Below are 413611 nucleotides of genomic sequence, written 5' to 3'. Positions count from 1 at the left end.
CAAGTTATTCATTCTGTTTGATAAAGGAAACTTCTGTAGGGTTCCCTTGAAGTTACAATGGAATGATTCTGGACACATTTGTTTATTTAGCTCCCAAGTTGCAGTTTGGCCAGCCCACTAAAATTCATAAACACTGGGAAGATACTTCCTTTGCCTCACTCTTCATTCGTAGCAAAACACAGATTTTGCTGCACTACTTTCCCAATGGGTTTGTACCTAACATTTACTTTATGTTTTAAAGTATGGTAGCTGTGCAAGTTATTAAGTGTACAGATGTCAGTCTAGTGTTTTACATGTCAGTAACTTGAATTAATTTACATTTATTTTTCTATTGTTTTATATCATTTTATGACAATGTGCTGCATAATATAATTTAAATCTTTAATGTACAACTAATTCTCTACCATTAATTTGTCAACATGATTACTGGATATGCCACAAGGAAAAGCAGGATGACTTGAAATATGTACAAGACATTCCTGTATTTTTAAAGTAGGTTTACATAGGAAATGACAAAGATTTACAGAATTTTTTTTCTTGGACTGTCTATAATTTTATGAAAACTACAATTTTACTGTGATTTCACAAACTGAAGAATTGTAAATCTCAGATTAGAATAAAATAAAACATCTATCAAATATATTAATTAGCCTAGGTAGAGAGTCCCAACAGCACTGTAAGTTGCAAAACAATAGTTTTATTCCAGAGAGAGACAGCCCTCTACATGACAAATACTTGATGGTAGAAAATTAAACCATCTTCCATTTCAGTATTATTTTGTTTTGTACACGGTATAAAGACTTTCCACCATGCACGTGGTTTGAAAAGCACCTCATAACATAGTAAAGTAAGTCAAACTCTAGGTTGTTTTGCAGCTATTTGATGGGAGATTTTTCAAACAAAAAAGGGGAATTGAGAGCCCTATGCCCCTTAATTTTCAATAGGAACCTGACATGTAAGTCCTCTTTGGGCCTTGGGAACTCTCCCTCTTTATCTTTGCTTCTATCTTTGTTTATTAAATAACAAATTAGGTATATTTATGTGTCTTCATTTTAATCATAGTAATAATGTATAGACTAATTGAAGCCTTGACCCTGCAACCTCATTCGTGTGGGAGATTTGCCAGTGTGATCGATCAGTGGAGGATCAGCCCTTCAGGTTGTTGTCTGACACAGGACCTGAGAGTTCTGTGCATGGAGAGTCTGTGGCACTGCCAGAATCCGGCCTTATCCTGTCTGCCTTATTCCCATCAGCACTCCCATTATATTCACTGCGAGTTCTGGAGGGAGAAAGACAAATTGGACTGGACCCTTTGGCCCCAATGCTTCAAGCTGTTCCACATGGGCAGACCCTTACAGGCACAGCAGTCCATATATGCAGAACAGCCTGCAAGATCAGGGCCTTATACTGTAAGCTTCTCTCTTTGGCTCCATCCTGCAACTGCATCTGCTCAGGCAGACTCCATCACCCATGTGGATCTCTCTGTATGGGTTTAAAAATGGGCTCAGGGTTCCACCCACATGGACGCCATTCCAAGATCAGGATCTACATCTGTAAAGCAATATGCACACTTATGGTGCTACTGAAATACTAAATAAGGATAAAAGATGCAGCTGTATCCACATCACATCAACATAGTTTGGGATAATTTGCTAATAGATGCGGGAACATTTCCCCTCATAACAGAAGGATGTAAGCACATTCACCCTTCAGTTTTATACCTCCAGTTTTTAAAACACTGATTTTATTTTCCTTTTACAAAGAAGCTGCATGAGTCACGAGAAAATTGGAAAAATCTAGCAATTTCCTTCCTAAAATGTAATGAGAATCCGATTAAAAATTCAAATAGGAAAAAAAAAGATATTCTGCAAAAAAGAAATGTTTAGACAAAGCCTGTCTGCTTCAATTTCCCAGCTAAGTAAGCTCCCTTGCCTTGAGAGTGACAGTAGAGTCCATAAATTAACTGAAAATCCCCCTTCTCAAGAGCCTAAGTTATCTCTCCTTTGCCTGCAGCTCTGATTTAGAATAGGAGCTCGTTTGTTTACTGTTTTAATTAATGCTCCTTTTCAGTGTGGAATAGGGGAAGGGAAATGAACTGGCTTGATAAACAGGTGTAGCTGTTATGCGTTATATTTGGGATCACTCAGGGCTTGCATCCGATTAATCAGGCTTGACTAGACATGAACCTCCCAGCAGAAAAGGTAGATCAACTCCACTGGATGCCCAGTAGGTGAGTATTATTTTAACTGCTAGCCTGTGATTGGAAAGGCTCAGAAGGACAGTCATCAGCTGGGGTTTGTTTTCTCTCTCTCTCTCTCTCTCCCCCTTTGAGTGCATTCTGATTCTTTCCCACTGCTGAACAGTTAAGGAGACCTTGATGATCTAGGTCACTTTTCCATCACCCCCGCCCCCCTTCCAACCTCACTGCCTCATATTCAAAGGGAAACAAACAAAACATACGTGTGGCATTGGGGAAAATGCTCATCTACATTAACTATGAATGAGTGTAGATTTAAAAAAAAAAAAAATGCAAGAGAGGTGTGCTGCCTTCGTGCGGTCCAAAGTACCAAGCACACCAAACAGAATATGAAATGATCCAAAATCAGCTTGTTTGCAAAGATACCTTAACTTTACATCCTCAAGGGGGAATGATATTAGAATCAGCAGGTTTTTGAGCGAATACAGTGTGTTGAATGTAGGTTTCTTTACTTCTAGGAAATAAAGAAAAATTAAGACCCTCAAGTAACAAATCCAAGAATAGACTGTTTTCTGCTTCTAAACAAAGAAGCATCTAAAAATGTATTTATTTACTCTACGTTTGTGTTGGCTATTGTCATTAATTAACGTGTTTAGAAGGCAAATGTTGCATTAAGGGGAGGTGGAATATTCAGATAATATCCATTTCTAACACTGTTCAGACCAGTTTGACAACCTGGGGAAATCCAGGGACACTAACCAACAAACCAGAAATGCTACATTTTGTACCTCTTTAATTTTTACCACTTGAATACTGCATTCCAGGTCTAGCTGGAGTTTATGCCTGTCAAAGGAGATCCTGTTCACTACCTTGCTAAATGACTGGCTGAAAACCAGCATTGGCGTCAGCTGCAAAAACAGATGCTCACCCACATTCCTGGGAAAGGATGCTACAAATGACAGAGATATACTAATGTATGTGTGTTTATTACAGAACATGTGCATGATCCTGGTTCCATGCTATGTTTCCTCTCCAGAGACTATATCTTGGAGTTAAAAACTATTCAGACCTGCTCCTGTTCAGATCCCTGACAGATTCGTTTTGTGCACAGACCTCTGATTTTAACTCTCCATTTGCCTTCCTTTACTGAGATGGCAGACAGGGAGTTTGAAAAGGTCTTAGCATTTTGCTGACCCCAGGTATTTGCAGAAATGTAGGGGGCTTTGACATAGCTTAGGAATCCAAAATAAATGTCTTTTTAAAGCTATTCCTAACATTAAAATATCTTGCTGCAACCATCAGCTCAAGCTTCATAATGGCAGCTGATAGAAGAGCAATACCTACTGTGCTACAATAAATCATTTATCTTATCTGTGTTTATGTAGGGCTAAATGCTCCCCTACTGTGGAAAAAACCCATGGGAGGCGGGGAAACAGTTTGACAAGGTCTGCAAGGAGCATTTCATAGCATTGTAGCTGCATTCTTCCCTCAGGAGGTTTGCATCCCTGGGGATGGAAGAGGCCGCAGCCCTCAAACCCTTAGAACAACATAGAGACTCCACTGGGACCCAGTGGGGTTCTTCATGTACTTTGTTAAGTAAGTGTCTATGGGATCAGGGCCTAAATGTCCACATGGAAACCATGCTCCAACCTGTTGGATCCTGGGCAATCCACTCAGAAAATTTGATCCTCCACGCTGTTCCCTCTGTTTCCCTGCCCCCTGGAAGTGGTACTGCCATTGGGATGCCTTGCTGTATGTGTGCCCTAAGGGGCAGCTGACTGTTTTGGGCTAAGTATATATTTTGGCTGAGTCTTACCACTCTCCCCTTCCCACTCCCTTTATATATTTCCTGTCCCCTTAGATTGTCAGCTCTGTGGGGCAAGGACTGTGTTTTCTTATACATTTGTACTGGTCTCAACTCATTATGGGTGCTCCTAGGATAAAAACAAACAATAATATGACTCCTGTTCGGACCAACGTTAACTGCCTAGAAATACACCAGATTTTGGGGGTAGTGGGGCATGCTACAATGGTTACCTCCATCCCAGCACTCTTCCCTGAACCCCCAAATGCATGGGAAGGCATCACTGGACTGCCACTGCTCCTTACTTGTGTTAATCTGGGAACTTCTCTAATCTGCACCTCACACAGCCTACAAGAGCCTGTCTCCCATGATTATGAACCAAGTGGGGAAAATCATAAACCAATCACTGATTTGCAGTCTCAACTCAGAAGATGAAATATAAGAGAGGGAAAGGGCCTAATTTGAGAAAAGTAGATTACCTGACAAAAATGGGAAAGTATTCCAGTGACAGCCTCTCCAGATCTTTCCAAAATCCACTGGAAGCCTGGCCTATGAGACAGATAAATAGCAATAGCTTTGACTCCTATGACAAGATAAGGTCCTGAAACCATATAGTCAAAATCAAATGTCTACTAAGTTGATGGCTCATCAGGCTGATGCAGTTAAGGCAAATCAGTTTCATAGCCAAAAGTACATATGGGAACGATGTGGCCAGCATCATGTCCAACCGCCTTTGACTGCCCTAACCCAATTGATAAGATACCCATTTTGCAGCTGGGTGAACTGGAGGTGCCCTTTCAGTGTGAGACTACGCTATCCAAGTGTTTCCTTGTACTACTCCAGGCGTGTGTTTGTTTATATGCAAAAATGGAGACTGTACCTTTATCTTCCATTGTCAAATGGCATAAGGAAATCCCAGCGCCCCAGTCTCCCACCACAAGTAACTGCACTAAGATAAGGAATGTGACAGATGGCAGTTTGTGGGGAGGGTTCCTTTTTTAAACAAGAAGAGGAGACCTGGAAAACATACCATTAAATATTAATACATTTTGTTTTTGAAAGTTTATATAAACACCTAATTTACATTTCATTTAATTACATTGAGCTATTTTTAGTGGCACCACAATGCTAATACATTCCCTCCTTTTATTTTTCTTCCTAATTATATTGACATAGGACCCTTACAAATTGTATTTAAAAGGTTTTTATCACAGGGCGTGCAGTGCTGGGACATAGACATTTCTCGTGTGTTTTCATCACTTAGACTTTTGGCTTCGTACTTACAGCACATAGAAGACTTTATGATAGCCCATCATGACAGAGACACACGCTGCTGTTATTCTGTGCATCATAATGCAAAAAGAGAATTATTTCAGCCAATACTAAGCACCAGTCTCTCACAAAACAGCACTGCAATTCTTATTCCACTGTGTTCCAAGTTCTGTCCTTGATTTCACCTGACAATCCCTATTGAAGTCAATAGGGTTGCACAGGTGCAAATGAGGGCACAGTCTTGCCCGTGTGTGTAACCACAAACCTCCATTTCTAATCCCACCCCATTCCATTCCTCGAAGTGGTGGGAGGTCCACACCGGGCCCTCTGTGCCATGGAACCACTGTGACAGCGACGTATGGGGAGAATGGACTTGAGTGGAGCAGCCATTCAAAGTCTCGTGCACCTTCTGCATGCTGGGATATTACCCCCGTGGTGGCTCCGAATATGCCAGCACAGAAGAGGGCATTAGGGCTGGGGGGGCACGATAGCTGTGCTTATCCCATTCTAGCAGTCAGATGCACATGCATAATGGAAGCAGAGTTACCCTATGGTTGTATTTGGCCCCTCATCCAACCATAGCACAGGACAGCCACACAAATTTCAGTTCCTCAGGTTACATATCTGGAATTCAAGAAACTCACCCATTATGAACTCATCCTCAGATAGTCTAGGAAGCCCAGCCCCCACAGTGACATCAATGGAAAGTCTCAGACAGCAGCAGCACAGGCCTTCCTGCATAGGCGAGGGACGGAAAACATCTATGTTTTGTGCTGTGGTTTGTTGAATCTTTTGTCTTGTTGTACACTAGGCTGTGCTGCACACGTGCATGTGCAATCACCTACTTTTGTGGCTAGCTAAGTCCTTTAGCATTGGATCATCCCTAAAAGCACTTTACTGTGGATTTACTCCAGCGCCTTTATAATCGTGTCCCATATGAATGTGGTTTTGAAATCACCCAAAAGGTGCATATTCAAAACCAGCATGAGAAAACTCGAGGAAAGAAAGGAGACTGGTGGGTAAATGTGTCGAGGGAGTTTTACACAGTAAATAGAGTATTTTCCTGTTGTTTCGGATGCCACGAAGAGTTTTTATCTGATACTTTGCTTGGTGGGCAAGCGTGTGCAAAGAGCTTTCCCCCTTTTTTTTTGATTGCTTTACAGTGCCCAGTGCAGATTTATTCAATTTTGAATTAACATGTGTTAAGTGTGGGTTGATTTTGTTTGTTCTGCCACATAACTTGCTTTTCTAAACACTTAGTACTAGCAGCCGTTAATCTATTGACCAATGGCTTAAACAGCAGGTGGCTCTAAAACCTATAGGCTAGTTCTGACAAGGCCTCTGACAATTCCCGAGGCCTCTTTGTTACCTGGGCTGGAATAGAGAAACTACTTGTTTGGAAAGTGTTTCCCCTCCCACAAAACATCTTCAGTATTTAGAATCTTTTGTTACCAGAAGTCTGAAGAGGGAGATTATGAAGGATAGTCTGTCACACAAATTGTTTCCTCTAGACATATAATACAACCTGCTTTAAAAGTTCACAAGCTAATCTAATGAAATTCTCATTCAAATGAAGAATGTCATTAATCTGAAATTAAAGTCCTGGTCTTCCTCGGATTAAAAAATAAAATACAAATTAAATATTCAGAATGTGGGAATTTTAAAAAAGCTTCCCCGAAAATCTCTTTGAAACATTAGTATAGAATATTAATAAGGGTTCACATTCTTAGGAAATCTAAACACTAAAGTGGTAACAATTAAAATATCTCATATTCTAATCTGTTAGTCAATCCTCAGTTTCTGAATATTCCTATGATAGGCAATTACTTCTATTCTATTTTAGTTCATTTCTCATACTCACTCCATGCTGTGACATCTGAGCTCTCGTGTCAGAAAATAAAGGGGTGCTTTTGCTTTAATTTTATAAAGCAGCTGGAATTGTAGCTGCTGAACACAACACTCGTAGCATGATCCTGTTCCCCTTGGAATCAATGGTGATTTTACTTCAGTGGAAGCAGTTTTGGGTCACAACATTCTTGAGAGAGGATTTCCGAGTGCAGGATCTGTGACTGAGAGAAAACTCACCTTCTAAAATGTGTGTGCTGGTTCACACCGATGTCTAGAACCTGAAAGGCCTACACAGAGGGCACAGCACCAGTTAGATTCGTACTTCAATGAATGTGTGCTTCTTTGTGAGTTAACAGAGTTTTTTGTGTATCATCTACTTAGGAGAAACACCGATAATCTCCTAGTTATATTTTCCTAAGGCTTGTACTAGAACTAGAGGCCCTGATTCTGCGACCTTTATTTCATGAGTGAAAGTTGCAGGACTGAACCTTGGCATTGCAACTGTAAAATAAAAATGCCAGATAAAGTAATAAAATACAATTTAACCTGCTTCCAATGTGCTGAGGTTTCCTTCACCACCTATTTATTCTTTTCTCCTGATCTCCACTTGAATTGTGGTAAGAATTGAATTGTGGGTATTTTATGCAATCTCTTTTTTGGTCCTTATTGTTTTGGGGCCCTGATCTCAATTGAGACCACTAGGTACTACTGTAATACAAGTAGTAAATAAAATAAATAATAATAATAGCTTACTCTCACTATACTTATAGATGCTCTTTTTTGTTTTTTAATTTCCTTCTTTTCTGCAAACTGCGTATGTGGTTAGACGGCCCCTAATTAGACTGCTCAACGACTCACACATTTAATTTTTCTCTCAAACTTATTTATTAAGCGTTGTTAATCAGCATGAGAGTTTCCAACACAGAGGCTGCTGTGATTTACTCTAAGGCTCTTAGTCTGGTGTTCCCATGGCTATGGATCTCGGTGTAGGAGGAGTTGAGAATGCCCTACATACACACTTTGGGCCCCATCCTTTATTTCAAGGGGATAAGAGCAGCCCTTTTTTTCTGTCTAACCAAATGTAGCCATGGAGAATAGCTGGTCTTCCCCAAACAAACCAACCTAAATAATGTGCCCTTCAGAAGGAATATATTTGCCTGACTCATCCAGCAAAGACTTCACAGGAGATCAGCTGCCCCTATGGTCGGGGCCGGCTTCAGCTTTTTTGCCGCTCCAAGTGGCGAAGGAAAAAGAAAAACCCGCCTGAGCTGCCGCTGAATTGCCGCCGAAGAGGAAGAGAGGGAATGGAGGACTCGCCGCCGAATTGCCGCCGAAGAACCGAACGTGCTTCCCCAGTAACGCAGGGAGTGCCGCCCCTTTCTCTTGGCAGTCCCAGGCACCTGCTTCCTTCGCTGGTGCCTGGAGCCAGCCCTGCTTGTGGTGGCCTCAGTGAGAATGCGAGAGAGATTGCTTGACGGCAGCCCCCATGTCTGGCCTTCCATGCCTAGGCCTCAGCCCCATGGGCACTGGTTAGTGTCTTCCGCTCAGCACCTGACCTCCCAGTAGCTGTGATTGTCACATGGTTTTGTAATAAGTACAGTAGTTTTCTTTTTGGATCAGGTGAGGTTTCTGCTTGATAACTTGCAAAAACTAATTAAAGTTGCAGTCTTTAGCCCTATTCACCCTGGCTTTAGTCCTCATGAGAGGGTTAGCAAATCAGCTACTTTTAAAGATGCCAGATTGGACGTGGAGCTTTGTTCTTTCCAAATCCAGGTGTGGTTAGGGATGGAGCATTATTTTCCTCCCATGGGGTAGAAACAAAGACCTGCACTGGGGATTAATAGGATGGAGAGCATGTTGCCTGCAGGAGGGATCAATCTCTCCTCCTGAAATTTGAGCTGCTTCCACATGAGTAAGGTATGTATCACGTTCCAGGCTCCAAGACTCATGCTAGAAGAGTCATGCTAGGAGCCAAGGTGAGAACCTGGGAAAGAGCTGTAGTTAATGGAATGAGAAGACGCAGCAAAGCAGTATCTGCCTCCTCACTTAACGCCAAATTCTGGGATGATACAGTACAAGGTCCAACAGGATGTATGTTGTAAAATCTACTGGAATCCACAGATCTGACTAGCAGCAGCTGGGTATACCCAAGCTCCAACTGCTACTATGTGATATGAAGCAGAGGGGACAGAGGTACTATGTTCACACGCAGAGAGTCTCTGGCAACGGCCCTACATTGTCTGCAGACCCATTGCCCATGCTATTTTCCCTGCTTGCCCACCATCATCCTCAAGCATAGAGGCCCTGATCCGACAAAGCTCTTATTCACATGCTTAACTTTTAACATCTTTTGTACGGGGTTATCTTCAATCTCTTCTCCTCTCACTTACTCTGGGTTTACAGTGGTATAAGTCGTTGACTGCAGAGTGGTGTCTTTCTTGGTTGTGAGAGGAGGCAGCTTGCTTTTTAGCCTCAGGATATAGCAGATACACAAAGAAGGTCATCTTAATTCAGACAAATTGGGATTGAGCTGTGAGGAAAGATTACAAGAGCAGGCACTGCCTAGGAGTGGGGAATATAAATATTTAAAGGGCGCAAACACCAAAGTTAGAAAGGAGTTATTTAGGGTTGTAGAAGTGGGTATTACTATAAGTAATGAGATTAAATTAAGAAAAGGAACATTTAAGCTTCAAATCAAGATATTTTCCAATGATATTTTCTCAATTATATTTCTACACAGGTGTCACTAGCACACATGCAAGTGGTAAGTGCCGGAATAAATAGTCATTTAGACACCTAACTAGCCATTTGTTCATGCAAATATATAATTTGTATGTAAAGTTGCCGCAATTGTACGTGATCTCCAACCTTCCTTTCTGCAAATTTGCAAATTTTGTCTCCAATGGCTATGTTGGCTGCTTGCCAAAGGCATCATTGACAAGTGGTTATGCACTGGACCAGGAGCCAAGAACAATTCCTGAAGTCTAATCTTGGCTTTGCCACTGACTCAGTGTGTGGCTTTAGGCGAGCTGCTATAGCTCTGTGTCTTAGTCTCCCTTGCTTTTAAATAGGGATACTCACAGTTACTCACCACTAATTGGTGCTGTGAGAACTAATTAGTTAATGTTTGCATAATATTTTGGAAACACAAAGTACTGTATAAATGCTGAGTATTATTAGGAGGTTGTAATCCTGACCTTGTGGCTAGAAAGTAGCAAAAGACACAGTCACACTGTCCCTCGAAAAGTAACCAGCATCGTCTCAATAGCAAGCACTATAATATCATATGACAATATCATATCAGTGACAAGGAGGAAATATTACTAAAATCCCTGGTAGGCAACTCTTAGCAGGAAATTTCGAGAGGCCCAACAATTCATATGGGTAAGTGTTTTTACTGTCTCCGCACTGCACAAAAACTAAAGGTGAAGGAACCAGCAATGCTAGGAGAAGTAGCTATTGACAGCGCCTGGCTCATTCGCCAAGGTATTTCACATGGGGGGATTATAGCAATTGAAAACAAAGCCACAGCACGCATTTGAAGATGGTCTGTTCTCAGCAGCAGCATCACAACTCTTGTGGTGAACTATTCAGGACCCACCCACGCTGTGTTCAGCTCTTAATTCCTTAATTTATCCAGCTACCTTAGGACAGTCCCCGTAAGCTGCAGGTGGGTAATGGGTAAATCACGATTTATCTTATTCAATAAAGCTTACTTGTTAAGCGTGGAGAGTAAGACATGATAAGTCTGGGTAGAATTCCTCACAGTTATTGTCCTTCAGGAAAGCAAGGACAGTCCTGTCTCCACTACAAGGCATGTGTGGGGATGTGTGAACAACATGGCAAAGTGCTATCTCCCAAGCCCCTCAATGTATTACCTGTTAAACCTACTTCTCAAAGTATCCACCTCTTGACCTCTCAACATTAATGACTGGAGTTGATACAGTGTGCTCTATTGCACCGGACCAAAGGTGAGAGGCTAAGATAGCCCCTAAAGCTGCTTAGATAACACTCCATTCCTCCCTTGTTCTTGTTCTTTGTGACTACAGGAGGATCACTCTGGGTGTATGATTATCTCCCACGTCCACACCACAGCACCCTATGCAATGATAACTTTTTGTTTCAAACTCGGAACAGGAGTTAGTCTCCCATATCTCTCACAAAGAACAGATTTTTTTTTTCTCTTGTTCATATGTGACAACATATGGAACTAGAGATCAGAACATCTGAACGCTATATATAGCAAATGTGATATTTTTCATGCAAACAAGTAACATTAAAGGTACCTCTTAGATTCCTGAAGAAGCAGACATATCTGCCAACTAATGTAATTGATTTCCAGGGACAGTAAGTAGGAGAAAAGTAGGACCCAGCGCTACAGGATGCCAAGCTTTTTAGGCCCCAATGCAACAAGGTACTTAAGCACATGTATAACTTTAAGCATGTGAATAGTACAAATGAAGTCAATGGGATTATCCACAAGTTTACAGTTAAGCACATGCTGAAGTATCTTGCAGAATAGAGGCCTAAGTAATTTGTACTCTGCTACCTAGCTCAGTGTTACATGAACTACAAACCCAAACTTTCTTTTTGCTTGTGCCCTTTAGTGCTCCTTTGTGCTGTATAAAGATGGCCACCATCCCTATTGCTTTTGGCATTTGAGATATCTGCGGTGAAACCCTGGCTCCATTGATGTGAATGGCAAAACTCCTGTTGACTTCAACAAGTCCAGGATTTCACCCCAATTCATTGCTTCCTTTTTCAGGAGGACCTTGGCAAGATATTTGAAAGACGTGAAGGGTAATGTCAGGTGAGACTGTTACCTCAGTTTCAGTGCTCCTGAGGGCTAGGGGTTGTTTTAGGTAAGCTACTGGTTACATGAAGCATACCATCTAAGACAGCATCTCCTGCCACTCAGCTGAGGGTGGAATTGCTACAGCCCCTCTGACATATCTAGTTCCCTTCTAGGTCCTCCAGAAAGAGTAGGAAGTGAAGAACCGGAAGCTTCAGTGATGAGAGAAAAGAATGTGGGGTTGGGGGGGAGGCTAATGTTGTTACCTTTTGCTTTTAAATCAGGCAGATGCTCTTTACACATCATAAGGAATAATAAAGGGCTGTGGCTGCCCCGTCCTTCCCTCCTCCCCAGTTTTGCTTCATTTGCAGTCCACCTTTCAGATGGAGCTACAGCTGACAAGTGAGTTGCTGTGTCAGCAGGTAGGCAGACACACAGCAGATCAGGTTTGGGCAACAGCAGGAACATGTTGATTGAGATAAGATATACCAGTCACAGGGTAGTAAGGTCCTACTTAACTCATGGTTGCCTGGAAGGAACTGCCTCAGGAGGCCCAGAGGAAGGCCACAGAGAGGTCTAAACGAGGCATACACCCAACCATCTTATATAAACAGGCCTTTGCTACATAAGCAATTTCCGTGGGCTCAGGTGTAATGCTTCTTTTTGATGATTTCCAAGTTCAAATCAATTGTGAGACAATTATCACAATAATGGGTATTGATACCAGGTATTGATACCAGGGTTTGGAAAGAGGTAGGTAGGTACTGAAAGGGGATTTGTATAAGAAGTGCTTTCCTATAGCACCGGAGTCATGACCAACCTGCCGTTCTCATATTGCTTAATGCAGTGGTTCTCAAACTGTGGGTCACGACCCTGTTTTAATGGGGTCAGCAGGGTTGTCGTTACACTTGCTGGGGCCCGGGGCTGAAGCCAAAGTCAGAGCTCTCCTGCCCAGGGCTGAAGCCCTCAAGCTTTGGCTTCCCTGCCCCCCGGGGGCGGAGCTCAGACTTAGGGTTTGGCCCCCCCTGCCCAAGGCAGCGGGGCTCTGGCTTTGGTCCCCCACCTCTATTATTGGTAACTTCCTTCCCATATCTTTGCTCTCCACTAGGTAAATCACAGTACAATATGGCCCGTCATTTCTATGCTTTCCTGTGGTCTTTAGTCCAGGATGGACTCTATGCCCACATGGTTGCTAGCATTCCTGTCACAAGACATAAGCAGGAAGGAGATTGGGGTTTACCATGCCCTATTTCCTTTTTATTTCCCAATATTTCCATTTCTATGTAATGACATGGTGGTGTCTTGCCTCCAGGCTGGAGGATGGTTGCATATATCCTGTTATGAGGTGCTGTGGAGTCACGTTACCAGCACCTGACCTCTACAAAGATACCTGCTGAATCGTCAGTGTCTTGTCCCATGAGAGTGGAAGAATAACTCACTCACTTTGCTTCCTCTTTTGGCATCGTCTGAATTGTTACAAAAGTTAAATACACTTGCACATTATTAGTGTATTTCCTATGTTTCATGTATACCCTTCTTTAAAAATACACTCTGAACATGTTTTAATTATGGGCCTGTTCCTAAAGCTTCTGACACAAAATGAACCATCTACAGGATTCTAGAGATACATGGTGTATATTCCAAAATTGTCAATCTTGTTTTTCTATAGATTTCTGCCAAACCAGCAGTCAAGGAGTTAGTTAAAAATCCCAAAGAAATGAATGCAGAAGATCCAGCATTCCCCCAGAACAGAAAACTCCAGTCAGTTTTTCCACAAAAATATGACAAAGTTCCCCACGATATTTCCAATGTCCTTCCCCAACACTTAGAAGATGGATGGCTGACCCCTGAAGCACACTAGAGAGAGCGCTAAACACTTCTGGAAATATGCACCTTACATGCTAGTTTATATTTTGTACTTACTTCTCTTGCTAAAGTCAAAAAGCATTGAGCTGGTCAGTATATACTAAATAAAATCTGTCATTGCATAAGTCACAGCTATCAGGCTAAAACAAGTACCTGGTTTGGATAAAAAAGTCTGAGAGAGGTGTGGTTCTGTGGTTTAGGCACAAGACTGGGATTCAGGAAATCCTGAATTCTAATCCAGGCTCTGACACTGACACCTTCTGCGAATCACTTAACCTCCCTACCTCAGTTTCCCCATATGGGGAAAGGGAAAAAATAATACTTAATTACCTCTTCCATAAGGCTGTTGTGAGGATTAATTGTCCAGTTTGAAAAAAAGACTTTGAACATGAAAAGCCTTACATTGTTTCAGTGATGAGTATTATAGTAAATTAAAACACCCAGGTATTTCTGCTAAGTTTTCTTTCACTTTGATGTCCTTTATTTATTGTTTATTTGTTTGGTTTTGTTCACATTCAGTTTAGAGATCCAAGCATTTCAGATCAGGACTCCTATTTCCATTATTAATATTTAACTTTGCATACGTGCCTCCCAGAGGAGCTAAGTCCACAACTATGTCTAATGACAACAGCTATTATCTCCTCATTTGAAATAACTCAGAAGCTGATGCACTTCATGATAGGAACTTCTGCTTTAAGAACCCTGCTCCACACCCAAGAACCCCAAGGTGTTTCTGGCTAGTTTCTAATTCTAATCTCTGAAAGGTTTTGCAATTTAGTTTGTTAATTGTCTACATCTGAGACATTCATCTAAAACTTCTACTATTACATTACTTGGATTAAAAGAGATGTTCATAAGAGTATTAGACTGGTTCTTGCACATTGAAAGCTTTTACCCTTACAACACCACCTGAGTCACCCATAAAGGTTTCTGAAGAAAGCAGAGAGCTTTTTTTGTTTCCAGTTTAAAAACACACACACACACACACACACACACACACACACACACACACACACTCTCATACACACGCACTTTCTCTCATACACAAAGTAGTTAAAGTTAAAGTTCCTTGTTAAAAAGAGTTGAAAAATGTATAGTCCTTGTAAATTAAATACTACAAGTTCTTAGAGGAGTGATCCCTCAACATGCATAATTCACACTAATATGATTTAATTCTAAGCCACTGGAAGATTTATAGAAATTAAGTCTTCACATGCATAAGGATAATGAAAATATAATTTGGCTCATGAAATCTTTATATGTATCTTTATATTTCAACAGTGTAGTAATTACTGGTGCACTTTAGACCACTGGAATGTGCCCACATCTTGTGACTACTCAGAAACTGAAGCTGGTGCAGAATGCCAGGGCCATTTCACCAAGAGGAGTGTCATGCTGGGAGCACGCTACACCAATGCTCTGTGAGCTGCTCTGGCTACCTGTGAGATTCTAGGTGTTGGCCTTCTCCTTTAAAAACTCTAAGTGGTTTGAAACCCAGTTACCTGAGGCACTGCCACTCTCCCAGTGCCATGATGCCATGGCTGCAGTCAGCAGAGGAATTGAAGCCGAGGCAACCTTACCATAAAAGAGAGGGAGCTGCTGGCATGGCAATCTCCATGAAGGCCTTTCCACTTTGGAACTTGCTTTCCCCATTGATCTGCCAGAGCAGCACAGATATATGGACTGTGCAGTTACATGACAAGGCCCATTTCTTCTCCTAGGGGTTTGGGAAGGAGGTGGTTTGAAGGAGAGGCTTATATGACATACATACACACACACACATCACACTGCTGGAGCCCTAGGGTGCTTGTTGTGTATCTACCTTTGATGAAACGAGCACTCTATCAATTGCTATAGAGGCGAATGAGTTGAGATTGCTTATTTTTAACTGGATTGCTACTAAGCTGTGATATTAATTTTGAAATTTACAAGGGAGGAGTCTGTCCTAAGTTTATGTATTTAAAATATGTGTATATATAAAAGCCACTCTATATAAAGCTGCAACAGCTTCAACAACTGTCTTGGTTACACATGAAGGATTTCACTGAGAACGTGTTCGAGGGAATCAGAAAGCAGAGAAAAGGTCACAAATAAGCACCTTAGGAACAATGAAAGCTTTTCTCCATGCAGCAGTGGGAGAGTTGCTAGAAAAACTGAAAAGGTATTAATCAGAAGTGGCTATAAATCCTCTGGAGTTTTGCTCTTATAAAACTCCTCAGAGAAAGTCTTGAAGGAAATGCAGGTCAAAGCCCAAAAAAGCTCTTGATCAGAGATTGCTGGAGGAAAATCTTCCCAGATGCCGTTTAATAGGCAGCAATCACCCCAGGAGTGGGAAAGCCAAGTACGCTTGAAACATGGTTGCAGTTCCTAATAGGCCTTGTCACACTTAAGGCACTGCAAGCTCCATCCAACGAACAGCTGAAGCTGGCTGGCGATTCATAATGCCAACAGTTTAAAGTTTATTATGATGAAAGCACTTAATGACAGCCATCGCTAGGGGCCCATCATTTATAAAGCTGTGCTGAGTATTAGACATGTAGCATGACCACCAATTTTATGTCACAATTGCTACCATAAAATGACCTTTGGTGATTTTTGCTGCATGTGGTGGACAGCTCTTCTTTCACATTAGTGCTCTGTGGCTTTTCTTTGCAGACTATTATGCTGTCTAAAGCTTATTTGGCACTGTCGTGAGTCTCAACCCTTGTTATTACCCCGAAGGCCTGTCTACAGAAAAACTCTCATGTTCTATTACGGCACTCCAATAATTTACAGTTCTTACCATCCTTAGTTAGTGTAATAATTTAGTGCACATATTCCTTTATTGTTATTCATTTACTAAAAGTTCTTCTGTTTCTATACACTGCACTAGACATCTAACAGGGGGTAACTAAAATATGCATGTTCCCATATTACCAGATATGGATAAAGCGTTTTTATTTTTAATTGTCAATTGAAAAAACCGGTAAGCAAAAGCAGTCGATAATAGTTGTTCTGGGAGAAATCTCCTTAAAACCTTAGGTATAAATGCTACACCTTGCACAAACATGGAACATAATTTCAGTGCATAAGCCACACACATACATTTGCATGTGAACAATATTACTTAATTACATTTCAATTTTTAAACCCGCTTTGTATATTTAGAAGGTGTTTAAATACCTAAGCACTTCACTGTCCTGATGTAAAGCATTACAAGTAAAGTGGTCTGTCCATGCATCAACACCTTTAAATTGTATATATAATTTTATAAATGATATAAAATCTGTTTCTAGTCCATGAAAAAAATCACACTAGCATGGCACACTGCAATTTTGGAAGGATTTAAAATACGTGATTTCTGCTGGTACCTACTGTATTGGGTTTTACATAAAGCTTTTTTCAATAAGGTAAATTGTTACATGACAAACTCATCTTCCACCATTATCATCTGCTGTTTGTGTTTAACAACAGGAGTCCTGGTCTAACAAAACTGTTGTAATGGCTGTACAAATTACTCAGCTGAAAGCCTTTCACCAAACCAAACAGTATTAATCAGCAGTTCTTATGAAGGTGCTAATTAAAAACAATTTTCTTCCTCAGTTTGCAATACTAAGCCATCTTCATTTGCACAGTTTCCAATATAGAGCTACTGTATACACTCACACTTCAGTGCTTCTATTAACTATTGAATCTCCTATTACCTATTTTATTACATTCCTGTCTCCCAAGTTTACAGGCTTGTTGACATTTTAGAAGTCACAGCATGATATGTTTAATCATTTTAAAAGTACATTAATTGAAGTCAGAGAAAAAAATAACAGCCTCTTAGAATTCATGTGCTATCAGGGCACAAAGCAAATAGAATGCTAAAATCTATTCTTTGCTAGTAACTTGGCATGCTGAAACAAAATTTTAGAGCTAAATGAGGCATATGTCTAACACAGAGCTCCCTTTTTGTTTTGTTTTAATAAGCCATCTTTTACAATTGTTATTGCATTGATTTAATATCAGTATCAGCAGAAAAAATTCAGCAAATGTAAGTTTATTTCTTTTTCAAATATTTGTTATTTATTAAAGTACTGTGCTAACAAATGTTGCTGTTCCACCGTTGTTGGCCACAACAGCTCTTTGTGTTTGGGGGCCTTTGCATCTGTTGAGTTTAACCTAGATTCATGGGTTAAAATGTATCTTCTCAGGCTGTGGAATGCCATCTGGACTACTGTTTGTGCATCTTCCCTCTACCTTCCACACAGATTACACTCGTGAAGGATAATGAAGATCCAATGTCCCTGTTGGACATAGATGGAAAATGTCCACTGCTGATCCAGCCCTTACAATGCGTTAGGCTTTTTGGCAGTAATCCAGCTGCTAACTAAGCAAAAAGCTTGAAAAGGCTAAATGTTTTTAAAATGAAAAAAATGTTTTAGGAAGTTTGTTACATTCAGCCGTTTGAAGAAAAAAACGACTGGTCAGAGAGGAAAGGAATATTCTGGTAAGACACAGCCGTGGGACTCAGAAAATCTGGGTTCAATTCTGGACTGTGTCACACACCTGGGTCTCTGTAGCTTTGGGCAAGTCACTTAACCTCGATGTACCTGAAATCCCCCATCTGCGAAATGGGGAATAATGATATTTTCTTTCTCTCACACTTTATTTATTTAGATTGTGCACTTGTCAGTGTACAGATTGGCTCTTTAGGTTTGTACAGTGCCTAGCACTGTCCCCACTCTTGGTTGGGACCTGTAAGTGCTATCGTAACACAAATAATAACAACAAAAGCTAGCATTTGAAACCAACCTTGTCAATCTGTTCAAATAAGTTGGTCAATTTAGGACAGGCCTCAGGCTGTTGAAATATGGCAGTGAAGAGCTGTCGCTATCTTAATCAACCATTGAATCTAAAACCGGAATCAACAAGTACAGAGTGACAAATTCTGCCCCTGCCAATTCTGAGGGGAAAAAAACCTACCAGATATGGCTACTCTCCACATAAATCACTTCTACAGCATCTTCCAACTGAGGTTCTTAAAGCACTTTGGAAGCAATGATCGATTCAGCTTAGCCACTCCTCACTCCCCATTCTTAAAGATGAGAAGTGGGAGGCACCAAAAGATGAAGGCTAAATCATGCATTTACAATTTGCCCCGTATAAGGGGAGGAATGTGGCTGCTACTCTCTTGCTTCAGGATGATATGCTCAAGGCCTTGGCCAGTAGCAGATTACTACTGGTCGCTTCCCCCTCATGTTAAATTAGTGGTACTGGTTGGCATGCTGAGGAGGTGGAGTAAAGGTTCTGCCTACTCCCTGCCCTTAGGAACAACGAAAGCTTTTCTCTATGTAGCAGTGAAGGGAAGCTGCAATCGGCATGAAGCACTTGCTTACCCATAAATTGCCAAGCTCAAGGTCTAGAGAGGCTGCACAGGATCTTACTCCCCCTTCCCTCCCAACACAGGCATTTCAGACAGGCCACCCTATTTGATCCGCCCAAGGCCACACAGAAATTTTATAACTAAGCTGGTATCAGTTATAACGTTTCTTGACTCTGAGACATGTGCCTCATCCATAAGACCATCCTTCCTCACAAATTTGCTCCCCTCCCTTAAAGCTTTATTTTTACATTCTATCAAAATGTTAACGAAAAGATTGGCATCATAACCTTTCACGCATAGGTGCTGGAACTAGGGGTGCTGGAGGTGCTGCCTCACCCCCTGGCTTGAAGTGGTTTCCATCCTATACAAGGTTTACAGTTTGGTTCATTGGCTCTCAGCACCCTCACTATGCAAATTGTTCCAGCACCCCTTCTTTCAGGTACCCAGGTCAAGATCTCCTATGCAAATACAGATATATTACATACTTTGGATGAAGTGGACTTTTCTTTCATGTAAGCAGCTATTTCTTTTCACATTTCATAGTCTAAAGATTATTGCTGACTGCCAGGGAATACAAAAACATTCCCATTGCAACAGATTCTGATATGACGAGGATCACAAGTAGCCATTTTAATCTGATTACGGAGGAAGAAGCGATCTCCATCAGAAGTTCATTATATATGTAAAGCAAAACTTACATCAGTCTAATGACCACACTGCACCTTTAAGTGAGGGGTGAGGGTGGAGTTTTCTGGCTTGCTGGGGAAGAGGGAATAGTGCTTTATGGCTGGTAAGGGGAGCAAAGCTCAAAAGCTGCTGCAAAAGGGGGCATGGGTCATCCCTGACTCATCCCTAGGGACTGGATTGAAAAGGGGCAAGCCTGGTGAGAAAGCCCCTTTTTCCCAGGTCAGGCGGAGCAGCACCCACCCTCCATCCTCTTGGAGGTGGTCAGGACCTGCTATGGTCATCACACTAGCTGCTCCTTTCTCCGTGGGCTAGGAAGGAATTTTTCCCTCACCACCAGATTGGCCAAGGTGGAGTGGGGCTTTTTTCACCTTCCCCACAGCGGGTTCAGGAGGGTCTTTGTTATGGTGAGTAGGGAAGAGAGTTAGGCTATGATTTTGCAACTCACTATGTAAGTGTGGGATGGCTGCGCAGTGCAGATACTCCATAGAGAAGGAATACAGTGACCAGATAAATGTTCTGGTAAAGGACTTAATGGAGGTGCTGGTTAAAAGAGTGGAATGGGGCGAGGGTTGGGGCTCCTATGACTGGTACGGCAGGGAGCCAACCCCCTTTCTTATAGCCCACCTTAACTCTTGTTCAAGTGGTGGTGGTGGGATGGTAAGATCCCAGGCTGGGGACCTGGATGGAAAAAGAGAGGAGCTGGCAGAAGCCCTCCCAGGTAGATGCTGAAATGATCATGCAGTTAACTACACTGTACACTTTTATCTGCTGGGTAGTCCCAGACTATATCAAGTGTCTCCTGTCCTTCTTTCAGTATAGTCAGAAAACATTCCCATTGGCTGCCAAAGATAACAAAGGAATAATAATACTTAGTATTTAAACCATGCTTTTCATCTTCAGAGTGCCTTACAAGTATCAGTTACGCAATCCTAATATTCCTTTAAAGAATGACGCAATCTGTATCACATTAAAAATACAGAGTATCAGAGGCCATATAGATGGCAGTTAAAGCAGGACACACACAGGACTTTGACACATTTATTTTTAATAAGCTTCTTTTGGTGACCTATGAACATAACTTTCTTTAAGCAGAGATCTTTAGCATCTTAATTAAAAAATCATTGCCTTTTTATTAAAATTTGAGAAATCAGAAAGTGTTTCCAGTCAACGGTACCTTCTAAAGACTGTAAATCTGAGAGATGTCCTTTACAAAACAATACTTAAAATACACACACAAGAAACCCCTCCAATCGTATACCTGTACAGTACAGATTTTGAAATTAACAAATATTTAACCTAATACTGATAATCAGTGGAAAATTACAAATTAGGGGCCCAATCCTATAAACTTTTAGGCACATGAGTAGCTGTACTCACTGTTGAGCTCCCGGGTGTAAGTGTTCACAGAATCAAACCCCAGATGTGTTCTTTGGTAAAACTCCATCAAGTACACTCTTAAAGAAAGATAGCCAGCACCTAGTGCAACAGCTTGTACTAACACTACAGACAGTTTTTTTAAAAAAAGCAATAACTAGCTGTTCATTTTAGTAAACTTGCTTATTCCCTGCAGGAATAAAGAACAAAAATGCCATTTCCAATGACAATAGTTTTATTTCTGGCAACTATATGTCTTTATTAGAGTATATTGTAGAGAATATTCTCAAGCCCTTCTTACAAATGCAGAGAGGATCTACATATTTTCATATTTCACTATGTCTTTAGCTTTTCTTTGTTGGTTACAAAGATTTCCTTGTATCCATTCCTTAGGGAAAACATGTCCTTTGCTGTATGTCCAAACAGAACAAAAACTGATGAAAAGTATCTTTACAACAGCCTTAAATATTCCTAAATGCTCCTTATTTCTTATCAGAAAATATTCTTCTATCAAGAGTTTGAGCATGAAACCCACAACATCCATAAAGGAGATCTACTGCTGAACTACTAGGATAAATGGCTGGTTTGCATTGCCCCTGGTCTTTATCTAATACGGAGAATAGACTGCTGTTTTATCAAAAGAGGAATAAATTGCTGTTATTGTGATGTTAGCCCATCACTTGGCATTGCAATTCAAGTTTTTGTGAGAAAGAAATGTATGATCTAACTGCGACTTGACCTATGCCTTCTGAGATCCATCTAGGTGCTCTAATGGAGCATAAAAAGTGTTGAATACAAGGACATGCAAACTGGTGGTGAAAAAATTTGTTTGAGGATGGTCCTGAAGAGAAAAGAACTTGTATAAGCTAGTGGTTTACATATAGCTCAGTTTGTTAAATGTGAGAGGAAGAGAATTGACCAAATGTAATTGTTTTAATGTATTTCAATAGGAAACTGCACATTTAACAATACTAAGTATCTGATTGGGGTTTTTTACCATTCTAAAAGTGTTTTGGTTAAAGAGATTGTGCAGGATTCCTTAAAAATCCAGCTTGCTATTTCAAGAAATCATTACAACATTTTATTAAACCATTAGAAAAGAAGAATATGATCATGTTTCTTTGTAGGAAAGCTGTCCTCTCTCAGTGCTATATTAAACATTTACAAAACATTGTGTATTGTGAACCACAGTATATCACAATACACACCCAGTTTGAATAAGATGATTGTTTGATTGCATTAAAAGAAAATTCCCTAGTTGCCATAGCGTTCAGAATGTCTTAGGACAAGATCTATTTTTAAAGAGAGGTTTGTAGAACCGCAGCAGTTAGATTTTAGTCCTGATAAAGGCTCACTTTTCATTCATAGTCAGAGCCTAAATGTGCTCTTCTTGTACCTAACCAGATAATAAGCACTCAGCACACTCCCCCTTCTTGACACAACACACTGAGACTAATCACACATAATTGGAGAGGAGGAGCAGAGGGCTGGGCAAGCTATTGTGTCCAAAGGACAAATGGTCAGTTTATGAGGCTTTTGTCCGATGCATAATTTCTTATATATCTACAGTGGAAAAAAGTACTCTGCTGCAAAAAAAAAAAAAAAAAAAAAAGAAAAGAAAAGAAAAAAAAGAAATCACCAAAACAAGTTAGAACATTTCATTTTTGCATGGATAGAAAAATCAACAGGGAAAATTCAAGAAAGGCAAAAGAAAAATCTATGAGGTGATGTGTGCACTTTTTAAAGGAAAACTTTAAAGAGGAAACTATTTGCTCCCTAACTGAATGAGAAAGCTTTAGCACTTTCAACTGGTCAAATACAACCACAAAGCATAGGATGTATGTGTTTTCAAATACAAACAAAGAAATCATGTTTAGAGAGATTAACAAACATGCAAGCTGAAAGGCATGAGAGAGAAGGAAAACTAGCTGTAGAGCTCTGTAAATATATGCATGTCGTTTTTTTAAGGTGGAAATATAATTGAGAAAAATAAGTTCCTAAAATGACATACAGAAAGTCTCACAAGGTTTCCTCACTGCAATAAATGAAACAAATTTTCCTTATCATATTTTATGATAGCCACTCAGAAAAAATAAATCACACACACACACATAATTAGTTTTCATTTGTCCTTTTTAAAAAAAATGATTTCATCTTCTATTCATGTTTGGTTAAAACAAGAAGAAAGGGGTAATGGATGTTTTCTTCATATGTATCTTTTTCTTCTTTTTTCAACTGCAAATAAAAAATGGAACAAGTAAGCAAACCAGTGTTAACACATTTTTAAACTACTGACACAAAATGATGTTTACTTCTTAGCTAACTATATTTCTTAGTGTGAACAATATTACAACTGATTAAACAGCTTAAAACCTCCAAAAAGCTTAATGTCAAATACTATCACAGTTACAGGATTGTATATCAAAATAGTTATCACAGGTTTATAAGTGCATTTTTCCCAAATAAGGAAGAAAAAGTGGCATGTTGCTTATAAAAATGTCTGAGTTATATATTCACAAATTATTGCATTACTCAATTAATTAAACCAGATTCAAATGAGATTTAGGGTCTGACTTAAATCCACAAAGCAAGGACATTCAGAATGAAGGCTGAAACTTCATCCTTAACCTACCCCGTAGTGCCTCAGTATTGCAGCAGATTTAGTATTTAAGATCACCAACTGTTTGGGGACCCCTGTAATACCTTGACACAACAGGAAGGTTTATATGGGCCTAAGCCATTTCAAAGGCTATAATGCAGCTTCTGATGGTTTTATTTATTAATGATGTGCAATTCAAAAATTCTTTTACTAATACAGAATTATAGCAGCACCAGTAATTAGAGCAGAACCATTTGCACTGCTAGGGCTAGGTTATCTGAGCGCTTCTGATACATACTCAAAATATTTTTTTGTAAATTATAAATGTGTGTTCAGGCAGTTGACTAGAATGGCTTATTCAGCTAAAGTTATTCTTGTAAATACATTTAAAATATATAAATACATATTATACTGATAAATGAATTATTCTCCCATAAACGATTCTCCCCAAAATATTACTTTTATAAGGTTTTATAAAGGTTTTATAAAGTCTAAAAAAATTAAATTTTTATCATTTGTTTAAATACAATGTCAAAGGCGGAAAATGCAAAAATGTGCATTTAATACTGACACAAATTAGAAAAACATAAGAAATACCAGATTAAAGATCAATACTGTTCTTAATCAAAATTGTTATGCCTTTTTTCTCCATGGAATGGATTAAGGATTTTAGTTGGTCTATGTCACACAATTACTAAAATTATTTCACCAAAGGTCCTTTTCATAGCATATTCTTCAACTCTGACATGTCTCAGTGTAAGCTACTGTCCATAAGCAATTAACACACTTTTCCTTTTTCATAGTGGAACATAAAACTGATCTATTCTTTAAATTGTAATGCACTTTACTAAGAAGTGTTTGAGTATAATTACTAAAGTAATGACAATCTGCTTCCCAAGATCTTTAACTTTACCACAGGTGGTTCACTTTGTTTGCACAGGATTACTCATCAATTTCACAGTATCCTGGCAGCTTTTACACCAGCAAACTATATATTTTATTCAGAGCATAGAGTTTTATGAACTCCACTGTTTCATTAAGACAGAAATCCAGCAAAATTAGTCAACAGATTTTCTTTAACAAAAGCAGAATGAATGGGATACATCCGCTAATTTCTCTCTCTTGAACCTTTCTCTTTTACTTGTTGGAATGGAAGAGGAGCACCCAAATATATATTTGGACTGGGGGAGGATAGTACAGCTGAATAATTTCCTGGAGGAAGGAAAAGGTAAATACTACTATTTCTATGCACTTCCTTTAGACTAGTTTTGTGTTAGTTGATCCACTTAACTACATCAAGTACAGTAATACATAGGATGAAGAATTCTCTATACAGGAAAGCCCCCAAAGTAATATATAGGCTAAATAAATCTTGTTTGGGGATGTGACAGAAACCATATGCCCCCATGCTACTTTTAACCTGGATTCTATAGTGACCTCTGGCGGCCAGCATAGAGGATCCGTTACAGTATTTAATCAGAGTCCAGATGCACCTCAACTCTCAGAAGAGACAGGGATGCTAAATAAATAAATAAAAAGCCACACAGAAATATATTATAACCTGTCACACAGTATAAGTGGAAATGTAAGGTCAGAGTACCAAAAACACATACAAAACAGTTTGAAAATACCTGTTTCAATATGAAATGTTATGCAGTGTAAGAGTAATTCCATTTACCAAGGTTGCACATCTGTACCCAATTAATGAGTGTAATTTTGTGAAATGAAAAAGCACCTTTTTATACAAATGAACAAAAAGCAAATTGTGAATAAAACAATTTTTCAATTTTGTAGGTAAAAACAGTGCCTACTAGGACTGAAATAAATTACATAGCTGCTATTAGCAGCATTGTGCTTTACCTCATAATTGGATGTAACACTCTCAGACCTACAGGGTGAATAGCAGCAGCAGGAGTTTACCCTTTACAGTATCCACTGTTTACTGTTTACCCTTTACAGTATCCACAATTATCAACAGCACACCGTACAGATTATAAGCGCCAGCCACTTGTAATGTGGCATTTTGAATAGATAAGCAGAGGTGCAATGTGACCATTCTTTTGACATAATGTCCTGAGCTCATGTCACAGCCTTTCCAAGTCTGTTTTCATTATATACACAACAACATAGTTTCTAGGAAGGAAAAGCTCCTGAGACTTTGGGGGGAAAAGTGACTGAAATATAGACACATGCAAATGAGATAGTATAAAAGGCTGAGAATATTTTTATTCACATTTAAAGTTAATATTTCCTAAGGCATATCATTATAGAACATAAATTATGTACTTAAAATTCTCAATATTAAGGTGACATAGTTATGTACCAGCTAGCCTGAATATAGGTAAAAAATATTTGTCTTTCTTTGCAAGTACAAATTAAAAAACAATGTTTCAGAAACATACCCCTACCTTATGCTGTTTGCCTCCTGAACAGGCTGATTCCATGATGTGGGTACAATTTAACTAAAGCACTGGCATAAAGTGTAGAATGGCACAGTTTTGATTACAGGCTTGCTTTTTAACGGAAATAAAATTTCACAGCTAACAATGAGAGGTGAAAAGTTTAAGAGGCAAAGCTGTTCCTCCTGATCACTGACTGTTAATCAGCTTCATGGGTGGTTGCCTAAATCTGTGGAGATTTTTTTTTTTTTTTTGTTACTTGCTCTACTGCCAAGATTGTAACTAATTTTTCCCCCTGTTGTAGGAGGAGGGGTGAACAACTCCCCATAGAAGGCAGCTGTGTATGAGTGACATAAGGCACTAATACAGAGGGCAAAATTAAAATTCATGAATCTCTTCATGACCATTTGTGTAACAAGATTAAGACGGGACAGCAGAAAATAGCTGCATTATCAGGCTTCTTACAGTTCTCCAGCTGGTTACGCTCTATTCCAAAACAGTAGGGATAAGAGGATAACATGAAGCCTGAAGGAAAACGCCTATCCTTCATTTGGGAGCAAACTCATCCTGGGAAAGATGAGGTTTGGAAGGAGACACATGTGAAGAAAACTGATTCCTGCTAAACATGCAAAACTTTTAAACTGTACTTTTAAGCATGAATGTAAAAATACAACAAAGGTTCAAGTGACAAAAAGAACATCAGTTCAATTATTGGATCAATAGTCTGCAAAAATGTTTGCTTCTTTAAAACAGAGTGTTTTTGATTTACATTAACAGATAATTAACAGTTTTTTTCTGGCTCATCATTTCTCTATAATATACTCTGTCTTCAGGTAGATGCTTATTAATCTACCACACCCTCCAGGGCCTTTTTTTTTAATGGTCTTGTCTAAATTATGGGAGAGATTTACCCATATTGTGTGTGAAAATGAGCACTGAATTTTAGGTTTTCTTAGATTATAAAAACTAGAAAAGTAAACAACCAAGCCTTACTCTCAGCTGATATAAATCAGCATAGCTCTATCTGGGAATCTGGCCCACTGTATACAATATTTTATAACTATACACTATCATTTCAGTATATATTCTGTGAAATGTAACTGTGTTTGCCTTCATTTATTGCACGCAAGGAGACTATGTTCCCATTTGCTCAGGTGACATGATGCACCATCTTGCTAGAGGCAGCACTGAAACCCGAAGCAGTTGATATTCTTGTCCTCTGAATGAAAAGGAAGCAAAAATCTGTTTGCTATTTGTAACTACTGCACTGTAAAAGATAAACAATGCTGTCTTAGGGCCAACTTTTGCACTCTCTCCCAGAGCTTAAGGAAGACAGAAATACAACAGATGTATCATCACATTTCCACTGAGTTAGGAGCCTTGGAAAGCCAAGAGGCTTGAAGGAAGATTCCACAGCTCTCTCTGTACCATATTGCCAAGCTCTATACTAGCTCTCATGTGCATGCAGGAGGTGTGGACCTTGTCTCAAGGTGAACTACATGGATCCACCAGACCTCCATCTACAGGCTGACACAGTGGCCTTGGCCAGGTTGCACAGGCACTCCTGGCCTTGCCTCCAATTTTCAGCATGAGTACATGGGGGTGGGACAAGAGAGAGAGGAGAGGAGGATGAATTTCATCCCTGAACCGTTATGTAATTCCCTACACAAAGCCCTTTGGCAGAGAGGCATTTTGTACTTAGATATCATGATGACAGAAAGAGAGATCAGGATTTGGACATCAGCAAATACTGAAGTGGCCCTCTCTTAAATAGCACAAAAATGTGCAACACAAGAAGTGCATTAAAAAAAAAACAGTTTGGAAGTTTATATTTCTTATGTTTTCAAATGAGGTTAAGACACCCATAATTTAAAAAATAATAATAAACAAAATATTATTCTTGTGTCTAGCCTGTGGCATGAGGTAGAGCACATATTAGAATGCATCCATGCAGTGAAATGTCCCTAGGATTTTCTTTCCTCACACCAGAAGAAAAGGAAAGAGAGAGAAAATATGTTTGCATTTCATGGGGGAATAAAAAACTCACTTCATTTGTGAGCCAATTGCTGGGTGAAGATACCAACAGCTCTTTCTCCCAGATGTCCTGGCTGGAGATCTGGGTGCAGGGAGCAAAGGGAGAAAAACTATGCCCACCATGAAACAACAGGAGAAAAACTGCACCCCTTTCCAGGGGACGGCAGAAGGAAAAGTGCTAGTTGATGGCTGGGAAGGATGACCCTGGGCCTGATTTTCTGATCTCATTGATGCTGATGTAAATTAGGAGTAACTCCACTGAAGTCAGTTAAGTTAGCCTGATGTAAAACAGGCTGATGTAAGTGCGAGGATAATCAGGCCCACTGCATCAATTTCGTTAAATTATGTGATTTTGTGTATATGTAGCTAGTCAGTTTGGACAGGAGAAGTTTATTAATGTGAAAATTACACAATCAAAGAAAATACTTTGACCTTTTCCTTTAGAATATCATGTGCATATATATTATTAATATAATCTAATTCCTATGTTATGGTGCAGGGGTACGTATCTAAAACATTTAGCTGTTTTCCCACAAGGAAATCGAGATTAAATTCTGAGAAGGCCTGTATTTTGCACGGGAAATACTTGCAAAACTGTGAGGGGTTAAAAGTAATATCTGAGGTCAAATGGGCCCACCACAGTGGATTTCTTTAAGGTATGAAATAGTGATCTAAAAAATGCAAGTAATAATATGATTTTGATAAGCACTGCTGCATGTGTACTAGAAAATAAGATTCCTAAAAAGTTTTTTATGAAATACCTTCGTTTCTGTGTCCTGTATTACCCTACACCTATAAATAATAAAAAAAAAAGAGACTGATAACAGTAGCTTTATGTAAGTAAGCTTAGAAACCATGCTCAGATAAGTGCTTTTGACCTAAATCTTGTAGTGCCTCGATCTGACATATAACCCCACAACTGTGAAATTCTGTATGAGATTTAGCAGTTTGAAGCTGCCAACTGACCCAGCCATAAAGCAACCAGAGATAAGGATTTAAGTTATGATATGATACAATTAGACATTCACCTCCTATTTATTTCAGTATTTAACCTAGTTAAAAGTTGCAAGCTTTTTATTAAAATGTAAATGTTAGTTTGCCAGATATATACAGGTGACTAACCAACAAATAAAAATAAGAAATGGATCCCATAAATTAGACTCTACTAAATAAAAAGACTGGTTATATAAAAAAGGTAAACAGGAGATGCTTCTGTAAAACTCTTCTAGAGAGGCAAAGATAAAGGATGGTTCTACCACACAAAATAATCAGATACCAAATAGCTGTTCAGAAACAGCACACCTAAGGAGTACTTTAATCAAACATTTAGGTTACCTGCCAAAAGGACCATGATCTCTTCAAAATGCAATGTGGATTAAAGTGTTATCTAACACAAGCAGAAAACTAACCTTGGAGTGGAAGTTCGAAATATGTTCATCATAATTTTCATGTCTTTGGACAGAGAAACCAGCTTTTTCAGCTAGATTGCAAAACTGGTTTAAAGTATTCCCTCTGAGTGGAGCAAATACCATTGCTTTCCCCTAGAACATTAAAAAGAGAATTTACACATTTTTAAAATTGGAAGGGAACCAGATATAACATACCCTGAGTAATCTTTTAATATATTCCTGCTGAAAAAGTAATTTTTCCCTTGGAAAAGCATTTATATACTATTCATAAATCTAACTGTTCAGAATGTGCATGATTTCTCTGATTAAAGGACTGCAAAATAGAAGGCCGCAAATAAACATTTTAATCCGAAAATGGCCAACTGCAATAAGTTTGATCCTTTTCACACAATACCTGTTACTCTATGTTATTTAAATAAAACACAGAAAAATCATTTATCACATACATACAGTGCAAAATCCATCTGTTTGATTGCACTGGCAATATCCATCTGTTTGATTGCAAGGCATCATACAAACACCAGGATTGATTTTCTTCTCTCTTATATCTGGTTAAATTAGGAATTACAACCTTGTAAAACCAGCAGAAGTTAGAGGAGAATCAGACTCAATCTTTGTATAAAAATATGTACTCTACATCACCAGTGCACCTCAACAATTTGGCCCAATATCTGCAAATCATATTTCAAACACAGCTTACTGTTCATACAGAGAGACAAGATCAGTGAGGTAATATCTTTAATTGGACCAACTTTTGTGGGTGAAAGCAGCAAACTTTCAAGCTTATATAGAGCTCTTTTTCAGGTCTGGGAAAGAATCTCTAGTCCCCAGGACCTTTCCCAGACCTGAAGAAGAGCTCTGTGTAAGCTCAAGAGCTTGATCCCATTAAAAATATTACCTCACTCACTTTATCTCTAATATCGTGGACCAACAAGGCTACAACAAAACTGCCAACAAAAATGTTCATGCACAGAAATGTTGAATCATTCAAGACGATCTGGCCATTTTTCATGTCCGGGCAATACTAGAAGGTCCATTAACTAAATTTTTGTTCATCCTTTTGTATGAAGAGAACACACAAGACTTTACTCTGATGTGATGGATTTTAGACACTCTTCCTCTGCCCCCACAGCAACACTAAATTTTAGTCCAGAGGCTATGACACTTGTTAAAGCATCTCTTGAAATCTTGCTTGCAAAATTAATTCAGATTGGCTCAATATGAATTCTGTCACATGGAATGAAAACTGGCTGAATCACCCTAAACAAATGTTAACATTAAACAACAATGTATTGAATTGAAAGAAGCTATTTAGTTGGGTGCCACAAGGTTCAGTGGTAGGTCCTGTTTTATTTAACATTGATACTAATGGGAGGTTAAAGAGCATGTTAATGAAATTCACAGTTGATGCTAAATTGAGAGGTGGGTGCAGTAATCACCAAGGAGACAACGAAATAATAAATGGAGATCTAGATAAGTCAGAAAAATGAACAGGACATAACAAATTGATAGTCAGCTTGAGAAATGTATGCTAGTTATGTCTGGGGAAAAAGTGGTCAGAACAATTCAAGAGAATGGAAAGATCCTGGAAAGCTGTAACACTGAAAGATACTTAATGGTGATAGTGGACATCAAATTAGATATGTGCTTGCAGTGTAATGTGGCTCATGTAACTTTGGGAGGTATAAACACATATTCAGAGACAGCACATCATGGAAATGAAGGTTCTATCTATCTAGACAGCTAAAGTACCTATGTGGCACCTCACATTCTCTAATGTATTTATCCTCTAACACCCTAAGGTATTCCCATTTTACAGAGGGGGGAACTGAAGCACAGAGAGCCGAGGTGACCTGCCCAAAGTCACACATGAAGTCTGTGGCAAAGCAGAGACTTGACTTCAGGTCTCCTATGGACTAGGCTAGTGCCCTAGCCCCTGGACTATTCTTCCTCTCTTTCTACAACTCTAGGCAACCCTGATACTGGATTTTGTTCTGGGAACCACATTATCAGAAACGCGAAGGAGTCTGGAAGAGAAGGTGTAGTGGTGGTGAGGGGAACGGCTGGAGGGACTGATAAATAGTTAGCTAGGCTATGTGACAATTAAGATGAACAAGAACGAGGTCTACAAATATTTAAAGGGTGTAAATACTAAGGAGGGAATTATTTAGCATAGTATGTTAAGGCATAAGTAGGAATAAGGGGATGAAATTAGGAAAAGGAATGTTTAGGTCAGATATCAAGGAAACATCCTCACAGTGAGGTCTACAAAACAGTAAATAGTCTCCTAAATTAAGGAGTGACTGCCCCAACTCTGGAGAGAGTTCATATTAGATCTGACAGTGCACTAGAAAAGGTACTGTAAGGAATAATCCTCAATCGGCAAACAGATGGGCAAGTAGACCTAAGAAGTCTTTTTAAACTTTTTCTATTATTCCATGACTAATAATAAGGTGTAACTGGGTGCAGAGAAAGTCAGTGGAATTGCCCCGGCAAAGTTTAGGTCAGAATATGAGCCCAGATTGTGAAGTAAAACATTAAACAAAAGGAAATGCACAATTAGAGTGAAATGTGCCAAACCTTCCTAACATTTTAGCATCACACGACACTCTTCAATGTCACACATCTAAATAGTCTTCTCTTAAGGGGGGTCTTCAACTGAAGATCTTCCCACCCTGATAATGCTCCATGTTACAGAAGACAGGGACACCCTTTGGAACTTCTTATCTTCTTGAGGTCCTTCACCATTGGGGTACTGTTTGCAAAGCACTTTCTCCACTCAGGGTCTGAGCCTGCTGACCGCAGAACACGCTAGCTGGCACATGGAAAGAAATGCGGAACCTCTTGTATGGAGGATTGGCCAGAGCCAGGCCCCAACATACTGTTTCCCTCAGCCCACACTCCAGCAATTTTTATGAGAATGCAATACTCACACAATAATGTTATCAGTACAGTTTAAAATTAGACTCAGCATTCTATGAAGACATTCCTTTCACATTCTATGTCGACTAATCCCTTTCAAATTAAATCCAAAAAAACATATTAGAATGAACATACTAGAACTAAACACCATATTAAAAACCTATCTGAATTGGGTTGAAAAGTTGTACCATACATTAAAACTTCAAAAATGTGAATGACATTTTATCTAAATCATGGTACATTTGACTTTTCAGGCCAAAGCTTCCCCTGGTGTAAATCAGGATAGCTCAATTGATTTCAATGGGTCTATCCCAATTTACTCTAGCTGAGCATCTGGTCCTTAACTGATAAATGCTACAACAAATCATTGATTAGGATTATAACTAGAATAATCCCTTCAAAACAAATAGGTATTGTGGTTAATTGCTTTGTTAGACCAATAACAACTTTGTTCTTTGGTCTATTAAAAGGACACTACAATCTTGAAATCTAGGCAACTTAAAAAAATAGATTAAAAAGTAGCTTCAGATGAAATGACCTGAGCCGTCCTGCTAATTTAAAAAAAAAAATGTTTTTCTCTCTGCTGTTCCTAAACAAAAACAACAATGGGAATTGACTGATCATATAGGGGAAGAAGGGAAATTGGTTAGATGCAAAGACCCCAATTCAAGAAGTGTGTTTAAAGTGAAGCACTTGCTTAAATGTTTTCCTAAATTAGGATCAAAGTGCTAGCAAATGCAAGAAGTGAAAAATTGAAAAAATACTTCCGCCTCTCTAATCTCTTTCAGTTATAATGATTTTAGGTGTTACTGTAATGCAAGCAGATAAAAACAAGACAGAAGTGTGATTTTCAAGATGACTGTCCCTGTAACTAATTACTGGTTTATTTGTCACTAGTTATTAAGGTCCCAAGCCTGCCTGCTCTGTTCAGGCAGAACCTTACACTGACATAGAGTTCCATGGACTTCACTGGGGCTCCACAGGAACAGACCATTGCTGGATCAGAGCCTAAATAACTGCAATGTTATTAAGGAAATTTACAAGTCAATAAATGTTCTGACAGTGAAATTAAAAACATATTTCAATGCAAGCAAAAAAAAGTGGTAAAATAAAGCCATTTATTGGCATTAAATTAAAACCTATCAATTCAAAAGAAATTTGCCAACATAAAAACTGAGAGCCTACGGGCTAGTCTACACTGCAAACTAACATCAGCAAAGCTATATCTCTTGGGTGCGAAAAATCCACACCCCTGAGAGATGCAACTATGCAGACCTAACCCCTGGTGTTGACAATGCAAGGTCAATGGAAGAATTCTTCCCTTGAGCTAGCTATCATTGTCTGGGGAGGTGGATTACAGCCACTGTAGCATTTTAAGTATAGACATATCCTAATTCTCAGTCACACAGTGACCACTTTACACTGCTCTGGCACAGCTAAAGGGCTTTAAAGTGAGTGCAAATGTAATTTATGGCCACTTTACACTGCCAGAGTAGTGCAAAGTGACCTTAGTGTAAAGAAGAATTATGCCCTGAGCTAATTCATTTACATTCACAGTGTTTTTAGATATAACCAGGGGGGTTGAAATCGTGCAGTAAGTTGTGGTTAGTTTCTGAAGTAAAATATCATAAATTCTACAAGATTCCTGAATTCTTAACAATTCTGCAGCAATGCAGGTTCTTTGGCTTTTCAATATTGCAGCACCCATAAATCTGTAGCTTTTCTTGGTGTACCCTACTTATACCCAAGCCCTCTAAATCAGACTTTGAAAGACAACCTGTTGGTTGCAGTTTAAAGATAGTATTTAAGTATGAATAATGCCAGTGTACATTACATCCTTGGCTTCCAGTGCCTGACATCCGTGTTGCCAAGGAATTGGTGTCACACAGCCACTTGTGAAGTATTCTATTATCAGTGAGAAGTTGGTTATAAAATATGTAGCATTGCTGTATGGAACGCAATTTGCTGATCAAACTCCTTCTCAAATTTGTTTCTGGTTTTCCCTCTGCTACAATGTACAGAATGTCCTTCTTATAACTGAATTCCAACAGCAAGGAAATAATTTATTGTATAATTATTATGTGCCCTTGTGCCTTATCTATGACTCTTCATTGTAGTTTCTCATTTCCAAATAGACAAAAGGGACTACCATCTGGATCCAAGTATGGGAAAGGATTTTTGTGAGAGTTTATGGTTTATGTTAGTCTATATGTTTTATCATCCAAAAACTATGTATTTTTTTTAAACATTCTCCTTCCCACACCATGGAATCTGCTGGTATTTCTTGACAATATTAAAGTTGTCCCAGAATGCATCATTCTGTGAATGATTGATACCATGAATCTTCTAATATAAGTATTATCAAAGAATGAGGGATCTTGGGATGTGTTTAATGAACCAGGAAGTGCCAGGGGATTTCACAAATGGAGGGAAAATACTTTTTCTAAAAGGTAAATTAGGATTTATTGCTTATGCTGAATTCCCCCTCCAGTCAGCTTAATAGGGATACCCATATTTTGTGCTTACCTCAATTTTCATTTTAGCTTTATTGTCCATTATTCTCCCTGAAGTCCTTTATTAAAAGTTATAGAAGGAATAATGTGATGATACATGGCTTAGCACACAACATGAAACTCTTGAGTCTCTGATGTGTGCTGCTGGTTCACCTGGACGCTATTAAAGATGGTTCTTATTTTCCATGTTGATGTAATTCTGGCTCGAGTCTTTATCAGCTTGGCCACACATAAATTAATTAGTCTGTTTCAACCAAGAAAACCACCATATACTTAAAAGTTTAAGGGACTTAAGAGAAAGGGTAATACTGAATTTAAAGAAAATCTGTGAAATTCCATGGTAGCTTGTGCATAAGACTTATATTTTAGGGCTACAGTACTGATGAAAGAATTTTAGGGCTACAATACTGATGAAACTACATATTTTAGGGCTATTATAACTGATGAAAGAATTAATTGTTCATTTTGTTTTTCTTTTCACGGAAATAACATTGTTTAGAATGATGACTAAGTCAAGCATGTAAGCACATGCTTCTGTTCTTCCCTATGCAGCATGTGTAAAAGTCCCATTGGCTCAATGGAATTTGAGATTTCACGTAAGTGCTTTGCTGAACAGGAATGGGGTTAAGTACATGCTTAAATGCTTTGCTGAACTGGACCCATCATGAGTTAAACCTCACTACATCCCTTTGAGGTAAGTAGTGTTATCCCCATGTTATACATAGGAAACTGAGACACAAAGAGAGAGGTTAAGGGATACACTGTGACCAGAACCTAGGGAAGCAGGGGAAAAAGAGCTCCTGCCCCTTACTTTGTACACCCATGCAGGGACCAGACACTAAGGCCAGCAATGCTAGCTTCCCCAAAAGGGGAAGGGAGAGGACAAAGCAATGGTCCTTCCATGCCACCAACAGATCTGGGTAGAGAGTGCTCATATTACAGCCAGTCCAATGGTTTCACTGTGATCACATTCCTCCTTTGCTCCTGGACACACAGCCCCATTGGTTTACATGCAGTATAATGATTTAGTCCTAAGTGACTTGCTCTAGGCCACTGAGGAAGTCTGTGACAAAGCCAAGAATAGAACCCCAGTCACTCTTAGACGTGAATGGGATTACTTACGAGACTAAAATTATTCGCTTTCTTATGTCTTATCAGGTTTTTGTCTATGTGTCTATTTTTTAATAGAGGAAATTGTTTGTAATATGAAAAAATAAGCAGAATAGAGTTTTTAAAATACAGTTTAGAAAAAGCCTTGTTCACATGCATTGGTTTTCATGTTAAAATGGGAGGTTTCCCTTATGGAAGATTAGCATGTTAAATGCAAGCAGTTAGATCATGTTTTGAATGCCTATGAAAAGCATTCACCATATATATTTTATATTGTAGAATTGGGGCTTTTAATTCTTGAGATTAAAGTTTATTTTAAGTATATGCATATTAATTCCTCCTTTTGATTCTAGGTCTTCCTAGTTTAGTATAACAGTCTGGTAGACTAAGCTTTTATATATACAGAGCAATTTCCTCACCCACATAAATAAATGTAGAAATGTGTGTAGCATTTCATACAGTGCTTCGCTTTAATTTTCCCTAACATTTATAATATGTAAATACATGGCTTATTTCATGAAGAAAACAAGTTGTGTGCTATAGATATATTTAAGGGTTTTATTCATTTAATATAAATAGAAATGAAAAGAAAAATGTTCCTTCACAATAAATATATACACAGTGGCAAAGGTTACTCTTGAAGGGATTATAAATGACAGAAGCTAACATAAAAACTTTCAATATTATACTTTTACTTTAATATGAAGACATTGTTATCAAAGGAAAATACTCAAGAAACGCTTTGATAAAAATAATCTCATGCTATCTTTGAAGCGGTTTCATTTATTTTACTACCCACTGTGTTCCTTATCAGAAGGCCAAGTATAAGAAGTTTCCTAGTTTATGATTAGGAAAGAATCTGATAGATTAGAAGACTCAATTGAAGTTGGACATAATAAGTATTAAAGTATTACATGACATTAATCCTGCCATTCCATTACTCCCTCAATCATTGTGCACAGACTAATTATTCTGAAGCCAGTGTTCAGGAGAAAATAGAAACATACTTACACTGGGTTGGAGTAATCTCTTTATTGCATCAACAAGGCTAGCTCTGTACCGGTCCAGAAACAGGCTGACATTGAGAAGAGAACAGAATCCAGATTAAAATGGGTTTTCAATTCTAATGATACTAATGCAGATAAATACAAGGCTAATTACATATGTTTACACAATGCTGAAAAGGAGGAACTGAGATCTAAATTGCCTTCCAATTCATGTACTTTTTAATAGAAAACAAACAAACAAACATAACTGAAGCTTGCAATAAATGTTATCTAAAGCTAAAGCCAAAATATTGGCATGAAAGAGTTCTTTATGTGACAGGAATTCACTGATCATATACGCTTGTCTTTTAATAGCTAGGATATCAGAAATCAGGATCAATATACTGTAATGCAAGGTTAGCATTTCACATGCTCTTTTGTATAGAAAGGTCTGACTACCAAGTAGAGGGTTGGTTTGTTTTTTAAGTTTACTCTACATTGCATTTAGTGTCCTACTCATGGGTTTTCCCCCTTTTCTTTTAAAATATTTATAGTCAGTTTATTTAATTTATTTATTTATGCTACAGTAGCTTCTAGAGGCCAGGGCCCCATTATGACAGGGACGGTTCAAATAGAGCAAAGAGACAGTCAGTGCAGAAATGTCATATCTCAAGACTGGAGTCTTCTATTTACCCACAGAATGGGTACAGCAAAGACAGCTTTCCCAAAAGGTGCTACCAATGTGCTTCAGCACTGTTCTGGAGGGACTACCCCTAAAGCTGAGAGGTACTTCATTCTGCATGCCCATTAATTCATTAGCATATGTGTTGAGACAGCCAAAAAGGGTGCCAATCACTCATACTGGATATCTGTAGATAGCTGTGTATTAGAGATGAACTGAGACTGCAAGTGCAATTCCCATGGCCCATGAATGGCCATCAGATGGTAATGCTTTTCAATCATTACTACCCTGGCCTGCATTCATATCAGTGACCTAGATATGAAAGGCTCCTGTCTAAAGAATTGTGTCAAGCAGGTCACAGAAATGTTATTTTTTTCCTCACAATTTCAACAATTTTTACTAATTTCAGTAACTTCACTGAAGTTCCATCCAACTCCCTGCAGGAGGAAATGGTTACAATAGTTGAAAAATTAGAGCGCGTGCATGAAAGATAATAAAGGATGATGGCACTGTACTCAGACACCATCTCTGACCCCATACTCTGTCCACAATCCCAGATTAGCTAGATATTTCTGCTAAAATTATCAATAATAACATAGTTAATAATGTTGACATTAAATCATCATTAGGTTTCAGAGTCAACACCCCATTGCGATGAAGGGGGCAGTTCACAAAGCTTTCAGAGCCATTACTTCTGTGTCTGGAGATACAGGCAGACAGTTCTGAATCAGTTCACATATGAAGAGTTTTCTTCAAACTCTCAGCACTAGGAACTTTGGCCATAACTTTCACATCTGTTATGTACCTACATAAAAGTGGCCTGATTTCTAGAAGTGCCAAGCATTCTGAAAATCAGGTTATATTAGTATTTGGGTGCCTTACTTAGAGGAAGGATAGAGCGGAATTATGATCCAGTGGTTAGGGACCTGGGAATGAGACCTGGGTTCAATTCACTGCTGTGCCCCAGCCTTTCTATGTGACCTTGAGAAAATTACAAAGTGTACATCTACACTGGAATAAAAGACCCACAGCACAGCTGCAGCTGGCCTGGGTCAACTGACTCAGGCTCACAGGCTCGGACTGCAGGGCTAAAAATTGCTGTGTAGACTTTAGGGCTTGGGCTGGAGCCCAAGCTCTGGGACCTTCCCCCCCTGCTTGTGGGATCCAGAGCCAGAATGTCTACACAGAATCCAGCCCAAGCCAGAATGTCTACCCAGCAATTTTACAGTCCCATGAGCTGGCGTAAGCTGAACCAGGCTAGCCATAGCTATTTAATTACTGTGTAGACAAAGACTTAGGAAGTTAAATACCTTTGAGAACCTGAACCTTTGTCTCTCTGTGCCACATCTGTAAAACTTCCATACTTTACAGGGGTGTTGTGAGGATAAATACATTAAAGATTATGAGGTGCCCAGATACTACTGTAATGGGGACCGTATAAGTAGTTTAGATACCTTAGGCCTTCAATTTCTAATATTGTCCTTTTTAATAACGAAAGCTTAAATTCTGCAGAAATAGAGCTGCGGGCAGTAGTGAAATTCAGAACAATTCCTGAGGCTGAGCACCTGAGAAGTGACAAAACTATCAATTCCCGTTACCAATCCCCGCAGCCATTAGCCCCACTCTTAAAGGTTTTATTAGAATTCAGTAGAGGAGATACAGTAAATTAAGAATTCACTGTTTGGCTGAGAGGCTGAAGAGTGTGTTCCTGATTCAATGAGTAAAGTATGGTTCAGCCAGACTACACTGGGGTTGGGCCTGCATGGCAAGCTCCAGAATTTTACAGAATTTGTGGGATGCCTCTAGAATTGCTTGTCAGAGGCATGAAAGCTTGTGGACTATTTTGAAGCCATAAAAGCACCACCAAGAGAAACAAAGCTTTTAAAGCTTCAGAAGTAGCCATGTGAGTTTTCTTCACTGAGTGAATCCAAAATTGCACCTACGAACAGTGCAACTGCTGGGGATGGAATGAGGGAGACAATTCCCTCTCCCTCACACTATCCTGTTTGTGGTCATTCTGTCTGGCATTAGGACTAGTACATTTCCAGTGACTGGGCCCCCAACTTCTTTCATGCCCACTGGAGTAGAACATGTAAGAATCTGTTGCATTTTTAAAGTGATAGCAAGTGATGTGAGAGTGGATTTTATACTGATAGCTGAATGTTTAGAAAGGACTTACAGCTAATATGTAACATATATGTATACTGGACATCCTCGACATTTAATCATAAAATCTCACATACAGATCAAAGAAGGAACTTATTAAAGGAACTTATTATGAGCAGATAACTACATACAGATCCCCAAGCCTTCATTTTTCCTAAATATGACACCTCTTACCCAAGATTCTGCATCATAAACACTGCACCTCCTGCTGTAAGGAGTTCATGAAGCATCTTTTGTTGAAGAATTTTGGGCCTTATAGATCTTGGCTGGAAAAAAATTTTCCTTGTACCATCCTTCTGAAATTCCTGCTTCAGGTAGCCAGGTGTTGGATAGTATTAGTCTAGCTAGTGGTGGGCCAAAAAAATGAGTTGTTTATAATTTGCAATAGCTACAATGGCTACCCTTCAGCCTCAATTAACTTCATTGAAATACTTGAACAAACACTCATTTAAATAAAAATCATGGAAGCTGCTGAGAACATCTCTAGTGACTGCTGGGAGTTTTAATCACATCCACCTGAGGTAGGTCACCAGAAGGATAGACAGTAGGACAAACCAGTTTATCAGGAATTCAACTGTCTCGAGAACAAAAAGGTGGCATACAGGTGTACAAACCACCACCCAAAAAGCTTTCCTTAAAAATAAATCATTTTCTTCCAGCCTGAACCAACATATTCTTGAAGACTTTATAAGACTTGCTGAGATCTTTGACAAGAGAAGCACATTGGGGAAAAACATCATTTTTTCCCTTTATTATTGTATTTTGTTTTTTATTTTTTGAAAGTAGTAAGTGAAAACATGAATTTTTGCTGAGTTTGCCTGAAGTAAAATTCATTTTGCATAGCTCTGCTCCCTACTGTCTCTTTGCAAGTTTTCTTAATGACACAGACCCTGGTCCTAGTTTACAGGTAAGTAATGGACTCCTTATGTGCAAACTACTAAATAACCTAACTGCGCAACCCACTGGGGCAACGGAAGCTGGAGTGGGTACCTCTATCCTCTTCTCTGATTGCTTGGGTAAGTGTTGTAAACTTAGCCCTGATGGATCTTTGCTTGGGAAAGTCAGATAGGATGGAATATCTGCAATAACAGCCCCTGCCCCTTCTCTCCCGCCAACCCAAAAAAACCCCTGAGGTAGTTTAAAGACTCAGCTTCCACTGACATTGTAACCTAGTACCCTGGCTGAAAATCTGTTACTCAGAGAGCCACATACTCAGAGCCTGGAGAAAGGAGAGACTGGGAGTCCATGTTAGTGTTATGCAACCATTCCAGAGAATGCTTCTACCCCCTCAGCATTAGAACACTCTCTGAATACCTCAAAGCCCGAAGAAGCAGTTGGAGGATCTGTGTCATGGATATGGGCTGGCACAGGATTTGAACCAGCACAGGATTTGGACCATACATAGGGATTAAGTCACACAACTTCTATATTAATACCAATAGGATTTATGTGGCTAACTACCAGCATTATATGCTGAAACTGTACCCCTATAAAGAATTTTCCAGGTTCAGCACCTCTCAGTGAAGCTAAGTCACCGTTTCTCAAAGGCAGCCACCGTGGCCGCGTGCGGCCACCAGGGGGGTTTCCCTGGGGCCACAGCAGTTTCCTGGGCAATGGTGGGGAGGAAAGCATCAGCCCCTCTCCTCCCTCCCTGTTGGTCCTGCGCACTGCCTCTCTGGAGACACAGGTCGGACACACAAGGCTTAAGGAACAAGGTGAAGAGGTGAGTGGGGGGCGAGAGGCGGGCTCAGGGGGGTGTGAGGAAGCGAGCGGCGGGCGCGGGGGGGTGTGAGGAAGCGAGCGGTGGGCGGGGAGGAGCTGGGTGGGGGAGTAAGGAGGCGAGTGGTGAGCCAGCAGCAGAGGAGGGTGGGAAGGGTCTGGTTGCGAGTGAGGAGGCGAGCAGGGGTGGAGTGAGGAGGCAGGGGAAGGAGGAGGTGAGTGGCAGGGTGAGTGGCGACGGAGTAAGGAGGCGAGCAGTGAGCCAGCAGCAGAGGAGGGTGGGAAGGGTCTGGTTGCGAGCAAGGGAGTGAGGAGGCGAGCAGGAGTGGAGTGAGGTGGCAGGAGGCAAGCAGGGGTGGAGTGAGGAGGCGGGGGGAGGAGGAGCCGAGTGGCAGGGTGAGTGGCAAGGGAGTAAGGAGGCGAGCAGTGAGCCAGCAGCAGAGGAGGGTGGGAAGGGTCTGGTTGCAAGCGAGGGAGTGAGGAGGTGAGCAGGGGTGGAGTGAGGAGGCAAGCAGGGGTGGAGTGAGGAGGCGGGGGGAGGACGAGGCAAGCGGCGGGGTAAGTGGCGGGGGAGTAAGGAGGTGAGCGGCGAGCCAGCAGCAGGATGACAAGGTGGGTGGGGGTCTGGCTGCGAGCAGGGGAGTGAGGACATGAGCAGTAAGCCACCCAGTGACCGGGGCTTCTGCTGGTGGGCAGGAGGGTGTCTGTGGCAGGAGAGTGAGGAGGCGAGCGGCAGGTGGGGGGGTCAGAGGAGGCAAGAGGTGCGTGGGGGACTGAGGAGGGATCCAGAGGTGAGCAGCAGGAGAGGGGGTGAGGGGGTGAGTGGCGGACGCATGGGCAGTGGGTGGAGCCCCCCTTTGGGGAGGCTAGCCCCTGACTCCATCCCTTCTGCCCCCACTCCCCACCCCCAGCAGCCAGAGCCCCGAGATCCTCTGTCCCCCCCATGTGACTGGAGCCACAAGCCCACCGCCCTGAGTGCCCCCCCCCCCTTCGGCTGGAGAAGCCCCAGGCCGGCTGAAGTCCCGAGACCCCCTCGTCCCCTCCACACCTGCCCAGAGGAGCCCCAGGCTGGACAAAGCCCAGAGTGCCTGCCCCCCTCAGCCAGAGAAGCTCCAGTCCATCCAAAGCCCCGAGCCCCATCACCTGCCCGGAGAAGCCCGGGCCCAGCCACAGCCATGCCTCCCCTCCCCAGACCCAAGCCACCCAGATATGGTTTTCATTATTGTTTGGACTTCTATTATGTCAGAGAATTTTTAAATTTACTTCAGAATTGTTGTACAGACAACCGCTTTTACCAAAAAAGCAAAAGAAACAAAAGACAAGAACTGTGCAAAGCACCTTATTTGTGTTTCTATTCTGTTAGGTCCAGTAAAGAATAGAAATAACTGTGCATTATTTTTATTATTGAGTCTGCAAAAAAAAACCCAAAACCTTACATAAATAAATTACAATGATTTGGATGTATATATGTGCATATTACTTTATTTACTTCAGGAAAAATAAATAATTTTAGGAAAAAGTGTCAGTGTGGCACATTCTGCCACCAAAAAAATTCAGAGAACCCCTGAATTAAGTGATATGCTCGTCTATTGCACTTGTCTTTCATTTCTGGACACTGCACTTCAAATTTGGCTTAGCTCATCAGTGGTTTGGTAGTCTTCTTAACCAAGCTCCTAATGAATTTTGGTCCACATAACAAAATGCCTCAGATTTCTGTAATAGGAAGTCTCTGATAGCAGAGACCCAGGATAAGAACAGCAAGCGTTTTACAGGTCAGGACAGAAGTGTTTGGTCCAAGCAATAAGGAAGCTGGAGTAGGGTTACTGACTCTTAGCCAGTGTGGTTATTATATTACATCTATATGGAATTATAGGCCACCGTTGTCAGCTCCATCTTTTCTTTTTCTTTTTTTAAAACAATTCTTTTTTTCTGAATGTTTTCCTTTTAAGAAAACTTACCATTAAAACAAGAAAAAATGCTTACACAAAAACTGTGTGGAAGTAATGGTAAGCTACAACAAAGAAAAACAGTAAAGAATTCTCAGCTAGGTTAAGGCTGATACGGTTTATCCCATCTTTTTGGGTCTTAGTATTACTAGTGCCTCTGAACAGTGGGCATATGTTTATATTTTATAGGCTATTAGGTCAACTCTCTTTTCCTTTAGCATATGCAGCAAAAGCTAAATACAATGGGATAGTTTACAAATGGTACTTCAGACATGACTTGCAATCATTTGCAGCACCTAATGTACAGAGTCATTTATCTTTTTGCGCCGCTTCAACTGTAGAGCTGTCATACTCTGAAAAACATTCATTAGGTAAAAAAATTCTTATTTCCACACCATCAGATTTCACTGCAATTGAAATGCATGTACAAAGGTAATCTTAAAATGAACAATGACACGTTACTCTAAACTCAAGGACAGAGATCTTACTGCATTCCGGTAGAAAGGAATTCTTATATTAAATACAGTATAGTACACGCCAATGTCATGAAGTCAATCAGTAACTGGAGCTCAATCCTGCATTCCCAGTGAATCACAACCCTCAGTGACTTCAGGGGGAAATTTGGCAGTGAAAGGAATGTGGATTTGGGCCCCTAGGCTTCCATCATGCAAATACTTATGCATGTGCCCAGACACAGGAATAGTCTCACTGATTTTGATGGGACTACCATATGCTTAGTCTGAGCCTATAGTCCAATCATAGCTGTTTACAACAGAAAATTGAAAGGCCAACGATTTTTCCCTTTACCCCGATGTCAACCTCACCCTCCCCAGGTTTCTCTTTGACATTTAATTAAAAAAAATAACATCACATTCATTTTTTCTTAATCAGGAAAATAATATATCCTGTATTTTCAGTAAGTCCAGAAATCTGGGGCACTCAAGAACCTAAGAAGAGTCTTCTTTGTGGCCTGTACAGAGTGGACCCATCTCTTTCTCTCTCCTCTATTCTATTCAATCTCACTTTTACAATTCTTGTGCCTGCATTTATTGCACCCCACGACATGTGCCACTGAAAGTCCTGTGGGCTGAGAAGTCCCCTTCTCCCCCACAAGAGCCTGAGATTAGGGACACAAGAGTAAAATACTCCAGTATACTGATGTTTTTTCAACAACATCTTTATCACAGATATGGCCTCTCCAATATTTTCCCTTATTTTTATCTCAAAGGTGACATTTTGCAAATTATTTGGAACTGCTGAACCATGAAACTATTTTTATTGTCAAAACCCTGAATGGTTAACTAACTTGCTTTCACAGTTTGCCTCTTATTTATTTTATAATCAAGTTGGGCTACTAAATGTAGCTGTGAACTAATAGGCTGTCTGTTCAGCGAAATAACTTATTTTCCACCCCTGCACAGAAGGTTTATGAATGTTTGAATGTAAATATATGAATATATGAATGATTTAAGAATATAAACAAATTGCTGCTTGTTGTAGTCATGTATATTTTTACTTGAACCTCAGTGTGGGTTTGGAATGAATAGAGCTTGTTTTCATGTAAATGGGATCAAGCAGTACCACTGGTTAGCTATTCAGAGAACCAGACATAGATTTTATCCATGTACCTAATATTTGAACTCAGATTTTTACTTTATATTTCTCTATTCTAATCCCAGATTTTATCGACTGACAGTGACCTATGTGATAGGTCTAAATGCAATCTATTCTATCAGTTTTTATCACTGCATACTTTAGGTGTCACCTGAAGAACTCTATGGAAAGTGATTTCTTTTCCTCTGGAATGGCAGCCCCAAAACTCAGAAAACTAAAATAACTCCAGCAATTCTGAGGTGATTCTTTATTTTGGGAGAGAAAAACATGAAAATAAAAAGATGATACTTTGATAAATGTATTCTACATTTTTTTAACTAACTCTGGTAACATATTGGGTAAATTATTAGTTTCTGTTATTGAATCAATGATTTTTAAAAAGTGAGAAATGTTACAGTGATTTCATGCTTATTAAAGAATGGGTGTATATTTGCATTTTGGCACTAGGAGCACTAAATATAAAGGTAATTTGTGTATAAAAATCTGTGTTTTAAATGAACCATCATGTAGCTATTTATTACAAATCTATAAACATTTATTCACTTACCTGTACCTTAAATGCTTCAAAATGAATGTACAAAACCCAGAGATTGAACATGCATTAGGATTTTATCTGTCATGTATGATCCTTTGTTTCCTAATGAAAGTACACTATTTCCAAACAGGCTGGGTGGAGTATTAGGCAAGACTATTAATGAAAAAATGACTTAAGTCTGGCTCCCTCTGCTATTCTCCCCAGTACAAATAGGATGACATGGTGTGAGTATCAAGAATACAAGAGATGGCACAGCCAGGTTGTTTTGATATTTGTGTGAAGAACAAATTTAACTCTAAATCTCTTGGCAAGACCTTGCTTCACCCACATAATCTGGAGAACATCCATATGCGAGCCTTGTCTAAGCCTCCGAGAAGACTACTGCCCCCCTGCTCATGTCCGCCAGCACTCTGATCTGACTTTCATACTTAATCTGATCTAATCCTGCCCAGCATTAACTTCATCTGTGCAATGAAACCTGGAGTATCCAGTCTAATATTTGGTGAGGAAGGCATTTACTAAATTACTTGCTGAAATCATATGGTGTTGTTTAGCTCCTTATTTTAATCAGATGATGCATCTCTGAGGCACATTATCAGCGATTAGTTAGAAACCCATCTCTGTCCTTTTTAGGAACAAAGAACTTTTATGAAATTAAATGCTAAGGGAAAGGTAGCACTGTTGCATTCAGTGCAAGCCAAGAAATAGGTAGCCATAAAGGACGAAAGATGAATAAATACTCTTTACCCCTTATTAAAGAAAATCAATATTTTTTCTGAAAAAACCCCCAACAATTTTCTTTAAAAAAAAACAAAAGCAATGCCCCACCACCAAACATAGTGAAAATGTTTTTGAGAAGCGAATTTAAAAGTGCATTGTTTAGCAAGACAATAAACAGTTTCTTCCACCCTCCACCCCTTTTCCTTTTAATTATTTCTTAGTAAGAGTCAGAAATCTGCTGAATTCAACTATGCTGTGAAGTCATTATGTTCAGAATTTGGACTCTTAGAATAATTACATGCCTCAGAATAGAAACATTTTTATTCTGTTACGGCAATCTAAAGAATCAAAAACAAATATGAATTATGTAAGGAAGGATTTCTTTTAAAATTATCTTCCCCCTTTTTAACTGAAACTTGCACCTACATTTTCTAGCTTTCTTCATTTATAATTAAGAATGCACTGTTTTGAAAGTGGGCATGCAGTCACTCAGAGGACAGGATGAATCTGCACCGTCAATATCAAAAATTGGTCTGTGTCCACAGCCGAATCTATTGATATATTTAAATAGAATCTATATTAAAATTTAACATGAAACCACTCAGTCACATATTAAGTATTGTGCTCTAGTTTGTACTAAGCATTCTCTTATTATTAACAATATTTACCTGTGTAATAATGTGACCATCATTTTCAGTGTATGCTTATCAATACTGTTGTTGAATTGATTTAAGAAACAGAATGTGATGCAAAAAGATTTTGAAAATCTTTTTCCTCTGCAAAGATTTTCTGAGGAGCAAAATATTCATCCCCTTATATCAATAGTCAGATCTTTCCTAAGAAGTAAGCTAATTGAGCTGTTTGTGTTGATAAACTCCCTTTTCTCCAGACTGTTCCTCACTGAGCCATAATTATTTGCAATTTGCCTAAGTCGTCCATTTACTGATACGTCAAGCATGAAACAGAGGCAATTCCAGAAAATGGAAATGCTTCTCAAAATCAATCTTTGGGAAATAATGTGGTAGAAGTTACTGTGTGATAGAAGACTACCTTATAACTGTCACATGGAGATGAATATTAATTTGTTGAGGTTAAGGTGGCTTTGTGCTTCATTTGTTGACTTTGCTTAGCCATCAGCAAGCAACGCAGTACAATTACTCCAGCAAAGCTATTTTTTCTAAGATGAGTTTTATGATTTTTATGTACTTACCAGTCAGCACACATAACAATGTCAAAATGTCCTTCCAGTTGAGAGACATCTGTCTCATTATCCCATCGTAAAACGCTAGAGGAAAAAAAAGATTAAAAAAATTAGACTTACATTTTTTCATCTTTGGATTTTTTTAAAGCATTAACATTATTGTTATGTGGTATATAAAATTGTTTTTTAAAGTATATACACATCATTTTAAAAGGAAGATACAAAAATACTGAAACATGCTTGAATATTATACATCTTCTTTAGTTCTGAAATCTTGAAGCTGAAGAACTATATCTTTATTCAAACATAAAGACAGTCTATACAGCTTCTCATCACTGGATCACCAAAAAATAGTATATTCTGAACCAGAGCCACTGGAATGGTTCTGTATGTTTTGGCCCTTAACACCTGTGTATCATGTAGTTAAATCAAAGCATTGTTGATCTGACTGCAGTACAAAATCGCAAAATAAATGTAGTGAATTCAAGGATCTCTGTTGTGTCTGGCAGACAAGTCTCATTGATGAAGTGAGCATTCTCCTGGGCTTGAGGGAGAAAGGAGGGGGAGAAAGAATGCCAAGCTTAACTTCAATGCCAGCTATGTTGCCTTAGGCAAGCTTAAAAACACACCAGTACTGACTCTGTCAACACCTATTCTCTCATAGGTGATAAGTTATTTAATTCTAAGACATTTAATAATAGCCAAAAATGCACATATGTTCAAAGTTCTGTTTTGTTTATGAAGGCGGCTGTATTGTGTGGCTGTCATGAAGAATTTCGGCACTTTGCTCCCAATTAAAATCTGTAATTAGCACTGGAATTTGTGAAACAGTTATAATAACATTACCCTATGCAAAGATTCAAAGCTCTCTCTCTCTCTCTCTTTTTATACAGACTCTGTTCCCCTTTTTTTCATTTTCTGGTTATTCATGAAAGAAAGGAGATAAACATTTATGGGGAAAACACCTGGGGTGGGGGCTGAAGGGGGCAACCAGGGTCTATTCTGATTATGTCCATTTGTACATACTTATCTCTGTTTTGTATGGGTCTTGACCAAACAGACCCCTCAGTTTTCTAGCAGCTCTATTCTACTTCTGGTCAAAAGCCATTTCCATTCACACACTACTCCTGATATTTAAATGAGAATCAGTCACAGGCCCGCTGACTGGGGGGGGTTGGGAGGGGGTAATTTAAAAGAGCCATGGCAATTTAAAAGAGCCCGGGGGCCCCCTTCTGCTGATGGCAGCGCAGCGGGGCTAAGCCTGCCCTCACTCCGTGCCGTTCCTGGAAGTGGCCGGCACATCCCTGGGCCTGTGGCCCCTGGGGAGGGGGTCTCCACATGTTGTCCCCACCCTGAGTGCCAACTCCACAGCTCCCATTGGCCGGGAACTGCGGCCAATGGGAGCTGCGGGGGCGGTGCCCCACCTAGGAGCCACTGCCAGAGGGGTGTACCGGGCACTTTCGGGAGTCGCCCGAGGTAAGCGCCAACTCCCTGACCCCCCTCCTGCATCCCAAGCCCCTGCTCCAGCCTAGACCCCAAACCCCGCACACAAACTCCCTGCCAGAGCCAGAACCTCCTCCCACACCCAAACTCCCTCCCAGAGCCCGACCCCTCCTACACCCAAACTCCCTCCCAGAGCCTGCACCCCACACACCCTCCCACACCCCAACCCCCTACCCCAGCCTGGTGAAAGTGAGGGTGGGGGAGAGCGAGCAATGGGGGGGGGAAATGGAGTGAGCAGGGGGCGGGTGCTCAGAGAAGGGGCGGGACAGGGGCGTGGCCTCAAGGAAGGGGCGGGGCAAGGGTCTTTCAGTTTGCACAATTAGAGAGTTGGCAACCCTACTGGGTGGGCACGTGGAAGCCCTGGCCGTGCTGGAACAGCGCGCCCAGCAGTGCAGCCAGCAGCTTGCTGGGCACCAGCCAGCACAGGCGCAGCACTGCGCAAATGTCAGGCAGACCGCATCCGCACAGGCTCGGCTTGTGCATGCCTGGGGGGCCCATGGACTGTTCTGCCCTGGGGCCTGGAGTTGCTCTCAGCGGGCCTGAATCAGTGATAATATCTTCACTGAAAACCAGTCCCCTGTATATATAAGAAAAGGGGGGTACATGGCCTATGCTATGCAAAAAATGGGAGCCTGCAAAACAAAGAATTATAGTACTACAGCCTAAGCACACACAAATATTCCTTCCATTAGGGTGACCATATTTCCTAAAGGGGAAAAGGGACACCGTGTGAGGCTGGCCTGAGTCCCTCCTCCCCCTGTGGGTTTGGGGCTGCTACTCACCCAAGCCCTGCCTCCCCGCCCCGCGGGGCTGGCATCGCTGCTTGCCCCCCGCATGCTCCTGTGCACCACACCCCATTTTTTTTCACAGACACGGGCATTTGTGTTGTAGGAGCAAATGGGACAAAGGTCCCACTTTTGCCCCCCAAAAAGTCAAAGGATGGCCGGGACAGGGCTTAAAAAAGGGACTGTCTGGGCCACAAAATGGGACATTTGGTCACCCTACCTACAATACAAAGAATTACAGTACTACAACATAAGCGTGCACACGCATGCACGCACATACACACACACAAATGACAATGAGATATAAAACTTTATAAAATGGAAATTACGAAAGGAGAAATCTGATTGGCTGGCAAAGCTTCTGCCTATGTTGGTATCAGTGTAACTGAACAGGTCAGAACTCATTAGGCAATTTACCCTCCTGGAACTTATTGTGCCAAACCAAGGGGGGGGGAAGAGTTGGTTAATTTATTATTTCCCCCTCAAATTGAACGTAGTACAGATTTTACAAACCTAGGTGGCTTTGCAAACTGGCACTTTGAGTACTCAGCAGACAGCCAGTAGTGAAAAGTGACAAAGGAGAGTTCTCACTCCCAGCTGCTGGATGCCTGCTGGCTACCAGCGGCTTTTTCAACCCTGTTTCCGTGGAAACTTAGGTTAGAATGGCGAAAAATAAGGTAAAGGTAAGTTTTGTGGGTTTTTTAGCTCTCACTTTAATTTTGAGACTCCTGAAACAGAACTGGAAATTCGTAGATGAATGCTGAGTCTTAAAGGCCATGTTTAGTTCTAATTGCCACAGAAAGAGTGATCCGATCAGAGCAAATAAGGGTTTGGAATTTTTTTTAACCCTCACACTTTGTGCCTTATATGAACTGTACTGAAGGCACAGATGCCTTCCCCTGAGAATGGCTCTCCCACATTTACTGCCTGTTGACCACTCAGAATGCAAACATCTGATCTAGCCCTAAAGAGTCAGAAGAATTTTAGGGACAAATTATCAAAGGTTGGCACCTGCAAAATTTGCACATCCTCCCCTACTGCAAGCACAAACAGGCATTTGCATGGTTAAATGACAGCTCAGAAACCCTGGTGCTGAACAAATAATTAGCTGGAGAAGTTCCCATTGGCATGATTAAGTGAGATACTCACAGGCTCAAGATTTCCAAGTTCATCTCAGGCACTAACCTTCTAATGAGCAAGGGAACATCTTTATCAATGATTCTTCACCTCTGTGCCAGAGCTGAGGGAACTGGAGGCAAGCTAAACGAAGGAGCCATTGTTTCTGCACTTAAGGGATACAAGTGACTAAGAAACCATCATAGAAAGTACAAAGGGGCAGCACCGTGAGATTGGAATATACCAGACTAAATGAACTTTTTTTAGAAGTGTCCTTATCTTAAAAGTACCGCCATGTTAAATACTGTGCTATACAGAAGCTTTTAAAGCTGTGAGTCAACCATCTTGACTGCACTCTTAAGAAGATGGAAGTTCTCTGAACATTTTTGAAATTTTAAAATGTGTTCAGTATAAATAATCTTTTTGTGCAAATTTGCAGCTATGAAATGCTATATTTTAGTGTGTAAAAAGAACAAAGGAATGGTTTTTAGTCACCAATTATTGGAGACGGTCCCAAGCCACAATATTTGGATCTATATTTGGGCATCCAAAAGTTTGGAATTACATTCAGAGGAATAGTTTGGCTTCATTTCTACACATTACCCTCGGCGATACTGTTCTTTCAAATATCTGACAGCCATAGTCCTCTCTCTACCCTCTTCAAAGTAGCCATCTTGGATGAGAAGAGAGCACAGGAGGAAGGAGTTCCCAGGAGAGTTTCTGAAACTTTAAAATGTTGGCTTACACTTTGTTTGTTATTCCAGTAAAATCAAAGCTTTGAAAGCTACAAAAAGCTCTATAGACCTTGTGAGGGGAAACTACAAGATGGCAAGAGCTGAATATTTTGTAAGATTAGGAAAGTATGTTTTCCATGAGGTTCTTTTTGAGTAAGCCATATCCAAATAGACTTTTTCACTAAAAATAAAACCTTTGCCGCTCAAGGCAGTATAAGGGAAATCCTTTCTAATGTAACTAAGTCAGGTGACTATAAATAGGCACCACTTAAAAAATTGAGGTTTAGGTTCCCGCAATTAAAATAAATTAAGCAAGCTTTGGTGAAAACACATCTGAACCCCATTTTAAAAAGTGGGGTGGATTTTTCTGTTTTGTTTTGTTTTTGTTTAGGTCACTATATAACAAAAAACATTTTAACCGTTTTTCTCTTTTTTAAAAAAAGTGGGGGGGAGCGGGGGGTTTGGAAGGCTGTGGGTGGTTTGGTTCATATCCAGACCAAGCTGATAGTAGATGATATGGTCTATATCAAATGAGCTTGACCAGTTCCCAGAGCAAAAGTAGCCACATCCAAACCCATTACCGTAATTAGCAACCTTGATGGCAGTCCCAGCAAAGAGGACAAGGACTGAATGAGCCATGTAGAATGAACTATCCTCTCACCCACAAATATGGCTTTTCCAGATCAGGAATGAAGCATAGTAAAACAGTATGAGGAAATGCACGCTGCTGTTTCAATCTCCTTTGCTGTCAATCCACCACCACTCAAAACAATAGATTCACACACAAAAATTAAAAGAATCAAACCATTTTCATATTTTATTTCTCTTTTCTCTTTTGAATTGGCAGCTAATCCAGAGAATGTGATTTGTGTCAAGTAAGTAGAACTGTGATAAAAACATCAGGAAAAGGACAAATGAGAGAACAAGGACTAGAAGGGCATCCTTTCTTTAAGCACCACCAAAGCCCATGAAAATGTTTCCTTCCATTTCAAAGAGGCAAATCAAAGATGGCAAATGCTGCAAGGACAGGTATAGTAGACAAAGATCCATCTTCTCCACACAGTTGTCATTTCTTGGAGAATAAGCTACAGATTAAGATATGTTTTAGCAGATTCTGTTATTTTGGGTGTGTTTGCATTATCTCATTTCTGTGACTCAGTGATTGTCTTCTTAATGTGTCCACACAGATAATTTTCACTGACAGAACAAGATAAGTAGACTCATCACAAAAGTTATGTATGCCTCCAATTTCCCCTGAGCGGTTTTGGCAAAGGCTAATGCAGGTTCTAGTAGACGTAAAGTTAGTGCTGTAGTAGTCACACACAGAGAAAGTGAGAGCAGGAACAACAATGGTGCAAGAGATGCAAATGATGTGGTTGACTTGCTTAAAATAAAAAACAAAATCTTGTTTCACATGGCATCTGAGCAACAACATTTGGGGTTCCCCACTTTTTTTAGTAACTGAATTTAGGTTTTAGTTTATGAAAACTATTAGCTTTTGTGTGTGCAAGTATGTGTAAAAGATTGTGTAAGGCAGTGTGGGTGACTGCATGTGTGAGTGCAAACAAGCATGTTCCTAGTCATTAACACATTATCATGCGGGAAGGCCAGCTTGTTTCCCCTCAGTGTTCAGTCCATACTCCTCAGTTCTGCATAAATAAGCCAAGAGGCTGGATAGCAATTTGGGCTTCCCCTGATAAAAGTTGTTATTTTAAAACCGGAGGACACAATTGCTTGCCTCCTTCATTCCTGTGGTTCTGAGTAAAACTCTTAGGACTATATTTTCAAAATGATACTGGCAAATTATTTTGTGTGGGCATATTGGGTGATATTCAGTCTTCTGCAGAGGACCAGCACAAGGCCAATGGTCACTGAAATCCCACTTGGGTCCTATTTTGGGAATTAAAAAGTGCTTAGGTCTTGTACTTGTTCTCCACATGGGATGAACTTCATCAATGATGAGTACTGTGCCTGAGAAAATAATTAATTCTCAACATTACCCCCCCTCTCCCCTTCCAAAAAAATTAATGAGACAGCATTGTTCCAGTGTGCACTTTTGTCTTTGTTTTGATGTAACCTGCTGCGACTGTAGGCATTCTGGCAATAGATTAACTATAAAGAAACAATGAAAAACATCAGAACTTTAGGAGGGGCTGGCTGGTGCTGAGACTACCTGTACAACATATTCTAATAAAATTCAGATGGAGAGGAGAGATACAGTTAAATTAAGCCATTGCTACAATTTTTAGCACCAAATTTTCCAAATTGGCTGACTAAATTTGTGCACACGTCAGCTGCATATCAAAATGCACATCTGTTTAAGTAAGAGGCCATTTGGAATATAAATATCCCATTTCTAAAATACAATTCTCCATTTTGCATGCACGAATGTTCCACACTTGATGTGCATTTCATTTAAAAAAAAATAAAAGAACAATGTATATATGTCTATAAATATTACAAACAGAACCCTTTTGTTAAAATAATGACAATGGAGTTGCAAAGTCAAGCAATAAGGAATTAGGAAATGTCAGAATTAAGGTTGCCTATGCAACCTTAATTTGTTCCCCCTGTGCATATGTATTATGATACAGTCTTTACTTACATGTTCACTATTTCCACAGGACCCCTGCTTCATGCAGTGCACAGGATGGATGGTGCTTACATTCTTAAATTCTAATTCGAACAAGTATTATATAATAAAATACATTTCAAAACACAGGATGGCACAGGCACAGTGTTACTGATGAGATCAGTGTATAAAGAGTTCACATAAATGGATTTAGAGGAGAAAATTGAAGGAAAGGAAGGAAGGCAGGCATTTGCCAGATGGGAAATAGGAGGTATTCCATGAACAAGGGGAAGAATGAAAGATAAAAAACTGAGAGCAGAAAAGATATGAAGGGAAGAGTAAGCAGAGGTAGGCCCATAAGGAATGAGAGGGGAGGAGGCAATGGCAAGAGAGGCATATGTGGGGTGAGAAGTTTCCTAGATTTTAAGAGTAGAAGGGACCACAGTGATCATCATAGAATATCAGGGTTGGAAGGGACCTCAGGAGTCCAATCTAGTCCAATCCTCTGCTCAAAGCAAGACCAATCCCCAACTAAATCATCCCAGCCAGGGCTTTGTCAAGCCTGACCTTAAAAATCTCTAAGGAAGTAGATTCAACCACCTCCCTAGGTAACCCATTCCAGTGCTTCACCACCTTCCTATTGAAAAAGTTTTTCCTAAGATCCAACCTAAACCTCCCCTACTGCAACTTGAGACCATTACTCCTCGTTCTGTCATCTGGTACCACTGAGAACAGTCTAGATCCATCCTCTTTGGAACCCCCTTTCAGGTAGTTGAAAGCAGCTATCAAATCCCCCCTCATTCTTCTCTTCTGCAGACTAAATAATCCCAGTTCCCTCAGCCTCTCCTCATAAATCATGCGCTCCAGCCCCCTAATAATTTTTGTTACCCTCTGCTGGACTTCTGCCAATTTTTCCACATCCTTCTTGTAGTGTGGGGCCCAAAACTGGACAGAGTGCTCCAGATGGGGCCTCACCAATGCCGAATAGAGGGGAACGATCACGTCCCTCGATCTGCTGGCAATGCTCCTATTTATACAGCTCAAAATGCCATTGGCCTTCTTGGCAACAAGGGCACACTGTTGACTCATATCCAGCTTCTCGTCCACTGTAACCCCTAGGTCCTTTTCTGCAGAACGGCTGCCTAGCCACTTGGTCCCTAGTCTGTAGCAGTGCATGGGATTCTTCCGTCCTAAGTGCAAGACTCTGCACTTGTCCTTGTTGAACCTCATCAGATTTCTTTTGGCCCAATACTCTAATTTGTCTAGGTCCCTCTGTATCCTATCCCTACCTTCCAGCATATTTACCACTCCTCCCAGTTTAGCGTCACCTGAAAACTTGCTGAGGGTGCAGTCCACGCCATCTTCCAGATCCGAAATGAAGATATTGAACAAAACCTACCCCAGGACCAACCCTTGGGCACTCCACTTGATACCGGCTGCCTACTACACATGGAGCTATTTATCACTACTTGTTGAGCCCAATGATCTAGCCGATGATTTTATATCCACCTTATAGTCCATTCATCCAGCCCATACTTCTTTAACTTGCTGGCAAGTGGGAGACCATATCAAAAGCTTTGCTAAAGTCAAGGAATAACACGTCCACTGCTTTCCCCTCATCCACAGAGCCAGTTATCTCTTCATAGAAGGCAACTAGGTTAGTCAGGCATGACTTCCCCTTGGTGAATCCATGCTGACTGTTCCTGATCACTTTCCTCTCCTCTAAGTGCTTCAAAATTGTTTCCTTGAGGATCTGCTCCATGATTTTTCCAGGGACTGAGGTGAGGCTGACTGGCCTGTAGTTCCCTGGATCCTCCTTCTTCCCTTTTTTAATGATGGGCACTACATTAGCCTTTTTTCAGTCATCCAGGATCTCCCCGGATCGCCATGAGTTTTCAAAGATAATGGCCAATGGCTCTGCAATCACAGCCACCAACTCCTTTAGCACACTCAGATGCAGTGCATCCAGCCCCATGGACTTGTGCTCATCCAGCTTTTCTAAATAGTCCTGACCCACTTCTTTCTCCACAGAGGGCTGGTCACCTCCTCCCCATACTGTGCTGCCCAGTGGAGTAGTATGGGAGCTGACCTTGTTCATGAAGACAGAGGCAAAAAAAGCATTGAGTACATTTGCTTTTTCCACATCCTCTGTCACTAGGTTTCCTCCACCATTCAGTAAGGGGCCCACACTTTTTTTGACCTTCTTCTTGTTGCTAACATACCTGAAGAAATCATTCTTGTTACTCTTAACATCCCTTGCTAGCTGCAACTCCAAGTGTGATTCGGCCTTCCTGATTTCACTCCTGCATGCCTGAGCAATATTTTTATATTTCCTCCCTGGTCATTTGTCCAATCTTCCACTTTTTGTAAGCTTCTTTTTTGTGTTTAAGATCAGCAAGGATTTCACTGTTAAGCCAAGCTGGTCGCCTGCCATATTTACTATTCTTTCTACACATCGGGATACTTTGTTCCTGCAACCTCAATAAGGATTCTTTAAAATACAGCCAGCTCTCCTAGACTACTTTCCCCTTCATGTTATTCTCCCAGGGGATCCTGCCAATCAGTCCCCTGAGAGAGTCAAAGTCTGCTTTTTTGAAGTGCAGGGTCCGTATTCTGCTGCTTTCCTTTCTTCCTTTCTTCCTTTCCTTTCCTTTCCTTTCTTCCAGACCATCTTGTCTGACTTCCTGCTTACCACATGCCATAGAATTTCACTTAGTAATTCCTGCAAGAAGCCCAGAGCTTCTGAGTAAACTAGGGCATATCTTTTAGAAATATATCCAGTTTTGATTTAAAGACTTCAAGTGTTTGAGAATCCACCACAGCCCTTGATAAATTCTTCCAAAAGTTAATTACTTTTACTGATAAAAATCTGTACCTTATTTAACATTTGAATTTGTCTAGCTTCAATTTCCATATTTTCTTCTGCTTCTATTAGAAATCTTCTCCTTATGCAGATACTTATGGATCCTGATCAAGTTATCTCTTAACCTTCTGTTTGATTAGCTGAATAAATTGAAGATCCTTAAGTCTCTCACTGTAAGACGTTTCTAGACCTTGAATCATTCTTGTGTCTCTTTTCTGAACCCTTTTGAGTTTTTCAATAATCCTTTTTAAAAAGTATAATTCAGAACTGGACACAGTATTTGAGTAATGATCACACTAATGACATATCCAAAGGTTAAAACACCGCTCTATTCCTCGTGCAAGATTCTTCTGTATGTCCCTAATGGCATTTTGTCAAAATTTAAAGCCTGCCCCATTTTTCTCATGTCTCTGGATTTGTTTAGTTGGGAGCACTGTTGAAGAGGAGCAGCATGTTGAAAATAGGGAAAACTAATCCGTTGACCATCTATCAGCGCAGCACCATGATACATAGAGAAGATGGGAATATGGTTACTAATGGGAGCCAAGAAGAGGCAATGTCCAGTGTATGACAGCTAAAAAGGATGGAAATCCATCAACAAGAGCAGGAATAACAGCCCTCACTAAATTCTAACTTCTCACTTGGTAAACTCAGTGCCACATTGGGGGTAGGAGAGATAAAGAAATAGAAAGACCTCTCTGCTGTACTTTATGGACTTGCCAAGAGCATGATTTATTCCAAAACAAAACATTTCCTATTCTTCTTTAAAAACAAAAACAAAAAATAGAAATACAGCAGCATTATAACATCCTTGTCAGGACTGCTCTGTCCATTTGAGAACAGACACACTATCCTCTTCAGGCTTATGAACTCAGCAAGGTGTAAAGCATTATACCAATGATACAAAGCACAGAAGGCAATTTTGTATCCTGTGACGAAGAACTGTCTAGTCCTATGAGTTAATTTTAGTTCATGTTTATTGAAAACAGATGTGAATACCATAGAAACATAACTTTATACAAAAAACTGTCAGCCACACTTTATCTTAAATTCCTTCAAAGAAAGGCATCAGCTTTCTTATATCGGCTGCCTGCAGCTACTCTGCCTCTCCAGCCTGACAAAATACCAAAGGACTATGCAAACCGAAAGTATACTAAAGACATAGCTTGCATGGTCCAAGAGAAGACCAGCATGATACATCACCAGGAATTTGACTTAACACAATCAAAAATCTTGATTCAGGCATGGCCTATGCTGAAAAGTTAGGCTGACATAGCTATGGCTCTCAAGGGTGTGAAAATTTTTTCACGTCCCAAGCCACATAGCTATAGTGACCCAACCCTTTAAGTACGCACATATAGGTTGATGGAAGATTCTTTTGTCAACCTAGCTACTGCCATTCGGGGAGGTAGATTACCTACAGCAATGGAAAAACTCTTCCATCATTATAGGAAGAGTCTATGCTACAGTGCTACATACAGCTGTAATACACACAATATAAATATGGCCTTACAGAGTTCCTCCTATCATTGCAGAAATTGCTTGTGCCATTTTTTTCCTTCCCCCCTATATATTTTTTTTCTTCCTGCATATGGCTTGTAGGTCTGTCTCTTTTTTGGTTCTTTAGATATTTTGACCAGGACACAGCAGCAGCAAGAAAGACAAAATATAAGTCTTTTAAAACTTTATTAAATCAATACTACTGGGTAAAACATCTAGCAAGGACTGACTAGAGTGGATCTGCCTTCCTTAAGGGGTAGAGACTTTACTTAGCCCCAAATGACCGATTGAGGTTCAAGCACCGTCACTGAAACTTACCATCACCCTTCCCTCATACACAGGATGAGGGCAAAGAGGGCTCCTTCCTGTAAGAGACATTCAGGCCCACCCCCTCCCCATGCAGAATCCCTAAGAGATGTTCCATCTTCAGCCCATTCCTGTTCCCAGTCTTGGGTTTATCTAGGAACTGGCCACTTATTTAACTGCACACTGGACCATATGCAGTTGTGAGAAGTACAATATTACTAACACAGCCTACTGACCCTACAGGATGCTGTGAAGAAGGTGAAAATGTCACACCACTATCTCCAGTTTGGCAAGAAGAAGAAAATTCCTTCCCTGCTCCAAAAAAGCAACTGGTTTAATACCTACAGCATGCCCAGAAATCCAGTCCTAACCTAATCCCATGTGTGGGCCCCTCCCTATCCACAATCTTCAATCCTCCAGTAGACATCTCCACCAAAAACCCTTCCAAGCATCTGAAGATCCTGACAGAGGCCAAGCAGTTTAGAAATCATCTGTTGTTGCCACCATACATCCAAATTCCACATATCTTGAGGCTGGGCACTTCAGGATGCATTGTGCAACCCACAGGCTGCAAGATTTGACTCTGATAGCAGTCAGGCCCCTGCAACATGGTTGCAGTCAGATTTTCAATAAATAGGGTGACGAGATGTCCCGTTTTTAAAGGGACAGTACCATATTTAAGCCCTCCTGCGGGTGTCCTGAGTTTTCTTAAAAACAGGCAAATTGTCCCATATTTTCTGTCTCCTTCCATCAGTACTGGTAAGTCCTGCTGCTGGCTGGATCCCTGCTCGCCAGCTGCCCGCCCACCGGTGGTGAGGGGGGAGGTCCAAGGGCCGACGTCGGGGGTGGGTGTGCAAGGCTAGTGGCGGGGCAAAGATGCAACGCACAGGGCAGCCGCTCCCCCTGCTGGTCCATCAGCACAGCCCCTGCTGCGTGTCGGCTCTCGGCCAGCAGGGCCCTGTTCCCATCCAGCTTCAGGCCAGCACCCGGCTGAGTGCTGTGAGCTGCAGTGGCTGGCAAGGGCAGACAGGTGCCAGGCAGCAGCTGGTTACATGTCACCTCTGCTGTCCACCCATCGGCCCTTTATGTGCTCCGCCTCTCACTGTCCTCTCCATGCTTTGCCTCTTCGCCCTCCCCCGCAGCCGCACTGCTCCTCCAAATCCCCACCCCACCCCTGGCGGGCACATCCCACTCCCAGCGCTGTGTGGAGAACCAGCCTCTGGTCAGAGCGCTGAGCTCACCAACAGCCTGGCTGGCGGGCTCCTTGCTTCCCCCACTGCCTCTGGCTGAGCTGGTGCCCCTGGGAACACCCAAGACCCTCTGGCCTGGGGCGCTGGCCAGGAGAAGCCAAGCCCTGTGTGTGCCAAAGCCCCGAACAGCGCAGGCACGGGGAAGCCTCTACGTTCTGGACTGTTGGGAAGTGATTTCCAGCCTGTTCCCACCCCAAACCTGCAGGTTCCACAGCAGCCTCCTGGTCAGGGGTTTAGCACCCTCTTCGCGCCCCCTTCCCCACTGCTCTGGGTGGAGCCCCCAGGGAGCACCGGGGCCGCTCCATTCCCTAGACACCTTCCCCTGCTGAGCCACTTCTCTGGCCGGGTTTGCTGAAGCCCCTGCAGTCAGCTTCCCTGGGCCCTGGTGCACAATGCATTGTTAGGGCTTAACCCCTTCCTGCCCACACTGTAACATGGGGCAGACAGGAGGTGGCTGGGTTATGTAGGTGGCCAGCAGCAGCCTGGAGGTGTTAGCTGCCTTTTGACACTGCACAGGCAGGAAGAGACAAGCTGCTTCCAGCCACAGGGATTGCAGAGGGCATGCGGGGGGGGGGGGGGGCGGCGAGAGAGAAGAGATGAGTTCTGCAAAGACATGGCCCAGGTCATCCCTTCCCTGCCTCCTCTTCCCCTGTGGCTGGAAGCAGCTCCCATCCCTTCCCTCCCGCACAGTGCCAAAAGGCTGCTGCTGGCCACATTCTGGTGTGAACCCTGGCAGAAATCGGGGCGGGAGGGGGCATGTGACCCTGCATGCCACCCGCCCACCTGTTGCCTCGGGAAGACCCAGCACCAGGTACCAGGAGAGGCGGGTCCATCCCAGGGGCCCAGCCAGGCATGAAGGGTGCAGAGCGCCGGGCAGGGAGGGGCAGGTCAGTCGGTCACCCCCCGTGTGAGAGAGGTATACGGGAGTGTGTGTATGTCGCTTCTCCCAGTGAGTATGTGGGAGGTAAGGGTGTGTGTGTCACCCCTCTCTGTCTGGACCCAAAAGTCTTAAAGATAGGAACGTAAATAAAAAGAATCCAGCTATGCAGTATTTCTTTTTAACAGGAGCTCAATCAATTTGATGTTAATTTGAATATTTGTACTGCATAGTTCTGACTGATTGCTGTTGAACTCACTTGAATCTGAGTAATTTTACCAGGTGTCCCATAGTCAGCATAGGGAAATATGGTCACCCTATCAATAAAGATTCTCTGGTAGATAAAGCCTATGAGATAGTCATAGGGAAGAAGAGAGTTTGGGAAGCTGGGTTATTTGACAACCACTGTGGGAAAAGAAAAGCACTATCATGTTGGCAGTCTAGGGGCGAAAGACAAGTTATGGAGGAAGGGACGTGTGGGGAGTGGACTGAGGGATGTGTGGCCTAGCATTTAAAGCATAGAATCAGGAGTTCTGGGTTTTATTCCCAGCTCCACTACTGACATGCTGTGTGCCCTTGAATAAGTCACATAAGCTGTTTGCCTCAGTTGTTCATCTGCAGACATTTTCCTACTGTTCTGCACATGAGTAAAACACACAGAGTCTTAGAAGAAAGATACGCACTTAAACTGTAAGCTCTTTGTGGGAAGGACTGTCTTTTTGTCACTTATTTGTACAGAATCTAGCACAATGAAGCCCTGATCCCTGACTGCAATTCCTACACACTAATACAAATATATAACTAACATATAGTATTGTATTATCCAACCCAAGTAAAGATTCAGGTGTGTGTAAGCATGTGTGCTTCCATTTTCCTTCTGTTGTGTCAACTTATTGCCTCTTTTCTTAGACTGTAAACTCTTTGAGGAAGAGGACTTCCTCTTTGTTATGTGTTTGTGTAGTACCTACCACAATGATTCCCTGGTACATGATGGGGTTCATAGATGTTACCATAAATAATAAGTAAATACATAATAGTAATAAGATTTTTCTTTTATGAACTGATTCACCCATCTCCATCAGGAGACTCTGCCTATGAAACAAATTTCCACAGGAAATTAGAGCAATCCAGAGTCTGTCAATCTTTAGAAAACAATACAAATCTTCCTCTTTGCTAAAGCTTTTCCACCATAAATAGAATAACATTTGCAACAACTGCTCTCCACTTACCTCCAAACCCAAAACCCTACCTCAGGCAGAGCTTTCTGTAATGTGAAAAAGAAGAAGAACCAGAGACTTCCTGAAGTCCACTACAGGCTTTGCTATTGCCAATCTAATTAATGAAGAATGTGCTCAGATACTATGGTGATGGGCAGCAGTGCAAAATTCTAAAATAGATTATTAGAACTACTAATTGTTGATATTATAACACCTACAATCGTTATAATTCATATGTTAAGTTCTAGAGCATACCTAATTCAGTTCATGGATAATTTGGGTATAGGACAAAGGGTTAAAGTAATCAAATACATTATGCAGCATGAATAATTTGTCCAACTCTTGCAACTATCTATTAGCACTTAGTAATTTAGTGGCATTATTATTACATATCACCAATAAGAATTAGCAAGGAATCCTGACTACCCTTCTAGACACTACAAATAAATACATAACTGTACAGTAGACCAGTTACCCCTGGAGTAAATTGTTTACCTTAATATCTATTGTCATAAAGTATAACAGAGTTCTCAAGAGTTCCAGAGAATTGGATGGGTGCTTGTTTTATAATTTGTATGAGTCTAAATAAATAAATAAAGAAGTGTACAGTATGTTATCTAAGTCCACGTCCCAATGCCACTAGTAGATTGTTCCCTGTAGTACAGTATATTTTCTTGTGCATTTGCCAGTCTAGCCTTAAATGGCTAACATTCTATGAGGTGGGAAAGTCCAAAAAGTGGTTATAGCACTGAAGCCATTCCATCTATTCTTTCAGGTTTCCTTGTAGCTTTGAGACAGTAGCAAGTATCTTAATTAAGTATCTTCTTAATACATCATGGAGTTGAAGGACTCATCCATTCACTACTCTTGTGCTAGCACCTAAGCAGAGTTTAGACTTAATACTAAAGGAGAAACTGAGCTTGATTAATATAGAAGAAATGAAAAATAGGCATTATCTATGAGAAGTAGAATGCCACATTTGTATTTGTTATAATATAGACTATTTTATAAAACAGGTGTGTTACCATAGAAAAGACTTTACTGAGAATTTACATCTAAACTTTAAATAAAGTATATTTGGCATTTGGTACAATATGTCACTTATTTTTATAATTTAATTATTTTATGTAGAGAAGGCAGAAAATGTTATTGCACTCAATAAGATAAACACTTGACATTTTTATACCTTAAAATGCAACATTTTAGGAGTCTAGATATGTTTATTAATTAGCGATTATTAACACCCAGTAAACATTATGTCTTGTAAAAACACAATCTTTCTTCACAGCATGGAGCTGAAATCTATTATTCACTGATTCCATATGCTGAAATACACTCAAATGATCACAAATGACCTTAAGCATTAGATAAATGTAAATGAGGACAGGATGGAAAATGTGCTTTTGATTGATATCTAAAAGACCAGGTTTGAAATCTTGACAAGGAATGAAGTCCTATACAAAATAAATGGCAATCTGAAACATCCAGAATGTATCATCCTATGGCCAGCCATACCACATGAAGGAGCCCATCCCAAGAGGAGCTGAGTGTTTAAGAGTGTTCACAGGAGATGCTTAGCATCTTCAAGGTTTGGAACCTAAAAGATTATCTCTGGGATGTGTATGTGCTAGCTCTGTTTCGCAAGCAATTGTGGTAATGCACAGATATAGCTAAGCTGTGTGTATTTACATCCTCATGAATGTAAATAATTTCTAGCTATCAATTGCATGTGCCTACCCTAAGGGCTTGTCTGCACAGGAAAGTTATATCAGTATAAACTACGGTGTGAATTTAGGCCACTACAGTTATTATACCATTACAACTCCCTGTGTGGACACATTTATTCCAGAATAACAGTGCCTTTTTTCAGTTTAGTTTATGTCAGTCTGGCCTGGTCTATACTACAAAGGTAGGTCAATATAAGTCATCTTGTGTTGTTCTCTTTGGGCATGTGTGTATGCTCAAATTTGTCTCCAGCCAATGAAAGCCCTCCATTACAGCAATGCAATAACATCACCTCCTCAAACAGTGTTGAGCCATGGTCAACCTACTGAGGTTGACACAGTGTGAGTGTAGATATTGAGTCACTATACTGACCTTAACAGCCCTCCAGCAGCTGTCCCATAATGCCCAACAGTGATCGATTTGGTCACAATTGTGAACTCTGCTGTGCAGGAGTCATGGAGACCAGAAGCCACCCCACCCCCTTTTAAAACCTCAGTGTACCTTTGAAATGCCTTTTCCTGATTGCCCCACTTAGCGTTCATATCTAGCAGCCCTCCTTTGTTGTGTGCAACTGCCCAGCTGACCATGCTGGCTCCATGGACTAGATGTACTCTTGCATGGAGTATACAGGAGGTGCAGGAACAGCTATGGACCAGCTGTAGATGTGGACATCTATGAAAAGATTGTCCAGGAGAAGCAGGCAACCAGGTAGGTCAGGGTTAAGCAGCAGTGCTGCGTGAATGCAAACTGCTTCAGGCTTACCTTAAGAATAGGGAGGACAAGAATTGGTCTAGTGCCGAGCCACAGACCCTGCCGCTTTTATAATGCTGCATGCTATACTTGGCAGACACCCCACAAGCACCCCACAGACCACCATGGGTACCTCCAAGGAGCCCTCTGCTGTGAACAGCATGGAGGAAGAAGAGGAGGATGAGGAGAGAAACACATGGCAGAGGTTCAAGCTATGCAACGAGACAGGTCCTGTTTGAGACTCCACCACAATCTAGCCAGTCCGATGAAGCCTGGACAAGCCTGGTGAAGCGGAAGGAATCTTGGGTAAGTGTGTGCATGGATTTCCCTACACTGTTTAAATGTAAAGATGGCACCCGGCCCAACCCCAAGTTATCAGTACACAGGTGTTGACTTTTCATTGTTCTACTCATACAAGGTGAGGTAGTGGTACAACAAACAGAGGTAGAGTTGTTATCTGCTTTCCTTTCCCCTGAAGGGTTGGATAGAGGAGGTGGAGCCATGCAGAGCAGTTTGTTTATGTATTGTGACAGGGTCAGGCCAAATGGCAACAGGAGAGTGATAGAAGGTAGTTATATTAGCCCCAGATTAAGCAGATCCCTTTCCCCTAAGTAAGATAACGGGCTGTTCCAGAATAATCAGGAAGTTGCTGGAACCAATTAAGGTAGGCTAATTAGGACACCTGGAGCCCATGAAGAAGCTACCAGAATCAATTAGGACAGACAGGCTAATCAGGGCACCTGGTTTTAAAAAGGACTTCAGTTAGTGAGGTGCCTGCGAGGAGCTGGGAGCAAGAGGTGCACAAGAAGTTGAGAAGTGCAAGCATTATCAGACATCAGGAGGAAGGTCCTGCGGTGAGGACAAAGAAGGTGTTGGGAGGAGGCCATGGGGAAGTAGCCCAGGGAGTTGTAGCTGTCACGCAGCTGTTACTGGAGACACTATAGACAGCTGCAATCCACAGGGCCCTGGGCTGGAACCCAGAGTAGAGGGCAGGCCCGGGTTGCCCCCATCCCCCCAACTCCCTATTTGATATAAGAGGAGTTGATCTGGACTGTCGGTCCCACCAGAGGGGAAGGTCTCTGGCCTGTCCCCCGACCCATTAGGTGGGCCAGCAGAGACTGTGGGGATTGTTCTCCTCCTTTTCCCCATGCTGGCCAGTGATGAGGTTAGCCGAGTGAATGGCAGGTTTGTGCCACTAACAAAAGGAGCCAAACTGAGGACTTCCATAAACCTCTGAGGTGAGCAAATCTGCCCGAAAGCGCAGAACCCACCAAGGAAGAGGAGGAACATTGTCACAGTACATAGGGATGTCCCTTGTATCCTCCCAAAAATTCTCAGTGAAACTCTGCAATCCTCTCACAAAGGTTTCTAGGGAGGCAGTCTTACTGCTTCCTACAAGGTAGAATATTTTCCTCACACCATGCCACAGAGACTTAGACAGGCACTATTGTAATAAATAGGCTAGTGGCATATGGAACTGGCTGGCTTCAGGATGCCAGCAACAGCTGGGCTCTCTGTGCCTTTATTACCCTCAGGAGTCAGATATCAGTTAAAATCTCCACCACCACATGTGCACAAAGGTGCCAGTACTCAGTGCCACTGCCCTGTTCTTGTACACAATTTGTTGGGGAAGTCAAAACAGCTTTTGTAAAGGGAAATCATGCCTCTCCAATCCATTAGATTTCTCTGAGGGGGTCAAAAACATGTGAACAAGGGTGATCCAGTGGATATATTGTACTTGGACTTTCAGAAAGCCTTTGATAAGGTCCCTCACCAAAGGCTCTTAAGCAAAGTAAGCAGTCTTGGAATAAGAGGGAAGGTCCTCTCATGGATCAGTAACTGGTTAAAAGACAGGAAACAAAGGCTAAGACTAAATGGTCAGCTTTCAGAATGGATACAGGTAAACAGTAGTGTCCCTCAGGGGTCCGTCCTGGGACCAGTGCTGTCCAACATACTCAGAAATGATCTGGAAAAAGGGGTAAACAGTGAGGTGGCAAAGTTGGAGATGATACAAAATTACTCAAGATAGTTAAGTCCAAAGCAGACTGCAAAGAATTACAAAGGGATCTCACAAAACTGGATGACTGGGCAACAAAATGGCAGGTGAAATTCAATGTTGATAAATGCAAAGTAATGCACACTGGAAAATGAAATCACAATAAATCATACAAAATGATGGGGCCTAAAATTAGCTGTTACCACTCAAGAAAGAGATCTTGGAGTCATTGTGGATAGTTCTCTGTAAACATCCACTCAACATGCAGCATCAGTCAAAAAACGTAACAGAATGTTAGGAACCATTAGGAAAGGGATAGATAATAAGATGGTAAATATCATAATACCACTATATAAATCTGGATTGACCACTGTCAGAAGATAGGATAGTGGGCTAGATGGACCATTGGTCTAACCCAGTATGGCTGTTCTTATGTTCTTTACCCATGGAAATAAGGGCCAAAATTTCATTGTTTCATGTAACTGAAAAATTCCCTCCTCATTTTCTCCGACCTCCTCTGGAAGGCCATATTCACCAGGGCTGGTGCTGGAGAATGGTGTTGTGCAGAGATGCTCCAAAGCGGAAGTATCAATAAGCATGTCTGATTTAAAATTTTTCTTGAAATAAGGAAAGGAATTTATTTTTCCCTTTCTGTCGTGATTGTAAATCCAATGATATATCTGTGTGTTTTATTTGCAGCTGCTGGACTGTGTGGACAAGGGACAACATGACCAATGAGATCCTGCAAATCAGTGCTGCATCAGACCGTGAATAGAGGACAAATATATCAGGCAGCATAAAGAAGGAAAGATCCAACAGGAGAAAGGCTCAAGAGTCTGAGCAAGAGATGCACCAGGACATTATGGGGCTTCTCAGGCGGCAAACACAGATACTGCACACTCTTGTTGATCTTCAGGTCCAATAATCACAGGCTCGCCTCCCTTTTCAGTTAATGGAGAACTCCAGTTTAGCAGCCCCCTACATCTCCCTAACATTCCACATAGCATCATGCGCTGCATCCTTACCCCTACCACTCCATGCCAGAGGACAGTAAGGAGAATCACAGCTTCGTATACACTGACCTGTGAGAGTCCCTCCCTGCTTTTTGATACAAAACACTGATGCTGTGTTGTCTGTCAAGAGCTGCACCGCTATGCCTGAGATCTGGGGAATGAAGACCTGGCAAGCCAAGCATATCGCCCTGAGTTCCCTAACATTCATATGCAGGGAGAGTTCTGTCTGGGAATAGAGGCCCCAAGTCCTGAGACTGCCAAAGTGGGCTCCCCACCCCAGGTCTGACGCATCTGAGATTAAGGTTACCAACGTATGAGGGGCAGCAAAGGGTACCCCTTTCATTACAGATCCTGAATCTCTCCACCAGGTCAGCGAAGCGAGGACCGGAAGCGGAATCGTGAGTATCCAGTCCAGGAGGTGTCTGCTTAGGGAGTAGACTTAAGCCGGCCACAACTGAAAGAGTCTGAGACTAGCCTTGCATGCTGCACCATGCCACCATGTGATCCAGCAGCTTGAGGCAGACCTGAGCAGTCACTAGTGAGTGGATTGTGACCTTGGAACTCAGGTTCGACACAGCTTGGAAACAGGCTTCCAGTAGGCAGGCGTTGGCCTGGTTTGAATCGAGCACTGCCCCGATGAACTCTATTCTCTGAACCAGGACCAGGGCTGACTTCTGCTCATTTATCAACAGACACAGCATCTGGAAGGTGGCCTGGTACTGTGCTGATGCTGTGCCGCACCTGAGCCTGCAACTGACCTTTGATCAGCCAGTTGTCGAGGTATGGGTAAAGTTGCACACCTCAATGCCTGAGGAAGGCTGCCACCACCGCCATACACTTTGTGAAGACCCAGGGGGCTGCCGATAGACCGGAGGGAAGAGCGGTGAATTGGTAGTTGCGTTGTTCCACTATGAACCTGAGAAATTTTCTATGACCGCGGAAGATAGAGATGTGGAAATAGGCGTCCTTTAAGTCAAGGGTGGCGTACCAGTCTCCTCGATCCAGAGAGGAAATGATGGACCAAAGAGACCATACGAAACCTCAGTTTCTTGAGATATTTGTTGAGACAACACAGGTCCAGGATGGGCTGTAGCCTCCCCCTGCCCCCGCCCCCATGGGCCTTTGGGATTAGGAAACATTGGGTGTAAAACCCCTTCCCTCTCAAGTCTCAAAGAACGTCCTCCACGACACTCACACATAGGAGGGCTTGCATCTCTTAGATGAGAAGCTGCTTGTGAGAAGGGTCCCTGAAGAGGGACAGGGGGTTGGATGAAAACTGAAGGGTGTAACTGATTGTTACTGTACTCAGTACCCAACGGTCTATGACCACACTGGGCTGGAGGGCAACAGGTGGTCCAAAAACAAAAGAGGGGATGGATCCAGTGCTGAGACTGGTATAATGCAGTCAGACATACCTTCAGAAGGCCTGCCTGGACCCACTGGAATATCTTTGAGAGCCCAACTGGGAGGCAGAGGTAGGTGGGAGGGGTTGTCATTTTTTATAACCTTTTCCCTTATTTTTGTAGGGCTCCTACCTTGGAGATGCCATGAACCTGGGATGTTGCTGGGGCCTGGAATGCTTCCTGGAGGCTAGTAGTATGTAAAGGCCTAAGGAATGAAGTGTAACTTTTGTCCTTGAGACCATGGAGCTTCGAGTCTGTCTGATCAGAAAACAAGGAGGAGCCCTCAAAAGGGTGGTCCTGGACAGACTATTGAATCTTTTGAGGAAGGCCAGACGATTGCAGCCACAAACAGCACCTCATGGTGACTGCTGATGCCACAGTCCTAGCTGCTGAGTTGGCCGCATTCAGAGTCGCCTGAAGGGAGATCCTGGACACAGTTTTGCCCTCCTCTAAGATGGCCACAAATTCCGCCCTCGATTCCTGTGGATGGGAGTCTTTAAATTTGGACAGGGAGTCCCAGAGATTAAAATCGTACCTCCCCAGTAGAGCCTGCTGGTTGGAAATACATAGTTGGAGACTGCCCATTGAATAAACCTTCCATCCAGTCTCTTAGCGTCTTTATTTTTGACGTTAACACTCGACTGCCCCATCTTTCCCACTCATTCACCACCAACACAACTGGAGATCCTGGGGGAGGGTGTGAGTAAAGATAGTCAAAACCGCTTGCTGGAATATAGTATTTCTTCTCTGCCCTCTTTGAGGTGGGGGAGCAGAGAAGAAGGGGTCTTCCACAGTATCTTAATGGGCCCTAACACTGTTTCATTTATGGGTAAGGCTACTCTGGAGGGAGCAGCAGCAGCCAGGATGTCAATCAGGCTGTGCGCCGACTCCTTAAGCTCTTTCATCTCCAGACCCAAGTTATCCGTGACTCTTTTCAGGAGGTCCTGGTGGGCCAGGAAGTCGTCTTGAGGGAGCAGGGTACTAGGGCCTACAACCGCCTCATCCAGGGACAATGAGGAGAAGGCCTGCACCAGAAGAGGCCTGCTGGACCTTGTTCCTTTCTAATTCAGTAATGTTAGCTGGTGAGGGTCCTTGAGGGGTCAGCAGGATTGGGAAAGACAGCAGATCCTTCGCTGCCTAAAAGACCTCCAGTGTTGAGGGGGCCAGCAACCATCTGGCCCCACAGTTGCTCCCGGAGTAGGTGGCAGGTCCCCTACTGGACTCGGCACTCTAGGCGGAGTCTGTGGAGCCATCAGTGGCTCAGGAGAGGACAAGTGACCCGACATGGGTCTCACCACACCAGTCCTTCCCTGCCTGTCTCTCTTTGGCACTGAAGAACGCCCTTTCTCGGTGCACTGTTTCTTATGTTTCTTCCTTGGCACTGGGGATGGAGAACGGTTCTGGGAAGAACATGGTGCCGGGGGAGCACTCCACACAAATGCCGAAATACTCGACACTGATTTGGAGCAGCTCAACTCCGAGGCTGGTCTGAGGCCTGCCTCCAAAAGAATGGCTTTCAGTTGAATATCCCTGTCCTTCTTGGTACAGGGTATGAAGTCCCTGCAATTCTGGTACCTCTCTGAGGTAAGACTCCCTCAGACATGTTAGACAGCTAGTGTGCAGGTAACTAACTGCCACCGGCTTGCGGCAAGAGGCATACAGTTTGAAGCCTGGGGACCGGGGCATGCCCAGCCCTGGGGGTGAAAAGTCCCTTGTCAACAGGGACAAATACTATCACTACTATATACACGAACTCTAAAAACTATATACACCAGCTATGATAACTTTACAGAATATGACCGAGAAAGTCCAACCAGTTGGGAAAGAAAAGCCTTGCCACAGCAAGAAGGATAGTTCCAGCAACTGTCATGGGTGGTAAGAAGGAACTGAGGGTGCTAGAGCTGGCCCTATAGATACCACTGATACCACTATGCCCTATGGATACCACTGGAAAATCTATGGCAATTGTGCACATGGTGTGCACACATCTAGCATGGAATGGACATGAGCAAGCACTCAAAGAAAAAACAGTTCTTTAATAGTGCCAAACATTATCTAGCAATTTTGTAATGACATACATCAAAATGTTGTAAGTATTTTAGCTAATCCTCAGAAGACTTCTGTCAGGTAAGTCAATACCACGCACATTTGATAGAGTAAGGGAAATTGAGGCAGAGAGGTTAAGTCCTCTCAGCAGAAGAATTGGCACAATGAAGATTAGAATAGAAGAATTCCTGGAGTAAATTTTTCAACACCACCAAAGTCACTTAGGAACGTAAGTCCTACTGACTTTCAGTAGGTGTGAGGAGGAGTCTTTTGAAAATAAGGCATAGTCTCTTAAATGATTTAGGTGCTTTTGAAAATATTAACCCTTACTCCTTGCCCCACATTCAGCACAAATGACCACGATGCCTCACAACTAGGCAGTTTTCAACCAGTGAACAGCTTTCTAATGCTGAAAGACATATTGTATATTTTAAAAAATTAAAAGGAAGAAAAATAGTATGTCACATGTGGCCAAGATTAATTATATTGTACTCTCTAGTCCAAAATGCAATTCAGTTGAGATAAATATATTTTATGTACTACTATCCCAATTTCAATTCAGATTTTTTTCCAGAGTTCTCAGCATACCTGGAAACACAAACACACACATATATGCAGTCAGCAAAAACTGTACTGTATTATTCATGTATAATTGCTCTTTGCTAAGACTCCTCACAGGTGAGGGCCACATATACATTTGGGGACCACCATGCAGATGTTATGATTATTTATTTATTTATTTTACACCTAGGAGCATAATTCCTTAAATTAAAGGACACAGTCTCGTCCTGAATAGTGGTATGATACCAGAATTCAGGACTAGATGCTTCCTTTAGTGTAATAAATTCCCTTCCCATGAACCGCAAATTACTAGCCTGGATAATTGATACTGTACAGTTATCTTCCTTGCCAATAGAGATATTATAACTCACATTTCTGCATTCACTTCACAGTATAATTTTATACAAACAATTCATCAGCAGCTTTTAAAATATCTTACCAGCTTGATACAGTCTGAGCCTTAAATACTCCTGCATTTTGATTTCTGATGATGATGTCACTTACATCTGTAACATACTTGTTAAGAATCATCCATGAAATTAACATAAAAATAATGATTTAATCAAAAGTACTTCCCCTACCCTAATTGTTAATGTCTTCATAGCGTCTTTGACCTATTAGGTCTTCCATAATCTGTGTTCATAGTGAAGTAATGCATGTATAGCGCTACTGCAGAAGTACTCTGATAGCCCTAGCCAGTAACTCACCAAATTTATCCATGTCCATCCTCTATCCTTTTTTTGGGTCGTTTTAAACAAAGGTCTTTCAGTCCTTATGTATTCGTAAAGCTGACTACGAGTTTAAAACAAAAACAAAAAACAAAAAAAAAGGAAGCAGCAGCAGCACGACCACAATGCCTCTTGGGATACATACTATGAACACAGACCGGTCAGCACAACAGACGATGTGCTGTTTATTTTGCACGGGTTTTTTTTTAACCTTGTTTAGCTTGAGATGTGCAAGTAGCTCACTGGGCAGACACTTCAGGAGCTCAAGACGTTGAATTCCTCCCTGAAACAACACCCAGGCATTTGGCTCCTGGCTGTGATGGTCTGTGTGAAAATGGAGCAGTCAGCAGGAGCACAGTGACGTGTACTCAGTGGAGTTTCTGGTTTGTTGTGAGCAATAGGTGGCACATGGGCTGAAAAAGAGTGTTGTCTTTGCTTCATTCTCAGCCTCTTCCACTCTGGAAACTCAGGACACCGATTTTGATTCCCCCGACCCCCGTAGTCAGTCCCCCGCTAACCAAAACAAGGAGCGGCACTGATTGATTTCAGAAGGAGCTTGACCCAGTCCTCTTTAGTTGGAGGGAGAATCTCCACAACTTAGGACGGTACTTGTGGCTAGTGGTAAAGAGAACTGTTGGAATGAATGGGGGTGGCAAGGTACTGAAATAGTCTTGGGAGGACAAACAAAAATATATCTGAACCTCAATGTATCTGATTCATTCACAAATATGACACAAATATCAATGTTAGGACCTGTCCCTGTTCCTAATGGATACTGGTATCCAGTTCAAAAAGCATTAATCTCCTCTAAAATAACTTCTCACTCTTACAATAACCACTAAAATCAGCATAGCAAAGCAAGACCAGTGCAAGGTGCTCAGATATACAGGGATGTTAGAAATGTCTAATCACACAGGCAGTTTATATGAATGAACCAAAACAATGGTGGCTTTTTTTGTTACATGTCATCATGCTCAGGGTGACCCTAAACCTCTGACTGTCAGAAGCCGGGAAGGGAGGGCGGAGTGAATCACTCCAGCTGCCCTGTTCCATACACTCACCCTGACGCTCTGGTACCGGCCACTGTCGGAGACAGGATACTGGGCTATATGGACCATTGGTCTGACCGTATGGCCATTCTTATGTCATAGAAGAAAGTGGAGAAAATCAAATCAGTGGTACTAAAGAAAGATGTTACTGAAGTTCACATATGTAATTGAATTTTTCAGTGTGAACTTTTCTGCATGCAAATTAAATAATGCTATGTTTTGATGATTAAGAAGTGACTAACTAATATGTCCCCTTATTTCACTTAACTGAAATTACATAATTAACCTACCTAATGATACTGACTATACAGGAATAGATATTTTAGGAAAAATTTCTAAGTGAATAATGTGGAAGTAAAGACAATTGACATTTATTTTGTGTAACAGAAAATCAAAAAACTGTTGACCGAAGAGTGTTATAAATTAACCACCCCACAGTCTGGACACACTGTTTGAAGTGTTTCCATGGCATTCAATGGAATCCCATGAGGTACAGCACGTACCTGTAGAGTAAAAGAAGGGCATGACTAATCTCATAAGCAGAACATGTTATTTTGTTAGTAGAGATAACACAGCTGATAAATTAGCCTCAGTGCAGTAAATTTATATAATTCTGAAAAAACTATTAATAATTTTAGTAAACATTTTAACATTATGTATTTTAAATACATATACAAACCCATATCTTAAGACATTCAGGCTGAACTTGGCCTTTATAACCTAGATTTATCATGATTGTTGAGAGATCCATACACTTCATTATTATTTATTATTTTAATGGTCATTACAGTGTACTGTGTCAGCACTTTGTATTACTGATACTTTCAGGCACTGAAGCTTGTCACACAATTCTAGATAGAGTAGTTCACGTCATCAGTGCACAGTGAGAAATAGAGCTAAAACTGGAAGGTACATTACATTAATGAATCAGCTGGCTACTTTTCTTAGAAATGGGCCTGATCTGTGGATCTGGAAATTCTGAGCTGATTCCGAACTTTCCAAGTGTTTTAGGAGGTTCGCATTTGGTGTTCTGGTTTGGATTCATCATAGAAATATGGCCCAAGCTGCAAAATACAGATTGAGATCAATATCACCCCAAAGTTTAAAAAGGGGCTTAGATCCGATGACCCAGTTCAGGTCCCTCTTTAACTTTCCCTTGAAAGATCTAATCCTTTCTCTTTTTATATTATCTTTATTTATAGAATTAAAAAGGAACTTTAATTAGACAACTACACTCATACTAAATTAAGGATAAACTTCTGACTGAAGCTGACAAAAGCAAGGAAATCTGTCTTTACATTACCAGGTTGTACCCACGTTCTCCACATAATTATATGTTATGACAGGGGTGGCCAACCTCTGGCTCCACATGCAGCTCTACAGAAGTTAATATGCGGCTCCTTATATAGGCACCAACTCTGGGGCTGTAGCTACAGGCGCCAACTTTCCAGTGTGCCAGGGGGTGCTCACTGCTCAACCCCTGGCTCTGCCATAGGTCCTGCCCCCACTCCACTCCTTCCCGCCCCCTCCCCTGAGCCTGCCGTGCTCTCGCTCCTCCCCCCCCCAAAGCCTCCTGCACACCAGGAAACAGCTGATCGGGAGGTGTGGGGAGGGAGGGGGAGGCGCTGACTGGCAGGGCTGCCGGTGGGTGGGACGTGCTGGGAGCCAGGGGAGCTGATCGGGGGGCTGCTGACATATTACTGTGGCTCTTTGGCAACGTACATTGGTAAATTCTGGCTCCTTCTCAGGCTCAGGTTGGCCACCCCTGTGTTATGATCTATTACACAATTTAGAGCTACCTGTGATAAGCACAATGGATGAAACCTTTTAAATGAGTTAATTGTATATGTCAGAGGATCATTTAGGATTTTAAAAATTCTCAGCACCTCATATCATAAGCTCATTTATCACTTTAAATATATTTTGATATAAAAGTGGATAATACTTCAAATGTACATGTATGGTGAAGAGTGACAGACCAACACCTTTGTTTAATTTTAAGGAAGTTAGTCACGTAATAGTCTAATAACATATGAATATACTATGCTAATATAAGCATTCACAATATATGGAGTGAATTCCTCATCTACCAGCCAAAAACAGACATGTAACAGTTTGGAAAATAATATGAATGGTGTCAAAAATTAAAAGAAAAATCAGATCCTCAAAAGCTTAAGAATACACAAAGCAAGGCAGTTAGTTACGCTCACTGAATTGCAATAACAACAACAACAACAATAATTATGATGATGATGATAATACAAAGGCAGATACTCAGATGCAATGCACTATTGCCAGGTCGATTTTCAATTACATTTCACTGATGTATTCATTTGTTTCTTAATGTGCTCATCTTGCCCATTAGGAATAATTAGCAGGCTTGCTTGGTGATTTCCTGGTTTCTGACAGTGATTTTTTTTTCTTTTTGTTGACAACCACTTTTACTTTTTGGAAAGTAATTTTTGGATATTATAGTATGACTGCCATGTAATTTAAAATTCCTAAGAAATTTAAAGGGAAGATGTAAACAGTAATTTTTAAAATAAGGTTATTTTAATCAATAATACCTCAATAATAAAGCAAAATACTAGACATTAACCATTCCTGAAGAGCAGAATCCAGAAAAGGAAACAATAATTTAGCAATGTTAATATAATTTGGTACAATAATTACTAAAATATACCAAAACTATCATAAAAGTTATGAGAAATAAATCATTACTTTTGGTAATTTTGGACATTTGGGGCTAGATTTTGTTCTCAGTTACTCCAATAGAAATCCCCTGATTTCAGTGGGGATGGCATGGATGTAACAGATCAGAATTTTGTCTATAATTGTTTTATAGTTAGTTACTATAGCAAAGAATGCAAAAATAAAATTACCATAAGACAGAACATAAAACTACCAGTGAAGTCCATTAAAATACATAACATTCAGCATACATTTTATTACGCACTCTTTCAAGAGCACATTCCACCTACACGGTAAAGTTTTAAATCCGCTTCACTTGGGCACCCTGCTATATTAAAGACATTGTAAAATGCAGTACACTAGGAGCACTTTGAAGGCTGAGCTCCAGAGTACCGACTGTTTAAATGGGGCGGGGGGCGGGGGGGAACTTTTGAGAAGATTTCAGCAAGCACTTCTCTGAAAGGCTAACAGAGTCAGTACAGACTTTAAGCCGTCTTGTAGGATTTTAGAAAATATAAGGTATTTCCAAGAAAAAGTGTGGGCACTTAACTTCCTTGATTAGGTGATATTAGCTGTTATCCTTTTGAGGAACAAAAAACACTTTGATCATTTAATTCAATGCAATGAGTGAATGTTTTAGCACATATCCGTTCATACCCTTGATGCAGAAGACTTCAACAATTTCGTAAAAGTTCAGATGTACTTACAGGATCTGTTAAATGAGATATTTGCAGAGGTGATTATTACTAAAACCAAACTGAAACTCTTCATGGTATAAGGTTTTTTTTTTTGTTAACTAGCCATACTTTTGTCAAACATCAACTTATTTTGCTATGTTGGTTTTGAAAACCTTTTTCCCCCTCATATTTTTTATTTCCACAATGACACATGGCTAGAAGTGTGATATAATACAGTTACATGAAACAACACAGGACACTGCAATTGCCCGGCATCAGATCACTAATGTAAACATTTAGAATTTAGAAACAATCTAGGATTCATAACTAAAACCCTCCATTTTTGAGAAAAGGGGCATTTTTATGGAGCATTTTTCAAGTTGTAAAGGAAATGATTTGTGATTGGCTGTTATTCTCCATGAAATTGTTGAAGTATTTTAGGCAATTATAGCTGGCTGAGTTACCTCTGAGAACATAAGTGTTTCTAAAGGCTGCTGGCTAATATTCTTGCACTGCCATGTCTCCCATTTTAACAACCTTACATAATTGCAAATTTCATTTTTTTAAATAATCCACAACAGAGTTTAACTTAATGAAAAAATAAGTACTCATTATGCTAGTGTTCACATACATACAAATCATAAATCTAAATAATTGTGACATTGCAGTGGCCAAAAATTGAACAACTATTCTTCCTGCAAAAGCAAATTTAAAGATCACCAAGGAAAAAAAGCACAGAGATACCTTCCACTTTATCCTCTCAGTTTCTAACAGATATTAATATTCACTATATACATCAGTTCTTCTACTACTGTAGACATATAATGTGGCCACAAATCATGCTCACTTTCTCTCTCACTTAGCCAAAGGACAGTTCAATTTTCTGAATTCTGTGTACATATTAGTATGGCATAATAATGATTTATTCTAATATAATATAAGAAATATAATAAAATAGTACATAGAGGAGAGTGGTTTTATAACCTTACATTAAGATAAATAATGCCAAACTGATAATTGATTAAATAGAGTATGTGGATAATGTATAGGTAGTTATAAGTTAGTTGTAGTAATGGTACTGTGCATGTAATAGTATATACTGTGAATACTATGAAAATATATCTATTTTGGACATATTGTAAATGGTTAATATATGAAAGCATGTTCGGTACAAAAAATCTAGCAAAAAGAATAAATGTTGAGAGGGAGTTAATTATTTGGTTTACTGCTGTACTTTCGATAACATGGAACATTAAAAAATGGATTCTCTGAACACTTAACCATTAGACAAATATATATCACTGTACTTGCTGCTTTCTCTCTACCAACATGTATTTTTTTTTTAATCCAAGAAGAAAGTGTGGAATTTATTATAGGGAAAATTTTAGTTTCATTCAAGAAATGTTATATCTTTCTGGTTTTTAATTACTCATGGTGGAGACTTTTTTTTTAATATACCCCATGCTGTCTTTCTTTATATCAATTGTTACTCAGCCAGTAAAAAGGAATGAGCACAACAAACCAGTTTTCTATCTGAATAAGGATACTTTTGATGGCCTTTTCATTTCCATCAGTTAACAGAACTTCTTTGACATCTGCAGAAATAGCAACCTGAAAAAAAGAGCACAGCAAACAATGAGCAAATATGCTTGTCTGTGTGGAAGTGAAGACAGGAGTGACAAGCCTTCAGTATCATGCTTCCTCACCTATTTCTCTGTAACAATCTTCAATCTTTTTTCATTTTATGTCTGCATTATTTTAATCATTCAATCAAATCAGTCAATACTTTTATCATTCCATTTGCGGGAGCCTCTATCTTGCTATCATTCTGTTCCGTAATTGCATTGTGACAGCGGATGATGGTATTCTGAGAGGCTTTCATTTGCGGGCTTCTGTTTATCTAGTAGAGCCATCATACAAGGCTGTCACTCTGCCTTTCAGCTTGCTTCTGTCTGACTGCCTGATGCCCTTCATATAACTTTGCATTGCAGGCAGATGGCTTTGTAAGGGTAATTTTTTTGTGAGCTTTGACATGCTCGCACATTGGGCTGTAACCTCGACACATTGTATAAGAGCGACAGGTTTGTCAAATGCCAATCAGTGTAACAATATGCTTTTATTTGTAGAGACATAAAAACTTGTCTAATGCACTGCACTGCTACATAATATCTCCTGAATACATGACTCAGAACCCAGAGAATGGTGAACGACGCTCCTGAATGGCCAATCTAATTCAAAAGAATCTAATTACTGAGAGCTCTGGATCATGTTTGTTGGTGTAATAATGCAGGCAAAACATTAGCAGCTATATCATGGTGCTCCAACTGTGATTCGCCAGGCTATTCCTGTATCTTAGCAAATGGGACTATACTCTGGAAAAAAAAAATGCTTCATCTATGGCAATGAAAGACAGACCGTACACGGCCTGGAATGTCACAACAAGAGATATTGACTACACTGAGGTAAAATGTTTCTGCTCATCGAGGCAACCATAAAATCAATATGATACGAAAGCAAGTCAATCTAGAAGGTCTCTCAAGACTCTGCAGCTTGACTGCAGCTGATGCTGTTGACAGTTCTCTGACCCAGCAGTTGGAGGCACTGGAACATTTTTTCTTTTGTTCCTCCCTCTGAATGGGATTGGAATTGAGAAAAGACCTACCATGAGCCCAGCCAAGCATGTCATGCCACCCCCTAGCTCACACACAGCAAGGTCCCTGAAAGAGAGAAAGGAAATGGTAGAACCCATACAAATTAGATGAAAATGGTCAGAGAGACATATATGTTACAAGAACAAATTGCCATCTGCAGTACGAACTGAGCTACCAGGAAGTTGTAGAGACACGACTAGGCTACCTCATGTCGTTTGCGTTTTAAAAATAATTATGAAATAGAAAAGTCACAAAGCAGGCAAATCAGTAGGGGTTCCCTCATTAGTGTTCAGTGCAACATTACCACCGCTGAGCTGAAAAATCTGAGAAGGTTCCCTTTTTTCCCCTTGTCAATGGCGCTGTCTTTTAGAACTAAACTAGCTAGAGTAGCGAAAGATAATTGTTAGGAAAGGATAACATTGTTAATCCACATTCATTCTTTCAAAAACAGTTAGACAAGTAAATGGGGAAATTAATATTATTTATATCTATATATAGACATATCGAGAAAATTCTTTATATTTTGAAAAAAAAATACAACAAATTTTAAAACAAGCCACATACCTTAAATGTGAAGTATTTAGATTTCTCAAGTAGCACTTAAATTGCAAGTGCTATACAAACAATACTCTTAGAAACAACACTGGAACAATGTACAGTTAAACCACTGAAAATTAAGGTGAGGTAATGTCAAGAGCCTAATCTGAACCCAGAAAAGCAAGAGAACTCAGAATTAAGGCTCAGTATCTGCTGTGACATGCTTTTCTTAAATTAGCCTATTGTGCACCAGCATTACCAATAATAATAACACATGTGCTATATATATGGATGAAATATACGTTAGTGTGGAGGACCTGCATGATGGGAGCTGCATGGGGGGAGCCATCAATAGAATGTTCACATTAGCGCTGTCTCCAAACCGATGGCATGCTGGCGAGGGGGGCAGAGGTGACTGTGCGCTGACATCACCTAGGCCAGCATATAGGGCAGCGTTGAGGGTGGGATCATGGGATTTCCAATTACACCTACGGCAAGTGATTATAGCTGGTAGAAAATTTTCCACTGAAACATTTTTTGACAGAAAATGGCTTTTCAATTAAATGGATATTTTTTTTTGAAAAAATGAAAACCCTGAAATTTTTTGATGAAAACAACAAAAATAGATTTGTTTTAATTCAATTTTTGGTGGGGAAAAATAATTTCCCAACAGACACTACAAGTGATTTTTAGGGACTGTGTCCATTAGGCCAGGCCACATAGATCTCTCTGCTGCATCCCACACACTGAAATCCAATCTGGGAATGGGATGGATTTGTTTCCCTTAGACCTTACACACTTCACTTGCATAAAGACCACTGGTTTTATGGAAGTGATGTAAATGTCACTCTATAAAATATAAACATACCTGGGATCCCAAACAATGCCTAAACATAAAAAGGAAAATTAAAAACAGAGATGGTCTGCAGCTTAGACTCTGAATTTATTTGTATTTCATGTATTTCATTTTATAGAAATCTTACAAGAATGTTTTTAATTTTATTTCAATCTTATAAGATTATTTTCTCACACTTTTTTCTTTAGGTTTAGGGTTTTTAACGAGTAGTGATTAATGAAAAAATGTACAATCCACATTTTGCATTTAATAGTTATTATCCTTTACAGCAATCACAATTCAGTATGTCCCCAATGAATTTTAAAAAAAGGGTATTATTGAACCAATAATTTAAATGCATATTATATGTGTGTGTGTATGTATATATATAAGAGAATTTATTCAAACATGCATGCTGAGGATTAACAGCTCTTTTGGAACCAGTCAAGTAAATACAGATTTGGTGATTTTTATAAAATTCAAATTAAAACCTATATGGAAAACCTATCAACTCTGAGTTTACTGCACAGTAGGTCTGATCCTGACAAGAGATGACTAGGTGGAACTGCCATTGGCTTTAATGGAAGTTTTGATTGCTCAGCAGCTCTGAGTACTACACCCAGACTTTTGTAGGGACTTTGGTAGAGACAGCTTTTTAAAAAATGGAATACAGTGATCCACAGTGCACGCCCACAGCTGTACCTTGTGTGCAGCATGGATCAGTAACAGGCAACCTGGGGGACAAGTACTGCCTGAACCAGGCATTGGTGGAAAGTGACCCTCTGGGGCTAGTGACAGAGGAAGCCTTTATGCCAGGTTGGGGGACAGAGTGGAGAAGCTCTGTTGCTACTACTGTGGTATCAAAGCTGAAATAACCTCTTCAGGTCTTGCACTGCCTTATGAAGGCCAGGGTTAATGATTGGTGAATATAAGCAGTAGTAAATCCATTAGCTTTGCTCCTGCCTGTCTCCACCTGACCCTCAAAGAACAGTTGTTCACAACTGTGTTGGGAGCTTGTGTGCAGATGGACTCCACCTACAACCCAAACCCTACACCATTGCTCCTCTACAATGGAACTGCAGGGATTCACTGAGCACAGGGCCCTCTTTGTCCCCAGAAGAGTGGAAAGAATTTAGGGCTTGATTTATTTTTTTGTTACTGTAAGAGTGGCTAGCAAATGTTTGATAGGCATGTTATATAAATATGGGAAAAAATAAATACATAAAATGCAGAATGACTCAAAAATGGGGTACACGTGCATCACTATATAATATGAATATGATGTACTTTATCAGATAATACTTTTCTTGCTTTCCCAACAGAAATCAGTTTAAAGAGTGTCTTTTACTTTTCCTGACCTTCACAATCAGTAATGATCGATCGAAGCTTCACTTTTGTTTCCCAAAAATCAAAGTGGAATAAAACGCCTTGAGTGGAAATCAAAAGTCTTTGACATATAGCAAAAAGCTTGCTGTGCAATATTAATACCCAAAGGCAGCTCAAAATTCTTTGTTAAGAGCAACATGCTTTCACCTTGAACTCTTTAAATTTAATCTTAAGATTTAAATCATAGCAATCTTTACCATGTAGATACAATAAAACTAACAGATTGGAAAGCATCTTTTATGTTCAATTCTGTGTACCTGAACATTTGATTGTGCTTGAGGCAGTAGTAAGCTAGCACCTCTTCAGAAGGCCAGATACCTATAAAACATAAAGATATTTGCTTTTTTAGAATAAAAAAAGGTGTCTTCTGAAAGGTATCATTAATATTTAATAGCTGTTGGTTAGATCTGTACCAAACCAATCTTTTATTGGATTTATTTTATTTTATTTTTAAAATATGCTACAGTATCAGAGAATAAAGAAAAGACAAGACTTACAATAGCAATGCTTCTAAGGCTCTGTCTACACTACCCACCTTTTAGCGACACAGCTGTGCCACGATAGCCATGCCACTAAAAGGCGCGCAGTGTAGCTGCTGTTTGTCAGCATGAGAGAGTTCTCCTGCCAACAAAAAACTTCTACCCCCAACGAGCGGCAGGAGCTTTGTCAGCAAGAGAGCACTCCTGCCAACAAAGCGCTGTTCACACCGGTGCTTTTCGTCGGTAAAACTTTTGTCGTTCGGGCGTGTTTTTTTAACACCCTTGAAAGACAAAAGTTTTGCCAACAAAGTTCCAGTATAGGCAAAGCCTAAGACCCCCAGCAACAGATTTTATATGGACATTGGCAGGCTAATCCATAGCTGTCTACTTGTTTCAAAATTAGGCACCAGCTTCAATATTATAAACATGAAATACAATCAAATTCTAAGAAATATCAGTTTTATACCATATATTTGACATTTTCAGCCTCAGTAACTATTGGTAGGCAACAACTCAATAGATTCATAGAGTTTAAGGCCAGAAGGGACCATAAAATCATCGTCTGACCTCCTGTATATCACAGGCCATTCAGTTTCATCCAATTCCTCCTGTATTGAGCCAATAACTTGTTTGACTAAAGCATCTCTTCCAGAAAGGCATCCCAACTTGATACGAAGACCTCAAAAGATGAAGAATCCACCATTTCCCTGATAGTCTGCTCCAGTGATTAATCATTCTCACTGTTCAAAGTGTATGTCTAATTTCTAATCTGAGTTTGTCTGGCTTCAGCTTCCAGTCACTGATTCTCGTTATGCCTTTCTGCATTAGATTAAAGAGTCCTTTAGTACCCTGTATTTCCTCCCCATGAAGGTACTTATACACTGTTCTCAAGTCACCTTTCAATCTTCTATTTCATAAGTGAAACAGATTGAGCTCTTTAAGTCTCTCACTGTAAAGTATTTTCTTCAGTCCTTGAATCATTTTTGTGGCTCTTTTCTGCACCCCCTCCATTTTTCAATTTCCTTTTTAAGGCATGAACACCACAAGTGGATGCAATATTTCAGTACTGGTCTCACCAAAGCCTTAAAAAGGAGGTAAAATCATTCCCAAATTTCTATTTATTACTCCCATTTTTAAATCCAAAAAAGAATAGAGAATAACTTCTAACTTTTTCAGCTGAATTATATTCAGTTATGAAATGTGCAGTGACTCTGAGGAAAAGTTATATTTGTGTGTTTTTTCCTTCATTATTATTGGTAGTGAAAGAACACTCCTATATATCAATTCGTACATCACAGCTTGGGATGGCCTGCTAGCTCAATGGATAGCACAATGACTTTCCATGAGAGTGACCTGGCTTCAGAAGCAAACTATGGACACTTGTGCCTGTTTGGAACTAAGAACTTCATAGATCATATACTCTTATCTGCTGGGGAGGTAAACGGGAAGAGGAAGTTTATGCCTAAGTTTTGTTCATTCCTACAGGCCACTAAAAGTGACACTGCAGTCTCAGAGGACTACAGTGAAAGTCTATAATTCAAAGCTACCATAAGCAAAGAGGTGGGGTGACACTTGAAAATAGGCAGCCTGAAATTAAAAAGGTAGAAAGACCCAAAGTTCCTATTTTTGGATAAGACTTCCAGAAAAGGGTTCCACTCTCTAAAAAAAGACCCAATCAATTCTTAGAGACAGTATAAAGGTTATTCAACAAATAGCAACTTGTGATATTTCAATAGTGCATAAACTTTTTCTATTTCCTCATTTCAAAGTTCCCTGAAACTAGGAAATGACCTGAAGAAGGGAACACAATAAGTAATATTGCCATTACAAAGTCCCAGTAATTCTCCCTAGCAAATGTCTAAATAGTTTGAAATAACCACATTGTAATAATTCTGTGGCTACACATACTATACAGTCATCATATTCCACACATTTCAGTACTTGTTGTAGTAATAGGACTTATATGTCCCCCGTGGGCCAGTTCCAATCAGCAGGATGCAGTGATACACATTTTCATTAGACAGTACATTATATACTCCCAGGCCAGGCAAAGCAGTAAACCTCAGATACGGGAGAATGAAGATTTCAGAACCAACCATCAGATGCCAATTGTAATGATTCCATAACTTTAACATTTTCAGGTATTTTGCACAGTGTGTATGAACTTTTGGTCATTAATAGCAATTGAACTCTGAACCTTCTAATAAAAAAACCCAAGGTCCCCATAACATGGGTCAATTATTATTATTATTTATTATTTCTTAAGCACCAAAACAATGGGCTCAGTGACATATAGGACACAAAGCAACGCACAGTCCATGCCTTTTGCAGCTTACAATGTCAACAGACAACAAAGATCAGACATAAACCCACAATGGGAAACCTACAAGATGGTGCTAACTTACAGTGTTTCTTAGCTATAGGAGACTCTCCATTAGCTATATTAGCATTGGGGTTCATATCCTTGATGGGCTGCAGTCAACAGAGACAAACAATCACATACATATCTCAAAAAGAAAAGGAGTACTTGTGGCACCTTAGAGACTACCAATTTATTTGAGCATAAGCTTTCGTGAGCTACAGCTCACTTCATCGGATGCATCGAGTTTTTTCATGCAGTTGATAGATTTCCACTCCATACAGCTAAATGCAGTGCCTTGCATCCGATGAAGTGAGCTGTAGCTCATGAAAGCTTATGCTCAAATAAATTGGTTAGTCTCTAAGGTGCCACAAGTACTCCTTTTCTTTTTGCGAATACAGACTAACACGGCTGTTACTCTGAAACCTGACATACATATCTGAATAAGTTTGATATTCCATCCAGTAGAAGGCAGTGGTACATATACACATTATCTAGTATGTTAAAACAGATTCAAATACTGGCAGGGTAAACTCAGGGCTTGTCTACACAGTACCACAGTGTGGACTGTGGGGTGTGAATGACAAAGCATGCCAAAGAGTTGCACTCTAACTACACTGTAATGTAACCCTGTTAGAAAGAGAACTACCTTAATGTGAACTGGATACCTTTTAGTTCATGTCTGCAGCATCCACACAGGGCAGTTAGAGCACAAATCTTTGGTGTGCTCTGCAATTCACACCTCCTATAGTCCTCATGAGAGCGCAGTATAGACATAGACTTAGTCCTTCCACCCTTCTGAAGGATCCAGTCAGATAAAGCGAGTATAAAACTTACTATGTATGTGGATCTTTCAGATCATATATTTTGAAAAATCCTTCAGTTCTTCAAAGTCATAAAAGATATCATAACTCATTTTATAAGAATGGAGTTTTGCCCCATAGTGTTCTTGGCCAACACGTCCCCTTCTCTAAATCACTGTGCAGCCTGACTGTCATCCCCAAGAGCAACCCAGTCCATTCAATTGCTACCCTCAGTTTCCCACAGGTTGCTACTCTTGCTTTGTGTTTTATATATATAAAGAAATATATAGGCCAAAACTTGAAAGAATTGTTCAGTTTCCTCCGTCAAAGCTGTCAGTGAAGACTAACAGCCAAATCCTTAAGGTTGCTGAGTACCTATGAAAGTTTTCCCAGTGTGAGGAATGAATAAATACCTAGCAAGGCCTTCAGGATTTGGCCTGTAGTTTGTGAGCCATTTCTGAATAAAAAAAGATCAGATATGTACAATTTAATATTTTAATTAGTGTTGGTTCACATACGTACCAAAAGCATTGAAGGAACATTATTATTTGTCAAGTTCACTGTAATTTAGATTTACATGGTGTCTGAAAATCTGCTATTTTTCTAAGATACACCAAGGGTTAAAATCAAATATTCATACACAATTACCCGTTTCTCAGCAATATGTACACTAAGTATGCTAGAGGATTTTCTCTGTGGTTTTTTTTGAGCATTGAAATATGTTAAAATGACAGATTTTACATTAAATATAATAACTATTTAAATATTTAAGTGAATAATATAAGAATGTTTCAGTTTACAACTGATAGGCGTGTACTCAAGCAATAACAGTGGTTTCTGGTGTTTAGTGAATAAGTGGTTAATTCAGGACCATTTGTAATACCCTACAATCCACATTAAAAAAAACTGTCTATAGCAAACCTTTAGTCAAAATGACTCACAAATACTTGTTTTTGTAGCAGAGGGCCCGGAGTGTCTGAGCTTGTCACCCATTGTCCAAAATGAAATGCTTTTCACTTTGATGTGGCTTTGATTGAAGGACAGCCTGACGGAAGTCAAAGTATTCACCAAATCTTTTCCAGTTGGACATCAGTTCCTTCACCCTGCCACCACACAGTGTTAATACTTTCTTCCTCGTGGCAGTAGCTGCTTATACCAGTACTTACCCCATCACTGGGAGAAAGGAAACAGCATCTTCTGAAACAACAGTGCCATTCTATAACTGCACAACTAAACAACACAAACTGCACCTTTCTCCTCCCCCTTACGGGAAAGTATCACCTCCATAATGATCTAATACACCGCCAGCGAAAGAAGCAGGAGTCAGAAGATCTCTCCCAAACCCAGGTCTCAAGTGTGGAAGCACACTGTGCTAACAACTAAGCCAGCAGCAAGAATACCTTTGTTAATTTTAGTAAAAGGAAAAGCTTCTCTTGCCTGAACAGGTAGGTAAGCCTCTTTGACTGCTTTCAGAAAAGGGATCAGCTTAAAGATCCAGGTGGAGGCGTTTGCACTCTGCCTTCTACTCTTTCATTCTGACCTACATTTTTCAACATTGCGACCTACGTTTGTAACACAGTCAAACTATAAAATAGTATAGTTTCTGATTAGAGAGAAAACAAATGCTCAGTTCTGTTATAATACAATGTCAAAATCCACAGTAGTTAGCATATAGCACTAATTCTTCAGAGACAAAAATATTAACTAATACTACCTACTATACAAACATACACCTATATGTGCATATGGGTTTTGTTTCATGCAAAAACACTGTCAAGACTTCTGGGTACAATTAACAAAAAGAGGCCTCTGATTTTACATGCATAAAATTGGATGAGCACCTATTTGGATGTGCAATTACTACTGCATTTATACATGCAAATGCTTGTTTACAAACTTACACCTTTGCATGTACGAGAATAACTGCACCGCTTTACATCAGAACAGTTGTGCAGGAAAAAATAGGCAATGGCTCTATTGGACTTTACAGCTGCCCTTCATGTCAGGGTGTGTTTGTGCATGTGTAGATGTACAGTACTTGGTGAGATTGAGGAGAGAGGCACAAAGCCTCCCAGAATTCCCAGGAATACAGCTGCTGTGCTGCCTTTATGCCCACTGCAACTTCCTTTTGCTTGCTGGTGCAAAGTAGTCCATTGCTCCACTCCATCCTGATTCTTTTGCAGTGATTGTCAGAAGAGGTGCAATACACTGCCAGAACTACTGGCTCTAGGTAGCTACACAATGCTCATTACGATTGTACTGGCATGTGAGCACCACCTGGGAGGGGTGGTGAAGGATGTGATCTTTATTTTATTTATACATATTTCTCTAGCGCTCATCTCCAGACCATCGTATCAGAGCACCTTGCCAACACTACTGGATTTAGGCTCACGAGAATCCCTTGAAGTCATGAGTACTATTATCCCTGTTTTACAGATGGAGAATTGAGGCACAGAGATTAGGTGACTTGCTCAAGGAGGTCACACAATAAGTCTATGGCAAAGCCAGGAATAAAGCCCACATTTCCTGATTCATAGTTTTGTGCTTAAATGACAACAAAAATCTTGCCTCCCCTATACAGAAAGAGCAGCTAAAGAAGTCATGCTACCCTAAGGATGCTCAAATGGAGTTGCCTTTGCCACAGTACTCATGGCAGAGTCAGTGCCCTGAAATGGTGCCTTCCATTCCTTCTGCTTCAGCACAGCCCCTCTTTTAGCAGCCTTAGTGGTATGTGGCCTAATAGGAATTTAAAGCAGGCGTGAAAGGAACACTTGCAACTTAATCTCATTGTGAGGGACATCATCATTTCAGGCAAAACCAAACCAACTGTTGTTCCTACTCTATTACAGTCAGTTACTGGCATGAAAAATGATGAACCATGAACAGGAGGTTACAAGAAACTTTCGGTTGAAAAGGAATTATCCAACTCTTTTTAAAGATCCTTCATCCACTATTTTTACTCGTCCCTTATTTGGTTCTTAATGACTTACGTTAAAGAGTAGTGTTGCCCATTTGAAAACTCACAGACTGAAAACTGTTACAAAGCTTCTCCAAAAAAGCAGCATATTGTTAGGATACTCTCAGTATACAATATCCAATATATTTGCATCTGTACAGAAGGAACCAGTATGCCTCTTTGCGCTGCTCCACTGGCACAAAAGAGTCACAAACCCAGCTGATTCAGCTAGCTGGGACTTCCCCCTGCTCAGGGGGAATCCGTGGGAGGTATAGGATCACTGTAGCTACTCTGTGCCACCTCCCAGCTACACCAAACAATCTCAGTCCAGTCCATAGTGAGCAGGTATCTGTATCACAATAACAATGACCAACGTTATTGGTACTAACTGGCAACCGTATTGGTAATCTCAGCGGAGGTACCAAGGATTGAGCTGGGCCACAGAGAATTAACTTCTCTTTCACCCCTCGAGGTCAGGTTTGAGGCATATTGCTGGGGCAACGCGGGGAACCTTTATTACTGCCTGTGCTGCACCTCTTCTGTGGATAAAAGGTTTCAGTCTCCAGGGCTGTCAATCCAGTGCTTTTCAAGAGCACTAAATTCACAAAAAGGAAGAAGATGCACTGTAATTCCTAGGTTTACAACCGCTACAAGATACATTTTATCCTCAACTGCAGAAAAATATAGAAAAACAAACATGTCTGCTTACTAGAATACTTATATTCTAGGTAATTTACAACTGTGTCCTTTTACTCTTATTGTAACATATTTACAATTGTGCTTTTAAAGTATGAAAAGTTTAACTCTTTGTTTTCAACTCCAGAGACCGTGGCTTACATTCATATCCTAGTTTACAACAGGTCACAATGGAAAATGAGTTTGATGCTCTCATTCCAATCCCCTTTTGTGTGCATCACCACCACACAATTTAGCACGAGAGACTGTGTATAGTATGCTTAAGAGAGATCTAGGACTGGAGAAGAACTGATAGTTCAGGTCAACATTGAGATATAATGGAAGAGTTGTATGGGGGAAATTGCAGAATGCCTCTTAGCCCTATGCCTGGCCTTAGCCAATGCTATCAGTCCCTCTGTTTACTGAGCACTAAATTCACTTACAAATGGGAAAAAAAAGTACGAAAGTGGGGAATGAATAGCATGGTGAGAGCTAATTATAAAATGGACAGAGAGTGATCAAGTTTCCTCACACAGTTTTGTCAATGCACCTCATTTCTGATGAGCAACACTCCTAATATTCCTATCTTGGGCCTTTCCTGAGGAAAGATTACTGCCACTCATGATTGACTATGTATGATGAGTTTGCATGGTGGGTCCAAAAATCCTCCGAGATCTAAACATCGCCCAAATATCACAGCTTGAGCCCTTCTCTAATTTTGGTATGTCACCAAAAATGTGTACTGAGATCAATGATAGGATCAAAAGACTTGGTTTTCACTAATTAGGTCATGTATCACACAAAAGTGGAATGTAAGTGAAAGGGTAGTGTATTAATCCATGATGCCTAGGTACCCATTTTCAGTGGATTGTATCTGAAAAAGGACAAATAGATGTAACAAGTTACTACTGGTATGAATAGTTTTCAGATATAAAATGTTAGAGTCAGAGAAAGAAAGTTTATCATACAAAATCCCTTTTATGCTAGCCCAATCACAGGAGTCTGATCAGCATAGTAAAATGAAGTAGGCAGGAAGGAGAGAAGCGAATGATTAACCATCTCTTCTTGTTTTGTCAATGTTTTAATTCATAATTTTCAAACCCGGGGGCCTAAATTCAGCCACTTATATCCACATTTAGACTACAGTGAAAGTGAATGGGAGCTGTGGGTGCTTGGCATCTCTGAAGGAGGGGTCACTTTCATTAAGGTATTTAAACATGGAAGTAGGATGCAAATTTTCACAAGGCCTCAACACTCACAACTGGGGTCAGATTTTCAAAAGGATAGCTCCTGAGGGTTGAGCTCTTTTGAAAATCTGATCCCAGGTGTCTAACATTAAACGCCCAGTTTTGAACGTTTTAGACTAAGTACACTTGTTAAGTGGGTATCAGCTTGCAGCTGAACTTTTCTACATGTAAATTCTGTCCACTCTCACCCACCTCCTCCTTTAAATCCAGTGAAGAGGAGCAATTTGTGCCTACACCAGAGGGACAATATTCCCCTTCCCACAGCAGGAACCGCCACAAGTGAGTTTCAAAAGGTAAAAGAATACTAGAGAAATTGAGGCTATAAAAAGGAACACATCTCCACACTTTTCCCTCTCCACAGATGTTTTATACAAACCCTTGTCTTTCTCTCAATCTGAAATGGAATTTATGATATTCAGATCATTGAAAAATATGTATAAGCACTGGCTGAGATCTTCAGCCTGGGCAAAATGGCCTCAGCACTATATCTCTCACTTTCATCCTCATTATTATTCATGACTAGGAGGAAAACATGATGGTCTGCAATCTGCAAATTTCTTTTACAGCACAAACTTAAGAGGCTGCGTGGAACTGGTGTGGAAATACAGTAACAAGTAAAAGCTGTAAATGTACAGCTATATGTAGAATCATCAAACTGTACAAACCTACTTGTATGATTGTCTTTAACACCTTTTTTCAAATGAATGAATTTGATTTAGTTTTCTTTACCCAGTTTTCAAATAGTCATTAAAAATTAAACAACACTGGAACAAGCCTTTTGTGATTATAGCCTTCACTCTCCTGCAACAAACTGGATCTATAAATTTACGTACCATTGTAGATGTAAATTACAAAATTTTATATTCAACTATATTAAAACATCTATTCCAAAAATGATTACCAGTTGTGAAAAGCAGACAGGCTTATCACTTGCTGTCAGTTGTTCATGTCTAGTTAAGCAATAATGTGCTAAAACTGCTCTTTTGTTTTGTGTAAGAATTTTGGCAATAGAAGAAATGAACACTCGTTTAATAAAAACTCAGGCTGCTTTTTGCTTTGATGGAGGAAGCAGCTGCCTGTTTTCATTTGCTGCAGAGCAGCAAAACCCATCAATATAATAAGCAGCTTAGATGCATCCATCCACAGCATCTGTAAGGATATAGGGCTATTCGCTCAAAACCAATCCTTGGTTTAATTTTAACAAAGATGTGTCTGACGTATTTGAAAATTTATTATAATAGGGTTTTGAAATACTAACAATTTCTCTTTTCTTTTTAAATACTTTTCACGGATTTTGAAAGGCAAGTATACATATCTGAATGATGGAAATGATAAAATAAATGTTGCAAAAGCAAACTGCAGTGCTAGCCTAAAAATGCAAAGATGGAACATTAAGAGCATGTCTTCTGGTTCATAGTCTCTCCCCTCTCTTCAGAAAATGGGGAAAAAAGTATTTCAACCTTTTCAGTGTAGTTTTTTCAACATATACAAAGGTAAAGGGAAATACCAGATATTAATATTATGGAAAACTAAAAACTAAAAACATTCTAGTCTGTGCTGAACAATTGCAAGTATTATATTTTAGATACTAAGTTTCAACAAAGTGAGTTTGTCCAAGTGACAACTTTGAATTGCAGTACAAAATGGTAATTAAAAATAGAATTACAAGACTTTCAGATATAATTATAAAAACACACCGAGATAATAAAAGGATATCTTGTATATAAACCACAAAACACTATTTTCCAATAACACTTTAACTCTAAAATGTGATAGTGTATATTTAAGCTTTTAAAAATTCTAAGACATTATTATTTTAGTGCTGTATAGCATTCTAAGACCTTCCTAAGCTGAGCTTTTAGATGATTTGCACATTAACTGAGAAGTCAGATAATTCTTAATCCTCCTCTTTTTCAGATCCAATAATGGATAAGGGAGCATCTTAGGATGATCAAGTAGCAATCTGCCTAGCTAGAGTGGTAGTATACCTGAATTTAGGATTAGCCATTGGGTTTTCATAATATCTGATTTAAATGAGCACTCATTTTGAGAAGTGTAAAGAGAAAATATTCCATGATAGCTGAATGGATAGCTTTTCCATTCAAACATGTAGTCATGAATCCCGAGTATATGCATATGTATTTGTTTCCCATACAGAAAGTTCTATAAACAAAAGAGGTTTTTCTAAGAGTGCTTCTTAGGCATTCACAATATCTTATGGATAAAATCATATTTATCTCAGTTGTAGGCTTGTATCAGTTCCTAGTCAATTCCAATATTCTTATTTTGCTATGTATGGGTGAAATCAATGTGTATCAGAAGACAAGCTTGGCACAGGTGGGTTGTATTAGCAGAAGGGAAGAGAATCCTCAAAACCTGTAGAGCAATCACAGATCCAAACCTTGGTTACAAATATTATTACTTTTTTTTCTTGAGCATTTGGAAAGGATGGGGTAGTTTATTAGTTTGGGACTGTAAAGTTTGGGGGATGGATCTATTTATGGCTGTGGAGGTGCTAATACTCAAGCTAAATAAGTTTGATATGGGATTGATTGTGTGTAGGTGTTTGCTTTTTTTTTTTGGTTAAGTCCAAGTTTTGGAAGAAGCATCCACAGCTTGAGATGAGTGCTTACGATATCTGTTTTTTATTAATCTATACAAATACCACAGTCCTTGCACTCTAATGACTTCTGTGTTTCACGACGAATGGTTTATCCACTAGTGGATCCACACCACATAGATCACCACATAGATCACCCACTTGTTTGGCCTCTGCCTCTCCCAATCTGTGTTGCTGTTGTAGATAGCCACAGTGTTCATATGGGTAGAGTCTCCTTATGCAGCCTTTCCATAACCAGCCCCTGGCGCAATGGAATTCCACAGTATTTGGGGCCTTATGCTCTGGTAGAGGAGACTGTGCCCTGTGTTCCACATGGAATATTCAGATCCCTATATTTAATCCACCTTTTCTCCCTTCTAATTATATCTGCAATCAATGCTACGTTGTGCCATCTGCTAAAAGCCACACCATTTTCAGTCGACTGCATAGGACCCCTGGAAAGTTTTAATACCATTTAAGTCCCACTGACACCCTTAACATGAGATTTAAGTGATGCAGCGTTCCTTGGTGGAACCTCTGCACAGGGGTGAATCACTTCCTAATATTCTCAGCCGTGTATTGACATTGATCTGTGTGAGATCTGCATCCAGACTGGAAGAATTAGAAGAAAAATAACACTGACACGTACAGTAAGTGAAAGCATTTTTAATAGTCTTCTGCCAAAGAGCCAGGGTTAAATAAGCATGAAGACCTGCATTCGTGGGGCAGTGTGAGGGAGCTTGCATTGCATTTGCCCCGGATGTGCCTGTTTTGAGAATGAATAGATTTTAATCTCTATAGCTATCACCCTGGTACTTTTCATTAGCACTAAATACAATGGGCCAGATCTTCAGCTGGTGTAACTCAGCATCATCAGTGTACACGAGCTGAGGATCTAGTACAATGTTTAAAATATTCATTTGTTAATTTATTTTTTGAGAGACAAAGTAGCCTCCATTAAAGCAGTATTATACCGACAATGCCACTTAGAAGCAAATTGTGCCCTCAAACGCACGTGTATGCTTCCCACTGAAATCACTGTTAGAATTATTTTAAGTGCATTTGGTGGGAAGTATGAAGACAATGGGAGCAGAATTTGGCTTCTAGAGAGGCTTCAAAAATTAAGAAATGCTTTTCAAAGATTTTTTTCGTATCTCTCACTTAACTGCGATAAAATTTGCAATTTTGACTCAGTTGGCCATATTTACCAAGTCAGAACTGATGCAAAAGAGCAACAAAACTGCACCAAACCTCATAGGGATACTAGTTTTCAGCTGAAAAAGATCTGGGTTGCATAAACACCAACTTTTTCATGCTGGGATGAAGAAGTGTCCTAAATCAAGAATAATGTACTTTGGCTAATCTCTATGAAAAAGTCACGATGTACTCTATTGACTTATGCTGCTCTTCTGTGCATAGACTACATATTTCAGACAATCCAACAGCATGAATTCATTTTGGCCTCATTTTTTGTTTAGGGGGAAAAAAAATACACCTAACAGCAATGCCTCCTCCCATCAACAATCATATAAAACAAATAACTATAAAACTGTAGCAATTTAATTCTGTGAAGGATAAATAAGATTTTCTCTTGATATAAATAATGTCAGTTCTAATATTTTAGTTTAAAATGTTAGACGCACAAAACAACAGGTTAACTAACACCATGAATGCCTACCAGAGAAGACCCTGAAGATAGCGGATCAAATTGAGTCTGATGAAAGTGGGCACAACCCCACTGACTTCAACAGAATTGGACTGCTTATACAATGGTTGAATCTGGCCCAGTGTCTTTTTAATATTGTGGTCTAAGTATGAGGATTTCACTGTACATGTTCAGTTCCACGGTGATTATGACCTCTGGGCAGAATCTGCTTCAATATCTAATTTAGGCCACTTCATTCTTTGAGGTATGCTCTGACTTTCAGTAACCGCAAAGCCAAACTGTTCTCTGTTTCTACAGATCTTCTCACTCAGACATTTCTTGAAACACTTGAACTTGTATGCCAAGCTCACATATTAGCAGACAGCTCATGCAATAGTTATATTATTTTTCTCTAAATGAGATTTGAGCTTGTGACTTTTAAAACGGAGAGGTAGGTGTGCAATCTTCTAAAATGAATGCTCTTTTTTCAGGATCAAATGTATTGTGCCACTGTGGTTTTCATAAAGTTCTCCTTTGTCAGTAAGGTGTCAGTATACTAATAATAGGGGGAAAGTCCTTATTTTTATTTATTCACTCACTTGTTTGTGTGTCATCTCTATTGTAATTAGCAGTTGACAACAAATTCCAGCACTTATTTTATACTGCCAGAGTTTCAGTCACAAAAGAGTAATTTCCTGTTTTTGTTTTGGAAAAAATCACGAATATATACAATTGTCACACACGACACAGTGTTGAAAATGTAATAATTTTCTATGTATTCTCTTCTGGGAATCGGTTCTATATTCCGGGATTGTCTTTGCTCTCAGGAACAGAACTGAAATCTCTACTTTGGTATTTATCCGCAGCTGTGATAGCTCAGTTGTCTGCCTCCAAATGCCAAGATAGAGAGAATCTCATCATCCAGAGACCAGCTACATGATGGGCAGTTAATAGATATATCAAACCTTAGGATATATGCTAAGCTGAGGAGATGATTGGTCGGTTGATATACTGATTGATTAGCATAGGGAGAATGGGTTTCTTCTTGACAACCTAAGATTATGCTTCAGCTAAGCTCAAATTGCTTACACCTCTTCTATTGGGTTTAAAATTACAGCCCTGTCATCTAAAATCTCTCTTCAATGAAATTTTTACCATATATAAAAATTAAAGGGAAAAAAGAAAGTAGGTGCATTGGATAAGAGTAAATGGAGTAGATACATTTCATACTACTGCTGTTGGTACCACTAGAAAAAGTTGATAAGTAAACCTACTTGAAAATGTTGCACATTCAGTAAACTATTACAGAGCTCTATACAATAATTTAGAGGAGGGTGGGGGGAATTTCAGCACGCTAAAGAGAATGAGTGCTCACATTACTGCTATAAACACACTAGAGGTACCGTACGATGAATAAAAAACAATGTTATGAGCAGTTGTGCCACAACTATTATAGTTTTGTCCTCTGTATAGGTTTCTTTCCGGTTTGAAGGCATTTCTTTTTGTTTGCGTGAAATGTACTTTATATTACAGATGATAGGGAAATGTACTACAGCTATAGCAAAATGTAACTTCTGAATCAACAGTGCCTGCGTTTTGCAAGATGTAAACGCAACATATACATTTGAATCCATTTCAATCCGTTTTCTTTCATCACCTTCCCATGAAAAAATGTCACACCTGTTTCTTAAGAACAGAATAGAGCTGTGCTCTTAATATACTTTCGATTGTAACATCATCAGGGCAGGGACCATGCCTTATGTATATGTAAAACACCAGGCATGTTTATGACCCTATATAAAGAAACAATAACTATTATTGTTATTTATTATTTTGATGACAGAATTATAAAATTCTTATGGAGATTTAAATCCAGCAATATAAAATATCAATTATTATTATACTATATATTTATATGGTGCCAGAGTAAATAAATTTGTTACACATGATCCATTCAGTTTATAACATTTACAGGCTCTTCCCAAGTCTGAATATGTTTAGTTGAATAACAGACCAATGGCATAAAAGAAAACATTCTATCAAAAACTTTTATAATCTTTAATTCAATACTTTGAAGCATACGCCTCTTGTCTGCCTGAGCAAACAAGGATTTGGTTGTCATCTAGCGCTGTGTAAGTGGTTCATTGAGAATGTTAAAATCTGCATTAATAAATAGGACTGGGTTGCTCCGATTTTTTTCCTTTCCTATCTGCTATGAACGGTAGGGGATCAGCTGCAACTCAAATCCCCAGCTGAACAACCCAAATACAACTGAGTGAGCAGACTTAAAACAAGGCCATTTATTGGTGCCTGTTATGCAAACAAAGCATCGAAGTCTTAGAAACAGATGTCAACTGAAGCATATGCTTACTGTAAACTGGAATTTGATTCTCTTTATAAAAATAGACTTAAATGGGCCTTCAGAGACGAGGCTGCCTCTTGTTGTATACCACTGCCTAACCTGATTCAGCCTTAAGCTTTTTAAAAGATGAATAGGCTGATATCTCAGGGCAAAAGAATAAAAGTTTTTAAAAAAAAAGAAAAAAAAGAAAGAAATGATAATATGTTGGAGCAGTTCCCAGAAGCAATTTTAGAGATTTTCTCTAAAAACACAAGACAGGAAGTTAAAAGCTTAGTGCAGGTCACCCATGGCATGTTGAATTATCATTTTATATCACTTAGGGTGAAAAAGGGACTTTACGTTCAGGTGGCAAGTTTAGTACTGTGCTTTTTCTTCTCCTCCTCCTTTTTTTTTAACCTCTTCTCACATCTTGATGCCTTTTAAATGTCACTTATTTTACATGAGGCAGTTGGTGGAGACATGAGTCAACAGCAATCAGAACCATTATCCCCTGCAGCGAGCCCTGGTCCTAATGCATTATGACACCTTAGCTGGCCAGCCACCGATTTACCTTTCTGCTTCTTAGGGAATTAAGTGGCATCATGTGAAAATGGTTGTGATATGAACAGCATGGGCATAACTGGTATTAAATTTACCTCTCAGCCTAAGTGAATTTTCCTCACATGTGACTAATCAAAATGAAAGCTGTGGACATGGGCAGATCTGGCCAGCACTTCTCCACCCCTGGGACTGGGGCTATTTTGTTTTATCTCTTTGTACAAGCTGGCAGAAGTTTAAAGTGAAGGGGATAATCCAGTGCTGGTGTCTTTATGAAATAACATCCTTACATGAAGAGGCTTTTAACTGTCTGTCGCTGTCCTCTCACAAAAAAGAGTGTGACAATCTCATTTTGCTGAGCACCCTCCCATGAAAAGAGAAAATAATAGCCATAACAGCTATGGCTAGTACTGACCTTACATGATCCATTATCCACTAGACACTTTAAAAGTCAGTTTTACATACACTGTGGGGAAAATTAGAGAACTATCACAATCATTTTCACTTTACTGAATTTGTCTTCTGTTTGAAGTCAGTTACCTGATATCCCAATACATAGCAGTCTGTGTCATTCCAAAAAAGAAAGAAGAAACCTTGCTTAAAATAGGTCTCCCATACAAAAGGGGAAACCTACTATATTTGTGTCATTTCAGGAAATTAATAAAGATATTGCCAGCAATGGCACTCAGCTTTGCATGAATTTTCTTCAAACTAAATATAAAAGATATCAGAAGTGCTTGACATCTGTACAAAAATGTGCTTTACCCAATCATTTAGCAAAGATCAGTGGTGCCAAAGGAAGTGCAGGCAGAGCAATTATCATCCTGCACAGTCAGAATGATATTTATTCACAGGCAAGCATGGCTTGCATTCTGCTAGGAACCAACTGTGAATACTGCTGATAATATGGGCAAGCCTAAATTTTACTGAAATAGTATACAATATCTAGTCTGCTTCCAATGTGTTACTTGCACAAGGCAATAAAGACTGGAATATGAAGTTCACTCCTACTTGCAAAAATACTCAACCTTCTGTCACTGTGAGAATTAATTTTCTAACTTGGCACATTCTAAGCATTTACTTTTTGTTAAGAGTTAATTATTACCCGAAAGATAAAATTAACAGTACTTCTTTTAATTTTAGACAATTAAATGTTTGGTAATTGTATGCTGTAATCTAATAGCCAAAGTCTTAAATTATTATTTATTATTTTTATTTCCATAACTAAAATTCACATTTTCCATCTGCACACCTGTTTTGTATGATGAAGACACAAGAAGAATGTAACTTTTAAGTACGAAATTTGAGTTTGTGTTTAATTGATCCATTTTTCTTCGAGTGTGATTGTGCCTACCTATTCCATACCCTAACATGCACTATTAAATCCAGAAAGTGACAGAAGACTATCAATTTTCAAAGAGCTATTATTATATGGAAGGGACTTTATTGAAGGAAGAAAGACTTCTATGAAAAAAATTAGCTACAATTTTTGTTACTATTTATTACAATTCCACAGTATTAGCCACTTAAAGCTTATTCATAATTTTTTTTCTCAACTGCACTGCCGTGCACAATTTTACTGTAACCTGTCCATTGGTGTGGGGAAGAAGTTACAACTGACTTTTTGAGGATAGCCTTTGAGGTTCTTTATTCAAAAGAAAGATTAGTCCAGTTATTTGCCCTCAGCAAACTGACAATTTCAATACGGGCAAAGATGAGTGCTGGGACTTTTCATTTGGCTGGAAAGTTTGGAAACAAGCTCCATCCTACTAGACTGATGCAAGTTTGGGAATGCCTGCCTCAGAATTGATATAGCATTGCTGCAGTACCGCACAGTGGGTGCAGCAAAAGTTGAAGGACTCTTCTATAGTCATTGGGGAGGGAGGGCCTACAGGAAAGAGCGACTAAGTTAGAAGAATTTACAAAAGGCAAACACATAGATACCTATTCACCTACTGCTAAGATGACAGAAAAGAAAATAGGAACAAAATTATAAAAATGTAGCTTTGTAGGCAGAGTGCTAAGTTATCCAGGGGCACTGTTGTATGTTAGGCAGGCTGAGGAAGAGAAATGTTAGAGCACCCAAGCAGATGGTCTTTAGAACTTGATGGCACACCTCAGAAATAAGAGAAAAGCAATGCATTCAACCCTTCTGTTTGGACAAAAGAACCATATCTCCCTTTCTCACCTATTAGTTAGTAAGCTGGCTCATAGCACCAAGACATACCATACTTCAAAAAGCAAACAACCTTCACTATTTGTGGTAAGCACTGAATCATTTTAGACAGTAGTATGTACTGTCTGTCATATTAGACACATGGCCATACCCAGAAACCTCATATACGTCATTATGACTAATCATTATGTTTGCTATCTACTTATTCCATAAAAACTGAAAAGCCATGCAGTAGAGGTATTTCTCAATATCTGACTGACTATACATACATTGTCCATTGTACTTCTACCAACAACAGGACCAATATTATTTTTTCATTGATATGCACATTTGTGTGACCCAGCATTATTATTTGTATGAATAGTTTATAAATGGAAGGATCTGATTTTACTCTCATTTACACTGATATAATGCCGATGTAATTCCATTCACTCCCATAGAGCAACTTCTGATGCAAAAAATCAAAATCAGTTTCTGCGTATGAGAAGTTCTCTTCATGATTGCCTACTGTAGCCAGCTACCTTGGACAGCTCCCCTGGATGATCTGCCAGTCAAGGTTTAATTTACTCTTCACAACATACTTAGATACTCTACTGTATAAATTTTAGAAGACCTTACAGCATAATTCCAAAGTTTTCAATTCTCTTGTAGGTAGTAGGTTATCCTTGGCTTGAATTTGATTCTTACTGTCTTGAATCTTTTAATGAATGAATCTTAATCTTTTATAATGAAGTTATAACTCAGATCACCTAGTCTAAATTCATTGCTCATATGTATCTGTTAAGGTTCTCTAGCTTAAGACAGAATCAGTTATATAAAAAGCTGCTTTATAAAAATACAGTGAATAGAAAAGTAAGCTTTCAGGCAGGTGGCCTTTTAAAAAGTCAGGGTGAAGTAAGGATAATTTAAGTGAATAAACAATACAATATAGATAATTACAAAACATAAATTGTTCATGGAGGAAGAAGTACCCGTAGATTAAAAATGAACAGATCTACTTTAAAAAAGCATTTAATGGACTTCTGATTACACAATAAACAAAATCAAGAACATTTTAAAAGAGAAAAACCCCAAAATATTAGACTGTGATGTGGCAATGCTTCAGCACTAGAAAATCTGCATCCTCTATTTAGAGCCACACAATGAAACAAATGAACTGGAGTCAGTCTTGTTGGGAATGGATAACAAGAAAACCATTCTGTTTTGTGTCTTCCTGCACCAAAGAGATTTGTCCATTAAGTATCCCTCTCCTGGCTCCCCATGTGTTTGAGGAGCTGTTAGTATGGCTGGACATTTCTAACTCTGAGGCATATCAGACTCATTTTCTGGAAATTAGATCTAGATTCTTGCTTCCAAAACAATTAATACACTGAATCATTCTTTAGAATGGTAGCGTGGGAGTTGTTACGATTTCTTCTAATCCTTGACCATATCTACTTTTGCTTCTTGGAGATTGTCAGGTACAGACACACACAATGACAATTGTATGTAGAAATATATCCATCCCCTTGTAAATCCAAATTGCAAGAGCAACTAGCAGAAGGCTATACTTGAAGAAAAAATAATACTAGTGTGTTTATTTCATAAGGATTAGAGTATAGTTCAAGTTTAATTCAAAACAAATGAAAAAAGCATAATTTAAATAAAAAGAAAAAATATTATTGCTATCTTTTACAAATAATGTCTAGAGTTTTGTGATCATGAAAACATAGTCAATCAATCAATTAAAATGGGCAACTGCCTAGTGCCAAAAAAAGGTCTGATTGTTGCTAACTGAAGTGAACACAGTCATCAAGTAAGAGGAAATGCCTTGCTGAGTACAACTCAAAAGCCAATCTATATTTATTATTTGGAGCCACTCTGACTACAAAAGCATAATTTTAAATTAAACAAGTATGCTAGGTTTCAGTTTTGCAGACAGCATTCTGTATTAGACTTATGTAGGTTTTCCTGGAAATTTGTAAAGAAAAACTGCGAAATGACATTCAGTAGATTCCTTTGCACTGCTTTCAAATAGCATTTTCCTTTATACAAACTTAGGCACTGATTCTTCCATGAGCTTTGACAGCAAAAACTGAAACAGCCTTATTTTGAAATTAAGGCAATTTGAAATACAGTCACCAGAAATGAACTTGACAAGTCACATAAAATATAAAATTATTGAATCAATTGTAGAGACAAACTTTAACTCCTCTTGATCTTTTCCTTCACTGTGGGAATGGTCTTACTGATGGTTGTAATAAATTCCCACAGACTCTGGCTCACCCCATTCTTCCAACCCAACCCACCATTGAAAATACAGCAATAAATTTAACTTAATTTATTTTTGTGCAACTGAAAGTTAGAGCAACAGGTCAAGATTCTACACTAGCATGAATCCCTGATCCCACTGAAGGTTCCTTTCAGGCCAATAGGAACCCACATCACGAATCTGCATTAGTAGATACTGGTCCAAACTGGAGCTATAATATCTGAACCAATACCCACTGAAGTCATGAGAGGTTTCAGAGTAGCAGCCATGTTAGTCTGTATCCACAAAAAGAACAGGAGTACTTGTGGCACCTTAGAGACTAACAAATTTATTAGAGCATAAGCTTTCGTGGGCTACAGCCCACTTCATTGGATGCATAGAATGGAACATATAGTAAGATATATATATATATATACAGATAAGTGGGAAGTTACCATACAAACTGTGAGAGGCTAATTAATTAAGATGAGCTATTATCAGCAGGAGAAAAAAACTTTTGTAGTGATAATCAAGATGGCCCATTTAGACAGTTGACAAGAAGGTGTGAGGATACTTAACTTAAGGAAGTAGAGTCAATATGTGTAATGACCCAGCCACTCCCAGTCTCTATTCAAACCCAGGTTAATGGTATCTAGTTTGCATATTAATTCAAGCTCAGCAGTTTCTTGTTGGAGCCTGTTTTTGAAGCTTTTCTGTTGCAAAATTGCCAACCTTAAATCTTTTACTGAGTGGCCAGAGAGGTTGAAGTGTTCTCCTACCAGTTTTTGAATGTTATGATTCCTGATGTCAGATTTGTGTCTATTTATTCTTTTCATAGAATATCAGGGTTGGAAGGGACCACAGGAGGTCATCTAGTCCAACCCCCTCCTCAAAGCAGGACCAATCCCCAATTTTTGCCCCAGATCCCTAAATGGCCCCCTCAAGGATTGAACTCACAACCCTGGGTTTAGCAGGCCAAAGCTCAAACCACTGAGCTATCCCTCCCCCCTCTTTTGTGTAGAGATTGTCCCGTTTGGCCAATGTACATGGCAGAGGGGCATTGCTGGCACATGATGGCATATATCACATTGGTAGATGTGCAGGTGAACAAGCCCCTGATGGTGTGGCTAATGTGATTAGGTCTTATGATGGTGTCACTTGAATAAATATGTGGACAGAGTTGGCATCGGGCTTTGTTGCAAGGATAGGTTCCTGGGTTAGTGTTTTTGTTGTGTGGTGTGTGGTTGCTGGTGAGGATTTGCTTCAGGTTGGGGGGCTGTCTGTAAGTGATGACTGGTCTGTCTCCCAAGATCTGTGAGAGTGAGGGATCATTTTTCAGGATAGGTTGTAAATCTTTGATGATGCGCTGGACAGGTTTTAGTTGGGGGCTGAAGGTGACAGCTAGTGGCGTTATGTTATTTTCTTTGTTGGGCCTGTCCTGGAGTAGGTGACTTCTGGGTACTCTTCTGGCTCGTCAATCTGTTTTTTCACTTCAGCAGGTGGGTACTGTAGTTTTAAGAATGCTTGATAGAGATCTTGTAGGTGTTTGTCTCTGTCTGAGGGATTGGAGCAAATGCGGTTGTATCGTAGAGCTTGGCTGTAGACAATGGATCGTGTGGTATGTCCTGGATGGAAGCTGGAGGCATGTAGGTAAGTATAGCGGTCAGTAGGTTTCCGGTATAGGGTGGTGTTTATGTGACCATCGCTTATTAGCACAGTAGTGTCCAGGAAATGGACCGCTTGGTCTAGGCTGAGGTTGATGGTGGGATGGAAATTGTTGAAATCATGGTGGAATTCCTCAAGGGCTTCTTTTCCATGGATCCAGATGATGAAGATGTCATCAATGTAATGCAAGTAGAGTAGGGGTGTTAGGGGACAAGAGCTAAGGAAGCGTTGTTCTAAGTCAGCCATAAAAATGTTAGCATACTGGGGGGCCATGAGAGTACCCATAGCAGTGCCACTGACTTGAAGGTATATATAGTTCCCAAATGTGAAATAGTTGTGGGTGAGGACAAAGTCACAAAGGTCAGCCACCAGGTTTGCCATGACATTATCAGGGATACTGTTCCTGATATCTCATAGTCCATCTTTGTGTGGAATGTTGGTGTAGAGGGCTTCTACATCTACAAGATGTCAAGAACAGTATCCCCAATAATGTCATAGAATATCAGGGTTGGAAGGGACCTCAGGAGGTCATCTAGTCCAACCCCCTGCTCAAAGCAGGACCAATCCCCAATTTTTGTCCCAGATCCCTAAATGGCCCCCTCAAGGATTGAACTCACAACCCTGGGTTTAGCAGGCCAATGCTCTAACCACTGAGCTATCCCTCCCTCCCTTTTTGTCATGGCAAACCTGGTGGCTGACCTTTGTGACTTTGTCCTCACCCACACCTATTTCTAGATTTACAACCTATCCTGAAAAATGATCCCTCACTCTCACAGATCTTGGGAGACAGACCAGTCGTCACTTACAGACAGCCCCCCAACCTGAAGCAAATCCTCACCAGCAACCACACACCACACAGCAAAAACACTAACCCAGGAACTTATCCTTGCAACAAAGCCCGATGCCAACTCTGTCCACATATTTATTCAAGTGACACCATCATAGGACCTAATCACATTAGCCACGCCATCAGGGGCTTGTTCACCTGCACATCTACCAATGTGATATATGCCATCATGTGCCAGCAATGCCCCTCTGCCATGTACATTAGCCAAACCGGACAGTATAAAAGGAATGTGGAGGGAAAAGGTGATTACAACTGCAATCAGATTTGTAAGTGCTAGGGCAAAATTATCCAGTTTGGATTTGGCCAGGAAATCTTGGCCAGAGGGGTCGAAAGCCCCATGATATTCTTAACTGCCTGCCCACACATGTAACAAAATGTCTTGGGTTTGGATCTAACCAGACAGCATCGATTTTATGTATTTACTTAATTAACATGTCACATTTTTATCCAACTTCATTCCATTGTACACAAGCCAGAGTTCCCACATAAAAGATATCCAGGTGCAACAGGGAATGAGACTTAACGTCCCCCTCTAACACTGGCTGTTTCTTGGGGGTTTGTGGAGTTCTTGTGGACTTCTTTTCTTTCAAGGAGAAAAAATCACATAGTACTGATGATTGAGATGGAGACAATGATATCAAAAGAACCAAGGATAGATAGATAGTGCACGGTGTGTTATAACTTAGTTACTTTCTGTCGCTTATGTAAACGAGGAAATGCATATTAACCAAGTATGCAAGATAGGGTAGCTAGTCATTTACATGAAATTGCTACTTTTTCTGGACATTCAGCCTTAACAGGCATGCATTGGACTTCTTTATCTATATCACCCTTCTTTTGTATTGACACCTTGTATGGAAGACAATAATGATCCCATATGCTGTCATCAGTTTGCATTGTACTCTTGCTAAGAATTTGTGTGTGATCCATCCAAATTCTAAACATTGACTTTATATATTGTAATCAACCAAAGGATCAAATTCAAAGGACTTTTCATGTCAATTCCTCCAGTATTGCTAGCATGTCTGGATTTTGCAAAGTAAGAAGACTACAACTTGACATGCTAGTAATACTTTGGACAGATCTTAATATACAGAATTTACATAATATAAATTAACAGAAGACATCAGGGGAATTCTTATAGGGTAAAATTATCTTCTCATGAGTAGTATGGGTGAAGCATAAAATAAAGCTGAGTGGTTCTGGCATCCAAGAGTTGTTCTTGATGGCATGTATTAATTAAGGATTAAAGATTTCTGCAGTTAGCATTAAAGCATTTAAAAAATGTATTACACATAGACATACTCTTAAAATACAACCTCCTACCTGTGATTTTTGTGGAACAGTCCCCTTTTTGATGAGGATACCTTGAAACCAAAAGAACTGCACATAAATTGAAATAGTTCTGAATATTTTCAGAGCTCTTGCAATGTCATTACTTCCTGATATTTTGTTGTAATGCACCATCACAATGGATGTTTGTGTCATGAAGTGACAATATAACATAACCCTGGGTTAGGAGGACAAAATAATAAATGAGGGAATCCTACCAAAGTCCCAAAGAAAATGTTCTTAGCAATTTTAGAATGTGTCAAAATATTAGTGGATCCTAAAGGCTGATCAGCTGATGGGAAGCATATGCTTTATAATAAAAATATGACTAAAACATGTGAATTGCTTAGATATATAAACCTATATTTCTCTTGTGCTAATGCCACATCCTATTCATCTGTGAAAGTCAGGGATTTGTACACACACACATCTTGATTGGTGTGTGTTCATCAAGCATTACCAGAGTATACACATTTGAATATTTGGGGCAAAGTGTCAGTTAATAACAATGATCGTGTCATGTATCTTGTATGAATTCTTTTATTGTGTTTTTACTGTCAGCTTATGTCCTCGGTATAGTGATGGAGGATACGTTAGAGATTGGTGTAATAAATGGAAGAGAAAGAGAAATTCAAGTTCCAGAATTAGAAAACAAATGAAAACGAACAAAGTCAATTATAACTTAAAACCCATATTTTGATCTCTCTTATTTGGCTAAATTGTATCTATTTCTGAGATGCAAAATTTCTAAACAGAAGGAAAACATTAAAATTATGTAAATACAAAGAAAATGCAGTGGCAGTGGGAATTCATGGGATATATAAGAAAGAAGAAGCAGGACAGGCTTTCGAGTATTTCTGCAGTAATGGCTGGATTGTAGGGAAATACAATATTTTCTTCCCATTGCCTAAATAACAGTTCTTCGTGTTAATGAAAATATAGAAAGAAACAAATGTGTTGTTACATTTCAGCAACTCATTCTGAACCTTGTGCCACTGTGGAAATTAGCTGAGTCACCTACCTTTCATTATGAGCCACCTCACGGCAGGAACTAGGGAAATCAATTTGCTTTACTCTAGTTATCGAATGTGATGAAGGTGATATAACAAGCAACACATACAAATAAAAATAATAGTTAATGTGATCAGGTTTGATTTCAAGGGTAACAAAATAGAAGGTCTTTCTTCTTTCTTTATCTCTTTTCAAAGAAATGTCACTAGTTCTGGTAATCAATACTAACACTTTAGTGAAACACCCAAAATTGAAATACTGGTTATCCTCATAATTGCCAGTTTTAGGAAGAATGCACACAAAAAATAATGTAAATCTTACAAGAAGTCAACTATAAAAAGATGTGAAAATGACAACATAACAATTTTGTTATAATAAAAGGTATGGAGATAATAAATATAATAGTAACCCGCCACACACACACACACTGGACCATATTATTTCCTGGTGTAACTGGAGTTATACCAGATGTGAATTTACCCCATTAAGTCAAATGCTATGGTTGGATTTTGAAAAAGACCAGGATACTTGTATGATCAATATACTGGCCTGACCAGGATAGTTTGGATCTAAATTTAGATCCAAATATGAATCTGAACAATCTCAAAGTTCAAGGGAGGTCTGATCCAGGTTTTTGTTTGGGCATATCTCTAATAATAACATTTGTAGTTATGCATGCTAAAATTAGATAATCAAATCTCATGCCTCAGGGTATAAACTGATTTCTGAAGGGTTGTAAAGAACTGCACAGTTGCCTGGCTATACTATGGGGGATTGTTACTTCTCTACAGCATCAGATGATGGCCACTGCTGGAGGCACACTGCTGGACTTGACAGACTACTGTTCTGATCTAGTGTGACAAATCCTATGTCTTTACAAAAAAAACCATATTCAACCATATGGCTGAATCCTGGGATTCTTAATCAACACCTGCTTCTGATCTCACATCAGTTTTACACACACCAGAAAATTCCTGATTTAAATAGGTGTAAGTGAGAAAAGAATCAGGGGCCAATAGTTTACTAAGCCCTAACTTGGGTAAATTCTCACTGAAGTAAAAATGGGCCTGTAGTGAGGCAGAGTGGCCTCCCTCCAGACTGGAGAGCGAGGGACCACTACACTCCCTTGGGTGGGCGGAGCCGAACCCGGCCCGCCCCCTCCCCCCTTGCTGGAAGTACCAGGGTGGGACAGGAAGTATAAAGGGAGGGCTCTGCAGCTCAGCTGAGCAGGAGCCAGCAGAGGAGATGGATGCCTCTGTCTTCTTTTGGCACCCAGGAGCTGAACCTATGCTCTGTCAACCCCTGCCCCTGGAGGAGAAGGACCCAGATGAGGAGTTACCGGGACTACCGTTGGCTGTCTACCCAGAGGAAACCGAGGACTGGTGGATACCCAAGGTACCAAACCCTGGGGAAGTAGGAAATTGCTCAGGGGCAGCCGACAACTGCCCGGCTACAAGGCTGACCGCTTCTAGGTTGGTGTGTGGTGGCTGGATCCCCACCGACCCAGTGGCAGACCTCTCTGCCACTGCTAGAGCCTTGGGCTGGGACACTGTAGAGTAGGGCAGGCCTGCGTCCCCCTGCCACCCCAACCCCTGGGGTGGCTGACTCTCCACCTTAGGCAGGAGGCTTGTCCTCCCTGAACACCCCTGTCAGCACCCTAGACTGCCTGGTGGGTACTCAACCCCTTTTGGAGCCCCTGAGACTGTGTGGGTGGCTCACCCCTACCTGAACACTGAGCCTGTATGTGTTTGCTGGCTGCCTGAGCCCCAAACTTAGGCTAGAGCCTGCTCCGTGCTCTGCCCCACCCAAAGGGCTAGGGCTACAGACTGTATATACTTGCTGGCTACCTTGACCCAGAGGCATAGGAGATAGCCTGCTACTAGTCTGGCCCCGCCCAAGGGCAGGGGCCTCAGATTGTTAATTGATGTCAGCCCCAGCTGAATGGGCTGAGGGCTAAAGACGTGCCCTCTTTAGGTGGGGACAGGAGCCTGGACTATTGTTGTGTGGTTTCTTTTGTTAGACGGATCCCGCCGGGGTGGCCTGAGCCCAAAGACTACCACCCTACAATGAGGCAGAGTGGCCTCCCTCCCCACTGGAGAGTGAGGGACCACTACAGGACTAAGAGTCAGGAGACCTAGTTTTCTTCCTGGTTGTTCCACTGACCTGTTGTGTGACCCTGGGCAAGTCACTTCACCTCTCTTTGCCTTGGTCTCCCTATTTGGAAAGTGGGGACAGCGATACTTACCCCCTTAGTAAATAAAACTTTTCAGTTCTGCAGATATAAGAGCTTAATATCAATTCTTTGCTGTGAGAAAGTCAGTAGCAGTTTGAGTAAGAGCTCAGTAAGACCTCAGGATTTGGCCTCCAGTATGCATATCATATAGAGTACATAAGCAATATATGTATGCACATAGTAGGACTAGTTCCAATACGAACAAAAGTCCATCTAGCTACTATAGCATAACCGCAAAACACAAGGAGCTTGATTCTGATCTCAGTTAAAAATCAAAAATAACTCTACTGAAATCAATGCAATTACACCATACACTTATCTGAAAGGAGAATCAGGCCCCTAGGCAAGACACTACTCTGAGATTGTGGAAAAGGTTATAGATCATGAACACTAAATGTAACACTATGGACATCCATCATCTTGGGAAACAGCATGGTCTAGTGGATAGGACACTGACTTGGGAAATCAGGAATCCTGAATTGTATTCCTGTCCCTACCACTGACCTCTTGTGTGACCTTGAGCAAGTCATTTCACCTCTCAGTCATTCTTTTCCCCTCTCACCTTTTCTCTATCTTTTCTATTCAGATCACATACTCTCCAGGGCAAGGACTAGTACCTGCCATACTGGGGCCCTGATCTCAGTTGGGTCCCATAGGTGCTACTATAATCCAAATAATAACAACAATAAAGAGTTTAGACTCAGAGAGGAAAGTATTTTGCTCCAGAATCTCAGCTGATCAAGTAAGCCTTGTTATGAAGTGGCCCAGTAACTCACTGTATGATCACCAGTCTGTTATGAGCAGCCAGAGCTGGGTCCAGGTAAGAGCCCTGGGTAGCTGTGGGGAGCCGCGACCCTTCCTGCCCTGGGCAAGGGGGGTAGGCCCCGTGGGGTGGGGACACGGGCTGGAGGCTGCTCTCCACCCTCTCACCCCAGGCAGGTGGATGGTCCATGGCGCCCCACAGTTGCCCCGGCTCCCTGGCCGGGCTCCAGCTGCTGGCCTGGCTGGGGGGGGGGTCGGGCCTCGGGGGGAAGAGGCAGGGTGTGGTCCCAGGCCCCTGCTGAAAAGTGGATGGACCTGGGAGGGGCATGGCCCTCTGGCCCCCCCTATTCCAGTGCCCCTGCTTAGAGATGTGGCTTCTGGGCCTGTAGTGATCCTGCATAAGTGCTCGGCTGAAGTATTTTAAAAATGGGGTCTGAGAAGGAATATTCAGCAGCTCTTCCCTGACTCCTGTCTATGTGGGGGTTCACGGCTTCAATCCAGTGGTTTTCAAACTTTTTAGGCCGCATACCACTTTCCAAATAATGTAGTGTACTGCATAGCCAGCCCCATCTGAGATAGGGTAATGATATGTCTATGATTAGATTGCCAAGGCTTACTAAATAAAATGCGTTGCCCACCATTACAGGATTTTCCTTACATACCCCCGACAACAGCTCATGTACCGCTAGGACTACACATACCCCAGTTTGAAAACCACTGCCTTAGTCAATAAAATTGGTACTAGTAGTAAAGTGCAGGCAAATTCAAACAGCAGTTAAAAGAGGTGCGATTTGAACTCTTGGTATCCTCTTTCCCAACTTTTCCAGAGAACAAAGGGGTATTTCTTGAGGTAGCATAGATTTGTCATCAATTTCAGTGGGTTTAACTTGGTACAAAATGTTTAGCTGTAGTTCAGAAGTTACAAAATCCTCCATAGACAAATATTACCTACGTATAACTGATATTCACACGATCAGCACATAAGGAGCAATAATATGTGTAAGGAGAGACCCTCGGAATGGTTTAGATGTCTTGCAAAAGGGGTACAAAGAAAAGTAAGATAATCCAGTGAAAAACTGCAAAACTTTGATTTTTTAACTTATAAGTTTCTGTCAATTCATTTTTCTTCAAACTACCATGAACATTTCAATTTGTGCTCAAAGTTTATATTATATATTCTTTTTCAGATTTTGCCAGGTCACTGAGGGGCCTCGGGGGAGGGGTAGGCTGGGGGTGAAGCCTCAGGCGGAGCAGGGGAAAACTATAAGTTGGCGCCTACGGCTGAGAGTACCCTCATCTTTGTCAACAGAAAGAGAACAGGTGTGCGGTAGGCATCTCCTCAACATCCTCAGAGGTGAAGACTGGTACAAAGATACCATGGAATCATAGAATATCAGGGTTGGAAGGGACCTCAGGAGGTCATCTAGTCCAATCCCCTGCTCAAAGCAGGACCAATCCCCAATTAAATATCATTTAGCTTGTCAGCAAAATCCTTATCTTCCTTAGGCCTCATCTACACTAGAAAATTAAATCAGCTTACGTGGCTCAGAGGGGTGAAAAATCCACACCCCTGAGAGGCATAGCTAAGCCAATTTAACCCCAGCACAGACAGCATTAGGTCAACAGAAGAATTCTTCCATCACCCTAGCTACTGCCTGTCTGGGAGGTAGATTACCTGTGCCGACAGGAGACTCCTTTCAGTCGGCACAGGTAGCGTCTACACTGAAGCACTACGGCAGCACAACTGTAGTAGCGCAGCTGTTCCGCTGCAGCGTTTAAATGTAGACATACCTTTAATTACTCCTTCTAACCATTGTTGATCCAGCAGGCCCACCAGTTATTTTGCACACTGCCTGCTTCTGATATACTTAAAGACTAAGTTGTTTGATTTTACATGATTAGCTATTTGCTCTTAGAAATCCAATTTCCCTCTCACTTAATGCCTGCTATAATTTATATTGCTATTGATTGGATTCACTAGGGTCAGGATTCCAAATTTTGAATTTTTGTTTGGCTCCAATAGCCTCTCAAACATTGACATTTGGCCATATTGGTTTAATCATTGCCTTCCAGTGTTTGTTTGTTTGCTTTTGTTCAGGGGCATGCATGTCTTCTGAGACTCTGTTATTGTTCATATGTAGCATCCATCCCTAATCTAGCGACTTTATTTCCTTCACTTTTAACTTTATAGCCTTTTTGATTAATCTACTCATTCTATTGAAAAACTCCCTTTCAAAAGTTTAGTATCACTGTGTCACTTTCTGGTACCCTGCCTGCCCCCTGGATGTTAAACCTAGTTAAATTGTGGTCACTTCTATCATCTCTTTTCTACAGCCTGAAACAGAATTCATATTCATGGACAATCGTTAGCTGTATCCTTGCACTGTGTTCTTTGATATGGTTTGTTTTCATATTATTCTTCCATAGTATCACAAGAAAGATGATTCTCCTGGCTTTCGACCTGTGGCACCCTTTCCCTCATGAAGTCAGTCAAACTGGGATTTAAAAATAAACGAGCCTGCTGGCTTTTCTGGCCATCAGATACTAAAGCTACTGAAGAAGTTATCTACACATTTTTATGTCACACTATTAAAATCATAAACCCATCAAGCTGAGCAAGCAGAGCAGACTGGACATAATTCTGATCTCACTTACATTGGTGTTATCCAGGAGTATGTTCATTAAAGTCAATGGAGTTACACTGGTGAAAGTGATAGGAATACTTCCTTTAGTGCCTATCTTTATGTCTCTTCACTTCCTTCCTATTTTGTGATGATATATCACATTCCAAACAAAATTATGATATATTCCTTGAAGTTTACCAATGCAAGTTGCATTAGTACAATGGCCCATCAACAGAAAAATAAGAATTTTCCCTGCTTTTTTTTATAGGATGTGTTGCTATGATTTTTTATTTTCCATTTTTAAAAATATCCATGGTTTATGCTAACAAATGGCATGAAAAAAACGGGTGAAACAGAAGAAAATGAGGTCGGAACAAGCTCCACCGGCATTGTTGCCTCCAGCAAGAAACAGTTTGACATCAAGCCAAACAGAAGTGTATATTCCTTTCATGGGAATAATCAGCCAGATATCTGTAAGCAGCAGCATGTTTATTATTGAGAAATATAATTTTCTGCTCTACACCGTATTTTTCAGTGATGGTCCTTAATAACAACTGATCACCAATTCTTTTCAATAATGATCACTTTTTCTTTTGCTCCCAAATTGGGAAGGTATGGGATCAGTCCTGCTTCACTGAAATGAAACACAAAGCTCGTATTGAATAAAATTGGAGTAGGATCTAGTCCTAAAATAATAATCCTCACAGCAGTATTACTAAAGAATTTAAGTGACTCCTCCTAGAAAAGTGATTACCACTGTCTAAAAGTAAAATTAAATATAATAAACTATTACTAATAAAACAACGTATTTGCGAATATTTTCTCATCTTAGTCACAATAATAGGCCCAGCTGAGGTTAATGAGCCCGCAAAATCAGTGGAGTTACTCCAGCTTTACATAGTCTGACTGAAAGCAGAATGAGACTACTTGTAACAGTAAAGAAAGAAGGGTGTGGACCTATCATATTTCACGGTAGAATTAAAGAGATATTTATTTGTCAAACATCTCCACAGCTTTTCCTACTTTATAGATTTGGACTATTTTTTAAATAAACTAGTAAAAATGTTCTTTATATTGACAAAGATGTCAGGATTCTGTCAATTTTGATGTATTGGATTTTTTCAGTATTGGTCCTATTAACAATTCCCAGATAAAAGCAACATTAAACTGGAGTTAAGGTTAAGAGTACATATACCAGTAATTTCAGGATAAACGTATTACAAGACTGTTGCAATTATTCCAGAAATAAGAATTACAAATCCAAGAATTCAGAATTAAGGTTCAATTTTAATGAAATCCAAGAATATTAAGGCATAGAAATGTACATTTATGGCACCCACATAACCTTTACTCTGCCCTTTAGTGACACCATGCAATTTATCTACAGTTATGATTTCTGCATAATAATGTTTGTAACTAGATTAAACTGATTTTTAAAGAAATTTTTTAATTAAATTGCTCATTTTTGTTCCCTCACGGTGTGATTACAGGACAGAGCTAAAATTGTTTGCGTACTCCCTATGTTGTGTGTCTTAGCTGCAGACAGTTTGGTTTCAGTTCTACTGGGAACAATGGGAAGCACAAGCCTTCTTGAAAGAGTGCACCTCTGCTGAGGGCCACTGTGACTTCGATCCCATTAAGGGCAATGAAAAATGGCAACCATTTGGACGGGGGCAGGTCTCACCAAATTTCAGTGGTGAAGAACAACAAAAAAAATTACCATTAATGCTAAAAAAAAATCTTCAAATCTAGCCTGCGCACATGATTTCAGTGAGTTGTAACTATGTGAGAAGTTTGAAGAATCTATACTATGCCATTAATAAGATCATTTGGGACAAAAAAATCTGACACAGTGTGCTAAATTTCTCAAAGGACTCATGCATAAACTAATTTTAATTCAAACGAATTAGCAGATGTACTTTTAAATTCTCAGAAAATTAATTCTGTGCCCAAAGAGTATGTGTAATTTTGGGGAGAATATGGTGTATTCTTCAAATATAACAAAATAATTGAATCTTTGCTTTACATGCAAAACTCAGCTGAAGTACAGAACTGTGAATGATGTTTCCATAATAAAAGGAATTTTAAAGCTTTGTAACTGGGACTGAAGTCTAGAATTTCATTTATGAGTCAAAATACCAACTTTCTCCAATCATTTTACTTTGGACCTACACAATTTAACATGGGGGAGTCAAACCAAGTACAGGTTTTCATTTGGTTTCAGCAAAGGAAAAACTCTGAATATTTTTCAAAGTGCTATCATGAAACGGTACCTACTGAGACTAAAGGATTTAGTTACCCAACACTGAACAGGGGATTTATGCTAACGTTAATAGGAATTACCCAAAGAAATCCACAGTTTATTGATAGAACAAACATGACAATAACAACAGAATAGACAGTCTGTCAAATGTAAAAACAGAATTTTCTTCTCTCGTGCCCAGAGTTAATATTTCCTTTGGAATTTGGCTGTAAATATTTCAGAGTCATAAAAAAGTTGAGAATGGATCAAAATAATGTTTCTTCAAGATGAAAATATCACCGCTGGTTTACATTTAAGAGTTTTAAAATGTCATATTTTTCATGTCTCGCTTATACTACTGTAATTGAACATAAGAAATGTTTTGAAGAGGGAGGCATTTTGCATTTGGTGTATTTAACAGTAAATCTCAACACAATGGTCATCTCACTACCTGGGCTGTGACTTCAATGGGTCTGGAAGCAATGGGGACAATTCTCCTTCCCCAAATCCAGGTGGTGGGAGGAGAAGCTCTCCAACCAGGAGCAATTGGGGGCAGTGCTACACATACTGTCCCTGGTTCCCCCTCTCCCTTCCAGCAGGGTGTGTATATGAGGGAGGGAGAGGAGAAGGTGCTGCTCCTTTCTTGTTCCCTTTCCCCCTTCCCCTGATTGTGTGAGTGGGGTAGGCTATCTCACTTGGCATCCAAAAATGGAGTCTGTCCCAGTGCTGTTGATGGCAGAGCCATCAATGATTGGCTGACTGATTGGCTCTTGCCTGCCAGAGTGTGGAGAGGGATGGCTTCTGCTTGTTCTTAGTGCCAGAAGTTACTCTGTTTGCTAGCTGCTAGTGAGTTACCATTTGGTTCAGTTCTAGCACTGCCCTTACCCACCCTTATCTAGTGAGCTAGATGTATAATGATGCTGGATGCTAAACAGATCAGAAAGGAAAAAAAGTACTAAAAGGAAAACTTATGAATGCTAAGACCAACATCTATTAGAAAAGGCAAAGAGGTAATATAAGAAAGCCGACAAAGCAGTGAAAAACAACACAAGAAAAGAAACATGGAGATATACTGAAGATTGAGCAGCTGAAGCTGCTGCAGTGATAGGAAACCAGAGTTGTTTATGTGACTACAACCCTGTGTGGAAATTACAAAACAGGACATGGGCCAATAAAAAGCAAAGATAGAAAAATGCTTACAACTGAGGTAGAACAGCAAAACAGACTGGCAGAGCATTTCAAAGAAGTCCTCAATAGACAGAGCCCCAACTCAGCATCAGATTTTGATGAAACATGCAAACCTGATCAACTTGACATTAACATAAGTTCAGCAGAAATGTCAGTAGTGCAGGCTGCAGTCAAAAAATGGAAAAGTAACAAAGTGGCAGGAGATGATCAAATAACAGCAGGAATGCTAAAACATTTGATACCACCATCCTTATGAAACTGACAGAACTGTTCAATGAAGTGTGAGAAAAAGAGATCCCTCCTGCCCAGTGGAAAGACAGAATCTTTATCAGAATACCCAAAAAGGATGATCTTACTGACTGTAACAACCGGAGAGGAACTACATTACTCTCTGCTGCAGGGAAAGCTTTCTGCAGTGTGATACTGAACAGCATGGAAGAGGGAATGGATGCAAAGCTTAGAGATGAACAGACCAGATTCAGGCCCAAAGAGATCTTGTGTACATCAGATATTCAGACTAAGGACCATCACAGAAGAATGTATAGAATGGCAAGCTCCTCTTGTGACCCAGAGTCCCCTGGGTGCCAACTGGCAGAGGGCACAAGGGGATGCATAAGGTTTTACAGGGATCCCTGGGTCACATGTCTGCAAAACAGGTCTCTGAAGGATGGCATGTGAGGACTCTCTCAAAATGCTGGTCATCATAATCATTGCAAAATGCATGGATGAATAACATTTAGGGAGATATGTACCTATACCAAAAATTATGCTCGTAAGGTCTCGTAAGGCAGGTCACCAGGAGGTGCCATATCAAGAAGATGTTCCTTTCTGGCAGGAGGTAACAGAAACCTATCTCCCTGTCTGGCCATTTGTGTATTGTATGCCTCAGCCTGTATGCATATTTGCATACTGAGCCAGGTCCAAACTGAGAGATTGTAAAATCTACAAGGAGGAAATCTACAGGAAGAAGCAAAGAAGTATCCTGTTTATGAATAAAGACCAAGGATTGGTCTGCTATATCTTGGAATTCACACTGAATCCTTCAGCTAGGAGGCAAACTGACAGCATGCATGTCTCATGAAAGAAGGGTCACAGCCAGTCTGGCTGTCAAGTATTGCAAGAATTTTGGGTGAGCAATACACTACTAAATATGACAATATCTTGTGTATTAATTCTAGGCCCTAAATTGAGTGTTATGATCTTATCTTGTATATAATCATTTGTGTCCAATACTTATATTTGCTATTGCTTGAATCTCTATGCTTTGTTAAATAAACTTATACTTGATTTCACTAATAACATACCCAAGTGCTGTGAGTCAAGCAGAGTGGTGATCTGAGGTGAAACTCAGTATTGTGTACTGTTTCTTTGGATGCAATGGACTGGTGGATCCTGGGAATATCCAGTGCACCAGGGATTGGACACTCCATGGAGATGCTCAGAGGGCTAGAGGGTTGGTGTAGGCCAGGAGAGGAGTGCCGGCCTTGGGGCAGCAGCCGGGACTCTGTGAGGGAGGGGGCCGAGAGCAGAGCCCTGGGTGTGCCAGGACCCTGCTGCGGGGCCGGGAGTGCAGTCCCAGGTATGGGGCAGCAGCCAGGATCCCGCATGCGGGGCTGGGAGCGGAGCCCCATTTGCGGGGCTGCAGCCAGGACTCTGCATGGGGGGCCAGCAGTAGAACCCACGGTGCAGGGCTGAGACTCCATGTGCGGAGCTGGGAGCAGAGCCCCGGGCACGGGGCCGGCAGCTGGGACCCTGTGTTGGAGGCCAGAAGCAGAGCCCCAGGCGTGGGGTTGGGACCCCGCATGTGGGGGTGGGAGCAGAGCCATGCCTAAAACCTGGGGGTGCTGCAGCACCTCCCACACCCCTAGTTCCCGTGCCTATGTATAACTCAATGGGCTGCTTGGCCATGGACCCAGTGCATGACTTTGCATGGTAAAGGGGTACATCTCCATGTCTCCTGCAGCATGTGGCGCCCTTCATCTCATTTCTCCTACCCCTTGCATGAAAGAACCGAAGACAAAAAACTCAGAAATAGATTAAAATTTAATTACTCTGAACTCACCATCACCAGTTCTGCCTATGTGTTGCAGACTAAATGGGACCCAAACATGCAATCCTTACTTAAATAAAATTCCTACTAAAGTGAGTGATGAGTTTTGCCTTAGTAAGGAGTACACATTATTTCTCACAACACCCCTATGAGGTAGGTACCATCATGTATAACCTTTTACAGACAGCTGACGTGTCAAAGCAGGGAATGGAAGCCAGGATTTCATAACTTCAAGTTCTCTACTCTAATCACGAGGCCACATTTCCTACATGAACTAATATCGGAAGACCACTGCAATACCTGCATACGACAGTGTGAGTTTAAAATTAAGTTCCATCTTAAAGTGTTGGTATTATTTACTTTAAAAGCTATAAAGGTTAGATACATTAAAAGACATATCTTAGGAGTTTTTTAAATATGATTTTTTAAAAAAAATGTTTTATATTAGATTGAGAATTTTTCCCCTTCTGATTTAAGGAGAAGACCCTTCACTGGTGCTGCTGATAAGCTAGTCAGTGGCTCTGCTATGGAAAGAGATAGCAGGAAAGAAAATCTTCAGCTGAATTAGGGAGTTGGGGTATCTGGTTCTGGTGACAATACCAGCAGTGCATTAGCTGAATAGATCAATTTCGGAGAGAAAGGGCTAACCATTCCATTTTGTTGCAAATGCACAAAAATGTGATTTTTCATCAGTATTGCTGGCCTAATTTGAGAATATTGCCACACAATCCTAATCCAGAGTTCATGAAAACATTTCAGGTCCAAACCACTGAAATGTTAGTTTTCCAGTCATTTTAAATGGGCCTAACAAATGGACAAACACTTGGGGGCATCTACCAAGTGTTGCCATTTTTATATATTATCCAGTACAAAGGACTATGGCTGTTATTTCCAGTGTTGATCCTAACAATGTGACACCCACAATGCTGAGAAGTGATCCTAACAATGTGACACCCATATCCTGAAAAGTCACTGCATTGTCATGCTGTTGTGGGATTCTACATTTATTATATCTCAGCATCTTGCATCTTAGATTTGCTCAATCTGCAAGTAAAAAAATGTATCTGCTAACTTGCACTGTGATCTGAGACCCATGACTGCTTGCGCATGACCATCAGAAGAAAAAGGGTCCTGGAGGCCAAACTGTATCCTGAGTTACACCTGTGCAACCCCTGTAGCTTTTGATGAGGCTGTATAGGGGTAAAGAAGGGACAATTTGGCCAGCAGATGATTCTCAAGAAGAAAAGACTTCATCTTGACTTTCAGGGATCAGGATGGGTTTTCAGGGATGGTAGAGTTAGGAAAAAATCTTTACATGTAAAACGTACAAATACAAACCTGGAGATATTGAGACACTGCACACAGAGACCCACAGTAATATTTTTACTGTATGGAGCCACACTTAAAACATGGCTTTGCCTCTCAGACAAACCATGTCTTATTAAAGATTTAATCTAATAACAAAGTAAAATAGTATGTACTTGGAAAGGCAATCTTGCAAGGTGAATAGTATGTGACGAAAAGTGCTACATAAGAGCTAGATATTAATTATTATTTTTACAATTATAGTCAGGGAGGTTGTTTTGTTTTTATGCAAAAAGTTACCATCTGAAATGAGCAAAATAGAAGAAAAGCAACTGATCTAAAATCCGGTATCGAAGCACCATTATTTTCAGAGCACACAAGTATGAAAAGAAAAAGGGGAGGCAATGTTACATGAGCACAGGATTTTCATAGTAGGAAAAAAGTATGAGATCAAAAGCAAAACATTTCAAAATAATCTATTTGGAAAAAATACAATCTGAAAGGAATATTGTGCATTATATTATCTTCAAGAGGCATTTTTGCAAAAGCGTATACAGCAAATATAAGTAGAGAATGCACCACTGAGCTCTGCTGTAAAGAAGGCTGTCGATAGCTGGCTTTCTCCATCCATCTACACCGCTATGGATATATCTACACTGAAACTGGGAGGTATGATTGCTGCCTTGTAGACATATCTGAGCTAGCTTTGATTTAGCTAGTTTGAGTAACAATAGTGGTGAAGCTCCTGGAACATGGACAGACATACTCCAGTGGCTAGTCCATGCCACCATGTGCTGCCCCGGCTTCACTGCTATTGTTACTCGAGCTAACTTTGATCTAGCTAAATTAAAGCTAGCTTGGGTACGTCTACACCTGATAGCAGTATATATATGTCCTATAGGATCATGGTGGAATGAATACTTGAGGCCTAACTCCTCCCTACTGAGAAATCAGTTACCCCCTCACATGCTCTCTATCTCATTTGCTATAGAACCAGAGAAATCATCTTAGTTGCCTCTGTAGAATATTCTTTGGAATGAAGTAATTTAAGTCTAAGGGTAATGAAATGCATTTGTTGTAAATATGAACAAGATTTTGATTCTGTTTCCAGTTTACATCACTGAACATATAAATAAGCTAATAAAATGCTGTGGCATTATTTATTTTAACATGAACTACGTTTTTTTTAAAAGAGGTGGAAGAATCATTGTCAGAGTGTATGAATAGTAATGGTTGAGAGCATAACAATAGCCCTGCCTCTTCTATCACAGAGCAGAGCCAATAATTATTTTGGGAGAGTACTTTATACAATTAAAATAGATTTTGTAAAAAAATATACTAAGGAAAAAATGTGACATGACATGAAGCTCAACATAAAGTTGTTCGATGCACATAATTAAACCAATTACATTTAAAATATTTATTTACTTGCCAAGAAAGAAACCAGATAAAAAAGACTGATTATATAAAATGACACCACAAAACATTTTTACTCGATCTTACTGAAATGAAATTGTAGTGAATTAACACTCTAAGCAGTTGAAAAGAAATTCCATTCAGTTTTAATTCAAAACAGCTGAATTAAACATGAAATTTTCATAGGCTTTGCTTTTCACATGTACAACAGTAACATTTAACTACTGTACAAAAGCCTTTTGATCTATGACATACCAATCTGCCTGTTTTAGACTAATCTAGAAAGAGAAGTACATTGCACCTTCTAACCTGAACAGTTATGGTTACTATAAATCATTTGTTCAATGAATTTTCAAGCAGCAACCCATTCTGAATTATTGGTGACATACACATAGCTGTTAAATTTAATCAGGGTTGTATCTGGGCAGACCCAAGAGAGGCCTTGGCTGTGACCACACTGGTAATTTAATCCGTGAGGGTAGAGACAGAGATAGACAGAACCACCTTTTAATTAGTTTTGACACTGTAACATCGATTTTGCATACTGAGGAAAATTTGAGATACTTGTCTTTCTGGGCTTTATAACTCAAATTTTCAAAAGTTCCTCAATTTTTGAGTGCCCAACTTGAGACATATTAAAGCAGCAACCTTTTCAAAGGGTTGGTACTCGATGCATTCTGAAATTCAGGTCCTTTTGAGGTACCTCAAATTGGACACTCAAAAACTGAAGCATAATTAAATCAGGTCACTTGAAAATTTAGACCTACAGGGGGTTCAGTGCTTATCATCTGGACACAACTATTGTGAATCAATAGTCTTTTCCAAGAACTCTGGAATAAGAATAGTCCACTTCTCCCTAGATTTCTTGAACATCTTAGGGTCCCTTTTAGGTAGCTTGATGGGAAATGGCTTTCCTGTTTTGGGAAAATTTTCAAAATCTCCAACATTTCTGAGAACCAACGGTAAAAAAAATGTCAGTTTGGGTCAACTGAAACATTTAGTTTCACCACTTTTGAAATGTTTCATTTCAATTTCAACCTTTTAAATTTTAAGGGATTGTTTACTATAACTGGTATACATTTGAAAACAAAATCTTGGTTTGAACAAAAAAACCAGAATTTTTTATTTAAAAAATGTCAAAATAGGACATTTCAACAAAGTTGAAATTTTTTTCTCCAATTTTTTTTTTTTTTGAAACAAGACATTTGTTGGAATTTGTTGACCCTTTCCCACTAACCATTTTGGTTTTGACAAAGTGGCAACTTCCATTTAGCGGAAAAATTTCCAACCAGCTCTACTTGTCAGCTCTCATCCACTTCCCCATCTGGTTTCTCATCAGAAATGTTCAAAGTCATAGGCCATAGAGCCTGGGGGAGCCACCTGGGCCATGGCCCAACCACTTTTCTGCATCAGAGGCAGATTTCTGGGAGAAGTGTTGCAGACTGGTCTATAGGAACGTGCATATACAGTGCTCTGAGGTGTAGTGCTCTAACTGCCCTCGATAGATCTCACTGGCACAAATTAAAACTTATCTAGTGTGTGCAGATGTAGTTCTGCTTCCCTTTGTTCATATCTATCTCTTCACAGGGTGAGGGATAGGAAGAAGAGCTTCTGGTTTCCTCTGAAGGTGAGACTATTTACATGTGAACTTTATGGATTTCTTGGACTTTTTGGAGTGCTTTTTCTTATCATTCTATATTGGGGGTAGAGCATGAAGCATAGAGAAGTCAAAAGAGGTGGTGGAGACTGTCAGTATTATCTTCCCTAGAAGTAGGGTGACCAGATGTCCCGATTTTATAGGGACAGTCCCGATTTTGGGGGCTTTTTCTTATATAGGCACCTATTACCCCCCAACCCCTATCCTGATTTTTGACACTTGCTATTTGGTCACCCTACTTGGAAGGCATAGGAGAAGGAGTGGGTGCTGACTCCAAAGAAGAAGTGGAAGGGTCTATGAGACTTTGGTGAGGTATAAGAGTATTTCAGTCTAATGAGCACATAATAATAATGAAGCTACATAAGGAAGAATGCATAGTGATGCAGCCACCGGTGGACTGGGAATGAATGGTGGCACTGAGTCCAAAGATAAGGAACTGAATGTGGACGGATTGAGGGGCTGGGCAGAGTGAAAACCAAATGAAACAGAAAGGATCCCAGTAGAAACAGGGAGAGGGACTGCACAGCTGCCAGCTTGCTGCTAGGCATGAAGACCTGAAGTTTAGGGATCAAACTGGCTCGTAAGGGGCAGCAGCTGGTACCTGGAAGCTAAATGTGCATTTTCTTGCCTCTAGAATCAAGCAGATGGAGCCATATAGTAGCTCTCGCTACATTGGCAGTGAGCCGCTCCATTAAAATAGCCTTCACAGTGCAGCTCCATAACCCCTCTGCGGTTTCAAGCGAGGATTTCTTCCCTCTGGGTATCCACCCTGTACCTGGCTCAACTACTCAGGCTGGCTACTGTAGGATTATATTTGCTCCTAAGTCATAAAGCAGTATAGCTTTCTGTAGAGGGTTGAATTTCACCCAATATAATTATATTTAAAACAAGCTGAGTTTAGTAAATGATAGCTACTCCACTACTTTCATGGAAGCGTTCCCTTTAATCTCTAGAACAACTAAATATGTTTGGCTGGAAGGCCACAATGTCCGTCAAGTGCTTTCTGAGGAAAAAAACTTCATTCTTCATCTCACACTTTATTTTTTGTAGTATTTTAATACCTCAAATTAAAGTCTTACAGACTCATGAGAACAAGGGTGTGTTTTACTGAAAATGAGTGACAAACTCCCAAATGAGGCTTTAAGATTTGTTTGGCACGCCTCGGTCCTATTTGATTTTCATGAACAATTAAGTCGTGGTGTATGAAGCATGATGTACTGGTAAAACCTCTCTACAGGGTAAATAACTTTACTGTTTGACCACGAAAGGCCCCAACACCATGCAAGATAGCCTTGAAAGAAAGCATGCCAGTGCAACTCTGGTGGATTGGGCAGAAATGGCATTTCGCTATACTATCATTATTTGCAGTTTTTCTATCTTATCATATTGTATTAATATCAAATCATATAATATATCAGTACTATACAGAAGAGTTAGCTGATCATGAGTATGATAATAGCATCTTATCTACTCAGGTTTATATAAAAAGATGTTACTGTTAAAGTATCACAAAGATGTTCAAAAACACAAATATTTCTAAACCATATCAATCTTGTGAAAGGCTGACATAAAATAGAAAATCAGAAATGTAGTAGTGTTTCTAGAGACATGCCAGAAGTTTCTGTTGTCGTTTTAACTTAAAATTCTTGGGGATAATTTATCTTCACTGAACTGTCATTTGCTGTGTCAAGAAAAACAGAGATATTCTGACTGGAAAATAAATGGTGAAGTTGCTCAGTACCTCTGAAAGTCAAGCCATACAAATACTTAACTCACATTATAAGATTATCCCTTTACAAAGTCTAACTACAACAGTATCTGAATCCACCTCAGATTTCCCCTTCCGCAAACTGACTGATTCCAGAATCATTTTCTGCATTAGCCCAGGCCTGCAGGCGGATGCTGTGGCATCGGGAAGGGAAATCCCTTCCACTTCAGGCAAGTCTGAAGTATCAGCCTTGAGAGATAAAAAAGGTTGAAATAAGCAATGCCACAAGACCGTGATTTAAACTGTTAAGGACACGGGACACCAGGAATCACTGGAGGGTAGGGACTGGCTCTCTACAAGTCATGGCATCCAAGTCTGTGGAACGGTCTAAAGACAGAGCCCTGACTTCCTCCACATGACAGACAAAATGTGGGCAAGGCTGCTCTGGGAAAGACCCTTACATAAAGGCTATGTGTACATTAAGAAGAAAGGTGTGTTTTTACCACGTGTTAGCTAACCTGTTAAAGTCTTAGTGTAGAGAAGGCAGTGGTAGTTTTAACATGCTAGATGGCTGAGGTAAGTTCTAGGCTGCCCTCTCATCATCACATGTAGGGACAAAAGGAAACGGATACATCTTAGAAACATTTTTGAAAAATAAGTGGAAGGATTTGAATACAGCTTGGATATATAGGGTAAGGGAGAAGGCGGAGTAAAAGTGATTCCCAGATTATGGGCCTGAGTTACAGGGAGGAGGTACTGCTGTGGGGATGCTGGGGTGGAGGAAGGAAGGAGGATGAATGGTAAAGAAAGGATGGAGGGATGGGAACTTAGGCAAGGATGAGGGACTTTAGAATCATAGAATAGTAGCACTGGAAGGGACCTTGAGAGGTCATCTAGTCCAGTCCCTTGCACTCATGGCAGGACTAAGTATTATCTAGACCAGTGGCTCTCAACCTTTCTAGACTACTGTACCCCTTTCAGCCGTCTGATTTGTCTTGTATAGTCCAAGTTTCATCTCACTTAAAAACTACTTGCTTACAAAATCAGACATAAAAATACAAATGTGTCAGAGCACACTATTACTGAAAAATTGCTTACTTTCTCATGTTACCATATAATTATAAAATAAATCAATTGGAATATAAATATTGAACTTACATTTCAGTGTACGGTATGTAGTGCATTATAAACAAGTCACTGTCTGTATGAAATTTTAGTTTTCACTGACTTTGCTAGTGCTTTTTATGGAGCCTGTAAATCTAGGCAAATATCTAGATGAGTTGATGTATCCCCTGGAAAACCTCTGTGTACCCCGAGGGGTACGCATACTCCGGTTGAGAACCACTGATCTAGACTGTCCCTGACAAATATTTGTCTAACCTGCTCTTAAAAATCTCCAGTGATGGAGATTCCACAACCTCCCTAGACAATTTATTCCAGTGCTTAACCACCCTGACAGTTAGGAAGTTTTTCCTAATGTCCAACATAAATCGCCCCTGCTGCAATTTAAGCCCATTGCTTCTTGTCCTATCCTCAGAGATTATGGAGAACAATTTTTCTCCCTTTTCCTTTTAACAACCTTTTATGTATTTGAAAACTGTTATCATCGTGTCCCCTCTCAGTCTTCTCTTCTCCAGACTAAACAAACCCAATTTTCTCAATCTTTTCTCATAGGTCATGTTTGCTAGACCTTTAATCATTTTTGTTGCTCTTCTCTGGACTTTCTCCAGTTTGTTCACATCTTTCCTGAAATGTGACACCCAGAACTGGACACAGTACTCCAGTTGAGGCCTAATCAGAGTGGAGTAGAGTGGAAGAATTACTTCTCGTGTCTTGTTTACAATACTCTTGCTATACATCCCGGAATGATTGCTTTTTTTGTAAGTGTTACACTTTAGCTTGTGATCCACTATAACCCCCAGATCCCTTTCTGCATTACTCCTTCCTAAGCAGTCATTCCCCATTTTGTACATGTGCAGTTGATTGTTCCTTCCTAAGTGGAGTACTTTGCATTTGTCCTTATTGCATTTCATCCTATTTACTTCAGACCATTTCTCCAGTTTGTCCAGATCATTTTGAATTTTATTCCTATCCTCCATTATCTAAATCATTGATGAAGATATTGAACCAAACCCAGAACTGATCTCTGTGGGACCTCACTTGATATGCCCTTCCAGCTTGACTGTGAACCATTGACAACTACTGTCTGGAAATGGTTTTCCAACCAGGTATGCACCCCCCTTATAGTAGCTCCATCTAGGTTGTATTTCCCTAGTTTGTTTATGAGAAGGTCATGCGAGACAGTATCAAAAGCCTTACTAAAATTAAGATATACCATATCTACTACTTCCCCCCTATCCACAAGGCTTGCTACCCTGTCAAAGAAAACTATTAGGTTGGTTTGACAAAATTTGTTCTTGACAAATCCATGGTGACTGTTACTTATTATCTTATCATCCAGGTGTTTGCTAACGGATTGCTTAATTATTTGCTTCATTATCTTTCCGGGTACTGAAGTTAAGCTGATTGGTCTGTAATTCCCCAGTTTGTCCTTATTTCCCTTGGCACTGTATTTGCCCTTACCCAGTGCACTGGAATCACTCCCATCTTCCATGACTTTTCAAAGATAATTGCTAATGACTCAGATATGTCCTCAGTCAGGTCCTTGAATATTCTAGGATGTATTTCAACAGGCCCTAGTGACTTGAAGACATCTAACTTGTCGAAGTAATTTTTTAACTTTTAACTTAATTTAGGCATGATTCTGACCTGCATCTGAGTTCCAATTAGCTCAGGGCTGTGGGACCCCTAGAGAATCTGGATACAGCTCTATAGTTTTACAATGGTCAGCTCCAACAGGAGTTAGAGCAGTTCAGGGTCTGCACTAATGTATGCTAATAGCATAAGGTATGCCAGTAGGGGCCTCATGCTAGTGAGCACAGGCAAGCCATAGCAGATCTTCTCCACACTCCTGCCCCACACACAATACCTCCCTTATGCTGAATATGGGGTGATGTAGCTGGCACAGGTGCTAGCTCGGTCATCTTTATGTCAGCAACAAGCTTCCCTCCACCAGTGGAATTCTGTTCTGGTTACTTATGACCTGAAGCCCTTTGCCTTGTCTGAGCAGGACAAAATGGCCAGAGTGGAACCAAGAATCTGCCCCATTGTGTTTAACTTGTGAAAAACAACAACAAAATCTTGCATCTAATAAGACGTCTATCACCACAAGGATCACTTTGTCTGTATGTTTCATCCCTTTCTCCCACCCTTTGTCTGTCTTTGGCTTCTTAAACTGTATGCTCCTGAGGGCAGAGACTTCATCTTCTTCTGTGTTAGAAACGTGTTCACCACATTTTGAGTGCTATCTCTTAGTAACAGACAATTTAATAAGTTAATTAGACAGAGAATGGAAATTTTACATATATTTGATGGGATTGCTCTTATTAACCAGGCAAAATAATGAAGCTAAATGGAAATAATTTCAGTTTCAAAAGAATAGTTATGAAATATTCTCTTCCTATCAAGAAGCTGTTCAAGGATGGTCTTTCATGTTTTTCTGGGTGTCAAAAATAATTCAACCAAGATTATAATTAATTTTTGCACACAAGATGTTTTGAAAAGATTAAAACTGTTGCAATATTCACTGTGTGAAAGTTAACTCAGGTCACTCACAATGAATCTGCTTTAAAATGATGTAATCCAATACTGATTCTCCTAATTGCTTGTTTTTTTGCCATAGGCCATAGATGTGTCAGTTCTCTTCTTGCCAGCTACTGAAATACATTGCTGAAACAAGTAAAATACAACTAGCTGTATGATGACTTGGTCACTAGTCACAAGTATTAAAACAGGTTGTAAGTTGCCAAATGTCATATTTGTAAAAGAAGTGTGACACAGAGAAGGGCTGGTGATAGACGGGTCTTCATTTCATCTATTCACATGACACTGTTCAGGATTGAAAGAGGTTAATACCCCTGTCAATATGCTAGTGGCTACAGTTGCATCCTTCATTTTAACAAAGACATATATTTTTAGTGTTATTGTAGCTGTGTTAGTCCCAGGACATTAGAGAGACAGAGTGGGTGAGGTAATATCTTTTATTGGACCAAATTCTGTTGGTGAAAGAGACAAGCTTTCAAGCTACACAGAGCTCGTCAAGATTTCTTCAGGCCAGGATTTCACCCCTAGAGTTTTTCGTTGTCAGTGAATCCATGGCTGTGTGTTACTACTGTCAGCGGTAGTCCAGATGTCCCCAAGAAACAGAAACAGTGTCTTTAGTTTTATTTAGACGGAACTAACCCAAAGGTGGATATGACATCTGACCTTGGTGCGAAAAGTTTACTGTTACCTTAGCAGCTTGCCAACCACTTTCTGTTTGGAATCTAGCATATAAGGGTCTTCCAACAGGGTAATGGTTTGGCATTTCTGGTATTATATCTTCTGTTCTAGTTTCCTGAGCTGTAGATCTTTACTTTTCTGTTAATGGTCTTTGGCTCAGGAAGCTTGTTAGATGTTGGCATTAACCTTTATTTCCTTCTGTCTATCAGTCTCTGTATCAGTGACTCTCAAAAAACACTGTGAGGTACATTGTGATAGTCTAAAAATGGTAAATATGGCTCAATTCACCCCACCAGGGATTATTTTTTAAAATCAAGGTCATTGTACTAACTTTTCCGCTAATCCGTTTGATTGAGCATAGAAAAGACCTGACATGGTGTGCTTGAACTGAAATGCTAAAATGTGCCACCTGATGAACTGTGGGCTGTTATCCTTTATTAACTCAATTGAAACCCCACTAGACGCAAACTACAATTTGTAATGTGTTATTACATTGCTATTTGATGTATTGGGCTTAATTTATTTTTTTTAAAAAGGGGTAGTACCCCATAAATAAGAGGTAATTTTTCCCATTTAATTTAAAAATATCTGTGCCAGACCAAAGGTAATCTGGCATCTCATGTAATGTCAGTAGTTATGCATTATATTTTCTGTATTTAGTGCAGATTCCACACTTGGATAAAAATGGCCACTGTTTTCTACAAAGTCAGGCCCATTTTGGCAAGAATCTTGTTACGGGAACAGGAATGTCTGGGAAGAGTACCTGGTCACAGGGCACCCACTGCAAGGGACCAGGGTGTAATCATCTCTGAGGGCCAGAGTTGCTGCAGGGGAGTGGGGCCTCAATACAGATGGCCTCCTGAGACGTCTCTGGTTGGGTCCTGTGGCTTGTTCCTTTTGGAAGGGCCAACTTTGGCATGCTTTCCCTCCAGCGCAATGATGCTGGGGAATTTCCATGAAAGAATCCTCACTGTGTTTTCTCCCTCTTTTGCCCTCTCTCAGAGTTTTCAGCCCAAGGTTGGAAAATAACTATCTTCCCCCTTTTAACATATTCCGTATTAAAAGGATATATTAAAACATAAGGAGTGATATCGTGGCCCCATAGAAGTCAGTGGCAAAACTCCACTGGACTTCATGTAATGAGTCCCTTAGTTAAGTTTAAGAATGCAGTCAATAGAGCTATTGCTGTTGATAAAAGGTAACTAGATTAGGCAGTAAATTTAGACTTCTGACTCTCAATATTTTAATTCAATCCCCAAAACCATCATACACAAGCTCCTTAATCTCAGCTGCACGCCTCAGTAAGGCTGTTGCCAAAAATACAGGCTGAGTCATTATAATGTTTCTCTCACGAACAACTTTACAAATCAGGAATCTTTAATTGGCAAGGCAACGTCTAAAAAACAGTGTGCATCTTAAGGTTATTTTTGATGACTCTACCCTCAGGGCCTGACCTTTTGATGATGTCTGGGATAGGAGGCAGAAGCAGCAAGTGCTGCTGCTGCTGACAAGCAGGATCCCAGCTTCCATGATGGGAGCCTGTTACAGCCAGAAGAGAATGCCTCTAACCCACCTTCTTGCTCAAAGGAACATCTCAGCCATTTGGGAAGTGGAGGGGATGTCTAAATGACTAGTCACTGTGCCTGTATGAGTTTGGTGAGGATGGATGAGGCAATGCTACTTGTCAGTAGGACCCTAGCTTAAAAAAAATCACAACAGTGTTTTAGAGTGATAGCCCAAAAACTGAAATATGTGACGTGTTGGACCACTGTAAGGGAAGGGTAGATAAAAGGGCACAGGAAACCCTGTTTTCAGCTAGAGGAAGAGATGTCTTAAAGTACTTGATTTACTATTAGCACCACTGGGGAAACCAGCTTTCCATCTCCTACTTCTCTCCTCCTTTCAGGGGTCTCTGGAGCAGGGAAGCCTGCTGCATGCAGTTGCAGATCAAATGCCCTAACCTGACCCTTTCTCTAGAAGAGAGAGGAATTTAAAGCATCACCTTAGCTGCCCTGTTTTAACAGCACCATCACTTCATCCATTTCCCACCTGCATTTAAACTCATACAGCCAGTACTATCACCACCACTAAGTCCCTGATAATTGGGGAACTAACTATCACTTTAGGCCTTTAAGTCCAAAATTTAATTCCTCAAAACTGCTTTCTATCCACCTTATTCTAATCTTATAGGTGAATAAATTTCTGCTGGTGCATGTTCAAAACTGCCTACATCCAGCTCATACCCAAACCCCAGTAGGATTCCCAGGCTAGATGTTCCCTTACCTAGCTGGCCTGCAGTGCCTGCTCCATCAAGTGTTCTCAAAGCATTCCTATTGGATCAGGCCCTGCACAAATCTCATGGTGGTGATCCCTGTAATATCCAATAGCCACTTGGTTAGAAAACTCTCCTGGGAGGTGGGAGGCACTGACTCTCATACGCTTACTGCCTGATGTGGAGCAGTGACTTCACCCAGCTGTCTCATCTCCCAGGGCAGTGCCCTAACAAGGGAGTATTCTGGTGGCAGATCTCTTTCAATCTCTCCTATTGAAGCTGCTCCACTTTTATAAAACACTTAAATATTCATTGGACCAGAGAGAGAATCAGAATGACTCTACAGTCCAATGGTTAAGGGCAGTCTCCTGGAGATCAGATTCCAGTCCTGATTCAAAGAATATTTAATTATCTTTCACAGAGTAGAACAGCTTCCACAGGAGATCCCAGAGAGAGAGCCCTGCCCCACAACACTATATAGGCATAGCCCAGTGTTAGGACACTTGGGAGGTGGGAGACCTCAACTCAAATCCCTGCTGTACATAAGGCAGAGGGGGGATTTGAATGAGGGTCTCTCACATCCTGGGAGAGTGCTCTAACCACTTGTCTATTGGCTGTTAAAATAATAATTATACTTCACACTTCTCTTCTTTGAAGTACTGTACAAACAACTAATTAATGGTTGCAAAATCCCTGTGCAGTAAATATTATTATCCCCAATTTACAAGAGGTGTAACTGAGTTAGTAAGTTACTTGCCTGATGTCTGACAGTGAAACAACCAGGAGATACTTTAGTGCACTCAAGGCCCTATTTGAGAGTGTCTTGACTGCTTTTAGTTACATTTGGCTGCAACTAATTGCAAAAAATATATATATATATTTTTAGTATATCTCACTGTACATTTGGACTGATTAGAGACCAAATTATTTGTAGTATAACTGGTAACTGCTGCCCCCCCCCTTCTGCACATGAAGGAAGGAGATCCATACATAGAAGGTGTCCTCCATGTGTAGATCTGGAGGCATAACTTCCCTCAACACAACCAGACTCAAGGAAACAAACAAGTGGGAAACACAAGCTACCTTCAAGTAACTCATATTCATTAGTAGCTGGTAACCCTGTAAGATGCGAACTTAACTTCAGTGATCCATACTTTTATCTGGGTTGGATTGTGGCAGCCTTGGCTAATCACCACCTGTTAGTGAGGAGATGGAATAGAACAGCAAATTTTAGTATCTGAGTCAGTTGCCTGGTGAACTCTTGCTCAGTGAAATGGGAGTTTCAGAGGGAGTTTGTGAGGCTTTCAATCTAGGTACAGTTCTACGCTCATTACCATGATGGCCAATGATCAAACAGTGGCTGGGACCTGCAATGGATTTGCTATGTTTTTGTTCCTGCCCAAATGAATGATTTCCTCTGTATGAAGTGGAACCTGGTCGCTGTCCTGGAGGAAAAGATTTTGGTCCAGAAGGAAAAGTACAAACACTATAAATAAATTTGGAAGGATTAGATCTGTATCCGTAAATGTCGATAAACATCGATTTTACTGGACACACACAAACTGGTGAAAAGTATTTCCATCAATGATAACTGAAATTTACAAATAGGCAAAGTAAGAAAAATGCTGCTAGAGAACTTCTTAGAGTTTGATTTAAGGATAAAATTTTGACATAGGATGTTGACAGTTTGTGTTTTAATGGTTATTAAACAAACGTTTTTAACCTCAACATCTACTGTCATTAAATAATTAATTTCCTGCCTTAACTATAAAGCATTGGAGAGGCTGAGGAGTTCGTGGCCAACCAGATTCAGGAAGCATCACCACCTGATGTTCAAGAAGGAAAGCAATTAGCTAAGAAGGAACCAGAGTGTGGAAACCAGAGAATAGGCTTGGCAGTTTGTAACCACCAGAGACAAGAGGACAAAACATATTCCACACAGGTAGAGGCAGAAGAAAATGGGCAGGTAACCGCCACCAGAGAGAAGAGGACCGGCGGAACATCCACAGCCAGAAGCATTTAATCATTATCATGGTCTCAGCTTGGAAACTGCAGAAAATATTTCTCACACTCCAGTTGGTGAAATGGAATAGGAAGCTGTATAGGGCAAATCTGTGGATGGCTGCTCAACCCAAACTGCAATACAATATGTGACAGACCTAGACCAGTTGGGTGCAGTAGTCTGGTAGAAGGCAAATATACTGGCCACTAGATGAATAGTTTTCTGTTCCCTGAATGACCAGAGCAGGGGCTGCCCTAGAGCAATCAGGAACCTGCTAGAACCAAGTAAGACAGGCAAGCTAATTAAGACACCTGGAGCCAATTAAGAACTTATTAGAATCAATTAAGGCAGGCAGGCTAATCAGGACACCTGGTTTAAAAAGGCCCTCCCATCCGTTAGTGAGGGGCACGCAAGGAGTGAGACGGCATGCTGCTGGAGGACTGAGGAGTACAAGCGTTATCAGGCTTCAGGAGGAAGGTCCTGTGGTGAGGATAAAGAAAGTGCTGGGGGGAGGCAATGGGGAAGTAGCCCAGGGAGTTGTAACTGTCATGCAGCTGATACAAGAGATGTTGTAGACAGCTGGTATCCACAGGGCCCTGGGCTGGAACCCAGTGTAGAGGGCGAGCCCAGATTCCCACCAACTCCCTATCTGACACAGAAGGAGTCGACCTGGTCTGTGAGACACACCAGAAGGAAGGTCTAATTTGGAAAGGGATTTGACCTGTCCCTGACCCACTAGGTGGGACATCTGAGACTGTGGAGATTGTTCTCCATTTCCCTCATGCTGACCAGTGATGAGGTTAGCTGAGTGAATGGCAAGTTTGAACCTCTAGCAAAAGCAGCCAAACTGAGAGCTGCCATGAACCTCTGAGTTGAGCAAATCTGCCAGAAAACACAGGACCCACCAAGGCTGAGGAGGAACTTTGTCACAAATCAAACATGCCTACAAAGAGATCTCCAATTGTTCAAGGAAGGCAGACAGTCCTTGAAGTATGGGAAGAACGTTCAGCAAGGACATATGGATAACAGGATGGTGTGCTTTCTTTCTGGAGCCAAGTCACGAGATGTGACTCTAAGACTGGATAAGCTTCTGAAATCAACAGGCAAGGATCCAATTGTGATGCTGTATATCAGCACTAATACACTGTTTCACAGAATATTGACTATTTTAGGAAACCTGGAAGAGTGATCAAGTAGAAGAATGTCCAAGTGATCTTCTTGGAGATTGTTCCTGTCTTGCGAGTGAAGGAAGACAGAAGGCAGAAGAATCTGGAAGTGAACTATTGGTTAGGTAAGTGGTTTTGGTTTGATGGAACACTGGTCCACCTTGCATGGGGAGAGAGGGGTGTACAGTTTCGATGGCCTCCATCTTGGTAGAAGGGGAACCAATCTTCTAGGGGACAGGTTGGCTAAACTAGTCAGGAAAGTGTTAAACTAACAAGTAAAGGAGAGGATGAAAAGGGGAACAAATGGGCACTCATTTAGGACTAAATCATGATGCTGAGAACAAAAGTAATCAAGACACTAAGGGATGTGAAGAGAAGAAATGCTAGGAGCCTGAGTAATAAATAATCGGAACTGGAATTGCTCATTTATGAACACAAATTCAACCTAGTTAGTATTCCTGAAACCTGGTGAGAAGATTTGCATGACTGAAATATTAAAGTTAAGGTATAACCTATTAAGGAAGGAGTGAGTGGGCAAAACAGGAGGGGAAGGGCACTCTATCTCAAAAATGGTATTACCTGTTTCCAAGTCACTGACAACTCAAAAAGAAATGACCTTGAATGCTTATGGATTCAAGTCCTAGCAGATGAAGCATAAGATGTGGTATTAATTGGTGTCTGTGACAGACCACCAAATCACATAGAGAACAGGATGCCCAGCTCCTTAAGCACAAATATATAATGTGTAGGGGAAAAAGCTGTTATCATGGGGGACTTCTGAATGACATATGTTGGAGGGCTCATGCTGTCAGTACTAAAATGTTCTAGGAATTTCTAAAAATTATAAATGGAAATTTCTGAACTTAGAAAGTATTGCATCCAACACTCATCTTGGCACTAAGCAGGAACTGATCTCAGAATTAAAAATTAGTCATTGCTTGGATGCAAGTGATCATGACTTGATTACCTTTGTTGTGTTAAAAAAGAATAAAGAGTCAACCAGTAAATATTTTACATAGGTATACACACACACAGTGCTTTAAAAGGGACAATTTCACAAAGTTTAAAACACTCAGGAGTCAAATCAGCTAGGAGAAAGAATTTGAACAGAAAAATCACAACAACATTTGGGAAATGTTTCTGAATATTTTATTAAATGCCACAAAAATCCACAATTCCACAACTGAGAAAGAAACCTATGCTGGTTAAAAATAAACCCAGCATAAGAAATGGAAAAAGAGGAAGTTGATAGCAATGAATGATAAATTAGAAGCTAGAAATTGTTGAAAATTGATAAGGGAAGCAAAAGGACACAAGGAGAAATCAATGGGCATACAGTTAAAGGTCAATAAGGAGTTTTTAAAGTATATTAGGAGCAACATGAATCCTAATAATGGTTTTGATCTATTACAAGATGGAAATGGTAAAATTGTTAATAATAATACAAAAGAGACAGATGTTTCAATAAATATTTCTGTTTGTATTTGGGAAAAAGCAGGATGATATAGTCATGTCATATGATGAAGATGAAATACTTTCCTTCCCAGTAGTGTTCATGGAAAATAGATCTTCTCAAATTAACCTGATATTTATTTTTGAGGAGATTACAAATGTTGCTGATAAAGGTACTAGTGTTCATGTAATAGATTTCTGCAAGGCATTTGATTTGGTACCACATGACATTTTGATTATGGGCTTGTGACGCTTTGGGGTTAAACCCAGAGCATGAAAGGGTTGTGTCACTGCCTGTCGTGGAACTCTGGGCGCCCTAAATGCTATGCTGCTTTGACTCACAGCCTAGACACCAACAGCCCACCTAGAAGCATGAAGGTCACGCTCTGGCTTCCACCACCCAGGTACTTTGCTGTAAATGACTCAACACCTCCCAGTCCTGAATTTTCCCCAACTGTCTATCCTGTAGCACTCACAGAACCTTATTAAATTCATTGCTCTTTTAAAAAGACAATACAGTGCAGACTGTTCACATAAGTGGAGTTAATACACCCTTCTCTTCAATCACTGCACTGAACTGGTTTATAGTAAAATAAGTTTATTAAACCCGAAGTCATAAGTTTAAATTATACCAAATACAAGGAATAATGATAGGATTACAAGCAAACAAAAGTAAAAATACTCTTTTAAGACTAAAACTTAAAAGTCCCTATGCACCAAAGTTTCTGCCAGTGGGCATGCATAAAGTCCTGAGGATGCCAAGATGCTCGGTGACCTAGCACACGCAGAAGCCCCAACAGGATTCTCAAATTAGGCATTCCCCAACCTATCATGCCTGCGAGTCTCAATCCAGCAGGTGTTCGCAGAGCACACTGACCCGATCAGGCCTTGCACAAAAGACATCTGGAGGCAACCAGATTAGGATTTTTCTGTCTGAAGATGGGGTAGGAGGTTTCCCAAGATACACAATAGTCAGGAGGCTCACCTGGGATGTGGTAGACTTGTTTTCAAAAACCCACTCTGCCTGATTTGGAGAATCTGAAATAGTGATTTGAACTTGGGTCTCCCACACGACAGATGTGTTTTCTAACCATTCTAACTAGTATTTAGTAGTCTAGGATAGAGCTCTCTTTCAATCTCCTCTTGAAGCTACTCCAGAGAGATTGACTCTATAGCCAAGTGGTTAGGGCACTTCCTGGGATGTAGGAAATTCAAGTCCCTACTCCAATGAAGCTTGAGTGACTGGTAAATAATGAAGAGGACAGGTCACTGATACATAGTGATCAGGATCAAGTTGGGTGCAAGCAAACAATATGCATTTCAATATGACCAAATGTAAAGTCATACATCTACAAACAAAAAATACGGCTCATACACACAGGATGGAGGACTCTCACCTGGAAAACAGTGCCTCGCAAAAAGACCTGAAAGGACACGGTGGATAATCAACTAACATGAGCTCCCAGTGTGATGCGGTGGTCAAAAGAGCTAATGCATTCATTGGATGTATGCAGTAATCCAGGGGAATATTGAATAAGAAGGGTTGTGTTACATTCTCTACCACTCAAAAATTTTAGATTAAAAATTGGCTGTTTTTTAAAAAGCTTTGATCTAGTTCAAACAGGAATCAATTCACGGAAGTTCTATGGTCAGTATTATGCAAGATGCCACATGGTCCCTTCTGGCCTTATAATCTATGACTCCATACCTAGGAAGCAGCATGGTTTAATGGATAGAGCACAAGACTAACAGTTGGGAGGAAGGCCGAGTTATATTCCCAGCTCTGCCGCTGACACATGACCTTGAGCTAGCCACTTTACCCTTCTGTGCCTCTTTCCCCTCTCTCTGAAATAGGGATAACAAAGCTTACCGAGCTTTGCCATATATGGAAAGTGGTGTATATAAACACTAAGCACTGATATTATAATGAGCACTCTGACCGTACACAAAGGTTTGAACTGGCCCAGAATGCAGCAGGACACCTCCTCACAACACTGTTTGCAGCAAGCACTTCATCCTAGAGTTTCATTCATAGCAATGGCACCCTATGAAATACAAGGTCAAATCCAAAGGCTTGGAGATAATCTTTAAAGCTCTTCATGGAACTGTCCCAGACAACCTAAGAGACGTCCTCTCACTCTCTCTCTCTCTCTGTGGCAACAATCTCCAGGACAGCTATATTACTCAGGAAATATTATTATTATTTTAAACATTTATATAACACACAAAATCTCCAAAGCATTTACAAACATTAACTAAATCAACCATATAACCTCAGTCTGGCGTAAAGATAATATCCTAATTTTACAAATGAGGAAACTGAGGCAGAGAGGTGAAATGCCTTGACCCACACCACACACACATAGCAAGTCACTGACTTACCACCCAAGGTTCATTCTAGTCAGAGCACCCTGCCTCTGCATCCAACTATGATCTCAACATTGATGATAACACTCATGAGATCAGGATACAAAAGTTTCTCAGCAGCTGGCTCAAGACCTTAGAATTCACTTCCATAGGAAATCAGATGGACTGCATTTTCAGAGCAAAATGTAAAACACTTTTCCAATTTATCTTTTGCACATCCACAAGAAAAACAAGATAGCAATAGAAGAACAACAAAATCCTCTTCTTTGCGCCTCAGCTGGACATTCCCTAGGAAGGCCTTTATATCTTGGTGATGGCAAATTTTTTGTTAGCTACTCAGCTACTATGCTGAATAGTATGGTATAACTTCTTAAATAAACAGAAAATTGTTGTTTGGGTATGTACATCCATTTATGTCCTTTTGACTGGCAGGCAGCCTTCTTGTAGCATAATCATGCCAGTCCTTAGGAAAGTACTTGGAATTAATTTCTGCAAAATGTAGGTATATTTTCCCCCAAGTCATAATTTTAAAAAAAGGTGTGTGTATTGGGGGGCTTTCTGACCGCAAAATCAAAGTCAGAGCTATTGGTAAGCCTACAAAGGCCATGGAAATAACACAAACATTTTCCTACTAGGAGTGCCTAAAGTCAAGCTCTTAAATTCATATTAAGGCCCTTATTTTAGTGACTAATTATGGATTTAAAAACCTAAATTTAGTGCCTGAATATGGATTTAAGAGCCTAATTTCAGGCATCAAGATATGAAAATATTACCCTTAATCTTTAATACCCTGACATTTTAGAAATGTGCAATGTTAAAAGCACATTATTTTTTATTGTAGTAAAACAATTTCATGTTGATTAAACTGCAAGTTTGTTTCTCCGTGATTAAAGTTTCTTACAATAAACTGAACATTTAATGTTCAGATGTTTTCTTGAAATTAATCTCTTGAGTTCCTTTTAATATATACCAGGGCCAATCCATTCAGACAAAGTATTTCTGTAAATACCAAGTCCCTTTAAAATACAAAGAAAAGCTTCTCAGTGATATCCTGTTCACTTGCTTCAAGAGCCTGAGGCAATTTAATTGCTATAGGACTTCATCTTACACTCCTCTCTCCTTCTCCATTTCCCTTTCTTCAGTATCTAACCCAACCTGTTTGGATTAGAATCAAAGATTACAAAATGATTACAAGATAGTACAAGATGAATACACCCTTCCTGATCTGAAATGGTCTCAGAACTATAGTAATGTGTATACAGGTGGGATTTGAAGTTGTAGGTTTGAGCTCTGAAAGTAAAATGCCAAATAAACTCTTAAACTTCTTAAGTGCATGACGTGATCGATAGCTACAAGAAACAATGTCATCAAATACAGATTGGATACAGTTAAAGGCAGTTTTTAGAAATAACTGCTTAGAGCAGCAAAAAGGGGGGAAAAAGTAGGCAGAATCACTGAGAGCCTTACTGCTGAACTCTGCAGAAGGCGCCTTCAAATAAATATTTCAAACCTTCATATGAATATTTTAAGCATGACAACTACACATAAACACACAGCCAAAGTGCTCAAATCCACTCAAGAAAGACTATTAAGTCATCAACCTGCTTCTGACAGGATCCACTGAATATGGCAACAGTGAGAAGTCAGGAGACAGTTGGAATCATTTCAAGACTGCTAATTTAACTTGTCTTAAAACCAACCAATGCTCAACGTGTCATCATCAATGTCATCTCATCGCAGTCTGAAAAGCCTTCAACCTAAAGCAAAAAGGTCCCCAAGTGCCACCCTTCTTGTCTACTGGTTGAAAATCTAATTGGTTCTGCTGACAGGCTTGGGAATTGGTAGGAAGGCTGTTCAGTTAATCTCCAAGGGCTAGCAAAGAGCTCAGTATCCATCTCTGAGCTTTGCTCCCTGGCTGTCGTAAAATGACTCTGATGGTAGTGCAAGCTCTTATGCTTCAGCTGTCTTCTGACTTCTGTTAAGTCAAATTCAATAAAGTTTGTCACTCAATAATCTGAGAGCTACCCAACAAAACCTCTTTGATCAATAACAGCTTGCCTGCTTGCACTTGGGAAGGTGACCTATTAAAGATTAAAAACACACCTGCTGCTTGAAGCAGAGAACATCTTTTTTATTTTTAAATGAAAATTCATCCATTAAAAGTGGTTTAACTGTTACAAGTGTGTATAAATATTACATGTTGAAAGATAAAATAAGATTAAAACAAGCATTTCGGATACAGTATGATGCTTTAGATAAGCTTAAATTAGAGTAAATAGCTTTTCTTTTTGTTTGACACACCATGTGGAGAGCTTTTCACTGCCCACATGTCACTTCTATCCTAATTTTCTTTTTCTGCCTACACTCCCCTCTATCAATTTCAGCCTACTAATTAAGACATTAGTTTTAACTTTAGTCTCAGTCTAATAATTCTGTCTGTTGCTGCCTATCTTCCTGTGCAAAAACATGAACGCCCGAGTACACGAAGAAGATACTTTGTGCCTGGGAAGGCTAAGAAGTTAATTTATAAACATCTGCTCTTTTGTTTAAGAAGCTTTCTCTACCCACACACCTATTCCAGCTGAGGCTGTGACCAAGTGGTGCTCCAGATGACTCCAAAACGAAGTGACTGTATACAGATTAACCCCATTGAAGATTGACTAGTGACTAATGAGAAACACATACTACTAGGCAAATTCATTGGAGATGGAGAGCATACCTTTATTTGATTTTTTTCACATGTCCCAGGCACGAAATGAAAGCCAGAACAATTACAACGCTTCAAAATAAAAAAAATAAAATCTTGAAAAAAAACCAAAATGTTTCCTAATCAAGAAGTGTTAGGTACAGAATTTTAGAAAGAACACTGGATAAATTTGCCTTTGATTCACTTCATGAAAAACAGGATAATAAATACTTTTGATATCTTCTAAATTTTATGAGAGCTTTCAGATGAAACAGTTTGACATTACCTTTTCCTGCAGTGTTTATTTTTAATAGATAAAATATTAAATGAAAAGGGTGCTCCATAGAAAACATTTAAATCAGTAAACAAAGCTGTAATTAAAGGTCAGTATTAATTACTAAGGCTCTGCAGAGAGTATGGTGTATAAATATCCATTTTTGAGCCATGTGACCCACAGTGTCTGCTTCAGTAGGGCTTTCAAAGCCTCCAGAAAATTACTGAACCCTTCAAAGCAGTAATCACAAGGTGAGTAATGTAAGCAGCACCATACCTTCTGAACACCACAAACTGCTTAAACTAGTGTCCTCACTACTAATTTAAAGAAGCAAAAAAGAATTTTTTGGTTGAGACTTCAAACCAGTCTAGAGGATTTAGAAAGACATGGTCCATTAAAATGAAAGAAAGATAAATGTCTAAATTCCCTAGACTGTTTTGAAAACCTCTGACACTGGAGAAGATTTGTGTGCGGGTAATACAGGAATTAATTTGCCCAGTCTATGAAGGTAAATGCTGCTACTGCGTAGATTCCCATGCCTAATAAATACAAAGCAAGAGCTACGTGTCTGGTATCTCAAAAGCAACCAGAACATAACACATACTAACAGATATAAAACAATCATTATAATTAATTCCCTTGCTGACACTCTCAGAGATGCCAAGTATTGAATGCACACGAAAAGTGAACTATCTTCTTACTCCTGCAGGGCTTTGCCTCCCCATCCTGAACAGCATATAGGCATCCTAGAAGGGTGGTAAAGGAAGTTGCAGTGTTGTTTAAACCACCATTTCTGTGGAGATAGGACTTCTGGCTGTGGGGCTGTCAGCCTGGCACATCTCAGAAAGACTAAATTCACTTTAATAAGGCAAATGCCCTCAGAAAAAAATCAATGTAGAATACTGCTTTCTTTAAAAAACTGTAACTACACACAGTAAATGAAAACATTTGAACTACGAACAATAGAAAGCAGAGAACAAGTCAAAGATGCAGCCAAATAATCAAAGCGGTAGAGACTCTGTTGATTACCTCAGCTGAGAAAAATCACTTACAGTATAAGAGACTGTTGGGAACAGAATTCATATCTTACAGTCATATATGCAACAGTGTTTAATTGAAGCACATACATATACACAGTATCATAAAACGCACACATCATATAATGAAAGACTCACTTTCTGGGTTCCCACCTTGAGACACCTGGGGGTCTGATTTGCAGAAATGCTGAACAATTGTACTCTGAACAAAAGTGCCATGAGTTCTCTGAAAAAAAATTAGGCACCAGTCAGCTTGTACTGGGCACCCAAAATTAGTTCAGACTTCTGACATACTGTGTCTCATTTCCGCATCTGTAAAATGGGGATGATCATACCACCTCACCTCATAGAAATGGTGTGAAAATAAATTCATTAAAGTTTGTAAAGCACTCAGATGCTACAGTGATGAGCACCAAGGAAAAGCCCATAAGGAAATGAATATTTCTGTATCCAGTACTGTGTTTGAATAGTATGCAGTAAATAAGGCCCAGGGCCACACACTGAACAATGAGGATAAAACAAAATATTGAGCAGCTAGTCATTCTGCAAGCAACATCCATGCTGTGCTCTGAATGAGTCAGAGGTCCTGTGTTAATAATGTTAATTCTGGCCCTTCCTCACTTTTAACTACCTGATTGTGCATCCTTCATATTCTTTTAATGTAGTTTTTGTATGCAATTTCCTAGTTATTTTAAAAAGCAAACTAAAAAAAAATCCATCACATGGAACCATAATCAAACCCCACATGGCTCGTCAGCAGGGTTGGAACCTTAGATCCACATCACAGACTCCTGCTATGGGGCTAACAGAGTAATTGGTAGCAGTAATAGGTTGTCATTCTATATGTGGGCCAGCCACAAGACAGAGAGAGACAAGGCACACATTTTGCCCTTGGATTTCACAAATATTTGCTGACAGCAGAGGAATGTTGAGACTGAAGGTTCTAGTGCAGGTTCTGAGAGGAAAGTACTCTAGTGGTTACGGAAACTTCTACCACAAATTTGACTTCTGCCCTGGCTCCTCCAGCATGTCCTTGTCCCAGTCTCAGTCTCCCACCCCTCCACACCATCAGATCCTTATACCAGTCACCTTCACTTTGGGTTGCCAACAGGGATGCTTTTTACCCAGTATTTCAGATAGAGGGGTGTCCAGGCCAACTTTGAGTAGCAGGGCGACCTGGCACAAGGTTGCAATGCCACTCAAATTTGACCCAGCTGCCTCTCCAGGATGACAGACCCACTCTGTGCAAACATAAAAAAAAATGCAGGCACTGAGCAGCCCAAACAGTTAAAATTTGGCAAAACTATAAGCAACTGAAAACAAGGTCTAATGATGCAAAGGCAACTTAACCTTAGATGTTGCTATCTGTGACACCTATAATAGATTTGGGTGCAGTCTTCATCACTCAAGCTGTGGTGTGGGGAGAGGGACAGCATGTCCTAAAAGTCCCAATTCCATCTGTCAGAAGATTCTCCCCATCACAGGTACTCTGAAGACAGCCCCGCTAAGACCCCTCACAAGCCCTGGCCCTTACCATCGGAGGCATACCAGAGCTGGGTCTGTGGGAAGAAAGACATAAGTCAGGGACAAAGTATGCAGTGCTGCAGGGTGTCACAGTTCAGAACTGCACCTGTATTCTCCCCTCTGTGATCTAGGAAGGGCATCCATTTTTAGGCATCTGGCTCCCAACCGTCACCTCTCCTGAGTAGAGACCCATGTCTCTCTCCCTCCTGATCAGGGTTTTTCCAGGCTGCACAGTTCCCTGCCTTCATTGTGTTATTTCCAATAAACCCCACTGCCTAACCAGGACAGTGTCTGCACTTTGCTTACTCTTTGAAGATTATAAACAACATAATTGTCCACAGTTACAAGTTACCATACAGTTCTTTCTAAGAAAGCATATATATTTTTTACGTGAAAGCATTACAGAGAAAACATATTTAAAAAATAAAAGAACCTACACACATGCAAATAAGTTTATCAGAGATCATCCCTGCAGGGGCTTTGGTAGGAGTCAGTCTTTTAAATCCCACATAGTTGGGGTTTTTTTATACAAAATATAAAAAAAAATTTTCATAATAAGCTTTAGCTTAGAACAAGCACCTAAGCAAACGCATAGGTTAATCTTTCTGTTATAAAGCTTGGGTCTTTGAGCTTCAGATTCTGGGTAATCAGTAGACAATGGTCCCTTCCTCAGGGTACAGCTTCAAAAGTTTGGGTATTTGCATTACCAGAAGGGAGGAATTTGCATTCACCTCTCCTAAGGTATTTCCCAGGAAATCCACTTCACATATATTTTCCCAAAAGACCATTCTTGTCTGCCACATTGTTCAATACAGTTCTTTGATCATCCAGGCCCTACAATAACACATAACCTTTGCATTTAATACAATGGACTCCAAAGATACTTAAATTTAATTCAACAAGGATACTGTGGGAAGCTGCCATATCTGTCCCACAAGGATGTCAAACAGTGCTGTGGTCTGCAGGGCAACCTGGAGAGCCATAATTTAGGCTTAAAATACACCTATAATGCAACAGGGAGGTGTGATTGCAGCAAGTGTAGACATACAAAGCCAACTTTGTTGGAGCTAGGTTGCTAAAAACAGCAGTGAAGCCGAGAAGTTCCAGGATCCTGGGTATGAACTTCAGTGCCTAGCCTTTGCCATTGCTTATGCTGTTGCAGCTTCACTGTTATTTTTAGGAAGTTAGCTCAGTCAAAGATAGCTCAGGTATGCCTACATCTGCTGACTGAAGATTAGACTGGCTCCTAAGGCTGTCTAAATTACTCCAGGGATCCTCAAAGAAGCTCAGGATTGAGAGGACACAAAGATGGCTTAAAATTACCACAATCTTGTCACATTCTGGGGTGCCCTCCAGACCAGTGAGAGGTTGTAACATCACCTGCCTTGCAACCCTGGGTGACTTAAAATGCTCTGCTGCTGTAGCTCCCTTATCCGATGCTCCCAGCCAGCAGAAAAAAGGTGCACTGTAGTGTCTGTGTGATAAGCAGCTCTGGACCACCCACTGTGATTCCAGCACTTGCTTGTTACATCACAGCCACACTCTGGCCTCCACCAGCCATGGTTATACCTGACAAGATGACCCCAACAAGCCCCAATCCCCAATTTTCCCCAGACCATGTGCTCTGCAATGTTCAGCCCTCTTCTGGCCCATTCGGAGGAATAATAAGGTTCATTTGCACCACTAAAAAGACAAATTGCACCACTTATTGCTTTAACTGGATTTAACAATCACTTTAGTTCAAACACAGCACTAGGTTGGTTTAGATTAAAAGTAAAATAAGTTTATTAACAAAAGCAGATGGGATTTTAAGTGTGTGCAAGTTTGAAGGATAGTGTTAGAAATTGTTACAAGCAAATAAAAGTGAAATACACATTGTAGAGGCTAAAACTTAACAAAATTACAGAGGTAAGATTCTTATCACACTGCCTTCCAACAAGACAGCTGATCACCCCTCTGGTGCTCACTTCCTTTGTCTTCTTAGGTGAAATATAACTCGGGGCTCTTTGCCCATCTTTTTTATAGTCCAGTGAACCTCTGAAATGGATTCTTCTGAAGATTCCTCTCCCTCACCCCCCGCCCCAAAGTAAAATTAATTCAAGCTGTGAGGAAGGAGACATGGAGTCCCATGGTGAAGGAGGTTCCATACTGGTGTTCACTAACATGAAAATTGATCTGTTACTGCAATCTCTCTCTCCCCCCATGATGGTTTTGTTTGATGGTTTTGTTTACCTCTTATGTAAAACCATTCCCATTGTCTCTTAATGTACCTTGGAAATACGGTCAAGGTTGCAGAACCACAGGCCTTTGTCTGTAGTGGGGTAATTTCAGCCCTGCTTGACAGCCACACTTTAAGAATATAATTCTCAATATGTTTGCAATTTTGAATTTGTCCTCTGTACATACACCACACAATAATATTAATGATCAGTATGTTATTAGCTGTCTAGTGATACCTTGCATGATACCTTTCAATAACAGGTAATGACATTAGTGATTTAGGGTATACTGAACTTGTTGGACCAGCTGAAAAGCACTACCAGATACCAGGGAGACCCCACCCTCTTGCTTGGGATGCTGTTAGGGTCAACTGACTTGGGCTCATTGGGCTTGTGCTACAGGGCTAAAAAATAACACTGCAGACATTCCCACTAGGACTGGAGCCCAGGCTGTGGGACCTGGCAAGGAGGAGGATCTCAGAGCCCAGGCTCCAGCCAGAGCAGGAACAACTACACTGCTATTTTAGCCCTGCAGCGCAAGCCCCATGAGCCCATGTCAGTTTCCTGGGCACTGAGACTTGCTGCCACAGGTTATTGAGGGGGGGGTATTCAGTGTAAACGTACCCCAAATTAGCATAGTTAGAGGAAGTTCAGAGGCTGACAGTGAGAATGATTTGGGACATGAAAAAACTTTCATATGAGAAAAGACTAAAAAGATTGGGATTGTTTATCTTAAGAGGAGATGAATAAAAGGGTACATGATAAAAGTATACAAAATAATGAATGATACAGAGAATGTACATTGGGATCTTCTATTCACCTGGCCTTGTAATACAAGAATAAGGGGACATTTAATGAAAATGAAATGTGGAATAATTCAAATCTAACATAAAGGACTATTTTTTCCCCACTACACACAAATGGTATGGGGAAATCATTGCCACAGGATATATTACTTACACAATGTCTACACAACACACTGGCAGCAAGATATAGCGAACAGGTAGCTACATGCTGCAATGAAAAGCAGGCTGCATCCACACTGCGGAATGTAGCTACACATGGCAGTGAAATGGTCTGGCAGAGGGGAAAGGTTTCCTCACTGCCTTTCCCCTACCACAGTGTTTTGCTGCTGACGGAGTTTTTCCCTGTGGTGAGGAAAAGCTCTAGCAGCAGGGAACTGCTAGAGCTTTTCCTCACTGCCCAAGTCTTTCCCTGTGGTGGGGAAAGGCTCCAGCAGCAGGGAGGCAGTGGGACATGGCACTGCTAATAACAGCAGTGTAGACAGGGAAGCATGACTGGCACAAGTATAGAGCTGAGTAGAGTACATACCCACCCAGTCAGGTGTGTCTTTATGTTATCCACCTAACCCACGCCTCAGGGTCTACACTGCTATTTATACCCGTGCTAAGAGGTCTACACACACCTTATTCCAGGGGTTCTCAAACTGGGGGTTGGGACCCCTCAGGGGGTCATGAGGTTATTACATGGGGGGTTGCGAGCTGTCAGCCTCCACCCCAAACCACACTTCACTCCAGCATTTATAATAGTATTCAATATTTTTAAAAGGCTTTTTAATTCATAAGGTAGCACTCAGAGGCTTGATGTGTGAAAGGGGGGGTCACCAGTAAAAAAGTTTGAGAACCACTGCCTTATTTTCTCTGTGCCTCAGTTCCCCAGGTGTAAAATGGAGGTAATAACACTATCCTACCCATAGCTATGTTGTGAGGATAAATATATTAAAGATTGTGAGGTGCTCAGATACTATGGTAATGGGGAATATATAAGTAACTAAGATAGACAGATAGACAAACATCCTGGCAGCATTCAAAAAAGGTTTAGACATCTGTGTGGATAAAAAGATTACCCAGAGTTATCACAGTAAATATTAAAAAAAAAAAATTAAACATTGGAAAAAATATAAGCCTTCATGCTTCAGGGCTTAAGACAAATTCTAACTACTGGGGACGAGGGGTAAACTTTCCCTGGGGCCAGGTTGCTTCTCTCTGTCCCAATTTACCCCATATGTCAATTCCTAAGTTCCTCTGAAAGGTGCCAAAATATCCTATTTATTCACAGAAAGAGTGAGCAGGGCTTGGGCAAAAATGAGCAGCAAAAACTTCCTCACACTAACCAACAGAGGTGAAAGTAAGCCGGTACGCCCCGGTACAGCGTACTGGTAAAAGCCGGTGCGCCGTATCAGGGCCGGCTTTCCGAGAGGTCAATTTAAAGCCCTGGGGTAGCGGCGGCGGGGCTGCGGAGGGGATTTAAAGGGCCCTGGAGCTCCAGCCGCTGCTACTGCCCCGGGGACCTTTAAATCCCTGCCTGAGCCCTGCTGCTCGAGCCCTGGGGTAGCGGCAGTGGCGGGGCTCTGGCGGGGATTTAAAGGGCCCCAGAGCTCCAGCCCCCACTACCCTCCCAGGGCCCTTTAAATCCCTGCCTGAGCCCTGCTGCCTGGGGTAGCGGCGGTGGGCTCCGGATGGGATTTAAAGGGCTGGGGCGGTAGCGGCGGCTGGAGCCCCAAGCCCTTTAAATCCCCGCCTGAGCCCTGCTCCCCAAGTCCTGGGGTAGCAGCGGTGGGTCTCCGGTGGGCATTTAAAGGGCCGGGGTGGTATCGGCGGCTGGAGCTCTGGGGTCCTTTAAATCCCCGATGGAGCCCGGCAGCAGGGCTCAGGCAGGGATTTAAAGGGCTCAGGGCTCCGGCAGCTGCTACCACAGCGGAGCCCCAGGCCCTTTAAAGCTCTGCCAGAGCCCAGAGCCCCGGGGTAGCGGTGGCAGCCGGGAGTCCCCAGGGCTTCTCAGTGATTTAAAGGGGCCGGGGCTCCGCTGCGGCAGCAGCTGGAGCCCTGGGCCCTTTAAATCACCCCTGAACCTCAGGGCTCCCAGCCGCCTCTGCAGCTGATAGTTCGGGGGTGATTTAAAGGGCCCCGGGCTCCCAGCCGCCACTACCGCAGCTGGAGCCCTGGCCCTTTAAATCAAGATTTAAAGGGCCCGGGGATTTAAGGCCCTGCCTCTTCCAGTTGAGGCCATGCCGCCTGCTCAGGACTCCGGCGTACCAGTAAGTCCTCTAACTTACTTTCACCCCTGCTAACCAACAATGTACCATAAAAGAGAACTTGCAGGGGTGAGAAGCTAACGGTCTCTGTAGTGGTGCGGCTTGGATCTGGATAATAGTCCACTAGGAAATGAACTTAAACTACTAAACACATACTACAAAAGCCAGACACTAACAGCCAGTGTTGGATTCCTGGGTGATACCGAGAATTTAGATGTTCTATAACCATAACCAATTATCTAAGACATTTGAACCTCCTCTTTTTCCCACAATACAATGGAAATTTAAAGTAAAATTAATCAATATGATTTGATAAGTAATCAGTAATAATGGAGAATAAAGCATTGCAAATAGAGTATTTATAACTCACTACTACATATATGTGTAAATATATTAATTTCATTTAAATGTTCAATTAGGGTACCTAATTTTATTGAATGTGAACTTGCATACTATAAAAATTGGCAACGGTCTTAAGACCACTCAGTTGTTGTTATATTATCGTTAAATTATAAAGTAGTGAGGCTCTTAAGCATCACCAGTCAAAAATGTAACACTGTTTGTACGTGCAACTGTGTGCCAAAGGATGGCTAAAGTTAGCGGTTTTAGGTGTACAATTCATAGCCACCACTAAATTTTCAAAACCAGCTTCCACTTCTATGCACAAATCAATTGCATGTAAATTTCTGGACACTATCGCTGGCACTCACAAACATCAGTTTGTAAATTCTATAATTTTCATTGGTACAGGACTGCACAAAGACTGTGGAAGTTTTTGACTAATAGATTCATAGATTCCAAGGCCAGAAGGAACCATTTTGATCATCTAGTCTGACTTTCTGTATATCACAAGCCACAACTTCACAAAACTAATTCCTAGATTGTATCTTTTAGAAAAACATTCAATCCTGATTTTAAAATTGCCAGTGATGGAGAATCCACCATGATCCTTGATAAGTTGCTCCAATGGTTAACTACTCTCACTGTTAAAAATGTACGGCTTATTTCCAGATTGAATTTGTTTAGCTTCAATTTCCAGCAGTGGATCATGTAATACCTTTCTCTGCTAGATTAAATATTTGCTCTCCATGTAGATACTTATAGATTGTAATCCAGCCGCCTCTTAACCTTCTTTTTGTTAAATATACAGATTCAGCTCCTTGAGTCTATCACTATAAATCGTTTTCTAATCCTCTTATCATTCTCATGGCTCTTCTCTGACCCCTCTTCAATTTATCAACATCCTCCCTGAATTGTGGACACGAGAACTGAACACAGTATTCCTGCAGCAGTGGCACCAGTGCCAAATACAGAGGAAAGGTAACCTCTCTACTCTTACTCAAGACTACCCTGTTCATTCATCCAAAGGTCACATTAGCCTTTTTAGCCACAGCGTCGCACTGGTAGCTCATGTTAAGCTGACTATCCACCACAACCCTGAAATCTTTTTCAGAGTCTCTATGAAACTATGAAACAAAAGTTATTTGAATTAAATGATTTCACCTTTTAGTATAAGAAAAAATATAAAAAAATAGAAGCTACCAATTTATCTTCCCTAAACCATTTTTTGTTTTATATACCTTTATCATGTAACCACTTATTCATCTGCTCTATGTAAACTATATAGTCCATATTCTTTTTAATCTCTCTTCATATGGGAGACTTTCTAGGTCTCTAATAATTTTATTGTTTTTGTCCTTCTATGGGCCCTTTCTGTTCATGCTATAACCTGTACGAGATGAGGTGACCAGAATGGAACACAGTGACTAACTATGTGACTAACAATGAGTTTCTTAATTAACATCTTTGTATGATTTATATTGAGAGTCCAACTTGTGCTGATCAGTTAGAAAAAACAGGGAGGATTCAGCTTTGTATGTTCACAAAGGAGGCTAAAACGTCTGGATTAAGTAATGCAATAAATTGTAGAGGCCAGGCTTAAAACTGCCTTTATAATAAGAAATCCTACCAGATAAAAATGGGTCAGGGCTCAGGAGTTTATGATAGTTATAAATTCAGTGGTTACAGAAATACTAAAAATGAGTGCTCTGGAAGTTTTTTATTTCAGAACAATCAAGGGGTTGGTTAAAGCTGTTCGTAACCCTAACTTCTTCAAAAGTGGCTTGCAGTCTGTCTTAAATCAAAAACCAAATATGCTTCTAAGGGTCAAAATATTTCAGGATGAACTCCTTAAAAGATGTAAAGGTGTCAATATACAAACAGTTCCAAGGACATTCACTCTGCTTCTATACCCAATTAAAAACTATCCTGAGAGATCTGTATCTCAAAGAATTAATCTACCCAGGTAATATTTTAATTGATGCTTCCTTTCAGGAAGCAATAAAACTCCAATTGAAGACCTTTTTTTAACTAAACTTTTACTGTCCATATTGCATTATTATTAATTATTATCCATCTGATAGCCCAGGATTTTAATGTTATCTTGGAAGATGACCTGGATAGATTGGTCCCCTTAGGACTGAATCAGTTACTGTAAAAAAAAGAAAAAAAAGAAAAAAAAAGACTTAACTCAAATAAAACCAGCAACATCTGTAAATGTTTACAGCATGAGGAATGGAATATATCTTTCAAATAATACAAAATGAATGTAATATACCTTCTTTCCCCATAGAACACAGAATCACATTGCTTATTTCTTTAATTTTTCTGTCCTGAATGCATGGGCTTTAAAATCAGAAGAATCCAAGATGGAAATGTCAGATCTTTGATCTCTCATACTATATCTGTAATCACTTGTACAGTTGTAAGCAAGCTTCATTTAGGGAAATGATTGCTTTCTACGTAGCTGTATTGAGGTTCCCAATATACTCACATTTGTCATAGTATAATTTGTGAGAGATTATTGAAAAGAGGGATCATTCTCTGACTTTGTGTTCTGGGCTGCAAATGAATGTAAGAGAACCCAGATAATTTTGTTCACTTTGCATTACACAAAATAGCAACAGATAGAAACCTGACACTTGGAAGAAGAAACAATGCTGGATGTTGAACATAAAAAGAAGAGTGGGACGTAATGGAGTTTACAAAGCTCTTAAAACACACAGGGTCAGTTAGGTGTTCTGCAGATAGCTCTGGATGGAGGGGGCATTCATGTATGCCACATTCATGTATACCACATGTGTGAGTATGGTAACAAGGGAAAAAACTGTTGGTTAATGCTGTCAAGTTGTCAACTATAAGAGGCTTAAGGCTCATACTAGGGAAATTTACTAAGATGATGTATTAAGAACAATAGAGTATTAATGGGAATGTTTGAGAAATTTTGTAGTAATGTCTACAGTTCAACCTCAGTTAAGAATTCTCTACAGCTAGACACATTCTTGGATCAAACTGCTCTCTCAGTAGTGGAGAACAATTATAATAAAGCTCTGAGCTCTCTCAAGAGAAGGGGTTGATGCAAAGACAGAGTCAGGAAATGCACTCTATTCAGAAAAGTTCTCAGTGAAATTTGTCTGATATGGTTTAATCTATTTTAAACAGAATTTTTTTATTCCTTGAGAAAAAGAAGCTCTTTCACCAGAACTTTCTAGGGTTTTTCTCATGGTGATTCATAAGCCAGGAAAAGCAATGTTTTATGTTAATGTAATCAGATGGGATTGCTAACATGGTTTTCACAAGCCCCATTATTTGTTAATAATGACATGAAGATTTTCATCAAAATTCTCAAACTTTAAATAATACCACATTTGGTTAACAATGACCAGATGTGGCTTATTTGAGGTTGACAATGGGTAGATAAAAGATGGTTGTTTAACATTTTAAACATTCTGAAGGGGAAATGGAAAGGGAGGGTGGCTGTGTTCATCAAAGCAGAAAAAGTCCTTGATGGTGTTGAGTGGCCCTTTCGTCTTGCTGTTTGAGTTACTTTCAAAGGTGAGTTTACCTCCCAAATTTCTCAGACTCCTTTATTCTATTTGACTGGAGAAAATGGGGATCAAAATCAATGAGTACTTGTGTTTAACTTTACTACCAGATGAGTTAAAAACCTGTTGAGCTCCAGGATGCTCTACAGGTTTAAACACAAATTCATTCTTCATTTGGTTGTTTCATCATTAGCTGAGAACTTGTTTGCCATTTCTCATCTTGATGTGAACATTACCCATATAGATCAATAGGTCTTTCTCCTGATTGCTGCAATTGCTATCAGTAACAGCTTGATGAAGACTCTAGGAACCGTTAAGAAGTCAAATGACAGAATTCTATATTAAAAATGGCTCTTTTGATAGAAGAATTCAAGACATTTCTGATGAGAGAGCCTGATGAGAATGTCAACATCAATGCTAAGTAAATGGATGTTACAATAACCTAAGGAACACGAAATTAGAGTCTCCATCCAGAAACTTGACTTTTTTGTGTACATGCTGAGATATCTGAGCCTTTACTCTTCCATCTCTTGTTGGCAGAAACAATACTATAGAGCTGATAATCCACTACCTTTCTCTATAGTCCCTGTCTCTAGCAGGTGTGGTATTGCCTGATCCATATGGTCTTGCTTTGATATATTCCTGGAGATATAAGAGGGGACATACTTTGCCTGGTGCCTTGGAGAATTCTATTTCATTTTCATTTTCTAGAAGATAATTAATTTCTAGTAGCTACCAGTCTATGATAATTTTGTACCATTGGGTTAAGAGATTTAACCTACATTCTCAGATCTGTTCTGCATGGTATGGGACAGTAACCTAGTAAATAACCAGGCTGATATTCTAGTAGGACTTGGCTTGACACGCCCTCCCCCCCCATGCCTGCATAAATCTTTTATGCCAGTGTCTGTACTAGATTCATAGATTCATAGATATTTAGGTCAGAAGGGACCATTATGATCATCTAGTCTGTCCTTCTGCACAATGCAGGCCACAGAATTTCACCCACCACTCCTACAAAAAAAAAAAAAACCTCACACCTATATCTGTGCTATTGAAGTCCTCAAATTATAGTTTAAAGACTTCAAGGAACAGAGAATCCTCCAGCAAGTGACCCGTGCCCCATGCTACAGAGTAAGGCGAAAAACCTCCAGGGCGTCTTCCAATCTGCCCTGGAGGAAAATTCCTTCCCGACCCCAAATATGGCTAGAGCACATGGGCAAGATTCATCAGCCAGATACTACAGAAAATTCTTTCCTGGGTAACTCGGATCTCACCCCATCTAATAGCCCATCACTGGCCATTGGGCCTATTTATGAATATTTAATTACCAAAACCATGTTATCCCATCATACCATCTCCTCCATAAACTTATCGAGTTTAATCTTAAAGCCAGATACATCTTTTGCCCCCACTGCTTCCCTTGGAAGGCTATTCCAAAACTTCACTCCTCTGATGGTTAAAAACCTTCGTCTAATTTCTAGTCTAAATTTCCTAGTGGCCAGTTTATATCCATTTGTTCTTGTGTCCACATTGGTACTGAGCTTAAATAATTCCTCTCCCTCTCTGGTATTTATCCCTCTGATATATTTATAACGAGCAATCATATCTCCCCTCAACCTTCTTTTAGTTAGGCTAAACAAGCCAAGTTCCCTGAGTCTCCTTTCATAAGACAAGTTTTCCATTCCTCGGATCATCCTAGTAGCCCTTCTCTGTACCTGTTCCAGTCTGAATTCATCCTTCTTAAACATGGGAGACCAGAACTGCACACAGTATTCCAGGTGAGGTCTCACCAGTGCCTTGTATAACAGTACCAAAACCTCCTTATCCCTACTGGAAATACCTCTCCTGATGCATCCCAAGACCGCATTAGCTTTTTTCACAGCCATATCACATTGGCGGCTCATAGTCATCCTATGATCAACCAGTACTCCAAGGTCCTTTTCCTCCTCCGTTACTTCTAATTGATGCGTCCCTAGCTTATAACTAAAATTGTTGTTATTAATCCCTAAATGCATGACCTTACACTTCTCACTATTAAATTTCATCCTATTACTATTACTCCAGTTTACAAGGTCATCCAGATCCTCCTGTAGGGTATCCCTGTCCTTCTCTAGATTGGCAATACCTCCAAGCTTTGTATCATCCGCAAACTTTATTAGCACACTCCCACTTTTTGTGCCAAGGTCAGTAATAAAAAGATTCAATAAGATTGGTCCCAAAACCGATCCTTGAGGAACTCCACTGGTAACCTCCCCCCAGCCTGACAGTTCACCTTTCAGTAGGACCCGTTGTAGTCTCCCCTTTAACCAATTCCTTATCCACCTTTCAATTTTCCTATTGATCCCCATCTTATCCAATTTAACTAATAATTCCCCATGTGGCACGGTATCAAATGCCTTACTAAAATCTAGGTAAATTAGATCCACTGTGTTTCCTTTGTCTAAAAAATCTGTTACTTTCTCAAAGGAGGAGATCAGGTTGGTTTGGCACGATCTACCTTTTGTAAAACCATGTTGTATTTTGTCCCATTTACCATTGACTTCAATGTCCTTAACTACCTTCTCCTTCAAAATTTTTTCCAAGACCTTGCATACTACAGATGTCAAACTAACAGGCCTATAATTACCCAGATCACTTTTTTTCTCTTTCTTAAAAATAGGAACTATGTTAGTAATTCTCCAATCATACAGTACAACCCCTGAGTTTACAGATGCATTAAAAATTCTTGCTAATGGGCTTGCAATTTCTTGTGCCAATTCCTTTAATATTCTTGGATGAAGATTATCTGGGCCCCCCGATTTAGTCCCATTAAGCTGTTTGAGTTTCGCTTCTACCTCAAATATGGTGATGTCTACCTCCATATCCTCATTCCCATTTGTCATGCTACCATTATCCCTAAGATCCTCTTTAGTCTTATTAAAGACTGAGGCAAAGTATTTGTTTAGATATTGGGCCATGCCTAGATTATCCTTGACCTCCACTCCATCCTCTGTGTTTAGCGGTCCCACGTCTTCTTTCTTTGTTTTCTTCTTATTTATATGACTATAGAACCTTTTACTATTGGTTTTAATTCCCTTTGCAAGGTCCAACTCTACTTGACTTTTAGCCTGTCTCACTTTATCCCTACATGTTCTGACCTCAATAAGGTAGCTTTCCTTGCTGATCCCTCCCTTCTTCCACTCCCTATATGCTTTCTGCTTTTTCTTAATCACCTCTCTGAGATGCTTGCTCATCCAGCTTGGTCTACAACTCCTGCCTATGATTTTTTTCCCCTTACTTGGGATGCAGGTTTCCGATAGCTTCTGCAGCTTTGATTTAAAATAATCCCAGGCCTCCTCTACCTTTAGATCCATAAATTCTTCAGTCCAATCCACTTCCCTAACTAATTTCCTTAATTTTTGAAAGTCAGCCCTTTAGAAATCAAAAACCCTAGCTGCAGATTGTATCATAACAGGAGCCTCTCTTGGTTTGCCTTTGTCCAAGCTGACAAAAGCAAAGTCCTTGGTTATATCCTCTACTGCTTTTTTAGCTTCTTTTTAGGGTGGAATCATGTGTTTATTCTGCTCCACAACTGCTTTTTCCAAAATGCTTATCTTCAAAAAACTTTATCAGAGATGAAAATCAGCTTCACGTGGGGTTCCTCTTTTCAGAGCCAGTGTGGGGATGACTTCAAATGTGTATCTTTAGAAGCATCTGAGATATCACTGCAACAAGTTAATATGAATCTAGCAAAGCCAGTCTACATGGAAACTACAGGGCCCCCAAATTACTTTACAAGGATTCTGTGATTTTCAGTCACCAGGGTTCTTAAAAAAATATCCTCCTCTGAGAAGATTCCTACATTGTTTGCCAAAATTGTTAATGTTTTGGTCGCCTTGTTACTCTAAATAGTGTTTCTTATTATTTTAGATCCTAAAGGATCTTATGAACGGTCATACCTTCTTGAGATTTTCCCAAGACTTAGGGAGTCTCCGAGACCTCATGTTATTACCCCTTCACATAAGAGAAGAATTAGGGGTCACACAATGAAATTAATAGGCAGCAGGTTTAAAACAAACATAGGGGAGTACTTATTCTCACAATATACAGTCAACCAGTAGAAATCAGGTTGCCAAGGGATGTTGTAAAGGCCAAAGTATAACTGGGTTAAAAAAAGAATTAGATAAGTTCATGGAATACAGGTCCATCAATGGCTATTAGCCAAGATGGTCAGGGACACAACCCCATGCCCTGAGTGTCCCTACACCTCTGACTGCCAGAAGCTGGGACTAGACAACAGGTGATGGATCACTCAACAGTTGCCTGTTCTGTTCATTCTCTCTGAAGCACCTGGCTTTGGCCACTATCAGAAGACAGGATACTGAGCTAGATGGACTTTTGGTCTGACCCAGTATGGCCGTTCTTACATTCTTCTGATTTCTGTATGGAGACATCACATGAAACTGGAGTGGAGTTTACCAGAGATGTACATCCTTTGCTATTTCAAATATTGTGATTATCCGAGCACTTCAGAGCACCATGATCTTTGAGCAAGGATTGCAAGGCACACACTCAGAGAAGTCAGAGCAAGTAGAGAACAAAAATATTAGAAAATTTAAATTAAAAAAAACTGAAAGAATAAGGAAAAAGGAAAGCTCATGGGAAGGAGGTTGCTATTATGTAGTCTGTAATCAACCTGGTGATGACTGCTGCACCTGGGAAGTTTCAGAAAAGTCCACAACTTTTACAGTATGTGTCATAAGTCACATGATTCAGGAGCGTGACCCCACACAGAAATTTTAGGGGAAAAACAGTCATCTTACTTACAAAGTCACATCATAACCAATGCAAACATTTTTTTCCATGCAGCTTAGTTTTGTGGCAGGATGATTAATGTTTACTTAATCACTTACATACTGGAAAACATAAATTGTTTTATTACAGAATTTTAAATGTTTCTCTTCATAAACTAAATTTTGACTAACTATTTAGCGGCACACCGCTCTTTAGCACAAAATGTCTACTCAAAGGATGCAATTTGTTGTGATTCTCCCAGAAACAAATGTGTCACATTGTTTAAGGTAAAGACTACCATTTTCAAAAACTGTTACTTATCACAGGCTTTGGTGTTTTTTATTATTGTAAAAATAAATTGCAAGTATTTATATATGTGTATTGTTTGGCCAGCAAATGGAAAACTCTGAGATTTTTAATTTTTAGCAAAGTAGGCATTTTTTCTCATCAAAAGTCATAATAGTTTTACACTGCTAGTAAAATAAATATTAACCATGAAATGAAAGCTGACAAGAATCCTTACAAAATGCACTACAAAACCCAATACCTCTCTTATTAGGCTGGTCTGGTGGGTTACTGCTGGTAAAAAAACAATTTATAAGGAATTCTGAGTTTAGGTCTTGACATATCCTTTGAAAAGAACCATCATTTAGTCATTAAATCATTGGAATCAGAGCCTAGACTCTTGGGTTATACTTCCAGCTCTGTCATTCACTGGCTGTGTAGCTTTGGCCAAGTTACATAACATCTGCAACATCCGTAGAAGGGGACAATGCATACTTACCTCATGGGCATTGTGATGGTTATTAATGAAAATTTATAAAATGTTATGATATCCTGTCAAAAGAGGTTGTAATATACTGTAAAATATGAAAATCTCATTCATCTTCTACTTCACACTCTATTCACATTTACTTGGTTTTCCACCAAGCAGCCTATGTCATTACTTTGAGCAAATAATTAGGGATCTAGCTCCATTTAAAACCAAAGGAAGGCTTTTCCATTTATATGAATGGGTGTTGGACTGGGCCCTTAATCTACTGAACATTCAATTTTGGTTATTTGTCAAGTTATTAAATTAGCAATAAGTTAGTTGATTAATGCTTTCAATTTTTACAGTAAAAGAAAACTATTTGTATTACGGAAATTGCTTCCAGGACAGCAAGGACCCTCAATTCTGTAGAAGCAGAGCATTCAGCTTTCAATGGTGGAAGTGCTGCAAAAAGGATTTTCTTGAATCACTGTGCAGTTATGCTACTGATGAACGGAAAAGTGGAAACATAGGAATGGTGGCCATGTCTTTCTAGTTCCTCACAGCTCCTTCCTATAGTGTCCCTCTATTCTCCTCCTTATACATTCCTTCACTCCTCCCTGTGACCTTCACTTCTCCTCCCTAACCAGCCCGTCAGTTTACTCATTCAGTATACCCATTCTCCTCATTCCCAACACCTCCCACAACTTCAGATTTCCTTTCTCAATTCCCCTTTCCCTGCCCAGTCTCTTAACCCTTTGTAGATACAATCTCCACCCCCCCACCACACACACACACACACACACAAGCGCCAGACAAGTTCCAAATTCACAGTTTCTGCAGGTGCTCCTGCTGTTCAGATCTCTGTACTACAATTCCTTCTCTTCCTCCCTCCCCCCCCCCCTTTAACCAGGGCTTCTCCTCCAGTTTCCTCTGTGTGTCAGGCTCTGGGTTCAAGGTGGTCAGGCCTGTTGGTTGGAGCTGGCCGTACAGTCAGGACTGGGCCGAGGGTAGTGGTGAAGCTAGGGTCCAGGGACAGGACATGGGTCAGAACTGGGTCCAGATGCAAATCAAAGCAATTGGAGTCAGTCTGAGGGCTTTTGGGTCAGGAGACAGATGCAGGGCTGGAGCGGGACTGTAGCAGGGCTGGAGCAAGGTCAGAGTAGGGCACGGATAAGCTGGAGTGGGACTGTAACAAAGCTTGGGCAAGGCTGGGTCAGGAATAGGAACCAGATAAAGGGTAGGCTGGAAGACTAGGGAGTATGTAACACCAGAGGCAGCAGGAGGGTTCCTGTCCCAGTAGTGCAGTTGCACAGACTAACTGGCAGCTCTGGCAGGGTAAGTGAAATACCTGTGCCAATGGTTCCCCTGACCCAGACCCTCCCCAGGGACAGGCTGATGCAGCGTGCTTGAGGGCTGAGTCACTGCAGGCTTTGTTGGAGGGGTCAGTTGTGGCAACTGAGTGAGCAGCCCTGATCTGACTGCGGGTTTGCCTCACACTGGATCCTGCTGGGAGTAAAGGCAAAAATGGAGGGGGCATGAAGACACTGATAGGCCAGCAGGAAGTGAGAGAGTCTCAACCTCCAGCTCTGTCTACCCTGGCAACTGGCCAAGGAGGCTCTACAGGAAAGGCAAAGGATCTGGAGAGCATACCTAAAAGCCATAATATTTGGCCAAAAAATGGATAGTAGGATAGTCTGGTCTCAACTATCTCTCCCTCTTTGAACTCCCTCTGGAACTTGATGGCTACTGTGTTCTGGTTCATTTGACCCTTTCTGTTATACTTGGCTCATCTTCACCACTTCATTTGCAATCACCCTCAAGTCCCCAGGCAGTGTTTACAAACCAAGCAAGTTTAAATGTGACCAGCTAGCTCTAAACATATTAATTTCTGCAAATCAGCATTTTGTTAGTCACCTTTAACTTCAAGTTGAAAAAAAGTGTACTTGCTCCCTCAGAAATAATTAATTCAAGAATGCAGTCATTTTCCAACTTCCTGTTCACTGACTGTGGTTTTTTTTTTAAATATCCCGTTCTATTATTTTTAACATTTACCCCCATTCATACAATAAATGTCTAGTTCCAACACAAATCAAACTCTCTGTTAGCAGGACTCACTCTATTCCTTCCTCACTTCTTGATTTTAATTAGAATAATTGGTGGCTTCTCTGTGACTTGAAGTCTTTAAATCAAGATTTGAGGACTTCAGTAACTCAGCCTGAGGTTATGGCCTATGGCAGGAGTGGGCAGGTGAGGTTCTGTGGCCTGTGATGTGCAGGAGGTCAGAGTAGGTGATGGTTCCTTCTGGCCTTAAAGTCTATGAGTCTGTTGGCCTCTCATTGTCTTGCTTTCCTGTTAGGACTTTTTTCTATTTAACCCTCTTCAAACCCAGCACTTTGTCCACATGTAAGTTAACCAGTCAGCACATTCTGTACACTAACCTCAATTCATTCCTCAAAAGTAGTTATTGTTATTTATTACTTGTATTATCATGGCATCTAGGAACTGCAGCAATGGACCAAGACACTACTGGGCTAGATGCTGTACAAACACAAAACAACATAAAAGACAGTCTATGTCCCAATGAGCTTACACATACAAGAATTTAATATTAACCCAGCAACACCTCCTCGGGAGGTGAGGGAGGAAAAGGGGGACCCTGGCATGGGGGGGATTAGTGGACACACACAGCCCCTGGCCTGAGGGGTGGGGTTTCAGGGAGTCCCTGAAACAGAAAGGGATGGGAAGGTGGCACACAGGGAACTTGTGGAGGGGAATGCAGGATGCAAAAAGCCCTGGATGTGTGCAATGTGCTTGGCCTAAATAAGCATCAGTGTGATCCTCCAGTAAATAAGACACCATCCAGGACAGTCTTGTGGACTCCACCTTTGGCCATCAAGATCCTTGGAGAAGAGGATGCATCAAACTACTGGAACCACCCAGACCCTTTTTGCACCTGCAAAGGCAAAATTTGCCCCTTTAATTGTATAAGAAGTTATAGATTCTTCACCATGAAATATAAACTTCATTGTTTTTCTTAATAACTATGGTGTGCATCACAGCTCGTGCAATGCACTATAGATCAGGGGTTCTCGACCTTTTTCTTTCTGAGGCCCCCCCAACATGCTATAAAAGCTCCACAGCCCACCTGTGCCACAACTGTTTTTCTGCATATAAAAGCCAGGGCTGGTATTAAGGGGTAGCAAGCAGGGCAACTGCCCAGGGTCCCATGCCACAGGGGGCACCGTGAAGTTAAGGTGCTCAGGGTTTGGCTTCAGCCCGAGCTGGCAGGGCTTCAGCTTTCTGCCCTGGGTCCCACTGAGTCTAATGCCAGCCCTGCTTGGCACACCTCTGAAACCTGCTCATGGCCTCCCAGGGGGCTCAGACCCCTGGTTGAGAACTGCTTCTATAGACTGCTTCTTGACGAGACAAGAGACCTTTAGCTTTTGATGATAATACTGCCCAGAAAACATTTCAAGAAATTACACAGACTAGCAACGGAAGAGCCTTGGATATGTGTGTGACACCTGTATTACAGTTTTCTTTTCTCTTACACTGTATTTTGTAATAATTTCATAAATGTTTTTGAAACAAATTTTCTCTGTCAGAGCAAGAACAAAGCCTCATTTTTTCTAACCACCCTTATCCAAAGATGCTTCTTTTTCCTCCTACGTTTTGCTTTCTCACCTGCCATATAATTCAGTTTTCTCATACAAAATATGGATAAACTGATATACATTGACAGAACAAAATACATTAGCTTTGGTATGTCTTTGATGCTACTTTTTTAGGATTTTTGTAATTTAAAATATTATTTGATCAAGTTAAAAACTACACTGCTGAGAAAGGTCTCATTTTCATAGGTGAGCTATTTATCTTAGAGATTTTAAACGAATTGTACAATGTAAGTTACACTATATCATTTGTGCACTTACAGTATACCATTGCATTCTGTGCTTTTAAAGGTAAGTCCATTGTTTCAAACAATTAAGTTAAGGTCACACATTCTATATTCAGAAGGCCATATAGTACTATGTGTATATTGTTCCCCACATCATTAATTAGCTAATGTTTGTACAGCATTTTGAAGATGTAAATTGCTATGTAAGTGCTAGGTATTATTATCATGGCTTCAGCAGAATGCAGAGCCATTAGTATTGTAAAGCTGCTGGTCATCCTGATAAGACTACTTGCTGTGAGCAGGTGGTTTAAATACAATGTGCAGGTAATGACTGACCTTTACAATACAATGGACCAGGCACTGCCGGAAAGTACAGTGCCTCTGCTAAACAAGGCACAGTTGGCTCCATTCAGGGATGCAGAACTATCCATGGATCTCCAGCTACCCTCCTTCCATGAGCGAGAGGGCTTACTTTATAGTCAATAATTCTACTGTACACTATAATATAAGTCTCCCTTCTTAAATGCTGTTTATATTAGTAAACTTTTCCATTATTTTTGCATAGTAAAAATCCCAATATGACCACATGCAGGACGCCTGTTTTAACTATATTTGCATCTAATTAATAATTAATTAGATTAACCTTTCCCCCTCACACATACATTATTGCTGTATTACATTTTTATTCCTCTATAAAGTCAGTTTTCCGATTGCAAATTTAAATATATTGATTCTACTACCCAGACATAACAGTATTCAGATGCACTTAGCTAAGTAGGGTAAAAGGAGAGAAAATATGAAAGAAAAACCAAATCAAAGGAAATGGGAACAGGTTCAAGAAATTATTCATGCTAGAACAGGAATTTGGGTGTGGAAGAACAGTCTGTAGTCAGATGTTGGCCTTAGCTTGATCACCCTGGTAAGCATACATTTCTCACATTCCTTGATTAGAACCATGATTCAGATCAATTAAAAATAATTGTTTTTAAAAATGTGCAGGTATCAAAATCATGGTATCTACCTACTGGTATCCTCTGCATGCTTAATGTCCAATATAAAGTACTATACTTAAAATGTATTTCTGTCGGTATACTTAGAATGGTCTCTATATCCATTTACCAGATATACATATCTAGAGTATATACACAAATAGAAAAAGTCAGAGACTTTATTGTCTTTAGAACTTGTTTTAAATACACTTTTATGCACGAGATTTTCAGCATAGCTGCAAACTGACTCCTGTGTATTCAACCACATCTACAGCAAACCAGGATGGCATTTATCTTTTATAATGATACAGAGTTTTCTGTCAAAGTAGGGTCACTGAAATGAGTAATAATCCCACCAATGTCTAAGGTACAACCAGCAGGGTCCAGGTCAACAGGCAAGCAGCCAATAATTTTCCCAACAACGCTGAATTTCATCTGCCCGCAGCCTCTATCTACTGATTATACAATCAATACACCTCAGATGAGAAGAGCTAACAACTGACCGGGGCAGATCAATGCTAGCAAATAAGCGCTTCATGACAAAAAGTTTGATAATTACCATTCTGAAGCCGTGTAAATGTTGTTTCTATTGTAACGACATTCATGATGATACTGCTATGATTGCACTGTTATTATAGGTTTAATGTTAGGCAATCAAGCTGCAGTGGTCTAGATATCAACAAACAGCATCAAAAGAAAACATCAAATTGTCCCTATTCTTCATTGTAGATGAAACATTTTTCTATGTTAGTAGCCCTAAATGAACAATAATAAGTGACAATTTAGTGAAAAACACTATTTTCACAGCTTACAAAAGTCATGGAATATAGATTGATACAAGTATGATTATTTCTAGATTCACAAGTACAAGGAATGAACCACTTGAGCCAGAGGATTAAAATAAATTCAGTACTGTGACCATGGTTTTCCTTTGTTTCACATGCATCGGTTAAGAGGGTTTAATGTAAATTTTCTCCAGAGTCATAATTTTTCAAGCATTAGAGTAGCCCTAAGTATATGCAACTTAGCTTGATTTAATTATTAGCTTTTCTAATATTGCACACTTTATTTTTTTAGTCCTGATTGCTAGTTCATTCTCAATGCATTAACATTGAGAAGAACTAGTTATTACAGGTTTTCAATAGCTGTGCAGGCTCCTGTAAGCCTCTCGGTCTTGCCACACAGAAACGTGAAGCAGACATTTGAAATGTGGAACACATCATGACTTAATAAAATGGGAGGTCAGGATACTATGGCAATCTGAACTCTGAAGCACATCAGCTGTACAGGTTTCAGAGTAGCAGCCGTGTTAGTCTGTAACTGCAAAAAGAACAGGAGTACTTGTGGCACCTTAGAGACTAACAAATTTATCTGAGCATAAACTTTCATGGACTACAGCCCACTTCATCGGATGCACGCAGTGGAAAATACAGTAGGACGATTTTATATACGCAGAGAACATGTATAGCTCACCTTAACTGATCACTCTCGTTATAATGTGTATGGTAACACCCATTGTTTCATGTTCTCTGTGTACATAAAATCGTCCTACTGTATTTTCCACTGCATGGATCCGATGAAGTGGGCTGTAGCCCAAGAAAGCTTATGCTCAAATAAATTTTTTAATCTCTAAGGTGCCACAAGTACTCCTGTTCTTTTACCAGCTATATAGTATGCTAAGCATCATATTCTTACCTTTAATATTTGCTTTTTAAACCTTGTAAAAAAACAGCCACATTACTGTAAGATGTTCTCCCAAGATCTAAATGAATAGTTCTTCAGGGAGATTACAGTAACTTTGAACCATAATAATGATTCCTAGATAGGTATTTCTGATTTTGGCATTTCATGACTTACACTTTTATTCAGCTCTTCTACAAATGCAACCTGCAACTGCAACCAGAAGTCAATAAGTTACCTATCCAAAACTTTCCCTTCAAATCACTGATTGGCCAAATCTTTCACAGTCCATGGGGAAATCACCTGCCTGTCCAGGTAGATAAAAGATAAGAAACAGGTGCAATACCAAAGAGTAAGGACAAACCAAAATCTTTCTCAGTCAGCAATACATATGTGATTTCCAGCTTGCTCTAAGGCTACTCTAAGATTTCCTTTTCAACATTGCTTTCTTTCTTCAAATCTTCTTTCTTAGACCTTCTTTTACCTTGCGAGAGATTTAAAGAATTTGATGTTTATTGAAATCCTTTCCCTCTCAGATGGGTTCATTTTTATTCAGGGACAATTTTGTTGACTGACAGGTAAGCATTTGGTGCTGAAATTGGACCTGTACAAGAGCTTTCCATTTCATTTGCTCCATTACACCAGTGCATGAATTACTGGGCTTTCACTTTGGCATCTTTCCATTACTTTCAAATATCTGACATGAACGAAATGACTCATCTGACATTTTGTGTAACAAATTTGTTCCAAAAAGAATAGAACATTATTATACTATTTTATACATGTGGGTACCACAACCTTCCACCCTAATCTGACCAGAAATTGTATGTGTATAAATAATAGCTGATATTGTTAAAAAAAAAAAAGAAAAGACACCGTGGTGACAGCAGTGAAACATATCAAAGAAATGTGTCTCAGTTCTAACACTACAGCCACCCTATCATTTCAGTTTCTGAAGCATTTCAATCATGATACTGAATTTCATTTTATTTTTACTACTGTTTACTAAACTTTCCTTCACAAAAGTATTCATATGTAGTTTTTTCATTTATGTTCTTGTGTCAGCTATAACATTCCTGAGATCACCTCTTTTGACGTGAGCATTCCAGATTATTTGATACACACAGTTCCTAGCAACAGAGGGTTAATAGTGCTACTTCAGTTGATCAGTTAACAGTCCTTTGTTCAGTTGATCAGTACATGTGTATTTCTTCAAATCTTTTTTATCTGCCACTTCCTCTACCTTGATTTTCACTCTGAAAAAAAAAGTTAATTTCTCCCAGCATCCATGCAAACATGGACTAGTATTCATGTCCAATGTAGTTATCCCTCGATCTCTACAGCAGGAATGACATCCAATTACCAGATTTAACTGGCTTTCTGAAGAGGTGTTTCAATCCCTCCCTTATAGCTACTGTCATTTTAGCATTTTAGCACCAACATCCAGTTGGAAGAGCAGGAAAGAAGGAGTTCCTCAGCTTTATGGCTCAGCCAGTGCCAGCACAGTTCCCCCACCCCATCAATGAAAATTCAACTTCTCAGTGACATACTCAGCCGCCACCAGTCCCAAGCCTAGAATACCAGGTCTGCTTCAGATCTCTCCAGTTGACACTATGATATTTCACTGTCAAACTTTTACACTAATGCTCATAAGATGGGCAAGAAAAAAAAATGAGCGCTCTAATTTGCTGATAAGAATTCCAAGAAGTGAAATAAATGCAACATAATTCCTGCTTGGAATTCAACAGTCTCACAACTAAATTACAATGTGCAACATACATATACAAAATTTTCTAATAAAAATTGTATAATTGAAATATAACATTCAAATTGTATGAATTGTGGTAAAATAATGTGAATTCTAATATTAAATACTTTACAACCTATTTTAAAATTGCTCATTCATTTTCCTGAATCATCAAAATACACAACTATCTTCATAAGTAATTCCTCAATCATTCCCAGCATTAAAGCCTCTCCTTTGGCTTCAGATGGAACCATTTGGGTTGCACAGAAGAGGGAGCTAGCTACTCCAGGGTTAAGAATGAAGGGCAGAGGGGGAACAGTCTGACAGAAAAAGAAATGTTGTCTTTTAAATTTAGTTCCATGTGTTTCATAAAAAGTAGACAATTTTCAGACTACAGTGTATTCACACCTGTAGAGATGCCATGCAATATATGCACAATCACGTTTATGGTCCCAGCTTAAATGAAAACTGATTTTTAAAGACACATGAGATTTTTTTTTTCATTCTTCTCTCCTCATGATGATACTCCAAGGCCATTAACTTTTAAGGTCATTCAGGTACCATAATTGTGCATTTGCGTACCTTACCATGTCTGGATTCCTTTTAAGTTTAGCCTTAACTCTGATTTTCCTGGGTTGGCAATGTTTATTTTTGAGACAATTAAAACCATCCCTGTAGTGTTTTTACTCATACATTAGTAGTACTGACATGTATTCAACCTTAACTCCAGTTTAAGATACATTTTATCTGGGAATTTCCTTGGTGTGTGTTGTGGTGGTGGTGGTGTTGTTTTGATTTTGTTTTAATTACATTACATGAACACTAAATAAGAAACCCGAAGAGAAAGTTACCATGTGATATTTCTAAGGATTTCATGATATGTAGTATAAAATGTATTGTTTTTCTTTAATTTAACTTTTAGAGTCAGATTCACTAGTGTTCTTTGGCTGCTTTACCCCACACCAAAGCAACACAAAGTAGCCAGAATGTAATGGCCAGTTTACACTAGGTCCTGACTTTCACACTCCCCTTCATATATGACACACACACCAGTTTACACCTCTCTTCTGCCCACCACATTTTTCTGCACACACAACATACATATCCCAGTCTCCCCCCACCCCTCACATTCTCCTGCACACGTACACTTAGTTTACTACAAGCTGTCAGTATAAGAATTTTTATATAATACAAGATTATTAAGGATTACTAGGTTACATTTAATATTTAGGGTAGGATTTTCAAAAGAAGCCTAAGGGAGTTAGATGCCCAACTGAACTTCCTTGGGCTCCTTTGAAAAGCCCAGTCTTGGTTACTAGATGTAAATCATTTCACAGATATTTAGAATACGTTTTTACAATATGCAGTGTATCAGCTATTATATTACAGGATTTTACATTTACAATAATGTAGAAGGGGATGTAAGAAACATCAGTGGCATCTCACAAGCGTGATATCCATTTTAGACAATAATGATTGAGAATCACTGATAACCCCAGATCCCCTCCAGATATTTCTCAACTGGAATTGAAAATGGTTTGGTTACAATTTTTTATAGGACAAATCATTCTCATCATGAGTTAAAGCCAGCATTCCTCATTCCACCACAGGTCTCGCAGGTTTTATGCTGACAACTATTTGGTTCTATCTACAACAGTAACCTAATCCACACATGGTTGCCTCTGTCTACATGAGCAACTAATCACAATATCTTTCCTGCCTGCATTTCATCCATTCACAAAATAGTGGTAGAGGCCGCACAGAAAACAGAACGACCACTTTTGACTGATCCACGCTTGCTCTCTTTGGCTTGTAAAAGTGAGTTGAAAGTATCTGGGATCCCTACTAATTGATATAGTCGACCTCATAATCTACCATCCTATCCTAAAGCATGCCTAAAGCAGTCCAGCTAATTCTTCAGAAGATATTATTCAACTCAACTAAGTATATAACCTCCCGTTCCTGAGCAAGCAAACTGAGAAGCTTGCCAAGGATAACCTCCAACTCCACCTAAATGCTGCCAACATCCTGTACCCCTTTAATCCAGCTTCCATTGGGGATATAAAACAGAGAGGGCAGTAACGGTAATCTTCTCTTGTTATGGAAAAGAGTCATACATCTATACTCATACTGCTGGACTTCTCCACGGCATTTGATATGGTTCACCCTGGAACCCAGCTTTTCTGCCTCTGAGATGTGACTGGAAATGGCTGTAGCCATTGTCCTCAAACCACACCCAGAAAGTCGTGATAGGCACCGAAGAACATTTACCAGTTGAGTACTGTTGGCTCCCACATCTATAAGAAGTCAGCTAGTGACACTGTAAAACAAAATGTCACCAACACATAGGTGACACTCAGATATTCATTACCTCCACATCATAGATTGATAGAGATCAGATAGATTGACAGAGATCAGCAACCAGGCAAGGAGTACCCAGATAAGTTGAATTGGAGAAAAACTGAGATGCTGATGATGTGGAGAGGGAAGCATTATGAAGAATGTTACTTTTTAGTAAGTCTTGGAACCCTGAGGAAGTTCCAGAAGACTGAACAAAGAGTAATGTTGTGCCAATATTTTAAAAATGTAAACAGGATGACCCTGGCAATTATATGACTGTCAGTCTGACATCAATCCCAGGCAAGATAATGGAGCAGCTGATACAAGACTCAATTAATAAAGAATTAAATGAGGGTAATATAATTAATGCCATTCAACATGGATTTATGGAAAATAAATAAAACTAATCTAATATCTTTTTCTGATGAGATTACGGACAAAGGATATAGTGTTGATGTAATATACTTAGACTTCAGTAAGGCATTTGACTTGGTGGCACATGACATTTTTATTATGATATTAAAATATAAAATTAACATGACACACATTAAATGGATTAAAAACTGGCTAACTGATAGGTCTCAAAATGTAATTGTAAATGGGAAGCTTCATCAAACAGGTGTATTTCTAGTGAGCTACCGTAAGGATCAGTTTGTGGCCCTAATCTAGTTAACATTGTTATTAATGAATTGGCAGAAAACAAAATCACTACTGATAAAGTTTGCAGGTGACACAAAAATTGGAGGAGTGATGAAGAGGACAGGTCACTGATATGGAGCGAGCTGTATCACTTGGTAGGTTGGGTGCAAGCAAAAAAGGTGTTTTTTAATATGGCTAAATGTAAATGTATACACCTAGGAACAAAGAATGTCGACCATACTTACAGGATGGGGAATCCTCCTGGGAAGCAGTGACTCTGAAACAGATTTTGGGGTAATGCTGGATAATCATCTGAACATGAACTCCCAAAGCAATGCTGTAGCCAAAAGGACAAAAGCAATCTTTGGATGGATAAACAGGGGAATCTTGAGAAGGAGCAGAGAGGTTATTTTACCTGTGTATTCTGGCAGCCACAATTCAAGGAGGATGTTGATAAATTGGAGAGGGTTCAGAGAAGAGTCATGAGAGTGATTAAAAAGGATTATATTGACAGACTCATATATTGACATGCCTTATATTGACAGACTCAAGGAGCTCAATCTATTCAGTGTAACCATGATCAGGTTATGACATTCCAGAGCGCAATCTAGACCAGGGTCCTTAGACAGCGAGAGGGGAAAGACAGGAGACAAGGAAAATCTGCATTTCAGCAAACAGAAGTGAGAAGAAACAGCATGCAATCTCTTCCACTACCAGACCTCATGTCTCCATCCTCACTTTATCTAGAACTTTATCTAGGGGTAGACCTCAGGAAATTGCATTTCAATGGGTAATTGAACTATAAAAGTGAGGGGCAAAAACACCCTAACTGATCCCTCCCTATCCATCTCTCTCTTTTCACCTAAGAGGACGAAAGAAACAGCTGTTGAACTTTGGGAGCAGATCCTGGCTGGGGAGTTTGGTCAGCAGTGTTACTGGAAACTTATAGTAAGGGACTTCACCTTGAACCAAGTCTAATTTGTAAAGTTTAGAAAGCGTTTTATCTTTATTTCTCTTGTAACCATTTCTGACTTTAATGCCTTATACTTGTACTCACTTAAAATCTCTTTTTATAGTTAAATAAACTTGTTTTATTCTTCAGTTAAATTCAGTGTTGGGAATTCTTTGAGTAACTTCAGTTAAGGTAGCAGACTATTGTATATTGATCCCCTTACAAGTACAATGGACCTAATATATCTGGACTGTCCAAGTAAGGGCTGGACAGTGCAGAACACATGTTTTTCGTGGAAAATTGAGGACTGGGAGTGTGTGGGGTCACCCTGCAAGTTGTAACCAAGGCTTCTGGAAGCCAGAGTGTGGCTGCTGTTTGCTAATGAGTTTCTGGGGTCAGAGTTGCTGGACGAGGGCTGTGGCTATACACAGACACTGAGGGTGTAACCTGCATGCTGTTTGAAGTACTAGATTACAAATGATACCTCACAAGGCATATTTTGTACAAAGATTATTACAATGGCGTGTAAGATGTGAATACAGGGGTACATTCCATCACAAAGGTTAAGGGGTGACTTGATTATTGTCTATAGTTACCTACCTGGGGCACAAATATTTAATAATTGGCTCTTCAATCTAGCGGACAAAGGTCCAAGATCATCCAATGACAGGAAGTTGAAGCTTGACATATTCAGACTGGAAATAAGTCATAAATTTTTAACAGTGAGAGTAATTAACTATTGGAACAATTTACCAAGGATCAGATTAGATGTTTTTTTTAAAAGATATGCTCTATGAATTATTTTGGGGAAGTTCTGTGGATTGTGTTACACACGAGGTCAGACTGGATGATCAGAATGGTCCCTTCTGGCCTGGGAATCTATGAAGAACTCACCAGATCCATAAATCACTCTGCCCTCAAATCATTTAGACAGAGCAGTGAGGTGGCTGACTCCTAGCCTCTTCACTACTTCCGCCTACCCAAATAGCCACAACTGTGAAAAATGCCCTGTCTAAAAATGACAAGACGACTGTGCCCTCTCTCCTATCAAATTCAGACTCAACCATGGTGATACACACATTCATGGCCTCCAGACTTAAGTGTAATTCTTTGTACTCAAGAATGAAATCACCAACCTTTAAAAAGCTACAACTGATTTTGTGAGGCACAGGTACCACTGTGACTGAGACTGAATAGGAACCCAGATTCAGGGCCAGTCTTGCTGGTGGGTGACCTGGGCAATCGCCCAGGGCACCGTGGTCAGGGGGTCAAGAGGTAAGGAGTGGGGCAGGCCTGGGGTGCGAGGGCGTGGCAGGGTGCTTGGGGGCAATGGGGGGAAGGAAGCGGGGCCTGGGGATGATGGGGGGGAGAGTCCTGGGAGGGAGCAGGGGCCAGGAGGGATGGGGAGATAGCTGGGGAGGCAGTGGGGGCCAAGGGCGATGTGGAGGAGCCCGGGAAGACAGCGGAGGCCAAGGGCAATGAGGGGATGGAAGGGGAGGCAGTGGAAGTGCCAAAATGCAAGTTTACCCAGGGCGCTATTTTCCCTAAGGCCAGTCCTGACTCGATTGATAGACCTGTGAATATACCTAGAGTCCTTCACGGGCCATTTTTAGTGTAGACAGTAGAGTCTGTATAGACTGTTGCCAGTGGAAACCCTAAGTACTTTTTTTTTAATATACATCTCTCTATCCATGCGTAGATATGTATATTTATTTGCATTTTTTACTCTATTTGTGTATGCCTTATTTCTTACACATAAAACCAGAGAAAGCATCTATTCCACAACTTAGCATTTCTGAACTGTGGATACAAGAAAGGGAAATAACTGTAGTTTCATTTTATGTATTCTGGCTATTTCAATTAGCTGCAATTTTTTGTTTATAAATTTGCAAAAATGCCAGATAGAAAGATTTCAAAAATACATAAAGAAACAGAAATCTTCTCAAGAAAAGAGCAAATGCTTTACATATTAAAACTGTGCTTGAATGAATGGAAATATGCAGTATATGAATTTAAGAGACCCAATTATAAATCCTACCTTAGATGAACACAGTCAGAGTATAGTTCAATCAAACCTGTGTGGTTAAAAACATATTCCTTCTTCATATGTTCTTCTACCTGAAGAAAACCTTGTGAAAGAGGATACCTTTAGGAGTAAATCAAATGACAGTTCTACATGATTATGCAAATCCACCCTCATAGTCATTCAGATTGTATCTGCTAAGTACCTTTACATATGTAAGGGAGACTAATGATTTTAAATCTCAGAATTGGTCCTCGGGACAGCACAGTATGGTCATTCCAATGAGGTCAGGTAACAAAAGGAGGATAGAACTAAGTCTTAACCTTTTATGCTCTGAAGCCTAGTCACAGAAGCCCTTGGCAGCTACAGGAGCTAAGAGCTATTGAGCCTGACAGGATCTAATTATTCCCACAATAAACAAGCTCCAAAGTAAATAGAGTTGAAAACACAGCCCCCCTCAACCACAAACTAACCATTGCATAGCATTTGTATTCAGGCCCAATCCTGAAAATACTTGGAGATGTGAGAAGATTTATGCCCTGACTTGCCCATCAAGTCCAGTGGGACTATTCATGTGAGTAATGTTATCCACAGGCACACGTGTTTGCGGGATTGGGCTCTTATTTTGTAACTTTAAACTTTGTTCATCCATCTTTAATTAATTGTTCCAAGTGATGATTTTTGAGTTTTTCCCCCCACAAAGGTTAGTGTTTCACACATTTGGCCTTTATTCAAAACATGTGAATAAAAAGGGCCTTTTCAGCTTTGATAGAAAAAAACAAACATACAGTTCTAAGAAAAATATCCCGGGGGGTGGGGGAGGGGGAGGGAATGTAAATTTTCAAAACAGCCTGTGACCTATAACTAACAGGTACACTTTAGATTTGTAATGTGAACAACATTAAATTTCAAATGTTAAAACATTTCATCTAATTGTCAAACTTCACTCGAGCTAATATGTTCTTGGAGGGTTTTTTTAATTACTAGGTTTTCTTTCACATGGCATAAAACAAGCATTCAAACTCTTTAATCAGAAATTCAGATGAAATACACATAGAAATCAGAAAACATTCTGTGGTGAGGTGTTAGTGGCTTTACTTCCAGTCAACTTATTCCTTTTACGTAAATTAAAGACTATTTCCACTATGATGGGACACAGACAGTAATTTTTCATAAACCCTTTTAATCTGTTATTTGAAAGTATTCCGTGAATATATTCCTCTAAAAGGAGGAATTGCCTATTGTTGCTGAAGGAAGAGGCATTTCATCATAATTTTTTCATAAATTATTAGCACAGAAGATTTACTCATCTCCAATTTTCCTGTAACAAGTCTGATCATGATTGCTGTGTATTTCTCTATTTGGCACACTGGGATTTTATTCATCTAACAGGATTATTCATTAATCGGGTATTTATCAATCAGGGTTTTTCAGAATTCAGTGAGACTGGTGCAGAGTACATTTGTTCTATTTTAACAGGATTATTTTCATATCAGGTATTCATTTAAGTGGACTTCATTGTATTGGGGAAGAAAACATTACTTATAAGGTGGATATTTTTTCCTAAATACATTTACGTTGACTTCTACTAAATACCCGATATGGGAGTAATCCAGTTTAAAAAAGAATAAATTAACCATGCAGTGTATCTTTGGGCCCTGAATTTACAGTAAAATCCACCAGAATTAATGCGTGATAAAGGAATAATCCTGGTAGCAGAATAAAATACCCATATACCAAATAGTGACCTATAATAAAAGGTTAAAAAAAACATGCCCACAACCCCTACCCCACTGGGCACGAACAAAAGCCATCAAGTATTTGCTAGCCTGTGGCAGCTACAAACTAAAATATTTTATTATAATTTACTCTGTGGCAGGACACTGAGCTAAATTTTGCCTCACTTCCACTCATAAAACCTCATCACTGGTAACTCTCATGGGCTTACAGGAGTACAGCTGAGGGCAGAATTTGGTTCTGTATTTGTACAGTATAGAGACATTAGAAGTTCATGATCGCACAAGGAAAGGCAACCAAAAGAAACAGTCAGAGCAAGAAATGTATCATCATGTATAAAAAACATGTTTATAGTCACATTCCTCAATAACAAAAAATGCACTTTTCCAGTAGTGTACAAATGGATGAATACTTAATCCATCAGTTTATGTGGGCTCAAATCTGCTTCTAACTTTCATCCCTTCCTGATGATTAATACTCTAAACAGCAATTTCATTACACCAGCATGAAAATATGTTTTGCATATTTTAAAATCCTGGCTTAAACTGAAGTGCCTTGACAGTCTTAAAAAGCTTAGTTTCTATAAAAACAAATAATTATTCAACCACCACTCCTTAACCTAAAACACTGTCATAAAGGACATTTTGGGCTTTGGAAATGCTCCTGTATTCCAGGACACACTATCCCGTTACCCTTCCTTTTTATCTTTTTTAAAAGATATGTTCTAAAATGCATAATTTTCTGAAAGCCATTTTAAGGTCAAGAGCCTTATTTTGACCCTTTGTAGGACACAGACTACAGCATGGGGTATAGCAGAGCCATGCAGGTAGGTGACGTGGGTGATTGCTCAGGGCACTGTGGTCAGGGGGAGCCGGGGTCTAGAGGCAAGGAGTGGGCCAGGCCTCGGGTGCGAGGCCATGGAAGGGTGCTTGGGGCCAGGGGCGATGGGTGGGAGCCTGGAAGGCAGCAGAGGCCAAGGGCAATGAGGGGATGGAGGAGGAGGCAGCAGAAGTGCCAAAATGACAGGAACACCAGACTAGGCGCTGCCAAGCACACAGGGGCAGAACAGTCTTTATTTCACCCTTTCACAGGGTGCAGTTTGCTTTCTGCAGCCAACTGCCTCCACAACCTGATGGTTTGGGGATGGATGGCAGAACAATGGCCCCACCTCCTCCCTGCCACCTGGGGCCTCATTCACGTCCAGGGGAGCAGGGTTGGAGCAGTCTCTGCAGTTCCCTGGAAGAAGACTTAGCCCTGGTCTACACTAGGACTTTAGGTCGAATTTAGCAGTGTTAAATCGATGTAAACCTGCACCCGTCCACACGATGAAGCCCTTTATTTCGACTTAAAGGGCTCTTAAAATCGATTTCCTTACTCCACCCCTGACAAGTGGATTAGCGCTTAAATCGGCCTTGCCAGGTCGAATTTGGGGTACTGTGGACACAATTCGACGGTATTGGCCTCCGGGAGCTATCCCAGAGTGCTCCATTGTGACTGCTCTGGACAGCACTCTCAACTCAGATGCACGATTGTTTGCCGTTGCTCTGACGCAGGGAGGGGCGACTGACGACACGGCTTACAGGGTTGGCTTACAGGGAGTTAAAATCAACAAAGGGGGTGGCTTTACATCAAGAAGTATTTCAGGCAGGACTTCACGGAGGTGCACCAATAAGAAATGGTGCACCTAAGTTATTGTTCTTATTAGAACAAGGAGGTTAGTCTGGCCTCTGATTGATACATGGCTAGATTTACCTCGCTGCACCTTCTCTGTGAGTGACTGCAGTGTGACCTAGAGGAATGAGTCCCCTAGATGGGGGGCGGAGGGGGGATTGCAAATGAGTACAAAACAAATCTGGTCTATTTCTTGTTTTGACACACTCCATCTATCTTTTACATCTTTGGCTGGCAGCAGACGGTGCAGAAGGACTGCATGCCATCCACATCTCATGGCTGCCAGGCAGAAGATGATGCAATAGGACTGCTAGCAATCCGTATCACCTGCCTGCTCACCATAAGATGGTTCAATAGGACTGACTGCAGGACTAAAGAGAATGACCTGATCAAGTCACTCCAAATTTAGTCCCTGCGCCTGTGTCTGCCCAGGCGCTCCTGATCGACCTCACAGAGGCGACCAGGAGCACCTCGGACATGACGATGACGGCTACCAGTCCTATTGCACCATCTGCTGCCACAAGGCAATGGGTTGCTGCTGCTGTGTAGCAATGCCGTACCGCGTCTGCCAGCACCCAGGAGACATACGGTGACAGTGAGCTGAGCGGGCTCCATGCTTGCCGTGGTATGGCGTCTGCACGGGTAACTCAGGAAAAAAGGTGCGAAACGATTGTCTGCCCTTGCTTTCACGGAGGGAGGGAGGGAACGGGGCCTGACGATATGTACCCAGAACCACCCGCGACAATTTTTTAGCCCCATCAGGCATTGGGATCTCAACCCAGAATTCCAATGGGCAGCGGAGACTGCGGGAACTGTGGGATAGCTACCCACAGTGCAACGCTCCGGAAGTCGACTCTAGCCTCGGTATTGTGGAAGCACTCCGCCAAGTTAATGCACTTAGAGCATTTTCTGTGGGGACACACACACTCGAATATATAAAACTGATTTCTAAAAAACCGACTTCTATAAATTCGACCTAATTTTTGTAGTGTAGACATACCCTTAGAGTTCAGTGTGAAATAAGGAAACAGATGCAGCATCAAAGTTGGCTATGATGGCTGGATGAAGGGAGTAAGTATAGTATACAGAAGGTAAGAGACAATACTGTAGTCAGCCAAGATCCCAGGTTCTGGTTTGTTAACCCAGAAGCTCTCTGCAGACCTTTATGGCACAATAGCTTTATAGCCTAAACATGAACGAGGAACTAGAATTCCCTCTCTTAAAACTTCTTAGACCTTCAGGATTAGCATATACCTCTCACAACTACTGCAGGGCAGGAAGGGAAGCACCCGCTGTATGCCTCCACATGGGAACTCACTCACCTGGATGACATACTAATGATAGAATTTAGCATGCACTAAGGGAATAGAGACTGATCAACACAGGGCAGTGTCTTCTGTGGCTGAATGACAACAACACTACAATTGATCATCCTAAAAGACAGGACACAGTTTTCCTTTCATGCTTGTCAGGGCTCTGCTAACAGGTATTTTAATGTACTGTCTCACAATGTGTGCATATCACTGTACCCATCTAATTTGATCCATGGCTAAGCTATTTTCTGTGCTTGTTCCTTCATATGCTTCCCATATAAATGCAGCATAAGGGAATGAAGGTCTCTCATGCAAAACTAAATTATGCAAAGTGTCTTTTTTGTGTTTCTTGCCATCACTTAGACAAAGGAGAACAATCAAATCCATTATACCCGGGGAAGTTGGAGGAAATAGTTTTTCAGCTGGTTGCCTATTTGTCAGGGCAAATGTTCCACCTTGGATTGAATCACCTGTAGTCCATTGTAATGTAAGCTGTGGTCATCATTTAAAAAGTCACTGTTTACAAAAATATACTACATAACTACACTTACTTCCTTTTTTACTTATACAGAAAGATGCACTATTTCAGATACCAGTGAGTCAGATGGATCCATGCATCACAAGAAGCATTCATGGACAGATTTTCCCCAGCAAGCATAGAAGCAGAAGGGCAGAGAAAGAATGCCATTTCTGTGGCATTGTCCCACATGGAAAGTCCTCCACTAAGGCTAAATAAGCAGAAAAAGGCATAGCGGGGGTTGGGGGAGGGGATAAGCGTACCATTCCTTATTATTAATACTATGAGGAATCTGTCAAAAAGTTCATACTTTAGGAGGGGGATTCCAACGGCAGAGGCCAGTGGCTGTGTTGATAGGACAATGAGGGAGGGATAGTAGGTGCCTCAGGCACAATGTGAAACACAGAACCTCCATGTAGATGGACCCTAGCCTTCAGCAGATACCCTACAATTCTGCTAATATAGGGATATATGGGTTCTGGGAAAAGGACAAACCTGCCTCCAGCCCGAATAATCTGCATGAAACTAGGTTATGGAAACTTCAGGAGTCTTCATCACATTGGACCCTGTCTGGGGACTTGAGCAATCTGGTCCATTGTATGGTAAGTATTGATAAATATTGATCTTTTAATGGTAATCATTTTTGTTTCATTGCAATTACCTCATAAGAATATATGAATGTAAGAATGGCCTAACTAGATCAAACCATAATCTAGCCCAGTATTCTGTCCTCCAACAGTCGCCAGTGGTTCAAAGGGAATGAACAGAACAGGGCAATCATCAAGTTATCCATTTCCTGTCATCCAGTGCCAGCATTTGGGACCGTGAATTTATCTAATTATTTTTTGAACCCAGTTATAGTTTTGGCCTTCACAACATCCCCTCACAATGAGTTCCACAGGTTGACTGTGCGTTGTGTGAAATGTACTTCCTTTTTTTGTTTTAAACTTGCTGCCTATTTATTTCATTAGGCGAACCCTGGTTCTTGTGTTGTGTTATACTTCCTTATTCACTCTCTCCACACCATTCCTGATTTTATAGACCTCTATCATATCTCCCCTTGGTCATCTCATTTCCAAGCTAAACAGTCCCAATCTTTTCAGCATTATGCTAGGTCTTCATTCAGATATTGTTTGGTATCCATAACCTATTGAAATTGGCCTGTTTTCCAGTGACAGGGGCCTACTGCCATCTCAGCATTTGGGTACAAGTGTTGGTAGGGAAGGGATGATAAACAAATCGTATGGATTTACTGAGGGGAGCATTCCTTGAGAGAAATTCTGAAATGGCTGTTTTGATCTTTTACATTATAGTGAAGGCATATGCCGTTTTCCCTCAGAAATGAAATAAATGTTATTTATTTTTTACAAATTGCATAATGAAATTTGGTGGAATGATGTAGAGTGAGTCAACAATATTCCAAAAGCTTGGATTAGTGTTATAATGGATCTTATACTGGGCTGTCTAAAAAAAGATCCCAAGAAATGAACTATAAATGGGTGCCTATAACTGTATTTTTTAAATAAAGAAGCTGTATTTTTTAAATAAAGTACAAATTACTCTTTTTATCTAAACAATCCTTTTCAATCATTTTTATATTGCTGATTATGACTTATTTATGTACTACACAGAACAATAACTGCACCATAAGGAAAATGGACTTGGTGATATGGATTACCAGGTCTTTTTCACCTTAATTTCTAATCTCTCTATTAACAATTCTGTGTCATTTTATAACTGCAGTGTGACATTCCAACAGATATTCTATATAGCAAGGCAACATCTCACATAAGGAGGTAAAAGGAAAAAAGAGACAAAGCCTCTACAAATCTTGCCATTCATCTATTTAGTGATCCTTGGCCGTGAAATACAATTCTGATGAAGTATTTGTAACTTTCAAGAAATCTAATCATGTAATACTCTGAACAAAAGCAAGATATATCTCAAAGTCAATGGGTAATGCTGTATACAATGTAGACCTTTCCAGAGGGTTAGATTTTCGGATAGGTTTTTTAGAAGTCAGTTATGGGTAGTTTACCCTCATGTCACAGACATTCCAGTTACTTGAGAAAGCCTGACATGGGGATTTTATGTGCTACCTACCTATATAACCTTCTGGGTCACTCAGTCAACTGGGTGTCAGAGGTCAATGTTGTACTGGTCAATTACAGGCATTTGAGCATAGTGTCTGCCACTTGCTGAAAATGACAGATTTTTCGAACAAAGACTTCTATATGTCACACCGTTCAGAATTATAGCATATATCTAACATTTTTATTCCATGGAAATTTGCACACAGAAGGAGATTCTTTTTTTGCTAACAGTTCCTGACAAGTTAGCATTTTGGTTTAACACCAGTAGAAACGTGTACAAAATTATACTAAAAAATGTTCAGTTGGAATATATATATTTTTAAATGAAAGAAGCTCAAAAGAATAATTAAACCAATAATGTAAAGGCATTGACCGAAATACATAGAGAAAGTAAATGAGGATTTATATATACTTAAAATGTACAGATAATTTTAATTATTTCTCATTTTACAGCACTCAAAAGCATACTATGCATCTCATAGTGTTTGAGCTCATTTGTCTCTCCAACTACCAACAGACCTCCTTTCATCTCTAAGCTCATTGAAACCATTGTCTATAATGGCTGTCTGGAGTGTCTTCTACTCCAGTTCCATCCTAGACTTTTCAGCCTGGTTTCTGCCCCCTTGCACTCCATTGAAATGGCTCTCACCAAAGTTTCTAATTATTTCTTCCTGCCAAAGCTCAGAACCAGCACTCCATCCTCATCATCCTCAACCTGTTAGCCACCTGTTACACCATTGACTATGCTCATCTTCTTCAAATCTTGTCCTCCAAAGGCTTTCATGACTTAGTCCTTCCTTGGTTCTCTTCCTACTATTCTTACTGCTCCTTCAGCATGTCATTCAGACGATCCTCCTTATCCCCTCTCTCACTTCCTGTGCGGGTCCCAAAGGTTCCATCTTTGGTGCCTACACTTGTCTCCTACCTCTTGTCTCTGGGCAGTCTCATTCAATAAGACAACCTTAGCTATCAGCTGTGTGCTGATGTCTCACAGATCTGCCTCTTCACTACAGATCTGTCCCCTCCTGTACAAACTAAAATTTCAGCCTGTCTCTTTGACATCTTCTCGGGCACGTCCAGCTGTCAGACTAAGTGCAATATGGCCAAAACAGAGCTCTTTATCTCTCCTCAAAAGTTCCCCCCTTGCTCCTTTGTCAATCACTATGGACAACAACTACAGTAGAACCTCAGAGTTAACACCACCAGACTTATGAACTGACCGGTCAACCACACACCTCATTTGGAACCAGAAGTATACAATCAGGAAGCAGCAGAGATTAAAAAAAAAAAAAAAAAAGCAAAAGCAAATACAGTAGAGTACTGTGTTAAACATAAACTACTAAAAAAATAAAGGGAAAGCAGCATTTTTCTTCTGCATAGTAAAGCTTCAAATCTGTATTAAGCCAGTGTTCAGTTGTAAACTTTTGAAAGAACCATAACGTTTTGTTCAGATTTATGAACATTTCAGATGGTTTTCGTATTCTGAGGTTCTACAGTATCAACTTCCCTATCACTCAGGCTGAGAACCTGGACATCATCTCCAACTCAACCTTCTCTCTAGATCCTCACTTTCAAGAGGTGCTCTAAATCGTTCTGATTCTTCCTGCACAATGTCGCTCTATACACACAACGTGACATATCATCATGTGGGCAACATGTACCAACTATATAAATGTTGTTCCTTATTCATCAAGAATGAAATTCACAGTGGTGCACTGTATGCCCTTTGCACTAGTGTGAATTTCAACCTGAACGGATTATTGTCTTCTCAAGTTGATATGAACTCAGCCTCTCGAGATCATATCAACACAAAGTGAAAAAAAACACAACGCAAGCTAATAAAGCTAATCAAAATGATCATGATATGAATTACAATGTGAGGAAAGGCAAAAATTAACAGAGTGTCTATTAAGTCTATGAATAGGCCATCACAAGATAAAACAAATGAATGTAAGAAATGATGCAGGAAAAACAAAATAAGCACTAAATGCAAATAATGGAAACATTATTGGCCAAATTCTCAGTCAGCTTTCACTTGGTTTTTATTCAAGCTCCCCCCAAATCAATGGGAATATGTCACTGTAAATGCTAAGTGAATAATTTGTACCCAATAATTTATTCAAAGAATCCTGCATCTTTTTCTGTTGACTGCCATTCTACTATACTTCATTCTCATTCAAATAAAACCATTTTTGTTAAGACACAGAAATATTTGTGGGTTTGATGTAATAATTTCCTTCCATCTTCTCATATCAATTTTGGAACTAAAAAATAAATCTATGACAAAGTTGGTTGTTATTATTGATTCACATGATACCTAGGGCAAACTTTCCTGTGTTTCTTGGTCAACCAGCCAACTAAAATCCTGTTAATTAGTTTTTTGTTTTAACAAAAAATCAGAAACACTTCTTGGACAGAAAAAAAATACCCAAATAGGTAAGAAAATAAAGGAATACTTTCATTAAATGTGACTATTCAAATGACGAGTAAGGTGGTCAAAAGGTCAAAACTTATATAACATAGGAATACTGAATGTAATTGCCTCAAGATTTTCCATACATCTAACAGATATTCTACCAGCTACAAGGTCAAGGTTAAATTAGATTTTGATCAGAGAGGCATAAAGTACACTCTTAACTATTGTGATAATAAAATGAAGAAAGCACTACAATCAAAGGTCAAGATTCAGGGTTGTTTGTTTTTTTCCCCCTTCAAGTTAAAAACTCCTCAATCCACTCCACATTTGCTGTGCAACAAAATGAATGCAATAGTTGCAACACATCCTGCTTTAAAAAAAAAATCATATGGAGCCATTGGCCCCAGCTCAAGTTTGTCTTTTACTACAGAATTCATGAGATCCCTTTTGATATTATATAATAAAACAGTATCATAGCTATCACACAATATATATACTTCATATGCTGCAATATAGCAAGGGGTAACCAGATTTCATCATCCTTATTCACGCTTGCAGACTACCTAACTCTGCAAGTAATTTCACTGAAATCAATTGGACTTCTTGAAAAGCAAGATACTAGCCAATCTGAGTTAGAGTTTTCTACAATGAAAAGTAAGCCAAATTAACTAAAGATTTAAATTTAAAGTGCATCAGGCATTAGTTAAAGTTCATTAAACCCCTGTGTAGACACTATTATTCAGAAGTAATGTGGCTTTAGTTCATTAGCTGAAGCAAACTAAGGCCTCCTTACTTCTGAATGACAGCATCCCCCCACAGAATTAGAGCACTTTATCGAAGGGCTTGTCTATACAGCACAGAAATCTGCACTAGAGGGGTGTGATTTCTAAAGTGCTCCAATGTGTTGTGCACTAAGTGACCCATGTAGACTCTGCTGGTGAGAACTAAAAGTTCCCTTGTGCTCCTTAACTGCACTACGGAACTTTTAGTTCATGCCAGCAGGGTCTAAAAGGGCCATTTAGTGCACAATACATTGATGTGCTTTAGAAATCACCCCTGTCTACTGGCCATTGTCACAACACATAGACAAGCCCCAATGCACTTTAAAATCACACTGTTCGCTAATTTGCCTTAACTTCCCAAGCCATTAGAGTGGCAGATTTGGGCCCATAATGTTCAACGATTCTTTAGTGGGAACTCTAATTGTGGTATTCGATGGCACAGGAAATGCTATTAACAGGAATTTGCTTATGTTTGCATTTGAAGAGTGAACAATAAAGCATGGTGGATTGTTGGTAGTAAACGTCAAGGTTTCTGTCTTTCCTTACAAAAAACACGCATCTGTGCCACTAAGTCGGCAATGAATCTGTGAACATAAAAAAGGGAAGTATTCTACTGAATAGAAAAGAAAATGACTTCAGTATCACATCCTACATGATATAGTACACGAGGAAAACAAAGATTTTTAATCCCTTGGAGAGGCTGGACCACTGGAGACCGTTGGTGAAATACTGAAGATAAGCAAGGAAGTGTGTGTCTATCGATAACTTATCAACTCTAAGTTTGTGGAAGAAGGCATGTAGGTGATTGTGCACAAAGCTGACAAACAGTGGACAAGGCTGGGAGCACTGGCAGAATAGAGAGAACAGAGGGTCATGTGAACAAGGGAGGATAGACAGGGAAGGCAGAGTTAATTAAAGCTTCAAAAGTAGCAACAAGAAGCTCTACTTGTACGCAATAGCAGTTGGGGAGCCATTGGAAGAATTCAAAGTGGGGAGCCTATAATAGAAATCAACACACAAGGAAAATGAGTTTAGCGGCTGCATTTTATATGAACATGAAGGCAATGTATTTGGGATGCTAGAAGGGAGGATGTTCCACTAGCCAAGGTAGGACTTAATAAAGATCTCAATGAGATATTTGGCTGTGGAGATGGGAAAAAACAATGGATCTTGGAGATGTGAAGAAGCACCACCACGATTTGCATATGGCCTGGATGTGGGGGATTAGAGAGGAGTCGTCAGCCTGTGAAACAGCATTAGAAAAGGAGAGGGCCATGCAACATATATTAGAACTACAAGGAAACACCACCATACAATCAACTAGGATAAGCAGAGTACCTGGTATAGCAAAACCAGAAGCTTCTGATAAAACAAAAAAACAAGTATCTGAAAATATTTCTTCAGTGTATTCATAAGCAAAAGAAATCAAGAAAAAGAAAAGTGTTACAGGAGTGATAACATATTATAAACAAGGGGGAAAGACAACACCTCACAGCAGTAACTATAAGGAAGAAAAGTGTGTTGTATGGTCCAAAATTGAAAATATTGCACACAACAGCAGAAATCACCTCCATATACTGAGGGGAAGACAGACTTCCATCTCTACCAAGAATGACTGTCTGGGAATATTTGCAATCTATGGGCTTGATCCAGACTGCATTGAAGTCAACAGAAAGGGTCCTACTGACTTCAACGAATGCTAGAACAGAGCCTACGTTGCCTGGGAGTAGGAAGAAGAACTGGCTATTAAAATGGTATTAGATGGTAAATCTGTGAACATGAAGCTTCACACAGTAGTGACTGTCTCTATTTTGCAAGAAACAAAGTGGGACACAATGAATGACAGGCCAAAATTTTATTGTTAAGGCAGTTTTTATCCATATGAAGTGAGAAAAGATTAACCTTCAACAGAACTAAGTTGCTTAATTTGAGAACTAGGATTGATAGCACTTTACCACTACCAAGAAAGAATGGAAGGGTGATAGTCACCATCTTGAACCAGGAACCTCCAGAGTTAAAAGTGTGAGCTACTACAGCTTGAACTAAAGAACTAAGACTCTCTTGTGGTGGCTGAAAAAGATTCATATCCTCAGCAGATTTGACACGGAAGGAAAACTGTATCCCATGCTGAGCAGCAAGCTCCACAGAAAGAACACTCTAGAATGTGTGGCATATAGGCCTGAGAAAGAAACTGTTTCTTGTGGCCAGGACTTGAAAAGACAGCAAGCAAAAAATACAAGGCTGTACTGATTTGTATGAAAGAATGTGTCACTAACGTCAACTCTACATGAGTGAAAATACAACTCAAGTACAGAATACAGCGGCATGTTTATATTTGTTTTAATGAAAAAGATAGGAAATACTTCTTTGTTGCGATTAATAGTCAAAGTAGCTAAAAGCAAACACTCCACTGCAGAAGAATTCCACAATTTATAAAGTTCAACTAAATTAATAACATAAAATAGTAGCACCTTACCCTCCTTTTACAGAAGTAGCTGCAGAAAGATCAGCACACACACCAAAAAAGACACTTATGAACAAGCACTAAGTGTTGAGCAGGGAAAAATGAAATTATCCTTACAGCATCACCTACCAGACTTTTTACTCTTGCACTTTCAATCATACACACTGCCACTTGCTGAATATTCCTAAAGGAGCAATTAAAGGAAAAATGCACTGCTCATATCTAGTCTGCTTTGTACAGTACAAATAAGTTAAGGAAACGATGTCCTCATGTCGACAAAGCTCAGGAACTCAAAATATCTATCTCAGTTTCAGGAAGTCAAAATTAGTGACAATAAGATAGCATGATCATTCCATGAGAGGAAGGGAAAATGAGCCTTTGGAAACATTGAGGAAGTCAAGTGCTCTAGTTGAATTCAGGCTGGATCTAAAATAAACAAAGTATACATTGGCTGTTTATTGAGATCTCAGGAAAAATATTCCCAGATTTATCTAAAGATTTTGAGCAGGACGTTGAACTGAAATCATGTCCTCAGAGTATGGCAGTTCTAATTTCATATGTCACAAAACCAGCTGAGAGATCACAAACCACTTGTGGGACTCGTCAGTGAAAACCAGGGCAGGCTGGCCATGGCAGCACCCTGGCTACCATGTTGGCCTTTGACCTGGGGAAACGTTCTGCATATATATTGACTTTGAAAGTCCATATATAGGAAAAATATTTTTAATCCTAGTGGATGCACATTTGACATAATTAGAAGTGCATGTGATAACCTCCAAAGCTACCTGTGAAAAGCTCAGAGACCTTTGCCACACAAAGCCTACTGGGAGTGCCTGTCACAGACAATGGTACAAATTTACAAGCATAGGGTTAAAAGTCTTTCATAGTAAAAATGGGATTGAAAATATTCAAGCTTCCTCATATCATCCAGCTTCCAAAGGCCTTGCAGAGAGAGCTGTGAGGACTATTAAAAGGGATGAAAATGATGCTTAATGGGAGCTTTGAAACAAAACTGGCTTAACACTTCCCCAAACTATGATGGGCATTGATGGGAAGAAAGATAGGAACTCATCTGGACTTAATTCATCCTAGCATGGAGGGCGAAGTGTTAAGGAAGCAAGCTTTTCAAAAACAGAACCATGACTATGATGCTAAAGACAGAGAGCTGGGCCCAAAGAACCCAGTACTTGCCAGCCAATGTAGATTTCATGTACTATCCTAGACGAAAGTGGACCCTTGAGTTTTACAGTCCAATAATGAGATGGTTGAACTGTAAGATGACATCAGGATCATGTTCACTTGCAGAGTGATGTGCAATCACCAGAGCTTTTGCTCATGAATGCTGACCACCTAAAGAAGCTGAAGCCATGAGAGGATGCAGTTTTGCCAGAAATGTTCAAGACAGAGGTATCTACAGAATTGCTGGACCAAGAGACTGTGTGCAGTGGGTCTCGGCCCCTGGAAGCATCTCCACCTGCTGCAGAGAGGTCCTGACCCGTAAGAGAGAAAAGACCCCTAGTTATTTAAAAGACTACTTCCATGCTGTAAATTAAGAGTGTAGGGATGTAGTAAAGTAGTCATCAATGGATTAAGTGGGTTACTCAGAGTATTATGGGTTGGATCCATGCTCCACTCCCTCTTACCTCCTGTTTAGTGAATGTGCGTTTTCCCCCCTCTCTGTCTGTAATGTAGTTGAACAAAGCAGCACATTCCCAATCTGAAGTACTATAAGCAAAGTGACAGGTTTCAGAGTAGCAGCCGTGTTAGTCTGTATTCGCAAAAAGAAAATACTCCTTTTCTTTATAAGCAAAGTGTATTTCTTGTTCACTGAGTGGTCCTTTTACATGAGCAGCTAGTGCACAGGAACTACCTAGATTCATGGGAAATGGCTGATGAAGCTGCCGTAATACATTCCATCTAAGATAATGCACCTGACACTATTACAGCTGATACCCAGAAACAGCTGTTTTCATTCTCAATTACTAATGAAATCAATGCATATTTTACGGAGATGCAACAAAGACACACTATAGAACGTCACACGATTACTCTCACAGTCACAACCTCAGCATCTGGAATAAAGGAACAACCATTAAAGAAGAGAAAGGAACATTATCTTTATTCTGTGGTCAATGGAAAAGGATTCTTGAAGTGATCCCACCAAAAAGGGCAAAAGTGTGAAACAAAATTTTATTCTGTGAAACACCCCCAGAATATTGCAAGGATGACACAGAGAAACTCTCCCGATTGGAGAGTGAGATTTTACATTCATTGTCCAGGATATCCAGCTATGTTTTAGACAAAGTAGGTGAAAAGAGAAGAAATGCTAGAGGTTAAAGAAAAGTCTGTTTGTGCTTAACACATTGGTCAAGAAAATGGAGCTGGTCAGTGACACCTATGGTGATCTTCTCTGTAAGAACCAGTCATGGGCAAATTTAACTAATGCACCCAATTTTTTCAAGATTTCTAAACTTTGCAAGAATGAATCTGTGTAACTTGTTACTTTGGGCCAGTTCTGCCCCCTTTTAGACTTGTGAAATTCATCATCTCCTTTCATCCTGCCCACAAACTCACGTTCACAGATGTTTTTCCAAGATGATCACCACAATCCACGAGGAGGGCACTTGACGCTCTGCAATTTAAACATATTTTTTCCTTTAAATACAAAAAATGCTGAGATACACATGAAGTAAGAGAGTACAAAATAAGGGTCATTTTGTAACATGGTCAACCTCCCAGTGTATTGTATCAACCTCAGAGAAAATTAAATGAGGAAAACATTACTACAGCCCAGGGACACTTCTTCCTAAATTTTGTGATTACATTTTAAGTGCTCTCTGTCACAGATATCATAAACTGATTAAATCATTTCATGCCTGACCCCTACTGACTATGCTAAGTGAAAAGAGAGGGCTATTAATAACTACCCATTTCTGACAGATGCCCAGGGGCAATGTAGCCTTTTGCAGCAATAAAATGACTCCCCAGCTCACTTACTGAATGCTAAATATTGATTCATATTATGAGTGTTGTCAAACACAGAGTGCAGTTCTGAAGATCCGTAGTGGCAGGTCATCAGGAATAGCATTAGCAAATGTCAGGTCAGGAATCAAAGGCCTGCTGGACTCTTTAGGGATGAGATTTATCGATTCCATAACACGTGAAACAGATCAAGGGCTTGTGATGATGGAAATGGTCATGGCAGAATGAGGCTGAGCCTAGCCTGACGTATGTCTCGGAAGAGGAGCAGCACACAAAAATGTTGACTATTGTAAATAATACTAAAGGTTGGCAAGTCCAGGACAAGGACAACTGCAGCTGCGGGCCAACAAAAGATCTTTTCAAGGTTAAATGTCAGACTTTGAACCTACAGTTGGCCAAAGCCATGTATCTAGTTTGTACCAAGAGATGTCATGGGGTCTGATTCTAGGGGCCTCCATTTAAATTATTATTATTGTTCAAGCCAGAGCAGAAGCTACCGAATATTATTGCCAAAAGCTGACAATCTACATAGTAATTTTCCCCATAACAGATCTAAGTCAAATGATATCTTCTGGAAAAGGCTCAGAAGCAGTGCTCTGTTTCTACTATTAATAGAAACATGTCTTGAGTTTTAATTTTTGTGCCACCTATTTTCAAAAAATATTTTCATCTCAAATTATTGTCTCACCAACACCATTTTGTTTTGTGAAGACATCAACAGCACTTTTATTTTCTAAAAGACAATGCGTTTTTCATACACACCACATTTTAAAATTCATCTTCTCCAAGGAATAGGCTCCCAAAATGACCAGCACACCCCCCACCCCGGCAGTGACTCCTAGGCGGGAGTGGGGGGGGGGTCTCCATGCACCGCTGCCTGCAAACGCTGCCCCCGCAGCTCCCATTGGCTGCAGTTCCCAGCCAATGGGAGTCCAGAGTTGGCACTCAGGGCGAGGGCAGCATGCGGAGACACACCCTCCCCTCAGGGGCCATAGGGACATGCCGGCCACTTCCAGCAGTGAAGTGGCATGGAGGGAGGGAGGAAGGGAGGCAGAGCAGGCAGGGAGCCACCTCAGCCCCGCTGCTGGCACATCTCTGAGCACGCCTTGGGGGGTGGGGGCAGCGTGCGGAGCTGTCTCCCTCCCACCAGGGTGCACAGAGACATGCCAGCAGCTGGCCACTTCCGGGAGCAGCCTGCCTGCCTGAGCCCTGCTGCATCGCTGGCCGGGACTCAGGGGCAGATTGTCAGATGACCTTTGTTGAGCATTTTGGGGGCCCCCCCAGTCGTTGGGGGCCTCATGCCACCACATCGTTTGTTTCATGGTAAATCCACTCCTGACAAAACCCAACACCACAAGCGAACCTTGGCTCTCTCAGATTTTTCAACAAATATTTTAATTGTAGAGCATGTTGAATAAACTACAAAATACGTGGGGGTTTTTTTTTCATTTTAAAATATGTCAAGCAACAAATTTGTGGGAATTTTCAGTATTACATCCAATAGTAGATCGTTTTCTAGAAAACCAGAATTCCAACTGGAAATGAGTACACAATTTGACGCAAAGTTAGGATTTGGGGTTGTTGCCTTAAATCATTACTACAAAAAAGATAAATACTCAAGATTAATATCTGGGTATGGATTATATTTGAGAATCTGGGAGGCCGGTACAGTTATTGTAGTTAAATACTGCCATAGATGGCATGGAGTTGTACAAACAGAGTATAGACAAGCTCTCTGCCTTGAGGAGCCTAAAAATCGAAATTGGAGTGATACTGTTAATGAGATGAGATGTAAGGATGAGAACAGATTTGAAGTCAATTTATAAAAGATTATGGGGTGAAATCCTGGTTCCACTGAAGTCAACAGGAGGTTTGCTATTGACTCCAGTGGGACCAAGATTTCCTCCTATGCATCCTTAAACTTTACTTACAATAGATTTAGAAGTTATAATTAGTGAAGAAAATTTAAATAAAACGTTTGTGTTGATTTCTGACAGAAAACCTCAAATGTGACCAAGGAGAAAACCTCATTGGACACCATTTAATTGGAATGCTCTTCATCAAGAAGATTGCTTTACTGGAGAGAACGGGTTTAGCCTAATGATAATAAATATTTTGGAAGGTACTTGGATACCACAGTGATGGGCACAGTATAAGAACCTGCACTGAATAGTAATGGCTGCTACTGAACTGGGACAGTACTAACAGAAATTCTGGTTAATAGGGACAAGTTGACCGGTGAAAATAAGTTACAAGGCTTTTAACCAACCCAGTGTTATGTACATATGAAATCTAAGCACTGGCTAATTTCTGCATAATGATTAAAACAAGAAGTGATACAGATTAAATGCAGAGAATTATGTTTATTCTTGTACTTTTATTTAATACAGAATTATTTGTCTTTCTGGCTCTTTCCACCTCTTCCCTCCCCTCCCATTCTCTTAAATGGAAAAGATAATTTATTCAGAATGATAGACTATCTACCTGGATACTAGGATTTTACTATACTAAAATGGATGCCATTGAAAAGATTATATAATTTAAATAGATGAAAACAACTGATCTTATAGCAGTGGTAAAATGTCTAGCAGCAGCTACTAGAAAAATAAAGATCTTCAGCACTCATTTACAATGCAAGAGTAAAGATGGTGCTTATAATGGAAATGTTATATAGTAGATGGTAATATTCTGGTTAGTGAAGAGCTGATAGAAATCACAAAGCAGCACTGTAAGAGCTCCATCCTGAAGTTATAGGGGCCAAGTAAGGATGAGAGGTGGTCAGGAATTGAAAGGATTTTTCAATGGAAAAAACATTTCCCGCTACGTGTAAATTTTCGGAGAGAAAATTTTGATTTTGCAAAAAAAATTTCCATTGGGAAAATATATGTATATTTTATTTTGGGTCAATTCAACCTGAATTGTCCAAATTTGAGGCAAAAACTAATGTTGAAATATCATGGGACAGAAATTCCCATTTTTGCTAAGTCTAGTCAGAACACGACAATTCAAAGAAAAGACAAGATCTATATCATGTGGAAGGTTTCCCCAGAGTTTCCGTAGTTATCACATGCAGGACCATCTGGAGCACTTTCGCACTTGTCCACATGAAGAGTTAGTGCATGGCAAGCCCTGGTGTAAATCTACAGGGCACTAGCCTGCTGCATACTAACTGTCAGTGTGGACCATGCTGTAGTGCACTAGAAACTCTGTTGTGTATTCTCATGAACTGTTTCAAACAGCAGTATATCAAAGTGTACTACAGCAGGGGTTCTCATCCTTTTTCTTTCTGAAGCCCTCCCAACATGCTATAAAAACTCCATGGCCCAGCTGTGCCACAACAACAACAGTTTCTTTGCATATAAAAGCCAGGGCCGGTGTTAGTGGGTAGCAAGCAGGGCAATTGCCTGGGGCCCGACACCACAAAGCTAAGTTGCTTAGGCTTCAGACCTGCGTGGCAGGGCTCGGGGCCCTGGGCTGCAGTCCTGCATGATGTCTCCACTAAGTCTCCACATGGACAAGCTCTTACAGTCCAGGAGCAATATAGCAGCCACAGGAATAGAAGATTTTCCTGCTGTGTTGCTGGGGGAATTTGTTCTTTCTTCCCTCAGAAGACTAAAGCTGGGAAGAAGAAAGCCCCTAGCCCATCATCCCTGCCCCTAGAAACATTGGAGGGAAGAGAGATACAAAGCCACCAGGATCTCTCCCAAACCACCAGGACGACAATTCAAAGTAAGTGATGGTCTGGGAATCTGAGCCTGTTTTGAGGTTGAATGTAGAGGGAGGAGGAAGGCTGAGAGAATATTCAGATGGCCAAATACACTTACTATTCATGCTACTGGGCAAACTTTTTTCTCTCTGCAGCTGGCTCCACTGGTATTGGTGCTTGAGTATAGCAAAACTGTGTCTTCTGCCACTAGCATTGTTTGTCCAATAGCAATCCATACTCTATTGAGCTGGGTCCCAAGTAGGTACCAGAGAGCAGACTATTAGTCAGGAGGCATGAAAAAGTGCAAGTGGTGAAGGTGTTGGCAGGATTCGAATTTATGGCAAACATGCTACTCACAAGCATTCTGATGGAAACTCTGCATCATAATAAAGCTGTGTAAGAAAGTTTGCAAAAACTGCTAAATTTTTGACTTCCCATCAATTTCACTTGTGTGTAAATACAAAATCACAACAACAAGAACATAGTTCCAGGTTTTTTTTTATTCTTGTGGTTTTTGGAGGGCAGCCTCAGAAATGATGAATTTTCCCAACTATATATGGCTCTTTCCACCGTATACAAAGATAATGTAATGCTTGGGCTTGAACTTTGGTCACTCAGCCACCCATGCTCAGTTGTACCTTGCTTCTCTTGTAGGTCCCAGACTCCTTGGTAAGCTACAGGGGTATTCCCTTACATTTTCTTTCAATTTAGGGTCTGTTTGGGATGAATTTGTGTAGGGCAATAATGAATTGCAGGTCCTAGCACTCTCAAGTTCTGTTGCTTCAATAATTTTGTTTATCTGGAAGTCATCAGACCAAATCCCCCTTTCAGAGAGAAGCTCTCCTTTTCAACCAGCTCTCAAGTCAGTTCATATTTGATAACACAACTGACAAAGAACTTATTGCCACACTACAAATCTCTAGAGGCAAGAACCTTGCTCTGTTCTGCAAAAAACATCTGGTCAGAAGGAGCTAAAATTCAGCACTTGCTCCATTTAAATTCCATAAAACATTCCTTGTTTCCGTCTCCCAGCTCAAAAGTCTTATCCAAGAGTCTAAACTTTCAAGGTCTACCTATTGTGTGCCTCTCTGACATTCGCTTCCTTTAAATTTAGCCATAGTCTTTGGCATATCTTAAAATGAAAACTTGGAGATACTTCAGTGGAAATACAAGCATCATGCTAAGAATCATGTTTTGTGAAAAATTAAAAATTGAAGCTTAGAGAAATTGTAGACAGTTAGTTCACTCATTCTTCTGATTGTGCAAAGATGATTATAAAAAACAAACAAAATATTGTAGTGGCTTGAAGAAAACCTTGCAAAGTGGTGTGCAAGTCACATTTAAATGCAAGGTTGCTCACCAACCTTACCAGCAATTTTACTCTGAACACTATATTCTCATTCTGATAGCCAAAAGTTCCTGAATGCTCAGAATTCTGAGAACGGAATCCTTCAGAGCTCTTTAGAAGATAATTGAAATGGAAGAGAGATATTGAATATATCATAGTCGTGACTCTACTGAGAGAATCCCCATAAGGCCCTAATTCAACAAAGCAATGGGGTCTCGAATGGGAGTACTCACAAGTTATCCACCTCAGTCTGTTCTGCCTGTGCTTTGTATTTGTTATTTAGGATAGAAAAACTATTGAGATTAATTAGTGTTTATAGTGCTTTGAAGATGTACCAATAAAGCACAATGTAAGAGCTATTAAATTCATTAATATGGATTTGCCTACCCAGATACTTTTGATATAAGATGAGGTGGGGCTTAAAATGTACAATACGAATACATTTAAATTGATGCTTTTGATAGAACAGACTATTCATAAACAAGTATTTCAACTTTTATGGTCAGAATTGTTTGAAATAACTCATGACTGTAAAAGGTTTTATGCTTCAATTGATATTTCCATAATAGGTATATCTTTATATTTTTATAATGTGTAAATATGCAGGAAGACGTACAATCTCCTTTGGCATATTCTCTGTCACTGTTTCATGCATTTTCCAGTTTCGGAGGCATTTACACATTGCATACAACATCCCAGGGAAGAAATGGATATCAACCATTTTTTCCTTCTAAGTGGCTTCAAAGAATGTGGTGAGTTACATTTTATGGATCACGTTTTGGCATAAAGATATAGAAGCAAAGCTTTAATTCATACAATACAGTTACTTCCATTTTTTTTTAAATGAAGTATGACCAAAGTTCAAAAGGAGAGGAATTCTGCCCAACAGCCTCTCATTTACTGTTGAAAAGATTATATGGTTCAAAACCAAAAACTGGAAACTCAGTAAGATGATGCATGTCCTTTAACTGTGCTGTGCAGAATCAGAAGTGTATTTTGCGTATTATGGCTTCATAATAAGCAAGACTTACAGTCAGTTGTCCTCCTGTTTTATTAATACTTATTTATTTATTCAGTATATTTATTCAGCACACCAAATGTAAATAAATAAATAGGATCAAAATATTGCCAACATTTCCATTATAAATTTAAATGTATCAAATGTATCTCCTCAGTTACACGAGTGACCTTTTGAGAAATTTACAAATTATTTTCACAGTACATGCCAATTAGAAGTCTGATCTCTGGAATCCTGGAGCAGTGAGGGCAACTATATGATAGTACAAAATGTAACGAAGTGCCTTCAGTACATTTGGTTTTACCTCGTCAACAAGTGTCTTTCCAATAACAGGAAATTATTATCCAGAATTTCAAGGGCCATTTCAGAAATAAAAACATTTCATTCAAAATGATTGGCCTACTTTTAATGTCAAGCTTCTCTGTAAATCTGTACAATAAATACTGTACTTTAACACTTGTATGGCACTTTTTATCCAAAGATAAGTGCTTTACTGGGAGAATGACAGTATCAACCTCCTTTTACAGATGAGGAAACGGAGGCACAAAGAGTTAAATGATTTGCCCAAAGCCACCTGACATGTCAGTGGCAAAGAGAGTACTAGAAGTCAGGTCTCTTGATAACTCTCAGGTCTGTACCTTATCCACTGAATCAGAGTGCTGCTCTTGAAATAATTTTCAAGTTTTAAAACAAGCAAAAGATTTTTTAATTGAAATAAATATGCCTGTCCAGTTCCTTAACCCATTTTTCAAGACATAAATTAAAGCAGTATGCTCTCCTTTCCTTTTTCAATACACAGGTCAGTATAAGGCATTCTTGATCATAAAGGTATTTTGACATGAGTAGTAAGTAGTCAGATGTCAGGTGTATGAATAATCACCTATGAATTAACTCTGGCAATACTAAACTTTAGTCATCTTTGAGCACAACAGATACAATGCCTGCATTAGTGCAGCAGGGACTAATCAACACTAGCCTATCAAGAGAAAAAAAAAAAAAGTATCTGCCACCTTTTACTGAGTGATGAGCACCTATTTGAAAGAACCCAGAGAGTCATGAACAGCTTAGAAAATGGGAGTGAAGGAATTTGGAATGAAGCATTAGAACAGATAGAAATTACTGGACCATAGGTATAGATGTAGAGATTTTGATTTCAAAGCATTGGCTGGCTGCGTTCAAATGCTTTTTCATTTGCATCAAGCAAATCATCAACAATTTTAGAGAGAAAATGGCTACAACTGTGTTAATCTTGTCAGTTAAACAATGCTCTTTTACTAACAATTTAAAAGCTAGAAACAACATTTAACAATTCTTTCAAAATACAAAAAGCCATTAGTAAGCCTAACATCTGTCAACAATTTAATTAAATATTTCCTACCCAACTCAAAGTTACATAGTGTTAAATTTTATTTTTTATAGTATCATGTTCATTATTGATATGCTATACAACAGATAATACAGCCTGGATTTTTCTTTGTTTATTAACAAGCCCTTGTAATTAACTTGCTTTTAAATCATAAGTATGATACTATTTTAATTTCCCTCACATTCCCTACCCTATCATTTGAAATCACATTAAGCTGACTCTTAGCAGGCCACCTGGTGTAATTCTATGACATTGAAGCGAGCTGTTCTGGTACTCAGGGAACACTGACAGTCTTCAGTGCTGAAATCCATTTCTCTAACTGATGACAGAACTGGGGGAAATTAATTTTTGCTGTTCATAAATACCTGACAGGTTTAATGTAAATGTTTTGAAAAAGACCTCAGCATATGCTGCACATACATTACATATGCAGCAGTGCACTGGAATATTGTGTTTTCAACCCATTCAGTTTCTAGATCACTACTGCTGAAACTGTTGATTTTTTTTCAAATTACTCATATATGGCAATTTTCTCCATATACATATAAATAACAACAGAGAACCCCATGAAACCTTTCAGTCACTGGACAAACAGTTTGACACCTAGGACAATTTCTTTGATAGAAATGCTATGGAGAAACAGGTATAGTAATTTGCCTGATAAATCAATGAGGATTGCATATTCATGCTGTGTCTACTTTGAAATTTGGATGCATTCAGTGTGTGGGAGATATGTGGAGAGCAGCAATATCAAAAAAGATCAAGAGATGACTACGGAGAACAAGCAATGTGTTATGATGGCAAATGAAAAGCTTACACAGCTTTGGACTGCCTATACAGAGTGATCCCAGGGGAGGTTATAATCTAACTGTATTATAGTAATGATGAGGCAGCACCCGGAGTATTGCCAAATTGCCAAGAATTATATATACAAAAATGTCTATACATTGGCAGGAATTAATTTAAAAAATCAAGGAAGATTATTAATAGGCTAGAAAGAGTGACTTTCAAGGAGAGACCTAAAAACCCTCTGAGTAAAATCAAGTCCTACTGAAGTCAATGGGAAAACTCCCATTGATACTTCAATAGGGCCAAAATTTCACCTTATTTGCCTAAATTATGGCTAACTGTAGGATATGACACACTAGAAATATTTGAAACCTGTAACCAGCAAGGAGGAGGTGGGATTGATTAGGATGGTTATAAAATGGAGGACTGGGATGAACACAAGAAAGAATATTTATACTGAATATATAGAAAAAATCCTACGTGAAGTCAATTGTGACACTACAGAACAGTTTCTCCAAGAAAACACACTTAATGAGAAATTTAAAACTAGAGGGTACTAAGCCCTCTATATAATTTACTATTAGGAACAACCCCATAATTGTAGGGAGATGTGCAAGATTTCAAGACTTTTCCTTTCTCTAACATCTATGACTGTATTATTCTGAATACTGTTCCATCTAAGGGCATGTCTGCACTGCAGCTGGGAGCATGCTCCCCAGCATGGGTAGGCAAACGTGCACTAGCTCTGCTCAAGCTAGCCCCACTAAAAATAATAGGTTAGCCAGGAGCTTGTATGTACCTGGGGGCCTGCCTGAGCAACCCACGCTTCCCCCACCTACACTACTATTTTTTCCCATGCTAGCTTCAGCAGAGCCAGCATACTTCTGTCTACCCATGCTGGAAAGCACACTCCCACCTGCTGTGTAGATGTACCCTTCGAATTAGAAGGCATCAAATACTCCACTGTGTGAAAGAAAATTCTGGATCATTCCACATGTACATTGCAGTAGAGGGGTAAATTCCTATGGAACTGAAGATACGGCTATCCTACTGCAAACCCTTTTTAAAAATATACTAATCTTGTAAAACAATTTACATTTATGTTTAGTGGGCTGAAGCACAATTTTAGTTCAAGAGCTTTTGGAGAAAATACTGTAGTTTTCCTTCAGTGCAATTTATAGCCATGTTTTCAATAACAGATAAAATAATGTCATTTCACTGAGTCTATGGCAGTTTTTATGTTGCTTTGCAATTGGTTGTCAGTCATACTGAGACCAAAGACAAGACATTTTTTGGCGGATAATCTGTGTAAGTGGCTTAATAGAGGTTTGTGTCATACAGAATGCACTTTGATTATCCAAAGCCAAATGCTATTATATGACACTTTTTGTGCTACTTTGTAATTGCTTCAGAGCAAACATGTCTAAAATAACTGCTATGTATTTTTAAATATATTTCTGTAGTGGTTTCATTGTGCCACAGATCTGGTAGACTGCGGTGAGCGGATCCAAATGCTGAATCCTACATGCCCTACGGGCTAGACATAATTTAGGCACTATTCCTGGCTTTGGGCCTCTAGGAATGCACTCGAGGTGCAGATCTCATATCTGACATCCCTCTTGCCAGTGGGGATCACCCCCTCAAACCAACTGCCTAGACTCTGAAACAATGACATCTCCTCAAAGCTTCTCCAGCGGCTTTTGTGTATTCCTCAGAATCCCATTGAAGGTATGAGCAGTCGGGTTTACAGTATTCCTCTTCAAAGAGGTATGCAACAATAAAAGCAAACAGACACACAAACAGACTTTGAACAGGATTCTAAAACACTGTTACTCTTTACTTAATAGCACAAGGGATACACAGATCTACAGGAAATAATAAAAACATCTATCTGCATTCTCCCTGCCTCAGTTTCCTCACCACTCTGGGGAGTTCTTTGGAAATAGGCAAGAGTTCTCTAAGGAGTCCAGGGCCCAGGATTCTTCCTCTCTCCTCTGCCCTCCTGAACATGGAATCTCTAGTCTGGTCTGTTCTCTCCCTCTAAATTGACTGCTGAGAGACCCTTTCTTTTATAACCTCCAGCCCCCGTTGCCAGGTGACTCTGCAATCAGCCTCAGCAGGTGACCACAGACCCATATCAGGTGACTTTGTTGCCAGGTGACCTCTCCCCTGATAAATCAGTTCTCCTAGGTAGGAGCCAGCCTTTCGTCTCAATATGTTTCTTCTTGAACAGAGCACCAACAAGGTTTAACAACCTATTGGTAGCCCTGAGCCACTGCCCCTTAGAATTTCAGTCCAACATGGAGTTAACAGAAGGCAAAGAGCTGCACGTTCAAAATGGAGTTTCAGCTTGATAAAGATATATACAGAGTGTCCATATTGGCACAGGGAATTCATAGATTGTACAGATCCCCAAATCATCACAACTTGCAAAAATAAGAAGAGAATCTGCTCGTATTTTAATATTTAGTTCTCAACATGAAGAAGGGACACATTCTGAAGTGCAATATGGCTGCTTTGCACCACACAGCAGGTAGAATTTAGCCCTAACCCATTCAAGCAGTCCAGTGGGGATCACTCCATTGTAATAATGATCTTCCAGTGGCGAGAGCTACAGTGGTTACATCACTCATTCTTGCTATTGGTATAGCAGAGAAAGAATCAATGGCCAGAGTAAAGGTGGTATGACTTCACACAGATTCTTGGAAGTGGCTTTTTGCCCTTTGTGGGCATTTACAGCTGCCATAAGTTAGAACAGCTCCCAAGCTTCTCCAGGGACCTGTGCAAGGACATCATCCCTGCACAGAGACTGCACAAGGATACCAAGACCATAGGAGTGCAAAGATGATCTTTAAACCACTGTTGCAAACACATCCCTGACCTGCACTTTGTGTAGATCAGCTGCACTGCAGGAACACTTGGCCCAAAATCTTTAATTAAAATGATGAACTTTTAATATAATAATAAATAATGTTATGCACTTGCACCTTTCATATGAGACCATAAAAGAGCTTTGTAAACACTACCAACATAAGGCAGATAAGCACTATTATACCTATTTTACAGGTAAGTAAACAGAGGCACAGAGATGCTAGGTGACCTACCCAAAGTCACGCAGCAAAGCAATGGCAGAGCCAGGGAATCACCCACTCCAACAAGCTAACATTCTTGTATTGTAAAACAAGTCATATGCCACTCATCAGAATGTCAACAAAGAGAGTTACCAACATTTAGTTTAAAGAACTAGGGCTACTGGAACAGGAAACAAACCATCAGAAAAACCAGGACAGCTGTAAAGAATTAAGAAATATATGGATCTCCTTTTAATTAGAGAATAAAATCAGAAGTTTTAAAATATATTAGTTGTGAGTTAAACAATCCAGTGACTGATATGGAGTCTTCTTTGATTTATCCACCTAAAAGCTGAATGTTCTTATCACATAAAACGTTACTGATTTTGTATCACTGCATGCATTCGATGAAGTGAGCTGTAGCTCACGAAAGCTTATGCTCAAATAATGTTGTTAGTCTCTAAGGTGCCACAAGTACTCCTTTTCTTTTTGCGACTACAGACTAACACGGCTGCTACTCTGAAACCTACATTAACTTTGGCATTCAAGACATACAGAACACCAAAAATAGGACAGAAAACAGCAAGATAAAAAAGAGCATATGTGATTGAAAACATAAATATAAAAATAGTTTGTGATTCCTTGAATATCTTTAAACATACACAAAACTAGGCCCCTTTTTCATTTTGGAAGAGGGATTTGCAACTCCAAAGAAAAGAGCAGAAACAGAGAAAGGGGCATGCGGATATGTCAGACTCCTATAATACAGGTATGAGAACTGCATCATGAACATTTTACCAGTGAGTTTGTACAGGCTGTTGCTTCTCAGAGCTGCAAAATGTTGCAAGTATTTCAACTTTTATATACCTTATACTGCTGATGCATTGCAAAACGCTTTCCAGCAACAGCTATTTAATCCATCCTGGCTATTTAAGCTAGTTAATAATTGTTCACCATCATATTGGGCATACAGTTGTTCATATGTGGTCAAAAACAGATCACAATATTTTATGTATGGAAAAAAATAATCAAAAATTAAGAAATAAATGTTTAAAACCATCATATAGGTTGGGAACATAAAATAAGCATTATTACATCCCCCCAGATTCTGTACCCCACTACTTATGTTCTCATTCAGTATTCTACACACAAAACTCTGTGTTGTCAATGATGACATGTTCTGAGGCATTTTTCCCACTCTTATTTGTCACTAATGTGCACTCACTCAATACATTTCATCTGAGCACATCATACCTTGCTAAGCACCATCCAACAGAAATTCTAATCAGACAGGTTTCAGAGCAGCTCGGTCATTACACATATTGAATCTATTTCCCCATGTTAAGTATCCTCACAAATTCTTGTCAACTGTGTAAATGGGCCATCTTGATTATCACTACAAAAGTTTTTTTCTCCTGCTGATAATAGCGCATCTTAATTAATTAGCCTCTTACAGTTTGTATGGCAACTTCCACCTTCTCTGTATGTATATCTCTTTTTACTGTATGTTCCATTCTATGCATTCGATGAAGTGGGCTGTAGCCATGAAAGCTTATGCTCTAATAAATTTGTTAGTCTCTAAGGTGCCACAAGTACTCCTATTCTAATCAGACAGTTAAGGACACTTGCACTCTCGAAAGCCCTACATATCAATTACATTGGTATACTAAACGTTACTCTGGGGAAAAAGCCTTTTCAAGTTTTTTCTGAGGTGTATGGGGTTATGAATAGGAGTCTCTCTTTCTTTCCTTCTCATATTCTTCAAAAAATATTGTTTAAAATACTGGGTCTTCAAAGTCAGTAGCAATCTTTCCATTAGAGCTCTAGTGAAAACCTAGATATTTCTCAGACCTTAACAAACGGTCATTCGAGCAATCACCTTTCACAGCTACTGTATATTTTATTTTCCAGGATACCAGAAACAGTATGATCATTTCTTCAAGGCATATTGAGTATACAGAAAACTGACTAATATAAGGTGAAGTTCAAAAGAGTTATGTAATCTGACAAAGTAAAATTGAATAATAAATGGAAACTCTAAGTTCAGGAAAAACAAAAATAAAAAATAAGAACATGATAGCATGCAGAATTCCGTCAGTTTAAGATACAAATTAAACTGTTGCATGACAAAGAACATCCCTTGTTAATTTCAAGGAAGTTCTACTTAATTTCTGCAACATGTATAAGAGATATTGTCCAGTTGTTTTTAGGTGGTTAAAGTGTTCTCCTATTGAAGCAAATTCTTTCAAAGACTATGTATTTAAATGGTGATTGTTGAAACTTTCTCAGGGTTTTCTGGCCTGAGGTTCATACCCAGTGGTGAGCTGGAGCCGGTTTGCACCGGTTCGCTAGAACCAGTTGTTAAATTTAGAAGCCCTTTTAGAACCGGCTGTTCCGCGGGGGACAACCGGTTCTAAAAGGGCTTCTAAATTTAACTGGCCAAAAGTGGCGCCCTAGGCGCCGACTCCACGGGTGCTCCAGGGCTGGAGCACCCAAGGGGAAAATTTGGTGGGTACAGAGCACCCACCGGCAGCTCCCCGCCCCACCCCTGGCCCGAGCTCACCTCCACTCCGCCCCCGCCTCCTCCCCTGAACGCGCCGCCCTGCTCTGCTTCTCCGCACAACCCCCCCCCCCCCCCCGCGGCTTCCCGCAAATCAGCTGTTCGCGCAGGAAGCTGGGGCAGGCTGAGAAGCAAGTGATGGCTTCCTGCTCAGGCCCAGGGAGGCAGAGCAGAGGTGAGCTCGGGTTGGGGGGGCACGAGGAGGATCACCCACACCGCAGCAGGTAACCCGGGGTGGGGGGGGCACAGGGGAACCGCTCCCCGCCCCAGCTCACCTCCGCTGAGTGTGAAGCCACGGACTGCTTCTCAGTCCTCCCCGGCTTCCCGCCGAACAGCTGATTTGCAGGAAGCCGGGGCGGGGGGTGGGGGGAGTGGAGAAGCAGAGCAGGGCAGTGCGTTCAGGGGAGGAGGCGGAGCGGAGGTGAGCTGGGGCCGGGCGCAGGGCGGGGAGCTGCCGGGGGGTGCTCTGCACGCACCAAATTTTCCCCTTGGGTGCTCCAGCCCCGGAGCACCCAGGGAGTCGGCGCCTAAGGCGCCACTTTTGATGTGATCAGTGGGGGAGCAGCCGCTCCCCCTGCTCCCCCCCAGCTACGCTCCCCTGCCCCTAGGAGCCAGAGGGACCTGCCGGATGCTTCCTGGGAGCTGCCCCAGGTAAGCATCGCCGGGACTTCCCACCTTGCCCCCCGGCAGGTGCCTCTGGCTCTTAGGGGTGGGGTGGGCACCCACTACGGTGGCCCACGAGACCCTCCTGCCCAGTTCTGGGGGCAGTCAGAGGACAGGGGAAGGGGGTGGATGGGGCAGGGGTACTGGGGGGGGCGTCAAGGAATGCGGTGGCGTTGGATGGGGCAGGAGTCCCGGGGGCACGGGTCGGCAACGACCCCCTCGTGGGGTGAGGAGGGAACCCGTTGTTAAGATTTTGGCAGCTCATCACTGTTCATACTGAGTATTATAGTAACACTTAGATCAGCATATTTTAATTGCCAGACCATTTTTCCTACATTTATCCCGATTACAATAATTTATGTTTTCTAATTATTCAGATCTAACTATAACATTTAAGAATTTTAGATAACATTACATTGGAAGTTCTTGGGACAGAGAGTGTATCAACCTTCATGTCTGTATAGCCCCCCTTGCTTCTTACTGAGGACTTTGAGCATTTCTCCAATGCAAATAAATAATTAATACATTTCAGTAGATTTTTAATTTCTATTTAATTGAAAAAGATTACTTAGCAAAAAAACCATGTGCTACAAGCAAGGATACAACTCCCATGTATGGTGATTATTACTTTAGGGAAGAAATGGGACCATTCGTTTCAGAATACCCTTTGTAACTAAGTATGGACTATAGTATATGAAATCTAGATTAGGACAGCATGACCCTCTCTCTCTCACACACACACACCCACCCACCCCCAGACCAAATAGAAGTCAGGGGTGAAATCTAGGCCCCACTGAAGTCATAGGGAATTCAGTTATCAGGAAGTTTTTAAAACAGGGATGAAAGTAAACATATAAATTAAAAGAGAGAGGATAGAATGAAAATATATTTATTTGTGGTACCACTAGATTTAAACTGAAAGGACTACATGACTGTCAAATATATTTTTATTTTGTGCTACTCAAGGTCTTCAGATATCCTTGAATAGGTTGAAAAAGAAAAGAACTATTAGGACATGGTTCTAATAGTCAACTCTGGAAACAGTTGTGAATGAGAATACAACTCTGGAGAAACTGAATATTTAGGCTATAACTCCAGGCTGATATTCAGCAAAGGGGAGATTTTTCAAAGATACAAATAGGAGCTAAGCATCCAACTCTTACTGAATTTCAATGAGCATTGGACATGCAACTGCCCCTTGTCCCTTTGAAAACCTCCCCCTAAATAATACTACTAAGGTTGATTTATACATTTACTACTTGTATGATGGTACTGCCCAAGGGTCCCAATCAGGGATCAAGGCGCCATTGTGTTACACTGTACAAACACTTATTAAAAAGAGAGAGTCACTTCCCCCAAAGAGTTCATAATCTAGACTGTATAACACACGGACAACACAAGTGACCAAGAGGTGGGAGGAAGGGCAGAGGACAAGGTAACAGCAAAACAATAACTTTCTTATTATTATTGGGCAAGGAATTACTCAGTCTACAGTTATTAAACAAAAATAAATACATAACTAAATTATAGAAAATCACATCAGTGTCCAAGTAAGAACCCATGAAAAGGCAAAAATATCTACAAAGTAAATTAACACTAGTATAATTTCAAAAACTTAAAGTCTTGTTCACAAAACATAGATAGGAATAAGCTATCTTCTAACATTGTAAATTCTCTCAGGAGAATCTGTTATAAATACTAAATTAATTTCAACTTGCTATTTTTAAGAGCATGTTATCTGCTCCATATTTGCCTTCTCAAAGTAAGAACCAGGAAAGAGATAAAGGCAAATAGATAAAATACAATTTAATTGTATACTGTACCACTCATGTAACTCTCTCTCATCATGCACGGCAGCTATGACAATACAAGTATGACAATAAGGAGATATGATAGGAGAAAATGATGATAGTAAACAAGGACAATCATGGAGGATGGGTGAAGGCCCAATCTGTGGAAATTATCAACAATGTATTGGTTCTGGGCAGGGTAAAGGAGAAGTGTTTTATGCTGCATTTTAAAACGGATACTGAACCAATGAGGCAGAGGCAGGTGGACAAACCGTTACAAAAAGCTGGTGTAGTTGCAGCAAAGTATAAGCCTCCAATACAGGAGAGGAATGATGCAATGAGAAGAGGCCAGAATTGGCAGAGTAATAAGAACAACAAGAACAGTGAAAGATGAGATGACAGAAATAAATGAAGCTTTGACCATGAAAGGCCTAGAAGATGAGAAGAGCAATTTCATAATAGTGACGGAAGTGATACGAAGTAGAGTACAGCAGGCCTTTCTAGGGAGGGGTTGATAGGATTGTGTTGGAATGCAAAAGTAAGGAGCCACGCTACAAAATTTAGTAGAGACCGAAGTCTGGGAAGGCAAAGGGTCAAGGTTGAGTCCTGAGTGGCACAAAGGGGTTAGAATTGAAGAAGATATAGCTGAAGAGATTTCTCATGCAAGTTGGATGTCCTGGAGGGTGCAAAAATCCTGAACTGTGCTTTGCTGCCACCCTTCTGACATTGCTCAGTGAGAGGAACACTTTAGTCAGGACTGACAACAATCAGTCACAGAACAATATTTATTTAAAATGAAAACTATTTTTATTTTCTTCAAAGCATTTTGTTTCTGTTTGCATTGAGGTTGGGTAATAACAAATTCATTGACATGGTATCAGCTACAAGGAAAAATCATGAACCAACACAAGTGTGGAAAAATGTTTAAAAAACAAACAAAAGAAAATTGCATTAAAACACTGTACATTCAAATATTTGTTGCGGGTGTCATTTAATTACTATAAGTGTTACCGGGTTGCTGCTCCCTCTCCCCCTCTTGTGCCCTGGCTTGGCTTTATCATGCCTTGCTTCTGTTTCTCTTCACTGAAGTCTTCCATCTCTCCTGGAGATTCATGTGACTCAGCCCTCTAGCTGGGTCACGCTCAAAGTTCAATTCCTTTTCCACTTTGGCAGCCCACTACCAAACCTACCTGGCTGTAGTCTTTTTCCTGCAGGAGATCCCTGCTCTCTGCAACTTGCAACTGACTGCAGCCACCTCCCAGAGTCTCCTACCTAGATGCTCAAGGTTGGAGAGGACCTCCTCTCCCCTCTGGCTCAGGGACACTCCTTCCCAGCCAGTCCTCAACTGTTGGCTTTCCTCCCTTAAGTCCCACATCCAATGTAGGTGTAGCGGGGGAGGGCTAACTGAACAGGACTGGATGACCCCAGGCCTCTTGGCCTTTGAAGCAATAAGGAAGACAAATCCAATTTAAGACTGCTATTCCATCTTTGACTCCATTTTACCCTAGAATTGTAGCACATAAGCAGAGCTTGTGAAAAACAGTAAGTATGCTTTACAAAACACTTTGGGGCAAGAAATCCAAAAAAATTTATCTTTTTTTTACTAAAAAACCCCAAACTGAACATTTTCTCGCTTGTCCTTTTTCATTAGCAAAATAGAAAAGAAAGAAAAGAAAGAACGAGGGCTAGGAAAATGGGAGGGGAAATAGTGAGAAAGAAGAAAAAGAATTTTCATTTTCAAAAACCAAAAAATTCATTTGTTTGGTTTTCTTTTCTTTCTTTTGTCAAAAATCTGGAAATTTCAAAACAAAATATTTCTAGACAAAATAAAGGCAGCCAATTTTAATCTAAAATCTTTCAGATGAAAGATTTTCACAAGCTCTCTCTATATGATTATGTTACAAGGCACTGAAATCATCACTGATCTGAGATTCCTGTACTACCTAATGCATTGAGTTCAGAACAGTGTGGCACTCATCTCTGAATTTCCTCCTCTTATCTGACTTAACATAAATGCATAAGTTTATCTGAAAATAACTAAAGCATATTTAAATATCGAGAGCAGTGATCATTCAAAATTAGTATTCCCTTAAAAGCATACAGAACCACCACAGTATATTATTAACCCTTCTGTGATGTTCAGAGCAGTAGAGCTGTAAACCACTGAAGTAGCTCACTCTTACAAGACTAGGTTTCCCTAAGGGTGTATCCGTTATAAGAGACAACCACAAACTGTATATAAAATATATATGAAATCTGACCATATTTCCTCCACTGAACTAGCTCTTAAAAGATTGTTTACAAAACGATAAAGAGTGAATTTTCTTCTTCTGAGCAGCAGGGAGTATTTACCCTTGCTAGCTTGATAACTGCTGTTCTTCTCTTTAAGTATTGACTGCACTGTGCATCAGTGTCATCACTGCATTGTTGTAGAACAGGAAAGGATCAATTCATTTAGATAGCCCTGATCTATTCTTGCATAAAAGAGAAGCTGCACTGGTTAAATAAACACACTTTGTGTCAATTTTTCAGAAATTAGTCATTGGAGAGAGAGAGGCTTTTATTGAGAAACTAGTAAAATATTACTGTTAATTCTATTAAAATGTTGGGCCAAAGACAGGGACAGCCATTTCCATGGCCTATTCTGGGTTAGGAAGAGACAATCTAATTTCACCTTACAAGAGAAGAAGAAAATCCAAGGCAGAAGATCACTTAATACTAACTGTTGTTTGGCAAAGAAGCTTTTTATTGGGTTAGGAGAAGAAAAGGGAAATTCTTGCCTCCACCCCAAAAATAGATACTGGCATATGCATTGTGTCATTATCATGCTTCACTGCAGAATGCATGGAGAGGAGATTAAATACAAAGAGAAAGATTACAAGTAGATAGTTTAAAAAAAGGGAGGGGGGATTGAGACAGTGCGCTGCACATACAGTTAGATTCCAGAGTTTCCACTGTAACTACTCAGTCTAGTCAGGAGAACAGTGTCAGGGTAGCAACCACATGTTCCATTCTGAAATGAGAAGGACGTTGCAGATTCATTGAGAAGTGAGCATTACTGGTGAAATTGACTTGAAATACAGAGTAGGAGAGACTGCTGATTAGGTTTACTGAATAAAAAATAAACGAGATAATGAATAACTTGATCATATATGATGGATAATGTTTAAGATTTCCAAAATGTATTTGCTCAAACCACAGTTATTTACATCTTCTTCACAATGTCACCCCCATCTCCTTTGGCAAGCCTGCCTGTGGAGATGGGCTGCCCTCACCCTCATATGGCTGGGAGGGAGTCCCCTGAAGGAGATGGGCTTTAGGATTTTCTTTTCCCATTAAGATTGGCTCTCACCCCCCTTGTGCCTCTAATCTCCTGTGGGAAGGTGCAGAATATAACTGTCAAGCCTGCATAGGGATGCAGTCTACTTTCACCCACTCATTCATGAGGTTTTGCAGCACTGCAAAAGATAGTCATGGTGGTGCTAATGGGGTTCTGGAAATTCCCTTGTGTCTCCCAGTCCAGTCTATGGCTGGGCTTGTCAGCCAGTTCAGGCCCTTGTTTAGCCCAGCATTAACTTGCAGGAAACCCTGAGAGTTGTAGCTACAGAAGCAGGTCTCTGAGCCAGCTTTCAGCTGGGTCAGGCAGCAGCACCTGCAGACACAAGACATCTCTATTTGCTTCCTTCCTGCTGTTTTGAAGGCTCCCAGTGCTACTGCCCTGATTCCCCAAGGACCTATCTACCTTAAAAAAAATTTTTAAAATGACTATCTGAAATCCTACAAAGACATATCTTTTCCACTGATTACTGGCCTTGGGGAAGAGGGATTTCCAGCTGGTTTGTGGGGAAAGAAGAAATCAGGGGCAGGTACTGGAAGAAAAGAAGGGAAGGATGAGGCCAGATGGGAAAGAAACAAGGACAAGGAGGAGTAGGGCCAGAAGAAATGGAGTCAAGAGCAGGGTTTAAATTGAGGCATAGAAAGAAAGGAATGTCACTCAGGTTGAAAGGAGCTAGACACTGCAGGAAAGGACAGAGCTAATTCTTCTTATTCATCAATCTATATTTGATAGGTGCTGGGATCAGCATGTAGTCATTAATTATTATTATTTGTATTGCAGTACTGCATGGGGGACCAACAATAGACGAGGGCTTTTCTGTGACAGGTGCTATACAAAGACATAACAAAGAGACAGTTTAGGCTCCAAAGAGTTTACCAATCTAAGATCCCAGCACACGCCTATTAAAGGAGGCCAAAGACCCATGAATACTTGTGTGCGGACAACAGAGGGGAAAGGAGGATATTTGACTTCAAGGAAAACAGTGTAAAAAGGAGAAAACCTAACTTATGACTCAAAATAAAAGAATTGAAAACTGTTTCCCATTTTTGAGCCTCTTGGTCTCTGCCTTCTATGCTGGTTCCAAATAGGACCCAAACCTCAAAGGTTCTGTTGTGAGACAAGGTAGCTGTTGCATGGGGACCTCTCAGCATGTGATCCTGTAGAGATACAACCAAACCAAAATCACAGATCCAAACACTCTAAACTTTGTATCTTGGCACAAATAAAAATGGTACCCAGCTGCATTTTGTTCCTTTATAGATTAGCACTTTCTCTGGCTAAAACAACATCAGCACGCTGGTTTCAACAACAAAAGTAAGCAAATGTTTATTATTTCTCTTTCAGCACTATAAAGGTCTAGCTATGAGCGTCTGATATTGCTAACACATGGCCTTCTCACTAGATATCAGTTTGTCCAATATTAGCTATAACTCTGGCCATGGTTCATGGGATGGGGATGTATCCAGCAGTTTAAAAAAAATACGAGTAAGAAAAAAGTATCGGTCTCTTTTGCCCATCTAACCTTAAAAAAAGTAACAAAATGACACTTTCTGAATTTCAAGGGAACACAATATAGGATAATAATACATGCAAGTTACTAAAAGTTGACATTTTTATGACCTATGCTTGTTGTGCACTACGCCTCCTGCTCACCACTGCTGACATCCATGTGTAAACCCTAAGGGAGTTGTTCTGAGTGAGGGTTTCTGTATGTCTCTTTGAATGGGAATACAAAGTGACAGAAAAATAACTCAAAATTGCTATAAAATGACTGGTATTTCCAAATGCACAAGCAAACAGCATGCACTTTAACGTAACAAATTTCTTCTTATTAGGCATTAAGATAAAACATATGTTGTTTGAAGTTTGTATAAAATGTATGAAAAGGTGTTATTTGTGTTAAAAAAATTAAACTAAATTACTTAATTATTGAAAACCCTTGACTTATTACCAAATGTTACAGGTTCAACATCATGTCATTTGACGTGCTAAAATAAATTAAAGTTAAAACTGTCTCTTTTTGGCTAAAGCTATATACAAACTAATTGGTAAAAATGTACTAAATTTCTTCACTAAGGATTTGTGTTTTCTAGGGCCGGCATTATACAGAGGAAAGTGTGGAGCTCTACTGCCCCAGAGGAACACCAGGAGACATTCAGCTACTAATCCCCTATGCGGAGACAAATTTATTATACCTCATGCAGCCGCCTGATGCAAATCAGAATGGAATTGTGGACTAACCTCCTCACTGCCTCCTTGGAGTGCTGTATGTCCCTTATGGAGTAAGGATCCTGCACTCCCCCAAGAACAGGAATTGGGATTTTTCCTATGCCATGCAAAGTAGAAGTGTGGAGCAAGAGAAGAAGGCTCATTGGGCCTTCCCCCTAGAGTGACCAGATGTCCCGATTTTATAGGGACAGTCCCGATTTTTGGGTCTTTTTCTTATATAAGTTCCTATTACCCCCCACCCCCTGTCCCTATTTTTCACACTTGCTGTCTGGTCACCCTACTTCCTCTATGCACCCACATAAAGGCCAGGCAGACTCTAGCCCTTCATTATTACGGTTTCATCTATCTCCTTTAAAGAATTACAAAGCAAAAACAAAACAAAAAAACCAGTAATCTATACTAAGTATTTATTCCAAAAACTCAAGTACAAAATCTACTTTAGAAAAAAGGTATTCGTTTTAAGCTTTCTGGAACATTATTTTAGTTGTCTTCTTCTTAGCGTATGCGCAACGTGCCTCAGGTGGCACGTGACCAGGATTCATCAACAAATTTGGTCCACTGGTTGGATCATTAGCTTCCCCGGCTTGAATGCTGAACTCAGGATTCTGCCAAGGGTACTGGGGACGATTCAACTGATCATTAGGCAATGTAAGACTAACTCCTCCCATTGCTGCACACCCAGAGAAAGGCTTGATGACACGTAGGGGATACCAGAAAAGAAGATAATAAAGAACCCTGTAATAATTCTACTTGTGCAATGAATGAGAGCATAAGGATTAGCCCGCAAACAAAACCTGTCTGCTTCCTGCCCATTCGCCTTCCAGCCCCTCTGTGCACCACCCATCCTCAGAAAATCAGTTCCCTCACACAGTCTACCCAAAACATCCTGCAAATGTTGATCCTGCTTAGAAAATGTTAAGTGGGGGTCTTTTGACTCTCTAGTGCAGCAGCAGCACTGATTAGACATTGGGAAAGCAGAAGCAGCGCTTAGCCAGAGACAGTTACAAGTTTGGGACAGACAGGTCCTCAGGGAAAAAAGGCAAGGAACAGCCTTGCGAGGGCAGAAAGCTTATGCTTGCATAGAATAACTATGGAGGTGGCCAAAACAGAGGAGGAGATTTTGGCTGGGCTTTCATGTTTATTTTAGAATCCCATTTTTGTTAATAAACCTGACCTCAGTAGTGGTGACTTTTTGACATGAGCATTCCATCTCATCACACCCATCAAATTAATTTTATCAACCTATCCCCAGCCTCTTTCAATTTAATTATATAGTTCCCCTCCTAAAAAAGCAATCCCAGTGTATTCTGCCCCAAACAAACTATTCATCTAATGAAAAAAACTGGACTCTTACAGGCAGGAATCCTGAGGGGCAACCTAATCCCCCACTAATATATCAGGATGCTGCCACTGCTTCCCTTCTCATGTGTGCACAATCTATGGATGCCACCTGGATCCAAGACACACACAACTTTTAATAAACTTGCAAGCAGGCAAGCGCTCACTCTCTTGTTTATCCTAGGACAGTGACTGGGACATTACATCACTTGGATTTTTTGTTTAAAAAAACAAAACCCACACCAAACATGACCCCTTCTTCATTTGCCGCAGAAGCTGGAAGCTATTTAGTGAATGAGGCAAGGAACTGTCGAAGAGAAAAGACAGTTTTAAGGCAGTTGAATTCTGAGCTGGAGAATTGGGTTCTGCCTCTGCCACAAAGTTCCTATGTGATGCTAGTCAAGTCACTTAGGCCAAACTTTTCATAGATGGCCACTAATCGTGTGTTCCTCATTTCTTTGTGCCTGATCTGAGATTCCTGAGGTTTGATTTGCAGAAGTGTTGAGCACTCACAGCTGCAACTGAAGCCAATGGGAGCTGTTCTTTAAACATAGGAAGTGCTTGATAATACTAAGTACTTTGAAAAATCAGGACAAAAATTCTCAGATAGGGAGCCCGAAATTAGTGGAAACTTTTAATCAGGTCTCTTTGCCTATCTGTAAAATAGATATAATATCAAACCCTCACCTTATAGGGTATTGTGAAGATAAATTAAGGTCTGTGAAGCGCTCACATAGTATAGTAATGAGCACCATAGAAATAGCCTTGATGAAATTATTAATATTGCTTTTAGAGCAGGGTTTGTATAGTGTGCAGTAAATAAAGCATGGGGCCACACATTGGACAATAAAGAGAAAACACAATATTAAATAGCAGCTCATTAAGTGAACACAGTCCATCCTGTGTACTGAATGGGGCACGTATCCTGTGAGAGAAATAGTATGTGATCATGTAATTAAACACTGCGTCATAATGCATATACAGAAGGCAGCCAAATTAAGGTTGCACAGGCAATCTTAATTCTGGCATCTCCTAACTTTTGAGGGCTCAACTTTCCAACCTTGATATTCTTTGAGATCGTTTCTGTGTCACCAATGACTAAGGGAAAGATATGATGACAGTGTACCAATATTTTTAAAGGTGTAAAAACTAAGTAGAGAGAAAAACTGTTTAATATCATGGATTGAGGTGGCGGCAGGGGAGAACAGCTATATGTAGGAATAGCAAAGTAAAATTTAGTCTGAACATCAATACAGCTTCCTAACAGTGAGTTCTGCTGGACTCAAGAATAGTCTCCAGGGAATTTAGCGGAAACCTCATTGTTTGAGACATTTAGAATGTGAGTGGAAAAAAACTGTTAATTTTTTTTCAACGATCTTGGAAGGCAATGCAAAAGATTACATAATAGGTATTTCCCATTACTAAATTTTATGATTACTGGATAGAATTTCCAGAATTGTTAGTTTGAGGGAACTGGGTAATTTCTGCCGCCTATTTATCTGTCCTAAAGCATAACCACTTCCATGCTTCAGGATGTTGATTTGCAAGGAGAGAATGAAAGATGTTTCTGTTACCAGGGCTGCCTTGGAAAAGAACACTCATTTTGAATTTTCAGCTTTAAAAATGCTTTGGAACAGGTGAAATTCTTAGTTCCAAAGAATGTTGGAAGCGAAGGAGCTATATTGAGAGTTTAATCTGCTTTTGCTTGAATTCATGCCCCCTCTCTGGATATACTGTTTGTCTGGCTCAAAGATTGTTCTGAAGAACAAAGGTTTCATCTTTGGAATGTACTAAATGGCTAGTTTTTTTTAAGAATTTTCTCTCTATATGATACATGCAGATTCCCTAAAAGGGCTATATCCCCTCTTTACAAATCACTCAGATTGAACAAAAAGAAAAGGAGTACTTGTGGCACCTTAGAGACTAACCAATTTATTTGAGCATAAGCTTTCGTGAGCTACAGCTCACTTCATCGGATGCAGTGAAGTGAGCTGTAGCTCATGAAAGTTTATGCTCAAATAAATTGATTAGTCTCTAAGGTGCCACAAGTACTCTTTTTCTTTTTGCGAATACAGACTAACACGGCTGTTACTCTGAAATCTGTCAGATTGAATACTGTTTTCAGCAGTTTCCAGTATTTAATTACTACCATAGTTAACAGAATCCTGCAATTTGTTTTTATCCACGGATTTAAGAAAACATTTGCTTTATAAGAATATCAAGTGTCCCAATATTGGAAACCTAGCAACAAAGCCTCATACCTTAAATAACAGACAAATACTGATCAAAAGAACTAAGACAAGCTAATACAACATCCCAAGTTCCAAAAAAACACTCAAGAGAGTACTTAACTTTTAAGAAGACACAATCTATTTTCTTTCTAGCTGAAAGAGAAAGTGGAAGCTACACTGCACATTCTGTATATTACTAGGGGTAAAAAGTGAGAGAGAAAAAAGGAGATAAAGAAGTTACCAATATAATGCTCCAGAGTGCACACTAATTTGCTTGGGGTACAAATTAGGCAGGGGGATTTGATAAACCACTTTGGTTTTGCATCTTTTATGTGGAAGTTCAAAAAGATAAGCCTGAAAAATAAGGGGATTACGAATCTGGACCTGCCTACGACTCTCACTCACTTAACTTTAGTGCTCTCGTGGAGTAGGAATGTGGCAAGTAGTTTTCACTGGGTGGATGACTACCCCAGCTCCTGGGCTTTTCAGTGAGTGACCAGATGAACTGCTCCTTCTCAACCTGAGTCTGGGGTAAAGGTGTTCAGTAAGCAGGCCCACTGGGTGCTCAATCATTTGAAATCTCTGAAAGGAAGTAGACAGCCAACCTACACACCTGCATTCTGAAGCAGGAAAGAAAACAGTTCTGGTTCTCATTACTGCTGGCACTCTCCTGTGTATTACTACAGTCTGGAACCTAAGATAACCACATCACCCAGTTACTGAAATGTTGTGTATACAATGTCTCATGCACAGCAGCATCACTAACGCAGGGTCCCCAACTAAGATCTATGCCCCACTGTTTTAGGAACTGTACAAATATACAGTAAAATAATCCCTGCCAAACAGCTTGCAGTTTAACTAGGCAAGACAGACAAAGGTGGGGAGAAAGGGACACAAGCTACAATCAGAAGACTGGGACTGAGGCACAAACATTAAAGGTCAGTCTAAACTAGGGGTCCCAAACACGTGGCCCAGGGGCCGTTCCTGCAGCCCACCATAGGCACCAACTCCACCGGTAGCCAAGCTTCCCCCCCTCACTCCTCACCCCCCCCCCACAAGTGCACTGCGTCCCTGTTCCTCCGCCTATCTCCCAGTGCTTCCCGCTGCCAAACAGCTGTTAGGTCTTTCCAGAAGGGAGGAGGAGGATTGGGGACGCTGTGCGCTTAGGGGAGGAGGCGGAGAAGAGGCGGGGCCGGGGCGGGGATTTGGGGAAGGGGTTGGAATAGGGTCAGGGAGGGGGTGGGTTTGGGGAGGGGACTTTGGGGGAGAGGTTGGAATGGGGGTGGGGAAGGGGTGAGAAGAGGCAGGGCAGGGGCAGGGCCTCATGGAAGGGGTGGAGTGGGGGTGGGGCCAGAGGCAGAGGGAGGGGGGCTTTAACCAAAGTAATTCTAAAAGTAAATGCATGTTTTGTCGTTTGAGGGAGGTGCATTACTGAGTGCTTATATTTTATTAGAACCCCTCTTCGCATTACGGTTTTAAAAAAGTTAATATGTTGACTTTTAATAGCATACTATATTACTCTTCATTTTTTAAATTTTTGACTACATTTGTATCACTGTATGAAAAGATTTCAGTGATGCGGCCCTAGGGCCAATGTACTAGTCCTCATGTGGCCCTCGTGGTGAGTTGAGTTTGAGATCCCTGGTCTAAACCCATTAAACTCAGAGTCTTTCCATTGACTTCATGAGTTCTGGATCAGGCCACAAGTGATTTGTACTAGGTCACAAAGAAAGTCTGTAGCACAGGCAGGAATTGAATCCAGATCTTCCAAAAACAGTTCATTCCCATACCCACCAGACTATCCTTCCTCCCTGCCTTGTGATGGAAGTTGAGAACAAAGCAGCCTCCTGACCTGAACAATATTCCTATGGAATGGGAACAGGAGCAATAAATAGGCCTAGTTACCACACCCCAAAGTCTCAAAATGGGAAGTTTAAGACCCATCTCTTTCCTGGCTACCTTATACCACTCCCCATTCAGCTTGCTGGCTTCTAAGGATGCCTTTCACAGGGACCTAACTCTCCCCACAGCACTTAGGATTTAGGAGTTGCTACACTCAGAATGGCAACACCCAGTGGCACCAATCAGGGGGAGGGCTCCGCGGGAGAGGGTAAACCGCCCTCCCCCCCAAAGTTTCATAGGCCAACAAGTGCGGGGGAAGGGAGAGGGAATGACTTGACCACTTTTAAGCGGTGGTCCTGTACTAAATCCTGCTCCAGCTGCATGGTTGCAACACCACTGAAATTTGAGCCGCTGGCCCCTCCACACAGATGGAGGGGCAGCCAGGCCAAATTTCAGTGAGTGGTGTTGTGACTTGGCACACAGGGTCACAACACCACTGAAATTTGGCCCTTGCAGTTGCAGGGATGGCGAGCCAAATGCCAACTGGCACACAGTTCCCATACAGCAGAGTGCAGGGGAGTCTGCTGAGAACTTGACTCCTGGTGACCCCAGCTGATGCACTGCGTGGGTCAGAGAGAGGGGAGACTCCTTGGCCAAGGCAAACCCAGGATCCCTGTGGGAGGGGGCGGGGACACAAGAGAGGACCAGAACGGGGTCCTGGCTGAGGGGCAGGGTACATGGACTGGAATTGCACACATACCCCCCAAAAATATCTGAATTGGTGCCAAGCCCCAAGTCAATTGCTTCTGAAGACTTTAGTTGTCTATCGTAATACTCCTGAAGGTACAAGAGAGAGGGCAGAGGATGTTGTTTGGAGTAAGATCTCACACTAATATTTTCTGAGCATCATGTGAACCTTAGAGTTTCTCTTGATTTCAAATTTTGATGTGACAGTTTTACATCTATGTCTCAGTACCCCTTTCTACACCATATAGCTCTACTAAATATTCCAGGGCCAATCCCTGGAGCCACTCAATTTCCCATCATATATTTTTTTAAGTTTACACACAACATACAAAGCTTTGATGGTTTATCTAATATACATACCTAATTTGTATTTCAAGAAAACTGGTGCATCTACCTCCAGCTCTGAACTAAGATAATCCAAATCAGTCTGTAGAGATACATTATTGCAATTTTAATATTGAAATGTTATATTTAACTCACATTGTATCCTTTTATCTTTTAATGTGTAGAAAGAGCACTTTTTAAAATTATCTGTCCGCTTTCTGTGACCAAACAGTATTATAAACTTTTCCAATTGTTGCTAGTTGTTATAGTTCCATGACACAGGTTTCTAAAATAGAAAATTATGGTAATGGACACACAAAAAATAGTAATGTTTAGTGCAAATCAGATTCATGAGATGATTAGAGGATGTAGACTACTGTAATCACTCTGGAATCATCATCTGGCAGGGAAGGGATAAGTCTACATTTGAACTGAATCCACTGAACAGCATGCTTCAGCCACTCTGAAAATTTTCCAAGATCTGATGGGGACAAAGAACGGCAAGACAGAAATATTACAGAATAAGGTGCGATAAAAAGTAGAAATTAATTAAAATATAAATTAATAAGGAAAATATATGCTGTGCTGTACTTAACTGGTAAAAGCTTTAATAAGAATAAGGCAATAATGATTATACTCCTGAGGGCATTCTGCGCCAAAAAATTAAAAATTCTGCACACAATATTTTAAAATTCTGCAAATTGTATTTGTCAAATAAACGTAGAAGCTCCAGCATGGCATTGGGGAGCACAGGCCACTGGCTGCACAGAGGTGGGAGATCGGGGTAGTCCAGGTGCAGGGGGAGTGAGGCTTGTCACGGGGGGGTTTTCAATGTTCGGGGAGTGAGGCTCTGTGGGAGGTTCTGGGTATGAGGGGTTCTGGATGCACAGGGGTTGGGAGGATGGGGGAGGAGCTCTCCGTACAGTGATCCATCCCACTGCAGTTGAGAAGTGATGGGCATGGGAGTGGGGGAGTTTGCAGAGCTTCCGACAGCTGGGGGAGAAATCTGGGGGTGGGTCTGACATGGCCCCAGCTGCCTTGTAGGGGAAGAGGAAGTCCTGTCCTCCGCAGCCCAGCTGGGACTAGCAGCTGAGGCCAGCGCAGGGTAGGAGTCACCAGCCGGGTCTTCCCCAGTCCTACCTGCTGCCCTATGGTGATTTACCTCTCTGCTGGCTGCCCTGGGCACTGGAAACAAACTGCTGGGGAGGGTCGCATGCCCGCTCTTGTGGCTTCCCTTTGCTTCCATATCAGAAAGTCATTTTTCTGCAGGTAAGCAAAGAAATCTGCGGGGGACATAAATTCTGTGCATGCGCAGTTGCGCAGAATTCACCCAAGAGTAATAATTGTATGTTCACTGTTTCAGTGTGGTTACCTTCATGTTCTCAGGGTTATTAGTTACATGTAATTAGATTACTTTTAAAATAAAATAATTACAGTAATTGATTACTTCTAAACACTGGCAAGCTCTCCCAGCCATGTAAATAAAAATCTTTTAGACTTCCAGGTGGTTAAAAAAAAGCCCAGTGCTTACTGGAGAATCCTGAAGTAGTTTGTAGTGCTAACTTGAATTGCTAACTATATATGCATACTTCCATCACAGAAATCAGCTACTGAACTGGAAGATAGCTAATGCTTTAAAAAACGCAATGCACTGCACATAATGTAAATTAGTTGAAAAAATAACTGAAGACAGTTCTAAACACCAAGATGAATACGATATAGTAAAGATAGATCAGCATGGCTTTTGTAAGGAAAAATCATGCCTCTCTATTATGATTCTTTGCAGGTATCAGCAATAGTGAATAAAGGAGAACTTGTAGATATAATTTATCTGGACTTTCAGAATCCTTTGATAAAGTCCACAGCAGAAAGCAATTAAGAAACTCAGTAATAATGGTATAAGAAAAAGCATTCCATCATAGATTATAGGTTAGTTATGGTCCTCATTGTGCAACTGACTCTGCCCAGGCAGACTCTCAAGTTCCCAGAGCCAGTTCCAGGACCAGGACCTAAGAGACAGAAAACAAAGATTTGGATTAAATGGTCAATTTTCAACATGGAAGGAGTGAGCTACCCAAGTATCCATGTAAGGATCAGTGCTGTCAATATATTTATTAATTATACGAAAGAGAATGAATATTGAGATAGTAATATTAGCAGTTGACAAAATCATTCAGTTTAGTCAAGACTAGAGAAAACCCTAGGAAAAAAACAACAAAACCAAGCTTGGTAGCATGATGGCAGATGTATTTTAATATAGACAAGTGCAACATTTTGCATGTTAGAAGGAAGAAATTTGTACTGAGCATACACATTAATGGATGCCAAATTAACTGTACTATCTCCATGTACCTTTGTATCATGTGCAAAGCTCGGTGAAAATATCTGTTCAATTCATGGTTGTGGTCAAAAGAGAAAAGATGTTATTAAGAATAATAATGAAATATAACATAACTCCGTGGAATGCTCTTAGCTTTAATATATATATATATAACACATAGCAGAAATAGGAATAGTTCAGAGAAGGGCATCATATGCAATTAAATTAGAAAGCTACCAATTTTAAATTTAAATATAAAACAACCTGTGGAATTTGCATATTAAGATAAAGAGCTTAAAGAGCTGAATGACAAAAATTATTAGACATTTATATAAACAATATGTACAGTCACACTAGATAGGATAAAAACATAAGAGGTATTAATCCTTATGCTTGCTTCAGGTCAAAAGCCAACCATAAGCCAATATCTAAATCAATATTAATTTTAAATGAATCCTACAAAATGTTTTCTTGGGGATGTACTGAACACCAAGTAGATCAAAAAAGGGAGGGCTAAAGGAAAACACCGCCTACTGAAACTGTGCAACAGAGATCTCTTTAAGCAACCTAGGCTTTCTCCTAGAACCCAGGTGTAAACAGAAGATACTAAATATTGAGTTCTGGAGGGTGCTAATGCATGTGACCCAATAACTTTTATTTTACGGGATCTAAGAAACAATGAACTTGAGCAAACCATAAAAGCACCTGTTAAAGGGTGTGTCTAGTTATTAAACATTATTTTGAAAACATAATGATATTGGTATTGGCAACTTGGGTCAGTGGGAGGGCTCTCAAATGGAAGTCTTGAGCCCACAGGATGTCTGTGAGGTTTTTACAAGGGGTCCATGATGACACCTCTTTCAGGTTTCCATCTCAGCTCAGGCCAATTGAGGGAGCTTATAAATATGGCCAGCAGATACCTTGCTGAGGGAAAAGAGGTCAGTCCTTAATGGTTAGACTAAAGACTCATAGGTTCACAGACTCTATTTACTGAAAAGCTCTTGCAGTCTTTGGGAGGAAAATTGTTTGTTGGTTGGTAGTTATTGAGAAGCTATGCAATTAGACATAATGCATATTTCAAATTGTGGTTGTCTTTTTTATGTAGACCCAGATCTACAAACCTTACTCATGCACATTTTCTCATGAAGTCAATACTTGCAACTGCAAGAACTTCTCACATAAGTAACAGTTTCAGGATTGTGCCATATCTTTGTAGTACCTAAGAATTACTAGTTTTATTGTTATTAATTTCAGGAACATCCAAAATGTGTTAGGCATATCCACACACACAGGAAGACTCAGTGCCTACTCCAAAAAACTTACAGATTGCTAAAGCAAGCAACTTAAAACATGGAGAGGGAAAGAGATGCATCAAAAATATGACCACCACACACACACACACACACACAATAGAATAAACTATCCATGATTGGCTTCTTAATCTATCTAATTTTGTGTAGGTGTCAGTAGAAGTGAAGGAGATGGTAGTAGCCTACAAATCAGTTCTGAACTGGTGTCCCATCAAAACTTCTCCAACTTTGGAAACTATACAGTGGCTGAGTTCCAGAGCTTCACTCTTCTTTTGCTATTTTGTAACTTTTCCCAAAGTTAAGGAAGTATTGAAAAGTTACAAAACAGCAAAAGGAAAGAAGAACAATGAAAAAGTGAAAAAAATCCTAGACATAATTTATTCTTTTGTAACCCCTATCCCCAAAAAACAAAGAAAATTCTAAATTTGAAATTAATAAGTGTTTGGCTTCAATAAAAAAGAATGAAATATTTCCAAAACCCAAAAGCTTTTTGAAGAAAAATAAAAAGATTTACAAAAATGGCTCTCTTCCCTGTGCAAGTCTTAATTCAGTTTCTGTAAGTGCATATTTTCCCAAAGTATCAGCCTGATCCTGAGCAGCATGGAACATCTGAAGGCAGTGGATCAGGATCCTATTTGATGCGCTATAAAATTCATGTCATAAACTAAGCTTCTCAGAGTTTAAACAGTCTTAGGTTTACAGGTGAAGAGAGTAACAGAGATACCTAATGACTGACATTCAAATATATGGCGATAAGAATGCCTATAATTCATTATCTGTCACTACTTGTAGTGGGGGGCGGGGGGGGGAAATCAGGTTTTTTGCACAATTCTGAACCAATTTTATTACCTTTTTAGTTATTTAAAATGAGATACTAACCACCCAATAATGCCTTTTTGTCTACTCAGAAGTATTTTGAAGTGAGCATTTAACCATATGGACCTATCAGAATTAAGAAAATAATCTCCCTGACTGTTAATTATATGTTCTAACATAAGAAGGGAAGAGCTGAGCAGATCTCACTGTTTGGACTAGTTGGGAAGTTTTACCTAAAATTATATTCCACTACAACTTCAAATCTTTTTAAAAATGTGTTTCTCCTTCCTCTTTTAATAACAGAGTTAAAATGTTTGGGTACTTAAACATCAGTCATTAGAACTAATAGTCGATTTCCTGAAGTTTATCTTGTATTTTCATAGTTGCTTATAATATATTATTTAATCAAATCCTCCTCAACTGCTCTTTCAAACCAACCATGAATGGGGCCTTACAGTCTAACTGGATCTCTGTGCCCATGCAGAATCCAAGTAAAGGTGAAAGGGGTCTATGCTAATTAATCATGCTTCAGGATCAGAATTTAAATAAACCATGTGTGTGTAAGTAAAATATATACATACACATAGTTTAACATACAGAAAGAAAGAAAAAAGAAAAAACACACAGAGGTCCAAATCCTGCTTGCCTGACTCATACAAGTAGGCCCACATATGTCAGAGGAGCTATTTGCACGAAGAAGGCAAGCATGATTTGACCCACTTAGCTGCTTTGGTTGTGCCTCATTTTTCAAAACACATTAAAAGATAACCATACAGAACTACTCAAATGGTATTTATTAATTAGTCACAGTCTTGCTGAACTACTTTATTAAGCCCTGGTCTACACTACACAGTTAGGTTGACTTAAGGCAGTTTATGTAGACCTAACTATGTCAGTGTACACACTACAGCCTTGTCTCACTAATGTAGATGCCCTACTACACCGACAGAACTCCTCCACCACAAGAGGTGTAGGACTTATGTCGGTGTAGTTAGGGCGACACAGTGTCCATGTAAACAATTAGTTACTTACATCAGCAGTTGGCTGTCTTGTCAGTTTCACGGCTCCCCTGGAGCTGTAAAATTGACAAGAACATCCAGCTCCCAGCTGGGCTGCTGCCAGGCCTCTGCTCCAAGCTGAGCTGCCAACCAGGCTCCCACCTTGGGCTGGGGCCTGGGCTCCCGGCTCCATGCTGGGAGCCCTGCTGCATCCCTAAGCTTTTGGTTCCCCGCCGGGAGCACAGCAGCTGACCAGACTCTAGGTGTGGATCTCCCCACAGGAGACAAGAAGCCACAGGCAGCTTTCCCCCCAGCTCCCAGCTGGGAGCGGGAAGGAGAGAAGCCCGGAGGGCAGCTGGGCTCCGGGCAGGGAACTAAGCGGAGCTGAGAGCTTTGGCTCTCAGTCTCCCCCTTCCCCCCACCCCACCGCTCCTCCTCAGTCGATGAAATCGCTCCTGGTGAGGACACGCACCACCAACAGAAGTAATTACCGCAGTGGCTGTAAGTCAACCTAATCTAGGTTGATCTAAGGTTGTAGTGTAGACATGGTTCACTGAAAATGGTCAAACTTCAAAAGAGAGTTGAGGGCACTTAGCAACTTCTGTGAACTGCTCAGCACCATGCAGGATCAGGGCCAAAACACATATTAAGTGTATTTCTGATAAAAAAAATCTCTGTTTTTAGAGGCTAAACATCAGGAATATTAGATAAAAATAACAATCGTGCATTTTCAGCTTTTATTCTTAATAATTTTATGTGATTAAAATTAAGTACCCCAAAAAAGTACAGTATGACTGCTAAATAGACTAAAATTGCAAGGTATAGGAGCCTTATTTTTACTTTCTTATCTGTAAAATGGCTTTTAATATATCTCCAACTTTTCTTTAAAAATTCATTTTGCATTAACATTACATACACTAATAAGTATAAACTTTCAGAGTTATACAACACTGGCATAACAAGTGTGCATACATGTCCTAAAGTACAGGTGAAGTATTTAATGGAAAGAAAATGCTAGATAGACAAATGTTCTCTCTTGTCAGGATATATTTATATCTGTAGTACAGTACAACACTGCATTTATCCAACAAAGGAAGATTGACCTTCAGACCAAAGTAAACAGGCACGATAGTTTTTATGGATTGTCTCATTGTGATAGTAGGATGCCCACTTCTTAGAGTTTTATCTCAAATGATGCAGTGGGCAAGGTGATTTCACTCCTTTCTTTTTAAACAGGTAGGTGATGAGGAGGTTCACTAGTTGCCACCGTAATTTGCATAAATCACTGTGTACAAGTTCTCAGAATAATTTTAATATCAAAATAAAAAGAAATCTGCATTTCAGCAGCAGGGCCTTCACATATCCTGAAAGAACATTTCTAGTGTTGTGCTATGAATTTCATTGTGAAAAAAGCCAAGGTTAGAGATTAAATTCATTTTTAAAGTTTTATTTAAGCTGAAAAGTAAAAACAGTATAGCTATTTGCACCAATAAGTGTACAATAAAAGGACATTTTATGTTTAGTATATAGCAATTCAGTTGGTCCAATTTAACTTAGCTCTTATTTTTAAGGTCAAGTGACAAGCTTCTCTCTAGAGAAAAGCAATTCAATAAACATGCTACCTCAGTTCTGAGTCTCTCCCTTGCAAAGAATTTAAGCTTTATCAAACTGTGTATTATTCACACTGGGCCAAAATCAGCATTTAATTTAGAATGACAACCTGGGTTCAACTGGGCTTCTCAAACTGAAGCAACAATGTTTAGTACATTACCAGTCAGACTCCTGCCCATCAGATGTATGTTTGTGTAGTGACCAGGATTTTGCAACACAGGTACAATGTTCAGAATTAACATTAGGTCATTGTAATATTTTAAAATAAAGTACCACACAGTCTTTTCCCTTGGGTTACTTAACTATGTGTACTTCATGAAGTGATACCATAAAATTATGGATCTTTTCAAACTTGGCTGGGGACAAGATTGAAAATATAAAATATAACTTAAAAGAAAGATGAGGTACTTAAATCTTAAAAGTGAAACTAAGATGTAATTTTTTCTCACATATCATATTTCAAAGAGGAACACTTTACAGTATAAAGGCCCCATTAGTTTGGTTCATGACAGCTTTATTCTCATACCCATAAATGATTTCATTGTTATGTTCTTAAATTGCAGGAACTGCTGCCATCTATAGGATCTGAACAATAGTGGACAGCATTTTACTCAGCAGTTCCCTCTATTGGGGACGTAAGTGTGCTGAATGTGCAAGCGCTTTTCTTAACAGCAGGTGTCCTCACTTTTGCTGCAGATTTACCTCAAAGACATTAGTTTAAAAGCTTTTTCATGTTTTGTAAAACAAACTCCAACTTCTGCCTGGAGCCCAAGTAGCAAGGTGATTTGTGGTAGGAAAATATATCAGCCCCTGAACTTTACTCATTCAGTTCAATACATGCAAGTTTGCTGGCAAGTGAAGATTCCCCAGTTGCTAATAAATATTGTGTAATCCAGCGCAATGTTCTGTTAGCAACACCAGCTAGAGCTATATTCTTCTGAGGCATAACTGAAAAGAAAAAAGGTAGGACGGGGATAGAAGGTACCAACCATTTAACTAAGACACAACCTGTTATGCAATATTTTCCCCAAGGAGCCACTTGAATAGCCTTTAAAACTGCACAATAAAAAAACATTAAAATGTTTTCATCCCAAAATTCCCAAGTAATGCCAGACATAGTAATATACAAGGAAAATAATAATTAAAAGCACAACACAAGACTTCTCACTTTGGTTGTTGAGCTTTTTTAGATCTGTACCTCTGACCATTCCAAATGCAGGCATTGTAGAGAAAGAATTACAGTGCAATTTTCTTGATTCATGAATAAAGAAGACAATAAAGCTACTCATCTACTCACTTCATTAGTAAGAAATGCGGAACCTTACAAAATGATATTTTCCCCCCTTGCATTTTAATCCTGGTGATGCTGATTAGATTTAAATACATGCTGCCTTCATTATAGTTTAGTATCTGAGAAGCTTGCTTTGCCAATGTTATAAAGAAAAAAGGCTAAAACAAAGGGCAGATTCAAAGGGCTTTAATATATTTTATAAGCCAAGGTAAAGTAGTCTTGCACCAAACAGATTCTGGTAACAGAGACCCACTCAGTGAGAAGCACGTAGCACTCTTACTATGAAAATAAATAAAACTACTGTACACTGTACTGTCGCAGCACTGCTGTGAACTAGGAGACTTGAGCTCAACAGCAGGACTCATCAAATTCATTCCTCAACTCTACATCTGTGATTGCAGCACACAGCAAAGAAGAAATATAAAAACAAGGACAAAAAGAGAGAGAGGATAAACAACACCAAACAAAGCGAGTGGTATGCAAACCATATAAACACACTTACTAGAGGTCTCAAATACAAAGAAATACTACTATAGCATACTGAAAAATTAGGCAGAAAAGACAACAAAAAGAACCACAGACAAAAAGAAGCAATTTGCTCTCTGTCCACCACGGATCAGTTGATGCAGATTGTACAGGTACAAAGAGTGATAGAGTTAACAAAAAAGAGAGAGAGAGAGAGAGAGAGAGAGAGAGAGAGAGAGAAACATGAGCACATTTTTTGTTGCTCACCAGCGTTTAAAAGTTCTATGAGGAATCCTACAAGTACAATCACCCCCTTCAAAAGAGAAAAGAAGAGCATCTCTCTTCATTTTGTTTGTAACTGTGTAACAACTTTTAATTGCTATTTATATAAAAACCTATACTAGCCAAGCACTGAAAAATTCTCATTTTATATTCAATGCCTAAATAATACCCTAAATTCATCAAATTCTGTTCTGGTATGGTCTTCAATAGGCTGATTTAGCTAGTATCTTTGTTTCTCTTTGAAGACACAAACGGTGCGACCGCCTTTTATGCCTTCCTCTCCATTCTAACTGGCTCCTCACATCTTGTGTGGATTTTTACACATTTCAGTAAAATACCTACTTGTAGGAACAAAGTATCCAGACAGAACAGAGGGACAGTGTGACATTAAAGTGCACAATCACAAATAAATTCAGCACCCTGAATTTATTGATGGTGAGTCGATCAGCTGAGTACCTGGGCTTTTGTTCAGTTGACATCCACATTTTTATGAGGTGTTCTGTAGTTTTCAGAAGTGAAGATTGTTTTTAAATATGTTATTGTTGAAGTAGCTTATATTTTGGACCTGTCAACCTTCAAGACTCCAATTTTGGATTCCAGAAAACAGTGAACTCTATTCTAAAATTCCCCTCCACTCCAAAAAATGTTTCTGTGAGATCCAGTATGTTGTAGCCCATTCTAGAACCCTCACTCAATAAGTAGCCCTATTGATTTCAGACCTTTGTCAGGCCCTTGTAGAATCTTAACGTGGACCAGAAATTTTGTTTGTTGTAAACACAAGCTATGTCTATCTAATCATGTAGAAAGTGCTCCCACTTCAGTTGGCCAAGCATTAACTCAGTCAGCCATATTTAGTATCACTTGCAATCCTATGCCTTGTTCTTCATCTCTCGTTCTCTTTTTATTTTCAAGTTTTATTTTAATCTTCTTTGAGCATGTCATGTATGCCTTCCAAGGGACGTTTCTTTTCAATGTGCTCATTATACGAGCACCTCTAGTCTGCTGCTGGTCATTTGTACAAAACTAGTGGTCTTAGTATTTGTCAAATTATTTCTACTTCTCTACCAGTAATAACAGGTAGTAATATATAGTTCTATTATGGTATTACCATGTGATGTATAAACACAGAAAAGAGACAAAACCTGCCTAGAAGGGCTTACAATTTAAACATTTAACAACAGTATAACCCAGAAATATATATTTTAATTGCAGTGCCATTGTAGTATTTCATAGAAATAAAATACTGATTTTAATGGCTAAAGTCATGCTCAGGGCAGTGAAGTGTTTTACAAGCTTACTCTAACAATTCTGCCAGGGAATCTTATTTCTGATCTGAAATAACCTAGCTATACCAGCCCTGGGCTTCTCATCAAACTATAAGTTGTGTGACAGTTTGAAAACACAACCAAAAATCCAATCTATCTAGTAGTCAAGATCACCAAAATTGTATTCATTCTGACCATAACCTATTTGAAACCAGCCTTCCAGAAGTGAAAAGCTATTGCATTACCCCTTCTTTCACTTACCTCCGATAATCATTTTAATGTCTTATTTTTTTATTGATATCATTTTATTAAATAATGTGGATATGATTACTTGACTTACTTCACAAGAGTAGGTCATATCTAATACTTTGATGTGATTAAGAAGGTCAATATCTTCCACAGGACGATATAATAAAAAACAAATAGAATTCACAGTCATTATTTTCTATGATCTCTCAATTTTATTAATACAAGGTCACTAAATGGGATGCATTAAAAGTAAAATAGATCTATTAATGTACCACAGCAAATTAATAAATACGTGAGTTGAAATACAGACATCAACACAACAGACACATGCTGTAGGTCCCTTCAACTGACATTGCAATATGAAAAGCTTTGTAAGGACCACATGTTGGCTCTGATGTGGATCATTTCAATTTGCAAGATTCTTGACCTTCAAAGAATGATTAAAAATCCCCTACTTCAGATCTGTAACAACATACTTTTATAATTTTAGAGTGTCTTCATTTTGAAAGCACTCAGTATAAACAATTTTTAAAACTGTGATTTTCTTTGTAGGTATAGTATTAAGTTATGTCTACTCAAGTACTACAGAACTACAGTGCTTCCCCTAAGGATAGAACGTATTTTAAATGTCTTAAAATGTATCATGAAGACGTATTTTTTAAAAAATCATAATGCATTATAAGCTTATACAGTTTTTAAAATCCTATTTTAAACATAATTTACATGCCATCACTTGTATTTAAATAGATTCTGTCCTTTGGTTCACAAATACAGGCTCCCAAAGAGAAATACTTTAAAACACTTCGCAACAAGTATGTCCAAACCCCTTGGTTTCACAGAAAATTGTAAGTGTTTTAGTGACATTTTAATAAAACAAAACTAGTAATTAGCTCTTATGTGGACAACAGATACAGAATACTGGATACCCCTACAATCAGGTGGTGCTCCCATCTTGCTCCAAATAGGGTCCATACAAACATATTTTGTCATATTTTCTTGTGTTTGTTTTTATTGGTAACTCAAACATCAACTAAAAAAAGTAAACCTCAACCTGTGCTGTTTCTAGGGTTCCCTGAAGAGATCTCTCTGTCCCAGACCCTAGTTCCCTCTGACCAAAGCAGCACTCCTACTTCCCTGATACCTACTGCAGTGAATTGGCGGGAATTAATCAGCATTGCCTTGGAGGTTTTCAAAACCTGTTAATAGGACGGGTTAACAGGAGAACCTTGACACCCTATTAAAAACCCTCCCCACACACAGAACAATGCCCAAGACACCCTCACTTTCTTTTCCTTCCTGTAGTCGACTTAGGGCCAAAGTCCCATGTCACTGCCAGAAGACCTAATGCTCTTACTCTCTGAGGCATTTTTTGTGCTATAGGCCTGAATGAGATTCATGAATCCCCTGAACAACCTTCTTGAGTTAGGAAGGTAAGAAAGCGTTCCCAGTCCATCCCCAAGACAAGTCAAGGTAGTAAATGGAACATCTGACTCACAACTTATCTATGGAGAGTTAGTGTGCAGTAATCTGGGGTGTAAATCTACAGCACACTAGCCTGCCATATACTAACTGGCCTTGCTGCACACTAGCTCTATATATAGACCAGAGGTTTTCAATCTCTGCTCCATGGACCACTGGGGGTTTACAGACTAGGTCTAAGATTTCCAAAGAGGTCCACATCTCCATTTGAAATTTTTTAGGGATCTGCAAACGAAAAAAGGTGGAAAACCACTGGTCTAGACAAACCCTCAGAGTCAATTCATTCATTCCCTAATTTATCCTGGGCTGGCAGCTGAGTTACACATCTGTGGGGGGTCCTTCCTATGCATGAGTAAATGTAATAAGGCTCCGTTAACTGCAATAACTCAGGCCTTTCTTGTTAAAGTTGGCCAATGCTGAGCTTTATAAGAACTGATATCATCCTCCCTTTTAGCTCAATTGACACCATATATGACTTGGGAGTTCTGGCCCTTGTGGCCTTAGAAAGGCTGCAAGTCTCTTCAGAGTCAAATGCTGTGTAGTCATACTCCATAAAGGAGTAGAACTCTTTATTTTTAATTTCTTTATATGTCCCATGTTTCTGCTCTACAAATAGATGAGAGTTTGGGTTGGTACATACTGATGGATTTAGAGAAAGCATCTTTGTTCTTTGGACTCCATTGGAGTCCCGACAAATACATTGTGTGTAGGCCCAAAGTCCCTTTGTGTTTTCTTTTGACAGTTCTTCCACCCATCCAACCGACTGTCCTTCAGGTATGGCTATTGTCGTGCTTGTTCCTCTGGCAGAACTGCCTACAAACAGTCCTGTCTACCATACAGCCACTGCCAGTATGGCCAGCTGGTGCTGGCACACCCAAAGTTGCACCCTCCCAGGCACACAGCAGACAACAGACCTAAGTCCTGTTATTTCTGCTACTGATTGTCTGATCTCAGGCTTGAGCCAACAAGTTACTCAATCCATCAGGCACTGGGTGAAGAAGAAAAACTACACCACAGAGGAACAGTGATCACTTTATAGCTTCTGCCAATACTTCTCTGAGACCTCCACGTGCTCCAAAATAGCCTTCCTGTCCTCAGTCTGCTAGAGGTCTCCTTCAGGGTCTGATACATGGCTTGTGCTCCTTTAGTTAGAAAAGGGACAGATCTAATAGACCAGACTAGACTCACTGTACTACCGTAGATTGCTGCTCAATTAGCTAAGCCTGTGTGTCCTCTTTTGACTCCAATTTGGAGAGGGAAGGACTGGGATTTACTTTCTGCCTGGGCAGCACATCTAGACTGATAAACATATGTACATAAGAACATAAGAATGGCCATACTGGATCAGACCAAAGGTCCATCAAGCCCAGTATCCTGTCCTCTGACAGTGGCCAATGGCAGGTGCCCCAAAGGGAATGAACAGACAGGTTATCATCAAGTGACCCATGCCAGAGGTTGACAGTGCACTTCGTGAAAAAATACTTTCTTGTAGAAGCTGCTCCTGAAGCATTTGCAGTCTGCATGCTGCTGTTTTGAACCTGTTATGCTTTTATAAACTGCAGCTAGGTTTGCTGCAGTTGTATTTGTTGTTCCATCTCCCTCCTTTGAATCTGAGCCAAAGCTCACTGAGGTCTTTCCATTGACTTTAGATCAGGCCCTTGATGCACAGTGTCCAGAAGTGCCAAACTTAATACAGTGCCACTCACAGGATGGTAGAGTTCCTGCCCTGCTCTGAACAGAATCTTCACGCACTGTATCTGGTACAAACTTAACCTCTTTTTGGGATATGGGTTTATTGGTAACTCGAGTAACCGAAAAACAAATGTCATCCTAATTTTGTTCCCTAAACATGTGAGTTTCTTTGCCAATACTACTCCGTCCTAGGATCTATTTCCATCTCTGCAATGAGTCACTCTAACTTCTTTACAACCAGGGTGGAGTTAACAAGCCACACCTGCTACAATGAGACAACAGGAATCAATCAGTATCTCTCTCTCGCTGCAGCATCTCTTTTCAGTACTCAAAAACAGAGTGGGTCAACAGAAGAATTAGACACCCTTTTACACTTTCATACATATGCATTTAAAACGTGTCTTATATCTTATCTGAACCCTCATGAATCTTCAACATTCTTATAAGTATCTAAAAGCTAAATGATATATTCTCATCTTGATTTGCAGAGTAAGATTATCCACTAACAACTTTAAATGACACTTTTGTTCTCCTTGAGGGAGTAAAGAAAGAAAGAAAGGAAGAAAGAAAGAAAGAAAGACAGACCTTTTCAATATGTGCTCTTTGTGCACGTTTAACATAACAAAAATAATTCACATGCACAAAAAGTGACTAGCAGGAAAAGAAGTTTATCTTTATAAAATGATGTAATAGTAAGAAAATATCTTTATTAAACAAATGGTAAACAATTTAAAGGGCACATTAAGACAAACACAACTTGGGTGAATATTTTTCCCTTGCAATGCTTCGGAAATCAACATGTGGGAGCTGTTAAATGGGTGGAAGGCAAAACAAGCCAGTTTTGCTTAACCTGACTATTTAAGTTACTGAACCTTAAAATATTTACAAAAAGAAACTGAAAATCAGAAACTTTAACCACAAGTAATTATTAGCAGAAATAAACTGTTACTATTTGGAGGATATTGAGACATGAATCTCAATATCACACAATACAAAGCTCAGTCTTGAAGCTCTGGGACCTCATCTTCCTTTCACCCTCCCCACATATCCTAGGCATTGCCGCCATTTTTTTTCAGCCATCACCTGAGGGACAGAAGTTGTCCAGTGGACTTCTACTCCTTCCACCCCACCCATGTTTTTGGAATAAGGGGGGGAACCACCCAATATCTTGAGTCTCTGACGAGCAACAAGATCCCCACAAATCTACAAATGGAATGGGCTGTCTATGCACCCCCACCAAGCCATTTTGTAGCAACAAAGCAGGAAAGACTCTTCCTGCTAACACTGCACTGTGTGCAGGGCCCCGGGGACTCGAGAGCTGAGTAGAGATTGCAGTGCTGAATAGGCGCTGACAACTGTGTTCCTGATCTGATAAGTTGTGGGAAGACCCACACTGACTTCACGGGGGTTCCATGAGGAACCTGGCCATACAGAACTTGCAGGATCAAAGCCTATTTTGGCTATAATTTCAAGAGGATTTGAACATAACTTTGAAACCTAAGAGACTACTTTAACCAATATGCTAAAGTGACTTCAGTTAATATCCATCAGAATTTGTGTGTGTTATTCTGGCCATCACAAGGAGTCAATATTGGATACAATAAACACCATATTGAAAATCTCAGAAAAAAATTGAATTTTAAAGATTCAGAAATAAGGGCTACTGATTTAAAATCCAATGTCTTCCTTAGCCCATACAAACATGTACATATATGAAACATTTCATGGGACTCAGTTTCCTTTTTGACTTGTTTCTTCAACAAAAAAGTTAGAAGAATACAAATAATTCTCCTAAATCTTAGCTATGTTTCTCCAAAACAGGAAACTTATGTTTAAATGTTGTCTATATATCAGGTAACAGTGAGTCAGAGGTTAACAAAACAAAACAAAAGATTTTTCAGTGCTTGGTTTTGTCAAGGCAATACACGGGAGTCCCCTTCAAAGTCATCCACACACAGAAAAACAGCACTAACTTGGCTTCAAATCATTACTGTGAATCAATTACTTCTGATTTTCTTATACTTTTATACATTCAAAGTCATAAAATAAACTCAATAGCTATGCATATCATTTAATTCCAAATGAAATAACATCAATTAAACATTATTCTGCTAGAACAATTTATTTACATTTTATGGAAAATATTTGCAGCAAATTAATATTTGTAACAGAACAAATACACTCCATTGTATCTAAAACAACTATTCTGTGTTTTGTTCATTTTTATATGCTAGCAATGTTTTGCAAAATTAACAGAGTTTAAATAAGCAATTAAACAAGATGTATTATCCCTTCTCTGATCTGTGTTCTGATCATGAAGATTGTAAGCAATATTAGTCTCACACATAGCAAATTACTGCTTGTTAACTACTGTTGCCAACCGTTAGGGTACGTCTGCCTTACTATATCAGTTTGACCCAGCTTCCAGTGCTTAATGGTCCTCTAGGCTAAAAGCGAAAGCTGATCCATCAGGCTTACATTAGCATAGAATAACACTCGATGCTTATTGATGTGCATGCAGTGTAACTACCACCCCCGGCACCCAGCTCAGTCCATTATTTTCATTTTATCTCAAGTCATTTGTATGGTTGTCTACCCCAGTTAAAGCTATGGCAAGACTGGTACTTAAATGAATTTGTGAGAAAGGAGACAAATGCCCCCTGAACTTCAAGCACTTTTCTATCGTGGCTTGCTAACATAAAATATACTAGTACTGTTAGATCCACTTAGCAGGCATATCTAGAATAGCCTTAAGTAGGAAAAAAAATCACTTAGGACTCTATTAGCTAAAAAGAGTGCTGATTTAATGATTTTTTTAGTGTGATTTAAAAAAAAAAAAACACTGTTCTGATTTCTGCTCAGAAGCTACTCTCAAAAATAAATTTTATACCAGCCACATCTTAGTTGTTTTAAATATTCTTCCTATTTTCTATGAATACTGGATGCCAACATAAACATTCCTAATATTAATACATTTAATTACCTGGTGAAATGTTATATAAGAAGATAACAAAAGAAACCAAATACTAACACAAGTGCAACACACAGTAATCTTAATTGAAAAGCTTTTTAAATTAACCAAATGGTGTCACAAAGTTTTCAGTACATAGTAAACTACACAGTTTCCAAAGCATAATCATTGCAACATGCAAGTAATAAATATTCAGGTTCCAAAATATTACCAAAATAGGTGCCAAACATTTCCTAGAGAAAATTTCATTTTTGAGTTTCACTTTTCAGTCCATTATTCCTTGAAGTCATAGTTTAAAATCTGAATGAATTCCAAAAATATACAGATGTCTCTCTTCTAATCATCTAAATGCCTTAGATAACTAAATAACTTTGCTTTTGTATTTGCAGTATCTAAGGCACTTGTACAGTGAGTATAGGAAAGCACAAAGGAATAATGCAGATATTGAGGTTATCATATCTAGTTTTTAAGGTAAAACTGGCAAGTTTTTAAGAGTGGCCACTGTGCATCAATCTATCACTGTATTCTGTTTCTCATGGATGATGTAATATTTATTGAAAATGTGTATTTCTAAGCATGGATTCAAATGTTGTATCATTAAGGCATAATCTTGCTTCTCCTTCTAACTGCATAAAGGACTTGGCAATTCCTGAAAAACTTCTTGGTTAAATACCAATAATGTAACCAGTTATAAAGCATATGACATTGGTCAGCCAGTTTGATTGTTAGATTGGCTGAACACACTTTCTCTTTCCCATGAGAAATTTATTTATATCCATATTTGTAAAACACACATATTCCCCAATATATATAGGCATAGTTACATCTTTTAAAACATAATTTACCTGGAAATTCATATCACACTGTACTGCCAACAATTAGCAGCAGACAATCCTCACATTAATTACCAGCCACCACAAAACAAATATCTCCCAACCAGACCTTTAAAAAACAGCATAGCTGCTATCCAAAACCTCAGCACAGCAAAAGCCCAGACAAATAATATGTTGTCTCCTGGGGCAGTAGACTGCTCTAATGTCACTGGACGTGCACAGAGGCGAGAGTGGAGAAAGGGAAGCAAAAATTTTAAAAACATACATTTAAAAAACATCTGTGGCAGGACAAGGTTGGCCCTGACCCTTTCCACAGTGATCCAGGTTGGGGACTTGGAGAGCTGGCTCCTCGTCTCTGCCAGCTGACTAGGTGTACTCTCCTTTCACCCAACACTCCCTTGAGGACCTGTAGTGAAGCTTCTCCTCTTTACAAGCAGGAAGGGTTCAAAAGAGTACAGGTTCCTCCTCAGCCCGTGCAAGAAGGGGAGCATTGGTCTTCCGTACACTGTGCTTTGAGTTTGGAACCTGAAACACTGTCTCTATGCCAGCACCTTCATCTCCATGCTCTAGGCTAGGATAAGGACACTGAATGAAGCTTTTCTAACATGGCTGGGGATGAAAGAGTGGGGACAAATATAAACAAGTGTTTTATAATGTATTTATAAGGGGTCCTTTGCTTGTCTCTCTCTGATACTCTAAAAAAACATTCATGTAGTGTTAGGACAATTCAAAAAACTGCTCTCCTGAGATTTGTGGTAGTTGGTATTATCCAAACAACTACCGGTAACTAGAGCACTTTATTATTCATGGAACAGAAAAGCAGAAAAACCAGCAACAACAAAATGAATGAAGTAAAAAAATAAACTATATTTAGCCAAATTCATGCTGGGCCTAACCATTTTAGAGGTGTTTTTTATGTATAGATTAGATTTCCCTCAGTTCAGGATTCCCTTTTAAATTCTTTTGTACAATATTTTGTGAATAAACACTTTCCTCTGGTAACAGTAATAATATTTGCTTCTGAAGGTGCTATTGTCACAAAATAATTTTACTGTATTACTTTGCCATGAACCGCATATACTTTAATCACTTTCCTAATAAACAGAGCACTGCTTTATTTTACTGTTGTGGAATAGCAGCCAGCCATGCTTTATTCCACCAACCAGAAGAGCCATGGCAAGCAATAGTTAGGATCCTATGCACTGAACTGATAGAAGCTCATTAATGATCTGGAGGATGGTGTGGAGTGCACCCTCAGCAAGTTTGCAGATGACACTAAACTGGAAGGAGTGGTAGATACGCTGGAAGGTAGGGATAGGATACAGAGGGACCTAGACAAATTAGAGGATTGGGCCAAAAGAAATCTGATAAGGTTCAACAAGGATAAGTGTAGAGTCCTGCACTTAGGACGGAAGAATCCCATGCACCGCTACAGACTAGGGACCGAATGGCTAGGCAGCCGTTCTGCAGAAAAGGAACTGGGGTTACAGTGGACGAGAAGCCGGATATGAGTCAACAGTGTGCCTAGAAGGCTAACGGCATTTTGGGCTGTATAAGTAGTGGCACTGCCAGCAGATGGAGGGACGTGATCGTTCCCCTCTATTCGACATTGGTGAGGCCTCATCTGGAGTAGTGTGTCCAGTTTTGGGCCCCACACTACAAGAAGGATGTGGAAAAATTGGAAAGCATCCAGCGGAGGGCAACAAAAATGATTAGGGGATTGGAACACATGACTTATGAGGAGAGGCTGAGGGAACTGGGATCATTTAGTCTGCAGAAGAGAAGAACAAGGGGGGATTTGATAGCTGCTTTCAACTACCTGAAAGGGGGGTCCAAAGAGGATGGATCTAGACTGTTCTCAGTGGTAGCAGATGACAGAACAAGGAGTAATGGTCTCAAGTTGCAGTGGGGCAGGTTTAGGTTGGATATTACAAAAAAACTTTTTCATTAGGAGGGTGGTGAAGCACTGGAATGCGTTACCTAGGGAGCTGGTGGAATCTCCTTCCTTTGAGGTTTTTAAGGTTAGGCTTGACAAAGCCCTGGCTGGGATGATTTAGTTGGGGATTGGTCCTGCTTTGAGCAGGGGGTTGGACTAGATGACCTCCTGAGGTCCCTTCCAACCCTGATATTCTAGGATTCTAAGCTCAGCATGCTGTGGGGTAGAGTGACACTCCGGCTAGTTGAGATATCAAATGGTGTTGGTATTTGAGAGAGAGAAAGAGAGAGAGAGAGAGAGAGTTATGTGCCCATCATCACTGGGATTTGTGTTATGATTACAGTGGATTCTGAAAAGAATGACTGAGAACCTGTTTCACAAGAGCAGACATAACTGGAGACTGAGTTGTATGAACAACAGTCCCCAACAATGTAGGCTCTACTTGGAAATAGACAGTTAAGAGGAGGAAATACGTTGTGAAAATAATGCTTAAACTTCTGAAAATTTGATACGGAGAAGCCTCTAATAAAATATATTTTTACTAACCTAATTCATTTATGGGTGGTTTGGGGGGAGGGGCGGGTTTTTGTTTTTTTAAAATCACACCTCACCCAGCATTAAGTTGGCCCAATTCCACACAGTCATTTGAGATCAAACTCCCACTCAGCCCTCCAAACCCAAAGATTGAGCCCATCTAGATGCTGATGTTTGGGAGGTCATTAAATAAAAGGTGTACATACTAGGGAGGAGTACAGTATTCACTTGTTAAGTTCCTCTGCTCCCAAACTCCAGTCTCCAACAGGGACTTCACATTACCACATCTCCTCCAGCCAGGAGAGCTGAAGCGAACTCCATTCAGATAATGTTTAATGCCCATATGGCCATGAGATGTTGCTGATCAGCCCATGAAATTCACAGTTTTCCTACTTCATGAGCTGACGACATCACCTCTGCCTCTATTTTACCCCTTTGTTGGCTTTGGAAGTAATAAACCAAGGCTACAATTCAGCAAAGCATTTAAGAAGTTGGTTAATTTTAAGTATGTGGGACTTAAGCACACGTTTAAGTATTTTGCTGAATCAGGGTCTTAGTGTGGTATTTGAACCCAGATCTTTCACCTGGTGGCCTCTCGGGGTACATCTACATTGGAACTGGGAGGTGTGATTACCAGCTCGCATAGACTTCCCTGTAGTAACGCTGCTGATCCTAGCACCTAAAATAGCAGCATGTCTGCAGCAGCATGGTCAGCTGCTCAGGCTAGCTGCCCCAAGCACAATCCCATCCAACTCCCTGGGCACATACTCAGGCAGCTAGCTGTGGCTGACACACACTGCTATTTCTAGGACTAGCTCAAGCACAGCTAGCATGAGTAAGTCTATGCAAGCTTAGGTGACATCCAAATTAGGGCTGTCAAGCAATTAAAAAAATTAATCGCGATTAATCGCACTGTTAAACAATAATAGAATACCATTTATTTCAATATTTTTGGATGTTTTCTACATTTTCAAATATATTTATTTCAATTACAACACAGAATACAAAGTGTACAGTGCTCACTTTATATTTTTTATTACAAATGTTTACACTGTAAAAAAACAAAAGAAATAGTATTTTTCAATTCACCTAATACAAGTACTTTAGCGCAATCTCTTTATCATGAAAGTTGAACTTACAAATATAGAATTATGTATAAAAAAAACTTTATTCAAAAATAAAACAATGTAAACTTTTAGAGCCTGCAAGTCCACTCAGTCCTACTTCTTGTTCAGCCAATCGCTCAGACAAACAAGTTTGTTTACATTTGCAGGAGATAATGCTGCCTGCTTCTTGTTTACAATGTCACCTGAAAACAAGAACAGGCTTCTCATGGCACTGTTGTAGCTGGCGTTGCAAGATATTTAGTGCCAGATGCGCTAAAGATTCATATCTTTCTCAGGAGACTGGACGAGATGACCTCTCGAGGTCCCTGCCAGTTCATGATTCTATATGTCCCTTCATGCTTCAACCACCATTCCAGAAGATATGCGTCCATGCTGATGATGGGTTGATAACAATCCAAAGCTTGATAACAATCCAAAGCAGTGGGGACCAACGCGTCTTCATTTTCATTATCTGAGTCAGATGACACTAGCAGAAGGTTGATTTTCTTTTTTGGTGCTTCGGGTTCTGTAGTTTACGCGTCAGAGTGTTGCTCTTTTAAGACTTCTGAAAGCATGCTCCACACCTCATCCCGCTTAGATTTTAGAATGCACTTTCAGATTCTTAAACCTTGGGTCAAGTGCTGTAACTATCTTTAGAAATCTCACATTGGTACCTGCTTTGCGTTTTGTCAAATCTACAGTGAAAGTGTTCTTAAAATTAACAACATGTGCTGGGTCATCATCTGAGACTGCTATAACATGAAATATATGGCAGAATGCGGGTAAAACAGAGCAGGGGACATACAATTTTCCTCCAAGGAGTTCAGTCACAAATTTAATTAACACATTATTTGTTTAATGAGTATCATCAGCATGGAAGCATGTCCTCTGGAATGGTGGCTGAAGCATGAAGGGGCATACAAATGTTTTAGCATATCTGGCACATAAATAGCTTGCAATGCCAGCTACAAAAGTGCCATGCAATGCCTGTTCTCACTTTCTGGTGACATTGTAAATAAGAGGGCAGCACTATCTCCTGTAAATGTAAACAACCTTGTTTGTCTAAGGGTATGTCTACACTACTAAATTAGGTCGAATTTATAGAAGTCAGTTTTGTAGAAAGCATTTTTATACAGTTGATTGTGTGTGTCCCCACACAAATGTTCTAAGTGCATGTAGTCGGCGGAGTGTGTCCACAGTACCGAGGCAACCGTCGACTTCCAGAGCATTGCACTGTGGGTAGCTATCCCACAGTTCCCGAAGTCTCTGCTGCCCATTGAATTCTAGGTAGAAATCCCAGTGCCTGATGGGGCTAAAACATTGTCGTGGGTGGTTCTGGGTACATATCGTCAGGCCCCCATCCCCTCCGTAAAAGAAAGGGCAGACAATAGTTTTGCACCTTTTTTCTTGAGTTACCTGTGCAGACGCCATACCACAGCAACTATGGAGCCAGCTCAACTAACCGTCACAGTATGTCTCCTGGGTGTGGCAGACGTGGTACTGCATTGCTACACAGCAGCAGTTTATTGCCTTTTGGCAGCAGACAGTGCAGTATGACTGGTAGCCGTCGTCGACGTAGTCCTGGGTGCTCTTTTAACCGGGTGCCTGGGAAAACATGGGAGTGACTCAGCCAGGTCATTTCCCTTGTTTCATCTCATGGCGACTGAGTCCTACCGGCAGTGCACTGTCTTTTAACCTGCAACTAGCAGAAGACGACGGCCAGTAGTCATACTGCACTGTCTTCTGCCGAGCACCCAAGAGATGACGATGGCTAGCGGTCGTATTGCACAGTCTGCTGCCAGCAAGATGTATAAAGATAGATGAAGTGGCTCAAAACAAGAAATAGACCAGATTTGTTTTCTACTCATTTGCTCCTCCTTCCCTCCCTCTGTGAAATCAACGGCCTGCTAAACCCAGTTTTGAGTTCTATCCTTGAGGTTCTGAGTTCTATCCTTGAGGGGGCCATTCAGTTTCTCGCAAAGCCACCCCCTTTGTTGATTTTAATTCCCTGTAAGCCAACCCTGTAAGCCATGTCGTCAGTCGCCCCTCCCTCCGTCAGGGCAACAGCAGACAATCGTTCCGCGCCTTTTTTCTGTGTAGATGCCATACCACGGCAAGCATGGAGCCCGCTCAGATCACTCTGGCAATTAGGAGCACGTTAAACACCACATGCATTATCCACCAGTATATATAGCACCAGAACCTGGCAAAGCGAAACCGGGCAAGTAGGCAACGTCAGCACGGTGATGAGAGTGATGAGGACATGGACACAGACTTCTCTCAAAGCACGGGCCCTGCCAATGCATGCATCATGGTGCTAATGGGGCAGGTTCATGCCGTTGAACGCCGATTCTGGGCTCGGGAAACAAGCACAGACTGGTGGGACTGCATAGTGTTGCAGGTCTGGGACGATTCCCAGTGGCTACGAAACTTTCGCATGCGTAAGGGCACTTTCATGGAACTTTGTGACTTGCTTTCCCCTGCCCTGAAGCGCATGAATACCAAGATGAGAGCAGCCCTCACAGTTGAGAAGCGAGTGGCGATAGCCCTGTGGAAGCTTGCAACGCCAGACAGCTACTGGTCAGTTGGGAATCAATTTGGAGTGGGCAAATCTACTGTGGGGGCTGCTGTGATGCAAGTAGACAACACAATCAAAGTTCTGCTGATATTAAAGGTAGTGACCCTGGGAAATGTGCAGGCGATAGTGGATGGCTTTGCTGCAACGGGATTCCCTAACTGTGGTGGGGCCATAGACGCAACCCATATCCCTATCTTGGCACCGGTGCACCAAGCCGGCAAGTACATAAACCGCAAGGGGTACTTTTCAATAGTGCTGCAAGCACTGGTGGATCACAAAGGGATGTTTCACCAACATCAACGTGGGATGGCCGGGAAAGGTACATGACGCTCGCATCTTCAGAAACTCTGGTCTGTTTCAAAAGCTGCAGGAAGGGACTTTATTCCCAGATCAGAATATAAGTGTTGGGGATGTTGAAATGCCTGTAGTTATCCTTGGGGACCCAACCTACCCCTTAACGCCATGGCTCATGAAGCCATACACAGGCAGCCTGGACAGTAGTCAGGAGCTGTTCAACTACAGGCTGAGCAAGTGCAGAATGGTGGTAGAATGTGCATTTGGATGTTTAAAAGTGCGCTGGCGCAGTTTACTGACTCGCAAAAAGAAAAGGAGTTCTTGTGGCACCTTAGAGACTAACCAATTTATTTGAGCATAAGCTTTCGTGAGCTACAGCTCACTTCATCGGATGCATGCTGTGGAAAGTGTAGAAGATCTTTTTATACACACAAAGCATGAAAAAATACCTCCTCCCACCCACTCTCCTGCTGGTAATAGCTTATCTAAAGTGATCACTCTCCTTACAATGTGTATGATAATCAAGGTGGGCCATTTCCAGCACAAATCCAGGGTTTAACAAGAACTTCGGGGGGGGGGGGGGGGAATAGCAAAAAACAAGGGGAAATAGGTTACCTTGCATAATAACTTAGCCACTCCCAGTCTCTATTGAAGCGTAAGTTAATTGTATCCAATTTGCAAATGAATTCCAATTCAGCAGTCTCTCGCTGGAGTCTGGATTTGAAGTTTTTTTGTTGTAATATCGCAACTTTCATGTCTGTAATCGCGTGACCAGAGAGACTGAAGTGTTCTCCGACTGGTTTATGAATGTTATAATTCTTGACATCTGATTTGGGTCCTTTGGGTATTCTTTTACGTAGAGACTGTCCAGTTTGACCAATGTACATGGCAGAGGGGCATTGCTGGCACATGATGGCATATATCACATTGGTGGATGTGCAGGTGAACGAGCCTCTGATAGTGTGGCTGATGTTATTAGGTCCTGTGATGGTGTCCCCTGAATAGATATGTGGGCACAGTTGGCAACGGGCTTTGTTGCAAGGATAGGTTCTTGGGTTACTGGTTCTGTTGTGTGGTATGTGGTTGCTGGTGAGTATTTGCTTCAGGTTGGGGGGCTGTCTGTAGGCAAGGACTGGCCTGTCTCCCAAGATTTGTGAGAGTGTTGGGTCATCCTTCAGGATAGGTTGTAGATCCTTAATAATGCGTTGGAGGGGTTTTAGTTGGGGGCTGAAGGTGACGGCTAGTGGCATTCTGTTATTTTCTTTGTTAGGCCTGTCCTGTAGTAGGTGACTTCTGGGAACTCTTCTGGCTCTGTCAATCTGTTTCTTCACTTCCGCAGGTGGGTACTGTAGTTGTAAGAATGCTTGATAGAGATCTTGTAGGTGTTTGTCTCTGTCTGAGGGGTTGGAGCAAATGCGGTTGTATCGCAGAGCGTGGCTGTAGACAATGGATCGTGTGGTGTGGTCAGGGTGAAAGCTGGAGGCATGGAGGTAGGAATAGCGGTCAGTAGGTTTCCGGTATAGGGTGGTGTTTATGTGACCATCGTTTATTAGCACTGTAGTGTCCAGGAAGTGGATCTCTTGTGTGGACTGGACCAGGCTGAGGTTGATGGTGAGATGGAAATTGTTGAAATCATGGTGGAATTCCTCAAGGGCTTCTTTTCCATGAGTCCAGATGATGAAGATGTCATCAATATAGCGCAAGTAGAGTAGGGGCATTAGAGGATGAGAGCTGAGGAAGCGTTGTTCTAAGTCAGCCATAAAAATGTTGGCATAGTGTGGGGCCATGCGGGTACCCATAGCAGTGCCGCTGATTTGAAGGTATACATTGTCCCCAAATGTAAAATAGTTATGGGTAAGGACAAAGTCACAAAGTTCAGCCACCAGGTTAGCCGTGACATTATCGGGGATAGTGTTCTTGAGGGCTTGTAGTCCATCTTTGTGTGGAATGTTGGTGTAGAGGGCTTCTACATCCATAGTGGCCAGAATGGTGTTATCAGGAAGATCACCGATGGACTGTAGTTTCCTCAGGAAGTCAGTGGTGTCTCGAAGGTAGCTGGGAGTGCTGGTAGCATAGGGCCTGAGGAGGGAGTCTACATAGCCAGACAATCCTGCTGTCAGGGTGCCAATGCCTGAGATGATGGGGCGCCCAGGATTTCCAGGTTTATGGACCTTGGATAGTAGACAGAATATCCCAGGTCGGGGTTCCAGGGGTGTGTCTGTGTGGATTTGATCTTGTGCTTTTTCAGGGAGTTTCTTGAGCAAATGCTGTAGTTTCTTTTGGTAACTCTCAGTGGGATCAGAGGGTAATAGCTTGTAGGAAGTGGTGTCGGAGAGCTGCCGAGCAGCCTCTTGTTCATATTCCGACCTATTCATGATGACAACAGCACCTCCTTTGTCAGCCTTTTTGATTATGATGTCAGAGTTGTTTCTGAGGCTGTGGATGGCATTGTCTTCCTAAGCAAAACCAATATTCCCACTGTTATTACTGCTTGCTGTGCACTCCACAATATCTGTGAGAGTAAGGGGGAGACGTTTATGGCGGGGTGGGAGGTTGAGGCAAATCGCTTGGTTGTTGGTTACGCACAGCCAGACACCAGGGCGGTTAGAAGCACACAGGAGGGCACGGTGCACATCAGAGAAGCTTTGAAAACCAGTTTCATGACGAGCCAGGCTACGGTGTGAAAGTTCTGTTTGTTTCTCCTTGATGAAACCCCCCGCCCTTTGGTTCACTCTACTTCCCTGTAAGCTAACCACCCTCCCCTCCTCCCTTCGATCACCGCTTGCAGAGGCAATAAAGTCATTGTTGCTTCACATTCATGCATTCTTTATTCATTCATCACACAAATAGGGGGATAATTACCAAGGTAGCCTGGGAGGGGTGGTGGAGGAGAGAAGGACAAGGACACACAGCACTTTAAACGTTTAAAACTTTAAAACTTATTGAATGCCAGCCTTCTGTTGCTTGGGTAATCCTCTGGGGTGGAGTTGCTGGGTGGCCAGAGGCCCCCCCCGCCACCGCGTTCTTGGGCGTTTGGGTGAGGAGGCTATGGAACTTGGGGAGGAGGGTGGTTGGTTACACAGGGGCTGTAGCAGCGGTCTGTACTCCTGCTGCCTTTCCTGCAGCTCAACCATACGCTGGAGCATATTAGTTTGATCCTTCAGCAGCCTCAGCATTGAATCCTGCCTCCTCTCATCACGCTGCCGCCACCTTTCAGCTTCAGCCCTCTCTTCAGCCCGCCACTTACTCTCTTCAAGCCCGCCACCTCTCCTCCCGGTCATTTTGTGCTTTTCTGCACTCTGACATTGTCTGCCTCCATGCATTCGTCTGTGCTCTGTCAGTGTGGGAGGACAACATGAGCTCAGAGAACATTTCATCGCGACTGCGTTTTTTTCGCCTTCTAATCTTCGCTAGCCTCTGGGAAGGAGAAGATCCTGTGATTCTTGAAACACATGCAGCTGGTGGAGAAAAAAAAGGGACAGTGGTATTTAAAAAGACACATTTTATAAAACAATGGCTACACTCTTTCAGGGTAAACCTTGCTGCCCTCCCCAGAAACCTTTTGCAAAGGCTTTGGAAGTACATCCAGGAGAGCCGCAAATGCCAGGGCAAATTAATCATTAAACATGCTTGCTTTTAAACCATGTATAGTATTTTAAAAGGTACACTCACCGGAGGTCCCTTCTCCGCCTGGCGGGTCCGGGAGGCAGCCTTGCGTGGGTTCAGGAGGTACTGGCTCCAGGTCCAAGGTGAGAAACAGTTCCTGGCTGTCAGGAAAACCGGTTTCTCCACTTGCTTGCTGTGAGCTATCTACAACTTCATCATCATCATCTTCCTCGTCCCCAAAACCTGCTTCTGTGTTGCCTCCATCTCCATTGAAGGAGTCAAACAACACGGCTGGGGTAGTGGTGGCTGAACCCCCTAAAATGGCATGCAGCTCATCATAGAAGTGGCATGTTTGGGGCTCTGACCCGGAGCAGCCGTTCGCCTCTCTGGTTTTCTGGTAGGCTTGCCTCAGCTCCTTAAGTTTCATGCGGCACTGCTTCAGGTCCCTGTTATGGCCTCTGTCCTTCATGCCCTGGGAGATTTTGACAAAGGTTTTGGCATTCTGAAAACTGGACCGGAGTTCTGATAGCATGGATTCCTCTCCCCATACAGCGATCAGATCCCGTACCTCCCGTTCAGTCCATGCTGGAGCTCTTCTGCAATTCTGGGACACCATCATGGTCACCTCTGCTGATGAGCTCTGCATGGTCACCTCTGCTGATGAGCTCTGCATGGTCACCTGCAGCTTGCTATGCTGGCCAAACAGGAAATTGAAATTCAAAAGTTCGCGGGCCTTTTCCTGTCTACCTGGTCAGTGCATCTGAGTTGAGAGTGCTGTCCAGAGCGGTCACAATGGAGCACTCTGGGATAGCTCCCGGAGGCCAATACCGTCTAATTGCGTCAACAGTACCCCAAATTCGACCCAGCAAAGCCGATTTCAGTGCTAATCCCCTTGTCGGGGGTGGAGTAAGGAAATCTATTTTAAGAGCCCTTTAAGTCGAAAAAATGGGCTTTGTCATGTGGACAGGTGCAGGTTTAAATCGATTTAATGCTGCTAAATTCAACCTCAACGCCTAGTGTAGACCAGGGCTTAGCAATTGGCTGAACAAGAAGTAGGACTGAGTGGATTTGTAGGCTTTGAAGTTTTACGTTGTTTTGTTTTTGAGTGCAGTTATATAACAAAAAAAATCTAGATTTGTAAATTGCACTTTCACCACAAAGAGATTGCATTATGGACTTGTATGAGGTGAAATGAAAAATACTATTTCTTTTGTTTATCATTTTTACAGTGCAATTATTTATCAAAAATAATATACACCTTTATTTCAATTGCAACACAGAATAGAATATATATGAAAATGTAGAAAAACATCCACAATATTTAATACATTTTAATTGGTTGTCTATTGTTTAACAGTGCAATTAAAACTGTGATTAATCACAATTAATTTTTAAATTGCGATTAATTTTTTTAAGTTATTTGCATGAGTTAACAGCGATTAATTGACAGCCCTAGTCTAAATACGTCACACTTCCCAGCTCAAGTAATGACATACCTTCAGTTTTCAATTATACTGAATGGGGAAGCATCAGCTCTCCAAACTACTTTAAAAAAATCTTTAATGACAGACCAAGGAAATTTATTATCCAGTACAGGGAAGGTTTATAGAGGCAAAACATTAATTTTAAAAAAATTAAAAGAAAAATTGTGTCCCATGTTATCTGAATTGCAGATCAGGCTTCTCTATCCCCCAAATTTTCTGCCAGCTGTCACAGATTTATGGTTTGTAAGAGGTTTAAGTGTATATGCTGTGTCTGCTATGTGTGTATGTGTATATATATGTTTCTTGTTTGCAATAGATGTCAAGCTGACAGCCCTACAGACGAGGTTCTCTGTTTATTCACTGAACAGGTCCAGCATGATTAGGAGCAATGTACGTTGCTTGTCCCACACTAACCAACTTCAGTCCTGACATCAAAGAACCTCTGTTAGAGAGAAGTTCATTCAGTTGTCTGTTTAAGGCTGATCAAATCTTCCAATCTTTTCTATGGAGAGGGTAAAATGAGTAAAACACCTCCTCAAACGGTCATCAGTCCTGATGCTTACCCTGGCATTGCCGCTTACCTGCTTCCCTCCCGCATGTTCCTCCACCCCTGCAAGGGTCGCACCCCACTTTTTTGGCAAAACTGTCCCGTTTGGCATTTGTCCCGTTTGCTCTTGCCAACAGATAATCAGGTTCAGGGCTTAAAAAACGGGACTTATGGTCACCCTAAGTATCATCCCTGCTCCACATCCCATGCGGCCTATTCTATGCATCCACGGCTGTGGGTTTTCTAGATACATGGCTGGGATGGGAGGAGAAAGAAACTGTGTGGTTTTATTCACTTAAAAAACTTCAGGCAAATACCTCAAGCCAGCAGAGCTTTCCACTTAATTTTAGCCCTTTTGAGGCTTCTGACTAGGGAGGTTGCAATTTGGCTCTCAGTCCTTGGACTTTCTATTGTGACTGTCAACAAAGATGCCAATTAGTACAAATCATGGTGTTCTGCAAAATGCAGCACCTAATCCAATGGAAACTAATTACAAACATATGCTGAACTTTCTTTCCCAGGTGATATAGAATCATAGAATCATAGAATATCAGGGTTGGAAGGGACCCCAGAAGGTCATCTAGTCCAACCCCCTGCTCAAAGCAGGACCAATCCCCAGTTAAATCATCCCAGCCAGGGCTTTGTCAAGCCTGACCTTAAAAACCTCTAAGGAAGGAGATTCTACCACCTCCCTAGGTAACGCATTCCAGTGTTTCACCACCCTCTTAGTGAAAAAGTTTTTCCTAATATCCAATCTAAACCTCCCCCATTGCAACTTGAGACCATTACTCCTCGTTCTGTCATCTGCTACCATTGAGAACAGTCTAGAGCCATCCTCTTTGGAACCTCCTTTCAGGTAGTTGAAAGCAGCTATCAAATCCCCCCTCATTCTTCTCTTCTGCAGACTAAACTATATCAGGGTTGCACCATGGTATAGGGTCAGGCAGATTTTCCATATTCATAAACATTTGAAGGAGAAAAGGAATGTGATCTCTAGTGTTCAAAAGAGATAGAGTCCAGGGCGGAAAATTATCAGATTTATTTTTTGCCTCTATCTCATTACCAAGCAGCCTTCCTCTGATTCACTCAAATTGCGCACACACATACATGTGAAATTCAAGTTAGAATCTTCTGAAACACAAGAAATGGCAAAGCATTTCGGAATAAAGAAGAGAGAGAGAGACTACCTAGTGTTTATTGGAAATTCTGTAGTAGGATACTTTAAGTTGCAAATCTATTAAATTATGCACACCTACAACTCTCATTATGGTGCAGCTCCATGGTATGCACTCTCTTCCCCACAATTTAATGGACACTGCTAAATCCGAACTCAGCAGGGCTAGCGTTCTGGTTGCAGGTGCATCCCAAGGAAAAAGCAGGACAGCATTCATCTTCAAATCTGAGGGGATTTTCTAATGGAAAAATTACACTGACCTAGCTAACTGTCTTCTGCAGGTTCTCGCTGCAAAGTAAACACTCCTCTGTGGAGTGAGTGGGGACAGCTGTTTGTGAAGGCCGTCACAGCACAACTCTGGAAGCAGTTATGTCAACATGTATATTGTGCATCCGGACCTCAATATGACTTAACTTTCCCTGCACAAGTGTTCCAAGATCTTTGGGATAGGAACAGTTTTGCTAGGCCTCACCACTTGCTCATTCTAATGGGAGAGGGCACATGCTGCTGCCTGGAATCTACAAGTAACACCGCGAATTGAAACTCGGTGTGTTTCCTGTCTCCAATGCACTCAAGTCAAATAAAGGATGATTTAGCACTAAGGCGATTTATCCCCTATACCCTTGCCTCATACATTTGCTACAACACAAAGCACTAATGGACAGGAAGCAGAAATGTCAGAAACACATACTCCACTTCTCTACAGTCACTCAGTAACAGCAATACAGGCAGATACATTATATAAACAACCTTATTAAAACCAAGTAGCATTCAAAACAGCAGACCTAACTACAAAAAGACAATACATTGCCTATATTCCAGGAGATGGGAGGCAGGCACCAGGGGGAAGCAGGAAGACAGCAAACCAGGGTTATTGGGTTATGGGGCATAGCAAGAAAGTTTACACTAAAGCAAAGAGAGATTTGGGAAAGTGATTACTCAAGGTGGGTAGAATGTACTATGGGCAGCAGGAAGGAAGAGAGAAAGCAGGACATTACAGAGATGTAAGAGTTGGGGACAGACATTACTGGAGGAGAGTGGAAAAGACATCAGTTGGCATAATGTGGTGAGTGAGATGAACGTCATCAGGGAAAAAAGTAGTGTAAAAGTTAGGAATTACTTGAAGTAGTAACAGGGGGCTCTGAGATATCAAGGACTGGGTAAGGGAAGCAGGAAAATGGGATGAGTCTGGGCAGAATTTTATAGATTCATAGATTTTAAGGCCAGAAAGAACCATTGTGAACCTGTAGCCTGACCTCCTGAATAACACAGGCTATGGAATTTCACCCAGAAAAACGTGGAATGGAGAAAATTATTCTTCTCTGCTGTGTTTGCAAAGGATAGGAACATGACACTGAGGGAGGAGAGGAACTTGGATGTGGAGCTGAGGAAATATGGCTTATGGGTATGGGGAGGAGCTGGTGATCAGAATGGTGGGACTGATGAAGCTAAGCAGGAAGTTGAGGAGGTGTCCATGCCTGGGACTGCTGGCTAGGGGAGGAAGTTGCCAAGCAATACAGGAAGTACTGCTATGAAACACACCACAGAATTATTAGTCAGCACTTAACAGCCTACCCTCAAGGGAGGTGGAAGGTGGTAGGTAGTCACAGGGAGGAGATGACCCCACCATCTTCTCACCTGTATGAAATTGTCCCTCATCCTGCCCATAGGGCCTCTCTTCTGCTGGTCTTTAGAGCTGCCAATAGGATTCTTTTCCCCTCATCTCAACAGGGGAGGGGCCAGACTGAGGCTGATTTTCTCTCAATGGTAGGGGGTGGATGGAAAACATTCTTCTTCCAATTGCCCACAAAAGCCACAAAGACCAGGAGTTGGCCAGTCCAGATTAGTATTTTCCACTTACCTCCCCAAAGCAGAGGGACAGTACACAAGAAGAAAGATGCCAAGACATCTCAGTGCTCCCCGTTCCACTGGGTTGAACAGGAGCACAGTGTTTACTTAATGCTCTCCCTACAAGCTGCCAAAAGAAGACCTGAGCAGGCATCACCTCCTGTTCACACAGGCAAAGTGAGCGGCCAGAACCTTATTCTCTGTCCAATCCAAGAGCCAACTCAGACATGACTGTAGGTGATGAAAGGGGAGTTACAGATGGGAGCATGCCCTGCATTTCCAGGTATCTACCACCAAACATGGGTGATTTCACAGGTACATTTCCTCACACCTCTCTTAGTTTGCCATTGGCTCACACTCAGAGTCATCTTGAAGGTCTTCAAAAGCTGCAATCTTCGAAGCTACTGCAAAATAGAGGGTCTGTGATTCTAGAAGTAAAGCCTGTATATAACTCCCACTAGGTTAGGAAGAAAGATTGTATATTTCAAACTTAGACATTGGCCAGATGAGTTATTTATTAATGGCTACCTTTTAACATGATGTAATTTACTCTGAAGTGGGTGTACGTCTGGGGCTTTTACAAAATTCAGCCACCAGAAAGTATATAGTAAAACTGATGGGAAAAATGTTTGCTCTATAAAGTCCATGATACAAATTTATTTAAACCAAACTGAAATCCACTCTGTATACTGAAGACAACAAAAATTATGCCACTAGCTGAATTTCATTGCCAAGCTGTCAACTTGAATTTCTTCTGTTTAAAAATAGCTGTTCATTACATTCACTAATGGGCTGTCAAAGCACCACAGCACTGAACCTATATCATACACAGAAGCAATTGGGCAATGTGCATTATTATGTTTAGATTACTAGCATTTTTAACAAGACCCCTGGGCTAATTTTAAATGAGATGGTTGACTTGAACTAAATCAAAACCAATTTTATTTTACTTTAAAGTTAGTACATATTTTCTATGTGTGCCTGACTAATTCTGGCCTTAATGGAAGGTAAAACAAAAAAAAGTATTGAACACACATATAGCATATTTATCTCTCTGTGTTTGCTTTCACAAATATATTTATTCTAAGTAATATGTAACTGAATGACAAAACTAAAGTCACCAACCTAGACAATATTTCCAATAGTATGAACCAGCATTGTTTTCCCTATGAACACATAATAATGTTAACTAGAAAAATCATGCCTGAAGCATATATGCACTGATATTTTAGCATAGTTAATCAATTAGACATCTTTTAAACTAAGAAATGTATAATCTGTCTTAACAATTCACCATATAATTTAGTATATTATGAAAAAGGTGCCTAAAACCTGCAATGAGGCATCCTTACACATCATGATATCATAAACCCAAAGGAATGCCAGAATGACTTAAGGATATCAAAGAACTGTAGCTACCAAAACAATCACAGATGACTTGCAAATATAGCTAATGAATTCTAGGGCCAGCTTACTGACTTTTCTGTTTGCACATATCTTTATTTTCATTAACAGCAATGGCTGATGTAGAACTACAGAGAGAGAGAGAGAGAGAGAGAGAGAGAGAGAGAGAGAGAGAGAGAGAGAGAGAAGTTATAGTCTTGTATATATAGTTAAAAATCTTCCTCTTATGGAAAAATATCTACAATCCTATGTAGGATAGATAACATCACTGACATAAGTACGTGGCTGCTGGCAATGTTGGAGTTTAGGGTCTGTCAGTATCTTCAATATAAGATTTTATTTCCACGGGCTTGTAACTTGGCTACAAAGCATTTGCTCGAGGCTGAAGTTCAGCATGAAAGGTCTCAGCACATGGGAAATTTTTTTAATCATTTTGTTAAAATTATGTGACTGTATCAATGAAGAAGTTTCCGTGCTGGGAAAATGTCAACACCCGGAAGATAAGAATAGGCAAAAGACATACAGATGTTCTAAAAATTTGCACACAAAACCAGTAGGCAAAAAAATCAGTGCAAAAGCTTGGATTACACTAACACCAGAAGCATGAGTTAAAAATTAAGACTTTGGACCTGAATCTGGTATCACCTACATTTGTGTACATTAGGAGTAACTCCAATGAAGTCAACAAAGTTACCCAACTACAAATGGCTCTGTGTCTTCAACCCTGCCCATTGTGGCTGGTTATAGCCACACCACTAAAATAACCTATTCTGCGACACCCTGTTCAAAGGGGTATCCTGAGGAGCTCAGTCTTTATTGAATTCTCTTTTTTTCCCTAATTGAATTAAGCCAAATCTTTCATTTTATTTTGTGAAGCTTTCTTTCTATGGAATTTTTAAATATGAATCTGTCTTTTGAACTATTCTAGGTAGTGCTCCTTGGTACCAGCGGTTTTAATACTAAAATCTGAAATGGAAGGAAATGTCAAAGAAGATATATACTGTACTTAGAACACAGAATGATGAAAAAGCTTCTTAAAATGTAGAATTTATTCATTTTAACATTTTCTTTTGCAAACAAACTTTAAATGAACAGAAAGCTTGCAGAAGGTGTCAGTACTGGGGACTGAAGCTCTCTCTCCACAGAGCAGGCACATCACTGGTATTATTCTTCAAACTCGAACTAGGGGCATCCTCTCTAGGGTGAGAGGGGTAGTTCAGTCTCCATACTTCCTGGCCTCTCTGCTGAGCTATCTCCCTGACACCACTGATTTCCTGAGAAAACTACAATGCATTGGTGATCTTCCAGAAAACACCATCTGACACAAAACATTATAACACCTCCAGAGAGGCAGCTATGATCTATTGTGTTAAAATCCCCATGCAACTGTATGCATAGAGGGTGTCTCAAAGTGCAGAGAGGCCTTTGCCTTGTGATGCTCCTGAAAGTATTATCTAAGCACCTCAGCAAGAGAAGGCTCAGCAATAAAGTGGAAACTACAACAACTGGCTTTTTTGTTACCCTTGTTTTTTTAAAATACTGCCATTAAAAATATATAATGCTCTCACTGTCATTAATTCACTATGCTGAGTAAAGCAGGGAGCTGAGAAAAGCTACAAGATGGGTGGGAAAATAATAGAGAAACATACAACCATAAGAATGCCATGCTATAATAACAGATAACAAAGATAATTCTAGGTGCTGCAGCTTTTTATGTACTTTTTCTACCATACACAAGGCAAAACACAGGAAACAGAAAAATGGATGCAAGTGTCCATAAAACATATCCGAAGACAGTATAGACTTTTCTCCCAAGTAGTCTTCAGATTATGAAGGTAAGTGATGTCTAATGCTGTCATACCCTAGAGTGTAAGCATCCTTGAGTGCCTGATAAGGATAGGGCTTTCTGATGGATTAGCTAGGTATGTTGTGCCTTGATAGAATGAAAAGATAAAATGATAGATTGTATAAGGTGTGCCAGTGACAGCATCAAGTGGGAAGGATTACTATGAATATGGCTGCACAGAAAAAGCATTTACACACATATATGTCTGCAGACCACTAAGTGAGAAAAAATATTCTTTTTAAAAGGAATTGTTTGGTTATTTTGAACATTTAGGAGCACAGTGAATATAATCTATCTTTAAAGTCTCCCTTACCCCATCACTTAATTAAATTGTATATTTATTTATTGAGGGGACATCTTTTTGTATGTACTAAATGTTTTCATGTAAAGTGTGTTACCAACTAGTAACTGCTTGGTGTTTTTTTAATTTTGGCGGTGTAGCTGAGCGATATAACGACAAACCAACTACTTTTAGTTTCCCTTCCCAGGACCCCTTGGAGACTGTTAAAAATTGATTGGATACACACAACATGATTTATTTTGAGATCCCATCCATTTACTTGCCTTAATATTTTCTGTTATTACATATAACTCATACCAAAACAGCAGTATTTTGTTCCTTGGGGCATCCTGTCCACTAGTGAAAATACTGTGAATACAGCTGTTCTCACAGTATTTTCAATGAAATATCACAGGATCAGCTTGAAGCTGGTCCTATAATATTTCAAATGACAACTAGCAGGAAATAAGAACAGAACAGGAGACAAATCAGTTTAGAGGAGATGGAAAGAAATGGTGGAAGGGAAAAAAAAAAAAGGGACAAAGAAGAGCGGGAATAAAGTGAAGGAACCAGAAACTGAACTATGAATGAGAAATTGAGAAGAATAAGGCAGGGTTAGAAAAAAAAAATACTTAAATGGAAAGTGGGAAGAAGAAGCGAGAGGGAAAAATATTAGGAAAAAGCTAAAGAGGTAAAAGTGAAACTGAGAAGTGAGAGTTACTCCACTGAAATAATTTCTTCCACTCTTTAAATTAGTGGAGAGCAAAAGAAAAATGATCAGGAGGGTGGGTTTTTTGTACTCCTATAAAAATGTATCGGTTTGACTTCAATGGAAACATCTTGTAGACCACTAATCAATCAGTGGACTATCTGTAGCCTATTCCTGAGGTCCCAACTCACTAAAAATGCAATCAGGATTGCACTAGACATTGTACATTGTCCCTGCCCTGAACTCATTACTACGGATAATTGCAAAGATCTGTGCAATAAAATCTTATTTTAGGCTCTGATACACTAGAATGTCTGGAAAATGAGCTCCTAGATAGAGCTATAGCTGCAATGGAATATAACGCATTTGAAGCCCATGCCACAATGTTAAACAATAGGATGTTATCACAATTCTGTGCTGCTCTACACATTCAAAGCATCTCCACAGAATGTGAGAGTTTGAGAACCAAAGTCAAAATATTTTAAAGTTTTCAGACTGTAAATCACAACAGCACACGTGCAACCTCCCCTCCCCGCCCCACACACAAACCACAAACAACACTTCACAGACAACAATATTAAGACCATCTCCCCCTCTAACTACCACGGCATCTCCCGTCTCCTCTGTCCCTCCAATTACCTTGAGCATATAGCCTATTCCTACTGTTTTTGCTTTTTTGGCAGCTGCTCTCTCTGACAAATCCCCTCCAATCTGACTCGCTAATGAAACAGCATTTACTGAGGTACTACTGATCATCTCTTTCTCACATCAAAGGGACTTTCCTCTATGCTTTCTCATCTTGATCACTTTCCTGCCTTTGACACCATGGGTCACCCTCTTCTCTATCACTCCTCTCCCCAGGCTTCCATGAATCCATACCATCATACTTCCTCATCTACATTCCTTCACTTCTCATTACTTCATTAGGTCTGTTGGATGACTCTCATGCTCTCCCCCCTCTTCCTTTCTGTCAGCATCCTTTAAGATCCTCTCCTATTCTCCTATATTCTCCCCCCTGTGTGACCTCATCTGCAACCCCATATCTCTCTCTTCATCCCTAAACTCTGACCCACTCTTGATTCTCATATCTCCTTCTCTGACTCCCAGCTTCTGTCTCAAATGCAATATGTCAAAAAATTAACTTAGCTTTCCTCCCCCAATTTTTATCCTTTGTCACCCTACTCTCCCACCATCAACAAACCTACAGTTCTCCCAGACACTCCAGACTACAACCTCATTGTCGGCTTTGATTCCTCTCTCTCCTCCTCCCACCTCCATCTAGGCTCACTTTAAGACTTTTCCAATAGATAAAACCCTGGTCTATAGGTTGCTCATTTCTCATCTTGACGGCTGCAACCTCCACCTCTCTCTCCTGTTTCTACATGTGACCTGTTTCCCCCTCTAGTCTAATCATTTTCTCCTGCTGTTCCTATCATATTATGCTCCTCTGAAGTCTCTTTGCTAGATTTCTTCATCAAATTCTAACTCACCTTCAAAGGCTCTGCACAAATCTGCCCCCTTCTACATCTCTTCTTCCATTTCCCATTATTCCCCATCCACTATTGTACACTCTGCTCCTCTTTTTCTGTTACATACTTTCAGCTTCACTTCTATTTTTCATGTCATCTTCACAATTGGAACAGCTTCACTGCCCTTCTTCAGATCCCTCCTTAAAAAGTACTACTTTTTTAAACTAGCTCTCCAACACTGATTATCTGGCAGATGCAATAATAATTTGAAAACAGATCCTTCCTTCCTCATCTGCCAAGATCAAAACCTACATCTCTTTTGCCTTCCTTCACCACAACAGAACCAGAAGTCCAAAAGAGTACATAGTATATAGTGGTACACAGGAAAATCCTCCCCACTTCCCCAAGGGAAAACAACGTCACTGACCCCTGCAAGGAAAGGCATATATACTATTATTTGAGTTGAATAGGCTGAGTTAAGGACACAAGCCTGTGTCCATAACTCACAATTCCCCTACTTTGCTCAGCTTATCTCACATCCTAAGCATTGGGGATGAGGGTGTATTTGCTAATATTTTAATATAACCTCAACTTGCGGAGAAAATTCATAATAGCTAAAATGTATGACTTTCATTTCTAAGTTTCTGCAACAGGTGGGTCACCATTTTTAGTGATATACACACAAAAATATTTTTTTTAAAAATTCATTATTACAAATTATATAAAACAATTTAGTTTAATTATTTCAGTTTTTTAATTAAATATTGATATTCCACAATAAAACTGCAACAGAGACAGGAGGATGAATTAATAGAGAATAATGATGGGAAATATGATGACAGACATCCTGTTTATTATAGTTATAGGAGATTTCCACAAATATTTATCTCCCATTTTAATTACAATATTGCTTCTTTAAATACACATAACAAGGATATAAATTAATTCCATATTTGATCCTATCTCTGATTATTTCCTGTTAATCTGAGAAGAGGGGGTTGCCAAGTGTAGCGGAGGTCTGCATTTGCTTACCAATTGTAAAATAAGTTTTAAAAGTTTGTGACTTCTAAAATAAGCCCAGATCCCATAAAAGAGATCCTTCCATTGGGTGTCTCATTCAATGGCAAAGCACACAGCTGAACTGGTGGTAGCAACATCGATAAATGTTTAGGAAAAAATCCTACTGGAGAAAGATCATAAAGTGCAATCTAACTTAAATTAGTGGGGATACTCACATGAGTAATAGATGCAGAATCACTTTTCTGTAAAATAAATGCAAATGAAATGAATGCTCTGTTTTCAAATTACTTTCAGAACAAATAAAAAAAATCACACCTATACAAGATATATTTTCTAGAACCTAAATGGTTTGTCTTTGAAAAATATAGTAACGTAATCTTGTACCATTTTTAAGAAGGCTCCAAATTCAAGAGTGCATGCATACATTTACATATGTTTGACTTACGTGTCCATCACCAGATGCACATATACATACAATAGGATGTTCACAATTTTGAAAATTTAGGCTGAAAGATTTCACTTCTACTTCATTGCTGTGATTATCAACAGGAAATAATTTTTTTAAACTAAGCCTTCAACAGAACTTTAATTCTCGGGCTATTTTTATTTTATCAGTCACAGCTGAACATACACACTGAATTTTCAGTTCTCTCACCTCAAACACTTTGACTGGATACTTTCTGAAGAATTTCATCTGGTCAAGGAGCATCTGCCAGCTCAAAAATTATTAATAAAGCTATATTTCTAAACTATGAAGATTAAGGAGTAAAACTCTGAGAGGTTAAACAACAATCATAAAACAAATTAACTTTCCCTATCCCTTCCACACAAAAAAAAAGAGTTAAAGCTACTGTAGCATTCCTTTAATTACTTGCACATTTAATAGACACACTCATACACATGATAATGTTTTGTGTGCATAGTACACAAAAAATGGAGCAAACATTTCTCCAGAACAAAAGAAATATATTTCATGTGAAAAATAAACTACTTCCAAAGGTAAAAGGTATGTTACTGAGGCCCCCATTAGTAAATCTCTTAAAGATACAGCAGTTTTTAAATTTGCAAAGTTACCCACATTTAAATATTTACTTTGTATATGCTCTCAAAGTAAATATGAAAGTAATGGGCGAGGAGGTAAAATATAGCTCAAAAAGCAGGAAGTTATAACTGAGACACTTTTGGTCATTAAAAATATCTTGATTCAGGTTCTCCCTCTCTCTCCTCACATTAAGATTTCTAGTTTGTTGATGAACCAACCGTGTTTGGCATAATTAACACTAAGATCTTCAGAACTCAATGACTGAAAATAATTGCTTCTCTCTTTTCTTTCCTGAATACACTGAAGCCCAACCTAAAGATTTAGAGCTGACTGGACAAATATAAAGGATGTCAGAAACAGTGACCGCTGACATGCCATTCAAGGCACATGGAAGAGAGTTCAGGCTTGAATGCCTCTAAACCGCTCATTGGTAAGATCAGCTATCAGTGAGACACAGTGTAAGTCAGCACAATTCACTGAGCCTGCTATGACCTTAAAATCATTGCTCCTGGGGCATGTTCATCCACCAATTAGTTTATATGCTCACTGGAAATCCATTGCTCAGTAAATGCACTGGTCTCTCATTCCACAGTGTTGATGAAGTGTGTGTGATGGCTTTCTCTTCACAACTTGACCCCTAAAGCTGACCCATCGGGAACAGAAATATTCATGCCACTTGAGCACATCCTTGGTTATCTCAGATTTTGATATTTTCTTTAAAAACTACCATCACTCACATTTTTCTCTTAACTTTAAATGCTAGGCAGTTGATGAAGTGAACAGAGTTTCAATTTTTTAAAACACACACACACCCCTTTTGTGGATATGCCTTTATATATATATGTGTGTGTGTGTGTGTATATGACATATATACACACACACACACACACGTCATATACACATATATAAGGCATAGCTACAAAAGTTTTAGAAGCATTGAGTGATATAAAGATTTGTTCTTTAAAAATAAAATATTGTCCTGTCTGGAATACAGTTTTTAAGCTTTAATATCAGCATTTTCATCCCCCATAGGTTTATCTTGCCAGGAGTTGCAAGATGATTTAAAAAATTAGGCAGTTGGGCTCTTGTATTCATTTGATTCAACAAGAATCAGGCACCGAACAGAAGATTAATTACATATATTCTAAATGCATTTACAATAATTATGTATATCATGTGCCTTTTTCTGTATAGAATGCCCTCTATCTATACCAGCTTTCCAAGCTATGACCCTCTGAAAACAGGAAGTGAACTAAAAAACAGTTACCATCTTTTTGTAACTGATGTTCTTCGAGATGTGTTGCTCATGTCCATTCCATTGCAGGTGTGTTCGCGCCCATGTGTGCGGTCATCGGAGATTTTTGCCTTAGCAGTATCTGTAGGGCTGGTTGTGTGACCCCCTTGAGTGCCGTGCTTATGTGCTGGTATATCAGGTGCTGCCAGCTGTACGCCCTCTCAATTCCTTGTTGCTGACATCTCCGACAGAAGTGCAGGAGGGTGGGTAATGGAATAGAATGGACATGAGCAACACATTTCAAAGAACAATAGTTACCAAAAGGCGGGTAACTGTTTTTAATTCTTTGAGTGCTTGCTCATGTCGATTCCATTCTCTTGGATCGGAACCTATGCCAGGAAGGCTGCGGATGACACCTGTGCCCCTGTCGAGTGAGCCGTCACGATTGCCGGTCGGGCTCATAACAGTAGCCAGGAACAGCTGCATTGACTTACGGAACAGCTTTGTTCTATCTATGTAGAAAGCCAGCACCCTCCTGATGTCCAGAGTGTATAGCCTCCGCTCCTCATCCGATGCATGAGGCTTAGGACAGAAGACAGGTAAAAATATATCCTGGCCAGCATGAAACTGGGTCATGACCTTGGACAAAAACACTGGGTGCAGAAAAGGGGTGGCTACTGACAGGTCCAACAACATGCCGAACCAGTGATGACAGGGCCACATAGTGACCATGAGGATAACTCTCACTGTGTCCAGCTTGACTTTCATAGGACCCTGTGGATCAGTGGTACTGGCAGAAAGGCATACATGAGGGATGAGGAAGGCATCTGAAAGGGAACTTCTGTCCAGACCCTGGATGGAGCAGAACCAGTGGCACTTCCTATTCTGCTTGGACATGAACAGGTCCACCTGGGGAGTTCCCCACCTTTGGAAAATTACATCAACCACCTCCGGATGGAGGGACCACTCGTGGCAAGATGAGAAGGTCCTGCTGAGGCGATCTGCTAGGACGTTCTTGGAGCCAGTAGATGGGCGGTGATTAGATGAATGGTATGCCGCACGAAGAAGTCCCCAGGGCTGAGCGCTTCCTGATAAAGGGCTGAGGATCTAGCTCCTCCCTTCCTGTTGATGTAATACATCACGGCAGTATTGTCCACCAGGACCTGAACCACCTTGCCTCTCAGGTACAGCAAGAATGCCTGGCAGGCCAGGCGAACCATTCTGAGTTCCCGGACGTTGATATGAAGGGCTAGATCACCCTGTAGCCAGCGGCTCTGGGTGGTGAGCTCACCCAGCTGGGTTCCCCAGCCCAGATCCAAGGCATTGGAGACCAGAGTCAGCAATGGGGATGCGAAGGGAACCCCCTGCAGCACCAACTTGGGGTCCAGCCACCAATTCAGGGACGAAATGACATGGCTCGGTATCGATACCACTTGGTCCAGGGAGTGTCTGTTAGGGATATAGACCGAGGCCAGCCATGCCTGCAGAGGCGGCAGATGAAGTTTAGCGTGGCTGACCATGTATGTGCATGAGGCCATGTGCCCCTCCAGACGTAGGCAAGTGCGGGCTGTAGTGAGCGGATGGTCTCTTAAATGGCTGATGAGGTCCACCATGGCCCCAAACAGTGCTTCTGAAAATGGCCCCAAAGAACTCTATGCATTGAACTGGCGTTAACATGGACTTTTCTGTGTTTATCAACAGGACCAGGTTGCGGTAGTTGGAGCACACCAGGTCGAGGCTTCTCTGTGCCTGGTCCGGAGACCTGCCTTTGATGAGCCAGTCATCAAGGTACGGAAATAGGTGGACCCCCTTGACATCTGAGGTAAGCGGCGTCATGCACTTTGTGAACATCCTCAGGGCTGAAGAGAGGCCAAAGGCTAGCACCATGAACTGGAAATGGCACTCTCCCACGACAAAACAGAGGAAGCACCTGTGACCCAGGAATATAGAAATATGGAAGTGAGCATCTTTTAAGTTGAGCACGGTGTACCAGTCTCCTGGATCCAGGGAGGGGATGACGGAGGCCAGGGAGACCATGCGAAATTTCAAGTTCTTGAGAGACTTGTTGAGGCGGCACAGGTCCAGGATGGGTCTGGGGCCACCTTTTGCTTTTGGGATTAGGAAGTATCGGGAGGAGAACCCCTTTTCTTTCATATCCTGAGGAATCTCCTCCATGGCCCCCAGACTCAGAAGGTTGTCAACATCCTGAATGAGGAGTTGCTCATGAGAAGAGGGACAGGGAAATGGGGTGGGTGCGACAGCCAAAAATTGGCAGGTAAGCCCCGAGCTATTAAGTCCAGGACCCAACAGTCTGACATAATTCACAACCAGGCAAAGTGGTAGGGAAAAAGGCAGCCGGGGAAAGATAGCAGCAGATCCAGGGAATTGGCTGGGGCATCGCTCTCAAGTGTGCTAGCAAAACAGGCACTTCTGCCCTGCCATGTTTGGCCTAGCTAGGCTCTGCAAGTCAGCAGGAGGCAGAAGGATGGCAATGACCAAATGCACTGTCCCTGTCCCTTCTTCTGGCACGTTCAGGATGAGGCTACCATGAACTTGGCAGCAGAGGCGGCCAGAACAGCTTCTGCACTAACTGTGGCGTGTGAATGCCCAGCGAACGGAGGGTAACTTTGGTGTCCTTCACCCCGTGCAGCCTTACCTCACACTGATCGGAAAACAGACTGTTCCCATCAAAAGGAAGGTCTTGAATGGCGTGCTGCATCTCCTGAGAGAGCCCAGCGGTTTGAAGCCAGGAGCTGCACCTCATTACTACCGTGGACACCACCACCCTGGCCGCCAAGTCCACCACATCCCATGCCATCTACAGGGCGCAGCAGGCCACCAACGTGCCCTCCTGCACCAGGGTGACGAATTCCTGGACCTGGTCTTGCAGGAGGGATGCCTTAAATTTATGGAGAGTGTCCCATAAATTGAAGTTATAACGGCCCAAGAGGGCCTGGTGGTTTGCCACACAAAACTTTTACACTTACACTTGTAGTGGAATAAATTTTTCTTCCAAACAAGTCCCGCCACTTGGCCTCCTTATTTTTGGGGGGTGGAACTGGATTGCCCTTGCTTCTCCTTTAAATTGGCCGCGGAGACCACCAGCGAGCCATGGGGAGGGTGGGTATAAAGATATTAAAAATTTTTGGCCATGATAAAGTACTTTTTCTCAGCCCATCTTGAGGTGGAAGGGATGAAGGAGGGAGTCTGCAAATGGCCTTGGCAATTTTGAAGACCCCTTCATGCACCAGTCATGCAATATGGGTAGGGGTTGAGGCTGACAGGACATTTAATAGAGTACCCTCCTGTTCAGCCATCTCTTCCACTTGTAGGCCCAGGTTTTCGGCCACCTGCCAGAGTAAGGCCTGGTGGTCCTTAAAGTCATCAGACAGGCTGGTGCTGGAGGGTCCCGTGACCACCCCATCAGGGCTATATCAGTGGGGGGGGGGGGACTTTTCCTTCTCCTCCGCTGGAGAGGATGGTTTGGGAGTAGGCACAGCCTCTTGGGACTCTGCCAACGGGTGTGCTTCCAGTACCAGGCCCAGTGCCAATGGCCACTGTCCTGTGGCAGCGGCCGACGAAAGTACCGAAGGGGGCATCGTCATGACTGGAACCCCACAAGCATTCCAACATGGCCACTGAGCAGGCCACTGCCCCAGCTGCCACTGCCCTGCTGCTGCCGATGCTGGCTCAGATGCCCAATCTCTCCACTGAAATCGAGGTGGCAGGCTGAAAAGGCCCTCGGTTCCAGAGGAGCCCCCTTCCGGAGACCACAGAGGGGCTGTCGAGGCCTGGATCTGTCTAGAGACCACTGACACTGGAGACCGATCTCCTGCCCGAGGGGACCGGTACCAAAAGTGCAGCGAGTGGGTCCGGTGCCAAGGAGATTGGAGGTGGGAATGAGATTGTTCCCACGGTGTCGGTGACCAGGATCTGTGTCAGGACGACGACCTCCGGAACAGCGATCAGTGTCAGTAATAGGGAAACCGGTGCCTCCCTCTTGAGTATTGCCACCCTTACTTCTGAGCTGCTACCTGTAGAGCTGGGTCCTCAGTCAGCAGCCACCGGTATCCAGTTTTGAAGGCAACACAGAAGTAAGGGTGGCAATACCGCGATGCCCCTAAAATAACCTTGTGACCCCCCTGCAACTCCTTTTTGGTTCCGGACCCCCAATTTGAGAAACGCTGGTCTCCCACATGAAATCTGTAAAGTATCGGGTAAAAGCACACAAAAGACCAGATTTCACAGGAAGAGACCAGATTTCATGGTCCGTGATGTGTTTTTCATGGCCGTGAATTTGGTAGGGCCCTAATCATCACTGTACCTTTTTCCATGCCACCATTTGACCTGAAACAATCTTCCTCTTCTTGTTCATCAAGCAAGCTCTCTCTTCTCATTTATATCCTTCATGAAAATTCACCATTTATCTTCCTTCTTTTATATATTAGAAAAAAATTTACTAATTCACCAAGATGTACCTTAACTGAGTAACCACAATATTTAACACAGATAAACAGGATGACCCTAGAATTAGACTAGTTAGCCTGACATAATTCCTGGGCAGAATCATAGAAAGCCTTATAAGACTTGCAGTCAGCAAATAATTAAAAGTTGGTAGAATAATTGGTTCCAATCCAATATTTATGGAAAATAGCTCTTGTCTAACAAACTTGAGACCATTTTTTGCTGAGAGTACAAGTCTGGTTGATGAAAGGTACGTAAATTGTCACTTAGACTTCTGCAAATCTTAGTAACAATTCCATTTTGATTTAAAATGTTATCACTATACAAAAAATCAAGGTACGGCATATTAAAATTGGTTAATAGATCTTAAAAAGCTATTGAAAATGGGGAATAATCGTCTTATGAGGGCGTTTCTAATAGGATCCCACCGGGATCTGTGCTTGCCCAAATATCTTTATCAATGATCAGGAAGAAAATATAAAATTATTACTGGTAAAGCTAATAGATTACACAGAAATTGGTGGAGAGATAAATAATGATAAACGTCAGGTCAGTTATACACAGCGATAGTGATAGTTTAGTGAACTGGATGCATTTGAATAACGTGTTTTAATACAGCCAAATGTAAGGTCATACATCCAAGAACAAAGACATGCAGGATGGGAGACTGTATTCTGGAAACTGGTGACTCTGCAAAATACATAGGGGTACTGGTAGATAACTACTGAACATAAGCTTCCAATGTGATGCTGTGGCTAAGGGTATGTCTACACTACGAAATTAGGTCGAATTTATAGAAGTCAGTTTTTTAGAAATCGGTTTTATATATTCGAGTGTGTGTGTCCCCACAGAAAATGCTCTAAGTGCATTAAGTGCATTAACTCGGCGGAGTGCTTCCACAGTACCGAGGCAAGCGTCGACTTCCAGAGTGTTGCACGGTGGGTAGCTATCCCACAGTTCCCGCAGTCTCCGCTGCCCATTGGAATTCTGGGTTGAGATCCCAATGCCTGATGGGGCTAAAACATTGTCGCGGGTGGTTCTGGGTACATATCGTCAGGCCCCCGTTCCCTCCCTCCCTCCGTGAAAGCAGCAGCAGACCATTGTTTCGCGCCTTTTTTCTTGAGTTACCTGTGCAGACGCCATACCACGCCAAGCATGGAGCCCGCTCAGGTAACCGTCACCGTATGTATCCTGGGTGCTGGCAGACGTGGTACTGCATTGCTACACAGCAGCATCAACCCATTGCCTTGTGGCAGCAGACAGTACAGTAGGACTGTTAGCCGTCATCGTCATGTCAGAGGTGCTCCTGGCCACGTTGGCCAGGAGCGCCTGGGCAGACATGGGCGCAGGGACTAAATTTGGAGTGACTTGACCAGGTCATTCTCTTTAGTCCTGCAGTCAGTCCTATTGAACCATCTTATGGTGAGCTGGCAGGCGATTTTATGTGCGGACGCCATACCAAGGCAAGCATGGAGGCCGCTCAGCTCACTTTGGCAATTAGGAGCACATTAAACACCACACGCATTATCGAGCAATATATGCAGCACCAGAACCTGGCAGAGCGATACCGGGTGAGGAGGCGACGTCAGCGCGGTCACGTGAGTGATCAGGACATGGACACAGATTTCTCTCAAAGCACGGGCCCTGCCAATGCATGCATCATGGTGCTAATGGGGCAGGTTCATGCCGTGGAACGCCAATTCTGGGCTCGGGAAACAAGCACAGACTGGTGGGACTGCATAGTGTCGCAGGTCTGGGACGATTCCCAATGGCTGCGAAACTTTCGCATGCGTAAGGGCACTTTCATGGAACTTTGTGACTTACTTTCCCCTGCCCTGAAGCGCATGAATACCAAGATGAGAGCAGCCCTCACAGTTGAGAAGTGAGTGGCAATAGTCCTGTGGAAGCTTGCAACGCCAGACAGCTACCGGTCAGTTGGGAATCAATTTGGAGTGGGCAAATCTACTGTGGGGGCTGCTGTGATGCAAGTAGCCAACGCAATCAAAGTTCTGCTGATATTAAGGGTAGTGACCCTGGGAAATGTGCAGGTGATAGTGAATGGCTTTGCTGCAATGGGATTCCCTAACTGTGATGGGGCCATAGATGGAACCCATATCCCTATCTTGGCACCGGAGCACCAAGCCGGCAAGTACATAAACCGCAAGGGGTACTTTTCAATAGTGCTGCAAGCACTTGTGGATCACAAAGGGACGTTTCACCAACATCAACGTGGGATAGCCGGGAAAGGTACATGACGCTCGCATCTTCAGAAACTCTGGTCTGTTTCAAAAGCTGCAGGGACTTTATTCCCAGACCAGAAAATAACTGTTGGGGATGTTGAAATGCCTATAGTTATCCGTGAGGACCCAGCCTACCCCTTAATGCCATGGCTCATGAAGCCATACACAGGCAGCCTGGACAGTAGTCAGGAGCTCTTCAACTATAGGCTGAGCAAGGGCAGAATGGTGGTAGAATGTGCATTTGGACATTTAAAGGCGCGCTGGCGCAGTTTACTGACTAGCTTGGACCTCAGCGAAACCAATATTCCCACTGTTATTACTGCTTGCTGGGCGCTCCACAATATCAGAGAGTAAGGGGGAGACGTTTATGGCAGGGTGGGAGGTTGAGGCAAATCGCCTGGCTGCTGGTTACGCACAGCCAGACACCAGGGCGGTTAGAAGCGCACAGGAGGGCACGGTGCACATCAGAGAAGCTTTGAAAACCAGTTTCATGACAGGCCAGGCTACGGTGTGAAAGTTCTGTTTGTTTCTCCTTGATGAAACCCCCCATCCCTTGGTTCACTCTACTTCCCTGTAAACTAACCACCCTCCCCTCCTCCCTTCGATCACTGCTTGCAGAGGCAATAAAGTCATTGTTGCTTCGCATTCATGCATTCTTTATTCATTCATCACACAAATAGGGGGATGACTACCAAGGTAGCCCAGGAGGGGTGGTGGAGGAGGGAAGGACAAGGACACACAGCACTTTAAAAGTTTACAACTTTAAAATTTACTGAATGCCAGCCTTCTGTTTTTTGGGCAATCCTCTGTGGTGGAGTTCCTGGTTGGCCGGAGGCCCCCCCACCGCATTCTTGAGCGTTTGGGTGTGGAGGCTATGGAACTTGGGGAGGAGGGTGGTTGGTTACACAGGGGCTGTAGTGGCAGTCTGTGCTCCAGCTGCCTTTGCTGCACCTCAACCATACACTGGAGCATACTGGTTTGATCCTCCAGCAGCCTCAGCATTGAATCCTGCCTCCTCTCATCACGCTGCCGCCACATTTGAGCTTCAGCCCTGTCTTCAGCCCGCCACTTACTCTCTTCAGCCCGCCACCTCTCCTCCCGGTCATTATGTGCTTTCCTGCACTCTGACATTATTTGCCTCCACGCATTCGTCTGTGCTCTGTCAGTGTGGGAGGACAGCATGAGCTCAGAGAACATTTCATCGCGAGTGCATTTTTTTTTCTTTCTAATCTTCACTAGCCTCTGGGAAGGAGAAGATCCTGTGATCATTGAAACACATGCAGCTGGTGGAGAAAAAAAAAGGGACAGCGGTATTTAAAAAGACACATTTTATAAAACAGCGGCTACACTTTTTCAGGGTAAACCTTGCTGTTAACATTACATACATAGCATATGTGCTTTCGTTACAAGGTCGCATTTTGCCTCCCCCCATCGCGTGGCTATCCTACCCCCTCAACTCTCTCCCCTCCCCGTGGCTAACAGCGGGGAACATTTCTGTTCAGCCACAGGCAAACAGCCCAGCACGAACGGGCACCTCTGAGTGTCCCCTGAAGAAAAGCACCCTATTTCAGCCAGGTGACCATGAATGATATCTCACTCTCCTGAGGATAACACAGAGAGTATAAAGAACGGATGTTGTTTGAACGCCAGCAAACATACACTGCAATGCTTTGTTCTACAATGATTCCCGAGTACGTGTTACTGGCCTGGAGTGGTAAAGTGTCCTACCACGGAGGACGCAATAATGCTGCCCTCCCCAGAAACCTTTTGCAAAGGCTTTGGGAGTACATCCAGGAGAGCCACGAATGCCAGGGCAAATTAATCATTAAACATGCTTGCTTTTAAACCATGTATAGTATTTTAAAAGGTACACTCACCGGAGGTCCCTTCTCCGCCTGGCGGGTCCGGGAGGCAGCCTTGCGTGGGTTCAGGGGGTACTGGCTCCAGGTCCAAGGTGAGAAACAGTTCCTGGCTGTCAGGAAAACCGGTTTCTCCGCTTGCTTGCTGTGAGCTATCATCTTCTTCGTCCCCAAAACCTGCTTCCGTGTTGCCTCCATCTCCATTGAAGGAGTCAAACAACACGGCTGGGGTAGTGGTGGCTGAACCCCCTAAAATGGCATGCAGCTCATCATAGAAGTGGCATGTTTGGGGCTCTGACCCGGAGCGGCCGTTCGCCTCTCTGGTTTTCTGGTAGGTTGCCTCAGCTCCTTAAGTTTCACGTAACATTGCTTCAGGTCCCTGTTATGGCCTCTGTCCTTCATGCCCTGGGAGATTCTGACAAAGGTTTTGGCATTTCGAAAACTGGAACGGAGTTCTGATAGCACGGATTCCTCTCCCCATACAGCGATCAGATCCCGTACCTCCCATTCAGTCCATGCTGGAGCTCTTTTGCAATGCTGGGACTCCATCATGGTCACCTCTGCTGATGAGCTCTGCATGGTCACCTCTGCTGATGAGCTCTGCATGGTCACCTGCAGCTTGCCATGCTGGCCAAACAGGAAATGAGATTCAAAAGTTCGCAGTTCTTTTCCTGTCTACCTGGCCATTGCATCTGAGTTGAGAGTGCTGTCCAGAGCGGTCACAATGGAGCACTCTAGAATAGCTCCCGGAGGCCAATACCGTCGAATTGTGTCCACAGTACCCCAAATTCGACCCGGCATGGCCGATTTAAGCACTAATCCACTTGTCAGGGGTGGAGTAAGGAAATTAATTTTAAGAGCCCTTTAAGTCGAAATAAAGGGCTTCATCGTGTGGACGCGTGGAGGTTTACATCGATTTAACGCTGCTAAATTCGACCTAAAGTCCTAGTGTAGACCAGGGCTTAGAAAGCTAACATAAACTGTGGATGAATAGGGAGGTGGTATTACCTCTGTATACAGCATTGGTGAGACTAGAGTTGGGCATTTGATAGGTGCAAAAATAACTGGTCAATTGACCGGTCAAATATTGGACAAATATTGTCAAGTAATGTCAAAAAGGTCAAATCATTTAAAGCACTAATTTCTTAGAGCAGTAACAAGAGTAACAAAAAAGAGTGAGATTTTATGGTCTCTAACAGGCTTAGCCTTAGAGAGATACCTATGCCTAACTACATAAAACAAGTTACTTAACTGAATTATTTTAACACAGAAAAATGCAAAACACAATGATATGACATTCAAAAAAATGAAAGAACAGTTAGTATTACCTTTTTAAAATCAATGTTAGGTTAGCATTTAATGTTATTCAAGACTGAACAATTACAAAAGAAAAAAAGAATGAAATTAAACAGAAATAAAACAAACACAAGCAACTATAAAAGAAAAAAGTCATTTTAAAATGCACTTAGGTAGGCAGCAGGCCAACTCGATGAGCAGCTTAATGGCTGTGTTTTTCTCTTTGTGTTGGGGAATGAGGTTTAATGAACCCTCCTCTTTCTCCCCCAATCCCTTCTGAGTTAATTTCTGTATATTTGTCTAGTCAGTTTAGGTTGCAAGATCTTCAGGGCAGGGACTCTCTCTTTTAACTTGGAAAATGTGCTTTGCAAACTGCCATGTATACTGATGGCCTGGTATACAAATAAAAATATACATACATACAATGCTTACTCTAGAAAACTCCAGCCAATTAAGATGCTTAATTTTCAATTAGTTCACCTTTTTCTTAACAGGTGATATTAGCATATAGTAAAGTGAGTGATCAAGATATTTAAGTAGGTTTGCTAACAGATGGCACCACTGTGACAGATTTAAGTTATTAATTTTACTAAAAAGAAAAGCAGTACATGAGGCACCTTAGAGACTAACAAATTTATTTGAGCATAAGCTTTCCTGAGCTATAGCTCACTTCATCGGATGCATCCAATGAAGTGAGCTGTAGCTCACGAAAGCTTATGCTCAAATAAATTGGTTAATCTCTAAGGTGCCACAAGTACTCCTTTTCTTTTTGCGAATACAGACTAACACGGCTGCTACTCTGAAACCTGTCATTAATTTTAGTGTGACTGTGATACCATGACACAATAAAAAAAAGTAGACCGCCGCCTACATCTGGATATTTTTGCTGCAATATCTGACAATATTTGATGATGGTCAACTAATGGGAAGTCAGTTGTCTGGTCAATTGACATTACTTGACCGGTCAAGTGACCTGCTTGCCAAACCTAGGTGAGACCATTATTAGAATAATGTATCCAGTTCTAGTGTCCACAGTTCTAAAAAGGATACTGAAAAATCAGAAAGGGATCAGAAAAGAGCCACAAGAACAATCTGAGGTCTGAAAATCCTTCCTGACAATGACAGATTTAAAAAGTTCTATCTATTTAGTTTATCAAAGAGAAGGTAAAGCACTGACTTGTTCATTGTCTATAAATACCTGCATGGATAGAAGGCTTTTGATAGTAGAAGGTTTTTAATCTAGAAAACAAAGGCATAACAAGATCCAGTGGCTGAATGCAGAAACTAGACAAATTCAGACGAGAAATAAGGTACACATTTTTAACAAAGGATAATTAACCACTGGAAAATGTACTTAGGAATGTGGTGGATACTCCATCATTAACGTCTTTAAATCAAGACTGGATGTCTTTCTAAATGCTATGCGCTGGCTCAGCCAGAAGTTACAGAATTTCACTCAGGAATTACTGAGTGAAATTCAATGGTTTATGTTACGCAGGTGAGCAGACTAGATTATCATAATGTTCGTTTTGACCTTGAGTGAAATCCTGCCTCTACTGAAATCAATACAAATTTTGCCATTGACTTCAACACAGCCAAGATTTTAACCCATGAATTATTGTACAAATGTAAACCTAATCTCTCTGCACTTCACTCTTCCTTACTGATGTCAGGTCTCAGATTTACACCCTGATTCTACACTGAGAACTGCACGTGCACAGGGCCTCAGAGTGTAGGCTGTCTCTTGTCAGGGTTAATGCCTCTGTTTGCTGTGAAGTGCTCTAGACTTTTGGACACATTAATATAATAAAGAATAATATATTAAGAGGTTCATCCATTTCTAAAATGTCAGAAAATAGCTTTTTATTATTCTATTTTCTGGCAAGGCTTTTAATACACTTTACCAAAAATGTAATCTCTCAAGTAAGTGTCTGATTGTAAATTAGGATTTATTTGTTTTAAAGAACTACTGTATATCAACATTTATTATAACAATATGATTGTGGCACCCAAATTGACTAATTATTCAGAAGACCTGGGTTTGGGAGCATCTTAGTGGCTTCTCATCACAACAGATAACAGAGGTGACATCTTTGGTCTTTAGAAGGAAAACAGATTATGAGACAGAGTGAACAGAATCCTGAAGCCTATCATGGCTGGCCATCCCACAGAGTAACACTGAAGCAGTCCCAGAGAATGCTGCCCATCTCATTCCTTTTTCCGGGAAAATAAATGTATTAAAGTGACAGTCACTGCAAAAAAGGTAGAAGAGGGCTTGTTAGAGGGGGAAACTACAGCCCCAGAATGAAAAGGTAAACAAAGAAAACCCAAACAAACATGCACAGATTAACCTGAGACAGAAGGAAGGGGCATATATCCTACAGAGTATGAATACAATCAAAGAAGTCACATTGACATGCACAGCATTGCAGACCAGAGATAAGGAACATAAGAGAGCACTAAATAATTAGCCAATTTATTTAAGAAGATCAGCATGGAAAGGCTTATGATTATTTGGTAAGGAGGATGTACATAAGAGAGAGAGTAAATAACTAACAGCACAAACTATATGCTATTCAGAACTGTTTCAGAACGCAAATTTTAAAGATATTCAGGGTTCAAAATTATTTGGCTCTGTCACTATCATAATTGTGATCCCAACTCTATCATTACTTTTCTTCCCAAGTCAGTCTACCTTCTGTCTTCCTCGCCCCTTTTGCACAAACTTCCCAAACATTAAGAAGGTCCCATTATCTCTGTATCCACAGTATCTAGCTTCAGAAAATGTAGGATCCCTGTTAATGCAGTACCCAAACTCCGAATACAGCAATCAAGATGTGTTTAACTTTATCATAATGGCTTCTACTATTTCCATTTCCCAGCTTTTTGGTAGCTTTATTGGCAATTTTATTGCTTTGTTTTCTTTCCTGCTGTTTCTCCTCTTGTGAGTGTGCATGTAATTTCTTGTCTTTAGTAACCATGGGAAGACCTGAATCCATAGCTGAGTTTGGCAACACGCTCTGGAGATGACAGTTGAGGATTTAGTCCTCTCTCTTTAGTTATGTTTGTCCATAGCTGAAGACCTTCCATCGCAAATGCTCTATTTCAAGCTTGTTCAGATGTAGGGGTATGGAATTGCTGCCATAAGAGGAGAGATTAATAAGAATGGGACTTTTCAGCTTGGAAAAGAGACGACTAAGGGAGGATATGATAGAGATTCATAAAATCATGACTGGTGTGGAGAATGTAAATAAGGAAGTGTTATTTACTCCTTCTCATAACATAAGAATTAGGGTTAACTAAATGAAATAAACAGACAGCAGATTTAAAACAAGCAAAAGGAAATATTTTCTCATACAACGCACAGTCAACCTGTGGAACTCCTTGACAGAGAATGTTGTGAAGGCCAAGACAATAACAGGGTTCAAAAAGGAACTAGGTAAGTTCATGGAGGATAGGTCCATCAATGGCTATTGTAGTGAGGCGGTGTTGCTCCCCACCCCCCGGAGAGGGACAAGCCCTTCCAGATGCCAGAGTGGACGGAGCTAGGAAGCTCTGAGCCCACCCCTCAGAGGGTCAGGCGGCGTCCCAGAAGTACACAGGCTTGACCTCCAGACTCACTGGAGAGACAGCCACCGAGGAGGCCAGATGCCTCCAGCCTAGCCCGTGACTGGGAAGCCCCTGCGGCCCTAGGTGCACCCAAGGACTGGCCTGACCTGCCCCACGCCGGCTACCCGGAGGAGTTGCCGGGCCTGCCTCTCACCAACTACCCCGAGGAACGCATGGTGCTGGACCCCCTGGAGGACACCACCGTGACGCAGGTACTACCTGAGGGGGAGTCTAGAAGTAGCCTGGGGACAGCCAACTCTAGTTTGGCTGCGGCACTGCCAGTGCTTATGTCAGCGTGTTGCTGCCAGGATCCCCACTGACACAGCAGCGGGTCTTCTGCCGCTGCTAGGGCCCCAGGCTGGGATGAAGTGGAGTGGGAGGGCCTGCGTCCCCCCTGCCACCCAACTCGTGGGTGGCAGTCTCCCGCTCTCCCAAGTCCTTTGCGGGCCTGGGCTTAAGGCTACATTCGCACTGCTGCTGCTCAGCCCTGCCTGAGGGCCTCACTCACTGTTGCCCCGCGCTGACCCAGGGCCTGGGCTTATTGATACTATTTGTACTCTTGCTGGTCACCCCTGCCTGAGTGGCCTGAGCGCCTGACTCATTGTTGCCCCACCCTGACCTAGGGCCTGGGCTTATTTCTATTGCACGACTACTGCTCAGCCTGCCTGAGGGCCTGAGCACCAGACTCATTGTTGCCCCGCCCTGACCTAGGGCCTGGGCTTACGGTGCTTATTTCAGTTACCGCAAGAGCTGCCGAGGGAGACTCCCACGGCCGAATTAATTCCCCAAACCTCAACTGGGTGTAGGGAGTCGGCGTGGCTCCCCGCCGCCCCAGAGAGGGTCGAGCTCCGGCTAGCCCCTTTACAGCTATTAACCAGGATGGACAGGGATGGTGTCCCTAACCTCTGATTGCCAGAAGCTGGAAATGGGCAACAGGATGGATCACTTGATGATTACCTATTCTGTTCATTCCCTCTGGGGCACCTGGCATTGGCCACTGTCGGAAGACAGGATACTGGGCTAGATAGACCTTTAGTCTGACCCAGTATGGCCATTCTTATGTTGTCCTGAGGACTTGTGCTTCATTGTCCCAGAGGAATAGAGCTGTCTCTGGAAGTTATGAACAGAGGATAAACAAAGTATTTATACTGTGACCCGCTGAAGGTCTTGAATAGAGCAGGTTGAAAAAATGGCACAACAGCTTGGTGAAAATATGTCAAAACTGTTTCTATTTCACAGGGTTTGAAATGGACCCATTTCCAATAATTTTTAACCAATGTTTTTATTAAAATTATTTGTAAATAGTTTTAACCAGGTTCTCATTAAAACCAGTTTCCAGTCAACAACAAAAAATTAAAATAATTTCAAATGCTGACTGAAATTTTCCCTTTCAAATTCTTCTTTGAAGTATGAAAATGGTTTCACTTCCACAGCTAATTTTTAAAAAGCTTTTCTCGTATGAAAATTACCTATTTTCAACACAATTTTTTCCCAAAATATTGGTGACATTATTTAAATTTTCTTTTTTCACAAAATTTCCATATTTGTATTGACATTTTAAAACAAATTTTTACCAACATAATTTTTTATAAAAATGTAGGTAAAAATACAAGTTCTTGAAATATCTGAAGTATGGCCCATATGTTGACAGTTATTCGCAAAACTTGCATTTTTGAAAAAAGGCCATATTCCAATGACAACTTTTCATGTGAAAAATGTGTACCCATTCTGTTCTTGGTAATTAAGACCTTCAATTGCTACTGCAAATGGATTAAGAACATTCCCAATAGAACCCTCCTCATTCCTCCCAGTTAAGTCTCACTCACTCACGACCTTAAATATTGGGACCACTTGTCAAATGACAGAGTAAGGAGCCAGGATAAAAATGACTTTCATAGGTTGTTATAAAAACAAACATACAAAATATTAAAGTCATATTCATTGTCAAAATGACTGTAATATATAGTTTGAAATCTCACAGCAAAATGATCATTAATGTCACTGTCAAATGTTTGTAACAGCTCAGCAGGAAAAATTATGGATACTCTGACGTTTTGTCCAGACAAAACAGGTTTCTTCTATATAAAGGGGAAAGAAAATATTGTGGCAGAAGCCCTGTCCAGGAAAGAGGCCTCTGACCTGCTGCGTCTGGATCAGCTAGCGGCTAACCCTCCTGCGGCTTTGTAAGAGCATCCCAGTGCCAGTGACAAAAGGCTCACTGGTATCAGGTAATACATTTCAGCTGGCCTGACCAATTCACTGTACCCCAACTCATTATGGTTATAATCTCTATCTAAAAGGTGCCATGTAAGATATCACTGGAAAACTAATAACTAACTGATCATTAATATTCTTGAGTGATGAATGTACATGGTGTATATTAAGAGTTATGTATATATAAGCTAGAATTATGACTAAAGTGTGTTTAAACCAGGCATGTTATGGGAGTCGGTAAACAGGTCTGCCTTAGACAAAGGAATGTGTATTTGATTCTCTGACTAGCCCAGTCTTCAGGCAAAGACAATGAAGGTCCATTTTTACATATTAGGTAAACCAAGCTATTAAGCTAACAAAAGAGGAAAGAAACAGCATGGAGCTTTCTTCAGCACCGGATTCCATGTTGCCTTCCTCACAGCTTGAATGAACTTTACTTTTAGGGGTAACTCTCAGAAGAATCCATTGCAAAAATTTACTGGTCTATAAAGACAGTAAAGACCTCGAATAATAAGCATTTGAATCAACTATGTGCATACAATATTACTGTATTATAGAAGTGTATAGAGTGAGATCTTTTCTGGAAGTTAATGGTACACTGGTGATTGATATAATTGTGAAATGTATGTATTAACACTATATGAAGATATATGGATACATAACTATATTATGTTTTAAAGTCTGCGGCCAAACAGGGAGAAATAAGTTCTCTCCCAGACAGGAGAGAAGGCAGTTATTTGACTGTCTCCTATATAAATTACGCAGGGTGGAATCAAAAAAATTGAAGTCCCATTTATACACAAATCATCAGGAGGATGGAGAAGCCCACAGAAAGGGAAGAACACCATGACATCATTCTGCCTCATGAAACAAGGTAATTGAACTTTGGAAGATATAAGCAGAGACAGAAACCCATCTGTGGCATCCATCACTAGTCAGACACAAGGGAACAGAGCTCTTGCAAGCTGAAAAAGATGGGTCCCTCAACCAAGGGGGGATTGAAGTCTCTGGAAACTGAATATAAGTGAGAAATCTGCTTAGGCAAACACCTTTCACCTAGGAAGACAAGGAAAGCCAGTGCCTTGTACTTCTGTGGAAGGTTCTGACGGAGAAAAGTCAGACATGGCCAGGAAGAAGGAAGATTGATGAGACTAAACATCTTGAACAAAGCTGTATCTTGCTATATTAAGTTTTAGCATTTTAAATACATGTTTTCACTTTTATTTGCTTATCATGCTTTCTAACTTTATTCCTTTTTCTTGGTATCACTTAACCTATGACCTATTGGTAATAAATTTTTTATTTTTTTACTGTAAATCAACTCAGTGCTGTTTTGAAAGAGAAAAGTGTATTTGCCCCAGTTAAGTTAATAAGCTGTGATATGCTTTTGTCTCTTTGCAAGAAGAAACTAACCTTATTTCTCTAATCTGTCCAAGAGAGGGCTAGAAATTACAGAGCATACAGTTTGGAGAAAATTTGGCACTAGGAGTGTATTTGGGTCACCTTGCTGACTGGAACCAAAGCTGGTGTAGACTAGAGTGGGACTATACACAGGCTGCTGGGGTCAGAGCTGCTGAATCAGGGCTGTCTAGCACACAGACACTTCAGGGTGTGATCTGCATGCCAATAGGCTGGTTGTAAGCATCCCAGGCTGGGAGCTACAGCAGCAAGGAATTGTGAGACACCCAGGCTTGCAGGGCAAGTGATGACACAACCCCTCACTGACCTGAATTCCATCCTGAATCCCGTGAGACTCTTCTTCTTCTATTATTTTTCCATTGGCTTCCACAGACTCCTCACATGACTAAGAATTTGCATGATAATACCGTAAAATTAAGTTGTGTTATTTATGTAACAGTGTCTCTGGTTTTAGACTCTCAGACTTTAAGATTAGAAGGGACCATCATGATAATCTAGTCTGACCTCCTGCACATTGTAGGCATTATAGAACCTCACCCACACACTCCTGTAATAGAACCCTAACCTCTGGCTGAGTTGAAGTCTTTAAACCATGGTTTAAAGACTTCAAGTTACAGAGAATCCACCATTTACACTAGTTTAAACCTGCAAGTGACCCATGCTGCAGAGGAAGGCAAAACCCTCCCAGGGTCTCTGCCAATCTGACCCGGGGGAAAATTCCTTTCTGACCCTAAATATGGCAATTAGTTAGACCCTGAGCATTTGAGCAAGACCCACAAGACAGATACCTGGGAAAGAATTGTCTGTAGTAACCCAGAGCCCCATGTAGTGTTTCATCACCGGCCATTGGGGATATTTGCTGCTAGCAGTCACAGATCCACTATATGACATTGTTGGCAGTCTCATCATACCATCCCCTCCACAAATTTATCAAGCTCAATCTTGAAGCCAGTTAGGATTTTTGCCCCATTGCTACCCTTGAAAGACTGTTCCAGAACTTCACTCCCCTGATGGTTACAAATCTTTGTCTAATTTCAAGCCTAAACTTGTTGATGGACAGTTTATATCCATGTCTTCTTGTGTCCATATTGGTGTTAAATTTAAATAACTCCTCTCCCTCCCTGGTATTTATTCCTCTGATGTATTAATAGAGAGCAATCATATCTCCCCCAGCCTGTGTTTGGTTAGGCTAAACAAGCCTAGCTCTTTGAGTCTCCGCTTGTAAGGTAGGTTTTCCATTCCTCAGATCATCCTACAACCCTTCTCTGTACCTGTTCCAGTTTGAATTAATCTTTCTTACACATGGGAGACCAGAACTGCACACAGTATTCCAGATGAGATTTCATCAGTGCCTTGTATAATTGTACTAACGCTTTCCTGTCTGGACTGGAAATATGTCACCTGATGCATCCTAGGACTGCTTTAGCCTTTTTCATGGTCGCATCACATTGGCAGCTCATAGTCATCCTGTGATCAACCAATACACCCAGGTCTTTCTCCTCCTCTGTCACTTCCAATTCATGCATCCCCAACTTATAACAACAATTTTTGTTGTTAGTCCCTAAATGCATGACCTTGCACTTTGCACTATTAAATTTCATCCCATTTCTATTACTCCAGTTTACAAAGTCATCCAGATCTTGTATGATATTCTAGTCCTCCTCCATATTGGCAATACCACCCAACTTTGTGTCATCTGCAAATTTTATTAGCACACGCCCACTTTTTGTGCCAAGGTCAGTAATGAAAATATTAAATAAGATTAGTCCCAAGACAGATCCCTGAGAAACTCCACTAGTAAACTGCCTCTAGCCTGACAATTTGCCTTTCAATATGATCCGTTGTAGTTTCCCCCTTTTAACCAGTTCCTTATCCACCTTTCAATTCTCATATTAACTCCACCTTCTCCACTTTAACTAATAATTTCCCATGTGGAACTGTATTAAACGCCTTATTGAAATCCAGGTAAATTAGATCTATTGAATTTCCTTTGTCTAAAAAAATTAATTATCTTCTCAAAGAAGGAGATTGGGTTGGTCTGACACAATCTACCTTTTGTACAACTATGTTATATTTTATCCCAATTACCGTTAACCTCTATATCATTAACTACTTTCTTTTTCAAAATTTATTCAGTGATCATTTTAAGGCACATGGTGGTCCACTTGGTTGAAAGCTAAGAGGTACACACAATGTCATTTTAAATCAGTTGTTAAATAAGACTTAGATGAAAAAAAGAAGTCTACAGACTTCATAGAATCATAGACTTTAAGGTCAGAAGGGACCATTATGATCATCTAGTCTGACCTCCTGCACAACACAGGCCCCAGAATCTCACTCACCCACTCCTGTAACAAACCTCTAACCTATGTCTGAGCTACTGAAGTCCTCAAATCGTGATTTAAAGACTTCGAGGTGCAGAGAATCCTCCAGCAAGTGACCCATGCCCCACGCTGCAGAGGAAGGTGAAAAACCCCCAGGGCCTCTGCCAATCTGCAGCAGGGCAGGGCAGGGTGCTGGATCCTCCTCCCTGCCCATTTTGTCAGGGATATTTTTAGTAAATTCCGTGAATTTTTGTTTGTTGCCCGTTACCTATCCATGACTTTTACTAAAAATATCCATGACAAAATCATAGCCTTAGTAATGAGTACCCACAGTTTCCAGCTGAAACCTCTGTAGCTGTCACCATGCTTGGTTTGGCCAGGAAAATCCCAGACAGAATTTTTGGATCAGCTCTGACATTCAACATTTTTCTACGAAAAAAGGGACATATTTTTAATTAAAAAATTTCCCAGCCAATATCTGGAACTGTGGGGCAATAGAATTAGCTTTTCTAAACCTATCTGCTCCTTCCTACCACTGCCATCGCCAGCCCTGGCTGCTCCTCATCTCAACAGCAACAGACTCCAGCCCCTCACATCTTCAGCCTGCCTTTTAGCTGTTTTCAGCAGGATGAGCACCTGGAGCCATCTGCAGCACTGTCAGTCTTCAAGCATTTAAAAACATGAATCAGACCGCAAAATCATGAGATTTTTAAAAGGAATACATTAAGGGGGAGGGTTGGAAGGGAGACTGTTTTTATTTTTGAAGTTCTGGTACACTTGAACCACATTTTCAAGCTTTTCACCACAACCAGGAGGAATAGAAACTTACTTTAAAAAAACAACCACCAAAAACTGAAATTTGAGATTTACAGTCACATGACCCCAGTAGTCTTTAAGAACAACATCAAATATCACAGCATTCACAAAAAGTCATTAGAGTGTAGTAGCTATCAGGAAATGAAGAAGAAGAATGCTAAGGTCCTGGGAAAGGAGCCTGCTTAGAGACCAGAGATCAGAGAAGAAAGATGTGGCAGAACAGGAGGTGGAAGCAGCCATGTGGGAGAAAGAAAAGGAGAAAAAGAGGAGAAACATCCATGGGGGCTGGGGCAAGTGTACCTGGTACACTGGCTGATTTGGAAAACTGTAATTAAGAAAATATTTCAAACACTGCAAACTGGTGCTATGAGTGCTTAGCACCTTTGAAAATCAGGCCCTAGATATCTCAAGCTCAGCAACCAAATTAGAGGATAGTTTTGAAAGAGTGGCTAAAATGATTTGCTCAAGATTACATGGTAAATTAGTGGCAGAGCCTAAAATAAGATTACAGAGTCCTGCTGCAAGTCTCTTTCGCTAACCACTTACCACACATTTCCTCACTTGGATATTAGATTGCTAAATGAATTAATCAATTAATTGACTTCAGTGAGAGATTATGAACCTCAACATTTGGCCCCAGATGTACACATTCATCATGGCCATTCAAAAGAAAAAATGACCACTTGCCAAGTTCTTAGTTCTGTTTATATATTTACTGAAGTGTATTCAGCTGGGATAAGAAATCCTTTGACCATCTCTATTGCTTATTATAAAGGACACTTAACTATCTTAGGCTGGCAGGAACAAGTGAGAGAGTTTTCAGATGGAGTCTCCACTGTAACCAAAAGTACACAGTATGCAATAAAATCACCATGCAGAGACTAGGACAACAGATATGTTCTGGTTGAAACTGTACTTAAGATGATTTCCGGTACTGTAAAATTCTGTCTCAGCTGGGCAGGAATTTTTGACAGATTTTTTTCTTTTTGTTGGAAAATGCTGATACATTGAAACTGACACTTTTCATGGGAATGTATTGGTTTTGACAAAACTTTCGAGGGGAAGGTTTCTCAGGTCCAGGATGGAATTTCTGATCAAAATCAGAGAGAGAGAGAGAGAGAGAGAGAGACACTCCTGCCAAGAATAGCCAATAGTTATGTGATTAGGGGTGCTCACCAAGTCCCTTCTGTGCCTGATTCAGAACCTAGGTCTCCTACATAACAGGTGAGTCCCCCTAACCACAGGGCTATTGAGTATTCTTTCTATCTCTAGCCCTCAAAATTTCAGAAGGTCACAGTTTCATCCTAATGCAGAACTGGGGGAAATGTTGAAATCTTGAAAATTTTCTCAGGTTGGGAAATCAGTTACCCACCTAGTTCTAGTCCTTATATGTATGTAACTCGGTGAAACAAATTGAGGATGGAGGTTGTGCGTGGAAATACTACAGGACTTATCTTTAAAGCTGGGTTCCACACAACTCTGCATGCATAACTCCCATTCACATCAATGTCAGGTTTGCAGAAAAAGCATACATGTCTGGGCCTTGAGGCGCCAAGTGCACCTGCTTGGCAGCCACAAGTCCCGTTGATTTTAACAGGAGTTGCAGCTGCTCAGTAACTCCTAGGAAGCTCTCAGAACCTTTCAAGAATTGAGTCCACAGGACCTCCATCCTACTAATATTTATGCATGTGCTTAATCTTAAGTAGGTGAATAGTCCCATTGACTTTAATGAGGTTTGGGACCTTTAATTTACATATCCATTGAGTATTTTTCTATTTCACATTTTTTCAACTTTTTTCATTTTATTTTAACTTACGTCAAATTCACCTAATTTTGCACTTTTCAGATTTTAATTAAACTAATGTAGTATTTTTAGCTAGTCTGAGCTGCCAATCCCTCACTGAAAACAACAGAAATACTATGTATATTGATATGTTCCAAATTACAAATACTTAAGTCCATGAAAATAGAAAAAAATCCAAGACCAAAAAACCCCAGTAATCTAGGGTGACATTGTGATATTGCATTATCTTTAGTACTATACCTACATCACTGGAAAATATTTAATATCATAATCGTGATTAAAATATTATAGCATAAGCTCTAGCTTTCAAAAGTATTCTCATTAAAGACAATACCCCACCAAATGCCTCTTGAGCCCATTCTTTTAAGATTAACTAGGTGAAATATCAATAAAGCAAAATTCAACTATTTTAATGACAATACTTAGAAAAATCAGGTGAACTGTGTAAGTTGTTTCACAGGAATTTGAGATAAATAAGTGGTCAATCCATGTGTTAGTCATGACTGAAAGTCAGAGCTTAACATTTCAAATTCTGAAAACAAACATTCCAATAAAAGGGACATTATAAAAAGCACAGCTTTAAAAAAAAATGCAGCCACTTTTTCAGGTCATTTTGGACTTTAAAGTGAATCTAGCTCTAGGAATAATAAATAAATACTGGGAAATTATTCAAGATTCTAGCATGGGCTAAGTTTACAAGTTAGCTGTTGTCACCTTTTTAAAGAAGTGATAGTTGTACAAATCCTGGTGTGTTTGTTTATTACATATATATGAATGAATGATTTGGGCACATGCCCCTGTAAAGTAAATTCTGAATTATTATTTTTTATTTTGTAATTTCACTGCAGCTGGCTGAATTAACAAAACATATTTTTTTTAAAAAAATTTAAAACAAGTTTAAAGATCTCTAATTTCCTCTCCACACTAATGCCGAGACTTCCTGTGTTCCAGCCCTCATCTAAGAATTGAAATGGTGATTCTCCATTTGATAACTATACTGTGATAAAAATGAAGGCCCATTTTAACTTTTAAAAGCCCCTTCACTTTTCCTTGTAATTATATAAAGCATCCAGAGTATCTTTTGCAGTACTGCTGAGTATTTACAGTGTGGTTATGGTGAGAACAGTGATTGAAAAAGAGCATCTTCTTACTCAGCAAGTCTTCTCCTTGAGTTTTCAGAGCTGTATCTACTGACTTTACTGACAGAAGTGCAGAAATCCTGTTAGCACAGCAAAGCCAACACAGCTAAAAGACAGTGAGCTAGGCGCAGATCCCCAAAAGGACTTAGGTGCTTAAGTCCAAAATTTAGGTGCCCTCCACTGAGATCCTCAAAAGCCCTGCTCAGCTGCCACTTAACTCTAAAATTCCTCAGTGCCTAAATTTCCGCTGTCAAAGTCCCCTAGGTGTCTACATTTCCGCAGCTGGGAATGCACACAAAGTCTCAGTCTAGGCACTCAAGCACCTATCTCATGCCTAAACCACAGTGGGAGTTTCACACCAGGGGAAGGGAGGCATTGCACTGCCTATCTTGCCTGTGAGGCTCAAGTGGTAGGAATTCTCAAAGGACATCTAACTCCACACAAGATACCTAATGGGTGGGGGAGGAGCAATCTGACCACCAGGCTTTGAGATATTCTGATATGGGTCTCTCTCAATCTCTCCTGTTGAAGCTATTATGTCTTTTCCTTTAAGTCCAGGGGGGAAAAAAAAGGGGAGGGGGGAGACGCATAGCTCAGTGGTTTGAGCATTGGCCTGTTAAACCCAGGGTTGTGAGTTCAATCCTTGAGGGGGCCATTTAGGGATCGGGGCAAAAAATAGGGATTGGTCCTGCTTTGAGCAGGGGGTTGGACTAGATGACCTCCTGAGTTTCCCTTCCAACCCTGATATTCTATGATTCTATTCCCTGTGTATAAATAATTAAGTATGCTGGGAGGGAGGGCGGAGAAAATCACTCTGCAGTCCCATGGCTAGAGCACTCACCTGAGAGATGGGAAACCCATGTTCAAATCCCTTTTCGACATCAGGCCGAGGGGAGACTTGAACTGCGGTCTCCCACATTCCAGGTGAGTGCCCTAACTACTGGACTAAAGGTTATAAGGGAGTCCTTCTCCCCTCCCCTGAGCCATTTTGTATGGTGTTAGGCATGTGCTGCCAGCATTCTTGCAAGAAATGGCATAGCAGCCTGACTACAGGAGAGGATGCCTCGCTGTGGATCCCAAGTAGAGACAGATGCCTTCCTCCAGCCGGGACATACAACACACTCTCTCCTCAGCATCTGCTGTTGGCTAACTAGGCAGCTCCCCACACCTAAATCCCTTTGTGGATTTGGGCCCTACAGTCTATTCTTCTTGTGCATCAATTTCTAATTAGCTCTATCTGTGGAAACCCACTGTAGACTAGTAGGTTGCACAGGTGTCACTGAGAGCATAAACAGAGGACAACGAGCTTTATGACTGTTACTGAGGGCCCAGCAGTACTATTATATACCTAAAGGGGATTCCCATTTAATTTAACTGGTATGTTCTTCTTGCTGGGGATAGGGAGAAGAAGGATCGGACTTTTATGAATGTTAAATCCTAGTTGACATATTGTGTTTTACACTACTAAAAGTAGTGACCAAAAAATAGTGAATGGTCATGAATCCATTACAAGCTACAGATGCTTTGTGTTTTAATTGAATATACATATGCAAACCACGATTAATGAACATTCTCTTCTCATTAGCTTTTTTCTTTCTATTGTCATTTTTCACATTGACCTAAAACCAGCCATTAACATGATAATACATAGCTAACACCCACAATCAGCTTCCGAATTCAGAAACAGGGCCAGATTCTACCCTCAGTTGCAGCTGTTGGCAAAACATGCCTCATGGTGACCAACCAGGTCACTTCAGTAAAGACAGAATTTATCATACAGTAGGCTCAACCTATTACACTATTCATTTAAAATGCAGTTTGCAAAATCAAAGAACAACATAGCACAATTTCTGTGCACTGAATCATCATCATCATCCCAGAACTGCAATTAAGGATAAGAAATGTTGCTAAGTTTTAGACGACGCTTGCAATTACAAGTAGCAGTGCCTTTCTATTCTTCTGAAAAATGGCATTTAGAGGTTTCAATGGTTCTACTAAACCTAGACTGTAAGTGCCATGCTTGAATCTTTTATTTTGGATGTATGCCCAACAATAAATGATCCACAATGATCTGAGAATAGCACTCCTATCCAAGAACTTAATCAGATTAATGATGTATTTGTTTTATAAAAATGAAGTACATTAAGTCTGAAAATACCTAATTTGCATATTAAATGGTTGCTAGGACCCAAAAAACTACTGGTTTTACATAATTGAGATTACAAAATTGTCTATTGTTTTTGAAAATCTGGTAGTAAATAGCACTGAAATGCAAAATAATAAATAAGTGTTCATTAGCAGTATTTATTTATGTAAATTCACTATATGATGTTTAGTTCAAAAGAACTTGATGCTCAAATTCATAAATATACAGTATGTACTAAGAACAATATTGATAGCATAATATAAAGCTGATATTAACAACAAACTTCTATACAGTATTTTCCAATTAGTTGGCCTCAAATTATAATTAGTATTCTACTTTAATTTTTCATTTGATTGTATGTGTGTAAATAGGGAGGTTCTAAAAACAGTAGTGAAATTATGTATGAGAGTTTCATTTAAAATTCGTAAACAGATGGATCTCACAGAATGAGATGGTCCTCACTGAACAGGTGGACTTTACATGGTGAAGCAAAAAGAGAATAATGACAGCCAGTGTTCTTCACTAGTTCTGCTACTTATTTCAGACATTTGCTGTTTTGCTACTTTCTTTTTTCCATAAAGTCATTACAATTTTTAATCAGATTCTCCAGAGAGAAAGAAGAGCTCCAGTTCCAGTAAAGACATTGTGGATTAGTTTGAAGGCAGATAACTTATTTTACAAATTTTTTGAAAACATTAGTCAGCCAAAATGAAATATATTTTTATTTGGTTTGATCAATTTAAAAATACTTCCTTAAAAAAATAGAATAGTCAGGTTATTATTGAATGATAAGAGATTAAGCCCTACAAAAGGAAGCCCCAGGAGTAAACACAAAATGAATCTGCTTGGCATTTGCCATCTGGCATGGTAAGTCTAGCATCTATCCATCAAAAAATAATGGAACAAATATTATACTCAATTTTCCCTTTACCGTCACTCTTGAAATACCTTAACTAGAGAAAACAGATTCTTGCCTGGGGAGATGAAATCCTTGTCAGCAAGGTGAGGGAGATGATCCATAGTCAGAAGTGTAATCCACTACACCACTGCAAGCACATGTTGGCTGGGAGAAGGACCCCCCTGGCCCCACCAGAAGAGTGGGGAAGTAGTTTTTACCAGCATCAGGTTCTGGGGCCAAGATGCCATGCCTGCAAGCTCCCACCTCCTGCCAGCAACAGCCACGCCTCAGTGGGGCCTATTAGAGGTATCAGGGTGTGGATGCTACTGCATTTCTCCAGCAGCAGGATCTCCATATAGGTGACAGAAAAATCCTTTCCCTCTCTGGTGGGGCCAAAATACTAACACATGCAGAAGCAAGTGGCATAGCTCTCCCTTTCTCTCCCTCTGGTAGGGTTGCCAACTTTCTACTTGCACAAAACCAAACACCCTTGCCCAGCCCCTGCCCCACGCTTCCTCCAAGCCCCTACCCCAACCCTTCTCTGAAGTCCCGTCCCCGCTCACTACACACACACACACACACACACCCCATTGCTCGCTCTCCCCACCCTCACTCACTCGCTCATTTTCACAGGGCTGGTTCAGGAGGTTGGGGTGACAGAAGGGGTGAGGGCTCTGACTAGGGTTGCGGGCTCTGGAGTGAGGCCAGAAATCAGGAGTTCAGGGTGTGGGAGGGGCCACCAGGCTGAGGCAGTGGGTTGGGATGCGGGAGGGGGTGAGGGCTCTGGGGTGGAGCCAGAAATGAGGAGTTCAGGGTGAGTTGTGATGCAGGAGGGGGTAAGGGCTCTGGCTGGATGTAAGGGCTCTGGGGGGGGGCCAGGAATGAGGGGTTTGGGGTGTAAGAGGGGACTCCAGTCTACGGGGTGGAGCTGAGGGGTTTAGAGTATGGGAGGGGGCTCCAGGATGAGGCAGGGGGTATGGGCTCTGGGATGGGGGTGCGGGTTCCAGGGTGGGACCAAAAATGAGGGGTTCAGGGTACAAGAGAGTGCTCCAGGCTGGGGCAGGAGTTGAGGGTGTGGGGGGGTGAGGGTTCCAGCTGGGGGTGCAGGCTCTAGTGTGGGGCTGGGGATGAGGGATTTGGAGTGCAGGAGGGGGATCAGAGCTAGGACTGAGGGGTTCGGAGGGCAGGAGGGGGATCAAGGTGTGGGAAGGGGGTTGGGTGACAGGATACAGGAGGTGCTTACCTCAGGCAGCTCCTGGAAGCAGCAGCATGTCCTCTTCCAGCTCCTACACAGAGACGCGGCCATGTGGCTCTGCGCGCTGCCCCATCCACAGGCACCGCCCCTGCAGCTCCCATTGCCCGTGGTTCCTGGCCAATGGGAGCTGCGAAGCTGGCACTTGGGGCGGGGACAGTGTGCAGAGCCCCCTGGCTACCCTACACGTAGGAGCTGGAGGGGGGACATGCGGCTACTTCCAGCAACTGCACAGAGTCATGGCAGGCAGGGAGCCTGCCTTAGCTCTGCTGCGCTGCTGACCAGACTTTTAACGGCCCGGTCAGCACTGCTGCCAGGGTCCCTTTTCAACCGGACATTCCAGTTGAAAACTTGACATCAGGCAACCCTACCCTGTGGCCATGAGGGAGAAAAGGAAAGAAAAGGAAAAAGAAAGGAAAAGAAAAAGGAGATGGAAGTTGTAGGCCTAATGAACTATGGCTGCTATCATGCATATAACTGAGTAAGAGACAAGCAGCAGTTAATGGCAGTTATATATCAGCAGAGCCCAGCAGTTAGATGGGTTTCAGCTCCTATCTAATCATCACATTATACTGGGCTCATCACCCTGGTATCTGAGTTCCAATTAAAAGGAAGTAATAATTTTAAAAAACAATGAAATGCTAGAAACTCTGGAGATTTGAAGTTAAGATTCCAACACAAGCCTTAATTGTGCCCCAGTATCCCTACCGAACTTTCATCTATGTGCCAGTTCACAGTAACCCACCTATATTTCCAAAATGGGTAACAGACTGTCATTATCCTGTACATTCTAACAAGTGAATCACGAGCCCATCATAAATGGGACACAAACTCAACACTCCTCAAGTTCACCTGACCCTACTGCTAGTGGCCAGAGTCTACAACATCTCACATATGTCTATTCACCTACAAAAAAAAAAAATACATCTTTAGTGGAAGTTAAGATTGTGGCAGGCCACACACCATCCACCCAAAACCTTAAAAGAATGGAATCAAGATGTTAAGGGGAATAACTTATACCTATTTTTCTACCGATTGCCTACAAGATCGTCACTAACATGCTCCAATACTCCGTAAGGTTTTCACTTCCACCACCAACAAATTCCAAAAACTTCATCAAATTCACTCTGTAACACAAAACCTGAATAGTGACCTCATATGCTTTTATATCAATTCTATCAATAGATCAACATTGTTACCAGTTATTCTGGGAAGTTATTCTGCCTTTAGGGTGCTAAAGTTACATGCATCCGACGAAGTGGGTATTCACCCACGAAAGCTCACGCTCTAGTACGTCTGTTAGTCTATAAGGTGCCACAGGACTCTTTGCCAAAGTTACCAATGGGTACAAAGAGAAGTGACACAATACAGTACAGTGAAAATTTGCCAAACGGTAATTTTCAACTCCTATTATTGTCTGTGTATCAATTCATTTTTCATCAAACCACCTTGCTATTTCAAGGAATTTTTTTTTTATAAAGTAGAGACTTCCTTTTTTTACTAATGTTTGTACTGAAAAGCAAAAAAATCACAATGCAAAAAGAAAACAAAAAATTAACATTATAAACTTATAATTATCATCTGTAGCACAGAGCATTGTGCAAAGATCATTTTAATAACCTTAATATTAAACTATAAAATCAATACTTTACAACGAATGGGGGACAACACAGACAATGCAGGCAAGGGAAGTGACAAGAGGTCAGGATCATCCAGTGGGCCCTTGGGCATTCAAACAGTCAAATACAACAGTTCCGTTTTAACAAGAGCTTCAGACCTTTAATGAAATCTTAAATATGATGCAGCTACTTCTGCACCATAATTTAGATCCTGAATAGTGACTTAATCCTTCATCCACCCCTTCACTACAAGCTAGATAACCCCTCTGTTGCACTTTGTCCAGTCTCTTCATAAGGGCTGGCAAACCTATTGTGCCTATTACATTGGAATGCTTCCCAATTCAGATCGAGACCCCACCCTCCAGATAAACAATCTACAAGCTTTATCCATTCCACACACATTGTCCAGGCCCCCACAATACCCCATTCACTTACAAGGGTCTTAACTTCTACCTTTTTGCCTATAAAGAGGAATTGCTCAATGTATAGACGTTGCTGGTTAGCCGGCTTGTGCTCCACAGCACAGAACAGTCAGCCGCCATCTGCTCTCCCCTTCCTTATGCCACCAAGTCATCTGACACAACTTGAGCAAATCATGATGAACCCAGTCGACCTCCTGCTACTCTAGCCACTCAGTTTTCTGCACCAGAGGTAAGTAATTTGTGCTCAGCAACCAACAGTGCACCACGCATGACTAATCTGATATTTGGTTAATTTAAACAAAATGAACTGTTCCTACACCTAGCATTTTCCTTTATTTAGTTGACAATAAGAAGGGAAGGATATGTAATTTTAAGATTTTAACTATCAGCAATGGAGAGTTGAGACAGTAAAAAGAATTAAAGCTATATAAAGAAAAGCCTTGCCTACGCTAGAAAAATTATCCAACAGGTAACAACAATAGGTGCGACTGAATTGGTGCTGAACGTGGATTAACCACAAGCATAGAACATGAAAAGCCATGTTCAGTGCCATTTCTGAAAACATGGCAAAAACCTGCAGGGGTTCTCAGCAACAGGCAATTTTTCTAGCGCTGAAGAGTACTCAAAGGGATCCTCTCAACTTGTTAAAGCCATCAACATTCAAGGAGCACCTTTTGCTGAGGCGTCATTCAGATTATAATTCTAATCACAACAAAGCACAATAAGCAAAAGGCTTTGAAGAAGGTGCCTTTATTGCTAAAAACTTCACAACTCAGAGACTCACTACTATCTTATACTCATTTTCAGTATTAAGTGCCGCACGTAACCTATACTAGCAAAGAATTTCTAATTAAAAAATTAAGTCTTTAAATGGCTATACACAATACATTTAATTCAATGACCTCAAAGTGTATTTACAAACAATTAAGTCTCACAACATTCCTGGGAGGTAAGTATTATTATGCTTATGTTTACAGAGGGATTAACTGAAGATAAAGAGTTTAAGGGCTTGATTCTCAATCTCAAAAGTCTATGTCTACACTACACGTGTGCTGGCAAAATTTAAGTCACACCGAGGTGCACAGAGGTGCAAATATTCCACTCCCCCTGAGGAAGAAAAGTTACGATGCATAAGCACTAGTGTGCACAGCGCCATGTTGGCAGAAGAGCTTCTCCCATCAATATAGCTACCGCCACTCTTTGGGGGTGGATTAATTATGTTAATGGCTGAGCTCTCGCCTGTTGCCATAGAGTGGCTACGCTGGAGATCTTACGGCAGAGTGGGTTCTAGCCCAAGAAAGCTTATGCCCAAATAAATTTTTAAGTCTCTAAGGTGCCATAAGGACTCCTCGTTGTTTTTGCTGATACAGACTAACACAACTACCATTCTGATTACTGACACAGATATTCCTGATTTATGCATGCAGTTACTACAACTGCACACACAAATTAGAAGTACAACTGCACATACATTTTTGTGCACATGTTGCATGACTATTTCTGAATAGCAGCAATTAATTAAAACACCTGCAAATAAAATCCACATGTTTCTTACACTAACCACTTAATGACACTGACATCTCGTCTCTTTAGGCTCTGAAAAGTATCACTCGGGAATTATGTACAGGACTGGGATTTAAAGTTAAAGAACAAATTGGCTGTGAAAATTTTAAAAGCTCAAAATGTTCTTGATATAAGGGAAAAGATGCAATTTGGATATTGGCAATAACTAAAAAATGTTACGAGAATCACTGGCAAATGCCTTTAGGCTGCCTCTTCCACACACAAGCCTTGGAGGACAATTTGCAACTTACTAAGCAGTAAAAATTCTGATTCACAGCTTTAAACTTTCATGGAAGAGTTATATTAGCTCAAATCCATAGTGAAGAGTCATTGAAGAGGTTAATGGGACTCTGAAAAGCTCTGATGGGTCCTGCATCAGAAACCCAGATCTGTATTCTAAAATCTCTATTTCCACATGAATGTAGATTTCAGAAAATCCGAGGACACTGAGGCATTTGAGACCCAGAGTGTTAAAATGTTGTTAAAGGGCAAGCAGACTTTTTTTTGTCCCAATGTTAAAGGCAGATGTGGGTGGGAAGGCTCCTGAATCCACAGAAACTGTCACAGTAACAGGGTGGCTGGCCCCTTTAAATGATGCAGGTCCAGCTCCCCTGTCCTAGAGCAGGTGCTTCCAGTTTGGTCAATTAAGAGGTCAGGTCAGCACCTAGGACTATAATAGAACTAGGCTGACTTGTCAGTAAGGAAGAAGAGCAGGAGCAGTGTGGAGTTCCCTGGGAGAGGCTGCCAGAATCCCCTGGGAGGGGAGGTTGTGGGAACCTCTGGGGAAAAAAGGGACTCTCCAAGGGAGAAATCCCTGAGAAGCCACATTCAGTGAAAAGGGCAAGGAAGTATCCTGAGGTAGGCCCTGAAACAATAAGGACAGAGAGAAAAAGAGGAAAATCCCCTTGTATCTATAGCCCAGGGTGGGCTGAGGAACTGTTTTTGTGTTTGACTATGTTTTGGAAATAAAACTGTACCTGAAGAGAGACTCTGGGTGTGGGACTGGGAATAGTTCCTTTATGGGCTGGTGACAAGCCAGCATCTTACAGTCATTACGGAGATATTGAGTGGTAGGTCCACCAGCTAGAACATCACATTTTAACAGAAAGTTGGGAGAGCAAAGCAGCTGCTTGCCCTCTGAAAAAAACAGCTCACCACTTTCCAAAGCAGCTCAGGCCAATCTGCTGATCCTTGAAGGCTGCTGGAGCTCCCCTCATATGATCAATCACAACAGGTGAATGTGATTAGAGGGGATGAGAACAGGGATTATGATAGATGAGGGAAGAGAGAGTGCATTAGGGAAGTAAAAGGGTCTTTTGCCAAACCTTTAAAACATAAGCACACACACACGTTAAGAGTTTGAGTCTAAGGATGAAGAAAGAGTCACAAAAATAGGCAACTCCACTTTTTTCCAAACCATTTTGCTATCCATAGAAGACAACCAAGGAAGACACACTGGTCAACACTTTTTTTCCACTTGTCTCCTCTATTTTAAGTAACAGAGATGAACAGAGGTATTTCTGAAACTATTCTTTTTCTCCCCACCTCTTTTGGAATGCTGCTGGTATTTTTATTTTTGACTATTTGAATTCAAAAGCTTATGCAAGAGGATTATTTTTTTAAACTAGGCACCAAACCTACTAAATCGTTACAGGAGCTATTCAAAAACATTAAATTGCAAACTGATATGCAGGAAGCAAATCATAAGCACACACGTAGTTGTCGTTCTCCTGTTCCTGATATGATCTTCAATGATGTTCACTCAGTTAGTACAGCCTATTAATTGGACTCCAGTGAAGAGTACTGAACTGAAAAGATATTGGCCTACAATGTAAGATAGGTATTTTATTTCAGGTCATGTCTCATGATGATGTGTTCTATTAATTCCCACTGAGCATGGATCTGTGTCCATGCCTGGAACTTGAATCTGCAGAAAGTAAGTCACAGTAGTCTCAATTCTTAATTATTATATGACATGTTGTTTTTATCTCCTATGCAGGACGGACTGCAAGGCACTATACTGAATACATAATATTTATGATTTTGACTAGTATATTAACCATAACAGTTTCTGTAGCAAGAAAATTCCTGTCAGAGGTTTTGAGAAGAAGCGGGATAGCTAACCCTTTCTCCCTCACAGGAGGTTCATGCCATTTCACAACATTCCAGCATCAGGTTTGAGGCAGCATGCAGGGCGCCATTGTATAAGAAAAAGAGTAACAAGGATCATTTCAGGGATGAGTTCTGACTAACCATGACTTGAATTGAAATGCATTCTTTTACATTTCTGAATGAATACCATTATTTAGCGATGGGTATAAGTACAGTTCTATTTTTAAGCATTATATTTATGTTTAACAGCTTAAGAATCAGAATATTACTTATGTTCCATTCCTTGGTTCTGGAAGTGTTTTGACCCCCATATAGAAATTTGAATAGGGCTTTCTATTGATGTAATGATTTTTTCTGTGTTTTATTAATATAAATACATTTCACCTACTGAAAGTAGGTCTTACATAATGTACAAGAGGCATCTTATTACATTGTGACAATTTTAAATAGAGCTTTTAGACTATGAAACTATTTTTCCCTACATAAGGGGATAGAAACTATGTGGAAAAAGAGAAGCAAACGTACTTTTAAAATGACCTGGTAATATATAAATAATACATGTAATATAATAATACCATGTAAGCAATTTTTCAGGTCACAGTGTAATACTCATAAGAATACCTCCAAGTACCAAACAAAGCAGTAAAATATAGGTTTCAGAGTAGCAGCCGTGTTAGTCTATATCCGCAAAAAGAAAAGGAGTACTTGTGGCACCTTAGAGACTAATATTTATTTGAGCATAAGCTTTTGTGAGCTAAATAAATTTGTTAGTCTCTAAGGTGCCACAAGTACTCCTTTTCTTTTTTCAGTAAAATACAGTATTTCTAGAATGTATTTCTCTGACAACTGTATATTGCATATTGATAAAATACAATATATACTCCGCAAATATTAACCAGAGTCTATCTTTGGGAAGATAGTTAACTACATTGGAAATAAAATCTATTTCTAATTATTTAAGTTATTATTGGTCAGACAATTTCTTGTACAGATAAAACCAAAATACAATTAAATATATACAATATTCCGTATTCTTTGGGTAATAAACAGTGGAACATTTTTATATATTTCTTCCTTCGAACACCCTTCGGAAACACCAGAGATTTAAGATAAAACTAGAGCGCTAAATCACTGCAGAAAAACAATGGTCAGATATTTACATGAAAGACCAGTAAAACCACAGAAATAGATATTGGAATCACAAGAGAGCTGAGGAAGGGAAAAGTGGGAAATAAAGAGGAACTCTTTAAAATTATAATTTTTGTCTCCAATTCTTCAGTTGAAGCTTCTGTTCAGAAACAGAAAGGAACCTTAATGGACAGCCATTAAACAACCCTGAACAATTAAAGGCAGCTCCTACTCATAACCAAAACAAAATAAGCCAAAGATTGCTAAACCAGTGCAAAATGTGTAATGTGAACAGTAATATGTATTTAGAACACAAAATTATGTACCTAAATGTTATTGCCAGACATATCGATATCATCAGGAAGGGTCATTCCACACTGGTACATCAGAGATGCAGAAAAAACATTTATAGATAGAAACTCTTTCTGAAGTTCTGATACACCTTTTTAAAATTCTTGTTATATTAGAACAGTGCAGAAGCTAGAATTTCCACGTTGCAGAAAATTTCACATTCTGAAAAAAAAATTTTTTTTCATTTTAAACTGGAACAAAAAAAGTCAGATATCCAAAACTTTCCATAAGATGGAAAAAAAACCCTGATATCTTCCTTTGTTCTCTGCAGTGTTGCGGTGGCCATGCCGGTACCAGGATATTAGAGAGACAAGGTGGGTGAGGTGTAAGCTCAAAAGCTCTCTTTCACCAACAGAAGTTGGCCCAATAAAAGATATCACCTCACCCACCTTGTCACTACCTTTGAATTTTCAAAAAAGTCTGTTTCAGAAACTAAACAATGTTTTTCCAGCCTCTTTGGCAGCCCACCTGAAGACAGGAGCCCAGGGACTCAGCACCAAGAAAGTTTCCTCCTTGGTTTCCATCAAAACTTCACAGACACTTTTCACAGAGTCAACATGTTCCCACAAAATGTTTTGGTTCAGTTGAATCAGCATTTTCCAATGGAAAATTTGCAAACAGGTTTACTTGTTATCTAACCTAAGGAGGATTACTCAGCGACCACCATTCTCAACATTCCATAGCTATGTCTACTCTGCAGAGGCAAATATGTCAATCTGGTGAAAGAAAACTGGAAGGGACTCTCGCTTTCTAAATCTGTCTCAACAAGGATTCCCTTCTCTCAACCCAGAAAGTGTACAGATCAGATAGAATGAGCCCCAATTTTCATATGAAAACACATCCTGAATACAAGCTTTAGACCAGCAAGCTAAGGCTAGTTTAGAGGCTTTGTCACCTACAAAGCTGTTCTCAATGGGCTCAGGGATCTGTAAATTAAGCAGTCTGACTGATATATGAAGACTTCTGTAACTACACCGTTTTTGAACATCACTTGAGTTGCCACAGCTAAATGTCTGTGTCCTATCTCCTTTGTTGCAGTACTGGACAACAGAGTAATAGTTTGCATTAGAAATGACTTGTGCAAGAGATCAAAGCTCTTTGCTCAGCTCTTTAACAACTCTTATTTCCAAAATGTTGATACAGAATCTGATTTTCATCCTGAACTATTATCATTGATGTCTATTGACAGCCAGTTTCCCACCTCCAAAAGACTAGTTGGTATCTGCTATTACTAGCCACTTGTTTTTCATCGAGGGTATCCCCCGAAGATTAGCCTGACCTTTTCATTACACAACACAATAAACCTAAAGCCTCAGTGCAACTGTTTTACAAGGGGCCTTGTGAAGAAATCCAGAAAACTTTCTCATTGTGAAGGATAGAAGGCTTACACTGCACTGAAAATACCTGTGTCGTCATCATGGATATTTCATACTTTTCCACCATCATTGATCTGAGTAATACTGCCTGTGACCCAGAGAGGCCTAGAAAGCCTGTTGCATTAATAAAAAGGTCTCTGAAGTCTTCTACATTTGTTCTAACGGAAGACAGCAAAAACTCGAGAAAGGGTAATAGAGAAGGCAGCTATTCTGGCTGTGCTATACAAAAAGGTTGACTACTAGGGGACATTCTGCCTGATTAATGGAAAGAGAGAGAGAGAGAAAAAGCCATCTAGTTGGATTGGTGCTAAAAGCTGAATTGCAAGGCACAGATGAATGGGCTGCCTGATCAAATGCCAATTCAGTTCCTCCCAATTTTCAGTCGGTCAAAATACAAGTTTAAGACCATTTTCCACTTCAGTATGAAATATGTAAATACAAAAAAAGATAGTAGCTTTTGTCAGAATCAGATTCATATTTAATAAAATTAATTTAAAAGAAAAAAGTTAAAATTAAAGGTATGAATATTTTCTTTTTCATTCAAAATGGAGCAAGGACCTTCTAAGTATCCTGACCTAATTTTTATGTTAATGTCATTTATGTAATAAAGCAAGCATTTCTCAACCCCAAATAATGTCTCTTGCATATTTATGAGCTAAAAGATTATTTTAAAGGATCAAAAACATAAATCTATAAGTGATTTCATAACAAATATTTGAAAAAGTAACTTTTAAAATTCTATAGCGCATCAATAATGATCCTACTAATTGAAGCATCATTTAAAAGTGTCAATAGCTCTTACAACACTGGTTTCAGTCCCTTACTAATTTAATGCTACAACTTCATTTCTTGCTCTAATCTCATGTAATTTACCCTCCTTAATTCCTTGCTTCTGGATATGCTACATTTGCCACCCAATGAGTTTATTTCACTGGTCATTTACTTTTAACAGTAAAACTAAACTATTTGAGGGGAATAATCTCCCTGAAAATCCAACATAGGATAAAAGGCTCTTATTTACCCAGCATTTTGTGACTTGAATTGAAGCATTATTGCAAAGAGTAAGCAATAAACAAAAACACATCAGGGGCCTGGGAGGAGCAGTGTAACCAATTACATTTAATTAAATCAAAGGATGGGAGCCCTAGGGCTGAATGAGCTGAAGAACAAATTTGCATTAACACCTAGCAGCCAAACAAGTAGTTCTTAGTTTAGTCTGGAAGTACAATTGTTGCCATCTATTCTCTGCACTGAAGGGGGGCCATTAGCTAAATTCTTAGGCATTGTTTGCCAACCGATGAGGAGCTGCCGTCTCAACATTTCACTTCATCACACAGGAAAATTGGCTACTAAAATAAACAGCTTCTTCTGAAATCTAACAAACAAACTTTAATACCTGACTCCCAAGTTTGCAATTACGTAACATCTTTGTTCAAAGCTAACAAAGAGCATAGGGATAAATGAGAATACCGCGGCTCATACACTTCAAAGAAGAGGACATGCTGGAATATGTATTAGGTGGGGGGAAATTAAAGCACATCTGACCTTTTGACTATAGTGTACGCTATAATGATGAGCAATGCTCTACCTGGAACACAGGCCATGCAAAGGTTACAAAAAACACTTCAAGAATGGACCCAAACATTGAGCCATTGTTGTAATGAGGAGACCTCTCAACACCATGCTAATTACAAAGGAAGGCACCTTCAGTATTTTTTTTTTTTTTTTTTTTAAAGTGTTTGGTGGGGAGAGAATGGGACAGATGTGTTAGAGAAAAGGAGGGAATGGAGGTGAACCTTGCCACAGAATCCGCCGCATCCAGGGCTGCCTGAAATGAAGTTCTTGCCACTGTCTTGACCTCGTCCATGAGAGCCAAAAACTCCTGTCTATCATTCTGGGGTAGTTTGTCCATGAATTTGTCCATCGATCCCCACATATTAAAATCATAATGGGCCAAGAGGGCCTGCTGATTCACTATTTGGAGCTGTAATCCCCCTGTAGACTAGGCCTTTCTCCCCAGTAGGTCTAATTTTTAGGGTCTTTTGCCTTCGGTGTCGGTCCCGCCTGGCCTTGACAGCCACCACTACGAGGGACCCTGGGGAAGGGTGAGAGAACAAGAACTCTCAGCCCTTGGCCAGTACAAAATATTTTTGTTCTGTGTGCTTGGCTGTAAGAGGAAGGCTGGATTCTGCCACAAAGATTTTATGGGCTTCATAATCACATCATGCAGGGGAAGGGCCACCCGAGATGCCACTCCAAAGATGTCCAGGAAGTCCTCAGTAGATTCCCTTATTTCCTCTGCCTGGATGTTTAAGTTGGACACTACCTGCTTCAATAAGTCCTGGTGGGTCCTATAATCATCCCGTATAGGGGACAACTCCTTTGCCAGCAATGCTTCATCAGGCAAGAAGGAGGAGGAAGCATGTGGTGTCAGTATAATGTCTGCTCCTCCCTCTTCCAGAGGGGTCTGTTCTTGCTGCCCAGCGCCGGGTTCAGCCCAGAACTCGGTACTCAGCGCGGGTTCTGGGGTATCTCGATGCAGTACCAGAAAAGCTCGGCCCTGCAAGGCCACAGAGTATGAACGTCTCGAGCTAGAGCCATGTCCCGGTAGGAACGCATACTGCATGTGTGTTGGTCCCTACGGTGCCATCGGCCAGGCACCCTGTGGTGCCATAATAGTATTCGCTCCACTTGGGCAGGGGGGGTGCAGAGAGTGGTGCCAGCAGTCTTGGCTGTGTCGACAATAGAAGTAGCAAGACTCTGACTCCGAAGAGGAGGTGGAAGAACGGGGCAACCACGGCGGTACCGATCCACCCGCTGCCGGAGAGCGGTGCCATGGTGACGCTCTAGGTGAGGTGCCCAAGGAAGGTTTTCCCCTACAGGTGCCCAAGGAAGGTTTTCCCCTACAGACCAGTCTCAGTGCCGGTCTCAGGGGACATCCATGTCTGCCAGCAGTACCACCTCCAGATCCCACAGCGATCCCGGTACTGGAAGCGCCATTAACTCTCTAGCCACCGCATAAGCTTCTGGCATGGATGGCACTGCAAAGTGCTCTGTGCACTGTCTTTCAGAGGGCTGTGGCACTTCCCTGGCTGGGGTACGCAGTACAGATGAGGCCGCTGACTGAGGGGGTGCCGGTGAAGGAAGGCGGCCTGACTTGGGTCTCACTCCATCCCGTTGTCTTTGCCCATCTCCCTTCGGTGCCGGGGCCCAGCTCTTGTCTCGGTTCCGACTGTTTCTCTTCTTGGGCACCGGTGAGGCGAAGCAGTGCTGAGAGCCTCCACTTGCCGGGGGTGCACTATGCACTGACGCAGATGTACTCGGTGCCCAGTCAGATCTCGGCTCCAAGGTTGGTCTCAGTGCTGCCTCCATCAGGAGGACTTTCAGACTCACTGCATGGTTTTTTTTGAGTGTGGGGTTTTAACTCCCTGCAGATCTGACAGCGCTCCTTCCTATGGGTTTCTCTCAAACACCTGAGACAGCTCAAGTGTGGGTCACTTGTTGGCATCAGCTTACCACAGGAGGAGCAGGGTTTAAACCCCAGTGACTGAGGCATGCCCCAATACCGGGGAGAGGGGTGATTCTCCAGTAATGGAGAGGTGTCCCCCAAAACTAATCTATTAAAACTATTAAAAACTACAAACAACTATAACTACTAACTATGTACAACTAGGTTATGAAAAGAAGCGCTAGAGAGTCTTGCCAAAGCAAGGAGGGAAGTTCCAACAGCCATCACAGGTAGTAAGAAGGAACTGAGGAGCACGGGCTTGGCACAGCTCCTTATACTAGTACTATGAGTGCATGGCACCAAGGGTTGCTAGAGCTGACCCAATGGACACCAGCAGGGGAAAAATTCAGGCAGCTATGCACAGGGTGTGCACAAACCTACAACAGAATGGACATGTGCAAGCACTCGAAGAACTAACTGCTCTGCATGGCTACCCCAGCCTAACTCTAGAGGGGAATGAAAAGCAGATAACAAGCTCTCTCTCTTTGTTGTACCGCTACCTCTTAAAGTATAAGTAAATTAATGAAAAGTTGATAGCTGTGTCCTGCTAAGGTGGGGGGAGCCATCATTGTAATGGGAAATAAATTTACAAACTTAGCTGAGGTTCCTTTCACTGCATTGGGCTCGCCCGTGGTCAACTGCCAGGACTGACTGGACTGTGGTGGAGTCTCAAACAAGTCCTGGCTCTTGGCATAGCTGGACCCCACCAGACCATGGCCCCCGTCCTCCTCCTTGTCCTTACTATTCATACCAGAGGCCTGTGACTCAGGCTCCACGGAGATATCCACAATGGGGTGGTGGTGAGGTCTCCACCAAGTATGACATGCAGCATTTTGTAAAAGAGACAGGTCTGTGACTTGGCACCGGACTGACTGTTGGCCTCCCTGACCTTCTGATGCTTGATGCAGGTCCTTCACTTTCACGCAGCACTGCTGCTGATCCCTATCATATCCCTTCTCCTGTATCCCTGTGCAATCTGCTTGTGGATGTCTACGTTTCTATGGCTGGTCCACAGTTGTGCTAGCATAGTCTCATCTCCCTACAGGCCCAAGAGAGCCCATATCTCCTGTCTATTCCAGGCTGGAACATGTCTGTAACATGTACCTGGCACTGTCAGCTGGGCAGTTGCACACAACAATGGAATGCTGCCAGGTGTGTTCACCAAGATGGACAAACTGGAAAAGGCATTTCAAAAATTCACAGGGCTTTAAAGGGAAGCGGGGCCTTCCAGAGTTTGTAACCCTGGGCCAGTGGAGTTCACAATTGTGACCAGAGCAGTCAGTGTCGGGGATTGTGGGAGAGCTGCTAGAAGACTGTTAGGGTCAACATATGTAACACAGCATCTACATTCATGCTGCATTGATCTTAGTACATCGACCATTGCCCAACACTGCTCGGGGAGGAGTTGTTGCTATGTTGGCCTAATGGAGTGCTTACATCAGTGGCTGACAAATGCACAACTAAGTCAATGCATGGCAGCTTACTTCAACCTAAGTTTGTAATATAGACCAGGTCTCAGTGGCAGGCAGAGTGGAGGTAAGCAGATCTTCACTCAGAGCTCCTGAGAAGGAGCACCATAGGAGCTCTTGCTGCCTGAGGCCTGCCTAAAATGACCTGACCAAGCCTACAAACAAGAGAACCTATGACTCTCTGAAGGTCAGAGACTTTATTCTGGTGCCTAATTCTTTACTTTACCCTGTAGGAAGAGAGGGGATTGGCAGGAAATGATGAAAGGAGGCACTGAAGAGCATTCCAGGGTGCAGGATTTAGCTGCCTGCCACTGAACCTGGATTGGAGACTGGTGGAAAGGGTGGATCCAGGCTCCCCTACCTACTCCTAAAGAAGACCAGCCATGGGGAACCTAGTTGGGGGAAGACCCTGAAGATACAAGGGTCAGGACAAAGAGATCTCAGCCCAAAGGGAAGCCTTGAATCCCTCACTTAATCCCAAATACCTCCCAGTTATTAGACTCTTCATATGTACCCTGAAAGGAGTGGACTTGAACATGTGACCTGGCCGGAGAACTGAGTCACTGAAAGGACAGACCAACACAGGACAGACAGGTAGTAAGAAAGGGGAATGCCTAGGAGGAAGGCAACTTCCCACACCTCTGCCCAATCACTAGATGGCACTAGCAGTGAGTGTTCCTCTTCACAAGGACTGAAAGAACAGGAGGTGATGGGGCAAAGAAGAGACTGATTCAATTAATGGAAAATTGTAAAACAAGCCTTAAATATAAGGGGATTTAACATTACAACACATCATTAGCAAGTGTCCCAGTGCAGATTAACAGACTTGTGTTGGCAGAGCTCACACTACTGCACTAAAAATAGCAATATGGACTTTCCAGCATAGACCAGAAACACAAGGCTCCACTCCTATGGATGTGACTACAGGATTAAAGCCTTAGTCAAATCTGTTAAAATTGTAGAGCCCAAACCTGAGTTAAAACACATTAAGACAACATTAAAACACACTAAATTTAAGCACAAGTTAAAGTACTTTTCTCAATATTCCCATCAAGCTCAAATTCAACCTCCTCTTCCTCAGAAGAAGGAATGTAATATTGGTTTCCAAAACCTTCTTATAAACTCCTCTTTCCAAACTCCTATGCCTTGTCACTTTTCATGAAGTTTCTGCACTGATGTTGCCATTATGTTCCTTACTCCCTCTTGTGGTATCCCCAAGCCCAGTGACATGAGCTTTTTCTTGACTTGTTTCAATATTACTATCATTTACTTTGGTGGGTCTCCCATTTCTGTGCTTTGACAATATAACGATTGTTTTAGTGTAGTTTCCACTCACTCAACATTATTTTTTTCAAATACATACAACTTTTTGGATGACAATTTTTGTTTTTAAGGTCAGAACTTCACACTTTTTTTTTTGTGGTGAGATGACACTCCGCCCTTTGCCCTCTAAAGTTCTAAAGTATTTTAAATTAAAATGTTTCTTTTTCTCACTGATACTGAAAAAAATTATTTAAATTGGTATTTCAGTTTATCCCTTTTGATATGCACTCGTAAATTTCAGGGGATGACTGAATTCTGCTGCCTAATTACATGATTGTTTTATTGTTCCAATTAAATGATTAATTAACTGATGGCAGTGTCCTTTAAACATGGTGGGAGACAAACAAAGGTAAATGAGTAATAGAGAACAACATTTTACAAAGAAGTAATTGAGCAGCGATCTAAACTCTTATTTTACTGTAATTGGTAGAGTTGAGAATTTAGCTTAAAATTCCTATATCTAAACACAATGGAATCCAGATACACCAAGATATTTGATGTTATGTCCTTTAACTATTAAATTCATTTCCCTTATGGATTTAAAACAGATTAAAGGTAACTTTCAAAACAAGGCACAGAGATTAAGCCAAGTAAATAAGAATTGTCTATGTCCCTAAATACAGGTTTGAAAAATCTAACTACAGCTATAATTTTAATACTGAATTTCTGTAGTGATTTCAAACACAGATTACACTTAAGAGTATATTCACACTGAGATAAGATATTAAAACAAACTAAAACACTTTGGTTCACAATAACCAACAAGAAACATTTTGAAGATGTGGATTAACCCTTCGGAGTACATGCAGGATTTGAAATGAACCCAAACAATGCCCAGCTTAATGCTAAGAACTTACAAAATGAGCTATCAAGGCCTATTAGAGCATGGTAATGGCTTAGGTACTTGAAGAAGTGACCCTAAAATCTTTATTCTGACCCAAGTTTCAGAAATGGAGCAGAAGACTGACCCTCACACAATATAATCAGCAAAGGATCTAAAAAAATGTATCTCTCTGTTATGTGAAACTACAGACTTATTTATTCAGACATGTTCACTTAGGAGTTAAGGCCCACTCAAGCATCATTTCAGGGCTAAAGGTTAAAATGTAAAGCCCATTACATTTTCAGCCAGAGTACCATGCCACCATTTGTCTTGCACTAGTATCATATTCAGACATATACGTGCTGCTGGTGCAAAGTAAAAAGTTAGAGAACTATTATAATGTATATTCTACCTCCTTTATTATTTTCTTTAAAAAAAACCTTAAACACAAGAGATAACTCAAATTGCTCTTGCTAACCTTTAATCTAATTTGTGCTTTGTCCTTCTGTGTTATTTGTATTTCTCTCTCCCACACACAAACGACCTGGTAGCATCGTTTTGCACATTAATGCTTTTTTTTTTTTTTTTTTTTTTTACATAATAGACTGCAAGTAACCTCATGATTTGGGTGTGTCTATTTATAGATAATATTACTAGCTTTCTACTATGTCCACATATGGTTAATGTTTGAAACATTAATAAAAGAAAGCAATGTTTTCTTGCTTAGTTTTATTAAACTTAATCTCAACGTATTTAGTATTCATGACTGCAGAAAAATATACTGTACCACTGTGTGTCTTACAACAGAGTTGTAGGCACTAAATAAGGGTTTAATTATTATTTTCATTTACATTTTATTTTTTCCCAAAAAATAAGGAGAGAACAAAGAGACAACAAAAAACAAAAATGTAAAGGAATGCAAAAGGAAGGAAGAGGGCCGGGAGGAGAAAGGAGAGGAACTTCTGAGTTTCCTTTCACTAGGAATTAATCAAAAGATTTCTAAACAGTCAGACCAAATCTTTTCAAATTTGTCTGAGATTCCTCTTCTCCAAAATTTTATCCCCTTTTTAGCTGCCATGTCAGCCAAGTCACTGTGCCAAGCTTTTGTCATTGGCAGCAGTTCGCTCTTCCATTTAAGCAATATGAGTAGACTTGGAAGGATTAGATTTTTTATTAGTAAATGTCAATTTCACTGTATATACCCAAAACATTTTAAAAAAAAAATCCGTTGATAATCAAAATTTCAGATAGGCAAAGTAAGATAAATGCTGCTTGAGAACATATTAGAGTTTAATTTGAGGATATTTATTTTGCATATTTTGATATGATGTTGACAATTTATGTTTTAAAAGTTATAATGCTTTAACTTTTTGAATCAACATCTACTGCCACTGAATAAATTGTCTGGGCCCTTCCACTGTCTGCCTCCCCCGCATAATTTCCTGCATCTATGACAATTTAAAATATCATAGAATCATAGAAGATTAGGCTTGGAAGAGACCTCAGAAGGTCATCTAGTCCAACTCCCTGTTCAAAGCAGGACCAACACCAACTAAATCATCCCATCCAGGGCTTTGTCAAGCCAGGCCTTAAAAACCTCTAAGGATGGAGATTCCACCACCTCCCTAGGTAACCCATTCTAGTGCTTCACCACCCTCCAAGTGAAATAGTGTTTCCTAATATCCAACCTAGGCCTCCCCCACTGCAACCTGAGACCATTGCTCCTTGTTCTGTCCACCACTGAGAACAGCTGAGCTCCATCCTCTTTGGAACCCCTCGTCAGGTAATTGAAGGCTGCTATCAAATCCCCCCTCACTCTTCTCTTCTGCAGACTAAACAAGCCCAGTTCCCTCAGCCTCTCCCCATAAGCCACGTGCCCCAACGCCCTGATCATTTTCATTGCCCTCCACTGGACTCTCTCCAATTTGGCCAAATGCTTTCTGTAGTGGGTGCCCCAAAACTGGACACAATACTCCAGATGTGGCCTCACCAGTGCCTAATAATCACTTTCCTCAATCTGCTGGCCCAATCCTCCAATTTGTCTAGGTAACTCAAGACCCTATCCTCATCCTCCAGAGTATCTACCTCTCCCCCTAGCTTAGATCAGCCTTAATCATAGATCAACAATATAATTTTAATGTTTTACAAGACACATCCCCATTGGCTAAGGTTCAAGGATACCCACAAATATTTGTTCTAAAAGGTTTAACTTTTAAAAGTTCTCACTGAATGCTTCTTATTCTTTGTATCTTTCTAGAGTTCATTACATCACAATCACAAACAAGAACCAATACTTCATACCCTTCTCACCAAGGACAGTACTTGCTACCATAAATAGTCCCATTAACTCAGTGGGCTATGTGCAGTAGTAAGGATTATGATCAATTGTAAGTATAATAAGCATTTACAGGATCTCACCCTAACAGAGAAAATTAAAAGAACCTGTTAAATCAGTGATGCCTACATTAGAGAGGAGAAATTGTGAAATATTTACAATGGCAGAGAGAGTGACTGGATGTCCTAACAAGTCTTTTCCATCTCCACTGTCTATAGTACTTAGATAGATTGCATAGGCTATCCATGAACTTATTTTCCCTATCTCAAAACATAATTATTGGAATAAAGACAGGGTTAGCTAAATATTAGGGAAGAGAGATGTGACATCTTCAGCTAAATTAGAAGTCACTCTCTTTAGAGATAGCTTCTTAACTACAAAATAAACAAGTAGGGCAAGTCAAGATTCAGAACCAGTGCAGCAAATCATTTTTTTAAACAAACAGGCCTGCACTTAGACTCATAGATTTAAAGGCCAGAAGGGTCTATTATGATCATCTAGTCTGACTTCCTTCTAGTTACGAAGAACAGACATTTGCTAAAACAAGAACATCTTGGTTTTACATATCCTTTGGATTGACATTTGGAGAATCAAACCTATAGACACCGGCTAGGCTATTATATGCAGCAAAGCCAACGTTACTAGAATTTCTCTTTCAAAACAATATTTGATTTTAAAACATAGCAGTATTACGAATCACACCATGATTCCGTGTCTAGGGGTTAGAAATGAAGTGCTCTACTGAATATATGCAGATGCAATATTCTTTGAAAAGGAATATTATGATTTCTTGGTACACTTCCTACCTAGGCATTTCATTTTTCATTCTATAAAGGCCACTTCAAGAAGTGTAGAATCATTGTTTTCATGTACTGACATCTTTAAACATATAATTTATTCTGTAATCTCTGTGATATAAATATAAAATTACACACAAAAAGCCTTGTTAAACGAAAGATTAAGGTTGCAAAGTCAAGCACTCAAAAATGATGGAATGCCAAAATTAAAGTTCCCAGTGCAACATAATGCACCCGCCTTGTGCATATGTATTATGATACAGTTTTTACATGCTCTCAAACTATTTTTTCCATGGGACCCCTGCCTCATTCAGTGCACAGGACAGAAGGTGCTCATTTAATGAGCAGCTATTCAATATTTTGTTTTAACCTCCTGATTAAGAGTGGACTTGTGCCTAATTTACTGCACACTACTCAAACCCTGTTCTGAACATAGAACTATTAATTTCTTCATGGGTTTTTCAGTGGTGTTCATCACTACAGTATCTGAGTGTTTCACAAACATTATTTAATCTATTTTCACAACACCCGTGAAGTCATTTTACATTTGAGGACATGAGGCACTGAAAGATGAACTTCAAAGTTTCCATTAGTCTCAGTACCCAGTTTGCGATGCCCTGATTTTTTTTGTTTGTTTGTTTTACAGTACTTAGCATTATGTAGCCCTTTAAACATTAAAACACAGCTCTCATGGACTTCACTTATAGCGGTGAATGTTCATCACTTCTGCAAGTGAGACCACAACGTCTAATGTTGGTCAACCAGAAAATGATGAACACAATTAGTGACCTTCTCTTAAAAGTTTGGTTTAAGTGACTTGCGTAGCATCATAGCAGGAACAATGTGGTGGAGGCAGGGATAGAACCCAGTTCTCCTGGACAGCATTCAATTGCCCGAACTATGAGACCGTTTTCTCGTCTCACTCTTGTCTTCTGCCTCATTCACTATATTCCTTCCAACCTCTTCCATAAAGGAGGCAGGGTCCTCCAGAACAACACAGTCTCCTTTCACTATACAACCTCGTTTTTCCACAGAGTAGGTCCTTCCTGAGAAATACTGAGTCATTTCCTATTCAGTGAGCACTGACTGTGCACTGAATGAGGCAGGGATCCTGTTATATGCAATCATGTAATCAAAACTTTATCATAATGCATATGCACAAGGGAACTGAATTAATGTTCCGTAGGCTACCTTAATTCTGGCATTCCCTAACTTTTGAGTTCTTGACTTTGCAACCTTAATAATGGTATTTTAATATAGATTTTTGTGTGTAATTTCCTAGGTTTTTGAAAAAGCAAACTGAAAAAAAACAATTTCCATCATGTGGCATCATATAGACACTCACATGTGTTGTCAGCAGAGTTAAAACCTTTAAATTCACAGCAGAGACCTCTGCCACTTAACGTAAAAGAGTAACCGACAGGAGTAGTAGGTTGTCATCCCCTGTGTTAGCCGGCACTAGAGAGGATTGGGACATGTTGCCAGTGGGTTTCACAGATATTTGCTGACAGCAGAGGAATGATAAGATTCAGAAATCTTGGGTTCAGTTCCTGACTTTGGTGTGGAGTGTTCTCTAGTGGTCATGCCCATCTGCCTGTTCTCCACGTTTGATCCTTTCTGCCCCATCCCCTACAATCTGTCCATGTCCCAATCCTATCTCTTCCCCATCCCTAGCTCCTTCTCCCAGTCCCATTCTCCTCAATTAGCCAATCCCCATCTCCACTCGTCAGAGACTTCTCATCCCAGTCCCAGTCTTCTTGTACAGCCATTCCTAGTCTCCCACCTTGGGCTCCCCATTCAAATCCCTGTCCTCTTTCTTGGTCAACGTACCTTCTGCCATCCCAGATGCCTTGTCCAATCTGTCTCCTCCACCCCATCCTACCAGCTCCCAGTCCCAGTCTCCTTCCCAGGACTCATCTTCCAATCTGTCTCCTTCCCCTCTGGCTCCATTTGTCAGTCTCACTCTTCCGAAGAACCATGCTTTGCCCCCAGTCAGGTCCGACCACTCATCGGCTTCTGGTCAGATCTGTCTCCCACCCCACTGTTTCCCAGTCCCAGTCTCTCACCCTATCCCCCAACTTCTCACCTGATGTCAGTCTGTCCTTCTCCTTGCCAATGCCTCCTGGTCTGCCCTGTTTCCTCCTCAGCTCCCAGTCCCCTTACCTACACAGTCCCAGTGTGCAATCAACCAGCCTCCAGTCCCAGTGTCCTCTCCCCAGGCTCTTTGTCTCAATCTACACCCCCCCCGCCCCGCCACCCTCGGCATTCGAGTCAGATGGCGCCTACCATCACACTGCCTGGGTGCCAGCAGGTGGAACATCAGGACCACAGGAAAGACAACGTCCTTGCTCTCAGTTCCAGTGCCCAACTCCACACCCATGCACAGCAGCCAGAAGCCGATTGCTTGGAAACTCTTTCTCAGAGCCTATTGTCCTGGGCAAATGGAATCTTCAGGAAATATAACTGCCAAACTCCAACAATTCTTTACGAAGCATGTGCAAACAGATTTTTTAAAGGCTTCCCATTGACACCTCCAATTATGAGACTCTTTTTTCAGTTGCTTATAACTTTGCCCAATTTTAACTTCTTGGACTGAAATATTGGGCCAAATTGGGCAGACTTTCCTCAAAACAGAAAAAGGCACACCTCTGACAAATTTTTTAACATGGGCAAAACAACATATTTTTAATAGCGTCCTTCTCAGAAATGACTGAACTGTTTTAGCTGAAACCATCCAAAAAATTTCAGCCTGAGACATACATCCGGCATGGAAAATTTCAGTCAAAACAGTTAAAGATGAACAAAGTTATAAGGAACTGAAAATACGGTCTTATCACAGGAAATGCGATACCACCTTAATTGTAAGTGGCACTACCAGCTCCACCTGTAACAAAAAATACAATGTTAAAAATGACAAAAAGCAAGATCATTTAAACTTAAGGACAAAATTTAACAGTCTCCTACTTGATCTACTATTGGAGGATGCTCAGAGATTGCTCAGAGATTCCTGTAGTAGCAAGGCATCATAACGTTAATGGTTTGCAAAGTTCCAGCCTTAGAAAACTTGACTGATTCATTTCCAATATCCAGGCTATTAAACCTTATGGTTAGAAGACCAATGATTTGTTGAATTCTGCATATTTGGAGTGTACATTTCAACAGCATGTGCAAACAGTATTTTCAGATTTCTGTTGGCATTTTAGTATCTTAGAAGTAAAATCTATTATTTATTATTGTATTGCCTTAGAGCCCTTGTCATGGATCAGGACCTCATTGTGGTAGGCACTGTACAACCACAGAACAAAAAGACAGTCACTGTCCCAAAGACTAAGTATACAACAAAAGACAACAGGCGGATACAGACAGTTAGACGGAGGACTACAAAGAAACAATATTTGTCAGCATGATAGGCAATGATCTCTTAGTACAGTGGTCTAACAGTTGTAAAGTTCTTAGAAAATCAACTACTCTATTTGTCACATTAGGTGTAACTCCATGATGTTCCACACAAAAAAAAATGGCAGAATTCCCATTTTTTGAGGGCGAAGGAAGAGTAGAATTTCCTATTTTTCTCTCTGCTGAGTTGCACTGGTGCCAATTGTAGGGTTTGACAATATTCATCATTAGAAATACCTCATCACTTCTGCCTGGATTCCTATTTCACCTAAAAGTTCCCACCCTCCTGTCACACTCTGGGGTGCAATCCAGACCAATGAGGGGCTGTGTCATACCCTGTCTTGTAACCCCAGGTGCCTTAAAATGCTCTGCTGCTATAGCTCCCTTGTCTGGATGCTCCCAGCCAGCAGACAAACATGTACTGGAGTGTCTGTGTGATAAGCAGCTCCAGCTCAGCACTCTGATTCCAGCTGCCTGCTTGTTACAACCCAGCCATACCCTGGTATACACCAGCTTTGGTTACATCTGGTAAGAGGATCCCAACATCACCCAGTCCTGAATTTTCCCAAAACCATGTGTTCTGCAATGTTCAGCCCTCTCTTGGACCATTGAAAGGAATACTAATGTTTGTTTGCTTCTCTAAAGAGACAAACTGCACTGCTTATTTTAACAGATGTTAACAATCATTTCAACTCAAACATAGTACTGCATCAGTTTAGATTAAAAGTAAAACAAGTTTATTAACAAAAGGAGATGGGACTTGACATGAGTTCAAGTATGAAGGACAGTGTTAGAAATCATTACAAGCAAATAAAATGTGAACATCACTTTCTAGAGATTAAGACTTAACAAAGCCTCAGTCTTGTTTCAAGGTACAATTCTTAGCCCACTTCCTTCCAGCATGATGGCTAACCACCACTCTGATCAGGATCTCCCACAAAGTCCAAAGTGTTTAGTTCCCTTTTCTTCTTCGGTGAAAGATAACTTGGGGTTCTTTTCTCCTCTCTTGAACCTTTGAAATGGATACTTCTGAAGGTTATTCCCAGTATAAAGTTCATTCAAGATGTGAGGAAGGAGACATGGAGTCTGGTGATGAAAGAAGTTCCATGCTGTTTTCTTCCCCCATTGGTGTTTAGTAAAATGCAAACTGATCTGTTCCTGTAATCTCCTTCCCTTGTTAGCTTGATGGTTTTGTTTACCTTCTATGTAAATACATTCCCATTATCTCTTAATGTATCTTGGAAGGACCTTCAAGGTGGCAGAACCAAGTTCCTTTGTCTAGGGTGGGGTAACTTCAGCCCTGCCTGGCAGACACACTTTAATAATAATTTCCAATTCGTTTGTAATTTTGTATTTGTCCTCCATACATACACCACACAATAATATTAATGATCAATATGTTATTAGCTTTCTAGTGATATCTTACATGACACCTTTTAGATACAGGTTATGACATTAGTGAGTTGTGGTACACTGAACTGGCCAGGCCAGCTAAAACTCACTACTAGGCATCAGTGAGTCACACCTCCCCACCTCAGAATTTTTTTTTAAATCAACCTGAGAGCAAGAATGTACAGTTCATTTTATTCATGTGATGAGCCCACTGAAGTCAGTGAAACTTGTTGCATGACTAAGGGCATGTCTAAACTACAAAGTTAGGTCGATTTTATGTAAATCGACATTGAACCTCCAATTTAAGCTAGTTAATCTTGCATGTCCCTACTATGCTCACTGTGTCGGCGGAGTACATCCTCACTAGCAGGATTTGCATTGACACAAAGAGCACTGCACTGTGGGTAGCTATCCCACATTGCATGGAGCCGAGTGGAATGTTGGGTTTGGCTTGCAATGCCTCATGGGACCAAAACATTTGTACGGGTGGTTATGGGAACATGGCATTAGCCTACCATGATGCACTTACCTCACTCCCTTTCTCCCTCCCTCCCTGAAATCAACAGCAAAGAAGCCAAGCCTTTTACACACCTTTTTTCATAAGCCTGGGTTACCTGCGCAGACACCATAGCATAGTAAGCATTTACACTGTTGTTGTGAGCATTACAAACACCTTTCACCTTATTCTGCAGTACTTACTCAGCCGAAGCAGGAGCCGCCATGTGGAACAATGTGATGACACGCAAGCAGCCCTGCTGGAAGCCATGGAGCAGACCAATTTGCAGATGCTGGTGATAGTCGTGCATCACCTTGAGACGGTGGAGCACCACTTTTCGGCCCGGGAAACAAGCACTGACTAGAGGGACTGCATGGTTATGCAGTTATGGGATGACGAACAGCTCCTGCAGAACTTTCGAACGCGTAAGACCACTTTCCAGAAACTGTGTGAAGAGCTTTCCCCAGCCCTGAAGCGCAGCAATACTAAAATGAGAGCTGCTCTGACAGTGGAGAAGCGAGAGGTGATAGCTCCGTGGAAGCTTGCTACGCCAGACTGCTACCAGGCAGTGGGAAATCTTTGGAGTGGGGAAATCTACCACGAGTTTGTTGTGAACCAAGTTGCCAGGGCAAGCAATAGAGTTCAGTTAAGTTTTCTCTCAAAATTAGGTGTAGGGAGCCAGGGTGCCTTCCCTCCGAACCAGAGGGTAAAGAGCTACTCTCTCAGCCTGAGTGGGCAGGGCCAGACCAAGCTTACTCCAACCCCTGGAAGGGGAGGAGTGGGACAGGAAGTACAAAGGGCGGGGCCCTTAGCCCAGTCAGGGCAGCACCAGGGAGGGAGGGAGGGAGACACAGGCTGCTGGCTGTTCCCTTCAGACCCTGCTGCCGAGCCAGGGGAGGCCCTGGACCAGGAGAAATCTGACCTGGTGGAAGGACAGGGGCTACCAGGACTGCCAGCTGCCGAGTACCCGGAGGAACTGGAGGAGCCAGGCAGTAACCCGGGCCAGCATGATCCTGACGCGGAGGGGAAGCTGGAGCTGGAGCTGCCAGCAGCTGAATACTCTGACGAGCTGGAGGGACCAGAGGGACCCGCTCGAGAGACCGGGTAGGAAGTAGCCACGGGGCAGAACCGCACAGTGCGGTGGGTCAATTTGGTCAGCGTGTTGCAGATGGCTCCCCGCTGACCCAGTGGCAGGACCCTCTCCTCCCACTACTGTCAGGGCCTTGGGCTGGAACGCAGTGGAGTTGGGTGGGCCTGCGTTCCCCTACCCCTGCCTGAGGGGCGCGCCACAGACTCGTGCCGGCGCTCGCCCTGCCTGAGGGGCGCGCCACAGACTCGTGCCGGCGCTCGCCCTGCCTGAGGGGCGCGCCACAGACTCGTGCCGGCGCTCGCCCTCCGCTAATTCCCTAGTGACAGAAAGGTGTGACCAAGGCCTGCCAGTGAGACAGTAGCTCCCCATCGCCCCCAAGCGGCTCGGTGAACCAATTGAACCCTGTCATGCTGGGTGACTGGGCAATAAAATGGCAGATGAAATTAAATGTTGATAAATGCAAAGTAATGCACATTGGAAAACATAATCCCAACTATACATATAAAATGATGGAGTCTAAATTAGGTGTTACCACTCAAGAAAGAGATCTTGGAGTCATTGTGGATAGTTCTCTGAAAACATCCACTTAACATTTCTGAATACCAAGCCGTAAGTGTGTAAAGTTGGGCACTGAAAACTTGAGGCACCTAAAATTAGTGGACAATTTTGAGAATGTAGTCCTACACGACTTAACAGAGGTCCCACAGTAAATTTGTTAAAACTTGGATTAGAAGCCTGATCTACTGACTCCCACTATCTAACCACTAGATCATGCAGCTATTAAAGAGAAACGATATTAACAAAATTATTATAACTTGTTTTAAATTATTACAAGCTTGTTTGTGTCTTTATTAAGAAATAGCTACAAGTATGTTATAACCAGGATGCTTGAAAAATATAACAATACCTATATATGTTTAGTTAGTTTTGTTATAAAATATTCAGGCTGGTTAAAGAAATTCCAGAAGATTTCTGTTCTGTCTCCCAAAGACAAGCAAACATCAAGAAGATAAGCATGTTTTATGGCAAAGGAGGTTATGACCCCTAAAATATTATATACACAGACGGCTCCATTTTAAATTTGCCTTGCTTTAACTTTATACTGTTTTCTTTTGTGCTATGTTTAAAAGATGTATTGGTATTGGAATTTGTGCTTTGCACACAATATTTAATAGAAGTTTAATTGCTGTAACTATGAAGGACCGGGGGTCAAGAAACAACAAACCATGTAACACATGCATCTTTTAGGAAAAGGAATGAGGAGTTGTGTTTTCAGTGCAATAAATCTAAAGATAAAGCAGGGCTATACCAACATCGCTTTTCTTTTTCAAAGAAAAACCTGAGTTTAAATTCCACACAAAGAATTCGAGAAATATCCTTACTGAAATTGATTTCCTTTGTAAACACTGAAGTCTTCATTCTTTAAACTTGGAGAACATTTTATGGCGGGGAATGTTATACAGAAGATATTGGTTACTTCCAACTCATGTTTCCACTTAAAGGTGAAAACCTTTGTATTTCTCCAATGTTTAAGAGGCGAAAGGTCTTTCTGAGATGTACTGTATCTCAATGCAAGCCTCCACATAACAAGTGTCTGATATCATTGTTACATGAATAGTAAGATGTTTTATGTACAGATATGGCAAGGTCATTTGATGTTACAACTGATTACAAATTATGACTGATACGGCAATTTCCTCCTTTGATTTGGGAGACCTTATTGAATTAAGTTTAAATATCTTTGAGGTTCCTTGTTTCAAATGAATGGTTTACATATGATTGGGTTATAGTGCATGGGGGAGGGCTTCCACAGCTCCTCCAGGAAACAAAAACAGTGGGTGGTGATTTAGGCAAATCAGCCAGGTTATCATCCCCCCAGAGAGGTACCACCTCCAAGAGAGATTTGAATATACTGGTTCAAACTGGATTCTCCAAAGAAAAACAGACAAAGAAAGGACTTCTGGAAAAACAGCCTGAGTTTAAATGACCCAGGGCCTTTTTTCTAATCCAGCAAATGGACAGGCCCCCAATCCTTGAGGGAAAGTTGGAAGGACTGATCCATACCAGAATCCAAGATGAGAGTTGGGGGGACCTCTGATAACCTTTTTAGCATGCAAGTTATTTTATTGCTTTTCACATGTTGTCTCTTGTAATGCTTGCACCTTAAGAAACATGTGCATGCTTATAAAGAGCTGTGTGGTAACTTTAACTGTGGGCCATTTTGCTATTCATAACCTCTGGAGAGAAAGCAAAATGCAGACCCTGGCCAAAGAGGTGATGGTTGAGGAGCCAGGAGCTTTGGTGCAACACAGAGAGGGAATACAGGTGCAGTTGTCATAAATTGTGACACTAATATAAGAAGCCATTTGAATACAGAAACATTTATATCAATTGTGAAATTAATTATCTTGCACTGCTTAAGCAACCCCTCACCAAACTCATGAAGACATGATGAACCTCTATAAAGACTGGTGTAAATAAAAAACAATACCTTCTCTGATGACCATTTCAGCTTAAAGAGTCTCTAAGTATTTAATGTAAAAGACTGTTTTGAAAGCTGACTTAACATTACTGGAAGCTCCATGTTAAAGGTCTCAGAAATACATTGGTTTCTGTGGAGGCTGTCTGAAACAAAGGTGAATTTAACTCATGAAACATATGCCAGAGCTAGACAATAAAATGAAATGTCAAAGGACAAGGTTATAAAAGTTACTTTCGCTTCTTATTAATTTTGCTCCAGTGCATATGATGACTCTGACTTGCAGAGTGTCATTTCTCAGGTGATAGAACCACCAACACACTTGGGTACTCCTATAATGAAGGCTTATGTCAGTTTACAGTCTGTTATATTTACAGTATGTTGGGAGCTGGGCGATACGGTAGGATTAATGCACTTTCACCCGGAGGTTCAAACCCTGGCTCATGTTACAAGTGAAAGCGAGTAACAGCCTCATCCTAGTTCTTCATGGACATCTGCCCATGTCATAAAACCAAGACACATGATTAGCAGTCACTCCTCAAGACTGGAATGCATAATAGCACTGAGGTGCAGACAGAGTTGTGTGGAGAAGCTTGGGTAGCACAGATGTTCAAACTAGTGCTATTATTCTCTCTCACTTCCATAAAGCAAAAAGATTTACATGCAGAAAAGCTTACAGTGACTTTCCATTAAAAAGACAACTGTGAATTCTACATTAAGTGTAATGATTCTTTCAATTCATTCCATCATCTTCACAGAAACTACAAGCAAAAACAAAAAAACAAAAAACCCCAACCATGCTTTTTGTCACTTTGTTGACTATCCTATTCTATAGTATTCGGACAGGAAAAACAAGCATAAAAAAAGTTTCAAATAAAATACAATGGTAAGATGGCTAATGAAGTGACCATGATCTCCAGAAAACAAATAAATACTTTAGTATAAATGCTCAGCAGCCACTGGCAAAGTTAAAGTAGAGAATTACAAGTTATATAAAACACACTGTTGCATACTACTCTCCTTTTATCAAAAAAAACCACACACATACCCACTTTCACTATTCTGCAGCAACAGGATTAACTACAATGGAGACTCGTAAAAATTTCCTAGTTTTGCCTAAAACAAATATAAGGTGCTCTGAGTATCTGAAGCATTGTCGTTATTTATTACCAGAAATAGCTTGAACACTGGAAAAATTTATTTAGGCCCCTTATCCTGCAATCACTTATGAACATCATTAACTTGCTGCACATGAGCGAACCCACTGAACTCAACTGGAACTCAATAAGACTACTTAATTCATAAAGTTAATCACATACATACGGATTTGCAGAACTGGGGCCACAGTTATTCAGTCACCACTAAAGGAATTCAACTTCTATTTATGTACACTCAGAATTCAAATGTTTTGTATTTAGGTGCTACTGCAATACAACAACAAATAATAATAATAATAATAATCATCACCTACTTACTGCAGTGGTTCCCAAACTTGTTCCGCCGCTTGTGCAGGGAAAGCCCCTGGCGGGCCGGGCCGGTTTGTTTACCTGTCGCGTCCGCAGGTTCGGCCGATTGCGGCTCCCACCGGCCGCGGTTCGCTGCTCCAGGCCAATGGGAGCTGCTGGAAGCGGCGCAGGCTGAGGGACATACTGGCCGCCGCTTTCAGCAGCTCCCATTGGCCTGGAGCAGCGAACCGCAGCCAGTGGGAGCCGCGATCGGCCGAACCTGCGGACGCGGCAGGTAAACAAACCGGCCCAGCCCGCCAGGGGCTTTCCCTGCACAAGCGGCGGAACAAGTTTGGAAACCACTGACTTACTGTCTTCAATGCATTTGCATGAAAACAATAAGAATGGGGCCACACTGCTTTGGCATAATGCACAGTCATCGCCATTGCCCTTGTCATATGTGAGGCAAACTACAATATACCTCATATCACTGAATCCCCTTCGAATGAGAAGGTAGAAGGGCTGGAGCCATGTAGAAAAAAATATTTCACTAGTTCACAATGGATCCCCCATGCTACTGAGGTTCTACTGTAATTACTCACTCATGAGAGTTGCTATATAATTTGATCAATGTAAGCATACAGAATTGCTACTAGAAACCATAGAGAATTGTTTCTAAATGGGAATTAGTTCATAATTTACTGTGCATGCATGTGCATTATACTGTAGAAGTCTGAAGCACAAGATTAATTTAAAAGAAAGTGTTTTTCATGTTTACAAACTGTAATAGTATCTTAAAAATATAGATAAAATGTAATAAAAGAAAATAAATTGCAGGGGTTTATACACACCAGAAAAACATATATAACTTTATATGCACTTAAACATATGGTGATGGGGACGACAGAATTCCTTTTATTTCCCACAGAGACTCTTGCTTAACTGCCTCCTTTTTACAGCTTTGCTTATTTCGGGCCTGATCCACAGCCCATCAAAATCCATGGACACACTTCCACTGACTTTAAAGGGCTTTAGATCAGACCTACATATAGTCTCTTTCATTGTTTATCCACCTGTTGTCACCTTTCTGACACTTAAGATTGTAAGGTCCTTGCGGAAGCAAACATGTTTTTGCTCTGTTTGTACAGTACATAGTATAATGGGTCTTGGTCCACAAAGAGGGCTTACAGGCACTACAGTAATACAAATAAATAATAATAATACCCTATACAGGGTAGTTTCCTTAGTTTGTATGGTGGGAGAAAGAGGTCTTGAATAAAGGAAGATATAATTATAAATACACAAAAATTGGCAAGGGGACTCAGGCATAAAGGTAGGACTTGAAGTAAATTTTCAAAACTGGTTAGATTTCAAGTTGACAGAATCTCTTTAAAGGTAAGTAAATTTTTGGAGATTAAAAGAGCCAGAACCCTCTTAAGAGTAACCATATTACAGGATTAATATCAGAAATAAAGCACCATAGGGTGTTAGAATTAGCATTTCACAGAATCACAGAAATGCAGGGCTGGAAGGGACCTCAAGAGGTCATCTAGTCAAGTCCCTTACACTGAGGCAGGACCAAGTATACCTAGCCTATCCCTAACAGGTGTTTGTCCAATCTGTTCTTATAAGCCTCCAATGACAGGGATTCCACAATCTCCCTTGGAAGCATATTCCAGTGATTAACTGTCCTTATAGTTAGAAAGTTTTTCCTAATATATAACCGGTGTCTCCTTGCTACAGATTAAGATTAATTCTTGTCCTACTTTCAGTGGACATGGACAATAACTGATCATCACGTTTGTCCACATTTGTTCGTGTCCTAAAGTGTGGCACCCAGAACAGGACATTGTACTTCAAATAAGGCCTCACCACTGCCAAATAGAGTGGAATAACTACCTCCAGTGTCTTATATATGACACTCCTATGAATACACCCCAGAATGATGATTGCCCTTTTTGCAGCTGTGTCACACTGTTCATTCACTGTGAACCACTTTAACTCTCAGATCCTTTTCAGCAGTACTACCACCAAATCTGTTATTTCCCATTTTGTACTTGTACATTTGACTTTTCCTTCCTAAGTGTAGTGCTTCGTACTTGCCTTTATTGAGTTTCATCTTTCTGATTTCAGACCAATTCTCCAATTTGTCAAGATTGTTTTGAATTCTAATCCTCCTGTCCTCCAAAGTGCTTGCAACCCTCCAAGCTTGGCATCATCCGCACATTTTATAAGCAGACACTCCGCTCCATTATCCAAGTCCTTAAGTAAAATATTGAATTGTATGGACCAAGGATTGACCACTGCAGGACCCCACTAGATACGCCCTCCAGTGTGACAGCGAGCCATTGATAACTACTCTTTCAAACAGTTGTGTACCCACTTTATAGTAATTTCATCTATTCCACATTTCCCTAGTTTACTTATGAGAACGACATGTGGGACTGTGTCAAAACCCTTACTAAAATTCAAGTTATATCACATCTACAGCTTCTCCCAATCTACTAGGCCAGTAATGCTATCAAGGGAGGAAATTAGGTTGGTTTGGCATGCTTTGTTCTTGACAAATCTATGTTGGCTATTACTTATTACACTATTATCCTCAAGGTGTCTACAAACTGATTGTTTAATAATTTGTCCCAGTATCTTTCCATTTATTGAAGTTAGGCTGACTGGTCTATAATTAGGCTTGGCAGGATTAGATTTTTATTGGTAAATGTCAGTAAATTTCACCATACACACAGAAACCAATGAAAAATATTTCCATCAATAATAACTGAAATTTACAGATCGGCAAAGTTAGACATGTGTATTGTATATTTTGACATGTGATGTTGACAATGTGTTTTAATGGTTATAAAGCTTTACCTTGTTGAGTTTCAACTTCTGCTATCATTAAATAATTATCATCTGACCTCCCTCCATAATTTCCTGCAACTGTGAAAATTTAAATCAATAAAATTGAAAAAAATGCTCTAAAATAAATATCAATATTATTAATCTAAATTATAAACAAAAACCCTGAATTCTGCCAAATTTATCTATAATTCCCCAGATCCTGTTCGTTCTCATTTTTAAAGATAGATACTATGTTTGCCTTCTCCAGTCTTCCGTCGCTTCATACATCGTCCAGGAGTTCTTGAAAATAATAGTTAACTCTTCCAATATTGCTTCAGCCAGTTCCTCATGTATCCTAGGATGAATTTCTTCAGGCTCTGTTGACTTAAATATATCTAGTTTATCTAAATATTGTTTAATCTGTTAGTCTCCTATTCTGGTTTGCGTTCCTTCCCCCTTGTTCTTAGCATTAACTGCATTAAATATCTGGTCACAGTTAATCTTTTTGGTGAAGACAGAAGCAAAATAGGCATTAAACACCTCAGTCTTCTTGATGTCATCCATTATTAGCTCTCCTTCCCTGCTAAGTAATTGACCTACACTTTCTTTCATCTTTCTCTTGCTCCTAATGTATGTATAGAACCTCTTCTTATTGCCTTTTATGTTCCTTGATAAGTGTAACTCATTTTGTGCCTTAGCCTTTGTGATTTTGTTCCTGCATGCTTGTACTATTCTTTTCTACTACTCATCCTTAGCAATTTGTTCATGTTTCCAGTTTTTGTGTTCTAAAAATAACTGATGAGAGGATAAACTTGGGCAACTTCCTGATCACATGCCTTCATAAATTTTGTGGACTACAGAGTAAACCCCATTCATCCGAAACTCCCTTGTATTGGGAATCTAGGTTACATCATCCAGCAAGAATCACTTACCAAGTCAATATTCAGATTATCCACAATCCCATTTATCTAAATGTTTCCAAGTCCCAGAAACATTTTAGATAAATGGGATTTCTCTATACTCCACAAAAAGAGAGTATCACATTTGAAATATTTTCTACAGTGGAATGATACAAGAAAAAAAGATACTAGGGAGAGAGTACATTGAGGCTTATACAAATAACTAGTGTATACTGTCTAACTGCAACAGTATACACTGTAACTGTAACTCAAGTTATGAAACAGAAACCGACCTGCTGCTATTCATTTTAATTGCTCTGAAATTATATCCAAGTATTTGATTCAAAACAAAGCTGTGCAGCAAATAAAAAGATTGTAGATTTAGTATATACAATATGCCAGCTAAAATGACAACTTTAATAATAGTCATCCAACCCACTTTCAATTAAAAGGTGATTAAGAAAAGTTACCAAACATTACAATAAAATTCATTCTTAAATTTAATTAAAATAATAATTCTTCTATTCCTATGACCAATCTAATTAAAGATGTCATACCCTATCTTAAAATTATTGTAATTAATTTAAATGGAACAATCCAGTTCCTTGTGATAATTTAGTTGGAATATTGTGAAGAGGTTCCAATGTGCTTTTCATATTACAATAATACTAGAACAGAAGAAGCATGGGACCAAGATGCATATTTATCCTGGAAACACTTTTTACTAGGATTAAAATGACTGCAGAATGACATACACAACAATTTTTTTTGAACAATCAGCTAAAATGCACACAAGCTGGAGTGCTTGGGCACAGATAAGTGAACACAAATTGCAAGCACAATCATCTCACTGTCCACATGTGCACCATGCCTGGGAAGCTTTACCCATATTTGTTTTTGAGAACTTGGCTTGTAATATCCATGTAAGGATAGCTTTTGTGGTCAGCCAGCAAATGTCCTCCCTGCAAGACGGATGTGCACTGAGTGCCTGATTCAAAGGGGTAAATGGATATCTCATCATGCACGTTCTTTTGAAAGATGGCAGTTTAGGCAATGATCCCTTTTTTCCCCAGAATATTCAGATATAGTTCGGAAAGTGCCACATTTCCATAATCTAAAATACCATTAAATAATTCTATACAGATCTCTCAGAAATCAAGGACTCACTATTTATCCTTGTAGACAAGTGCCCCACAATGGTTTGGGAGCCTGAAGTAACCCAACATTTTCCACTGCTAAATACCATTCTTCTTTGTAGAAAGGAGGATTGGTCAGGATTCTCTTCATAGGTTGCAAGTACCACAGCTCAGGCAGTGGAAGAGATCATCACTGAGCAATATGAGCCATCTCCTCCACACAGGACTGAGCACATACTCTCAGACGTTCCAGTGCCAGTCATCTTAGGCAAATACTCAGCACTACCAAGGCCAGTCTAGGATACGCTATTTGGTAAAATTACCTGGACCTACACCCAAGAACAACACAAAAGATAATCCCACCAGCAATTCACAAAAGGCAAAACACAATTAAGGTTCAAAACAGGCCAGCCCCTGGGGAGCTCAGAGACAAGGCGTTTATCTTTGTGTTTAGTTTTGTTCGTTTTTTAGGTTAACACATTATGCTATAGAATTCGAATCAGTCAGTCTCTATCCCGTATCATTCGAAAAAGCCTTCAGAATACTCCTGAGTGTCACAGACACAGCAATAGCCTTGAACAATAGAGAAGTATAAATTGCTCCATTCCTAGCAAAAGGGGTTAACGCACATGCTCAAGGGCAATAATTGAAATACCATTATTGTTAAATATGACAATGCACATAAATGCATGCAAGAAAGAAGAGGGGCATATTCATATTATGAAGATCTACACAAGCTACTGTGAGGGACATCATAGATTGATTAATTAATTATAAAGGCCAGAAAGGACCACTGTGATCACTAGTCCAACCTCCTCTATAACACAGGCCAGAGAACTTCCTTGAATGAATTCCTATTTGAACTAGACCATATCACTTAAAAAAACATCCAATCTTGATTTAAAAATTTCCAGTGAAGGAAATCCATGGTAAATTACCTTTACTGTTCAAAATTTACACCTTATTTCTAGTCTGAAATTATCTAGCTTTCAACTTTCACTTACAGAATATTGTTTTATCTTTGTCTGCTACACCGAAGAACCCTCTTGTTATATTGCAGCCCCTGCCTAGGGTGCACTCCAGCAGTAGGAATGGCACAACCAATGCACCTGCCTCAGTTTTCCCTTCAGTGCTTCCCTAAAATAGTCCAAATAGTCTTTCTGAATACAAATAGCCCCTGTGGGATTAATTTATCACAAAGAAATCCCTGTGAACATAAACCATAAAAAACCCAGCCTCCGGCAGTCCATCAATTTACAGCCCCGGTGTGTCTCACTATTCTCATGCTTTCTGCAGCTCCAGTCTCTCTCTCTCTCACCCACCATGCTCACCTACCAGGTATTGCTCCAGCATCTCTTACCACACCTCACCCCAGTCTTCAGCCCTTTCTGGCCCTCCAGCAGGCATCTCCCTCTGCAGCTCTCAGCCTTCAGCCCTCTCTGGCTCAGGAAGGTCAGTAGGCACCTCCTTCTGCTGGCTTCCTTGCAATTCCTCACTCTTCCCAGGGAGGGCCAGCAGAGCTGTCTGTTATCTCCAGGTTTCCGCAGGCAACTCTGCTGCTCCTTCTGTCTCTCCTTTCCACTGTGCTCAGGCACCTTTCACCAGGGGCGGCAGGTTTGTATAATTTTTGGTGGTGCCCAGAACAGGTCCAAGTCCCGCCCCGCCCCACACCTGCCTTATAAGCCGATGTATATTTTTTAAAATAATGTAAAAATGGACTGGAAACAGTAAGTGTCTAATAGTTTCCCTATATTACACAATGTGGGGGTGTGTGGGGAGATGAGAGCTCTGGCTGGGGCTGGGGATGAGGGGTTTGGAGTGACAGAGGGGCTCAGGGCTAGGGCAGAGGGTTGGGGTGCAGGTGTGAGGGCTGCGAGGTGGGGCCAGGGATGAGGGGTTCACAGTGCAGGAGGTGGCTCAGGGTAGGGCAGAGGGTTGGGCTGCGGGGCGGGGGCATGAGTGCTCTGGCTGGGGTTACAGGCTCTGGGGTGGGGCGGGGCTGGGGATGAGGAGTTTGGGGTGCAGGCAGGCTGCCCCAGGGCTGAGGCCAGAGAGGAGGACACCACAGTCCCCCAGCTCTCTCTCCCCAAGCAGCAAACTCAGCCAGCACCATCACTGTATGTGCTCCTAGGGGCTGGGTCCTCTCAGGTCCCTGACGCCCCTTGCCTCCCCTATAGTGGGTGGGTGCTGGGGGGAGGGAGCTGCCATCACATATGGCCTCCTCCCCTGTTGCAGCCTGCTGCCCCTCACAGTAGCCCCACGGAGGATGGAGCTGCCCTTTGCCCAATGTGGGGCAGGAGGGTGGCTGCGGGCGGGGGAGGGGAACACAGATCATACGGTCAGACATTCACCCAAGCCCCAGCAGCTGCTCAGGTGAGGTCCAGACTCCAAATCCCGGAAGTCCCCTCAGCGACGCCTCCCGGTGGGTGCGGGGGAGGGGACGGCTGCCAATCATGTGTGCACCTCCCTTCCCTCCTCCCTCCGCAGCTGCAGCAGCCGCCTCAACCTGCTGCCGGCGCTGCTCTTGTCTTGTAGGCAGCAGTGGCCGCCACCGCCACTGGCAAGGGAGCGCAGAGCAGAGCAGAGCTACAGGGCAGCCGCCCACTTGAGGCAGGGATGCCTGGAAGGACGCAGGGGTGGCAGGGACGCCTGGAGGAGGCACGCAGGGGTGGCAGGCAGGGCCCGGGGGACACTCCGGAGGAGGCACGTGGGGGTGGCAGGCAGGACCAGGGGAGAGACCCGGCTCCGAACGTTGGTGGAGCCAGGCCCCCAGGCCCTGCATATTCCTGGACCCTGGGCACCACAGGCCTATATAACTCGCCACCCTTGGCTCTCACTTATTCCTTTCCTATCTTCCTTCAGGGACTTCTCAGGCAGCTCTCACCTGCCCTTTTTCTGAGTCCCAGGCAGCTTTGACTCACCCTAGGGCCCTTCTCTCACTACCAGGGCCCAGCTGCCTGCTTTTAAGACAAATTGAAGGGTGTGGAGTTGAGGAGTGCTTACTAGTCACAGGTGCACAGGTCTCTTCCCCCTTAAAGGGCCAGTGTTACCCTGTGACAACTCTATTATTAAATTTTGTTTCCCCATGTAGGTTCTTACACTATGATAAAGTCACCTCTTAACCTTCTCTCTGATAAGCCAAACAGATTGAGCTGCTTGAGTCTTTCACTATAAGGCATGTTTTCCAATCCTTTATGCATTCTCTTGGCTCTTCTCTAATCCTAAATGGGTGGTGATTGTAAGAATATCAGATTATTCCTTCCAGTACCATCAAAACTGACCTCTGAAGCCAACAAGACGGGGGAAGGAGCAGAGCTCAGGGGTCTTCTGAGCCGAGCAAAGGGGAAACCAAGCTCAAGGAGCCCAAGAGACCTCAGCAAGGAATCTGAGATGCACCAAATAGGAGCCAAGCCCAAAGATGACCAGCAGAGCATGCATGATCACATTTTGAACTTCTAGATGATTTACTTATCTGGCCTTCTGGGGGTAGATCTTGGTTTGTGGGAGGAGCCTCAGAATACCACTGCTACTTTTCTTTTCCAGTATAACTCCTGCAAGCTATATGCTGGAAAACATTTAGAACAGTCTACAGTGGCTTAAAGTCACTTCTGGGACTACCTCTGAATGTCTGTTGGGTCTGAATGGCTTTGATTAGAATCTGATAAAAGATTTGCAAAACCCATTGTTACATCTCAGGGCAGGTCTACACTACAGCCGGGATCTACGCTCTGAGATCGATCCACCGGCGGTTGATTTAGCAGGTCTAGTAAAGACCAGCCAAATCGACTGCAGACTGCTCTCCAGTCAACCCCTGTACTCTACCCCCGACGAGAAGAGTAAGGTAAGTCGACGGGAGATTTTCTCCCATCGATCCTCCACGGCGCAGACCCCACAGTAACTCGACCTAAAGTATGTTGACTCCAGCTATGTTATTCACGTAGCTTGAGTTGCGTAGCATACATCAACTTACCACAGTAGTGTAGACTCAGAAAAATCAAGGAGTCCAACAATGTTAGTATGAATTGTATTATATAGTTTTAATTATTATTTGATTTTGGTGAGAAGCAGATTTTTTGAACTATGGGGTTAGGGGTCATGGTTCATCAGAAGCCTGTAAGTGAGAAGAACAACAGGACTTAGAGAGCAGGGAACAGAAAGATTGCTGGAAGGCCAGTGTTATGTCCCCTTTTCAGTAAATAGGGAAGTATCAACTTGTAGACAGTATGCAGCACCAGGAAGGAGGACTAGATTTTATTCTCACTTTTAACACAAATCTTCCTCTGCAGTCTTAGGCTGATTTCTGTGCCTCCATCGGTAAGATAGAGATAGTTTCCCTAACGTACTGCATCTTAATTCTTTAATATTTGTAAAGAACTTTGAGATCCTTGGATAGTAAACATTACAGAAGTGCAAAATATTAAGTGAAGCAGTGGACTAAAGAGGTAAAAATGTGACCTATTTTGATACAATTTTGAAGTCTCAGACAAATTCTATGTCCTCTGACCGTATCTATACTATGGATACCTTTTCCTTCCTGGGGCTGCTATGGAGTGTTTTCACTACTACGGCTTCCCCCTACAGAGCATGACAGGGTCAGGCCAGACGGATACAGGAGAGTGTAGGAAGGAAGGTATTAGCCTTAGGATAAGCAGTTCCTTCTTCCCGTGGTAACTGAGCAGGGGTTACTCCAGGTTAATTAGGACACCTGGGCCGTTTGGAGACAGAATTTCCCCACCTACTGTAAACAGAGTGGGGGCAGGAATTCTGAGAGATGAGATGCTATCCTGACCCACCGCTAGAAGGAAGCGCGGGACCCAGAAGAAGCCCTGGTACAAAAGACACAGTAAAACAGAATTTTTGGTGCCTATATTTTAAAATACATTTTTAGGAAGTTACACACTGTACTTGGAAGTTGATAATTTGTAACTTTCCAAGGGGCAACTTCAGGAAGTACACAGTAGATCATTTCTCTCACTCACACACTGTGGGAGGTGTCACACATCTTGCATTTGCTCACTTAAAAGCTTGGAAGTTGTACCCATTTCTCTCTCAGAGGAGTATGCAGTTCTGACATGACCAAGAATAATTCTAAATGTCAATTATGTGGGATGAGAGTAGCCGCAGGAAGAAGCTAAATGGCAATTTTAGGGGGGACATCTAGTGATGAATGATGGGGGCAGGGAGCATCAAGAGGAGAATGCTTCTTCCATCACAGAAAACAAATGTCCCCAAAAATAGAGGAGAAGGAGGAGTTTCTGCATCAGCACTTGCAGAATGTGTCTCACTCCCTTGTGGCAGCTAACTGAATGACATGTTACATGAAATGCAGGAGCAGCATGCAACCTCTCCTGCTGATAAAAGATGTCATCCTACCCTTTTCCCTAGATAGCTTGATGGCATCTCCTTCCAGGCGTGATGAATCAGTAGCTGCCACAAGCTCTCCATAGCGGAGCTCAGATATCTTTGAGCTACCCAGTGAGACCTCTGAAGAAACTAGTAGGCCTCTGAAGAGAACCTCACATTCCACTCCCAGGAAAAAAAACAAAACCTCTATTTCCAGTTATTTGAGGGGAAAAGGAGAGTGTAAGAAAATGTGATTCTTTTCTGTAATTTAGCCATCGTGTTTTCTTCCACAACAGCACATTTCTAAAAATATGAAAAGATTGGGGCGTAGAAGTTATGTTAATAGTAATTGATTTAGAATGAAAAATCATAATGTACAAAATGAATATAATTTGAAAAAATATTGATTGAAAAAAATTATGGAAAACAGGAGAGAGAAAATACATACACCAAATTATTTCTCAAAATTCAATACAAAAAAGTGTTCGACAACTAGAAAAAGCAGATACTGTTTTGTAATTAACATTTTTCAAGATGTTATTGTACATAAGTAAGCAGAAAAGAAAGAAAAGTTAACATAGCTCATACTTATTTTCCAAAACTCAAAAATAGTTCATTTTGGAAGGAGAGGAAATCAAATCTGTAAAAACAATATCTATGTTCTAGAAGATGACATTGATGTTTTTAGAGTAGCAGCCATGTTAGTCTGTATCCGCAAAAAGAAAAGGAGGACTTGTGGCACCTTAGAGACTAACAAATTTATTTGAAAGCTTATGCTCAAATAAAGTTGTTAGTCTCTAAGGTGCCACAAAGTCCTCCTTTTCTTTTTATTGATGTTTTTGAATTTCTAGCATCTCAATCAAAATTCACTAGAGTAAAAACAATTCAATAGATAATGAGAGTCTTTGCTATTGTTTATGATTAACAGAATGTAAAAAATGAGTTCAGTAACAAGAAAAATATCTACTCATCATGCTTTCGGAAATCTGTGTTGAGGTTTCAATCTATGATATTTTTAGCGAACAACCAAAAGAGGTTTTAAAAAATACGTATCAAGAAAATACATTGGCCTTTGAACTCTACAAATAAACATTTAATTTTACCCTGGGTGGAATTTATGTTAGGTTAACTATTCCCTTACCTTCATTTATCTGAGTGCATTACTATATTCAACTGTACAACAGTTTGGGAACTGAGAGTTTTGCATTTGCATACTCATGTAATGAATATGTTACAAGATGTTATTGTACAAAACAATAACTAGAAAAAGCAGATAAGTCCAACACCTTTTTAACTAAACTTGGAGAAATAAGATTATTATTTTCTCTTTTTCACAGAGAAGCAAGTCAACAAGGAAATCTCTCCATATCAGTTCTTACATATTACCAATCAGTGTAATTGTCCTCTGCACCCTAGCGGAGACTATAAGTGGCTAATGCTCAAAAAAAGAAATATTATAATAAAAATGGCAATTTATCATGCAAACTACTAGTGAAAATCAGAAAGTAACCCATCATTGTTAGAATCCACTAATTGGTATGCCTCAGACAGAATTCTTATGAAGCTGCAAAGACGACAATATGGTATTGTTTGACTCTAGTAAGTCATATTCTGTAAGTGAAGTTTTACAGTATAGTTAAGACAGAATTAGTCACTAGAACTAAAAAAAAAAAATCTATAACTTATCTATTAAACATTGAAAGTTTAAGTCTTCACAGTAACTGTATCTGCTTACTGCAGCAGCTACTTTGGAGTATATGCCTGGGTAGTTCTGTAACTGCAGCACCCTCTGCTGCTTTTTCAGTTCCACAACATATAATTTTACACTCATATGGAATCACACAAAATTCAACTAACAAGAAAACAAAAACTTGAACTTACAGTGATTTCAAATCAAAGGAATGTTTGCACAATTAAATAATCTTCTGTAAAGTTTACAAGAGAAAAATTATTTTTCTAAGCAAACTCATTCCTGTGGTAGATGTGCATCTTCACATCACGACAACACTCCAGAGTATGCTGTTTGGGTGAAAAGCATATGGTGGTGTCAAGTGGATATTACTTGCAAACTCCACAATGCTTAACAATTTTGTGTCTCAGCTTCCCACACACTGCAATTTGTTTAGGCTTGCAGCAAGTAATGAGGGAGATTTATAATCTTTTGATAATTTAATCTTTTAGTCACTTCACTTGATTAGGTTTATTTTAAATAAATAATCTAAGGATGTCTACTATCAGATATAATCATATAACAATTGTGGGGCCAGATTGCCTGCTTCTATTGGAGGAGGCCAAAGACAGGAAACACTCAAAAGAACCTCCTTGCAGACTTTTCCCCCCCGGTTATTCTACTGATATGGGGGATTGTCTCTTTATGGAATGAGCAAGGTGTCTGCCCTCCAGAGCATGCTGATACCACCCCACGATATCAGCACAGCTGCACTGGACCACGCTGCTAGGGCTTCACCTGTTGGCCACAGCTCGCAGAACTTCCTTTAAAGGAGCATCCTATGATAAAGTTAATAAAGCCTGGGGCTGTATGACCTTCTTAGCAGACACCACACTGTTGTCCATGGAGAATGAACTGATCATTCCTCCGCCCCAGACTACTCCTACACATTCTTTAAAAATAATAAATAAATAAATTATAAAATAATAATAATAATAATAAATAATACTGATTTCCAGTTGTGATTTTTCCACCTTCTAGCAGTAATCCTTTAATGGAAAATACATCCTTTGAAATTTTTTTTAGAAAAAGACAGAAATCAGGTACAAGGGTGCAGTCTGAGCAAGACGTTAAAGCAGCAGTTTCCAAGGTTAATGCCAGAAGACTCATGTACATAGCTTACTGTAGCTACTTCTATGGGCTCTATGGAAGAATTATTCAAGGTTCTTTTTAATTCCATTTTTCATAGAATCCTACCTGTTATCAGGTAATACTTTTGGAAGCAGTTACATGTATTCTTAAACAGCAGTTTATTCATATTTTATATAATGCTGCCAGCTAGTGGCTCACCTTAGAATGAGTTAATGTCTACTGGGAGTTGTAACAACAGGTAATATGTACTTCCATCTGCTCTACCATTCTACTCTTGGTGATGTACAGTGATGTCACTGGACTATTTAAAGAACTATGGGCAAAAAGAGTAAAGTGCAGTGAAACAGGTACTAAACAACAACACAAGAAACTAACAAGAAATGGTCTTTTAAAGAAGTTTGTGTTAATAAAGGTAGCTGGGAATTTTACTGGAAAAAGCTAAGAAATAAGATATTAAATCATACTTATTTGATACCAAAATGATGTTATGATTTAGAGAACATTTGATGTGCAAATACATAAAATTATTTTATTTTTATAAAGCACTTTATATATCAATATTTAATAAAAGCATATATTTAATGTATAAAAACTCTCTTGTAGCCAAAACATTGGTCCTATATATAGCAGAGGTATATGGTAGGCAAAACAAAAATGCAAACATTTTATATGTTTATCTACTAATCAGGCAAAAACCCTACAGCAATGTACAGATCTACGCAAAGAGCAGAGTCTGCTGTGAACAACCTATATGTACTTAGAGTAACAGCCGTGTTAGTCTGTATTCGCAAAAAGAAAAGGAGGACTTGTGGCACCTTAGAGACTAACCAATTTATTTGAGCATGAGCTTTCGTGAGCTACAGCTCACTTCATCGGATGCATCGGATGTAGCTCACGAAAGCTCATGCTCAAATAAATTGGTTAGTCTCTAAGGTGCCACAAGTCCTCCTTTTCTATATGTACTTAGTGGGTCCCTAATGAGTACTAAAGTCCATACCTGGGAGACCTGTTGAGCTGGAAAGGGTATTACTGTATATGGGACCATTGCTGTATCTGTCTGTAACACACTGCTGGAGACAGGTTTCAGAGGGGTAGCCATGTTAGTCTGTATCAGCAAAAACAACAAGGAGTCCTTGTGGCACCTTAGAGACTAACAAACGTATAAGCCTTTGTGGGCTATAAGTGGGTTAAGGGCTATGAAGTGGGTTCTAGCCCATGAAAGCTTATGCCCAAATAAATTTATTAGTCTCTAAGGTGCCACAAGGACTCCTCATTGCTTTCACACTGCTGGAGATAGCTGGAGCTGTGAGCCACAGTGTTACGTCTCTGCCTTAGCAAGAGTGAGCTTTACTAGAAATTAGACTGTCAGCTCCCTGCCACACCAATCTGTCTTCCTCACTGGAAAATTCCTCAAGGCTCTCCCAGCCCAAACCTCACCTAGCAGGTAACCATCAGTGAACTTCAGCCCCCAAGCTCCTCAGAGATGTTTCTCTGCATTGCAAAGCCCCTACCACTCTGCAGTCACAGAAGATATTAAGTTTGCTACTCTTTTTAAAAAAGTCAGTCCATTACAGCTTATTAACTTAACTGGGGTAAACACACCCTTCCCTTCAGACACAACACTCAATTAGTTTATAGTAAAAATAAAACTAGATTATTAACAAAAAACATAGGTTAAGTGATACCAAGTAGAAGAAATAAAGATAGAAATGGATACAAGAAAATAAAAATGAAAACACGCATCCAAAAGACTTAATCTAGCTAGATATAGTCTTTGTTCAAGATTGTTTCTCTCACCTTCACTCTCCTTTTCAGCTTTTACTGACCAGCCTGCTCAGGATCCACCACAGAGATCAAATTGTTTGGTTCCTTTGTCTCTAAGGGGAAGGATAAAGACTGAGTGTCTCTCTGTTCCTCATATCCCCAAAGGGATTGTTTTTGTCTTGGAAGGCCTCCTGGGGATTCAGCCTCCTGTGTCTCTGTGGGGTGCAGGAGCCATGTAAATTTTATGTTTCTTGAGCCCAGGATCATAATAAGCCCACAGGTTTAGCTCAATGGCTTTGTTTACTGCTAATATGTAAATTGAGGTAAGCCACATTCCTTTGTCTAGGACAGACCTGTTTATCACATTTACCTAGGCTTGGCTGTCTGGAATTAAACATGGTGGTTCTAATATCGTGGTTCTCAAATGTTTTTTTTCGCAGACCACTTGAAAATTGCTGAGGGTCTCGGCGGACCATGTAATGAGCTTTCCAAATGGTGTTTGTACCATTAGTTAACTATTGTAAAGTACTTTGGATAAAAGCGCTACATAAAAAAAAAAAAAAAATCTTAATAATAAACTTTTTTTGTTCTACAAATAAAAGCATACAACTCATATTTTAATATCAATAGTCTTACCTTTCTAATGCGATGGATGTGCCCTCTCTCCCCCGCCACAGAAGCCCCCGAGTTGGGGCTGAAAAGGAGGGGGGTCTCTCCCTCTCTCCCCCACCATAGCAGCCCCTGTGCTGGGGCTGGGAAGGAGGGCCATCTCTCCCAGGCAGCTGCAGCCCTGGAGCTTGGGAAAGTAGCCTCTTTCTCTGGCCGCCACAGCCCTGTATGTCCCAAAAACCTCCCACACCCTCTTCTCACCCCACTGCCCCTTCCCCACACCCCCTATTCCACCCAAGGCCACCACCTCACCTTACATGTACATCTTCTCCAAGGTCCAGGCACCTAATTAGTAGAGCCGCGCCTGCGTGGCTCCACTAATTAGGTGGGTGGCCCTTCATTCTCTCATGTGCGGCCACCCAGGTATACACCTTAGAGGGAACTATTCAGGGACCACCTGAATGGAGCTTGCAGACCACAGTTTGAGAACCTCTGTTCTAATATCACACAGAAAGAATCCATAATTTTACATATAACATTAACACATGCATTTTACAATTATATTAATAACCAGTGTGTTATTAGTTTTTTACCTCACAAGGTATATTTTGAACAAATATCATTGCAGTAGAGTGCGGGGTATGAATACGGGATGCCAGGGCCGTCTCTAGGGGGCTGGGGGCCCTGGGTGGAAGTGACGAATCCGTCATTTCCATGACCAATTGTGCCAGGTAGTGAAGGCGGTGCCTTCCCAAACAGCAAGGCGTGCCTACCCTCCTTGCCCCCAAGGCCCTGCTTTGGCAGTGCCGCTGGGCTCCAGGGGGCTGGGGCCACTCTGTCTGCCTTCCCAGGGCCGTGGAGGCCGCGGTGGCGGTGCCGCACGCTCTCCCTCAGGTGGAAGGTACAGGGTTGGGGGTAGCCTCCCCCAGCCAGTGGTTCACGCGCCGCCCATGCGTGCCAGCCAGCAGGGCCCCTCAAAGCACAGAGCCCAGAGTGGTCGCCTCGATTCGCCGTACCCTAGGGATAGCTCTGCGGGATGCCTAGGGTCACTCTGTCACTGACCAGTTGCATTACAGTTAGTTGCTTAACAGAAGTAATTTAATATTGTAAAATGCTAGGGGATACCTTAGGACTGTCACTTAGGAGAGACTGTGGAGTTCTTTAAAAACAGACACTGGTTGACAAGGTCAAACATAACACTAGAAAAATCCAAGAAGGAGACATCTAGAAAATAATGAATAATCTAACCTCAGAATGTTTAGGCAAATGCTCTAATAATAACTATTTCCTTAAACATACTTTAGAAACTGCTGCACAAAAAAGTCACAGGTATTCATTTTATTGTAAAATAATGTTAAAGACGATAAATGCAGAAGGACTAACTGCCCACGGAATAAGGATATTTTAAAAGGGTAAATGGGATGAACTAAGTAGTGAAAGGCCTTTCAGCCTGACATTGATCTTAGGCAAAATAATGGAACAGCTGTTACAGGATTAATAAAGAATTAAAGGAGGATAATATAAGCAATGCCAACAAAGATGGATTATGGAAAATAGATCTGATCAACCTAACTTGATTATTTTTAAATGAAATTACAAGTTTGGTTGATAATCGTAACACTACTTCATATTTTTATCAGTGATCTGTAAGAAAACATAAAATCACCACTGATAAAGTTTACAGATTACACAGAGAATAATGCAGATGTCAGGTCACTGATACAGAGTGATCTGGATTGCTTTGGTAAGCTAGGTGCAAGCAAACAACAGGTGTTTCAATACAGCCAAATGTGAAGTCACATATCCAGGAACACAGAATGCAGGCCACATGTACAAAATGGGGGAATCTATTCTTGGAAGCAGTGACTCTGAAAAAGATTTGTTGGACATGGAGGATAATCAGCTAAACGTGAGCTCCCAATGTGATTTTGTGGCCAAAAAGGCTAATGAGAGCCTTGGATGTATAAACAGTAGGAGTAGCGCAGTTATAATACCTCTGTATTTGGCACTGGTGCAACTGCTACTGGAATACTGTGTCCAGTTCTGGCATCCACAATTCAAGAAGGATGTTGATAAATTGGAAAGGGTTCAGAGTAAAGCCACAAGAATGATTAAAGGATTAAAAAACATGCCTTATAAGTGTAAAACTCGAGGAAATCTATTTAGCTTATCAAAGAGAAGTTTATGGCTTGGCTTGATCACAGTCTACAAGTATCCACAAGGGAAACAAAAATTTGATAATAGAAGTCGCTTTTCTCTAGCAGACAAAGGTATAACAAGACCCAGTAGCTGTAAGTTAAAAGTAGTCAAATTCAGACTAGAAATAAAGTGCAAATTTTTAACAGTGAAGGTAACTGACCATTTGAACAACTTACTTAGGGATGTGGTGGACTCTCCATCACTGGAAACTTCTAAAATCAAGACTGGATGTTTTTCTAAAAGATATTCTCTAGTTCAAACAGGAAGTAATTCAGGAAGTCCTATGGCCTGTGATATAAAGCAGGTCAGACTAGGTAATAACAATGGTCCCTGCTGGGCCCATATAACTTATTAATCTATGATAACGTATAATCTATGAATCTATAATAATGTCATCTTTTAGAAAATGTGATCTGTCATTTAAACAAGAATTTTCAGTATCACTAAATGTTTTTTCCCAAAAATCCCAAGGCGTGCTCATAAATCCACATATCCTCCCAATCCTTTCACTTGTCTTAATTATCCAGCTACTGGTGACTCACATTGTCCCTGACATGAGCCTTTATTAAAAAATGTGGATTTTCTCCCTTGGCCTTGATATTATTCCCTTGGCTACTTGTAAATCCTTCTGATCTCATTTCTCTTCTGAAATCTGTGAACTACTTCACCTACTTGGCAGTACTTCAAAAACACATTTTATAAGTATTTTTTGGCCTGTGTAGAAAAAGTCTGCAGTGTTAAAAAAAGAAGGCTACCAATTAAAGAATGGATGGCCCAGAATGTTAGTCTCAAACAGCTATCCATACTTCAGATTTATTTTCCTTTGAAGTCAAAAAGATTACTTCAATATATTGATATTTTTCTGCTCCTGAATGGTCAGTATTCACTGAAATATAACTGGAGAAACAGACAGGAGTTTTGAGGTGAAACAGCCATATTTGAGAAGAATAGTCTCATGTCATAGTTTGGAGGAGGAGAGGAAAAAATGAACTTGTCTCTTGACTTTGTGATCCTTAAAGACCCCCAACTTTATTCTTTAAGCCTTTCAATTGAAAAAGCAACAAAAAAAACAAACCTGGAATAGAGAATGAGATACTGAAGGATCAAGCACATAGTACATGCAGACTATCTATTCAAGAGATAGCCCACAACTTTTACTACGGTGATGCTTTCAAAACATGTAGAAATATTTCTAGTCCTTTCCCTCCCCATTTGCAATTTTTGTTTCCAACATATTACAGATCTTCTCAATACCATTGTTTTAAAAGTTATCAGTAAGTAGAATATTGTGTACATTTATTTAAGATTTGCAAATTGGTACTCAGTCAAAAATCTACAGTCTGTTTTGACAGCATTAATGCCAACCATTAGTTACTGCACCACAGTCAGAGAAGGTTAACATAAGGTCCTTGAAAATCTACTCTAGTTCTTCCCTCTCTGATACTACAAAGTGTCTCCTCAAAGAAATGGAGGACAAATGGTTTTACATCTTGAAATACAAATGCTGCAAGTTACCTGCTTCTATGGCTAACTAGTGGGCAAGAGGTTTTCATTCTTTCTAAAGTGTTGGCTGTGTACAGCAACATGTCCACAACACTTGTTGCACAATAGATATGTCTTAGCCCCAAAACAAAATTTGTAGCCAAGAGGGAAAAACAAAAATCAGAGTTTGCATTGATCAGACCTGCCCATTTTTACAATTTTTATATGTAAAATGGCATAAACATGCATTTATCAACCATAAGGTTTTATATGCCACCATCACCATAATATCAGTGTTTCCCAGATAAGACAGATTGTCATAGAACAGTTATTTTTAATGCTTTATATTAACAAAAATCAGGCTTCCACCTATACAACACTGTACTTATAGAATAAATTAATAACTTACAGACATTCCCTGTGTTGTCAAAACTTGTAAGAACATCTTCGATATTTAAAAGTCCATTGTTACATCTAGAAGACAACAGATATTTTCATTTTACCAACAAGTAAAAATATTCTTCTCTTAAGACAGTGAATTTGCCATACATGTTCATATCTCACAAATCTTTTCACTACACCTTTCATTACTATGCCATGAACACATATTATTTTAGCCACTAGGGGGAAGATAATGAGAAGTGTTCTGAAAATAAAGTGTGAGAATTAAAATCTGGGAGATTGTTTTAAAAGATTGTATTCTCAACATTGAAGTATTCTTAAAAACAAGCAAATTTTGCTTAATTAGATTGCATACAGTATAAGTATTATGAGAAAAACAAACCCAATTCTTAAACAAGATTTTTAATTATGTTTAATATTTATATTGTTAAGGAAAAGTTAGCACATGTGACTCCATTTTGGTTTGGGGCCCACCATTGTCTAAAAGCAAGCACATCATGCACCAGGAGGAGTGTTCCTTAGATACTGCATTCCTGTGAAAATCCTCCTCCTTGTCTCCAGCCTGCCTTGACTCCCGGTATCTGTTCTTTGTCAGTCCCCAAACTCCCTATCTCCTGGCCTTTGATGTGAGGCCTCCCATCCTGATAATAAAAGTTACTGATGCATGGCTTTAGGACCATGCTGTGTAATTAACATACTAGTTTAGCACGAGGAATGCACCAAGCAGGGATAGGTGGTAGATAAGAAAAGGGTTTGTTTATTGGCTAAGGTTTCCGATGCACGAGGGCAACATGCTTTGCTAAAAAGTATATAACCTTTGTATAATCTGTATTCGGGGTCCCCTCCTGGCTAGCAGGGGGCACCACGCTCCAGCGTAATAAACTTGGTGTTTTTTGGGAACTCGGCAGTTGCGGACTTTGTTTATGTGCCTCAGCCTAGATTCGAACTGTGTGTGACCTACCAGGTGTAATTCGTCGCATTTGTGTGCGTGTCCTACCAGGTGTAATTCGCAGCAGTTGTGTGCGTGTCCTACCAGGTGTAATTCGTAACAGTTTTGGCGACCACGAAGGGACTCTAGGCTCGCCCCAACAAGCGAGACTACACTCCTCCTCTCGGACAGCTCCAGCCGGCACAGGGTGAGTTCACCTTTGAGAACTCCGAGGAGGGGGTGTGTGAGCCGTCGCTTAGGCGATAGGGTGGCACATTTGGTGTCCTTTTGGTAGCCCATTATGGGTTCTGGGCAGAGTGTAAGTAAGGGGACCCCTTTGGCTGAAATTCTCTAGAATTGGGGGAATATTTCTGGTACCCATGGGTTAGGTAAATAGAAAAAAAAAAAAAGCTGTAATCTTGTGCGAGGTTAAATGGCCGGCACTAGCAACTCAAACACCTTTCAAATGGCCACCGGATGGTTCCTTTGCTGGGAAAAAATTAACAGCGCTTAGGAAAAGGCTGGAGAACAAAGCTCCAGCCCAGATGGATTATTGGTATGTATGGGACAACTGGGCTTATGCACGTGCGAAAGGACGTCCTCTTTCCTCCTCCTTTTCTTATTCATCTCAGGCGTCTACAGCCCCGCTCTGTGCTATGCCTGCTTCTGCCCCTCCTCCGGCTTACCCTCGGCTTTCTGACTTACGCCCGTCACCTCCTTGCTTGCCAATTAGCCGTGCTTTCTGTCCAGGTGACAAGCCTCATGGGGGGAGGACTCGGGTAGCCCTTGTAAGTGAGAATATTTAAGAAAAGAGACCAGGAGGGCTGGGGGCTAGTTAAGAAGCCCACCCTCCTTGTTAATTTGGTAGTGAAACAAAGCTGGTGCTCATGGAAGGGACAGTTCAGAGAGAAAAACAGGATCGGGCCCAAGCGGGCAGGCAACAGATAGAGAGATTGGAAAACAGGTTGGAAACTTGAAGGTCATAGTGAAAAAAGAGGAGTAAATAATTACAGGAATGGAAAATGTAAATCCCGGAATAATACTTGGAATGGTAAAATCTAAGTTAATTGGGTGTCGTTTTGGGAAATAAGCAAGTGATTTAAGAAAGGAAAGTAAGAAGTTAACTCTGTAGTTGCTGGAAAGAATTAAGCAGTTGAACTTTGTGAAATACTGGAAAGAAAAAGAATTCTTGGTTTCTTTGCAGCCGTTTTGGAAAAAATGGGCCCTTTTCCAAAGAAATGCAATTATACAGTGCTACTTAATTAATATCTTATTAGGCTCCAAGGGGCTACAATAGGTGGTGTCTTCCTTTTCAGGTCGCTGTGTGTTTGACAGCAGGAGTTTAAAGTAAAAGGCAATCAAAAGTCTGATAAAGTGTATTGTGCCCTTTTTAAAGTAAGAATCTTTAAGCTGTGGATCCAAAAGCAAGCCGGAAAGCATTTGTTTTAATGTAAATTACCTAACTGATAAGGTAGAGGCCACTGAAACCTGGGCTGCCTATAAAACAAATACAAGAAAATATGGGTAATTCCTCTGTTTTGCCTGCAATTAACAAGGGTATTTGTATAAAAAGGAGATATTTTAAGCAATGACTGACTGCCCAAAAGGGGTAGATCTGTGGGTTTTTTTGTCTTTCAGAAAATCAGAGAAAACTGATGCCAGCTGAAAAGCAATTCAACATCTCATGAATTTACTGGCACAATAGGAATTCTGTTCTGTGTTCTATGTCCTGTCTTGTGGTGTTTGTCTTGTGGCCAGAATTGCTGTGTTTAATTTTTTCATAGGACAGTTTAGTTTAAAACTAAATAGGAGGGTTCAATCAAAATGCAGATACTTGTTTTATTCAACTTGGAATACAAGGTGTTTGGATAGTATATCACATTTTTCTGATATTAAAGTTTAATACATTTGCTTAAGTAAAAAAAAAATTTTTTCATTGGCCAGATCTTTTAATTAAAAAAAATTGTTGTTAAAATTTGCACACCAACAGTCTTTGGAAGCAAGGACATGAAAGGTTAACCCACTCCCCATATTATACATGGGATCCTTCTGGGTACCTCAAATTTCTAGCCAGAGGGCTGGGGAGGGAGGAAAGCTATTGGACACCAGAGGTTGTACCAAGTGGACTCCTCAAAAGTGGGTGTGCTTGTCCTGGCTTGTTGCTCCAAAGCTCTGTAATAAAGTCATTTTCCTAGAAGGGTGTATGTGGCATACATTAAACAATAAGACTAAAGTGCTTTATAATGGGCAATGTATATGTGTTCCTTTTTAAACAAAGGTGTATGAGTAAAAAGTGAAAGTTTCCTTTGCAGGTTAATAACAGCCAAAAAGGGGAGAAGAAAAAAAACGGAAAAAAGCTAATTCAACGCTGTAGCTGGCAGGCTCGGTCCAAAAATAAGACACTGGCCTGCCCAAGGACACTACTCACAGCTAGGATTTGGCTAACAGCCAAAAAAGAGGGGGGCTTGAATGTGCCCAAGCAGCTGTGAGATCTGCAACACACTGCCAGACATTAATGAAATGTGTTAGGTCTCTGTATTTACAGGTAAAAGAAGTCCTGCTTCAAGAATCCTGAGCAAACCTGCCATTTGTTAAAACCAGGTGATTGGGTCTACATAAAGGTCCATCAACAAAAGACTACTCTGGCCCCATGCTGGAAAGGCCCTTATTAAGTCCTGCTAACTACCAACACCGCTGTGAAGTGCCAAGGACTGACTGCCTGGTCCCATGTTTCTTACTGCAAAAAGACCCCTCCACCTCGAGATGACTACACTTCGACTACTGATCAGCCTGTCCCTCCTTCTGGGTTTTTTTTTTCTTTCCTCCTTTTGGACAGCAGGAAAAAGGACAAGGTGAAGTGCTAGTAAGCTCTCCCTTGTCCACTGACAGAGCTAACCTGCGTTCAGTATTTGCTAAAGAAACCAAAGCACTACAGGGTGACGTGCTAGTAACCTCTCCCCTGTATAATGCAAAACCATGACTGTTCCAAGAGAGAAGAAGGAACGCCTGCTCTGCTGAAACCACCAAGATCCAAGGATTCCTGACTGCAAAAGACACTGAGAATTGGCCTTGGTGACAAAGACGGAGCATTGTACATTGGCAGGGAGGAAGTTGCGGGATGTATTCTTGGGAATGTGAAGTGAAGTGGTGGGGTGGGTTTATTCCAGAGGCTGGAATCTGTGCTTGTAGGCAAGTATGAATACCAAAAACGCCTTACAGCCACGAACATTACTCCCACCATCTGCCACCACTCCTTTTCAGGTAAAGGTTCCTGGATCCATCATAGCTACGTTAAGTTGGCGCTGGGACCCCCGCCTGATCCTGACAAGCCATTGGACGAGCCACTTCACACATGAACACCACAACCAACCCATGGACTAAGCTTTCAGCTATTGGGACCTTTATAGCCCACCAGGACTTCTTGTGTTCCTGTTTATCGGACTTACATTGGTGGTGTTGTTTTTTGTATGGTATAAAGGAGGATACCGACATTGGTATGGTTTGCCTGGGGGGTTCCTCTCCCTATTCCCAAGTCCAGTACAAGGATGGGAGGGCAATAGCTTTTTAAATTTAACCCATGCCATAAAACAGGGTGTAAATCGAACGCGGTGTTGGATTTGTATTCATACCCCCACATATTTGGGTCAGGGGGTCCCGTTGGTAGGTGTACCTAATCCCCTTAATCAAACACTCCAAAGTAAGCTATGGGCAAACACTACATTTAACTGGAATGTTACGATCCAAAGATGGTCTATTGATATAGTGGCCCAGGGTAATTATGCTTTATGTGTGTCACGATGTAAGGGCATAGAAAATACACCCCACAAAATTTTCTACAAAAACTGTAAGGACACCACCCAAATCAGCTCTGGTGCGGAAGGCCCCTCCACCTACTCCAGGACCCCGTGGCCAGTCCCCAGGGGTCTGGCTGGTATTGGTTATGCAATCACACAGCCTATAAGGTTCTCCCAGCAGGATGGTGTGGTACATGTACCTTAGGGGCTATAGTACCCACCGTGACAGTACACCAGAACCTGACCCGGGGAGAAATCCGCAATCTAGTATGGAGGGACCGACGAAGTATTCCTTTAAACCCCTTTTCTCAACGGCACAGAGGCTTTCACTCCTTTGTGCGTTGGTTTCTGCCATGGTTGGGAGTAAGCGAGCTGGAAAAAGCTATAGTTAACATTTCAGCTGCTTTGGAACTAATGGCAAATGCTACTGCAGATGCTCTATCTGCCCTTCAAATTGAAGTCACTCAGCTATCCCAAACTACATTGCAAAACCGTCTAGCCCTGGATTATCTTCTTGCAAACCAGGGTGGGGTTTGTGCTTTGGTCAACTCAAGCTGTTGTGTATTTGTAAATCTGCCATAGAGTGGAAACTGACATCCACATCCTCAAGCAACAGGCAGCCCTATTCCGCCACGTCAGCCTCGACAATACCAGCACCGGATTCCAGGAGGTCGCCTCTTGGCTACCGGATGTGGGGACTTAGGGATGGCGTATTTTGTATTTACTTTTTTTTTGACTGTTATTGTTTTTGCGTTATTTTTTGTATGCCTACAATGCTGCAGTATGTGCTGTCAGCAGTTGCTAACCCTGCAGCGCGGTTACTCAGCCCCGATATAGCTTACTGACGTACAAAAAAAAAAAAAGGGAGGACTGTTAAGGAAAAGTTAGCACATGTGACTCCATTTTGGTTTGGGGCCCACCATTGTCTAAAAGCAAGCACATCATGCACCAGGAGGAGTGTTCCTTAGATACTGCATTCCTGCGAAAATCCTCCTCCTTGTCTCCAGCCTGCCTTGACTCCCGGTATCTGTTCTTTGTCAGTCCCCAAACTCCCTATCTCCTGGCCTTTGATGTGAGGCCTCCCATCCTGATAATAAAAGTTACTAATGCATGGCTTTAGGACCATGCTGTGTAATTAACATACTAGTTTAGCACGAGGAATGCACCAAGCAGGGATAGGTGGTAGATAAGAAAAGGGTTTGTTTATTGGCTAAGGTTTCCAATGCACGAGGGCAACATGCTTTGCTAAAAAGTATATAACCTTTGTATAATCTGTATTCGGGGTCCCCTCTTGGCTAGCAGGGGGCACCACGCTCCAGTGTAATAAACTTGGTGTTTTTTGGGAACTCGGCAGTTGTGGACTTTGTTTATGTGCCTCAGCCTAGATTCGAACTGTGCGTGTCCTACCAGGTGTAATTCGCAGCATTTGTGTGCGTGTCCTACCAGGTGTAATTCATAACAATATGTACTCTTAACTTAATACATTTACTCATTTGTGTTATTAGAACAAAGCAAATGGGGCCCAACTGACTAATAAGTTGTTTTCCTTTTACACTGGTTTAACTTGATTAAAATAAATGAAGTTACACCAGCATAAAACAAGAACAACAGATTAAATTTTACCGATCAAGATAAGAATGTCATATGTTTAAATTATAGAATACAATTTAACAAATCATTAAGAGCCATAAAAAGAACCTGCATATAAATTCAGTAATAAAAGGTGCCTAAAAGGGACCTTCAGCACCAAAAATACAGGCCCTTGCTGCTTGCATTGAAGAGTACTTCCATTAGCTGGCAGCAGCACTAGGCTCTTATTCTCTGTGGACCAGTCATAGGGCCAGGTGACATGCTGATTAAGTGTTTCAATACAATACACCTTTTTCAAAACACGGGAAAGTAGAAGCACACCCTTTTAACCATTACAAATTGGTGTCACATGCCTAATAAGCACAAACAAGATTTTAAAGATGTCCATATCTCTTACCACCAAAGGAACAGAAAGTGAGAGTCACAATTTCAAACACTACATACCGAGTGTGGCAAACTGTAACTAAAGGAGGTGAGAACTAATATCTGCATAAACTGATTTTGGAATTATAGCAGCCCCCAGTCTCTTCCTTGGTTCCCACATGCACTACCTTTTTCACCTGCTGAAGTTGGTATCCTGGCTCTGCTCTTCTGATTGAACCCCATCCTTAATTCCCTGGGCAGTTTCAATCCATCTCTCTCTCTCACACACACACACGCACACCCTCCTATGCTTCCCCATCTTCATTTCCTAAATGTACGTTTTTAGGTTTGAGAGTTGGGTGCAGTCAGCAGATTCAGGAAAACTTAATTTTTCATCCAGTGGAACCAAATATTTGTAAATGATTCAAAAAAATCTAAACCCTTCAGAAAATCAAATCAGGAGACACTATACATTACCATGATCTCAACAAAATCACAACTACAACTCCATTAAACATCCTGAGGAGAATTCATCAAAACAGTGAATTCCTGTACACTACAGCACGCAAACAAAATGTATGGCATTAACAGTCATCTGCGATATACTGGAGATTTGCATACTGGAGATTGCGTGCAAGAGATCCAAAGGTCATGCCCCTGACCAAAATCAGCCCTCAGCATTAAATGGGTGAAAGAAAAAAGGAACAAAAAAGAATCAAGGAAACTTGGAGATTTTTGTTTGTTTGTTTGACTGGGGTTTTGTTACTTGATTTTTATTCTTATTTCTTTTCTGAGTCAATTCTTGCAGCAGAGGGTTGGTTGCACTGATGAATCACAGTCTAAGACAAGGTCAGTCTTGACTTCTTGCCTATTCTACTCTTTAGGCAAGTACAGAGTCAAGAATGCCAGCCTATTAATTCAGTAGTCACGGCAACAACAGGAGTGGTAAACAAAGAATGGAAGACAGCTCAGCTATCATCTTTCTCTGAACATGTGTGTTAATGAATGAGGAACACATACAATTCCACCTTTCCCCTTACAATATAGTTAACTTACTCTTCCATAAACAAGAGATTCTTGCACTCTTAAGATGGGGTAACTTCTGAAAGAAAAATGAACCTTGGATCCAACTACAAGTATCTACATACCTCATCCTGCAGAGAAGACATAGCAGTAATTAGCAGAGAATAGGTAGGGATGTAATTCATGTTCTATACAAACATGCTCCATGGAGATAGAGAAGAGAAGGAAAATGACATTTCTTTCTGTCAAAAAGAGCCTTTCTAGTCTTTCAGTAATGCAGTAAATACAGGCTTCCAAACCGATACAGGAAGCTTGGGAACATACATAATATTTTGGACCACTTGAAAGAGATGGGAGAAATCCACAGATTTCAGCATTTACAAAACTTATTCTTGCATGATAAAAATTAGGAAAATTAAGAGGGAACTTGAAGAACAAATAGCCATGTACGTGAAAATAAATTCTTTAAGCACATCAGAAGCAGATAGCCTACAAGAGAATCAGTAGATCAACTGGATTACAAGAGAGTTAATGGAGGAACTAATGAGAATAAGGACACTGCAAAGAAGTTATAGGATTTCTTTTCATCAGTCTTCACAGAGAATTTTGGGGAGATACTTCCCCCAGATCTATTCTTTTCATGTAATAAAGATGAAGTACTGTCAGAGCATGAAGTTTCAAAAGAGGTAGTGCTGAAACAAAGTTAATTAGTTAAAAAGACATAAAACACCAGGATCAGATGATATTTATCCAAGAGGATTTAAGAATGAATAAGCTGAGTTGTTATAAAACCTCAACAAAGTTCCATTTTTCCAGTTCCAGCAGGCACCCCAAAATGTACCTTGTGAAAACTTCCAGAATACATCGAGCCAGGCAGCAGAAAATTGCACCATGGGATATCTGCCGAGAATGCTGCATGGTTACACTGAAGAAGCAAAGAGCTATGTGGGACATAATGATTAACAAGAGAAGTTCCTCAAGACAGCATAGCAAAGTGGTGAGGACACACACACTTCAATTCGATATAGTTAATTCAGTGTACTTACAATGAACAAACTGATTTAACATCCACATGTAGACAAGCCTTCAGGGTACAATATTCAGATTTACAACACACATGGTATGTCTTGAGTACAGCACTTGGTGTGCACTTAAATCACAGAAAGAAGTGGAGTAAACAATATTTTTCAATATATTTCCCTTTGTCTTAACAAAAAACATTCCTAATTGTCAACTATGGACATGACAGAACTTCAGATACTTAAAATTAAACTATTTTAGAAAAGGGAGGAAAAGTATCTGAAAAATTAAAGAGTGAAAAGCACCTTCCCTCCACAACACAGAAAACTCAACTGCCAAACCTTTTTTTAAAATGCATTTTAACAAGTCAACAAACAAAAGCATGAAGACAAAAGGCATTCAGAAGGACCAGAAAAAGATTAGCAGTACTCTGTAACTGTATAACAAAAAGTTTCCCCATTTTCCACAAACATAAGTCCTCAGTTTAATCAGTGGAGAAGAAAATATAATGATTATCTTACAGATATACTAAACATAAAGCAACAAGAAGGCTAAGTAAATCTACTGCCAAATAATATTTCCACATAGGAATCCAGAGAAAAAGCTAACAATTGACATGGACCATTATGAAGCTAGAGTTCTGGAAGTAACAGAAAGGAAGAGCAGGAAAGGGTAAAGAATTACTTCTATGTGTAGTTTAACTAGCAAAGGATTAGCTATAACTTGCTAAATATCAGGATCAACTGACAAAGAGGACTGATAAATCTCAGCAGGATTATCATCTCAAAACTCCATATAAAACAAACGTTTGGCTTCTTTGTAAATCAGAAAAAAACCTCTTCTCTTCAATTTGAACTACAACTTAGTATGGTAAAGAAATGAAACAACAGCTTCTTTGTCCATGTACTCTTTTTTCAGTACATAAATCTTAGAGCACAATGGAGCAGTCTCAGCTGGCTGAAGGATACCTGAGTTAGGTACCTTTGCCAAATCATTTTTTAAAATCTGCTTTGCTTTGGATTAAATTTACTTCTGCAAGGTTGGCCTGTACAAGGATCCCTTTACTACTTAAGCAACATATTGCCCCTCACTGAGCAGTAGCGGGAAGGGAGGAAGTCACCCTTTGTAATTTACTCATATCATATGCTTCAGATTTAAACCATTTCCCATTATATCTACATCCCTAAAACTTTCAGTAGGAATTCAAAACCTTTCAACAGGAATTCCAGAACCCATTCCTAAGGCACTTTTCAACAAATCCTTTGAAAAGGGACAAATGTCAAGCCCCTCAATTCTGGACAGAAGGTCCAGAATCCTCTGATAATTTCTTTTCATACTATTTTCTACAAGTTCACATTTAGGAGAGAGAGAGAGATTATCTTTTACAAATGGCACTTAACATTCTTTGCAGAGATTCAACCTTTGCTGTGAATAGTTGAGATTATTCTTTCTAGTTTTGCATTTTAATATTTAGAGCAAATTACTGATCAATGGAAATAATTCTGCCAGAATAGTAACTCTTTTTTCTCTACTTGCTTAAAACCAGCCAGAAATTTAACAGTAAACACAGACTGTAAAAGTGAAAAAGTCAATATCATTAAATTTACTAATAAAAATAATTCTCCTGTTTGAAAGACAGATATCATGGCATATGGGAAAAGTAACATATTCAGAACCCATAATATCTCATCTCCAGAACTATTCAATGTAAAATTAAAATTTAAGAATAAATTTCCCTTTCCATAAGAATAAGTCAATTTGGAAGCATGGCATTAAACAGTGCACTTATTACTACTATATGTTTTGTAAAATACCAGCAAAAATTATTATTTACACTATATAAAAAAAATCTTCCAGTAAAGCTACTGAAGTTGAATACTCAAAAAGAAAAGCTGCTAAAAACTAGCAGCTTGATAAAGACACAACTAAGAACAGAAAAAGTTTTCTACTTTAGTTGAAAGAACTACTTTACTTGTCTGCTCACTCCAGTCCCTATAATAGCTGCAAGAGATGAGACTGGGAGACAGAGGCTTCAAAGAAGTACACAGCCCTGAAGTCCTGTTCAACTCCCAAATTAAAGGCCAAATAGCCTCTATGATGAAAAAAATTCTTCTTTCGTATCTAGCCTGCTAGAAAACTTCACCCGACCCCTTCCCTCCCTGATAAGTATCAAGCCACAGTGCTGCATGTATTTGTTACCCACAGACTAGATCACTGTAACTCACTGTATTTGAAACTGAACGTGGAATTAACTGGAAAGACTTCAGTTTGTGCAGAGTACCCCTGCCCACCATGGACTAGGCTTCCATAAACACACTGCCCTATGTTCTGGTCCCTCCACTGACTCCCAGTCTAATCTGCTGCCAACTCAGTGCCTTAATTCCAATCTTCAAAGCCATAACAAACGAGTTCCCAGACACACTAGAGACAGCATCTTCAGTTATAAAAATGCCAAGACAGTTACACTCTACTAGGACAATCCAGATCACAAAGCCCACGATGAAATGTGGGAAAGTCCGAGATGCGGCACTCATCTGAAGGAATCCAGCTGCAGAACTAACCTCTAGCACAGATTAGACTAAACCAGAGTCTGGCCACATTTAGGTCATGCTGCAAGGGCTTCCCCTTTGACAGAGCTTTTCCACCACAACCAGAATGATATTAGCAACTCCACTTACCTTACTGCCACATCCCACATCACTCCCACCCCAAAAAATCCTACCCTAAGTGTTCTTTCCTGTAGCCAGGAAAGGAAGAAGAGCTGAATATTTCATGAAGGACATCACTATGACAATCTATTAATTTGGGAGGCACTCAGTTACTAAAACAGATGGAGTCCAGTACAAAAACACAAAGACAGACAGGAACGGTGGGTCCACAGGAATGGGCCCTGAAGTAGTAACAATGCAGACAAACAGAATTTTATCGAAAAGAAAAAGAAAAGAAAAAGAAAAAAGAAAAAGAAAAAAGAAAAAGAAAAAAGAAAAAGAAAAAAGAAAAAGAAAAAAGAAAAAGAAAAAAGAAAAAAGAAACCCACCCAACATCCCACACACACTGACATCACACACACATCTTTACACTGAGAATAAACGTCAGTAATTTCAATGCAGAGGATAATTCTTTTTAAAAGTTACATGCCTGAAAAGTGGCTTACTACTTTCATGCCATTTTTATTACAATACAATAATTTATTTAAAAGTAACACTGAAAGAAAAACTGTCAGACACCACATTCAATTAAGAATTCAACCAGAGCAGTACAAGTATTTGAGACACAGTGTGTAACAGGAACCCAGCCTTTGAAACGTAGCCATTTAAAGCTTTTAGGAACGATTTTTTGCTATGAAAAGAAAAGCAACTGTGGTGGGAGAGGGGGGAGGGGAAATGCAAAGCAGTGGCACATGGCAGGGGATAATTCTACTACAGCTGATCGTGCCTGGACAGAATAGGATGACTTGGGCTATGTTCTTATACTTCACTACCCAGACAGACACTGTGGGTTATACCTACAATTTCCACTGTCATGATGTGTATAATTTGCTTTGTGCACAATCCCATGATATGGTAGCAATTTCATCTCGATAACCCTGATAAGTCTGTGCTTGGAAGTGCCATGGCTTTTCCATTGGCTAGCCATCTAGAATTACTCTCTCAAGCTCATTTTAAGGTTGGGTCGTTTTATATTTTGTGTTCAACCCTGCAAATGTTTGCTGGATCAGGTCCTAATGTCCCCTGGGCAAAAAGAGACAGTGAACCTGCAGAAACAGCTATAGGAAGATAGGAATCTGTAGAGTGACAGACACACTACGGATGACACAGGAGCAGTGTTAACCAACTCCAGAAATATCTACATACAGCCCTTCCTCACAATCAGGGATGCTGGCGGCTCACAGTCGTCAAGTGAGGGAGACCTCAGAAGGTTGGCTAAGAATATGTGGGACTCCCAGGGTGGGAAAAGTGCCCTTCTTGGAAGAGAAGGCAAGTAAAGGGAATTGGAAAAAGAGAAACCTTCCTTGGGGAAAAAGATATGAAAACGAGAGGTAGGAGACCCTGAATGAAGGGAGAAGGGAAAGAGAGAGAGGTAAAATGATGCTCTGTGGCAGCTGACAACTATGATGCAGTTGTGCTGTGCACAGCAGAGACTGTCCTTGGTCTTTAACAGCCCCTTTTTGGCTGCTCTTCTGCAACCTTCAGGCAGCCACCTCCCAGCTCTATACTCTGCAGCTGCCTTCTGCTAAAAATACAGAGTGCAGTACTGTGCTCTGCATACAAAGGGAAAATGGTTTACATACCATGTCAAAGTTGGACTCTGGGGTGGAGAAGGGCCAGAATGGGGGGAAGGAGGAAATTTCAGTGAGAAATTTTCAAATAAGCCAGGAGTCTGGCAACTGCTGGAGGATTCTACTTTCCTCTGCTTTTCTCTCCTTCCCTTCTAAAGGATCTAAGCTACAATTTACCAGAATAAGTATGACACCCTGCAGTTGAAGGGGGCCTAGTGGCCTTCACAGCTCCAGCTTATTAGAACTGGCTCTGGCAAAACGTTTTACACATTGGCAACTATGGGAAACCTCCTCCCCAGCCCCATGGGAGATCAGTTAGCAGTGACGACGCTCAGGAGAAGAGCAAACAAGTATCACATTGAAAAGTTATCAGTGCTCTCTTCACCCAATCTCGGCTTTGTATTGGGAGAATAACAATTTGTAAAGTTATGAATCAAGCTCCTGTCAGATGTCTGGAAGATCACTTCAATCTATACATGACAAAAAGATTCTGCTGAAGCCACCACTCTAAATAAAATAGTCTCCAAGATCTTTAGTCCAATTCCTCCAACTAGGTCATAGCATATCTGAATACACAATTTGATCCATTTTGATAGCCCTTGAACTGATATAGCTTGGCCTTTAAACTTTTTGCCAAAAGCCACAAGCAACCTGGTGAACTTTCTTAAGTATTTAGTCCTGTCAAGATAATAGTGACAACCCTTTAAACATACAGGATGTGCAATGGGCTTTCCTGGGAAGATCTTACAGCTTGGGGGAAAACATATAGATGAAAATCCAAGACCACTTAAGTCAAAATATTAGATAGGGTCACAGCAGTACATTATTCTTATGAAAGGCACCATACAGAGGTTCTGCCATCAAAGTGTGCAGTCCTGCAACTCTGCTGGCTGATGTTATTGCCATGAGAAAACAAAAACCTTCAATAAAAAGTGCAATAAAGACATCACAAGCCAGCACTACAGGCAGGACTGTATTACAACGTATGGAAGAGAACTGGCTGCTCAAACCAGTGGAAAGACAGAAATTAGGAAAGACTATACACTAATAAATAATAATAATACCACATAGCTCTTATATAGCACTTTTCATCAGTAGAAATCAAAGAATCTAAAAATGTGTGTTTTCCATTAGCTTTCCTCCCCCTCCTTTATCTTCCTTTCTTCCTTAGCTGAGGCAGAGAGAGGGGAAGTGACTTGGCCAAGGTCAACCAGCAGGCCAGTGGCAGTGCCAGGAGTAGAACCCAAGTTTCCTGAAACTCAGTCCACTGATCTATCCACTGCCTGATTCAAGTTCAAGTTCTATAATGCCCAATTCAAAGGATGAGTGCACACACTCCTCCCCCAATGATCAGCTGCTCTAAAACAGTCCGTGGTCAAGCAGCAGTGCACACAAGTCTCACAGTGGAGCCCTATTAGTTTGTTTATCCTTTTAATAAAATCCTCTCTCACACGGAAGGGAGGAACTCCACTTAACAAAGAAATTTCAACTAAACTGCTCTTTGCTGGAGGTATTTACATTTTGTTCCTGGAAAAATATTCTGGGAGTTTAGAGACCCCCTCTCCCTGCCGCCTTCCCTCCCCCACACACACATTCACTCTTCGAAATAACAAGTATGAGCTATTCAGTGCAAACTGATTCAGTCCAAAGGCAAAACAACTGGATCAAAGTATTTTTTTAGCCCCAGGGACAAGTCATCTCTGGTAGGCATCATTTAATATTACCCAGAGAAGAAGAAAACCTGCCAGGAAATCATCCCAACATTCCCATATGGAATTCTGAAAGCTCCCTCCAGCACAAAATAGTGCTTCATTGATTTAGATTGGCCAATCTGAAAGGTATGCAAAAGATAAAAGAAAAGTAAACATGAGTTTTACAATGTATTTACTTCTAATAAATTAAAGTGTAATTAACATAAGCAAAGATGTGTGTCTGTTTACAGTATAAGATTTTTAAGTTGATTGTGTCTCTTTAGGATAATATAGTAACTAATAATTTTATTAGTGAAGAAAATACCATTTACCAAATATAAAATATCATTTGAAGTGATGATACAGAAGAAGGTGCAAGTATAAGCACACGAATATCAAATTTGAGAATTGGGCAAGCCTGATGCTTCTCTGACAATGTTCTATGCTGGCACAAATGTGACTTGGGTTTGGGAATAACCTTAAAACTCATGCCTGAAACTAGCAAAGTCTAGGAGACATCGAGTAGAGACAGTCTTACAGAGCTGATAACGGAGAGCAAAGGAAATTTGATGAAGAAGCGTTAAGAAATGAATCTCTAGCGTTCCCTGAAACAGATGGCATGCAGAGTAAATATTATATTTGCCATGATTACATTGCTAACAGCAGCAAACACTCTATTCAATGGGTAAGACTTATTGAGGCTATATAGCACTGCTGAATATAAAAATGGAAAATTAACAAAAATTGGGTAGTCTCTTTGGGCTCAAGTTTAAGATTGAGAGTAATTTGATATTTGGCTTTATACCTAACTGCTATTTTAAGATAACCAGCATGCATTTTTTAGTAAACTAGCAAAATGTCATAGTTAATGAAGGTCACTTGTTTGTACAGATCTTAGTTCCCAAGAGCAACTTCAATTTAAAGGTCCAAGTCAAACAGAAATGACTTTTATAATTTCAGTGAGTCAGGCTCTCCAGAATATTCTCCTCTGTGCATGGAACACAAAATCCTAAACCCTCAGCAGGTCTAATTAGGGGCTTTAGAACAAGCATCACTTCAGGGATGCTTAAGTTACTGTTTCACTGATGCCTGTTGAGGTGAGTACAAGTTATAGGTATGTAGAAAATCAAACAAGTCAGAGAAAGGAGGATAAAGCAGGGAAGTGGGAGGGGAGAAAAGAGAAATACAGTACATGGAAGAGTTTACTGCTTTGGCAACTCATTACAATATTGGAGAGACTTCTAGAAACTTGCTAACAGCTCTTGCAGGGTTTTTTTTTTTTTTTTTTTTTACAGATTCCTTGTGTCAGAGCCAGTCTGCTGGCAATTTCATAAAATGTACAAACCCTCCCTTCAGAAATTGGCTACTTTTATCTGTCTTCATTGTACTTTTCTAAAAAGCTTCCAAATTAGTATTATAGGTTTTCTGAAAATCATGTTATTATAAATAAAACTGAATACAAATTTACTGTAACTACAAAAAACCACCAACTTTATGAGATTTATTTGTAAATGATGTCAGGTCATTAAATGTTTTTACTAAGATTTAAAAAGTCAAGTAATTTACTCAATTTTGTTATACTTTTATCAACTTTTGTTTACATAATTGAGAATTTAACAACACAACAAAAAGTTAATGGGAAAATTAAACACATTCTTAGATTTGCATTCCACTGTGCTCAATCCATGCCTATTTTACTGAAGCTTTTTAGCTCTGGCAACTCAATGAGTCCCAATGAAAACTGGAGAGGTTGTTTAATATAATGATCAACTAAGATTAAGCTCTGACACAGTTTACTTGTAAACTTATCTCTAGATACACACAAATATTGGAAGAATAAATCATGAGTTTCAGATTTGATTCCTCTGCAAGAGTTGAAAAGTACTTGAATCTTAAAACTGGAATGACAGTTACCTTAAAGAGACACTATACTCAGGATAAAAGACACTTGTGTATTGAACCCAAGTCCCAGTTTCCTCTTCTGTAATCCTTTTGCAGTCTTCTGCTGAAAAGAGATTGAACGATGCAAACCTTCTTATAGACACTTGTTGAAGATGCACATCCTCTAAGTGATTTTTCTTCAGAACCTTTGAAATTAAGGATAAAGTAAAGATTAAGTACACAACTCATAAGAAAATGTCCAATTGGGGGCTTATCTCACTGGAGAGATAAGTCTGGAATCAACGGGAATAGCTAAGCAGCAAACAGTATAATCGGTCTTGAAATGCAAAGCAAAAGCAAGGCAGCACTGCAGTCTGGTTCTTCAGCTCTGAAAAGAGGCTGTAAAAATGGCAGTGTGGGATGCTGAATATATTAGGTTTCAATATTTCCAAAGCAAATGTGGTCACTTTACAAAAAACAAACATTGACTGCTTTTCTAACTGCCAGTTCAGGAAACTTATCCTGGGATCCGAGAGTCAAATTGGGTTCTTTCCTTTTCCCACATCATCACCGTTACAAAATCTTTCACAGACCAAATACTGCCCTCAGTGACTTCTGAGCAATTCACTGCCTTCAAAGGGTTTCCACAGCTTCAATTAAATTCCTATAAATGGAATTAAATGGAACTTAATAAACAAGTGGATAAAGAGCAAAAAGGGGGAGAAGAAGAAAAAAGTATTTTAATTTACCAAAGTAAATGGATATTACTCTGAATACTCAACGGATTTATTATTTGGATATAATCAGGTGCCATTTTTATATGCTAAATTTTCAGACTAGAACTATACAAAGTAAAATGATAACACACACCTCAACTAAGTCAATAATCTTCTGCAGAAGGTTGTAGTGAAATCCTTGCTCATTGGGCTTGTCTACAGTAGTAAAAATATGGACGAGCAATTTTCCATTGGTGTACCTTAACCCGTTAAGCAATGTTATAAGCTGCAGCAGTGACAGGTTGCAGGCATTTTTACAATAGCATTGTCTAATGTTGCACTGAGGACACTAGTTGGTAGTGCACTGTCTACACTACAGCTTTTACCACTTTTACTGACAAAGGTTGGGTAAGTTCATCAGCAAATTACAGATCCCAGTTTTCCCAGTGTGGATGTGCCTGCTCTAAAACATAAAGGGAGCGTGACGGCTGCCATAAAGGAGACAGTAGAATTAAAACACAAATTTTACTTTATCAGTGTTAATACCTTCTTTATATGAGGTAACCGTGTAATACTTAAAGAGAAAAAATAATCAGAACAGCTTAACAACTAAAGAAAACTGTCAAGACTGGTTTTCAGAAAAGTCTAGATTTTATGGGAAAGCAAAAGCAAAAAGAAAAGGAGTACTTGTGGCACCTTAGAGACTAACCAATTTATTTGAGCATAAGCTTTCGTGAGCTACAGCTCACTTCATCAGATGCATACTATGGAAAGTCATCCGATGAAGTGAGCTGTAGCTCACGAAAGCTTATGCTCAAATAAATTGGTTAGTCTCTAAGGTGCCACAAGTACTCCTTTTCTTTTTGCAAATACAGACTAACACGGCTGTTACTCTGAAACCTGTCATTATGCAAAAGCAAATCATTACTAACAGAATGAGAAAACAGTATGAAAACACTGCTCTGTTTTCCATTCTTTGGTCTACAGAGACATATCATTTCCTCTAATCATTCTGTAAAATACATTCTCTAAGCTAGCTGAACACCCACTTCTTGAAGACCTTTTTTTAACTGGAAATTTTGTCTTCTCATCAAACTAGAACTAAAATCAAGCAGAGCTCTGAAAATCAAAAACATAATGGAAGGACAGATTTTTTAAGAATCTGAATGTAATTAAAGAAAATGTAGACTAAAGGGAGAACATGTGGTATTGTTATATTTCACCCATGTATTTTTCAAAAGACTCCGGGTTTCTTTTCTTAAGTCAACTCCTGGAAGCATCAAAATTGTGTTACAAGTCACAAAGATATAGTATTGCTATTGTAGAACTGTAGACAAAAACACAAATCTATCTAGAACTAGTCATGATAACATTTTGAAAGGTTGAAAGACAGTTTTCTCTGTTTTCATGATGCCCTCCAAGTGAACTTCAAGGCTCACTTACTTACCATATAATGCCATTTTAAATGAATACCCTCCCAAGGAATAATATAAGTAGCACACCATAGAGCAAAGCAAATGAGAAATGGTCACTAAGGAAACGGACAAATACAAGAAAAAAGTTGATCCAGAGCTATAATCTAAACTATTTGATTACTCCACTGTAATCAAAGTGGATAAACGCTTAAAATTTGGCTGGAAACAGTTTAAGTAATACAGCTTTTTAAAAAATTTCACTCCCAATGACGCCTGAAAAAAAGGGTTCATTAACAAATCTCATTTATGTCAAACTAAAAAAATATGCTTCTGTATATGTATATGTATATATGGGTACATATATAATAAAACAAAATTCTTACAAAATAAATCATGAAATTACCCTCATCCAATCATGTGAATGAACAAAAAAAAATGTACTTAAGGGACAAGTTTTTAAAAAATCAGACTTTTTTTAAAATATTTATCATTAGAATAACTAACTGAGATTGCAGAATTTTTTAGTATGTTTACTCTGTGGATTTGACAACATTTTGTTTATAGTTAGTTTCCAGTTTCCCTGTAAAGTCAGGAACTCATTTTCCCCTTTTTGTCTATGTGAGTCTTTCACACAAGAACAATAGAAATAAAAACATTTTATAAAATAAAAAATCATTATAAAATCCACAAAAATTGGCAGAGGGACTTAAGGACAGGTGTAGTACTTAAAAATAGTTTTAACTTTTTTTAAAATACTGACTGATTTCAAGTTAATATTGCCTCCTAAATCCTTAGAGAGACAAGGGTGGGTGAGGGAATATCTTTTATTGGACCAACTTCAAGCAGAAATTGATCCAGTAAAAGATATTACCTCACTCACCTTGTCTCTCTAATATCCTGAGTCCCACCCAACTACAACACCACTGCCCCTAATGCCTTATTTACTCTACCTTTCCTTAAAAAGCCACAGACAACACACAAGCCTTGTAGATCAAAAGATTCCTCTCAAGCAGGCTGATAGGGAAAATGAGAATCTTTTTTCCATTTAAAAAATGTGGTTTCATTGAAAAGGAAAGAAGGGGAATAAGGGGATGAACAAAAATTCTAATTTTTCAGAATACTTCTTGGAAATTTTTGAAAAAGTTCTATTTGAGCCTTACAAAATTGAAACAACTTTGACTTTTACAAAATTATGTTTCCATTCTTCAACCCTCTCTATCCCCATCACACAAGAAGAGAGGTACCTCAGCTCATCAGGTCCCAAAGTGTGGGCTTTTGATGTTTTAAACACAACTCTGTATTTCACCTTGTAAGAGATTGGGAGCAACTGCACAATACACAGGACAGCAGCAAATATTTCCTTCCACTAATCAAGTGAGCCATATTCTGCGCTAGTTGAATCTTCTGGAGGTCTTCAGGTGTAGCCCATATAGAATGTAATAAAGTAATCCAATCCCAAGGTAACAAAACTAAATAGCTTTATCTAAAGCTTTGTAGCTAACATAAATGGTGACAGACTGCTGGCCAAGTGCAATCTTGGCCACATCTGCTATGTAGTCATCCAGAAACAGGAGAAACTGATGACAAATGGCAGGCATGCCCCACAAATCTACGTAATCTCTGTCTCATCCAAACTGAGTTTTCTCTCCCAACTAGACCTCATCGAGTCCCCAGGGCACCAGTCCAGCAGCATGCTTAAGCACATGTATCTTTATGTACATAAGTAGTCCCATTGAAGTCTATGACACTTAAGAGTTATGCTGGGTTGACTCCTGGGAGGCGTGTCCCTGCAGCTCCTAGGCGGAAGGGCCACAGGGCTCTGCATGCTGCCCGCGCCCGCAGGCACCACCCCTGCAGCTCCCATTGGCTGCAATTCCCGGCCAATGGGAGCTGTGGAGCCAGCACTTGTGGCGGGAGCAGCGCGCAGAGCCCCCCTAGCCGCCCTCCCCCCACAACCTGCAAGAACATGCCAGTCAGAGGTGGGTTGGGAGACTGCCAGCCCCAGCCAACCCTCCCGCACCCAACACGGGTCCTGGGCTGCATGCCGCCGCTCATCCCCACCCCCCAGCACCAGCAGGGGTCCCAGTCCATGCACTGCCGCCTGCGCGCCCCCTCCCCCAGCATGAGTCCGGGCCGCGCACCACCACCTGCACCGCCACACACACCAGCACAGGTCCCAGGCCACACACACCCCCAGCACCTGCGAAGCCCCCAGCCTGTCCCCCAGAGCACCCACGGACCCCCAGTCCAAGTTTTAGTCAGGGGTATATAGTAAAAGTCATGGACAGGTCACGGGCCATGAATTTTTGTTTACTGCCCGTGACCTGTCCCTGACTTTTGCTAAAAAAAAACCCATAACTAAAACGTAGCCTTTGTTTAAAACAGTGGCTTATAACTAACAACAAAAATGAAGATGCCCTCCTTTCCCCCCTATGTTAAATCAGACCATTCTTTGCAAGATCTGGTAAAACTGCTCTGTCCTACAGACACTGAGATATCATAGTTTCAAATCTACAAATATAAAGAGTTGGCTCTCCAAGGGAAAAAGGTAATTCTAAGAGCCCTACTAAGTGAACCCCAGGTTATGTCTATACTTATGGCAGGATGTAGGGTACAGGCACTACACGTGTAGCTACATGCCACATTGAAAAGCAGGCTGTGTCCACACTTGTCACTGTGGTGCATAGCTATGTGTGGTAGTGAAAGGCTGCAGCAGTGGGGAAAGACCATTTTTTGCAACCATGTGGACTATGTTTGAACAGTGTCTGGCACTCATTTAAATTATGTCTACACTTACGGCGGCATTTAGAGTTCAGACACTGCACTCCCAGCTAGTATGGGTATAAATAGCAGTGAAGATGTGGGAGGCACTGCTTGGGCATGTAGAGAGCCATATATACCCTGGGGGTTCACAACTGTTCAAACATAATCCACATGATTGTAAAAAACAGTCTGTTGCCCAATCTAAACTTCTCCTGAGTTTAGCTGTACTGTAGAAGTACCAATATTGGCTACCGGTAACTAGAGCCCTGCAAATCTGCAGATATTCGCTTTATATCTGTGGAAGCAGTTGTATTGTTTAACATCTTTGCAGATCGGATACGGATCCAATTTTTTTTTTTTTTTTCTAAATCAGTGCAGGGCTCTAGAGCAGCGGTTCTCAACCAAGAGTCCACAGCCACCTGGGGAACCACAAGCTGATTTCACAGGGCTTGCATGGGGGGGAGGGGCTCCAGCCCCACTGGGGGCATCGGGGCTCCCCTGAAACTGGCGTTCAGACGCCGTCTGAGAACTGCTGCTCAAAGTGCTGTGTTTAAGGAGAATATGAAGGAAGGTTGTCCCCATCTCTCTCTCTCTCTCTCTCTGTGATTCATGGATTAATCTGAACATTATTGGTAAAGAGTGCAAAACAGATTTTTTCTTCAGATGGACCAGTAAGATTAAATTGATCTTTGTTCATTGGACCATGTAAAACCTATAGAAGAACTAATAAAGAACATGAAGAAGCAAGAAATCTGCAGAGGAAAAGGTCACAGATACATGCAGGTTGAGGAGGAAACATAAGCCTTCTCCCCACACACCGAGAAATGCATCACCCCAGACGCTGCTGCTGAGTTCTCTGCATTTTTCTGTGTTTTAAGCAGGTACATGATACAATTAATGGGCAGTACAATTAGAACAAATTAAAGGAAATATTTGTGTGGGGGGTGCATAGCCAGCCTACATAATTTACTGCAAAAGGAATTTACAGATTTTATTTTCTTACCTGTAAATCTTAATTTCCTATTATGGATCTACTGCTTTAACAAAATTATAATTATAGGAATTTTGTCCAATAAAACTGAATGGAGGCAGAGGAGGGTTGGTTGTTTTCTGTGTTTGGGGGGGGGGGGGGGGGGGGGTGTTAAAAACAGACTAAAGGCTCCTCCTGCTGGCAGGTTTGCTCACTGAACCAACCAAACCTTCCCTATACAAAAACTTCCAAAGCTGAGGAGGTATAACACTAGAACAATAATTACTATGAACAAACTGAACAAATGCTCAGAATTGTACTGTGGATATAATTACTGTAATATATTAGCCCCATTTGGCATTCCCTCTTGTCCTGACTTAAAGGACAACAACAGAGAATCTCACAGTAAACCAAACATATCCATGACACAATACTATCATATGGGCAGTCTTTCCAGGGCCACTGCTCCAAATTAGGGGAAACCAAAATTACACATTAAAAAAAAAGTTAAAATTAAGAACCCAATCCTACTAACACCTATACAGATGTATAACTTTAGACAGCTGAGCAATCACACTGAAGTCAACTGAACTACTCACATGCTTAAAGTGAAGAATCTTGGGAGGGATTCACTAGAGCAGGGGTCCCCAAACTTTTCAGGGTTGCGCCTCCCCCTTACTTCTGTCTGCGCCCCACCCAGGAGTGGGGCCGTGGCTCCTGGGCAGGATAACGCGGACAGGGTTAAGGGGGCCAAGGCTGGGGACACAACTAGGGATGGGTCTGGGGCCGGGAGTGGGAGCAGAGCCACAGCCAAGATGCAGTGGGGACTGGCAGCTGGACCCATGGCCAGGTGCGGCTCTGCTCCTGGCCTGACCCCACCTCCAGACTCAGCCCCGGGCCAGGAACAAAGCTGCAGCCAGGGGACAAGGAAGGGTGGGGCCGGGGTGGAGCTGTAGCCAGGCAGCGGTGGGGGCCGGCAGCAGAACCACACTGGTGCTGCGGACGGGGCCAGGAGCTGGGGCTAGGGCTGAAGCAAAACTGGCAGCAGGACTGGGTGGCACTCCCTCTCCCCCAGGCCTGCTGACCCCTCCCCCAAAACATTCTCCACACCCCGCTATGGGGGCTTGCCCCACAGTTTGGGGAACTCTTCACTGGAGGATTCAGACTCCCTGGCACCTAATGGAATTCACAACCCTGAGTTAGGCTCCCAGACTCCCTATTCAATGCATGGGGAGAGTTAGGCACCTAGTGGGATTCACAAAAGCCAGCATGCTGAGCAGGGAGCTGCCAAAGATAGCCAACAGAAATGCTGCAGATCCCTGTACCCTAAGTACCACCCTCAAAAAGACTTAGGCACCTAAATCCAGACCAGAGGGAGGCACCTATCTCCATATGGGATTCACAGTCTTGAACCCCCCTCCTGGAGTTAGGTGCCTAAGCCAGGTGAATGGTTTTTCAAGAAAGATGGTGATCTCTCTGAATCTGTTGGAGCTGTTCTACTGTGTATAAATAACTATAGATTAATTGGAGCGGAGAAGCTGGAACATGAGTTTCCCATCTGAGTGCCCTAGCCATGAGACTATATAGTCACTCCCTCTCTCTGGGCTCAATTAATATTTAATCATTTATATACAGTGGAACAGCTTCAAAAGGAGAGATTCAAAAAGACCCACCCCAGGTGGTAAGGGCACATTCCTGGGAAATTGGAGACCCAAATTCAAATGCCTGTTCTATATAAGACAATGAGGGAAACTGAACTGAAGTCTCCCACAAATTGAGTGCAGTAACCACTGGGCTAAAGGTTATAAGGGGGATGGGAGTGGCACCATCTCCTCCTCTAACATGGATATAGGCATACTCTAAGCGCATATACCAGCTTGAGTCCTGAAGGCTAGATAGCCAGGGAATGCCTAGTTTTTGAATCCTGCAGGGGGGAATTTAAAGGCAGAAACTCAAGCACTTCATGACTTTAGATGCTTACCTTTAGGTGACAGCTGAGCAAGGGTTTTGTGAATACCAGCATTACTAAACGGTGAACTTAGGCACCCTATGGGGTAGTAAGGTGTTTAAACCTCCTTTGTGAATTCCACTTCTAGTGTAAATATTTGCAAGATCAGGGCCTTAATGTTGCTTTTCTCCTGCACAGAAGTTCTGCTGTAATTTATGAGAGGAAGCAAACAGTGACCATCGTCCACCAAGCACATACTGATAGGGAGAGCATTCAGATCATTGACAAAGGAAATAAAGGGAGAACTGAGCTAAAAAAATGAACCTTTCATAAATTAAAACTGATGTGAAACTAAAGAAATGATGTGAAGACTTTTCAATTACCTTGGGCTCTAAAGCTATTATGTGCAAAATTTTAACACTGAGGATTAAATAACCACAGGAAGAGTTTTAGCAAAGGTGTGGTAAATTCTTCAACACTTGAAATCTTTAAATCAAAATTGCATGTCTTTCCAGAAGATATACCTAGTTAAACCACAAGTTTTTAGATTCAGTGCAGGGAATACCTGGTGAAGTTCTATGGCCTGTATTATAAGTCAGCCTGCATTATCTCATAACTTATCTTTCTTGATTTAAAATCTATGAATTTACTAAAAGGAATTTATTTCTCTCTGAAATGCTGGAAGCTGTTGGTGGCTGCTGCCACTCTTTTTACTGCTGCCCTGAGTGCAGCTAAATTCATGGAAGCAGAGGCAGCAGCAGTAGGAAATTTTAAGAAAAAAAGACCAGTGTAGACACAACTAGTGTGACACAATTCAAATTTTGGTGGAGAGCAGAATGTCAGCATTGCTTCAAAATACTGCTTTCCTGTTGTCCACTTTGGTGATGCCAAGCCATTTACCAGTGAGATGGGAGGATGGCTTGCACTGGCAGTGATCTCTGACAGTGATCTTTAAGAAGAGGTAGGCTACATCAAGTGCAAAATCCACCTTCCAGGACAGAGAGAGAGAGAGAGAGAGAGAGAGCTCAGTGGTTCGAGCACCTCTGCTGAGTAGTAGGAGACCACTATTTAAATTCCCCTTCCCGCCCCTCCTCGCAGCAGAGAGGGGAGAACTGAACCTGTGTGTCCCACACCCAGGCAAGTGCTCTAATCACCTCCTCTTGGACCAGATTTTGGATAAGACCTGATCTGGTAGGTCACCTCTGAGCACACCTACTAACTAGATCAGGCCCTGCATGCAATGTAAAAATCTATCTACCCCTGGTTTGTGAATTGCTCTAGGGCTTAGATGGAGAGATGGGCATCTCAGTTCCTAGAGCAAGGCAGCAGTATGCATGCCCAGAGGCAGAAACATAGGTGCTAGTGAACTTTTATTCTGAAAACGTAGGGGCCAAGTGGATTTAGGCACCTACGGGATTCAGCTGCAGTTTTGTAGATTGCAGTGGAGCCAAAACTGGGATTTAGGCCCTTAAGTCTGGAGTTTAGACACTTAAGTACCTTTGTGGATCCAACCCATACTGCCTTTAGGCCCCAGTCCTGAAAACACTTACACATATGCTTAACTTTAGGCACAAAAGTAGTGCCATTGAACGCTATGGGACTGCTTGTTCAACTAAAGTTAAGCACATGAATAAGTGTCTTCAGGATTGAGGCCTTTATGCTCAATCTTGTAAACCCTTAAACATAAGTAATTTTACACTTTGGCCACAGACTGACAAACACTTAAGCTTGTCCTTAACATTACCCAAGTGAGCAGTCCTACTGAACTCAGTGGCATTATTCATGTGTGTTAGGCACATCTTTAAGTGTTTGCAGGACTGGGCTCTATTTGAATACACAAAGATGGAAATTGACTATACATAAGGTGTTGTCAAATGCACAGATTAAACAAAATGAAAGATAATACCAAAAAACCCTCTCTCTCTCTAATGACTTTCAGTTATAAGGTGTCAATCTTAGGTCCCAATCCTACAACTGGTTCCTCACAGGCTGACCCTGAGCCCATAGACTTCAATAGGGCTCTTTGCAAGCGCAGGACAGAGCTAAATGCAGGACTGATGCATTAGGCATCACATGCAACAATAGTACACAAAACATTTTCAAAGAGAAGTGTGAGTTTTAAGGCAACGAGTGTCCCTTTAACCATAAGGCTCATCCATGAGTATTATGAGACTTTGTTAATTATCCACTTTAAGAGTTCAAAAATCACGATTCAGGTACCCAAAAATCATGAGATTTGTTTAGAGATCATGATACTTTTTTTAAAAATCATATATTTTAGGTTGTTTTTGTTTGTCTTCTGGGTTGAGAGTCTCTAGGAAACATTTAGGTCACGTTTTCAAATTTTTCTCCACAATCATGAGGACCAGAAACCTGCTTTTACAAAAAACAAACAAACAAGCTGCCATTCTCATCTATTCACATTATTGCTTTCATGAGAGTTTGCAACACTGATTACCTTTAATGTATAGTAAAGCACTTTGTGATCCTTTAGGATGAAAGTCTGTTCCCATTCCACCTAAACTCTCCTTTTTTTCCCCCCTCCTCCCTCACCCTCATCACCTCCTTCCCTCATCTCCCTATTTTTGTATGTCTTCTCCTATTTTATTACTGTTACACCCACTCTAACATGTTATGTCTATGCAGTATTTTCTGATCTTGCAGCTTTGACAAGCTATAAAATTGCACAATTCCATAATTCTATTGGCAAGCCCAGGATGCGGTATTTGAAAACATACAAGCTGTAGGTCATTTACCATTTTTGTTTCTTTATGAAAAATAAATAAAAATTAATAGAAAAATAGAAATGCCGGTTAATAGTACATATACTATTTTGAGGCATTAATTTCCAGTTGCTCAGAACTGTTGCTGCCTAAGGCCCTGAGCCTGCAATTTGCTCTGCATGTGCAGACCCTGGCATCTGTAGAGAGCCCCAATGAAGTTGGGGCTGCCTGCAGGAATGGGCACTAATGCCCCTTGGTCCACCACTACAGCTTAATTGTAAGTTAATTTTTAAGACTCTCTCAGTTTGTGGTGAAGGGTTTCATTGTTTGTATTTCAATGCCATTTTTAACATTCCACTCATTTGAATAGTCACAGATCTGCAGGTCCCTAGTCAGATCTGCAGGTCCCTAGTCATTGCAAATATACCGTACCAAAATGTTGCGAAAACAAGCTAAGTGATTGCACAGCATTTTGTGGCTCTTAGGTGAAGCATGTTGCTATGGAAGTGCACAGTGTGTGTTCTGGGAGGTGATTTAGTGGTCTCAGCACTAGATCTGAAACACTTAAACTCCCTGTGCCCACAAACCTAGATCCCAGTGATGTTATCTTAGCCCTTCATCCTGGTGAACTGCAACTGAAAGCATTAGGGAATCTTTCAGAACAGCCCTTAAAAACTGCATCCTTCCTTGTTGTGCATGGACATTCAAGCACCCCTGGAAAGCACTCTCCTAAGTGCAGGACTCATCAACAGTGTGTGATCAAAGTCCCCCTCCCCCAGTACAGGCAGCTTTGCCATGGGACGATATCCTAGCTACCGCCTTCCACCCCAGAAGTGGCTGCATGTCAGTGGCCTTGTGCACAGGTTAGCAGGCTCTGCGGCACCCTTGGGAGGAAAGGGCCTTGAGGAAATGTAAAGTAGCGTGATACCTCTCTGAGCAGTTTCCACCGGGCTCTAGCGGCTCCCTGTTTCCTTCCTTTCGGACCTTCCTCAGCGTCTCCCTCTCCTTTTCCTCCTCCTGACTCACAGCTGGTAACAGGAGCTGGGATGCTCCCGGGCCAGGCTGTAGCCTCAGTCATGCTGAGGCTGCTGGGAGCAGGCAGGAAAGACCTGAGGGAGCCCCCAGGGGCTCAAGGGGAAAGAAGCCCTGAGCCGCTCACTGACCCGTCCCCGCGCGGGGAGCAGCGGCTGGGGATAGACAGAGGGGAGCTAAGCGGAGGGGGGCGGGGCGGAGGAGACGTGCGCTCAGCGGCCCAGAGAAGGGACTTGCGCTTCCAGTTGCTGCGGCTAGGCCCTCCCAGCGCAGGCTAGGGAGGAGGGACGGCAGCCGCCATCTTTGATAAGGGCAAGAAGGTTCCTATGAATCTTGTCTTGCATGTTTCTGCCCTGACCTATACGGCACCTCACCTGGGTTGCTGTAACCTTGAGGAGCTCGGGGGGGTTACTACAAGGAGCATCCCGCGATAATAAAACCCATTTGTTACATATCCACTTTTCTCTATGAAGTTACGGTTATCGAAAGGGGCAGGTGCCCGAAAGCAAACGTTTCAAGGCACGAAATTGGGCTAAAATAGCAAAGAAAACGTTAATATGTCTTAAAACCAACAACCTGGAGGATTATAGTAAGTCTCTGTCTGGCCAACTGCCCAGAGCGCACAGCTTTGGTCGCCATCTTGGCTGCTGGTAGCCGCGTATCGAGAGAGGTATTGGTTCGGACGCCATCTTGGCTATGGGCATGCCAGTGAATGACTATGTCCACGTCCCGCCATCATCTTGACTGTGGGCAGCTCAAGGAGTAGGAAAATCAAGTGAGTCTCTGGCTTCAGCGCGGAACAGATGTCATCCAGGATGTCATCTTTGCGCGCCTGGTCGGGGGCGGCGGCGGGCTGAGTCTCACAAGTGGCAGCAGCCGCGGCTCCTCCCCAGTGCCGGAGCGGGCGAGTGCCGGCCGGGGGTGGGAGCCGTTGTACGGCCGGTTCCACTTCCAGCAGCTGCCCCGCCGGGGGCGAGCGAGGACCTCTCTGGTCTCTGTCCTGCCCGCAGCAGGCCGGGGAGGGTCTGTCGCGGCGGCTGCCGCGCGCCTTGCCGCGCTTGCCTGGGCCGGCTGGAGGCGTGGGCGGTCAGCATGTGCACAGCGCTCGGAGACCGACTGGGTGGGATCGGATCTCAGAGCCGCTGAGCTCTTCTCCTCCTCCTCGTGCAGGCTTGGGCGTGTTTCCATGCGGTGCTTTAACGCCACTGGCCGGGGCTGAAGAATTGTGTCAGTGCAGTTCAGTAAGCCTTGAAACTCTCTCACGTTTCAGAAGCTCTTTGAACTGGTCACACATCTGGACAGGAAAGTGCCCGGCAGGATGGCTGCGGCTGGCCCTCCCACCGCCGGGCCCACCAGAGCCTGCCCTTCTGCCGTGCGAGCCTGCAGCCTGGGGGAGAAACACGCTGCCTAAGTGTACAAACGAATTGTTTGAAAAGGGCTAGGGGAGGCAGCTGCAGGTTTGCTTTTCTTTTCCCTGCCGTTCGCATGGTAACTAAAGTTTACAGCTTTCAGTCTGAATCTTTTGCCCCTTTAGGTTTAAAGCGTTCACATTTGAAGAAGTCCCTGCTTCAGTTTCACCCAGTTTTACCCAATTTAATTGCATCCGACATAACTTTGGATTCTTGGAAAGTTCAGAGTGAGTACAGTCAGTCAAGTGAAGATTTGGGCACCATGCATCGGACTGTGAAATCTTTTCTCCGGACTCTGAAGTTCAGTGTTGGTTGCTTCCGATACTACTTTAACCGTAACTATGATCCGGTAATAGCGCTTTGCAGTCAAATAAAAGTCCAAGAATTTCAGTTTACAAAGTGTTTGGGAAATTCATGGAACAACACAGACTCACGAGGGCACACTGTGCCACGGAGATTCTTTTCCTGCAAGGTATGCAGTTTAAATATAAATATAATGCCAACAACTATCATGACCCTTATATTAATAATGACAGTCACACTGTTTCAAATGTTAAGGAAACTTTTTTTTTCCAAAAGGGTTTGAGATAGGAATTGGGATTTCAGTTATACTCAGAGACAAATGACATAGTTCAGCTTGTCAGCTTCTGTACTTCTCCATAGCTAAGTACACAGTTGGGTCAGATTTATTGCTGTATAGCCCTGGCTTGACATGAGTAATTGGACATGTGTGAGGCCTCATTTCTTGGGAGACAGAATTAGAGAGAAAAGGAGGACTTGTGGCACCTTAGAGAGTTAACAAATTATTTGAGCATAAGCTTTTCATGAGCTACAGCTCACTTCATCAGAGGTAAATGGATCAGCTGGCTGGAAACAGATAAGGGGGAACATCGAGGGAACAATTTACAATGGATAAGATAACCATGGACAAGATAAACCTGGGACACAAGATGAGGTAAAGAGTAAATTGGAATTGGTTCCTACAAAGTGACCAAACCAATCCCACCCAAAATGAGTGATGTAATGTATAGGGAATGTAGTTTGATGTATACGTGTATATAAAGGAAGGGAGTTTCTGTGTAACTTTGGATGTATAGTATTCCCTGTACCCATGCCCTATGCTTGAGCCTGATCAGCTGAAGCATAGTTTGATTGTATGCCAATTAAAAAAAACACCTCAGTGACCAGTTCAGCATTGAGCTGAGTTCTTGGGAAGCAAGTAGATAAAGTCTTGGAGGCTACTGGGTGGATAAGGTCTCAGAGGGTACCCCCAGTATACTGTAGCTTTTTTCCTAAAATCTAACTAGCTGCTGGAAAGATACTATTAGGGTATCAGGATAGAACTGCATAAAGAATCTCCAGAGTGATGAGACCAGGATTTAACCACTACTAGCTGACACAATGCTTAACAAAACTTGTCCTTGTCTACACAGACTAGTCAGTCTATATCCATAACTGGATCTACTGGCAGCCCATTGCACCTGCACAGATTTAATTGAAGGATCAAGACCTATCTGACTAACTGTAGAGGGGAAACAGTGAAAATGGTTTATACAGTGTGCATGTCTAATGCATGCAATAAACAAACAAAAAGCAGAGAAAAAATTCTAATTTTTTCCAGTAATATGAATCTTAGGTGTTACTTGAAATACATAGCAGGTGAAATACTTCCAGACAGAAATGTGAGTTATTGTTTTACGTTGATGGTGTTTTTTTAAGGGTGACTTGAAAATGATTTTCAAAGAGATGGATTTAAGCCCAGCCAATTTAATTTGATTTATATTGCATAAGTGATGCAAAGTGACCTTGATAGACAAGAGCATCCAACCATAACTTTGGACATTTAAAATCAGAGGTTGATTGCATTGACATATTTGTACCAGGATCTTCTGAAATCAGAGCAGGAGAACTGGAAAGTAACTTCAGCAAGATATATGGATACAGCAGAAAGAATCAAGAAGAAATTAGAAGTAATGTACAACAAGTATACATTCAGCATGAGCAGCCCAGTGGTGAGTGGCAAAAATTTTTTTTAAATGCATCATAGTTTAGTACAAGTAAGATTCAATTAAGTTGTTCCTACTATGAAATGCCTTTACACTACATGTTTTTGGTTAAGTTGTTATATGTTCGTAGTCCTGATTTTTAAATATTTTGATAGTTATGAAGTATGAACAAAATAGTCTGGAATATGCTTGCAGTATGTTTGATCTAACTGACTACTTTTACGTGAACAGCAGTCTTAATGCCACCACAATCAATAGACGCAATAATAAACAAATAGGGTAAAGTTAAACCGGCCTTTTGGCAAATAATGTGGATTATATGATACAAGAGAAGAGTTAAATGCTTTTAGCCATTATTAAGTTTAGGGTGGGGGGGGAGGGGAATGGTAACTGAATTGTGGAGTTTTGATTCCATGCAGTGATAGGATGACATAAACTACAAGACCTTTGTTCTCTTAGGCTCCAGTTCTAGAGACACTTAACTTCAATACCACGAGTAGTCTCACTGATGTCAATTGGTCTACTAGCGATAGTTAAAATTAAGCACATGCATATGTGTTTGCAGGATTGGGCCCTTAGGCCTCGAGCCTTAAACTCAATTGTGAGTTTAACGTTAAGTAGTGAATAGTCCCATTGAACCCAAGTTGTTAGCATACTTTTTCCTATTTGTATATTACTTATTAGTAAACGTTGTTATAGCTTTTATTTACTTCAGTGAGTCTATTCCGGTGCTTAATGGTACATAAGTGTTTGCAGGCACAAGGATTAAGGCAAACAACATGTGCTTGGGTAATGAGTAATTCTGTTAAGTCATCTGTTCATAGGATAATGCGTTTTGCTTGTGTAGTTACCAGAGAAATGTCTTTCTTACAGCAGTGGTCTCCAACCTTTTTATGCACAAGATGGCTTTTTGAATTTAAAGTCAATGCAGGATCTACCCCGCCCCTTCCCCGAGGCTCTGCCCCACCCACTCCATTCGCCCCTCCCTCCATCGCTTGCTCTCCCCCTCACTCACTCGCACTGGGCTGGGGCAGTGAGTTGGGGTGCAGGAGGGGGTGCAGGCTCTGGGCTGGGGCCAAGGGGTTTGGAGTGTGTGTGGGGGGGTGCAGGCTGAGCATGGGGCAGGGGGTTGGGGTGCAGGCTCTGGGAGGGAGTTTGAGTGCAGGTGTCATATGGTCACACTGCACCTAATCTCAGAATCCACTGGACATTTCATGAGTTTTACTTTTTATTAGTGTCATTTATGGTTTATAGATCAAAAATCCTTCAGGGATTGTCACAAATCAGTGTAACATTCTCAGCTCTGGGGTGTGCATTGGCTGAGCCTGGGGCAAGGGGTTGAAGAGCAGGAGTGACGGGTGCAAGCTCTGGGGGGGAGTTTGGGTGCAGGAGGGGGCTGGGATTGGGGTGTGGGAGGAGATGCGGGGGCTGGGAGGGAGCTTTGGGCTGGGGGTTGAGGTGCAGGAGGGGGTACAAGATGCAGGCTCCAGCCAGGAGGCGCTTACCACAGGCGGCTCCATGTCAGCAGCGCAGTGGGACTCAGGCAGGCTGCCTACCTCCTGTGGCCCCACACCGCTCCTGGAAGTGGCTGGCTGCTGGTACGTCTCTGCGTGCAGCCCCTGGGAGGGAGGGGGCAGTGGGTCTCCATGCACTGCCTGCGCCTGCAAGCGCCGACCCCGTGGGGACGGTGCCGGGGGTGGAGGCAGCGCGCAGAGCGCACGCGCACGCTCTCTCACACACACACACCCTTCCCCCAGGGGCTGCAGAGACGTGCCAGCCGCTTCTGGGAGCGGTGTAGGGCCACAGCAGGTAAGCAGCCTGCCTGAGCCCCTGCACCGCAAGACTTTTAGCGGCCAGGAGATCGTGATCAACTGGCCGATCGATGCTCCAGGATTGACCAGTTGATCGCAATCAACAGGTTGGTGAGCACTGTGTTACAGTATATTGACTTAAAAAAAGAAAATCTTTGTGTGTGTGACTTTCTTTCATTCCTCTGAATATGGCTAACAAAATCCTTAAGTGTATCAAGCACATCTTTTATATTTTGTTGTCTTATTTATATATAAAATATTATGCATATGTTGCTGAATTAGATTTTATTTATACATAAAACCATAGGCCTATTCATGTACTATATAACCTCTGCAGAAAACAGATGAAGTGAGCTGTAGCTCACGAAAGCTTATGCTCAAATAAATTGGTTAGTCTCTAAGGTGCCACAAGTTCTCCTTTTCTTTTTGCAAATACAGACTAACACAGCTGTTACTCTGAAAGAAAACAGATTGTTTGTAGTGACTTTTAGGAAATATTTTGACCTCTAAGGTCTGACCATGATATAATTCTGCCTATATTGGCAACACGTCTGTTTTGTGCTTAACAGATTAGGTTTGGGGATTCTGTTTACTTTGAAGAAAATGGCTGCATATTTCGTTCAAAAGCAGATGTTGGTAAGATGTTTCTTGGACATTATAATTGCTCAGATCTTTCCGCATGCATTGACACTTTAGGATACTTTACTTAGCTTCAAGCTTAACCATCCCTGTTACTTAATTTTTTTAAAAAAACTTAAAACAAAAATAGCTCAAAATTGTGTTTTACATGATAAAATGTTTAAGCAATACATTTTATAAAAGTAGTAAAAGCTTCAGATTCCAGAATCTAGAAAGGAGAATGGCACAGGAACTGGGGAATAATGTCATATGATTACACATATTAAAAAGTCTCAAACTTTTTAAGAAAAGGAGTACTTGTGGCACCTTAGAGACTAACCAATTTATTTGAGCATGAGCTTTCGTGAGCTACAGCTCACTTCATCGGATGCATCCGATGAAGTGAGCTGTAGCTCACGAAAGCTCATGCTCAAATAAATTGGTTAGTCTCTAAGGTGCCACAAGTACTCCTTTTCTTTTTGCGAATACAGACTAACACGGCTGTTACTCTGAAACTTTTTAAGGTCATCTAGTCTGACATCCTGCACATCGCAGGCCGCAGAACTTCAACCACCCCCTCCTGTAATAGACCTATAACTTCTGGCTGAGTTACTGAAGTCCTCAAACCATGATTTAAAAATTTCAGGTTACAGAGAATCCACCATTCACTCTAGTTTAAACTAGCAAGTGTCCTGTGCCCCATGCTGCAGAGGAAGGAGAAAAGGGTCTCTGCCAATCTGACCTGGGGGGAAATTCCTTCCCAACCCCAAATATGGCTAGGGTTGCCAACTTTCTAATTACAGAAAACTGAACACCCCTACCCCACCTCTTCTCAGAGGCTCTGCCCATGTCCCGTCCCTTCTCTGAGGCCCTGCCCCCCACTCACTCCATCCCCCCTGTCTCCATTGCTCGATCTTCCCCACCCTCGCTCACTTTCACCGGATGGGGCAGGAGGTTGGGGGGGGAATGGGGGCTGAGGGCTCCAGTTGGGGGTGAGGCCAGGGATGAGGAGTTTGGGGTGCAGGAGGGGGCTCTGGGATGGCCAGGAGGTTGGAGTCCGGGGGGGTGAGGGCTGGGGATGAGGGGTTTAGGGTGCAGGAGGGGGCTTTGGGCTAGGCAAGGGAGTTGGGGTGTGACGGGGGTTGAGAGCTTGGGATGGGGCAGGGGATGTGAGGGGTTTGGGGAGTATGAGGAGACTCCGGGGTGGGGTTGCAGGGTCCTAGTGGCGCTTACTGTGGCTCCAAGGAAGCGACCACCAGGTCCTTGCAGCCTCTAGTCGCATAGGCAGACAGGGAGGTTCCACCTGCTGCCTTCGTGCCCACAAGCGCCACCCCCCGCAGATACCATTGGTTGCGGTTCCTGGCCAGTGGGAGCTGCGTAACCAGCACTCGGGGAGGGGGCAGCGTGCGGAGCCTCCCTGGTTGCCCATGCGCCTAGGAGCCGCAGGGACCTGGCGGCCACTTCTGGGAGCCATGCAGAGCTGGGGCAGGTAGGGAGCCTGCCTTAGCCCCAGGCCCCCGCTAAACCGCCGACTGGACTTTTAAGGCCCGGTCGCCAGTGCTGACCAGAGCCACCGGGGTCCCTTTTCAACCTGGCATTCTGGTCAAAAACCAAACGCCTGGCAGCCCTAAAATATGGCTGTTGGTTGAACCCTAAGCACATCAGCAGCCAGACACCTGGGAAAGAATTTTCTGTAGTAACTCAGAGCCTTCCCCATCTAGTGTTCCATCAATGGCTCTTGGGCATATTTGCTACTAGCAGTCGCAGATCAGCTGTATACCATTGTAGGCAGTCTCATCATACTATCCCCTTCATAAACTTATCAAGCTCAGTCTTTAAGCCAGTTAGATTTTTTGCCCCCACTGTTCCCCTTGGAAGGCTGTTCCAGAACTTCACTCCTCTGATTGTTGGAAACCTTTGTCTAACTCAGCAGTCCCCAAACTTTTGAGGTTGCGGCCCCCCCTTACCCCATCCATGCCCCCTGCTGGGGCCGGGAGCAGGGACATGGATGCGGACAGGGGTAAGGGGGTCATGGCTGGGGCTGCAGCCGGGGGCTGAGACTGGGAGTGGAGCCCCAGCCGGGCTGTGGTGGGGGCCGGCAGCCAGACCCGGGGCCAGGTGCAACTCCACTCCTCCCCAAGCTTTGGGACTGGGGCTGCACTGAGGCTGGGGGTGGGGCCAGGCATGGGGCCAGGGATGCGGCTGGGGGTGGGACTGGAGCGGGGCTGGGTGGCATTCCCTCTCCACATCCCATATGGGTTGGCCCGGGCCCTGCTGCACCCCTCCCAGACATTCCTCCATGCCCTCCGGGCGTACCCCACAGTTTGGGGACCTCTGGTCTAACTTCAAACCTAAACTTGTTGATGGCCAGTTTATATCCATTTGTTCTTGTGTCAACATTGGCACTTAACTTAAATAACTCCTCTCCCTCCCTGGTATTTATCAACTTACATTAGTAGCGAAAGCTATATTGAGACTTCCATGATAAATTCTTGTTTTCACGTGGTCATAAATTTCTGGATTTTTTTTTTTTCAGTCAGCACTTTGGGTTTATACAAAACAGACCACTTCACTGAGGAAAAAAATTAAGCAAAATTAATTCACCCATTTTTTTAATTCCAAAAGGGTGAAAAATATTTCTCCTCTCATTGCACACAAATACCTCAAAAGTTTGAACTTTAAAGTTAAACCTTCCTTCAGAAGTATGGTCTCCATTTCAGGCAAATTTACAAATCAAAAAATATTTTTAAAAATAGCAACAACAAAATCTTTTTCACACATACCATTAAACTCAGTTATGATACTGTTTATTAACATACATTAAGACACCTGAACTGTTCCATGTTAATAAATTCCACTTGTGGATATCATTAGCAGAATATCAAAGCAGAATATAAACTTTTATGATTCATTGTGCTGATTCTTGGGTAATATTGTCTGTATTCTTTTGTGTACTAGATGAAGGAAGTGTTGAGGTGTTACTCAGTACTGAAGATCTTGGTTTTCATGATGCGATTATTCAGCGCATCAGAATTTCCCCAGATCAGAGGTATATGGCTACCAGCATAAAAAGCTCAAATTCTGAAGAGTCAAGCTGTATTGTTACGAAACTTGAGAAGTTACCAATGGTGGAATATATTATCCCAAATGTGTTTAGTTTTGGTAAGTACAGTAACTCCACCCACCCACCCACCCACCCCCACACACACACACAGTATAAGTTTTAAACAAACAATTTAATACTTACACAGCGATGATGATTGTGAACCTTGGTTGAGGTGGTGAAGTCAGAGGGTGGGATATTTCCCAGGGAATGCCTTACTGTTAAATGATGAACTAGCAATTGGCTGAGCCCTCGAGTTAATGTAGCCTCACGCTACAAGGCAGCACGAATGGAGGGAGGGGAGACAGCATGGCAGACAGAGACACACACCCTGTGTGTGGGAGAGAGAGATGCGCATTTCCCTTTTAAATAGGCTGACACCCTCTTAAGTACACTACCTTGTTAAGTTAATCAGCAAGCTGAGACCACAGCAGCTGCTGCCAGGAAGTTCCCTGAGCCCTGTCCTGTGTCCCCCCTGCTCTGTGGAGATGGGGTAAGCGGGGTGCAGGAGCAGGGGGGAGGGGGACACCCTGACATTAGCCTCCCTGTCCTCCCCTCCCCCCCCCCCCCCCCCCCAGCAAGCAGGAGGCTCTGGAGAGCAGCTCCAAGGCAGTGGGGGGAGGGACAGCTGAACTGCTGGCAATTGATAGCCTGCTGGGCCGCTGCTGCACAGGGAACTTAGGGGAGTGGGGAGCTGATGTGGGGGCTGCTGGTCCACCCTGGTTCCAAGCCCTCACCAGCTAGTTGCAAGGGGATGCTCTTCCTGCAAGCAATGGACAAACAGGCGGCTGCCAAAGGATGGCCTTATAAGGGAGCATTGCATAACTCTAAGCGAGCATGTTCCCTAATTGATCAGCAACAAAACAACATTAACCGGGATGACTTTAAGTGAGGAGTTACTGTAGTCTGTAAATGTAATGTGGAATACACAAAACGGCAAGATAAAATGCTCCATATATTGCAACTTAGAATCAGTAATAATATTTTAAACAAAATAAAGGAGTGCCGTGTTGAAATTGATATCCATTATAAAGAACTGTTGCTGTAGCAGTGTTAGTCCCAGGAGAGAGACAAGGTAGGTGAGATAATATCTTTTACCTATATTGTCATATCAAGACACAAACGTTTTAAAACTGCAGAAGGGTTCTCAATTGATTACAAAGATTTACTGGCTCGAAAGTTTGTCTTTTATACTGCACAATTGTACGTTTTGCAATTCAAACAAAAGCAGCTCATTTAGTACAATGGGCATTCCTTTGTTACACAAGGTTCCTAATCGTGCCACCATTTATGCACATGATTAACTATATGTATGTGAATGTGCCTGTTGAGTTCAGTAGGCTTGTGAATGTGTGTAAAGTTATTCACATACCTAAACATTTGCAGGATCAGGGCCTTCATGCCTGATTTAGCAAGTACTTGCAGCTCCAACTGAAGTCAGTGGTGCAGGTGATCAGCACCTCTGAAAATTAGGACCCAAGTGCCAAATACATTTTCAAATGTTGAACAGCTGCAGTTCCAGTTGATTTCAGGATATGGGGCCCAATTGAAAGCCCCCAAAGTCAATTAGGAGTCCCTCTGTTGACTTCAATAGGCTTTGATTGGGGCCCCGGGGCCTTTAATTTAACTTAGGAAACTTTACTACCTCTCAGTTTTGCTGGTAAAATATACAACACAATACTGAAATGGAAGTGGAGAACCTTCTTTGCCTTTACAGCATATTAGAGCAATACAGTAAAGAGAGTGTACTGCTTTATTATAGCATGAGCTTTCGTGAGCTACAGCTCACTTCATCAGATGCATAACTCACGAAAGCTCATGCTCAAATAAATTGGTTAGTCTCTAAGGTGCCACAAGTACTCCTTTTCTTTTTGCGAATACAGACTAACACGGCTGTTACTCTGAAACCTGTACTGCTTTGTTACACCATATGTATGTCCATACTGATTGATTATTTTTTTTATTATTATTATTGTTGTTGTTGGCCAGTATGGAGACCGGTTTTAGATGCGTTATCCTATATTCAGTGATCTTTTGGCTAAGCCTATGAACTGCAAAACTCTGGGCAAAATTTCCTAATTTACTGATCGGAATAAAGCAGATTGACAATTCAGTAGGTGTTCATACATAGGCTGTTCTAGTGCCTTGAACTGTCCACCGGCATATTTTCCCTCATTGTGACTAGAATCTGAGGTGATCTGCCCAGACGATTCAATCTATAAAAGGAAAAGCAAAATAGGCTTGATTCTTCAGTGTCTTCCACCTTGTGTGACCATGTATACTTGTGCAAAACATTACTTAATCAGAATGGCAGCTATTCACACCCACCTTGCACAGGTGTAAATGACTTCAGGAGGTTCTGTGCAGTACAGAATTGGACCTGACATGCCTATGCAAAGTGTTTTCTCCTAGTGCATAATGTGTAATAACAGTCAGAAGGGGAAATGCTTGATAATGGACAGCTGTGGGATGTTTCAGTGCTGACCCACAGAAGCCTGGATTTCCTCTTTAAGCCAAATCAGAACTATTAACGTCATGGCCAGAAAACAATAAGTTTTAATTGAGGAAAAAATAAATACAACTTTTAGCTTAATTAAACTCAGATTAGATTCCCAAGATCAGACTTTTTCACAAATCTCCTCTGAAACTTGCTTTGGGATGGGCAAAATATTTCCTTTTATTTACTCCTTCAATAACACAAAATACTGTGGTGTAGTTCACTTGCATTTGTCTTTTTTTCAGAATGGGCTACAAATGATGTTCTGTTCTACACCAGTCAGAAGAACCTTGTATGCCATAAGGTGTTTCTGGCCACTTTCGCTAGTAGAAAACATGCTGAGTTAGTTTATACAGAACAAGATCCAAGGTAATATCTCTCATCAAACATATTAAACTATCCCTTATATATTCTTGTATGTGTTGAATTATAATTCATAATAATTTTCATAAAATATATAAACACATAATTGTTCAGAAAATCTAGAAAATGTTTTCTTCCACGCTATGTATTAAATCATGTAAAGTCTGTTTTTTCTGTTACTGATTATCAGGTGTGCTTGGAGAATGTACTCTGTCCGATTTGTGATCAGCTTAAATTTAACTGTTCTCGGTTACCTGTTTAGTGGTTCATAAATGTCAAGGTCAGTTTCAGGTCAAGATGTTCTTTGCTGAAAACCAGGTTGCATTTTTTTCTACAGTTAGTGTGGGTTACATTTGTTAAAAAAGAATGTTTGGGCTAAGCCTTGGTACTATGGGTAGTCTATGAGTGAAGCCATTGTGTGATCAAACTGTTGTCGACTGCATACCTTTCAGTAACCTTTCTGGAAGCAGTGGTTTAGGAAGAAAAGCAGATTCTTGCTAAATTGACTGCAGAACTAGTTTTCCAGCTCTACAGCATGATCTAGTCTCTCTGAGGATCCTAGCTTTATAAAGTACATTGTAAATATGTTGATAGTATTGTCTTACTGAATTACATTCTCAGTAAAGAAATCGTTTTTTAACGGGAGCATGGCTGATGCTGTACAACTGCGATGAAATAACTGAGATCCTTTTTCCAACTGCGCTTTATACATCCAATTGTATAAAACTATAAAGCAGGTGGCAGAATCAAGCGGAACAAGTTGCACTGACCAGACACTTCCCCACGGGTAAATTGTTGACACAGTTCTGAAGGTCACAGTCATTACTGTAAATCAAACAGCAAGCTGAGTGTAAAGATTCATGTTCTAGTGCAGTGCATAGCTGAACCACTTGCTTTGGGGGCGAAAGAAGTTAAAGAATTCTCCTATGTTACTATTCTACATCAGGAAGATGTAGGTGAACAGTTGAGCTCTTGAGATTTGCAGTATTCAGCTTCTTAGAAATGTTAAGATTTCTAGGCTTGATTAATAATATAATTTAAAAAAATAAAACTAGGGCCTTACACTTTTGTGAAAGGAATGGAACACTTTACAGCCTGACCTCCATGGAATCCTGGCTGATTGAGTGCAGTGCTTCACTCTGGTAGGCAATGGGTAACCAGGGGGCTTATTCTCTGCAAAGTCTAGAAGCTCTAACACCACCACAAAGGAGGAAAGGGAATGAAGCAGAGCAGAACCGTGGGGAACTAGGGGAGAGGCAAACAAGTAACAGTAGTTAACTCTGGAACATTCACAGACGGTATGGGGAAGACAACTACCAGCACAGTCAAATTAAAGCCCTGAAAATGCTCTTTAAAGATTTTGTTAATTCCTATCTGTAGATTTTAAGGCCAGAGAAAGGACCATAATGATTATCTAGTCTGACTGCCTGCATAACACAGGTCATAGTTTCTCACCCAGTAACTTCTGCATCAAGACCATATCTTCTGCTTGAGCTACAATATGTCATCTTAGAAAGACATGCAGTCAATGTAGAGCTTTGAAGAGATGGAAGAATGCATCACATCCCTTGGAAAGTTGTTCCAGTGGTTAATTATTCTTACTGTTAACAATTTGCAATTTACTTCTAGTTTGAATCTGTCTGGCTTCAGCTTCCAACCATTGGCTCTCATTAGGCTTTTAGCTGCTAGAATAAAGAGCCATCTGCTATCAGAAATCTTTTTCCTATGTAGGTATCTGTAGAGAGTTATCAATTCACCTCTTAATCTTCTCTTGGATAAACTAAATACATTGAGCTTTTTATGTCTTTCACTATAAGGTGTGTTTTCTAGACTTCAAGTTGTTATAGCTCTTTTCTGTACTCTTTCCAATTTTTCAACCCCCTCTTTTGAAGCGGGCCCAGTATTCCAGTAATAGAATCACTAATACCAGGTAATACCACCTCCCTACTCCTGCTTCCTCTGGTTATGCATCAAAGGATCACATTAGCCCCCTTAGATACAGTATCACACTGAGAACTCAGTTGGTTTTCTGTGATCTGGTGGCGGCTGATAGGACACTGTCTAAGGTTTTGGTATCATGCCTATTACCAGAGTCTCAAAGCATCATTGATACTGACATCCACTAGAGTGAAATGACTCTAAAACTCATTTTACATTTTTACAAACCTCTGCAGTTAAGAAGAATGCAGCACACGCAAGTGAAGAAGAGGCAGTACAGCTCAGAATGTCTCACGTACAATGCCTTTTCTCTCTTCCCACATTTACCAATGTCAATCCCAAAGTGGATCCAACTAAGGTTATCCTAATATTCAAACCAAAATGCCAGTCTCCCCTCCCATTCCAGTCACTGCCCCAGTCAGACTGAACCCACTGAAAATATTAAGTACCTCCACAGCATCGCACCATCTCAAAGGCCAGATGTTATTACTTCTAAAGTAGTTTTGTAGGTCACAAACTTGGGGGGGATTATTAGTCCCTCTGTGTCTTGAGTTCTGCTTCCAAGATTTTTCTTTCTACTTGGTCCCCAGGAAATTTATTTTTTCTTGTTTCTGCCACACCAGATTTCATTTACATCATTTTCTTTTTTTAGAAAGAAGAAAAGGAGTACTTGTGGCACCTTAGAGGCTAACCAATTTATTTGAGCATAAGCTTTCGTGAGCTACAGCTCACTTCATCGGATGCATACTGTGGTCTTTTTCATATTCTCCTCATATTCTTTTTAAAGAAAAGAAAATTGTCATTTCCTTCCTCAGCGGTTTTAAGCATCTCAGCCAAAGTTGGATTGTGTCTCATACTAGTGTAACAATGCTGCCTTTGGTGGGACACTTTTGAGAGTATCAGTTCAGGACAAATGGCTTAGAGCAGGGCAGTTACAGCCTAAGGCTGGGGTTCCTTTGCACATCAAGGCAAACCAAACCAGCCAAACAGAAAAGACTTTGATTATACAAGCAATTCCCTTAGACACTCCAGTTTCCCAGTATCACTACCAGTGCCACTCGTTATGGGGACGAATGGTTATGAAAACCAATACCCCAGTAAAAGAGAGACGTTCTCCTGATCCCAAAGGACCAAGCCAGACCCAGGTCAATATACAAGTCCAGTCTTACCCACAAATTACGCTGTTGCCAATCATTTAGAATCTAAAATCTAAAGGCTTATTCGTAAAAGGAAAAAATATAGATGAGAGCTAGAATTGGTTAAATGGAATCAATTACATACAGTAATGGCAAAGTTCTTGGTTCAGGCTTGTAGCAGTGATAGAGTAAACTGCAGGTTCAAATCAAATCTCTGGAGTACATCCACAGTTGGGATGGGTCATTCAGTCCTTTGTTCAGAGCTTCAGTTTGTAGCAAAAATCCCTCCAGAGGTCAGAAGCAGGATTGAAGACAAAATGGAGGAGTTTTCAGGGCCTTTTATATCCTCTGCCCGTGGAAGGACACCCCTTTGTCTTACTGTGGAATTCACAGCAGCAAGATGGAGTTTGGAGTCACATGGGCAAGTCACATGTCCATGCATGACTCAGTTCTTTACAGGCCGATGCCATTGTTTACATGTTAGTTTGAACGTTCCCAGGAAAGTTCAGGTATGGATTGGCGTCTCCCAAAGTTCATTGTCAGTTAAGTGTTTCTTGACTGGGAACTTACTGAGAATAGACCTTTCTCAAGAAGCTAACCAAATGCTTCACTGAGGCTACTTAGAATCAAAACACATTGAGATACAAGTACATAGCCAATATTCATAACTTCAACTACAAAATGATACACACGTACAGATAGCATAATCATAACCAGCAAATCATAACCTTTTTGTAGACACCTCACACGACAACCTTTGTACAATATTTGCTGCAAATATATAACAGTGGTTGCAGTTTGTCAATAACGTTACAACTAGCCAGTGTTTACTTTTGATTCACTGTCTTTCTCTGAAGCAGCTGCCATTACCCTTTGTCTCTCACTCCTCCCTATACCAAAGTTAAGTTTTTCCTGTTTTCTAGATGATGATTTCGAACGCTTTACTAAGCCATTCATTTGGGCAGAAGAGTTTGCAAGTTTGATGTTCTTTCATAATATGTTTTTTGCATCTTTTGAGCCTATTTAGTGGTTATTCCTCGATGAGCTGCCAGTTCGCCTAAAACATCAAGAAAATCTGTTCTTGTCCAACTGATTTCAAAACTTGCCTCTCATCACTGTTTCTTTGGAGAATTCCAGCTTTTTATAACTAACTGCATTTTTCTGAATCTCAGGAAGGAGACAACACATCTACCACTAGAATCCAGGAGTGCTGAACTTCCCATTCCTTGGCCTAACCACTAGATATGCTTCCTCTTGACTTAGATAGAATTACTTGATTCTGACAGAACTGAGGATTTTTTGAAATAAGAACTCCATGAGTTGAACTTCTTCTTTTTTTTTTTTTTTTTTTTTTTATGCAGATTTTTTGTGGATATATATTGCACAAAAGACAGACGTTTTCTCACCATCAACAGTAACAGCAAGACTAGTTCCGAAGTTTGGTTGGTTGACTGTAGCGATCCATTTAATTCACCTATTCTCGTACAACAGAGAACCAAAGGGGTCATTTATCATGTTGAGCACAGAAATGATGAATTATACGTTCTTACTACTTACGGAGAGCCTGCGGAATACAAGGTAATCTTCTGACAAACGAGTGAAGTATTGTATTGGTTCAGATGCCTGCTACAAATCACATAGAAGTATGACTTTAATTTATTTGTAAAGGGTGAGAAAGTTGATTTTATTTGTGTTTGACAGCTTACTAGAGGATTTAAAAAAAAAAAAAAACTAGACATGTAGGGGACTGCATGGCTCTAAGGACTAACAACCGTATATGGGAGTATTTCATCTTTAGGAATGCTAGTTTGACTCTAGCCCATCTGGTAATGGCTGAAAATTATTACTCTGATGGTTGTTTAGCCTGTATTAGAACATGTTATTGGTTTCAGTGCAATTTCTAGCTGGCTAGCTTGTCTACTGGAAAAATACCACCCACAGGTTAGTGATGAAGCACATTGGCTGAGCAGTGTGAGGAAATTTGTACTGCCATTGTCCATGCTGTTGTTAGATATAAAAAAACTAATTTTAGTCTGCAGGGCATCAGTCTATCACACTGCATCAGCACTAACCTTACTTCTACAAATGTACATTTCTACAATATGCATTAGAAATTTGTAACCACCCAATTCTATTCCCGGTCTTTAGTGCATACATTGTCCTGTTGGACACCACTTCATCTTTTTATTGACTTTCCTGCTGAGATGTTTAGAATCCCATAGAAAATGCTGCAAGGTTTATTTTAAAAAAAAAACACTGCTGCTCAGTTTCTTGATTTATAGGTTTTAGTACATAAACAGGAAGACTTGTCCCTTGTTGGAATAGACATCTAACTTGATGCCAACATTCTGCCTGGCTGGTTTATACCATTCTTCATTATATACACTCAAGTCAGAGAAACTGAATAAGCATGTGCAGCATTCACACAACTGGCTTAAATCTATTTTGAAGGTACTTCACCTTCCTCTAAAGAATCAGTTACTAGCCATTACTGAAAGCAGAGATGGCTAGATACCAGTGTTTATACAGTTGCCTTGGTGGCCCAAGCAGTTAGCCAATTTTCATGACTTTGTTGGGTTGTTTTGCCTACTAGGAGAAATTGATTATACAAGTCAGATTTTTTTTGTTCAATCCTGTTTACAAAGAATGTATATAGAGTCCCTAAATGCAGTAGGAACAAATAACAGGCAATGTCTTAACTTGCCATTTTTTACAGTCTTTCCAGTGAGTTCTGTGGCCCAACAAGCTGTCTCTTTGCTCCCCCTTAGGGCCACAGTCACTGCTGTTTCCCTGCCCCCCCCCCCCACACACACACACACAAGCACGCACACACAGATTCATGCAGCTGCAACCAATCAATCCTCTAACTCCCCCTGAGTTGTACCCTCAGTTCCAGGGAAACCCCTCAGCTCGCACATCTTACCTGCTTGGACAGTGGCTTCCTATTGTCTCAAGTTATAATCACTATATTAAAGGGCAGTTAATTGCTCCTTCCATTCCCATTTAGCCTGAAGGGAAGGATGGTTAGCATGCCCATCAACTTTAACCAGGTCTGTGATTGATGGCAGACATTAACACCTTCCAGTATGACAATTCCCAAGTGCGTATGCATTATTTTTGTCACTCCTGTCATTTCATTCATGTATGTGTTTTTTTCATTTTGTAGTTGATGAAGACTCCAGTTGGTTCCTATGGTATGGAGAACTGGCAATTGGTTTACACGTTGCAAGAAAAGACTAAGCTAATAGACTTAGAGATGTTCAGAGATCACTGTGTGATGTTTTTGAAACACTATGGTCATCTTTATTTAAATGTGATTTCTCTTGTTTCTCATTCTGTTCAGTCTATTAAGGTATATTTTAGATTTTATTTTTTAAATAATTGGTTTATTACATGAAGACATTCACATTTGGCTTTTAATATAAAAATAGAAATTAATATTAATGTCAGCAACAGAGAAGCTGTGAATACTACAACAGTGACATGCCATTGTGTGTCCTTTCCAGTGTATGTTACTGTCCTCTGTGATTTCATATTACAGACAGACCTGTTACCATAAGGCCAGTTTCTGATCCCCTTCCTCAGGTTAAGTAGTAGTCTCATTGACTTCAGTGGGCCAGCCAGTGGTGTAAGGTACTATGCAGTGAGAATTAGGGTATCATAATCTGGCCCACTGAGATAGCCAAAGTCAGATTATATTGAAAGAGTATTCGGAAAACCAATGTGTAATGCTGACACACCCTAATAGTAAGTAATTTAGAAGAATTATGTTTATTGCAATATGCTTGATTAAATATTTCCTCCTTTTCCTAGTTGTTAGATGCCAAATTTTCATTGACTCTGATTTTTTTCCTTTTAATTTCTATCTCATCAAAATACTTCAATTTCTGCAGACAAACAATTCAACCACAGGCTTTAAAATTGCTTCTTTGTATTTATTCAAAAATACAAATCTGAAGAATTCTTAGCCTTATTGCAATAAATTACTCCGCAAACCTCCTTCCTAATGGTGTTCCTATAGGTAAATATAGTACACTTTCAGCACAGTCGCCGCTTTCGCTTTCTTAAATTATCTTGTTCAGTTGAATCAATTGTTCAGAGAAGGGACTGCAATTTCTCTGTAAAACTTTGACTTTTAGTGGCACAATTTTTGAAGCCTCTATCAACCTGCTAACCAGAATTACTTAAAGTAAGTTGTGGTCTAGCAGGGGGCTTGACACAGGACCCTGCTGCTCTCAAAGAATGAATCTTGATTCCTTTCATTTTTAGTAGAGTTAAAGATCTTAAACATAATAGAAGTGAGTTTCTGAGTGTAGATGTGCCAAGAAAAGGTTTTGTTCTTCACAGTGGCTAGCACGGGAACAAAGTTAGAGGCAGGGGTTTTAAGTGGCTGAGCACTACTGAGTCAACTTACGGCACTGGAGTAATAACTGACATTGACTTGGCTGTATTACAAGTTGAACAAGAAGTGATATTTCACAGAGGAAATGAGATAAGGAAGATTGTTAAAAAATACAGTAGCATACAAGGTAATCCCTAAAGAGAGAATATCTTAATTATATATTTTTTTAAATCTTGCTAATACAGTATTCCCATTTTTAAATGGTCCATTGAATATGGCTGTATTTATTTTGTCCTCTCTATGAAAAACTTTGGAATTAGGTTTTATATTGCATTTTAAATCATTGTTGAACTTCATTAGGTGGCTTTAGAAAAAGATTAGCTAAATTCTTACACTTGCTGACACTGTTTCATTAAACATTTTAATGTATAAGACATGGAGCTTGTGTTAAATGCAAACTGAGGTAATTAAGCATTATGTCCAACTCTTTTCATTGGAGAGGAGAAAATGGACATAATTATAAAAGCAGTAAAAGGTTTCACTTCACATTTTTGGGATTATTAACAATCTTCATTTTCTCAGTTACCTGCATGGGCCTGTGCATTTGAGTCAGAACCCCATCCTGAGTACAATGCCAGCACTTGCTATTTTCAGCTCACCTCCCCAGTACAACCCCCTAAACGTTTTGCATATACGTTGGTGGAAAATCATCTCGTTGAGCAGGAGGCACCAATTACAATTAATTGCCACACTGTACGGTTAGAAGCTAAGAGCAAGGTAAGATTTTTCAGCCGTTTCCCCTCCTCACTACCTTCCCCACACACCCTACCTCCTCTGTAGAAACTTTTCTGGAAGGGAATAAATACCATAAAGAACTACTGGTGCCATATTTACTAGAATAGTAGGTGTTTTCTCCAGCGCTATAGTAAAAAGATCAGGAAAAGGCAGTGTTAATGTTTTTTCTAGATTTGGTGTACCTTGGAGCTGGTATGCTATAGTTAAGAGGCTGTAGCTGAACATGACATGATACAATTGTATTAGTGTTATGTCTTTATGACAAACAAAAAAAATGCCAAAATGATGTACAGCATACATCAGTCAAGAAGGGGGAAAAGTTAACCTTCTGAGTTTAAAAAAGTTGAGATGTTAAGTTAATAACAAGTTTGTTGCTACAGTTAGTGCTAAACTATTCAGTTCATAATACATATTGATGGTGTTACAAGGGGATGGAAGAGCTGGGTACTTTGATACTTTAAAAACACCTCAGGTGTTGCACTTAAATGAATTTTATACTCTGCGTCAGTAAACCAGCCCAGCAGAGGTTCAGTCTCTCGCTTTATTTTTCAAGAGTCCTTTGTACAATCTAAATGGGGGAAAAATTACTGTAATCAAAAAAACACATTTAAAATAAATAATTGACGTTTTCATTGCCATGTGTCATTGTGAACTCTGAAACATCCTTTAATGTAAAATACTCCTTCATTTCCAGGATGAAATTTTGGTGCCAATTACAGTTTTTTATAATACAAATTCTAAAGAGCTACACAGGAAACCACTTCTGGTTCATGTATATGGAGCTTATGGCATAGATTTGAACATGAGCTTTAAAGCTGAGAATCTGATGCTAATTGAAGATGGTTGGATATTAGCATATTGCCATGTTAGGTAAGTTATAGGTATATAATGTAATAAAGATTTTTATTTGTAGGGCAGATGGTCAGTATTCTTAAGACTCATCTGGATAGCTAGGAAGAGCCTTTTAATTTTGCTGTCTTGTACTGTAGCCATTCCTATAGTGTCACGTTTCCATCTCTCTATAAAATTATAGGTATCCTTTTTGGTAATTAAGTGATTCTATTACAACTCAAGTGCCTTAAAGCAAATAAGGTTAAATTCACAAGGTCCATGCACAGTGCTTGAGTGTCTCTACTTATCTACAGGATGGTTGTATTTGATTTTTCAGTTTAGCCCTGACAGTATCTGACTTCTCTAATACACACGTCATTTTCTGTAAAGTCATATCTTGTCCTTGCTCAAAAACATAATTTCTGCTATTATGTTCATGGTGTAAGGATTTACCATCACCCTCTTATTCCCAGGCCAGTAGCGTACATTCATGTTTGATCTATATCTGTTGAAAAGCATTTGCCTTTTTAAAACAGTATTCAAGCATATAACCCATTTCTTGTCTCTCTTTTGGCTAACTCTTCTCTGCTTTCTGTTCAGCTACAATCCTATCGCTGTCATTTTTTCCAGCTTTCATTTGGTTCTAAAAAATTCATTCATCTGATCAAAGATACAGGAAAACTCCATTATTTCTCAGTTATGTTCTTTAACAGGGAAAATGCAATGAAATATTATTTGTAGCTCATGAGGCTAGTTCAACTATAAAATCAGCTTCTAAGTCCAGTTACATTTATATTCTGATATTGCTCAATGGAAAACCATGTTCTTTTTCTGTTAACATCTTATGACTTAGCCCAGTCCTACTTGTTTTACAATGATAACATTACAGATGAAGAATTCTGGCAATTTATTCAGTTGAGATTTTGTTCTAAATTAAAGGATGCTGTAAGATAATTTAGATCAAAATTACTGGTTTGTGAAAAATATCTGAGACATTTCATACGATTAACAAAATAATATATATATTAATGAAGTATAATTTTAAAAAAATAGAATTAAACTCTCCCTTGAAGTGTTTGCAGCCACACATTGTAGCACTGTGCAAATGTATCTGAACCAGAAAGTGAAACTGATTTGCCTAGTGTCCTAACTCAAACTGAATGAAAGGCAACACCTCAATGAATGTAATGGGTGAAAAATAAACTGATTTAATTTTTCATTGTTTAATCGATTAGTAACACACAGATGGAAAAATGTAAATTTTCCCTGACAGTTTCCTTTTATTATTTATAAGTGTGTGTGTGTGTATATATATATGTATGTGTATATAATATAATTTTAAAGTGATATTATCTACTTTGGTCATTTAAAATATTGATCTACTGTGACAACAACCCAGGCAGACCTTCCCTCATAGTCCTTCTGTGATGACCTTATGGAATAGTCACACTAAGCAGATTGGTGCATGTGCAGTTCTAGACACAATGCACACATACTAGGTTGGGGGTTTTTTCCTCAGACATTTTACTGTGAAGAAGTGAGTAGGTGTTTGTATGTAGCTAGACAGAAAGGAAGAGAGGGTTAGTTATGGATAATAAAACATTATTTTGTACTACCACAGATGATGATGATGATGTCTTAATATTTGAAACATAAGCTCTGTGACATTTGTGACTTGAATTGTTTTAAATTTCAGGGGTGGCGGAGAGTTAGGCCTGAGCTGGCATAAAGATGGATGTATGCATAATAAACTCAAAGGTCTCCATGACCTTAAGGCTTGTATAATGCTCTTGCATGAACTAGGATTTTCTCAGCCAAAGTATACAGCACTAACAGGTAGCAGTGCAGGAGGAGTTCTTGCAGGAGCTCTGTGCAATGCTGATCCTGACCTCATCAGAGCCATAGTTTTACAGGTGAGATGACCGACTTCTAATGGAATAGGAGGTTAAACCATGCTGTTTGTTTTATCTTCTCTAATTTCAGAATTGGTCAGCAATTTCTTACTCAGTGTAAGATTGTTCAAGGATGGGGGTAATGTTGCCATTTCATTATACGAGGGAGCAGACAGGCATTCTTTACCCTGAAGAGCTAGGACTATGGAAGGCTATAGAAAAGAGAGTTGTCATAGTGAAGGTGAGAGGAGATGGAAGTATGGCTAAGGATTTCAGCAGAAGTAGAATCAAGAGGTGCTTATACATACACAACCTCTGTACACAACATAGAATAAATAATTATTTAGAAAAACTTTTTCCGATGCTCACTGCTAACCTGAAGAACAAGCTTACATGATTATAAGAGGATTAAAGGAGTCTTTCCATTGACTTCATTGGGCTTTGGGTCAGGCCGTAAATTTGTGCCTTCACAGACAGTTAGTGGATTGTAGTAGAGTAGACTGGACTGTACGTGAAGGTCCAGTGTCCTCTTTTGTTAACTGTATCTTAAATTTGTGAAACCATCTTTTTGTTTTGTTTTGTTTTTTTAGGCCCCTTTCCTAGATGTTCTAAATACAATGTTGGACACTGATCTCCCTCTGACAATTGAAGAACAGGAAGAATGGGGAAATCCATTAGCAGATGAAAAGTACATGGAATACATTAAAAGTTACTGCCCTTATCATAATATTAAGCCACAGGTACTAAGGAGTAATTAAACCATTCTGCTTTTTCTTAATACAGTGTATAGTACCACACAGAATAAACAAATAAAAGCATTTAATCATGAAAATGCAGAGTTGGATTTTCTAAGGATTCATTCTTTAGGGCCTTAGGACCATAGAGCTGATAGTTCACAAGCTCAGAGCTTTTTTTATGTGTTCTTAAAAGATACATCCTGATTGACTATGAAGAAGCCATCTTTGGCTAATTATTTCAGGAATAATCTGTATTGCTTTGTAGTGTACAAAATCATAAATGGCTGCTGAAATTGATTGAACCTCCCCTTAGACAATTAATCAATCTCAAAAGTTATTTGTTGCTGGCATACTATAAAGTATTAGATTATTCCTATTATACAACAAACGACAACATGAAAAATATTGTTTCTTCCCTTGTGAGGATTTTTAAATAGTTTTGCTGCCAGACTAGGGAATTGTCACTGAGGGAAGACGAGTAATGTCACTAGACATATGGTGCAAGTAAGTGTTTCAGTGTCATTTCTGAATGGCTAATTCATTTTCTCTGAACTGTGGCTGGTTACAAATGCTGTATAACTTCCCTAATGAGTCTTCTGTGTATGTGAACTCTTACTACATCTAATTTGATGCAAAGTTACTAATTTGACTCTTTTTATCTGTAAATTAAGACAACAGCAAGAAATAAATTTAATTGTAACTAAATTTGCTTATTAGTAAGATAAGTGACTAGAGCTCCTTTTGCATCACTCCTGCATGGGTGAGGCAGTCCTCAGGAACTGTGGAGCTGCTCCAGTGACTCTCAGCAGAGGGGCTGTGTTAGGAGGGGTCAGGCATGGTCAGAGTATTCTGCTCTTTGGTTATCACTTCATGGCAGATGGTCCCTTGAGGGCAAATCTGGCAGTTTTCAGACCAAACCAATTTTCAAGTTAAAATTATAGGGATGCTAATGTAGGACTTTATAAAAAGAAGCTGGCTACAATGCTAAATATAGAAGATATCTTTTCTCCATCATTGTCAAAAGTAATAAGCCTTCAAGTACTGTAATAGTATAGGGATTCAATGTGGAACTCTTCAGGTTGTTCACATTTTAGGAAGTCAAAATGTTAATAACTTCCCCCCCATCTCTGTTTTAGAGTTATCCTTCAGTTTTAATCACAGCATATGAAAATGATCAACGAATACCACTGATAGGATTGTTAAGATATGTTCATAAACTTAGAAAAGCAGAAGGGGATCATGCTAGAAGCATGAATAAGAAAGGTAAGTGGAAGTGTCTTTTATATACATTGTTATATAAGCACACACAAAAGTCACATAACTAACTAATTATCCATCAATCATATGAAATGTAAAAGTGGAAGGGACCTCAATAGGTCATCTAGTTCAGTCCACTGCACTGAGGCAGCTCCTAGACCATCCCGAACAGGTGTTTGTCTAACGTGTTCTTAAAAACATCTAATGACAGGTATTCCACAGCCTCCCTAGATAATTTGTTCCACTGTGCATGTGTGTACTATATAAAGCACAATATCTAAAGGTTGGAAGCAATTCAGGGTACCCATAACCTTGAGAAATTAGTCTACCCATATTTATTGTATGGGTTAAGCTGCCTACTTGTAATGATATGGGTAGGGCTAAAGCTTTTAATACTCAATCTCCAGATTCTTAAAAGGCACTCGGCAATTTGGGATCCAAAATTTGCCTTAAAATAGTCAAGCTAATGGGTGCTAAACAATGATTTTTTTAAAAAGTAAATTAATAATCCACTTAATCTATCATTTCATTGCTGTGAATTTTAAAGCCCTTTTTTTCAGAGCCTGCACAAACATACTATTTCCCTATTCATTCTGAAGTTGTAGACATGCTATTCCCGGAGATATAATGACATGACTGTTAAAGCACGGAAGTTATATATTGTTGATAGAAGTTATCACTAGCCAAGAACTTTTTTTCAGTAACAGATGCTAAAATTAATATTTAACACAACAGAATCCAACTAATCTATACTAATGAGGGGAAGAGGCCCTCTTTCACAGGTTTAGCTCTTAAATTAGCTGTTCCCATCAGCCGGGAGCCTAGTTGCAGGGAACAAGTAAAGATGGCAGCTGCTCCTGCCTTGCTCATGAAGAGAAAATCAATCCTTCTGAAAAGAATGGAGATAATTGGGTATGTATACTATACTTCCTGAAATATGTAATTAGGAGGAACTATTTAATGGAAATAGTTCATCCACCAACCCATCACTTGTGGTTTAATGTCTCACAATTTGGATTTTCAATTTTCTTGCTTGTAGAACTACACAAACATCTTGTCCAGGATAGTGGCAATATCATCCCTCTCCGCATAACATATACAGCTCCACCTTTCCTTGTTCATTCAACAGTGACTGACAAATGTTTTTGTTTCAGGAAACCTGATACCTAATATCATCTTAAATGTTCAGGCAGGAGGCAGTCATTGTGCTCCATTGTGGGAGGATTCATTAAATGAGGTATGATTCCTCTATTGTACACTTTTATAGTTAGGACAAAAACAAATCTATAATGAAGTGTATACTAACACTATGATGTCGTCATTTTGTGTATTATTTAATACACGCTGGTACTAACAAATGAGAACCACTGGTTGAGTTGGATGGGCCTGGGAGTTAGAATTCTCAGCTGCTGTTCCTGGGTCGCTGTGTGTATGACCATAGACAGTCACTTAACCTCATCGTGCCTCAGTTTACCCATCTTTTAAATGAGGTACGTAACTACAGTACTGCTCACCAGTGTTCTGAGCTTTAATGGTTTGTAAAGTGCTTTGATACCTTTGGATGAACAACTCTAATTAGTACAAAGTATTGGTACAGTAAAAGCGAAAGCTTTACACCATCCAATTGTAAAGTCTTAAAATGTTCTGATTTAAACTGCCTTTCATTTGCTCTCATCAGCCTTCTGGGTTGAGAAAATTACCAATGTGTTTCTGCAGCTTTAAATTTTGCAAGTTTGATTTATACTGTGGGGGGCAATTTGGCTTTTAGAAATTCCAGATTTTAAGTGGATTTTTTTTAACTCCTAAGCTTTCTGCAAGTAGCATTGTGGTTTAAGCAAATCAGCTCTGAAAGCACCTGGTGACACCTCCTTCACGGCTACTGCTGTCCCCTGCCCAATAACATTTTCTTACTGGGAAGCTTTACAGATCCCAGTGGCTGCTTTTTTTCTAAAGAAAATTGAGCGGGAAACTCTGTTTAAATCTCAGATTGCTGCAGGGCAGCATTTAGTGGTACCAGTGGCTATCAGAGTGAATAATGTAAGAAGGGGCCAGAAAAAGGGTGGGAAGAGTTTGACAGAAATCCAAAGTTTTTTTTAGAATAAGTAGTCTGATTTTTTTTAACTAAATTTTCATTGTTTTAGGTTACAAGCCACCTTGCTTTTCTGTACAAAGAATTTGGACTTGAGAGAGAATAACTTGAAGTGGTTTACTTAACATGCACAGTTATTTCAGAATTTGTTGAAAGATTTAAAAACAGACTTCTGAAAAAGCCATATCACATACCTGTACATTTAAAAAATGAGCACTCATTCTCCAAAGGAACCAGCTGTAATGGGTCCCTGCTTCCGGTGCAGAGTTGTGTGAGCTACTGACTTACACATACATACCAGGTGGTAAGTTCCTTCCCTGCTGCATTGGAGGAGCAGCATCTCTATTTTCATTGATAAAATCTTAGCCTTAGTCATAATTCTTCTCTGTTAATTTTAGTAAAAGTCACTGACAGATCACGGGCACTAAACAAAAATTCAGAGCCCGTGACCTGTCCATGACTTTTACTAAAAATAATGGGCGGGGGAGAGTGACTGACAGGCCAAGCCCCCACTCCAGAGCTGGCCATGGCTGTGGGACAGGGGAGCATGCTCCCAGCTGCAGCCCCTGCCAAACCCTGGCAAAAGCTGTGGGGCTTGGGCACACGGCCCCAGCCCCTGCCAAGCCTGGGACTGGGGCTGCAGTGTCCTGGTTCCAGCCAGCCCCCCATCCTGAAGCCCTAGAAGTCACGGAGGTCCAGTAAAGTCACATAACCCATGACTAGCCTTAATTATGACATGTTCAGTAAGTAAATTTTTCTTCCAGCTGATACGAAACAAACACTTAAATTTGTTACATATTTGCCTTGATCATCTCTCAATTTTCTCTTTCCCCTAAATGAGTTGTTTTAAAACTGACCTGACAACTTATTTGCTTCTAACTATTTCAGACAATTCAGTGCCTGCTACACAAATAGGAAACTTGCAAAACAAGTACTGTGGAGTGTAAACTGCCACAGGATTTGGGGCTGAGTTGTGGCAGTCAGATACAGCCTACAATAGGGGTACACAGGTACAACACTCAAGCAGGAAATCTTAAGAGCTTTATACCTTAGGCACAATGCCTCTAGGAGCCCTATAGGCATAGGGCTAGTGTTCTACCCTTGCACAAATACTTATCTGGAATGGAACAGGCCCAAGGATGGCTTTACGGGGGATGATCCTGATCCTTTCTGGTGCCTGTTCACAAACCCTCTGGAAACTCTACCCTCTGTGGTTGCTGGTTACCCTTAAGTTAAGCACCTTCCGCCATCCGCTCACACACCAATAAAAGGCCAGACAATTAAGCCACATTAGTTTAGAGGCTGCTGTTCATTTAATACACAAACCAGCAAGTTTAAAAAGCCATTGCCACACTATTCACAGCATTTACTTGAAATCAACACTTCCTACCTTAAATGCATAAAACAAAATTTCCTACATCCCCGCACGCTTAGCAGTGCATGTAAAGTATGTTCAAGGCACTAGAATAACATGCTTTTTCAGCCACAAAACACTTAACTTGGAAAGCTTCCATAGTATGAACTGTCTTCCTTGTTTTATACTCTAGGACAATTCCTTCCCCCTTTTCAGTTTTAATTGTTTTGGTATTTACAACTTTACCAGTGTTGCTAAAATTAGTGCTTAGTCTTATGGTAGCTTCAGATGGAAGCTCAGAAACTACAGCTTTCAGGTCTATGATTGATTCCTGTCCAAAATTGAGAACCATTATAAAGACTGTGTCTAATCCATCTAATTCCCTCAGATACACAAAAACATTGCTGTCATTCCAAATGTAGCACATCCATCCCCTATGAATGGGCAGCTCATTGTTGCGAAGTAAATTTAGCTCTCGATACAGATTCAGTGTTGAGTTGGGTTGAGTCTTTTGAACCTGTTTAAAAAAAAAAAAAAAAGTCACATCATTTGTAGGACAGAAGTGCTTACCACATCTAAGATTATCTTCACAGCTTTGACTCTCAGCCCCCTCTGCAAATCCTTCCACAGATTCAAGTTGAAGCTATTTGTCCTCAACCTTTGAGGACTTTCACAACTCTGCCTTCTCTCTCCCCATATTGTCCACCTTTGCCACTCCACCAACGAGGATAGCCTTGTCTCCTCCTCCTACAACTGTCTTTGTTCCTTCCATTGTGCTTCATGCACTCCTGTCAGCAAAGCATTCCCTACCAAGGAATCAGAGCATTCAGCATCAAGGACTTGATCTTGCTCCCACTGACTTCAGTGCTGCAGAAGCAACCCCCAATGGATTAGTTTCCAGTGCTTTTTCCTTGCTGTTGTTCACTGTTGTACATCAACAATACCTGTACTTGACCTACTTGGTGTAACAGCGACTGCTAAGTTTGTCTTAGACAAAACAACATATCCAAACCTAGAAATGCATCCATCTTATTTTCCTGCTAAGTTTAACAAAGCCTACTTGTATTAATCTAAATTAAAATGGGGGTGAGTAGATTGCAGATTAATGTTGAAAAATTAAATGAATTAGACTAAAAAAAGTTACCACCGTATTCTTCTGGTTAAATGAGGGCTGGCAAAATAGCCTTTGCTGTTGCAATAAGATTTTTTTTTTTTTTTTACCAATTTTCTTCCACAGAATTTTTTCTTGGTTTTAGTTTTAACTGCCACATTCCACTAATCAAAACAAATTAGAGCTTCATTTAGCTGAAGCTATTTCGCTAGCATTTTTTTTTTAACCCATACGACTGTGTCCTTAATTTAAATACTTACTTCGACATTTACATTTTGGTAGTCTGGATTAACAGGTAACCAGCTTGTGTTACCCTCACTGAAGCCAGCATGAAGGTTGCCATTCCACTGCATGGGTGACTTCTCTGGAAAGGTCACCTAAAAATAAGAGTATTGGGCACCATTCAACAACATCCTTGTTAATGTGCTAAAGAATGATCCAGTTAAACAATCTTTTGCTCAAACTTCTCTCTCATGTCATTATTTCATCTCATAGGGGACTTTAATTGCGTCCTAGACTTAAAGCTTGACAGGAAGTAATTAAAAATCCCAAAAGTGCAGGAGAATCATGAAGAGAGAGAATCAAAAGCTATCACTGAAAGGGGGAGGAAAAACTATGTAATGGATTTGGCACTGGACTGGGTGCTGAAGACCTGTGTTCAATTCCCAGGTCAGATGCCGATTTTCTGTGTGACTTCTGAGAAGTTACTTATCTACTCTGTGCTTCAGTTCCCCATCTGTGAAATGGGGATAGTAGTTGCTTACCCCCACCCAGAAGTAGTGTGAGGATAAAAAGCTATTAATGATTATTAGGTGCTCAGATTTTACAGTAATGAGGGCCATGTAAATTCTTCGATAGATACAAATACAGTTAGTGGATGTATGGAGTGATCTGTATCCTGGAAAGAGATACTGTACTAATATTTGAATAATCAAAGTTTATATTAAATTTGAAGACTAAGTACCTTATTCAGTAGCATATCAGTGTTTAACTGTTCTACTGTGTATTATATTTTTAGCTCTAATTATCTGAGCAAACTTAATCTGTCCTGATGAGTGCTTTGTAAATATATTACAGTTTTCAATATATGAGTCCTTTTGTAGAATTCCCTCCTCAAGTGCAAGTAATACTCTTAGAACTCATGGTGTGTAACAGGTAAATGAAAAACATGTCAAAACTTGCTTGCAAAACATAAAATTATTTAAAATTTTGGAAAGTGTGACATTTGTGCTTATGTTGCAAAACAAATTATTACAGCTGATCAAAAAATGGAAGTTTTCACAAAGCTAGCTTTTCAAGTTTTGTTTTGATGAGTTCAAAAAAGACTTTTTCAAAAACATTTCCTGAATGTTTTTGAAAATTTTTTTCAAAAATTTTGACTGATTGATTACCTTCTCTAAATTATCAGAAGCTCTAGCAACAGTTGCAATGATTTGATAAATTTTAAAAACATGATAAGTTTATTTCACACACACATTTCAGCAATTTCACAAAAAAAGGGGGGGGGGCGTGTAAAAAAGGCCTCAGTGAAAAGCTGTTAGGAAAATTTTGACCAGCTGTACCACTTTCCTTCCTATGGCAATATAGATATTGGGTGTCTCCTGCTCACATGATCTGACAGGCAGGATAACCATCAATCCAAGATATCTGTACCCTGTAATGCTCCCTCACCTTATTCACTTTATCTCCTGGGGCTTCAGTTGTTACTCCTGCAGGAATTCTGTGCCACACAATTTTTTTCCCCTGCAGGGAAAAAAATTACTTCTGGTGGAAAGTAACTGCAGTTCTACCTTTTGCCAACAAGGGGCCACTGTGGCACTAGAACAGAGCAGCCAATCCCTGGCCAGCCTCAGTGACCAAAGAGAAGAGAAAGATCCTGCCTTCTTCACAGCACTGGTTGGGCCACGTCAGGAGACAGGAAATATGGAGAGAGACAGACAGTGTAGGGCACATGGGGCTGCTGGGGGGTCAAAGACAGGGGTTCATAAGGGCTAGTGTGGGAGGACAGACTGTGGCAGGGACTGTATGGGAGTGGAGGTGCAGGAACACATGAGGATTGGGGGGGGGGGTGTAGGGCCACTTGGGGGAAGGGGGTTGGCTGAGTGGGGGCACAGAGACATGGGGGGACTAGGGTGCAGGGACACATGGGGCCAGGGGCAGATGTACCTGACTGAATGGGAGAAGTTAAGGGTAAGCCAGGGTCTGCATGGGGAAGGCTCTCTAACAATCCCTCTTTGCCCCCCCCCAAACCCTGTTCCATACTTTTCCCACCCATACCCAGCAACACCTCCAAGTTCACACCCAGACTCTATCCCAGCAATTACTTCCCTCAACTCCTCTGTTACCCTTGACTCCCCGAAGCGTTTACACTGCTTCTGAGGGGTGCAGGAAATATGGTTCTGTATTGTCATTTAAATGACTTATTACTTAGAGTTCTGTATTAGTATGCCTAGTGAGGAATCTATTCATCAAAAAAATTTCCTGAATCTTATTTGTCTATTGTTACAGACATACTTGCTGACAGGTACTTTGAAATAAATTACCAAAATAATTGGAAGTGGGGTGATTATCTTGTTTTGATAAATAAAATTTGCAGATTTTTAAAATATTGTGTCCAGAATTTTTAATTTTTTGGTGCAGAATTCCTCCAGGAGTAAATTTTCATGGCTGCAGAAGTGTACTTCAGAAATGACTACTCCTTTCTCAGAGACCCTGTTCATGAGTCCTGTCTCTGAGGATTAAAGGAAATCTTTCCTTCCCTTCCGTGTCCCAGGGCTCAGAACGGGATGTCCATTGAAACCCCAGAGAGAGAGAGAGAGAGAGAGGGCTGTGCCAAAGGGTGACACCTTTCTAAGCAGCAGCTTTGTGTTTGCAGCAGACAAGGCTCTGGGATCTGTAGTAATAAGCCCTTGAGAAGCTTTGTCAGCATATTTCTGGAAGGAAAGGCAAAGTTTTCCTGAAAAGATTTAGCTGCTAGAAGTACTCATTAATCCACTGGACAGGGTCAGGGGTGGGTTTGTCACTGAAACTCCTTGCCTCAACACAGATCTCTTCAGTATCCAAGGCAGACTGCTTTGGTGCCTAGATGTGTATTATCACTATTAGCGATAAGAATGCAATGTGTATTCTATTCTACTACACCCTTTAACACTATATACTTCCTTCAGCCCTGCTGGGGGTGGAGGCAGTGGAGCCTACTTTGGGAAGGATAGCCCTACCGTTGCTGTTATCCACATGGAGTCCTTGTGCTCAGGTCGTCTAGGGCTGGATAACAACTAGCTCTGTGCAGGGGTATGAGGAGATGAAGCTACTCTGGTTCTCCCACACGCTTAATCACTCAGTCAAGGCTGGTCCCACTCAAACCCACTATGGGAGAGAACTAAGAAACCAATAAAGGAGGAACATCTGCCATTCAGAGTGCTCCCACTCAATGCTGACTTTTCATGGAGAGGACGATAAATGAGAATAATCAAGTGGTTGCTCCCCTTTCACTGGGGAAAGTAATTTTAGAAACGATAGCAGTTTGGGATGGAATGAGAAATATATGTGCCTAATTAAACAAAAGTTACTGTTTTGTTGGAAAATTCTGTGTACTTAGAACTAATAGTGCTCCTTAGGGGATTTGAATTTATAAGTCCTTCACTTACATTTTCAGATGCAATATTTTCCATTCCTATTTCTTCACCATAGTAAGTTGTAGATGTCCCAGGAAGAGTTAAAAGGAGCATATTTATGACATTAGTGTATTCTTTTCCAATCCGAGATGCAATTCGAGAAGTGCTAGGGTCTCCAACCTAAACAAAAATAATTTCTTATATCAAAATAAAAGAATAAAGGCCCATACTAGGACTAAATACTTCCATATGACATTGGTCTAATACAAGTTCTGTTCATTTACATCAATGTAAACATGGAGTAACTTCATTTAAACTAGTGGAATTGTTCTGCATTTATAAAGGTGTAAGTGAGGAGAATCTGGCTCTATGTTTCCTTGTGAAATGATGTATGTTAAAAGCACTGGATAGCTAGTAGTCCCAGAGGAAAAGTTTCACATATATTTCTATTGTATTGTCCAAGCACTTACATGCTTTATGATAAGAGTGCTCAGTAGCATAACTGTTTTACTATTGCTTCTCCCCCACCCCCCAAAAAAAAGTTGCAGTATAATGGTAGCAAATCTATTCCATTATCACTGAATGCAGAGGGAGATCTTATCATATTAAGTAAAAGAGGTAGGTTTTTTTTAACTATAAACCTCAGGATGCATTGATATATTAAGGCATCCTTTGATCATCATATCCATTTTGTATTATCTTTTTTCTTATATTTTCAAAGGTTTTCTACATAAAATCCTATGATGCAAACTATTATGTTTATTGGGCTTCTTTCTTTCACTTCCATATCCTCAAGGGAAAATATTTGAGTATTTTTGTATCAGTACAATTTTCTGCCTGACAACTGAAATCTGGAAATACTGCCAACAGCATGACAGACAGAAGTAAACAATGCAGATATATTAGCATCCCAGCCAACTGTGTCTTCCATTCTAACACAAATACCCTCCCTTACACTTCTCATGTCTTTCTGCCAACGTTTGCTTTGCTGACCACACTTATTTTTTCTGCTGCGTAGTGCTGGTTTTGTGAGGGTAGCATTCATCGCTTATAATAGGAGCAATGGAAGCCTCTCAGCACTTTGGGACTATGGTGATCCCACTGCCCTGGAGGTAGGCGTACAAGGAGCCGGCACACTTGGGCAGCTTGGCTTGCACAGCCCAACATGGGGGGAAAGAGAGGCAGGGGTGTAACCACTTTATGCACAGTTAAGTAGAGTCAGAGGCCACAATCCCTTATGTAGAAGGTGCATGGGGCAGAGCCTCTATTTCAGTCCCAGAGCTAAAGCAGCAGACATGGACGTGGTGTGGAGCTGTTTCAAACTTGCCTGAAGGTTTGGAGGTGGATTCTGTTGCCTTTCCCAAACCCCACATCATTCCTGTCACAAACCCTGTTTGGTCAGGGAAAGGGGAGTGGAATATTATCTTGAAAGAATAAAACTGTGTGCCTGATGATTATGTTTAAAACTAGGCAAAAATGCTTATCACACTCCTGTAAATATGCTTGGGATGGACAACATGGACCCGCTACAGCCATTGCTGTTGCGTACTGAGAGAACATGGTAGATTCCACAGATACACAGCTACAGTTATTTTGGGCTTGATCTTACTCCAATGAGAGCTTTGCTGTGGGCTGTAATAGGAGCAGGAACAGGCCATTTAAATGTCTGAACTCTTACCGCCCAGTGGGGCCATTTTCCTTTGGGCATGTTCTTCATCCACAAAGATACAGTTTCAAAAATACTATTTCCTGAGAGGTTTTCCATGTTAATTAGGTAGAAGTTGAAGGGGAAATCTGATTCTTGGACAAAAGATGTTCCATAATACATCATTGTTGCTTCGATGTTTTCCTGCTGATTGGCTTCAGTTCCCATAAACCTACAAAGGAGCACACAAGTGGGTTCTTTTAAAAAGGAAAATTGAAATTGTGTCCATGCAGGGTTTTATCAGTTTTACGTGGAACTAGAATGGATCTTGACATATCTAATAATTCAGTATTGTCTTTGAAAAGAATTTGCTTTTCTTTCTATATATTACATATCTATATGTCACTATTAATGGCAGGTATTCCTACAAAAGCATTTTACCATGACAAACCAGTTTATCAACCGGTGAGATTGTGCCTTTAGCATTAGAGGGAAAATTCAATACTGCTGTGCTAACAAACTGAAAAGGAGTACTTGTGGCACCTTAGAGACTAACCAATTTATTTGAGCATAAGCTTTCGTGAGCTCACTGCATCCGATGAAGTGAGCTGTAGCTCACGAAAGCTTATGCTCAAATAAATTGGTTAGTCTCTAAGGTGCCACAAGTACTCCTTTTCTTTTTGCGAATACAGACTAACACGGCTGTTACTCTGAAACCTAACAAACTGAGTTACCTGTATCGGCCAGGCTCAGTGCTGAATTTATCCATGGTGTGCCGGAAACTGCGGATGATATCATGCATGCCCACTTGAGTGGTGGTGTAGTCATGATACAGCTCAGAATATGCTGAGATACTCTCCTTGAAGAATAATGTAACACTTTGCATTAGCCCTCCTATTGTTCATTGAATTACATTTTCCAAAGTTTATCAAAAGACAGTGCACCACTTCAGATAATGTTTTACCTGAGTCTGTTAGCAAACTAGGGGCATGATGATATTACCTACTCTTTTTTCCTGTTCACCTGAGACTGTGGTGCTGCAAAAAACATACAAGGTAGCCCAAGCTCCTGGCATTTCCTTTCCCATGCCCTGAAGCTGGCTTGACTGCAAAGGGGAGAGGGATTGCACCACTCACTGCCCCAAGCCCCTACTCCCTAGAAATGGACTTTGATAAATGAGGCACTGATTCTGCCACCTTTACTCCTGTTTTTGCTCCCTGAGGATTTCAGTGGGACTACTCACAAAATAAGGTACCGCTCATTTTGCGTAAAGATAGCAAGTATTGTGGCCTTATGGGGAATATAGTTATTTCAAAATATCTATCTGAACTAGTGAATCATTTAAATAATACATTAATGGCACAGTTTTGAAGCTGCATCTTCATTAGTTATTTATCTAATGCTGTGCTAGATGAGGGGCTAAATATTTGAGTAACACATCAATCTAAATGAGGAATAATCTATATAACCCAGTTTACACTAGTGATCATGACACATACAGTAGATACTGCTGAATACCAGATTCCAGGCAGAAGCAATATAAATGAGATTCTTGTAGTGACTTGCCAAGTCAACAAGATGCACGTCTTTCTGTCAACTCAGTAATGTTACTGCCTCTCAATGTTGGCATCATTTCCTGACTTTATTGGGCCCCCACTAAAGGCAAGTTCCATAAATAATTAGTCATATACTTCTGAAGCTCATCTGTACACATTTCACTGTAATTTATTGTCAATGCAAAACCTACCAGAAAAAAAAAAAAGAGCAAGTCCCATTAGCAATTCAAAGGGGAAATGTATTAGTGATAAATACATCTCCAAAGACAATAAGGAGCAAACAAATTCAAAACAGAAAATGTGTTACCGGATTGTGGGATTTATTCACTTGAGGTTCATTTCTCAGGTGTGTTGCTTCTAGAAGAAATTTAACAGCATTGATACTAAACCCATCAATGCCTTTGCCAAGCCAAAATTTGATAATATCCTAAAAATAAAATGGAGATAATTCTTGATGAGTCAACCACTTTCCCAATATTAATTTAAATCCAATACATTGCACATAATTTATTAAATACATAATACATACTAATAGCATTATATAACAATACATCATTTTTAAATTTCAAGTTTTAGTAGGGTTAAAGCTGACCCTTTTAGATTGAAGCTACTATCAATGGCTGAGTTTGTCTTACCAAAAAGGAAATATTTGAATTATTTTTCAACCATAATAGACATAGAGCCATGATTGCTCCAAGCATTCAAGGGGGGCAGGGGACAGCAAAAAACCCATATCTCACAGGAAGCCATCTTTAATCTAGTCTATCAAAGAATCTGGGCCTTATAGCAGTTTGTAAATACCTAATCAAGAGGAACAGAGTGTAAAGAAAGCTGATTCTGCTAAGCCCTATGATTGGTGTATACTCATCAAGCCTGCAGGCAATGAGAACATATTGATACAAATGTTCGTTGTTCTGCACAGACCTTTTGACACTGGTTTTCTTTTACACAGTTATACTTCGTAAATCTGTTCTCTTTTATTTAACTGATGTGAAAATAATTCAGATTTATTTTCTGGAAAATGAAAAATGATTACCTAAGTTAAGGGTTTTGGATCTGTGATTTCTTTATCAAATTCAGAGTTTAGCTATTATCAGTAAAATTATATCATGCTTGCATGGTTATTTCATTACTATAATTTTAATAGTCCTAAATTTTAACAGATGAGTCCAAAGTTTAATCCCCCTGCAGCAATCTGTGTAACTGTTACTATGTACCAGACAATATCTTTCAACTAAGTAATAAAAATGCACACAGTGCTGCCATTTATTATTATTACATATACAATACACTTGCACAAGCCAGGACTTCGGTCAAAAATATGATGGAATTCAACTAGTCCATGTTAAAGATTCACTGATTTTATTAGGTCAAGACATACTCCATTTTATTGAATTGTTGTCCCTTTACAGTAATTCTGAAAACAACTGCAGGTAGCCATGTCAATAGCCTCGATGGTGATTTCATGCACTGAAAGAGGTCTCAGCTGAGCCCTTGTGCACATTGTAAAAACCTCTCAATTAGAACCAGCACAAAAACACTGAGGATGGTTTGTGCCATGGAGACTGAACTACCTTTATACACAGAGGTTGGTTGTGGAACATTGGCAGGGTGTTGGTAAAGCTTGACTGTTGCAGCTTCCTTTGTTTGGTTTCTCCACACAGAATGTAAAAGATTTCATACGGTCACAGAGTAGCTCTGGTCTCCTATTAAGTCACAAAGCACCAGCCTTTTGAAATAGAGCTTCTTTTTAAAACACGAACCTACTGTTTTCTTGTTCCTTAAAATACTGATAGAACTAGTGGTGCTCAGCAGCACTTCTGAAACGTATTAGACTCTTCTAGTCAAGAGTATTTTTCTGCAGACATGCTAAGATGCCCAGTATTGCCAACTCTCATGATTTGAGCACCCCCTAACAATTTGCGGCTATATTTTTTTAATGTTTCCTGAAAACACGATGACAGGTGCCAACTCATGATTTTTCCCTAATTCAAAATGGCACCATCTCCTATTACTGTCAGTGGGGCTGAAGCCAGCAAGATGGCTGCTCTTTTCCTATACTTTATCTGCACCTAGAAGTCAGGCTGCTCTTAATAAATTTGGCTACCACCTCCAACTATTTTCCATGAGGTTGAAGCCAGGCCCACAGGCAAAATGGCTGCCACTCTGTGATTCAGGGTGCAAGACGGGCCACATGGACTGTTGAGAGCAGCCCAAACGCTGAGAAGTGAACGAGGGAGTGAGGGGGATCAGGGCACTGGGGGGCGCAGGAGAAAGATTTGGAAGTTGCAGGTGAATGGGGTACAGAGGACAATGATGGGGTGGGAGATGGAGAGGATAAAGGGGGAGCTCCCCCAGCCTGTGTGAGGTGGGTAAGGGGAGTTCCCTCTGAGCAGCTGGGAGAAGGTAATGATCTCCTGTGTGAACGCTTCACAAGCATGGTATTTTGGAAGCTTCAGGAAGAGCTGTCACAATGAAGTGAGACACTCCTCCGATCACAAGATTTTCAGGGCTTGGCATAGCTCTGTGTGAGAGCTTCGGGGCTAAAGACACAGCCCTGCCCTGCCACTGAGCCCTCCTTTCACATAGGGCCTACAGCAGAGAGAAGGTCCTGGGGCAGCAGGAGGGGGTCGCAGGGAAATGATGCTGCTGGGACCCAGGTAGAGAAGTCCCAGGGCAGCAGGAGGCAGAGACTTTTTTGCTGCTGGGTCAAGACAATTATAAGAAATACATGGAAGGTCCTGTGTCTGTCTTAGGAGTCAGGAGAAGATGAGTGCAGTCTGCATCTGACCAGCCAGGGAGAGGTGTACATTTGTGTAAACCTCACACACAGAAACTAGATCCTAGATATTATCTGTTTAATCCTTTTAAAAGTATAATACAATAATGGTCAGAACGCTGCAGACTACAGGCCGTGGTACTGCAATGTAGGTGACTCTTTCAATGGAATGCTGCCTCTTTTTCTTAATTAGAAGGACACTCTTCAAAGATAAGACTATGATACTTGAAGCATTACAATATATGGTTTAGATTTTGCCTAAACAGGTATATTTGTGTTGACACTTCCTTGTCTGTATTGTTTGCATAGACACTAATCCTTGAATTACTTCCCACTGGATTGTCAACTATATGAAGAAATTACATTCTAAAAATTAAAACAAACATAAAACCCAACCATTTCCTTACTACTGGAATAGCAACAGTGGATTATATACTTACATGGATTTCTTCTTGCACGGCAGAGTTGCGGAAGTTTAAATCTGGTTGTTCTTTCCCAAACTGATGAAAATAACATTGCTTTCTCACCTCATCATATTGCCAACTGGAATTCCCATAAACACTCACCTGATCACATAAATAAATTATGATTATTAATTATTTAAGAAATGATGAGCATTTGCACAGCATACTAATTTACACAGTGCTTTACAAGCATATAGAAAGGCATGCATCACTTAGTAAATAGTATTCATTTACTATCCATAACAGTTAGTTGGCCTGAAACTGATTAGTCTATTTTCATTGTCCAAAGGAGAGAAATGCAAAAGTAAATATGCAATATAACTATTTAAAATCCAATTTACTGAACATATATGAATGTTACATGAAAAACGTTGAAGTCAATGGGAGCTGCATGTGCTCAGTGCATCTTCAAATCATGATGACTAAAAAATGGAATTTAATATTACTCTATTTTTTCATTAATAAACGTAAACAGAAAATACCCTCATTTAAATGATATGTTTTTCCTTAACATTAACCTAACAAATTCACATTTCCATACAAGTATAAATCTCATCCACAACTGTAAAACAATTTCCATATATTTCACCTACTCCTACTACTAACTTATTTAACCTGCAAAGACATAACAGCTGCTATATATGATCTTTCATATGCAAATCATCTACCCTAGTACACTTCTGCCTATGCCTTGGTATTTATCATCTTTAATAGACGTACTTGTGCTTGGTCAATCTCATATTATTATTGTGATGGGGCAAGGCCAGATGACTATAGTAAAGTAATGGGAGACAGATATATTAGCCACAGGCTAAACAAATCCCTGTTACCAGAATAAGCAAATGGCAGCTGCTCCAGGTCAATTAAGACACCTGGGGCCAATTAAGATCTTTCCAGAAAGCAGGGTGGCTGCTAGGTTGATTGGGACACCTGAATCCAATCAGGAGTTGGCTGAAACTAGTTAAAAGCCCCCCCAGTTAGGCAGGTGGGCATGCATAAAAGGAGCTGCAGGAGGAAGTTGTGCTGTTGGAGAGACTGAGCAGTACACACCATAGCAGGCACAAGGAAGGAGGCCCTGAGGTAGGGTGAAGTGGATCTTGAGGAAGTGGGGGATGCTGTGGGGAAGTAGCCCAGGAAATTGTACATGTCCTGTTTCTAAAAAGTCTATCTACCATAGCTCATACTATAGGGTCCCTGGGCTGGAGCCTGGAGTAGAGGGCGGGCCTGGTCTCCCCCCTTTTGGCCCCCTGATTAATCACTGAGACTGGGAGACAGAGATTGTGCAAGGGAGGATGGCTTTTCCTCACCTCTCTTGCTGGCTTATGATGAAAATGGCTCAGTAGGCTGTGACCCTTGCCTCTAGAGAGAGAAGGGCTACGTGGAGGGTCACAGTGAGCCTCTGAGGCTAGCAAAATCCGCCAGGAACTGCAGGACCCACGCAGACAAGGACAGAGCTTTGTCACATATAAATATTTATTTGCTCAAATTTTGAAGTTTCTCTCCAAACATAATAAAATCTGCTTAATCCTGGTATAAGACTGTCAATTTTTTCCCTAGCCTAGTATATTTTGTACAAGCAATTTAGGTGCTTCTAAGAATTTCAACAGTAATAAAAAGGACTATTAATAAAATACTAGGGCTGTCAAGCAATTAAAAAAATTAATTGTGATTAATTGCATTGATAAACAATTATAGAGTACCGTTTATTCAAATATTTGTGGATGTTTTGTACATTTTCAAATCTATTAATTTCATTTACAACACAGAATACAAAGTGTACAGTGCTCACTTTGTATTCATTTTTATTACAAGTATTTGCACTGTAAAAAAACAAAAGAAATAGTATTTTTCAATTCACCTCTTACAAGTACTGTAGTGCAATCTTTTTGTCGTGAAAGTGCAACTTACAAATGTAGATTTTTTTTTTTGTTCCATAACTGCACTCAGAAACAAAACAATGAAAAACTTCAGAGCCTGCAAGTTCACTCAGTCCTACTTCTTGTTCAGCCAATCGCTCAGACAAACAAGTTTGTTTACATCTGCAGTAGATAATGCTGCCCGCTTATTGTTTACAATGTCACCTGAAAGTGAGAAGAGGCATTCTCATGGCACTGTTGTAGCTGGCATTGCAAGATATTTATATGCCAGATGCGCTAAAGATTCATATGTCCCTTCATCTTCAACCACCATTCCAGGGAACATGCGTCCATGCTAATGATGCATTCTGCTCAATAACAATCCAAGGCAGTGCGGACCAACACATGTTCATTTGCATTATCTGAGTCAGATGCCATCAACAGAAGGTTGACTTTCATTTTTGGTGGTTCAGGTTCTGTAGTTTCTGCATCAGAATGTTGCTCTTTTAAGACTTCCGAAAGCATGCTCCACACTTCATCCCTCTTAGATTTTGGAAGGTACTTCGGATTCTTAAACTTGGGTCAAGTGCTGTAGCTGTCTTTAGAAATCTCACATTGGTACCTTCTTTGCATTTTATGAAATCTGCAGTGGAAGTGTTCTTAAAATGAACAACATGTGCTAGGTCATCATCCGAGACTGCTATAACATGAAATATATGGCAGAATGTGGGTAAAACAGAGCAGGGGATATTCAATTCTCCCCCAACGAGTTCAGTCACAAATTTAATTAATGCATTTTTTTTTTAAGAGCATCATCAGCATTGAAGCATGTCCTCTGGAATGGAAGCATGAAGGATCATACAAATGTTTAGCATATCTGGCACATAAATACCTTGCAATGCCAGATACAAAAGCACCATGCAAATGCATGTTCTCACTTTCTGGTGACATTGTAAATAAGCAAATGGCAGCATTATCTCCTGTAAATGTAAACAAACTTATTTGTCGGAGCAATTGGCTGAACAGGAAGTAGGACTGAGTGGACTTGTAGGCTTTGAAGTTTTACATTGTTACATAACTGCACTCAAAAACAAACAAACAAATACATTTGTAAGTTGCACTTTCATGACAGAGATTGCACTAAAGTACTTGTATGAGGTGAATTGAAAAATACTATTTCTTTTGTTTATAATTTTACAGAGCAAATATTTGTAATAAAAATAATATACGTGTTGATTTCAATTACAACACAGAATACAATATATATGCAAATATAGAAAAACGTCCAAAATATTTGATACACTTCAACTGGTATTCTATTGTTTAACAGTGCGATTAACCATGATTAATTTTTTTAATCATGAGTGATTTTTTTGAGTTAATCACGTGAGTTAACTTCAATTAATTGACAGCCCTATAAAATACATGATGAGCTTGCAATGTGTTGAGCTGGACTTTTCTTCCTGTTAGTCTGTGAGAAAAAGACATGGAGAGAAATGGGAAGCCTTTTTTGTGGCACTAAGTTTTAAACACACACTGTACAGTTAAACATCATACCTTTTAAAAAAAATAGCCTTATTTATTATTATTATTGGTGCTAAGAAGCAGCTGTTACACTGCTGTTACTAGTAACAACTTAGAAAATAAACACTGAAAACAATTGTGAAAAGTAAACTGGATTTTAAATAATTATGTTTAACTTTTTGCATTTCTCTCAGGTTAAACCATGAAAATAAACTAGTCAGTTTCACAGTCAATTTCATTTTCAGTTCATAGAATCATAGAAGATTAGGCTTGGAAGAGACCTCAGGAGGTCATCTAGTCTAATCTGCTGCTCAAAGCAGGACCAACACCAACCAAATCATCCCAGCCAAGGCTTTGTCAAGCTGGGCCTTTAAAACCTCTAAGGATGGAGATTCCACCACCTCCCAGTTCTCATAAACCAGCATAATGCTGGTATGTCTGTGCTATAAATGCTCAAAGGAAGGATTCATGTTTTTTAAAAGCAGGTTTTCACTGAGAATTTTCTTCAGTTTTATGGGAGCATTTCTATTGGCTATTGTTTCTACAAAGCCCCAACTGACATAACAGCCTCTTTTGAAATATCAGCAACAGTGAATATTTGAGAATAATAAAGTCATCAGCTGTATCTGGATTAGATTTGAGACAATATTCAAGGTATTTCTCAAAAGTTTTGCTGTGTTATTAAGTTAAAAATAATTATGGCGAAATATGTTAATTTATTGGTTTTTAGCTCATTTATTTAGAAGATGCAAGTTCTTATCATATAGTAAATGGTTGGATTTCCAAGTAAAACATGGAAAATAAGTAGATAAGCCAATTTCCAGCATCTTGGCCTGGTAGGAAGGAAAGCAATAATCCAGCAAAGTGCTGGTTTGTTTTTCTGACATCATAGTTGGCAGGCATAAAGGACTGCTGGGAAGAAGCTCCCCAAATGGAATGCCCATATATTAGGGCTGTCAAATGATTAAAAGAAATAATCACGATAATCATGAGGTTTTAAAAAGTCATGATTCATGGCCATTCTAATCGCACTGTTAATAATAGAATACCAATTTAAATTTATGATAAATATTTTCTACATTGTCAATTACAACACAGAATACAAAGTGTACAGTGCTCACTTTATTTTATTTTTAATACAACAATTTGCACTGTAAAAGAGAAGTTGAAGCATGAAGGGGCATACAAATGTTTTTAGCATATCTGGCACATAAATACCTTGTGACGCCGGCTACAAGAGTGCCATGTGAATGCCTGATCTCACTTTCAAATGACATTGTAAATAAGCAGGCAGCATTATCTCCCATAAATGTAAACAAATTTGTTTGTCTTCAAGATTGGCTGATCAAGAAGTAGGACTGAGTGGACTTGTAGGCTCTAAAGTTTTACATTGTTTTGTTTTTGAGTGCAGTTATGTGGAAAAAAATAATTCTACGTTTGTAAGTTGCACTTTCATGATAAAGATTGCACTAAAGTACTTGTATGAGGTGAATTGAAAAATACTATTTCTTATCTTTATTACAGTGCAAGTATTTAATCAAAATAATATAAATTGAGCAGTGTACACTTTTATTCTGTGTTGTAATTGGAATCAATATATTTGACAATGTAGAAACACATCGTAAATATAAATTGGTATTCTATTATAAACACTGCAATTAAAACTGCGATTTAAAAAATCTATTAATTTGTTTTGCATTAATCACTTGACAGTCCTACCATATACCAAAGTGTGTTAGATACAAAATTAAAGGAGACGAACAGAAATCAAAACAGATTAACAACATATGAAATCGAAGAAAAGCAATGCTGCCTCACTGTCTTATTCTAGTATCTTGATTCACATTGTTCAGATGAACTCAAATATACAAGCAGAAGTTACTAATGAAACAAAAGATTTGAGTTTACATCTGGGTGCAGTAGCTACCACACAATGATTTCATATTCACTACATTGCTGTGATTTTGCTACTCATTTTCTGATTTGAAGGTGACCCCAAACCTTCTATTTACCCAGTTGTTGGGAGGAGTGATTGTCCCATCAGTGTGTGCACAATCATGCCAGATGTAGTAATCTGCATACTTCCCAGTCCGATTGCGACTCAGCTGAAACCAACTGTGTTTGTCACTTGTGTGGTTTGGTATTAAATCCATTATCACCTTTAAACCTTACAAAACGTGGGAAAGATTAAATCAAAACAAAACATCCCAAGTCACAAAATTTACAGTATTAACATAGAAGCCAAAACAACACTGGTGGCTTTACAGACATACAATTAAGAGAGGCCACTGTCCTCAAGGGCTTAGAGTCTAAGACCTAGTCTACATGGAAAAGTTTTGCCAGCATAGCTGTCAGTTAAGGGGGGGGCGGGAGGAGTAGAAGAGTCACACCATTGATCAACATAGCTATGTCAGCAAAAGCCCTAGTTTAGATACTATTATATCAGCAAAAAGTCCTTTTTTCAGTGTAGGTCATTTAATTTTGGGAACTGGTATAACCTGTACTGGTGAAACCCTTTAGAGTGTAGACAAACACTGAGGCCCCATCCTACAGTCACTTATGTATCTGTTTAACTTAGCGCACATGAGCAGTCCCTTTGTAGTTAATGGGACTACTCACCTGTATGAAGTTAAGTGCTTGAATAAATGTTTGTGGGACTGGGATCTAAACAGACAAACAAAGGAGGTCACGATAGGGAAAGAACCCAAGTTTTCCCCATCTTTATTTTATTTTCTAACTCCAGCAAGAATATTATTGCTTATGGATGCAAAGATGGAAGTGACAGCATCTCAGGTTTCAGTCATCAGAAGATTGCTGCACGGACTAATAAATACAACCTGTCAAAAAGAACAGGGCCTGTCCCACAGCATGGAACGTGAAAAGACTTTCATCCCAAAACACCAGTAGCCATCCTGAGACCTGTGTGGATTTTAGAGGATCTACAGAGTCCATATGCTGTAGTACTGGCTTCCCTCTCCCACTACCTAGCTCCCATCCATGTTGCATAGGCCAAGTTCCACGAAGCCCTAATGGAGAAGCTTCTGATTGGTAGAAAGGGTTGTAATGCTGTAGTCAGTACTCATCCCTTCAGAACTAGAGTTGCCAGCTGTCCAGTTTTTGACTGGAACAACTGGTTGAAAAGGGACCCTGGTGGCTGGCTGGGCCGTAAAAAGTCTAGTTGGTGGCTCAGGCAGGCTCCCTTCCTCACGACATGCAGCTCCCGGAAGCGGCAACACATCCCTCCAGCTCCTAGGCATACGGGTGGCCACAGAATCTCCATGTGCTGCCAGCTCCAGCTCCACACCTCCCATTGGCTGGAAACCGCAGCCAATGGGAGCTGCAGTGCAGGGACAGCACCTGCGTGCGGGGGTGGCACACAGAGCCGGAGGGACATGCCAGCCTTCCCAGGAGCCACCTGAGGTAAACACCGCCCAGAGCCCACACCCCCTCCTATTCCCCAACCCCCTGCCCCACCCAAGCCCCCTCCCAGAGCCCGCACCCTGTCCAGCATCCTAACCCCCTGCCCCAGCCCTGAGCCTCCTCCCACACACCAAACCCCTTGGCCCCAGCCTAGACCCCCCCCTGCACCCTAAACCCCTCATTTCTGGCCCCACCCTGGAACCAGCACCCCCAGCCAGAGCCCTCACCCCCTCCTGCACCCCAACCCCCTGTGAGTGAGGGTAGGGGAGAGCAAGCGACGGAGGGAGGGAGGATGGAGGGAGTGGAGGACAGGGTCTCAAGGAAGGGGCAGGGGGAAGGGTGTCCATTTTTCTGCAATTAGAAAGTTGGCAACCCTATTCAGAACCCCCATTCGATCTGCTATGTTCTGAATCCCTCTGCCCATGGAAGTGTATAAAGACACACACATTGAAACACAAAACAACAAAATGTGAAGTAAAAGAAGAAAAGTACATCTACATTCCATGTGTGAGCAGTGCATTTTTGCGGGGGGGGGGGGGGGGGGAGGCCATAGCTCAAGTTTACCTTTGTCATGAATAGCTGCAATCAGATTTTCGAAATCACTCATCGTTCCAAACATAGCATCAACATCCCGGAAGTCTTCAACTCCATACCCAAAGTCTTTTAAGGGTGACTTATAAACAGAAGTAATCCAGATCGTTTTTATATTTAAATACATGATATGATCCAGTTTTTCTTGGATACCTGTAAATAAAGAGAGTCTGTTTTGGAAGGACAAAAACAACATGTCTGTGGCAGCGTTGTCATTTCTGTTGAAATTAAGTTTCCCACATCTGGAAGATGTACGCAGGTCCATGGGCGGGGATCTCTTTCCCTTTCATTATGGCTAGAGGGTAGCAGAATCCTAAAACTTTTGTGTTGCAGTGTTGGGTCACAGTATGTAAAAGGTTTAGGGCAACTGAAGGTCTTTATTTTCTAATAAGCAACCCAAAAAGATTAATCATGAAAAACAGAACAAAGATGCTAATTCAAGCAGCATTTACACCCTGGCTTACAGCTTTTATTCTTTCATTCATTAAATGTAACATTCAATTTTGGAATATTGAGGTTAATAAAATGTATGTATTATCTATTTTCATTTTCAAGGAATGTGAGTTAATCCACACAACCACCCTGAGAAGCAGGTAAGTGTGATTTAAATGAAAAAGCCCTAGGCTTCACCTCCAGTTAGATAGAAGACATTCTCTTTTAACCTATTATCAGGGGGTAGCCGTGTTTGTCTGTATCCACAAAAACAATGAGGAGTCCGGTGGCACCTTAAAGGCTAAGAGATTTATTTGGACATAAGCTTTCGTGGGTAAAAAACCCACTTCTTCTTTTAACCTGTACTTTTTCTCTACTACTCACTCTAATTCTCTCTCCAGTCCAGGGATCTCAAACTCAAATCACAACGAGGGCCACATGAGGACTAGTACATTGGCCCACGGGTCACATCACTGAAACCTTTTCATACAACGATACAAAAGTATAGCAAAAAATGAAGAGTAATATAGTATGCTATTAAAAGTCAATGTATTCACTTTTTAAAAACTGTAATGCGAAGAGGGGTTTTAATAAAATATAAACCCTCAGTAATGCACCTCCCTCAAACGACAAAACACGCATTTACTTTTAAAATTCCTTTGGTTAAAGCCGTTCCCCCCAGTTCCCACTCCACCCCTTCCATGAGGCCCTGCCTCTGCCCCGCCTCTTCCCACCCCCAATTCCAACCCCTTCCCCAAATCCCCGATCTGGCCCCGCCTCTTCTCCACCTCCTCCCCTGAGCATGCCACGTCCCCACTCCTCCCCCTCGCTCCTGGAAACTCTAAGTGCGGCCAAGCAGCTGTTTGGCAGCGGGAAGCGCTGGGAGGTAGGCGGAGAAGCGGGGGTGCAGTGCGTTCAGGGAGGGGGCTGAGGGGAGTTTGGCAGGCCACAGGAAATAACTCCACGGGCTGCATTCGGCCCGCAGGCCACGTGTTTGAGACCCCTGCTCCAGTCCCTAAATCACACCAGTCTCCCTCCTCTTAAATCAAAATTAATCTATGTTCATGGCATATTACAAATATTATCCACTTATAGAAACACATTGTTCTTCACTTCCTGATAGAAGATATGATGGTCTAGTACCTGTTGTATATACTTTTTATTTTTTTTGTCTTTTGCTATCCATTTCTTGTAGTAAAATCTGTGAGTCAACTGAGTTCTTAATATTTGGCCCCATCCATGTAGTGTATCAGATACACTTGTATTGAGTCTCCCTAAAGGCTCAAAAATAGCATTTCTTCCTCTACTCTTTCGTTTGTTAATGGTTTCTTTTCCCCGCAGATTTTTTATGGAGCAAAATCCAAAATGGCAATTAATTGATTGTCCAATAAAACATTGGATTCCAAACACTCCTCAAATTTTGGTGGGAAATTCTAATCCAAATTGCAGTTTTGCCACTGTTCTCTCTCTTTTTCTCTCTGATGGGCCAAATCAAAACCCCAGCTCTGAACAGTGGCATACTTTGGGGAGGTTTTAACTTTGATAAAGGTTTAGATTCTACAACTTGAGCCCTTCCTAATTAGATGGTTAATGATAATCACAGTTCTGGCTACCTGTGGATTATTAGCTAACTTGTGATCCCATCTGTCTCTAATCAGATGGCTGCCTCTATTGTTAATACACTTCTTAGGGAGTGAGAGATTGCGGTAACAGACATATATATAATACATACAGCTTCTTGCAACCAAGGACTGAAAGTCACAAAAATGTAGAGCACCCACCTTTCAGATCACCAATCCCATCCTTGTTGGTGTCCTTAAACGAACGTGGGTAGATCTGATAAATGGGACTAGCTTGCCACCAGCTCAGGCACTTTGGCGACACGGCAACAATTGCAATTGTAGCCCCCACAAGCACTGGTGTAGATGCAATTATGAGCCAGAAGAGGATCTCTCTGGTGACTCTGTACCGTGCCTGACCTGAGAATTTAAGCAAGACTTCCTTACGCATTCCTGCAAAGGGCTTCAAAACTTCACAGTCCTGGCTCTGCACAGCTGCTGAGCTGATGCCGGCAGTGCATGTTTCTGGTATCTCCTCTTGGAGGCTGGCATTGCATTCCTTTTCATTAAGCACCTCATTTTGAGCAAATCCTTTGTTTTCTATACCTCCTTTCTCACTCAGCTCAAGAGAGAAGCTTTTACTTTCCTCCTCAGCCATTTTTATTCAGAACGTCTTGTCCTTGTGAGAAGTCTTGCTGAAGCTAGGAGAGGTGGCAACATACCTTTGTTCAGTGAAACGGGAAGCAAGGTAATTAGCCTGTGGTTTATAAATAAACCTGACTGACCCGTCAAAGTACAATGAGGATGAAAAGGACAAAGTGCTCCTATTCTTTTGCATAATAGATGTCTTCAGCTAAATAGCAAACTATTGCAAAGAAGCATGGCCATAGCCTAGTTCTATTAGGATGCAGATTTATTTCTTATGCTAACTGATCAAAGTTATGTCTTCAGTTGCTCATTCTCACACTAGCCAAGCTAGACTTTTATCTCCTACTGCAATCATGAAAAGAAGAGGCCTTGCCTGGACTTCTGGCACAACATTTGTTTAGCAAGTCCCTTATCGATTGAGTGAGAAACTTCCCAGTGTAAATATGATACGAAGCATCCCTATATTCACACCCTACACACTAGTGTGTGTGCAGTCATTGTACAAAATAGGAGAGTGGTGAGCCCCTGGCACAGCTAGGAGGGCTGTGGGCCAGAACACCACTGAAAGCAGGGAAACTGAGGCACAGCTGGATGTTGCTGTGGCACAAAACTGCTTAACATGTACAGACACTGGCACAGGTAAGGGTAGTTGTGGGCCAGAACTCTGCTGGGAACAGGGCAGACTGAGTGGTAAGATGTCTGGTTTCACGCTTTACTGGTCTGGGTGAGGGAAACTGAGGCACAGCTAGACAGTGCTGTGGCACAGGATCAGCAATGAGTGGCCGGGCTCTAGCACAGCTAGGTAAATAGCTGAGGGCCACCACTCCACTGACAGCAGGGCAGATTAAGAGTAGTAAGAGAGGTGAATAAATATCTTCAGGGGTAATAGGACTCTTTATTGGCCTGGGCGACCCAGATAGGTGAGAAGCAGGTGTGAGGGGAAGTATATATGTTAAGGAGGGTGGAAGGTGCCCCATAATATGTGGGCTTAAGATGGTCATTTCAGATATAATTAAACATAGTGAGGTATTGCACCACAGTGGGCTTTGATATGCTGCCCCTGGCTCAGCAAGGAGCTAACTCTCCTGCAGCATTGTAAGCAGGGAGGTGTAGCCCTAAACATCCCTATATTCATGCCCTACACATAGTAAAAATCTTGTATAAAATATGCCTTGTGAGATATTATTTCAAGGCTAATTACTCCTGGATCATTAATATTCTTGTGTGATGTATGTACGTGGGAGATATTAGGCATTATGGATATACGCTCAAA

The 413611-nt window shown here is 40.7% G+C and overlaps 3 protein-coding genes and 2 long non-coding RNA genes across 9 annotated transcripts; 2 read left to right on the top strand and 3 right to left on the bottom strand.

Moving 5' to 3' along the window:
* Nucleotides 1-23328: 23328 nt before the first annotated feature.
* Nucleotides 23329-363651, bottom strand: CAMKMT (calmodulin-lysine N-methyltransferase). Of its 2 annotated transcripts, none has more exons than XM_037895845.1 (11): nt 363538-363651; nt 351428-351600; nt 334833-334897; nt 82774-82834; nt 79770-79824; nt 78655-78718; nt 72402-72468; nt 47755-47829; nt 37188-37251; nt 29632-29763; nt 23329-23425 (listed from the first exon to the last, which is right to left on the bottom strand). In XM_037895845.1, the coding sequence occupies exons 1-11, from the start codon at nt 363598-363600 to the stop codon at nt 23348-23350; spliced, it is 897 nt and encodes a 298-aa protein (XP_037751773.1). In that variant the 5' UTR covers nt 363601-363651; the 3' UTR covers nt 23329-23347. The 2 variants fall into 2 exon arrangements, with proteins under 2 accessions (XP_037751773.1, XP_007060644.1); XM_007060582.4 differs by lacking the exon at nt 363538-363651 and adding an exon at nt 362858-363290.
* Nucleotides 259385-271854, top strand: LOC122465210. Its single transcript, XR_006289880.1, has 3 exons — nt 259385-259398; nt 268455-268466; nt 271707-271854. It is a non-coding gene; the product is annotated as an uncharacterized LOC122465210 (long non-coding RNA).
* LOC119565849 lies at nt 326327-333169 on the bottom strand. Its single transcript, XR_005224900.2, has 3 exons — nt 333118-333169; nt 330167-330246; nt 326327-328682 (listed from the first exon to the last, which is right to left on the bottom strand). It is a non-coding gene; the product is annotated as an uncharacterized LOC119565849 (long non-coding RNA).
* Nucleotides 363609-393461, top strand: PREPL (prolyl endopeptidase like). Of its 4 annotated transcripts, XM_037895842.2 has the most exons (15): nt 363612-363736; nt 364496-364842; nt 366254-366382; nt 368757-368823; nt 371764-371967; nt 374651-374774; nt 379204-379420; nt 381009-381194; nt 382767-382961; nt 383674-383849; nt 385507-385723; nt 386293-386442; nt 387576-387702; nt 388851-388933; nt 389838-393461. In XM_037895842.2, the coding sequence occupies exons 2-15, from the start codon at nt 364633-364635 to the stop codon at nt 389889-389891; spliced, it is 2139 nt and encodes a 712-aa protein (XP_037751770.1). In that variant the 5' UTR covers nt 363612-363736; nt 364496-364632; the 3' UTR covers nt 389892-393461. The 4 variants fall into 4 exon arrangements, with proteins under 4 accessions (XP_043399715.1, XP_037751770.1, XP_007060645.3 ...); XM_043543780.1 differs by lacking the exon at nt 368757-368823 and having other exon boundaries at nt 363609-363736; XM_007060583.4 differs by lacking the exon at nt 363612-363736 and having other exon boundaries at nt 364447-364842.
* Nucleotides 391076-412435, bottom strand: SLC3A1 (solute carrier family 3 member 1). Its single transcript, XM_037895843.2, has 10 exons — nt 411913-412435; nt 409673-409852; nt 407701-407855; nt 402285-402410; nt 399373-399492; nt 398244-398368; nt 397543-397741; nt 395898-396044; nt 392511-392627; nt 391076-391656 (listed from the first exon to the last, which is right to left on the bottom strand). The coding sequence occupies exons 1-10, from the start codon at nt 412346-412348 to the stop codon at nt 391216-391218; spliced, it is 2046 nt and encodes a 681-aa protein (XP_037751771.1). The 5' UTR covers nt 412349-412435; the 3' UTR covers nt 391076-391215.
* Nucleotides 412436-413611: the final 1176 nt, after the last annotated feature.

This window comes from Chelonia mydas, chromosome 3, assembly GCF_015237465.2.
Source record: "Chelonia mydas isolate rCheMyd1 chromosome 3, rCheMyd1.pri.v2, whole genome shotgun sequence".
In the NCBI taxonomy this organism is placed as follows: Eukaryota; Metazoa; Chordata; order Testudines; family Cheloniidae; genus Chelonia; species Chelonia mydas.
Note: the sequence above shows the minus strand (reverse complement) of the source record. Positions and strands in the feature narration are given on the sequence as shown.

Coding starts and splice junctions, on each gene's coding strand:
- CAMKMT (XM_007060582.4), bottom strand. CDS start 363,007: ATGACTGAGGCTACAGCCTGGCCCGGGAGCATCCCAGCTCCTGTTACC. Junction 78,719..79,769: donor CATGCTTGGCTGGGCTCATG/GTAGGTCTTTTC, acceptor TCTTTTTTTCAG/GTTGCTATTTCTGCAGATGT. Junction 47,830..72,401: donor GCTCAGACTGTATCAAGCTG/GTAAGATATTTT, acceptor TTTTTCCTCTAG/CGTTTTACGATGGGATAATG.
- PREPL (XM_007060583.4), top strand. CDS start 364,447: ATGGTAACTAAAGTTTACAGCTTTCAGTCTGAATCTTTTGCCCCTTTA. Junction 385,724..386,292: donor TCAGAGCCATAGTTTTACAG/GTGAGATGACCG, acceptor TTGTTTTTTTAG/GCCCCTTTCCTAGATGTTCT. Junction 386,443..387,575: donor ATCATAATATTAAGCCACAG/GTACTAAGGAGT, acceptor TCTCTGTTTTAG/AGTTATCCTTCAGTTTTAAT.
- SLC3A1 (XM_037895843.2), bottom strand. CDS start 412,348: ATGGCTGAGGAGGAAAGTAAAAGCTTCTCTCTTGAGCTGAGTGAGAAA. Junction 402,411..407,700: donor TCACTCCTCCCAACAACTGG/GTAAATAGAAGG, acceptor TTATGTGATCAG/GTGAGTGTTTATGGGAATTC. Junction 397,742..398,243: donor ACTGAGCCTGGCCGATACAG/GTAACTCAGTTT, acceptor GCTCCTTTGTAG/GTTTATGGGAACTGAAGCCA.